General features: G+C 39.8%; 1 protein-coding gene and 1 pseudogene across 8 annotated transcripts; both read left to right on the top strand.

The window, feature by feature from the left end:
• Positions 1–19,294: 19,294 nt before the first annotated feature.
• Positions 19,295–486,115, top strand: Tafa2 (TAFA chemokine like family member 2). 8 transcript variants are annotated; one of them, XR_015048487.1, is made up of 7 exons: positions 19,295–20,737; positions 180,754–180,965; positions 335,180–335,286; positions 447,383–447,535; positions 448,732–448,856; positions 474,936–475,181; positions 483,807–486,115. XR_015048487.1 is itself a non-coding variant. In XM_085843221.1 (7 exons), exons 3-7 carry the CDS (start codon positions 180,955–180,957, stop codon positions 483,816–483,818), a joined length of 408 nt encoding a protein of 135 aa, XP_085699347.1. In that variant the 5' UTR covers positions 19,297–20,737; positions 147,499–147,613; positions 180,754–180,954; the 3' UTR covers positions 483,819–486,113. The 8 variants fall into 8 exon arrangements, 7 of the variants coding, with proteins under 7 accessions (XP_021030497.1, XP_085699347.1, XP_021030496.1 ...); XM_085843221.1 differs by lacking the exon at positions 474,936–475,181 and adding an exon at positions 147,499–147,613 and having other exon boundaries at positions 19,297–20,737; positions 483,807–486,113; XM_085843220.1 differs by lacking the exons at positions 19,295–20,737; positions 474,936–475,181 and adding exons at positions 107,525–107,692; positions 147,499–147,613 and having other exon boundaries at positions 483,807–486,113.
• On the top strand, positions 182,645–182,845 carry LOC115032266 (U2 spliceosomal RNA; annotated as a pseudogene).
• Positions 486,116–576,716: the final 90,601 nt, after the last annotated feature.

Here is a 576,716-nt window from a genome sequence, read left to right on the forward strand (position 1 = left end):
ATTAAACAGTCTATCGCTTTTGAATCCAATCTCTTTCAAATTTTCAGTGCATGGCCCCATGGTAGATGATTCTTTGTCAAAATGGAACGTAAAGGGCCTCTAGTCCAGTTCCTAATTGAATCCTGTTGCTACCTGAAATCCCATGAGCACAGTCTTTAGCTGTCTGCCTTTGTATCAGTGCTCTGGTCTTCTGAGAGAGCCCCAGGGTGGTCTATTAAGGTCTGCTTACAGCATGATGATTTCTCTAGCCTAGCTCCAAATTCCTCCCTTGAACCAGTGTCAAGGGCCTAAGAATCGTATTGACAGTTTTAGTCAGAAAACCTACCCAGTTCACTTGTATGGATTTTCTGGGTTGGTTATTTTCATATCACTGAGACAAACAAAACCAACCAACCAACCAAACCAACCAACCAACCAACCAACCAACCAACTTGCAGGAACAACTAAAATGTAGGAGGGATTTATTTGCAATTCAGTACACACAAGGGCAGGCTAGGAAGCAGAAAAGTATTAAAAACTGACAGGGAGGGGTAGTGGTTACCCCCAGCTACCTAAATATTCCAACCAGCTGTCACTGCTCAGTGTCTGGAAGTCACAACTGGGTTCTAAGTGGCCAAATCACAACAAGCCTGTTGGGGACATTACAGATTCCTGTCACAATGCCTTAGTACCAGACTATATGACCACATCTCAAAAATAATAGAATTTGGTATTTGTTAATTAGATGCCCAGTAAAATACATTGGGTAGTATTTTCATTTTTTTCTCTCTGTGTGTGTGTGTGTGTATGTGTGTGTGTGTGTATGGGTGCACATGAATGCCTGAAGCTGGTGTTGCCTATCTCCTTGGTAGCACTTCACATTATTTTGGGTCGAGTGAGTTTCTGAACTTGAAACTTGTCAGTTTGGTTGAGTTGGCTGACTAGGAAACCCTAGGCAGCCGTTCTCAATCTGTGGGTCGCGACCCCACCGGGAGTCAAATATCAGCTATTTCTATTACGATCCGTAACAGTAGCAAATTTACAGTTATGAGGTAGCCATGGAATGATTTTATGGTTGGGGGGGGGTCACCACATCATGAAGAACTGTCTTAGGAAGGTTGAGAGCCACTGCTAGGCATTCTCCTGTCTCAACCTCCCCAGTGCTGGAATTACGGTTGTGTACCGCTGTGGTTGGACATCTACCCACTGTGACTCAAACTCAGGCCTTCATGCTTGCAAAGCAAGCACTTTATGGACGGAACCACTTTCTCAGCCCTCATTCTTTTTCTTCGTTCTTGAGACCGAGTATTGCTGTCTTACATAAGCTGCTCTTAAAATTCTTTGCCCCAAACGATCTTCCTGCCTTAGCTTCCGGTGTCGCTGTGATTTCAAGCACAGGCTACCTTCCTTTGCTTTCTTTATGTAGCTTTAGGTAAATAGTAAGATTGAGTGGAAAGCATACAGTGTCAGCATGTTTCTACCGCCCCATACAGGAATAGTCTCTCTCTTTGGCAGCATCTTCCTTCACCATGTGTAGTTTTGTTACAATCTATGAGCCTACATTGATATATAGTAATAAAAATCCCCATCATCCACAGTGGGGCTCACTTTTGGTGTTTTATGTCGATGAGTTTTGATAGAGTTATCCCTATGCACGTCTTAGCTAGGGTTTCTATTGCTGGGATGAAACACCATGATCAAAAGGCAAGTTGGGGAGAGAAAAGTTTTTATTTTGGCTTACACTTCAACAACACTTCACAGAGCAGGAACCTGGAGCTGATGCAGAGGCCATGGAAGGGTGCTCCTTGCTGGGCTATTCCTCATGGCTTGCTCAGACTGCTTTTTTATAGAGTCTAGGACCACCAGCCCAGGGATGGCCCCACCCACAAAGGGCTGGGTTCTCCCCCATCAATCACTAGTTGAGAAAACACACCTGGATCTCATGGAGGCATTTCCTCAACTGAGGCTCATTCCTCCCTGATGACTCTGGCTTGTGACTAGTTGACGCAAAACCAGCCAGTACAGTGTATATCCATTACTGTAGTATTACCCAAGTTGTTTCCTGTGTCCTGCCTACTTACTTGTCTTCCCCTTTCCCTAGTGTCTAACCATTGCTGATCTTTGTATTGTGCCTGTCCTCATGCCTTCCCTAGAATGTTACAGACTCAGAATTATACATCCCACATTGATGACATCTGGCCACTCAGCAAGTTGCTCTCTGGTTTCTTCCATATCTTTGTAGCCTGAAACCTTATACTTTGTATTTGTGTGAAACCATATTCCATTATGTGTACGTAACAGTTTATCCAGTGACCTACTGAAGGATATCTTGGCTGCTTTCAAGTTTTGGCAATTTTGAGTAAAAGCTATTGTAAACTTTTGTGTGCAGGTTTTCATGTTAACACAATTTTCCAAGTTATTTTGGTAAATGCCCAGGGCTATTGCTGCCGAGTTGTACCATAAGAGAGTATTCACTTTGTAGGAAAGTTTTAAGCTCCCAAAATGGCTTTACCATTTTACACGGTCGCTAGTAATGTCTGAGAGCTCACTGCATTCTCTGTTTTCAGCAAAATTTGATGTTGCCTGTTGTCAGGTTTTCTATTCATTATTTTAATGAAAAAATTTCCAAACGTACTCTATCTTCATTTTTCTATTTCATCTGTTATATTATTTTAGTGTTTTTTGTCAATAAGTTGGCTTAATTTTTCAAATTTACTTTTTCTATTTATTAGACATTTTCTTCATTTACATTTCAAATGCTATCCCGAAAGTTCCCTGTACCCTTCCCCGCCCTGCTCCCCTACCCACCCACTCCCATTTCTTGGCCCTGGTGTTACCCTGTACTGGGGCATATAAAGTTTGCAAGACCAAGGGACCTTTCTTCCCAATGATGGCTGACTAGGCCATCTTCTGCTACATATGCAGCTAGAGACACGAGCTCTGGGGGTACTGATTAGTTCATATTGTTGTTCCACCTATTGGGTTGCAGAACTCTTCAGCTCCTTGGGTACATTTTCTAGCTCCTACACTGGGGGCCCTGTGTTCCATCTAATAGATGGCTGTGAGCATCCACTTCTGTATTTGCCAGGCACTGGCATAGCCTCACACGAGACAGCTATATCAGGGTCCTTTCAGCGAAATCTTGCTAGCATATGCAATAGTGTCTGGGTTTGGTGGCTGATTATAGGATGGATCCCCGGGTGGGGAGGTCTCTGAATGGTCCATCCTTTCATCTTAGCTCCAAACTTTGTCTCTATAACTCCTTCCATAGGTATTTTGTTCCCTATTCTAAGGAGGAATGAAGTATCCACACGTTGGTCTTCCTTCTTTTTGATTTTCTTGTGTTTTGCAAATTATATCTTGGGTATTCTAAGTTTCTGGGCTAATATCCACTTATCAGTGAGTGCATATCAAGTGACTTCTTTTGTGATTGTGTTACCTCACTCAAGATGATATCCTCCAGATATATCCATTTGCCCAAGAATTTCATAAATTCATTGTTTTTAATAACTGAGCAGGAAACGGGGTCTGTCCTAGAAGCTGTGTTACTTCTGCCTTTCCCAGAAGCTGTGTCACTTCTGCAGTCCACTTGTTCACCTTCTGCAATCCACGCGCTCACCTGCGCAGACTGGTCTCAGAGGGACCTGGGACACAGGATGGCTCCCTCACCTGCTGTGGTGGTCAGAGTCCTCCCAGGCACCTCTCCTCTGCACATTTACTTTCAAAGTGTTAGTTTGCACTTATTCTTGCTGTAAGTTCATTATTTGTGTTGTACGACTTCCTTCTTGTTCAGTTCTCTAGGTTCTATTCTGGCCCACCAACCATTTCTGATTCCTTAGAGCTTCCCTTTAGTAAAAGAATTCTAGGAAATGATTTTCTTTTTGGTAATATTGGTAATATCCCAACAGTTTATCTGGTTAACGACTATACAATAATTCTGCTCTAGATTTTCTCTTTGCAAAACTTCCTAAATATTTTCAGTTTCATATCACACTGTGTCTCATCCAGTGACCACTGGACTTAGAGCAGATATCCCAGGCCTGTAGCTTACCCTGTAAAAGCCCTCCCCACAGAAGAGGAAGATTCCATGCCATGCTTTAAAGGCCTGTTTATTGCACTAAACTATTCAAGGAAGTCGCAGATGCTGTGCTAAACAAGGGCACCGTTTGTGTGATCGGTAGATTATCTAGAATCAAAACCAATTATAGTTTCATTGAATCATTTTAAGTTCATTGAACAGATTCAAATATTTACTTTTGGTCTCAGATGAACAACATTTCCTTTAGGAAATACCTCCGAAAACAAATGCGTGACCTGAGAGTGCCTGAGAGCGCCACCTCCACAGTCCTTAGAACTTTACTATGGAAATTACCCTTGAGCATCACAGGATAGCTCCCTGCCCTTGGCGTGCAGAAGTTCAAGTTCATGCTGATTTCCTCTAAATAGATTAGATTTAAACATTTGTGATTGCTGTATGTAAATATTCTCTAACCTTTCCCCACATTACTCTGTTCCCTTAAAACACGTAGGTGACTAGCTTCTTCATTAGATATTGTTTACTAAATACAAGTCAAACTGCGACCTCTGGTTTCACTCGCGACTTTAACCGGACCTGTTTTATCTTTCACTTCCACACCTCGAATGACCAAACGAGTTTTCACTTAGTTCTATATTTTCATTCTAAGTTAATCTACATTTCTATTTTTAGAACTGGGCGTATTTCCATTTATCAATTTACCGGGATATAGAGTTAATAAGAGGAGCTTCTACATGGTTTTTTATCTGTTTTTCTTTCCTCTTCAGAATGCTTTCCCACTTCAATTGTTTTCTCCTGCTGCCCTCACGCCGACACATTCACTGCAGTAATTAAAGTGATATTTTGCCCTTACCCTTCCTCATTTAGCACTAATGACAGTTTTCATATAATGTCGCCTTCGTTTTATCACCTCAAACCCAAAGCGTCTCAACATCCAGCTACTTTGCAAGTCTGATATGATTGAATCTCCTATGTAAATGTGTAACTGCCCAGAAAAACCGTCCTTCAGAATGCCTTTGGTAAACAGAAAATGGTTCCAATTTAAACGTCCTTCTGATATACACTCTGATCATCACTGCTTCGTTGACTTTGGGACTTACAACGAGGAGACAACAAAATGTAAAAGAGTCAGAAAATAAGTGTCCGGCAATAATTTCGTAGGCAAGAATATTTGTAACATCCTTTGGACGAATGCACCCAAGGGGATATATGCTACAGTTCTATGATGCAGATATACTTTAGGTGGTGAATATTTTCTGAACAAATAGAAGAAATTTAGAATTTTCATAGGATTCAAACGGGAGCAGAGCTTTGGTTGGTGTATTTGGCTTCCAGACTGTAAAGCAAATGGTAGCATTTCTTAAGGCTCAGCTACTCCTCACCTGGGTAACTTGTGAGCTGAAGGTCTACCCAGCTGATCACGCAATGGCACTTGAGACAGCGAGCGTGAGAGTTGTGAATTAATTATGGAGTGGGGACCCTGGCGCCCTTTCTTTCACACCCTCTTTTCCTTTCCTATACTTTTTTTCACTATAAAATTGAAATAGATTCTGATTTGTTATGAAAATTCCACAAGCGAAGCCCCCCTTTCCTCTTCCTGAATTAGAGAAGGAAGCATAGAGGTTTTAAATTATTGTTCTGTATGATATGGGTCCTATTCTGACCACGCCTGCTCAGTCACTCAACAGGGTCGCAAGCAAGGGAGTGAGGACTGAAAAAGAAAAACGATTAGACACCACTATAACCTGACTCCAGCCACTGCTGAGGCTGAAGCAGCTTATTCTTTCCCTGTCTGCTTTTATATCTGTTTAGGTGCATCCAGAAAAACACGGTCGGTTCTTAGATCAAAGACAAAGTGATCAAGTGAAGTAGTGAACAAGGAGATCACACAGGATAGTCATCAAGCAAGCAGTAAGGATCACACAGGATCACAAAGGATCACACAAGGTAATAATTAAGTCAAGGAGTACGCAGAGAGACCACACAAGGCTGTTATCAAGCAAAGCAGTAAACAAAGCCCCGTGGTCACGGTTTCTAATAGTCTTCTCTGAGCCTACTTCCTTGTCCGAGCCCAGGGACAAATGCCAGATCCCTGGGAGGGGGACCAAAAGCTCTCAACACTGTTCCACAAGCCAGGGAACCCAGACAAAGATTCTACCTATTTCCAAGCACGCCGACTATAATTACACATTCTGGGATGGGAGTCACGAACAGGGATGGGCAATGTAGACCTACCATTGGCTAGAATACAGCCTACACACCATGGAGGACTCTTCCATTTATAATGGGACTCTGTGGCCGCTACTCTAACAGTGACACATAAGGATGCTTAGTGTAAATATCAATTTTGTACCCTCAAAACCTTGAAATATTTGGCTTTTTTTTTTTTTTTTTTTTTTTTTTTTTTTTTTTTTTTTGGTTTGGCAAATGGCTGTAAGTAGGGACCCTTTAGCGATCTATTGAGGACAGTCACTTTTTAAACTTGGTACAGTGGTGAAGAGTTTTTGAGACACAGTCTTTCAACAGGCAGAACCCGATTCTTAAAATAATTTTATCTTATGCTCGCCACTAGTCTTATGGCTGTTATTATATAAGTGCCCTCCTGCCTCAGCCCGGAAGCAGAGGGTTAGTTTAAGTTATACCGGAAGCAAGTAGAAATCTAGTTTTTCAACCCCGTCTTTTCTGTGTGGGAAACAATGTTGTTTTTCTTAAGCTAAATCCTATCCTGGGGAGTCTGTGGCTGCAGAAGATTGGCCCTGGGTGATACCGTGTTCAGATAATTCTCTGCGCCTGCAGAGCAGAGATGAATGGCAAGAGAGGAGGCGAAAATGTCAGTAGGCAGTGGGGTGTCGTGGAAAATGTCTTTTTGTATTCTATTACCAGGCTTTTGTTCAAGTCAGGTTACTCCGGCAGTTAGAGGTGCTGCTGAGAAGACTCCGGCGCTGTATGCATGGGATGTAAAGGCTGTTTTTGGTGATCAGATGCTACATGCAATTAATGACTTATGAAAAATATTATCCACTTATTATCCAAATATAAATGCGTAGAAACTGAAGCCGCCTTTTGCATTACAGTTCAGGAACCTGGAGGTAAAAAAAAAAAAAAAAAAAAACCTCATGAAAAAATAATGACTTAGCTCCCTGGCTTACGTATGTATCGTTCACAACCGCCTCGGAAAATTTCTTTTTAGTTTTGAATCAGGAAACTGGATCTTTACTGGAGTGTCAGTCTGCTTGGTTATCAGAACCACAAATGGAACTTTTAAAGATGGGACCTCTTCAACTGCCTCCTTCTGTTTTGTTAGGAGGTGGTGAGGATTAAGTTGTCATGAGATGGACTGCCATCTCAAAATGCTATGGTCTGGTGACACAAACATCAGAAAAAAATCCTTCCTTTTTTTTTTTTAACTAAAAAGTCCTTTCTACTACTACTATTAATCTTTAATCTTCTTTACAGTCCAGTCATTAGCTATTCCCCTCCTGGTACACCCTTCGCCAGTTCCTCATCCCATTCTTCCTCCACCATCTCCAAGAGGATGTCCCCCCACCCCCTGCCAGGCCTCTCGATTCCCTGGTGCCTCAAGTCTCTCAAGGGTTAGGTGCGCTTTCTTTCACTGAGCCCAGACCAGGCAGTCCTCTGCAGCATATGTATCGGGGGCCTTGGACCAGCTAGTGTTTTCTGCCTGGTTGGTGATTCAGTGTCTGAGAGATCTCTGGGGTACAGGTTTGTTGAGACTGCTGGTCTTCCTATGGGGTTGCCCTCCTCTTCAGCTTCTTCCAGCCAGAAAGCGATTTTCTCACAGTGCTTGAGGCTAGAGCTCTGGGATCAAGATATGGGCAATTTCTTTCCCCCAATGCCTTTTTTTCTGGGCTTGCAGATGTTATCTCCCCCTGGTCTCCAGCACATCTGTTTTGTCATTCCCCTTTCTCATGAGGGTACTGCTCATGTTGGATTAAGTTTTCCCTCCTTAAAAGTAATTTTTAAAATGTCATTTAAAAATGATAGTGTCTTACAATATTGTTACACTTTGAGAAATCGGAGGTTAAAAATTCAATATATGAATTTTGGGGTGTGTGGCGTAATGTGGCCAGTAAAACTTGAGACCGGTTTTTACATTGGCAGTTAACAGCGGACTAAATCAGCTCTTCTTCCCTGGGTCACTTGACGGATCATGTTACGCCTGGATTCCGTGGAAGAGTTTATGACATTTAAGACGTGTATACATTGATCAGCCTTCCAACTGTTTACCCCGGAGTCTGAGTCCACACAATGATGTAGACTTGTGGTGTAAATGGAGAACTTGACTCAGTCTCTGGGTTTTGTTTCCTTAAATACATGTGAAAGGATCAAATCCTCATTTTAAACATAGTTTCTACAGGGGTTGGAATCCACATACAGATTCCAAGCACCAGACAAAAATCTTGAAAAACATTCCATTCATAAATGGAGGTTTGGTAGATTTCAGTAGCCGATAAGCATTTTTAACTCTTTGACTGGACCTACAAAATCTGCAAAATAAGGTCCCAGGGGTTTCAGACATAGAAGTGCCTAGTTGCAAATTGTGCTGTTTAGCAGTTTTTAAGCTAATATAATATTTGGTTATTACACATTTATCTTCGCTGCTCAAGTAGTTGTCATGAAAATGGGACAGTTTTTACACAACAAAATACAGCTAAGGATTTCTGCTCTGAATTCTAAAGCACAATGGGCAGCCCTCTTCTATTCCCGCATTCCGTGTGTTTGACCCAGCCCCTTAAGTCAGAGGGGATTGTAGAGTCGCTGCCCTGTCAAAATCCACAAGGAAACCTGCACGTGGACCTGGGAGAAGGGTCAGTCCAGAAAAGCTGGGACTTCCCTGTTTGTGTAAGTTCTACGGTTGTAGTCGTGTGACAACCTTTGACAGAGTTATTTCCACCGAGAGGAGCAAGCTATCTGGTTTTTGGCTGTGTGGCCTCTTATTTTACACAATTCCATGATTGCAGGTTTTTTAAATAGAAGTAGTCTATGAGGCAACGACTTCAGAGAGCAGCCATTTGTTTGGGATTGCTTCTTGGTCATCTCGGATGCTCTGGCTGTACAGGTTTTCATCCCTTGAGAGGGATTTCTTCTTTGAAATCTGCACCTTTCGGACCTGTGTCCGACCCTATATTGGTTCTATTCTTAAAACAAGGAAATAATTATTGTTCTGTAAAAACAGTTTATTTTTCCCCCAATAACTGATTTACCTCTTTTGATAATTAAGAATGCCACTGGAAATGAAACAAATGTCTTAATTGTTCCAAACTTTGATAGTGCTTGGGAAAACAACCATTTTAACAGACTTTTAAAGGACAGTAGTTGTGTCTGCTGAGGAAAGGGGACTGATGCTTGAGGGCTTTTGCTGCAGACAGAGAGTTGGCATTGAGGTAGTTTTCCTTCTCAAATGCCGGAGGCCTTTGGTGGGGCCGGAGGTAAAGCTCTGTAAGCTGGCACCGTGCTTCATGTGGGCTGGGGGACTGATTTCTGGAAGGTACTCTTGGAGAGCATGCACGACAATAAGGAGACTGACGTCAGCTCATTTGAAACCAAAAACAGAAAAAGTAAGTTTATTGGGGAACCCAGGACTCAAGAAGACACCTTTTAGGTGGAGCTTTACAGAAGTGTTGCTTTTTCTAGCTGAAGAATTGGTGGTGGTTTAGGTTGAAGCGAAACTTTGTAAATAAAGAGACACTGGATATGTTTTGAAACAAGCTTTCCAATTGTATTAGTTGCCGATAAGGACAGGTCAAACTGCCACTTTTCCTGTCTGTCCTGACTTTCTTTGTTGTGAATTACAAGGCTAACTAAAATAAAACCTTCAGTGGTGTTTATTAGTCGAAGGCTGGCCTTAAACAAGCTGATACTTTGTTGTGTGATGGGTAGTGAATAATGCAGCTAAGAAATAACTACGTTTTGGGGAATATTTGAGATCTAAAGCGGGGAGTTACAGTTGCCATTGGACTTGCTTTCCAACTGTAGCCTCTTTAGAGGAGACAAAAGAACTTACTGAAAAGAGAACAGAATTTCAAATAAGCTCCAAGCTCCATGCATTTATGAGTTTTCCCTCTTTCCCCCATGCAGAAGCAGACACACAGGAGCCACTGGTCTACCTACAGCCCCAGTGCTCTGCGGTTGTTTGCAGCAGGTACCCCAGTAGAAATAGTTTCCCCATCCGATGCTGAACTTACTAATATATAAAAACTTGATCTGTCACTATTAAAAATAATGTCCTTTCCCTCTTATAATCAAAGTGCTATTCCCCATCCCCTTTTGCTTTCAAGGTTTAAGCTGAACACATCAAACACTCCCCCGACCCCAACCCCACACATGTTCAAGCTTATTCCTTCTGGGCATCCATACAGTTGGATTAATGACGTTAATAGCTTTATGCCTTGACAGTGTCATTATTTTTACTTTATTGAGTTGTGCTAAGGGCAGGGCCGTCAATCCCCATAGATGGCAGTGCCCTGGCACTGGTCAGAAAGGAAGCCTTGTTGCACGTTCGTAGGTGTTTGTCATTACAGCCAGCTAGAACTTGATTCCTATAGGCTTCCCATCAGTTGTCAGCTAGATATTTCTCTGCATACCATTAATATTGGCAATTCCACTAATTCCTTCTGTGGCTCATTACACTGACTAATTAACCTCCTCATTTAAAAAAAAGTGTGAACAGACTGGCTATAATTCTTATTTCTGGAGGCTTCTGAACATATGACTAGGTTTTGTCTCATTTCTTCTTATTCCATATTTTAAAAAATTCTTTGCTTTTTTTCCCCCCCTAGCACTTTGGAATGACTAAGTCTTTCATTTATACTACTTAAAATCTTCACTTAAAACTGGCTGCTCATTTTGGTGTGAGAGTATAATCGACATGCACGCAAGCTTCTACCATTCAAAGACTTCAGAACCTCAAATCATGATTTATTTTTGCTGCTGTAAAAGAGAGCAAATACTGACTGAAGTTCTTTTCTGCAGAAATGGTAGTGTCTGCCCGCAGTTGCTCTGTTTTGACGCTAGGTGGCAACACACATTGAAACAAACAAGTTTGATCATTGCATGGTGGAGAATATTTTACAGGGAGGAAATTTTTTATTAGCATTTAAAGAGAATTTAAACACAGGAACTTCAGGGTTTATATTTAAGCTTTCTGGAAATAATTAAATCACACAGACCCACAGAATTAAAGGAACCAGGGATTGGAAGGTCCATATATTTTACGTAAAAAACATGTTTTCTACCTAAGTCAGTGGAGATTTAATTTCTGACGGAGGGGAAAGCTTAGTAGACAGGACCCTCAGTTCTCTAATCTGAAAGTGTTATCCTTATCATCTGGGCTATTAGTGGATTTATCTCGACTTGTCTGTTAGCTCAGTACTATAGCCCTGTAGCAGCTATTTACAACCAAAAGACCATTGTTCACAGGCCTTATTTTGCTTATTAAAATGTGTACCCATGATGCTAAGTAAAATCAAGCCATGGCGATTTCTTCCCTCATGTCTCCATGTCTCAGACCCTGTCTGTTGTGCTGTCTACTCTGTCCAGGAGTTCCTATGGTGACAGGCATGAAATGATAGAGTTGTTTCTGATTGTTGCATGGTTTACCCTCTTTCTATTTGGTGTTCTTGGTCCCTTCTGTTTTCAGAGTTTTTTCAAGACGAGAAGCAAGCACGTCTCTTTGATTTTACATTTTCTACAAACTATTAAGAAACAAATGTTTAGATTTCCTCCCAAAGCTGTTTTCCACTTTGGTCATTCAGCGAATACCCAACCAGGGTATCTGCTCATCCCCCTTTGACAATCTCAGAGTTCACAAGGCACGAGGCTATCTGAACAGCAGATACTTGATCAGCATCGGCACCCAAGTTTCCCAGGGCAAGGCTCAGCATGGCACTCATATTGAGTCCCTTCCTTATCTAACTAGCCTAATAACTGGGCACACTGGGGAAAATGTATGCTTGACTGTAACTCACAATGGATGTATTATGAAAATGTTGGGGATTCTGTAGTTGAGGGCTATGTTTCTTTGATCACTGAGAACTGCATTGTTGAAAAACAGAACTCTCTCTTTTTTTTGTAAATTAAATTTAATTTATTTTTAACTTATTCACTTTACATCCCAATCCTGGTCACTCCCTTCCACAAGGGTAATCTCCTTTCCCTCCCACCGTGGCACATCAAGTTTTGTGAGACTAGGTTCTTCCTCTCCCACGGAGGCCAGACAAGGCAACCCAGGTGGAAGAACATATCCCACTTATAGGGAACAGCTTTTGGGATAGCCCCCATTCCAGTTGTTCAGGACCCACATGAAGACCAAGCTGCATATGTGTGCGGAGGCCCAGGTCCAGCCGGTGTATGCTCTTTGTTTGGGGGTTCAGACTGAGAGCTTTAAGGGTCCAGGTTAGGAGCCACTGGGGTTAGCTACTCTTCTGAAATGAGACTTGAGTTGAAAAGTGGATTCAAACAGTTGAATGCAGCAAACAAACAGGTGTTTTCAAGATCAGAAAGGGTTGGGTGGAGTCCCTTGGCGCACATGCCTGTCTGTGCATACCTGCGCATGCTTGCGCAGGCGTGCGTGCTGTGTGCGTGCATGCATGCCTGTGTGTGTGTGTGCGCGTGCGCGAGCACGTGTGAATGTGTGTGCCCACGCGCACAGGCACGCACGCACCCACCCACTCAATTGTTTATGTTTGTTTGTATATGAACAAAGAAGACAACTTTCAAGATTTCCCGGAAGCCACTTGGGAATCTCAGAGCTAGATGGACGTTACTTTTGTGATTCGCAGGATGGAGGCTTAAAGTCATTGTTAGAGTGAAAAAAAATGTAAACACACGCTATCTCCAAATGTCATGAATCGAGATACATTTCACATCGACCTGTTCATATATGCAGCCTTTGTTAGCCAAAGTATAAAGTAAAGATGTACATTGCTGTGGAGGAAGTTCCTGGATATGTCAGGTGACGTAGACTCACGTGGTGTTTTGCTAAGACAGACAGCGGTGTTTTGCTGAGGCAAGACCCGTGGGAGGACATGCTTGGAGAGAGTATAAATAGGACTCAATGGACAGTGCTGGTGTTGGAGTACGTGTGTCACTGTGGGTGTGGGCTTTAAGACCCTCATCCTGGCTGCCTGAAAACCAGTCTTCTGCTAGCAGCCTTCAGACGAAGATGTAGAACTCTCAGCTCCTCCTGCACCATGCCTGCCTGGATGCACCATTCCTGCCTTGATGATAATGGACTGAACCTTTGAACCTGCAAGCCAGTCCCAATTAAATGTTGTCCTTGTAAGAGTTGCCTTGGTCATGAACACTTTTCTGTTCACAGCAGTAAAACCATAGCTAAGAAATTGGGAAGATGCTTATAGCAGATATTCTTCATCTCGTGAACTAAATATCAAGAAGTTAAAAAGAAAAGAGTCTGAATTACCAAGTCACTGGTTTCAGGTTAGAATGCAGTGCCCTGTCAATGTTACTTATTTCTAGTTTTCAAAACCTTAAAGACATTTAAAACTAAACATATGCATGCACGCCCGTCTGGGGGATGTGTCCATGAGCACACGTGTCTGTGGGGGGAGAGGAGGAGTTGGATTCTATGGTGCTTGAGTTAAACACAGGTAGGCGCTGCCTGGTGTGGGTTCCAGGAACTGAACTTGGGTCCCTGCAAGTGCACTGTGTGCTCTTCTGCAGGAGGCCATCTCTCCAGACACCTTAACTCCAGTTTCACCAATCGGACTCTGCTACACAATAGGCGCATTCGGGTTGTGAGTTAATACCATGGCGCTCATTCAATGACAGAGAGGCAAAGAGTTATGGAGACACATTTTATACTGCTGGTGAAAATGTTTAATAACAGAAATGAGCCCAGAGATGATGTTCTGGACAAACTTCCTGCAGTGACCCAAGACAGGGGCTCTGTTACCTTTAATGGGACATTGATGCTTCTCACAGCCATCTCATAAAACACTTGATTTAATTCACCGTGCAAAATGTTAGCCTCTGTGGTAACTAGAATGTAAACAACCTCTCATTTCCCCTGTCCAAGGTGCTTATGTGGGTCTGCCTGTTAGAGATGGGGATTTTGCCATTCGAGCCTGGGATGGCTTTCCAAACCCTGTAGTCCAGGAACTGTGACAAACCGGATTTCAGCAGAGACTTGCAAAGTGTCTGGCATTGAGGTTTCCCCTACTAATACTCGTAGAACCCCGAGGCCATCAAGACAGCAGTATTCACTGTATCACACGGTATGCACACGTATGACAGGCATGCACTGTAGCACACGTCTTCGCCATTTAATTGAATGCTAGAAGGCGTAGTTACTTTCAACTCTCTCTCTCTCTCTCTCTCTCTCTCTCTCTCTCTCTCTCTCTCTCTCTCTCTCTCTCTTCAGTCACTTGTCAGACAGGGAGAGAAGGAGATGTATTGCTAGGTGTCTGCAGGCCTGGGAGAAAGCCCAGCTAAGTCCAGACAAACTTCTTTACCTGAGACTAAGCGAAACACAGATAACCAATCCACAGAAATGTGGCCCAAATCAGCCACAGGACAATTGTATGATCTTGCCTCTTTTGCACACCATTTTTTTTAATTAAAAAGGTTTGCTATTATTATTAACTGAATTCCATACCATTCACCTTTCATAAACATTATTATTATTGTTGTTGTTGTTGTTGTTATTATTATTATTAATTTTATATCCTATTACTGTCTCCCTCCCAGTCACCCCCTCCCACAACCCTTCCCCCCTCCCTTCTTCTCTGAGCGGGTGGGGGCCCCTGGGTGTCCCCTACATCCTGGCACATCAAGTCTCCTTTGAGGCCAGACAAGGCAGCCCAGCTAGAAGAACACATCCCACATACAGGCAAACGTTTTTTTGGGATAGCCCCTGCTCCAGTTGTTCAGAACCCACATGAAGACAGAGCTGGACATCGGTTACATATGTGAGAGAAGGCCTAGGTCCAGCCCATGTATGTTCATTGGTTGGTGGTTCAGTCTCTGCGAGTCCCAAGGGTCCAGCTTAGTTGATTCCGCTGGTCTTCCTGTGGAGTTCCTATCCCCTTAGGGGCTGCAAGCAAAGCAGCCCATCTTCTTGTCTTGAAGTTGTGTCCCTGTGTGTCTGATAGGCGTGGTAGGGACTCTGATACTTCTAGGGAGACTAAAAGTTACCAACATGTATGTATACCACTTTGGAGTACATGGGGTGAGGTTTGTCTACCCTTTATCTACCTGATTACATGAAACAATCTATAAATGTTTAAAAAATATGTCTACAATTAAATTGCATGTGGTGGTGCATACCTTTAATCCCAGCACGGAGAAGGCCTGGGCATGTGGCTCTCTGGGAGTTCAAGGCTAGCCTTGAGACTGCTCCTCACCCCTGCAAGTGGAAAAATTCTCTCAACCCCCAGAAGTTGAGTTGAGTGTAGTGGTCCATAGTAGTACAGACACTAGAGAGGATGAGGAAACATCCTATCTAAAGCTTGCCGGGGCTTTATCCCGGGCAACTTGGCTAGCACCGTATTATTTTGCTAGAATACAATGGAAAAAATAAGTATGGAGAACGTGGCTCAGAGATAAAGGACTTGCCGAGGATGTGCAAGGCCTGGGGTTGGTACTCATGGGGCTTCCTCAGAGACGATGGGAATGGCTTGGGATAAAAGTTAGAGATGATGGGAATGGCTTGGGACAACGGGAACAAAAAAAGATAGGCAGGCGGAGATGAATGGACCGTGTACCACTCTCTTTATGAGTTCGCAGGCAACCCGAATTGTATTCATTCTCTTAAATATTGTGATTCCTGGATGAACAAACGCAGGGGAACTGGAAACAGTGCTGCTTCTCCTCCCACCCCTTTCTCCTTAGTAACGTCTTTGCAGTCTTACACATGTTTTGTTAGTGACATTTCAGAATCCTGGGTCCTGATAATTTCACTGTCCTTGTAACACAGGAGACGGAACGTTTTCAAGCTTGGGGGATGGGACACTGCTGAGAGACCCTGTGAATAAAAAACATAAAAAGCAAAGTTGATGGCTGGCTTCTGATTTGGCAGGCCTGGTTTGAATCCCTCCACCGGCTCATTTCATTCACAGGCCAAATTGGTTCAGCTCATCTGTTTTATTGGATGTTGTGAGGATTTGAGATGAGGGGTTGAGATAACCTATAAACCTTCTACTAGAGACTTAAAGTGCCTCTAAAATCTCTACTGCGGCTGAGGGGAATGTGCAGTGCCATATAAAATACCTCAAACCACGTCTGTTCTTAAGTACACCCAACCATAAGACAAGCCTTTCTATTCCTAGATATTTACTTATGAGAACTGAAAACATATGTTCACCGAAAGATTCCCTCATGCTCAACTCAGAAATAACACAAGAGGTGCATGTCAAATAATGTTTAGTGTTAACTATGGGGAAATAAGGAAGGTGTGACCCGTGGCTGCAGTATCAGGGAGAGATCTCAGGGTAATGTTGTTAGAACGATGCTGGCGGGGGAGAAAGACGCTGGCAGGGGAAAGACACACCACATGACTTGACTTATCAAATCTGTAGTATGGACAGCTAACTGCAGCCAGGTGTACCCCAGTAGAATAGTTTTAAAGGCAGAGAGAAGAAAGTTTGCAACAGTAATGCTTGTTACAAGTTCTCAGAACACACTGAGCTGTGATGAACTTGCAGTCCAGTTAAATAAGCATTTAAAAATATATATTCGTTTAAAAAAATGTAGTAGCGTTTTGAGGAGGCAGAAAGGTTAACCAGATGGCAGATTATCAACTCCAGGGTTCTGCTGAGGCAGATGAGTGTTTATCATGTTGATGTGTGTGTGTGTGTTATGGTGTGTGTGGTATGGTGTCTGTGTGTGTGTGTGTTATGGTGTGTGTGTGTGTTATGGTGTGTGTGTGTTATGGTGTATGTGTGTGTGTGTGTGTGGTATGGTATGGTGTGTGTGTGTGTATGGTGTGTGTGTGTGTGTGGTATGGTATGGTGTGTGTGTGTATGGTGTGTGTGTGGTATGGTGTGTGTGTGGTATGGTGTGTGTGTGTGTGTGTGCGTGGTATGGTGTGTGTGTGTGTGGTATGGTGTGTGTGTGTGTGTGTGTGGTATGGTGTGTGTGTGTGTGGTATGGTGTGTGTGTGTGTATGGTGTGTGTGTGTGTGTGGTATGGTGTGTGTGTGTGTGTGGTATGGTGTGTGTGTGTGTGTGGTATGGTGTGTGTGTGTGTGTGTGGTATGGTGTGTGTGTGTGTGGTATGGTGTGTGTGTGTGTGTGTGTGGTATGGTGTGTGTGTGGTATGGTGTGTGTGTGGTATGGTGTGTGTGTGGTATGGTGTGTGTGTGTGTGTGTGTGTGGTATGGTGTGTGTGTGTGGTATGGTGTGTGTGTGTGTGTGTGTTTTATAAGGAATGCAAAGTATTTTGTTTCAGAGTCCCGAGAGTCCTGATTTCCACACCTCCATCTGAGTTATTTGGATTTATTTGCCTGGAGATTAAACAGAGAGCACCAAGGCCTTAGGGAATTTCAGCATCATTAGGTGTTGGGTGAGGATCTGTGATGGGGAAGGTCTGTTTTATTTTGTAATCACACAGTTATTCCCTTTACTAACTTTTTAATGTGTTTGTACAAATACAGTGGATTAAATTGTAAAAAAATAAGATTTAAATGCCGAACATTTTAGCAGCAGAAATAATACGATAGATTGATAGGTTTTCATGAAACCATAAAGACCCTTACGAGTTAGACACTAGAAAGATGATGGGAGAAGGCCAGGGTTTTGAAGTTGTGTTGAAATGTTTTTTTTTCCTTATAGTGGAGAATACAGGTTTTAATGTCAATCTTGCTTGGAATCAATGGCTGATCAACAGACAGAAAATTACAGTAAGATTTGCAATGAAACAGTTCCAGGTTATTTAAAAAAAAAAAAAAAAACAAAAAACCCTGGTTCCCCCAGGAAATGAGTTACCATGTAATTGGGATAAAATAAAAGTCTTTAATCATACGAGACACTGGTCTTTTGAAAGAGGTCATTTGAAGGTATGTTGTGCACAATGATTGCCATGCCCTGGAGTCTCACAAACCTACCAGGTACAATCGATTAAAATTCAAAACCCTATATTATTTTGTTTTGGATTCTTATTTGAAATTGCTTCAGTTACTCCCAATTGAAAAAAATAAATTATTGCCTTTCTTTAAGAGTAGACTAAGTACAATGATCAAGTTAGAAAAGGATAAATAAAAAATTCAAAACGAATAGAAAACTGTTTAATCATGACCTTGATACATATTTTCTATTTAAAAGCACACAAATGTCTAAGGCACACCTCCCACTAAATGACAATGTTCACAAACTCTAAACAGCAAAGTTACAGGTGTGCCTAGCTTAATTGTGGCTGACGTAACAAATCTTTTTAATAAAATTCGCAGGAACGCTTTATTAAAATTAACTACCTGAAACCCTTTAGATAGAAAATAAGGCTAAATTACTAAGTATGTTAATATAAAATCACCAGCCCAAACATATTCCTTAGTTCTTAGTAACTATGGTAATAAGTGGTAGTTTATAGACGGTGGAAAGAATTATGCTAATCTGTCAATGACTCGGGGCTGGGGAAACACAACAACTTAGATCTGGGAAGAATTTAGCCAGTTTGAAAAATTAACCTAGTGGAACGAGAGAGGAGTCAGTTACAGACAAGATCCCCGAGTAAGCGTTCCAGAGTCGACATTTTCTCTCATTGTGTCTAAGTCTTACTCATTTTTCCTACTATCCTAACCACTAGCTTAAATGTTTTCTCATTCATAAGCACGATCAAAATGAACTGACTCTAAGAAGTCCTTTCTTGGGAGATCTTATGTACACCGCTTAAACCAGGACCCAATTTGGCCAAACCTTAAGGACATGACCTTCTAGTCTCTGAAATCTCTGTAAAGTTAGGATATTCCTTTAGCCATGAATGTGCTCTCATGGGATTGTGTTAAAAACCCCTTACCTTCGACTCTGTCAGAATTTGTTAGTTGTAGAGATTCAAAATTCTCTTAAATCGGATAGTGTAAGAAAATACTTGTTTCTTTTTTGGAAAAAAAAAAAAAATTATGAGTCTCTGTGACAGCCGGCAAAGCGCTCTAATCCAGATTTGCCGCTAGAGGGAGACATAGTCCAGCATTTGCAGCGTTTGCAGTCATACTATTTTTTTTTTTTCCTCCTGCAGGAAGGCGGTTTGCTCTCAGCATCTGCAGCCACTGCTGACAGAATTGGGAGGGAGACAGAGGGAGTCAAAGCCTCCCGGTCCAGCCGTCCCATTTTACTGCTTAACTCAGCCTGGAGTGTCAGAACCCATCTCTGCCTGCCTTCTCTGTGCTTTGCACAGTGAGGCCAGTCGCTCCCAACGGCCAGCCCACTGAGTGGAACAGGGGTGTAGGGTGAACCAGCAGGGCTCTGCCCATTGGGGTGACTTTCTAACATTATCTCTAGTGTATTTTAACAGTACAGCGCTTGTGGTGGGACTCAGAGAGGGAGAAGCTTTGATTGCTTTTTAAAATCTTTTATTTTATTTTATTTTTTGGCTTCTTTTTCTTCTGGTGATCTGGATTTGTTTCCTCGGGCCCCTCCCCTTGTTCCGTTCTTTCTCACTCCCGCCTTTGGCGAAGTGACACAGGCGACACCTGCTCGCTTGTGTCTGCTGCTGGAACTCGCACCTCCAAGGTGGTGAAGGTGCTGGCGCGCTCGTGACTTGGGGGGACAGCAGAGGGGTTCCCTCCCTTGGAGCACACGATGCGGAGAGTGGCGGCGGGTGGGATGCGAGGAGCTCGACCGGCTGCACTTGGAGGCGCGATCGAGGGGCTGCAGCTGGCCGGGAGTTGCTGCTAAGTGGACGCGACTCGACGGCGCCCAGGTGTCCGAGAGGGCACCCGCGGGACCCGAGTGCGAGCTGCGGGAACGCAGGCGTCTCCCGGGGCGGACGCCGGCCGAGCGCACGGCCCGCGAGCCTGCTCAGAACCGCTCCACACCGGGAGCCTGCAGACCTGGGAGAGCCGGGGAACTCGAGGAGTGTGCTCGGCGGCGGAGGCTGCTCTGCTGAAGGTGAATCACCGCGTCCAATTGCCTTTCCCTAGAGAACCCGGGGGAGGGCGGGAGAGGGGGAACGTGTGAGCGCGCGCGTTTGTGTGCAAGGGAGAGAGCCGACGCGGGGCGAGAGGAAAAGTCCTCGCTCGCCGCTCAAAGCAAACAAATCGGAGATGGAATAAGAGCGGCGGTGGCTGGAGCCCGCCTGGATCCTCGCAGTCGCGGGAGCCGAGCGCACCACCGCGCGCAGCGCATCGCCGGGGACAGCGGGCGACCGCGGGCGCCGCCGGGGGCTGCGGAGACTTTGGCTCTCCCCCTCGGTCGACGACCCTTCCGATTACTTTGACACTGTGGGATAAAGAGCAGAGCCCAGAGACCGACCTCGCGCTCTGCACCTTCCTTTTGCTTCGGGGAAGGGGGACCCCAGCTTGTAGGTGAAGACACTGCCGAACCCCCCTTTAGCCTTCGGAGGAGGCGGCACTCACACTCGCTCGCCCTCGGCGAACACACACCGGCGGACTTGAGGTCCCTATGCCCCTGGATGGTGCCAGCGGACCGGCATCTGGGAAGCGATGCAGGAGCGGTGAGGCTGGCGTCGGCCCGCGGAAGCTACCGGACCATCGCTAGGTGCTGCCGCCACCGGGACGCCCGGCTGCAGGTAGGTGCGAGCCGCGCCTTCGGGAGCCTTCGGGAGCCTTCCGGCTTTGGGGACCACAGTGGCCGCGCGAGGTCTGCGCGCCTCCACAGCCCTCACCAGTACTGTCTCTTCCCTTGGCTATCAACTGGGCCCGGGGGCAGGAACCCGCTCGTCCCAGGAGGCCAAGATGAGGGTAGATGTGGTCCCGCAGTTGGCATCCTCCCGCCCCCTCCCCTCCCGGCAGACGCTGAAGATAGGGGCGGGGAAGAGGGACACCTGGAGGGGGACAGAGCCATGGCAGGAGGCTTGGGGAGCAGGGTCCATCTTATTTCAGAAGGCGAGAGATCCAGGCGAGGACCGAAATGGGGTTGAACTGGATCCCTCACCAGTCCTGGCTGGTGGGCATCTGACACTTTTCATAAGCAGTTGGGGGGGGGGGTCGCAGTCAAGGGAGAAATCAGTGAGGGGTGATGGTCCACGGGAAGGTCTCTTGTCTGGAATGCCTACTTTCTGTCCACTTCTGACTAGTTAATTCCCAGGCCTGTCTGCAGAGGGTGGGCGTTTCCAGGAGAATATTGACTCCTCCACCTCTAACTATTTCCACAAAGAATCACGTTCATAAGTTCCGGGGCCTCACCCGCTTGCTTAAAGGTTTATTTAGCTCTGGGAACAGGCTCGTTATTACCGAAGGAAACTGCTTTCTGTAAAGGCTACTTCAAGGGAGCTTTCCTAAAGTATTGTTTAATAAACAGCGTTGGCGGGGGGGGGGCGGGGGAGACACAGTTCGGGGTGTGGGGGTGTGGGGGTGTGGGGGCCACGACTAATGGCTTGTCATTTCTTTCCGGGTAGATGACTTCCACATCTTGCCAGTAGCACAGATCTTTTTCTGCCCACCTGCTTTGCTGTCCACTCCTCCTTCTAAGAGGCTAGGTGTCTCCCAAGAGGTGTTTTCTTCAGGGGATGGATGGCTCTTGGGATGGATGGCTCTTGGCTATTAGTCGGCAATGCCACATTTACGGAAAGCGCTTCTGCAAAGGCAAAGTTTGAGGTCTGTCGCTCTGTTTCTTCTGGAGCTGCGGGCTGAGCCATCCGGCCTCCTCTGGAGGCTGCTCCATAGGCTCTCTAAGAGCCCTGGGGAGGCCACCTTTTCCTCCTGCTCCACATTCCACTGCGTGGCCAGTGTTAAACAATTGCCTGAAGCCTTGGGAATTGAATGTGTAGTTACTACAGTGACCAGCTTTTCCCCATCCTGCCTGGGCTGGGTGAGTTCATCTCCTGCCAATAAGAGAGAGGATGAACCATCCTCCTTTTGTGATTGTGAAATCTCCCCTTGAATATCAAAGTCCTCCGTGGGTTTAAAAACAAAGAAACAAAAGCTCATCTCAGGCTCAGAACTGAAGTTCCCCCCACCCTATGAAGAGCACCTCTCCCCCTCCCTTCCCCAATCACTCGGTATCCCAGGGCCTTACTCAGGACTGGGTGAATTTCAATGACTGTGGGCTGACTAATAATTATCTGGTTCCTGTCTGCCCAGTCAGAATGCTTTGGACATCCTCTTTCCTACGGTTATCAATTAGCACCTTTAAACTGCTCTATTAGGCAAGGTAAGTTAAGACAGTTGAGTAATTAATTTAAGGTTTCCATGTGAAGTAATAGAGGCGATAACTGGCGAAGAAGATTAAAACTACATTTGATGTTTTAAAGAATCAGAGCATAAGAATATCGTATTTACCCTTTCCATGTTTGGGCATCGGTGCCCAAACTAGGGAGTCCTTTACAGTTTCAAAACCGGCACCCAACACCGTGCATTTTCAATAACAGGTCAGGCATGTTTGTCTCTTTTCCTGATTCACGCTGTTCTGGATCTCTCGAGGCCGCTGTTTGGAGCGTGACCTTTTTAAGAGTCTTTATTTTTAAAAGCCATCGGTAACCACTTACAGGCCATCAGTAACCACACGGAAGCTTATTTTATTCTAATTCCCACAATTTCCAGTGCAAACAACTGGACTGTATTATTTACGTGCTTAAGGTTTTGAGAAAGACTGTTACTGCCAACAGAGTACTCCGGCCCGGGGAGCCTTGTAAGAGGCAAACATAGTTTTAGTGCTGCTTTATTCAAAATGGCTTTCAAAAGACTGATCAAAGTCTTGGTTATTTTCTTGCCTTTAGAAGCAGTGGGCTACTAGGCTTTGCTTCCCACTTACACACAGTGCTATTTGGTGTGTGTTTCTTTTAGAGGACTCAGGGAACCTTTGTGTCAAAGCAAATGCCTACATAATGCTATAAGTTGTGGTAGAGGGGAGTGTGAGGGCTCTGAGTGAGTGTGCGCACGTGTGATTCTGAACCGGAGGAACATTAGTTACTTTAACAATGACAAACTGGAGAGAAAAGATGCTGTCAGCTTGGGTCGGCGTGGATCCACTCTTCCTAGGCACTCCGTTATCTGCACTGTAGTGTTTACTAACCACCAAGTTATAAAACTCGATGACACGGCTGTAGAGAAAGGTCTATTTTTAGACATAGCCACTTTCCCCTCTTAAAAATTTATAAAGTGCTGAAACTTTTGGGGGTGATCTAACATTTTAGAGAAATTGTGTTATGCCTCATCAGAAAGATTTAGTAGTCCTGGATCTACTATCTGTGAGACAGTGTTTTGATGGCCCTCTTAAATGGCATTTTCCCATGGAAATGCACAGAGTACATTTTAAGGTTGATCCAGTGCCAACTGGATCGTCTGGATTACCCTGCGCAGGATGGGGACTCTCCAGCACTCACTAGGCCCTTCTTATCACCGCCCTAAACAACAACAACAACAACAACAACAACAACAACAACAACAACAAAACCGTTCTGTCTGAGCACGTTTGAGTTGAGGAGTCTTGCAAACCGATGGGCATTTACTAATAAGGTTTATAATGACGCCCTGAAGGAGGAGCTTTCCGAAGTGACGTTGGGTTATATATTTGAAAAGCTGAAGCAATCCGAGTGCCTCCCCTGTTCACTCTGCAGTACTTCCTTAGAGATGCCTCGTTAGGTAGTGTTACTCTGCAGCTGTTTTGTTCACTGGAAATTCAAGTAAAAACAAGGAACTTTACCACGTCCTGCAGTTTTGTTTCCTTTGGTGAAAAGGATATGCGGTGGTAAAATAAACATCCAGTGTAATCCGCCTCAATCTATGCTTCTGGGCACATTTACAAGTGCAATCCACCAATCTGTTACCAGTAGGGCTCCATCAACACAGAGAGAAGACATTCATTAATGCCAACTGCTGCTAGTTATGAAGGCCATGGCAGCTGAATTGACTTCATTTCTGGGCCCCTGGCTCGCCCAGCGTTTCACAGGATGCGGCTTACTTCTGAGTCACTGGTTTTGGGATGACTCAGGATAGGACTCAGAATTTGCCATTTTGTTGGGAAATTCTCTGGAACTCTATCTGAACATATTGAGCTATTTAAACATCTCATTGATAAAGAGGAGATGGGCTGACAGGTTACCAGCAGTCTTCTGATGGGGTTTGGAGTGTGGTCTGAAAATGGGTGAGAGACAGGCTGGAGTAGCAAACCCTCTGAGAAGTTTGCTTCTGTTTTGCAGTTGTCAGGGGACCCTGACATGTTACATAGTTTCCCGAAGGTCGGAGGATATCCATTCATAGTAGTGTTTCAGTTCTCCTTGTGGAGTAAAATTGCTCAGTTTTGTCTTCTGCTTCAGTTTCTTATAAAATCTTTAAGAGAAATGACTGTACTTATTAGAATAGGAAGAAAGTAGAATTTAAATATATTTCTTGTGCATTATGTTTTCGTATAATCTCTATATCCCTATATATGCAAATGTTTTCATGGAATGCAGATAATATATTGATTTTCTGTTAAAGGAGGCGAGACAGAGACAACTTGATTAAAGGCCTTTATTTTTTGATATATAGGTTTTCCACTGATTTATATGACTTGACCTATAGCACAACTGCATTTATGGTTCAACAAGATAATTTATAGTTGAGTTTTACACTTTGACCCATTGTTACAAGTAACACATATACTTTTCTTTCTTTCTTTTTTTTTTTTGAGATACTTTTATTGACTAAATTACAAACTCAAAACATAAAAGTCAGTTTTTCACTCTGTGGTGGGACGTCTTAGGAAGTGTTGGTTGACAGCAGCATGAGAATTCCAACACCTTTTAAAGTGTAGGACATATCTGCATATTACTTTTTAAGCACGTTTCTCCACAGTCCCACTGCAAATCTTCCTAGTGGCATTGAAGCATATTGATGCTATTAATAGGTGGTAGTTACAAATCGGCTCCACTGATACCACACTCAAAGCTTGTGTTCAGTTTCTAAAACTTACCCATTCTCAATGTGGATATCGCATGCATTGGTTGGATCTCCTTGAATAGCCTGCAACAGGCTATTCACCGACTCAGTGTCCATTTGGCAATTGATTGGCATTGCTGTCAGAAGATACAGAACTTAGTTTGCCAGAAAATCAGATGAAGAGTGGAGACACCAGCTCAAAGGAGAGCCTTCTGGATTGTTCACTGTGATCCCTCTGAGACAAGGGATATAATTAAGGAATCAAATCACAGTATCCTTGCCTATATTGTATCACTTCCTCCAGTCTCCTAAATTACTCCATAGCAGCTGTGATGGTTTTAGGATTTCCCCTGAATGGCCAGTTAGCAAAGGTACATTTCCCTTCCCCTGCCATCACTACATCTAGGCATTCCACTAAAGTCATATTTCTATTGCTTTCTCTATGCAGTAGATTGTGGAAACTCCTTACGGAGAGACCCAATAATGCAACAATGTTGCATTCTAGCAATGACTATGACTGAAAGGTTAGTACTTGGTAAAATGGCAACAACCAGCCAGCCAGTCTCCTTCCCAAAATGGCGACAACCAGTCAGACAGGTCTCCTTTGCTCTTAATTATGGGCTTTGTAGAACAAAACCCATACAATACGAAACACAGAGAGTTCCAGTAGCCCTTGATGAGAAAGCTTGTTTCACTAAATATTTTCACATTTATGCATTTCCTCCCTACAAACTCGTCAGTGTATAATTGCTTGCATGTGAAAGGGCAACTGTGTTACCCTTTAAAGGCCACGCAAAGATCCCAAACCTTCCCGTTTGCAGTGTCAGTTGCCTATGACCTGGGCTTGCTCACAGGGAATTATGGTTGAGTTTAATAGTTCAGGACAATGCTTTGCTTTCTTTGGTGAATCAGGCTTCTCTTTGTGAAGAAATATATGGACATATCCACAGTGTATGCTAGATGCAAGGTTCGGGGACAGCAGATTTGTGTTCTAGAACTCAAGTTTCAAGTCACAATGGGCTGGGCTGTGACGAGACAGATTCTTTCTAGAGCAAACAAAAAAACCTTGTAATTTAAAATTATCCTCTCTATGTGCAAATGCTTCCCTGGTATTATTTCATTTATGGCTTAGCATTTTATCTTCTTTAAAATGTCTTTTTTTTTTGGAAAGTACAATGAAAATTGTTCTTAAATATTCAGTAAGTAAATATACTTACTCTCTCCTAATGCTCATACTTCATGTACACTCGCTCTATTATGAAAAAGATCATCTAGTAAGAAAAGCAAGGTGGGTTATTTGCTCCGATTGGTTTTGTCCTGGATTTATAGTTTTTGTCTTTGTGTACTGGACATGTAACCAGAAAAGCTTTGTGTCATATGTGTGTGTGTGTGTTAGTTAGAATCTAACTAGCAACATGTTAGGTGTGTGACAACAGAATATATTCTAGAAAATATTCTTTTTCTAGACTATTTTCCTTGAGAGGGGAATTCTCAGACAAGTTTTCCTGAAACAATAGAGCGTTATGTTGTAATGGAACAGTTATGTGGCTGTTCCTGTCAGGTGAGAATTCAGGAGTGGTCACTTCAAAATATTGGAGGAAAATAACACACATACTTATAAGATAATATAATTAATATATATTCTGTGCTAACTCATGGATAGTCCCATACCAAAGAAGCACTGCGTAGTATGATCTTATTTAAGGGAAAAGTGCCTGAATGTTATTGCTGGTTCTACCTTGTTATTGACGTATGGTGAATAGCCACTCATGTCTGTTGGGGCTGGGGAGTTCAGATTCCCTCTGAGAAATTGCCAGTGGACATTGTGACAGTGATAGGGTCAAGCTTTGTTTGTGCTGTCCTTCAGAAGTTCGAGTTAAATTGAGTGAAAAAGCTGCAACTTTAGTTCTTTTTTTATGGTGTATTTGGGGGAGGAAGCGGGCAGTGCTTCTATATTTCAGTGAGGCAATCCGGAGGTCAACGAGGGAGGGGAAAGGCTTCGGAGCGTCACAAGCTAGAAAACAGAAGCCTGATTTGGGGAATTTGCGTTCAATGAACAAATTGAACTTAGGTATTTTTGGGATGGGGTGGTGAAGGTCAGTTCTTAGAATGTTACATGGTAATAGTTTCCTGCTAGCCTACGTGTTTTCTATTATTACAAACACCCCCCCTTATGAAACTCTTTGGACCCATAATTGGTGAGTTCATAAATTTATGCTTAGAATTGGGTCAAATTTTAGACTTTGCTATTTTCAGGCATAGTCGGGCCTCACATCATTTGCTAGGTGGTGAACACCCGTTAGCTTGCTGTTTTGTTTTGCTTAGGAGATGACGTATGTAGATATTATAAACCTTGTGTGGGGAGGGGACAAGGATGCTGGGGGTTGTTGATGCAGCTCAAAGAATAGGTAGTTGTGGGGTAATAAGAGTCTCACCTTCTTGCCTCAGTTCTTCAGCAACATCTCTCTTAGGTCGAGTTTGCAAGGCAATTCGAGTTGTTGTTGATGATGACAACGACAATGATGATGGTGGTGGTGATGATGATGGTGATGGTGGCTAAAGACAATAGACTTGGGACCATAACATTGAATCAGGTTAAATCTCATGAGCTGGTTTGTTTAAGTGTCTTAGTCTTCTGGTGCACTTTTTATGTAACACCAGTTGCGATGGGCAGGGGGTCTCAGGCTTTGTTACGTCATGCCTTCATCTACTGTTTGTTCTCACTGCCACTCACCTAAAGAGGTTTGATTTGATCAACCCAAGTAGAAGTAGGTTAACAAATAAATCTTCACATGTTATATAATCATTAGATACATTTATTCAAATGTTGTAAATTCAAAAACATAATAACCTTTATGTATATAATACATAATAAATGGAAAAGTCCATTTATTATGTATTTAACCCTGCCAGTCAGTTTTGCTATAACAAAAATACCACAGACCAGGAGGCTTATATGCAAACATTTATTTTTCATAGGTCCAGAGTCTGAGGTTTCAAAAGCAGAGGGCCAGCAGACCTGTCTAGGGAAGGTCTGTTTTCTGGTGAAGACAGCCACCTTCTTGGAGGAGGAGGGGAGAGGGGAAGAGAGAGGGTTGGGGGGGGAGAGTGCCACTGTAAATTGTGCCTCCATTATAGGGGATACTTTATTCATGGAGGCTCCATTCTTCTGACTTAATTAGCCAACAAACTCCACCTACAAATACCACAGTGAGGACTCAGGCTTTGTTATATGATGTTTTTCTGGGGCCACAGACATCTATGATATGAATTGCAAGCATTGTCTGTGTTATTGCTTTATCTCAACAAGAGACAAAAAAGGCAACACACTGTTCTGTACCCACTTTTGCTGGTCATTCTTATTTTTAATTGTGAAGAATAGACCTGAAAAGAGCTAATTAAAGTAGTCAAAATGTCTGAGTCAGGGTGAGCGGTGAAGGAAAAACAGCATCCTGTGTGTGTAAAGGGAAGAATCTCTGTGATGTCAGTTGCCTACCGCTCACAAAGTCCACCGGCCAAAGGAGTGACTCCCAGAGCCAGTTCCCCTCTTGGGTTGTACACATTGAATGACTTTGGATCAGAGATATGGCGTGGCCTAGATCTTCCCTGAGGGAATGCAAATTCAAATGCCTAAGAGAGCCAGGCTGGGAATATGAACGAGTGAAAGAGACTGAGTGGAAGATGACAAAATGACAGAGACCTTACAGAATTGTGGAGATGCTGGCTAACATCTAACTGGAGATCTGGCACTGACGGGCTGCCATGATAGAACAGTCTTTTGACTTGTAGTGTAGAACTTAGATGTGAAAACTCTCTCCAATATGAAGGTTCCAGAGTTTTTTTTTTTTTTAAAGATTTTATTTATTTATTATATATATATGACAAGTACACTGTAGCTATCTTCAGACACACCAGAAGAGGGCAGCAGATCTCATTACAGATGGTTGTGAGCCACCATGTGGTTGCTGGGATTTGAACTCAGAACCTCTGGAAGAGCAGTCAGTGCTCTTAACCGCTGAGCCATCTCTCCAGCCCGGTTCCAGAGTTATTAAACTGTGACAACGAATTCAAATTTGAAATCACTTCTTAGTCAAGAGATGCATTTATAGGTTGTCTGTGTGTTGAAGGGTCATGAGTGTGCCGTCAGGGTATATGGACATGGCACGTTAGGGAGATGTGTCCCGACTCTTCTGTCATCTCCAGCCACGACTCTCAGCTCTACGTGTAGACTCTGGTTGGCAGTGACAGGACCAGCGGGAGGGACAGAATGAGGAAGATGAGCGACTCCATGTGGTGCCAGTATTGAGTTTTATTTCTTCATATATTTGACGATGAACTCACTCTGAAGTTGGTGGCCTGGTGACAGGGCAAGACAGCACAGATGGTCTTCCATCTTATAGTCTTACTGAGGCCATTTCTGGTTTAACTTGAATTTAATCTCCTCACCAGAGAACTCCATGGAAAACTACACAACTCTCTTCTAGGAACCCAACGTCAACATGCCATGGTTAACTTACAACTTAGCTTCGGTTAAACTAATTGCTGGTTCAGAACATGGGAGTTGGGGGTGGGGGTGGGGAGAGGGAGGCACTCCAACCGAGCCCTCCCCCCAGCTAACTGCTCATCTTAGCTTCTGTTAAATTGCTTGCCCATCATCCCCTGCAACTGCAGAGCTACCTGCCAGGACATGGTTTTTGCCTTCAGCAACCCCTTATGTTGTATTTAGGACACTTGATGTTGTATTTAGGACCTGAATACCTGAGTGTAGCCCCAGTAGGATAGAATGAAAGACTTTCTTTCAATCGGCTACAAACTGTGTCTGAGTGGGTATCTCTGGTGGGTCCCCGTCCAACCTCTTAGAGTCTCAAGAGATGTACTAGCTATACAGGAGCTTATATATATCCCAAACACTGAATGGGCTGTGTTAGTTCTGTGATATATTCTGCCTTAGTTCATTGCCTCTTAAACTTCTCTGTGCGGACACAAGCCACGCGGAGGAATTTCCCTAAGCCTTGCATCCTCAAACAGGGCTGCAGGACTTCTATTTCCAACAACTTCACAGGCAAGGATCACACTGTTAATTGGTGGCGTCCAATTTAGGTTTGAGGCTTTGGAGAGCATTTATCACGGCACTGAGAAAATAGGACTGCAGCTCTCGCCTCCTTGACAGGCTCCTCCCCGCTGGTCAGCAGGACGAACCTGATGACTCAGCACTTTGCTCGGAACCAATGTGAGAGCAGAATTAATAAGTGTCTAGATTCTTTCTAGCTTTCTATTCGGAAAACACACTACTGCCTCAAAACCCAAGCTGGAAATGGTCAGTTCTCCACACACGGACGATTTCTTACAGTTTGAAAAAAGAAGTTTATTCTATAACTAAATCATTATGTTAAATATAGATCTATTCTACCATAAAAGAAGAATTTTAGAGTTTCAGATCATGTTGGGGAATTTCAAGAGTCACTGCCAACTTTTAATTTAAAGCTTAGTTGTCAAGATTTGGCCGCAGTGTCTAGGCTCTGGTTCTGCTTGGATAACTCTGTGAGGAGGTGAGGATCTAAAAGACTGGTTTTCATTGTGTGCTGTCTTGGCTGCTGCCTGAAAGTGACCATCTCTTTGTAAACAATGCTTCCAGTGGAAGGTGGTAGCTCACATCTATCATTCCATTCCTAGAGAGTGGCCATGGCAGGAGGAAGATCCCGGGAGGCATGAGGCTAGGGTAATGTAAGGATGGCCTGGGCAGCGGAGTTCCATTCTTGTCTCAAACACTGAACAAACACCAGCTCCCCTCCTCCTTCCCGACAAATAGCCCTGCTTTGCTATGTTTTAAAGAACCTCCCTAAAGTGGCTTCTTTAGGATGAAAAACAAAATACTTCACAATTTTATGACCTGGAATTTTTTGACTTTTTGTGGTGGTACCGTTTGGTTTCCGAAGCCAGATATTCTAATGCCAGAAAGTACCATAGCTCACAAACTTGACCCTGGTCTAACGTGGATGTAGGTCTCACATCTCAAGCTTAGATCGCTTGGTATAGCATTTTGTCATCTGTTTTATCAGGACTCTGGGAATTATTTTGGTTCTATATGGCACCGCACCGATCATAAGCTGACACCAGATTTAGATATGCCAGTCTAAGTGCGTAGAACACTTTGTTCTATGCTATATGACTAATACAGTGCTCAGCATCTATATGTTAAGTGTTATTCATTTCCTCCTTCTAAATGTTTGTAAGGTTCTAATCTGTAGAAATAGCGCTGTTTACAGCCGAGCCTTGGGTCGATTCACAGTACTGAGCCCCCTGAACTGTAAGCTCTAGGGCCAGCCTGTCTATAGCTTATTTCTTTGATTTCCAGGGTTTAGAATGGTATTTGGTACATAATAGATGATAAACTCAGTGGGAGGTTGACTACTACTACATATTGATTAGGGTATGGCTTTTGAACACCTCCTTAATGTATGAGGGAGTATTTGGGTAATAGCTTTCATTTTTTTGAGAGTGCACATGTGTGTGTGTGTGTGTGTGTGTGTGTGTGAATATGTGTATGCATGTGAATGAATGTACGTACTTTCTATGTCTAAGTTGACCTTAAAAATGTTACTTCCTTGGGCTGGAGAGACTGCTCAGTGATTAAGAGCATTGACTGTTCTTCATGAGGTCCTGAGTTCAGTTCCCAGAACCTACATGGTGGCTCACAACCATCTGTAATAAGATCCTATGCCCTCATCTGGTGTGTCTGAAGACAGCTGCAGTATACTTATGTAAATAAAAAGTAAGTAAATAAATCTTTTAAATTTTAAAGTTGGATAGGAAAGGCTGGAAGTGTGGAGAGTGTGGGAAGGAAAGGCCCGAGGTTGCTTAACATGCGCAAAATACATAATTCTCAAAGAATTAATAAAATATTGGAAAATGTACCTATAAGTTAAAAATATTTATTTGTATATAAAGGGTGATGGAGAAAAAGGAAGTAAGTACACAGACCCCCAATTCCACTCTTTATATAATTTAATATAGCCTGGAGTGTCAGAGACGACATCATATGCTTGTGATGCTGCTGTTATATAAATTAAAAACATTGAACAGCATTTGTCAATGCCAAATTTAAGTGCTGTTTAGCCATATATGGAACGTATTTTGATTGATTTTGCCACTAATTTGACTCATCACTCATTAGGGACTTTAAACCCTCTTGTCCTTATATATAGAATTTTCATGAATCAGATATTGTTTTTTTAAACGTTGGTAATAAATACTGCTCTTGGTTTCAGTGATGCTGGAACATTTTGTTGCTATAATTCTGAATTCTATTTAGTATAGACAATATGCTTTCAGATGTTTATTGATTTTGTGTTAGCCATTCTAGGTTAAATATAGCCTTTAAATGCCAGCTGCTATAGAAAATTCCAAAAAATTAAAACAGCCTATATTTGATTGTTAAGATAAGTAGTATATTTATTTAAAGTCTAAAAGGTCAATTATTTACATAATACAATTTAAAGGTGAATATTTTTTAGTTTTGTTTAAAGGCTTGCTTTATATCTTCATTTGGAGTATAAAATGTACTTTGTGGACCTCAGTGGTCATAATGGCAGACTTTAACCTTGAATGAACCATTCTTTCTCCCTGCATTATCTAAAAACATTGAAATTTATATCATTAAATTTAAGAATGTGAAGTTATGTGGAACTTACTGAAAAAAAACATCTGTTTCTCTTTCTCTACTCAGTCCTGGTAAGATATTATTGAGAACCTCAGAATGATTTTTAAAATGAATAACTGAATTAATAGAGTTTACCGTACATAGGTGAATTTTATCTCAGAGCAGAGTCTGTTGCCCTCCTGGGAAGACTGAATGAGCAGCGTTCCCCTGGCCTGCTACCTTTTCCTCATAGTTGATTACATACAGTGTTTAAGCATACCTCAGAGCTCATGGCTAGTATATAGTATAGTAGATTTCACTTTGTATTTTGTGAAATCTACACCAGGTTTGGAAGGATATGACAAGGAAGAGGTATGAAGTGGGAGGCCAGATGGAGGGAGACCCAGGAGGAAGGCTGGGGTCACGGGGAAAGCGGTTGCAACTCGCATTGTTATACAAAGGAAAGAGCTAACCATCCCTCCAGAGTAAGAATCTAGACTCAGAATAAATTTATTGTAAAATAACAACCAAAGCTAGACAGAAAAGGAGAGAGGTGTGTCCATCTACCAGGTCAAAGTAGGCTTCCTCCTCTGTTCTGGGCAGAATTCTCTACCGGAATAAGAAGTCTCTATGAAGTCCTTTTACCAAACTGAAGGTCAGAAATCACAGGCCCTACTTCTGACCTTGCAACCAGACAGTTGTCAGCTCTTAGAGAGTCACCAAACATCTCTGTCAAATGAGACGGCTGGATGTAATGACTGATTAGATGCCACCTCACTTGAGCCATGTGTGCCTGTGCTTTTAGTCTGTCCTGGACAGATCTTGACCACTGTCCAGGCTGACTTCCCCCATTGTGAAACCAATTTTGTAAGCAGCTTCTATCTTAGCGGAGGTATCATTTTGAACATGTTTTTGGGAGGCACAGTTTTGTCCAACACCTGTATAAGTGTCATGACCAAATCAAACTAATAAGCCATTAACTCCTCCGTTTATAATGCTTCTGTGGTAGAGACCTGAAATATGCTTTCTTGTAGCCCTCCTGAAACACACATTAAACAAACAAACAAACAAACAAACAAACAAACAAAAAACCCGTAGAAACTCTAACATACAATAGAATAGCAGAGCTTACTCCTATCTAATGCCTACAAGTTTTCAGATAGTTTTTTTTTTTTTAATCCCATTATTTTCCTCTCTCCTTTTGAGACCCTAAAGGCAGACAGTTGAATCTTCCGGTATTGTCTTTGTAAATAAACTCTTCCACAGTCTTCTCCATCCTTTCTTAACAATGCTGGTAATTTTAAAAATCAGACTTTTTATTGTTAATTTAACCAGCACATAATCACACAAATCTATGATTATCTGAGTTATTTTGATATGAGCACACATTATATAATCACCGAATCAGCACAATTATATATTCATGTTAAGTACTTATAATTTGTAGTGAGAATATTTAAAACTTCCCCTTTTCTAGCTATTTTGAAATATCTAGAACTTAATGCTAAGAGAACTCACTGTACTCTGAAACTGGACACGGAGGCTTCTTATGTAGCTGGAATGTGTCATGGCCAATCACTCCCTACCTCCCTCCTCTCTGCTTCTACCCTTCCTGGTCTCTGGTAGCCACTCTTTGTTCTGTGAGGCCAGCGGTCCTTTTTTTTTTTTTAATTGGATATTTTATTTATTTACATTTCAAATATTATCCCCTTTCCTGGTTTTCCCTCTGGAAACCCCCTATGCTATGTCCCCTCCCCTGCTTCTTTGAGGGTGCTCACCTGCCCTCCCTCCTCACCCACTCCTGCCTCCCTGTCCTGGCATTCCCCTACACTGAGACATGGAGTCTTCCCAGGACCAAGAGCCTCTCCTCCCATTGATGTCTGACAAGAGGCTAGCGGTTCTGATCCCACCTTTCCGTGAGACCATGTAGTCGCATTTGAGTCCCTCCCTTACTCACTTGGCAAATCTTCTGCAAAGCTGTATGTTTTGTGTGTGTGTGTGTGTGTGTTTGTGTGTTCTTTTTTTGTGTTAGTTCTATTATTATTATTATTATTATTTTTAGGTATTTTCTTCATTTACATTTCCAATGCTATCCCAAAAGTCCCCCCTACCCTCTCCCCCCAATTCCCCTACCCACCCACTTCCTCTTCTTGGCCCTGGAGTTCCCCTGTACTGAGGCATATAAAATTTGCAAGACCAATGGGCCTCTCTTTCCACTGATGGCTGACTAGGCCATCTTCTGCTACATATGCAGCTAGAGTCAAGAGCTCCGGGGAGCACTGGTTAGTTCATATTGTTGTTCCACCTATAGGGTTGCAGACCCCTTTAGCTCCTTGGGTACTTTCTCTAGCTCCTCCATTGGGGGCCCTGGGATCCATCCAATAGCTGACTGTGAGCATCCACTTCTGCGTTTGCTAGGCCCCGGCATAGACACCATTGCAGACACCAGCAAGATTTTGCTGAAAAGCTGTATGGTTTTTAAAGAACGACTTCTATTATGTGTTTCTACCATGTTTTAAACTCTTTTGTTCGCTGCTGGATGCTTAGATGATTCTATATCTTAGCTATTGTCAATGACGTTGCAGTCAATATCTCTTCAATATTGTGATTTTATTTGCTTTGGCTGGACAGACAGTAGTGGGAGTGCTTGGTCACACGGCGCTTCTGTTTTTCATATTTTTGAGGAGCCTCTACACTCTCTCGTGCAATGGCCATGGCACTCTGCATTCTTGCTGATAGCATGTGGACATCTCCCTTCTTCCCACATTTGCCAGTGCGTTGTTTGTTTTTTATATTTTTGATGATAGCCCTTCTAAATGAGACAACCTGACTTCTCATTTTGGTTTTTTTTATTTCTATGACAATGGATTCACCTTCATATACCTATTAGCCATTTATCTATCTTCCTTTGAGTGATGTCTGTTTGCTTCTTTTGATTATTTTTAGATCAAGTTTGTTTTGGGGATTGACTCGATAGGTTATGAAATTCCTGAGGTCACGCAATGTGTCTGATTCTTCGCTGTGTCTCACCCAAGTCTAAATTTTCAGTGAGGTGGCTAATAAATGTTTTATTAAGCAATGTTTAATATTTCTATTCTGATATTTAAATTTTTTTCTTTTGTTTCAACAGTAAACAATTTACAGAAGCAGAAGGAATGACTATATGCAATTCTGTCTTATTTACAAAATAGCTTAATGTACATAATTTATTTGACATATATGAAATGCCCGAGTTACTGATGAAGGTTCTTTCTAATTTCACAGAGAAAAATAGTTCTATATCTCACGAGTGCCAGAGGCTGTGAAAGACAATTCCCAGGCATCTGTCTGTCAGGAAAACTGCTATCCTTTTATTCCATGAGACACTTAAGAATGCCACGAAACAAACAAACAAACAAAAATGGTGGTCAGTGTTGGAAGACAGTATCTCCACTCTCTGGCATAATAAAAATATCTCTTCCCCCAAGGCTAGGGAAGACCTGCTTGTTGCCTATTTTAATGACCATAGTTCCCCATTTTCATCATTCCTTGGGTGTGGCAAGGCCAGGCATCATAGCTGTGGGATTTTCAGACAGGCAGACGTGATTCAAATGTGACCCGCATGCAGCAGTGGTGAATAACAACGCCCTTTGCCTCTCACCAGGGAGTCCTGTGTGTCTGTGTGTCTGGCCAGTGCTTATGAAATATGGTAGGTTTACTTGTCAATTTTCAAATAGAGTAAAAAAAATATCAAACACTCAACAGCTCTTCACAGTGTCTCTCTCTGTCATGTCGGAGCAGAGCTGTGTATTTGCCTAGTTTACACGTTGATAATACTGTAACATACTGCAGTGACCTTTATGCTGCCCTTAGACCCTATGTGCTACCTGTCATCTTCTAGGCCCAGCCTCCTGTGACACTGCAAAAGGTCCTGCATTGGGTGGAGGGGGCAGTGGGAGAGGAAAGATTGGCTTGTACAGTCTTGGCTTATACAGTAATCACTTACCATGTAATAGCTCCAAAGCAACTGTGCTCTCCCTAGATGAAGATAATCGCCAACATTTTAAGCCTTCGGAGTCTGAGCTGGGGCTGGAGCTTGTTCTGGGGACAGCTAAGAGGAGACAGAAGTGAGTCATGTAGACTGGGATGGGACTATGGCTTAGAGTACAGGCTTGGGATCCATTTAGAAGGTGTCAGCTGCAGCCTGTACACTAGTGTGTGAAAATACCCGAGGAGCCCCAAGGAACCATAACGTGGAAAACATGACTCCAATGTTCTCACTGCCTTCAGGCAGAGTTATGTTTTTTTTGCCGATTTCTGGTCCAGCTCGACACAATCTAGTCGCACAGTCCTTGCTCATGGCCATGAGCTGCCTCCTGGGGAAGCTGATGTAGACATCAGGAAGGGATCCAGGGAAGAAAAGGGGGGTGAATCTTTGAGTTTTATGCTCCTTGTTTTTCCTTGTTAACCCAGGGGCACTGTGTGCACCGAGGCCTGGCATCTTCATAGCTGTGAGGGAAGAAGACCTTCACTGTGGTCTTTGATTTCCACAGAGACCTATAGACTTGAAAATTTAAACCTTAGCGCTGACACCACGGCAAACACCATGGGTAATAATTGTCATTAATTATCTCTTGTGGCCCACATAGAAATTTCAGAGGATGGATACTACTTTATCTGTTTTAGAGGATGCTAAAATATCCTTCCTCTAAATAAGTGGACTGAGGAGGACCACACAGCTTTTATTTTTCCACTTTAGAACAAAGATTTGTTTACTATTTTACCTATATGAGTGGGTTTTATTTTTATTTTTTATTTTTATTTTTTTTTGCCTGCATGTATGTCTGTGCATCCTGAGCATGAAATGAGGTCCCCCAAGGGTGGCCAGAAGAGAGCGCCATATCCCCTGGAACTGGAGCTACAGATGGTTATGAGCTTCCAGGTGGGTGCTAGAAACCAAACCCAGTGTCTTAGTTAGGGTTTTACTGCTGTGAACAGACACCATGACCAAGGCAACTCTTATAAGGACAACATTTAATTGGGGTTGGCTTACAGGTTCAGAGGTTCAGTCCATTATCATCAAGGCAGGAGCATGGCAGCATCCAGGCAGGCATGGTGTAGGAGGAGCTGAGAGCTCTACATCTTCATCTGAAGGCTGCTAGCAGAATACTGACTTCCATGCAGCTGGGATGAGGGTCTTAAAGCCCACGCCCACAGTGACACGCCCACTGAACAGGGTCACACCTTCTAATTGTGCCACCTCTGGGCTGAGCATATACAAACCATCACACCCAAGTTCTCTGCAAGAGCAGCCAGTTCTCTAAATCACTGAGTGGTCTCTCTAGTTCCTGGAGCAGAATTTTAAACCACATATACTGTATCCCCATCATACTTAGGAGGAAAAATTACATCTTCTTCATTTTTTTTTCTTTTTTGCTTAACATGATGCTGATTAAAGAATTGTCTTGGTTCAAAGTAGTTGTATCTGAAAATGCCAACCAGGACCCATTTTTTCTTTTCTTCTGGAATTCAGAACTGTATCATTAAAATCACACTAAAATATCCATAACATCCTTTGAATGAATCTCAGTTTTCTCATATCTTTCTATGATTTTTTCCATTGTGTTTGATGAAAAGCGATAATCTCTTAAGTAACAAGATAAAGGATTAGTGCTTAAGATAATTCGAAGAACTCACATTATAAGCTCAAATATTTATTAAGCCAAATTGAAAAAAAGAAAAGAAAAGCACAACTCATAAACAAATGTGAACAATAGCATATCTTTTCTTTTTGCCCCTGTGATTTAAATTCAGGCAAAAATGTTCTATGGCATTTATCTTACAAAAAAAAAATCCCTCTTGGGCTCTCTCTGGTTTGTAAGAAATAGGTTTCTTGGGAACGCGATGGGAAGAGTTTACGTAGAGGCCCTGGTTGTAGAGCACACTTGGTTGCCTTTGTAGAACATCAATATAAGACTAATTAGATGCTAAATGCTTGGTGGGTATTGAACAATGCAGTCTTCTAATTTTCTGATTAATGACAAAGCCTCATAAAAGCATTAATTATAGTGGATGAATTCCGACAATCTCTCTCCAAGTAAGTGTATTTCTTTTTAAAAATTTTATGTTTAGCAAGTGGCAGAGTGAAGAAGAAAACGCATCTCTGAATGGAGTTTTTGGTAATCATATGATAATTCAGGCTGCAGACTGTATATGGTAATAAACAGGCTTCTTTTCCTGAAGGTTAGGGATGTTTCTAATACGAAGACAAGATCAAAGGAGGAGTTGTAATTTGTAGATACTTTGTATTTTCTTCTTTTGTCTTAAGAACTGAATTTCGAAAAGGTTGGTATATATTAAATCTCAGCTTTATGTATTTGCCGATATATTTATTTCTCTGTGTGCATATGTGTGTGCAGGATTGCTTGCAGGGTGGAGATCCATGTCAGATGTCTTTCTCAGTGGCTTGCCTTTTCTTCTGAAACAGGGCTGCTCACTCAACCTGGAGCTCACCAGTGTGGTTAGCCTGGCTGGCCAATGGGGTCTAGGGATGCTCTTGTTTCTCCTCTGTCAGCATCAGGATTATAGGTGTGCCTGGCTATTAATATGGTGGCTGAGTGTCACATCATCTTCTCATGCTTGCACTTCACTGATCAGCCTTTCCCCCTGAAATGCTGCCTTATAAAAAGATTTACATTTATTTGTGTATTTGACCAGAGGACAGCTTAAGGGTTTTGGCACTCTCTTTCCACCACGTGAACCCCAGGAATCAAACTCAGTTTACCAGGCTTGGCAGCAGGTAGCTTTACCCATCAAACAGTCTGGGTGGTCAATCTCTCATTAAAGGAGAAGATACCATTTAACCTTGTTTGTAAAAGAGTTAACATATATATGTTTTTGTATATTTGATTCACTGTTTTGATGAACAGCAAAGCAGATTAAACTGTTATGGTCTGAATTGCAATTCTTTTTTTTTTAAATCTGATGTTTATTTATTTTTATTTATGAGTATGAGTGTTTTGTCTACTATGTATTAAGTACCACTTGAATGCATGGTGCCTGTGGAGGCCAGAAGAGGGCGCCAGATCTCCTGGACCTGGAGTTACAGATGATTGACTGTCAGTTGTCATGTGGGTGCTGGGAACTGAAGCTGGGTCCTTGCACGGAGCAGTAAACACAACTACTGAGCCATCCTTCCAATCCTTGAATGACGACGATTGTTTATGGACTGTAATTGAAACTGGTACTAGCTTGTCAGTTATTGATAAGTTAAGTGTCAGTATAGATTACCTTCTGCATTAATTCCTTTTCTATTATTGTGATTAAAAATTGGTTATTATTGCGGCTAATTACGAAAGAAAGGATTTGACTTGGTTTATAGTTCCAGAGGGCGAGGGACTATGATGGTGGCGAGAAGGCACCATGATGGGTCTCTGGAGCAGCGGTTGAGAGCTCACAACTTGACCCACAAGCCAGAACCAGAAAGAGACCATACTGAGAATGGCCTGAGTCTTTTGAAACTTCAAAGCCCACCCCCAGTGACACACCTTCTTTGACAAGGTCACATCTCCTAACCCTTCCCCAACAGTTCCATCAACTGGGGACTGTGCACTCAAATACAGGAACCTATGGACATCACTCTCATTTCAACCATCACACTTTAGAAAGTTAGAAATAGCCACAGACATGCAATCTGGGACTAGAGAAAGGGTCTTTGTGTAAGATAAGGCTGAGTCACAACCTATAACAACGTCATGTTGCTGGAAGAGCCACTTTCAAAAAGAAAACCCTCCCACAAAGTTTGAAGGAATAGAATGAATAGAATGAATATACATTTTAAATAGTTCTCTTTGTACATTCTATTGTGATGTTTACATGTGATATTTGCTACCCCCCGCTATAATCTTATGGTTGCTAGATCAAGAAACACCCAGGTATAAATACAATTCAAAACTCTAACTTTACAAATAAGGTTGTAAGACCTAGAAAAATAGTGAGCTTATTGAAGTGGTACTGAGATGATTGATTTGGGTCTAGAGACCCTCCCTTTATAGATTCCTCCCCCCCTTTCCTCCTCTCAGTCACCCCAAGTACTCCCTCGTTCCAATCCCTTCCACATCCCCCCCTCAAGGTGATAGCCTTTTCCCTCTGAGTATTTTTGTCATGTGAATGTATGTATTATTCCTTTAATAATTTATTCTCATGTTTATCAATATAATCAATACACCTATCCATTTAGTAACTGTTCATAAAGCATGTATTGTCATGGGTACTTTGCCATGTGCTAAGATACTTATTAAGTCAAGAATTCTACTCTCTTGGAGTTTGTATTCAAGGACAAAGATGAGTTAACAAAAAATATATACGTGCATGTGTATATATGCATAGATGCACAGTATATGTGGTTGTGCAAATTAGGATAAGTGCTGAAAGTTATCTTCCAGTATTTAGAAGTCCCGATTGTACTAATGGGTAGACATAAAAAGGGAAAGATATTAATTAAAAATGAGAAAGAAGAGACTGGAGAGATGACTCAGCAGTTCAGAGAACTTGCCGCTCTTCCACATGACAGGAGCTCCGGCCCCAGCCCCCATGCCAGACGGTTCATAGAGGTTTGAAAAAGTACAGCTTCAGAAGATCTGATGCCGTTGGCTCCAGCAGTCACCTGCGCCAATGTGGACATACCCACATACAAATATACAAGAGACACATAATTTAAAACCAATATATTATCTTCCAACAACCATGACTTCATAGGCACTGTATACTTAGCTAAGTTTCCAGCACTAGGCATGTTCTCTCTTGTTGAGTGGGCCTTAAGTCCAATTGCAGAACCGTTGGTTACCACCAAGGTATGTGTGCCACTACTGCATCGTTAGAGTTATTGTACCATACTGTTTGATATGGTCCATGGGCATCACAGCTGAGTGGAGCCCAGTCCCAGTGGATACACCTACAAAACATTCCCACACCCAAGGCTTAGGGAACATTGCGTTAGAGGGAGAAAAGAAAGATTGTAGGAGCCAGATCAGGGAGTTTGCTGTGAGATTGGGTCTCCTGGTGTCTTAGTCAGGGTTTCTATTCCTGCACTAAACATTATGACCAAGAAGCAAGTTGGGGAGGAAAGGGTTTATTCAGCTTACACTTCCACATTGGTGTTCATCACCAAAGGAAGTCAGGTCAGGAACTCACAGGGAGGAACTTGGAGGCAGAGGCTGATGCAGAGGCCATGGAGGAATACTGCTTACTGGCTTGCTTTCTTATAGCACCCAGGACTACCAGCCCAGGGATGGCACCACTCACAATGAGGTAGGCCCTCCCCATTGATCACTAATTGAGAAAATGCCTTACAGCTGGATCTCATGGAGGCATTTGGAGGCATTTTCTCAAGGGAGGCTCCTTTCTCTGTGATAACTCCAGCTTGTGTCAAGTTGACACACAAAACCAGCCAGTTCACCTGGGAATATAGGAAGCCACATCCACAAAGACTCAGCAACATCATTGCCCAAGTGTGATCTGGACAAGGGTGGCACCAAGGGACATGGTGAAGTGGAAAATACCATGAGGCCTCAGTGCTACCTAAAACAAAAGGCAACTGAGTAAAGCTGGAAGTGGGAGAGGTGGCCTTCCCCAGGGAGGAGCACACCGACTGAGCATCCAGTATCACATGGTCAGCCCTGAAAACACACCTACAAGTAACATTATACAAACTGAGCACATCATATCTGGGAATACATTCTGCATGTAGTTACAATCAATGAAAAATGAGGTCATGAATGTGAAGGAGGGTAGACAGGTATTATACAGGGGAGGGTTTGGAGGGAAGAAAGGGAAGGGAAAAATGGTCTAATTATACTATATTATAACCTCCAAATAATAATAAAAATAAATCTTTAACAAGACCAGGAAGACTGGGCAGTTATAAGAACTGTCTAATTTAAGAGTTTCAGAAAATAGCAAACTTCTGCCAGAGACTATTCATAGATATGCAGCTGGACAGCTCCCAAGAGAGCATTATTGCATTATTTATTTACTTTAATTTTATTTTTTAATTTAACATTTTATTCATTCTTTCAGAATTTCATAGATATTCACCTGATATTTTGATCACATCCAACCCCCACTACCCTTCTGAGTCCTTGTGGACCACCTCTATACATACTCCCCTCCCAGATTCAAGTCCTCCTTTTGAAAACAGACTGACGGTGAGTCCTGTTTGTGCTGTCAGTATATACACGGGTGAAGGCTATCCACCTACTGGGCCATAGTCAATGTACTAATGTCCATACTTTTAAAGAAACCCGACTATCTCTCCCCAGAAGCCATCAACTATCAATAGTTCCTTGTGAGCCCCACCCTCTCCCAGGCATGAATGCTGATTGGGTTGGTCTTATGCGTGAGCCCCACCCCCTTCCATGTTGATTGGCTGCTGTGAGTTCACAGTGTAGTGGCCCAGTCATGAGAGAAGAGACCGATTCATATCAGTGTTCACCAATCTCAAGCTTTTATATTTGTTCTTCTAGCATGCATTTCAGTGACAGTCTCTGAATCCTGAGTTGGCCTTGGTGTTGGTGTCAATATAGATACCATTCAGGGCTGAACAGTTATGTATTTTTTGAATGTTGACCAGTGTGGGTCTAGGTATTTAACTACTGCCCATTGCAAGAAGTAGCTTCTTGGATAAGGGCTGAGTTGTACTAATCTATAGGTATGAAAGTAAGAATTTAGAAGGAAGTTTGACAGTATGTCTAGGGGGACATGACTTTGAGAACAAACATTGGACCCTTTATTAAATTACTTTTATTTGCACTTCCTTATGGATAAATTAAGTTCTTTATCCAGTTAAGTTTATTAGCTTTAATTTTCTCTTGACTCTGACATTTGCTCTGACTATCCTTTCTCTGTAGCCCATCTCCTTTAATAAAATCAACACATATTTGTAGATCTCTTACTTCTAGGATCATTTCCTATTTCAGAGTCTTCAGACCAGCTCCTTTTCCTTACCATTAACAACATTCTTGTTTGTTTGTGTGTGTGTGTGTGTATTTGAGAGAGAGAGAGAGAGAGAGAGAGAGAGAGAGAGAGAGAGAGAGAAACAGAGGCAGAGAGACAGACAGAGACAGAGGCAGAGAGACAGAGGCAGAGACAGAGACAAAGAGGGACAGAGAGGGTATCCTCTGTATGTATCAGACAGAAAGACAGACAGGCACACACACACAGAGTGCATATACACATAGAAGCCAGAGGGTAAAGTTTATGAGTGAGCTCTCTCATCTATGAGGTAGGGGATCAAAGAGTGTCAAGCTTGCATGGCAAGTACTTCTGTGTACTAGGTCATCTCCCAGGTCTCCTTTTGGTGAATGATCAGTGGTTTCTAGCACACTCTGTCCTTGGTATGTCTCTCTTATCAACACATTCATAATTTCTTGATCTCATATGCTTTTGAATTTCTGCCTGTGTGTCTATCATTTCCAAATTGAGAATGCTGGAGAAACATTTTCAGCTTGACCATTACTGTGTACTGCCCCTTGAATCTATCTATCTATCTATCTATCTATCTATCTATCTATCTATCTATCATCTATCTATCTATCTATCTATCTATCTATCTATCTATCTATCTATCTCAGAGAAACCTCAGACGTCACACGCCTCAGATTGAACTCATTCCCTATTCCCTCAAAACCCCGTCCATTTCCCAACATCAACAAACAATGTTACATCTTCCTAAAAGACTAAGATTCTTTTTTTGAGTGGTAAATTTTTAGTCCTGGAGATTGTTAGATGCTTATCTATTAAATCACTTCCATCAGAAACTCGGTCAAAGGCTTAATTGAAACTGGAAGTTGATATGCTGGGTCCAACCACACAAAAATAATAAGTATTGTGCTTTCTTATATGTGAGAGCTGATAAAACAAACAGGAGAGAAAAAGATAACTTGATACGACAAGCATTTTGTTTGTGAAGGAAGGAGATGGGGATAGATAAATGCGAGGTTGTAAATGTCACAGTGAAACCCATTAATATACACAACAATACAAGTGAATGATAATAACTAAAAATAAAGTGGAAACAACTTCCATTGGAAGGTAATCTGTGGTGTATGGTAGATACATGCGAGCTGTTAAGCAGGTGAGTGGATGTTTATGCTAGATACCATGGATCAGTACTTCTCAACCTTCCTGAACCAACTAAACCAAACACAAAACCAACCAAACCCTAAATAAAAACAATCTAACTCCCTAAAACAAACAAAAAATCCCCAAATTGTTTTTCACTTAAACCTCCTTCCCCTCTTTTTTCTTTCCCCACCTCCCTCCCTCCTTTCTTCCTTCCCCACTTTTCTTGCCTTCATAGGGTCCCCTATAGCGTGCATGCCTCTTTAGTAGTGGTATTGTAGCTCTGTGCTAACACATCTATAAACACTTTCTATGCTTCTTTCCTATGTCTAATCTATGTCCTATGTCTTATGGTAAATTATTATGATAAATATACATTTATAGGATTCTTAGTATACGGTTCTTTAAGAGGTAGCCAATAAAAAGCAGGTACTCCAAGCCCTGACCCCTTTGCACATGGCCGTGATCTAGGTGACTGGGAATGTGCAGCCCTGAGGGACCTATTAGGATTGAAATTAGACAAGTGGGCCTGAGCTCCAACTTCATCACTCCCTAGCCATGAAGTCAGCAATGAAATACCACTCAGTCTCCATGGAACCAGCCCATGGCCAGCTGAGTCATTTATGTTTCTGTTTGTTGTTCTGCGTATACATACCATTATAAAAGAACCAAGATATCTACTGTTTCTTCTGTAAATATTTTATGTTTCCCTGAAAGATAATGACTTTAAAAATATTTAACCATCATCATACCATCATGCCTGAAGGACTAACATTATTTCCTAAGAGTTATCAAATAGCCAGGGTTGAGATTTCCCTGTTGTTATACACACACATAAATGTATATATACAAATGTCTAGAAGTGCACACTCGTATCATCATATAAACGCATCAGCCAACACACATAGACACCATGCCTTGTCTAACAACGGCATACATTCTGAGAAGTGTATCACCTAGGAGATCTTAAAATTACACAAAAATCATACTGTATCCTTTTACCATCTTAGAAAGGTCAGGTCAAGCACTGAGAGTGGCTTTTGGGTGCAGTTAAAAGATACTGCTCCTGACATAACACGGTAGCCCATTGTCATAGAAAACATTTAAAATAATTATAAATATAATCCAACAGTAAAAGTTTTAATATAGTAAAGCACCTATGTAAGTAGTGTAGACATGATTATTATGGTCAAGTTTTATGTATGTTATGAAATTGTACATATGTACATCTGTATATACTATATTTCCACACTACTGCCAGTACAGGAATTTCATTTACACTCTCATGATCACAAATGTGAATAAATGCATCGGATTACAACGTTGTAACTGCTGTTGTGTGACCTTTCCTGTGAAGATTTGAATAAGCTGGTGCTCTCCCCAGATAAGGCACTAACAACAGGCCAAAGGACGGATTCCACCCAAGGCAGCCACACGGAAAGAGGAACTTTACTGGGATTGCTTACTAAAGTGTGGGTGAGGGGTTACTTGAAGGAACACGAGCATCTCCAAGGCAACAGCATCACCAGAAAACCCATCCCAGCACAGGTAGCGACTCACGGACATGGTAGGCTGGAGTTTTCCCACGTGACTTGGCAGGCAGCTTGGTTGCTTTGTCTCCTTCCCATGACATTTTTTTTTTTTTTTGGACATTTAAGTATTTAGTTTTAATGGAATTTAGCATATTTGGGCTACTTTCGTATTCTTGCCATTTTTTAATTTCTGAGATTATAAGAGAATTGTTTCATTTCTCCCATTCTTCTTCCAGTATTCTCCTTGTTCTTTCTTTTTTTCCCTACATTTTTTTATTAGATATTTTCTTCATTTACATTTCAAATGCTATCTCAAAAGTCCCCTATACCCTCCCCCTGCCCTGCTCCCCTACCCACCCACTCCCACTTCTTGACCCTTGGCCCTGTACTGGGGCATATAAAGTTTGCTAGACCAAGGGGCCTCTCTTCCCAATGATGGCTGACTAGGCCATTTTCTGCTACATATGCAGCTAGAGACATGAACTCTGGGGATACTGATTAGTTCATATTGTTGTTCCACCTATAGGGCTGCAGACCCCTTCAGCTCTTGGGTACTTTCTCTAGCTCCTATATTGGGGGCCCTGTGTTCCATCCTATAGATGACTGTGAGCATCCACTTCTATATTTGCCAGGCACTGGCATAGCCTCACAAGAGACAGCTATATCAGGGTCCCTTCAGCAAAGTCTTGCTGGCATATGCAATAGTGTCTGTGTTTGGTGGCTGATTATGGGATGGACCCCCGTGTGGGGCAGTCTCTGGATGGTCCATCCTTTCGTTCTTTCAAATTCATTCCTCTTCTCTTTAACTGTTGTTACACAAATATGTGCATACTCCTAAGTATGTTAAGTACAACATTCTCAGATGGGGTGATGTCACCTGTATGCATATTTTTAGGGCTGACCATTTGATATTGTATAACCAGCTGGTGTGCGTCTCCCTTGGGAAGACTGTGTCTCCTGCTCTCAGCAGTCCTTTGTGTAGGGCTGAGGCCTCATGTTCTTTCCCCGGTCTGTGTTAGTCTATAGCTGTTGCCCTTGTTAAACTCATGTTTAAGTAGTCATGTTGTTGAGACTTCATGGGTGAGGCTTCTGATGCTCACAGGAGACAGTCTCACAGCAAACTCCCTGATCCTCTGGCCCTTACAATCTTTCCAGCCCATTTTCTGAAATATAAGGGATATATGGGTCTGATTCTGGACACTATGATTTAAAGGTAATATTGTAATATCTATACAGTAACAGCTACTGGAAACTAACAATTTAATGCAGGGGGGGCGGATATCAGGGAAGATTAGGGCCAGACATGCATATTCAGTCACTCGTTGCACACTGACCTGACTTGAGAGCATAGGTGTTGATAAAAGACAGAGTGTAAAGATTCCCAGGTTGAGCCTTGGAAAGTTCCATGTTTTGTGGACAAGGACAGAGAGAAACTGGAGAAGGACACAGTTTCCAGATAGGTAAGAGTTGCTAGGGGTGATTTGGCGCTAGTGAGAGAACACCGGGGGCAACGGTGTTAAATGTAACCGACTAATTGGGGAGAATTGAGAAATGATTTGTTGGATTGTGAACTAATTGTAAGTGAACCAGAAGAGGAGCTAAGACGCCTTGGTATCTGAAGAAAGAAGGATGCTCTCACCCATGTCTGTAAGTATGTTTTTTTTATGAAAAAATTATCCACCATAATCTTGTAACTGTTATGTAATGGCATTTCTCCCAAGATACCAGGGACACTGCATTAGAGGAGAGGAAGAGGAAGAACTCCAGGCCCCGCTCTGCCACTGCCCTGCTTTGTAACTAGGACAGATCCTTTATTCTCCGGGATGCATCCGGAGAATGGCCTGTTGGCGGAGCCAGCACATGCTCACCACTCTACTGGGGTTGAGCTACTAATTGCTACTAACCTACTGCCTGTGGTGGAGCCTTTTGCATGAGGTCTTGTGCTAATTGCTGTACCCTATTTGGTCCTTTATGCGATCTTTCAGATCTGCTCTACAGTTTTATGAATTTATTTGGGAGTGCACCAGAAGTGTCCCTAATTGAGAGCTGTTCTGAATTAATCGAGATTGTGTCAAAAAAAAATCCTACTTTGATTAATTGCTGAGTGGATTAAAACAATGAATATCTTAAATCTTGAGTGAATCACATGTGTGTTAATATATAGGGCTTGAACCCTGGCTAGACTGGATACCCGTGGGAAGCATCATTTGCCTTCTTTAGACGTATCTCCTCTACTAGAAATAACTCTGCTCACTAAGGCTCTACGGGAAAGCCTTCCTTAGATGGAACTCACTGCCTCAGTCAGGCCATCTGACTTTTGCCAGTAAATTCTGGCACAAGGATATCCCGAGAAAGGAAATGCATCTTAAGCTCTTGAGTGACATAGAGGTTCAATAGTGAGGGAAAGAGGAGGAGAGAGAGGGGAGGAAGGAGAGGAAAGGAGGCAAGAGAAAAGGAAGGGAAGAGAGGAGGGGCGAGGAGAGAGGAAGAAAGGAGAGAAGAGGAGGAGAGAATTGTTGGATATTTAACGAAAATTTGGCTGCCCTTCAAAACCTTCAAGTTTACCAAATCTCAGATCAATGGGCTCAGCTTTTATTGAAGCTTCTAAGAGACAGCCCTCTGCAGCAGGATCCGTTGGAATAAACACAGATGCTCTTTGAATCATACAAGCAAAAACATATCAAATACTAGATTTCTTGTTCTACTCTTTGATTGCCTGAAATAAGAATATCAATAACATTTTCATTTTCTCTGTCTTCCAAAAATAAATTAGATTTCAGCTATGATTATACCAATATCTGTTGAGATAAAAAAAAATCCATCTAATGAGGCTCTGGCAAAGATCTTAAAATGTCACTGTGTAAATTTTTTCCCAGGCCGCCTCCCCACCCCCATTTTGTTTTAATGTACTCATCAAGAGAAATAAAACATATCTGGTAGCCTTTCTTTGTCCATTTTTAAAAGTATGCATTGAAGCCATGTTAAGTTCATGGGGAATTTACATTGTGTGAAGGCAAACTGGCATAGTTTCTGTATTTAAATAACCGCCTCTTTCTAAGGATATAGATCTTACAAATGAAAGAGAACATTCTGCGACCTCTTGCTTACGTACTTTCGACCAATCTACTTTAAATAGGTCAGTTACTCCTCTGAAGATGAGAAAGAAGGTCAAAGGAAAAGTGCCACCACTCACCTCGGCCACTGCAGAACATAACGCTAGGGCAGTCACAACAGTGGTTGCCTCTGACCCAGAAGACAAGGACCTGAGAACAAAAGTTCTTTTAAAAGCCTCGTTATCTTAGGAACAATATTCCAAATTGCTGGGAGCTGTTATGAAGATGAAATGTATTATTAGAGTCAGACTGAAAACTTTTCTCCTAAGAAGAAAGGAAAGTTGTGTGAGTTTGTCGAGTTAGTTTGGAAGGCCGTGCTTATTTCTATGGACATAGAAAGAAACTCTGTTATTAGCATACTCCTCCAGATATCTTAGGAAAGCTCTGTTAAGTCACATGTTGATCCCTTCAGAGATGGCACAATGCTTGGTACCCAGGGAAAGATGCTTTGCATCCCTGTCTCTCAGGCTTGTCCTAACTTCCATGACTGACTGTCATTTAAGTCTCTGCCTCGTTGGAACCTTTTTGTTAGAGTGTTCTGCCTTCCCCAGACATCTGTTATTTCCCCTAATTTGTGCTTTGTCCACACTTATCCACTTACAGTGCCTCTTTCATTTTGCTTCCTTGGAGAAATCTCACCTTTCAGACCATAGCAGCCTTTTGTCCATGATCCTGGAAGTTCTTGAACGTAAGCTGAACACTCTTCCTTTTGTAGTTTGTACATAGGTATGTTTATATAGAAGGTACAGAATCCTCTTAGTTGGCCCTTTGTGATCTAAATTTCTTTCAAGATAGATTTGCTGGCAGCCAGATAAAGCCTGCTGAAGGAGTAATTATGCTTTTAAAGAGTATTTTTTGTCAATTCTTTAAAAATTTCAAACAATGTATGTTGTTTGTATTTACACCAAATCTGCCCTTTAACATCTTCCAGATCTTTTGTCTACTTCTCTACCTGCCTGCTTCAGGTCTTCTTCTTCATTTTTTTTTTAACTTAATAATCCATTATTGACTATATTTCCACGTATAGCTATATTTCCATGTATAGAGAAGTGTAATTAAAAAATAAGACCTCCATACAAAGTTAATTGGGAAAGAAGCCAGTTCCGCAACTAAATCAATATTGAACTCCAAAGTGATGAGTGTAACAGGAAGCCTGCCCAGAGATTGCAAAGACTGAGAGAGACCTCACGCCTTTAGGTGTTCAACCAGCACAACTCATTACATACGTGCTTGCATGTTGAGGTAGGGAGTACAAGTGTGTGCATGTACATGCATGGGTGCCTGTAGAAGCCCAAGCTTGACATTGGGTGATACCTGCAGTTATTATCCACCTTGTTTTTGAAATGGGGGTAGTGGTGTATCATTGAACAAGAGCCAAGAGCTCATTGATTTGACTTGGATGTGAGTTTAAGCTTTAGGCACCCACCTGTGTGCTATCCTAACACTAGGGGTATTGAAGGGAACTGCTGTGCCCCACTCTTTACATGGATACCTGGAGATCTAGACCCTGGTCCTCATGCTTGCAGGATAAGAACTTTACAAGCAGACATCTCCACAGCCTCATGCGTAGCTGTTCAGGGTAAACAAGATGTAGTGCTCGACCACAAAGACATGACGTCATTGCCACAAGTCATTCATTCTAAGGGGACCTGGTAATTGCAGTTGCTGTTTGAGATAGCTACTTGCCCTTATCTCAGTGAAAGAGACGTTTTCCATATTTTTAAAAAGTTAATCAGTAGTTTGATAACTTAGAGCAAGAAATTGGCTCCCACCCTTCTTCATAAACTGGCAGTTAGAGAGTTTATGCTCAATAGAGTGTCTATTTCTAGGAAGTAGCTTCTAGACCCTTAGTAGAAGATTTCTTGGCTCAAAACTAACAAGAGGGTTATTTCACCATAAAAAGAAGGAGTGATCTACTTTTCAAAGAGACAGGAAAGTACTTAAGATCATTCTTTCTCCCCTAAACGGTCTTAAGATTTTGACTGGTATTGTCTCTTCAGGTACTTTCACCAGTGAGAAACTCTTGGAATCTGTGTCTGTCATTACAACTCCGCTCCAAGAGTATTGATTATCATTTTTGATGCCCTCTCAGGTTAACAGGAATTGGTCAGGGTTATACCTATAGGAGGATCTAGACCTGCTCCATGAGCATGAGGACCCACAGCTGAGCAAATTGAGAGGTAGAATCAGTATTAAGACCCCATTTTCTGGTTATTGCTATTGCTCTGGGTTGTCCCCTCCCTTCACTGTTGCTGAAGGCTCCATGTCCTCTAGACACACAGACCTCAGACCTCAGAGGTCTCTGAGCTGTAACTCACTCAAGTGCTTTCTCCATGAGCATTAGCTTTCATGGTACTAGAAGGCACCATGTAAGCTTCCAAAACAAGGAAGTAAGTTAAAGACCTCCTCAGCTATGATGCCTTTAAGCTACACCAAAAGACCAGCATGCTATGATAACCCTAAGGTAAGAGTTGAGGCACACATATCCTGGCAGTAACCAATGGCTCTTTAGTTGGACTTAAGACCCAAACAACAAGAAGGAAATCATGCCTTGGATTAGAAACCTAGCCAGTAATCCAGAGTAATTATGTCGCAGATATTGCAGGAGAAATACAATCACCATTTTACTAAACCAGCCTAATCCCTGGCTATATTCTAAATATTTGTCTTATACCCACTGTTAAGTGTAGCCCTCATTGATAAAACTTCTCTTTGCAACAGACAAAGACCATTATAGAAAACCACAACGAATCAAAATGTAGAGTTGTTTAGTCAGGTCCCAACGGATACATCTACCATCCAGTTCCTAAGGCTCCAGGATCACTGTGGAAGAAGGGGCAGAAGGGTTGTAAGAATTAGAGCATCAGAGAGTTTGCTCTGAGATTGTGTCTCCTAAGATTGTCAGAGGCTACACCTGAACTCTCACTGTTGTGACTGCTTAAACAGGAGTTTAACAAGGGCAACAGTAATTAACATGCAGAAATGAAAATGGGAGGGTCCACAAGCAAGGTCTCAGTCCTACCAAAGAACTGCAGGCAACAAAGGGATGCTATGAACAAGGGAAATAGTCTTCCCCAGGGAAGAGCAAACCAATTGGAATGGTGTCAGCTTTCTACCACATGTAGGGTTGGTAAATATCTTTTCTCACTTAGTAGGCTGTCATTTTGTTCTATTGATGGTGTCCGTGACCTTACAGATGATTTTCAGTTTTATGAGGTCCCATTTCTTAATTGCTGATCTTTGCGTCTGAGCCATTGGTGTTCTGTTCAGGAAGTTGCGTCCTGTGCCAATACATTCCAGGCTACTCATTCAGTTCTCTTCTATCATATTTAGTGTATCTGGTTTTATGTTGAGGCCATGACCCACTTGCACTTGAGTTTTGTGTAGTGTGATAACGGTGGATCTATTTGCATTTGTCTATATGCACAACCGAGTGTGGGTGCGGTCATCCAACCTGGCTGTCTCTGGTGTAGACAAGCCTCTGGGAATGCAGGCTGAGCTGTGGGCTGGAAAATGCAGCGCAGGAGACATATATGCATCAAGCATTCTTAACCACAGACTCATCTCTCTAGCTCCTTATTTCTTATTCCTTTAGATGAGAACCATACATGAGATGAGAGGTGAGAGGTGAGAGGTGAGAGGGGAGGCTCAAAGCCATGCGCACTGGAGACAGGGTACCCAAGGATACAGAAAGACACGCACTGTGGTCGAGCCTAGGAACACCAAACCTTCCCCCCACCCCCATGACATTATTGTGATTGTACCAAGCATGGTTTAAAGGCTGAGAATTATTGGAAAATGCCAGAGTATTTAGATTCCGCCATACAAATATTTATTGTAGTTTTGCAGTAAAACAACTGTGAGTGCTAACACTCAGAGGGAGAAAGCGCCTCCTTTAGCCTTTTTATTCTGAGTTATAATTCTTAAGTGGGGGAAATGTACCCTACAAGACACTTAGGAATTCTACAATGCTCGTTAATTCACCAGAGTGTACTTAGTTCACAGTGGCAGTGCTGATGGAAATGATTGTGGGTATTTCTATTAATGGTCATTACATTGGACATGAGTCTCCTTAGAGTTATTAAGAACCCTTAGTTGCTTATTTGTTTTATTTTTTCCCTGCACCCACCTTTTTGTTGAGGGGTCAACAACAGAACTCCACGAGGCACCACTTTATGGAAACAATTGAGCTGCTGCAGGATGCTCTTTTTCCTTGTTTTTTTTTTTTTTTTCCTTGCCTTATCCAATGTGTTTATATAAGGGCTCTTCAGAACCATGTCAAGTTGTACTGTGGGACAGGAAGAAAATAGGTTTCCTCTAAACAGCCGGAATTTAATGAAGGTTCTAGAACTCAGTGTTGATTTTAGAATTTAGTTATCAGAGGAGATGGAGATTCGAACTGCCTGACTTGGTCATACGTATGTTATATGGGTACAAACTTATACACCATACCCCGTTCATCAGCACAACTGAAATGGCCATGAAAAGAATTCACTCATCATAGTTACGTAACAGGTGGTTACTATCATTTTCTCCCAAACCAGAGTACTTTAAATAAAAGTACATTTTCTTTTCTTTGCTCAAATAAGTGAGGAAAGGAATTGAGTGCCACCTGATATCTTCTGATTCTTTTGCTTATCGTTCGTATGGATATTTTGTGTATATGACAATGACAATTCAATGGGTTAAAACCTTATTTTGTCTTTAGATGATTCGTGGACCTTTATTTTGTCTTTAAAACTAGAGATGGGGGTAGGAATAGATTAAAAAATGCACACAATAAGTCAGTTAAATTTTCCCAACTGTGCCTTAGTGACTTCGGTGGTGTGAACGCTTGTATTAGACAGAGACTGGTCTTAAGATACACAACGCGGATTCGGTCATTGTGGGTTGAGTCCTTGGTCCAAAGATTTAGCATGTGAGTCTGAGAAAACTAATTTATACTGTTTCTAAAAGTAGCATTCGTCTAAGTAAATGTCTTCTTATATGCCCAATAGATAATAAAAGACTCACTCAAAGAGGGTCTGTACAAGTTTTCTGAAGGTATTTGGATTTTTTTCCATACCCTAGTGCTATTATATATGCTTCAACGGAATATCATATAAAGAATAATTATATTAATGATTTGAGGTGTAACATATTATAGACACCTATGGATTTCTGTCTTAGTCAGTGTTCTACTGCTATGAAGAAACACTATGACCATGACAAATCTTATAAAGAAAAACCTTTACTTGGGGCTAGCTTACAGTTCAGATGTTTATTCTATTATCGTGGTGGAAGCATGGCGGAAAAGGATGCTGGAGAAGGAGCTGAGAATTCTGCATCTGGATCAGCAGGTAGCTGGAAGTGAGAGAGGAGCAATGGGCCCAGTTTGAGCTTCTGAAACCTCAACCAGGGAGCCTCCTCTCCCCTGATCAATGAAGTACTTCCTCCAATTAAACCATACCTACCACATGGCCTAATCCTCTCAAATAAAGCCTATGAAGGCCATTTTTATTCAGATTACCTAAGCAACAGTTTAGTCATTTGCAAATAAATTCTTCTTCCTGTGTCATACTTAAAGGTAATGTACACTTTCCTTCTTCTTGAGTTTCATGTGTTTTGCAAATTGTATCTTGGATATTCTAAGTTTCTGGGCTAATATCCACTTATCAGTGAGTGCATACCATGTGTGTTTTTTTGTTATTGGCTTACCTCACTCAGGATGATGTCATTCAGATGCATCCATTTGCCTAAGAATTTCATGAATTCATTGTTTTAAATTGCTGAGTAGTACTCCATTAGGGGGCTTTGGGGATAGCATTTGCAATGCAAATGAAGAAAATATCTAATTAAAAAAATTAAAGGTAATTTAATTAGGATTTGACTAATGCAGTCGATCTCATCTGGATACCTACTATTTGTCCGTTTCTATTTACTTAAATTACTAAGAGTAGCAAAGTTGATTGTAGTTTAAGGAATTCATTTGGCCTAAACCATGTATATATTGAATTTTCTTTCTTCAAAAAAGATACTATAGGGAACATGAGTTTAATCTACAAAAGCCTCAGAGCTACTTAATCACAGAAGCATGTGTGTGTGCACATGGACATATGTGTGCACACACATGCACTCTCTCATACTTTTATGCAACTGTCACTCAACAAATGGACAAATATTCATGGATACTTTATGATGTATTGGAGACAGGACAGGGAACAAGACAGACAGTGCCCTGTTTTCTTTGAAACGTATATCCTATACTAGCAGAAAAGCTTAGGTGAAACAATTCAAGTGCCAAGAAATGGCAAAGACTTCAAATAAATTATTGTCCAAGTATGGTGAGTGGTTCCTTCAGGGTAGGCTGATCACCTGTGATCCTGAGGTAGCTCAGAGATGCTGTGTATGAGGAACTGATGTTTGGACAGCACTAGAAGAATGAGGAGACAGCTACATGTAAAGCTAGAGGAGACAGATACATGTAAAGCTAGAGGAGACAGCTACATGTAAAGGTAGAGGAGACAGCTACATGTAAAGCTAGAGGAGACAGCTACATGTAAAGGTAGAGGAGACAGCTACATGTAAAGCTAGAGGAGACAGCTACATGTAAAGCTAGAGGAGACAGATACATGTAAAGCTAGAGGAGACAGCTACATGTAAAGCTAGAGGAGACAGCTACATGTAAAGCTAGAGGAGACAGCTACATGTAAAGCTAGAGGAGACAGCTACATGTAAAGCTAGGTAGGACCCCCCACCCCATGTGGGAGCCTCTGGTAGGAATGAACTACCATGGCCCACTAAGGGAGTGAGCTAGAGTATAGGCATGCAGGCTTGATGGCAAAGGGTCTTCCTGTGAGGTCTGGGGCAGATGGAGGTAAGGTGTTTGCAGATGTTTTTCCAACAATCTGCTTCATAATGTCACTGACTACTGTGACCCACATACGTTCTCACTGCATTTAAATATCACATGTCCTCTCCACAATTCAATACAAACGGGGTGACTGTGGGAACTGCTTCTTCATAGTGCACTGTAATTATATTGTCACAGAGACAGAATATTTCTGTAGCTTCTTCTTTCCCGAATTGACTTTTTTATTTAAAAAATTATTTTTTTGAAAAAATCATTTTCTGGTACATGAAAAAAATTCATAGATTTCATAAAAGGAAAAAGTGACAAGCTTGTTACATGGTGATAAATTAAAAAAATGTTCTTAAGATATTTTTATAGTTGTCCTACCTTTTAATATTTTTTTTCTAGAAAAGTGCACAATACTCCAAAGCATTTAAATTCACTGTACAATTACAGTTTAATTCTATCCCATGAAAATAAAGTCTAAAGGTACAGAGGCCACATTTTAAGGCAAAAACGAGTCAACAAATATAAATTATGTAATTATATCAAGAAAGAAGATACAAAATTAGTAAAACATTGAAAATTGCTAGGATATTATATACTATACCTTCTTGCATTAAATTTACGTAGTCTAAAACACGCATAGTTGATAACTTTATGTTTATTTGATTCACATGAGTATAGTATATATGAATGTGAAATGTACATGTTTATCAAGTAAGGTATTGCCATATTAAGTGAAATATCTGCATGTTGGGATAAACTTATCTTATTCCAAATTCTTTCCCATGAGTTTGCAGGCACATGAAAATAGTGTAGCATTTATTATACAGAGAAGGAGTCAACATCATTGGCTTGCTAGTTAACAAAATGCTTCCAGACATGTAGTCCGGAACACCAAGTCTTGAGTACTCATGGTCCAGGTCTGGTGGGTTGTCAGCTCAGCATTGCCAATCTATCCCTAATTCTGACCAATATGGGAACATGGGCAACTTTAGAAGCCCTGCTGTTCAAATGTCTCTTGATTTCAGAAGGAGCTTGCCATGTAATCCTGGTTGAATAATCTGAAAGCAGAGTCTCATTTCTTTATTTATATGGTTCTATACAGCTTCTGTTCTGCCTCCTCTCCCTTCTTCCTTTCATCTAAAGCTAGGCTTGGATTTAGATTTGCAGGATGATCCAGAAAGGCTAAGACTCCCACAATCATGGAATTGTGGCATGAATCCTTCAACCACCAAAGCACGTCCAATAATGTCTTTTTTTTTTGGTTGTTGTTCTATTTTCTTTTTGGACAAGTTTTTATGTAGTTCACACTGACCTTTAACTTGCCTTCTAACTAAAGATGATTTTGAACTTCTGATCTTCCTGCCTTCACATCCTTAGTGCTTAGGTTATAGGTGTGCATCACTTCCTAGTTCATGGGTGGCTGGGGATACGATGCCATCCAAGATTTGGGCATGCTAGGCAGGCATTCTAGCGGTTGAGCTGCCTCCCCAGCCTCTCTGGGACTTTTTGTATGGAAATAGAGAATCCTTATTTTTGCTTGCTTGCGTGTGTTTACATTCTTTTGCTCTGATAGAACACCTGTGACCCAAGAAATTTTAAAAAGAAAGTATTTAATTGGGCTGAAGTTTCAGAGGGTTAAAATCTGTGATGCTGGAGTGAAGGAGTGGTGGCTGGAACAGCTGAGAGCTCACACCTCAAATGGCAAGAAAGGGCAGAGACAGCACACCGGGGGTTGGGGATGGGGTGGGGGGGGTGGGAGGGTTTTCAGGACCTCAAGGCCACCTCAGACACACCTCCTTAAAAAGGCCACGCCTCCTTCAATAGGGCCACACCTCCTAATGCTTCCCAAAAGTCCTATTAACTCAACATCAAGTATTCAAACATATGAGCCTGTGGGGGCCACTCTCATTCAAACCACCACACCCTGCAAACTATTACTATGCAGAATGTATCACTTGTACTTTATGTTAGACTTTCAGTGAATTGATTTAGAGCATACAATACATAAGTGGCAGTATTTGGTACCGCCTGCCTCTGCCTCCCAAGTGCTGGGATTAAAGGTGTGTGCCACCACTGCCCAGCCCTAGTAAAACTTTTGATTCTGTATTTTACACTCATTTTAAAAAAATATGTCATATTATTTCTACACATCACATAGTTGGCTTAGTGTTTTGTTTATATATTCCTCCTTTTGTTCTTAGAAGTTTTGTCTAATAGGATTGAAAATTTTTTTTCTGAGTGTTGTCCAAGATTCCTTATCTTTGATTTTACCCATACCACTTGAAATAATCATATTATAGATGAAAAAAATCTGTGTGCCAGACACATGACAGGGTCAGCAGACAAATCCTGTCTCGTTGAAGATTCATCTTGCTTTGGACAGTAACTCTTGTGCAGAAGTAACCTTCTGCCTTCAAACTCCAGATCTCTACTTTTGACTGTAAAAATTAGGAGTTGTAGTCATTAATTTTAACAAGTTATTGGGTTTATTTTGGACACTAACTCTTTTGCAGAAGTAACCTACTGCCTTCAGACTCCAGATTGCTATTTTCGACTGTAAAAATCAGAAGTTGTATTCATTAATTTTAACAAGTTATTGCGTTTACATTACATCGATAATGAAGCCAGGTGATGGTGATGGAATGATTAACAGACTGTCTCATCATGAAATCATAGAGTCTGGCAGTGTATGCTGCTAGCGTCTCTCTGTTTGTCAGGTTGGACATCAATGTGTCATAACACTTTGACATTTTTTTTTTGTCCTATAGTAAGGGTTCAACACATTTTTGGAGATTGATCAAAATTAAAACATGAATATTTCTGGGGAACTGGCTCTATTGTTATAATATAATTTGACACTTCAATGGCTTTTAAATATATGTCTGTAGAGCCACAATTATGCTGGTGATTTGGGCAACAGCAATTACCCATGCAAGCAGCTGCAGCTGTGTACAGCTAGGCTGAAATTATTCATTGCCCCTTCCTGAGCCCTGTGCTTCACTTCTATCAGAGAGTGATCCTGAGTTTCAGAATAAAAGAACACAGATTTTAAAACAGGAGATGTGTCAACATGCATAGGAGCACATCATAAGAATGTTCTTTATATATCTTCAGACTCATATTAAGCAATTTTGAGTTCCAAGTTTCCAAGTTTGGGACCCCCTTTTTTGGTCATAGACTATTAACCCATAAACACATACATCTCCTTAGATGGCTGAATGACTCCGAAAGTTCGTGGTATTATTCGGGTCAAGAGTGAATCCTTGAGTTTGAGGAGTATTATTAGGGTGTTTCTCCCTCTCTCCCCACATCTCTGTCTGTGCGTGAGTGTGAATGTGAATGTACGTGAGTGTGTGAGAGAGTGTATGTGAGCGTACGTGTGTGAGAGTGTGAGCGTGTGTGAATGTAAGTGTGTGAGAGTGTGAGCATGTGTGAGTGTAAGTGTGTGAGCGTGTGTGAATGTAAGTGTGTGAGAGTGTGAGCATGTGTGAGTGTAAGTGTGTGAGCGTGTGAGTGTGTGTGAGTGTAAGTGTGTGAGAGTGTGAGCATGTGTGAGTGTAAGTGTGTGAGAGTGTGAGCATGTGTGAGTGTAAGTGTGTGAGAGTGTGAGCATGTGTGAGTGTAAGTGTGTGAGAGTGTGAGCATGTGTGAGTGTAAGTGTGTGAGCATGTGAGCATGTGAGCATGTGTGAGTGTAAGTGTGTGAGAGTATGTATATGAGTGTACTGCTTAGCTGCTTTATCTATGTAGAGCAGCGTCCAGTTCATATTTCTTCCTATTGTTTGCAGGAAAGAGTTCCATTTTTATTTTTACTGCATTGTTTACTATGTACACAAAATAGTAACTGAGACCGTGAATGGAATTAAGCATGCTCTGTAGTGATTGTGGCAGGAATAACCTTCCAGATACCATTCTCTCCCTCCTGCCGTAGACTGCAGTGTAAGGGCGCTCGCACATTTTCCAAAGCAGCGCTCTTCTGCTGTGTATTTTATGGAGAGACTTGCTGCTCCAATGGGAGGCACTAAGTCAGAAATGTCGGCTTTATTGAAAATAGTTTGCACTACACGCTTACATTGTGTTTCCTATTCCTCCCTAGAACCATAAACATCTAAAGGCTAACATTATTTTGTTTCAATAGTTCAGTGGGTAACTGTATCTGATAAGTAAATGAAACATAACTGAAGAATTTATTCTCTGAGTCCTGTTAGCATTCCAACCACATAAACACACCTCTCTAAATAATATACTCTACTCTAACGTATGGTATAGACGTCCTCACGGATAGAAGAGGGTATAGAAACAGAGATTTCTGTTGTACATAACATACACAAATCTGAAGCAGAAAGAAATGAACTGACTAACACGTCTGGCTAGAAAAATTACAGTTGAAATCAGAATGAGCCAACAGAAAGATTTTCCTCTCAATGGCTGTATAATTGTTATTAAATTAGCAATAAAGTCTAACAATAAAGTATTGAGTCTTTTGTCTATGGTGCTAAATAACTATAAACAGTGGATTTTACACATAGGCCATAATCATTGTCATTCCAAGCCATTAGTCTGCACTTAGAGAAGACTTGCCTTCCTATAGCAACACCTTTTAGGCTTCCGTGCAAGGAAAAAATCTAGAATACCATCTCCTTCTCTGGAAAAGGACTTTTAGCTAAGCTGTAAACAGCAAGGAACTAGTGAGAGAAATACACTAGGGCACAATAGATGGTCATTGCAGGAGAGTCTCAGCAGCACTGTGCTCTGTACCAAGGGAAGGAAAGAGGCCAAGCCAACAAGATGGGTGCTGTCTTAGGGTTTATATTGCTGTGAAGGGACACCATGACCATGGCAATTCTTATGAAGGAAAATATTTAATTAGGGCTGGCTTAATGTCCAAAGGTTTAGTTCATTATCATTGGGGTGGGAAACATGACAGCAGACAGACAGACAGACAGACAGACAGACAGACAGACAGACAGACATGGCTCTGGAGAGGTAGCTCTGAGTTCTGCATCTGGATCAGCAGATACCAGGGAGGGACAGTGAACCAGCCACTAGGACTGGCTTGAGCTTCTGAAACCTCAAAGTCCACCTGCAGTGACACTGTGGATGTCAAACAAGGTCACACCTAACCATACCTCCTAATAATACCCCTCCATATGAACCTGTGGGGACCATTTTCTTCCAGACTATCACAGGCGATGACTGGACCCTTGGATCAACCTTTGGTCTTGACTTGTTCTGCTCCTTTAAGAGATGAGATGAGTACCTTGCTGCCCAAATAAACAAGGCTATCTTCATTTCAAGGGTTCTTGGAAACCTTTCTAGCTTCAGCCATCAGATTGGGGTCACATCTGAAGCTACACATTAGAAAGTCCTAATTGATCCTTCTGTCTGAATTTGGCCATGGTGGTAATAGGAAGTCATGTCAGTAGTAACTACTAACATGCTGGCTGTGTTGGTTCCCAGATAGGTAGAGATAGATCCGTTGGTACCATCTTTTGTTTGTTCATTTTTCTGAAACAGGAAGTCCTTCAGTTTGTGAGTGTGCCTTGGGATGGGTCTACCAGAAGTCCTTTAATTGATGGGAGTGCCTCAGGATGGGTCTACCATTAGTAAGCATATAGCAGGGAATGGAGCATTTAGGGAGCTGCTACATTCTTCTCATTGAGATTGTCTCTGGTTTGTTTTAGTTTTTCTACTTTGAGGCCAGTGTGCGTGGCTGTAGCTATTACCATATTTTAGTAGAAAATTCGTGATTAAATTAGTCTCATTCTTTCTGTGAGAAGATGTAGAAGGCTAAGAGAGAAAAATTTACTACTAGTGATCTACCGTTTGGAGAAATTTAAGTCTATTCCTTCTATTTCCACAATATGTTCATTTCTTAGTTCAATCTATATCCTTGAAAATAGATTAAATTACAAACAACCATTTGTAGGCAGAAAAATCATAAGAATAGAATAAAAATACAAGTACCATTTGACCAGAATCTCTTTGAGGGAAAGTGTCATGTTTAAATAATCTTTATGCTCCTGGCAGTTATCACCATGCTTAGCACTTAAAGACTCAATTAATGAAGGCAGAATTAAAGGAGACATGGTGATAATTGGGTCAGAAAAACACAGCATCTGAATTTAACTCTCAGTTTACCAGAGGCTTAAAGCAAACCCAGGGAATTACATGTTTCTTAATATCTTAAAAATAATGAAGTCAAAGATTTTTCTAGCCCTTGGCTGTGAGGAGAGGTCTTTCCATGGAGCTTAATGTAGAGATTATCAACCATCTAGTTAATAGCAGTTTCATTGGTTGGAGAAATGTCTGTCATACTGAGATTGCTCATACTGACTTCCTGATAAAGACTAAGATGCAATGTTCAATCACAGTTCTTTGAAAGCTTGTGGTCCTGTAAGAGTTCAGGGAAGTTACTCAGCACAGCTGACTGTCGGAGAGCAAGTCCTACAATGGTGCTCATACCTAGGCAGAGTTACTAATGTTCTTTTCTGATAACATTTGTAAGCAAGTCCAGCCTTTTCTTATTCTTATTCTTATTTGACAAGGCAAAAGGACATGTCAACAGTTTAAAGAAATTCATAGAGAAATTTGTGTGTGTGTTTGTGTACATGCGTGCATATATGCATATGTGTGTGTGAGAGACAAACTGTTTTTAATCATACAAAATCTTAGGTGAAGGTCTAATGTATAAAGGAGACAAAGTGAGCCTGATCTTGGTTGACAGTGTATCAGAGATGGAGAAGCAGCAGAGAGACAGTCACTTCGGGTTGCCAACCACTACCGAAGCCTTCAGGATTCCTCTGAGAATGACAGAGCCCTGCCAAGCACTTCAAAAACCTCTTTCTAAAGTCTAGTGCCACCTAGCTCTTGCCTTTGATCATTAATAGGGCGTGAGTTTGAATTGAAGAGCCAAGTCCTATCTGTGCTGATTTTTGTTTAAAATAATTTTCACTTGAAGTGTATTTCCCATATAGACTAGAAATTCTTGAGAGATGACGGCGAAGAGCCTGAAGGAACCTGACTGGGATCCATAGGAAGAAAGCACAGTGGATCTATAAACCTTTCTGCCCTAGAACCAAAAGCAAACAATGCATTAACAGTGCTTCCAGTGTGCACACCTGAGATGTAGCTCAGGCTAGATCGTTTTCAGATTCGTACTGAGACGATGGCTTTTCTGACCCGGTCCTCACATGGCTCTCTTTAGGGTCAGGCTAAGAGTGTGAACCCCTCCAGCTAAGGCGTACTGGTGACACAAGGCCTGGGACAGAATCTCAAGGAAATTTGTGTGTTCAGTGGGATCATAGAAAGAATAATGATGGAAAGGTTTTAGGCTGTGATGTCTGAAAACATCAATGAATCCCTCGACAATGGGAACCAGCACTATGTTAGGGGAGATTTGGTTTTGTTTTTTTCTACTGAGAAGGACATATTGATTAGCATTAGTACTGTTGAGTTCTAATTGAGTATATCAGGTAAATCAGTATAAGATTAGTCAGCTTGAGGGAGACAAGATCCTCTTATCTATGCAGCTCTTAGTGGTTCTATAAAGAGGCCACATTTTATACCAAGAGGCCGTTTCTCTTTAGGACCTCAGGCTCTGTCTAAACTAAGTTCTCAAGGGAGGATTATCAAACTAGAGTCTGAATCTGTTTTGTCTTAAAGACAGTCCTTATCAGAGGTATTACAGAGCCCACTCAGGGTATAGGGTAGCCACCTCTGTGCCTCTTAAAGCCTTAGATCAGGTTTCCAGTTGTAACAGGATGTTGAGTCGCACCATGTGCAATGTCTCAGGGTTAGGGACCGGATTTCAAAGCTAGCCTCAGAGAGATTAGGTATCTCTCATTCTTAGGAGCTGTCTCCAGGATGAGGAAATACATCCTCCACACAGGGCTAAGCGGCCTGAACCGTGCTACTTTGAGGTCTTTAAAAAATGCCATTTGCAGAGGAATGGTTGGAATTTGAAACCATCATGCTAAGTGACACCAGGCAGACTCCGGCAAGCATCACCTGCCTTTATGATGTGATAACTCCAGATTTAAATTACATACATCTATCTGTCTACATATATGATGCAAAACTAGAAAGGGGACCTGTGCATGGGAGGTGGGGCAGTAACTAGAAAGAGGAAGGAATGGTAATCAAGGAGGGGATTCGGGAGTGATATGAGCAAAACACGGCTGTGTACCTATAAAGGTGTCATAACGAAACCCTACCTTGTCACCAATTAAAAAATAAATTAAAAAAATGGCCTTCTAGCCAAGAGCATCCTAGCATGCAATAATGTGGAGTATAGATGATATTCTGTCACCAGATAACAGGAAGGGCTGCTTTTGTCTTATCTTAATGTTTTCTCCTTTTAAAGTTAAGAATCTCCTGTCTCATTAATGCAGAGCATACAGAGATATAGGTAGAAGCTCAACCCTTTGTTGTTTTGTTCTGAGTCCTAAAGAGCATCATGTAGCATGCATGGATGGTTCAGTGGTGTGAGCTCTCAGTGAAGGTTTCAGCCTCTCTTTACTTTTCTGGTCTTTTATTTTTACTTTAAAAATTCCAATTTGAAGGTTATTTGTTACAAATCTCTAGCTATCTTTTAACCTTTCCTGTCCTGTGGTAGGAGAAGGATAGACTCATCCCGTTCCCCAGAGCTAAGGTGATCTTGGTTTGTTATGCTCCTCTGAGGCAGAAGTGATAGGCAGAAACGACATCCAGACATAATTGCGTGTCTCCGTAGAGGAAATTCCAGAAGCTCCTCTTTTGATTTTTTAGTAGCGGTGTTAGATGCCAAGCTGACACACTACGGGACAAAGATGTTTCTTGTGGAGACTTGGTGACGTTTATCCTCTCCATGAGCTGCAGCTTCTGAAGAAGAACATACAGACTTTGCTCACGAAAACAGGTGACATTTATAATTTGCCAGTTCTACTCCAAACCCCTACCTTACTCTGGGAGAAAAATCTACTAACAAGATGATTTGTCAACATAAGGTATTTTAAGGGATACCCTGTCCAAAGACACAGAACACAAATCAAGAGGAGTTGTTGAGTAGGGTATCAGGAGGAGTATGGCTGAGGAAATGACCAGATTTCTGCTACATCTGCCAGGAGTGCTGCTTCCAACTGCTACATATAACACATGAATGATATGTAATGGGATATGCTGGGATGTGGCTCCAGATATGTTACCTTGGACGTGTTTCATAGAGACTGTATTAGGATTCTATAAAGGAATAGAACTGTTAGAATGAATATATGTGTGTGTGTACACATATATATATATATATGTACATATATATACACACATATACATATATGGAATGAATATATATCTAAAAAGAATATATATTATACATATGTGTATGTACACACATATGTTTTATATATACATACAGACACAAGAATACATGTATATACATATATAAAAAGACTTTTTTTCTATTGGCTTACAGGATACCATTCAGATAGTCTAATAATGTCTGTTTCGTACTAGAGAGGCCAAGAGTCTGAGAGTTGTTCAGCCCACGAAGCTGGACGTTTCAGCAATCCAAACCTGACACTGTAGGCTTGAAATGTCCCTGGAGATCATCTGGTCTTTAGTGTACTTTGGAAGCCTGAAGAACCTGCTTCTAACATTCATGAAGGGATGTTGCAGCTGCAGATAGGTGAACTTGTCAGAGGGAGGGCCAGGAGGTGAAAGATTAACATTTTCTTCTGTATTCTTTTATTTGGGCTTCCATCAGAAAGTGCCACCAAGATTTTGGGTGGTTCTTCCTTCTTTAAATGACCTGATCAGTAAAAATCCCTCCTAGGAGTACTCAACAACTTGGCTTTTAGTTGATTCCAGTCATAGTCTCTTGACAACCAAGATTAGCCACCACAGAGTCCCTCAGAAAACTATTCACGTGTGTAGGTTATTTCAATAATGGACAATCTAAACATTTTCAGAGGTACGGATAAGAGTTAGAAAAGACGATAAAGGCTTCTTAGTTTAGGTGCCCATCAAGAGATGAATAAGGTATAGTATATCTACACAAAGGACAGATCTTGTATTTTCTTTTTTACATGTGGAGTTTAGATTTAAACAAGAGACATGAACATTGAGTGTTGAGTATTGGCCAGCAGAAGGGAGGAAGTTGGACAAGCAAGGGATGAGCTGAATATTACTGTAGCATACAGGATCATGTATACAAATGCCACCATGACATCTATTATGTTATAGAATTAATTTTAAAAGCTTGGTTGGTTATATTATATAGATCTGTTGCCAGAATGCTTGCCTAGTATACATGAAGTTCTTGGTTTGAGCCTCAGCATGGCTCAAAATAAGTATGGCGACTCATCCCTGTGATCCCATTAATTGGGAGATAGAGTCAGGAAGACTAGCAGTTCAAGGATGTCTTTCGTGACATAGAGAGTTTGAGGCCAACCTGAGCTACATCAGCGACTGTGTCAACAATAAGATCATCTGATTCTTCTCAGACTAAACGGGATGTAAGTGACATAGTATGGCAGTCTCGGCACTGAGAGAGCTCTTGGTGTTTCTAAGCTTAAAGATTTCTAAGATTTTTCTTTTTAAAGCAAACATTTGATGTAAGCACCTATCCAGAAGCAAAGGAAGCAACCAGAAAAGTAAAAAGGAACGGTTGCCTGAGTAGGGGGCTCTTGAGGAGTCACAGAGAAGGGAGTAGCTCGGTACACGCTATCTAATCAGAGAAAAGGGAGACTCTTTAGGGAAGGAGGGGGAGATAAATATGGAGGAAGGAGGGAAAATAGCAGTAGGAATGCCTGAGAGTGTCATGAGCATTCATACAATTAACTATGAAAACTCCCATGATGTGCGCACTTCTGTGTATAAATATACACACGTAGTTTAAGTGAAATTTTATCATCTGGGCTAACAGTGTTCCCAAGAGGCAAAGACCACCTAGCAGAAGTCCTAGTGCCAGGCATGAGATGCCTCCTTTGGAGTTGTTGGTCAGGGTTGTCCAAGAGACTCTCAGAAACTATTTAGCCTATTGTGTTACTCTTGACTGCTTCCTCGAACCAGCTGGAATCTAAGTTTCTATTGCTGAGGACACAGCGCACTTCAGACATGGGGTCTAGAGGCCCCTGATCTGGAACTGACTTGAAAGTCTTCTCTCTAAAGATCAGAAGGCACCATGAAAGCTTCCAAAGGAGGAAGGCAACCAAAAATTCTACCCACACATAATGCCAATGAACTCCAATAATGACTAGCATGGCATAACCCCATGGGTGCCGTAGTGGTGTGCATACCTTGGTGATAACCCACTGCTCTCTAATTGGACTTCAGACCCACTCAACAGAAGGCAATCACAACTTCCAAGTGCAAATTTAATTTGTTATGATCTTTTTATGAAGAGTCTTATATTTAAAAGTGCACACACCCATATTTTGAGATAAATTATCTGTGTTTGTCTTTTATCAAAATTATTTTAAAGTTTACAATAGAAAAATTAGTTTTTTTTTTTTTTACCCAAGATATAGCTTGCAAAAGTTTCTGCTCAACTTGTTTCTCGTACTTCCATGGCCCTATAAAGTCTTGTCTTTTCATGCAGTCAAATTCATGTTTCTATTAGGCCTTTTTAAAGCAAAGTGTATATAAGTACATTATATTCATATAGAAAAAATCTCTTAAGTCAACTGAGAAGCTACATGAACAGATGAAAATTCTATTGTATGGATTTTATTTATGTATGTATTTATTTATTTAATTTATTTTGACTTATTTTGAAGTACTGGACATTAAACCTAAGCTTCACACATAACAGGCAAGTGCCCTACCAGTGAGCTTCATCCTGCCTAATTTCACTTTTTCTTTTTCTTGTATGAGTTTATATGAAATCAGATTATCTTAAATAAAAAACAAAGACTAAAAGTAAACAAAGGGAGAAAGTGATAAATAGTGAACCCAATGTTTATCCTTTAACACAGGGAGCAGAGACATGGAAGGTAAATCTCACCAAAGAATCTGCTCAACGGGGAGGGAGGCTGTCACCAACTGTCTTAAGTCACTTGAGAGAAGAGCTTACAGATGCCCCACCGACAGCCAGCCTCCATCTTTACAGAGCTGTATAGTCAGATGCATGGACCTTGTACGTGGATGGAAGACACAAGTCCTGGAGACACAATCATGACTTGTATGAATTTTCCATCTTTGGAGGTGTGGGGACTTTGAACGCCCCTTTCACTGTGGAAGGATGACCCTAGCTCATTGTTAGTGGCACAAGAGTATCTGTGATTAGAAGACTGGTAGCTTTGAACAAACACTTCTCTTAGTTTTTCTAAGCCTGTCTCCTAAACAGTAAAAGCTATTCTAGAGCATGAACAATCATAAGGCATTAAAGGGACGGTAAACAAATTAACTCAGCATATCACCTGGCCCAAGGACTTGGATCAAACTTAATTATAAATGGAGCGTTCTCCCCTGCAATTCACACTAGCAGGGCTAAACTCCTGTCTCTTCGGTCTAGATTGTTTGATCTCACCCTTGTACCAGGGCTTTGACTGGACATGGAAAGTCTCCTTTGATAGGTCATTCCCTTTTTGTATTTCTCCGGGAGGAATTCTTTATCAGCATAAAGAACTGGGAACTGGACCAGGCTGGGTGAAAGCTTGTGGCTAAGACGTCTGCTGGAGAAAGTAAAACTATGTAGCAAAGTAAAACTATGTAATACATTGTATCCAATGCAAGCAGACCCCGAGGCAGGGTGGGGCGTGAGATGCTGATTAGGAATCTGTCCGCATGAAGGTTAAGGAGTGAGCGAGCAGAGTTGGGTAGAGGGAGATGAATTATGATACTGACCAGAGAAAAAGTTGCCACTCTGGCAGTGACCTTCGAGTCAGTATTTATTGTGCACTTGAGGCGTCCTGAGGTGATCATACGCTCTAGTTCCTTATCCCACCACATTTGATCATCAGATACATAGATGGTGCTAAAAGAGATTGATATCCAATAAGGAAGTTATCTGTGACTGATAGAATTCTTCAAAGAGTAGATGGCTAACTTCATGCATTGCAGGAGGAAGTCTTTGAATGTCTACCACAGTGTTCTTTAATGGAGAAAGCTATAGCTTCTGTCCCAGGCACTGGCTCACAAAACCACTTACAATCTGCAGACATTAGTCTGTGCAGGCGAGGATAAAAATTTAATCCTACAGCTAAATAATAGGAAACTGTTAAAATATTTACAGTAAAATCTGCCAAGTAGCCAGGACAAATCTCTTCATAAAACACATTTGCCCAAGATCACATCGTGTTCCCAGGAAATAAAATATAGACCACCACGGTGACATTGTCTTTCTAAAGTCTATATTAAAAAGGACAAGCAAAGCAATAGATGACACTGTACTTTCTCTTTGTCTTTCCTCCCACACCTTTAAATAAAGAGAAACCAGTATTTATTGAATGCCCACAATCTCCTGAAATAATGATTGAATTGGGTGTTGGGAGACTTTTCATTCTGGCACAGTCATCATGTGACCTTGGACTAAAGTCCAAACCTCACTTCCCTTATCGCTGTAGTGAGGACATTGGGTTCGATTCTTTCCATCTCTACTGTGCTGTGGCCTCAGAAAACAAGAAAGCCTTTCTCTGAAAGGTGGACCCCTTGGGCTTTTGTCCCCTCTGTGAGTCAAGCAACACCTGTGAACAAGGTGTATGTATGCTACCAACTCACCTAATCTATGAGGTGGGGATGTGTTTCTGTGGGACAGACACTGGCTGATGTATCCACTTCCAATCTTTAACAAGAAGGGAGCTGAGTTTCTGTGTTTAGCCTTAAATTAGAACCATATATAAATTGTAAAATGGAAGAAGGCACAGTCCATAGAATCTTTCAACTCATTTGCATTTTGCTTTTCCACAGCTTGTGACTTGCAATGTGGCTGCTCTGGAAAGTAATGTTTTTTATATATATATATTTTTTATTACATCTTTTCCTCAATTACATTTCCAATGCTATCCCAAAAGTCCCCCATACCCTCCCCCCCACTTCCCTACCCACCCATTCCCATTTATTTATTTATTTTTTGGCCCTGGCATTCCCCTGTACTGGGGCATATAAAGTTTGCATGTCCAATGGGCCTCTCTTTCCAGTGATGGCCGACTAGGCCATCTTTTGATACATATGCAGCTAGAGTCAAGAGCAAGTTTCCTGCTTTAGTCTCCTGTGGCGGGAATGATCTGTATGAAATGCTTGCATACCTTTCAGTCATTCTACCAGGACTCCTCAGTTGTGGTAGGCACCCGGCATGCTTGTTCCCTGGGTAATTATGACTTTCAGAGGTATTGAATTGTATTTTTTCCTTTATTTGTCTTTATTTTCCCTTGGCATACCTTTTAACAATTGATTGACAGCATTACTTTCTGGGTTCGCCTTAACGGTGAATAGCTTTGGGAAGGTCTCTCTTTTCCTGCCCTTCATTGAATCATATCTAACCATTTCATACAAATGTATGATTTATTCATTTATATCTTTAATTATCCCCCAAGAATGGAAGGACATTGTTTTCTCACTTGATTCCTTAGGTGTCACGAAGTCTATTAATTCCGTGGCGCTCATTATTGAATTAAGGATAGTGCTGGCAAGCCTCTTTATAAATGGTAAATCTTACACCTCTTCTGGAAAAAAAATGTTATTTTAAATTAAAATGTACTTTTCTGTTTCCTTTGTGCCACATGTCCTGAGTGGCACACTGGCCTGAGAATCAATTGTGAAGCAGCCATTTGGTTGTACCATGGGAGGTCAAACCTTGCTGAGAACTGCATGCTCATTCAGTGCCTCCCCTCCCCCTGCCCCCATAGCAGTCGCCATGCGACTAGGCTTTAGAAGATATACTTAAAGTACCAAAGGCTGTTTATTTAATTCTCCAAAGCTTGGCTGTGTACCTATGCTGTGGCTGACGCTGGTCTCAGAAGTGGCATCATAGGAGCAAACTGTCAGTCAAAAATCCCTGCGCTTGTGAGACACATTCTACATTGAGAAGAAAAACAAAACAAAACGAAAAACCAGAACCTAAGCAAATAAGGTACACGAAGGGCTAAGGGTGTGGTACAGGAATCAAAGAAGGGTGGAAGAACTGGGGCTGTCAGCATAAAGGTCAGTGTGTAATTATAAATAGCCTGGTCGGGAAAGATGTCAGAGAGAAGGAGGCGGCATTTGAAGCAAAGACGTAAATGATGAGAGGCAGTTTGTAACGGGTAGAACATTCTAGGCCCAGGGACTACACAGTGTGGGGGCCAAGGAGCTCCTTAAAGAGGCCTGTGTAGCAGCTCCATTGGGGTGGTGGATGTGAGGGGTTCATGAGATCCCAGAGAGGTCAGAGACGTAGGGAGGCCCCGACGCAGTGGATTTCTCGGGCCACTGTGGGGCATGTGGCTTTATTCTGAGTACACTGGGGAGACATTAAAGGGTTTGAGCAGAAGAGCAGCTTGGTGATCAAATCGATGCCTCTGGAGGACCACTCGGACATCTCTGTTGAGTCTAGACTATACGCCGACAAAGGTGGAACTGGGGCACCCAGGTAGTGCAGACGGGGAAAGGTTGTGCCTCAGTGGCGAGGGGGGTTGGGACTCAGTGATAAATTAGGGATAAATACTCCCCTAAGAGGGGCTTCTTGGATTCTTATTCACCTTCCAGGAGTAGTAGATGAGGATGCAGACCAATAGGGTGTTGTAATTTGGAATTAGAAAACCCTAAATTAGAATCCAATTTTTGTCACCTATCGTCGGTGTGACCTTGGGCAAGTCATTTCTCCTCTTGGAGCTGCTTATTGTGTTTGTTTTTGAGATGGAATAATAAGAGCTAGCTCTCAGGATTTTGTCAAGATTTAATTGGCAATGTTTGAAAGCTCCGCATAGAGGGTTTAGCATACTAAGTGCTTCATAAATATTAATTTCCTTCAACTCCTCATTAGCTTAACTATGGTATTTTACAATGTAAGTTCAACAGATCATGGCTTATTTGCCCATGAACTAGAAATATGTTCCTCTGACATCTTGGGCAGGATCTTTGCAGGATATTTTGCAGTATGTCTGTCCTTCTGGTAGCAGGAGTAGAAACAGGAGTTTTTCTGCTCATATACCTGCAAGTGTATTGAAGACAAATTGCCAGTGCTCCTCCTATCCCTCCTCCCCCACCAAGTCCCCTTCAGTCTCATGATGGAGATGAAGTAGAGGCTTCCACTGGAGAGGGGCGTGGAGTGAGGGCTCCAGAGGCTCAGAGAGTCTTCTCAAATTTCAAGAACAGTTTGTGAATGTGCGTATTGTGGGAATAAGAAACCAAGGCCAATGACCTTCTTAAAGGGGTGCATGGTACCAAGACATTACCAACTATTATACTTATAAAGCTTTATTGTAGCCAGGCCTTGCAATAGGCTCCTGCTTTGTGTGAAAGAGCCCAACGCCTGATCTTACTAATTCCCCTAACAAATATTTCACCACAAAACACTTTGTGGTTAGAAGATGTTATCCTGGCTTCTCCTATTTCCCAGTCTGTCAATATCTTCTGTCTTTGACTGCCCAACCACGGCTAATTATAGACGTCTCTGTGTATATACTGTTTACAGAAAAGAGTTTCAGATCTCGGCATATGTTGTATCTGTTGCCAGTTTGAATTACAAGGATAAATCTTTTATTTTTTTGCTCAGTAGTCAATCCAAAAAAAAAAAAAAAAAAAAAAAACCTGTGGGGAAAAATATAGTCGGAAAGGTTCATCCTTTGGTATTTGTCCTCCCTGAATATGATATTAAGATAGTTTCGCCTAAGGAAAATTTGATCTTTCTCTGGAAACTATCAGACTTGACAGAAGAATCACAAAAGAGAGGAAATCCCCCATTCTGTATGACTCTGGATTTTTCCCCATATAAGCCATCCATAGACATACTGACACCTAATGATCCATAACAGCTGTAGACTACTGTATTAAATAACATAATTGCTAGGTTCCTTAGATATTTTTGATTGATTTCTGGATCAACTTTATCCAAATTAATCGTGAACATATATTTTCTCCCAATAAAATTTAAAAACAAAATAAAAATTAAAAATAAAAAAATAAAATAAAATTTAAAACAAAGACTTGCCCATTTATTAAATAGGAACCATACACCTAGTACTGCTATGTGCACCAGACGATGAACCAGGTGGGTGTGAAAGATCACAGGTAAAGCTACCCTCAGGCTGTGATGAGTCAGGTATTGTCTCATCAGTATTCACTGTCCTGCATCTAGCATGAAAAAGGTCCCCATCTCCTGAGACCTGGAAAACAGAACATTTCAGTTGGGGTAAAGACATCATTTATTTGTTCTGTACATATATGACCTCTGACCCCGAGGTTGACCTTGCTTGTCAGTGCACGTTGTTCAATAAGTTTCATTTTTTTGAGCTGGCTTCTGAGCAGTCAGAGGTAAGTTTTACTAGCACTACCTCGTATGACTTTCTTCACTGTATGAGGCAAGGTCTATTGCTGGCTTAGTTGAGCTCATGATATTTGTAGATAGAATAGTTCAGACGAGGCATATCTGTCTGGGTTGGACAAAGGAAAGCTTATATTATTGTTTCATTAAGTTTGTGTGTGTGTGCATGTGTGAATTTATGTGTGTCAGTGTTTGTATATATATGTGTCTGTGAATGTATGTATGTGTATGAGTATGTGTATGTATGTGTGTATGAATGTATGTGTGTCAGTGTGTGTGTATATATATATGTGTGTGTGTGTTTGTGAATATGTGTGTATGTATGAATGCATGTATATGTGTATATGTATGAGTGTGTGTATATGTGTGTATATATGTATGTGGGACAGTGTGTGTACATATATGTGTGTATGTGTATGAGAGTGTGTGTATGTGTGCGCACTTATGTGGATATGCTCATTTTTATTCTATGCTTTATCTTTCTAATGCTTCTTTCTATTTTCTAACAACTCCCTGCCTTCATTGTGATGTGCATTTTCCAGATATTTCATACCTTGCAGGAGAAATACTCTGCTGGCTTGATATCACTGGAATGAAGAGATGTTTACTTTTGAACGGTAGTTGAGTTTCAAAGTCATAAATCTAATGGCAACACTTTGATGCCTGTCACTGGACTGCTAGGCAATTTATTGAAGTATACAGTCCTTTGGAATGTGTGTCTTATTGTTGTGTTAGAGGGGTCAGACTTTCCCTAGACTGTGGATTTCCTTGGGTTACTTGGAAACAGTCTAGGGTGGTGCTGCTTGGCAGCACGCCCTTGACGACAGCCTCAGATTAGATACTCATCTTCTTGGAAGAATGAAGGCAACAGTGTTTATTGAGAGCCATAAACCTTGACTCTACCCAGCTTTCACTTTATCAGGGGACAGGGACAATGAGATAGTTATACAAGTGCTTAATATTATAATGTGATATTGTGTTGTGGACAGCACCGAGGGTCAGGTTCGTGTCTGGGGCCAGAGAAGACCCTTTAGAAAGAAGAACGTTATTGAGCTAGCACCTGACAGATGAGTGGAAATAAGACCGAATAATCAAGACTGGCTTAGGAAGTACATTTGCGTGTTACGATGCCCAGATGGAAGAAAATGGCTTATGATGGTGGCAAGGGCATGAACAAAGACAGGTGAAGCGTCAGACACAATCTGCATTGCCGACCAATACAGAACATAGAGGCCATACATGGAGTGAGTTGGAGGGGAAGCAACTTATCATCTAGTTGATCATTATGTATGGGCAACTACTTGCGAGGCAACAGTGATAGGCTTAGCTAGAGAGATAGGCTTCCTCCCTCCACAGACTTAGCTTTCTAGTGAAAGACACAGTAGAATGATACATTTAAAAAAAATCACAGGCAAAAGATGCAAATTGAGTTCATGTTATTATCCCTTGTCAGTTGTCTTAATAGGAGAGGGACTGTGGAAGGGCGCTCATCTCATTGAAAGATACATCCTCATTATTTCTCCAAAGCCTTCTCTCTAAGACAGTCACATCCTGGGATAGGGTTGCAAATAGGAATTAAGGGTAGGGGGTTTAGGAGATGGGCCAATCAGGAGAGAGTTTGCTATGCAGGCATGGAGAGCCAAATTCACATTTCTAGAACCCACATAATGTCCAGGTTGCATGCCTGTAGTCACTGTTCTGGCAGGTAGAAATAGAAGACTCTCTAGTTGCTCCCCTCCCCTCCCCTCCCCTCCCCTCCCCTCTCCTCCCCTCCCCTCCCCTCCCCTCCCCTCCCCTCCCCTCCTCCTTTCCTTTTCTTTCCCTTCCCTTCCTTCTTTTCCTTCCTTCCTTCCTTCCTTCCTTCCTTCCTTCCTTCCTTCCTTCCTTCCTTCCTTCCTTCCTCCCTCCCTCCCTCCCTCCCTTCTCCCTTCCTCCCTCCCTTCTACCTCCCTCCCTCTTTCTCTCTCTCTCTCTCTCTCTCTCTCTTTTTCTTTCTTTCTTTCTTTCTTCAAGTCTAGCTTAATGCTTATCAGTGAGGTCTATGGAGGCATGTCAAGCAAGCATTCCTGTCTCAAAGCTGAGGTGGAGGGCAACAGTGGAAAACATACAACATTGACCTATGGCCTCCACACACAAATAAAATAGGAATTCATTTGTAGGAGCACAGACATTCATTACTGTGGATGCAATCTGGGCAGCGCTATGGGATTTTCAGAGATGCCTTAGTAGAAGAAGTGTCACTTAAAAAAAAGAGTCAAGCATAAGATGAGAGATCATCCCTGGTAGAGGACATAGTCTTCGAAAGGAGAGACTGGAATGTTTGAGGACCTACCCAGAGGCACGTGTGTTCAGAGCATAATAATCTAAGGAGAGAGAACTCTGAGATGAAGCAGGAGAGGTAAGACAGTAGTAGAACTCTGTACCGAGCTTTATAGGTAAGGAAATGAAAGGCTTTCTCAGGTAGCAAATGGCAAAGCCACTGAGCCCGTTCAAGTCTCTGTGTTCTATGGTGTTTGTTCAAGATTTGTTTTCTCATTTATTTAAAGCCAATCTTTCTCTGAATTCAGGCACCATGATGTGCTGTAGAGATGTATTTGAGGAAGGTGTTTGCTTTCCTGGACTCTGTCTTGTTCTTTTCCCTGAGTCATGTTACTGCCTTAGAGGTCAAGGGCAACCAAGGGAAATTCATTCTACAACAACAGAGAAACAAGACTCAGAATGACGTATGGTATACGCTTGCTCTGCTTACCTGCCAGACTGAATAATAATCCATCTTTATTTTTTCCCGGTCCCTTAGTTTTTTCCTGTTTTTGTTGTGCTTCGTTTCCACCAGTTTCAGATTTTTCTATCTCCATGCCCTACTGTAGATAAGAAGAGAAGATCCCAGAGTTTCCATTTAAAATGTTATGCCTTGTGCTGATCAGATTGACCATGATGGAGCTAGAATGCTTCTGCTAACTGGCTCATCTCTGGGCTCCATACTTCTTCCTGAAGTAACCATTGTGACAAGGATACATTGTGACAAGGATATTTCTAGTTACTATCCTCAGGAACTACAGTAACTTTAGGAATGTGGATGCATGGAGATGTACCAGAGGGGGCATTGATGAAGAATGTTACATTGTCTCAATGTTGAGATTGAATATGTGGATGTTAAAACTACTGACATTTAGTGGGTGGAGGTCAAGAATGCTAAATGTCTTGAGATTGGTCAGGACGTGTCTGTACCAGATGGGATTACCCCATCTGTGTTTTAAATGTGCTTCTGAAGTATATGTAGATGATAAAATTTGTATAATTATCTTAACATAGCAGATTTTTTCCTCTGGGATGATATATATATATATACATACATATATACATATATACACATATGTATATATATGTATGTGTGTAGACACACACATACACACATATATATGTATTACATATATGTGTAAATATATATGCGCGCCATGGACTGGACTCAGTCAATCCCTCAACCTACAGGAGAATCAGGGTACTGAATCTGGTACTCAGATGGGCAAGGAGTTGGCGGGGTGACAAACAGACACGAACACCAGAGAGAGTATTGAATCTGAGTGTAATTTCTCAAAGCGAGCATCAGACTTATATTACAGAGGAAAACCAGGAAGTTAAGTGATACGTTAAGGTCATCCAAGGTACACTGAGGTCACCCGATGCAATATGTCTCTTTACACAAAACAGAGGAATACATACAAAAAAAAAATCTAACAGGAACCAGGCCGTGTTTACAACTGGGATAAAAAGCAGCCCCACCTAAGGTCAGCTTATTCTTAGAAGCCAGGGGCAAGGGCTTTATGCTGAGTTTACTTTGTAGAACTAGCCCTGAGATTTCTAGCTCTTTTCCAGTAAATTGTAATGCCTGATTTCTTACACTATCTACACTGGAGGCATTTCTCTGAATGAGTGGCATTCTTACTAAATTTAAAACCCAAGGTCAGCCCAACAATTTCCTAGGATATTGGAACATTGGTGGAGGCTAATCTATCTTAGCAATATGTCAAATCATTCCTTGGAGACACTTATTATTATTTTAAATTTTTTAAAACAATTTTTTATTAGATACTTTCTTCATTTACATTTCAAATACTATCCTGAAAATCCCCTATACCCTCCCCCCACCCTGCTCCCCAACCCACCCACTCCTGCTTCCTGGCTCTGACATTCCCCTGTACTGGGGCATATCAAGTTTGTAATACCAAGGGGCCTCTCTTCCCAGAAGGAAAGCACACAGATCTGTTCACCGACTGATGTAGGGACAAGTTTGGAGCATTCGTGCTACAGGATGCCAAGGCTCCAAGAGACTAAGTTTATGTGAAACTTTTTGCTTCAGAATTGCATCCAATCTTTTGGGCCTGTCACGCAGTTTCCACTGGAGTGGGTGTGATATATATATATATATATATATATATATATATATATATATACCATTTTCTTTAATGCAATTATTGAGTCTATAGTGGAGAAGAACAAAATGGAGAGGCAGCAAATATATAAATGGAGGAGAGATTGGGTCACTCTGAAGCTTGAACAGTGAGATGGTTAGTGCACTTGGAGTTGATTCCTTTCAAGCAGGTTTTATAAAGGACAGAACCCTGAAAACATACAGCGGACAGAGTAGAAATAGATTTTGCTTTACTGATACAATTTCCACATTGAAGTGAACCCTTGTCTGTTATCTTGTGTCTTAACTGTCTATCACTGTAAAGAGATACCATGACCAAGGTATGGAAGAAAGTTTATTGGGGCTTGTGGTTTCAGAAGATGAGACTATGACCATCACAGATGTGAGCATGGCAATAGGCAGGCATTTTACACAAGCATGATGGAGAGAGAGAGAGAGAGAGAGAGAGAGAGACAGAGAGAGAGAGAGAGAGAGAGAGAGAGAGAGAGAGAGAGAGAGAGAGAGACAGAGAGAGAGAGAGAGACAGAGAGAGAGAGACAGAGAGAGAGAGAGAGACAGAGAGAGAGACAGAGAGAGAGACAGAGAGAGAGACAGAGACAGAGAGAGACAGAAAGAGACAGAGAAACAGAGACAGAAAGACAGGAAGAGAGATACAGAAAGATAGAGACAGAGGGGATACAGTGAGACAGAGGAAGACAGACAGAGATAGGGATATACAGAGAGACAGAGTCAGAAGGAGACAGAGACAGAGAAAGAGAACAGAGACAGAGAGGCAGATACTGGGCACAGTGTAGGTTTTTGAAACCTCACCCCTCCCCCTGTCCCAGTGACACACTTCCTCCAACAAGGCCACATCTCCTAAACAGTTCCACCAAGCATTAGGACCAAGCATTTAAATATGTGAGCCTCTGGGAGAAATGTTATCATATATTAGATGCTGATTCAAAGCATATAATACCTTCTGGAGAACTCTTGGCCAGCCCTCCATGCTACTGCCACCTAATTGGCACTGTAACTGTCTTCAAAAGGACATTCCATAATTCTGTCAGGCAAGCTGCTTCAGGATGGTAGGGAACTTGGTAAGATTAGTGGATTTCATGAGTGTGGTCACATGGTCACACGTTTGGCTGTCTTGAAGCCTCCTCTGCCAACAAAACCAGTTCAAAAACTTAATTTAGCTTTAGGCAGAATCTTAGGACAAGGACAAGAAACAGATACATTCTTCTCCAAAATTATTTGTGTGACACGGTTCCTGCCCCTCGAACAGAGCCAGCAGGGCATGGGCCTCCATGAGTGTTAACAGTTGTTGGGCTTGAGGTTTGTTGTATAATGTGTGTGTGTGTGTATAAAATTTCATGTTTCTTCTTCAGGAAATATTCTCCCTGTCAAGGTTATCAGGAAATGTTCTCCCTGTCACGTTTATGACTCCATGAACACACAAGTCTAGAAGGCAAGGGTGTGTCTAATGTCTCAGCAAAATGGTAGCATGCCATGACCTTCAGGACAGCCCTTAAGGCTTTGGGAAAGAATGCTGAAAACATGAGTTCAAAAATATGTAATTTCTCAACTATGCAAAATATAAGGATGCAATATGAATTATATGAGGGGCTTCATGAGTCTCAAAGAACAGAGGCAGCTGCACTATGAGCCAGCTTGTCAGAAAGATACAAAGGCAGGCAGATACAAAGGCAGGCAGATTCCTGAGTTCAAGATCAGCCTGAGACAGCATTTAGGCCCAGGCATCATGGGAATGTTGGTCTCAGAGACCAATCCCACCCAGCTAGCTCATTGTCTGTGCTTACAAAGGCAGACAGATCTTTGTATTCCTTTACAGTGTTAAGACAAATGTCCTTGCTGTCTTTTCCTAGGAGTCAAGGGACTAAGATCAAAATATGCTGATTCATGAGATAATCAAAAGGGAGCCTCAGGTGGATGATTGAACTGATACGTACATAAAAGACTGAGCTTTGGCCGGGCGTGGTGGCGCACGCCTTTAATCCCAGCACTCGGGAGGCAGAGGCAGGCGGATTTCTGAGTTCGAGGCCAGCCTGGTCTACAAAGTGAGTGCCAGGACAGCCAGGGCTACACAGAGAAAACCTGTGTCGAAAAAACCAAAAACCAAAAAAAAAAAAAAAAAAAAAAAAAACCAAAGACTGAGCTTTGGTTTGTGAGAGCTGAGCTGCTTAGCATGGTGATCTTCAGAAAACTGTCTTGAGCAGAACACAATGCTATCAGCTTGTACCCATGATTAGACTTTGAGTTGTTCTTTTTGCTGTTGCAAAATACCCTGCCCTTAGAACCCCTCTCCAAGCTGAGGATGTTCCTCAGCAGTGTCCCAAGAATGATGTCTAGCACATTTGCTAACACTGTTCTCTGAACCTTCTTTAGCAGAACCTTCAGAGTCCACATTACTCTCAAAACTATTGTCTTCCAAGCTCTTACTAGGATGACCCACATTATCTATCTATCTATCTATCTATCTATCTATCTATCTATCTATCTATCTATCTATCTGCCTATCTATCTATCTATCTATCTATCTATCTATCTATCTATCTATCTGCCTATCTATCTATCTATCTATCTATCTATCTATCTATCTATCTATCTATCTGCCTATCTATCTATCTATCTATCCATCCATCCATCTCTCTACCTATCTATCTACCTGCCTATCTATCACCTATCTGTCTATCTATCTATCTATCTATCTATCTATCTATCTATCTATCTATCCATCATCTTTCTATCTCAGTGGTTCTCAACCTTTGGGTCTTGACCCTTTTATATTAAACCTCTATCTCCAAATTAGTGTTACAATTCATAACACTAGAAAAATTACACTTAAGAAGGAGCAACAAAAATAATTTTATGGTTGCGGGTCACTACAACAAGAGGAAATGTATTAAAGGGTCACAGCAATAGGAAGGTTGAGAACAACGGATCTATATGAAAATGGGATTTATTAGAGAGGCTTATGGGCTGTGGTCAAAGTCATCCACTGGCAACTGTTTCCTGATGAAAAGGACAAAGTTCAGGAGTAGTTTCGTGCATGAGGCAGGATGACTCAACAGACCCAATATAGTGCTGGAGTCCCAAGGATGTTGTAGATAGCTTTCTGTTTTCAGTCTATGTTGGTTCTAACGGCAGTGAAGAAATGACTCAGGATGGAAAACCTTGGCAGAGAGTGAGAGCAAATATGGCAGAAGCAAAAGCTTCCTCTCCCATTTTATTTTTAAAATGTGAGCTGCCACTAGATGGTGTAGCCCAGAGTTAGGGTTGCCCTTCTGAGCTCAAATGATGCAGTCAAGAGTAATCCCTCACAGTGTATGCATCTTCTTGGGTTTTAGTTAGTTCCAGATATAGTTAATTGCTAACACCCACAATTACCCTTGACTTAACCAAAAAGCCAAAAATGTCCCGCTGCTTTGGTCATAATGAACCTGGTGTGGCTCATAGGTGGCCACAACTCAGAGTGGTCCTGGGAAGTCCTAAGAGAGCCATCTGTGGGTTCCAGGAGCATGGTGGAGTTAATTAATTTTACAAGGGTTTGTATTTAAGAGAATCCTAAAACCTTTTACTTCTAGGGCACTCTAGTTTTATTAAAACAATAGGTTTACCCAGGAAACTCTCTCTGTATATGGCAGACTAGTTTTAAATGGTAAAGTACCAATGTCATTTGTTTTTCTGTCTGTGTGCAGATACCACCCAACAGCTCCTTGTAACCCAAGGGGCACGTGGCCCAGTTTGTTTAGTCACTCCTCAACACAGAACTGCTGCTGATGTTTTGTCTTTGTGCTGCCTGTTCCCAGCTCCATTGGTGAACTGAAGGGCTTGGCTTGCGTGGGTCTGTATGTGTCATTCTCTCAACAAAAGCCAGTGAACTGTAGGGCACTGTCCCCTTTCATTAGTGTGGTTGTCCTGTCCCCTCCCCTTTCTGTTCTGCATCAATGCTGCAATCAGCAGCTAAGGTTTTGTTAGTGATTTGTTGATGCTTATCACCTGTCAGCTTTCCAGTCTGCTTAACCACTGATGAGAGCTCTACTCTCTTGTGCAGATAGGGCTTCTTGCTGTTAATGTAGTGTTACCCAATGCACCGTTTCCCCTTCGGTTTCTACTCCCTCTCTTGACTTTCATGTGTGAATAGGCCCATCCTTCATGAAGAATATTATTGTTTGTTTTAAATTTTAAAATATGAACATTCAAAAGAGATCAAGTGTGAGTCAGTGACATTTAAGGGACACTGGAGAATATTCTTGCTCAGAACATATTAGAGACCTGTGTGTGGGTGTGGTCTTAAAGTCTGTGAAGGTCCCCAGCTAAGCGATTGCCACTTAGTGTTAGGGAGTGTCAAATGTATAGGAGATACCAAGTAAAACAAAGCAAGTAACAGAAATCTCTAACTTTCCCAGTACATCCTGGGGAACGTGTTACTGAGTAACAACCATCCTGACTGGGTCTTACAGCATCTGCAGTGTTAGCTTGTATCTTCATTCATTAAGCCCCTTAGACTGAATGGTTTGCTTTTTACTGTTTTCATTTTGAGCTAAAATGTGACATTTTTCTCTCCTCTTCAAAACTTGCTCCTTTTTGTGAGTCTCAGCAACAGCAGGGAAATGCTAAAGGCATCTCCACACAAGTTAAAGAGACCCAAATTACCTTGTTTACTCAGAGCAAAGGAAAAACGCTCTGAGACACAATATGTTCTAGGTCCCCTAGGCTCCCCAGCCACATGGGAAGATGGAGACAATTTACTCTTGTCTTCTAATTTACTGTTAAAAATAGCTGCTGAAATGTAAGAAAGTGAAGTTCGTGGGCATGCTATTTTTGGATTTATATTTATCATCTGTTATAACTGGGACTTGGGATTTATAAGTTAATTTAATATGCTGTTTAATGGAGTGTTACTAAATCATAACTTACAAACTTCTCATTTATCCCTAATGGTTGGGAAACAGAACAGTAGACCATTTTGGATATTCAAAATTTGCTACACTTTGTATCCTCTACAGCTATGGTTCTCAAATGGAGCAAACTTAAACTCCAGAGGACATTGGTCAATGTCCTCAAACACTTTTTTTGAATATTGGAAGAAGAGAAGGAGAGGTACTATTAGCATTTAATGTTTGTGGTTCAGTAATGCTGCTAAGTGTCCTACAACCTGCAGAACAGTTGTAACAAAGAATCATTTGTTCTAATATTAACAGCACTGAGTTAGAGGAACTTTCCTTGACAGTTTGGCATATTAAACAAAATCAAAGTAGAATTTGACAAAGTTCAATTAGAAAAGAGGATGGCAGAGACCTCCTTATTACATGATAATTCTGCATAGTATAGGGCTTTACATCTTTATTAATACGAGTTGGTACAGTATTGGCAGTGTCTTGACTTGTCGGCATAAGACGATGCCTAGTTGCTAGAAAAATAGGGCAGTTATTTGGTGGTGCCCTTATATGAGGAGGCTCATTCTTTTTTATGTCTTAGTTATTTGAGCTACAATGGCTACTTATTTCTTTCTTTGGAGAAGGTTGTTTGTGATCCCCATCACGGTGTAAGTGAAATATAGCCTGATTTTTGTTGATGGCTTTCTAATCTGCTACAAGCGTATCAGTGGTGTGGGCTTGGATGAGAACTCTTGATGGCACAACTGTTATCACAATATTCAGCTGATTTTATTTGAGATTATTAGGAGAACCAAAGATGAAGGACAAAAAAATTCTCTCTTATTTGGATAGTTTATTTCTGAGAAATATCTAAGAAAATGGAAGAGAAAAATACTTGCTTTTGAGTAGAAAACTGAAGGGATCTGTGTATTCCTCAGTGAGGTAAATATTTATCGAGGGCTCCTGTCCTCATTCAGGCTAGAGCAGTAAATAAGATAGAATCTTTTACGATGTTGTTCATGGAATTATTTGGAAAATAATAAAAGTTTAAAGCGTGAGACTGAAATTAGTTTCTATCTGTAGTAACCTTGAGCGCGCAGATGATGGTATTTACAACTCCAGGGACGTCACGGGAACTGCCTATTGTGTGGCCCTGATATTATCTGAATATTCACTCTTTCAGTAGAGTTAATTATGAAGCCTATCCTTAGGAAGTGGATCTATGCAACCCATGTAACATTCTTTGTCAAGTGCACACTAGACACTTCATATGTGACCTGCCATTCTGGGAACGTGGGGCATATGTGTGAATAAGGAGCAGTCCCTGCTATTCCCTGTGATTTTGGAGAAGGAGCTAGGATGAGGGAGGGCAGGGTAGGGGTTGAGGGCAGAGTACAGTGGGTGACAGGGGTGAGGCTCCCATGTGGTAGGAGGAGAAGCTGAGGATAGAGGAAAGTTATCACACCCACAATGACCACCTACTTGGTCTTTACCTAGATCTCTTTGTTTTTAACCCTTTCTGTGAGAGACATTTACCACTAAGGTTTATTGATTAATTAGCCTTGAAAAGGGCAAGGAAAACAAAAGCTTAATTTATGTTCATTTAACAACAACCCTGGAGTTTCCAGGGAGATGAATTATCTGAGTGCGAAACCAGTGCATTGATTTTTGTCAGTTAACACTAACAAGCAAGCTGCAAGGACTGTGTCTCCCAATAGAGCGCCATTGAATAAACAATGAAAATTCTCTAGGTTAGGTACTCTTTGCATTTCTATTCCCAAGTATAATCTTAATTTAATTTTAAGTGGTTTTTTGGTCTTAGAAGGTGGTAATAAAATTGACCAGAACAAACTGCTGAGGAGAGAAAAAACACTACTAATCAAGCGTCTTTATCTCAACGGATCCAAAAGAGAACCTGCTATTTCCCACTATACGCTGGCTTCTTCTGCTCCGCCCAGTGTTCTTGCCTTGATGGCACCTCCTGCAGATTTCCTTCTTCAGGGCTGAGCCCCTCAAGTCTGTCCCTGTATCATTATCTGAGTGACCTGGGGAAACTGCATATGTGGAGAGAATAAAAACATTAGCAGATAACATTTGCCTTTCTGCTAAGCCTTTAATTTGCAGTAAACCTCTCCATTGCCAGGATAGTGTGATATCAGGATTGTTATTATCTGTAACTTAACGGCAAAAACATAAAGTCCTTAGTTCTAGAAACCGTCCAGTAGCTGCTGGAACCTGGTTTCAACCTCAGATTGTCAGAAGAGGGGACAGAAACACAAACAGCCAGTCTCTGATTTAGACCTTTCCTGGCTTCCCAGGGCCTGTCACAAAATTCAAGGTTACATCTGCCAGTCATGTAATGGTTTCGACTCACTTTCAAAGGCCTATTGCTGAGTCTTAAAAAGTAAAATTCCGTTAATCCCAATAAGGGGAAATTGTAATGGGATTCCATTCCTTCTTAAGACACCCAAAACAGTTTTCATTAGATTAAAAAAAAAAGGGAGATCAGTTTACCATTGAAAATAGGTCTGTATAACTAATAAGCAACAACTTAAAAGGGAAGAAATCCAGTTTCTACATAAAAATAAAAGGCCGAAAGGATTCAGGAGAAGCAGCCTGGCAGTGGGGGTGTGGGACAATGAGGGCTTTCTTTTGGCATTCTTTCTCTCTTGCACTTTGTGCCTAAGTCTTCAGCTTGTTTGAGCTTTTATTGTCTTGTTCTCAAACTTCCTTTTACAACTGATGGTACACCATTAGGTAAAAAAAGAGGCTGAACTTGAACCATATCTGAGTTTTAAACTTGACCCCTAGGACTATTTGGTTTCATGCAGACACTGTTGTGTATAAACCGCACGCTGGTGTTTTCTCTTCCCTCCAGTCTGAAATGCTCAGGTACCTCCCAATGAGGTTCTCAGTCCAGCCTCATTCCACAAGACACTTCCTGTCTAAAACCTGCAAAGTGCAGGACATTGGTGACTCTGACTTTTCGAAATTATAACATCAACATTGTCACGCCATTCACTGTCTTTATTTAATGGATGTGTGTGTGTGTGTGTGTGTGAATTATTATTGAACAAGGAAAAAAAGGACTCATCCAAACCTGGCATAGCATTTCCAGAACCAGTAAATTTCCAGAGCCAGAAGAGTGATCTTATCAGCTGAATATTTAGCATGAAGTCAGTTTCCACTTAGCATATGAAGTTCTCCAAGGTTCCGTCTCTCTGCATGGCCTCGCTTCCTGTGTTCATCCTTCTTTGTACACAGTGCCAGACTGTTCACTCACCGTAGTCTAGTATTTTCAACCGCTATTCCTTTGCACAGGCGCTCCTCTCCTCTGCTTTTGTCCCCTCTCCCTCCCCTTCCATCCTCCCCTCTCTCTTCTTCCCCTCTTCTCCCCTTTCTCCCCTCTCCTCTACCTTCTCCCCTCTCCTCTCCCCTCTTTCTTCTCCCCTCTCCTCCCCTTTCTTCCCTCTCTTCTCCCTTCCTCTCTTCCCCTTCCCTCCTCCCCCTTCCCCCTTTCTCCCCTCCTCTCCTCTCTCCTCTCCTTTCCTTCTCCCCTTCTCTACAATGCCCTAGGCACATGCAATCAGCTTATTACACAACAGAGAGGTTTAAGCCTTTGGAAACCTCAGTTTGGAAAAGAGGATCGTTACCCAGCCTGTTCTAACTTTTCCCTGTAAAGACATACTATACTGTCCTTATTATTCCTGTGAGAAAACACATCTTCCCTCTCTCTTGAAGAGAGGCACCATTTCTATCTTACAAGGCTGCTTGACATGCAAACATTCAGGAACACCTAGTTTGAAAAGAAATATCAAGTAATGTGTTGGAAAATAGAAAAGTGGGAAAGATTCATTGGTAATTGGTTTTCAATACTTCTTTCATTTAGTACATCATATTAGAATTATTCATGTAAAGGTCTGGTTGGTGGGTCTGCTTAGAACAGACACATAATCTTATTTATCTTTTTGTTTTATGTATTATCATGTTTATCCCAGAGAAGAGAACAATACATATGTATGATGAATACATAGATAAACATCTTTAAAATATAGTGAATGTGTGGGCTATACCAAACATGGTTCTAGAGCCCAGGCTAGCCTGATTATCATCATGTATTCCTCCACAACTATTGAACTTGTTATCCTAACATAACTGAGTTTTAAAGTGGTTAGTTTCCCACAGCCAGCCAGCTGGTTTTGTATAATCTAGACTCTCATATTTAATATTAAATTCAGTGCTTATTATGTGTCAATCTCTGAGTTAAACCCTATATAAACAATACTTCACTATATCTTACAAGATGTGATGTTATCCTTGGCTAAGAGAAATGAAGACTCAGGAAGTCTGAAGAAAGATTTATACAGAATTTGAAGTGATTTATTTGTTAAGTTATTCAGGTGATGGGTGGTAGAAATCAGGTTTAAGTCGATGGAGTTTGATGCCTAAAGCTCTCTCTTTTAACAGTTTAATGAGTACAGCTTTTCAAAGGAAAAGACATGACAAAGATGCATGGGTAATATCAGGCTCTATAAATTCATACTGTTTTCACACTAAATTGGAGCAGGACACAACCTATCAGCAGTACCAGCATGCATTTAGGGACCAGCAAAGTTGAAATATTTTGCTTTACTCATGAAGTCTCTCTTGCAAAGTTGATCCTCTGAGGAAGGTAAGACCAGGGCAGTATGCGTGTGCACACTGGGGCTAGAAACCAGTTTGAGGTCAGTATGGCAGTGCATGCTGGGGAGAGATGATGAAACCATGGAAACCGTGATGTCATCAGTATGCTTGTCATACTAACCTCCAGTTAACCTTGGGAGTGAGCAGGGCCAGCTTCATTGGCATGTGATCTGAATTGTCTTGCAGGGTCCCAGGCTTCAGGGACTGTCTGCGAGGGTTTACTTGGTTGGTTTCCCGCTTTGGTGGCATTTAAAAATCCAGGTTTCCTGTGAGCAACCTACTGGTTTTCCATAATTCAGTTTCTACTGCACTTGGAAGAAAACATTAAATTTAAAATTTAATTAATATTTTCAATGTTTTGAATATGAAACTCCACCTTTTCTTCGTGCTGGGCATTTTGAGGCACGTGCTGGTTGGCATCTGAGCTAACTCTCTGTTTTAACATGTTCGGTGATGGAGAGAGGGGGTGATTTTGCCATGTATGATTCTGGGGAAAAAACTTAACAACTTAAAGTTTTCCTGATTCTTCTATACAACCGTCCTGAGGTTCATTTAAGGCATATTTATTGCAGGACACAAGCCAGTCCTGATGGAAAAAAATTATAGATCATCTATAGGAATTTCCAGGTTTTAGAGATTTTAGAGCCATTTTCACTCCTTTCACCAGCTCGATCGTTCATTTTAGATCAACCGAATCACCATCTTTTATAATAAGAATCAGATCAATTATATGAGAAATAGCATGCCCTTTTTAACAGGAATCAATGTCATTTCCTGTTTTACATGTAAGTTACATTTCTACTATGTTTATTAAATGTGGAATATACTTTGTGGTCTTAGGATTTTTTTCTATGCATGCAACTTCAATACTTTCTGTACAATGAGGTTGGGTAGTGAGTATATTTCAATGTTATTACCAACATTTTTTGTATTTTAGCCCGTCAATAATATTAGTTAGCTACTTTCTCTTTATATAGAAACCTGACTTTGGGACCTTACATAATCAGTGATCACACACATTTGCATTTGATTCCAGAAAACACATATGCAAGCTCAAACTTATTTCTTATATCTATTTCTTCAGAACAGTTTTCTGTTATTATCTCTGTGACTGTTGCCTCCCCAGCCCTCCTTCCCCAGTTTCTAAACTCAATTATTCTACTACAAATGGGGAGCAAAAATCGATGATTTTTTTTAGTTGTGACTTCAAAACCTCTTGTCTTGATTTTTAAATACTGTTTGATTCAAGTCTTAATTCTTTAGTTTTTCCATACATGAGTTGACTATGGAGTTCAAACAGGAGAAACAGCCAATTCCCTGACTGCCTATTCTGCCGAGATGCATGTTGTATTACTTCAAAGCCAGCAGAGGGTGCCGAAGCTCATGAACAAATTTCAGGAGAGGTTTTGATGCCCAAACTAGAAATTCAATGTGAAAAGTGATTTTGAGGGTGTTGAGATGAGAGAGATCAGGGTATATGGGGAGGAAGGGAGGAAAAGAGAGACAGACAGACACACACACACAGAGTCAAGAGAAAGACACAGAGACACACAGAGAATGAGTGAGTGCATGAGAGACACACTGAGACAGAGAGCAGAGAGGGAGACTCACACACACACACACACACACACACACACACACACACACAGAGAGAGAGAGAGAGAGAGAGAGAGAGAGAGAGAGAGAGAGAGAGAGAGAGCAAGACAGATACAGAGGTGTGTGCATTTGTGTGCGTGTGTGTGTGTGTGTGTAGAGGTGTGTCCATTTGTGTGTGTGTGTGTGCAGATAATAGACAGCAGTAAAGCTGAAGAGGTTGGCAATTCCCATTCTAGGAGACACTTGAAATGCAGAAGTCATACTTCATCTCCTGCAGGGATGCAGAGCCAATGCAGTGAAGCATTTCCTTTTCAGATCTCAAGAAAGTGCCGGAGCTCTTGTCTCTAGCTGCATATGTATCGAAAGATGGCCTAGTCGGCCATCAATGGAAAGAGAGGCCCATTGGACTTGCAAACTTTATATGCCCCAATATAGGGGAATGCCAGGGCCAAAAGAATGGGAATGGGTGGGTAGGGAAGTGGGGGGCGCTATGGGGGACTTTTGGGATAGCATTGGAAATGTAATTGAGGAAAATATGTAATAAAAATATTAAAAATCAAAAAAAAAAAAAGAAAGTGCTTCAGCGCTAAATGCATAAAACAAGTTTCCTTTTCTCACTTTTCCAGTTCTTTCTGTAAAACTCTTCAGACTAAATCCTTATTCATGCCAGTATCTGGAGAATTTTATATTTAGTGAAAGCCTGCTCACTGCCTTCCTCAAGCCCACTGCCTCATAGGCTCACACACTGAGTGTATCTGTACGTGAGGTAGGGAACCTTGGAGACTACTTAAGTAAAGGTGGGTGTTTACTCAGTAGAGCTAACTGCCCAAAGAGTGGTTATGTGTGTGTATATGTGTGTGCTGCGCTTTGTGTGTTTGTATGTGTGTCTCTGTGTATCTCTGTGTGTGCTGTCTGTGTCTGTGTGTGTCCTGGGTTGTGTGTGTTTGTGCTTATGTGTATCTATGTACACCTCTGTGTGTATGTCTGTGTGTCTGTGTGTATCTGTATGTGTCTCTGTGTGTGTGTGTGTGCTGTGTGTTGTATGTGTCTCTGTGTGTGCTGTGTTGTGTGTGTGCTTTCTGTTGTGTGTGTCTGTGTTCGTGCATGCTGTGTGTTGTGGCTGTGTGTGTGTTGTGTATTATGTGTTGTGTGTATGCTTTGAGTGGTATGTGTGTCTGTGTGTGCTGTGTGTGTGTCTGTGTGTTGTGTGTGTTCTGTGTTTTGAGTATGTGTCTGTGTGTAGGGGAACATACAGAGAGAGAGAGAGAGAGAGAGAGAGAGAGAGAGAGAGAGAGTCAAAACTGCCCTTTGTCCCCATGAGCTTCAATGCACCAGTGTCAGTAATTGTCTTTGGTCAGCCAGGATATATTAGGTAACTGAATGCTAAGCAGTAGCTCATTTTATACAGAGTGGACATCACGTGGTTTCTCAGAAGAGAGCTACAGAGGAAAATTATTGAGGTTGGGAAAGCCTAGAAAGACTTTAAGGACAAAATGGGCTAAACATCACTGGTTTCAAATACTAGAAAAGGAGAGACGGGGGTGGGGGGGGGGTGCGGTGGGAGAAGGGGAAAAGGTCGAGTTTTTCCTGATTGGAGAGGCAGCCTAAGAGATGGGGAGTGGGCGGGCTGCCACGTGAGATTATGCACAGCATAACTAAGGGGTGCCGATCCCATGGATAAGGCAGCCTAGATCAGAAACAGCTGTGTGACCTGCAATAATGTTTACTATCCTCTGCTGCTTCATTCCTTAGTCTCTCTCTATAAAATGGCATGGCAACAATGGCCCTGGGAGCAGGAACTTGTAAAGGAGACAGAATGGCACGGAGTGCAGAGTTGTCTCCAGTCCCCTGAGGCCAGAGTGGTAACTTATTACTGCGAAGTGGGAGGGTCGCCAACCCCAAAGCAGGTACTTTCCATTTTTAGGTGCAGAAATGTTACATCAGGCTTTCAGCTGTGCAAATCCTGGGTCTCATTGGGACCTTTGTCTATTAGCAAAGCGTGGTGTGGTGGTCTAGGATGATTCTGACATCACAGGCTGATGATTGACAGGAATCTGATTGCAAAGTCTCCCTCCTCTCAGCAGTGGCAGTGACTCTCACCTGGAAATTCAATGGTGCTGCTTGAGTTTGCAGTCCTTTCTTTCTTTCTTCCTTCCTTCCTTCCTTCCTTCTTTCCTTCCTTCCTTCCTTCCTTCCTTGGTTGCTTTGGACCATGGGCAGAATATAAGCTCCAAAGGCATGGGGTCACGGTCATCCTTGTCAGTTATCTGACTGACATGCCTGGCGTCCACTCTTGTTTCAAACAGCTGAGCAGGTTAATGATGGAGTAGAGGAATAATAGTTTTGAACCTCATCCATCATTTCATACACATCTGCTGGAAGTCCTACCTCTATGACTGGTAAACCAGCTTGTCTGGAGATCTCTAGCTAAATATCTTCCCATGACTGTAAGATGAAATTAACAGTGTTTTAGGCTGGCTTACAATGTAAGAACACCCTCTCACACAGCACACAATCCCCTAAAACACTCATATGAACGGGTTGTTATTTCTTCCAATTATTCATTTTAGTTATTGAATATCTCTAGCACTAACTGATCACCTTAGCAGTGCCCGTACTGGTTCATATCTTGACTTAAAATAAAGGAAAGGCAATCCCCAGTTGAAGAGCAGCCTCCTTCAGATTGGCTGGTATGCTTGTCTGTGGGAATGTTTTCTTGCTTAATGGTTGCTGTGAGAGTGTCCAGACCACTGTGGGTGGTGCCACTTCCGGGCAGGTGCTCTAGGGTTGTATAAAGAGCTGACTGAGCAAGCCATGGAAACAACTTATCCGGCAGCATTTCTCCATGGCTTCTGCTTTGGCTCCCAGCTTATCTTCCCTCCCTGATGACTTGTGATGTGGGTGTGTAAGTCAGATACACTTTTTTGTCCTTAAGTTATTTTTTGGCCAGTGTCTTATCATAGGTACAAAAAAATATCAAACCAGAACAGCACCACAAATGGATTACCATGGGCCTTGAATTTGATAGGAGCTCCTTTGATGACTAGTGGAATCATTTTCTCTTCTCTTCTCTTTCTTCTCTTCTCTTCTCTTCTCTTCTCTTCTCTTCTCTTCTCTTCTCTTCTCTTCTCTTCTCTTCTCTTCTCTCCTCTCCTCTCCTCTCCTCTCCCCTCCCCTCCCCTCCCCTCCCCTCCCCTCCCCTCCCCTCCCCTCCCCTCCCCTCCCCTCCCCTCCCTTTCTTTCTTTCTTTCTTTCTTTCTTTCTTTCTTTCTTTCTTTCTTTCTTTCTTTCTTTCTTCCTTTCTTTCTGTGGCACTATATTTTCTTCTATGACCATCTTGAGAGATTTATGATTATATTCAGTTCCTGGTAAAGGATAAAACCCTTCTGAATTTCTCATAGTGATGTGTTTTGGCTTAAAAGATTAAAGGTAGTCGTTACTTCAGAAGAATCCAGGGCTCGCAGTGGATGTGATGTTGAGTGGAGAGAGAGAGAGAGAGAGAGAGAGAGAGAGAGAGAGAGAGAGAGAGAGGGTTGGAACTTCCATGTGGCATTCATAAAACTTGATATGCATCTATTGGCAGTGTGAGCCTGGATGGAATAGTGCAGTGTGGTGGGTGGGCCGAACAAAGGCAGTAAAGGTATAGGAGACAGACAGGATGGAGAGAGATTGGAAAGTAGAAGACCTATGTGAATATTTCAGACGCCATAACTTTATGTGAACGCTTGCTTCTGAGGCTACTGGAAACCCAAAACTAACTTAACACGAGTTGTCACAGTATGCCCATGTATGCTAGAATAATGTCTGGCTATTCCACAGAAATGGTTTGAAAAGACTATTTTTTATTTTCTCTCCCCATCCCTTAGTTTGTGAGAAAATTATTCACCTGACAGTGTAAGACATTTCATGTTCTTCCTTGCTGTCTCTCAGAGCACGCTTGGGAATGAATTTCACTTAAGGACTTTTACCAGTGTAGACTATTTCTAATCTAGATTTCCTACCTCATCAAATTATTAAATGGATGCTTTAAAAAGAGAACCCCAAATGCCTGTTTAATGAGACCACTGAAATGCATGTGCTTAGCAATCGCTAAAAGAACCACAGTATTTTTGGCTATGTCTGCTATGTAATGCTGTATCCAGTTGCGTTTTTAAGTTACTGATTTTACTGCAGTTCAAACTTTGCTCCGTGTCGTATCCAGTGCCTCACTAGAAGTCGATGTTTAATATATTTTTTGGTTAAACGATTTCAAAGTTAAACCTCTTGAGAAGTCACTGGATGATGGGGCGAGCACAGAGAAACCAAAGCTCCTCTGATATAATGAATGTTTGGCAATGCATCTACTTTGGGCGTGTCATTCCTTACTTACCTGTGAGGTAGAGAGTGATGCCACTTCATTTTAAAGTGGTATTCAAAATAATTAATATAACAGTGATTGTAAAACAAACCTAGCCACAGTGGAAATTCCAAAGTAGAAGGTGATGGGGAATAGAAAATAGGAACATGGAGCAATGATCACACTTGTCTGCCTGTGTGTGCTCCTCCTCCTCTCTCTGCTGCAGCCAATCAAAGAGACTCATCAGTAGGACTTGGCGGAGGAGTTGGGAGTATTCAGGGTTAGACAAACCACCTTCATGCTGTCCCTCTTTTAAAATAATTGTTAATGTACTTTTAAAAAACATTTTTAAAGGTTTTTTTTGAAGATTTATTTTAAACGTTATTAAAAAAAAAGCTGCAAATAAAAAATACACCAAAATTAACCAGACCCAAAATCTATATATAGCACTGTGAATGCCTATACAGTTATTTTTATTTACCTATTTTTATTTTATGTGCTTGTGCATGCGTGTATGTAAACACATCTCAAAAATATCTGGTGCCTGAAGAAGCAGAAGTGGACATCTGAGCTCTTGGGACTATAGGTGCATGTGGTTGAGAGCCAGCATGCAGGTCCAAAGGTGGAGAGTGGTTTTTCTCTCTCCAGCTCCTGGTTTTAGTTTTGAAAGTGTGTGTGTGTGTGTGTGTGTGTGTGTGTGTGTATTATTTGTGTATGTGTGTGCATTTGTATGTGTGTGTATGTGTGTTTGTGTATGTGTGTATGTATTTACTTGTGTATGTGTGTGTGCATTTGTGTGTGTATTGGTTTGTGTATGTGTGTGTGTGTTTGTGTGTGTATGTTTGTGTGTATGTGTGTATATTTGTGTGTGTGTATTTGTGTGTGTTTGTGTGTGTGTATTTACTTGTGTATGTGTGTGTGCATTTGTGTGTGTGTGTTTGTGTGTATATTTGTGTGTGTGTATTTACTTGTGTATGTGTGTGTGCATTTGTGTGTGCATTTGTGTGTATGTGTGTGTGTGTGTGTATGAATGTAATCTGCCCAGAAGAAGGGATTAGATCTCCTGAACCTGGAGTTACCGTTGGCTGTGCAATGTGAAGCTTGGATGGTGTTGAGACCCGAACTCTAGTCCCTGGCAAGAGCAGTACATGTTTATAATTCAAATCATCTTGAATCGTTTTTGAAGTCCCTTCTTACAGTATTTTATAAAATGAGCAACCTTAAGTACTACTGTGCAAGATTTGTTTTTGTTTAGAAAAACACATAAATAATTGGAATTTTACCTAATTTATAAAGATTTGAAATCATTTTGTGAGACTCATTCAACAGCCACACCCTGTAGTGAAGCTAAGTGCTTAAAGAATAGATGATTCATTCAGTCACCGTCTAAGAGCATACGCAAAAGAAGCCGTGCCTCTCACTCAACACAATATACTCAAGACAGAGCAAAGATGTAAACGTCAAAAGGAAAAATTTAAACACTTAATGGAAAACATAGTAAATGGATTACATAGATAGACTTAGGAAAACACTTCTTGTATAGGGAACCAAATACATTGATTATAAAATATGTGCATTTCACCCTGTTAACATTAAGAACTCTGGTTCATCTAGAAAGCTTTCTAAGAAAATGAAAAGTTCTGTCACATCTACAAAATTGTCAAAGGGCTGATTGTCAGCAACACAAGAATCACACACAGTGAGTCTGGAAAATGAATGACTTCATCGGTAGACATGTCATCGAGGAAGAAACTGAGGTGGTCAGCCAGGAAACAGGAAGGCACAGTGTGACGAGTCATGTTTATCAGTCACCACGGAAAAGTGGACGCAGATGATATTACTGCACTGTAGTCTTATTTTAGGGAAAACTAGAATCTAGTGCTATCCACTATTGAGAGGATAGAGGTCCACCGTAGGCTTGTTTCTGGTCAAAATGCAAATTGGTCTCCTCATTTGAGACGTTTTTAAACATTTTGGAAAAAATGGCTGCTCTTATATCATATGACTCAGCATATATGTCTGCTTCTAGGTAACTCATAATTCTCACATGTGTGCAACAGAAAGCCATGTAAGAGCGAGGGAAGTGTATGGGAGGGGTTGAGGGAGGGGGAGGGGAAGGGGAAAACGATGTAAGTATAACTTCAAGATATGAAACCATTTTAAAAATGGATATATAACTACATTAAAATGGATCATACCTTACCAGTAATGAGAGTCTGTTATGCACAAGGCTTGTGTTGTATACTTCAGGTACCCAGAGGGAAATGTTCTCCCAAACCGGGAAGGAAATTTAGTATTTGACTATATGCTAATAGTTGGTATGGCAGGCTGTATTCTGCTTCCGTCTTTTTATTCTCTACTGATGCATTTTTAGATTAGGCTACATGAAAAACATTTTAGGGCCAGCGAAATGGCTTAATGGGTAAAGATCCCTGCTGCTTGAACTTGCAGCCTGAGTTCCGTTCCCAGGAAGGTGTCTCACATTGCTCTCTTGACCTCCACATGCAAACATGGGCATGTGTGAGTGAATACACATATGTCACATGCTGAAAAAAAAACCCCAGAAAAACTCATGTTAGATCTTATGTCTTTTTCATATGAAATGGAAGGGTAGGCATGATTAATTTTGTTACCTCACAAAATGATTTCACATATTTTCTAAAGGAAAAGCCAGTTTTTAGAATATAAAAAAATTGAAAGCCCATAAAGATACTTGAGGCATTTGAAGTGTTGAACATTTACAATATCAGGCTACAGACACATCCTCGAAATCTGTTGAGTTTTGAGCTCAGTACTCTGGATCAGTAGTAGAATTTCAGATGTAAATATTGAATATTTACATATTCCTAAAATACTTCCTAAAATGTACTGTGTTTGGTGTTTTGGAACAAAATTGGAAGCAGTTTGTTCCAGAACAGCAAAAGTAAACCTACCCGAATTCCTGCAAATGGAATACAATATAAATATAGTCGTAGATTAAAAACCCCAACCAAACAGAGGAACTAGCCAGCAAGAAGGGTCTGATGTCGGCTTACAAAGTGGATGCTCACAGTCAGCTATTGGATGGATCACAGGGCCCCCAATGAAGGAGCGAGAGAAAGTATCCAAGGAGCTAAAGAGATCTGCAACCCTGTAGGTGCAACAACATTATGAACTAACCAGTACCCTGGAGCTCTTGACTCTAGCTGCATATGTATCAAAAGATGGCCTAGTCGGCCATCACTGGAAAGAGAGGCCCATTGTACATGAAAACTTTATATGCCCCAGTAGAGGGGAACGCCAGGGCCAAAATGTGGGAGTGGGTGGGTAGGGGAGTCGGGAGGAGGGTATGGGGGACTTTTGGGATAGCATTGGATATGTAATTGAGGAAAATACGTAATAAAAAAAAGTTAAAAAAAATGAATAGACAACCACTAGGATTTGAATACACTAGTTTGCAATGGAACCTGTGTGTTTTGGTTTGTTAAGGCTGCCAGGATAAAACCCTGCCAGTTGGGTGACCGTAGATGGCAGAGAAAGATTTTCTCGTAACTCAGGAGGTGAGAAGCCCAAGATGAAGGTGCTAGCCGACGAGCATCCTTTATGTTTCCTCTTCCTCCAAGAGCAGCAGTCGTATGTATTAGAGCTTCTGACAGTTCACTGTCTCCAGCTTACCTGTCTCCAAAGGCTTTGGGATGTGTGGACCTAAGAGGAGCACAGCTGGGTACCTTGGGGCATCTTGTCCTGTGACCGGTTCTAGGCTGGAGGCTTGCCTGCTGCTCCAGATGAAGCCTACAGTGTGTGCCCCACAGATGCATATGAGATAAGGAAGGACCCACAAGTTACAGGAAAATAGTATCATGCTACCATCCTCAAATCTCTGTTGTTTCAATCTGTCTGTCATTTACTCAATGAAATCATCACCTCTTGTGCCAGCGGCCCAGGACAGGAAAGGCTGCTGATGTCTGATATTTTACTGACACCAGAGTAGCAGTGAGGTCTAGTGGACCCTCCTGTGCTTTTCCTCATGATTGATTGAAATCTAAAATTATTGCACGAAAGGGTGACGGTGATGGACAGTAGGTGTGAGGGGGCAGGATGATGTTTTTCTTTTTCCTTTTAAAAATTTTTATTTTTTTTGAAAATTTCATATATACACACACATGTATACAGCCTGTATTTCTTTTTTTAAAGGTTTATTTATTTATTATATAAATATGAGTACATTGTAGCTGTCTTCAGACACACCAGAAGAGGGCATAAGATCCCATTACAGATGGTTGTGAGCCACCATGTGGTTGCTGGGCATTGAACTCAGGACCTCTGGAAGAGCAGTCAGTGCTCTTAACCGCTGAGCCATCTCTCCAGCCCTGCAACATGTATTTCTTACATATATATAACACATACATATAACCCTTGCTATCCCAACTCCCCTCAGATTTCCCTATCATATCGGCCTTCCAATTTTATGTCCTCCTATTATAATTATTTATTAATTTTTAAACCACTGACTCTTTCAATATATTCAGATATCATCTCCATCACACCAGTGCAAAACCATAAATATATATAAATATTTGGTGGTATTTTGTGTACTTGGATTTACGGTCTGAAGATGTGGACTTGGCACTGTATACTCATTCAAGTCTGTTTAGATACAGTGGCCTCTACCAACGAGAACTGAGAAAGATGGAGTTGTGAGAGGGCTTGACCCAAGGCTAAAGACTGGTGAACTGTAAAATTCTTACCATAGCTTTTGTGATATGCTGTGATAAATAGAAAAAAAATGTCAAACCCGTGTGGAATATTGGCTTTATGCTGAAGGGTCAGGGGATCTGGCATAGAAACTTGGAATCTGGGGACAAGGAGAGGCTCACATAGGCTGTACATAGAAGGCACTGCTCTGTGCTTTCAGTTTGATAACGTTGTAGCCAAGATTACTGTACTTGCTTCTCGTGTGAATTTGGAATTAAGATTTAAAAAAACTACATTATAGATAAGCCCTTACTTAAAGGAAGCCAGTTTTGAGAAAATACTTTAAAGGATAGCCATTATATATTTTTTTAGAAGTTAGCTTCAGTCTAAATGACAAAAATCATGTTTTAATTAATTTATAACGGGTTCAAAGACATTTTAATCACATGAAGCCTATGAGTTAATATGTTGCCCATTTGGGATAAATGACAAGTTAATAACAAAATAACAGTTTTGGGAGAAATTGCTGGGCACTCTTAATATGAGGGTTTGAATGAAAGTACCCTTAATATATAAGCTCATATGTTTGAAAACCAGGACTCCAGTTGGTGGGGCCATTTGGGAAGGGTTAGGGGATTTGGCCTTGTTGGAGGGGGCATATCATTAAGGGGTAGGTTTTGAGAATTCAAAAGACTTGGGCTATTCATAGCACCTCACTCTGCCTGTGGTCATGGGATATGAGCTCTTACCTGTTACTCCAGTACCATGTCAGCCTGTCTGCTGCCGTGGTCTATGCTAGAGACCTTCTGAAATTGTAAACGCCCCCCCCCCCCCATTAAATTATTTCTATTATAAATTTTCTTGGCTATGGTGGTTTATCACAGCAATAGAAAAAGAACTAAGGCTATGTAATGAATCTCAAAAAGACAACCTATGCAATCCTGACGCAGCTTCTTCCTGTTCATGTGACTGAGAGTGTCAAGTGACGGTCAATACCACAGGCTTTAGGTCCAATAGACCCTCACTCATGGTAGATATCTGAAGTTGTAGCTTACACATTGCTTTTCTGAAAAGTGGAAATATCACAACTTCAGTGGCTGGAAAGATGGTTCAGGGGTTAAGAGCATTTGTTCTCATAGAGGATGTGAGTTCAGTTCCCAGGATCCACATGGATTCTCACACTGTCTGTGCCTCTAGTGACAGGGAGTCTGATGACCTCTTCTGATCTCCAGACACATGAATGGTGTAAATACATACATTATATGTAAGCAAAACACCCAGATGCAAAATATAATAAATATACCTAAAATGAAAAAAAAAAAAAAACCAACAACAAAAAACCAAAACTACAGCTCCACAGCCTGGTTGTGGATTTTAATCTAATCACACAGTTGGGCCTAACAATAGAACTAATTATTATTGCTGAAAGTTTTACTAATTGGAGGTTTTTAATAGCTTGACCCATGTTCTATAATGTTTTGCTTAGTTGATTTAACAAATTATTTTCAATTGTTTAGGCAGCCATTATGCATGTTTGAACTCTTAAACAATTTAATTTTCTCATACACATTAGAAATAATGTACACCTGAAAAATGCCTTCACGTGGAAGTGAACTGCCAAGCCTGGTAAACAAGCAAACAATAAAAAGACAGTGAATGTGAGTGAGGTTTTCTCTTGTTTCTGTATAGATATTTTGCGTTCATATGTCTGAATGTATTCCAGATACATGGTTGGTGCCCATAGAGGCCAGACCGATACATAGGATCCCTGGATGAGAAGTTACAGCTTGTGAGCCGCCACACGGGTCTTCAGAATTGAACCAGATCTTTTAGAAGGTCAGCAAGTGCTCTTAACTCCTGAGTAACCCCAAATTACTGTTTTTGGAGCCGGGAAGGGGAGCCCAGGGCCTCATGCACCTAGCAACGTTGTTACTGAAATATTTCTTGGACTAAGAATAAAACCTTTAAAATAATCTTTCACAGCTTCCAGAGCAGATTAGCAGATAGAGACTACAATTCTAATGCTCTCCAGCAAGTACTGATAATGACGTTAAAGTGCAGTCGTTTGTATTCATTTAGTGTTATTTTATTTACCTAGAAACATTTTAACCAAAGTGAAACACAAAGCTTTGGTCGGTGAGTGTCGGAGGCTGTTGCTGTCAATAAGCAGCTGGGAACTATCAACTCAGGAGGCTGCGATGTCTGTGCTCGCCCTGAGGAAGTGACTCTGCTCCATGCTTCCTAGTGCAGTTTACTTTAACGCTAGTCTTCCTTAAGAAAGTCACCTCAGGTGTATCTCCCAGGTCTGGGGGCTGTACAATTGACTACTCAAGGTCAGTGGTTCTTAACCTGTGGGGTCAGGACTCCCTCGGAGATCAGCAGCTCCTTTACAGTGGCACATATTCAGGTATTTATATTATGGATCATAACAATAACAAAAGCACAGTTATGAAGTGGCAATGAGGATAATTTTGTGGTTGGGTGTCACTACAGCACAAGGAACGGCATTGAAGTGTTGTGGCATTAGGAAGGCTGAGGACCTCTGGTCCAGGCACTGTGTCGAGCTGTGACTTTTGTGGTGCTCTCCATGTGGTATAAAACGAAGGGTCTTTTATGAGGTGTATTAGTTAGACTTATCTGTGGGTTTAAGGATGAGACGTACAAATGTAGTAAGGAATTCCGCTCGTTTAGCACAGTGACTGTGCTAGACTCGTCTCTGAAGTCCCCAGTAGCCCTGGCAAGCTGGGTAGATGTCCAGCACCAGGGTTTCACGCCTGTCTAGTAGACCTTAAATCAATTAGACAGCTGTTGGTTTCCGCCTGTACGTGAGTGCCACCATTGCACGTTTGTGATGATGCTGGTATTGTCATGGGTCTCAGGTACTGTAGCTTGTTGTTCATGTTAATGCTTTTCTCCCTTGGCAGCTTGAATAGCATTTTCTGATAACTTGGAAGTTAGAATGAAGAAAAGAGGATTTCAGGTTAAATCCAGTACCAGGACAAAGTCTTGTGTTTCAAGGATTCAGTGTCTTCACCAATGGGGGCTCATCTTTAACCTCTTAGAGGCAGCCAAGGGCCACAGTGGTACCCTATGTTGCTTTGAGAGTAACATGGACTATCCTGACCAACCATTTAAAAGAATATTTCTCATTTGGTACTGCCTTTTTTGTTAGTCTGTGGTAGTTGTGAGGAGACCAACTAATATAACTTCACACACACACACACACACACTCACACTCACACACACACGCACACACACATGCACAAATATGCACAGACATGTATATGAAAAGCATTGTGAGACTAAGAGGTATAACTTACACACACACAATTATATGTATTGTGTATAGTTTCAGGTAAATATAACGGCTCCTATATCTGCAGTTCAGAGAACATTGAGGAATAGGGGTAGAAAAGTTGTTCAGAGTTAGAATACCAGGAAGTCCCTCCTTGGAATGACTGTACAAAGAAGACAGGAACACTGGCAATATCAATAGACATGCTAACATGGACGGAGAAAAATCTTACAGGGCTTCATCCCTAGGCGAAGAACTTAAGTAAAGACTGTTGAGAAAGGAAGATTAACTTCTCCCTGGGATGAGCCCTCAATTGGTTATCTAGGACAATGGGGTCTTCCCTGAGGCCCACACAAACAGCAGAAGTGGACTCGGCAGGTTATATTTATATAACAGAGCATATTTATATAACAGAGCATAATTATCCATACATTTATAGGTAACAATAACAATCAAAGTAAAAGAGGCTATTGATTTAAGATTGGTGGGCTGCCATGGAAGGAGTTGAAGGAATGCAATATACTAATATATGTTAGTTATATATGTACATATACATACATTTATATATCCTACATAGTATATATAAATATATACAGTATAGTATATACTATGTATATTTACTACATACTATACATAATATGCAGTATATGTACACAAACATTTCTATATACATTTATGTGTATGTATGTATAATATATATAAATATACGTATATACACATGTGTATATGTATCTATGTACACATGAATATGTATATATGCATACATTTATAGATACACACACACACACACACACACACACAAAAGTTAAGCTGGGGCTGTGGAGAGATGACTGAGTATTTGAAAGCACTTGCTCTTCTTGTCAAGGTTTTTCAGCACTTATGTGACAGCCCATAAACGTCTGTCAGTCCAGTTCCATTGAATCTTGCACCTTTTTCTGCCTTCAGGGGACACCAGGCACTCATGTGGTACACAACTCTATATCTTACCCCCCAAATAATACATAATACATACATACATACATTCATACAATCATACATACATACACTTATACAAAGAAATAAAATCCAATGGTTTGAAGTCAGGGACCCTTGTCGTTGAATTAGGGAAAGGCTGGAAGAGGCTGAGAAGGAGGGCGGCCCCAAAGGAGGACCAGCAGTCTCAACTAACCTGGACCCCTGAGATCTCTCAGACACTGAGCCACCAACCAGGCAGCATATACCAGCTGATGTGAGGCCTTCAACACATATATGGCAGAGGACTTCTGGGGCTGGCCTCAGTGAGAGGAAATGCACCTAACCCTCTAGAGACCTGAGGCCCTGGGAGTGGGGAGGCCTGGCAGGGTGGGGTGGGGGAGTGGGGACATCCTCTTGGAGATCAGGGAAGAAGTATGGGATGAGGAACTGTGGGAAGGCCAGTTGGGAGGGGGATAAAGACAGGGCTGTAAAAAATGAAAAGTAATAAAGAAAGAAAGATAAATAAAAAATATTTAAAAAATAAATTTGGGCTGGTGAGATGGCTCAGTGGGTAAGAGCACCCGACTGCTCTTTCAAAGGTCCAGAGTTCAAATCCCAGCAACCACATGGTGGCTCACAACCATCTGTAACAAGATCTGACCTCCTCTTCTGGAGTGTCTGAAGACAGCTACAGTGTACTTACATATAATAAATAAATAAATCTTGAAAAAAAATTATCTTACCCTATTATATTAGAATTCTTAAAAAAATAAAAAAAACTAACGAAAACTTCAGGAGCCTAAACCAAAGGAAACAATTGCCTTAATAATCCTCCAGTACTCGCACTTTCCTTTTTTATTTTGACATGGGGTTTTGTCCCCCCCGCCCCGTCCCCACTTTCTCACAGCTTTATTAACTCTTCCTCTTGATTCTCTCTCTTTTATTATTTAAAATAAAATGTGTATTTTCCAGAGTTGAAAAGCAACCTGATTTGTTTTTACTCCTTAACTACTTTTACTCCCAGGCTCAGGCGAGGGTGGGTTTGAGCAGGATCCAAATATGAAAGCAAAAATTAAAGTCTGAGAAACGCTGAGAAGCAGGTTTCTCCTGTGGGCGTTTTGTCTTGACCTGAGTGGAAGGTCTGATGGGGAGGTGGGGAAGGAAGGGTTGGGTCCATGTGACCTCTGCTGAGGTCAAAGGGAAGTGGCGATCCTGCAGAAACAGGACACTACTACTGGGAGGAGAAACTCTCTCACACAAATCTCTCAGTTACTGCTGTGGCTCCTGGCAGGGGAGCTGTTCTCACTTTTTAAATTATTTTATTTGTTTACATTTCAAATGTTGTCCTTCTTCCCAGTTTCCCCTCCACAATCCCCCTATGCCTTCCCTCCTCCCCCTGCCTCTATGAGGGTGTTCCCCACTCGCCCACACACTCCCTGCCTCAGTGCCTTTACATTCAGTGCCCTACACTGGGTCATTGAGCCTTCACAGGACCAAGGGGCTCCCCTCTTATTGATGCCAGATAAGGCAATTATATGCTACATATGTGGCTGGAGCTGCGGCTCCCTCCATGGTTGGTGGTTTCGTCCCTGAGAGCTCTGGAGGGTCTGGTTGGTTGATATTGTTGCTCTTCCTATGGGGCTGCAAACCCCTTCAGCTCCTTCAGTCATTCCGTTCCTCTAGTTCTTCCATTTGGGACCCTGCGCGCCCAGTCAGCTCAGTTCGATGGTTGGCTGCAAGCATCCATATCACGTCTGTAATGGTCAGGCTCTGGCAGAGGTCTCTCTCAGGGAACAGCTAGGAGGCAGCTGCCATCACGGTGGGATCTTAGGGACAAGCGCTGAAGTAGCAAACCTCTGCGTTCATGTAAAGTGGAGTACACTGAATGGTGGTTTGGTATTGCTCTGTAGCTTCTCAGGAAGCTGACTGGGATGCCATCTTTAGAGGAAACTCAGATTTGATAGTGTAGAAATTTACATTAGGAATTCAAAACGTCCTTCTCTTTTGCCTTCATTCTCCCAGATGGGAGAAGCCAGAAAACTTTTGGGAAAATACCTGAATTAGGAGGCTCATGTATTTTCATACAATCATTATGCTTTTCTTTTTAATTAATTAATTTTTTTACACTCCATGCTTTATTTCCCCTGGCCACCCTCCCCCATACACCCTCTGACTGTTCCACATCCCATACCTCCTCCCAGCCCCTTGCTTCCACATGGATGCCCCTCCCTACCTGACCTCTGAACTCCCTGGGGCCTCCAGCCTCCAGTCTCTCGAGGATTAGGTGCATCATCTCTGAATGAACACAGACCTGGCAGTCCTCTTCTGTATGTGTGTTGGGGGCCTCATATCAGCTGGTGTATGCTGCATGTTTGGTGGTCCAGTGTTTGAGAGATCTCAGGGGTCCAGATTAATTGAGACTGCTGGTCCTCCTACAGAATCTCCCTTCTCCTCAGCTTCTTTCAGCCTTCCCTAATTCATCAACAGGGGTCAGCTGGAGTGCTCACAACAAGGGACCTAGCATGACCACACTCTGGAAGACCCAGCAAGCAGCTGAAAGAGTCCAGTGCAGATATTTGCACCCAACCAGTGGACATTCTACTTTTCTTTACATTTATCATACTGTGTAGCATGAACTAGGATTATGCCTACTGTTCTTTGAGTGTGAACAGACACCATCCTAAGTCGAGTCTGTGAGCCGCTAATGGCAGCATGCTCTGGGTGGCTCCCTTAGGTGTTGCCCTCTACAGGGCTGGCCAGAAAGCCTTACCCTCTGAGCATCTCTTCTGACTTCTGGTGGGTTTATTTGGCTATTGATTAGCATGACGCATCCCTCTCAATGCTAACACTAGATGGTGCTTCATCAGAGCACTTAGCAGGAAATCACGGTATGAAGGTAGAAGCGTCAGGAAAAGGCGCTCTACGATGGCCATGCACCGACAGCCAACCGTAGGATGGATCAGGATTTTGGTAAGTTGCCACACTTAACTCATCTCTGCTCTGCATTTTGTCGGGTGGAATGCATTATTTAGGTGAATGCAGAACTCCTCCTTGTACGCAACATAATACATTTTTAATGGCTAATGATTATATAGATAATCTCATGCGAGGGAGCAGCCGATTGTTTCCCTTTCACTATCATTATAAATTTACTTCCGAACAAATTAAAAATGAAATCATCATCCCTGTCGGATGGGCAGGAAAACAAAGGCTTATTAAGAATTTGCTTTTCCCCTGGCGAGCTATATTATCAATAATCATCTTAGTCCAAATGTATGTGGTTTGGCATGACATATTAATTTATTCTGATTTAATGGTGGAGAAACCATTACCATTTTATAGCTCTTTTTGCTGTTTTTTTTTTTTTTAAACCTCTGTCTTAGGGACTTGGCGGTAGTCACGTGTCCTCTGTAAAAAAGTTTGCATTATGGTAATCACAGTGACTGGAACGAAGTGCAAGCAATAAAAATTAAAATAGAGGCTGAGTTCTTCCTGTTACAAGGACAGGAACATTTCTTCTACCCCCTCCTTTTTTTAAAAAAAAAGTCTTTAGCTCAGAGAACTTGTAATTGTATTTTCTCCTGTCTTTGAAATGACTTTTTAAAATCCTTTTGGACCTTTTGTCAGCTTTAGGACTTAGGAATGTCTGGAGGCCATCCCTTTGAAATATAAGCCCCTAGGGAGAAAGCACCCTAGGCTCTCAGTGTCTCTGGAATCATAGGAGTCTAAACCCAGCTAGGATGCTCAAAGAGGGCAGGCTGTTCACATTCCAGAGCCTTCTGTCATGAAAATATGAGAACTCTGAGTCTGTTCTCAATAACACCAGTTAGCCCAGTAGGTCTCAACCTGAGTGCCAAGAGAACCCCTCTGGGGCAAACGACCGTTTCACAGGGCTCGCTTAAGATCACCAGAAAACAGAGGTTTAGATTATAATTCATAACAGTGGCAGAATTAGAGATCTGAAGTAGCCACAGAAATAATCTTATGGTTGGGGTTCACCGTAACACGAGGAGCTGTATTAAAGGGTCGCGGCATCAGGAAGGTTGAGGACCACCTAGCTAGGTAGTGTAGATGGACTCCCAGTCTCTAGGTACACAATTGGAATGAAATGTGTGAAATGGTGCTGGTGAATTTTCTTACTTGAGAAGTTATTATTGCTTATCTTGAAGCTGTATGAAATTATTAATATTTGTCTGACATATCAAACATAAGATAATGTTTAGTCTTTGTATCTGCTAGCAGGTTACTTTGATGTATTTATATTACAGGCAGGTTTCATGCTTACTCAATCATATAAGAAAAATCTTCGTCTTTTACTATCTCGATGGAGAGGGCGACTAGGTTGGAGATTTCCCTTTTGATTCTGTTTCCATAATGACTGATGTCCTTGTTATAAAAATAGCACTTTGACCAGTGTGTCTTCTCTTTGTGTTGTCTCTCTTCTTCTGTAGTCAGTTGTGCACTTCAGAGAGGTCCTCAGTGGCTGAAGTCACAAAGAATTAGATGTATTATGAAAAAACAACAACAAAACAAAACAAAACAGAACAAAACAACCAAATCAGCGAGGGAAAAAAACCCAAAACAACATCAACAACAACAACAACAACAACCAACTAAAAAGCCAAACCAGTATCTTCTCCCCAAATAATCTATTTTTAGGCTAATTTTAATCTCTGAGAGTAATCGCTATTCATTCTAAATACCACTTGCTTCCCATTATGTTGTAGGATCTCGCCAAATGTTCAGCGTGGCATTGCTAATGCAAAGGTGACTGTGGCCAGGAATGATTTATGCCTCTGGAGTTTCAGAGGTCTAAAAATAGGGCTCGATGTTACTTTAATGCGTGCCGTGCTACACAGGCACAATAGGGTTAGAGGAGATGGAGTTTCATCCTGAACTCTCGGTTTCCTTCCTTTGTCTCCGAATCTGAGAAGTGACTGAGTAATTAGATGTTCCTCATTTGTCGCTTGTATCATTTCCTCTCAGCACACAGCACCCAGTCCTGCGGGCCCTGACGTGTTGGTGGGGAAACATGTAGTCTATGAATAGCCATTCCCCGCGACTCTTGTTGCTGTTTTAACTTGAAGATTTGGAACTGGACGGTACACAGAGACCGTATCGTATCGTACCGTATCTATGCTCCTAGGTTCGGATGGGGTAAGTGCGTGCCTGACTTCAGCCTCAGGATAGGATTAGAAATGAAAGTGTCCAGTTAAGACATACAGCAAATATTAATGACAGTTTACAAGAAGGGTCCCCGTTAGAACGGCGAATGCCAGCCGTTTTGGGGGAGCAACCTTACCGAATGAGTGGCAAGTAGACTTTAGTCAATATTTCCTCTGGTGTTGGCTGTAACGGGTGTGAGGTAGCAGAGTGGAAGAATGCTTTCTGACAACCTTTCTGAGTGGGAGCTGTGATCACAGGAATGGAGCTTGTATAATTGAGTTCAGGTATTTATTGTCGAAGGGCCGGAGGTCGCATGCGCATAAGAACAATCTGTATGAAGAGAGATCGAGGAAGCTTGTTTCTCTCTCTCTCTCTCTCTCTCTCTCTCTCTCTCTCTCTCTCTCTCTCTCTCACACACACACACACACACACACACACAAATGTATATATCTACGTGTATGTGTGTGTGTGTGAAGTATATATTTGTTACTTGGTTGGCTAGACAGTCGATAAGGAGATAACAGAACAGCCATGCTCAGGAGAGCCCCAGAGTCATCTTAGGTCAAATTTGTGAGCACTAAACACTGTAGCTTTAAGTAGCATGAGTTGTTAGCCCTGCTCCCAACGCATTACATTCTTTATTGTCACCTATTCTACATCACGCTGATGAGGGAATTAGCTTCTGGGCACACTCTTGTGCTATATAGTAAAGGGCTAGTTTAGCTTTTGAGGGCAGCTAGCTTAGCGCTCCGCAGTGCCACGGTAATTCGGAGCTGTTCCACAATGTCATCGAATGTAGTTCAGCGCTCGCAGTTTTCCAGGAAAGATCCCAGAGGTTACTGTCTCAGCAGTGAGTTTGCATCCCACGATGGCTTCTGTGTTACCATGGTGCGCTGATGTGGATCAGGATTAGCCACTAGGCAGCTGCCACCAGGTAGGAGAAGGGGGCTGGGGGGAAGACTCTCATTCTCTGGAAGTATCAACTTGATTTTAATAAATGTTGATGTTTAATTTGATTGTGACCTTTACGATACAATTTGTGAAGAAAAGAATCTCTGCTCTTCTCATGAGCTGTTGAAAAGTCAGGATACTGTGTCTGGTATGTTAATGGTCCTAGAAACGTATTTTTAAAACCAGTAGTGATACCCATCTGAGCCCAGATTCCATGGCTGTCCAAGTACCAGGTTGGTGAGTATTTCTTGATTACTTAATTGAATATATATATATATATATATATATATATATATATATAATCAAGAGAGGACAAAGTGGCAGAATACTGAGGGCTTGAAAACACTGTCACTTATAATTTTTTCTTCTAGTTAATTGTGCAGCAAAGAGCACTTTGCTCAGTTTCTTGGCCAAGCAAACTCTACTGACCCTTCAAGACCTTTTCTTCTGTTGCTTCACCTCCCCCCCAAAATCTCTCCTTCCCCCACCCTGGCAAAGCCCCCCCCCCCAGCTTTATGTCTCATATGCAAATAGGACTTCCTCTCAGCACGTCTATTAAAGTCTATATGGTAAAGTATTGATCTCTAGCCTTGTGCTATTGGGAGCTAGTGGAACCTTCTAGAGGCAGGTCAAATGGGCAAGCCTCAAAGCCTGGTTGCAGGTCCTTGGGGGAATGGTGGCAGTTCCTCCACACAGTCTTCTTCCTGCCTCTCTCCTTTTGCGACCACAAGGGGGATGTTTTATTTTATTTTCTCTCCACCAGCCATGGACTTAGGGTCTCTGGAATCAGAAGGCAAAACAAGCGTTTTCTCTTCACAAAGCCGTTATTTAAGTTATTTGTTTTAGTGACAGAAAATGACCACACCAGGCAAGCATCAAATGTCTTCAATGGTGATTTCCAGCTACGGTTTAGATTCATTATAACCATGATCATGGATGAGAGAGAAGGATATGAGATAGCCTGATAATTTGGTGCTAGCCAAAGTGCTGCATGTGTCAGGCGCATTAGTTGGGCGTGAGTTGGCTGGGCACAGGTCAGTGGCAAGGAGACTATAGAGGGTTCTGATCACTAAGAATTCAGGATTTTTTTTAGGAGCCTTAGCATGCTCTCCCAGTTTTGTTTATTGTGGAACATACTTGAGAAACAGGGTCCGGTTGTAGCTGTTATTTGGGAAACTTCCTCCCAATCTAGAGAGCTTGCGTATGTGATTTGTTGACTTGAATTGTTTGTATGTATGTGCACATCTTAAGGTGTCATGACTGAATACTGTTCTATAGGAAAGCATAGGATGAAGCTTGTCATAATGACCAAGATGCTTTTTTTCCCCCGATGTTTCTGTGACTTACATAAACACTCTAAGCCTCATTGGCCTCAGTTTCTGTCTTAGAAGGATGGAATAGTATCTGCATTCCGGACAGTCTGCAGGTTAGATGCTGCCCATTTAAGGGACCATTTCTTCTGTAGTCTATGGGATTAGCACCTTTGAAACAAAAAACACAGAATACAGAATACAGGGCTGCTTGGCTTAGAACTGAGTCATTCTCTGTATGTGGATCTCTGCAGTACTATGGAATGCTGGTCAGTGCTGGTCAGTGCCTGTCAGTGCCGGTCAGTGCTGGTCAGTGCCAGTCAGTGCCTTTCAGTGCCAGTCAGTGCCAGTCAGTGCCTTTCAGTGCCAGTCAGTGCCGGTCAGTGCCTGTCAGTGCCTGTCAGTGCCGGTCAGTGCCAGTCAGTGCCTGTCAGTGCCGGTCAGTGCTGGTCAGTGCCAGTCAGTGCCTTTCAGTGCCAGTCAGTGCCAGTCAGTGCCTTTCAGTGCCAGTCAGTGTCAGTCAGTGCCTGTCAGTGCCGGTCAGTGCCAGTCAGTGCCTGTCAGTGCCAGTCAGTGCCTGTCAGTGCCAGTCAGTGCCTGTCAGTGCCTGTCAGTGCTGTGCTTTCAGGGGATGTTCACATGACAACCTTTGTTGTTATAAGAAGGCAGAGACTGTTGATTTTAGATTACTGAATGAGCTAAGAGGTTGGAGAAAGGCCCCAAATAAATAATATTTCAAATTATGTTTACAGGTAGGTAAGACAGAAAATACCAATATCCTCCACAGATCAAAGCTACTAGTTATATTTGGAAGTTAGTTAATTTATTAGAAGCCAGCTTTCATGTTGGTGGAAGTGATATTTTTTTCTTGTCCCCAGTCTTTCTTTCTGAAACTTCAATACTATATAATGCTGAAGATGAGGAAACAGGCCAAGGACTTTCTGAAAGAGTCATTTCAAAGTCCTTGCCATTAATAACAGAACTGAATTTGAGGGTTATTTTAGAATTTTAATGCTTCGTGATAGATGTATAGTAATTAAACAGCATTTTAAAAATAGTTTGTCCAGAGAAGATTGTAAGGACAAGCTTGCAGTCCTTCCTTTGTGTGAGTACCTGTGTGTATGTATGTGAAGCCATGTTGAGGTGGAGTTTGTGTCAGACACAAGGCAGAAGCCCTGTAAGTGGAATTATGATAAGCTTGACCTGGGGGTAAAAAAAGAAACAACAATATGAACCAACCAGTACCCCCAGAGCTCCCTGGGACTAAACCACCAACCAAAGAGTACACATAGTGGGACTCATGGCTCCAGTTGCATATGTAGTAGAGGATGGCCTAGTCAGGCATCAATGGGAGGAGAGGCCCTTGGTCCTGTGAAGGCTCTATGCCCCAGTGTAGGGGAATGCTAGGGCTAGGAATTAGGAGTGGGTGGGTTGGGGAGCAGGGGGAGATGGGAGGGAATAGGGGGACGGTGTTTTTCAGAGGGGAAACCAGGAAAGGGGATAACATTACACTTGAAATGTAAATAAATATCCAATTTAAAAAAGAAAAAGAAAAATGTTGCCAGGCAGTGATGGCACACACCTTTAATCCCAGCACTTGGGAGACAGAGACAGGCGGATTTCTGAGTTCGAGGCCAGCCTGGTCTACAGAGTGAGTTCCAGGACAGCCAGGGCTACACAGAGAAACCCTGTCTCAAAACAAACAAACAAAAAAAAAAAGTCAATATTTTCTATTTTAGAAGGGTACTTACATCTCAAATACGGTCCATTTTAATGCATTTATCAACCAAACACAGCCTAAATGTAAACACTTGGTAGCAAGGGGAGGCAGCATGCTATGGTAAAGATGCAGGTCTTTAGTCAGACTGCTTGCTGTACAGATTCATCTCTTACATGGCCGTCATACAAGCAAGCTCCATGCTGACTCTGTTTGGTGGCCTGTGAGGGGGAGGACAAAGTTCTCAGCTTGCTGGGTTGCTGTGGTGCTGGAATGACATCATAAGCACTGAGGATAGCCAGCCAGAGCCTGGCTCACTGCCGATTCTCCGTGTACAGTTTCGCTTCCTCTTGCTTTTAAACGTTGCCACGAGGTTTATTGAACACCTGATACAAACGATCCAAAAGCTACTTGATGGTTTTTAATTATGGGAAACAAGCCATTCTCAGTAACATACCATAGAATGGTTATTTCTTTGGCTGAAAACTGGACATATCATGTCTGCTTCAACAGTGGCTGGTTATTGAACTCCACAATTAAAATACAGTTTTAAAATTTGAATAATATGCCAAACACTCATACGCATGTGTGTGCCGTAAAGTTCTAGAGTGTGCAGAGATCTCAAAGCTGTTTGTTCCCTAGGTGTGTAGGGTTTCTGGCGTGTCATGACTTTGTAGACACACTAATTTATTGCCACTGTTGTCCGAGTTAAGAAGACCAGTCACATTCTTGTGTTAGACGCACTTTTAATATACTTCACTTCAGATAATGGTTCTGGGATGTGTTACAATGCACTGTTTTTTTGAGTTTACTCTTAGGTGCATCTTGTCATCATTATATATCATATTGATTTGGAGGATGTTCTAGAGACCTACAGTATTGATTAGGTAGAGTGCTTCTATATTTTGTGATTTGCCAGGGTTTTCTTCTCATATCATCAGTACTCTGGTCCAAAGGTTCTCCCTTTTATGGAATTTTTCCAGTCTTTATGACACATGCCGGATAACAATTTTCTTTTGGGTGTGCACTCTCTAATTCCCTAACATTTATGTAAAACACTCCATCTGCTTTGGAACCTCAAGTGATCTTGTGATTTATTAGATTTACTAAGCAAACATTTAATGTGTAAATATAATTTAATAAGCTTCCCACAGGTGTCTAATTAGTCATTAATTTCTGCTCCGAGGACTAAACGCAGTGGAATATACATGGGCTCTGAGTCTTAGTCATGTGTGTGAATGCTAGCTAGTCAAAGTGTGGACTCCGGGTTTAGTTCAATTTACTTTTACTATCTCAGAATGTCTGATGATTCGGATATGGGGCCATTCCATTAAGGAGGTTATTCTGAAACCCGTAGGGGACTGTTCTATAAAGATAGGAAAGCTTCCGTTGGAAGGACCAGAGAATTCCAATGTAAATGCCTGATAGTAATTGGCTAAAGGAGTTAGAAGAATATTGCATAGATTATACTATTGGATGGAGCTATCCAGGACCAGAGCATAGGTGAGTGATGGTAGAAGTCTGTCCATTTTTCCCTATTTATCCACATTTCAGCTCTTTCCCTCCTGCTTTACTTCAAGAGCACTTTGTATCATTCCACGGAACATGGCCAGGGCACCCAAGCTTAGCAACTCCAGAGGCAAAATACCTGTTTCCTCTCTTCTCAGTTGTTTGTCTGAGAAGACTCTACTCAGCCTTGCTGAGTGTTTATAGGTAGTTGGAGAAGCTTATAGGCCATTGTAGGTTGATCTTGGTCACTTACTTTGAAAATCCTGCTGAACACGTGGGCAATGTTTCAGTTTTCAGCAACAAAGTGTCCAAGCACAAAGACATATCAGTATTTGCATATTCTTTCAGGGTCTGTCCCCTTGACTTGAGCAATTTGTCTATTCTTTTTTTTTTTTTTTTTTTTTTTTTTTGGTTTTTTTGAGACAGGGTTTCTCTGTATAGCCCTGGCTGTCCTGGAACTCACTTTGTAGACCAGGCTGGCCTCGAACTCAGAAATCCACCTGCCTCTGCCTCCCGAGTGCTGGGATTAAAGGCGTGCGCCACCACGGCCTGGCAATTTGTCTATTCTAATAAAATTCTTCATTTTTATTCTCTCTCTCACCATGGTGGGTGTTTCTCTGGTCCCTGTAAACCTGTAACTTTGTATCCTGGGACCTGCAGGATCTCCTCAACATTCTGGTTGCTAGCTTTCCTTTCCTGCCTCAGATCTGTAACTATTGTTTCCTGTCTGGGACCTTTACCTCTCTACTTCACTCTCTATTGGCAACCTCAGATCCATAACTGTTATGCTCTGTCAGGGATCTTCAGCTGCCAGCTGCAGCTGTCATAGTGTGTCAGTGTCCCTCAGTCTCTGACTGTCACTTCACTTTGCTGTCCATTTGGATGTTTCTCCCAAGATGTACAGTTCTTTCTCTGTTCCATAGAATGAATTTTGTGTTGCCCCTAGATCCCAGAAACAACAGGTTTAAACTTTCATAACAACAGCGTTAAGGACAGCAGATGCAGTTGAGAAGACACAGGACTACTCTTTTTTTTTTCTTATTAGATATTTTCTTTATTTACATTTCAAATGCTATCCTGAAAGTTCCCTATACCCTCCCCCACCCCTGCTCCCCTACCCACCCACTCCCACTTCTTGGCCCTGTACTGGGACATATAAAGTTTGCAATACCAAGGGGCCTCTCTTCCCAGTGATGGCCGACTAGGCCACCTTCTGCTACATATGCAGCTAGAGACACAAGATCTGGGGGTACTGGTTAGTTCATATTATTGTTCCACCTATAGGGTTGCAAACCCCTTTAGCTCCATGGGTGCTTTCTCTAGCTTCTCCATTGGGGGCCCTGTGTTCCATCCAATAGATGACTGTGAGCATCCACTTCTAATACCCATGAAAGGAGTTACAGAGACAAAGTTTGGAGCTAAGACAAAAGGATGGACTATCTAGAGACTACCCCACCCAGGGATCCATCCCATAATCAGCCATCAAACCCAGACACTATTGCATATGCCAGCAAGATTTTGCTGAAGGGACCCTGGTATAGCTGTCTCATATGAGGCTATGCCAGTGCCTGGCAAATATAGAAGTGGATGCTCCCAGGACTACTCTTATGTTGGATGTTTGATCTTTTTTTTTAAACATTAAACAGAAAAGAAGAAGACCTTGGAAGAAGAGACAATAAGTGGAACTTTTATACACACACACACACACACACACACACACACACACACACACACACGAGTTAGGTGTAAATAAATGGAGGAAAGAGTAGAGTCTGGGCTAATGGATCACTCCTGTAATTGGCCTCCTGTTTCCAATCAACCCTTGACATCTTTGAATTATTTCTATACAGCCGACCGAGCATTCACAGAAGATATGACCATGCTGACAGTGGCATGTGCACTGGTCAACCATGAGTGAAAATATTCAGGATGACCTGCAAGCTTTACCCTGGTTTCTACCTCTCTCCTGCCTCATGCCTTCCAGGTTCACCATCAGCATCTCTGGCCTCCTTTCCCTTCCCCTTTGTGCCAAGGTTGGCTTGCTTCAGGCCTTTTTCCATGTTTTGTATCTTATGCCCTGAGTTTCACCATGATACTTTCCCTCCTCATTTCTCTCCTGCCATTTAGACCTTGGGTTAAATGTTCCTCAGGGAAGCCTTCTGCTATCCGAGTCCAGAGGAGTCCCTTCAATCCTTCACTGTAACGGTATTGCACTGCTACAGGTGGCAAAGACAGATGTGTTTGTTAAATGGCTCCCTCCCGTTTGCACTGTAAGTACTGTGTAAAAAGCAGTCGTGGTGCCTAACACAGTGCTTGGGGTGTAGTTCTTATTCAATAACTGCATTTTGAATCATCAGTGAAGAGATGGAAAGAGAATGGTTGGAACAGAAGCAGCTGGAGCAGCTGACGATAAAGATTAGAATTAGCAAGGGAGTGGTAAACAGGAGATATTTTACAGGGGACTCAGCGACAGATCTATGTGCAAACAGCTCACAGAACATCATTACAACCTGGGGCATGGAGCTGTGTGATTTCAGCCATGTGCCCCATGAGGACATGTGCAAGAACATGAGCCTGCTGCTGAACAGCTCCTGAGTGAATCAATGTGATATTCAGGAGGCTTGGCAATCAATACAGCTTAGCAGCCCGGAGACAGCTCGCATACTGCACCTGAGTGACAAGCTAAGCCGTTTGTGCCTATGTTTTGATACCAGCCACACTGGGAGAATTGGTCTCATTTGTAACCTCCAGCTACTATTATTAAAATATCGGAAGCTATGCTGTACATGCTAGAGGATTTTTCAGAATAACAATGTAAAGGCAAAAGTTGGTCATTTAATGTTTTGGGGAGTGATTAAAAGATCATGGTAGAATTGGGATTTATGATTCTGGATACTTGCATTTTTTATTAGATACTTTCTTTATTTACATTTCAAATGTTATCCCCTTTCCTAGTTTCCCCTCTGAAAACCCCCTATCCTTTCCCCCCTCCCCCTGCTCACTAACCCACCCACACCTGCTTCCTGGCCCTGGCATTCCCCTATACCGGGGCATAGAGCCTTCACAGGACAAAGAGCTTCTCCTCCCATTGATGACTGACTAAGCCATCCTCTGCTACATATGCAGCTAGAGCCATGAGTCCCACCATTTGCTTTCTTTGGTTGGTGGTTTAATTCCAGGGAGCTTTGGGGGTACTGGTTGGTTCATATCGTTGTTCCTCCTATGGGACTGCAAACTGCTTCAGCTCCTTGGGTCCTTTCTCTAGCTCCTTCATTGGGAACCCTGTGTTCGGCTGTGATCGTCCACTTCTGTATTTGTCAGGCACTGGCAGAGCCTCTCAAGAGTCAGCTATATCAGGCTCCTGTCAGCAAACTCTTGTTGGCATCTGCAATAGTGTCTGGGTTTGGTGGTTGTTTATGGGATGGATCCCCAGGTGGGGCAGTCTCTGGCTGGTCATTCCTTCAGACTCTGCTTCACACTTTGTTTCTGTAACTCCTTCCAGGGGTATTTTGTTCCCCCTTCTAAGAAGGATCAAAATATCCATACTTTTGTCTTCCTTCTTCTTGAGTTTCATGTCAAAATGTCTTCTAGAAGCGACTTAAGAGAGGAAGGATTTACTGTGACCTATGTATGGTTTCAGGGGATTTCAGTTCATTTTGGGTGGGGATTGGTGTGTGGCATCTGGAGTAGCTCCCGTTGGCACGACAAGGAGTCAGAGAATGAGACCAGAGTTGGAGCTGGGTGTGACATTTAAAGTTAGTCTTCAGGGTCCTGTGTGTGCTATCTAGTTACCATTGTCTGTGAGCATCACAACTTCCTAGAACAGCAAACTACGGACCATAATCAAACATATAATAGTGTCAGGAGACTGCATTTCACATTTAAATTGTACTGATATTCAATAGAACAGCATTTTAAAATAAACCAGATCAGGTAGATAGGTCTCTGCCTTTTCAGTTTGCAGTCCCTCCCTCTTTGTCTCTGTGTGTGCATTGTATGTTTGTGTACTGTATATACATGTATGTGTGCAGGTGCAGAGGCCAGAGAGACACTTGACGTCCAGCTCTATGGCCTTACATTTAATTCCCTTGACATAGTGTCCCTCACCAACTCTGGCGTTGGGTTCCAGGCTAACATAACCCATTGATCTTCTCTGTATCCTGATATGTTGAAGTTCTCTTGACTTTCCTCGTGGATACTGGAGATCTGAAGTCATGACCTCCAGCTTGTGTGGCCATTGCTCTTACTCACTGGCCTCTCTCTCTAGCTCAGACACGCTCTGTTTACAAATGAAATCACACCATGACATCCTGTGTGCCTTTTCATCTTAATTTTTTTCAATACTTTCACATTTTGATTCTCTATCCATTGCCTTTTTTATTTTCTTTATATCATTTATATACTTTTATTGCTTTTCATTACCATCGATATATTATTGTCTGACTTCTGAAAGAGCACTTCAGTGTGACCAACATCTCTGTGACCATGACAGAATTCTTAGCTCCATCAGAGGAGGTGGGATGTACAGATTCTCAGTTAAGGCCAGACATGGTGGTGCATATCTTTGATCCACACACCCAGGAGGCAGAGGCCGCCAGATCTCTGTGAACTTGAGGCCAGTTTGGTGTACATAATAAATTAAGAGAATCCAAAGCCATTTCTGTACTTCTTTGATGATAGTCTATGTATCTGACCATGGGATATTTTAGGGCAATAGGGAATGGCAGTGCACAAAGGGCACTGGGAAGTGTGACACTGGGAGGCATTTTCCTGACTGTACATGGGATGGATCCCCAGGTGCAGCAGTCTCTGGATTGCCTTTCCTTCAGTATCTTTTCCACACTTTGTCTCTGTATCTCCTCTCATGGATATTTTGTTCCCCCTTCTAAGAAGGACTGAAGCACCTAAACTTTGGTCTTCCTTCTTCTTGAGCTTCATGTGGTCTGTGAATTGTATCTTAGATATTCCAAGCTTCTGGCCTGATATCCACTTATCAGTGAGTGTATATCATGTGTGTTCTTTTGTGATTGGGTTACCTCACTCAGGATGATATTTTCTAGTTCCATCCATTTGAGTAGTATTCCATTGGGTAAATGTACCACATTTTCTGTATCCATTCCTCTGTTGAGGGACATCTGGGTTCTTTCAGCTTCTGGATATTATAAATAAGGCTGCTATGAACATAGTAGAACACGTGTCCTTATTACATGTTGAAGCATCTTCTGGGTACATACCCAGAAGTGGTATTGCTGGGACCTCAGGTAGTACTATGTCCAGTTTTCTGAGGAACCACTAAACTGATTTCCAGAGTGGTTGTACCATCTTGCAATCCCACCAGCAAACCCAGACACTATTGTGGATGCCAACAAGAGCTTGCTGACAGGAGCCTGACATAGCTGTCCCCTGAGAGGCTCAGCCAGTGCCTGACAAATACGGAGGTGGATGCTCTCAGCCAACTATTGGACTGAGCACAAGGTTCACAACGAAGGAGCTAGAAAAAGTACCCAAGAAGCTGAAGGAGCTTGCAGCCCCATAGGAGGAACAACAATATGAACTAACCAGTCCCCCCACCCCCAGAGCTCCCAGGGACTAAACCACCAACCAAAGAGTACACATGGAGAGACCCATGACTCCAGCTGCATATATAGCAGAGGATGGCCTTGTTGGACATCAATGCGAGGGGAGGCTCTTGGTCCTGTGATGGCTAGATGCCCCAGTGTGGGGGAATGCCAGGACAGGGAAGCAGGAGTGGGTAGGTTGGTGAGCGGGTGTGGGGTGGGGGATGGGATGTGCTAGGAGGTTTTCAGAGGGGAAACCAGGAAAGGGGATAACATTTTAAATGTAAATAAAGAGACTATCTAATTTTTTTTTCTTTTTAAAAAAAGGAGGCATTTTTCTGTTATCAGGCTTATGCAGAGCTACTGTGAACCGAGACTGTAATGCTGCTCTTGGAGCTTTGCATGTCTAGTTTCTACTTGTTCTTATCAAGTTTCAAAACCACACCAGTCAAGAGGCTCTGTGAGGAGGACTGGTTCACCAGATGTTGTTAAACTACAGATAGGCAAAAGGGCCTCTGAGCATGTTGGTTATTCTCTGCATTATTGAAGACTGGGGGGTGGGGGTGGAAATAAAGAACAGATGCCCATGAAATTAGCAACATCATGATGAGGATGGAGATAAATTCCCAGAACCTCTTATGTTTTTCAGAGGCTTACATAAAGTGTCATAGGCCCAAGAGGGACTCCTAAGAGATGAGGGTTCTTTGTTCTTTGGCTGTTTTTTTGTTTTGTTTTGTTTTGTTTTGTTTTGTTTTGTTTTGTTTTGTTTTTTTTGCCAATGTGGCAACTGGGCATATCAGCTTGTGAGGTCTGTCGTATGAAAAATTTCATATGTCCTGCATCACTCAGATGTGGAAATGTCACCCACAATTGCTCTCTGTACTTTTCTATCTCTTATTGGTTCCTGGACCCTCTGACTTTACAGGGTTTTAGTATATACACTCGGCCTCATCATTCTAGGCATTTCTAGGGGCCACACTTATTCTCTGCATAATTAGAAGAAATGTAATTATTTTGTTTCATTGCTAATTGGCTGTCTTTCCCATAAGCATACTTTCCTGGGGAAATGAGAGCAGCTGTCTGCGCATGGCATTCGGGGCATCAGCGGACCACAGAAAGGATTCCGTCCAAGGCCGGCGTATGGAGCAGTGAGCGTATGGTGGTGACTTAGCAGAGCAGGGGGGTTGCAGTGGATATTATGCCTTCACAAATTTGGATGACTCGAAGGCGGCTTCATCAGTGAAAAGGGCAGCAGCAGTGAGTCCTGACCAGTCTGTCTGTCTTCTATCCTCCAGTCCCTCCCAAGACCGCGGCTGGAGGTGGGGAGCTGAAGGCTGAGCGCTCGCTCATTCCAGAATCTTAGGACCTTTCTCTTCTCCTGGGAGAAAGCAGTGGCATTTGCATCCACTCCCATCAGTACAGACCAGTGATCATTACCAATTTGGTTTTCTCTTTGGGTGTGATTGTGGGGCCCGGGTACTCTACAGGTGACTCTAGCAATCTCTGCTCTGTGATGGTGGTGTTATGTTAAGCCAGGAGGAGATGGCTTTGTCATACCACCAGCAAGCGTGCCACTTAGATTGCTTTTCCTGTCTCAGATACACCTCAGTGTCTACCACAGTGCTTGCTTGATAATCTAAAACGCAGTGGTTTTTCAACCTTCCTAAGGCTGCGACCCTTAAGTAAAGTCCCGCATGCTGTGGTGATCCCCAACCATAACGTTATTTTTGTGGTTACTTCATAGCTGTGCTTTTGCTACTGTTATGAATCATAATATCTATGATGTAACTATCTGGTATTTCGGATGATCTTAGGTGAACCCTGTGACAGGGTCACTCGACCCTCCCATGGAGTTCACGACCCACAGGTTGGGAACCCCTGCTCTAAGGATTTGCATTTTTCCACTGCACTAACGTTCATTTTATGACACTCTCAGGGTTGGGCATATCATCAATGAGGGACATTTCCTGAAATTATGCAAGCCAGACATTGTAACGATATGACTTCTGCCCCATTGCCTTTCTAACAGTGGTCTGGGATCTTGGATCTGGAGTGCCCAGGATTATATGTGCACCCCTGACTACAGACACCTTTAATGTTGGGAAAGCTTAGTATTTAAGGAAACATTTTTCAATGGCTGGTGTCTTTGGATTTTGTCCATGTTCCTAACTAGCTTCCTTACAGCTAACAGACCTTCTCTTGGCTCCTGGTCATTCTGACTGCTGCCCAATGAGTTCAGATGAGGCAGAGAGCATAGTGCAGAACCCAGGCAGTTTATTAAGGGTTAGCATGAGGCAACCTCCTGAGGGAGTGTGGACAACGACTGAAGGGACCACTGTGAGGGAAAGTACTGTCGTGGTGTGGGAGGGGCCCAAGGCCGGACAGGCTGTTGTGTGAAAGTTCCAGTTTCCAAGGACTGCTCTTCCAAATTTCTCTGGAATACAGCTTTCTTAAGGAGCTTTCCTGCTCAGGTGATTGACAGATTCATTTAGGTGGTTCTCCCTTTTTAAATTGAAAATAAAAGTTTACACACACACACACACACACACACACACACACACACACACACAGAGGCACATATAAATAACATATTAGGATAATGATTCACCTCATCTCCTCCCAGTTTCTCCCCACAAGAAGAATTGAATGAAAAGGGATAAACTAACAAATGAAGAAAAGAAAAGAAATAAATATTGAGATTACCTTTTAAGGGAGATTATCTCTTAAGGGAGTGGGCAGTATTTATCTTTGCCTGTTTCTCCTTCTTTTCACATAGCTCAAATCCTAAGGAAGGGAAATTGTGATACTTTCCCCTTTCTAAAATCAATGTATCACCAAGGATGTATGCCATAGAGCTAGAATATGAATATGAGGGAAGGACCCTTCCCAGGGACTTTCAAGCCTGCTAGTATCTACCAGTGTGATATTAACTTTAAGGCAGACATTTTCCCACTGGTTTGGTCAACTGGCCAGTGTTTTAAGCAGTGCCATATGGTAGCTCAGAGCCAATTCTGGACCGAGTTTCACAAGGTTTTGTCACATAGCTCTATACCTATCAAGTTCTGTGAATTTTCATCATCTCTGAGTTTCTCTGATTCCACCTCCTTCACTTGTAACGTGAAGCTCGTAATGGTATCTTCCGAGGTTTTAAATAAGGATAGAATGGCTTCCCATGCACAATGTGTTTAAGACAGTATCTGGAAGAAAATTAAGCACTCAGTATTCACCAAGTACACAGATGGGATTCAAATCAAAACCAATTCTGATCATCATTAAGACTCACTATTTGCTGTGTCCTTTGTTATAAATATATTTGGAAATTTCAAATGTAAACTGATCTCTTTCTGAAACTATTTCTTAATAAAGAGTTAAGAGCTACCCTAGTCAATGATGCAGCAGGCTCTTTTTTTTTTTTTTCTTTTTTCCTTTTGAAGCTTGAAAGCATCACACTGACAAGGATGGAGAAAGTGGCTCACCCTGTCTAAGGACACAAAGTATCCACTGGGGAGGACTCTTTTTTTAGGGATGAAGTTTTCTGAATTTATAATCAAGGTGATTGAAAACCTTCACAGCAGTTACTGCTAGAGGCTGCTAGATCCCAGCCTGCTGCAGTTGCTCAGGAATAACTTTAAAGCTCCTGCTCCCTTGGCTTTGCCTTCAGAGCTGCTTGACGGTCTTTACAAGGACATCTGCCTCTTTATTTTGCTGTTAAATCTCATTTTCGACTCAAGATGGTATTACCGAACTTTATCATTCACCTGATTTATTGAACTTGACACTGAATAATTTTGGTTCTTTAAAGAATTCCATCCACAAGGTATGAACATGCAGCTCTCTGGAGAAAATAGAGCGTGATAAAGGTTTTTGGTGGTATCTTTTAAGTTTTAGACAAATGTCCAAAAATAATCTGTGAATATGGCATCAGTGCTGGGGTGTGGCACAGTCTTGCAAGGTAGTCACTTTGAGGGGGCTAAGGCCTATTTGAGTGTATATATTCTAGGGGTTATTATTACTCATGAGACACAGGAACCCCCCCCCCAGGGCATCTTGTTGATTCTTTACTTTCCAAATGCATAGTGAGCTTGAAGTTGGACTTCATAAATTCTCTCAAGTAAAAGGAAACAGTTAATAATCATGATATACAACCTATTTTAATTTTTCCTTCATATTGCCATTTATCATTATTGTATCCAAAAACTTTGATTCTGTTATTCATACTACCTGGAAAATTCAATGAATCTGTACTAGAATAGCTTACGATAAAACCATGTAAACGCATCCAATTACTGTTTTTCTACCACAACACAGCCTTGGAAATGGTTGTATAAAAGCAGATAGTATTTCCCTAGAGGTGTAATATGGGTGGTTCTGCTTCCAACATGATGTAAAATCCAATGAGCCAGAGGGAAAAAGCAAGAAATATGCTATGAGAACAGTATTAGCCCCCCAAAACAAAGTTGTACAGCAGAGCCAACAATAATTGCATCATTATACTCTACATATTTGATTACAAAGAGAATATTGATAAATCATGGCTTTTATTTAATAAATAAAACCCCCATTGGTAAATTTGACTGGAAGCTAATATTTGACAAATAATTATTCGTGTATTACAATGGTTCTAAAACTATATGAGATTTTAAGGGAGATGATTCCTAAGGGTCTGGTCTCTTAAAAGATATAGAGGAATTATGCTGCCTTGTTCATTTTGTGGGCAGCCACAAAAAAAAATTATACTACTGGCCAGAGAGCCATCTCCTAATTTATCTTACTAGATCTTCCTGCATTCATTAATTAGGTCAATACATTTGTTGAATAAATCAATATTATAGGAGTACAGTGTTCTAGATAACTGGGCACTTGCAAGCTAGGGTGGAGCTCCAGAGTGAGTAGGGAGACAGAGGTAGAATAGGCAGAAAGTCAAGGGAGGAAGAAGCTTCAAGTTTGGATAATTTGTGTCCAGTAATATGAAAGCTAAGAGCTGACCATGGGGTTTATAAAACAGTAAGTTATTTGTGGCCTTGGTTGACAGGTAGAGAAGTGTCTGATTGGAAATGTGAGACTAGAAATAGAACAATGGAAGCTCAACTACAACTTTAAAGAGATTTCCTGGAGAGAGCAAAGACAAAGGGTGTTAGAAGATGAAGTTTTGGTGGGGGAAACTTATTTATTTGTTGAGAGAAATCATAGCATATTGCATGTTTGTCTCATGTCCTAGGGGTACTGTTTCTGATATGAGGATGGGGAAGATTGGATAAATGATCCTTGTAGGCATGAATAGATGACAACACTTGGAGTTGGTTCTAGTCAGGAACTCAGACAGTGTATCCAGAAAGAACATAGCACATAAGGGTGCAGAGACAAATCGATGGGTACCCTTTGTCCTTTTAAAAATAATTTTAAATGTTCAAAGGCTTCAGTGTTATTGTTCAGCGTCACACCAAATAAGGATGAGCTGACAGCAATCTGTCACTTCATGTGATGCTCTGTCAGCAGTCATTAGCATTCTTTACTACTCTTTGGAAACTCATTAAAAAAAAAACTTAGTAGCAAATCTTAGGCAATAGCTTTGAAATCGTGCTAGAGTCGGTTTGAGATGGATGGTGGGTGACAGTGTTGTGATTGGAATCGCTCTTTACCCTCGGTTTGACAAATTATTGAATGACTTGATAAGGACTAGAGGTCATCTGGGTATAATTGTTCAAATAACACCTTCAGATTATGGCATTGGCAACTCGAGAAACAGTCAATGGTGAAAAAATAGCCATTCAGGACCTGAAATACTGGGTCAGAGTGGTACGGTTCCATCTCGGTATCTGTGTCCCAGGTGGTTTAATAACTCTCCTTTATTGCTGTCTTTGTTATAAAGACGTTATAAGTTTTATTGAATGTATCAAGCCTGGGCTCAGGATATGGCTCAGAGGTAGAGTGGGCTTAGGCCCTGAGCTTGACACACAACACAAGCAAGCAAGCACGCCAGCAAACAAAGCTGAAACCCCAAATTCAGACCTATAGCTGGAGAGATATCATGTAATTGATTTTTATGGATTGGTGTTAGGGTCCAAACTATGTTAAAAAGTGAGGCAAATATGAATGATTTCATATTCAATACAGTATCTATCTACTGTGTTTAAAAATTGTGCCAACCTCTGTAAAGATGATATTAATACCAATTAGAATTCACTGCCTTGAATTAAAATAGAAAAATCAGCATAAAGATGTTTGATTGCTTGGAGAGAAATAATTCACCACGGACTGAAACTCTTGCAGATCCTCTTGGTGGGCAGACAGTGGAGCTCAGGCTTAGACTTCAAGGCAAGGATTTGTCTTAGCGCCCGCGGTGAGAAAATGATACACCCATTCTGAGTGAGCTGCTAAGACGCATCAGACACTTAGGGATACTCATTCCATCAATTTTAGTCATAAAAGTTTTGCAAACATTTAAATTGCTTGAATACGGCAAGCTAATAAATAACAGGTTCGAATGTGTAGACGTGTGTTTTTAAAAATGACCCAGCTTTGTCAGCACCGAACAGTCTTAATTATTGGAAATCTCATTTTGGTCCAAAGTAACTCCCTTCTGAAAGATCTATGAGCAATTCTAATACACTTAGTAGTTTTCTTTCTTTTTTTTAAATATATTTTTTATTATGTATTTTCCTCAATTACATTTCCAATGCTATCCCAAAAGTCCCCCATACCCTCCCCCCCAACTCCCCTACCCACCCATTCCGACTTTTTGGCCCTGGCGTTCCCCTGTACTGGGGCATATAAAGTTTGCATGTACAATGGGCCTCTTTCTAGTGATGGCCGACTAGGCCATCTTTTGATACATATGCAGCTAGAGTCAAGAGCTCCGGGGTACTGGTTAGTTCATAACGTTGTTGCACCTACAGGGTTGCAGATCTCTTTAGCTCCTTGGATACTTTCTCTAGCTTCTCCATTGGGGGCCCTGTGATCCATCCAATAGCTGACTGTGAGCATCCACTTCTGTGTTTGCTAGGCCCCGGCCTCGTCTCACAAGAGACAGCTATATTTCTAGAAGACGTTGAATATCCAAAGGAGAGACGGATTTACTCATTCGTCTTCATCTACCCAGAAACACGTTCTTCAGACAGAGGATGCTGGCATGGAGGTTATAAACTCTTCAAAAAATAGACTTGAACAACTCTAGCAAAGAGAGGCAAAACAGACCGGCTCTTCAGCTGACCCAGGGGCTCCATCATTACACCTGGTAGTGACTATTTTAATTCCCAGCTATTCCTTCTCTACTGCCAAAGGAAAACACCTCACAGTCTTAGGCAAGCTCTTTTTCTTTCCAAATCAGCAGACTGCTCAAAGCGAAGCCAACTGTTTTGTTTAGAAAACTCACTATTCAGACCACAAAAGCACGCTTCTATTTTTAAAGAGTCGAAACACATTATCTTTGATTTTGCAGTATAATTTTGATATGTGGTACAGCTTGAAATTTTCTATTAGATTACGGATGTGTAAATGACTCTCAGGAGAATTTTCCCAAAGCTCAATTTCCTATATAGCGTGTCATTTATTTGTAGGAACAGTTTTCCAATTCTGTACATTAAGTGAAGTTCTTGAAGAAAGTCCCTGAGAGTTTAACCCTAGTGGACTAGAAGAAACTATTTAAAAAGCATTGTGAGTTTAATTCATTGGAAAATCCTGGAAGGTGAATTGAAACCAAGGGATGCTAATGTGTAATAATAGGGGCAATCATTGCAATGGCCTGAAGGTAGGTAGGTATGGACCACAATTCAAGCAGTCTTGTGATAACTGATAATTAGGTGGCCTATCGCTGGTAGAACATGCCACCTAAATGTCATCCAGATCAGTTGAGAATACCAGCTGCAATGGGGTGAGGTTTGATGAATGTGTGCAGATTCCCATGATTAAAGAACTAAGCAAAGGACGGTGGTAAGATGGATGATATCGCATGGACAAAAGTCGGATAAGTTACTAGCAGCCATTGGTCCAAAAAACATGAAAAATAGTGAGTTTTACCTAACTCCCCACCAATCCAATCACGCTAGAAATCCTTTTCTTTAGCATTGTGGTTTCGAAGATCACTTCTATGAAATGTCTTCTATGAAATGTCTGTGTTTAAATGACCAGACCGAGTTAACAAACAGACTCAGTTGGCCTGAAGGGAAGCATTCTTTCTCCTCCCCTCTCTCAGAGCTGAATTTAGACTCCAGTCAAGTCCTGCTGCTTTTCATATCCTGCTTGGCTCACCACTAAATCAACAACTGGCAAAACCAATTACTGAAATTAAAAATCAGCATCGACTCTTCAGGCACCGCTGTAGTTCTTCCGTTTAGGGCAGTTTTGGAAACCACAGTGCATGGATGGCTCTCAAAGTCAAGGCTTAGATACTGTAGAAGTTAGGGCAGGCAGGTAAGTAGGGCAGCTTCTCTGTTGAAACACAGCCGATCTACTTACTCCTCTGTTCAGATCACATTCATTGACCCTTCCCAGTCAATTATCAGGTATTTACAAAATATAGATGATCTCATTGTACTGCAAGAGGCTTTGATTTTTTTTGACTGTGTATTTTATTAAAAAGAAAACATAGTTGCCATTTTTAATGAATAATGGAAAAGACAAAGCAACACACATTAAGTCAACAAACTTCCAAGTTATGAGAGAGACAGTATTTCTTGAAAATTCTTTGTGAATTTCCTTTCCTTTCCTTTCCTTTCCTTTCCTTTCCTTTCCTTTCCTTTCCTTTCCTTTCCTTTCCTTTCCTCTCCTCTCCTCTCCTCTCCTTTCCTCTCCTCTCCTCTCCTCTCCTCTCCTCTCCTCTCCTCTCCTCTCCTCTCCTCTCCTCTCCTCTCCTCTCCTCTCCTCTCCTCTCCTCTCCTCTCCTCTCCTCTCCTCTCCTCTCCTCTCCTCTCCTCTCCTCTCCTCTCCTCTCCTCTCCTTTCCTTTTCTCCTATTTACATTTCTTTTTTTAATTAGGTATTTTCTTCATTTACATTTCCAATGCTACCCCCAAAAGTCCCCAAACCCTCCCCCCCACTCCTCTCCTCCCCCACTCCCCCTTCTTGGCCCTGGTGTTCCCCTGTACTGAGGTATATAAAGTTTGCAAGACCAATGGGCCTCTCTTTCCACTGATGGCTGACTAGGTCATCTTCTGATACATATGCAGGTAGAGATACAAGCTCCGGAGGCTACTGGTTAGTTCATATTGTTGTTCCACCTATAGGGTAACAGACCCCTTTAGTTCCTTGGGTACTTTCTCTAGCTCCTCTATTGGGGGCCCTGTGATCCATCCAATAACTGAATGTGAGCATCCACTTCTGTGTTTGCTAGCCCGGGCATAGCCTTGCAAGAGACAGCTATATCGGGGTCCTTTCAGCAAAATCTTGCTAGTGTGTGCAATGGTGTCAGTGTTTGGGGGCTGATTACGGGATGGATCCCTGGGTATGGCAGTCTCTAGATGGTCCATCCCTTCGTCTCAGCTCCAATCTTTGTCTCTGTAACTCCTTCCATGGGTGTTTTGTTCCCAATTCTAAGAAGGAGCAAAGTGTCCACACTTTCGTCTTCGTTCTTCTTGAGTTTCATGTGTTTTGCAAATTGTATCTTGTATCTTGGGTATTCTAAGTTTCTGGGCTAATATCCACTTATCAGTGAGTATATATCATGTGAGTTCTTTTGTGATTTGGTTACCTCACTCAGGATGATGGCCTCCAGGTCAATAGTGATAAAAACTGCATGGTACTGGTATAGCGACAGACAAAAAGACCAATGGAATAGAATTGAAGACCCAGAAATGAACCCACATACCTATGGCCCCTTGATCTTTGACAAGGGAGCTAAAACCATCCAGTGGAAAAAAGACAGTATTTTCAACAAATGGTGCTGATACAACTAGCGGTTATCATGTAGAAGAATGTGAATTGATCCATTTCTATCTCCTTGTACTAACGTCAAATCTAAGTGGATCAAGGAACTCCACATAAAACCAGAGACAGTGAAACTTATAGAGGAGAAAGTGGTGAAAAGCCTTGAAGATAAGGGCACAGGGGAAAAATTCCTGAATGGAACAGCAATGGCTTGTGCTATAAGATCGAGAATAGACAAATGGGACCTCATAAAATTGCAAAGCTTCTGTAAGGCAAAAGACACCATCAATAAGACAAAAAGGCCACCAACAGATTGTGAAAGGATCTTTACCTATCCTAAATCAGATAGGGGACTAATATCCAATATATATATATATAAAGAACTCAAGAAGGTGGACTCCAGAAAATCAAATAACCCCATTAAAAATGGGGCTCAGAGCCAAACAAAGAATTCTCACCTGAGGAATACCAAATGGCTGAGAAGCACCTGCAAAAATGTTCAACATCCTTAATCATCAGGGACATGCAAATCAAAACAACCCTGAGATTCCACCTCACACCAGCCAGAATGGCTAAGATCAAAAATTTAGGTGACAGCAGATGCTGGCGAGGATGTGGAGAAAGAGGAACACTCCTCCATTGTTGGTGGGATTGCAGGCTTCCAACCACTCTGGAAATCAGTCTGGCGGTTCCTTAGAAAATTGGACATAGTACTACCGGAGGATCCAGCAATACCTCTCCTGGGCATATATCCAGAAGATGTCCCAACCGGTAAGAAGGACACATGCTCAACTATGTTCATAGCAGCCTTATTTGTAATAGCCAGAAGATGGAAAGAACCCAGATGCCCCTCAACAGAGGAATGGATACAGAAAATGTGGTACATTTACACAATGGATTACTACTCATCTATTAAAAAGAGTGAATTTATGAAATTCTGAGGCTTTGTTTATAACACAGTCATTTTCAGCTATCAAAAAGGAGATAATTGTATTACTAAGTTGTAGTGTTTTGAAATCATTTTACAACAGGATCCAAATCATGGTTTTGGCTTGTGGATACTGACAGAAATTGAGATTTAAGGTAAAAGCTTTAGATGTTTTTCATTGCTATGAGTCCTTTAGGTAAGGGAAGGAGACAGAATTAACACATGGCAAATGTGTGTGCATGTCTGTGCATGTATGTGAACACACAGTGGTGCTCATCTCTGAAAAGTATTTCTTCAGGTTACAAGTCATGCTACTTCCACATACAACGAATGACAGTTGAGATTGTACCAGTCAAGGACCACTACCAGGAATCCAGGAATTTCCATGTTTTAATCCTCTTCATAAGGAAGAATTTCTGTGTAGCACCAGGTCTCCACTATTTTTTCCTTGGTAAGCCCTTTATTGCTTACCATGCTCCAAGCAGTCTTGTCTTTCCTCTATCTTTGTTTCTACTTAGTGTCAACCCTTCCAGGCTCCGGGCTCCAGAATATATGTGCATTACCACACAGCTTTGCAAGATCAAAGATCCTGGTCCATGTCTTTGTCTGTTAGAGCATTAGATTGTGGTCACCACATGAGTTACTGGTACGCCTCCTGCTGAAGAATTCCCTGAGAATTCCTCTTTTTAAAAAAAAAATTTTTTTTGAGCAGGTACTTCAACTATTAATTCATTGGCCCATTTAATTTGATTTATTTGTTTTTCTACCTGAGCTCTTGACGTGTACACACACACACGAATGCACACACACACACACACACACACACACAGCTCCCCCCCCCCCCCACATGCACACTAAGTTAGCATGACAGAGAGGACTAATGAACCAATCAAGTATCTGGAAAAAAAGTTGTAGTGATTATTTTTCTTCATCACTAATACTGTTTAACAATAGCAAGGCTTGTAAACATCAGTACCAGACATTTTTATTTGGTCAGCATGAAGAATCATCCTTGATCCCCCCCCCCCCCCCATTCTCAAAGCTCAGGCAACGATATGATTTATTGTTCAAATCAGGATACCACGAGAATAAAGAAAACCCTTAACATTTCAAAGTGTAGGAACAACAAAGGAGAAATGAGCTTTTACCCAGGCGAATATGAATTACTCTCTACATCACGAAAGCAGCGGGGCTCGTTGGCTTTGACCATAAAATACATGCTGGAGGTATTCATTTTCTGTGCTCCGCAGGGATCATTCATTCCTGGCCCCCATCAGCTCTAGTCTCTGTGGTCACAGTAGCCCCTAATGAATCCATTTCAATGCTTGTTCTGATATGATTCATTTCTAAACATAGTCCTAAATAACCTTTTACAAATTAGACTCCTTGATCAAAAATCTTCTGAGATTTCACATTGCCCCTCCAAGAGATTCACGCTGCTCACATGACCTATACTAACTTACTATCTCTTGTAGGTCATCCCACATCAATATGGTGGTTTGAATGAGAATGGCCCCCATAGGCTCAGACATTTGAATACCTTGTCCCCAGTTGGTGGAACTGTTTGGGAAGGATTGGGAGGTGTGGCCTTGCTGGAAGAGGTGTGGTGTCATTTGTTCTGTTTTCAGGGTGAATCTCTCTTTGCCTTGTGATTATGGATCCAGATGTGAGCCTGGGACTGTTCATGTGGTCTACTGTCATGGACTCTAACCCTTTGAAACCATAAGCCAAATTAATCGGTGTCCTTTGTAAGTGGCCTTGGTCATGGTGTTTTGTTCACAGTAGGAAAGTAACAAAGAGAACCAGTATCCCCAGGGTTCACTCTACCTCCTTCTCTTTCCAGCCCTTTAACATGCAGGACTCATGTTTGCTTCAGGTGGTTGCAATTGTTGTTCTCTTGGCCTGAAACTCTTGCCCTGGGGCTTTTCTTTTCCTGTTTAGATATCAATTCAATGTCACTTGTGCTAAGCATATGAACTAGGTCCAGCGGTTGTCACCTCTCTTCCAGGTCATGTTGTTCCATTAAGGCCACCATCTGAAACCATATGGCTCCACATTTTTATCATAAAAATATACAGTGTAATGTTTCCCACTTTTATATGACTTCAGTATTCTATTTATTCAGTTAACCTGAGGGACTGAATTTTGGTTGATGTGGCCTGAAGGAGCCATTGGTATTCTAGGGAAAACCTTGGGAAATGCTTTCGTGGATGTCATGTTATTGCTGTAAGGTTTTTTTTTTCTTTTCCTCTCTCACTCTTTTTCTAAAGCCCAATACTTATTTTGAAATTCACTCACAAACTCTCAGACGCATTTCAGAGTGTCTCTTAAAGCTTCTGTAATTGATTCACACGTCATTCATATTTCTTTACTATTTCTTGTTTCCTTTAGGCGTGAGTGTTTGTGATCATCTGGGCATGAGGAATTAGAAAGCTAATTAGTAAGGGAAAGTCAGCAGAACAGAATAAGACAGCAGAGCACAAGCCTTCCCTTACCATTCTCTATTCCCATGGCCTTTTTTGGGAGAGGGGGGGTGAGCAAAATTTCCCTTCCTATGAAAACTGTGTCGACACATGTCCAAACACAGCTCTCAGGTTTTGGTAAACACCTTCTCAACTCAGCATTAGCAAGTGAGACAAAAGCCCTTTCTCCCCTCTTGCGGGACTTCCCATGGCTTCACTCAGCATCATTTGAATTGCATCTCCACCTTTGTACTATACTTACAATTAGAGAAAAGCAAATGGAAAAATGCTAATGAGTGTTATAATTGGGTTCATTATTTAAACAAGCACTAGATAAGCTGTCAGGTATTTAGGTATTAGGCATATAATTGGGAAGTGGTTTCCTGGTCTCAAAAAGCTTTCTTGCACACTTGGATTTGAAGATTGTTGGAGGAAAAGGAATATAAAAGATGAGAGAAAAATATTAGGGAAGTGTAGTGCACTTGCCAGAGGAGTTTGGTTTCCTTTGCATACCTATCACAGATTTCGATGAAAGGTTGGCCATTTTGAAAATGTACTATGTGCTCACACTTAACCCATAAATCTCATGAATTCTGGAGTTCAGATAAGAAACACACAGGGAATAGCAATGCAATTCTTTTTGTATCTCTTGAAACACATGCATGCAACAAGAATAAAACATTATCCTAGTAACAGTAGTGTGAGAAGAATTGAAATTAGTAGGTAAAATAGAAAAACCATTCATTTAAATACTAAGTCTACCAGCATACTATATTAATGGTATAGCTATCTTTGATTTGTGAATGATACTGGTGTCTTTTCATAATATATGACTTGATTTGTCAACTATGAAACACTATTGAAAAACAAATTGACAAGATTCTCTCTCTCTCTCTCTCTCTCTCTCTCTCTCTCTCTCTCTCTCTCTCTCTCTCTCTCTCTCTGCCTTTTATGTACACAGGACCAAGGTGTTCTTGAAGCACAGAGGCATTTTAAGAGATAAAACCTGATATTTGTAGACTGTGCCCCAGAGCACTATTTATGTGAACTTTCCTTGAGGTTGTCAAGCAAGAATTTTCATACTGTCTGGATACGTCTTTACTTTCTTTTGACAGCAGGGAGGCATGAACGAAAAGTGTGGCTATTACCACCCTCTGCAACGTAGAAGCTGTAGCTGCACATTTTCCACCCAAGCCAATGATTCAAACCAGGGTATAGTCCTATGCCATTATGGCAGATTCAGATCGCATCAGATAGCTTCAGTTCATAATGCCACAAGGAGACCAGGTGCACAGTCTTGAGAGTACACAGTACCTGAACTGTAGAGGACACTCAGTGAATGTTGAGGCAGGAGAGACTACTGGCTAAGAGCTTCAATTCTGGAACCAGGTTGTGAAAATTCAAACCTCATATGTTTCACTTGCTTGCTGTACAGACCTTGGGCAATGTGATGTTTAGTTTTGTCAACTAGATACAACCTGGAGTTGTCTGGGAGAGAAGCCTCAGTGGGGGATTGTCTAGGTCACTGGTTTTCAACCTTCTGAATGCCATGTCCATCCATTTAATACAGTTCCTGATGTGGTTAACCCCAACCATAAAATATTTTCATTGTTACATTACAACTATAATTTTGATCCAGTAATGAACTATAAATATATGTGTTTTCTGATGGTCTTAGGCAACCCCTGTGAAAGGGTTGTTTGACTCCCAAAAGGTTGCTACCAAAAGGTTGAGAACCACTGTTGGACGTCAACTTGGCCTGTGGTCACATACGTGAGGGATTGTCTTGACTGTATTCATTGATGTGGGAAGATCAAGTTTAAAGAAAGTATCACCATTGCCTTGTTTTGGGCAGCAGGACTGTATGAATGGAGAAGGTTAGTTTAGGATTAAGGTATGTATACACTCATTTCTTTCTGCCCTTGACTGCGAATGGGATGTTAAGTAGCCATTTTAAGCTTTTGTTGTCTTGATTTCTCTGTTTCTATAGACCATAACTTGGGATTGTTAGCTAATTTAAATTCATTCTTCTCCAAATTTGTAGGTTCACTTCTGTTTCCTCATCTGTGAAATCTTAATACCTCTGGGCTCAAGGTATCGTTGCAACAATTATGTAGGAAAAAATTCACTGTAGAGTACGGTAGACCAGTAGTTTCTGGTATGACAGTGTTAATTGCTTTTTTCTAGTGAGAAAATAAATGATAAAATTTATTCTTAGAGGTTTTACTTGAAACTCATATGTATATTCATCAGAATTTAATGATAATTTTCTATTATGGTGAGTATGTGTCTTGGTATTGTTTCTATTTATGATGGAATTGTTTCCTGTTGCCTTCATATGCTACATTAAAAGGCCTTATGTGGGGCTGGTGAGATGGCTCAGTGGGTAAGAGCACCCGACTGCTCTTCTGAAGGTCCAGAGTTCAAATCCCAGCAACCACATGGTGGCTCACAACCATCCGTAATGAGATCTGACTCCCTCTTCTGGAGTGTCTGAAGACAGCTACAGTGTACTTACATATAATAAATAAATAAATAAATCTTAAAAAAAAAAAAAGGCCTTATGTGCTTGAATGCTCAGGTGATCTCTGGAGACTGAGTCATAATCCACCCTTCTCTGGAGTCATACCTGAACTTGATAAGCTCTGAGAGCAACCCACGTGTTGACCCAGCCTCCTGTATCTCAGGGCCCAATATTGTTGCACTGACAACCACCGACTGTGTGTTACACCCACAGGAAGCCAGACAGGCAGAATTGGATGTTTGTACACTGAAAATAGCTGCCTGTGACTAAGATCTCTTGAGACACAGGCTACATGAAAAGAAAACTGGAATTTACTCTTGATTCTCTTCCTAACTTATGGAGGAAAAAGTCATTTAATCTTCCTTAGATGCATACTTCGTCATTTTCTTCACTTTTAGAATGGAAAAACGATTTCATGCTTTACCATTTCATGTGGAATTTTAATGGTAAAATTAATATGATAACAATAGCGAAGATCACTTGGAAATTTAAAGATGATTAAATAATTACAAAGATGCAATTATAATTCTATAAATAGAAGTAATGTTAAGGGGGATGTTTTAATGTAAGAGCAAAGAGGCCGTTTTCAGGGATGAAAAAGATTGCTTTTTCATTAACTGGTTATATAGATTAGTCTTCAAGGTCATTAATATAATATTGAGATCAGTTTTTTGTAAATTTCATAATATAAATGTTAAGTATGAATGTAGAGTCAAAGTGGAAACCATCTTTATAAACTATAAAAAATGAAGGTTGAAGAAATTTTAAAGGCATAACAGAGCCACATTGTGGTATAAAAATGAATAGGTTGAGCTATATTAACCCAAGAATCTCCGAATTATTTTGAGACTAGAATGTGTACTTTGGATCTTAGACTTAGTAATAATAGACTTTAGACCTTTATTAAACTAAAACTACAGTGTGGCCTACTGCCCTCATCCCCAGTAGTATTTCAATCAGGAATATGAGATAAATTGAAAGTAACTGATAAAATAGATATTTGTAAATTTCATCAATATTAATATATTCCTTTTCATGTGAGTTTACTATTGTAACTCTAGAACATAGATCAATGAGCAATGTGTGCTTAGAAACACAGCTTCTGAAATTTTAGATCTGAGAAGAGGTCTGTGTGTTTGTGTATAGCTGTAAACAGACATACAGATGTCTCTGGGTGTATGAAATTAACCATTTTCCCAGGCTTTCATTTGCATGAACAGACTTGTTCGGAAGGATGAGACTTTCAGAGGAGATGCTAGTATGTAGTTCCTGAATATCTGGGATTGTAGAGAGGGTCTCTTAGTTGTGCGTACTGCTGTTTTATCATGAATGTGGCTTGACTTTGCAGAAAACACTTAAGTTCTGTATCTAGAGAAGATATAGTCAGAAGCTAGGGAGTTGTTTTAAGAAAAAATCTGAAACATTCCCATAGTTAGAGTACAGAGTGATGCAGGGCAGAGCCCATGTTCCTTGTGAAAAGTATCACTGGCCTGGTGAGGTGACTGATATGCAGGGCACAGTGGGTAGCAGAGGTCCTCAGAGGCACAGCAACAAATCACTGGAGGAGAACAAAGAAACTTATGGAGGGGCAGTGGTGAGAACTACAACATTGTTTGGGTATTGGCTAAGAAATAAGTACAGCAAATTCAAAATATTGACGTTGTAGTCCCTGGCTATATGAGTTCAAGTGTGAAAATGCAAATAAGGATCTTAAAATTGAGTTATTTGAGCTTTCAAAAGCGCTTTTTATTGACTATCTTATTTGACAATTTAATATGTGTATTCTGCTTACTCTGTCCTTCACCCCATCTTCTTTCATCTCTGTGAACACCCTCATCCATAACAACCCTTTTCCTGATTTATGGCTTTTGGTCTTGTTAATTTATGACTCGTTTAGGTTAACCAGGGCCATTGAGTTTGAACTATCTATCAGACCATGGAGGGATTATCAGAAGGTATATGACTGAAGACAGTGATTTCACTCTTACCGAATCTGGTAGTATATAGGTTAGCCATAAAGGGTAGAGCCCTGAGCCTGTCCTTCATCCATGCCTGAGTGTAGATGGGCCTATTGTACAGATCCAGTGTAGACATCCAGAGCTGCTGTGTGTTTGACATTGCAATGGCTGTGTCTTGCCAAGAAGATATTTCACAGCCATTCTCCTTATTTTAAGGCTATTACACTCTTCCTCTTCCTCCTCCTCCTGCTCTTACTCCTCCTCCTCCTCTTTCTCCTCTTCCTCCTCCTTCCCCCATTCTGAGCCTTAGAGAAAACGGTATAAATGACCTGTTTAGGGCCGTTCCATCATCTGCTCTCAGTATATTGTTCAGCTATGAATTTGCATCTGCCATTATTCACTAGAAAAGATTCTCTGATTAAGCCAGAGAATGTTGTTAAAATGCAATTTTTTGTTAAAGAAGTAGATTTTCATCATTGTTACAGTAGCGACAGATGAATTTATGAATGTGGATGATGCCATCTTAGGGGACTACATAGAGTGATAATAAGAGACCTGTGGATGTGAACAATATTGAGAGTTGTCAGAGGAGTTTGGAAGAAATTGAGGTAACCACATGAGTAAAAAAAGTTTTATATGTTATAAAATTTCTTGTGCTTTGCCTTAGTGTACCCATTGCATATCTTTGGGAGAATTTAACAATCCAGGCATTGGAAGAAGTTCTTTTTTTTTTCTTCCTTCCTTCGAATGACTCACACTTGATACTGATCCTTGTTTCTTCAGTAACAATATTGTTTTCCTCTATCAGCCCAGAAAGTACTAGCCAAGCATTTCCTCTTTTCCTCATTAAACAATAATTATGTGCTAATTCAAGCAAGCATTGTTAATTTTTAATTTACACTTATATAAAAGCTCTCTTACTGGGCTGAGGATATAATTCAGAGCTTAAGAGAGCTTACTGGTCTTGCAGAGGGTTCAAGTTCAGTTCCCGTCATCCACACAGTGACTTGCAATATCTGCAACTCCATTTTCAGGGGATCTGATGCCCTCTTCTGTCCTCTGTAACCTGTTGCATGCACACAATGCACATAAACTCATGTAGGCAAACACAAACACCGGTAATATAAAAAAAATGATCTTAAAATGAAGAGCAAGTTCAAAACATTACATTATTCTTATATTACAAAAGATACCTTATGAAATGAATTTGTATCATAATACCAGTGACTATTTCTTTCAGTTAATGGATACTTGAAGACAGGTCATTATACCATTTGACTATTTGTTTTAAAAGCTGAATTCTCTGGTGCTACATTAATCGGAAAGCAGTATATTTACACTGTTGCTTTCAAGGACTGACAAACTTGAAGAAGCAAATGATAAAAAATTTATTTTGTTAATTTGCCAGAGAGTAAATAATTCCTGTCCCTAAATAATGTCTAAATATACCTATATCTATTATTAGAGGAAGATACAATATTTTCATTTACATTAGGCATCTCAGCAAGTTAGCCACTTTAACTTAGACCAGTATGATGAGGAATCTAAGACTCAATGGTGTCTAATAGTTTGTCAGATTTCACTCATGAATGTTTCCCTACTTTAGAAACCTCAGCACCTTAGTCACTCTTCTGCTGCTGTGAAGAGACACCATGACCAAGGCAGCTCTTCCAAATCATCACACTAAGTTTCATACTGTTTTTGTTTCCCCCAGAGGAGAAGTTGCTGCTATATGGAGCAGCAATCTACAGCTGTAGAGCCTTTAGAAAAGGCTGTCTTACCCAAGTACTGGCCTGTAAGGACACTTATGCGTAGTAAAGTATATGGTTATTTCTTATTTTGTTTTATTTACACAACAGACACAGTGGGTTATTCTGTGGGAAGGAGAAGTTGGAGGAATGATGCATTACTATTGCTCCCCCTCCTCCTCTTCTCATTCTCCTCTCCCTCCTCCTCTTCCTCCTCCCCCTCCTTCTTTTTTGTCATGATCATTATGTAAATACAGCCTGAGCCTGAACAAGAAAGGCCCCTGAAGGGCCTTGAAGGAAGGACTTTTGTGTGGTATCTAACCATAGCAATAGAATTTTGAGGTATTGGGAGGAAATCATCAGATTTTTATTGGGGACGATAACTTGAAAGCATCATAGACAACTCTAGGAATTAAAATATGTTCAGCTATCCCTACTATCAGTCACATGATTTGGAAAACTCACAGGCAGAAAAGTTGCTGTTAAGAAAGAATGCAAATTTCACCCAGGTAATATTGAATTTATTTATCTTAATTTGATAGGAACTACTCGCATTTCTGGGTTACAACGCATGCCATGTATTGTCTACAGAAGAATTCAATCAAACTAACACTGGATCAATTATTTAACTTCTCATGCCTTAAATCTGGCTGAATTACCCTGTGAAAAAACCAAAAAGATGTCTTGGAGATCTTGGAGGCTTTCCCTGAAAGACTTCAGATTTTTCCATTTTCTTATATAGATCTGTGTGCTTGATCATTCAGAGCATTGAAAATGTATCAGGGGCACTCAAATATACAGAAACAGGGACATTTTTATTTTTAATGGACAGCTCAAATCAGCTTACCTTTCCAAGTGAAACCTTAGAGGTATAGTCACAAATAGGAGTAAAACGGATCTAGCCCATATGATTATGGTTATGCAGGAATGCAAGAGCTATGAGATGCCTGAGGTCTGCATCAACGCGTTGATGATCTCAGAGGCCAGGTCATATATAGCATGCTCCATTCCTGGAAGGAGGAATGGATAAAGCTGCAAGGGTTGCTATGTCTGTTGCAGAGACACCAGGATTCTGGAGATGTAAGGAATGTGAAATGCCTGCCTAGGAAATCCACAGGTACTGAGCGGACCAGCTCAAGAGAGAGGTTTTGTAGGCTAATGCTGGCATGCATGTCTACTAGGGCTCATGTTAACTCTTTGGTTGTCCTCTGGCTTTTGGTGGCAAAAAAAGAATTGTAGCCTAATCCTTCTCCCATTCTTGATGATTTTTGAATGGAAATGTTTATTCTATGATGTCGTATTTTAAAAGTATATGTCTTTTGATTTTACAGGTTCTTATAACTAAGAGTCTGCTCTGAGTGGCAAGGAGACTTTGAACTTATGCTTTTGAGTGAATTGGCTATAGATCCGTTGTTAGATGAACTTGTTACATCTTGAGTCTTGTGTTGTGAGGTACATAGGAGCCTTTTGGAGTCCTAGGCAGAATGTGGAGATTTAAAGTGATGGATTCTGATATCAAATTGACTAGAAATAAATTTGTGGTGACTGATCTTTATTGTCAGCATGATTGTATTAAGAAACAACTAAGGAATCAGTAAGGCACACCTTTGGGTGTGTCTGTGAGAGGGTTTCCAGAGCCAGTTATCTTAAGAGTTCTGACCCAGTGGAGTAGTCCACTGATGGATTCAGAATGGAAAGGCATTATTGGGATGTGCTAAGTAGAAGAGTGTAGGGTCTTTTGAAGAAGTAGGTATAACATAAAGTTTTTCTAGGACATCACTTTTTATCAAGCAGAGTGGTTGGATGACCACAGTCATGACATAAGCAGAACAATGTAGTTCATAGCTAGGTCTCTGGTAATGATGCTGGTAACAGCTCCTTGTGGACTGTATGGTGAGGCGCACAGTCTTATCTGTCACCTGACATTCTGATCATTCATTCTTGTTCTCACTGCTTGTGGCCTTGGAAGGAGCAGAGCACATAGGAGATAGAAGTTTGACTAGTGTTTGAGACACATTTCAGTGGTGCAGATGCTTGTGGGTTCTCCATGCTGGGAAGGGCTTGCTATGGAGTGGTTGGCTAGTTGCCCATGCTTATGTGAGTCACTCTAATGGACCGAATGGTTCACCAAGATGGACTTGGACTAAGTCCATCTTTGACCTTTCAGTGACCTCTGTATCTATAGGTGAGCATTTGTATCTTTGGGAAAACAACAGGATTACATCACTGAGAAGCATGTCACTGGTGCCGCATCTTGCTGTGGACTCTTCATGTTCTCTCCCTTTCTTTGTTTCCTGGGTGCTGTCATGTGCAATACTCTACCACACCCTTTCATCTGGGATGATCAGACACGTATAAAACTATAAGCCCAAGTAAATCCTTCCTTCCTTTACATTGTTTCTGTCGATCGTTTGGTCACAGGGACCATAAACGAAAGGTAGACTAGAAAAGAAAAGGAAAGACTAGAAAACACATGTTTATGTTTGTGCACATATGTATGTGGATATATTCATTCTTAATTAGGGTAGGTAATCTACTACTAGACATAAATACCACCTAGTTATATAATAGCCATCAATTCAATGTTCTCATCTGGCTGACAATTGATCTTGTAGTCACCAAGAAACAGGGCTGAAGGAAAAAGTACAGTCTGGTCTGTGTCTTCTGTTCAAATGACTGAATTTTTTACATTACACTTCTCCTTGTGTCTCACCATCTAAAGAAGCTTGGAGCTGTCTCTAGGTAGGTATCCATTCCCTACCTGCAGATTCACTGCTATCAAAAGATATGTTAGCTCCCCTGTCTGCCATGCTAGACATTGCTTTTCTTTACTTTCCTATTAACTGGATATGCACATGAATAGTACTTATTACGTTTACCTTATGTTATTTTATGGGTGTGGGTACTCTGCCTGCATATATGTCTATATGTCTGGTGTTTATGGAGGCTAGATAAAGGCATGGATCCCTGGAGGTGGGATTATATACTGTTGTGAGCAACTATGTGGCTGGGAGGAATAAAAGCCAGATTCTCTGGAAGAGGAGCCAGTGCTCTTAACTAATGAACCATATTAAAGGACATCTTGTACCTAATACACTAGCATCTGTCTTGTAGTAAGTGATCATTATTATAATCGCACATTTATTTCATTTAGTAATCATGAACAATAATGTCGTGTTTGTAGATGTAACAATACCCAAGCCCCCCTTTCAGGGGTAATGAGTTTATTGTATCACTGTGTACTTAACATCACATTCCTGAAGGTGTCTGGATGTAATAGATGTGACTGTTACATTTATAAGTTGGCTTCATGTTGTCTCTTATGAAAATAAATTGATACTTGAAGGATTTGCTTCAGAAGCAAGTGTGAAACCCACTTTTATTTTCAAAGTATTTTTTATTGGTGGATCTTTTAGCTATAAAAATCTTTTATATATAATATGCTTATAATATGATATGTATATTACATATGCATATATGTATATTATATATTATAATATACATATTATATAATATATTAAACATTATACATGTATTTGTAAAATGTATAACATGCATATACACATATATATGATATACATGTTGTATATAATATATTAAACATTTTAATGTTGGTTTCTGGAAAAATGATGAATTGGCATAAAAACAGTGATTCTGGAAAAATGATGAATTGGCATAAAAACAGTGATGTGGAAGAATAAATTAAGCAAGATTATTATAGCAATGGATGGTTACTATGGTACTGCTGTTATTTTTTAATAGTTCAGTTGATTACCTGAAGAAATGCAAAACATTTCACTCCCAACTGGCCTTCTCGTATGACAAAAAAAGAAACCTTCCCATTTTCAATTATATTTCAAATTAGTAAACTAATTAATATAAATCTTGTTATTTCTCCACAGTCATATTAGTTCTAATTGAGGTCTGGGATGGTCTTAACCAAACTCAACCGCAAAAAATTATGGCCCATTTCTTCATTCCCCCCATAAGGTGAATATTCTATTCTTCCATAGAACCTGACATTCATGCTTCTTAATCTAATATTACTATTCTTTAATACCTCAACATTCATATTACATCTACCATCTGACATTTGCATCTTCTTTAAGGCGAAAGGTTGCTATCACAATAATTTTCATTAGCTCCTAAATATTCTGTTCCATTAGAGTCTGGAAGTGGAGGGTCTAAAAATGTCCTTGTTTTCAAATGAGGCCTTTGACTTCAACAGATATGTAGGAAGGATAACTATCAGAATTTCTGTAATGCAGAAATAAATTGCTTAATGACATATGCTATTAAAACTCTACACCTATGCTGTCCTGCTAAATGGAATGCTATATTCTGTATACTGTAGTCTGAATACAGCAGTCTGTATACTCTCTACATATAAAAAAGTGATGTTAATCTTAGTTTTCTCATACATGGCCATATGTGCACACACAAGTGTGTATGTGTGTGTGTGTGTATGTGTGCGTGTGTGTGCGTGTGTGATGTAAACCATTGTGTGACATCAATAATACATCAATAATTAAATAATTTGAATGAAAAAGAGTCTGAATCCCATTTACTATTCTTTTAAGCAAGTTTTTACTCACCAACCTCAAACTCAGGAGACATGCATGGGTTTTAAAGGCACTTCTAGTATAAAAGACATAATAAGACAAACATAGCAAGACAAAATAGATCCAGTTTGCTGCAGCAGTTTGTGTGTTTGAGAGCTATTCATCTGCTGAAATATAAGCTCTTCTCTCATTTTGTACAAGGATGCACTTTTACCTGTGTAGTCTCAGAATAGAAAGACCCTCCCTCCTCCTGGGTCCACTTGGCTATTGACCTGGCACTTTATAACAACAGCATATAAAACCCACACTGGCTACATACATGTGATCTGAAATGAGTCTAGTAAGTTATAAAAGTTAGCGCTAATTAATAAAGGTTTGAAGTTAACTAGACCTAAAGTCAAATCTTGGCTTTACACTTCACTGTGTGCACTTTCTGTATGCTATCTTTCCTGTGCATGAATTCTTTTCATTTGTATAATATATCCTCCATGTAGGCCTGTAATATAAATTGATTACATCATATTAAAGATATATAAAATGCAGAGTACCCAGAAGGGAACAACAGTGGAGCAATAGTGAGTGAGATCACTACGGAGGGGTATTTAATTATCTGTAGACTTACTCTGCCCCCTGCCCCTGCCCTGCATTGCTCAGCTTCCCTGTATAATCCTCCAAGCTTGGCACTTGTGGATGTGGAAAGCACAATCTTGGGTCAGTTGCTTTCATCTCTTTGCGCTGTTCTCTCTGACATTATTATTTGAGTGATTGTAAAGGCTTGAGGTGGAAACAGGAACATTTTTCATGTAGGCGAGCTTTCCCGTATCAGATAGGAAATGAATCCTCACACCACGTCAGCCGTTGAACAGGATTTATCGCACAGGAACAATTCATCAGTCGATCAGGCAATTTGCTTTTTCCCCATCTCTTTGGTCTGTGTTTTAACCTTTGAAATAGATTAGTCTAATATTTAACGGTGCAAGATGTTGTTGTCCTAGAGTGTTGAACCTCACAGGCTGTTTTAGCTTATGCATCTTTCTTCAGACATGCAACTTTGTCTAACACAGTTACAGAGAACAATGGGTCTGGTAAAAAAAAATGTCTGCTGTGTCAATAGTAAATTTAGTCTCTCTACCCATCAGGATACTATTAATTTTTATAAATATCATAGTAGGGGGAGTACGCTGCTCAATAAAACAAGGATCAGTGTGCCTCTGTGAAACAGAACGCAGTTCCTTCAAGCTTCCCCCTTTCAGATCCTCTCACGTCAGTACTGGTGTGCTCATCTGCTTAGCTGTGCAAGTCAAATATGTAGAAGTCACATTTGTGGTGTCAGGCCATTACAATCAACCCAAAATATGGTTCAAAACACTTCATAAATACATCTGCTTTCTCCCAACACCTGTCTACCCCAGCATCGTCTTTCTTGAGAATTCTCCCAGAGATTGTTTCCCTACAATCCACTCTCTACAGAATAGTTGAAATTACATTTAAAGTATGATAATGATATCCTGCCTTTCTCCTTTTCAAATGCTTTCTGTGTCTCCTCATGAAGACCCACTTGCCCTGTTCAGGTCCTTGAAGCCCTTCACTATTCACACCAGCCTGTTCTCCCTGAGCCTGTTTCGTGATCTCCCTTCTCATAGCTGGTTTTCCACCTGCTGAATTTCTTCCTGTCTAGGACGCACTCCCCTCTAGTGCAGGCTTCCTTGCATTCCAATTTTAACCTAAATGTCACCTTCCCAGTGCTGGGTCCCGCTGCTTCCTATCACACTGTTACTCTCAGTCTGCTGCTGTTTCTCATCCTCCAAGCGTCAAACAGGATGTCTGCGCATCCTCCTCTTCCGTTTCTATAGCAATGTTGAAATACGGTTAACAAATGTTTGTGGAAGGGTTTTTCTTGGTGTGCCATGTTTTATGAAAATTCATTTTAAAATTTAGCTCACAAAGCAACGAATTTCAATGTGGTATTTTGTATGCATCTGTAATTATCCTCCTCCGTCCTCACTCCCCCCACCCCAATCTTCCTGGCTCCATTTTCCATCCCCAACAGTCCTCTCTTTCATTTGGTATCGCTTGCCTTCCTTTTTCCATCATGGCTCCCTCCTTAAGAACTCTTTGGTTCTCTCTCTCTCTCTCTCTCTCTCTCTCTCTCTCTCTCTCTCTCTCTCTCTCTTCTTTGATGAGTTTTCTGTGGGTATGAGGACAAATATTTATAATGTAGTTAGGGATCATGCACGTTTAGTGAAGTACCAGTTGAAGGTTCACTTTCAAGATCCAGGACTTTGGTAGTCCTGGGTAGTCAGCTACATTTCCGGTGCGAGGTAGAATTTCTCTCTTATTGAGCAACCCTTATGTTCAATTAGATAACATTCAGTTACTGCCAAAATATGCATGTCATTACTGTACCCTCAGGGTTTGCTTTCCTCTTTTGGAAGCTTGCATGGTGCCTTTTTGAGTCCCAAAAGCTAGTCCCCAGGGAAGAGGCTTTCAGGTCATTTCCAGCTTAGAGGCCTCTAGGTCCTGTATGAAGAGTATGTTATCTTCAGTAACAGGGGTTCGTCTTCTACCTCTGGGAAGGAACCAGGACAATAGCAACATTTTGTAATATTTGGAGAATCTTTTGGAATATCCTGACAAATGACTCAAAAGATGTCTTCTCATGCTTGGTGTTGGGGTTTTTGTTAGATGGTCTTTGACTCTGGGAGGGAGCATTGTCAGCCCAGATGGGAAGATTTCATTTGAGCAATGTATGTATATATATATTTACACATAGACTTACATGATGTATAGTTTCTAAAAAATTATGTAGGTAGTTAATGATATGATTATTTTTCAGTGTTTTGAAACCTTCACACTGGTTTCCACAGGAGCTGGGCTCATGTACATTTACCATCAGCGGTAAATCAGCGCTTCTTTCCCACAGCCTCAGAAACCTTTGCTGGTCCTTGTTTCTTGGTGATGGCCATTTTTACTGGGATGAGATGGAATCTCAAAGCAACTTAAATTTATATTTCTCTAATGTCTAAGGATGTGGAACATCTTTCAGACATTTACTGGACCATTATATTTCTTCCTTTGAGAGCTGTCATTAAGTTCAAGCATAAGAAACAAGCACTTGATTTCAACACACACTCACAAGGAGCTCATTTGCACACTACCTGGTCCATTTCCTATCTATTGTTCATTTACCCGTGGACGTTCATGCTTTTAAAATACAATTTGAGTATATGTTTAGGCTTGTGATATTTGACGATGGCCTCCTATCCAGGAGTTAGCCTAAGTCTTGTAAGACCTTTATTCTCTGTTCTTTTAAGCATGCTCTTAAACTTGGTTCATGTTTGAGGGGCAAAGGATCGATGCTGCGTTTGTCACCTGAGATGCAAGATTAGCACTAAACTCATGATTTCTAGAAAACGAAGTAACAAACAAAGTAGACTTCAAACAAATATCTGCTGGGAGTCTGTCCTACCTGATGCCACACAGAGCTTGCTCCTATGGTCACAGATAAAATGAAAAGGGTGACAGCCTGCTCTGAAGCAATAATAAAGGAGTCAGCCTGAGACCAAGAGGCTGGAGCAGAGCCCAGGAGGTGTTTATTGGAGCCTCTGTGGATGCCATAAGCTAATCCCCTTTGAAAAGAGTGGCTCGGGATCATTTCATTTCTTTTTGTGATGGAGATTTTCACGCTGCTTCTATGTATTTCTGAAGAGTGTATAGTTTGTGATATCCTGACCTGAGAAACTTCTAAAAAACTTGCGGGGGTGGGGGTGGGTGGGGACCTGAGAGGTTCCCAGCCCCTGCTCGATGGCATGGGCACGGGTGTTGGCCGTCGTGATGAATTTGATCGGTACAGGAACTCATCATTCCTACTATTAAATGATTACTGGTGATCATAAATATTTTTGATGAATTGCCATCATGTTGACTGGCGGCTCCTATTTCCCAGTGTTGGCTGAGTACCATGAAGCGTCCGAAATCCTTTGCATGGAATCAAAGATAGTATTTGGGTTCGGAAAAGAGAAAGCCTCTAAATTGATTTCTTGAATAATATTTGGAGTCTATGAATATTTCCATTTATACATTCTAATAAGAAGTGAACTCACTTGGCGGTTTGATTGGCACGATGTATGAGCCCCTTGCTTAACTATTGTAAGACCTATTCCGAGGAGGCAGGTGGAAGACAAGATAATTGCTCTCTGGGTACCAGCAGGGAAAACAGCTTAGCTTTGATATTTTTCAGCTTTTCAAAAGAGAGCAGAGGTGAGGTTATAAAAAGAATCCTGTCTTTCTTTCTCTAATCCATCCTACAACTTTGTTAGTGCCAGCCTGTCCTGCATGGCTGATTTGCTTAGTCAAGAGGCTGCATCACTCTAACTAAAGACGGGCCATGGAAGCAAAGGTCAGCTCCGGTGGAATGTCAATAATTTAAAAATTCTTGAAGGTGTTCCTTTTGGCTCTACTTGCTGCCTTTCATTTGAATCTGCGAGAACACACCTCGGAGTTTCTTGTATTATAAAAAAGGAAGAAAGAAGAGCCCGGGAGATCAGCTCTGAAGTGCCCTGCAGTTTATAGTTTCCAAGTGAGGGAGATAAATCAGACTTGTGTAAAGGCAGTTGTGGGAGAGTGGCTAAGAAATTGAGTCATTATGGAATTATGGAACAGAGTTCACTAAATTAAAGATCTAGACTAATAATCTTCCTTTTCATACAGATCTGAGGGAGTGAAATAATACAACAGAGTCAAGCTGCAATATATCATCTTGGTAATACAAAAATGAAAATCTAATCACGCAGTCCGATGTTTTATTTGTTTTCTTCATTGACATGTGAGTATGGAAAGGACATCTAAAAGCTTCTTGAAAGGACCTTTTAAAATTTTAAGGACAGTAGTAATATTTTATCTGATATATTTCTATTTAAATATGGTTAACAATTCCATGGGGGTGCTTTTCATTAATTCTTTGTAATTCTTTCCTCCTGAAGAAACTGCTGTCCTAAGTGACATGGGTATGTGATGTTCTGGCACTTTCTAGATTGCATCTTTGGTACTAATTGTAGCCAGGGGTGTTACAAAGTGGCCTGGGTTGGTGGCAGTGGATATGTTCTATACCTTGTACGCAAGAAAAACTTGATCTCTTCTTTTATCATCTTGTGTGATAGATAATAAGGTAGATCGTGACTTTAACTATTATTTTGGAGGTGAAATACCCTACGTGCAGAACTTATAATTCTGAGTCTGCCCCTGTTAATAACTAACACACTTGAATACTTAGGTCTGGAGAAATAGCTATTCAGAGGACTTGCTGTTCTTGCAAATGCCCCAGTTCCATCTCCAAGTTCCACATGGTGCCTCACAACTGTCTCTAACTATAGGCACACATGTATTGTATATACATATGTATGCAAGCAAACAAACACTCATGTATGTAAAAGAAGGGTAAATAAATCTTCTAAAATCGATTAAAAACACACAAATAGACAATCAGAAGTTTTATCAGCACACAGGACTCTTGCTTAATCAAACTACATGATTTTAAAATTTGACTATGCTTGTCCATCCAGCCTCCTTATGATATAGAGACACACTAAGAATAGATACCAGAACTTTTTTACCATGTTGTTTTCTGGGCTGTACCTAGAGTCTGTTTTGCATTTCAGTCTCAATGCTGATCTTTCAAAGCTGGATGTGATTTGGAGTTTTCAGTTGTACATTTTCAACATTGTTTTGATATTTTCCTTAGTAAAAATAGACAGGGATATGGGACCGAGTCTCTCCACTAAGGCCAGTGATCCTGTACTAAGCTTTGGCTTATAGCAGGTGGCTGAATACTTAACTTTTAAAATCTGGAAATCCTTACTGCTTTTTATCCCTCACAGAAATGTTGCTGATACTTTGTCTGCTCTTTGATGCTTGGATTCTTCCTGGTTTTGAGATATTTCATCGTTAAGACTTCTTTTAAAGAAAAAAAACAAGTTGTATATTGTACTCTGATTGCATGCAAAGCTCATTATGAAAACAGCTTGCAGACAGTGCTTGTACTGTGACCGAGTTTTGGAGCCGAGGTCCTTGGGGGAAAAAGAAGGCAGTATGAATTTTGATCTTAAGGGAGCATCGTTCTAAAGTACTGCAACATTAGATATGGCGCTTACTTATGCATGCCCAAAACTTCATACTGTTATGCAAAATAGTAAAAAATTAATATTAATGATTTAGCAAAAACAGACAAACGGAAATTGGATCTCTAGTTTATAAAGTCACTAGAGTGCTCAGGTTTGAAGCTCTGTGTAGTATTTCTACAATAAAAGTTCCTGGAAGTTTTTGTGAATTAGAGGGAAGTCACATTCACTTGAAAGATGGAATTGGCCATCATTTTGTTATGGATTGGTTAATATCAAATGAACCCGTCTGTACTTTATTAGTTATTAGAAATACAATTTAGTCACATAAGTAATTTTTTTATTCTAAAGTTATATTGCATGTGACACAAATGGAATATTTAATATTATTAAATAGAAACATAGTTGCACTTGATTATTTTGTATAGCCACTGTTAAATTCATTTGAAGCCAAATTAAAAAAAAACCACTATAGTTTTGAGTACACACACACAGACACACAGACACACACACAGACACACATGCATACACACACATACACAGAGACACAGAAAAACTTTAAAAAAAAGATTTTATTTTTTTATTAATTATTTTACTTATTTACATTTCAAATGTTGCCTCCCTGGTTCCCCCTCCATGAATTCTTCCCCCCTCCCTGCTCCATTGCTTCTGAGAGAGTGCTCCTCTCTCCACACACCCACTCCCATCACATCCCGCTAGCATCCCCCATCCCTGGGGCATAAAGTTTCTACCAAATTAAGTGCATCCTTTCCCACTGTGGCCAGACACAGCAGTCCTCTGCTACACATGTGCCTGGGCCACAGACCAGCCCTTGTATGCTCTTTGGTTGGTGGCTTAACCTCTGGGAGTTCCAAGGGGACCAGGTTAGTTGGTGTTGTTCTTCTTATAGGGTTGCAATCTCCTTCAGCTCCTTCAGTCCTTCCCCAAACTCTTTTTGGGACAGTGGGGGAAGTTTGTCACAAACCCTTCTCTCATTCTCAATTAAGAGCATATAGCCATTGATACCATTGCAAAGGAGGCTTCCCTGCCTATAAAGGAAGACAGCAGCTCGGACTTCCTCCTGGTTCCCGCAGCCCCTCTAGACCACAGACCTCTACAGGGACTACGGGGTTCCCAGCAGCAGTTAGGACCATGGACATCCGCAGGGCTCAGGCAGCAGCAGAGATAGGATACTGGAGAGCTCCAGGCAGCTGCACACCTCTCATGGCCCTATGCAAGGCCCCATGCCCTGCAGGCTCACCTGGCATGACCACTGTGCTTGCAGCCTCTGAGCTCTGCTCTCCCTAGCAGGGCAAGCCGTGGCAGAGGTGACTCCATCAGGCCCGTGGGGCAACAGGGCTTGAAGGCCTAGTGGAGGGGGATGCTAGCAGAGGCCAGGAGGGGCAAGAACCAGCCCTATTGGATGACATGTTCCTTAGTTGCTGCTTTTCTTCCACCAGCGCCAAGGTGTCTCCCCTCGAAGCCTTCGTGGGTCTCAGGCTCGCTGGAGTGTCTTAGCACGTGGGTCCCTGCAGCCACTGCCATCTTGAATCTCTCCTCTATTCCCTCTTAATGCTGACAGAGAATGTTAATGAGGTAGCATGCTTGTTATCTCACAGTTAACAATTATGTCAACACAAACTTTTATTTATTTATGCAGCATGGCAAGATAATTCTTTGTTGTTGTTGTTGTTGTTGTTTTCCTATGTTCCAAAAGCTTAGGAAATACTTTCTCCTCACCATGAACGCTAGGGCCAAGAAGTGGGAGTGGGTGGGTAGGGGAGTGAGGTGGGGGAGGGCCTGGGGGACTTTTGGGATAGCATTTGAAATGTAAATGAAGAAAATACCTAATTAAAAAAAGAATAATGTTTTCAAGTGTTAGGCAAGCTGCTTAGTAAACTTGGAAAAGAACATGAGTCCTGAACCCACATCCAGACTGAAACCGCTAGTCATTGTCAGTTAGTTACTCAGTCTTAACAACAACAACAACAACACCCAAACCAAACCAAAAACCTTGCTTTTGAGCCTCAGTCTCTAAAATGGCAATGCCACACAACTCTGCAGCTGTTGTAACAAGCATGTTGGTTGATGTTGGTGCTGTCTCAGGGTCCATGTGACAGCAATGATAGCTCTTATCATTTTCTGGAAGGTACTTTTCCTTCCTGTTCATAAATGTTAAATCACCCAATGTGTTCTGTGTGTGAGTCTCTAGACACTTTCCATAGAACAACTGGCCCCCTTAAATAGTTATATTAATTTCTCAGACCATGCCACCAACCACGCCCGGATTTTGCTCTTATACATTCTAGGAATTATAGGAACTCTCCACATTGTACATTTTTATCAACCATGGCACGTGATGGATCAAAATCACTGATGTTTGTCTGTGTAATAATAATTCACTGTGTAAATAGCACTGACTGAGCAAACAGAGAAACAGGATTTAGTTCATCGTGACTATGCGCACCCCTGTGTTTCTGCAGCTGCCTCTCTTCCAAAGCCCGCTTTCCAATGCTGCACACGGAGTGTGTGTCATTGCTATAGAAAGTTCCCAGGGGTGCTGACTAAATTAACTCAGGCTGTAAATGGAACTCAGACTTCCGTTTTCTTGGGCAAACTTCAGCAGTTAAGTGCACAAGAATTGGATAGTAAGGTATGGCTCCTGAACTTATTTATAGCACAAAGTAGATATGTAAAATAACCAATTTCAATAATCATTGGTTTATATTAGCACCAGGAATTACAATTTTTTTTTATCATAAAGACTAGGAAAAGGTTTTCAACAGTAAGAGGTTATAACTAGCTTTGCCTCTCTACCAATAGCTATCATGTATGAGAACATTAACATGTCTAAATAATACTCAAAAGACACTGGCTTTCTAAAGCAAAGATGTAAATGTACTCAGAAATTATGGAGAACAGTTTTAAATTTGCCTTTTCAGGTTGAATTAGCAGAAAAGACTTGAATCACAAAAGCGAATTAACCCGAAATGATAGAATACCTCCAGGTAAAAACTCAGGGAAAGAAATTAATGCATTGTTAATGCAATTTTGCATTTTAATACAGAAATTAACTTTCCCTTACTAAAATTTTTATAATAGAAAGCACATTTTTCTGCTGCACAATGGGAGCTGAATATTGTGCAGTTGGCAAAGTTACTGTTAGTTCTTTGTCTCGAAATATGTAGATTCTGGTACAGTTTGCCATCCTATATTTAAGAAGTTTATTTCTCATCTTGAGACTATGAAATCACTCATATAACAGCATGTTAAGTGTAGTGATTATAGGAAGCCTCACATTTTGTGCTGTGGATGATCAAAGAGCCCAATGATAAGCTGGTTTCTTTCATGTTCTGGATCCTTATCTGTTTTTAGCCAGGTTGACATGTTGACACTTCACTTACCTACCACCACGAAGCAACTAGGACTATGGGTTATGGGGAACCGTCCCCCACACCTCCAAGCATCTATGCTCTAACTTGTAGGAGCTATGAATATTTTTTCCTTAGCCAAGATGTGATCAAGGATGAGATCATTCAAATAGGAGATATTCCTGGTTGTCTAATCACAGGAGACTTTAAAAGTAAAATGACCTTTTTTGCCAGGTCAGAGCTGTAAGACAGAAGCAGGAAGTGTGAAATGTGACAGGCTCCATCCTGCTGGCTGTGAGAGACAGAGAGGCTCCGAGGGGAGGGATACTTGACCTTTAAAAGCAGGTTTTTAGCATTCTGAAAGCAAGAAAATAGATACCTCTGTTGTTGCCCTGGAAAGAACTTAGCTTTTATTTATTTATTTACTTTTTTGACAACACACATGAACAAAAGTCCCATACTTTTTCACCTGAAGCTACAGGAAGGAGTGTAGCATGCTGGGATACAATGACTTTAGCTTGGTGAGACTTTGCAATTTAATCTTTAAAATTATAGGATAATGAATCAGAGCTACTTTTAGAAATTAAGCTTGGTATAGAACAACAGGAAAACTAACTCGGGTGGATTTACCTCCCTACATCTCATCAGATCAGGACAAAGGGGTGGCGATGTTGGATATGATTACAGATCATTTCAGGTTTTAGATTGGCAAAATTTGCTGGGAAACCACACCACTCAATCCCTCATCAGCTGTCTACTGCAGGATCATGAGGACACTTTCAGGTTATATACTGTGACAGGGACTCTGCTTGTCATTGTGAACTTTGGCCTTTTCCACCATGACCCTCATAAACTGGAGTGGACTGTATATAGATTTCTAGATTGCCTTGTTTTTCAGACTTAAAACTCTAAGACTTAAATTAGGCCTTCCAAACTCATTTGCACTTTACTTCTAGGCATGCGTTTTAAAAATGTCTTTAATAGAAAAAGAATTATGTCTCCTTCTCTGCTTCAGCTCCCTAGATTCCTTTTAATGCCCCCTGTGCTCCATCCCCATTCTCAAGTTTACAGCCTCTTTTTCTTTAATTTTTTGTTATGTAATGTATCTGCATGTATGTGTATGCACAAATACGCAAACACAACTTGCTGAGTCATTGTTTGAAGTTGTATGTGTGTGTATAATTTCTGAGCTATCCACTCAGCACTGAACCAGCAATAAATGTGCTCCTTCCTGGAAGAGACTGATTGGCCTTTCCCCCGGTGGTTTCTGTTATCCATATTTCCTTGACTAGGAGTGGAATCCTGCAAAATATTTTTCCCCTCCACATGAATGTGTCCATTTATGTTGCCATGAACAGCATGGTAAGTGTCTTAGTCAGGGTTTGTATTCCTGCACAAACATCATGACCAAGAAGCAAGTTGGAGAGGAAAGGGTTTATTCAGCTTACACTTCCACATTGCTGTTCATCACCAAGGGAGTCAGGACTGGAACTGAAGCAGGTCAGGAAGCAGGAGCTGACGCAGAGGCCATGAAGGGATGTTCTTTACTGGCTTGCTTCCCCTGACTTGCTCAGCTTGCTTTCTTATAGAACCCAAGACTACCAGCCCAGAGATGGTCCCACCCACAAGGGGCCCTTCCCCCTTGATCACTAACTGAGAAAATGACTTACAGTTGGATCTCATGGAGGCACTTCCCCAACTGAAGCTCCTTTCTGTGATAACTCCAGCCCGTGTTGTCATACAAAACCAGCCAGTGCAGTAAGATACATGTTACAGTGCAGTAAATGGTACTTACAGGTTGATGGCAGCTAACGGCTGTCTAGTCTGACTCAAGATCCATTCAACAGGAAGGAAGTCATACCTGCTACTGAAGACCTAGCCAGCTTTCTTGAGCTAGTGAAGTCCTAGCATTAAGAAAGTTTCCTGGATATCTAGCTAACTACTTGGGTTTAGTTAGGTATTTATCTAGTAGTAGTATAGAATAACCTATTACTGCCATGTTACTAAACCAGCATAGTTCCTAACTACTATAGGCATGTGTGTGTGTGTGTGTGTGTGTGTGTATGTGTGTGTGTGTATCCCAGGAAACATCACAGAAAAGGGGCTAGAAAGATTGTAAAAGCAAAGGACCAGTAAGTCCTCTGTGAAATTGTGTCTCCTAGAAATCACAGGGAAGCTTTACTTAAAATATCCCAACAACATGGCTGCCTAAAGCACATTTGAACAGTAGGACACCGATAGAAATGGTAATATGGAAGGGGGATATCTGTCATGGTACTACCTATAGACAAAGAAGGACAGGCAACCAGGGAGTGCTGAGAGTGGGAGACTGTTGCAGACTGAACTCATTTGGTCTCTCAACCTGCAGGAGAATCAAGGTTCCTCTACGCAGGTGGGCAAGGAGTTGGCAAAAAAATGACAAACATACACAAACACAAGGGAGTGTTGATCTTAATGTAACTTCTCAAAGTGATCATCAGACTTATAATACAGAAGAAAAACAAGAAAGCTAGGTGATACATTAGCCAAGCTACATCAAGATGCATAATGGTTCTTTACACAAAACAGAGAAAATGCATACATAAAAGCTAGAAGGAGCCAGGCAGTGTTTACAACTGAAATAGGAACAGCCCTATCTAAAATCAGCTATTCACAGGAGCCAGGTGAAAGGGCTGACACGCCCAGGTGCAATACTTGTCTATTGTTAAACCCACCACCAGGGGTCCCTTAGTAAATACTTAATTATGCTATTCCTCTGGGTGTAGTGAAAAACATGCACCAGGGGAGTTCCATTCTACTAATCCTTCCATAAATAATACAGTACTCTAGTTCCTCCTTAAACCACAACCCACCTTCTTTCTACTATTACATAATGCAGGTTGCCATTCATGTCTGTAATGAGAATTCTAAGTTTACTATTTTGAACTAGCCCTGAGATTTCTAGCTCCTATCCAGCAAATTGCAGGGATGCCTGATTACTAACTATCAACACTGGGGGCATTTCATCTGAATGAGTAACATTTTTATAAAATTCCAAGCCCAGGGTCTGCTCAAGGACTGCCTAGGACATTGGTGAAGGCCAAGAAGCAAAGTTCAACCTAATTTAGGTATTTGTCAAATCATTCCTTGGAGGCACCTATAATAAAACAATACTGAAAGAAAGCACACAGTTCCGATCCATTCACCAACTATTGTAAGGACAAATTTGGAGCATTCTCGATTCGGGATACCAAGGCTCCAGGAGACTAAGTTTCTATGAAACTTTTTGCCTCAGGACTGTGGTCATGCTTTTGGACTTGCCACGCAGACTCCACTAGAGTGGGTGTGGCAGGAGACTTCCTCAGAGAGGAGATTGATAATTTCTTATCCTGTACCAAGTTGTCAGCTCTGACACGATAGAATACAAGTAACACTAAGTGGAGTGAGCTGATTTTATCCAGATATTTAGACATTTGTAGATGTAACAATAACACAGTGAAGATGACTATAAACTTGAGAGGGAGCAAGACAGTACAGGGGAGGTATTTGATGGAGAAAAGGAAAGGGATACAATTTAATTATATTTTAATTGAAAAAAAACTGATTGACTTCAATAACTTTGAAGATGATCTATGTCCTGCAGCATCAAATATTCAATAGAAACAAGTTAGCCCATTGAGCTTACATGCAACTTTGTTATAATTTTTTATAAATAGAGAATTATACTAAAATTATTTTAAAATAAATCATAGTATTTATCTTAAGTAAACTAAAGGAGAAATGCCACGTGTGGTTTTATATTAAGCTGCCAAGTAGGAAAGTTTTAAGTTTTATGTCATATATATATATATATATATATATATACACATCTATATGTATACATATATATATGTATATATATACATGTATACATATATATATATACATCTATCTATCTATCTATCTATCTATCTATCTATCTATCTATCTATATTCTCCTTAGATCTCTTGAAGCCATATTTTCCCTGTATTACAAAGCTCAACACTCTCGTGCTTAGAGCAGAACCCATTACTGCCATATTATTGGGATGTAAGTTCTCTACAGAGGTGGGATTTTTCACTCCTGCCTCACTAACACCCTCAGAAAATTGCCTGATTTGGAATCTTTTAGGCACTTAGTAGAAATTGAGTTAAATTAATGGCTGACTGATGCTTTCTTTTTTTCGTTGAAACTTAGATGCTCCTTTTTTATAAAACTAGTTCCTGTACCTCATAAAATGAGTAGCTCCCAAGTGATAACTTGTGTAAGTTGCATTAGTGGACCAATTAAAGAAGTAGTATGCCACCCTCCCACAGATAAAACTACTTTTCTACCACCCCATGTAGGATCGGTTTGTTATTTAGCAGAGATATCCTGAGCTCTCTGCTTGTAAATGACTTCTGTGAGAGCTGTTCAGGGAAGAGGGTAGAAATTGAAGTTCACATCCTACCCAAGGTAGACAGAGTTTAAGACCAGAGAGCCATATCCTCAGAGAATAATAAAGCATCAAAACTCCATTGTGTGGAGAGACAAGGCAAGATGATGTGATTGTCTTGGTACCTGGTTTAGCTTTAGGTTTCTGTGAATAGTTACAAAAAGCATGGCACTTGGTAAGTTTGACGTTTAGGTTCTTGCCGTTCACATTCTCCATTTAAGCACCTTGAACTACACACTCATTGCCACCAGTTTTAGATTTCATTTTCTTTGTGCCTATTGGTCAAAAAACAAAGCCAGTATTTCTTCAGAGGAAGACTTTGATCTAGGCTCTTAAGGGTCCCTTATATGAGTCAACAAAGAAATTGACGTCACAGTTGAAATGGGGCTCTGGATGAGAAAACTAGAAACACTGGACAGTTATAAGACACCCCAAATCCCTGCCTCCTTGTGTCATACTCTTGTGTTGGTGATCTCCTTCTCACATGTGGGTGGAGCCTCTGGTTCCTAACCAGTGGAATATGGCCAAGGTTGGGGAATGTCACTTCTGAGGTTATGATAAGTAGTGTTTTATTGACATCGTGCAAGGTGACCGACTCTCTTGGTGGCTTTGGTGAAGCAAGAAGTTGTGTGGTAAATGCACACTGTGGAGAAGGGTGTATCACAAGAATCTGGGGGTCCCCTCTAGGTAAGAAGAACCAGAGACCTAGGACTGAAGACTAAAGTGCTGTTGTTCAACTTTGCCTTCTGTTGCTGTGATAAAACACTGACCCCAAACAGCTGAGGACTAAAGGGTTTATTTCTTCCTATATTTTACAGTGCATCACTTAGGGAAGCCAGGTTAGGAACTTACGGCAGAATGGGGGCAGGAACTGAAACAGATCCATTGGGGAGTGCTGTTTATTTGTCCTGTTTCCTCTGGCCTGCTCAGTTAATTCTCTTATATATTACAGATCTGCCTACCTAGGGATGGTACTTCCTACAGTGGGAACCCCCCCCCCCACACACACACACACTTCAATTGTAATCAAGGAATGTCCCAAGGCATGCCTATAAATCTGATTAGAGGCAATTCCTCTGTTGAGGGTATCTTTCTAGATAGATCAAACTGATAATCTATGCTAACTAGAACTGTTGCCAAGACCCCTGTGGATCTGGAAGTGGATTCTCCTTAAGTTTGCTCTAAAATTAGACGATTGCGAGGGAGGGCACTGCACCTTGACCTTAGAATCCAGCTAGGGAGTGTCCAGACTGCTGACCCACAGAAACTGTGAAATCATGAATGGGCATGGTTTAACCTTTCTTTATATGAATATATGGTTCTACAGATGAAGGTTTGATCCAATAAACTCTAATACTGTTCAGCATCAGGCTCATGCTTTAATTAGTTCATAAGCAGAACAGATTCATTACTTGAACTGTAGATTTTACTCCTGGGTGCTTTTGCTCTTTGGATTTCTGGTGGCCTTGATGATGGTCCCCAGCACCAGCTAATATTATTCATTGTACACACACAGCTGTATCATTGGTACTGGGTTGAGGTCTATGTTTTTCCTCTTGTCCTAACTACCTGACCCTTGTTCTTTTTTGCATAGCTATGGTGTCTTGTTTGTCTCCCAACACATACTAACAGTTAATCTGAGCATAACATTTTCTGTGTGGCAAGAGCAAGTTTTAATTGATCACCAATATCATCCCATGTGTATCTCTCACTCACTGATCAGCTCTGAGGTTATTTCAGTTTTATGGCTTAGTGAATTCAAACTGAGTGTGAGGTCAAGGGGTTTCTAAATGATAGAACCGGGATTTGAACTAGGGAATCTCACTCCATTGTGGTCTGCAACTTCCAAGCTTTCAAAAGAAAGAAAGCTGTAAGGATTCACCCTGAGTTGTTTTCTAGCAAACTGAGTCTTTGACAGGCATCCTGTTGGTATTGTGGACACTTTGCTGTATTTTATACTAAGATATTCTGAGGTAAATATTTTGGATTCGGTGGTTTTATGTAGCCAACTGTACAAAATTTGCATTTTATTTATGAATTGACTTCATCAGAAGATAGTAAAATATCGATTTACCATATTTATATAGCAAGCTTGTGTATTCTGTATGTTTGCTTCTCTGTCCAGGGGTCTTTTCAGTTTTCAGATGTGTAGAGGCAATCTATTAAAGTCACAAGGTAACTAGGACTATTTTTGACAGCTTCCCTGATTAGACACGTACGCGCAGGCAGCGTTGTATCTGACCAATAACTAACCAGAGAGTGGTTATTGATGACAGTTATAGCCATGAAACCTGGAGAAGAGAAAATCAACAATTGGGGAGACAACACTGATTGCTTTTTTAAATATGCTTGCATGATTCTGGTTTTGATGACTATGAATGAAATTAACTTTCCCTTTCAGAAGTCTTTATAATGTCCTCAGTCATTGGCTCACTGGTCCTAGCTAGCATTTCAATTTTGAATCTTCGTAATGACTTATTTTATTGCTCAGTTCAGAATTCTCTACACAGTGAAAGGGAACTCTGTGCTTTTAACTCTTTCTCCCCATTTCACTCCTTAAATGAGCCAGTGCTAGTTCAACTTGGTTTTTAAAATGTCACAATGAAGTGTTTTCCATTGTCAGTAAAGGTCAGGCACTAGTGTCCCCAAATAACATAGTAAAGAAACAACTGGCTTTGAATCTTTACACCCCTCTTGGGAAACAATAAATGACATTGCCTAGGTAGAGTAATTATTTTTGACTAATAATAAAGATCACTGTAGAGAAGTTTTCATCCAACAACATGGCTACTCTGCCTAGGGATCACATACAAAGATATGATGTGGCTGGACTGTAGTCAAGCCCTAGTGCACACCTTTAGTCCCTAACAATGAAAGTAAGGTTAGTTTGTAGAAGGAAAGAGTCAAGTTGGAAAGTGACATCTAATTGAAGGGCAGAGAAAGTGACAAATCAGAGAAAGATTTGACAGAATGAGTTATAAACAGGATATGTCCAATTCACACAAGAATGGCAGAGAAGCTACTTAAGAGCAACCAGAGAGAAAAAAAGGGTAGTGGTGTGTTGTGTTATATGTGGTATGTGTGTGTTTATGGCAGCTTTCCTGGGACGGTTTTATAAAGACATATTGCAGACAGAACAAACTAGCCACAAGTAAAGATAGAATGAGCCAGAGAATGAGAAGGATCCAGAAGATTAGAGCTTATTGTCAAAATTAGTGTGAGGGCAGGCAGGGCAAATTGGTGAGAAGCTGGATTGAATCAGTCAGTTTGGAAGATTAGATTGTACAGAGGCTATAAGCTTCCATGCCTGGGCCTAGGGGCAGTTAGAACAGAGAAAGAAATGTTTTGGACTCAGTCTATGCCGTGTATTCACACAGCTTGGGTATGGCTCTCATTTCATTCCATCATTGGAGGAAATAAAAGTGACATTTATAGACTAGCATGACACTTAAATAGATTTTCCTAAATCCTACTTCTGTACTTATATCCTGGGTTATACCTCAATGTTAGAGAACAATTAGAATCTAGGTAGAGTAGCTTTAACCACTTTGCTGGGATGAAGAGAACCAGTTTTCCACATGAGAAACCTATTTAGTACTTACACACTGCCAGGTGATAGGATGGCAAAGTACAGGTGACTGAACAGAGAACTTTAGAACAAAATGTTCATGAGTGAAATGTCTGTCATTATGAGATAATGAGAACAGACATAAGGAAATAGTCTCAAAATGAAAAGGTTTAAAAGCCAGAGGAGACATTACTATACAGGAACCTATGAGGATGCTTACGTTAGCTTGCTTTATCATCTCTCTACTTATGTATCATCTATCTATCTATCTATCTATCTATCTATCTATCTATCTAATCTATCATCTATTCTCTCTCTCTCTCTCTCTCACTTGTTTTGTAAGGAAATGAGACAGTCTCACTCTGTAGTCAAAGCTGACCTTGAATTCATGGTTCTTTCAGCTTCAGCTACTTGAGTTTTGACAGTCTTTATAATTGGGTCTGAGTGTGATGGTACACATCTTTAATCTTTAAAAAAATTTTTTTTTTAGCTCATGTCACTATTTTTAAAAAAGATTTATTTATTTATTTTATGTCTATGTGTACACTGTCACTGTCTTCAGACACACCAGAAGAGGTCATTGATCCCCCTACAGCTGGTTGTGAGCCACCATGTGGATGTTGGGAATTGATCTCAGGACTCCTGGAAGAGCAGCCAGTCCTCTTAACTGCTCATCCATCTCTTCAGGCCCACATCTGTAATCTTGGCAACTTAAGGGGCTGTTGCAGGGGGATTGCATGTTTATAGCAAGTTTAGACTATGCAATTAGTTCAAGGAAACTGCCAGACTCTGTCCTAAAATAAAGATGAAAAGTGGTTGGGGTATATGTCAATAGCAGAGTTTTGCCTACCAAGTCTTGAGCACAGTCCTCAGTATTAGGGGAGGAATATGGAAGAAAGGAAGAAATAGCTTGACACCTATGTCTGTTTGCCACCTGAGTCTTCAAGCATTACCTGTTTTTGTATGTAAAGTTTTATTGGAATGAAACATGATTATTTGTTCATGATTGTTCATTATTACTTCTATATTACAAGGGCAAACTGAGAAATAAGTGCCCACAGACACAAATACAGAGCCTAAAATATTTAATATTTGGTCCCTGTGGGAAGTGTATATAGACAATTATTTTCAAGGTTTTTTTCCTGATGGAATTATATGTGAATATAAATGGACGCACTTGGATATTGCAAGTTTGAAATGAAATCTTTTTAAAAGCCATAAAAATAATTGTTAAGTGATTTAAGAATATGAAAAAGATATATTTAGGATCTAATTGTTGGTAAATTCATCTTTTATTGCTTCAATTCAACTATTTTAAGAATGGATTCTCTTGAATGAAATTGACTTTAGTTTTTTTTTATGGATATTCAAATCTCACCAATTGGATAATCTGGTCATACACTCATGAAATTTAGAATAGAAACACAGTTTCCACCTTTTTCTTTCATTTGACATTGCTTTGTTAGTGAGAATTGGTAGAAAGTAGTCTTTTTAGTTCATGAAAGCTTTAGTTAGAGCTACACTTGGACTTATCTGTTGGATAAGGTTTCAGTTGGTAAGGGTCTCTGACATTTGCTCTGTGATGCTAATGCTTCATGTTCTGATAACTGCTAACAGTATAAAATGAAATCGTGCTGACAGAGAAGTATTTTGTTTAGCATATCCAGTTCATTTTAAGGGACTGTGTAGAGATGATGATGATGATCATCATTATTTAATCTCATTATTTTTATGTGTATGTATGAGTGCCTGCACGTATGCCCATGTGCTACAGGCATCCAGTGACCATGGAGGCCAGAAAAGCATATTGGATCCCCTGAGACTTAGGTTACAGCTGGTTGTGAGCTGCTGTGTGGGTGCTGGGAATTCAACTGTGTCCTCTGGAAGAGCAGCCAGTGCTCCTAACTGCTGAGACATCTCTCCAGATCCTGTTATTATTATTATTATTATTATTACATTTTAAGTTTTTTTTCACATAGAGGCATGGCAATTGCTTCTATCTATGTGGATCAGGAATTACGGCAGAGAGAGATGAATTCTGATATTCAGTGCCTTTTCCCCTTTTTACTGTTTAATTCAGTCTACGCTATGGGATAGCGCCATCCACAAACATCCTGGGTAGGTGTTCTATTCTTAGTCAAGTTATGCTGGAAATATCCTCATATCATCTGTAAAGAATACTGGCCTAAACGTTTTGGTTTCACTTAGTACGTTTAACCCTTTACTGTAGCCTCATATCACACACTTCTAAGGGTAAAGTTACGTTACAGTGCAGTGGCATTTTACCTGTGGCCAGTTCTGTGTGGTATGGCTTTGACGACTGCATGCTGGCACCTGTCACTACATTTCTATGTTTTCATGGACAGTTGACTCACTCTGGGAATCTAAGGAAGTGAATTCAAATAACCAAGAAATGAGAAATTAGACATTTAAAAAATGCTTCCATAGTTTCAAAATATTTTTTTTCTGTTACTACTCCTATTGGACGCTCACTTGAACTACCTCAGGGCATGCATTCATCTAAATTCAAACCTTACATGTGACCCTTCTCGAGGCCGTCTCCTTGGTGCTTTATAGTGTCAGTAACCAGCATGGAGCAGGGGCTATAGACTTAAGGGCAAAGTTATGGGTAATATGATTGTCATTTCTGACCATAAATGTAGATGTATGCTTCTAGCTCTGGATGAAGTTGGGAAATGGGAGGGAGAGTTTGGGCAAATCTCTACAGCTCACTGTGGTGAAGACCCAGATAGTGGAGGACTGCTGACTAGGTACGTGGGGAAGTGGTAATTAGAACCCAGCTGTCAGAAAGCACAGGGATGAAATCATAGAGAAATAGTGATAGCTGGTTTAGGAAAGTAATCTAGCCACGGCACAGATGCTGTTAAGGTCCACGTCCTTGGAGACAGTGAACTTTTGGATTTGACAGTTTTGGCAGTTAGGGAATTTTGGAGATGGGAAGGGTCTTTGTGCTGGGTAGTTTTTATGTCAGTTTGACATAGCTAAAGTCATCTGAAAAGAGGAACCTCAATTAAGAAAATGTATCCGTAAAGATCAGGCTGTAGTCAAGCCTGTAGGACATTTTCTTAATTAGTGATCAGTACGGAAGGGCCCAGCCTATTGTGGGTGGTGCCATTCCTGGGTTTGTGGTTCCTGGTTTCCATAAGAAAGCAGGCTGAGCAAGCCATGATGAGCAAGCCAGTAAGCAGCACCCCTCCGTGGGCTCTGTATCAGTTCCTACATCCAGGCTCCTACCCTATTTGAGTTCCTGTCCTGACTTCTTTTGAAGATAATTATGATGAACAGCAATATGAAAGTGTTAAGACAAATAAACCCTTACCTCCCCAAGTTGCTTTGGTCACAGAGTTTCATTGAAACAATAGAAACCCTAACCCTAAGACAACCACTCTCCATATGGATGAAAAGATAATTTAGAGGAGGTGTGTGCTGGGGGAGGCTCAGCCACCAACTCTCTAAAACAGGCCAGAATCAGAGCACAGTTGTATGGTGTGTCAGTTTCTATAATGTGAACCCTCCAACCATAGTTAATGGAAATGACTGGCCTTCTAGCACTGTACAGAGTTGGGAAGGAATTAACTAAATGTTAAATATACTCCAAGAGCCAGCTGGGGCAAGCAGGGGCCAGTATGAGCCAGCAGGGGCCAGCACAGGCTAGCATGAGCCAGTCTTCCACAGCTGGTTGGTTGGAAGCAACTTCAATTCTGTTACCAGAAACTCCATGGTGGTGTTTCCTGTTGTCAGCTGCTGAGTGTTGTTCCCGTTGTCAGCTGCTGAGTGTTGTAACTTCCGTTGTCAGCTGATGAGTGTTGTTCCTGTTGTCAGCTGATGAGTGTTGTTCCTGTTGTCAGCTGATGAGTGTTGTTCCTGTTGTCAGCTGATGAGTGTTGTTCCTGTTGTCAGCTGATGAGTGTTGTTCCTGTTGTCAGCTGATGAGTGTTGTTCCTGTTGTCAGCTGATGAGTGTTGTAACTTCCCGTTGTCAGCTGATGAGTGTTGTAACTTCCCGTTGTCAGCTGATGAGTGTTGTAACTTCCCGTTGTCAGCTGATGAGTGTTGTTCCCGTTGTCAGCTGATGAGTGTTGTAACTTCCCGTTGTCAGCTGATGAGTGTTGTAACTTCCGTTGTCAGCTGATGAGTGTTGTTCCTGTTGTCAGCTGATGAGTGTTGTAACTTCCGTTGTCAGCTGATGAGTGTTGTTCCTGTTGTCAGCTGATGAGTGTTGTTCCTGTTGTCAGCTGATGAGTGTTGTAACTTCCCGTTGTCAGCTGATGAGTGTTGTAACTTCCGTTGTCAGTCGATGAGTGCTGTGTGATCACTGGTCTTTCACATTCAGAAGGGTGTGGAATTGTGTAAAATATGTAATCGAGTTTTCGTCTCTTTTATTTTTGACACTTTGGCAAGAGAGGCAGCTGTACTAACAGAAAAGAGATCTCAAAGTTTTCTCTGAAAGAGTGAAATCCCAAGAAATCTGTTTCTTAAAATCCCAAGAAACAGACCGCATTGTAAAATGTCCATTGTATCCCAGTGGGCGAACAGTGCAGTTGCCCTTGGCCTGGTTTTCCACTTGTGAATCTGCGTACTTCCTGAGACCAATGGTTAAATAAGTTATTCACCTTGAATACTACAGGAGAAGTGTGCAGGATTTCCGAAGCCATTTCTCTCAGAGCTAACAGGTGCCTCCTCTGCACTAGGTAGGCAGTTTGCCTTCACACGTGTATTTCCTCTCTCCTCAGTGTAATATCCTTATATACCTTACCCAAACTCATGGACTCCACGGCTCCCTTCTGTTCCCTCTACTCTGCCCTCGCCTGTGCTAGGCGCTTCTTGTCCATCCGAATGGTTGCTGCTGTCTGGCTCTCTCTGCAGTGGGTAGTTACGTTTCTCAGGTGTGGTACATCAGGACACACTATCACAAACGAAAATCTTTTTGGGTGAGGTGATGTGTGGCTGTCTCATTGTCATGCTTGGTGTCAATAATTTGGTGGTGCCTCTTCAAGACCCTTTTATTTCTGTAGGGATGGGATCCTAATATACAGCTATATCCACACTGGCCTGAAACCTACGCTGGCTTCAGACTTACCATCTTCTTGCTTCTGCTTTCCAAATGCAAGGCTCGCAGGCAGGTATACCACACGGTGTCTCGGTTTTTTTGTTGTTTTTTTTTTTTTTTTTTTAATTCAGGGTTTGGAGGATTGTCACAGAGCAGGGACCCCTGGATACTGTTAGCAATTTACTGGTGGCTCACCCAGTGAGTCCACAGCTATCTCCTTAAAAGGCATATTACCATAGCAACTCAGACAATTCCCTGGGGGGCCTGAGTCTCCTGCCGTAACTTATCCAAGCATTCTTTCATACGCCTCTCCTTGAGAATAAGTGTAAGGGCAACATTCTCCATCTTATCCTGTTTCTACCAACCGTCTATTGGTAGCATGAGTAGCATGCATGCCTTGTCTGTCTTCTAACTTGCTCCGCCTGCTGATCTCTTGTCTCTTGTTTGCAGTAACACATCGTTCTCATTGGCCTGTGTATGCCCAGTGTGTGCAGTATCCCCACCATGGACATAAATACTGACATTTCCTACATAACAACTCAGGCACAGTAACATTTAGGCCATAGGCTGCACAAAACCAGTTACTCTTCTGTTTATTAACTCTGAGTAACTTGCATACTTAATTTACTCAGAGCAAGGCTTATAACAATGCCATTAGGTTAACGGGAACAAAAGCAATAATGAAATAATACAGCAGAGACATCACAGGTCAAAGGCTGAGAAGGAGCTGAAGGCAACGGCTGCCAAAGGGGACATTCAGGAATGTTGGAGACAGTGAGAATAAATAAAATGCTCAGTGAGGGTTTGAGTCTCCAGCATAGCGTGAACAGTTATAGTCTCTCATTTCTTCATTCAGCAAATGTTTCATTCAAATACTTGAAAGATGATTTTTTTTTCCCAAGAAGACAGTCTCTAAGATTTTTAAGACATTGTCACATAAAAGTAGGAATCGGGGGTGGGGCAGATCTCATCCAAATGCCTCACATGCGGTTACGCACTTGTCAAAGAATTAAGCACTGTTACTTGTAAAGATTAATGGGGGAAGGTTAGTTCCAGAGGCCACCTTTTGTAACATATACCTGGTCTTTAAAGCAGGGACCTGTGTGCTTGTGGTTTGCATTTTTCTTGTGATACCTGGGAAGGGGGTCCTATCTGAGAGTCTTCAGACAAAAAACAATTCCACATTTTCTAGTTTGAGTTCTACTTACTCACAGCCTGGCATTCCAGGAATGTAGGAGGAAGTGGTTCTTGAAGGCACCTACACTGGAAAAGAACAGATGAGTTTTGCTATTTTTTTAAAGCTCTCTCAGGTTGTAAAGAGATTGGTACTTTACATTTATGATTGGGTGTACCTGAAGGAAAGAGAATAATTTATTAACCATCATGTTAAACTAGGTTTTCCTCTTTAGCAAGTACTTATAAAAACTCCAGCTAAAAATGTTTAAGATGTACATGTGGAATTAAGTTAATAAGCCTTAATAGCATTCTGTGATCAAATAAACCACACACGTAATCAAATTTATTGCCCTTTATTTCTGAGGCTGTTTGCTTCTTTCGATGCATATCGGTAGTGGTAATAAATTTATGTTATATAGAGACTTATCATTTAAAATAATACTTGCAACATGATCTAATTTAATCGTTGCAATGATCCTGGGACATAAGATGCCCTGATAAAGTAAAAAAAATTGAGGTCTAGGAAGGTTATAAATTGCCAAATATCATGTAGTTTATCAGCAGAGATCCTAAAATCCATGCTGGCTGTATCTGGCCGTTCCATTTGTGTTGAGTTGTTCCTTCTTTCATAGATCTTATTACTACTGGACAGATATCAGAGCTGATTAAAATCTCTTGGTTAGTGTACACTCATATTTGCTAATTAGCCAGTGTACAGGTTGATATTTCCGTTCCTGACCTCATTATTATAATTGTTGTTCCTCTTTCCTAATCTTAACATCTTTATTTCCCTGATTACCTTTTCTTTGTGTGTTAAAGAATAAAACTTAAATTTATCATTAAGAAGTGTCAGGGATTTTATAGCTAATGTGTTGAAGTATTAGCATCATCTAATGGATGAAACAGCAGGCTGTCAGGTAACTATTGGATGGAGACAAATCCTTGACAGTCCTGATACTGGTTATTTATGAACTGATCCTGACCATCGTCTTTGTTTATTTACCGAGGCTGAGGTAATTCAAATAAAGTATGTCCAATATCAATTTTAAGCACAATAATACCTTAAATCTGCACAGCACCCCATATTGGCGACATCTTTGTTTAATAGTTGCATAAGGATTGATTTTTGTTGGTTATACTTTGTCTGAGAAGGGACAATCAAACTAAGGGCTCTGTTAACTTCATTTAAAATATTTTTACCAGTGTGATAACAATACACCAGTGTCCAGAAAAAACATGTTTAAATGAGAACATCTTTTTTATTTCTTTTTTTTCTCGCCTCACCCACTTGAGGTGATTTATAACCCATACTAAATTAAGTTCTGCATATCTTTTTGTCTAGTCAGTTGAGAGTGAAGACTGCAGAGTTTTAGCCTTTATAGTATATTTTTTTTCCTCTTTAATCTTTGTTTCTGATCGGTGAGCCAAGAGCTTCCTAATTGGATAGCAATAAATCAATGTGGGGACTGACTTATCTCGACTCATTTTTCTAGCTCTGATATATTACAAACATGGAAGCAGGTTGAATTCGGGGGTCAAATACTATCAGAAACACACTTAAATCATCTGGATCTTGTCTTAGTGTTTAAAGAGCAAATTGCAGAATTATTGCTTTTTGAATCTGTCATTAGAGCCCACAGATGTTCTGACCTTTGAGCTCCAGCGTAATCCAGGGCGCCTCATTTCTCTAGCCAGTTTTCTGTCGCTCTGATTTAATCATCCATCTTCCCTCACATTTTCTTCAGCCCACAGTTTTCATTTTTCAGCTCTCTGCTGGCTGTCAGCTCTCTTGGTCTGGTCTTTCTGAGGACAGTCAGTTGGACTCTCTCTTTGTTGTTGTTGGTGTCTTGCATGTAGTGCTGGTTTGGGAACCTCCTAGCATCTGTTAATCTGTTATGTATGTTATATATGCGTTGTAAAGGACAAGGGCTCCCTCACAACGGATAGACATTGTAATTGGATGTATTCTGTTTGGAGGAGAGGAAAACAGAGAAATGTCATTTCTATTCTCCATACATAATATCTCTCAGTTTTACAAGCAGAATAATTTAAAACAGCCCCAGGTTAGCACTTGGGACCTTTGCATTACGTTTGTATTTTCTTATAAATGACATGACAGGTGGGGGTGCAAAGCTTAATTTCAAAAGAATAAAATCTTGACCCATAATATATTTTGTCGAATTTTGAATATTCTTGGCTTAAAAAAATCCAAAACCTGTATAGCTTTGCTTTGCAAAAAGGAACACGTGGCCTTGTTTTAATTGAGGCATTTTTCTGGAGAATGTGTTTTTCTGCCTACCATATGATGGATTTCAGACTTTCCTATGAAAAGTTACTCATAGGAGAGCATGAAACTTTCAAAAAGAAGTCTTTGTGAGGTTACAACCCAAAGCATATAGTATTTGATGGATAACTAATACAGATAATTAGCAGATTAAGAGACCCAGTGAGTCCAAGCAGGAACAGCAGAGCAGAGGGGGAGATTATCAACAGTAAAAAAAATTTCAAAGTGAACAGAGCAATTGGAGCATGAATGAAATCAATTTAATTTGTAGGTACTTATATTTCCATGGAATTATAGTCTTGTTCCATATGCTGGGTTATTTTCTTATGTCCGTGCTGAGGTTCTGTGCCTCAGATGTCTGTCTGTAGAGTCAGTTAGGTTTGACCACTTGGGTTCCCATTACTGAGTTCAGCGGTTATACATTCTGATTTTCCTTCTGAAAAGGAGAGACCTCTGTAAAATCCAGGACCTAAAACGCCAGACACAATCATTTCCAAAAGTCGGAAGAACACACACACACACACACGCACACGCACACGCACACGCGCACACGCACACGCACACGCACACGCACACGCACACGCACACACACACACACACGCACACACACGCACACACACACGCACACACACATGCGCACACATACACACACGCACACACACACACGCATACACACACACGCGCACACACACACACACACGCACACACACGCACACACACGCACACATACGCACACACACACACAGTTTGAGAAGCAGAAGTTAACCTGACCATCTCAGGCCTCATTATTTTCTCTCGTGGTTGGGAAACTTCAGGGAGATTGAGGACTCACCTCTTCTCTCCATTGTACCTGGGAGCGATTCTGAGCCCAGCTGCTCAACCCACATTTGGGCATCTGTGAATGGAGGAAGGATAAAGAGTTACAGGCCTTTAAAAACCTAGTTGGTCCTCACTTTGCTTGGCATGTAGACAAAAAGTGCCTAAGAGAAATTCTTGATTTATCAGCAGGTAAGAAGTATAAAGCAGCACCAGATGAGAAAGCAGAGAGGTCTGCGCTGGAAGTTGCTCATTGCCTTTGTGGTTACTGAGGCTTTGTTCCGCTGGCTGTGTTCCCAGTAGTCTGCATGCTCTAAAGCAGCCCTCTTGTTGGCGAGGCTCCTCCCACTTGTGGGCAATGTGTGCGCTCAGTCAAGTTCTTTTTTTTTTTTTTTTTTTTAATATTTTTATTACATATTTTCCTCAATTACATTTCCAATACTATCCCAAAAGTCCCCCATAGCGCCCCCCACTTCCCTACCCACCCATTCCCATTCTTTTGGCCCTGGCATTCCCCTATATTGGGGCATATAAAGTTTGCAAGTCCAATGGGCCTCTCTTTCCATTGATGGCCGACTAGGCCATCTTTCGATACATATGCAGCTAGAGACAAGAGCTCCAGGGTTCTGGTTAGTACATCATGTTGTTCCAACAATAGGGTTGCAGATCCCTTTAGCTCCTTGGTTACTTTCTCTAGCTTCTCCATTGGGAGCCCTGTGATACATCCAATAGCTGACTGTGAACATCCACTCCTGTGTTTGCTAGGCCCCGGCATCGTCTCACAAGAGACAGCTATATTTGGGTCCTTTCAGCAAGATCTTACTAGTGTATGCAATGGTGTCAGCGTTTAGAAGCTGATTATGGGACGGATCCCTGGATACAGCAGTCTCTAAATGGTCCATCCTTTCATCACAGCTACGAACTTTGTCTCTGTAACTCCTTCCCTGGGTGTTTTGTTCCCAATTCTAAGAAGGTGCACAATGTCCACACTTTGGTCTTCATTCTTCTTGAGTTTCATGCGTTTATCAAATTGTATCTTATATCTTGGGTATCCTAAGTTTTGGGCTAATATCCACTTATCAATGAATACATATTGTGTGAGATCTTTTGTGATTGTGTTACTTCACTCAAGATGATGCCCTCAAGTTCTATCTCTAAACTCCTTAACTCTTTGTTGCCTTTCAGGAGTCTCTTTTCCAGTCTCAGATTCCAGGACTCCTCCTGGCCCGTTTTTTTTCATTTCCACTTCTTTTGCAGCAAGGTCTTTTGCTAAGTTATGTGCGAATGATTGAGCAGCTTTAAGATACTAAAACTCCCAGCCTGTTATCAGGTAAGAGTTTTAAGAAAATTTGGACAGTACATTATCAGATTATATGAGGGCTAGAGAAGGTTTTTGAATTTGGGTTTTCCTGGTATTTCAGGAGAAAAAAAATGCATAATTCCATAGCAGCTTGTGGCTGAATTCGTTCTCAGAGTGGGCATGCAGAACCTTAGGACCATTCTGCTGATGGATTCTGGGAACTTCTGTACCTGAGAATGTGCAGTTCAAGGATGAAAAGAAGGCTTGGCCATCCTGTAACATTAATATGCGCTTCATAAGTAATCAATAAGATTAAAAAAAATCTATCTAGGACAGTGGTTCTAAACCTTTGGGTCATGATCCCTTTGTCAAACCTCTATCTCCAAAAACTACATTTTGTAACAGTAGCAAAAGTGCAGTAATGAAGTAACAACAAAATGGTTCATGGTTGGGGTCACCACAATAAGAAGAGCTGTGTAAAAGGGCTTCACATTAGGAATGTTGATAAGCACTGGTCTAGGATGATTGTATTTTCCTTCACCAGTTGGAGCTAGTCCTATGGGAATTTTTTCACTGTTCTTTTTGTATTTTTCAAAATAGCCAACTGTTGACACATCATTTCTTTAATCCAATGCCAGAAAAGGTTTATAAAATTTTTATCATAGGGATGCAGGGTTGTATGGATTGACTACAGGATGGAAATATCACATGCTCTATTAAGACATTGTCTTTTCCTTCGAGAAACTTCTTTTAAGGTAGTTGGTGCAGGATGTATTCCCAAAATCACCAGGAATGAAACAAAAAACCATTTCACCAAGTAAAATGTAAAGATACGTAATTAATAGTTGAGATTAATTTAAATTCAATGCTAATATTATTAACCCATCTGAAATAAAGCAGGCTTTAATACATATGGTGACACACCATTAATTAAAATTTGCATACTTAATATTTCTATTATAGGAACAGAAAGGAGGGCTGTAGTCTGTCTCAATTCCCTTCATATATGAAGCAGCTGTCACAGTGGTTGCAGCTCTCTTGGAGACTTCCTATCAGGATAATTTAAAAAGCATTAATATGTGGTATTAAAACAATATAGATAAATTAAGATATGCTATATCCTCATGTTTTGAAAATAAGCATTTAATAGTACAAAGAATGGCTGTATCTTTTTTTTTTTCCTTTAAAAAATTTCTAGCTACATTGAAATCCTTTTTCAGTTTAAGGCTGTGTGGAAAAGTTGATTTAAGATGAAATAGGATTATCTTTGAAAAAAAAAATCTCCCAGGTCCTGCGAGGAGTCCTTATTAAAACCATAAAGCTTTATTTACTTATAACTCTAGGGAGAAAACATGATGTGAATAAAAATACTTAAATTTCATAGTGCAATGCTGCATATGGCTTGTGTCTCATGTTGATTTCCTCCCACTGATAAGGAAAGAAATGGAAGAGTATGTGAGTCCAATCGTGGACTCCAACTTCTGCCTTGAGATTTCCTGACACACGACCAGTTACATTTGGTCACCTGTCACAAAAGCCATTTTATTAACTTGTTGAGAAGATCGTTTTATTTGGGCAAACCCAAACTTACCGTAAGTATTGCTACTTCATGCACACAGTAAACCTCTTCTATTTCTGCAGAGTCATAGAGTAATAGTTTCATGACGATATTTTCGACACTGTGGTGATTTTAATTAGTATGGCCCCATAGCTCATGTATGTGGATGATTGGTCCCTAGTTGGTGAAAGTGTTTTGGAAGGATGGGGAGGTATGGTGTTATTGGAGGAGGTGTGTCATTAAGTGGGCTTTGAGGTCCATTCCAGCAGCCCATCTCAGTGTCTCCGTCTCTCTGCCTCCTACTTGCCACACAGATGTAAGCTCTCAGCTACTGCTCCAACTCCATCCCTGTGGCCATGCCCTCTGTTGTGATGCCCTGTCGTGAACTGTAACCCCCTGGAACTTCAAGCCCACCAATGAGATCTTTCTTGTATGAGTTGCTTTGGTCATGGTGTCTCTTCACAGCAACGGGGAAGTAACTGAGACAAATACCTACCTCATTCTGGTAATCGCTTCATAGAGTTCAAAGGTGCACATATGAAGGAGTTAGTGTACTCTATAAAGAATATGAACTCTGGGCACAACAAATATGAGTTTGAATATATATAATACATATATTTAAACATTCTTAATATTCTGATTTTGTACCTTCATATTTGAATTTGAAGTTTGAATGCATACATTCATATATATACACATACTTAATATTTTGAATTTTCTACATTGTGAGAAGTAGATAAATTGTCTTCTATATGGTCTCATAGGCAATAAGATAGGAACTAATAAAATCAATAATAATGTCAGTTCATTTATAATTTTAGCTAAATACTTATTTTTTTCTTAGCTTCAGTTTCTTATTTAAACAATGAAAATATGACCTGTCTTACCTGATTCTTTTGAGGATAAAGGATAAAACCCTTTTTAGTGATAAAATCTATTTGCACATGAGGCTTTCCTGCTAACATCTCAAAAGAGTCAACTCAAATGATAATAAAAAAATATTTTGAGATTTCCTGATCTTGTGGCCAGTTAACATTGATCTGTTCATTTTAGATTAAAAATACTTGATGAAGATATTTCTGTGAAGATTTTACATATCTCTTTTAAACCTAAATTCAGTTAGACTTAAACCTTCTTTGGTTCTGTGGTACAAAACACCTCAGCCTGCTTTGCCGGGACATTCCTTTGTTCCTGTAATAAATAGTCTGTGAGCTTCTTAGAGATGCTGTAACAAATTACCCCAAACTGGCTTTCTGGTACAGGCTAGATGTTGGGGAAGATGTTCACACAGCAGTTCTCTCCCTGAACTCTCTAGGATATTCTCTCTCTCTCTCTCTCTCTCTCTCTCTCTCTCTCTCTCTCTCTCTCTCTCTCTCTCTCTCTCTCTCTTTTGTCTCCTCTACCCTCTAACACTATTTGTAATTGTGTGGCCTCTAGTTGGGAGCTGTCTTCTCTTCGTACACCATCATATTGTTCTGGATCAGGAAAAGCCATCTGGAGGCCCAGAGTCATATGTCTGTGTCTCCTGGAGAGTTTTTAGAAATTCAACTGGTTGAGCCTATCCATACCTTAGTGCATCAGAATTCCAAGGGTGGGACTCATATGACACATGCTTGTTTTTCTCTCCAGACATGACTGGGCCTCTTCAGGTCACTTGGTGGTAGTGATGAGCCTTATGAGTTGGTGGCGTAAGTGTCTATGTCTTAGGCACGTGGAAGCATCAGGTAGAGGGGCCGCCTCCTCTAACATCTTCCTGGATCGAGTAGAGAGAAGCAGCCCCAGGCATACTCTGGGTAAAGGCAGCATTGATGATGTGGCAATGTACCGTGACTTTCATCTCGGTTGCCTTTAAAAGGCCTTTTCTAAGCTCCATTTGGCAACTCATCTCTTTCAAAATTGCTTAATGCTTTTCCCTCAACCATCGCTCTCTACCTTACACACTCTTGTCCAGAGTGATTCAGAGCCTAGTGAGAGGTGATGTCGGCTGATTTGTCTGAGGGAATGTTTTGCACCCGAGTCTCTTATGATTCTCTCTGGGAGGATGGGGGCGACGTCAAGGATGGTGATTTATTAAGAATGAAGCACCTATTCTGGTAGCCTTGCTCGGCAGTTTTCATGGAGTCTAATATAAGTAGGAAAACATCTGACATTTTCTTTTTCTTTTTTGGACAGATTAGGAATAAGTGCAATGAGAGCTGACAAAGTTAGGAAGATTTTTAACACATAAGTGTACTCGACATGCAGTGTGCGTGCCATTACCAACCAATAGATGTCCCCTAACCTGCAAATCATAATTCCAGTTCTTTTCTTGCTCAGAATTTTCTGCACACTGGTGTGTGGCCCAGGAAATTGTTTCGTGAAGGTCACTTATGGCAAAGACATAAACTGTCCTTCTGTTTTTGAAATGCGGACATGCTCAGATGTGAAAGCTGTGTGAAAGAATTCAGTGGTGAGCAGTCAGCTCAGCCAAAGGGATGGAGGAGGGAGAAGGCTTGGTGAGAGAGTGGGGAGTTATCTAATTTCTTCCTGAGAAATTTATGTCCGTCATATATAGCATGGCTTAGTTTCATTTCTTTTCAAAATTGGGACGTAAAATGCAGTCGTGGTAGAAAAGATAGGTGGGAGAAACAGAATTTCTCAGGGCCTGGTATGTAAAAGCATGAAAGTCTGGGGGTCAAGTAAATGTCTTGGTGTTTAAATTCTCCCCTTCCTTTGCCTATGCCTAGAAGTTAAAAGTTTTCTGAGATAGGGTCTCATTTATTAGCCTCGGCTAGCCTCAAAGTCATAGCAATTCTTTGGTCTCACCAACCAACCATTTATTTGGAATGGATATAAATAAAAGTAATGATTTATACTGGGATTTCTGGGGAGATGTATAAATTTAAATTTCTAAATCTAAAAAATTTCAAAAGTCTAATACACAGAGATAAAGAACAAAACATGGGTACCAAGTATACTGGGGTAGAAGGTAGGAAAAATGTGAAGATGTTGGTCAAAAGCAAAGTACGACATACAATTATTATAGTTCAAGTAACTGGATCATAAATGTGAGCCATTTTGCTCCACTTCTTTTAAAACTCTTATTGCATATGTTAAGGTTTATAATATATATATGTATATATATCATATAATATGTAGTATGTAATATATAATAAATATATAATATATAATATAATGTGTAAATAATATATAATATGATGTATCTCTATATAATTATACATAATATGATCTATATAATTATACATATAATATAATGTCTCTATATAATTATATATATGTATAACTTATATATATATATATATATACATATATATAATTAATGTGTGCTTCATCCTTCATTCCATGTTATTTTTGTAGTAAAACAGGAAAACATGATTTTCAGCAGATTCTGAATACAGTATTCATTAACTATTAATATTAAAAAACTATTAACTACATAGTTCTGTTTTTCACTGTCTCTTTAGACCTGTTTATCCTCTGTATCTGATACGTTATGTACTTGGTATCCATGTTTTATTCCTTATCTCTGTGTATTAGACTTCTGAAAAATTTTAGATTTTACATATAAGGAAATTCATGTTGTACAGAAAAGTTTCTTGTGTGCAGCTGGCAAGAACGCTGATTTGATATTCACATATGTAGACATATTCATTTATTGATCTGATATTTATTATTTGTGGTTTCATTGGATCTGAGACATGAATGTAAAGAAGACACATTTTATTTTTCCCCCCAGAGTTTTCAGTGTAGTGGAAGAGTCAGTCTAATAATTTGGGGAAAAAATTGAGGTTATTACTTTATTTATGTCTACAGCAAATAGGTAGTGAATTATAGAGGTAATTACTCTTCTAGTCTATGAAGTGGGTTTTCTCAAATGTTGTATGTATCATAGTTAGGGGTCCAAGTTCTCTTGTGGGGTTTTGTATAACATAGTAGTGCTCTGTAGAAAATAGTGGTGGTCTGTATAATGTAGTGGTGGTCTGTGTAACATAGAGGTGGTCTGTGTAACATAGTGTTGGTCTATGTAACATAGTGGTGTCTATATAACACAGTGGTGGCCTGTGTAACATAGTGGTGGTCTGTGTAACATAGTGGTGGTTTATGTAACATAGAGGTGGTCTGTGTAGCATAGTGGTGGTTTATGTAACATAGTGGTGTGTGTAACATAGTGGTGGTCTGTGTAACATAGTAGTGGTCTGTGTAACATAGTGGTGGTTTGTATAATATAGTGGCAGTCTGTGTAACAGTGGGGTCTGTGTAACATAGTGGTAGTCTGTATATTAGAGTGGAGGTCTGTGTAACATAGTGGTGTCTGGGTAACATAATGGTGGTCTTTCTCTATCTTGGCACATTTCACTCCATAATCGTGTGGTGAAGGTTCAGGCATATGTGTTTGTAAAAGGCATTGCAGATGATTCTGGCATTTACCCAGGTTCATGAGCCTCTGCTGTGCATGCTTAGGAGAGGAGATGCACTGTGGCTGGATTAAGGGTCATATGCTCTTCTAATAAGGAGTTTGCTGGAGCTTGGAGCCAGAACTTAAGTGGGAACAATTTAAGGACAGCACTGCTGTCGGAGGCGTAGCCTGGCTCACTGGTCAGGGGGACTCCTTTGGCGCCGTGTTTCCATTCAGCCTGCTTAGGGACAGAGAATCTTGTTTCTTGTTTCTTGGTTTGAATGAAGCTTATCCTGAGCAGATGGGCAATAGTTTGTGAGCACAGATGGAGAAGGAACAGGGAGTGCACTGGCAGAGCCCACACATGGAAGTGAGCAAGAGAGGAAGAGACTCACGCCAGAGGCAAAGGCATGGAGAAAACAGACACTCACCTGGCCATTGCAGAAAATGCCCCTTCTCCACGGTTTCCAAACAAACTTGGATCATAGCAAACCATGATCTCATTCACATTTACTGTATTTATTGACATTAAGTTGAGTGACAAACACCTTCTTAGTATTCATTAAGATTAAATTACCAAAGAATAATAAAACACTGTTTAATGAAATGTTTAAAAAAGCTAGTGATCTTAACCATTCTGATTGGTGTGAGGTGGAATCTCAGGGTTGTTTTGATTTGCATTTCCTTGATAACTAAGGATGTTGAACATTTCTTTAGGTGTTTCTCAGTCATTCAATATTCCTCAGTTGAGGATACTTTGTTTAGCTCTGTACCCCATTTTAAAAATAGGGTTATTTGATTCTCTGGAGTCTAACTTCTTGAGTTCTTTGTATGTATTGGATATTAGCCCTCTAGTGGATGAACGATTGGTGAATATCTTTTCCCAATCTGTTGGTTGCCATTTTGTCCTATTGGCAGTGTCCTTTGCCTTACAGAAGCTTTGCAATTTTATGAGGTCCCATTTGTCAAATCTTGATCTTAGAGCATAAGCCATTGCTGTTCTGTTCAGGAGAATTTCCCCTGTGCCTATGTGTTTGAGACTCTTCCCCACTTTCTCCTCTATTAGTTTCAATGTCTGGTTTTAAGTGGAGGAAAACTCAGGCGACAGCAGATATTGGCAAGAATGTGGAGAAAGAGGAACAATTCTTCATTGTTGGTGGGATTGCAAGCAGGTTCAACCACTCTGGAAATCAGTTTGGTGGTTCCTCAGAAAACTCAACACAGTATTACCTGAGGACCCAGCTATACCACTCCTGGGCATATACCCAAAATATTCTCCCATATATAACAAGGACACATGCTCCACTATGTTTATTACTGCCTTATGTATAATAGCCAGAAGCTGGAAAGAACCCAGATATCCTTCAACAGAGGAATGGATATAGAAATCATGGTACATTTACACAGTGGAGTACTACTCAGGTATTAAAAACAATGAATTCATGAAATTCTTAGGCAAATGGATGGAATTAGAAAATATCATCCTGAGTGAGGCAACCCAATCACAAAAGAACACACATGGTATACACTCACTGATAGGTGGATATTAGCCCAAAAGCTCGGAATAACCAAGATACAATTCACAGACCACATGAAGCTCAAGAAGAAGGAAGACCAAAATGTGGGTGCTTCGGTCCCTCTTAGAAGGGGAAACAAAATACTCATGGGAGCAAATATGGAGACAGAGTGTGGAGCAGAGATTGAAAGAAAAGGTCATCCAGAGACTGCCCCACCTGGGGATTTATCCCATATATAGTCACCAGATGTAGACACTATTTTGGATGCTAAGAAGTGCTTGCTGACAGGAGCCTCATTTAGCTGTCTCCTGAGATGCTCTGCCAGAGCCTGACAATTATAAAAGTAGATGCATGCAGCCAGCCATTGGACTGTGCACAGGGTCCCCAATGGAGGAGTTAGAGAAAGGACTGAAGGAACTGAAGAGGTTTGTAGCCCCATAGGAGGAACAACAATATCAACCAAACAGACACCCCAGTGCTCCCAGGGACTACACACCAAGAAGTACACATGGAGGGACCAATGGCTCTAGCAGCATATGTAGCAGAGGGTGGCCTTGTTGGGCATCAATGGTAGGAGAGACCCTTGGTCCTATGAAGGGTTGATGCCCCAGTGTAGGGGAATTCGAGGATAGAGGGGCGGGAGTGGCTTGATGGGTTGGGGAACACCCTCATAGAAGCAGGAGGAGGGAGGATGGGATAGGGGTTTTCCGGGGTGGAGGGAAACAGGAAAGGGGATAACATTTGAAATGTAAATAAAGAAAATATCCAATATATTTCTAAAAAATAGCTAGTAATGCATTGGGATTGAAATGTAAGGAATCCTACTTCAGGAGAGGAGTGTTTCTTTCCCTCTGAGAGGCTCAGAGGGAACAGCTTCACAGTAGTTGACTGCAATGCTCATCCAGAAAAAGTCCCAAGTCAGCATGAGACTTTTAATAAGAAAACATTACTGCTGTGGTGTCTAACTTCTTCATTTTCTGCATTGGGTATTTGGTGTGCTTTTGATATTTAATTTTTCAGCTTTGTGTTATATCTTCAACAAGCTCAAATAGACTCCTTTTTGTACATATTTTGCACTTTACTAATCTTCGAGTGTAACTTACCCACCATGGATTTCTCAGCATTTCTACTGGAATTCTCATATTTCATCAGTACATTTCTTTTAGCAAATACTATTGGCTTATACAGAGAACACATTTTCAGCAAAGATTCCTGCAGCAGAACTTTAAATAAGTGAGTGGATAGTGTGTGGGTACATGAGTGGAGGCTAGTGCACCATCCATCATGGAAGCTTACCTTCTTCAGAATGTAGGGGCTGTTGACCTACTGACCTGCTCTCTCTTCTGTTCCCTTGGAGAGCTTCCATGTTTCAGGCAGTTATAGATCTTCACCTGTGCTCATTGATATCCTCTTGCCCTAGCCAAAATGAAAATCACTCTTTCTTAAAAGTGTTCAAGTACTTGTCATATAATATTCTTGCTGGGTTCAATGGTCATTTATTAATATTAACCATAAACTTTATTCTTGTGGTGGGTATGTGTATATGTGCATATAAGTGTGTATGTGTGTGTATTTGTGTGTCTGTGAGAGAATATATGTATATGTGTGTGGGAATATAGGTATATGTGTGTTTGTTTGTATATGTGTGTGGGAGAGTATATGTGTATGTGTATATGTGTGTGAGAATATATGTATATGTGTGTATGTGTGTATGTGTGTATATGTATGTGTAAGAGAATATATGTACACATGTATGTGTGTGAGAGTATATGTATATGTGTGCATGTGTGTGAGAGTATATGTTTATGTATTTATGTATATATGTATGTGTATATGTGTGGTTATGTATATGTATATGTGTGTATGTGTGTGGGGTGTGTATATGTGTATATGTGTATATGTGTATATGTGTATATATGTGTATATGTGTATGTGTGTATATGTGTGAGAGAATATATGTATATGTGTGTATGTGTGTGTATATGAAAGTATATTTATACGTGTGTATATGTATGAAGGTATATGTATATGTGTGTGTGTATGTATGTATGTATGTATGTATGAATGGTGTGGAGTGTGTATATGTGTTTAAGTATATATGTGTATGTCTGTGTATGTGTATATGAAAGTATATGTATTTGTGTGTATGGTATGGTATGTGTATATATATGTGTATATGAGTATATATGTGTGTAAGAGTATATGTGTATATGTATGTGTGTATATGTGTGTGTGTGTGTATGTGTTACATATGTATGGTATATGCTCTCATGTGTTTATGTGCACATTCATTCATTGGGACCCAAAGGAGGATGTTGGGTTTGTGCTCTATCAATCCCTATTTTATCTCTTTTACACAGGGTCTCTCACTGGACGTGGAAATAAGCTGGTGACCAGCAGGCCCTAGCGCCTCTGTCCAGTGACAGTTACAGGAGCACAGGACCATGCTGCCCATCAGTTTTACGTGGACACTGGGAATGAACTGGCACCTGTGCTTGTGCAGCGAGGGCTCTTACCCACTGCGCTGTCTCTTCAGCTTGCAATGAGTATCTATTCAGTGAATGATCACCAAGTAAGAATATGTCTGCTAGTCATTTACAGAGCTAGAGCGCTTGGAGATGGCATCTTTCCTTCATTTCTACAAAGGATTCACATTCAAACCAGTTTCTGGCTTTAATAATAAATAATTGTGTATAGTAGTAATAGGCAAGGTGGAATATATCATGGTGTGTGGCTGTGATTGTGTTGGGAAACAGAGACAGTCACTCACAGCTTCTTTATTGTTTCCCCGATACCTCAACTATAACTATTTTTCTACTTACTTTTTGCAGTGTTTGATTATTGTTAAAAGTTAATGGGAATTATTTTTCATATTAACAGAAATGATTACAAAATGTAAATTGTACTGATGTGGTACTGGATTTTTGAGCTTATCATTTAATTCTCCAAACTATAATTTTTAGGAGTTTAATGATGTTAACGTAACATACACCTATTATTGACTATGCAAAAATTCATGAGAAATTAAATAGAAGATTGATGATGCAATTTGGAGAAGAAAATAAGGGATCATATTGTGAGCCAAACATCCTGCTTGGCTCCTGTGTAATATATACTCAGTCAAAGACAGTTAGCATAATTAGGCAGCCTACACAAAGCAGAGGTGTTCATCCTTTAGATTTTTCAAATGGCAAATAGACTGAATATCCTTATTAAATTGATTAATCTATTTATTAGCCAAAACAAATCAGAATGAGCATTACAGTTGAAGAGAGTAAAAATAAAAGTTGAATTGCAGGCCACTGTATGTGAGTTTGTTTTACCGAGTGTGCAGACCCACTGGCCCTTACTGTGGGAGGCATAGCTAATGAACACTTATCTCCTGTTCATTCATCTAATTAGTTTGAGCAGGCGGTGCCTGAACTACATCCCTGTCTTGCTTAGTGTGTGGGGCTAGCCGGGGCATGGGGGTTGGCTTAAAGTGAGGAGGTTGGATGCTTGACACCACTTGGTAATAATAATAAAAAACCCATATGGTCTGTTTTTAGGTGGCCTGTCGAACCAAAATGTATCAAATTGCTGTTTATAGTGTTAGGCAACCATAATAGCTGGTTGTGCCTTAACTGGGTGTAATGGCCTGTGTGCTTAAGAACTGTCTAGTGCAGCCTTTTATCTGTCTTGAGTGTAGTGTGTTATTACTCATTCTGTGAATGGATCAGACACAATCACATGAAATTGCCTACAGTTATCTGGTTTTGAGGTACAAACCTTACTTTTTCATACAGTTCAATATAAATCTAAAGCCTTTATCTATCCCTCTATAGAAATAACTTCTAATTAATGATGAGAAATACTTGAAATGGTACTATTGGTACTTTTTTTTTTGATTAAAAAAGGCACTAAATGATTCAAATGGATGTTTATAGAGATCTCCCTAAACCAGTAACTTGACAGGAAAATACTCAAGCATTTGATATGCAATCTATTTACATGTAGATGATTTGACACTTGGAAGAGTATTATACATATCATGACCAGATCATTAGCAAACCATTCTTTGCTAGTTATTTAAGACCAGCAATTATGTGTAGCTAGAAAATCAGGTGATACTCTTGATGGTGCTGGATTCTCTTTCTCTGTCCCGGTGCTGGTTCTCAATGAGAAACAAATTTTCAGCACAAAGAAGCGAAATCTTTGTCATCAGGTCAGATGTGGTAAAAAAAAAATGTCAAATTATAAAGAGCAAATCTCATCGCTTCTCAGCCTTTTGGCTAAGATCAAGTGTAGTATCTGCTGTTATCAGTAAAGAGCAAATCTCTTTCCTAGGGGATTATTCCATCTTCATGGTCTATGATGAAAGAAGGCCATTTGAGTCCCTAAGTTCTGACCTTAGGGTTTGGGATCATGGTCTTCACCCATAGAGGTTTGACTTTCCAGGTACACGGAAATGAATGTGTGTCCAAAGACTCCATGTGGGCAGGCATATGCTGATGTTTTAGATGGAGATGCAGGAAGAAGATGGTGTTTCTGCCAAAGGGTGGTGTTACTCACAATAATTTCAGAGTTTGAAAATCAAGGACAGCTTGCTCTCTCTGCTACACCAGGCAGACTGAAGTAACTGCCCAGGTGCCTTTTGACATGTCTGTAAATGGGATGGTGATGTATGTCTGCATTTTCTTGCAGGGAAGATTCTTAGCAGGGAGAGAAAACATCATATTTTTTAAATTTATTTTCTAAATCCCCTGTGAGTGCAATAATGAGAATTTTAATACAATCCATGATGAGATGGGAATTCTCATGGAGGGTGAAGACATTCCCTAGGACAATGTTGCTTCCTGATTTTGAGCTTTGGAGATGGTAATCCCTGCAAATACTCTCGTATCTGCTATTACTACTGATCCAGAGGAGTGAATAAAATGTTCAACGCTTGTTCATATAAGTAGCTTCAAGCAGGTTTGCTGCTTTCCATTGTTAAGAAGAACACCACTGCATTTTATCAATGCATGAAGGATTTTCATATAACTTCTGGACAAAAAAAAATCCCTATTGTTATTATAGAATTTAAGTAATTTTAAGAAGTGAGACTGATGCTCACATATTGCTCTCATGCTAGGGCTTCCCAAAGTCATGAACATTTCATATTAGATACCACCAGGGAGAACACTAACATTATTATTAACACAAAAAATGATTTTCATTCTTTTTCATGTTTTCAAGAGCTTCTGATGCTTGAACCTCTTGGATTCAAGCTGTTAGGCTCTTACCTATCGTTTTGCCAGAACGTATTACTGAATCTCAGCAGAGAAATGTTTGGTCGAATGCCTTCTTTGCCACCCTCTTTCCAATGCTTTACCTCACCATGGATATATCCTCCTGAATTATATTTCTATAATTATTTTGTGGCTAAAATTACCAGCATAGATGTTTATAACTCATCCCTTGCCATTGACCCCTTGGATTTGGACTCACTGTAAATTGAATATTTATTGTGTTGTTGGTTGGTATGGTGCCAGCAGCCACTACTTTAGAAGTGCACTTTGCAGCCAAATCATTGGACCAATGCTAGTCATGTTACTGGCAATATTTTCATCTATTTCCTGATACTGGAAGGCAAGAAGAACATAGTTAAAAGTCATCTCATAAAGTTAAAGATGAATAACATTTTTTTTCTTCACAATATTTCACACAATATTCTCATTTTTATTAGACTGGAAAAAAATCCAAGTTACCTTGGAGACTTCAATTCATGACTAATAAATGTTAACAACAAAACTAAGGTAGACCATCATGAATATTCAAACTATTCCCCAAATTTCATAAAGTATACATCATCAGAGGTGCCATCATTTTGGTACATGGAGATGTTTGTGTTTTTGTTGAAAAAGAGACATGCTTGATATAGTTAAATCTCACATTTTTGTTCTCCATGTTCTTAATGAGCATATGTATATGTATAAGGTTGGTAGGTATTTTTTTTATAATTTTGAGGGGGCTTACTAGGTCTTCTTGGTAGTAAGTTACTTCAGGTTCCTGTACATTGGATCCTTAATATAAATTTTGCAACTTTGGCACCCTGTGCCCCAAAACAGAGAAGATACTGTTTGGATAGTTCGAGTGCCATTGGCTTAGAGCTTTGAGTATAGTACGGATGGCTGCCATTCTATCTGACATGTAAAAATGGAACGATAAGAGGATATATGAAGACTGACTATGTGCTGAGATAAGTTGTGAGTAATCCTGTAGTTCTACTTGTACGGCCATGGCAAAGAGGCCAGCCCTGTAAGGCTGTAAGTGAGGTTAGCACTCCTGACCCACACACAACTCAGCTTCATCTTTACCACGTCCTTTGGGTTTATTGGGACAAATCTCATAATGTTATTATCTTAAACTGACCATGGAAAGAACTCCTAGCCTCCCTTATCATCACACTGACGATGTTTGGTAGCCTGATATTTCAGTCTCTGTATATTCTCTTGTCTCTGTATACCCATAACTCCTCGACTCCTAAAATCTCACTGCTTTTACTTTCTGGAGTTCCTGGCCATCATAAGAAAACAATTCTATAGTTTCAGGCTTTCTTCTGATATTCTTTCACTTTCTCGCTTGAACCACTGTTCTTGCTTGCAGTTGGTTGGCATCAGGTGTCTGTTTTCTCCCTGAAACTGCTATGCATTCCACCACTAGGCTTAGAGATGCTCTTGTTCCTATGAAGACAGTTGTCTTCACAGTGGTTTTCATGTGTTCACCCCGCCCCCACCCTTTGCCTTAGTCTGAAACTGTCTCACTCTACCAACCCTTGAATCTCTTGACCTCATCTCTCATAGTGTCCTCTTACGGCTCACTTTAACCTTCTCTTTTACCCCTGTCCTAGCTCTCAGTGACCTCAGTGTTGCGTAGATGGTCCTTCCCGTATGCTTCATTTCTTCAGACTCTTCTTGATCTTATTTTTCTAACTACAGCCAACCCCTTTTATTTTCATGCCAGGGCTTTGTTCTTACCAGTGGTCTCCATTTCAGATGTCCCTTTGCCACCATTTTTGGCCCCCAGGAACTATAGTGGTACATTTGGCTGTTTCCAAGCTTTACCTCATTAGCACTAGGCTGTGAAGGAAAGGCTCGTAAATACTGATGCCCTTTATATTGCTACACACCAAGAGAATATGTTGAAGGGGCAAAAGTGGGAAGACCAAAGAGCTACAAAAACGAGTGTCCAGGGTTCTTTCTGTACATTACAGTGTAGCCTTGTATATTGTTGAATGATGACTGGTGACTTCAATGAAGATCGGACTGTGATTGTCCTTTAGATGAGATGGCAGAGAACCCTTAATAGAGAGTAAGCACACGAATCTCTCGAAACAGTGGCCTGTTAATGCTGAGACTGTTCTTCCAGATGTGGCAGCAGTCTAGGTCTATTCATCCCTATTCTCTAGAAACATCTGTAGTGTACATGAGGGAGCATGGCAGGAGAATCAGCCAAGGGAGACACACATGGATAGAGGCATACTTTATATAGAGTCCTCTTTTTGTGTGGCTGTGATCATGAGGTTTGGCCTCAAGCCTTCTCTGCTGATAACACCATTGTCCTAGACAGGATTTTGACCTATTTTTAATGAATGTGGGAATGCACAACTATGGAATGATTTTCTCTAACCCTCACCTGCCTATTTTGGCTTTTGGGAAAAGAGCATCTAATTCCAGCAGTAGAGAGAATGTTTCCTTCCATCATTTGACAGTTACTTTCCCAAAGGAATTTAATCCTCTAGGCATAACATGTAGGAACCATGTTCTGTTGGACTCGTTAAAGCTTTCAGCTCTGCAGGTAGAAGGCATGCTAATTACCAGCTGCACAACTTCAGATGAGGTTGCTGACGTCTCAAAATTATCACTCCTCTATTTGTAAAGCAGTTATAACAGTACCGTTTTACCATGATATTAGTCATGAAATAGAAACCATGTGGGTGATCCTGTCCAGCGCATGAGACATGTACTGGGTCCTCCATAATTAGCAGTTTTCTTTCTTCATGTCAGTTAAGGCAACTGAAGTTCTGGTCCTGCTGCATGTTGCCCTTACAGGTTAGAAATCCTGAGCATGTACGATAGTTTCTGTGGCATGAGCCAAATCAAAACAGAACAAAACAAAAGGATTGTTTAAGACCAACTTGTGAAGCTTAAAAGATACTCGATTTTTAAATGTAAAATAGTAAACACGGAGAGATTATTTTTCACTTTCAGAATTTAACATGTTATTTAATCTTTTTAAAAAATTGATCATTTTATTTGTTTACATTTCAAATATTGTCCCCTTTCCGGTCTCCCCTCCATGAACCTCCCACCCTCTCCCCTTCCTCTTCTAAGAGGGTGCTTCCCTACCCACCCGCCTACTCCGGCCTCACCTCTCTAACATCCCCTTTCTCTGAGGCATCAAGCCTCCACAGGACCAAGCACTTCTCCTCCCACTGCTGCCAGATGAGGCTATCCTCTGCTACATATGTAGTAGGAGTCATGAACTGGCCCTTGTATAATCTTTTGTTGGTGGTTTAGTCTCTGGGAGCTCTGGGTGGTCTGGTTAGTTGATACTGTTGTTCTTCCTATGGGGTTGCAATCCCCTTCAGCTTCTTCATCCCTTCCCCTGTCTTCCATTGGTGTTCCTGGGCTCAGTCCAATGGTTTTCTGTGAGTATCTGCATCTGTCTTAGTCAGGTAGTAGCAGAGCCTCTCAGAGGACAGCCATATTTAACTCGAAAACAACGCTTACCTCTGTGTTTCCTCATGCAGATCTAATAACACAAGGTTTTATAAGTGAAAGCATGCATTGGTAGCATGCTGGCAGAATGCTGATAATAAATGGTAGACACTTCTGTGTCAGCAGGAAGGAGGGTCTTGTGGATGCCCAGGGAATGTGAGGTAGTTTGGACCTTCTTTATCCTTTGGGGTAGTTGTCCTGGCTGTAGTGGCAGATGTCCCTTTTCCTGATTAATAAACAAAGTTGATTTTACTCACATTTGTTCTTGGCTCCTACCTCACAACAGGTGGCCAGTCAGGCTGCAGTCAACTCTGCAACTGCTGGCTGTCAGGAGCTTTGAGAGCCTTCTGTTACGATTAAAGCACAGTTTAGAGGAAACTTGGGGTAATTAGCTGAGTTTCTACAGTTTGCACAAACTTACTTGTGAGCTAAGATAGAGTCTGGTGACTTTAAATATAATTTTCCCCCCTTCTGTGTTAACACACTTGGTTGCAGTGGACCAGATTCAGCAACATAACAAGCATTTACTGGTGGGTAGCTAAGCATTATTCTACACGTGTCTGCTTTGAGTCTTAGGGAGAATAGAAATGTTAGGCTCTTACATAGAGGTCCAGAGGGTAAGGAACGAAAAGAAGATGGGACTTTTTATGAAGGAGTCAATGAATTGCTACTGGTTTCGTTCATGGTAGACAGGCTAGCTCATTGAGTACAGCTCAGTTTGACAAAGCAGAAACCCAGAATGAATCCAGAGAAGGCAATATGCCCACTTGCCTCAAAACCCTGGCACTGTACTGAGTTCAAAGAACGGAACCCTTATCACCACTGCCTTTCTTCACCATAAGATGGTCTTCTAGGACTTGAGTTCCACCTGACCCTGAAGCCTGCCATCCCAGCAGGTGACTTAATGAGTAGCCTTCCAAATCAGAGAGAGGCTCACAGTACTTTGGCACAGGGACAGAGGCTAAGCTGGAGAATATAAGCCCAGGGATTCTTAGCCTGTGTCATCTCAGAGATGCCCCTGCTCCTGTGGGCTGGTGGTGGAGCACCCGTGAGCATGTCCCTGAGTTCTACTGAGCCATGATACAGGCCCCTGAGTTCTACAGAGACTGAGGTTAGAAGCTCTGCTATATCTTTCCTTGCCAGTGACCAAGAAGAAAATTGCATTTGCTACATATAGGTCATATACACAAAATATACCGTGAACAGGAGCTGTCATATGGCAAAGTGTCATCCATGCATATGTCTGTCTGTCTGTCTTTCTGTCTCTGTCTCTGTCTGCCTGTCTGTCTGCCTTTTCTTACCTCCTCCTCTACCCACATACACTTTGCCATATGCTCTGTAGACAGACAGACAGAAACACACACACACACACACACACACACACACACGAGTTAAATACTGATAAAATAAATTTTTAAAAAATTAACTGTATACAACTTTTCCTCAGAATAATTTGTTTTTTTTTCTAGTACCTTCTCTCTACTACCTTAGTGCTCTGAGAACAGCAGTCAAATTTAGTAATCTTTAATTTATCAATTGGCTCTTTAGTATATTATTTATTAATTTATTATTTGTTTAATCATAAATATTATTCTTGTATTCTCTTTCTGATTTCTAGGGCCATGACAAAGAGCAACACGCTGTATGTAAATTCTTTATCTGTTCATCGCACACATACAACTTGAAACAGTAACATCTATGCAAATCCTTCCTTCCTAGGAAATTTTCATTTCCATATTTTAAATTAGCCTGCTTTCAGTTCAATGATTTTGTTGAATCTTATAAATATGTGGCAGATGCTCTTTAGCTAAATTTAAACATTAGGAATAATTATTATCAAAGCAGTGCCCTGTATAGACCGTTCTGTGAACCATAGGGGAGTCATTATTCAAAAAAGAGAAGGAATTTCTTGTGGAAAAAAAACCCATGTCTTTGAGCTATAGATTTTGAAAAGAAAGACCCTAAAATTATTATGAAATCAAATAAGCTGGAACTATAATTTCCAGCTGTGTTCTGATGTACCTCGTGCTGTTTGATACTGCTACATAAATGAAGCCATCATGGTCAAGCATTTAAATGCAAATTTATAGTTCTAAATGTTCCTCTTTGTTGGTACTGCTTTGTTTAAGCCTGGAATCCCCATGGGATTTATCACAATTCTGAGTAGCCTTTGAAATGGAAACTTTTGATGGAAACAGAATACAGAGATGGTGTGATTCAGGAAACTCAAGAAACATAGACTCTTTCCCAGATCCCAGAAACCAAAGCAAAGCCGGGCAGAAATGATCCTTCTTTTCCAGGTGACAGGAATCAGAGGTCTCTGTAGGACCAGACAGGAAGTATAGGACCTGAAAGGTCAAGTTGGGCAGGAAGTGGAGAAAGAGAGTCAGACCAATAAGTGGATCGCCTATCCTACTGATAAGCGATGTTTTCCCAAGAGGTTGGAAAGTCACGTGAGCAAGAAGCGAGCCCATTTTTTTGAGGGTTACCTTACTGTACTTTTCCGGAGGACTGGTACAGGGCAGTAGGGCAGGTCCTGAAGAAGTTTTCTGTAGCTTGCTGTCTTTCCTTGTCTGCATCCGTATATCTGGTCAGGTAAAGCCTCTGAAACAGGGCGAGCAGAGCAAATCACGTCAATGAGATCGCACCAAGAAAATCACATCAATGGGACACTTGGCAACCCCGTCTCTCATAAACGTTTTCTCAAAGGCATAGCAAAAGAAATGGGTGAATGTTAACTAATTCTTTACACGGTTATTATTATCATTCATCTGAAAGGACAACCTGAAACCTTTTCTGAATTGTTAGGCTTTTAGGAGTTTGAGAAGCTTCTCAGGATGTACGTCTTTAAGGAACCTCACTCAGCGGATACCTGTACTGACTGGTGTATGTGAGGTACAGGAAACAAAGCAGGGTTGGTTGTTTTCTCTATTAATATATGTCAATAGCCAACTGAGGATCTCAGGCAGAAGAAGCCATTTCTTGGGTTTTTATCTATTACTCAGGTTTGCAAAGGTTTTGTTGTTGTTATTGTTTTTCAGCATAACTTGCTTCTAGGGGAAAGCTATAGATTGAACTGTAAGATGGAACACCAGTCTGTGCAAATCAAAGCTAGAAAATCAAGCTGGACTTGTTATAATTTCCTACCATAAAACATTTTCTTTTGTGGTTGTTAAATGCTTTAAAAGTGTGACGCTCACTCTTTCACGCAAAGCATAATACAAAACAAATTAAAAATGGATTTAAAAATAATAATGGCCCAAATGAAGAGCAGCAATAAAATTTTTACAAAATTCTACATGTTCTGCTTGGGTACGCATGACACACTTTATGGTGAAACGGTTTCCTGCCATCCTGACAGGAGGCTGTCTGTCTATTAGTTTGTCATGCAGAAATCAGAATGGTTTCTCGTGTGGGATGTTTGCTTCATTAAGTGGCAAAATGAAAGCCTCCAGAGGTTGTGCTCTAATCAAGCACTAGCCACCTTGAGCACTATCATAGCATCATTTTAGAAGAAGTATTATACTTGGTGGCACATGTATTTCTGCCAAGGCAACCATTTTTTGGTAGCTCCTGGGCCATTCATTTTGTATGAGCACAGTAGAGTCAGGATTCTTATGCTGTGGCTTTGAGGGTGAATGTACTGTCAGCAGTATATATTAAAATCTTTGTAGGAAACCAAGAAACATGAATCCTGAGATTATGAAGCTACTTACTGACCACCTTAGTGCCACAGAGGATGAGGGAGAAGAGGGAGGGGGCGATCTGCATTCTGCAGAAAATGCATCTGTGTGGGCAGTTTTTAAGACAAACTCTGACAGCCTTTTCAAGCAGTGAGAGAACTGATAATTGGAAAACTTGCAATTAAGTCAGACAGGAAAGCACATGTTAGAAACGAACCAAAGCATCTGAAGTCTCACCATTTCACCTAAAATCTATCCAGCTCTTCTATAAATTTTTGTAAAGTAGCTACTAAAGTAGATTGTTTCCCTTGTGGCAATAAAGATGGTGGTCATGTGGGATGAAGAGAATAATTGAGAAGTAAGGGCATGTGAGAAGGTATTCTCTGTATCTATTATTTAAAATGTATCTGTATGCTTGTGTTTAAACCATTTCATGTATGTGTGCAATGTATTGTACACAATGTATTACTCTCATCTCATACCCTTTTCTACCACGACCAGCCCTCCTTACAGATCTCTACTTGCCTATCTTCCTATCTTTCTGCTTTGTTTTGTAACCCACTGAGTTTAACCAGGACCAAACCATTGGTTAGGAGTTACCCACTGATGTCTGGTAAGATCACCAAGGGGTACGCAAATCAAGGCAATGACTGCCCTCTGTGCGAATGTAGTAGCCAGAATTCAGCAGAAGGGATGGCATCCCACAAGACTCTCCAGGCTGTGGTTGAAGGTTGATAGATCCAGTCTTGCAGCGCCCTATCCAGGTAGCAGTAGCTGCTGTGAGATAAGAGTAGAGAAGGCTGTGCCATGTCCCAGCACATTCTGATCTTCTCTTCTTTCCATGTGGCACATGAAGTTCAGATCACAAGGAATGGATGCCATTGTAAAGCTTGAATGCATTGAAAAATGCAGATGTGCTCTGACATTCCTTCTCCAGGTTTTATTTCCCCCCAGCAAATCTCAAAAACAAAACAAAACAAAGTAAAACAACAACAACAAAACCCAAAAAACTTTACTGGTATGCAAAATTTATAGAACAGTCTAGATATGCTATAGAGTGTTCTGGTTAAAAATTATGTTTTCTAACTTACGGCCCATAAGTCTTGGTTTGGTATCGCTATGCTATATGGGCTTTGATCCAATAAAATGGCAATTCACATGTCTGTCATGCAATTTTATCTATTTTCCCAGGAAATTCTGAGCTTATAAAACACAGTACCTCCTCTTCTACATACACAAAAGCTATATAACTACTAAACTTAGATCTCAACTTAAGTCAAACAAACAAACAAAAAAACCCCAAACCCAAAACCAAACAAACAAAAAACCCCAGGCTTCTTTAGAAGGAGGAGCTGATTTCTCGTACGTTTTATAATCGAATTCAAGCCACGTGTGACAGTTTACAGGTGGTCAGACTCCCACCCATCTGTCTATCTGGCCACTTTTCCTCTTTCCTTTTCCCCAGACTCTTAACTTAGTAGCCTAAGGTGATGATCTATGTTTCTTCAGTATCACCACAGGGGAGAACAGGCCTTTGTGAAACATTGACTCCTATTTTTCTTGGCTTTGTTATGATTTCCATTATTCCTTTCCTTCCTCTTTCTACCTCTTCCCCAACCTTACCAGAACATGCACCCACAAAACCACTTAGAAGGGAGATGCTTTAATAAGACTTTTAGGAGTCAGGTGTTAGCAAACATGTCATCTCCCATCGATGGATTAAATAGAGACTGTGCTTTAGGTCTGAGATTGATCATGCATTTGCTCCCCAAGGATGCCAAGACACAGCAGGCACTTGTCAGCGTATATCTGTGCTGCCCCTTCATAGCATGATAGATGCACAGTCAATCATGTTTGTGGATGAAGGAGTTATTATCCAACTGCCTGTCTTGCTTGACAAAGGGAGTTAAAGTTATGCGACTACCATTCCATCTATTCAACTAGGAACAGAAAAACAAAATATAAAATTTGGGATACAAGAAATGTATTCATCCAGAAAAAAAGGTTAAACCCAATCATGTTTCTATGTACCTGGGTGAACAAGAATTACTGTCACAAGTTATATAAATAAGGACAGAATGGGTTGATTCCACAACAGCCCCTTTCAAGTACCTGTCAGGAGGTACTGCTCAGTGTGTGCCTGCAATTGTTTCTGTTTTAATGCAAGGGAGAAAATGGGTGAGAATGGTGGGTGCCTCATGGGAACACAGATTAGTTCTTCCTGGGGCAAATATGTATCCAACTGTTGTGTTTCCTGTTTCACAAAAAGGTTCATGAAGTGCAATCAGATATATTTCAGGCAGGATAACTAAAAATATACAACCAACAGTGACACAGGCATTCCTAAAAGCCAACCATTTCCCATTGTCATTAAAGTGGAATGGAGGGTTTCAGGATGCTATACCTCGGATGCTTATCGAACTCCATTACAGAAGCCACTCCTCATGCCCTTTCCCCTCCATCCCTTGTGACTTCCTGCACCACTGTGAGGTTGTCTGCAGCCAGGACTTAACATACTGAGTTATATGGGTTGAGTTCCTAGATCATGTTCACAATTAGACCTTGCTTTGTCTCCTGAATGTTAAGAAACAGAAATTCTGTTTCAGCTTTAACTACTTAAATAGGTTTTGCAACCCGTGTTGACTTTGTTGCAATGACTGCCAGTCTGACTTATATTTTATTTTTGAGGTTGAGTTTTATACTTTAGGCCACGATCTGCCCAACTCTCATGAGAAGAGAGGAAAGGGTGACTACTTAAGAGAGCAGGGCAGGGAGGGGAGGAGGGAAGGAAGGAGGCAGGTTTACTGGGACAGTTGTACAGAGACAGGTTGAAGAGAGAGAACAAGCCAGATGCAGGTGAAGACAGAAGGAGCCAGAAGATTGGAACAGATTGCCAAAGTTAGTATGAGGCCAAGCAGAGCAATTCACCCAGAGAAAAGCCGATTGAAACAGTCACCTTGGAGAAGGGTTTGAGTCAGAACGGCTGAGTTGAACCAGTCAGCCAGAGATCAGAAAGGCAGGGGTGAACTTATTCACAATAAATCTCAGAGGCTGATAACATTCTAGGCCTAGACAAGATTGAGTGAAAGGTGGAACCTTCTAGGACTAGGTTAGCAGATAGCAGCAATACACCTCCAAGACAACAATTACATCAGGAAAATAAAAGTTTTATATTCTCTCTCTCTCTCTGACACATTTGTATGACTGTGGGTTTATCTGCAGGAGGCTGCTGGGCTCCTCAGTGGGTACACAGCTGAAGGTAATGGTGGCTCCTTCCCCAGAATCCACCAGTAACCCATATTCCTTCGGAGGCGGTTGGGACTCTATGCGCTCTTGCTCATCCATGATGGACTGCTGTTAGACTCAGTGTTGAGTAGGTCCATTACAAGCTGGCACAGATGCTGTGTGAGCATAGCTATATTAGCGATGCCTCATCCAGAGGACAGGATTTAATTATAACATTTATTTTTTTAACCTCACGCACCAGTGTTGGGCATATACACACTTCCTATTGTTGAAATGATGTTTCTGTCCTTATAGAGAGATTTTTATACTTCTTTCTGATACAGAGAGTCACACGTGCCTTTCGTTTGGCTGCTGTTTTTAAGATCTAGTCACTTACAGCCTCTGTGTGTTCTTACAATGGAATGAGTTCCCGTGTGAGTTCCCAGTAGGCCAGGTATGGAGTCTTATTTCCTTAATTCCATGAAGGCAGTCTAAATTTTTTTAATCTTGGAACTTAACCTCATTGATGTGTAGTTTTATTAACTAGTAGGTATACCCTTGCCTTTCATTCCTTCTTTTTGCTATTTTGTGTCTTTTGTTCATTTCTTTTGTTTATCTCTCTGCTCTCTTGTTCACCTTTGTTTTGATGGATTTAGATACTGATAGTGTTTGATTTTCTTCTCATTTTTATGCCTCTGCTTTATTAGTGTATTTTCTATATCTTGGCATTTTTTTTAAAATTATTGTCGCTTTTATCTTTTCATTTCTAGCAAGAGCTTTTTAGAGAACTTCTTATTTGGCTGGACCGGTGGTTTCATGATGAAGTCTCTCACTTTTTGCTTGTGTGGTTTTTATTGTTCATTACTTCTGAAGGTTGGTGTTTTCAGGTATAAAATTTTTGATTAATTCTATTTTTCCAGAGCTTTGACTATATCGTTTTAACCTTTCTTAGCTTGTAAGAATACTACTGAGAAGTCCAAGTTAGTCCCCTTATATGCCATGCGACACTTTTCTCTAGCATTTGTTTTAAACCTTGGTTTTGTATTTTGACAATTAGACTATAAAACACCTTTAATGAGGCATCTGTTCTCAATCTACAAGGAATCCTCAGAACTTCCCGGTCCAACGTGTATATCTTTCCTAGGATATGAAAAGTCCTCTCCCTTTTTTTTCTTAATAAGTTTTTTTTTTCTACTGCACTTATACTAAAAAGTCTATCTCTGTTGAAATCACAATTAGCGTTGGAGTTCCATTAGCCTATGCGTCTGTATCCTATGCATCTTGCTGGTTTTCCAAAGCCATTATTTTGAGATCTTTGTCCTGCAGCTTGTCAGTAGCCTAGTTTCGAAGTCTGTTCCTAGAGAGCTGATGTATCTTGTTGTAGGCACAGGGCTCCCCACCCCCCATTCTTTTCATGCTCTACCATCTCTAAATTGATATTCTCCCATGTGGTAGTAATACTGAATTTTGGTGATGGTGTGTAATGTATTATGACTAACATTTATAATATTTCAGTAAATCAAGTGATATCAAAGCTATATTTTGATAGCACTTTCCTGTAAGATGAGAGAGATTTTACAATGTACATTAATTACAGTGTCGAAAACCCTTTCAATTTTTTTTATTCCTGCTTAATACTAATTTACAGCAAAGATATCTAATAAGTTGTATATTTATTCCCATTTCCAAGGGAAAACTTTCTGAATCCTCCAAAATGACAAGATTTTTCAATTGAGATCAATGTTCTGTATAGAGTTCACAAAAAGTACCTCAGGAAATTTCACTTGGAGTTGACTGGTCTTTTTTTTTTTATACCCATGTGAGATAAAAAGCAGCTTCCTGTCATTAAATATTTTTTTCCATTTGTCCCTATAATTTTAATGGAGCCCAAGTTTGAGTGGCTGTTTAGGCTGACACTATAATCAGGGGGTCTGAGTGCTCCCTGCCTGTCTTTTTTTTTTTTTAATGGGGTGGACTGCATGCCAGTGATTTGAAATCAGCATATGTTCAATTGGTACAGGTGCTTATGAAAAACACATGCCATATGAATGTGAAAAACAAGAGTACCCATGCTTTGTGAAGATTATATTTTTTTATCTTATTGAAAAACCCCATTTTCAGGAATTATCATGAAATTATGAAAAAGCAGTGATCAGAATGTCAGTGGACACACTTTGGAATAGGGATATTTCATCATGTGTCCTGATCTTCGGGATATTGATTAGTGGCCTTCATTTTAAGGTCATATACATACATACATGCATGCATACATACATACATACATACATACATACATACACACACACACACACACACACACACTGTGGATTACAAGCTCCCTAGTGATAGAAATGTTATGCCTTAATGTTTGCTCATGTCATAATTTTATATAGAATTTTGTCTTTAACAGGCACACAGACATTTATTGTTTTAAATTTTTTTTTTTTTGTAAAAAGTGCTGACCATGACTGACAAGCGAGACCTCTCCAAAGTGACTCTCGAACGATTTCACCAGTATCTGCCACGTCTATAACTGTGCAATATCCCAATGATATGAGCTGCATCCATCCTTGGCTAGTTTTACATGTCTCCAGTGAAACGAAGGCTGAGGAAAATTGAACACCTTGTGAGTTAATGTATGACATGCTTTCTTTATAGAATTCGTGAGGATTAACTGGGATGAATTGTACACCAGACCTCCTGGTGCATGGTAAGCCTTCAGTAATTTAGCTATTATCATTAAGAGCATGCAACCAAAATATGGTAGAGGTGGGGCCTAGGGTGCTGATCTCCAGAGCCCATGCTCTTTCCATTGCTTTATCCCAATGTCCCTGACCAAAGCATACAGTACCAAATCGTCATCTTTCCTTCTATATGGTCCTCAAGCGCAAAAAATGATACCATGATACCCTTTGTATTGCTTCCTAGTACCCTGTACACACACAATAAGTGGGTCAACTGGTTTGGCAGTGACTTTTTTTTTCCTCTGTATGAGCCATGTAAAAGATGGTTGGTTCTGAGAAGGACCCAGGAATGCTACCACATCATGCTTTACAATTGTCCATTAGGTAAAGAATTTTTCCCCTGTACTAGGTCACCAGTATCTTCATGTTAAATTTTGTTTCCCTGGTACCTGGTGAGAAAGGATTGAGAGTAGACACACGGTTTCAGCAAAGTTGCTCCTTCCAATTAGCTTTGCCAGTAACTTTCAATAGCAACCTGGAGCAATGGCTGCTGCTTATGTCTAGGGAGTTTTCAAAGTTACGTTTTTTTAACTGGAGGGGTAATAAATAACATTCTTGTGTTTCAGAAGGGAGAGGATTTTTTTTTTTAAGTTTATCGAGTTTCATAGTCCTGGAGAGCTTTCCTGAAAGGGAATTTAGGTAAAAAATGAGCTGTCAGTGCCCTTGAGGGTTCTTGCTTGTCACATAATGAAACATCATTTGTCAATTGCAGTTGTCTTCCTGCTCCTGAGATTCCAGCTTCTGGCAATGTTTCTCCATATTTGTACATATGAACTCAAACCAACTCAGCACAAGAAGTTGTACTGTGTAGGACACATACATCCATGACAAAAAGCATGTCTGCATAGTTTTCTATTACTTCACTAAACTCTGAAAGTGAGACTTCCCTGTGTGTCACTTCTTTGAAAGTTAAAAATTACTGTTCCCTGAGAGGCTCTGCCAGAGCCTGACCAATACAGATGCAGATGCATGCAGCCAACCATTGGACTGAGCGCAGGGACCCCAATGGAGGAGTTAGGGCAAGGAGTGAAGGAGCTGAAAGGGTTTGCAGCCCCATAAGAAGAACAACAATATCAACCAACCAGACCCCTCAAAGCTCCCAGAGACTGAACCACCAACCAGTGAATAGACATGGAGGGACCCATGGCTCCAGCTGCATATGTAGCAGAGGATGGCCTTATCTGGCATCAATGGGAGGGGAGCACCTTGGTCCTTTGGAGGCTTGATGCCCCAGCATAGGCGAATGCTGGGGAGGAGAGGTGGGTGGGTGGTAGGAGAGCACCCTAATAGAATCAGAGGGAGAGAGAGGGGATGTGGAAGGGAAACTGGAAAGGGGGATAGCTTTTGAAATGTAAATAAATAAAATAACCAATAAAAAAGAATATATATATATATATATATTCTTATAAGATACACATAGTACAAAATTTACCACTTTAATGATATTTCAATGTAATTTATAGAACTGTTTATTCAAACTGTCTCTCAAATATATACACCAAAAACCGAACTTTTGCTTTCCTCCTTTTCCAGCATCTGACAAGTACCATTATGTTTTCCATACCTCTGAATTTGATGACTCATGTTTCTGATATATATATATATATATATATATATATATATATATATATATATCAATCACCCGTACCTCTCTAAGAAATGGGTGATGATAATAAGAGCCCAAACTATGAGAGCTTATGCACTTAGACTGGTTCTTAGCTCACTAACTCATTCATAAAATGTTGCTTGAATATTTATCATGACTGAAGTGCTGACTGTGCACTGGTGTGGTAATCCTTAACTCAGTCACTACCCTTAAACTCACAGAGAAGCCCAGTGGAGATCACAAGGCAGAGGGGAAACCATGATTGTAAATTATGAGAATGCTTTGAAGAAGGTCAGAGGAGGGCAGACAATTTTAAACTGAAGTAAGTGGAGACATAACTTCTCGTATTTTCGAAGATCCGTGTTGTCACGTCGGAGAGAAGAGGGCCTGTTTGAAAGAGCTGAGGTGCTAGCACGGATGGTTTTTAGAGACAGGGTGTATAAATGTTTGCTGATAGAGCGCTCCATGGTGAATTGTGTGCTCCTTTGCAAAAGAGCTTTTTGTCATATCTTTGTGACTCCTTGAACTTTGCCTTGTGGCTATATGTATCTTCCCACTGGCCACTTGGTCTCCAAACCTGACTGTGGACCGAATTAGAATTACCATTTATGTGAAAGGGGCTCATCAACAAATCATAATAATTTGGTTTAATAAATGGTAGCTGACTCTTAACTTCCATTATTTTATTGTATCTTTAGCTATAGCAACTGACCTGCAAAGTCTCTTAAAACTGAACATGATATTAATTATAATCCATCATGCAAAATTAATGGTACAAAATTAATAGCTCGGTAATGTTGGTGACTATGTTGTTTGATTGGTCAGAATATTGATACCTTGTTTCCAAACTGGCCTAATGTTGGGACCCATGCCTGCAATGGCCTGAGGATGAAGATTTAAAGTTCCATGCCTCACTGCTTACAGTATAAAACTAAGGATTGTGATGATGGGTGACAGTTGGGTCCTTTTTATTTTTATTCTTTTAAATAAAAGCACATTTAGTTCAATTGTAAATATTTTAGATAGATAATATTAAGGCATATCACCTTGTTCATCACTCCTGAATAATAACTTGTGAAAATTGCTAAGGATTTTGAATATCATGATGAGATACATTTTAAGTTAAATTTTTAAAATAATTTTTATTGAAACTTTTTGTGCAATATATACTCAGATTGCAGTTTCCCCTCTCCATTCCTCTCCATCCCAGGTCCTCTCCACCCCTTCAACTCCAGGCCTCCCTTCTCTATCTCTATAGGAGACAAACAGGAGAAAAAAAAACAGAATAAAACAAGACAAAAGAAAGAAAGAAAGAAAAATCATAAGAAATATATACACAAATGCCTGCATGTACACACACACACACACACACACACATACCCCATAAAAACACAAAATTGAAAATGAAAGTATATAAACAAAATATAAGGAAGATTTTAAAAAATGCCCAAAACAAAGCCATATGTGAGATAAAAATATCTCCAAAAATATCGCTGGGTTTGTTTTCTGCTGGACATTTAATGCTGGCATGGGGCCTGCTGTTAAGTGTGTCCCTAGTGAGAGTCCTTTGGAAAAAAACTAATTTTTCCTCTGTGAGCTGTTGTCAGTTGGAGATAGCTTCTTGGTTATAGATGGGGGTTCATATCTCCTCTGATGGTAGCCTTTTGATATAACATGCATTTGTTTAATCAGTGAGATAATATATGTTTAATAAATGAATGTAATAGACATTTAAAAGATTTTGTTAATTTCTTACACATTAGTTGACCAAGGTATCAAGTTATCATCAGATAACAAGTGTTTAAGGAATATATATTCCCCAAACAGTATTTATGGGAAGTTGGGCCAACTGGTTTCCCTCTATATTGCATATATTGTTGAGTTTTTCAAGGTACAAACTTTTGTCACTTTACACATTACACAATAGATATAAAGGGATATTTGCATCCGAGTTTGCTACATTTGAAGGTGACCTTACATTGTTCAACTTAGACATAATGTGTAATATTTATGTACTGAATCCTCCATCTTTCCTGCCTGCAGATTATCACAGATTTAAAGACAGAATAACAGAGTAAACAAAGTAGGTTATTAAGTGGAACAACCCGACTTCCACACATTCTACTGGAAAGCAATTTCATATGATTGCTGTTCATTAAGGGATCCTATACAGCTCACAATGAAGTTCATTACTCACACTGTGGTACTGGACGGGTAATAAGAGTGATTTTTATAATGGAGTGAGTCCAGCAGAGCTGCCGTGCTGTGTGATGAAGACGTGTGTGCTCTTAAATATCTGGGTGTCGTGTTTGCACGAAGAATTAGATATTGGAATTTGAGACTTACTATTAACTTAAATCTCAACTGGTACCCATTAGCAGCAGGAAGTCTTCTTTTCCGTTTCCTGTTGTGTGTTTATTAGCACACTTAGTTTTGAAATGTGTTAACCGGGAAAATTGTGTTCTACTTGATCTTGAATTTATTCAGGCCTCTTGAATTCTATGATTGGAGACTTGTGGGGTGGGGAATGGCAGGCATTGATCTCTGTTGTGCTGCCCTATGGCAGAGACTCCAGATTTATAAAGCCTGAGTGTATTTCTGTATAGTAGAATTCTACCCATTTATCAACGGATAATACCTTTCTTAAGCAAGAGTATCCTGCTGTCATCACTCATTTTTCCAAATATAAGCCACAAATGCTTAGTAATGGGGTAATTTGCCTGACAACATTCGCAGATAATCTGAACGCTCCCCTTGTGACCCTTTGTGCTTTCAAATGTAGGAGCATGGGGGCCTCTTGAGTATGGGCTTGCTTCTCAGCTTTGATAATGAGAGTGTGCATGCGCCTGTAGTCTCTGCAGCCTTTTGTCTGCTGGGTAGATTTCAGGACAGTATTTTCCGCAGCATGAGAGCACTTACCTTATTGTCTGAAAATTATGTTTCCCCCCATTATTTAGGATTAAATGACTTTTATTTTTTAACCTTGTTAATGTTCTGTTAAGGAGAATATTTTTCTCTTACGCTTACATTTTATTGTGGAACATCTAGACATATTTTAGTATGCAACTTCTGCCAGTCTTATTTGTTATTTGTAAGTGTGAATTTCAGGTGCTATGTTCTAGATTGGATTAGTACCCATGACAATCCAAAACATTGGATCTGGTGGGACATTTTTAGGAATAAAACCAAGAAATGTGAGCTGGGGTAGATGGATATTGTTCCCCCGCCACCCTCTAGGGATTTTTACACTTTTGTGGTATAGGGAAATTCAGCAATAAAGTAAGCAATGAAAGTTTAAGGTACTTATAAAAATAGGATGCATCTCTAACACAGCTTTCTGCCCTCACAGGGGTTAATAAAGTATCCATTAGCTGTGTCTGTTTCTCAGATGTGAGAAAGGTGATGTGCCTCCCACTGCCTTCAATAAGGGAAAATAAAAGTGATAAAATAAATTTATTACATGCAGAATGGTCTGCTTGCTATATTTGCCTTAGAAGAAATACAGACTTATTAAACATTTAATATTGTGACAGGTGTTTGACATTTATTGATGATTCTAACGAACTGGGTGATATCACACAGGTTGGAGGACTTATCCGCTCGAAATCACTTTCATTCATTTTTCCTAGGTATGTCTTTTTAGGCCTTAGAGGTTCTAGATTTCTAAAGATTCTAGCTAAATAGGGTCAGTCCGATGATTTCAGAATATTTGAAAAATCATATGCCAATTACTATTGTTTTGCTTAAGGTTTTTCTTTTCTTTTTTCTTCCTTCCTTCCTTCCTTCCTTCCTTCCTTCCTTCCTTCCTTCCTTCCTTCCTTTCTTTCTTTCTTTCTTTCTTTCTTTCTTTCTTTCTTTCTTTCTTTCTTTCTTTCTTTTGGTAAGGATCTGCTGTGATTACTATGATTTATACAGGTTTGTCTGCTGACAGTGTCCTAAGAATGTGGCCCTAAGTTCTAGTTGCACTTATACAGGAGACAAATGGGTTCAGCCTCTTGGAGATGCTGGTGTTTTAACTGGTTTACCTTAGCCAAGACCTAGATCTCACTGGGTGTCTTATTATAGTTTCATGACCTAACCACTCTACTGGTATTTTCTTAGCTCCATTCACTGGGCAACAAAATGAAAATTAACCAGTTTCCCCATGCTGATGGCACAAGAAGAGGTATTTGGGAACAGTTGTGGAGGTCTTGGAGTTGTTTAGACAACCTGCCTGGTCATTCCAGTATTTCTGTCAGTGTTTGTAGCTGGATAGTTTAGGATGGTGAGTTTATTCTCTGTGTTGTGTGAACCTGGGGACGAGAGGCTACCTGCCTGAGGCTGAGATCTTAGCAGTGCCTTGTCTCTGAATCCATACATCGCAGATAGTTTCAATATTGCTTTATTTACTTGAAAAACGAAGGATATAATTTTTTGGAACATTATGGGAGGAATAAATGGGTGAAATAACGAAGTACCTTTCCAATGACGTAACCACTTGGAATTTTGTCTTCTATTTTGCTTTCTTACTCCCTCCCCACCCCTTCTCTTCCTCATCTTCTTCTTTTTGGATGTTCCTGGTGATTATCATTGTTTCTGAAACCTGAAGGTTTCTCTGACACATTATCCCTTCTCTCCACTCTAAAGCAGTTGTGACCATGAATATCTTTGAATTTTCAGCTGTTATGAGTTTCTGGCACCTAAAAGGCACTCACGAAATTCTTATTAAATGAATAAATTAAGAAGAATATGCGAAGTTGCTATCTTTTCCCTCTATTTTGCTTCCACTAGTCTTTAAGAAGATAAAGGAACATGATGAATTCATGAACAAAGAAAGTTGCATCATCTATTTGGCTTTTAATTCATTTAATTGATTTGTAAACAATTTATTCAAATATCTCATTATGGAAAATGTTATAAATGTCCCAAATTGTGCAATAAATATGATTCTTATGTACAAGAATGGACATTAAATTTCTCACAGCTCTGCTTTTTTTTTTAATTTAAAAAGCTGATTATATTATACTAGTTGAATTTTACCCTTTTTACATATAATTGGATAGGGAATTTTCATTGAGAAACAGGATAAAAATTTTACTACTGAGAAAAGTTGGTCATTTTTGATGAAAGTCCAAGTACAATTGCAACAACAGATCTTTTTCTATCAGCTTCTGTTGCTGGATTTTTCTCTGTTCCACTCAGAATCTTCTTTCAAAGGTCTGTTCTCTCTCTCATCATGTGTGATATAATGCTAAAATGTTGGCAATAAGATGGATAGTGTTGAGCAGTCTTCAAAACATGACTGCAGTCATTTTTCTGGTGTATAATCCTGATTCATCTAGACACAGAGCAATGTCAGAAAATGAGATACTAATATTTGGTCATACCAACTTCATTATTTTGGTTCAGGCATACCTTAAGTGTGTTTATGCTAAAGTTTTGTTGTAATAGATATATTTTAAGTAGAGTATCGTGTTTTTATGAATACAACCTTTTTGTATCAGACTTAGAAGATATTCTCAGGTGATCCTGTGTTAAAATAGTTTGATTTTAATAAGGTTTGGCAATATTCTAATAGAACACTGCTAGGAACTGCATATGCTAACATGATTATTATTTTTCTATGTTACTTCTTGCCTTCTTAGTTCTCTGAGGTGCAATAATCTATTTTAAGCTTTATTGAAAAAGGACTAGAAACTTTGTGAAATATTTAACAACATAACCGATTAACTAGTCTCAGGAATGTAGTATTTTATAGATTACTTTTGCTTTCTATTCTTTGCCTTAAAAGGCTTGATTAAATGGAAGTGACAGTAATCCAGGAGAAATAATATTCTATAGTGTAATTCATGAAATGACTTCAAATATTGATTCAAACCGTCTTTTTTCCACGGTGTCCCAACATTCATTTAATTGACTTTCTTATGTTTTATTCTTTTGGAATAGGGACTTGAGTATCCTTTTGAGTGTACACAATGCTATCCACATAATCTTTCTTTATAAGTCACAATGTGAAGCTCCGTAGGTCAATAGACTACTCAGTCTCTGATTCCAAGCTGAAATTATTTCTGCAACGTTCCTGATACATCATTCATTCATCCATTCCGCATTAATTGATTACTTGCCAAGAATTGGGCACTTGTTCTTTCGTGAGTAGAACGGAAGAATGAGCCTGTGACTGGATTCCAGGGTTTGCTTCCCAGTTCCCAGTGTGAAGACAGGGGCCATGCACAGAACAGTATTATAATGAAACTGAGAGAAGAGAAAGACTAAGAAAATCAGGGTACGTGGAAGTGGTGGTTTGTCTACGGGTTGTAAGGGAAACTCACATAGAGTCTTACATAAGCCCTGGGGACAAAGCTTTGTGTTGTGTGTGTGTGTGTGTGTGTGTGTGTGTGTGTGTGTGTGTGTGTGTAAATAATGTTCCCATCACATGGCTCAGAGGCCACAGCATCCTTCCTGGGGATGATACAGTAAGAGGAGACTCCCCAGAGCTCCCAGGGACTAAACCACCAACCAAAAAGTCCATATGGAGGGAGCCATGGCTCCAGCTGCATATGTAGCAGATGATTGCCTTATTATGCATCAGTGGGAGCAGAGGCTCTTGGTCCTGTGGAGACTTGATGCCCCAGTGTTGGGGGATGCTAGGGTAGTGAGATGAGAGTGGGAGGGTGGGTGGGTGAGCACCCTCATCGAGGCAGGGGAAGTGGAATGGATGGGGTTTGAGGACAGAAAACTTGGAAGGGGGACAACATTTGAAATGTAAATAAATAAAGTAACCAATAAAAAATGTGGAGGAGAGGAAAAGAGTAGAGAAGGGATTGGGTATTGGATTTCACAGGAGGGATTTTCAGTGACCTCCTAAGTTTTCTCAAAGTCAGCCATGCTTTAGGGTAAGACTTGTTCCTCAACACCCCAGAAGGCATTGCGTATTGTTTACCTAGTTTTGTAAGGAATATTATGCTGTGGATATAGATCACAGTTTAATTAACTTGTAGCATTTGTGATAAGCTCAGGCGTTCTCTTATTGCCTTGTGAGAAGATAATGAAAAGGTCAGTGGAGGTTTACTGGAGAGATGAATAGAAAATAAGTGGGGAGAAAATACATCAGTGCTGACGTTCTCTTAGGACTTGTGTCATGCATCTAGTGCACTTTTTGAAATACCTAATCATTAACAGATTGCCAAAATTGAAGTGGCCTGTCTCCACCGATCTGAGGGTGATTTCCCTTTCTGTCACTCATCATTGCAGGGATTAGACCTCCTTATCAGAGATAATATAAAATGTGCTGTGTGGTAGTGGCACATGTCTTTAATCCCAGTACTCTGGAGGCAGAGGCAGGCATATCTATGAGTTCCAGTCCAGCATGGTCTACAGAGTGAGCTCCAGGACAGCCAGGACTACACAGTGAAACCCTGTCTCAAAAAAACAAAAACAAAAACAAAAAACAACCAAACCAAACAACCAAAACAATAAGATGTGTCCTCAAATATAAGTTCTACCATTAAATTCCAGCTTACTGTCTTATAAATCTCCTTTCTTTCCAGTTTTATGTATTGTAGTAACAATGTGATGGCTACTTTAACAATTGATCATTTATAGGTCAGTATATTTCATGTTCCTTGAATTCGTGGAATCTTTTAGGCTTAAAGTCATGATGATTTTCTTCCTACCAGCAGAGGGCATGCTTTACAGCCTGGGATGACTGAAGAAAAGGCAGAGGAGTTGGAAAAGAAGTCTTAAAAAAAAAAGCCCAAGTCGGCAACAACAAACAACCCGCCCCCAAATGAACACAAACAAAAAAAACTTTAAAATCTCACATACATAGTCACAAAACAAGAATGGAAGGGATTTTATCTAGTCAACACTTTTACCATCAGACTAGATTTTTATCTTGTTCCAAACACTCTGCTCCCAAAGCATTTTTTTAAAAAATAAAATAAGAAGAAAAGAATATAATAAATCTATGCTGTGAAAAGAATTTAACAAATAGATGATTTTCAGGTAAGTGATTCAATACTCACTTTCCAGTCGTTGCTTTATCAGACACGGTTTTCCATGGATAGTTCTGAATTCCAAAAACAGCATTTATTTTGAGTGGGGGATACCTACTCTTGTAGGACTTAAATCTGAACAACCTGTCTATACATCACTTTGCCTGATACAAATTTTGTGTAGGGAAATATGTCAGCTTATATGTGTGCTGGTCAGAGTAAGAACCTGAATTCAAGCTCAGCTTAGAAACCTTAGGAAAACAAGCACTGCTACTGGACCTCATTTTTCTTTCAATAATTTATAGATTCTCGAGGACATGGTTGATATAAGGCCCCTGAAAGCATCATCATACTAAAACTTTGTGTCAGGTGCTCACCAACCAAGGAAAAGATACAGAAACATAAGTGAGGTTAAAATATTTTTTCTCTATGTTAAAGAGAATTCTACATGAATTAATTAGGTATGTGTGCCTGTATCCCGAGACTGTAGCAACCTCAACCTATATTTTATATATGATTGGAAAGAAGGAAGAAGTAAAACTAGAAACAATATGAATAAAAGCAGAACAATAATGTATACTGTTTGGTATGGTGTTAGGATTTACACACACACACACACACACACACAGAGAGAGAGAGAGAGAGAGAGAGAGAGAGAGAGAGAGAGAGAGAGAGAGAGAGAGAGAGAGAGAGGGAGAGGGAGAGAGATGTTTGCTACACTTTGCAAGCTAGTGAATCTACAGAATCATATAGTTATCATTTTTGGTGCTAACTAAATTCTAGTCTTTCATCGAATTTCTAGTGCTCACTGGAATGTTTTTAACTGTGGTTTCCCTGATCTACATTTGATGTGGGGATCTTGACTTGTCCCATTGGGGTGTGACTCTGTGCCATTTGACCTACACTTCTTTATGTAGGACACCCCTCAGCCATTGCCCCTGGCTTCAGGCATTCTACTCCATGCATATGACTTTTAAAAATCATTCCATATTATCCTAAGCACAGTGGTACACATCTCCTTATTCTAGTACCCAAGAGGTGACAGCAGGAGGATCAGGACTTTTAGGCTAGCCTTAGCTATGTGATGAGTTTAGGGCCAGCCTGGGTTATGTAAAACCATGCTTCAGAACAAACAACAAACAAACATCTGATTAAAAAAAACCTCCAACCCCCAAACAAACCAACATCCAAATGAAAACAAACATCACCCTCACAGTCCACAAAAAATTGTGGTTAAACAGAACTTTGTTAGTTTATTTCATTTAGCATAGTGTCTTCCAAGTTCATCCTTCCTATTGTAGATCTAGTTCAATGTCTCCATACATGTCTACATAATATATCAAGATATACATGCACACACACACATCTTTTCTTTAGATGTTCTCTGTACCATGGCTTTTAGAATGATGCTGGAATTAACAGGAGTTCCAGACAGCTGTAGGATGCGCTGACTTAGTTTTCCTTGGGTACACACACACAGAAGAGTTCTATGTAATACATGCATTTTTAATTATTTAATATCATTTAATTATTAAAAGGTAGCACTTATGCCCAATCTTTAAAGAGAGAGTAACGAAGTAGACTATTACCACTTCTTCCTAGGCTCAAGCTTCTTTCTTCTTAGACTGAGAGCAGCCCTTGACTAGTGCACACATGACATATGAATTCATTCACTTGTTCATTGATTTGCTAATTGGGCAATTATCTTGCTGATCTTGCTTATCTTAAAGGCAATTTGCACTTTACTGCATTCCTCACCAGACTTAGCAACGCCAGTTTTTCTTCCTCCCAACTCAAGTCTGAATGGAGATTAGAGGCTTGTTCTTCTTTTTACAACACAGCTATTTCAACATAAGTCATTTTTCTTTCTCCTTTTTAACACTTCTGTTTTCCCCTCTTCCAACTGTTACTTAGTGATGTTAGAAACCCCTGCCCTCCACAGCCCTTTCTAGTGCTCTTTAGTTCATTTAGATGAGCTAAAAGAAAGTAGCCATGGAATAAGTGTTTAAGAGCCACACTGATGGTCTGCTTGAATGGGGATGAAGAAAACTATGCTTTCAAGTGAAAAATAAATTTAATAATTTTGATTTTCTTCACTTTCTGTAATTCAATATGACTGTACTTAAATGTTGGTATTCAAGATTAAAACAATACCCTTTATGAAATGATTTTAATTATTGCTATTTTTATAACACGCAATATTTTATAAAATTATACATGCTTCTGTAAATAGATATACGAATCTCCAGCTTGGATATTTTCCCTTAACATAGAAAAATGTAGAAATTTTCAGCTATAATGCATGAGCCAGTCAGGAATGCTCTATTTCTTAGTGACAGTGCTTTTATTTCTTTATTACTTCCATGTCTTGAAATATTTCATTTCATTCAAGTGCATGCTTGTGTTTTCATGGTCTTCTTCAAGGCATTTGTTCATATCTCTTTAGATCCTTGAACATATTTGTAATTGCTATGTTTGCAGTCCTCTGTCTTGTGCTTCATCTAAATTCTTTTCCAGCCTATGGCAATAGAGTTGCCGGCCTCTGGAGGAGGCGTATTATCTTGGCTGTTTGGGTTCACTCTTTGAGCTGGGACCTAGCATCTGGAGTTAGGATGCTTGAAGTGTTTCTTGGCATCCATATCTGCTCTTGTCTCTGCTAGGTAGATATTTTGTTCTTTGGTTGGCACTGCCCCCTATGGATCCTAGACAAATGTGGTTGCTGTGGAGTGTCTGAGTCCTAGCCTAGAGTGGCAACTGGGGGTCCCTGGAGGAAAATGTTTTTACAGATTGTTGAGTAATCCAATGAAACAGGGAAGGGCTAGAAGAAAAAAATTGCTTTTGTACCCACTTTCTGTAGAAATAGTGGAACCTATATGGTTCCCTGCTGCCTGTACATCTTAACTTGGTCCTTCTGAAGTAAGTCACACATGTATGTTTAAATTACTAAAGCATATTTATTTTACATCTACTATGCACTAGGTACTAAGAAGTATTTGGGATATATAAATATCTAAGAAAGAGATGTTTCTCAGGTAATATAAAGGAGAAAAACAATTAGCAATAACTAGAAAATTTATGGGAAAGTCATAGTTAAAAATGTAGTGGTAAAAAGAACAGAAGAGAGTAAAGTAGTAAGTTGGGGATGTGAGGCTGCAGGGTAATTGCTGCCAAGATTTCAAACCAAGATTGATTCTTTTCATCTTATGTGAGGTAGTGTTCTGCCTGCATGTATGTGAGTTTGCCACCTTCATGCCTGTGGAAGGGCTACAGTTGTAGATGAGGTTCCAAGGAAAGTCTCATTGAGCAGCTGAAATTTCAACACAGCTTGACAAAAGCAGTGGAAAAATGATAGGAGGAGGAGTAATGGGGAAGTGATAGGAAAGTGGTAGGGAAAGTGCTGTGGAAATACTGGAGAAATGATAGGGAAATGATGGGGGAAGTGACGGGGAAGTGGTGGGGGAATGATGGGGAAGTAAAGAGGAAGTGGTAAAGAAGTGATGGGGAAGTGGTGAGGGAGTGGTGGGGGAAGTGAAGAAGTAATAGGGGAAGTGATAAGGGAGTGATGGCGAAGTGGTGGGGAAGTGACAGGGGAAACGATAGGGAAGTGGTGGGGAAATGATGGGGAAGAGATGGGAGAAATCATGGGGGAAGTGATGGGAGAACTCATAGGAAAGTGATATACTTAGGCTAAGAATGTTCTAGGGAGAGGTACCACTCAACTCAATGTCTCTGTCCTCTGTCTGCTGGAGGGATGAAGGAACAGATAAAATCATGTAACCATCTGGACTGAGTATGCTGAGGAGTCTAGAGACTGGGAATATCTCAATGCTGGCTTTGTAAAGTATTACTTGGACTTCTATATTCACTGTGGGTGAGAGTCTTTTTGGGAGCTCTTAGAATAATAGCTTGACTCGATTTACATTTTCAAAGCATCTCCTGGCTGAGAATAGGCTGCTGATAGCTAATGTTCGCAGTCGAAGGCCTTGTTGAGAGACCAATGTAGGGACCCAAGAGAAATGATGACTGTGGTAGAAGAAAGGACTCCCTGAATATGCAAAGGAACAATTCTGGTAAATGAAAGACAGTGGCTTCCTTGACTTTCCCCCATTGGCTGGATGAAGGGATAAGGAACACCATTCTTCAGAAGAGAGAGGAGCAGGAGGCCACAAGATTCTCTAGGTTGGTGACAAAACGGCTGGGCCCCACTTTTCTACAAACGCTGCTCTGTTAATGTCATTGTGAGTCTTTCTGATCTCAAGATTTATTAGCATTAAAATCCCATTTTAAAATCACCTCTTAAGATAGCTAATTAACACTGCTCACTGTTTCTTGTGGCTTTGTTCTTCAATTTACATGTGTTTTCGTTTGTGTGATGAGATTTTTGTTTTACATTTTACACATGATAGAAATGATTGTGTGCTGTGCTGTTTAGTGGGTAGAAGGTCAGTGTAGCATATTTATTGGAGGTGAGGGAGCTCATAGAATTTTAGCAACATGCTAGTTAAAGAGAACAATAGAACAACCCCAGAAGTCTCAGGGTCTTTCTGTTCGTTACACTGCTTCTTCTATGCCTTTCGTAATTTTCATAAGAAAGATCCATATGGAATAGAGTTATCAACAGGCGGAGGGAAGGGAGCAGTAAGTACAATGGCGTTGATTTCAAGTTATTTTTCAGCCACAGATATGGTAATTGCTAACATTCTGGAAGCCCCTCTATGCCTGTCTTAAAGGTAAGCACTAGTCTAAATTTTATCATTGATTCATTTTACACACTTCAGACATTTACACATATAAAATCATAGACTATGGATATCCTTGGGCCTGGTTTCTTTTGCTTATATAAACTTATTGTTATTTGCCATGTTGATACGAAAGACAATAGTTTATTTTAATTTTTATATATTTCTCTATAGTATGACTATAGCAAAATTTATTTTCATAAGGGAAAAGTATATTGCTTTGGTTTTGAGTTATACTATGTATTGTTTTAGAATTTTTGAACTTGTGCATTTGTGTGTATGTAGATCTGTTTAATATGTATATCATGCTGAAATTGCTAAGTCATGGGGTACATATACTTACAGTTTTTGTAAATACTTCCAAATATTGACCCATAGTAATATATAAATTTTGGCTAACTCTTGCAATGCCTGAGAATTTCATGAGCTTCACATCCTTGCCAGGACTTTGTATGCACTGTAGTTCATTGTTTCCTTGCCCTGTCAAGGTACTTACCTACCACGTACTCACATATGTTGGAGGAAATAAAAAAAAAAAAAGAAAGGAATGATGTAGATGCTTTTGAGATTTTACTTAATCTGCTGGGCGCAGATTATGTGAATTCCTGAAGGCAAGCATAAACCATATCACAAAATGGTAAGTTGCAAGGTTAAACAGAAGCCGGAATATACAGGATTCCTTAGGTGTTTCAGATAGTCACCTATGGAATTTTTTATTGATTGGCCTGGAGCTCAGAACACAGCATATCTTTATGCACTGGCTGATAGCTGATTTATCAATAGTGATTTGATGAATGAATGGCCTGATCTTGATAGTTAGAGAGCCATACTCTTGTAACTTCACCTTAGCTCATCTAGTTATGCAAGACAGTTAAACCTTTTGTCTTCAGTTACTGCATCCAGCATGTGTAGGTACTAATGTTTGAGCAATCATCTCAGGATTCTCATGTGTGTATACTGAGAACTCTGTTTATAGCAAAGTCAGATAATTGTAATCTATGTGCTAGTGATAATCAATAAATTATCTGTATCATGAAGTCACTTTTGAAGGAGGAGGCATGTTTTCATTGAATTTGTCATTTCATCAAGTTAGTTTAAAACGGAAATGAATAAAACTATTCTCTCTCTTATCAAATTCTTTGTATGGCTAGGGTGTTTGTCAGCCTTCCATGAAAGCTCTTGTATAAAAGATTAAGGAAGCTTAATATTTGCAATTAGTTATTGTTCATGCAGCTGAGTAAAAAACCTCAGGTTTATTGACACAATGTCCTAATAGAGCAGGCTAGCTCTTGGCTATTAGTTGGAAGTGAATCTTCAGCATAGAGAAGGCTGCCAAAGTTTGGAAGATAAGCTTATCCTTCTAGGGAGATGGTTGGAATGGATTATAAAATGCCATTTGCATGTCTGCAGGGTTGGTAGAGTTAGTTACCATGTATCATCATCCTAGCTTTCCCCCTTTTGTTGAATTCTCTCCTCCATGTGCTGATGCTATTTCTAAGCTAAGCCATCACTGTACAGCACAATAAGATGTTGAATATATAATGATGTGAATTCTATATAGCAAGGTGTGAGAACTTGGTAAAGATATTTAACTTCTTAGACCCTCAGCTTCATGCCAACTACAACGTGGACTGAAAGGCATATATCTAATAGCTGTGGAGATTGATCTCCCTATATAAAATAACTACAACTATATTGCGCATCTAGGAGTTGTAATTTAAGTATTGATCATTAATGCGTGATATATTTTTCTGTTGTGGGAACACCACTATGTTAGCTGTTATTGTGGCACCATGACAAAAATACCTGTCAGAACCAGATTAAGGGAGGAAATGTTGATTTCAGCTTATACCTCCTGAGAGATTTGAGTCCTTCTTTGTGGGGAAAGGCACAGCGGAGTACAGGGCATTGGGAACATTGTAACAGCAGCCATTCATGCAGCATGGGTCAGCAAGCAGAGATTTTGAGGCTCAAACTAGGTGCAGCTATTACCTCTGAAGACTTGCCCCTGGTGACCTATTTCTACAGGTAGGCTCCATCGACTAAAGGCTGAATGACCCACAAACACTGAAAACACTATCTCATCTGGCTCCTGGAGACTCATGGGCATTTCATAATCCAAAATATGATTAGATCAACTGCCAAAGTTTCCATGGTCATACCAACATTGCCCAAACTTCAAGACCTCTAATGATGTCTTTTAATTATGAGCCTTGTAAAATGGAAAACAGTTCCATTATGCTCTCCAGTGGCACAGAGCAAGTATTCCTATTCCCAAGGGGAAGAAGAGAGGGACAAGGACTGAACCAAAGTAAATCAAGATGTAGAATGGCAAGGAACAAAATTTGTAATAGCTCCAAGCCCATTATCTGGGATACAGTGTAGGTGTGATCTCTTTGACTTAGGTGCTACTTGTGTCCTCAGTGTCCCTTAGCAGATCGACGGCCCACATTTCTGGCACTTTCAATATTCTGAAGTCTCCATTACAGTGCAGACTTTGCCTTCAACCCTGCATGTGTAGCCTGCTCATGGACTCTGTAAAATCTGTCTCTGCTATGTTTTGTCTTCTGAGAGTTTTCTATGGAATTATGGTTCAAACCTCCAGGATGGTGTAGCTCTTTTATCATGCTTGCCTGAAAAGCTAGCATCACATACTCAATATCATTTTCTGATATAGGGTGGAGAAATAGCTGATCCACCTTGAACCATGAACCTTGAACCTTGAACCTTGAACCTTGAGCTGGAGCAGCTCCTGAATGCCTGCACGACTGAACCTGGAGAAATACTTTCCTGTGTGGCTCCTTCCCTGCAGGATCACACAGAGGTCATCCTTTTATCCCCACTCTCTTTTCATTTACTCTCCTGTCAAATAAATTTGTGTTTTTACTACTGTCTACTCTGGGATCAGAAAGATCTTTCTTTAAAGCACACTTTGTGTTGCCTAAGTGCTAATTAGGAGCCTGTCAAACATTGCTAATATATTTAGTAGTAACAGCTACTTTGTAACCAACTGTAAACACATTTGGTTCTATTATGCCCAGCTTCATTTTTTTTAAAATTCCCTGCTTGTATATTTTCTCTTGAATCTTATTGTAAATCTGACTAAATTCAGTTAACAGTAACCATGCCACATTCTAACTCTTGTATTATCTTAAATTTCTCTGCCAAACAAATAGTATAAGTTAAAAAAGTAAAATCTCACTTATTATTTTATTACATAGGTAGAACATAGCTAGATTCTTGGACAGTCTATAAAAGGAATGAGTTTTAATTTTGTTCCATTCTGAACAAAATTGCAAATAGGAGCATATTACGTACTCTCAGCATGGCCTTCTGGTCTTCCAAACTACCACCAGAATGACCTGTTGTTTATAGTAATTTTGGATTTCTGTAGCCCATACCTCTAATCTCTCTGACATTCCTCCTACAAACCAATTCAAAATGGTTCAGATTATCACCGCAACAACCCCACTCTTGCTACCAATTTCCTATGTTGGTGAATTTTGTATTGACTGTGATTGAAATACCTGACAGAAACAACCGAGGAGAGGGTAGACTTATTCTGTCTTATACTTTAAAAAGATTTCAGCCTGCAGCTGCAGAGAAGGAAGAAGTCTGTGACAGTGAATATTCACTTAACATGAACCAGGGAGAATCATGATCAAGCTGGAAGTGCTACCCAGAATGCATGGCTAATTCTCTGTGTGGCTTTATATCCTCTTCGTTGTTCATAATAATTAGGTCATGAAAAGAGAGAAGTAAACTTTGGAGATTCCTGAGCCTTCGGTCCTCCCTCTCCAAGGCAGACCCTGAGACAAAGACTTGGTGATTGTTGTTTACTCAGAAACTTAATCCTGGGGTAGAGGAGTAGAGCAGTTGGGAAATGAATGAAGAACAGAGTAAAAACCCACCCAAGGTGCATCTTGGAGCTGCTTTTGGTCCTGTGCCACTGTTCCTTAATTGTACTTGCAAATATTGAAAAGCAGAGTAGTATACAGTGGAGACTTAGAAGAGTAGAATGTGTATTAGTTTTTATGGAGTCTGGTTTGTTTTGTTAGGAGTAGCTTCTTTCTGATGCAGACGTGTGTGTGTGTGTGTGTGTGTGTGTGTGTGTGTGTGTGTGTGTACACTATATAAGTTTTTATTCTTTTAATTATATGTATGAGTTTGCATGTGGGTATGTAAATTTAAGTTCAGGTGCCCACAGATGCCAGAGGTTTCAGATTTTTTGAAGCAGGAGATTTGGGCAGTTATAAGAGTGGTTGGAGTATAACTTGGGTCCTCTTGCAAGAGCAGTATGTGTTCTGAACTGCTTAGCCATTTCTCCAGTCCCACAATTCATGAATTTAACAAAACAGCTTAGTTTTCTGTTTTTTTTTTTATTTTCAGATTTATACAGACATTACTAAAATCAATTTCAGAACATTTTTCATTATCCCTTTTTATGAAACCCTATACTCACCTACCTCAAGCTCTAGGTAGACTTCAACTATGTTCTGACTCTATTCATCTGTTGATTTTGGAAATTCTATAAAAACAGAATTACAGATATGTAATCAAATGTACTTTTAACTGCGTGTGTACTTATTGATTTATCATGTGCATCAGCTATAACCTGAGCACGATGCTAGGCATGAGAGGAAGGCCAGCATTGATTAATTTTTAAATAAACATTCCTGACTGTTCTGACCAAGAGTGTTGAAGTTTTCAAAAAGAATATCCCCCAAAGTCTAAAATCACAAATAGCTGAATATCCTCAGATTATAGCCCTTGATTAAAATCATGATTGTGAAAAGTTAAAAACCTAGAATCCCAAGAATAACCTGTTTTAAAGCAGCAGCAGAGAGGATCTGGGAGAAAGGAACAGTAGTGCCAGACAGAAGGACAAAAACATCACTGTAAAGCTGAAATGTTCATCTGAGTTGACATTCCCTGCAGCCTCAGGGAGCCAGCAATGCTAGGAATGCCTTGTGAATAATTACATATATGGGGTAGAATAAGAAGACTCATCAGTGCCCTGTCGTTTAACCTCAAGTGTTGCTTCTTCCAAATATTTGACTTGAATAGGAATGCATGCAGAAGGTGTTCCACGCATCCCAAAGCAATGCGGGAAAGAAAGCACTGCTGTAAGATGGGGAAATTTCACATTAAAAGAAAAAAAAGAAAACCAACCTCATAGTAGTGTCTGTGAAATCATAGCACATTTCAAAAGATGGCCCACAGAGCCAATGAACATGAGTGAGTTATCTAATATCAATGTCCTAGCAGAGAAAATAACTCGACTGTTGCTCAGGAGCAAGACTGCATGGGAGTCAAGGCATCCCTTCTCTGAGAAAAATGGATCGGAGAGGGGAAGGAAGCTGAGATGGGTGTGTAAAGTAAATGAATAGCTGTAGTAAGAATAATAATAACAATGAGAACAGCAAGCACCTAACAGAATACTACAGAATTGAAAGGATCTAAAGAAAGAATGTTATTTGCAACACACTTATAGCTCACTAATATGGGGGAAAAAAAAAGCAAGACTACAAGATTATCTATACAAAATATAGGGAAGAACGTTAAAGTCAACCAGCAGTTCTGGACCACTGTTCAACCACGTATACATAGTATACTCTTGTCATTTTTCAGTGACTAATTTTATTTCAAAGTTGTTTTTTTAAGTTTAAAAGTCTTTCCCTCATTATTGTAAAGTCTCTACACATTTTTTTTTTGCACATTTCCATGTATTTCATCTTTATGCCATTTAAAATACTGGAAGTATAAATTATGTGCATACCTCCATTGTTCTGATATACTTCTTTCAAATCTAACTTGTTAAAATGCTGTAAATATTTGTTGACTGTAAATATGCATTTTGCATGCATATAATTGTTGAAACTTCCTCAGTAGACGAAGAGACATACTATTATACATTTGCTATTATAAAATGCAACATTTGTCAAGTTTTACCTCTGTGGGTGACTGGTATATGGTGGTGAGCCAATGCAGTATTTGATTGATCTTGTCAAAAACCTTGTGTTGCCTGTCACTGTATTACAATGACTCAAATTAGAAATCTGAGTGCCAGTCATAGTGACATGCATATATTCATTTTGCTTTCTGACTTATTTAATTATGAATCAACTTTGTCTTCTCATAACTGCTATGCCCAGAAGACAGTTGTCTCTCTGCTGGAGATAAAGAAAAGTAAATTTGCTCAGGGTATGTGGAGCTTGGAATCAGAAGATCGCCCAGTTCTAAGCAACATCTAAAGTTGAGATCAAAGAAAAAGAGCCAGAAGGAGATGTTGAAGAAAAAGTCCCTAGGCAAGAAGAAAAAAATCTAGAAGTATAAGGATACAGAAACCAAAGAGGGCAAGTAGTCCCCTGTGCCACAATCTGTTATTAAGTTAAAAAAAAAAGCAAAGAATTTCTTAATGACATCCATGATACCCAAGTACCTTGCATTCCTTTGCATTCAAATGTTAGCTTAGTATGCAATTTAACCCTTAAGAACATTCTCAATGACACTTAAATAAAACATATCCTATAAGAAAACCCCCAGTTGTGTGCTTGAGCAGTTACAATCAACACAAATGTAACCTACAACATGGTATTAGTCACATGTGTCCATGACACTGTGGCATTTCATAAATGTTAAAAGCTTTAATCTTGAGGCAAGAGACACTGATAAACATTAGAAAAAAGTGTGTTGATAAGTAGGGTGTCAAACAAAGTGATTAATATGGTTTGTGATAGATATGTGAATTTTAGTTTCAGAAGATAAGCATTTCAAAATGTAAGAACACAGGTTACTTTAGGTAACAGAGGTGACTATGGATTCTTGAGTGTAGCAGGTTTACTGAGGTCTACTGTAAAGTGCCCGTCCTGGTTAAAACTCTCGTTTATCAATCTCCAGTGTGTGATCTGGAACATAAAATACAGGCAGTTCTCTGAGGTGTCACCTTCTCCTTCCACCTAATAAGGTACCACAGTGCATGCATCCTTTCAAAGTTTCCATGAATTACAAAACAATGCGGATTGAGAGTCTTTATTCATTTGTGCTGTCCATTCATAGAGTAAATATGAGACCACTGAGAGCGCTGTTCTTGCTCAGGGCATAAAGGAAAATGTGAACCATCCCACTCACATGGCTCTGTGGATGGATGCAAACTGTGAGAAAAGGAAGAGCTAGACAGCTGAGGCAGGAAAGAAGATGGAGGAGGTGGTGAATGGGGAGTGGTCACCAGGTAAGTAAGTTTGTTTTGAAAGACAAGGGAGTGTGAGAAGGGAGGCTGTTCAAATATTTGAGAGGCACAGTGACTCACTTTGTAGGCTTCCACTCTCTATATGGGTAGAGATGGACTTAAAAATTTAAGGGCAGAAATGTGGAGGGTCTGGCCTGAAGCACACAGGAGAGGCAGAGGGCCTTTGAGCAAGGTAAGATGGATCCTGAGGACTGGATGGATAAATCTCCCACAAGAAGCAATAGAACAAACCAAAGGCCTCTGACCTCGAGGGAGGTTTCTTCTGAATGGAGTTTCCATTTTCTTAAATTAAAGAAGGTGGTGGGAGTAATGGGGGCGGGTCCAGGAGAAATAGTCAAGAATCATGTAGAAACATTAGCTCAGAGCTAAACAAATGATAGGCGGATGTATATTGGGGTTTGGAAAAAAAGTGGCCCAGAAAAAATACATCTGAGGGAAATATATTTTTACATGATTTAAACATTGGAGGAAAACAGGATTGTGCAAAACATATTATTAATTAAAGTGACAACTAAAACCAATATAATTGACCATAGCACTAATAATTAAGTCATATTAACTTGATAAGAAAATTCTAACTAAAATTAATGGAGATAAGTTCCATTAAATTACTAAGGAAAGTACAGTAATTTTGATAACACTAAGGTAGCAACTAGAAGCTTTCAGACAATCAGAGAGATGTGAGCATCAGTTAAAAACCCTGCTTTGGAGTTGTGGGGATGCAAATTGTGTGCTCAAACCTCTGATAATGCATTACTAGCTGGAATTAAATCATACAGTGGCTGTGTCAGCAGAAAAGACCGATACAACATTTTACATTCTTGGTGCAAGTTGCACAGTTGAGACAGGGATCCTTGGCTGCTCAAGGGGCCGGTTCTGAAAGGACAGTTTTCTATCATACCATGTCAATTCCAGAGGAGTTAAGCTCCCATCAATAAGCAGCACATCAAAGTAGCAAATTCACAGAGCCGTTCAAAGGTCGGAAGACTGGGCAATGTAAGAGCTGAAGGGAGCAGTCTATTATGCCACTTGTAAGTTACTAGCTTCTTGGAATACTCACAGAAATGCAGGTTTCCGTCATGAACATGAATGAGACAGAAAGTGAGAGTCTACTGAGCAAAGGTCTTCATTGAATTAATGGCTACAGGTGCATTTCATTTCTCTCACCATTGATAACTAGTGTCACCAATCTTCCATCCTGGGGATCTCAGTGTACAAAGAAGACTCTTCGTGTCTTTAAGATTATAATGCTTGAGACAGAAAACAGGTCAGAATATCAAGTATTTATCAAAAAGGAGGGCAGAGCATGTTGCTTTGAACTCAGATGATAAATCCATATGCCAGTCTTTCCTCAAGACCTGATCCCCAGAGGGAGAAGTCTCTTCAGAAGACAGCAAGGTAAAGCCAGCCCAATCAAAAGGCCACATGGGAGGCTGGAAGAGAGAGCTTGGCAACAAGGGGCTTGGTTGCTCTTTCAGAAGGCTGGAATTCAGTTTACAGCAGTCACATGTCAGCTTAACACCACCTATGACTGTAGTTCCAGGGCATCTGACACTCCTTCTGACTTCCTCTTACCCCTGAATACATAAGGTGCACGTATATAGAAGGCATGTGCACATATAATAAATAAGAACACTGATAATAAATAAATAAATAAAAAAACATAATCTCAGCACAAAAAAAAAAGATTATTTGTTATGGTGCAAGGCAAGTAGCATTCTGCAAAGCTTCCAAGGAGCAAAAGACTCCAAAGGAAATCCCTACACACTTATATCTGAACCCTGTAATGGCCATGGCCTTCCTGAGGCATCCTTCTTGGCTTCCTTTCCGTCTCTCTGTCAACTATCCTTGTGCTACAGTTGCTCATGAGCAACTGTTATGTTTCTGAGTAATAGTGTTGCTTCAGTCTCTGTAATTGGTGGCACCATGACAGTGCTATGCAGTTTAGATTTGCGTATTATATTGCTTCTATAGTCTTTTGTGGAGGGATATTGCTTCAAATCTTCTCTTAATTATTCTTTTTCTTATTATTTCTTAAAATTTAATTTAAATATATTTACATAATTTTCTTCTTCCATCTCTTTCCTCAGCACCTCCCATGTTACCCTCTCAAATTCATGGCCTGCTTCTTTTTTATTTGTTTGTTTGTTCATTGGTTTTTTTCAAGACAGGGTTTCTGTGTGTAGCCCTGGCTGTCCTAGAACTTGCTTTGTAGATTAGGCTGGCCTCAAACTCACAGAGATCTGCAGCCTCTGCCTCTCAAATGCTGAGGCTTGTACCACCATCTCAGGATTGTTGGTTATTTTTGAGATTGTCATTTAATGACATTTGCCCTTCCCTTTTGTCCTTCCAAACCTCCCACTTACCCACCCCTGATCTCTTTCAAGTTCATGGCCTCTTTTTTCATTAATTGTTATTACATAGATATATACACACATATACATATATATACACATACATATAAACACATACACACACATACACACATGTGTACTTTTTTAGGACTAACTTCTTGGATAACCATTTGGGAGTTCATCACCCTGAGAAATTCGCTTCTCTCACCAGTTGTTAATGTCCCCATCAACGCTGGCATGTCGACTGGTCTTATCCCTATGCAGGCCTTGTTTAAACATCCATAAGCCTAAGGTAGTGCAGCTCTCAGTCCTCATCTGTGAAGTTTCTTTTTGCAGCAGGCAGAGAGCATTTCTGAAAGCCACAACTGGGGACATCGAGGAGAACAGCCGACATGAGTTGCGCAGACTCATTTGATGCATCTGCATCCACCCTTGCATCCAAGGCTCAGGGGAATATCTTGGAAGAGAAGGCAAAATGATTGCAAGTACCAGAGAGCCAGGGAGTCTGCTGTTAGACTGTGTGCCAGCAAAGCTACACCCATGAAGTGTCAATTACTTTTAAAGAACAGTCTCATATCTGAAAACAGTTGATGAGGGTTTGATCGGGGTCAGGGCACAGTGGACAGTATCACATCCATGCACACGTGTGGCAGGTAGAGAAAACAGCTGAAGGCATCCAAGATGAACCTGAAGAGGGTCTCTGGTAGCTTGTCCATTTGAAAAGGAAAACTCTCTCTTGCGCGAGCCCTGGCTCGCCAGCAAGAACGACGCTGCAACAGGATCCTTCTGCACACGTTTATTGGGAGAGCTTGATTGCAGAGGCAAAGAGAGACCCCAAGCCCAGAACTGGTGCTGCTTATATAGGCCTAGGAGAGGCATGTCTCACAACCGGATTGGTTATGCATGGGTTATGCTTACCACCTCATCTGTATGTCTACATCTGATTGGTTAACTTCTCTCTCATCTGATTGGTTAACTTCTCTCTCATCTGATTGGTTAACTTCTCTCTCATCTGATTGGTTAACTTCTCTCTCATCTGATTGGTTAATTTTGGTTAATTCTCAAAACCTCATCTTGGCAAAAAAACTTTACTGCCAATGTATGGTGGTGGCCAGCGGAAGCCAGCGCCACCCTGCAATGGCACATGTGGCTTCCCACAACTTTCATCTTGCTACAAATGCTAATAGAGAGAAAGACAGCATGGGAGATCCAAATTGGTGGCACTTGTGAAAGGAAATGCATTTAGAACTTATGACTATAGCCTCTTAGATGAGAACAACATGGCTAGCTATAGATGGGTAGGTCTTTTTTCTTTTCATATGCATGCGTGTTTATGCAGTGTGCATGTTTGTATGTATGTTTGCCTGTGTGGGCATATGAGTATGTATGTTGGTGCATGCACATGTGTGTGGAAGCCTCATTGATCGCTTTCTATGTTATGTATTGAGACAAGGACTCTTGTTGGACTCTGCTTTACTGTTTGAGCTACTACTTATGGGATGGAACTGTAGGCAAGCCGCTGCTTTGATCACTAGGCTAAATGAGCTTCAGGGTTAGAAGAAAGAGTAGATGTCCGTGGGAATGGCAGAGAGTTGCTCTGATGCTTTAGGGGCCAGGAAACTGAAAAGGAACCACGAGGAAGACTAGTGGTAGAGGGGAACTTGAGGAAAACCATGTCCTGTCTCAAAAGAAGGATATGATCAGTGATGACAGAGAGATTCCCCTCAGCAGAGGAGAAGAGAGACCCAAGGAAGGCAGGCAGGTGGGGCAGGCCCTGGCCAGGTCATCCCTGACCTCCATAGCGCTTGTTTTGAGGAGAGAAGTAGGGATAAAGACTCCATTATTAATAGGCCCAAAAGAGAATGAATCAGAGACGTTAGACAGACAATTGTTTCAAGGAATCTCTCTGTAAAAGAAATGACTGTAAAAAGAAAAATGAAAGAGACAGATTTTGTTTATGCTGTTGGAAAGAACTAACCAAGGCAGGGGCTGAACTGAACTAAAGGATCTATGTCAGAAGTTATAAGAAACATGTGCAAATAAATGACAAGGTAGGATTTAATAAAAGCCAGGGGGTCAGTTTTGAGTTTAATGTGGGCAGCATGAAGTCTTATATACTTTTCAATAGAGAATATATTTTAAAAATTATAATGTATTCATAGGTGAATTCACTGAACTGGTTAATAACCACCATTCCTTTTGATAATCTATCTCCTTAGTAAAATTAAAAAAAAAATGAAAAAGAGTTCTTTATCCTTAGGTTGGCAATTTCAGAATGCAGATACGATAGCCACCATAGCTTATGAGACAGGAAGCTGAGGCACAGAGATTAAGCAGCTTTTTTAAAACAGCATCTATAAGTAAAGTTGAACTCAGATATCCCTATTCCAGAATAGAGCACAGAGCACCCTATCTTGGACTGTCAGTTTGACTTTATTGTTCAGTAAATTATAAATTATCTTTAATTCCATGTACAGTTGTTTTCTGGAGGCTTACAAAAGTCTTTTTTTGTTTGTTTGTTTGTTGTTTTTTTTTTTTGTTCGAGGCACCGTTTCTTGTACAGCCCTGCCTGGCTGTCCTGGAACTCTCTTTGTAGGCCAGGCTGGCCTCGGACTCAGAAATCTGCCTGCCTCTGCCTCCCAAGTGCTGGCATTAAAGGCGTGGGCCACCACGTCCGGCACAAAAGTCATTTTTTGTCTTTACCCAAATATCCTGCCTCTTCATTTCCATCAGAACAACAAACTCTATGTCTCTTGTTAGTGTTTGCATAGTGTATTGATCATGTATAATTTATATATTGTATACATACAATTTTCTCTTTTCTCATCCCTTTCTTGACTGCCTTCTCATAGTAATGATCAAGTGCAGAATCAAGAAATTAGCTTGTGTTGGTAGCAGTTGCTTTATAATTGCACAGTGCTTTATTGCTGGGTAGGTGTTACTACATAAACAATTCCATTTAGTGCTTACAACAATTCTCTGAATTAAACACTGCCCTTTAAGAAAATGAAAACTGAGAGACTGATAGAAACTGATGTAATACATAGCTCAGAGTAGACACTTAAATTAACAGTCAAATAAAAGAATAAATCGGCCAACAGCTCATAGAGTTTGGGAGAAGAAAAGCATTAACAGAAAGCTTAGAGTCCTTACTGGTAGTTCAAGGATTTTTTTTTTCCCAATAGATTGTAGCTGTGTTGAGTTTGAATTCTTATTTTTAATTAAAATCCTTTGTCTTCCAAGTACATTAAAATGTAACCCAAGTGGCAAGATGGAATCTCTTGTTCACTGCATCCCCACCATGGAGCTAGCTGGTTTTCGGTAGCAAACATCACTGGTACCACAGGTAACCCACTGTTCTTCGGGACAATATTGAATTAATGTTTCAGCAGATTGCTATTGAAGGCAGAATTGTACAGTGCACTGTTCTTGAGGTGGAACAGCAGAAGAAAGGATGATTTTCAATTACTAAAAGTCGTTGAAATAGTAAGGACGAATAGACATTTAAGGCATCCTAGCTGCACACTCCAGCTTAGGTAATTGGTATCTTTCCCTCTCTAGTCTTCTGTTCGCTACATTTTAAGAGGCTCTGAGTGCAATATGCTTTCCAGCATCCCATTCCGGAGCATTTCTATACGTTTCCAGAGGAAGATTAGAAGCCTGCCAGATGCTGCTCCTGGATTATGCCTTGCCTGGGTGTGGGGAAGGGTGCACCAGCTGCAGAATATCTCTTTGAACACAGGCGTGTCATCCGCTGTGGCTCCTCTCGTCTGTGAAGTTGGGGAACAGAGTGAAGGAGGAGGGCGTTGGTAAGGGCGGAGGTGAAGGGTTTGTAAAAAAATTACAGCTTGGGGGATCCCCTGTTTTGTGTTCCTCGTGGGCCAGAAGTGATTTTACAGAAACGACTGGACATTTGTCAGTCATACAGTTGTAAATCTTGTGCTCTGTGTGGGGTGAGTGGGGTAGGGAAGCTAAATGGAGGGTCTGTATTTTCAGTATGTCTTACGCATGAGTCTTCAGGAGGAGGAGGGATAACCTCATTTATTTATTTATTTATTTATTTATTTATTTATTTATTTATTGCACAAGCCAAGTGTTACCTTTGACCTTGTATAAGGGCAACTGAGCTGCCTTCTACGTTGGCACAGGGACACCAGGGAGTTATTTTACGTTTCCTTGTTGATGCTCGGTGCCTGGAGCACTGAGGATAGACTGACATCCAACTCACAGTAGTGGAGCAGCATCTCATATGGGGCAGCATAGTCAGGGTTGGTCAAACCAGTGCACTATTCACAAATATATGCTTTGACTTTTCTCTTTCTGTGTAAAGCCACTGATGTTCAGTGCTGTGTAAGAGGAATTTGAGCAACCGAGAATATATTCATGCTTGAGAAAAAAAAATTGGATCTGTTCACTGGTACTGTTGCTGCCTGCCTCTATATTGAGGCAGGATTATTTCTGTTGAAACAAGCATGAAAGTTATATGCCTAAGTGTCAAAATAAAATGTCTACTCGGCTTGTGTGACATCAATTAAGAACTTAGAATATCACATCCCATCCTGCAGCCCAGCAGCGAGCCCTGCCTTGTTGCACAGGCTGCATCCTGCCCAGTCATGTTTGCAATTGCAGCTCATGAAAATATCCAGGACGAGAGATGGTACTCACTGTGTGGTAAGGTCTAAGCCACCTCTGTACTCTATCACTGGGATAGGATACATCAGCCGATTCTTACACCTCTCCGTCAAAAGCCTTAGTTTTCTCATATAAAATATAGTTTTGATTGATAATTTTACATCCTGAGCTTTGAGGTCAGAACTTAAAGAAATTGCTTTCCTAGAAAAAAAAAACTTTTAAATTTAAATTGCAGTGTGCACTGAAGTTACTGCCATGAACACTCGCTGGGTAAATGGACTAAATTGAGAGCATTGATGATGTGCTTCTAAAGGTGTAGTGCACAGGGCATCACTGGAGCAATGCTTGCAAGGGCTATCACTGGCAGAATTTACCTCTTCTTGCGAATTCACATATTTCTTTTCATTCTGTTATTTCCCAAATGATTCCTGATTGACCTTAATTGTTTGAACTTAGATATTTTTTATGTTAACATTTTTCTATTTATTTATTTATATTATTATCATTCTTTAATCTTTTTTTTTTACAGTCCAGTCGTTATCTCCCTCCCAGTCCTCCTTCCCATAGTTACTTATCCCACTCCTCCCCTCCCCCTTCTCTAATAGGATGCCCCCACTCCACACCCACCCCACCAGACTTTTAAGTTTCTCAAGGGTTAGGTGCATCTTCTCTCACTGAGGTCAGACCAGGCAGTCCTCTTCTGTATATGTGCTGGGGGCCTCATATCAGCTAGTGTAGGTTATCTGGTTGGTGGCTCAGTGTTTGAGAGACCTCAGGGGTCCTGGTTAGTTGAGACTGCTGGTGTTCCTATGTGGCCACCCTCCTCTTCCCAGTTGTAAATCTTGGAACACTTTGGAATATATTTCGTCAGTTTTATTTTCTATAACTTGGAAAGGCTCACATCACGTTGGTGAAGAGGAGGGCATGTATTAGTAATGAATACTAAACCAACAAAACCCTTTTCTCCAAACAGCTGCCTCACGAGAAAGGGGTCCTCCCCCAGAGAGACATGAAGTAAGGCGCTAAGTTCTCTGTACAGCTCGGGACTGGGCCATGAGGCATGTCATGACAGTCTCGCAGAAGGGGACGCAGCCAGGACAAACTTCCTACTGGCTGCATGCCACTGTGTCTGTCAAAAGTGCCAATTCATCCTCCCCAGAACACTAATTGAAGGCTAATTCATTGTGGTGGTGATGATTTATAATCTTTGGCTTATTTTATATGATTTAAGCCTTAGGGAAATTCATTGATTTTAATTTGCTTCAACAAACATTTGTCTTGAGTCTCCATTTAAGTTGGTAATAGATGAGAACAGCAGAATTTTCTCCTGAGAAATGAGAGTGCGCCTCACCTTGGGGGGCGGCATTTCCGTGTCTGTCCATTCCCTACCTTCTACTGAGAAGACTCTTTGTAAGCTAGTACATGATTATTTTATTTACTAGTTCTGCCAATTTGTTTATCATGGAGGAGAGCATGAATAATTTAAGGGCTTTTAGGTCACAGACTATTATTGGTTTAGATATCATCTTATTCTCGGAAGTACAGAACCCAGCAAGCATTGTTTCGGGGTGCAGATTTTTATGGACTCTTGGGAGGTGAATTCACTTTGGACAGGACAAAACACAATCTATGCATGAGCTGCGCAATAATAACACACACACACACAAAGAGAGAGAGAGAGAGAGAGAGAGAGAAGCACACATGTGTGTTTGCTCAGTGATGGGCTGACCAGAACCATTTCTTTTCCTGGACCTTGATAGATTGCTGGCTTAGAAAGCAGGCAGAGATGTAGAGCCACAGCACTCATTTTAGCAGAAGCTACAGATTCTTCGACTTGTACCCTTTGGCTTTCTAATTCAGCTAAGTGTAAAGAGGAGGCTATGAGGAGACACATTATGATTTATGAGCCTGGATCTCGTTGTCCTAACAAAATTCTTAGGACAGCTGCAGGCTTGTTTGCTCTCAATTTCGAAAAGGAAAAAGAGGGGTGTTTCCTCTCCCAACCTAGGATACTGAGTACCTAACACCAGGAGGAAATGCTGCTTTTAATTATTTTGATTATTTTGTTTGTATTTGGAGGAGGGGTGAGCAGCATCAGGTAAGACAAAATAACTAGCATATTTTTTTTATTGTAATTAACTCTGTAAGATGTGGCTGCTTGGGGGATCACTGTCTACACTAAGATAACTGAAGCACAGGATGGCTTTAGCAATGAAGTGAGCGAGTCTCCCCCACAGAAGGACTACTGACTCCTCCCTAGTTCTTATTCTGTCAAAGCCTGTTTATAAGTCATATGCTATGTCATTAGTAAAAGTTAGTTACTCTTGTTTTCAAACATATTACATATACTTTTCATAATACATTTGATAGGAAAAATATCATCAAGGAGGCAGGGTGAGTTTTACATTGCAGAAATCGGTGATTTTAGGTATAATTGTCATTAGGTGGTATACTTTTTAAATTTTAGATTTTTAGAACTATAATCATTAGTCTAGGCACTGCCACTCTTTTCTTGAACTTTAATTTTTATAGTTATCATCCAAACCACTGGCCATCCTTATGGTCTTCTCCCATGTGCGTGTCAGTATACCTTGACTTTATTTGTCTGTCTCTCCCAGTTACCCACTGGGTCCTCTTCATTCCTCTTGCTTGTACCCGTCCTATCCCCCAATAGTACCCCCTTTTGTTTACATGTCATATGAATTCTATTCCATTCTGTTCCCCCTTTGCCTTGGTGAAGAGCTTTTCTTCCTCCTCTTGTATTCTGTCTCCTTTAACACACACACACACATACACACACACACACACACACGCACACACACACACACACACACACACACACACACATCTAGATTTAGATTTTGTACACAAGAAGAAACATGATATTTATCTTTTGGCGTCAGCTTAACACTCTATAAATACGTAGTACAGAAAACATGATAGGAAAGATTGTGTGTCACAGAGCCCCTTAGTGGCTCTTTACTTACGGGCCACTAGGGGGTGATATGTCATTTAGTGGTGAAAGGGAATCTAGGGGTTCTGGGTATGGTCTGAGTTAGGTAAACAGGTTGATGAATGCAGAACGGTCCAGTAATTTGGTCACCAGTGCATGCCTCATTTAAACACTAAACATAACTAGGATCTTTACAGATCTACAGTTCACCTTTAAATATAGGGATCGAAATTATCCCTATATTTTCAAAAAAGAATTATTTGTTTAGTTAATGTATGTGAGTACACCATAGCTGTCTTCAGACACACCAGAAGAAGGCATCAGACCCCATTACAGATGGTTGTGAGACATCATGTGGTTGCTGGGAATTGAACTTAGGACCTCTGGGAAGAGCAGTTAGTGCTCTTAGCGGCTGAGCCATCTCTCCAGCCCAATATGTGACTCTTAAAAGAAAAAAAAACCTGATAGTCCCATTTGGTATTTCGAAAAACCTAATTAATTGGAAATGAATATAATTCTTTTCTCTCACTCCCAATTAGCAACAGAAAGAGAGAGAAATGTTCTCATAAAACGAGGGAAAGCAAGACCAGGGAAGAGCTGATTCATTTTCTCTCAGAGTTTGTGCTTTGAGTCCAGTGTGCTAACTCTGTGTCCCTGAACAGGGGAGATTGTTACTCATAAGTAGTAGAAACTCAAGAATTCAACTTCTAGCTTGCCCAAGATCATTTCAGCTGGCTCTCACCACTAACTATCACACAGCGTTCGGACGCTATAGAATCTATTCCTAAGTAACGCACTGTAACAAACCACTATTGATTTCCCCAGAAGCTTAAGGCTAGATGTCTCCATGGCTCTAGGCTTCACCCTTCTCCCTTTGTGAGTCTTGGGGATGGAAGCACAGCCAGGCCACAATGAACCATCCCGAGATTATTTGCAAAATATTTCTATTCATATCATATTTGTCTACACTTTGGCCATATTGCATAACTGAAAACAACCTCAGCATCCTCCCAACACATGTTGAGTATGAGTCTCTAGCTCTCAGGGCAGAGACAGGTCACTTTGATTGATTAGCTACCCTGGCGTCAAGCAGCATTGCCTGTCAACAGGAATGAGATGGGACTTTGAGAGAGCAAATTGCATGATCAGCTCAACTTCACATTCAAAGCAACTTTCACCTTCTCCCACTCTTGTAATTAGATTCGAGGACGGTATTTAAACCCTCAGGTCCTTTCACATTCCTTTAGTTTAGTCTAAAGGTCTGGTGTACAATATAAAGTAGGAAGTGTATTTCATCCCAGCGTGTGCATGTGGGGACAGCAGCCTTGCCTTATAATGTCCCTTCTGAGAGAATGTCGTCGTAATTCTAATAAGGCTTGGCAGAAAAGCAAGAAATCTATCTCTTACAGCCAACTCTATCTCAACAGGAGTGTGAACAGCAAGCCCTGACCAGGATCCCATTTCAGAGTTCTCCTGTTCAAATGAGCCCTCTCTATTTGTGTGCCTCCTACCCCAGCAGGGGATCAACGTTTAACTAAATAACACATTTTGTGAAGCATTTTAAAGGGCGTACATCTTGTTTTTAAAGTTTGTAAGAGAGAATGCAAAACAAGTTAAATAGATTCCCTTTAAAATTTTGAAAAAAAGAAAAAGGAAAAGGAGAGCCACCGTGTCACAGGGATGAGCGATACGATCTCCCAAACACCTCTAGTTGTCAGTGGCTGGACCCAGTGCACTGTGCGTGTGGTTATGTATGCATGTGGATATGTACATATGGATGAGATTTCCACTGTGATACTTTATTGAAAATGTAAACACTGCCCCGTATGCAAAATATAATTGAATATTTTTAAAAATAATACAAGCTGGGGCTGGATAGATGGACCAGCAGCTAAGACCATATATTGTTCTTGCAGAAGACCAGGGTTCAGTGCCCAACACCTGTATGGTGGCTTACAACAATATGTGGCTTCAGTTCCAGGGAATCTGATGTCTTCTTCTGACCTCTGAAGGCCCCAGTCATGCATGTGGTATTCATACATACATACATACATACATACATACATACATACATACAGGCAAACCATTCATACAAATAAGAGTAATAAATTTAAAATAGTATAAATCTCATGAAGGATTCTCATGGCTTCTTCCTTATTTGTGGCTTGTAATCTGAATGGATCACTTATGAAATCCACAAAATCAAAAATCTAAGATGGAAAAAGCCAATTTACTCAAACTTGATAGCCTTCCTTTCTCATTCCTGTCAGTGTCTTTCCACAGCTGTGGCCAAACAATCAAACCTCATACATCTTAAGACTATTGCACATAGCAGAGATGGAGAAGGGCACGTGTCATGTGATCTGGGTTCTACTGCAAGCTGCATAGCCCTTTGCCTCTCTTTCTATAGAGCATCAACTGCATAAGGATATAGATTGAACTCTTCTTGTTCTTTCTTCTACCTTCTGCATCTATAGTCATCTACATTAGATTGTTCCATAGATATTTAAGTATATTCCTTGTGCCAGATGCCACTCTAGATGCTGAAGATAAAGGGATGCATAAAATAAAATTCTTACATTGACAGTAAATATAGTCTAGTGAGATGATAAATATGATAAATGCTTGGAAGAAAGATATAGCATAGTTAGAAGACAGAAATGTCATCTCTCTCTTTCTCTCTTCACAGCCCCCAACTGTGTGTGTGTGTGTGTGTGTGCACCCACACATGAGAACCAGCCCTACATAGGGAATTAGGTTAAGTATTTCTGCTAAATTATTACCCAGGAAAGGCTTGAAACAGCTGAAAGACTGAGATATGTGGGTACAAAAACGAGAGAGGGTTCAGGGTAGAGACTTGAATCCAAGGTACAGCCACAAGACAGCACAGTAATCAATATAGGTAGATAGAGGTGAGCAAGCCATTTGAGTGTCAGAACTCAAGGCTTTGTTTTGTTAGCAGCGCTTTAGGTTCAGTTCTGGCCTCTGAGAAGGATGGGTAGATGTTTCCTACTCATAACATGCAGGTGGCAGATCAGGTTGTAAATTGATTGACTGATAGGTGTCAGTTCCAGGACCTAGAGTTCAGCACTTTCTAGTTCTTATTGTTTAATGAAGACCATGGCAAACTTCCTGGGCTGGAGTCAAAAGTGATCCAAAAGAACATTTCTGCTCATTAATAGCTGCAATGGAGTCATTTTGTGTCTCCTAAGTATGAGTGGGAGATTTATGGGTGATGTAGCTGATTATGAAGGAAACTAGAACATTCTTTAAGGAATTCTAGAATTGTCTAACATAAAAAAACCCAACAACAACAACAACAACAAAACAAAAAACCCAAACTTCACAGTACTCTCTTCCTTTTTAAAGCCTGAACATTTTAATACTATTGTTTGTTTTAGCTCCTACTCAATCTAAATTTTATTGTAGCTGTTGAGGCTTTCTGAAATAAACATTATTTCTTCTTCTTGTTGTTGTTCTTCTTTTTCTTGTTCTTCTTCTTGTTCTTCTTTTTCTTCTTCTTCTTGTTCTTCTTTTTCTTCTTTTTCTTCTTCTTCTTCTTGTTCTTCTTGTTCTTGTTCCTGTTCCTTTTCCTGTTCCTGTTCCTGCTCTTGTTCTTCGTGTTCTTCTTCTTGTTCTTCTTCTTGTTGTTCTTGTTCTTCTTCTTGTTCTTCTTCTTGTTGTTCTTGTTCTTCTTCTTGTTCTTCTTCTTGTTGTTCTTGTTCTTCTTCTTGTTCTTCCTCTTCTTGTTCTTCCTCTTCTTGTTCTTTCTCTTCTTGTTCTTCCTCTTCTTCTTCTTCTTGTTCTTGTTCTTCTTGTCCTCCTCCTCCTCCTTTTCTTCTTTAAAAAAACAACAACTAAATTTGGGTAGAAATTGGATCCATGGGGGTAGGAGGAAGTTAAAGGAATTTTAAATACATGAAAAGCACTGGATAAGCATTTTAAAGAAAAACATCTATATTTATTTTTGTCCTATTTGCTGGTGAGAATAGTTGTGGAAAGCAAGCTAGCAGCACTCAGTGTCTGTATTCCACAGCCCCTCCCATCAGGCCTGGGCACTCACTGCAGAAAACTCATAGAGGTGAAGGAGCATATCTAATGAGGACATTTCATCCTCTGTATAGATGTGTATTGAGATGGTACTCAAGACCAGAAGGGAACAAAAACCATCTCCCATGGGGACAGAGAAATGTGCACATGGAATGTGCATGTTTAACACAGCAATAGAAGCAATGCACTAGACATAAATAAGGTAATGTGCATAGCCTTTAGGAATGTGGACAGATAGTAAGAATCTGATAAAAAAAATAAAAGAAACAGTGGAAGACAAAAATAGAAGCAAGATGCACATCAAGTACTCCACTGCTTATCTGGTTAAGTTGATTCACATAAACTGACTGCTTTTTAAAGAGGTGGTGGGAATAGGAGATATGAAAGTTGAGGAGTAAAAAGTGGGGCTTGTGAAACAAGAGAGGACCAGAAATCAGCTGGGAAGGGAACTGAAGCAAGAGAAAGCTGAGAGGATAGACGTAGAAGATCAGATGAATATGATCTTTGCAGTTAGGATTCAAACTATTCAAAGGAAAACAAAACACAGTCTGTAACAGTGTGATTCCAGGGATGCCATTGGATGGGAGGACAAAGTAAAAGGAGGAATTCTGAACAATTCATGACCATGAAGTAAGTGTTAAAAACAATTCATGTGAAAAAACTACCTTTTTAAAAAATTTGTATCTTTAATCAAACACACACACACACACTGTTTTCTTTATTTACATTTCAAATGTTATCCTCTTTCCCTGTTTCCCTCTAGAAACCCCCTATCCCATTCATTCTCCCCCTGCTTCTATGAGGGTGTTCCCCAACCCATCCACCCACTCCTGACTGCCTGCCCTCAAATTCCCCTATACTGAGGCATGGAGCCTTCAAAGGACCAAGAGTCTCTCCTCCCATTGATGCCTGACAAAGCCATCTTCTGCTACATATATGGCTGGGGCCATGGGTCCCTCCATGTGTACTCTTTGGTTGGTGATTTAGTCCCTGGGAGCTCTTGTGTGTGTGTGTGTGTGTGTGTGTGTGTGTGTGTGTGTGTGTCTTTTTAACAGGCCAGTCATTATCACCCTTTAGGTCTGCCCTTCAACAGTTCCTCATCCCATTCCTCCTTCCCACTGTCTCCAAGAGGATGTCTCCCTCCCCACCCTTCCCTCCCCACCCTATCCCCTCCAGGCCTCCCCATTCCCTGGGTACTCAAGTCTCAGAAGGGTTAGGTGTGGCTTCTCTCACTCAGGTGAGACCAGGCAGTCCTCTGCTGTGGATGTGTTGGGGCCTGGCATCAGCTAGTGTATAACCACTAGCAATGGTGTTTCTAGACAGTGGCATTTCAAGTGTGCTTTTACAGGACTATGAGGCACCCCTGCAGGGCATGTGATAGGGAATGGACACTCAGGCTGATGCTTTTCATTTCTTTGGAGGCTCCATTCCTGTCCTCCAACCTTAGTGTCTGTGTCTTTGTTTTCACCTTTACTGTGGGCATCTTTACTGTGGAGACAGAGCCATGTTGGGGCAGATGGGTTCTTGCTTTATGACAATAATATTCCTCCACTGAGGTTGGTTTTACTTAGTTATTTTAAAGTTTCCCCCTCTCATTTCTTCTCCCATTTTCAATGTTTAATTACTTCATCTTGAGTTCTCGTTTTGTTTTCAATTCTGACCACACTGTCTTCATTTCAGGCCGTTTTCTGTGAGCTGTAGAAACAGACTCGAGTTCTCTGCTTTCTCGTTCTCTCTGAGTCCTGGCTCTACATGCTCACTTGACTTATTTTTAAAGTGGGAATAGTGGGTGTCTGCTGCCAGCTCTATGCTCCGGATACTATGGTGGATGCACTGCCGTGTCATTAAGTGCTATTTCTCCCTCTTCTGTCTATCTGATAGAAACTCAAGTCTGTAACCGATAAGGTGTTCCTCCGTGGCTTCAGTTCAGAACCTTTGCTGAAAACCTTGGTCTTGTGTTTCCTCAGTGAGGGTGTGATTCACATTACCCCACATCACTTGCAGTTAGTTATTGCTTCTTCAAGGATAATTACTATTTACCTAATTATATAGTAAGTGCTATTTAGTGGTTGGGTAATTAAACAACTACTGCACAATTACAAGACAACTGTGGTATCTGGGAGAGTTGGAAGAGAATTCATTTTAATCAGAAATTCTTTGGCTAGCAAAAGAGAATGGCATCAAGTCACCTGAAGGCCAAGGACAGATGTCATTTGGTTTCACATTACAACCTAGCACTTAGCATCTGGGAAGCAAAGTGCTTTCGCCAATGAGAATGGATTTCATGTACTTTGCTGGACAGTACAGGACTCCACTATCGGTTTCTCTAACCAGGAGGAATTGGTGAGTGTTAATTCAGGAATATTGATCACCTCACCTCTGTGTACGCCTAATTTGAGAAGCAATGCAAATGTAGGCAAGCACCAGCTGGAGTGGGTCAACCCACCTACTGCTCACAGTAGGTTCTCAGAGTCTGCAACAGGGGCTGCTAACATCACAGTGCCTGGTAGCATTTTGAAACTTGGGAGAGGTCTTTGCCACATGCCTACTTATTGGCTCTCATCCCTCAGATATCTGAGTTCAGTCAGTCCAAACTGAAAGCTTTGGAATCTGCATTTTATCCAGAGCCACTCAGGTGTTCCTCATGTGACTTCAAAACATCTACCACTTTAAGAGGCTATAAAAACTGCAAAGAAATCCAGGTGTTGGGCAGAAAGATTGCTTAGTGGTTAAGAGCATCATTTCCCCTTCCCCAGGACCTGAGACTTTTTTTTAGTCATGCATGAATTGTGAAATATATCTTACCTTAAATCCCAGAGCACATTAACAGTAAAAAGAGTAGATATATTTAATAAAAGAGAGCATGAGTTTTCCTTTACCATCTACCATGACAGATGTACTTGCCATGCTGGAAATAACTTATAACAACAGATTTTTGAGGAAAAAAATGCTTTTTTGGATTGAACAACTAATGAGTTGTATGGGGACTTGGCCTACAATTCAGAATAGAGAGTGACTGGCATCATTTGGTAACGTGTTTGCTGCTCTGCTTTACTGAGATATGACTAGCAAATAAAAACTGCATAGAGTTAAGGTAAACCACTGTGCAGTTTGATATTTGTACACATTATGAGGTGATTTACAATCAAGGTAATTAAAAATCACACCTATTTTTCTTGTGCTAAGAGAACTTGAGACTTAACCTCTCCTTTCTTAGCATATTTCAGATATAAAATATATTTTTATTAACTCTACCAATTATGTTGTAATAGTCTCCAGGACTTACTAGATAAAATCTATGGTTTTTAGTCATTGTCGAAGGGAGGCCATGCAGAGCTATAATTGTACTGAGCTCTGCATGTGAAGCAGCGTCTGGGGGTGGTGTAGACATGTGCGTACCACATTCATTGTGGCATTCCTAACAGTCCCCAAATATGGGAGAAATCTGAGTGTTCTTCAGTGAATGATTAGATACAGAATCACAGATAATAAAAATTTGGGGGGGTCGATAATTATAATGGATATTCTTCAGTCTTTACAAAGGAAGTTGTGCCATTTCTGCTGACATGAGCGAGTCTCAGGGACAATGAAGGTGAAACAAGGCAGCCCCAGAGAGAAGAAGACATCACCAGGATCTCCTTATATGTGGGGTCTAACATAAGCTAAATGCACCTTGGAGTAGAAAGACGGGGTTGGAGTATGTAGGGAGCCAAAGGTCACTGGTAAAGACCAGATCTACAGAAAACAAGTCTGCCTAGTGTAGAGCACAAACACTACAGGAGGTCATCCTGTATTGGGTATTGGTGGTTGGCTGAATCATCTTCATATTCTCTGAACACAAGAAGGGCAACTGAATGCATGGAGATCTTTGCCTAGACCAATCATCTCATTCATGCATTGCACATGAAGGCAGCTTGTGCTACATCTTGATTGCATATGACAAAATAAAAGATGGTTGGTTCATCTGACTTTGACCTAGGGCTAACACGTATAAAAAATCGTTCCCCAAAATTATATGCTATGTAGATTCTTGCCACCACTTAAACACAAGTGTCAATTGTGAGAGTGTGCCTAGCTTCTGAGTTAGAGGAAATGGTAATGGCGGTAGCGTTTGACTAGACAGTTTACTAGGCATGGCGCCCCAGTTTGTGTAGTACATGAGTTCTTCCATGCAAAGAAGGTGCATTGTTTAGCAACTTCAATATCAATCCTCTTGCGCATCCATGATCCTGTGTGCCGCTTCACCCGGAATTCATTGCTATGGGCAAAGCAGCACAAAAGCTAGCTGTTCCGGAGCACCACTGCATGTAACAGTGTGAACAGCACTTTTAATTTGTCTTCCCATCTGACGGCGTGTCTAATTATACTTTAGAAAACCCATTTTAAGTGGTAGTTAAAACTTCCATTGAAATATATTTACATAAAAATGAAGATTAAATAAACCCTTAAAAGTTACATCATGGAGGCATCTTAATTCTCTCATTCTTTCTGCCGCATTTAAAGCATGATCTATATTTTGTTTATACTGAAATAATTTTTCAACAAAAGCAGAGCGTCCAGAGGCAGCAGCTCTGAAATGAGAGTGAGAGAGATGGGGAGGAAGCAATCCCTTCTTGCTTTGAAATTATCCAGCCACTTAGTATACATATTTGAGTAGCTGCAACTGTTTTCTACCATTAAAATTCTTTTAAAGTGTTCTTAAATTCACACAATTGCTAAAAGTAGTGGTGGGGTAGAGGCATATTTTATTAATCACATAGAAATTAAAAGATTCGATTATACATCTTTAAATGACAACAGATTATGGTTCTCTCCCCTTTGTTTTTGCCATCTCCAGTCTGTCTCCCCAATTCTCAGCATTGTAGTTAGCATAATAACTGCTCTACCTAATAGAGCATTATTCTCTTCATGCAATACAATACACATTCTTCCCTTTTGCAGAATTTTAACAAGAATTTTTACTGTATTACTGCAATTCTTTGCCCAGACCTCTAATGGTTGTAATTAGTATTACAGACCTGCTTGTAGTTCAAACCATTCGTTTTTAAACTTGCCAGGGCATTTGGAGTCTTAAAGAAGAGTTGTGATTGGCTCCCAGTCTCTCCCAAATTTATAACATAATCAGTCTGGTGTGTGAGGCAGGGAGGGGAATAAACGCTTCAGTGATGTTGATTTGCAGCAAGACCTGGGAGCATCCGCTTGCGGGGACTGAAGAGGTTTCCTTTAGGAGCTCTGTGTTAACAGGGCAGCTTCCAACCTGTCCGCTCAATGGACTCATGTGGGGAACTTACAAAATTTATGTGGTCTCTTTTCTTCCACCAAGAATATTTAATTTGACTGCCTTGGGTGGTGGTTTGGGATTTGAGATTTCTCAAAGATCTCATGTTCTCCTCATGTGAGGAAAAGTTTGGGAATCATCCTGCTAACCCATAATTTTAGAAAACACCATGGAGGAAATCTAACTGGGGAGGCAAAGAGACAATTATATTAAATAGTTTGGTACTGAAGAAAGAAATTGGCAAAGACACTAGAAGACAGAATGATTGTGCATTGGCATAATTTAGATTAGCATAATTAATATTGTTAAATGGTTATAATACTAAAAGTATTCTACGTGGTCAATTCAAATTTCATCAAAATCCAATCCAATGCTTTACAGACTAGAAAAATAATTTCTAAAACTCATACAGTATTGCAAAGGTAGGTAGCCAAATCAAAACAATTCCAAGAAGAAAGCAATACTGGAGACATTACAATATCTGATCTAAAAGCTTTACAGTGCTGTTGTCACAAACGTTTCACAGTGCTGGCTGGCACACAAGAGAGGACTCCAAAAAACCCACTCAGCTATAGCCACCAAAGTTTTGACCAAGCTATCAACAACGTTCTCCAGAAGAAAGAAGCCCATTGAAAAATGGTGTTGGAAAAACCGGACATCAAAATGTAGACTAAAACTAGATCTATAGTTCTTGTTCTTTACGAAACTCAACTGGAAATGAATCAGACACTCTAAGGTGGGCCAGGTGTGGGTACTCATGCCTTTAATCCCAGCACTCAGGAGGCAGGGACACTCAGATCTCTGAGTTCAAAATCAGCCTGGTATACATAGCAAGTTCAAGACTAGTCAATACTACATAATGAGACCTTGCCTCAGCAAACAAACAAACAAAGACTCTAAGGTAGGACTTTGGAACTTCTGGAGGGAAACATGTTCAAAGTTGGTTAAGACACAGGCATTGGCAAAGATTTTTCTGAGAAGGACTTGAGTATAAAGTAAAACCAAGTTTTTCCTCCTGGCCACCGTGTTCCCTGAAATAGTGACTCTGAGACTAATTATGTATTAATAAACAGCTAGGCCACAAGCTTCAGCTTGCTTTCTGTCTTGCTCTTATTACCCCTTTTATTCTAACCTGGGTTCAGCCACGTGGCTGGTGTCCTCTCCTCGTCTTGTTACACCTGTCTCTTGAGAGTTCCGGGGGTGAATGTACTTCCGACTATTTCCTCAAATCCTTCCTATCCCCACCACATGGTCTGCTTCCTTTTTTTCTGCTTCAGCTCATTGGCCATACGCTTTTTTTTTTTTTTATTGATAGGTGATGCTTATAAGAGAGTCTCTCTACACTCAATTGGTCAAACATATTCCTAAGGGATTGCATGACATTTAAGGTAGAACAGCAAAGAAACCGCCACCGTAGTGAAGAAGCAGCCTACAGAGTAGGAAAAGGTTTTGTTCACTATACACCAGACAAGGGACGAATATCCATCATATATAAAGACGTGCAAAATTTGAACACTGAAGACACAAGATCATCTTATCAAATGAACTAATGGATAGAATAAACAGCTCTCCAAGAAAGAATGATGAATGGATGATAAACTTTTGAAGAAGGGTTAACCATCCTTAGCCATCAAGGAAGTGTGAATTAGAATCTCACCTCATCTTACTCACAATGTCATCATGAAGAGAGTAAATGACATCAAATGCTAGTGGGCTCTGGTCAAGAGGGGACTCTTCCACAGTGCTTGTGGGTCTGTGAGCTGCGTGTTCACTACAGAGGTCAGTGTTGCAGTTTTTCAAACAACAGAAAACAACAGCCAGTAGAACACAGCTATGCCATAACCTGGCATGTACCAGGAAGACTCCAAATCAACACACAAAAGAGATAATTACACAACCGTTTTTTTCTACATTATTCACAAAGTTAAGAAATGGAACCAGCCGAGGTGGCCATTGCCAGATGAATGGAGAAAAAATGTGATATAGATCAACAATGAAATTTCCTTCAAGCATAGAGAGAAATGAAAACCCTGACCCCTTACAGGAAATCAATATAACTAGTATCTTAGAGTTCACACTGCTATGATGTAACATCATGACCAAAGCAACTTCAAGTGGAAGAGGTTTATTTGGCTTATATTTCCATACCACTGTTCATTTTTGAAGGAAGTGACACCAGAACTCAAACAGGGCAGGAACCTAGAGTCAGGAGCTGATACAGAGACCATGCAGGGATGCTACTTACTGGCTCGCTCAGCCTGCTTTCTTAGAGAACCCAGGACCACATGACCAGGAGTGCTCCCTTGTGCCACAGATGTGCATGTGTACAGGGCAACTTGTGGAAACTGATTTCTTCTTCTTTGGCCATGTGGAGTTCAGGAATTTAACTCTGGTTGTCTTGCTATGAGAGTAATAAGTGCAATAAGATTTGAGTATCTATCTGGCTTATCACTTTCTCCCTATACGCCACCTACCTGCCATTCAAGATCCATGTAACAGTTCCAATTTTCTAGAAGTTGTTTGTTGATTTCTCCTTCTCCTGTGACTCGCCAGTGAGTGTTCTGTATCTGCTTAGTTTGTGACTTGGCTTCCACTCACTGCTAATTCTTTATTATTATTATTATTATTATTATTATTATTTTATATTTTCACTTTTAATTTCAGATATAACCTGTACAGCACTAGTGACACCTTTTGTCTTAGTGTTAGTTGTCAGACACTGGGCTTTATTTCATGCTTTTCAGAAATCTTAGAGTGAAACTCAGATGTGCCTAGAAACACACACACACACACACACACACACACACACACACACACACACACACACTATTGGGTTTTTCTTTTCAATTCCTAAGGTGACCTTTGTAGTTAGAATGTTCCTGATCACGCTTATCTGACGATGTGTTTCTTATTTTTTTTTTTAACTGTTTCCCAGTGACTTCTCTCTCCTGGTCTTACTGCATGTTGGTTAGCCAGTCAATTATAAAATAAATAGTTCTTTAGCAATGTCACTTTTTTTTTTACATGAGAATTTAGTGTATGTTTATAGTGTAGAGCCCTTTTGACTTTTGGCTTGCTCCACCAAGCAATTCATAGTAGTATAGTTTCTGATGAAAACATTCTTTGGGCCAAATGGATGCCCCCAGTGAACTCTTCCTCTCTATTTATATCTTGCTTACTCCTTAAAGCTGATATTTCTTTTTATTTAAAATCACACTTAATAAACTTACCATTTTTTCTTTTCTAGTCTTTATCCCCAACAAACCCTATATTAAAAGAACAGAAAAATCAAATATAAATTTTATCAATTTTATTCTTATGTAAGTTTATATCTGCTGATAATATTTTAGCATATAAAACTATTCATGGTTAGTGGCTTTTTTTGTGTATCTATGTAATTAATCTCATTAACAGTGATTTGATGGTGTCAACCAACAGTCATCATTTTCAACTGGATAACTGACATATGTTTTCTTCTTGTTTGCTAACACAGCTCATAAATACTGTGTATTCTGAAGTCATTTTAAAATGTAGGATCTGAGTCACAGGCTTATTTTGCTGTAATGTGTACAGAGATTATTAGTGGAAAACCAAAGAACACCACTCCGACTGGAGAATGGAAGTAAGGATAACAGAACATAGGTGGCTTTAATGGAATGTTGTTAGAGAGACTACAGATGATAGATGATTAGGAGCAAACACATTGCATCTGGAAAGAAAAATAAAGTTAGTTTGGCAAAAAGGAAGTTTGAATTTAGTTTTTGTTTCTTCGATATTTTTCCATTTTTACTGTCACCTGATAGAGTAGCTGATGTGACCAGGTGACAGGAAAGGGACGGTTCCAACATGTTTTGCAGTTATAGTGTGATGTTTGCTAAGAGACGAATATTCTATCGATCTAACAAGAGACCTCATTAAGCTAAGGACTATTATCAGGCCAGGAGCAAGATTACAGAAGTGTGGGACTCCAGTCTGTTTGAAGCCCATTTGTAGAGTTCATTGCTTGTGTCTACTATATCTGGGATGACTATAATCTTTGTTTTGTAGAGGGGAGTCCATGGTGACTAGATCATCTTTGTCTTCTTTTCCAGTCATGCACAGGGCAGGGACTTCATAATTCCTGACGGAGCGTGCATCCGTTTGCTTTCTTCTGATGTGATTTGCCTCACTCCCCTGTCACTATTCTTAATTGATTTTCAAGTTCTGAACTGAAATGTTTTGTATTCCAAAGGAGGATGCTTCTAGGAACACTGTTTAGAATGGTTCACAGAATTGGTTCAACCTTCACTTCAATTTCCTGCACTCCACATTATTACAGATGGAGGAACAGTGTCAGGCTGCCAGGGTTTTTTTTTTTTTTTTTTTGACGGACTGCATGTGGTGTGCAGAATGACTTCAATCAAACAGATAGAGTGAATGACAGAGTGTAGCTTGTCCGTAGAATCAAGTAATTTCCCCAGGAACGCTATGAGTGGCTGAGGTTTTCTGTAACTTACCCTTCACATTTAAATTCTTGCATTTAGTGACTGACTGCTTTCTGAGGATCTTGGTGGCATCAGGATGCTTGCCCCTAGAATGTGCCACTTAAGTCAAGTCCTTGGGGGTTTTCTCTGAGCCCACTAGGCGTAACACAGTATTTATATTTAGCAGGTAATTAATTAGTGTTTCTTGATTGAATTAATTATTGCCTAGTTGCAGAAAAGCACAAATGTTGCTCTGAATACTTAACACAATGGAAATAACATAGAAAAAATACTTCCAAATATCGCCACTTTTCTACAGCCTGGCCTATGAGAAAAAAAAAATCAGCACCCATGTAATATAGACACAGAGTCCTCAGTATTTTTAATTTAGGGTAATTGTAAAATTTACTTCTAATGCATGCATTTGATACAAGGTCACCTTGAGTATTATTATTCCTCAAATATACTGTGTATATGTTAACTTTTTCTTAACACAATAGAATATACATGTAAAGATATATGAATGTTGCTTTTTTTGTTAACTAGCAAAACTAAGGAATTTCAGTAAATTTCGAAGTCTCCCATTTTAGTCCTAATAAGGATAAGTGTATAGTTTAAAGAAGCAGAAAGATAGAGGTTCTGTTAGCAAAGATGAAAGTGAGAGGAAAAATAAAACAGGTTCCCCTCCAAGTGCCCTTGAGATGGGATTACATCATAGAAAGTGCACCGAGTGTAGCTATTTTTCACATTAATTTTACAAATGTGCATGGCCATTCTGGTATGCTCAGAATTGATGCAGTAAATGATTTAGAGTATGATTAATCCATATGGATTAAAAAAAAAACAGAAATACTGGAAAACAAGTTTTGGTGGGATGAACAAGATATGAAATTCTGTGCTCTTTCTGTTGCCAGAGGGAGAGTCAAACAGTTTATCCTCTGTGGCAGTGGTACAGCAGATCCTCAGAATCTCCCAGATGTGGTTACTGTATGTCCAGAGTCTCCACTTTAGATAGCTACCCCAAGAACTGAAAACAGTCTTCAAGAGTTATTGCTAAATCTATGGTGACTGGTATATGCTTCTAAGAGCCAGACAATGGCAGTGAGCTAAGTTCCTAGCAACGCATAAGGAAAATGTACATGTCCTAGCAAATACTACTCAGCCATTAGTATGATGGATTAAGTCACAGATTTGCTTACACATCCAAACAAAACTATGGTTTTCATTTGGAGACCACAACTCCTAGAATGGTTCAATCTTGAGGAGACTGTTATACAACAGTCCTGGATCAGTAATGAGAGTCTTTATTTTAGCAAAAGTGTGTATTAACACTGCTATTTAAGATGTAAAGGATCTCTCTCTCTCTCTCTCTCTCTCTCTCTCCAATCACCTCAAAACTCCTGAAATATCCTAATCAACAAATAAACATTTGAGTAGAACAGATTCTTTTCAAATGAAGAAATACAAATGACCAACAAATACAGGGGGAAAGCTTCAGTATCTATCGATAGCCAGTAGGGAAATGCAAGCCAAGAGAACATTGAGAGTCCACCTTTCCCTAATCACAATTGTGTATCATCAAATGAAACAGCAACAATAAACAACTAATGTTGTTAAGGGAATAGGGAAGAGAGAACCTCTACACACTCTTGGTAGGAATCGGTGTTAGTTTCACCAATACTGAAATCACTATGGAGGTTCCTCAAAATTGAGGATAGTATTTCCATATAATCCAGTGGTTCCATTCTTGGGATAAATTGACATTAGAATGTTACAATGATACCTGTGTGGCCCGTCCCTCAGTGGACTGTTTAGGATAAGGAAGTGTTAACAGAGGAATGACTACAGAACATTTGGTATGTGTACTCCATTGTATTGTTTGTTTTCCAGCTAATTCCAGACTCTTCTCTGGGTGGTGTGTTCTGCATGGAATGGATGCATAAAGAAAGATTTCTGTTAATTTTTTCACCCTTATCTTTTGAGATTTAAGTTTTTCTTCAAACATGAAAAATTTGCCTTGAATACTTTGTTAGAGTAAGAAGGCCATGAGTCCCCAGTGTATTGGGCAATATTTGTTTTTGTTTTTTTTCTGTAATCTTTAGGATGCCTTGGGTTTTCTTCATCAACAAGAAGTGTGGAGGCAGTGGTCCGGGATTATATCAGCAGTTCACCATTTCACCAGTTCCAGGGCCTCTGTTCTGTCTCCTTTAGCATGGGGCCATAACCCCAGTGATCATGGTAGGGTATGCTTCATGAGCGAAGAGACTGAGGGAAAGAGCCAGTGCCAATATCACACAGTGAAGTAGTTTCTACTGAATTTCCCTGATATGTTGTCACTTAGAACATACAAAGGAACTGTGCAGCACAGAGTGCGCAGGTACTGGGTCACTTCAGAGCTGCAGCGTATTAACAATGGCAAAGACTTACACGACTTCTGAATCAGTCAACAGGGTTTGCTTTCATCTCTGTCTGATTATTGGCTTTCTGAGACAATCTTAGTAAGGATTCCAGCTACGTCGGGCATAGGATCATCCTTGATATCTGATCACCTTCTTCATCTTCATCTCTTATCCATACATAAGTGTTTGGCCTGATTATACTAAGTATCCTGTCAGACCCATTTACCAAGAGCGTCCTTACTCTTGGCCTCTTCTCTCAGTAGTTTTCCATTCACTGACCCTCCTTCTGTTTCTTGGCCATGAATTCCAGCTGTTGTCACAGAATTGAGTTCAGCATCTTTACTGTATTGCTATAGTTGTGAATTAATTCTTCCTTGGTAAATTAATAAGTATGTACCAGGATTAATTGCTTTTCCTTAACAGTGGCCACAATGAGCAGAGTTAGATTTCTATTAGCAATGAGGGAAAAAAAAAAAGAATGAGTAATGGAAAAGCCAACATGATAATTGTGATACCAAAGACCTCCTTACCCTAAAGGGTGAGCCATCCCACTTGAGGAGCTGATGCTGACATGGAAGATGGATCCTGGTAGCTTGGGTCTTATATTTGACTCTGATCTCTGTCCATGATCTCTATGGGGGACTTGTGAGACTTCTCACCTTTGTATTTTGTAGGTGCATTGTGGAGTTATAGTTGGCTGGTGATTATAAAGTGTTTTGAACAAGGTTGCTGTAAGTTACCTGAGGAAAGTTTCACAAACTCTGGGGGCCTGTCGGATAATTAGAGGGGAATGCTCTGGAAGAGCTGTTTCTGTGACTCCCATTAATGCACAGTGTGGTGTTGACACGCCCATTGAGGGAAGAACAGATCTCACTCTGCTCAGAAAGAGTTCTTAAAAGTCTCTCTCTCTCTCTCTCTCTCTCTCTCTCTCTCTCTTGTCTTTTAAAATCATGTTCGCCATCTGCTGGGAAAGGAGTTCAGATGCCTGCCTGGGAACTTCACAATTAAATGTGCTAATACAGTCTCAGGAGAAAACGATTGCCACACCTGCTTTTCTAAAAGTGAGGAGGAAAAAAAGGTACAACAAACAAACAAACAAACAAACAAACCCACAACCCTCAAAAAACAAAGTGAAAAACCCATCTGCTTTTTCTGTGCACAGAAAACCTCAGATTCTTAGGAAAATGCAAAACAAGTTCAAATATGCTTTCAGATGTTAATAGACATAGTGAAAGGTCACTGTAAAAACCTTTCACTCATTATAAAAGTTACTTTCAAGGTAAAGATTCATTCAACCAATGTAAATGTTTTATTTCCTCTCTCTCCTTATTTTGGGTTTGAAATTGGATGAGGAGAACATATCTGTAACTGAGATGGTTCATTGTACTGTATCATCGACATATACATAAAGATTTGTATTTGTCTGAACTTAAGAAATATCCATGTAGCAAATCATTGTGCGTGATAATGGACATCCACTTTGCAAAGGACTCTACTGAAACAACACACAACAGAGAATTGACGCTGGCACGGGGTTACCAATAAGCTCAGCATGTATAGAAGAAAAGTCTTCTAAAAGTCTAACTCTGTCCGTGGCACTCCCAAGTTAGAGGCTACTGTAAGCCCCATCAGGTCAGGTACTCAGCCATGCTTCCTGTCTCACTTAAATCTCAGGCTTCTTCCTGCTAGAGAAATTGTAACTGAGACAAAATTTCAAACCGAACCTGCATAGTTAAACTGTTTACCTTTTACATTTACTAAAACTATATCATGGAAATTGGAACATAGTAAGTGCTTCCTGGTGTCAGAAAAATGAATAACATGAATTACTCTGTGAATTTAATGCTGGCTGAGTCTGATGTGAGAACCATTTGCTATGGGAAAGAAAAGAAATTTGCGACAGCCATGAATTCACAATTTAACAATTTCTTTCAGAAGAATTTACTAATCATGATCATAGGGCTTTTGTCAAACTTAATCTTTAAAATTAACTTGGTACATGACATTTTATTTAAACCTATCTTTTTATGATGTCAAACACAGTATAATATTGGACCCTAGTACTTCACTTAATCCACATAGTAAACCTATGTCTCCTCAAACCTGTGTGAACTCCTTCTTTAAATTCCGCACTAAATAGCAATAATACATGTATCACCTATATCCTATTTTCATCTAGTAGTATGTGAAATTTAAGACTCTCCATTTTCAGTACATTATTTTTGACATACTACATGCTATGTAGACTATCATCTACTATCATTTTGCTAGGTATTTCCAAAAACTATACAATGTATGGACCATAACCCACCTTGTCAAGGCCCTCAATATTTTCCAGGAAGAGTTTTCTTGTTTAATGCCTAATACATTTCTAAGACTTAGTAACTTAATGAAGACTTATGGTTAACAAATCTTTTCTGTGGTGTAATGTTTTGTGTAGGTCAGAGAATTCCAGAACAGGGGGTTTATAGAAGTCAACATACTGTGTGGTACATAATGAGTGGAGATGCTTTTGTTTGCTTTAGTTTCAAGTGTTCTTATATACAGCTATCTTTTTTGCATCAAATTGATATTGTATTTAATGATGTAGTAAGTAGTGTGCACAAATACAATCAAGCACCACATAGGTAAAATTCCACAAAGCTGTTGATTACAGGCTGGGTCTGCTCTATCCATTAAAGCTGTATTGTCTTATCAGCTAAGGTGCATCCACTGAAGCCATCTCTCAGCAAGATACAAGACAGTGTATTTTCAAAAAGTGCGAGGGTTTTAACAATACAACTGACAAGAAATGCTGGACTTGGGAGGAGGGAGAAAAGGGAGAAGGAAGAAGGGAGAAGGGAGAAGGAAGGAAGGGGAGAGCTGGAAAACTGGCCCAGCCACTTTGGAAATCTGAGTGTAGCATCCTCAAAAAGCTAAACATATATCCACCATGGGACCCAGCTATACCACTCTCTGGCACGAGCACTAAGGATCTGACTTCCTGTTGCACAGAAACTTGCTCAGGCATGTTCATTGCAGCTCTATTCACAATAGCTAAGAGATGGAACCAACCTACATGACCTTAAGTTGATGAATAGATAGAAAAATATAATACAGATCTACTATGCAATGCTCTTGACTTGCAAGGAAAAACTAAATAATGAAATTTACAGGTGAATGAATAGAACTAGAAAGGATCATACAGAGTTCTCTAACCTGGATCTAGAAAGACAAATGCCATAGAAATGATGGTTCCCATTTATCTGTGGTTCCTAGCTCCACTCTTCAGATGTGAATATATAGCTTGGAGTAATTTCAGAACGTAGGGACCTTGTGGAAGGAGAAGATGCAGGATACAGGTGATTAGAACAGGAACATGTAGGGCTTTAATGAGATAGGGGATGGGGAATTGATAAAGAAAAAGGAGGGTAAAGTAAGGGTGTCTTTAAAAATCATAAGGAATAATACTATTATCTACCTAAAAATAGCTATGATACTTGTAATTCAGTGCATGAATATGCATATAATGCATATATAGGTTAAAAGAAATCTGTTTTGACAATGCTATCCAAATAGACATAAATTACCTAACACAAACCTGAGCACCAGAAACGAAAAGCCTGCTTTTGAGTTGGTCAGGGTTGTCCAAAAGATTCCCCAAACATAAGCTGCTGCCCTGGCTCTTGATTTCCTCCCAGAGGTTAGGGCATGCCCCTGTTGCTGAAGGCACCTTGTAATTCAGACACAGGAACCAGAGGATCTAAGCTGCTCCAAGAAGACTAGATTTTATGGTACCAGAAGATTGCAAGAGAAGAAAGCAACAAATAGCCTTGTCAAGCTATGATATCTATGAAGTGAAGCGTTTGCCAACACAGCACAGTATGCCCAAGGGAACAATAGTGGCATGCACACTTTGCCAATAACCAAGAGTTCTCTAAGTCAACATAAAGCCCATTCAACAAGAGGGAAACCTTGCTGGGTACTGAAAACCTAGCCAAATACTTGAGGTTAGTAAAGCCATGGATCTTGGATGAGAACCTACAACTACCACTTTACTAAGCGAGCCAAATTCTTACCTGTATTATAAGTATTTATTCTTTTGTTACCGATAGGGTCCACCTCTCATCAACAGACAGGTGTCACTACAGAAAACCACAAGGGATCAAACACCAGAGAACAAGTGCCCATGTGGTGCCCAGCACTAACTGATACAGGTACACACCAACTCCTGTACCTAAGTTTCAAGGCCTAAAGCAGAAAAATGTAGGATGGTAGCCTAAGACAGAAAAAAATTTGAGAGCCAGAAGAATGACAAGTTGGCTGTGAGGTGGTGAGGACCAGGATTGCAGTAGCTACACCCATGAAGTCTCATCAAAATGGCTGTCTAAAGAAGTCCTAAACAAGGAAGGCATCACTAGACATAGTAAAATGGTAAGGGGAGAGCTCATGAGGCCCCAGACTTAGATAAACAACAACAACAACAATACCTATAGTCAACTCAGGAATGTGCTAAGAGTTAGAGAAATAGTTTTCCATAGGGGAGCTCTCCTATATTTGTTATTTAAGTGGTCAACCCTGAAATCATACATGCAAGCAGTATCACATACACTGAGCAGTTACATATTAGGGAAACATGTAACCGCAATTTAATAAGTAAAGGGAATTAAATTGATAGGGTGGAGCATACAGAAAGGGTCAGTGGGAGGAAAGGCCAGGGAGAAATGATCTAATTATATTTTAATATTAAATTAAAAATATTAGTATCTGTAGACACATAAAAATATTGAGGATGATCCAACCCAATTAATGAATGATCTTTGTTTCCTGGGCACTTAGTAAGAGTCTAAATTTATGTATCACAAACCGCAGACGCTATACAGTAGTACTCCATTCTCCTCAAAATGCACAGAAAAACAAAACTCTTTCTGTAAAGTCATGAGTATGTCTAAAGGTTACAGTGTGTACTTTCACTTGAACAGCTTCTTAAGCTTCTATCTAAATTTTTAATTTCTAAATAAGTTCAAGTAATGGTAGGATTTAAAGAAATTGTATCTGGTTTTAAAGTGCCTGTCTTAGGGTTTCATTGCTGTGAAGAGACACCACGACCAAGGCAACTCTTATAAAGGACACCATTTAATTGGGTCTGACTCACAGTTTTAGAGGATCAGTCCAGGATCATGATGGTGAGCAGCATAGCAGTGTCTAGGCAGACACGATGCTGGAGAAGGAGCTGGGAGTTCTACATCTTGACCTGAAGGCAGCTAGAAGGAGACTCTCTTCCACAGGAAGCCAGGAGGAGGCTCTCTCTCCACACTATGCAGAGCTTGAGCACAGAGACATCAAAGCCCGCCCCACAGTGACAAACTTCCTCTAGTAATGCTACACTTCCTAATAGTATCACTTCCCTTAAGCCAAGCATATTTAAACCACCACAGTGCCTTTAGAGAAAAATGTTCTTGTAGGATACTGACTTGATTTCAGTGAAAAAAGCCTTTTTCTAAACCCAATTCTGTCCACACTTCTCTCTGACTTTTGGGGCAATGGGATACACAGGCCTCCTTTTGGGTTTGTCTGTCCAAACACATCCTGATACTTTAGGCGTCAATGACCCATATGAAAGCTACTAAGATAGGCTCCTCTCATAGTGCAGAAATGACTTAGTATTATCAGATCCTACTTGTATTCACTACAACCATGAACTGTACAGTAGTCATACATAATTTATTTTACATAAAGGGGAAAATTCAACAAAATACAGGAAATAATATATTGTTTTAGGAAATAATATTAACAAAGGAAGTAAGAGCTATACATTTCTCAGTGAATGACGGTTGTTATTAATTTCACAGTAAAACTGACATACCTGTATTTTATTTGAAGCTATACTACAGAATAATTCCACTGAAGATGTGCCCTTTTTAAAGTTGGTCAATCAATTGCTTCACTAGAAAGCCTCTGCCATTTTGCAGTGGCCTACTATCCTTTGCATTTAAAGTGTTGCTGTAAAGACCTACAGTCTATACAACTTTAAATAAACACAGGAAGAGCAAAGGGTTGGTAGATGCTGGTAATGGAATGGTTTGTTTAGGAAAGTCATGTTTCCCCTCTTTGGAAAGTGCTGAAGGGTAGCTTGGCATCATGTTCTAAGACAGAAGTTATAGATACTCAGGAAACTGGAGTGCTGGGTCCATTGCTACTCAAGAAGAGCACTGTCTCTTTATGGAGGAAATGAGAAACATGAGGTAGACACGTAGAAGATATTTTATAGCATTTCAGGAACTTTTAATGACACCCTTATTGACTCTAAATCAAGAAATGACCTTTCTGGCCATGGACCGTTCAGCAATCTATCAACACTGCTGGCTTTTCCTGCCTTTGAGGTGTACTCAGTTGTTCCAATACGCAGACTCCTGCTTTCCTTTGAACTGTGCTAAGGGATCAGAATGTCTTTCTGCCTCCCCTGAGTGCATCTGATGCTATATCAGCTCTGAGGGAGAGCCGTATCTTGTGTCCATCAATTGATATGTTTTTTCCCAATGTTTTGGAGTCTTTAAATTGTTTACCATCTGTCTGATAAAGCCTGTATCCTCTTTTGTAAATGTAACTTTTATCCTCCTGATTTAATCATTGTTCCTGAGGCTTATTGCTTCAGCCAGCTAACCTAGGCCTAGTCCTGGAAACTTCTGGCCTCCATAAATCTAATCTAGGCATAGAATGTTTTCAGCCTCTGAGACTTTTGAATACAATTACCCTTTCTAGTTCTTTCTGAGTTCTGGCTGGCTGGCTCAACTCAGCTGTTCTGACTCAAACTCCTTTTCAAGCTGATTCAATCTGGCTTTTCTCTTTCTCTCTCTCTCTCAGTCTCTCCTGAATTGCTCTGCTTGGCCTCATACTAAATCTGGCAATATGTTCTAATTTTCTGGCTCCTTCTCATTCTCTGGCTCATTCTGACTTCACCTGTGTCTAGCTTGTTCTCTCTTCAACCTGTCTCTGTACAGCTGTCCCAGTAAACAACTGGGCCAAATTCTCTGTGGCTTTTGTCATACACTTTAAAGGCAGTAAGGAGAAACCCAAAGACTGACAGACACATAAGTTTATAAAAACAGAGATAACGTTGTCACCCTGCACTGTTTTTCTTTTTTTTGTATGTAGTAGATCACAACACTGTATTGCATTTTCAAATGTCTTTCTGTTTTTATTGAATTAGTGTTCATGGGTTATTGAATTTATTGTTTATATTCTTCTCAGAAGAATTAGCTTATGGAAATCTAGGGAATAAGAGGTTTTTCTGAGTTAATGAAAAGGGCCTGACTGTTGGAACAGGGCACAGAAAAAGCACAAGACTGAAAGAGGTTTACAAGATGAACAGAGGTGGGCAGGTGAGATAAAATTTAATAATTTACCTTTTACACTTCTGTTTGAATGGAAAATATCTTTGCTTCTTCATTATTAGCTAATAGAAAAATGGAATTATATACTACAAAGACTGACATTGATTGACAAATTAGACATTTTTATCCTGGAGAGTCTGTGGCAGAAAATGGGTAGCTCATATACCTTGACTCCATTTGCCTATCATCCTGTCAGTTGTCACTCTTACAAAGACCTGGGACTAGGCACACATGCATACAAAAAAGAAAAGAAGAAATGTAAAACTGTGGAGTTCTAGACTATACTTATAACTTACAGAAGAAATTGCATTGGTGTTTTGATTTTGACCAGTGATTATGATGCTTATAATGATTTGAAATTTTCTAAAGTATGTATTAGTTAGGATGTGTCTAATTTCCAACATTAAGTGAATAATGAAGCAATCAGAAGCCCCACATTGAATAGTTAGACATTAATAATATTGCATTTCCAAAATAGGTGTATATAGAGATTAGTTTGCCTGAGGTAGGCTTTCCAGGCTCAACCCTGAAATCTAGATGGTGATTTCATACAACATAGATTTTCAAGGTTGGTCTGTATTTGCGGTAGGGCAAATACTGGAAGCTTTAATTTCTGGGTGTTGTTCAGTGACCAAAAAGACAATAACACTGCATGGTGGACAGCTAAGTATACGAATTAGCTAGCTCTGCAGGTTATATGAGGGTGGCTGGCTGGATACCACTCAGAACACTGACCCCTGTCCCTGGGCAAGTTGCTCAAATCCCATGCTCTCAGTTTCTCTGTAAAAGGAATGAATTTATGAAATTCCTAGGCAAATGGATGGACCTGGAGGGCATCATCCTGAGTGAGGTAACCCAATCACAAAAGAACTCACGTGATATGTACTCACTGATAAGTGGATATTAGCCCAGAAACTTAGAATACCCAAGATACAAGATACAATTTGCAAAACACATGAAACTCAAGAAGAATGAAGACCAAAGTGTGGACACTTTGCTCCTTCTTAGAATTGGGAACAAAACACCAATGGAAGGAGTTACAGAGACAAAGATTGGAGCTGAGATGAAAGGATGGAACATCTAGAGACTGCCATACCCGGGGATCCATCCCATAATCAGCCCCAAAACGCTGACACCATTGCACACACTAGCAAGATGTTGCTGAAAGGACCCTGATATAGCTGTCTCTTGCGAGGCTATGCTGGGGCCTAGCAAACATGTAAGTGGAGGCTCACAGTCAGCTATTGGATGGATCACAGGGCCCCCAATGGAGGAGCTAGAGAAAGTACCCAAGGAACTGGGGGGATCTGCAACCCTATAGGTGGAACAACAATATGAACTAAAAAGTACCTCCCGGAGCTCGTGTCTCTAGCTGCATATGTATCAGAAGATGACCTAGTAGGCCATCAGTGGAAAGAGAGGCCCATTGGTCTTGCAAACTTTATATACCTCAGTACAGGAGAGCACCAGGGCCAAGAAGTGGGAGTGGGGCGGGGGAGGGTATGGGGGACTTAGGGGCTAGCATTAAAAATGTAAATGAAGAAAATACCTAATTAATAAAAAAAAAAGCAAGGAGATGAGCAATGGTTGTGGTTCCTTTCGTTCTAGATTTGGAGTAAGTATTTGGAGTGGGCAGAGTGGGACTTACTTGAAGTTTATGATCCCCTCACCCGTAAGACACATTATCACCCCACTACCCTATTTAAGGCAGATCTCCCTATCTCCTTTGTTCTGTATTTGATCATACAAGGACCCTAGCTTTTATTAGCCACCATTACTTTAAGCTCTACAGTTACAGCTTCAACTAAAATTTGTTTGATTACCTGAAAAACAATATTACCACCTCTATCCTCTATTCTAGCTTATTTTATTCCCAGTATTAGACTCTTAGAGGCAAAACTAAGCAGACAGTGCTTGTATGAACTGTAAATCCTTGCAGTCTAGACCTTTGACTTTTCTTATTTGGGAAGGAAAAGATCCTTGAGTCTCTGTAGCTGTTGAGATGAACTGATTTTAATTTCACTACTGTTTTGTTTAAGTGTCTAGAGGGATTGGAAGCAATGAGGAAACACACATTCGCCAAATGTCTAGGCTGCAAAGATTTACTTAAAATTGGAACATCCTTTAGCACACAACAGGTTTTTGTTCTCTTTTTAAATTCTAAAGGCTTTGATAGAGAATCCATGCTAGGTAGAGCTTTGGTGACATGATTCTGTTGCCAATTATTAGATTAAAATAGACAGGCAGATACTAGGCAATATTCTGAGGAAAGTATATGTGGTATATTTATAACACACACACACACACACACACACAGTCACACTTCAAAAAGTATTAGCATGATTATTTTTAGACAGAGCCTCATTAATACAGAGTGAAAGATGACCTTGAACTCTGATTTCTCTTGTCTATACCTCACGAGTGCTGGGATTACAGGCATGCACTACCATGCTTGATTTAATGCATCACTAGGGGCTGGCTAAATCCTAGGAAGCCTTCCCCACAACTGCACCACATGTCCAGCAATTTCCATGCTTTCTTCTATTATTTAGCATGCACTTCCTATGTGGACCCATGTGCTAAGACAACAGTATGAATTTGCTATAAATTTATACCTGGGTTTATTCTATGAAGTACTTTTATCTTTGGCAAATATTCATTTTCTTTCCTTCTTACATACACCTGATATAAAGTAGAGATATTATATATAAAATAACTCGATATATATTCAGATGTTTAAGATCTATATATCTGTCACATTGACATGGTTATATACAGATGCTAGGATTCTTGGTGACACTCAATTCTATTCCTATTCACTAGGCTTCATTACCTCATCTAAGCCTAAAGATGTGGGCTATCACTTCAAATCACCATTCAAAGATGCTACAGTGACATTACTGACAACAATTACCGTGTTTTTATTGGATATTTCTACAGTGTGTGTGTGTGCATGTGTGCAGTGCCTGTGTGTGCTCATTTGTGTGTTAATGTGTGTGTATATTCATACAAGAATGGAGTCATGTGTATACTCTGTTCCACATACAGAGGTCAGAGATTAGTATCTGGTGCTAGTCTTTGCCCTCTATCCTAGCTGAGGCAGGGCCTGTTTTTGTTCAATGCAGAGTACTCAGGGACCAGGCTAACTAGCTCTGTTGCTCCTGGCCCATCTCTTGTCTCCACGGCCCATATCCCTGTAGTAGCACTGGAACTCATGTATCAGGCATGATACCTGATATAGAAGTTAGGTATCTGGCTTTGTATGATTTCTAGTGATTCAGATTCAGGAACTGATGTCTTTGTGTGACTTCCAGTGATTCAGACTCAGGTACTGCTTGATGGCTTTGTGCAACTTCAGGTGATTCAGACTCAGGTATTTATGTCTTTGTGTGGCTTCCAGTGATTTAGACTCAGTTACCAGTGCTTGTATGGCAAGTGATGTTCTCAACTGAGCCATCTCCCCATTTTCTGACAATACTTCTAGAACCCATGAATGAAAACAAAGCACATTTGAAGCTTTGTGTATTGGCTTCCTTGTTTCTTTTGAGTTTTATGCGGTATGCCTCAGTGATAGATAAAGCAGAGTAAACTGTATTTCGTCCATGATACTGTTTTGAGTTTTCTCTGTCATTTTTTTGAGTCTTTGCCTGCTGCTGAGGCATTGCTTCTCTTTGGATTTGCCAGGACTTTCCCCTTCTTCTCTCCCATGCTTTATTTAATTTTCATCTCACAGCCACAGCTTGTTGTCTAATTGGAGCCTCAATATTTATATATGCAAATAGGTATGCATGCTAATTCCCTTTTAATTTGATATTTTTCAATATCCGATATTTTCTAGGTAAGAGAATAGTCTGTGTTGCTATTATTTCTCTCCTTTTTAAAGAAGACTATTGTAACTATGATGCATTAAAATTTTCCAAATTATATTATGTATTTGCCTGTAGAAACCCACAAGATTTAACTTCACTATGGCAAGATCACATTTTGGACGACATTGTTCTTTCCACAGAATTCTTGTAGAAAAGCCACCCCTGGGAAACTGCCTTCCTTGCACCACACTTCCTTGGTTTGCAATTAAAGATGGGGATCGTTCTTCACTCTTGTTCTTCTTGTTAATTCTCACCTCTCGGCGAGTTATTTAGCAGCATCTTTTTTCTCAGCCCGTTATTCTTTTCTCAGGCTTTTAGCATCTAATTTACAGCTCTGATATTTTAGGGCAAAGTTTTGTTATGGAGAAAGACAGATGAGCATATTTGCTCAATAGTCTAGTCAATAAGAGATACAGAGACTCTAGTTCAGTGAACACCATGCCTTTCAAAGACACGGTAATGGCATAGTTCTTGTCTAAGTATGAAGCTCGAAAGGGTGGTGGCATAGTTCTTATGTAAATATGAAGCCAAGGAAGCAGCAGAGCTGTAGGTGGAAGTTCTACTTTGAAAACCAGCAGGCTCAAAGTGGCCAGTTTCCATCAGAGTCTAAAGCAGAGGTTCCCAGCCTTCCTAATGCTGCAACCCTTTAATACAGTTCCTCATGATGTGGTGACCCACAACCATAAAATTATCTTGTTGTTACTTCATAACAGTAATTTTGCTGCTGTTATGAATCATAATATAAATATCTGATATGTCAGACATGAGATATTTGACTCCCAAAGGGGTCATGACCTACAGGTTGAGAACCACTGGTCTAAAGTCAGGGAAAGAGTCCTGTCATTCCACTGCAGAGGTAGAAGGCTCTGTTAGGTGCACACATGGAATTAACGATCACATGCTCTAAACAAAGCTCTGATGTATCTCAGCAGAACTATGTAAACAGCAGAGGTAGGATGGATGTGGAGGTAGGGTCAGAGGTTCAAGGTTTTTCTCAGACACACAGTAGGTCTGAGATAAGTCTGGAAAAATGGAAGAACCTTGTCTCAAAAATTATCCTGTTTATGGCTCTTTAGTAGAGGATATAGTTCAGTGGCTAAAATTCTTTTATGACATTCGTGGAACTTCATATCCCATCTCTAGTATCACACAAAACTGAGGGACAAAAAAAAAAGTAGTTATGGATACGTGAGTGATCATTGAGATTAAACCAGAGGGGTGAGTAGATGTTCGCCACAGGCAAAGTCGCCTGACTTCTTTTTGTCCTAGAGATATAAATTCTGTATTTAAGATACTCAGTGTTACTGCTATTATTTTTGCATGACTCTATGTTACGTTAAGAATTCTAATGATCAGGCTGGAGAGATAGGTCAGCTGTTAAGAACACGTGATGCTCTTACAAAGCACCTGGCTTGGTTTCTAGCAATCACACTGGGAGGTTCATACTTTTGGGATTCTGGTTTTAGAGGAAGTGACAGCCTTTTTAGGGTCTTTACAGGTACATGCATACATGTTGTACTACACATACTTAGACTCAGTTCTGTTCTCCTTCCCCCCACAAATAAAAATAGCACAAATCATTAAAAATAATCATAATGAAAATACTTAACTCACCACCACCTAAGTCAATAAATAGATACTACAAAAACATTCTCCATTCCCTGAATACAATTCTCACTTCCCAAGGGGGAAATCATTATCCTGTTATTTGTGACAATTATTTATTTACTTTTAAAAACATTTTATAGCACACATCATTGAACAGTATAACATTTTGCTTCTAGGTTTAGCTCTTTATGTGAATGTAACCATTATAAATATATTAGCCTTTCAAATGGTTTGTTATATTTCTGATCATTATTTTCAGTCTATATTTCTAAGCTCTTCTATTGAAACATTATATAATAGGTGAGCTGTGTGTTCTGTGTCCTTCCATGTCTATAGGTAATGTTTATTTATGGGTGACTTTTCTTGAGGCTGAGCTCTTTGTTTGTATAAGAAGCCCTCTATGTTGAGAACACATTTAATTCAGATCTCAAAGATTACAGTTGTCCTGAATTTTAATCTTTGCTTTAACCCTGGTGAACACTGTAGTCTTGTGCAAGTTACTTTACTTCTTTGCTTTGTTGAATGGGGATAAGAACAGCACCCACACTGTGGAGTTGGGTAGCCTGGAAACAAAATTATAAAAGTTTCTAGGAGCAGTGTGAGGTGGGGATAGGGTAGGGGAGCAATGACAGCACTCACCAGTTGTTTAAATGTTCTAACAAGAAAGATTCTTGTGTAGATTAAATGAGTGAAGTTTAATTAGCGTCTCTCTGGTAAATAGGAGGTATGGTGGTAATTCTTGGTGAATTTCTCTGTTTCCCCTTTCCTCCCTGATGATATGGCTGCTTTCTAGACAGCAGAGGCTCCTAGGAGTCTCATGGTTGTATAAATGAGGATGTTGCTAAAGCTCTCGTATGTGTGTTGCTGAATATCTGTGCTGCCATCATGATTTCTGTTCATTTCTTCTCCAGCAAGTAGTTTTGAAGTTTTCCATCCTTTGGGCCTTGTGCTCAACTTTTGGGATGCTAAAGGGAATGACAGATCCTTGCTTCAAAGGGGGGAAGTCCACACCAAAGCCGCTTTGACATCATTTATCTACCATAAACCAAAGAAAGGAGGACATCTTGAATTTGCCAGGATTAGAGACCTGACCTGAGAGCATTTGCCCCAAATAGAGAGAGGTAGGCACGAGTGGAAAATATATCAGAGTTCTAGGGATGCGCTGTCTAACAAGCAGATGGGGTGTGACATTTTCATGCAGATTGGCAGAGAGGAAACATTATGTGGTCTCAGTATATTTTTATTTTCCAGTTGTAGTGGAGGAGCTTAGGATGAGAAATGTGACAAGATTTATTTTTTGTAAAAACCCAAATTTCCCTACCCCTCTTTTTAGGCCAGGGCTGTCCAATAAGATACAGCACAAACACAGAACTTAAAATTTTCTAGTTGACTTATTAAAAAAGCAAATAAAAATATTTGAAATAATTTTGATGGTATATGATATTGATTTTGTATATGTAATATGCAGATGGTCTGAGTTAATGATAGCTTGATAGAGGGATTTTGACTGCACCCTGAAATGAATATGTACCCATGAAATCAATATAAATATTATTAATGATATCTTTAAACACCTTTCCTGTACTGAATCCTCAGAAAGTGGTGGTTGCTCATTGAATTCAGACTCAGAAATTTTACCAGAAGCACTTTCTCTGTATTTAAATTCACAAAACTACAGTGTAAAGTAGGATGTGTATCTGAGAGCCCAAATCTTTTAAGTTCAGACTCCATTTTCCATTTTAGAAAACTTGAACTCAGATGAACTAACAGGTTGAGTTTCCAAGTTACCTCCCAACAAAGCCAGAGCCTAGCTCCAGTTCTAGGGTAACCCCAACAGACCAGCATCTCCAGGTTAATCTCCCCGAACAATCCAGCATTTCCAATTTCCAACAAACCCACCTAAGGACCACCAATGCAGAGGGAAACAGAAATGAAAGCTTATGGTTTGACTCCCAGCACAAGCTATGCTAAAGGCCACAGTAGCTCTCCAACTCGATGTTTGCACACTCACCAACCCCCTCCAGCTTGCTGCTTTCTATAAAGCCCCAATTGCCCCCATAGATATTGGAGCTCCTGCTGTGTCAGGGCTGGTAGGCAGGGAGTCTAAGCTCAAGCTTGTGACTAAAGGCCCTGCTGTGATTTTTGAAAAATCTCCTGTCTGGTTTTTGAGTTTCACTAACACCCTTCTGGCCATACCTATCCATGTTGCTCAAAACATGTAAAAGTGCTAAAAATGTTGAAGTTATTGTGCTAATCACATGAATGTTAACAGAAGTGTGCCATTTCTTTCTTTTTTTTTTTTTCTGGCCCTACATAGGTCAATAACTTACATCTGACTGTTCTGATGTAAGTGGTAGAGAGAATAATCACAGAAGATGGAAAGGCAGCTGCAAAACCTATTTCCCTGGTCATCCCCTTTCACATGAAGATGCACTTGACCATCACATTGCACAGCATAGCTTTATGAGCATTGCAGATTGCCCACACATAACCAGTCTATGGAGGACACAAAGAACCCTTTCCCCTTCTTTATAGATCTGGGAGTCGAAATCCTAGCTGGCTGAGATCTTGGCACTCTGCACTTTAAAATTCTCTATCTTGGTATTTTGTTTTTAAATAATTCTGTAAAATATTTAATTTCTTTTAAAGTTATGTGTCTCTTTGTGTGTCTGTGTGGTTATGTGCATGTGTGTATCATGCTGACAGAGGCCATGAGAGGGTGTGGGGTTTGCGCTGGAGCTGGTGTCCCAGGCAGTTGTGAGGCACCCAATGTGGGTACTGGGAACTGATCTCCAATCCTGTGGACGAGCAGCACAAACTCTCATCCACAGAGCTGCCTCTCCAGCCTCCCCAGGTCACAATTTTAAAAATGATTCTCTTACTTGGTTTCAAATTTCTGTTTCAAGAAGTGCCTGCCATTTTTATTTTTACTGAAGAATTTACATTGTTTCTTGAAATTGTGGTTCATGTTAAACTTCTAAAAATATCACAAGGAGAGTGGATGCATGGCAATAATTAGAGTTTCTGTTCCCAGGAAGGACTTTGAAATTGGTGTGACATTGCACATCAGGGGCTTAGGAAGGGGTTTATAAATTTATAACTAGCTAGAAGAATTATGTATTTGATTGAGGGATTATGTGGAAGCTTGGTCCGGTGGCTTTTGATGAAGTGGAGCACGGAGAAGTTTTCTGAAGGACTGTGATAGAAGCAGTTGCCTGTGATGAATTCCTATCAATTGAGAAACAGATTGTATTTCTGGGAAAGGTAGCTTAAAATATTTCTTATCACTTTGGATGTGAGCTTCTTGGCATTCACTATTGAATAATTATTTCTGGAGAGTGTTGTCAGAACCAGACCTTCTAAAAATAAAGCCAACTCTCATCGAATTAGCATTTTCTCAGGGTGAGGATGCATCCGTGAAGCCCTAGCTTTGCTTATGGTACTTTGCCCCTCCCTCTTTCTCTCCTTTCCCCCTCCTCTCCTCTCCCCTCCCCCCTCTCCCTCCCCCTCTTCCTCTCTCCCACTCTCCTTCCCTTCCCTTCCCCCCTCCTTTCCCCTCCCTCTTCTTCTCCTCCTCCCTCCTTTACTTAGTCAGTGGTTGTGGTGTGTACTTAGTAATTATTTCTTATGCCTACATTAAGCTTAGTTCATGATCGATCCAGTCAAATCCAAGCTATCATGAATCTCTTGTGCTTTGAGACCTGTAGGTGTTCCTTAATTTAGACATTAAGTGTGCTTCTCCTAAAGTGCTAAGCATGTAAATGAAATCACATATAGGCGTAGTAGGAAAGTTGTTATGAAACTGGATTCTTTAAAGGGGTGGAGGGCTTGAGAATCCACTTAAGGTGTTTGCTTAGATCCAAGCCTTGGCACTTTCCTTTCCCACCCTCCCAGGGTGGGCAGTGAGGGTGTGGGCATTCTCTGCCGAGAAACTTTTTCTTTGAGACAGATTGTGTACGTGTGTGCGTGTGCGTGCCAACAGTTTCTGTCAGGTATCTGCCTCTGTTACTCTCCACTTCATAGTATATTGTCACTGGTTCTTTCAGTGAACCTGAGCACACTCTCTTACCTATGCTGGCTGGCTGGTAGGATCCAGAGATCCAACTGTTTTTGCTTGCCCGGCACTGACTGGGCTTACAGATGAGCTCCCACCCCAACTATGTCTGGCTTTCACGTTGGTGCTGAGGATCCATGCTCAGGTTCTCATGCCTGGACAGTAAGAACCTTACTGTGCCTCTGCTTCCCGCTCTGCTGTTTTAAGTAAAACTTCTGAGATACAGAAAAGGACCTGTATAAAATGCCACAAACAGTATGAAGAAACATTGGGAAAGTTGGGATCCAATGGCATTCCTGTGGCAAGAATCTCATTTGTGTATGTTCAGTAGCTTGGGGTTAATCTTACATTAAACTCCAGAGCCCAGATTTTCAGATTATAGAGATAAAGAGGAAGGGCCCGGTACTCATGCCAGAACACGGTTGCTTTCTGAGGCACTGAATGTAATTTTAGTTGGTGTCTGCATCCAACGTTGACTGCTGAACAGGTTCTTATCTGCTTCCCCAAGAATGTCCATTGCTGTCAGCACTGCTGGAGAAAGCTAGGCTTTACTCTGGTGGTTCTGAGTTCCTTTAGATGGGATATTTGGCCCTGGATCCTCTTAAGGACTTTCTGGAAAAACCAGAGGTTCTGGCCATCCCCCTTATGTGATAGCTGTCATATTACTTAATCCTGTTCCACAGAATTTTGGTTAGGGGAGTATGGTGGTTGAATTTAGCTATCAACTCAACACAACCTAGAATCACTTGCAAAGAGGGTCTTAATTAGGAATAGTGTAGGTCAAGTTGGCCTGTGAACATGTCTCTTGGGGATTGTCTTAATTTGAACGGATATAAGAAAATGTGATAGTGTTATCCAGTAAGGAAGGAGAAAGGTAGCCAAGAACTAACAATGTAGCAAGCAAGTTTTTTTTTTTTTTCTTTCTTTCTCTCTCTGTGGTCTTCACCGTGGATGTGATTTAACTGGATGGTTGGGTTCCTACCTTGACTTCCTTGAAATGATGGACTGTCACTTGGAATTGCAAGTCAGATCACCTCTTCCCTCTCCCAGGTTGCTTTCTGTCAGGGTGTTGGCCACAGCATCTGAAGGAAAAGTGGGATGAGGAGTGTTTATTTGAGAGTGTTATAGTATGAGCAGCATGATCTAAGGGGCTATATCTGTAGAGATTAGCTTACTTGTTCCAGAAATATCTCTTACTTTTACGTCTCAGATATGCTGCATAAGCAGAATGTATTATTACATAGTTGGGGACATAATATGAAAATGAAGACAGTCAAATGGCATCCTAGTTGGGAAAGACCTCTTACCCAAAGACATGAATAGACTTTCACCTACTTGTTCATGCATACCTTTTCTGAGATAATACTTGCCAGGGGTCTTTTTTCTTTGTTAATTGTATCTATGTTATGGAGTTTTAATGATATTGAAAAATGCTGTGTTCATGCACTTAACAGTGCTTAGCATTGAAAACATTCAATAGAAAGTTGATATCATTCTCACAACATCTACTCCTGCTATAACAGCTGCTGGTGTTAAATTGTTTTGGATAATAATAGCCTAAATAGAAAACGTACTTTTAAGAATCTTGGTGAAGCTCTGCACTAGTAACTCTATACATTATCATATTTAACCCTCTGGAGGGTATAGTAAGGCAGTTGTTATCTAATGGTGGAAAGTACAACTCAGAGCTGCGAAGGAAGTTCTGCTTAAGCATTTTAGATATTTCATTTGGACTTAAACTCATTGTATTTGACTGAAAATTGTTTGCCCTCTTTGACCTCCTTGATGCAGTAAGTTTCTGGATAAATGTAGAAGTGAGACAAACAGAGGTGCAGCCTAAGAACTCTCTTCAGTTGACTTCGACAGCCCACATGAAGTAGCATGGAAGTAGATTGGGCTGGTGTGTGTTTCGGGGGGGGGGGAGGTTTGATATAATATCAGTTGGATAAGCTCAGTTTTCTTCATCCTTTCATGATTACTGATAACAACTTTGGATCTCCTCCTTTCCTGTCCCAGGAGATGTCAGCTTGTGGCCCAAGGAAGATTACAAGTGTCTAATATTGGACTTGGTGGCTGTGTAAGATAGGAAAGAATTTACCACATAGAATCCTTTCCACTGGGCCTTCCTAACATGTTAAGGAAACAACCCTGCAGTCCTGGGAAGGTTGCGGAGTCTTTGGTTAGTAAAATCAGAGGCATCCTGAGTAAGCAGGCATGCTTTGATGTCTGGTATTTCTCTCCTTGTTAACCTCACCGTTCCTTCTTCATATTTCCCTCTAGTCACTCTTGATTTCTAAGTCTTCTGAAACATCCACTCTTACCATGTTCACCTAAAGGGCTGCCGCAGACTGGACTCAGTGGGTCCCTTAACCTACAGGAGAATCAGAGTCCCAGTACCCAGGTGGGCAAGGAGTCAGTGGGGTGACAAACAGACACAAACACAAGGGAGTGTTGATCTGAATGTAATTTCTCAAAGCAAGCATCAGACTTATATTACAGAAGGAGGCAAGGAAGTGAAGTGATACATTAAGGTCATCCAAGGTACATTGAGGTTACCTGATGCCAAATGATTCTTTACACAAAACAGATAAATACATACATAAATTCTAACAGGAACCAGGCAATGTTTACAACTGGGATAAAAATCACTGTTAACAAGTGGGATCAAAATCAGCCCCACCAGCTTGTTTTTAAAAGCCAGGGGCAAGGGCTTCATGCCCTTGCCATAGTTCCAATTCTAGTCTATTGTATAATCCACCTTCCCCTTAGGCCATTGTAAATGCCTGTGTATGGGAGTGACTCAGCTATTGTTCTAAGTATTTACTCTAGTTCCTTCTTAGACCATAACCTTCCTTCTTCCTAGGCCATTGTAAATTCCTGTGTATGGGAGTGACTCAGTTGTTGTTTTAAGTAAACTTTGTAGACTTGCCCTGAGATTTCTAGCTCTATTTCAGTAAATTGTAATGCCTAATTTTTTTCACTGTCTATACTGGAGGCATTTCATCTGAATGAGTAGCATTCTTACAAGAATCAAAGCCCAAGGTTGACTCAAGGATTTCCTAGGATATTGGAACACTGCTGAAGGCTAATCTGACTTAGCTATATGTCAAAAATAATTCCTTAGAGGCACTTATAATAAAACAATATTGAAGGAAAGCACACAGATCCATTCACTTACTGATGTAAGGACAAGTTTGGAGCATTCGTGCTACGGGATGCCAAGGCTCCAGGAGACTAAGTTTCTGTGAGACTTTTTGCCTCAGAACTGCATCCAAGCTTTTGGGCCCTTCACACAGTTTCCACTGGAGTGTGTGTAGCCAGTGGACCTAAGTAGACATGGAATGTCTAACACAGTAGTTATCTGATTCTGTAGACATAGTTAATCTGGAACCAGAGGGCCACATTCATGGCCAGAGACTTTTCTTCTACCAGCAAAATTTTACAAATTATTTTTCTTCAAGCATCATTGTGCATACTTTTAACTTATTTTGGTATGGGAAATAAATTGGATAAGGAAATTAGCTGTGAAAGAAGTGATGCCTGATGTTATTTGATGTAGCTTCAATATGAAAAGTATGAAGTCATGGTGAACATTTATGACCAGTTATGAAATTTATCAAAAATGTAAACACTGGTAAAACAGAATGATCTTCTAAAGAAGGTTTGTAGGCAAGCAAGAGCATTATGTACATAGAATTCTGATTAGGTATAGAAATTTCTTGACACATACCTGATACTAAAAAATTGGTCTTATGTATATTACCTTTTGTGTTCCAGAAGATTCCCCAAAGATAATTCATCTGGTAAAGTTGCTATATCAGCCAGCTGTGCATTTTATAGAAAAACTTCTTATAAGAAAATTGTCATGGACACCAGGGACACAGGCAGCTGAAGTTAAACTGTTCCTGTGCCGTCCAAGCTAGAGATGAAATTGCTCTTTTCCTGTGAGTGTTGAACCTACTGGCACAAGCGGAGCCTATGCAAGGCTTTGTGCCTTGTGTAGAGTTTCACAAAGGAGCAAAGGTACTCTTCAACAAAAGCTTACAGGGTTCGAGTGTGGATTCCTCATTCATGGCTTTCATAGAGTGTACCTATTAGAGAAAGGCATTAACAGGTGTCCAATTTCACAGCAGCTGGCCAGTGTTAAGAGCTCACCAAGCATACAATTAGACACGGTGCCCTCTTTATTACATTGCTTTGGATTGGATTCTGACGATATTTGCAGCTAAAACCATTTTCATGTGTTAAAAAAAAATGAATGAAGGGATCGGAGATTTCCAATATAAATATAAGGCTATAGACCAAGGATTAATTTTGGTGTGCTCATAGCAGGGATTAATTATGGGTGTTGAAAGACAACATGAACAGGATGGATCAGAGTCCAGTAATCCTAAAGTTGAAAAAAAAGAGATAATGTACTTTAATTGCCCGAATGCCTCATGAGAAGCTATAATTATTTATGATAGTGTTTAAACTGATGGTGGCTGGAGGATCGGGAAGTTGTGGAGCATCACAGTTTCTTCAACTATTTTGACATGCAGCACAAGGAAATAAATGAGCCCTCACCCATTTGGATAGTCATTTATTTTATGAAACCAGCTATTATCTGGCTTCAGTGGGAGACAGGTTCTCTCTGCATTTATAAAGACGAGGATACTAAATTACCTCGGCCACAGATCCTCTGAGGATTTAACAACAAGGCTATCAAAGGAGGTGCTGCTCCCATGGGTGCTATTGTGCCTCTCTGGCATCTGACAAATGGGATTGCTGGTGTGGCTATTCACTGGAATTAGCTACCTCCTTCCCCAGGCAGGATGTTGTAAGAGGAAACCAAAACATCTGAAATTATGATCTAAGATCCCAAGGAAGTTAACTCTGGTGAAGAAATAACTCTGTCTGAAATAGCCCCTGTGTTGCTTGTTCTCAATTGTTATTCTAATGACTGAAAGTATGAATAGTGCATACCTCTGGGTTGAGATGGTAGTGAGTGTGATGATTGGGGGTGGAGCTTTGTGTTGAGCAGTTCAAATCTTGGTTTTTGCTTTAAGTAGCTGCGAGCTGTCTTCTTTGGTAAGCAGAACAAATAACGCTGCACTCATAGGTTCTCTGAGAACAAGATTGTGATGACATATGTAAAAAGCTTCGAGCAGAGAGCTTGTGAGATCTATAGAAGTCCTTAGCGTGTGCATCCTACCATTATTACAGTGGCTGGGGCTCCTTTGTAATCAGGAGCATGGAGATGTAGGCTTCCTTATCTGTTTATAGTTTATCTCCAGGGTTTCCATTTTACTCTGGGCGATGAGCATTATCTTTCCAATTTGAGGCTATACAGTCAATTCTGGCTTAAAATTTAAGTCTACTTTGTGTAAATAGATTCAAGGTTTTCTTGTTTTCTCTTTCCTGAATCCTTATCAAGACTGATTCTTTATTCCAATGGCCCTTTGCATAGTTTTGGCAGCAAGGAATTGTCAGGTGGTTTTATATTCCGTTTCATATACTACCACTACCGTTGTAGTCATGTGTCACCTGCTGCTTCCTCGGCATCAGCACGAAGGTTGATGTATGTATGCTTGCTGTCCTTCCTCTGTAGGCTTGCTCTCAGTTTTTCTCACAATACTGAATTTTCTGTCCAGCTTTGGGGGTCTTCCTACCTTATACCCCTTATAACCTACTTCTTGAAATTAGCATTTATCATCATGATTACTATTATCCTAACCTTTCCAGAATAATATACCAGAGATTTGGATAACATGAACAGTGGTGTGCTGAGGAACAACTTTGATCAAAAATCTTATTCAGGTCATGATGGTCAGTGGGAAGTTGGCAAAGAAGGCTTTTGGAAATGATGGGTCTGGTTGGTGGTTACTAGAGATTTAAACCTAAATGCTGTGTTTCCAAATTCTGAAATCCCTTCTTTGTGATTCTCAGCTTTATTTTCTACAATGATATGCGGTTTCCTTAAAGTCAAAATGTATCTTAAAATGTAAAGATAGAGCTTGTCTTCCACTAAGAGTTGGGCTGAGGCAATGCCTCCATTAGAGGTCTATCAAGTCATTGGGGGTCAAGAGGGATCAAGAGGGGTCTGTGCACTGTAATTAGGACTTTATTATCCCTAGGCTCTTGATTCCTCCTAAGGGATTAAAAGAAAACTCTAGATTCCTTTTCCATGTTCTCAACGTTCCACTTCACCATCACGTTCTGTATAGTGAATCCTTCAGGGCTAGCTCTAACTACCCTGTTTTCCTTTCCAATTATTCTTCAAGAGAAACCATATGCTTCTCCTACATCTCAGTTCCTTCTAGGGTTGACTCCTATCCTGCTTTCTTCTCTCACACTCCTCCATCAACCGTATCCTTTCCTTTGCCCATGTTCAAGGTCCTTCATAAACCTCTCCAGCCATAGATCTCCAATCTCTTCTCGAAGAACAGTCTCCATCCTCTTTTACCAGTAACAGTGCAGGCCCTCAGAGGGCCTTGCTTCCCTCCAAGATATCTTAAGCCCTCTTCCTCTGGCATCCACCATCAATCTTACAAAAAGAAGATTTCTTGTTACTATTGACACTTAGGAAACACCCAAGTTTTGACTCATGCTGTATTTTGATGCTAACTCTGCTTTCGCAGGAGGCATTGTGGATGAGGAGGGAATCACATACACAGGTGACATCTTGTGAACCTTCTCCCTTCCTTAACTTGTAAAATAAAGGCTAGAGCTGGTGATTGGGCAGTGGAAGGGATGGTGGAGCTGCAATGTTTGAGGAAGAAGGAGGAGAGGAAAGAAGAGATGAAGAAAGGAGGAAGAAGGAAAATGGAGGAAGAGACAGATGATTCAGATTCTGCATGGCTTTAAATAGCCACAGGAAGCTATTAATATCTTATAAGGGATGGATAACTACAGGACAATTTGTCTTATCTGGGTGGACAATTTATATCATTATCAATTGGCTTTAAAATTATTTTGTGGGCATCTTGTGAATTGAGAATTTATTGATATATAAATCTGACTGATTAATTATAAGCTTCTAGAGTTTTGATTTACTGAGTTAGGGGATTTGTGGCAACTAGCCACAGGGGTGGATGGCTGGGAATGTGAACAGAACCCACAGCAAGGGAAACTCGGTCAGTCCCTGCATGGGGCTAGCCACAGAGGCCATGGGACCTAGACAGCCAGGGGCAGAGAGTAGCAGGGAGTAGCACGGGGACTTTTTTAAATATTTGGTTCTTTTTTTATATTTCCTGCAACATCAACAGGCTTCATGATCTACATGTCAGTTTTCCTATCAATGTACCTTTGCATTGTCCTTCCATATTGGCTGCTGGTTTGCCTTCTTTCACTATTCATTTTTATTCACATTTTAATAAAAGGCATTTAAGTATGTATGCAGATAATTCTTCCAAGACTTCACAAGCTCAGAACTTATTTCCTTGAGTCCTTCTCGGCCTCAGTCACCATCTGTCCTTCACATCACTACTAACTTCAACTTGCACACACTTACAATTCCAGCTTACTCATCTCTGATCTTTTAATTTATTTTCTACTGTGGGTGATGCCACCCCGAGTCGATGGTCCTGGACTATACAAGAAAGCTAGGCAAGTAAGCCAGACGAAGCAATCCAGCAAGTAATATTCACCGTTCCATTTCTGCTCCCTTTCCTTCCTCTAACTTTCTGTGTTGGGTTCTTACCTCAGTTTCCCCTCATGGTAGACTTGATTAACACAATAAACCTTCTTCTCCCTCAAGTTGATTTCAGTCATGGTATTGTATTATACCAACAGAGAAGCAAACTAGCATGCAAAATAGTACCCAAAATGTGGTGTATTGCTTTGACAGACTGACGATATTCTTCTGGGGAGGTATGTGGAAGCTTGAAACTTTAGGCTGAAAAACCCCTCTACTGCTCAGAGCTTTAGGGACTATTCTGTAGAAACGTGTAAGGCAAGAATGCTGAAGGAAATTCAGAGAATGGAGATGTGAAGCAGGAAGCCAAGACGTTATCAAGGTCGCTCATGTGGGGCTGAAGAATCAACTGTGATTAATGAGACCAGCATCACTGAGGTGAACTGTTCTGGGAAGTATTTTCTTAGGTCAGCATTGCAGAAACTGTGGGTCCAAAGGGGCCAAGGCTGTATCTCAAGCTGTCAGCTGGACTTGGTAATGTGTAAACATCTCCCTTGTGGTACTGATTTTGGCAGCAAGAAAGCTGCAGGATTGAATCATGGTGATCTGCTGAGGCTAGCAATTTGAGAAATGAGGAGAGGCCATAGGTAAATGTGCAGTCAAACTGCAGTGGAGACACCATTGTCCTGGAAATACTAGGACTACCACAAAGGACAGTGGAAGTTTCAGAAAGCAGCTTGCCTAAGCCGGTGAGATAAGAGAACATGTTCTATGGAGAGCAGAATCAGAGAGGTAGGACTACTTAAGCTCCTTGCAGCACAGGAGGTCAGGTCACCAATAAGTGTAAGATGATGATGCTGGAGCGATGGCTCAGTGGTTAAGAGCACCACTGCTCTTCCAGAGGTCCTGAGTAGTCCATGTAGTCCTAACAACTACATGGTGGCTCACAACCAACTTTAATGAGATCCAATGCCCTCTTCTGGTATGTCTGAAGACAGCTACAGTATACTCATAAACATAAAGTAAAGAAATAAATCTTTTTTAAAAAAATGAGTGCAAGATGTTGACTATTGAGCTGTTTATACTGTTGGCATTTGATTTTGCTATATCTGATTGTAAATGTGCCTTGTCTCTTCTTGGAGTAAGAGAGTATTTAATTTACTAATTTATTATTTGATTTTACAGGAGCTCACAGTTAAGAGACTTTAGAGGTTTACCTTTCAAAATTGTTGGAATTTTTTAAAGACTGTGCGACATTTGAAAGTTTTCTTATGCTGTATTTTATACTGATAGTCTCATGAGCTCTAGGGTTTCTTATCTAAAATTTATGGTTTAATAGTGTTATTTCTTTGTAAGATGATAGGAGATGGACTCATGGCGGCTACTCTTCATCTATCAACACTGGGGAAGGAGGGAACCTCAGCTGAGGAAATATCTCCACCAGGTTGGCCTGCAGACATGTCAATGTAGCATTTTTCTTGATTAATGATTGATGTGGGAAGGCCATGTTTACTGGGTTGGTGCCACCCAGGAGGTCTTGAGTTAAATACGGAAGCTAAGTGAGCCAGTAAAGGGATCAATCAAGTCAGGAAGTAGCATTCCTCTATGTTTTTTGATTCAAGCTTCTGCCTTGAGCTTTGGCCTTGCCTTCTCTCAATGGTAGACAGAAGTCTACAAGCTAAATAAACTCTTTCCTTCCCATGCTGGTTTTGGCCATTGCTTTAGCACAGGGGTGGAGTAGTGCACACTACAACAACACATGCATATCCTATTATTTGATGATATTTACCCCATTGCCCTCTCTTGCACCATCTTCCAAACTGTTCTCTTCCTTCTTCTTCAATAGTAACCCCCTTATTTAAGTATAAGTTTAGCATATGGGAGAAAGCATGTGGTATTAGTCTTTGTGTTTCTGAGTCTGACTGACTTCATTTAACACATTGATCACTACTTCCATTCATTTCCTGTAAGTTGATGCTCCCATTCTTGGCTTAGTAAAACTCCATTATGTATATATTCCACATGTTGGTATTATTTAATGATAGGCACATAGACTAATTTTTAACCTTGACTATGGTGAACAAGGTAGCAACAATCATGAGTATGCAACTGTCTCCTTTAAGCTGACTGTGTAGTCTCAGATGTGGTGTAGCTGAGTTATGGGGTATGTTTGTGAGCATCCTTTGCTCTGACTTCTATTCTGGTTGAGCTAATTTCCATTTCCACCAACACCATACAGAGTTGTTTTCCCGCCATTTTCTTGCCACCATTTGTTGGTTTTTTGTTTTCTTCATGATAACTACTGTGACTGGTGAGACAGCATTTCAATATAGTTTTAAAAATATTCATGAGTGTGTACATATACGGCAGACACATTGGATCCCTTGGAGTTCAGGTCATAGACAGTTACTATACACATAATATCAGTGTGGAGAATCAAACTTGGGTGCTTTGTAAGAGCAGTGCACACTAACCACTGAGCCATCTCTCCCACCTCACTGTAGCACTGTAGTTCTGACTTCCCTTTTCCTGATAATTATGGATGTGGAATATTTTTTCATGTTTATTGGGCATTTGTGTGTGTGTGTGTGTGTGTGTGTGTGTGTGTGTTTTGTCCGTTTGGGAGGCTGAAGAGATAGCTTACTGATTAAGAACCAAGAACCCTGGTTCTGTTCCAAACACCAACAATGATGGCTTAAAGCCATCTGTAACTCCAGTTCCATGGGATATAATTGGTTTCTACAGGTACTGCATGCATGTGATACACTTACATGTATGTTTATGTGCACGGGAGGTTTTGCCTGCATGTGATACACTTACATGCACGCAGGCAAAACCTCCCGTGCACATAAACATACATAAATACAAATAATTCTTATAAAAGAATTGCCTGTTTGGTTCATTTAGCATTTGTTTACTATATTATTTGGTCTTTGTGTCTTAACTTTCTTAACATTTCTGGATATCGCGGCACTGTTGTCTGAGCTGCTGGATCTGATTTTATCTTATTCTGTAGCTGCTCTCTTCCCTCGGTTAATTGTTTTCTTTGCTGTAAAGAAGCTGTTCCATTTCAAACAATCTTATTTGTAAGTTCTTGGAATTATTTTCTAAGTTATCAGAGTTTTCATAGAAAGTTGTTGCTTATGCCTGTATCTCGGAATATTTTTTCCTCTAGTAGTTTCAAGTTGTCAAGTCTTATGTTAAAGTCTTTGATCAAGTTTCAATTAATTTCTGTATAGGGTAAGAGATATGGATCTAGTTTTAATCTCTTTTATGTGTATGACTCATTTGTTGAAGTTTCTGGTTTTTTTTCCAATGTATGTTTTTGACAGCTGTGTTGGGAATCAAATGGCTTTAGTTACATGAGTTTATTTTAGCGTTGCCTGTTCTATTCTCATAGACTATGTATCTCTTTTCATATAAACACCAGGATTAAAAAAATTAATTTGAAACCAGGCATTATGATACCTCCAACATTATTCTTTTACTTGTGATTGCTTTATTCAGAATTCTTTGTGCTCTCAAATGAATTTAGGGTTGATCTTTAGTAGTTTCCTGAAGAATGTCATAGGGATATTGACGGTCTTCTCTAAAGCTTTCTTAGCTAATATTTGCCACACAGTCAGCCATTACACTTACTGCTTTGCACCTACATGAGACCCATGCTTCCGTTGGCTTTCTGTATTCAATCAGAAAAGCTCAACCATTTTTAAACCCAACTATTCAGTATAGAGCATTGGTTTTCAGCTTTCCTAATGCTGTCATCTTTAATACTGTTCTTCATGATGTGGTGACCTCACAACCATAAAATTATTTCTATTTCTGCTTTTCATAATTGTAATTTTGCTACTATTATGGATCATAATGTAAATAACTGATATGTCATTCAAAGGGATGGAGGAATGGAGACCCACATGTTGAGAGGATAATGCCTTTAGGAAAACAGGCTGATAGTTCTCACTTAGTGTGTAAGTGCTTAAATGGACCCTGATACCCTTTTGAATTAACACTTTTTCTTTAATAGTCTGTTTTGTCTTTTACTCTTTATGTGCTAATTTCACCAGTTCTCCCTTTTCAAAGATCAGTATTTCTTTATTACCTTCATTCTTCATTCATTACCCTACTTCCTGCTCTATAGAAAAACCAGAGGAATCTGTAGAGAACTATCTATTCCCACAACACACCTACCATCCATCAGCATGCACCTTACATTCTTTTTGTGCAGAACAGAGCAGTGGTTCTTATCACTGTAGGAACTTTGGAATACTATTAGTACCTCAGAATAAGTTAATTTGTAACCCCTCAGTGCTATCTGTGTGTATATTTGCATGTGTGCATGGGAAGTATGGGCAATTAATTGCATGTGCATTCATTTGTGGAGCCTAGAAGTCAACACTAATCTTTTATTATCATTTATGGCAGGGCTTCTCATTGGACCAGGAGCTCAGTGGCTCAGTAGAGTTAGCTAACCACTGGGCTCCAGGGATCTCAATGTCTCTGCTTCCCTGGATCTAGTACTGATGTAATAGATGCATGGTGCATTTAGTTACCTTTTGTTTCTCAATGAGCTATTTCTATTGGTCTTCCTTTGCTTGCATCAGCATGCAGTTATTCCTATAGTAGAGCCTTTCTTCCCCTAACCAATGTCTTAGTGTTTCTATTGCTATACGAAAACACCATAACCAAATCAACTTGAGGGGAAAGGTTTATTTCATCTTACAACTTGTAGTCCATTATCCAGATAAGTTAGGGCAAGGACTCAAGGCAGGGACGTGGAGGCAGGAACTCTTGCAGATGCCATGGAAGAGTGTTTCTTAGTGTCTTCCTCCTCATGTGTTGTTCAGCCTGCTTTCTTTTACAATCTAGGACCAACAGCACAGTGAACTGTGTTCTTCAACATCAATCATCCATCAATAAAATATACCTCAGATTTGCCCATAGGGCAGTCTGGTAGGGTATTTTTCTCAGTTGACATTCCCTCTTCTAAATGACTCTAGCTTGTGTCAAGTTGACCTAAAACTAGCCAGTACAGTTAACTCGTTGTCTACTTGACATCCAAGTTAAACCATAACATTTCCTTTCTTTTTCCTCTTTCAGAGCTCAAATTAATAATATGATATAAAACACTCTAAAAACTTAAACACATCAGTGTTTCAAAGTTCCAAGCTTTTCTAAAATATCCAATGTTTCTATAAAGTATTCAAAAATCCCTTGAAGTGTTTGGAATTTCTCTGAAATACACAAGTTCTCATGGCTGTATGCTTCTGTAAAATTAAAAAAAAAAGTTAGATATTTTCTAATTACAAAAAGAAGAGCTGGGTCACAGTCACAATTGGACGAACAAAAAAAGTCCAAAATCTCACAGTGTAACACTCCATGTCACATTTTTGGGACTCATGATCTATGCTTCCCAAGCTGGTCACAGCACACATAGTACACTTTATAGCCTCAGGCTGTCTTTGATCCACAGCTGACATCTTTGGTAATCAGCCCATGGTATTGGCATCTCTAAAAACGCTTGGTTTTCCACTGAGACTAGTCTGTGTCTTAAGCAATTGTATTAGTTGGGCTCTCTTCAGGGACTCTAACGTTGTCACATAGTGCCAAATGTCACCTCTCTGGATGACATTTTCATTTCTTCAAAACCAGTACCACCAGAAAAACTCTTAAACATTACCATGTTCAGCTGTCAGTACAAGGTACAAGTTTGGCCCCACTTTGACCATGGCTTCTGCATGACATACACCAAGAAAATACTTTCTGATTGAAAACCCTCAATGGTGTTGGTCTGTTCTCAATTCCCAACCCCCAATGACCAATAACAATTGTCCCAGCAAAGTAAAGGTTTCACTTTGGTGGTTCTTAACTTAAAATATCACATGAATAGCCCTGAGAGAGACTTTGAGGGACTTTAAAAACTTTCCTTTGAAATTTCACAAGCTAGGCCTCCATCAATCTGCACTGGTCTTGGAATCACCTTCTAAGTTCCCACAACAGCTCACGAAGCTCCAATCATTCAATGGCTTTTCCAGCCCAAAGTCCAAAGTTCTTCTGCAATCCTCCCCCAAAACATGGTCAAGTCTGTGCCAACAATATCCTACAAACCCAGGACCAATTTCTGTTTTAGTAGGGTTTCTATTGCTGTAACAAAGCACCCAGACCAAACCCAACTTGGTGATGAGGGGGTTTGGTTCACTTCTGCTTCCACATCACAGTGTATAATAGTAAGGTTCAGAGCAGGAATTTAAAGCAGGAACCTGGAGGCAGAAAAGGAAGCAGACGCTTCTTTAATGAGACATGCATTGTGTGCTGTGCCAAGCCCTGTGGAGCCGAAGAAGTCCCAGAAAATCCACTGAGTTTTATATGGTTGTTGTATATGGCCAAATAGCGCAGTCAGTTTTCATTTTACTTTATCCATTAACAGTATTTGCCCTAGTAGGTAACACGCTTTGTACATATATTTTTGCTTAGAGTACACTTCATTATCTATTTGTATTCTGCTACTGTTTTTTCTGCCCTAGTGTTTGGTTGCTTCTCTTTTTCCTGCCTCTTGATGGATGGCAGAGCCTGGACCCACTATTTATCCATCTTTTACTTTCTTTCTTCATTCACTAATAGTCATGCTATTTAGATCTGTGCCTTTAAGTCCTAGCAATTGCCTAACCAATATTTGCAGTCTGCTTTCTTAATTTATTTACATATCCAATTACTTGTTTCAACAACTCTACTTGGGGAACTAATAGACAACTCAAATATATTTTGCTCAAAATGAAGTTCTTATTTCTTAGATTTATACTCCCGAGAGAAACAAACACAAAACCAAACAAACCAGCCTTCCCTTTTTTCCCACAGCCTTTTGCATCTCAGCTATAATTCTATTCTTCCATCTCTCAGATACCTGTCAGCTCTCTGCTGGCAGGTCCAGATGAGAGGAGACAACCTGGTTCAGCCAAGTCCCTCTGGGGCTCAAGAACAGGATGGTGAGTATCACAACCCAAAACAAACACACCCGGGCCAGGAGTCTGTCAAAGCAGGAACTCAATTTATGACATCAGCCTCTCACTTATATAAGTTTAGAACATAGGGAGGGGGAATTTTGGTCGGGAAAAATGATATAGGAGGCAGGGAAGGGGGATAGAGGGTATGGAGTGACTGACAGGGCCAATGGCAAAGCTCTACATCAGCAAGAGGCAGAGGCAGAGGCAGAGGCAGGGTCAAACAGGTCTGCTGAGTCACCCCAATACAGAAGTGACTGAGATAGATCTCAAAACTGGAGCCAGGCTCGGGTTTGTCCTCAAGGCTCAAACCAGCGCCAAAATGGGGTCCAAACCAGGGCTAAAATGGGGTCCAAAAGATACCAAGATTTTGGAGTCACTTTTGAGCTCTCTCTATCTTAGAACCATGCGACAGGTATTGATCTGTCTCCTTGCTATGTCTTCAAATTGTTTCCCATACCTGGCCACATCTCACCATCTGCACTTCACATAAAGCAACGCCATTGCTGTCCTGAGTTAATCTACAGGGTTGGAATGTTCTTGCCTTTCTGACACCCATACTGACATGAGGTAGGCAGAGTGATTAGCGTAAACGCTGTCTTTCTTCTGCTCTGACACTCCTGGGAACCTCCCTGCCACTCAGAGTGAGGTCTTCATGACGGTCAATGACCCATGATGACTTGGCTCTACATTTTCTTTCTGATGTTACCCCCTCTTGCCCTCTTGTTCTCTTCTGCACGGGTGACGTTGAGCTTTAGATCTAAGTCCATTCCCACATCTCTATCCATCCCCTGATACTGCCAAAGGGATTTTAAAAACTTAAATATTCATTTGAGATCTTCCCAATCTCCCTTCATCCAGTATCTTCTTAATAAAAAGGTTTCCCAGCACCTTTCTGTTTATCCTTTTTCCAGAGTGTGTTCTTGTTATGCTCTAATAGTCTATTATATTTAGTCTACTGAAGGACTTTTGCTTTTCACTCTTTATAACTTCTTTGAGTTGGATCCTGGAAATAAATGACCAAATGATAAATTAACTATTTATCTGTTTGTTTATTTGTTTATTTACTTGCTTATTGTTTGTTTTAAAAGAAGCTATGGTGGTATGTGGAGCCCAGGCACCTGCACAAGGGACTAATTGCTGAGTATCTCAGAGGGGTGACTAGGACTGTGGTCACTTTCTATTAATCTTAACAAAGAATGACAAACCAGCAAACAAGTGGCTAGAAAGAGGACAGAGGCTCAGTCTGCTGGGACTGGCAGATTGTGTAAGACAAACATGTGTGGGAAACCGATAGAAGATCAAGGCTATCTCAGTAATATTTTTCTACTGACCTAGCTCACCACCAACTTTTTGTCTTTTTTTTTTTTTCATGGTGTAAAAACTTCTTTAGTGGAAGAGGTATGTGTAATTCCCCATTTCTCAGAAATGTCTGCTTTTGGTGAGAGACAGGAAGCAATGAGGAGACTTCTTTCTGCATTTGTTCATTCTCATTTGTCTCTAACAATGCTTCTGTCACAGTGCTGTATGTTGGGGTGCTGTATCTGATCTTACAATCATGTACTTATAATGATATATCTGATCACCAATTGGACTGGTGAATATTCTTCACAGTCACTGTCCGATTTAGTGCCTAAATGAGTGCTGATTGATGACATGAGTCATATACCACTCTCATGCTATAGTTACTATATAATAATTCCTATGCTTGATGACGTCGCAAGTAGTATTAAATCTGCCATTGCATTCACTCTACTATTTAAAAAGTTTGCCTGTAGCAATTGTGTGTTGCAAATGAACTAATGAGACTTAGATTTTTAGCTTGTATCAACACCAAGAAGTGAAGTGTAAAATTGAGGATATTATACTGAAAAGTGAGGCAAAAATTATATTTGCCTGAATTAAACCATCAATACAGACTTCCGTTTGGGGGTGGGTAATGCGAAATTGTTTATTTTCCTGTTTCCTTCTTCCTGCAGCTTACTCAAATGAGCACATAGAAGTGCAACAAATAGAACTGAAAAATTGTACATTTTTAAAGAATTATACAATAAAGCAAATGTGACATGAAATATTAATACACAATAAGGTATGCAATGTGTAGCAAAATGCACAATACAATACAATGTTTAGAAAGAACCACACTGGTGGTTGATTTGAGTGTTGCACAGATAGGAAATGTCCAGTTATTCAGAAAAGCATTTCTAGGAAAAAAGACGAATAGGAAAGAGTGTTTGAATAAAGGCAGTTAGACTAGAGACCAAGGATAGACGGTGGAAAGGCTACAGGTTAGATAAAAAGTACTTGGTAAATTCCATATTTAGCAATGCTTCTAGTTGATTTTTATTTTATTTCATTTTTTTTGTCAACATACAAGGAGCTAGATTTTATCTTGTTATTTTTGCAAACAAAATTTAATTTTGTTCCTTTTTTTTCTCTCCTGCTCTGTCCACTTCCCAGGCTTGTGCCAAGTATGTCCTCTGTTTTCATTTTCTATTTGTGCATAGCCCCACACCCTCGACATCTGTGTCAATACATCTTCTTCCCTCTTGAGGTTGACTGTTTAGTTTCATGCCCTATACCTACACACTCTCACACCCATTATTTAAATATTGTATATAAATATTTAAAATTGGGATCTGCTTATGAGAGGGAATAGGCAACATTTTAAATGCAGTACCTAGATCAGCTTTTCTAGGAATTTCAATTATTTATTTTAATATTTATTTTCTAATATTTGATTTTTTTTATCATGGTCTCCCTTTCTCAACATCTCCAGGATCCACTCAGTTTTCTGTTCTCTCTCTTTCCTTCCCTTCCTATTTCAAAAAAATAAAAAATAAAAACAAACCAAATAACACACAAAACCCTTGGGATTACTCTGAGCAAGTAAAACTCTTATATAATAAAAAGTTTAAGATCTTCAAGAAAGAAATTGAAGAATACACTAGACGAGAGAAAGCTCTCTTTGCTCATGGATTGGTAGGGTTAATGTAAAAAATAATATGCCCCAGTACAGGGGAACGCCAGGGCCAAGAAGTGGGAGTGAGTGGGTAGGGGAGTAGGGTGGGGGGAGGGTATAGGGGACTTTTGGGATAGCATTTGAAATGTAAATGAAGAAAATATCTAATAAAAAATTGAAAAAATGTTAAATGTTTAAACACATTTTTGAAAGCAAAAATGAAAATGCTACCATCTAAGATAAGTTACTTAATGCAGAGAAAATAAAGAGATGAATCAGTTATTTAAGAATATTAAAAAAAAAAATCACAGTCCTACCAAAAGCAAAAGCAAGCTACAGGTTCAAATGCAATCCATGTCAGAATTCCAACACAATTCTTCACAAATTGACAAGGAAATATTTAATGTGCACAACCAACCAACCCAAGAATGCTTAAAAGTATTGTGATTGACCCAAGAACTGCTAGAGGTAGTATCATTCCAGATTTCATGTTGTATTATAGAGCTGTATTAATAAAACTACTTGGTATTAGCATTAAAAACAGACATGCTGATCAGCAGAATTGAGCTGAAAGCCCAGACATAATTCCATGCATCTGCGGAGACCTTATTTTGGATAGAGAAGAAAAAAACACACACCGAAGAAGAGACAGCATCTTTAACAAATGGTGTTGTTCAAATCCTGCTGGCTGCTTGTAGAGGCGTACATTCATAGCTATTGTCCTACACAAAACTCAATATTATTTTATTTTTTAGCTGAGTAAAATTCCATTGCTCGTACATGCCATATTTTAATTATCCATTCTTTTGTTGTTGAACTATGAGGCTGATTCTATTTCTTTGCTATTGTGAATAATGTACCAATCAATATGGATGCACATGTATTTCTGGTATCATATGGACACCTTTAGATACATGTTCAGGAATATATAGATGGCTCCCAATGGAGAAGCTAGAGAAAGTACCCAAGGAGCTAAAGGGATCTGCAACCCTATAGTTGGAACAACATGATGAACTAACCAGTACCCCGGAGCTCTTGTCTCTAGCTGCATATGTATCAAAAGATGGCCTAGTTGGCCATCAATGGAAAGAGAGGCCCATTGGACTTGCAAACTTTATATGCCCCAATATAGGGGAATGCCAGGGCCAAAAGAATGGGAATGGGTGGGTAGGGAAGTGGGGGGCGCTATGGGGGACTTTTGGGATAGCATTGGAAATGTAATTGAGGAAAATATGTAATAAAAATATTAAAAATTAAAAAAAAGATGAGTTATATAGTAGCTAGAGTATCCCACTTTGCTCGCATCCTAACCAGGATTTGTTGTCTTTTTTTTTTCTTTATTATATCACTGGGAAGAGATGGAATCTCAAAATAATTTCAATTTTCTATGTTTTATTTTTTCTTTAAAAACTTTTCTATTGTTTTTGAATTTCATGCACACACATATAATGTGCTTTGATAAAAGTCATCCCCACATTCCCTCTCCTCCATTTTTCTCTATCCCCCCATCACTTTTTTTCTCCCAACTTCATGTGCTTCATGAGACCCACTTAGAGCTGATCATTCCATGGGCTCTTACTCTCTGCATGTTGACGGGTTGTTGGACTCTGTATTAATCGTCATCTATGGTTAAAAATAAAAGCAAGTAAGCGTCTATACACTAAGATGTGAGTATATAAATAAGAATTTAATGGGAAGTTTATCATTTAGCAGTTTACCATTGAGCAGAATAATAGTACTGTTCACCCTGAGAGCCAGTCACTCAGCCAGCCATGAATTTTTTGGTCCAGCCAATAACACCCTGCATGATTTCCATCTTGTTGAGTGGGCTTTGTATTCAACCAGAAGTTAGTGGTTACTCTATAATGTTCATGGCACCATTTCAGCAGGCATATCTTGAGAGGCCAATTGTTACTGTAGTTTGCAGGTTTACAGCTAGTATCACTGTTGATTACTTTTTTCTTATAGTACTGAGTATAGAACATTTAGAGCAATGAAAGGTAGCCAGTAGGGATGAAGCCTTCACGCAGACACTAGATTGATTTCTTCATGTCTTGGGACTCAGGTATGCATTGTCCTCAGCAGTAGGGTCTTACCATCTAGTTCTGTAGGACTATCAAGAGCAATGGCCATATCCTTTAATATTTGGGAGTTTATGGGACCCACTGACCAACAAATGGAAGAGAGGTATCCTGTACTTGGCACAAAGGTTTTTATTCGATAATCTAAGGTGTCTTAAGGGAGGTCTTGTCCAACCTGTTGTAGTGTAATTTCACTTAAACTCTTTTAGTTTTTGTACGAATGCGCATGCATTTCAGGAAACCTATTTAGGAGTGAATTTCTGTATGGGACTTTGAAAAGTCTTTAGTGTTAGTTATACTTCTACATACCAACTTTTAAATCATGTTTTACCATTTCCCACCTACCTTATCCCTTTCCAGAGATATCATTTTAGATTTAAAATTGAACATCAGAAATAGAGGAGCAAAGATGGGAATGGTTTCGTGATAATGTGAACGACTTTTGAAGATATAGTTGAAATCAGTATGCTGTAATAATGGAAGGTTAAAAATAGTTTCTAAGATGAGTTAATAGGTCATTTTACTCAGTGCACCAATGCTTTGCATGCATTGTCCTATTCAACCTTTGTAACCTTCCAAAGAGATTAGAACAGTGATTATTATATATCTCTCGCCAATCACGTATGTCTGGAATGGACAAAGGCCTGGCATTAACTAAGACTTTCTCTTTTTTAACTTCAGAGCTCTTAACCATATACCATTCATCTCCAAAAAACCTCCAAGTCCTCTCTTGAATTTGATAAATACGAAACTCTGTCCCAAGGATGAGATTGAAAATCTACATTTTAAACACACATCATTTCCATACCCATCATTACTTGCACATTCTGACTACCCAAATGCTGTCTCTATAACTGGGTATAGACACAAGAATCACAAAATTCCTGAACAGCCCCATCCTTTGTTTCAGGAATTTAAGTACTGTTTTGTTCCCCATTGAGCTAGGATGTGCACACCTCTTTTTGACTCTTACTTTTTTTCCCACTATGTAGCTTCTTGAGTCTTGAGATCCATGACTAATACAGGGATTGTGTCATGTTGATAGAGCTGTTTCAAGGCAACATCCTGCCTTTCTCTGGTTCCCAGTAGAGTCTTCTCTTTTAGTAGGAATTAGTGGCTTATCCTACCTCAGTAAGCCTCTTAGTTACACTTCCTTGCTACTATAAAATAACATGACCAAGGAAATATAAAAAAAGAAACGTTTAATTTGTTTTATGATTTCAGATAGTTAGAGTTCAGGACGGTTGAGCAAAGGAATAGCTTAAACCTAAGATCTAATCTACAACCAGCAGGTAGAAAGAGAGACAGAGGATAAGGAAGGGATGGAGAGAGAGAGAGAGAGAGAGAGAGAGAGAGAGAGAGAGAGAGAGAGAGAGAGAGAGAGAGAGAGAGAGAGAGAGAGAGAGAGAGAGAGAGAGAGAGACTAGCACATTGGAGACACAGAAATCTTTTTAAATATCAAAGCTCATCCATAGTGATACATTTCATCCCATAAGGCCATACCTCCTAATCTTTCCCAAAGAGTTCCACCCACTGGGGCCACGTACTCAAATATATAACCAGGAGGGAGTCATTATCATTCAAATCACTGCAAGCAAAAGGGACAGACACATCCACTAACAGTACCCACCAATTCTTTCCATTCAGTCTTTTACCCTGAGGTTCCTGATAAGTTGCTCTAGACAGCTCAGGTCAATTATAGAATTAGGAGTAGTCTGGAGGGTATAAATTTTAATCAAATGAAAGCATAAAATGTGCAACCAGAGAAATATAATCATAAAGATGCCATGCCTTGTCAAGCATCACCGTCCTCATCAGTGGATACAATCAAGTAGAGTCTGAAAGTGTATTTGTCTAGAGTATTTAATAAAGAACTTGATATCACCCTGACTATTTTTTAGTAAAGAAAAATATTTAATTTAACCCTCTGACAGGTGTAAATTATGACCAAATATAATTTTGTGTACTCATTTCAAAATTCTGTCTAGCTAGGATGTATAAGCATGTTATATAATTCATGGCCTTTTTGGGTTCCCATTATTTATGATTTCATAAATGACTTTGTTTTGAACATTAAGTTTTCATATCCAGTAACTTTACATTTTTGCTGCTAGGATAGGTTTTCCTGATGGTTGCCCCTTGATCAGGAACATCGATCTTTACATCTCTCTCCTATCCTTGTATATTCAAATGTCAGGACTGGGGCTGGGAGATGCACATCACTCACTGTTCTTGCCATGTCCAAGTTCTTACTGTTCCCAGTTGGGCATTCAGCTTAATTAGACATGAATGACAATGATGCGCATGAACTTATCATAGTTAATGTAGCTATTAAGAGCACATTTCCATGCAGCATCTGTATATAATTTGGATAAGGAAGCATAAAACCTGAAATATATCCTTCCTTAATTATTTCTCAAGAAAAGGTGGAGAGCATGTTCGATTAATTTGGAGTTTTCACTGATTCTGTCAACTGGGAATAAGAGCGTTATCTTGACCATGCACTCCAGATTTACTAATTTGCATAGCCCAGGTAGCTTCATTGACACTTTTTTTCCTATATAAAATCAGAATGAAAGAAAAATATATTTATATGCAGCTACTACGCTAAGAGATCAGAGACTAAAAAAAGCAAAAGCATGAAATTGTAACAGAAGTTAAAAATGAAAAGCAATGGAAAAGGATCTCAAGTAAATTTACCAGCTTTGAAGATGCAGTTGTGCCTTACTTTGGACTATTTTGTTGCCATCACAGATTGAAAGCATCTATAATACAACAATATTGACCATGTATCAGATCAGAGCTCTGTGTTGAAGATCATGAATATTATACTAGGACTAATGCTCAATTGGACTATACCATGTTTAATCCTTGCTGTTAACATTTGATGACTATAATCAGTTCTGTTCCCTATTATGAGGAAGTTTATATGTGGGAATTTAGAGTCAGAGAAGTTGGCCTACCCACTGAATGTTGTAGTTGGCAGTTTCACACAATTTCTTAGCAAGATGAAGGCTTAGGGAAGGGTTGGAATTATCATAGTGAAGGGGATATTTTCTTCTTGTGTTTGAAAAATGCCTATTATAGATAGAGACTCAGTAACCTCAGATGTAGAGTGCTACTCAACCATCTGGCTTTGGTCTCCAGCAGGGATGGTGGTGGGGAATGACCACCAAGGAAACTATAGTTACAGATTCAGACACAGTATAAGATGGTTAATTTTAAGCATCAACTTGACTGGGCTAAGAGATATCCAAATAATTGATAAGATGATCATGACAGCTAGTCAGGATATTTTCAGACATCCTTAGCAGCCATCAACATATTGAGTAATGCTCACTGCTACCAACACAAATGTCCATTGTCTGACTGACCTGATGAGGGATAAGACAGGACAAAGGTTGAGAACAATGGATGAATTTGTTTTCTTCTTGAGACATGATATCAGAAGAGGCTTCAATAATGGCATGGTACCTAAATCCTTTCCTTAAATCTCTATCTTATCATCTCTCTTCTATAGAGAACAATCATTAAAATATATGGCTTAAAATCAGAAGTTACTGGAAGAAGGAGTTTATTTTAATGGGGTGATCTTTACTTTATTAGATGATTTCTAGAAAGTTTGGGATTATATATATATATATATATATATATATATATATATATATATATATGTGTGTGTGTGTGTGTGTGTGTTTCATTTCAAACCATATAGAATTCTATAGAAAATTTCAAATCATATCTATCCTGACACCAAGTATTTTTCATTCTGCATATATAAAAGATTTTTTAAAATAGCCTATATTTCTGACTGGAAAGCAAACTAGAGAATAAAATGCCTGTTTATCTAATATTTTATGAGATCTAGATCCCTTTTCTGGCATACACACGCTGTAATGAGGACTGAGCAGATGAATATTATGTGATCATTTTGGGATAAAAATTGAAGATACGATGTCATCTTCTATCTACTAACAAGGATAAATTTTGACAATCTCTTTTAAAGAAAAGTCTCCAATGTCTAATATTTTTTGACATGTCTTGCTTATTGATGTACCAAGCTTTGCTTAAGCTGAAATGACTGTAATTGTTTCCTTGGGATTTAGAGTGACCCAATAACAACGCTTCCTGCACAATGCCTTTCTATCTTTATGAAAATTAAAGATGCCCTCAAAACTCTCAAATTGAATACTTCAGGAGTCAGTGTGATGAACTCAAAGCCTATATTCTGGATCTCTTCTGAATTTCTAGCAAGAGAATTAGCTTTATGACAATAATGGAGATCCACTATTAGATACTGGTTTGTCTGTAGTGCCTTAAAAATTGTACTCCTAATCTTTCTGAAATTCTGTCCATGAATTTTTACTCTCAAGTGATGGGTATGGAGAGATAAAATAGGATTAAATTAGATTTTCATATGTCTCCAAATTGTACATTCTTTTAGACTATAAGAAAGACAGACTTTATCCTCAACTGACATTATTCTAATTCTTTAAAATAGGTGGAGGGAACAGATCTATTTGTCAAAAACCATTAGGACAATTAGGGGCTTGTGGTGTTTTGAATATGCCTAGCCCATTGGAAGTGGCGCTATTAGGAAGTGTGGCCTTGTTGGAATAGGTGTTGCCTTGTTGGAGAAAGTGTGTCACTATGTGGTTGGGTTTTGAGATTACTATGCTCAAGCTCTGCCCAATGTGCAAGAGAGCCTCCCCCTGGGCTGCCTATGGAAGAAAAATCCTCCACCTGGCTGCCTTCCTATCAAGATGTAGAACTCTTGGCTACTTTAGCACCATGTCTGCCTGCTGGATGCCTTGTTTCCAGCAATGAGAACAACACATTAAACCTCTGAAACTGTAAGCCAGCCCTAATTAAATGTTCATCTTCATATGAATTTCTTTGGTTATGGTGTCACTTCACAACACTGAAACCCTAAAAACTAAGACAGAAATTGGTACCAGAAGTGGGGTTTTCATCATCATGAAGAGACAGCATGACCTACGCAAGTGTTATAAGAAAACCATTAAATTATGACTGGCTTACAGTTTCAGAGGTTCAGTCCATTATCATCATGGTAGGAAAAATGAAATTGTCCAGGAAGACATTGTGCTGGAGGAGCCAAGAATTCTACATCTTAACCCAAGGTAGTCAAGCAACTGACTTTCTCAAGCAGTTAGGAGGAGGGTGGATCTCTTCTGCACTGGGCAAAGTTTGAGCACTAGGAGACCTCAAAGCCTGCCTACAGAAGTCACACTTCCACTAACAAGACAACACTTATTCTACTTAGGCCACACCTCCTAATATTGCCACTTCCCATGGGCCAACCATATTCAAATCACCACAGGGATTGAACTCCAACAAGGTGATATTGTGGTATGGATAAAGTCAGTTGGGGTAGTATCACAAGGGCCAAGAGGGCCAGTTTACAGGTGGATCCTCCTCTTTAGTCCTGTGTCACATAAACAACACAGTTTGGATTTCTTTTGTCACCTTTATTTGGATATAGTGAAAAAAAAAATACAGATTTCTTAATGCATATGTCATCCATGGAAGAGATAGACCCCCACACAGCCTTTTGTTGTTGTTGTTTTTCTGTTTTCTGACCACCCTAATGTTCTAGGGGCTTAGGTACCTTTGAGGCAGATGTTCTTCTTAGACCGGATTTCTTACATGAAAAACATTGGCTCCTGTTACTGATGTCAGCATTCATTTTCATATGGACTAAAACACCAAGGGAACAAAGTTCCACAACATATATATTAATTATAGAAGTTAAGAATTGTAAGTCCTGTTCTCTTTCTTCCTGTGAGTTTTATTTCCCTGGATTCAGCCTATAAAAGACAGAATGTGACTCACAGGCTGAGGCCAGCATCCCCAGTGGGGCTCTTCAAATGTCATTTCAAACGATGAAGACTTGAGTAAATTTCTTTTTCCAAAGTTTATCCCAGTTTCCTTGTCTTAACAAAGGCTGTTGAATTAGAGTTCCCTCCAGTGGTTATTGTGTATAATAATCAACATATCCATAAAATATTTTGAGTCATTAGGGGCTTATAGTGGCATGCTATAAATGTTAAATAATGATATGGATTTCTTGGGTCATCCAGGGCGCTGTGTGTGGCAATTATGGCCATTTTATGTTCAGTACACGTTATTTTTCTCTGACCTCTTGTGTTCTTTTCTGGTTCTTTCTTAACTTGGAAAAAATTTCAGTAGAGTAAAACCAATAGTCTCAAATCTGGGAGCGATGACAGTGCACTCTATGTCTTTGGCAATTAGTGCAGAATCTTTTAACATTTCAGATCTGATACCTTTACATGGACATACAACATTTATTAACCATGCTCCTTAAGGCATCATTCAAGAACATTCTTTTATTTATTTGTTTATTTACATCCCAAATTCTACCCTTCTCCTGGTCCCTCAGAGTTCTTCCTCCCCATCCCCCCCTTCCCATAATCCTCCCACCCTGGTACATCAAGTCCCTGAGGATTAGGCATATCTTCTCCCACTGTGACCAGACATGGCATCCCTCTGCTACATATGTTCTGGGAGCCTTGGACCAGCCCATGTATGTTCTTTTGTTGGCTCAGTCTCTGGGAGCTCCCAGGAGTCCAGGTTAGTTGGCACTGTTGGTCTTCTGTGGAGTTGTCATCTCTTTGCAGGCCTTAAATCCTTCCCTTAACTCTTCCACAGGGATTCCTAACTTCTATCCAATGTATGTCTGTGGGTATCTGCATTTGTCTCAGTCAGCTGCTGTATAGAGCCTCTCAGAGGCTTGCTATGCTAGGCTCCTGTCTCTGTTGGCTGTCCCAGGTGAACCACCTTTTCTTTCTTCTTCTTCTTCTTCTTCTTCTTCTTCTTCTTCTTCTTCTTCTTCTTCTTCTTCTTCTTCTTCTTCTTCTTCTTCTTCTTCTTTCTTCTTCTTCTTCTTTTCTAAAAGAAAAAGTATAGATTCCAGAGGCTCCAAATTCTGAGGCCCAGATGAGATATTGATGTCTCCTTGTAAGCTGAGCTGAGATTTTCCAAGCCATTAGACATATAAGCTGTCAGACAGGGAAATGTTAATAACTGAGTTGGTATGAGTGGAGGAACTTATTTAACTTGGGAATATGAGTATAAGGGAAATGATAGGGTTGTGGATTGGCAATTTCAGAGTTGTGCCATTTTCTTCCCCCATGGCTCAAATGTTTTCCAGAGTCTGAATCTAGATGGATAAATGGGAGAGAAGGTATGGGAGTAGGGACAGAGAGATGAAATCAGGAAGCAGCTCCTGCCTCTGCGTGATTGTGAAGGTGTAATTATGATAAACTGTCCATGTTAAGATTAAATGCAGAATCTATACCCCAAGCAGCTCTATAATCCAATAATAAATGATTGACCCAGTAAATAGAAGATACAATTAACAGGACTATCTTCTCCCCAACGTTGTGAGAACACAATATCACACACATAACCTTTGTGAACATCTGTAGATGATGTAACTCTTCAACCATGGAGGGAACAACTAGGCAAATTGCTTGTCTCATTTCTGCACATCCTAAAAACAAAGGAACAGTCAAACATCTGATCTCTGAAACAAATGTCTCCTAAAATAGAATCGCCCAGATCGTTGGCAGCGCCGGGCTTTGAAGAGACACAGATGGTTCAGAGTTACACAGGGTGCTTATCAGTGTGGATGGCGAGGGGGATGCTAATTAGCTTCAGGAGGGCTGGCTGGAAGTTTCACTTTCCTCTGGAGTCTTGACCTTTCCCCAGCATCAATCCTGCCTTTTCATAGTGCTCCTCTTGTGTATTCTTTCTTCTTTAATCACTTTCGGTCTCTAGCATAAATTTGGTGATAATTATGGTATATTCTAGGATAGCTCCTTTTAAGTGTGTGTTTTTTAGCTTGGTGTGACTGTAGCCATCCTGAATGGCAGCTACCATGTCATGATTGTATCTGAACAACCCCCACTGCCTTTTCTTTTCTTTTCTTTTCTTTTCTTTTCTTTTCTTTTCTTTTCTTTTCTTTTCTTTTCTTTTCTTTTCTTTTCTTTTCTTTTCTTTTCTCTTCTCTTCTCTTCTCTTCTCTTCTCTTCTCTTCTTCTCTTCTCTTCTCTTCTCCTCTTCTTTTCTTTCTCTCTTTCTTTCTCTCTTTCTTTCTTTCTTTCTTTCTTTCTTTCTTTCTTTCTTTCTTTCTTTCTCCCTTTCTCTCTTTCTTTCTCTCTCTCTTTCTTCTCTCTCTCTCTCTCTCTCTCTCTCTCTCTCTCTCTCTCTCTCTCTCTCTCTCTCTCTCTCTCTCTCATCGTTTGCCAGTAAACTTTAAATGGAACCCTTGGAGTGCCACATGGAACCAACAATCAGACTCTCGTTCCAAGGATGCGATTGAATATTAAAAGTGTTTTAAACTCCCTCCAGGTGAACATGTTTATGCTAGCTACCACAGTGCTGCTTTTGCCCTCATCCATACAAAAGCCCTTCTTTTTGGCTAGGATTTACACCATATCGTATGCCTAATTAGAGCGGGGGGCTTCCAAAAGAGTAAATAACCAGAGATGTAAGTTTTATTGGAACCTGCTAACAGGGAACAGTGGGAGCTGGTCACACACCTCCCATGCTCTCTTCAGTACTGAGTGGTTCTTAACCTTTCCTCCACATGTACCGCCAGAGCTAGTGTCTACAGACACTGACATCAAGTTGGTTTTGCTTGATTGTGTGGCCAGCATCCCAAGGTATAGCTCTCCTTGGTAGGCAGATATACACACACTCTCTGTTCTTCTCATGAATAACTGTATTTTCATTTCCAGCATTCTTTGCCATGAAGCTTACAGATCAGAGCCTCCACTGTGGGCCTGCCTCTTGGGCCACTTTGACTTAGAATCATGGCCAGGAAAAGGATGCTCAGAGATATGTTTACCGTGTCATTTTTCTCAATTTGTAAACAAGTATGAAAGGTCTCAGGCAAATGGTTCATCAAGTGGGACATTGAAATAGATTTGGGGGGTAAGAAGTTTACTGGAAGAGTTTGTTTCTTAAAGAATTATTTTCTTCAAATTATTAAACTTTTTTTTTCTACATAAGGGTTTATCTTTTCTGAAGCTCTGCTAACATCAAACTCTTTCTGGCTAATGTGGTCACACCTCTCAGATTTGATCAACCAATGACTCCCACATTTGTGTATTAGACTTCAATCTTTTTGTTTGGGCATCTTTATTTGAGCAGTGCCCTTGGCTCACTTTCTTTGCATCCCTGCAGGTTTTAGAGTCCTCTCAAATTGTACGGCTTTCCACTTACTTTGGTGTCTTGCCTCCATTTTATAAATGAGAAAATAGAACCTTGAAAATATTGTGACTTCAAGGTCAAAATGCTTGTTACAGTTTACGGATTTGTGACTGACTCCTCATCCCGTGCAGGGCCCTAGATGCCTTTCTCTCCAAATTTCCTGATATGTGAACATCCTTCACTGTGTCCATGGGATTACAAACTGTCATCTCTTGTAACTCTCTGACAGTGAAATGCAGGCTCCTTCACGCCAAGCTTGTTTCCTGAAATTGCTCTACTGGGTTACTTTAGGATTGAACATTGCACTGCAGAACGCATAATAAAGGTCTTTGGAGAAAAGTTAGTATCACTTTAATTTAGATTTGCTGAGAACACTACTGTATGCATTCTCTCTGTCTCTCTGTCTCTCTGTCTCTGTCTGACTGTCTCTGTATGTCTCTGTCTCTCCTAAGTTCTGGGACAACTGTGTGTATTCTGCTCACAGATACATTTGTATAAGTGTGTAGTGAATGAGATCATATTCTTTGATGATATTACAGTAGCCCACCTTCCTCAATACAAACTTTGCTTACCTTAACACTAGTTGGTTCTGGGCAAACATGCCCTGAACATATAAGTGGAAATTTCCTAGTGATAACCAAAGCTTAAACTTTAAATTGCATGCTGCTGGTGTAGATGTACCTTAATGAAATTCTATCCATACGACTTCGAGTTGTCCAAATGTGACTGAAGCCATTGTCTGGTATTTCTAGTTATAAACAATGCCCTCTGATTGGTTAGGTCTGCTCTCAGACTCGGGAAGAGTTTGTTTTTCAAGTAACTTTTTACTTACTGATGGGTGCAAAGCTCAGGATAGATGCTTACACTTTAGAGGTATCATAGAGATCCAATAAAGGATCCTCAGGGGTAGAGGTGAATGGTTTTGACATTCATATGAAGATGTTTTCTAGGATCTACAGTGTGGTGTTCTAAGAGGCAGAGAGCCCATCAGCACATTATTATGTATATATAAATGTATATATACATATCGATAATATATACATGTAACATGACAGAGAAAGAGATTCTCATTGTGTGGTGTGTGTATATGTGGTATTTGTGTATGTCTGTGATGACACATGTGTGTGGCGGGGAGTAGGGACAACAGAAGTCCATATCATGTCTCTTATTTTATCTCTGAGCACCTTAATTTTTGGGAGGTGTGGTCTATCATGATGCCTAGAGCTCACTGAATTAGCTAGTCTGGCTGGCCAGAGAGCTACAGGGGTCACCCTGTCTCTATTCTCAGCTCTAGGATTACAAATGTAGGCTGCTATGCCTGGCTTTCATGTAGATGCTGAAGATCTGTTCTTAGGCCCTCATGCTTGTGCAGTGGCGAGAAAGTGTTAGTAAACCCCAAAAGACCAGATGAGCAAATCCAATGCAATCACAGGAGAGAATATTTGAGCTAGCTTGGGCTCAGCCCACCATCAACATGCAGCATGGTTTTGGTGGAGAGGAGCCTCGAACATCCATGGGCTAAGGTTTTATAGAGAGCAGTGAGGGGTAAGTGTTTCTAGCCTGGAGAGCATCTAGCAGGAGAGCCACTGTGGCCTTTCGCATAATTGGCTGGTGCTGGGAATCAGACTATAAACTTAATGTCTGCTTTGCTCTGCATTGGTGATTGTTAAGCAGGGGGCAGGCTTGCTGGGGATTAACGTGGAAACCTGGATTTGTTGTGGGAGTTTAACCTGGAGACACAGGTCTTGTTGGGGTTAGCCTAGAAACTGGAGCTAGGCTCAAGTTTTGTTTTGGGGGGGGTAAGTTGGAAACTACTGTTAGGTACCAGCCTGTCAGTTTACCTGAGTTCAAGTTTTCTAAAATGGAGTCTGAACTTACAAGATTTGGTCTCTCACTTGCACAGCAAGCATTTTGCCCACCAAGATTCCTCCCCAGCCCCTAGTATTAACTTTAAAATGTCTTTCTAAGCCTAATGTATAAATTAAACTTTATCATATATGAGATATAGAGTAAATAACATACATATTCAATATTGTTCAATATTGCTCTTTTAACATTAGACACCCATTTGTGGGGGTTTGAGATGTATCCCATGTGGAGAAGTAAAAGTCTATTGGTGGTTCAGTTCATCATAAGTTGGTGTCATATTTCTGATGTCTGAGCCTTAGGTTCTTAGCTGACTTAAAGTCCGACGACACTGTAAATAGCATATATCCTAGCGTCTGACACTTTCACAACATGATTTGTTGGGGCTGGGAAAATAACTCAGTGGTTAACAGTGCTTGTCATATCGTCATGAGGGAGCTAGAGCTGGTATCCCAATCCACAGTTAAGCAGCTGAGCATTTCATATACACCCGGAACCCAAGGCCCTAGAGGGTAGGCACACTGCGGCTTGTTGGCTTCCAGCCTCCTCAAGAAATCCCTCGCTTCATGTTCAGGAAGTGACTCTCCTTCAAAGGAATAGATAATGATAGAGGAAGACTGTCCATGACCTCTTCTGGTCTCTGTGTGTCTTCATGCACAAGTGTACACATAAGATATATGAGCATATAAATAAATATGTCTTAAAAACTTCACGTTCTTAGTGTTTTCTAGGATTCTCTTAGAGTCCACATCCTTGCAAACAGGGTTTATGACTTCTCTTCATAGTTAGCCAAGGGCAATATTCAGCATCATGGTGAAGCATGCAGGACCTTTCTCTACTTTCAGGCTTAGGTCCAATATTCAGAATGGCTACCCTCTTCTTTTCTGGTTTGATGGAAATTAATGACCAATCTATGTATCTGTAGTTTCTCTGAATTAGGGAGTGCACTCTGTTTAAAGGGAGATTAAAAGTACTAGAGGGACGTGTTAATAACACGATTACTGAATTGATGTGTTCTCCGTGTGCACTCGGAATAACTGGTAAGTACTGAACTAGGACATTGGGACTTTCTGTGGGAAGCTCATTCTCCATACTTAGGGCTCTGCTATGCATGTTGTCACTGGCATTGTGTTCAAGAATTCATAAGATGAATATTTGCCTTTTAGTAATTGTGAAAATGCTAATTTCTCTTGCATATGAGACAAATGATTTTGACTTGCTTTTATAATTGTAGAAGATAAAAGCATTCATTCTGATAAAAATCTCATTTTGAATAAGTTTGCATATGAGGAATATTTCTTGGAGACCCCCATAGTTTTTAACATATATATATATGTAATATATATATATATGTAACATATATATATATATAACAATGATCTTTTTGATAACATTAAGATTATTTTGTGATATTAATTCTATCCCCTTTCTTAGCACTTTGCACTTTACATGTTAATTTATGTAAATTATCAACTATATCTTTAATAATGAATTAACATCAAGAATACCTTATTCTTGAGAGGTTTAGCTAATGACTTATTTCTTTAGTTTGGATTGTTACTGCCTAATTTTGTAATTCTTGAAATCAAAATCTTGACATTAGTAGAAGTGCTGTGTTATTGAAATATGGATATCCTAATAGCTGACACATTCTGCTCCATCTGTGTGATATGTGTCATTAGGTCAATTGAGGGCCTAGTAACTTTTTCTCTTACCGTTTGAGGATACAAGGAAAAAGTACACTCTCTTTTATGATAATCACAAGATGTTTCTATTATAAACAGCTGAATTAGATGTAGAACCAGATAATGCTGTTTGGATTTATTCTTAGACATCAGCAATTAATGCTATGAAAAGGCAAATGTGAAAAAATACAAATTCCTCAAATCTTCAATGAGAACTGACTGTACATCTCTTCTGATAGCTTTTAGCATCTGTACTTCAATGACTACCAGCTGCAGACATTTGTCAAAAAAAAAATTGTCATGGTTGGTAATTAAAATCAACGGAGTGTATTTTTGTACTTTTCCTAGAGCCAAGGAACTGAGGTCAACGGCAGATCCATTTAATAAACCTTTACACGGGATGAGAATGTGCAAGTACAGCGTCTTTGGTGCCATCTGCTTGAAATTTATTTTTAATTTTAAGTTAGAACACAAAATAATAAAAGCAATGCATCTTGTTATGATGCTTTCATACACATGTGCGTACATGCACACACACATGTATATCTATTATAGTATTTTTATTCATTCTCTTCTGTTGCCACCTTCCTTTATATCACCCTCTTCTTATTAGTTCCTACCTTCTAGACACCCTTCTGCTTCCCTACAGTATGTAATTCATCTCTCTCTCTCTCTCTCTCTCTCTCTCTCTCTCTCTCTCTCTCTCTCGTCTTTTTCTTTCTTGCTCTTTCTTTCCTTCCTTCCCTCTCTCCCTTCCTTTCTGTCTTTTACTTCTATCTCTTCTCTTTAAAATCTGTTTCTTCCTTTAATACACAGCCTCCTTTCTCTTATGGTCCCCTTTTTGCTTGGATGACCTACTCACATGCATACACATACAGTTAAATCTAACATCTGCTCATGAGATGAAACACACATTTTTTTTTCTGAGTCCTGTTTGTCTTATTTAACACAACTGTGTCTAACTGTATCAGTTTCCTTGCAAAGGGTTCAGCTTCGTTTTTCACTAGGACTAAGTATAGTTCTCCTGTGTATATGTCCCTTAGGTCCTTTCCCTATTCCTAAGGGACACGTAAGCAGCAGTGAGCATGGTATTCTCTTACCACATCTGTTAACAAGTGTTTTCTTTATGGTGCCAATTCTGACTGGAGTGAAATAGTTTTAAGTTGAATTTCCTGATGGCCAAGGGTGCTGAATATTTTCTCAAATATTTACCAGCCTTTGTATTTCTTCATCTGAGAACTATTTGCTTGGTTTATTAGCTCATTGAGCGAATGCTTAATTTTGTGTCTATTTATAATTTTTCAGGTCTTTATATTCTCTACATACTAATGCCCCATTTGATGTATAGCTGGTAAATACTTTTATTCATTCTGTAGGCTGCCTTTTCATGTTAGCGTTTGTTTCTTTTGCTCTACCAACACCTTTTATTTTACATAGTAACTTTTGTCAACTCCAGTGATTAATTTCCCTTGTACTGGAATCTTTTTCAGAAAGTCATTAAGCATTCCTATGTATTCTTACTTTATTTGCATTTCCCTTTAGCATTCTCAAAGCTTCAAGTCTTATATTTAAATCTAATGAATTCTGATTTTTTTTCAACATGAATGATTTGGATGTAGTTTCTTTCTGATATCTGTGAGTATACTTTCCCTAGCATTTTTTATTTAAAAAAAAGCCCTAAATTATTTTCCAATCTATATTTTTGATAAAGTCAAAAATTAATAACAGTAGCTGTGTTTGCTTATTTTGAGTCACTGGCTCCATTGTATTGAATCACAAGTTTTTAAAATGTCTATCTTGACTATCTTTAAAGAGTTCTTCACAGAGGTTATTTACTTCCTTGGTTGGGTTTGTGCCTAAGTGTTGCCCTCCCTCCCTCTCTCCCTCCCTTCCTCCCTCCCTCCCTCTTTCCCTCCCTCCCTCCCTCCCTCCCTCCCTCCCTCCCTTCCTCCTTTCCTTCCTTCCTTTTTTCCTTCCTTCCTCTCTCTTTTCCCTCTTCCCTTTCTTTCCTGCTACTAGCTATTGAGAATGAATTTTTCTTAAGAAATGATTATTGGTTCTAATTTCTCCATATTGATTTTGTATTTTTCTACTTTTCTTAAACACTTGTCAGATCTGAACATTTTCTGGTGGACTCCTCTTTAGAGTCATGTTGCCTAAAAATGTGGATATTTTAACTTTTTTTTTTTTACTATATCCTTTTTATTTCTTTCTCTTGTCTTATTATTATAGCAAAAACTATTTTGAGAGCTGAATGAAAAAGAATGGTGTGAGTGGCATTCATTGCTCCATTTCTGATTTTAAAGGAAACACTATAACCTCCCACTTCATATAATGTTGGTTATAGGTTTGTTGAATATAATGGTTATTGTGTTGAGATATTTTTCTTCTATCCATAGTTTCATCAGGGCTCCTATTAGAAAGGGTATGGTAAATTTTATATAATCTTAGAAGATACAGAATTGAAGATCTTTAATGCATTAACTAAAATGGTTGAGAGATGTCTGTTTTTAGCCTTCTTATATGTTGGGTTACATTTATTGATTTGTGTATGTTGAAATAACCTTTTATTGTAAAGATCAAACTAATTTGATTACAGTACATTATTTGTTTAATGTATTCATGAATGCCAATTAGGAATTATATTGAGGATTTTGGGGTTGTTAACAATACATTATTTATTACTTCCTGCACTTTTAAACTTATAATGACTTTTTGAAATCATAATATAATTACATCATCCTTTACCTTTCACTTTCTCATTTTAAACCCTTCCAACCACCCTTCCTGCTCTCTCTTAAATTCATGGCCTGTTATCTTTAATTGTGTGTGTGTGTGTGTGTGTGTGTGTGTGTGTGTATATATATATATATATATATATATATATATATAAACTTTTTTTTACTGTATCCTTTTTATTTCTTTCTCTTGTCTTATTATTATAGCAAAAACTATTTTGAGAATATATATATATATATATATATATATATATATATATATATGTATACATATATATATATATCCATAATGGAAATAGGTCTATAAATTTCTGTTTTGTTCTTCAATTTGGGTAATATTCATTTTGTAGAAAGAATTTAGTAGTTGCCCTAAGGTCATGCTCTACCACTGAACAAGGTCAGGGCAGGACCTCAAGGCAGGAACCTAGAGGCGGGAACTGAAGCAGAAGCAGAAGCTATGGAGTAACCCTACCCACTGGGCTGTCTCCATGGCTTGCTTGGCCTACTTTCTCTTGGAACCCAGGACCACCCCAGGGATGGCATCACACACAGTGGGCTTCACCCTCTTACATCAACCATTGATCAAGAAAGTTCCCCAGATCTGCTGTAGACCTTCTATCAGTTGTAGTTCTTCCTTCTCAAATGAATCTAACTTGTGTCAATTTGATAAAAACCTAACCATCTTAATAGTAGTTCTTCCATTTCTGTTTTGTGGAAAGGTTTGAGGAGTATTGAGGCAGCACTTTCTGGGATATTTGCTATACTGCTTTGGTGAATTCATCTAGTCCTGGGCTTTTCCTTTGTGGATAAACTTTTTATTATTATTTCAGTCTCATAACTAATAAAGAACTATTTAAGTTCCCTATCTCTTCTTAATTTTGGTAGGTAATTAATTTTCACAAATTCATCCATTTATGCAATATGGTTATTCTCATTTTTATGTTTTTATTATTAATTCTTGAGTGTTTCCTTCTTCTCTGTCTCCTTCTCCCTCCCTCCATTTATCTCTTTGTGGTATTTATGTGGTTGTATGCCTTTGTATGTGAGTGTATGTGTATGTGTATGTGTGTGTGTGTGTACATGTGGGTGCATGTATGTGTGTGGTGTTATGTGGTTGTATGCCTCTGTGTATGCCACAGGTTAAAGTCAGAGTCTTTCTCCATCACTCACCACTTAATTTAAGGGGACAGGGTCTTTCACTGAACCTGGAGCTCATTGCTTAGGTTCACTCATCAGTGATCTCCAGGGATCTGAGTGTTTCTATTCTTCCCTAGCACTAGTATCACAACTGTGTGCTTCTGGAATGGTACTTTAGCCACTCTATGGGTTCCTTTTCTATCACCCTTCACCACCCTATTCCACCCTTTCAACCCCCAACACGAGGTAGGAGATAAAGAAGGCTAGTCAGGAAAGGAGGTGTCAATATCATTAGACTACTTCCTGCTGATTAGGGGCATCGATTTCCTTGGGGCAAGTTTGATCTTAGCTGTCAGGATAACCAACTACTTCTTGTCTTTTTATGCACAATCACTTGATGAACGACAGCAAATTGCAACACCAGTGACCAGGAGCAGCAGGAGCAGCAGGGGAAGGGGGAGGAGAAGGAGCAGGAGCAAGAGGAGGAGGAGGAGGAGCAGGAGCAGGAGGAGGAGGAGGAGGAGGAGGAGGAGGAGGAGCAGGAGCAGGAGCAGGAGGAGGAGGAGCAGGAGCAGGAGCAGGAGCATGAGCAGGAGGAGGAGGAGCAGGAGCAGGAGGAGGAGGAGCAGGAGCAGGAGGAGGAGGAGGAGGAGGAGGAGCAGGAGCAGGAGGAGCAGGAGGGGCAGGAGGAGGAGGAGGAGGAGCAGGAGGAGGAGGAGCAGGAGGAGGAGCAGGAGCAAGAGGAGGAGGAGGAGGAGGAGGAGCAGGAGCAGGAGCAGGAGCAGGAGCAGGAGGAGCAGGAGGAGGAGGAGGAGGATGAAGAGCTGCCCCAGCATCTCCAGACCCTCTGGACTCTAGCATTTAAACACCCTTTCAAGAGTCCCCACAGTTCCAGACAATACACACTTGCAGAAACTATTTGCAGCTGGTAAAATCACACCCCTCCTAGAGCATGAAGCAAATCATAGTCAGCTGCTCTGCTGGGAGCCATCTAAAGCAGCCCCATATCCCACACCTGGGATCAGAAAAGAAATGTTTCTATAATACTTCTCTGTATTTAATGAAACCCCAACTCTTACTACACACTCCTCTAGCTGGTTCTACAACGGTCCTGGGGATCAAACCCAGGTCCTCATGCTTGTGGAGTAAGGACCTTACCTACTGAGCTATCTTCTCCACTCTGAGTATCTTTTGTTGGCCTTTCAATCCATTTCTGATATTGTTTCTTCTACTTGGTTGAGTTTATAAATAATTTCTTAAAAATTGTTTTTCATGTGGGTTGTTGAATCTTTCACTTTCCAACATTTCTCTACTTGTTTTTCAGTGCTGAAATTTACCACATTTTCACCCACTTGCCCATTTTCTCTTCCAGCCTGCTGAGTTTTCCTCTATCTTGCTGATTTTCTCCTCCAGGCTGTGGATTGACTTCATTTCTGTGCTTTGAGGCCATTGATTGATTTTACTAGTAAACATTTGAAATCTTTATCCAGAACATTACCTCACTAAATATTTTTGAATCCAGTAGTTTGAGGCCTGGGGGCTTTTGGGAGAGCCATGTCATCTTTTGCTGTTGTTGTTGTTTGTTTTTATTTTTTGTTTTGTTGTTTTTTTATTGTTGTTGTTTTGCTTTGGTTTTGTTTTGGTATGTCTTTTGTGACATGATCTGGCCACCTTTTGGGTTGGATGTTGCCTTTAGAAGATTTGAAGATCTTGTTATTGAGTCTATTCTGGGGGCTCACTTTGCAACACCTCTTTAGAAAGAATCTTCTATTCCTTTCCCCAGTCGGAGAGCCTAACAGCTGGAGCCTTGTTTGCCTGGGCTTCTTTTCCATACATTGTTTTTCATTTTCTCTGTACCTCTCAGGTACATATGCCTTTGTGAATTTCCTGAGCTCTTTTTTGCTTCCTTTTGACACAAAGTCTATTTTTTTCTTATTCAGACTCTTTCCTGAACTAGATAAGACAGAAGCAGTTTTTAAGTTATAATCCTGTTAATATCATTAATATACCTAAGTTTTAAAAAGTGTGATTTTTGATAGTGGAATTAAGTTAGTTTAAGTTTTAATTTCATCTATAAACTGTGAGTTACTGGTGGGGGAAATCACGTGGTCTATGAGCTAGATTAACTTGATTGAGGATCATTAAAGTATGCTATTTATTATTAACATTTTCTTTTCTCTTAAATGTTCCCTGCATACTTTATCTTGGTTGGTCAACTGTATTAGTCAGGTTTTCTTGTCATTGTGACAAAATACCTGGGAGAAGCAATTTAAGGGGCTTAACCCATGGGCCTGGGATCAAACACTGGCTTTGTGTGCACCCTCTGCAATCCACCCCACTCAGTGGGGATCTTTCAGAATTGTTCCTCCCCCAATAGTGCCACCAGCTGGAGAGACAAAGACTTCAGTTCCCAAGTCTTTGTGGGTGATATGTCACTGCAAAATCTTAACCCCATCTGTGCAATTATTATTATTGCCATTTCCATCCGAGAGGAAATTTAAGCCTTCAACTTAGTTAAAATCAGGGACCACAACTTCCTCTGCTTTACTCTTAGAGCTCTGGTACTAATATGTGTCTGGCAAAATAGATGCTCTGTGAATGTTTGATGACAGAAACATGCCCCAGAGCAGACTTGTAAAAGTTAGAGATAATTTCTGAACTTATATCTAAGATACAATAGAAATCTATTCCCTTCTATTCTGTCTCTTTTCCAAATGTATTTGGAGGGTATTTTGCACCTCTTGGAAAATTTATGTTTTTACTCAAACATCCCAAGTTTTAAATTGGAGATTGTCTTACTTTTAAACTGGAATGGTGGCTGCAAAGTCAGGTGCCTCTTCTCCACCTTCTTTCAAATATCACCAAATAAACAGGTGCTATTTTCTTTAAATTTACACTTTATCTTTATTAAGTTAATGACACAGTTGACACAGAAGGCTACTTTGATATTTCCACTTCTAACTTCTCAGATGTTGTATCAGCTTTTTAGTTTCCCCAGAGCCTGGCTTTGAAGATACAGAAATTGTCGTAATTTCAGATGACAGACTTTGAAAATAATAGCAGGACTTGTCTAAAGCAGCCATTTTTTCCCCTCAAACTACTCAGACTATTATTATTCCATTGTCTGAAAAAGCAGATAATTTAATGAGTGTAAATTACAACTAACTTTGTACAGAGGGAGCTTTGCTCTTTGATTTTCTTGGATGTAAAAATAAAAGCGAACCTTTTGACTTCACAGGCATGATTGCATTTTTGACTTACAGATTATAGCTGAAATACAGTGAAACTGTAGAAATTTTAAATGACTGTTTCTTAAAATGAAAGAGTAACGCACAAGTCAGGAAATTTCTCCGAGATTATTAAACTTGACATGAAAATGAACAGACTCCAGGCCCTGGCTTTGTGATGGTTATTAGGTATTTGGGAGGAAGGCTTTTAAAAATTTATTTCTTTAATAAATATTTGAGTGCTTATTCCAAGCCAGACACTGTTTGAGATCCAGTGTCTTGGAACAGTGGTAAATAAGACAGAAAAGTTTCTCACCTAAAAGTTGGATTCTCTTAGGGGTTAGATAATGTACAAAAAGATATGAGTGATCCTTTATGGGAAATTCAGAGTGGTAGAAATGAATGGGGCACTAAAACTGTGAATGTCAATGATAAAAATATTTGACTCAAATTATCGGAGAATTAACAGTGTAAAAAACATGAGGCCCCAAATCTGGCCTTTATACAAAGACAGGTGAGAGAGAAGAGGCTAGTGGGCAAATTGTAGACATAACAGGGTTCAATTGCTAGCATTCTGCTTCTGGGTCAGGGTAGGGAGTTGGGAGTTTTAGTTTAGTAATAGTATGCTTGTTGTACACTGGGGAATTTAAGTGAAGTGGTGATAGAGTTCCTGTGTAAAGAAAAAAATTATGGATCTCTATGTGTCTGGAATTTTTTGGTGGAAAGTTAAAAGCAGGAGGCTAGATTGGAGGCCATTGTAGTAATGAAGACCTTTGTTGTGATTAAAATTGGCAGAAGTGAATGGATTTAATGTATGTATGATGTGTTGAAGACAGGATGGGATGAAATGTTGGAAGTTGGGTGAGGAAATGGAGGGGTTACTTAGAGATTAGGTGTGTTGGATGGTGATGGAATAAACAATGGGAGGAAAATCCTGGTTGGGGAAATGACGGGTATCCCTTGATCTACTTGGGGCATCATAAGTTTGAGGCATGCATTATCTGTTTAGTTTGTGATACTGATGTAAGCTCAGTGAGCCCATGTGGCTCAGGTGAGATGCCAAATATCACGAAAATGCTTGAAATGTACCGTTAGGAGAGCACAGCAAATTGTATCCTATATCTTGGGTATCCTAAGTTTCTGGGCTAATATCCACTTATCAGTGAGTACATATTGTGTGAGTTCCTTTGTGATTGTGTTGCCTCACTCAGGATGATGCCCTCCAGGTCCATCCACTTGCCTAGGAATTTCATAAATTCATTCTTTTTAATAGCTGAATAGTACTCCATTGTGTAAATGTACCACATTTTCTGTATCCATTCATCTGTTGAGGGGCATCTGGGTTCTTTCCAGCTTCTGGCTATTATAAATAAGGCTGCTATGAACATAGTGGAGCATATGTCCTTCTTAACGGTTGGAACATCTTCTGGATATATGCCCAGGAGAGGTATTGCGGGATCCTCCGGTAGTATAGGATACAATTTGCTAAACGCATGAAACTCAAGAAGAACGAAGACCAAAGTGTGGACACTTTGCCCCTTCTTAGAATTGGGAACAAAACACCCATGGAAGGAGTTACAGAGACAAAGTTTGGAGCTGTGATGAAAGGATGGACCATCTAGAGACTGCCATATCCAGGGATCCATCCCATAATCAGCTTCCAAATGCTGACACCATTGCATACACTAGCAAGATTTTGCTGAAAGGACCCAGATAGAGCTGTCTCTTGTGAGACTATGCTGGGGCCTAGCAAACACAGAAGTGGATGCTCACAGTCAGCTATTGGATGGATCACAGGACCCCCAATGGAGGAGCTAGGGAAAGTACCCAAGGAGCTAAAGGGATCTGCAATCCTATAGGTGGAACAACATTATGAACTAACCAGTACCCCCCGGAGCTTGTGTCTCTAGCTGTATATGAATCAGAAGACAGCCTAGTCGGCCATCAGTGGAAAGAGAGGCCCATTGGTCGTGCAAACTTTATCTGCCTCAGTACAGGGGAACGACAGGGCCAAGACGTGGGAGTGGGTGGGGGAGCGTGTGGTGGACTTTTGGGATAGCATTGGAAATGTAAATGAAATAAATACCCAATAAAATAAATAAATAAATAAATAAGTAAGAGCACAGCAAAACTTGAAGATTGGATGGGTTCATCTGGAAGAAACAGTAGACAGAGGAAGAGCCTTTCAGAGAACTTTGAGCAATGTTAGAACCACTCAGAGAGCAGCAAGACAGCAATACTAGCAAAGCTCCCGGAGGCTAGAAGTTAGCAGGGTTGCAGAAGAGTCAATATTTTGGGGGAGTTTTGTGCCCTATCCCAAAGAAACATCATATTTATAGAGAAAGATATGCTTGACTGTGTTTATATGACAGAAAGGCAAAGACAACGGGGACAATGCTATTAACCCTATGCAGACACTTTTTGTAATCTGAGCAGTGGCACTAATTCCATCTTGCTTCGAATCACGTGGTTATTTAACAGGCAGTCTTGGTACAGGCATTATTAATTTTAAGGTAGTGACAACTGGCCATGTTTCAAATGTAAAACTGTTAATGAAATAATAAAATTTGTATTTCATTGGTTTCACAGTTAAGCTAGAATTAGTGATTTGTTCATTTTTATAGTCAGCCCAATGCATGACTAGGCCAGCTTCAAGTCCAGAAAGGTATATCCTCTTTGACATTAGCATGCCATGTTTTAAAGTCGTAGCATAATGCAAGGGCTTAGTAAAGGTGTGTAGCTGGAAGCACTATCCACAGCCACAACTCAGCGCTGTAACAATTACAACCGTCGTTTAAAAGTCATAGTTACTACCTGTAACATTCACAGTAAGTAAAATATGATGCTGGTTTAGTCAGATAGCCAATGAAGCTGTCAAAGATCAATAGTGAGAGTACCCTCATCATTAATACAAGTGACTCCCAATGTTATAGAAGCTGGCAATACAGCCAAGAAAAATTTCTAGAGAGAAATGTGCCTTCAATGCAACTTTAAATCTCACTTCAATTTTCTGATCTTATCTGAAGAAAATAATTAATATATACAGGTCCATTCTGGCCTTTTGTCAGACAGAATTTTTTTTTAATAAATTTAAAGGGGGTGGACAGTGATGACAAGCACTTTTTAAAAATATATTTATTTACTTTATTTATATGAGTACCCTGTAGCTGTCTTCAGACACACCAGAAGAGGGCATTGATTCCATTACAAATGGTTGTGAGCCACCATGTAGTTGCTGGAATTTGAACTCAGGACCCCTGGAAGAGCAGTCAGTGCTCTTAACCACTGAACCATCTCTCCAGCCCCAGACAGAATATTTAGATAGATCTTTTGCACTGATTGCAGTGATTGTGTGCTGTGGCTGAGGTGGGATAACATGTGTTGGTTTGAGCTCAGTTAGTAAACAGGTAACAGAAAGAAGTGTTTCTTTTCACTACCAAGGTGCATTATAGAATCAGAATCTATATTTGATGCGTATATGAAGGCAAGCATGCAAGTCTTGAAATCCCAACATCCCTGAATTGGAGAAGCAGAGGGGTAAACTCACAAATTCCAGGCTAGCAAGATCTTCTCAAAAAGAAGGAAAATCTGGGGAAGGTGGGGATGAGGAGGTTGAGGAGATGGAGGGGAGGGGAAGAAGGGGAGAAGGAGGGGGAAGGAGAAGGAGGAGATAAAGAAGGAAAGAAAATACATTTGATCATTTTGAACTCCAAGTTTGCCAGCATTAGAAAAATTCTCAGAACAATATACAACACTACTGAGAAAAGACCTGTGCAGGCATAAACTTTGTAAGGCTATTGAAAGAGGTTAGAAATTCCTCAACAATACAGTTAAGTCAGACCTGAAACTGTTAATAATTTCAACTCCAAATGTACATGGTTGTCTAAATTGCTGCAAACACCTGATTGTAATCTGGAACTATGGTATTGGAAACACAGGAGTAATACTGGCTACTTGCTTGAAAATGTGTTCCTTTTTTTTTTTTTTTTTGGTAATTAATGGATATCAATGAAAGTAATAAGGTTAGAAAACAAACATTATTTGAAAACACACTGATTGTCAGTAATAATCTGTGAAATAACAATTAAAACAATAAATGAATGCCACTTCTGATTTTCCAGAAGGCAAACAAATCAACAAAGGAACTGAGAGCCCCAAACCAAAGATTTTCCTTCAGTGTTGGAAATTCTTAGTGTGCTATGGCTTCTAAGTGTAACGTCTCCCGTCGGCTCATGTGTTGGAGCATTTGATTGCTGACAGGAGAATGTCTGGTGGAGATGGCTCACTGAGGAAAAGCCTTTGAGGGTGAGAGTCCAGCCCTACATTCTGTCCTGCTTTCAGTTTCCACCAAGATAAGAAGCTCAGCTACCAGGGGCTAGCACATCCCCCACCCTTTGCCAAGCCTTCCTTGCTATGATAAACTAAAACCCTGAACCAAAATAAGATTCTTCTCAACTTGCTCTGTCAGGCATTTTTCTCTGTGATGAGAGAATTAATGAAATCTATGAGGATATACATCCATTCACTACTGAACTAGGACAATGGCTTTAGAGATGCATCTAACATCATCCTGTGAAATTATACAGTATGAAAAAAAATTAATCAAAGGGATTAAATAAAATAAAAAAATTCTTTGAGGTGTGAACTAAGATATACACTTTAGGTGATTGCATCCAGTTTGACAGCATAATTACTTTGCCAGGAATTGAAATAGTAATGCACATACATAAATATTTTCTAAAGCAGTTTTTAAAGGGGAAATTAGCACTTTCGGCTGAGTGGAAACAGGAAGAAGGCTGGAGAACAATGCGGCATCCACCTAAGAACAGTGGTATAGTTGTTTAGTTAGTGATGGGATGTGTTAGGAAGTGCTTTACAGTTCTCTCCTATAAAACTTCCTAACTGAATGGATGTTACCTATTTTAAGCATATGAAATGTATAGCAAAGCCGTGTCTTTTGAACCAGTTATCTCTGGCGTTATCTTGACTGAAGATGAAGATGCATCTCCATCTTGGTTACCAAGTGATTGTGATTCCTCCACTTACTGTCTGAATCACAGATCACTTGTTGGCCGGCAAAAGAAAAGAAGCATCACAGATAATAGAGCTTCACGCAGGTCCCGAGGTCTTTTAGCAACCAGGATGCTTGGTTAACATTTCAGTGGACAACATGACATGCCATTCTTTGCCTGCTGAATCTTCTACCTTTACTCCATCACTTGCTTTTTAGAAGCAGGGGCAAGATAAGAACATAGAAAATCAAACAAACCATCTACCAGGAGGCTCACATAAAGCTATCAGCAAGTAGTGCTGGAGGCACTGATTAAAACAAGGAGACTGAAACCCCAATAACCCAAACCCCTCTAATCACAGACATTAAGACAAGCTTCAAGCATCTCAAGTGGCCCACTGTTATCATCAATGATGATGTGGCTGCGAATCCAAGCACTTGTCAAGTGCTGTGTGTTTAACTGAAGAGATAATTGCGTGCAAGTCTACGGGATCCCTGGGTAGATGAAAAATGTGGAGTTTTGGTAGATTATTAAATATTTAATAATGTTTTTTTACAGTCATGAAAGTATAATATAATTAGATCTTGGCTTGGTTTTTGCTTTTGACTGCCATTGTTAATTTTTTTCGTTCCAGAATTTTATTAACTCTCAACCTCAGAGTCATTACTCTCTGGGTGCTGTTCACACTCAGCTCTGGCTGAGCTTAAGGCATTAAATAAATATCTACAGAAGAAAAGCGAGTAGGGCGTGGGCTCCACTTTGGTGGTCTATGGGTGTAGACTTTAGGTACAACGTGTAGACCTCCCATCGCTTAACGTGGTCATGTTTCCTCCCTCTTCTCCACCACCTCTCCTTCCTCTCTGTTGGTTTCCTTCTCTCTCACCTCCTCGCGAAATATTAAGTGGTTTTGTAGTGTTATAAAAATACTTATTCCCAGGGCAATCCCACCTGTGGTGGTTTGAATATACTTGGTTCATGGAGACCACTAGGGAGTGTGGCCTTGTTGGGAAAGGTGTGGCCTTGTTGGAGAAAGTGTGTCACTGTGGGGGTGGGCTCAGAGAACCTCCTCCTAGCTGCCTGGGAGATAGTAGTCTTCTCCTGGCTTCTTTTGGATAAAGATATAGAACTCTCAGCTCCTCTAGCACCATGTCTGCCCAGATGCTGCCATTGTTCCTGCCTTGATGATAATGAACTGAACCTGTAAGTCAGCCCCAATTAAATGTTGTCCTGTTATAAGAATTGCCTTGGTCACGGAGTCTTTTCACAGCAAGAAACCCTAACCTCCCCCGCCCCCTTTTTAAGGAGGGGTGAATCCTACCTAAAACCAACCAGTTGAATCCTACCTAAAACCAACCGGTTGAGGAATTTGCACACTCTGGTTTCTAATAGATTAGCACAGTACTTTATCGTGTTGAATTCTGTTTCTGCTGGGTTACCTGAGCATGCTTTTACTTGTTCATGTATACAATCCACACACATATTGAATATCTGTTATATGTCAGGGCTATGGTAGACTCCTGGGATATAAAGACAGGAGTAATAGTCTCATCCCCCAAAATGCCGATGCTCTGGAGGAATGCCTTGAGTTATGTTCCTATCATGGGGCTTTTCAGATTGCTTAAGGATAGAATAGGAGTGAATCTTTGGTACAATGGCCATTGTGAACTCTTGTCCCTAATACTACATCCATTTTATTTGGAACCCTTAAGTAAATATTACACTTGAAATTCAACTTACTGTATGATTGGGTATTTTAGAGACCAATTTTGTTTTGTAGGTGTGTGAATGGGCAGGTTATGGAAGGAATGTATGTTCTTGGTAGAGGACAGAAAGTTGTAGAAAGAACGGGCTTAAGACAGTAAAGATATTTATCACTGAGGCGTGACTTTAAGGAGTGTGTTAAGATCTTGAAAATTCTTTTTTTTAATTGGGTATTTATTTCATTTACATTTCCAATGCTATCCCAAAAGTCCCCAACACGATCCCCCACCCACTCCCTCATCCACCCACTCCCACTTCTTGGCCCTGGCATTCCCCTGTACTGAGGCATATAAAGTTTGCAAGACCAATGGGCCTCTCTTTCCACTGATGGCTGACTAGGCCATGTTCTGATTCATATGCAGCTAGAGACACGAGCTCCGGGGGTGGGGGTGGGGGTGGGGGTGGGGGGAGGTACTGGTTAGTTCATATTGTTGTTCCACCTATAGGGTTGCAGATCCCTTTAGCTCCTTGGGTACTTTCTCTAGCTCCTCCATTGGGGGCCCTGTGATCCTACCTATGCCTAATTTCAATCATCTGATAAAATAACTACATTTCTCATTCTCTTTAACCACCTTACTGAATTTTATACCTTCCTATCCCTATAATGTCTCCATGTCTCCCTCTTTTCTTCCCTCCATACCTCCTTCCTTCATTCCCTCCTTTCTCTCTCCTACCCTCTTTCTTCCCTCCCTTCCTCTCTTTTTCACTTCCTCCCTCCTTGTCTCTTTCTTTTCTCCCCTTCCTTTCTTCCCTCCCTCCCCCTCTCCTCTTCCTCCCTTCCTCTTTCCCTCCCTTCTTTACTGGGAAGATGTTAAGTAGCAGATAAGGTATAGAAGACCATTGGCCTTCAAAGGATCTTAAACACCTTTGAAAACAAATTATTATTGTGCATATATGTGTCAGTAGATGGTGTGTCATGGCATGGGCGTGGGGATTTACAGGGCAACTTTGGGGAGTTTGTTCTCTCCTTCAACTTTTGTCCTAGGTTGCTGGCATTTAACTGAGGTAAACAGGCTTGCATGACAAATGTCTTTACCTGCTAATTATATTGCCAACACACTTGAGCTTAGGATTTACTTTGTGCTCGTCTATTCAGCAAGTAAAACTAAAATACATAACATAGTGGAGGGTGGGAAATTTAAATTATACTGCACACACTGAGAAGATGGTCTGCTCTGTAAGGTTAATGTTATTGGCAGATGAGCACATATAATTCATATAGTAGCTTTCCCCATATATCCATATCCTACACATTCCAAAGTTAATATCAGGTTGACTTCTAATGCTGGACTTCTAATCCATAAATAGCAGAAAGAATATAAGACATTCCAGTGTGAACTTAGCATTGAAAAAACAATCACAGGAGTCATGTAGACAATGTTTACTCTTTAATAGATTGGGGGATTTTGTTTATTTCACAGTCTTTTGTTAATAAAATGTCAAGTGCTATAAGCCTAACAATTATTTAGATTATAGATTTCACCAGGCCTTCAGATAATTGGCAGTGGGTGTGATACCCAGAGGAATGGTCTAAAGTTATGTATCTATTTAAATCCATGTCTTTACTGTTTCTTTCTGTGGCTCTGAGACCCCAGCCTTACCTTCTCCTGCAAGCTGCACCACAGCCAGATCACTGAGTACCTGATTTCTATCTGGGAGCAAATCCAATGCAAATATTCTCATTAATTCCACACATGCAAAGGTCATGAGGGTCAAAGGGTGGCCCCCAGGGTAGGCAGACCTTTGCTCCTTGAGGGCACTTCAGAGTTTGCTTTCAGGTTCTGTTAGCAAAACTTTTCTGTTTAATGACGCACGCCATGGTGCAGTTGTTATGCAGCTTATTTAGGAATTTCTGATTTCCACTCATTAAAACAGTGTAGAGGCCATTTTAGACTTCGTGTGTGTGTGTGTGTGTGTGTGTGTGTGTGTGAAAAAGATAGAGGAAACCATGGAAACATTGATTGAAATGTGAACATTTTGCCTTTAATAATTAGCAATCATTCATATGGCTATCCAAGTGCTTGAAACAAGTAGTTTTAAATATGTCTGTATTTGTTTCCATGAGTAGATAATAAGTGGATGGTTACTAGTGATTTTGGTATTTTAAATTACTTATTGTGTGTGCTTGTGTGCAGGAATGTTCATTCCAATTACATGCATGTCGAGGCCAGAGGGCAACATCTGGGAGTCAGTTCTCTCCTACTACCCAAGAGGACTAAACTTAAGCTTTCCTTTATCTGTAAGCCATCACACCAGCTAGCCAGGGTTTTATAAACAAAATATAGAAATGCCATTGGAGTACCAGTGGGGGTATTTTCATATTTGTTTGCCTACGGGGTTATTGATAACATTAGAAACTATCACAGGCTATCCCAATGTATGACACTTCCTGTCAGGAAAAGTGGAATGATACCTCTCCTCCCTCACCTTGGATTTCTTTTTTCCTGGGTCTTTTGTTCTTACAATTAATTAATTAGTTATTAATTAATTAATATTTTTTATTCCCTGGCACTGGAATTGTCTACTTCTTCTTCCATCAAGTGTCCCCAGGGCTGTGTGCCTCCATAGCTGCCAGCCACCTGTTGCTCATTAGAAGCTCACATTCCACTGGTGTCCTCATGTCCTGTTCTCTCACTCACATGAAAATTCTGATCCTCTCTATTTATTGTGGCTTCTGTGTTTTTGGTCACTGTGGCTAACCCCTATGTTTCTTGACTTTGGGTTAGGGTTATCTAGTGTGTCAGCAAACAAAAGACTAGGCTCCCAATTAAATTTGGACTTCAGATATTTGTAGCATAAGATGTTTTGTTTCTTACACAAACACATATTTACTTGTCCTTTGAAGTGTTTTAGACATATTTGTATGAAAAATTGTACAATGTAGCAGAAATCCAGTCTTTTTTTTTTAGGTTTTTCGAGACAGGGTTTCTCTGTATAGCCCTGGCTGTCCTGGACTTTGTAGACCAGGCTGGCCTCGAACTCAGAAATCCGCCTGCCTCTGCCTCCCGAGTGCTGGGATTAAAGGCGTGCGCCACTCTTAATTGCTGTTTGGGTTTTGGTTTGCTGACTCTACGTTGAGAAAGCCCCTTTGATGCACAGAGTTCAGATAACTCTTCTCTTTGTTAGCCCCAGGCTTGGGTTCTCAACAGTGACTAACATCTCGGATATCCATTTTCTCAAATGTAGTATGTTCAAAAGAAAGTTATTATTTCTGTCCTACCTCCATCCTCCTCACAGCATCAATCTTCATTCAATTCCTTGAGTCAAATAGATGCGCTGTATCATTGACCTTTCTATTTACCACCCTCTTATCAAGTCTTTGAAAAAGTTCCAAGGTCTGGAGCTCTAAAATATATAACAAATATGTTGGACTTTTCTTCATTTATACTTCTGAAGGTCAAGCTATTACCATAACTGCTCTGGACTGTAGACTGTGAATTGATCAGTTCCCCGTTAATCCTTAAAATTTTATTTTGTATCCTTATTGTTATTATTATTGTTGTATGGATGCTGCTGCTGCTGCTGTTGATGATGGTGATGATGGTGGTGAAGATGTGTTTGTATGTGTAAGCCAGAGTGCACCTTTCAGGAGTCAATTTTCTCCTTCTACATCAGTTCTGAGGTGGAGCGTAGAACATCAGTCTTGGTATTGAGCACCTTCATCTGCTGAGCCACATTTCTGATACCCCTTCAATTAATTTTTCTAAATTTTATTTATTTAGTTTTTGTACGTGTGTGTGTGTGTGTGTGTGTGTGAATGTGTGTGTGTTACATGTGAGCCATGTTGGGAGTGTGGCAGTGAGGTCACCCTGTAAGAATCAGTTCTTTCCTTCCACCATGTGGGTCTTGAGGATTGAACTTCAACCCCTGCCCCCTTTTTAGACCCTGTCTGGCTCTTGGAGGGAGCATTGTGAGCCCAGATGCGAAAAGAAACTTATATATGCACTCTACCTTGCGGTTGCACACTGTCTTACTCAGGCATTCATTTGTGTTCTCTGGCCAGGTCCATGTATTCCCCATAGGCTGGGAGGACTTCATTTCTTCTGTTGCTAACAGTATTCACAGCTCCTAGAACAGTGTGCAGCAGGTACTCATTAGATATTTGCTGACGATTCCTCTAGTTCCCTTTTACTACAGGAAACAATCATTGCCTAAGATGGCTTGAAAAATTCCAGCAAATTACCCTTTCTGGATTTCAAAATGGTTATAGAATAGAAATGCTGCCATTCTTTTTTTTCCCCTCCCACTGGCATTCACGCTCGGATGCTGAGGTGGACACACTGGCTATAAGCCGGCAGTCAGTACCAATGCAAACAACAGAGGTGGACTCCTCTTCTGCTGTGGGCTGCTTGATCTCTGGGGAGAAGGCTGGCATATGGTAGGCATCAGGATCCTGCCATGGAGTGTCTTTCAAAGTCAAATTCAGCCTGTCAAGAGGTGGAGAAAATGATTTGTTTCCTGAAGAGATGGTAGATTAATATTTCTGAAAAGTTATGTGCTACACCGCCTAGGGCATCTATACCACCATTTAGACCACCTTCCCCTGATATAGAGAAAGCTTACAAAACAGCATATTTTCTTGGTGCATAGACGTTTCCTGTGCCCCAGGACTGGGTTCCCAGTGAAGGGTAACATTCATTAGCCCCTTTAGACAAAGTGGCCTATGAAAACAGACCCAGGTCTTTATCTTGCAGCTTCATCTCAGAGTCAGCATGGCTAGGGGAAGCTGTGATGTATGAATCAGGAGGGAGATTGATTTTCCTCCAGGTACATGGCAGCCGGAGTAATGAGACTGGAAAATTGCCTGCTCACTAAGCAAACATGACAGGGATGTCATAGAGCAAATTTATCTTTATGCAAACGCACAGGGGAGTCACATGGGTGGGAATTCCACAAAGTGACCCGGTCTCTGGAAGGTGTCCCTCTAAATCATCCCCTTGCATCAGGAATCCAACACTCAGCAAAACTCTGTGATAACTGCCCACCCCCAAGCACGCTTCTACTGAATAATGTAATCCTCACAGTACAGAAAGAAATAGGATAAATTGTGGTGCCATTTTCAAATGAGAGTCTTCAACTCTCGCAGGCTATTTCTGGTGTTCATCTTGGATTTTGTGGCAGTGAAACATAAAATATCTACTTTAATAGAGTAGAAGAAATGGAGTGATTTATCCTAGTCATCCCGGGCCTTTTAGAACCTTCATTTGGTAATGGAAAAATCAGTGGTTGATAGAGAAGCAGATAATTTTTCTATATGTAGGCAGCCTGGTACAGAGACCACACAATCTTCTCAGAACATTTAGGCACACAGAAAATTTCAAATCCTATAGAAGCGTATGGTGACAATATTTTGTTAAATCACTTAAAACATTCCCAACATAATGGTAGGCACCGTAGGCTTTTAAAAAGCATGTCCTGATGCCTTTTTAGCTGTGAACTACTATAAAAACCTCAAGATTGTACCAAATTTTTTGTTAGTAACTTTTGATTTTACCAAGCATTTTTAGGTTTGAAGCCTCTCCTTCCTGTTTGAGACTAGTTTGCTAATTATTAATCAGTCAGTAATTGAGATGGGTTCCTGCTTAGATATACACTCAGTTCAGGAAAAATAGAATCAAATGAGTTAGTCAGATTTTCAAGCAGATCATTCCTTGTAAAATGGATCAGAATATAAAATAAATCCAGAGAAAATGAGCCTTGTTAAGTCTAGTCCTGGGGACTGAGCCACAGGGATCAAGGCAGAATATGTTCTTTTGTTTTTATTTTTGAGACAGGGTCAGGTATGTGGTCAAGTCTGTCCTCGAACTCTTTCTTCAAGGAAGAACACATTCTGAGGCATCTTCTGCCCCATGTGCTCAGTCACCAGAGCCTTGGCTGTCATGTTTAACGGGGCACATCTCCTTCTAGAATCTATAAAACAACAATGAAAAGCCTTGTAACTTGGTGCTTTGAGATGACAGAAAGAGCATGTTCCTGTGTGTCATGAACCATGAATGGTTTGTGCCTGTTTGTATTAATTTAGCACTCATACTCACAAGGGGTAGATAGAGTCCACTCTTAAGTGCACTTAGCAGACAAGAGGCCCATAGAGGCCAAATAACAGCCTGGATTATAGAGATAGTTAGCAATCAAGGCCAACCCAGTGCTACCGTGAGTTCCTTTGTATTTTGATCCCTGAATCTCCCAGGGAAGTTTGAACCTCTGTACTTGGGAAGGTCAGAATCCAAGAAGCTTTTGCTAAAAATAAATGAGTCCTTAGTTGGGAATAAGATATGTCCTATGAAATTTGTTCTATGACTGTTTATTTATGCAGTGCTACACATGGTATAGAGTGGAAAGTAGGTTTTCATTTCTAAAACCTACTCCCTGAGAATCTGGACAGACCTATACCACCATCCATTCTAAGATTATCTTTCTGTGCATCTTCTGGTCCTCTTTTCTGCCCACACAGTTTTTGCCTCTTACCAGCTCGCCCTGGATTCCTGCCTTCACATGCGGGTGCCGACTTTTCCTTCTGAGTCTTTTTCTCCACTTGATCTTTTTAAGTGCAATCTCTCACTGAATTTTTCAGGAGAAATTGCATCCTTTAAAAGCTTTGCAGAACGGGAGTTGTTCCAGCCCCTGTTATCCTTGCTTTGCCTGCTTTCTGTTTGCAGGAGGATATGGCTGTGATTGTGCCCTCCAGGTCTGGGGGCTCTGTGTTCTTTTCCATATGGTATGTGCTTCTTCAGGCTGCAGTTAAGATTTGAATTCACCTTCAATGGAAAGACTTCTGACTGGGGTCAGAGCTAATGAAAAAAATGCCCCATTTATGAGATGTGGATGCCTCCTGGCTCTAATGGTTTCCTCATGCCAGCTCCCTGACTGCTGTGAGAGAGACATTTCTAATAGCAATTAGCTAACATTTAAGTCTCTCTGTATGTCACACATCAGCCTAAGTGCTTTGTCTGTCTTAACTAATTTAATAACAGAGCTGATCAGATTAGGTAAGGTGTGACACTGTCGGCATTTAACAGAAAACTTCCCCAGAGGTAGTCAGCTCTGAAATAGATCTGATGCTTCTGGCCTACTTCTGAACTGTTGCTGATACAAGAGCTGAGCTGAAGGCAGTGGGGTGGTTGTGTCTGAAGTCAGCTATTCCTAGAAGTGATAGGGGATGGGGGAATCCTGCTGGATGACTTAACACTGTTTCCTATTTGATATTCATCATGTTATTTGTGAGATGTGGTAGCCCAGCAAATAGTTGAAGACCTGTTGATGTCAAATCCTGCTCTAAGAACTTCATGCGCATTAACTCAGTCAACCTTCATGGCCCTTTGAGAAAGTGTTTTTCTCATTTCATACTTGAATGAATTGCGGCATTTGTTAATTTTTTCTAATAGTCCAAAGTTAATGAATGTCAAAACCATGGCTTAAATGCAGGAAGTCTGGCTCCTAAGTTACCCACAGTTAGTATAACCACTACATCGTGAATGTCAAATAAGTTATTTACCATTATGACTCTATACCTGGCCAATGCAGGAGCCATGTTTTTTCATTCTTTGTTATTTATGTGTCTGTAAAAGCTAATGGTATAAAATAATGAAGACTAAGAACCAAGTTCTTTCAACATGCATTTCTTTATCTTTATGTTAGTCTCAAGTGATTAGTTCGAACATCAGACACAAAGGAGGGTGCAGATGAGATCTAGGCACCATGAGAGCTGAATGCAAGGTCCAGGCTCAGCTTAGATGGGAGAGATGTATCTTCATAGTCAAAGCAGAGTGTCTAGGTGATGAGGTAAGAGTAAAGCCCATTGGGAACATAAGCAGTTGGACAATCAGAAGAGAATGTCAGTAGATATCAAAAAGCTTTGAGGTCACCAACCTGGAAGATGGCAAGCACAAAGTTGTTCTTCAAGGGATCTGTACTGGCTGGTTTGGTGTGTCAACTTGACACAAGGTGGGGTTGTCACAGAGAAAGGAGCCTCCCTTGAGGAAATGCCTCCATGAGATTCATATGTAAGGCATTTTCTCAATTATTGATCAAGGAGGACGACCCATGGTGGGTGATGCCATCCCTGGGCTGGCAGTCTTAGATTCTATAAGAAAGCAAGCTGAGCAAGCCAGGGGAAGCAAGCCAGTAAGTAACATCCCTCCATGGCCTCTGCATCAGCTCCTGCCTCCTGACCTGCTTGAGTTCCAGTCCTGACTTCCTTTGGTGATGAACAGCAATGTGGAAGTGTAAGCTGAATAAACTCTTTCCTCCCCATCTTGCTTCTTGGTCATGATGTTTTGTGCAGGAATAGAAACCCTGACTAAGATAGGCTCCCAAGAAGAAGAAGATCTGGTGGGAAAAAGATAAAGTCAGGGTACCACATGAAAATCAGCTTGTAGAACACAATGTGTGTCCTATAGTTCTGGGACTGGATCCCTTTATTAGTGTAAATGCTAAGAATGAACCTAATAAGTGGAGAAATGTGTGGTCCTAGTAGAGAAAAGATAATTTCTGACTTCTGACAACTTCTTCTTCTTCTTCTTCTTCTTCTTCTTCTTCTTCTTCTTCTTCTTCTTCTTCTTCTTCTTCTTCTTCTTCTTCTTCTTCTTCTTCATTTTGTCAGAGAAAGAAGCCTTGCCCAGGTCTTCTCTTAAATAATGACCAGCATTTGTCATCACTGTGAAGATATTTCTAGATGTAGATATCCTCTCTTGGCTGTATGTATAGGGTTACTTTTGATTGGTTCTTGTGGTTGAGCGAAGAGGTGACATTCACAAGATCAAAAAAGAGTTGAATCACTAGGAGAAGAGAATTGTTTGTCTCCCATATTTCAAAAATATACCAATTGGGGCTGTTTAGACATGGAGTAATTATCATCAAGTTTCTGGACTGAACATGAGAATGTAATGGTCAATTTTATTCTTTATACCTGAAGACAAAAAGAATTAATCCATAGTCAAGAGAACAGCTAAGGTGAACCGAGGTGGAAGACACATGTTCCCTAGACAGTTCACAAATTGGATAATGTCTCCAAGCACATTAAAACTTAATTGTATTATCATCCCCATTTGAGGTTATACAGTGTGGTGTCAGCAGATGATGTCAAGGGTTATTTGAACTCGATTATTTCTGCACAGTTCTCAGGACAGAAGGTGTGGAACTCTGAAGCAGAAATGAAAAGAGAAGAAAGCTGCCTTGTGTCCCCACACTGTTTTCTTTGGATCTCTACACAAAATGGCAACTGCTGGGGAAGCAGAGATGACCTCAAATGTGTCTCATTTGTGCATGGCATGTCTACTTATGCTGCCATAGTGCAATTCTACCAAATAGGAAAGACACCAAGGGCTTCTTAATCAGGGCCCAGAGTTACTTTTAAGTGGCTCGTACCAAATCTTTAAGCACAATTTCTTTTCTTTCTTTTTTTCTTCTTCCTTATGTATTCACTTTAAATCCAGGTAGCTCTATCCCTTCCCAGTTTGTCTCCCCTCCCACAGTCCCTCCTCCTATTCTCCCTCCCCTCTCCTCTGAGAGAGTGGAACATATCCCCACCTATCCTCTACTCTGGCACATGAAGTCTCTGGAGGGCCAGGCTCTCCTTCTCCCACTGAAACCAGACAAGGTAGCTGGATTAGAGGAGTGGATTCCATAGAGATATCCCCTCTGCCATTGTTCAGGGCATACATGAAGAAGAGTTACATATCTCTCACATATGTGCGGGGATCTAGGTCCAGCCTAGAATGGCTGTTTTCTGAGAGACTCTACCCAGCACCTGACTCAGACAGATGCCAACACCTACAGCCAAACTTTTGATGGATCTTGGAGACTTTTATGGGAGAGATGAAGGAAGGATTGAGGGCCCTGAAGGAAATAAGAATTCCACAGGAAGACCAACAGAGTCAACTAACCTGGACCTTTGGGGGCTTTCAGAGACGGAACACAATTTATTGTGGTAATGCAAGAGAAAGCATCATACTGTCTTAGACTCTAAGTGTGAGACAGCTTTATCCACTCCAGAGAGTTTCATGACAATTGGAAACTATTTTCATCCTTTGGTAGTGTCTGAAACCCCAAAGATGTGTATAGATTTTATACATTTAAGCTGTCATCATGTGCTGGTTACCTTCTCAATAGCTCAGGTATGTTAAGGATAAACAGTCACGTGGTTGTGAACATCCTCGGTATTCTGTGTCAGGTCATTTCAACCGAACTCTGTTTTACTTTTTCATGTGTGGCAAACCAAATGAGACCGCAAGTCCTTCACACTGCCTGCATATTCGTAGGCCCATGTTTTCCCAAGACCCTTCCCCTGAATTGAAATGTCTCCTTATAACTTCACCCATTTCAGAATTAGTTCAATCTCTTCTTACTTTAATTACAAAGGCAGTGCTTGCTCCTTGGTGTCAGGGACAGTGTGAGTACCACAACAGTGGAGTATCTGCTGCTCTGATAAATGTCTTCTATCCTGATTTTCAAGAGGGTTGGAGGAGGATGGAAGTTAGGTGTTTGATTGTTCTGTTTTCCAGCTGGAAAAATAAGTTTGAAGTAATTCTATGGACTTGAGTGAAGACAGGAAGAGAATACAGTTGGCTCCATATACTTGAGTCTGTGAATACACCTTTGACCTTTGGACTTCTCAATCATGATTTTGCTCTGCAGTGCCTATGATAATTCCTTATTTAACATTCCTATTTAGTAGCACTTCCTCTTATATGATCCTGTAAACCTCGTTTTCCTTTCCGACGAGCCCTCTGAGAGCAGGGAGAATTCCTGGCTTTGGTAGGAATTCAGGACAGTGATCACCACCGTTAGGTTTTCACACAAGATAATAGCTTTTAAAGCATGAATATGTGGTTTTAGTTTAAGCTACATTTTGAGAAAGCGGCTGCATTTACCTCACTTTTTGTTTTTTTTTTTCGGATAATAATGTGTGAGCATGACTTCCAGTGACATGTGAACATTAAATAATACTTGGACTATTTGATTCCAGACTCTCTCTTCCTCAGTTTAATTAGGATAACATACCATTATATTATTTCCCCTATGGAAATTAATTGGAAACAAGCAATATATTATCACAGACTCTTAGCCTAAAGCCCTTCTGTTTTCTATAATATCACCATCAAACCTCAAATTAAGAAGCACTGACTTTAATCCTAGCCTAGACTTCATGTGTCCAGAGGTCTTTCCTATCATTATCAGCATCATTATCAGCTTTAAAATAACAATGTGTCGAATAGTATATTTTTTGAAGTTCAGTGTGCCTTTTATTTTTTAGCGTGCTGAATATATGATTAGGGTTATAATCTGTAAGATACTCTCATATAGATTATCATGTTTATTGGGAAAAGAGATGGCTGTGGCCAGTACCATCGTTTTAGTTTATGAGATGATTCTGGTGAGGCCCACAGGGACCATCTGCCAAAGCAGGTAATTCATGTCAGTCTTGAATCCAAGGATTCTTTCTGTGAGTCTTATGCTTGGTTTGTGTTCATGTAGCAGGTACAGAACAGACATACACTGCAACACTGACCAGTGCAGAATAGGAAGGGAGCATGTATTATGATGGGTGGTTTGACATCTGAACGAACAGACCATCACAAGAACAATGAGCTTGGTGCTAAAGTCTAAATTCGAGGTCGTTCTTTAAGCATTACGTCATGAGAAAAGCTAAATGCATCCATTTTATTCCCAGTTTACTTCCTTGGCCTCCATTCCCCAGCTTGTTTGAACCACTAGCTATTTAAGGCTTCAAACTTTACCACAGGCTTCTGAATATCCTTTTGTACTCTGTAGTTTTTGTTCCCAACAGCTGAAAAGAGCCAGCTGACTCCTTTGGTATTTTTATACAGTGTGCTTTATTGTTTGCCTCCAGTGTTTTCTACCCTACGCCACAACCCCAGATGCTGTGATTGCTACTTCTAGATGAAGACATCTGCTTTGCAGGAGGACCCTTTTCTTCTATTCAAGATTATGCTACCCACCCTTATGGAAGAATGGAGTGGGGAAGGACCTGCTATTACCAGTACAGGAGTAAATGCATGCTCTTATCCTTTGGCTTCTCCTAGGAAGCAGTTGCTTAGTTTAAACAAGTACATTAGATATCTTCAGCGTTAAGGACTTTAACACAGCTCCCATGCTCAGTTACAGGGTAGAACGGTACTTTTCGAAGTCCATGAATCTGAGCACAAAGTCCAGTGGGGCGAAGACTCAATAGAGTAAAAACAAGTTGATGGTCATTTTGTCTTTGGATGAGCTCTCCTATCTTTTCATTATCATTATTATTTTATTATTATTATTATTGTTGTTGTTATTATTATTATTAATTTCTTGATCCAAGAAATTAATTAATGATTACTTGATCCAAGTCTGAGATCTACACAGCTTATGATTAGTGATGTCAACCTTTAATCTAATGCATTAGCTCTGAGGCCACATAATCTATTTACACATTGTAGTTGACATGTAGAATTCTTAAAAACAAAACTAATTAAGAATGCTGAAAACAGAGATGTAAGATATGGTATACTTCTGGCTTTTTATAGAAATGAGGAGTCTGTGGTACCCCAAGTTCTCTTTATCCAATGGTGTCAGTGGACCAGAACCAAGCAGCTCCTGCAGGACACAGAGATGGGGTACCTCTGATACCTTCTTCACCTGCTCATCATCTGTCAGTAACTACTTTCACTTGAGGTGTAATATCATGTAGACACATGTCTAGTCAAATTTAATTCTACCCAATATAGTGTGTCTGCTTTTGAGATTAACCCCCACATGTAATCCCCTCCCCCCAGGTTTTTTTCTGTAAACCTGGGTCAAAATCAGTAGGAATTGCTTTAAAGCATTCTGTTTTATGGTATAGAAAACCAGATCTTAGAATCATTGCTTACATTCTTGTAACCTAGGGTGAGAAGAGCTGGAAGTTTTGCATTCTGGGTTGCCCTAGCTCCCTTTGACCTTGTAGGAGTTGCTTCTATTTTCTCAGTGTGTTTCTTCTTCCCTGCAAGGGGATGAGTGTGTCTGGCAGCCTCATGGTCATATACATCAGAAGCAATCATGGATGTGAGAATGTTTAATACACCATATGGCGCTATGCAAGGCTAAGACACTTTGTGGGCAAAGAGAGTGATAGCATATGGTTTCTCAAGGAGCTTAGAGTCTGTTTACAGACTCAGGACTCAGATATAACATAAATAACTGTTGAGAATATCCTACTTCCTACAAGAAGTAAAGACATTAAATGTTACCAGAAAACACATGATCATTCAGGGCAACTAAACTCAAAATTCAAGACATACATAACCTCTCTTCTGTTAATTTATTATTAATTTCTTACATATTTTCTCTGCTATATTCTCTGTGATTAAAAAAGTTACACAGTAAAGACAAAAAGCAGTGAAACAGAACACCCAGTTTTCTATGCTCATAGCAGCTTTTATTCTAATAGGAAAATAGGAAATAAATAACAAACATGCAAACATTTTAATTCCACACCGTATCACGTGTCACTAAGAACATAATACCAGCTGTGTGGTATTGCCAATGAGCACATCAGCTCATCACCGTTGTTACTCTATGTTTCTCGTGGCGAACACTCATGAAATTCACCTTTTTACTACTTGATGAACTGTAATGGGTCTCTGGCATTGTGGTTTTCTCTGAACATTTCCCCTATATGCTTTGAATCTTCATGGCCAACAATTCAAGAAAGAGGATATAAAGTTGGAGGAAATAAGATCAGTAGGTTTTCAGCAAATATGAGATGACAATGGCTCTAGTTTAGACCCATCATTCCTGTGCCCCTAATGTAGGCTCTCCCTCTACTCATGGTGTTCTTTGGAGCATTTCTCTAAGATAGACTCAGGTAACAGGCTTTCACTGTTACCCAGAGACATAATTTCACCATCTAATAGGTATCACCATCGGAAAAATGTCTCTAGATTGCTCTCTTAACCAGTTGAGGACCAGTCATAGTGTAATTGCCCAATGCTGGAGAATACCCCACTTCCACCCACAAGGAAAGCATTAGAGAGCAGAAAGAAGAGCAAGTGGAGATTATATGATTGATTTAATTCATAAAAAGACGACCCAGATATTGGAGAATCAAAGAGATTTCAAAGGGGGCTGAAATCGTGTTGCAAAAGGAATAAGTCAGAAAGCAATATATTAAGAGCTCACTGCTGACAGAGGTCTAGAGAAGTGGTGGGCGCTTTGATTCTTAATCCTCTGGATTCTCAGCTGCTTAAGCTATTAGCTGAGAGCTGAGTATAACACGTTGCTATATTAAAATATTATTATGTCCCAATATTTTCTAAAAGGCATCTTATTAAGATATATGGAGGTATGTGCAAATATTGAACACTTATATAGAGTGTACATAAAATGCAGTTGCAAAGGCATGCAGGCCTCTACACCCCTGCTGCTCTCTCACTGTGCCTTGCAGAGAAATATTTTCCTGGGGATTTAATGACAGTACAGTGGCCATAAAATTTTTGTTTAAGCCATTCAATTTTGAAATTATATTTATTTATTTTTCATGAGGGAGTGAGAAGGAAGGCTGTCTGCAGTACATGGGACAGTCAGAAGGAAATCTGTGGGAGCCGGTTCTCTTGTCTCTGTGTCCACGTGGAGAGGTGGGTCCCTGACATCCCACTCAGGTAGTGAGATGTGGTAGTAGGTACCTTTAACCTCTTAGATACCCCACCGGCTCTGTCTGAAATATATCTCTTAGAAGGAAAGTCATATTCTGGTGAACTTGATCAAACACTCTCTTCATGGATCTTTTACTCCAACTTTCCTTTGATAGTAGATTGGCACATATTTTAACACGTCTGCCATTATCCTTTGCATGGCTTTTCTAGTTTAATTTATTTATTTGTTAGTTCTTTGACAATTGCATGCCTGCATATACTACATTCAGGTTACTCTCTCCTTTTCCATCCCTCCCCCTCTTTTGGTTTGGTTTTGTGGACCATTTAGTTTAACCAGGGCCATATGTGTGGCTATTGCATTGAGACTATCTACTGGAGCCTGTTTACATTACTACTGGGTGCATAAATGAAGTCAATGAGTCCTTTCTCCCAGAATCTATTGCAATTCAGTAATGAGGGATAGGTCTGCCTGGTCGATGGGCCCATTCTTGTGCAGACCCTGTGCAGGCATTTCTAGCTCCTGTGAGATCATTATTGAAGTGACTATATACTGCCTCGAAGATCACATTTGTCCCTTCTTCCCACCCATCTTCTAGTTTATGTCTGCAATGGACATATATTCTAGATCATGCCTGCAGTGTTTCCTTGTCCCTTGTGGGTATGGTTTAAATGTCTTATTTAGGACTAAGAACTCCATCACTTTCTTGACATTTTATATCACCACAAGTTTCTGTCTTCATCACAGTCTGCTAGAAACATCAACCAGTCCTTCTGATTAAGGCCGAAAATGGTAGCTGTCTGTGTATATAAGCATATATATTAGAAAGTGGTCTCATGCTATGTCAATTTAAATAAACAATGAAACTAATTTCTTCCCTAGCATCTAGTGATCTTTCCTGATGTGGGCTTCTGGGTGGCTTTACTCTACCAGGTGTAGATTCTCTCTTGTGGAGTGGGTCTCAAGTCTAATCAGAGAGAGCTAGATACCTCCCCATCATTAGTTTTGATGGTAAGGCTCACATATGTTAATGTTAACACTTTTCAGGGAATGGATATATTAATTAAGTCCTCAGAGGTTCACATTTTCAGTTACCACTGATGAGGCTCTGCATTGAGAATTGTTCAGGATTAAAATGGTTTATTAGTAAAGATATTTTTGTGTTTTGAATATAGGCTGTTAACTGGTTGATGTTCAATAGATACTGGCCATATTGGATGACTAAGCATGAGAATAATTATTCATGTTCATAGCTGTAAGTACAGTTTAAATGACTGTCCCTTTTGGAACCTTCTTTTTATCTCAGCTATTAGCCTTTAAGATCTTTGCTGTTATTTTCTCTTCTCCTTTTAACACTTTGCTGGGTTGAAGGAGTACAGTGGAGTGGATTTTTTCCCGTGGTTCCATCTTCTAAGAGAACAAGAGCACAGAGGATATATGTTTTTAACTAGCCCCAGTCGTAACAGAGTGAAGAACACGTAGGGCTGATTTCATTACCTTGCATTCTTTGCTTTAATAACAAGAAATGTTTTGTTTTCAAATGAAATAAAATACTTTGCTTTGAAGCCTTCATATGACATTTAGGTTCATGTGCAGCTATACCTGCACATGCATGATTTTAACATGTATGATCTCCAATTACTATGATAGTGATTTAGTGGCCTATGGACAAGTAGGTATCGTGGGAGGGTTTTGTTTTCTTATTCTTTATAATGGTGCTGTACTCAGGAGCTGAAAGATGGTGTCCTAGCTGATTTATCCCCGAGGGATGCTTGGTGGATGATGTGCATCTACACAGCCCCTGTCTGTCTCCCACCCCCAAACTGTGATCATATTTCCATGTAGCATCATTGCTGTGTGCATGCGAGGCATGGCAAATGTGAAGGCTTCTCATTGTTAGCCTTTTTGCTTGTAGTTCTTGTAGTGCAAGAGATCAAATATAAAATGAGGTTTTGTTGTATCTAGATTTCAATTACATATCTTTCTTTTACAGATCTTGTCAAGATTTTGGCAGTGAGCATGCAATTTATATTAAATTATTTAAATCAGGATTTTTTTTTAAAAAGTGGCTCTCATCCACTTTAAACTTCCGCTCAGTTGAACTCAAATTTATGCCTGGGTTTTTTAAATGTCATATAATTCTTACTACAGTGGTTTTCTATGACATCTCATATTTTGGTCATATAGTGTAACCTCCCCATCTTTTTGTCCCATGGAAAGCAACAGATTTAAATTGTGGAAGCAACAGTTCGGGTTCTGTTTTGTAAATCAGTGAACAAGTGTTAAGTTTGAGTCACTGAATACAAAACAAGGATGCAGAGAATTATAGTAGCTTAGGGTTAATATTGAGAAGTGAGGTGAGACAGGTAGTTTAACTCTGATGGATGACTGCCCTCAAACTACCTAGAGCCACTAGAAAAGAATGAAACACATCATCTGATCATGCCAGAATGAAGGGTACATGTTTAACATGTCTTGTTGCTATGTTACCATGGTAACAGATGAATAGATAAATTCGTTATTCCTCCCTGAATGAAGGAGTTTATCTAAAGTATTCTCAATGACTATGACTGTAGTGTTGCTAACACTTGCAGGTTGCTTACCCCATGTCAATATTTGACATGAAGAGCAGTGGTGAAGAGAGGGTCAGTTTTTAATGAGAAGTATCTGTCAGACTGCAAGAATTCATGAGAGAACTGAAAAGGTGATCCTAGAAAGAGGAACGGAGACACGGGTTCAGTGCAGAAGGTGATCTGTTGAGAATAGTGTTACAATTACTGTGCAAAGCCTTATCTTCTGTACTGTGTGGGAGCAATGTCACAAGTAACAACTGCCCATCCTTTGATGCCCCATGAACTTCATCAATTTTTCATCTTGGATGCTGAGGAAGATACTGAAAATATATAATTGTGGTTTGAAGAGAAGACCAACTTGGAGAATATGTTTCTTGGAAAGATTATAATAGGAGAGCCTTTTCAGGGCAAAAACTTCCTAGAGAAAAGTTAAACTTCTTCATGTTCTGAAGCACTTCTGAAACCAGTTGAAAACACTTAATATGAAGAGACAGGTGGAAAGTTTTTAGAAATAACTCAACTCATCAAATGATTCTTCATTCTTGGATGCTGATGGGTGAGACCAGGAAATACTTATACAGTCCAGCTTTGGAGACACGTTAGACTCCCTTCTCAGAAGGAATTGGAGCAGGAAGGAAAAGTCTATGTTGAAAAGGACCATTTCTGTGGTCAGCAGTAAAATTTTACCTTCCCCCAAAAAATAGCAAAAAAAAAATCAATGTTTTTCATAAACAGAAATCAGAAGAAGAGGAAAAAAGCAGTGTTTAATGTGCTTACAGAAAGAATAAAAGAGAAACCCAAGAGTTAACCTACTGTGCCATGTTTGTCACCTGCAAAGCAGAAGGTTCGAAAAAAGACACGAGGAGCAAGAGTAGGAGAAAAGGGTAAGGAGACAGTGAGAGGGAGTAGAGATGGGAAGAACAGAGTTCAGGAAGCCCATTCTTGCAAGGGCAGGGCAGTCTGCTAAGAATTACATGAACCAGGCCACCAAAGCAGTCAACTTTCACCTTCTCAAAGATGACTAAATCAAGCAGTACCCCAAGCACCAGGAAGAGTATAAAGAAGTGCACTTCATGTCTGCTCTGTGAGACGCGGCCTCTGTCTTCCTGCACAAGCGCCTGGAGGATATACTCTTACCAAGCCTTTCCACTGTACAAAGCAAGGAAAAGCACATGTGAAGGAGCAGATTCTACAGCCATGCCCCTTGTGCAGCAGGTCGAAGCCTTCCACAAATGAACCCCTAGCAGATGTCGTCTGAGGAATAAGAAGAAAGAGACCATCCTATTACCCTCCAGATCGGTGACTAAGACCTCACAAGACACCCAAACTCCAAATCGAACTGCAAGTCAAACATAGCTCAAGGCCTGTGACCTGCTGAAGTAGGAAAAATTAGGAGTCTGAGCAGTTCCAGAAACTGCAACCGTATACATTCAAAGCATAGAAACTTGATCCCAGGATTCTTGAGAGTGGTCCCGTGGGTACCCTCAGAGGCAAGTATGTTCCTGCTCAGCCATTAGCTGGCAATAGAAGCTGCTCTCTATATCACGAGGCATGAAGAGAACCCATTCTCCAGACTCCCCCACACATCCCTGACAGTTCAGGTGCCAGCTTTCCCCAAAGGTCATTTTTCATTTGAAGCTAATCATGACACTCAACTGAAATAGAGCTCAATTAGACTTCTTGTAGTCTTTTCTTCAAACGCCAATCAGCCCTTTACTATTGGTCTTAACTCCTAAAATTTCAAGTGTTTGTTTTAACACAATCTAATTCTAATTCATCTTACTCCCTCTCCCTTTTACATATTCATTTTAAACACAAAATAAAAATAGTTAAATAATGGAGAAAAGTGTTGAAATGTGTGCTTTATATATATGCGAACTCACTGGCACCCCACCAGCTCACTGAGGCAGATACTATGATTCAAATAAAAGACAAAATTAAAACTTTGTGAAATCAAAACACATTTCTCTAACAGGTAGTATGTAACAAAATGGCATGCCTGCGTGTCTGAACTGAAAGCCATACCTGAGGTTTTTCCCTCTGCAGTAAAGTCTCCATCAGGTCTAGCTAATATATTACACATATTTAGCCTCAAATGTATTAACTCAGTTTGCCAGAACATACAGTCCTCATGAATGATAAATTATAAAATATTCAAGGCATGCTCACTTATAGCCCTGGAGGGCACAGAAGTGGTATGAATTACTGTTTATTCAGCATGTCTTGTCCATTTTCTATATCATTGGAAATCAGACCTTGATTTCAGCCTTTTTATTTTTTTGGGGGCACACTCTTCTGTGATGCAACCCATGCTATCAGGATTCATTAGAGCAGGCTGGACCCTGTCTGAGTACTCTCCATGGTCGGCAGATCTGGATGCAGAAGTTGCATCTTCTCTTCATTAACTACTTTAAAGTTACTCTTCTAGATTATCATATAAAATACTGGATTTATTTTCAGTGTTGAGTTTAAAGGTCTAACATGAGAGCTAAATGGGATGAAATGTTTAATGAATGAGTAAATTTTCAATATAAAACTATAAGCACATGCAGAGTAATATCCAGATATTCAGTTAGCATGCCATTCTTTATGTGACTCCTTCATAAGGAGAATCGCCTAGATATAAGATCCTAGGACACTGTATATTTATAGTTTGATAACCTACTTTGAAATACAAGTGTTGGTATTTTGCCAATCTATCCGAGACTCCATCTTTTTAGTGCTCCTTCCATTTTTACTTATCGTTTCACATTCTGCGGTGTAAGTTTTTAGATTTCAGATAGATTCCTAAAACATAGCTTACTTCTTCATCAGCAATGAAAGCATATGTACTTTCAAGATGATTTCTCTGTGACTTTTAATTTGACATCATTCCTAGGAAGGATTTTGTGGCCTAGACCCTATTATTTATACAATAGAAAACTTTATGCTGCCTCTGTGTTAGATGTTTTACACTCTTGCATTTATTATTTACAAGCATTCTACCAACACAAAATAGTATATGCACACTCCATACGTGGTTGCTAGGGTTGAAGGTGTTAAGTCAACTTGACAGATTCATTCAACTACTCTGTCGTCAGGCGGAGGACCACATCTGAGGAAACATTTCTGACTTATGCCTGCCTTCTGAGGGACAGACCTTTGGAGAAAGGGTAATACCTCACATGTGTTCTTTTAAGTTCAAATGTCATACAATCTCCTATTTATTATAGTGACATTTTTTTCTGAGAAAATAGATGCCGCTCCATCTTATAGATAGGGAAGGTGTGCAAGGTCTCGATTGCAGAAGCAGATGAGCAGTAAGGCAGAGCTCCTTCGTCTTCACCTCAGATGTCTTCCTTATGCTCCTAGATATCCTAGATGGCTTTGTTTTTTGCTTTATTGTTGTGTGTGTGTGTGTGTGAGAGAGAGAGAGAGAGAGAGAGTGAGAGAGAGAGTTTGAGTATGAGAGCTTGGAACCTTCGACTATTGTATATTTCTGGAGACATCTTTTAAATGATAATACATTTCTCATAACATTTCAACCTGTAGGTGGCAAAGGCATTACAGAAATCTGACAATTTTCTCTATGTGCTGCTAGGAATAAATCAATAGTTTTCTGTGACCACCAAAATGGCAATATTGTAAAGAATGGGATAAAACTATGTAAGATAGGTTCATCATAAGACTAGTAGAGCAAGTATTCTATGCATTTAAAACTGTTTCAGTTCAATGTGCTTGATAGTATGGTTTCAAATACTACAGTGTGATGATAGATATGTGACATTGATTAAAAAAATTAATAGTGATAGAAAACTGATTAAACTAGAATGCCCTACTCCTAGATTATATAAAGCATAGTAAAGCTGGTAGAATTTAAATTCTTTCTGAATTTATTATTATATACTCTCATGCATTCAGCATAAGCATACTCGTGTACTTTTAAAATTACAACGAAGATTTATTTTTGTTGTGATTATGTGTTCTATGCATGTTCTATTGTGTAGGACCATGCACATGCGAGTGTAGTTGTCTGTTGAGGACAGAAGAAGGCATCAGATCCAGTGGAGATGGAGTTATAAGTGGCGGTGAGCTGTCCAGTGAGCAGTAGGAGTTGAACCTTACTCTTTTGTTAAAACGAAAAAGGAAGCACTTTAATACCACCAAGTCGTTTCTCCAGCCTGTCTTGTATTTTAATATCCGTCTATATCTGTTTAATACCTATCATCAATCTATCTTTTATATGTCTATATCTTTCTGTACATGTCGTATACATATGTGTATTTCAATACTGAAAGAGAATTTGTGGTAAATTCAGCATTTTTCTTGAAAGATAAATCTGCTCTGCCCTATTTGTCTGTCTTCATCTCCCACTTTCTTTTTGAGCTTCACCTTCTATTATCCACCAACATAAACACAATTTTTGTGCCCACTCCTACTTGGTATGTGTAGTAGAAATTTAACCATTAAGTTAAAATATATAACAAAATGTCTTCACCACAAAAGAGTCATCTCTTTTATAGTGATTAAAATAAACATATACCATCCACTCACTAAAATCATCTTGAAGTCTCTGATCTACATGCTTGAGAAGTACATTGTAGGTAGTGTTTCTGCATACAGGGAAATTATATTTTAATGGGAAAAGAAGAAAATACACATGTTAGCAAATGTGTAGAGAAACAAATGGGATTACTTCAGATTATAATAGTACAAAAGATACTGTAGGGTTTGGAAGGAGGAGCCTGCAGGTGGTTGCTTGGACTTTGGGGCAGGGAGGCACTTGCTAGGAAGTACCTTCTATGGAGGTAATTGTGAGACATGGGATACCACACAAAGACTGAAGCAGACTCTACAGGGCAAAGCTTTAGAACAAAATGAGGCATAAGTATGGGCAAAAGCCAAGTTGTTATAAGATCAGAAATGGTACCTGAGCTTAGAGAGGTTGAGCTCATAGGGTTTCCCTGTTTAGTAACAAACTTTGATTTTACTCTCCCTCTTCTCAGTGGGCAAATTCCAGATTCTAAAGCAAAGGATGGTGTGGTGGTCTACCATGATTGACATTTCATCAACACCATTCTGGTCTCTAGAGGAGGGGCAGATTGTCACGGTCAGTTTGCTGATCAGAGTCTATGGCATTGCTTGCACAATGGGTCAATGTAGAAACATGTCATAATTAGACTTTGAAAATATTATGTCGAGTGTGATGTTTATTTCCACAGAAACATCTACAGCCGAGAGGAAGTTTGGTGGTTGACCCCAGGTCCCCGATTCTATTTCTACTTTGTCCTTCATTTTTGTATTATCTTTTGTGGACCAATTAAGCATGCTTTCTGTTTTCACGAGGAATTTGTTTTTCTCATAGCGAAGTAGGTTTTGAATTTTTGCTTGATTACAAGCCATATATTTTTTCATATAGGAGGGGTGGAAGGACTACAAAATCATATCCAGAATTCTAACTCTCAGTGACTTAACTGAAGCATGTAGCACAGAAGGGAAGGGTATGAGAAAGTCCAGAAGATTTGTCAGCCCTCCAGTTTAGATAACTTTTTACTTCCGCATCCTTCATTGCCAAGGTTACCATTTCTCATTTATCCCACATCCCCCATATTCCCTGACAGTTGCTGCTGCACAGGCAGCGATCTCAAGGTTTCATCTTCTATGTGCACTTATCCATTAGCTTGCACTTTCTGTTCACATTTTTTTTTCATGGTTGGCAATTCACTGAAGTTTTGCTGTTTTTACAGATGAATGTGACAATTCTAATTTGTGGTAGAAAATTTTAACTTGAGATCTGGTGGGTAGAAAACTGCAAAAAAGGGCTGTGGATTCCTCCTCTGCCTTCATACAGGGGTACGAAGAAATGTACCTCTCAGCTTTTCCCTCTTTTGCTATTGTCCCTTTGTCAAAAATTATTAATCACTCCATGACACCATTTTGCTCAAATGTGATTATTATTTAAAAACAGAAGAAAGCTAGAACAATGAGTTCTCACTGCTTTTCTTCTTTTCGGTTTGCCTTTTCCTCTCTCTGCCTCTCCTCACTTTGATCCTATTTGTCACTCCCTAAGTACAGGCAGAGATGACTGACACACATTGACTTCCTCCCCATGGTAACAACTGCACATCATATTTGGGTAAAAGCTTTTTTTATAGCATTCAACAAATATGAACTTTGCAGTTATTAAACCAGAAATTGGATTGCAACATGCATTCTACGAGAGACCACCTCTATCCATAGAATTCTTATATTAGAGTGTACTGAGATAAACAAATGGATTGTCATGCAGTATTTTGAATGGCCAGTGTTGTAAATGAATATTTAACATGGCCTTGAATCAATCCTCTAGGAGGAATTCTAACCTGCAGGATGGCCAGTTAATGCAAGGAAGTCATCTGGGAGGTTGTGGAAGGTTTCTGGGGATGAATGCTAGGTTTCTGCTGACATGAAGTGAAATTTTGGTGGTGGCTAGTGAGAGAAATTTTAGAGTTAACATTTATTCTGTTGGTGTGAAGAGAGGTGAAGGGAAAGAGCCCAAGATCAGAAACAAAAATACTCAGAGGGACTATATATTTTTTTCTTTTTCCCCCAAAACTAGACTATCAGACAAAGCTTATAAGCAAGGGTCTTTATGACAGCTATTTGCTTTGCTAAGGCATAGAAATTGGATTATATCTGGTTGATGATATTTAAACAAACACTGAATATTTCAAACATATCTGGGAAAGGTCAGATACACACTATAAGCATATGTGTGCAGGGGTTGCTTTATGGGAGGAAAACTGGGAAGGTCAGATGCATGCTCAAATGTGTGTGTGTGTGTGTGTGTGTGTGTGTGTGTGTGTGTGTAGGGGAAATACTGCTAGTATACTGTGGCCAGTGAGACATTTTGGTGGTTTGACTTGTAGTATGATGGTAACATAGGTTAAGCATGTAATGTTAGAGATATAAAGGGGATGCGGTTGATTGACTGGATAGAAATACTGACAGTCTGAGAAAGAGAAAATAGGATTGTTACAGACTTCCAAATGTTGGGCTACATTCTTTTTTCTCATTTTGTTCTGACAGCTTGATGACCTTGTGGGTGTTTCTTTTTCTATGTCTAGTTACCAGCCATCTCTTCTGCTGTTTCATTTGATGGGTGCACAATGGTGTAGGGAAGGAAGGGCTGCTGAACTTGTAGCAGAGGCCATTTGTATTGGCGAAACTATTACCAAGAGTTAGGCTATGCAAGTCTTCTGGTGGATGAATTTGGCTCTTTATTTTGTTCCACGATGAGTGGAGCCGTGAAGTTGTGGGACTGGATGCAGAAGCAAGTAATCAAACAAAATGAAACAAAACAAAACCAAGAGGAAGATTTTAATTAAAACCAAGAGAGCTGAATGAAACAAAAGTAATACAATTAAAGATTAAAATTGAAAATTTTGTTTACTGAGAGATTATTAGGCCCGATCATTATTACAGTGCAGGATTTCACTGAACTATTTTTTTTTTTTTTGAGGATACCAGTAGCCTATGCTACTGCGCTACTCTGTGAAAAGATGGTTCTGAAAATTGCCTCAGTGGAGGCTTGCTTAATGCCCCTAAAAAACTTTATTCAATAATAAATTCCTTAAATTTGTTGAATCCAGAATTTTACAAATATATTTATCCAATTTGTCTTTTACTACCGTTGTGCTAACTTAGTATGGAGCCAGTGCTTTGGGAATCAGTTAGGGAAATGCCAGTATAATAGATAGCAAGTACTTGTTAATATTTACTGAACATTTAATATCTGTTGTGGGGTTTCAAATATTAGATGGACTCTTTTATTTAGTCTTCTACCAATTATTATAGTTATGACCAGTATTATTACAACCCTTACTGTACTGCCAATGAAAATATAGTTATTAAGTAATTTATTCAAACCCAATAAACAAGAAACAATTTTAGACCCAGTGACCAAATTTACATATTCAATATCTCTCCCTTTGTACACAATCTTTGACATCTGACATGGTGGGCCATACTTTTTATATAAATGTACCATTCTACAGTAGAAGAAACTTAAGCAGGTTACCCCAACAGTTATGGGAGAAATTAAAGCTATAGATTCAAAATAATCAAAGTTAATATATATTATCTATTTGTCTTATTGCTGTGACATAAATGTATTGAAAGCAAACTGTAGGAAGGGAGAATTTATTTTGACTCATATTTCAGGAGTACAGTCCATGATGGCAGGGAATTCAGGCAACAGGAGCTGTCAGCTTCTTACTGCACCGATTCTTTGTTCAGGAGACAGGGTGATAAATCCTCTTGTTCAGATCACTGTTTTACATCCACGATCCCAGCTGATGAAATGTTGTCATTCAAAGTTAAGATCAATCTTGGTACCTCAATTAATCTAACCCAGGTAAACCTCCATATTCATACCAGAAGCTTGTGTTCTAGGCAGTTCTGCCAAGATGACAATATTGACTAATATGGTCATAATTAAGAACCCAGAGAGCATGGATTCAAACCCTGAGATTTGGGAATCAATGTTCTTAATCCTTCAAACCTCCTTTTCAAGCATATAATGAATATAATCTTCCAAGCTAAGAAATATTAATACATCCATATAAAACATATCCTACATCAAGCTATTTTTTTCTACATTGCTTCATGTAAAAGAATGCTCTGAATGTATGTCCAAATTTGTTTGGTACCCCTAATCATGTATTTGAAGACAGGTTGAAGGTTGTTTTGGCAGTAGCTATGATGAGAGAATAGTTTAGTGACCTCAAGGGGAAGAAGTATCAGGCATCACAAGGCAGAAACCCAGAAATCTGTTGGAAGGTAGACAAGAATCTGTAGGCCTAGCAAAGTTGACTTCAGTATAGGATCTAAATTCTAAAGGTACTGGGCAGATGTGTGTTTTGTCCTTGAAAGTGCATCTACATGGAATCTACGTTGGTTTTGCTTTTGCCTTACCATTGCAGTAGCTTAAATAAATATGTATCAAAAGATGGCCTAGTCGGCCATCACTGCAAAGAGAGGCCCATTGGACTTGCAAACTTTATATGCCCCAGTACAGGGGAACCCCAGGGCCAAAAAGGGGGAGTGGGTGGGTAGGGGATTGGGGGGGTGGGTATGGGGGACTTTTGGGATAGCAGTGAAAATGTAAACGAGGAAAATACCTAATAAAAAATAAATTAAAAAAAAAGAATAAAGGACAATTGAAACATGAAAAAAAAAAAGAAATTTAGAATTATGTCATTCTGGGTTTAAATTTTTACTCTATCATTAAATGTGACCTTAAGAAAATTTCCAAATTATGTCAGCTACAATATGAGGGCAGACATTTTTTTTTCCTGTGGAATAAGAGAATAATTTATAAGGTGTTTGAGAAAATAGATGCTAAATTTTGGTGTCAGAGCATAAAGAAGTAGTATCGTTTCTTTTCTAAATAGTGTGGGTTCAGTTTGAAAATGTTGACTTTTAAAAATTCTTATTTTTCATCTTTTCCCTATTTCGCCTGAAGTACAATAATTTGAATTCAACAACATCCAGTCTCCCACTGTATAGATAAGCTGGCAGAAAGAATGCTATGTCACAGAAAGACTTTCAAAATACAACCTCAAATGATAAGTTTGAAATGGCTTTATTCTGAGCAGAATTCATCTAAGCAATTAGCATTTATTTATTTATTTATTTATTTATTTATTTATTTATTTATTTATTTATTTATTGTGTGCACATATATGGGCATGCACATGCCGAAGAACATGTGTAGAAGTCTGGCATTGAAGAAAGACTCTTGAGAGGTGGGAAAACAAACAATGCCATTCAAATGTCTGTGTCTTAAGTTTTCTTGATAAATTATATTTACGTTTTCATGAAGAATGGATTGACAATATTTTTGAGTTGTTTTAGGTTGATAAAAACTGACAAAAGCAAGATGTTTCTTGATTCTTGAGTCATATCAGCATGCTTCATTTGGAAAACTATTCCCTGTATACAGTATATATAGTTGAGTGTGGCACTGCATACCTGTAGTGCTCACTCTTATTTGGGAATCTGAGATAGGAAGTTTATGAATTCAAAACCAGCCCAGGCTACACAGTAAGATCCTGTTTCAAACAACAACAGCAACTACAGCAAACATAGTAATATAATTTATATAAATAGAACCTTCAGTGTGAGAAATTCAGTGTTCTGGGATTACATATGTCAAGGTATCATGAAAGGTGATTGTAGTACAATTAGAGAAGCACAATGATTCTATGTTCTTAGGTCATGTATTGTTTTTCTATTGCAGGATGAATAAGAGATACTTGCAGAAAGCAACACAAGGAAAGCTTCTGATAATTATTTTTATAGTGACCTTGTGGGGGAAAGCCGTTTCCAGCGCCAACCATCACAAAGGTAAGTTCCCCTGCTTTCTGTGCTGTCTGTGTGCGACAGCTCCTTTAAACAGATTGTCACGTTCTGTCTTCACTGGTCTGTTCAATTTTATTAGGTATGGGTTCCCCTTAGCAATTTTCTTTAAGTAAAAATGTAGAGAGCTGTCTTCAAGATAACTTTGAGAGCAGAAACATGGTGTTTCCATGATTACTGCCAATTCTGCAAATATTGTCCAATGAATGCAAAATTCTAACTCTGTCTTTCCTCCATTTTAAAGACAGTAGTGTTAAAATGTCAAGTTGATGTGTAAAGAGATGAATTTTAGACTTCCCTTATCTTCATAAAGAAAACAGTTTTCATATGCGTGTCCTAATCATGTGTACACAGTATATGTAAAGTTTTCTTTTAGAGGGTTTGTTTGTTTGTTTGTAGACCATCTCTTTCTGGCAGCATGCCTCTCTGCCCACCATTTGGACACCATTTCTACCATGATCCTCAGAAAGTTCTGTTCTACAACAGAAAAGAGTGGGAATATTTGTCCATATGTATGCGCTGTCAGCTCAGAATTACTCCCCTTTCTCCTTGCTAGCCATTAGACTCAGCATAATGAATGGCTGCCTTTTCCAAATGAGTTGAAATGGGGCTATTTCCGCATTATGTCTACCACAATCAAGTATTCATAACCAGAGAAGTCAATTTAGATTTTTCTGTGAAATATGGTTTTGCTATTCAATTCTCTGTCCACCGTAAAGGCTAGCAATTTCCTTTCTTATTCTGTTTTGGGGTGAAGGAGGAGTTAAAAGGGCTTTGAATTCTCTAACACTTAAATTATTCAGGCACGTGCATTTAATTAGCATCACGTGGCCCATTAACACAGATAACAAAGAAGTATTCTGAAAATTGAGGTCTGTATGACAGACTTCCCCATTGCATTTAAAACTAATAAATGATCATTTATAAACTGGAGAATTTTGTAGAGAGTTTTCCTATTTTATAATCTTCCTTATTACCTATAGAGGTCTCTGTGTGTGTTTGTAAATGAGCAATTCTTTCTTTGTCTTTAATATAGCCTATGGATCTGTCAATCAAACTTTTAATCCTCTTTAATAATTGTTATCTTAGTTTATTTCCCTGTCACTGTGATAAAATACTCTCACAAGAAAATTTTAAGTACAGTTCCAGGTCAGGGTTGATTGTCACAGGGAAGTCAGTTTCAGGAGAAGGAGGGAGTGGACATATTTCATCTATAATCAGAATCAGAGAACAACTCATGCAATCTAGGATCTCCTGTTCCTACTGGTCCTCCTGACAATTGTGATCCCCATTCAAGTAACAGAAGATAATCTCTTGTAACCACATCCCAGGTGATTAGGTTGTCAAGTTAACAGTTGACACTAACCATCACAGTGCTGTCTGTACAAAATTGAAAGGATCTTGTAGCAAAATACCAACCCTGCTTCAAGGGAGCAGTGAACTTGATGTCTAACATCAAAAGTGCAGTGAGCATTGGTTTCCAAGAGGTGTAAACTGTCTGAGAAAGGCCATTCTCAGAGCTCAACACATCCTGCTCCATCCATACTTTCCCTGACAGTTACTCCAAGGGCCCGTTTCCAGTCTGTAGAAGTAAGAGAAGCAGAGAGGAATGCCAGGAATGATGGGTGTCAGAACAGCACCAGCAGTGACATGCTTTCCATTCATAGTAATTTTCCACAGTATGACCTGCATGCCACTGTTAGAGCTACTTTTAAGAATTCTTATGTCATGTGCTCTGTTAACTTCAAACCCACTGTTTCCTTACTACTTGCTAACAATTTATTTTACATTTTTACTTATTTATAAAAATAAAAAAAACCATTTAAACATTTGTATTTCTTTAGATTATGTGTGTATGTGTGTATCTGTGAATATAGGTGTACCTATTTAGTCCAGAAGAAAGCCTCTGTTCTAGTTCTACCCTAGAACTAGAGTTACAAGTAGTTGTGAGCTGCCTAAGTTGTGGGTGTTGGGAACAAAACTCAGATCCTCTGGAAGAGCAGCAAGCACTTTAAACTGCTGAGCATCTATCTCTCCAGTCTCCGTATAACTCACTGCATTGTATAAGGAAACCAACGGTTGTGTTGTGTAAGAAACACAAACTGCCAAGTGCACTGTACAGAAGAGAGTCTAGGTGGTTTTCTGTCTCATGTCTACTTTGCCACTAATTTGCATAAAGACTTTATGAGGGATTTCTCTCTTCCTCTATTGCCCTTCCTTTCTTTCCCTTCCCTTTCTTCACTTATTCTTCTCGTCCTGGGTTATTTTGTATATAAAACTATAAGGGCAATATAAATACCAATGATATGGCATATATTCATGTGCAGTAGTGAGCTGGGAAGTATGTCCTTTCTAATGCTCTTGAATATGCTGTGTCTGCATACTGACTTCATTTCACTCCTACTTTCTTTAGTATATTAGCATAGTCATTGTTCTAAACATTCCATTGAGAGTCCCTTTATATTTATAGCAATAACCTCTTCATAGAAACAATTCTAAAGGCTTAGCTTGGCTAGTCCTTGAATTTGTGTAGACACTAAGTATTTAATTGCAATTTTCCTATTTTTTCCCAACAGTGCTTGGAAGGTATGTTATAAGGTATAGTGCATCGATTTTCCCCAGTTGAACCATGTTAAATGAAGTTGGTACAAACACACTCATTCTCTTGTGCACAGATATTTGACAACCTGAACTGAGAGTTCTCATGAGAATTGGGCATATCCTATGTCTGACACTCATTCTCTCAAATCTTTCTCTGATTCATCACTTTGCATCTCAATTAGACCGTCACTTTCAAACACAGCTCCTTTGTTCTACGGACACATCTTACATTAAAGGAGTGTGCTAATGGCATGTCTGCCTTCCAGCTGAAACACACAGGCCTAGAGGTCTTTACATATGGTCAGAGGAGCCATGTTGCTGGACTGAAATTCCTCTACATCATGCAGTATTTTATTTTATTTTATTTTATTTTATTTTATTTTATTTTTTTATGTTACTCTCCTTTGTCATGTCCCCTCTTAATACATGGAAGTTTAAGCAAGTCAGACTGATTTGTGAATTACCAATTTTAATAAGACACATGTTCTAGTCTACCTGTGTGCTTTAGTTGCATTCATTGTATGCCTTTAAAATTCACTTTTGCCTGAGAATTTTCTTGGACTCTAATGCCTTCATGTTATCATTCTTACTTTCTATTTTCCATTTTCTATAGTTTTCTAATTTGTTTTGTGAGATGTTTGCCATTTAGTCCTCTTCACAAGGAGAGTTTTTGTGAACTTTTTTATTTAAAATTTTAAGTTTTTGTAGGATTTATCCCGAATACTGTATTTACATCATCCCCACTCTTCTTTTCCGTCTTCCAAATTCTCCTGCATCCTGAAACTTCCTCTTAAATCTGCAACCTCTTCTTCAGTTATTGTTATTGTTTTCCACACAAACACACACACATACACACTCACGCACACATACACACACAAACACATATTCACATACAAAGCACACACATATAATCACATACATACATATACTGGCACACATGTACACACACTTGTGCACATATGCTCATATACATTCACACACATATACACACGTGCACTCGAGCTCACACACACATACTGATGCACTATACACACACTCATGCTCACATGCACACACACATACACACACACACACCATACACACTACTGAGTCCTTTAGTGTTGCTTCTGTGCATATGTGCTTACAGATGCCCACTGGAGATGGATAGCCTATCCGGAATCTTGTCCCTCGGGAAGACTGACTCTTGCACTTCAGCAGCCATTGATTGTCCATAGTCTTTGATCCTTATGAAAGCTTCTTCATCCCTAACAGCATGACAGTATATGTTCTCATCTTGCATGTCCTGTGAAGGCAGCCATATTATTGGAATTTCACAGATGCAGCTCCCCTGCCATGTCTGAAAAACATTTCTCACTGGCAACACACTGGTCCTCTGGTTCTTAGAATCTTTCTGTCTCCTTCTTCCATCTTGATCACTTAGGCTGAGATGAAGGGCTTGTGTTGTAGATGAACCACAGAGCCATTGTTCTCTACATTTTGGGCAGTTGTAGATTTCTGAGATATGCTACAAAAAGGGGCTTCTTTGAGCAGGGGTGAGGGCTATACATATCTGTGGATATAAAGATAGTATTTAGGATGTAGTTGATAATTGTGCCAGCTTAGGAATATGGCAATGAGTCCATGACCTCACCACCCCTATGTAGTTGGCTAAGTTACATACCATATACACTAGGTCAGTGCCAGGTATAACTTTCCTTCTATTGAATGAGCCTTGTGTCCAATTAGGCTTTTTACCCCTGAAATATAAGTGCCATCATTTCGCCTTGGGTATATCTTACCATGCTGGCCATGTTGTGGTTCTGAGGCATTACAGACAGATAGGAGTTATACATTTTACCACTGGGTATTCCAGTTCCTCACCTCCTTCCACAGCACTTTCTCTTGTTTGGGATGATATTTTGATGCTTTGCTGAGAATTCTGAGCCTTTCTTATGATGTGATTTCTAACCCCCCCCCCAATTGATAAATTAAGGTGTCAAGATGAGTGCCAAGAAGTGCCTCCAGTGGATTATTTTGCAACCCAAACATCCCTTTCATCTGCCAGAGCCATTGTTACCCACATCATCTACCCCACTGATACTCAACTCCCCCCCCTTTTTTTTGCTGATTGATAGCTATAAAGAGCCTAGGCTGATCTAGTAGTAATCAATATTTCTTGTGTAGCAGGACTTCCTGTTTCTTCCAATAACATCCACACTTTTGTGGGAATAAGTACTCCTGGACTCATTTGCTTTATTGTCATCTTGTGGAAATATTTTATATTGGATACCTGTAATGGAAAACTTGTTTGTTTACTCAATATTTTTTGAGTACCTGCATCAAGAATATAGTAGTACATAAAGAGAATATAGTAGTACATAAAAGAGATAAAATTTTTTTGTCTTATGGAGCTTTTATCTCTGAAGTAGGAAAATAGATAAAAAGAAAAAGAAATAAAATGGTGTGTTTTATGGTATAAATGCTGTGGAGACAGTATAAAGGAAGAAAGAGGCATAGAAAATGCTGAGGAGGGATGATATGTTTAAATAAGGCCTGTGGGCATAAGTTCACAGTTTTAGCAGGGAGATAGCAAGAGGAAAGAATTTCCCAGGCAAAACAGCCGTACCTATAAATGCATCTAAGCCTTCTTAGAGACAAGGAAGATATCGAAGAGGAAAGTGTTCATACAAAAAACTGTAAGGAAGAGAATTGTGAATAGACATTTCAGAATAGACAGATGTGCGCTATGAAGTAATAAACTTGGTACATAGCAGAGGTCCTGTACTAATGCAATAAATCCAGCTCTCAAGAGCAGCCAAGTGGAGAATTGTGTCACTCTCTTTGCTTGCTATGACACAGGGACACTCCAGTAATCCACAGCAGCTGTATCCCAGGAAACAGATATCTAACAATCAGAAATGGTTGTCATCTTCTTAACAAACTTTTGGGCTTTGGGAATTAACAGTACCTCACAGAGAGACAAATAAGTTTACTTGCTCACACTGACTCTACAATTATATTGAGCTGGGCATATCTGGGGAGATTAGCCAAGAACACTGTGACAGCTGGTCAGAAAATATAAGCAGTATTTCCCCCTTGGAAGCAATTACATTAGGTACAGCTTCAGATATTGGGGATCAGAGAGGAAACAGTTTAGTTGAGGTCTCCAACTTCCCCAAAGAAAAATACAGCCATTAATCTTAGAAAGCTAATATATTTCTTGTCTTCTCTTTGTCTACCCACCACATTCCAACTAAATCTAAAATGAACAAATCATCACTAAGTATTAGGGTTGGAAAAACATCTTTAAAAAAAAATCTCCCTGAGATATTCAAATAAGAATGATACAGAGGAGAAAAACAAAACAAAAACAGAACTAAAAGTTAGTTTGATTAATAAGGTTAAATACATGCTATTCTCATTGTAACTCAATATAATTAATAATCTGGGTTAGAACTCTTGGTAAAGCTCTTTTTTCCCCCCCTGAGAAAATTTAGTTAAAAAACTAAAGATTTTAATTTTTTAGGTAAGATAGCATCCGTTAGGAAATCTAAGTGGTGGCTCTTCCGTTGTCTTTTGTTCTACTTAATGCTTCTTTCATCAACTCACACAAGTGCTCAGAAGACTGAATATACATTGTGTGCCTGTCAAATGTCAGGCCTTCGGCCAAGTTCTACTGATACATAATTGAGCCAAATGAACAAAATCTATGCCCTAGTAGAGCTTATAGTATATCCAGGCAGAAAAGCTGCGATGCTGTGTGTCACATATTGGTAAGTCTGCTGTGTCACATAGACACAGGTAAATGTTTAATTACAAATGGTATTAAAATGCTCTAAAGGTAAGATTTGGGGGTGATTAGAACACACAGCTGGATGAGGAGACTTGGGGGAGGATATATATATATATATATATATATATATATATATATATATATAAATTTTGAAGGGTAGAAACTTTGATGTTGGACTTGCGTGGGTGGAAGGGGACCGACCCAGAGCCCATGCAGGGCAGAAGCTTCTATAGCACTACGGAAACAACAGCAGAATGCTTCATGAGCTGATAGTCTTGGCTGGCTCACAGGGGTCACAGGAGAGGTAGACGCAGTCAGTCCAGGCGAGACTCTCAGGGAAGAAGCTTTAAGGACACACTCAAAATGACGGTTTTCTTCAGATGGACACAGATCTATCCAATCTGGTCAAGACGCTTTCAGCTTGTCTTGGGCCAGTTTGTAGCTCAAGGCAATCTGTATCTCATAGAGTCTGAGGATCTCCATGATGAAAACAATTGGATTATGCTTTGAGAGAAAGAAACATAAGCAGTGTGTGGATTGACTATAGATTTGCGTCTTAGGGACACATTTAAAATATATTATTAAATTTTCAATCACTATGTATCTTTGAGAAACTATGGTATACTTACCAGGAAGGGAGATCAAAAAACATATAACTTTTTAGACAGCATTTACACAAATAACATTTGGGCATGTCTTCATGCAGTTTAATTGGTCAACAGTCTTACATGTATTTGAGAGTATATAATGTTTGTCTGTCTACATATTTAGTCATTTTGGCTTTATTTATTTATTTATTTATTTGCTTTCTCAGATGTCCTTTAAACACTATAGAATTGTAATTTTGCATAAATGTACCACATTTTCTGCTCTATCTTGAAAGACTCTGTCAGACCCTGACCAATACAGATGCAGAGTCTTGTACCCAAACATCGGACTAAGCACAGGGGACCCCAATGGAGGAGTTAGGGGAAGGACTGAAGGAGCTGAAGGGGCCTTATCTGGCATGAATGGGTGGGGAAGCCCTTGGTCCTGTGAAGGCTTGATGTCCCAGTGTAGAGGAAGCTAGGGTGGTGATGCAGGAGTGGGTAGGTGGATGGGCAAGCACCCTCATAGATGCAGGGAGGATGGGACAGGGGAGGTGCAGAGGGGAAACCAGGAAAGGGATAACATTTGAAATTTAAATAAAATAAATAACAAAAATAGAATTGTAATTTTGTAACTCTATGGAATTATGAATCAACAAATTTGAAATTATTCTTAAGACATCTCATATTTATGTATTAAGACATAGAACATACATGTACATACTAAATTGTAAACATGAGACAGACAAATATGCAGTTACCAGCAAAAACAAGAAATAGTCAACTTTTGACCCCTCAAAGCCCCTTACACATCTTGCTGATTATAATTCCTCCCCTAGGGGAGTCCTTAACAGTTGAATGCTGTTGTGTCTGGTTTTTAAATTTTTCACAAACACAATAGTAGTACAGTTATTCACAAAATGGAGCAAATGTCTATAACATTTTCTTTTAAGATTCACTTCTGTTAGCATATAGGATCCCATTGTATGAACTTTCTAAGAAGAGTCCAAGGTAGTTAGGACAGATACTACAGTGCCTCTCTCTCTCTCTCATGGTCACACCCCTGGGCAGGCAGGCTTTCTTATCCTCGTACCTAAGAATCTAGACATGTGAAGAGAAATAGGTTCTTTCAGACTTCAAGACAAAATAAAGGCACAATGGGTAAACATGAAGAAAAATCTTTATAGGGCACAAGGTGTAGGAGTGGGGTATGCAGACCACAGTGGGGCAATCTTACTTTTGTAAAAGAAAGATAAAGGGAAGATTCTAGGGAAAAGATTCTCAAACTTCAGCAGTCTCATCCAGTCCAACTAGAGCCCTTTAGCAAAGACTGGTACATTTTTAAAGTCCTACCTGGGGCAGCCTGTAGTACATCTGTCAGTCTGGCATTGGCTGGGGTGTGGCTGTATTTTAAGACAGATTAGGCACAACCAACAGCTATTAATTATATAACTGTTTTTTGCATTGGGTTCTGAGAGATAGATACATGTTTTTAGAGGTGCTGTGTTTTCAAAGGTTGAGTCTTAACTGAAACCAACCACCAAAGAATTTTGAGAAATCTACTATCAAGGTCTCTAGCTCTTTTCTATCAGAAATAATACAGAGGAGTAAGTGTTTGAAAAGAAAATGACAAACTTCTGTCAGGGAAATATTTAAAATACTCCCTATAACTATTTCCTGCCCCCTCCCCATCATAAAGGCATATAAAATTTCCATATTCTCTGAAAAGTGTAGGTCACTAATTACATTCATTAAATGAGATCTACAGATAGTGGTTAATTTATATAATTTATGCTTTTGAGTACTAATGAATGGATAAAATCAGTTTTAGAATGATTTCTTCTTTCTATTATTTACACTAGGCAGCTCTCTACCCCTGGGCTATATACTCTACTCATATAATTTTACTGATTTGTTTGAAAACCTACAGCTTTTAATATTTGGTCATATTCCTTGCATAATTTTTAGTTTATATTCTTTCAATTATGATATAATTCCTTTTTATATATACACATCTTAAATTAAAATTTTGTCATTCCCCTATTTTCTCTTCACCACCAGCCTCTCCCAAGTCCCTTCCTTCCATAGCTTACTTATGTGGCCATATCTAGGAGAGACTTTTTGGTGTTACTCAAAATAATGTTTATTTGACAGACTATAAAATATTGTGGTCTGTGGATTGAAAAAAAGGGAAGGATTTTTAAGTATCTCTAATTCTGCTATACATATCCATTTATAACCCCCTTTCTGACTTAAGCTCTGATCTCTCCTTGTTTCTTTGAAAATATTTACTTAACAACCTTGAATTATTCCCTGAAATATTTTAAGTTTTGCTAAGTAATACTAATGTTGGCAGAACACTGACATCTACAATTTTTTGAACTTCCTTCACTATATTTGTAGTGAGGGAATAACTAGATCAACTGATTTGAATTTTGATTAGTTATTGTGTTTTGAGAATGATACTAATAATCACAAAGCAACTCTGTGTTTATTTGAGGGTATTTGAAAAGAATTGGAGAGGCACTGGTGAGATGAAAATGATACTGACTCATGAAGCATTCATTAATTAGCATTTATGCATGTTTCAACAAATGCCTCTTGATCCAAGTTAGAAGGTCTCAACCTTTAACCTTTCCATCAGCAGGGAAATCAAATTCCTTTATTTATAAATACTTGTCAACATTGAAATCTATTATTCTATGAAGTCCTTGCCAATTTCATCTTCTTTTAGTTTGCAATTACTATTAAAGACGATACTTTACTAATTTATATGCAATTATATTTTATTAATTTCCTTTTTCATGTCTTTATCAGTTGATTTTATAAAGTGATATTATCTTCTGTGCTTTTATGAGAATGCTTCATAAGTGATTAACACTTTATCTTTCAAGTTCTACATACTTAGACTATTAGCATATGGTAGGGGAGCCCAGCTTCAAAGGCTCCCAGAATTACGGGCTTGACCTTTCATAGGTATGAATGATCCCCAACTGTTTCTTTGTACAAAGACAGGATTGGGTACTATAAATACTTTTTATATAGTTTATTATTCTTAATATGCCAATATCTACTTAGATTTCATCTTTTAATTAGTGACTGAATCTGAAGCTTTGGTTTTGTAAGAGAACTTTGATTTTATTATTACATTTTAAACTAACACTCTCATCTTTTCTTCTGTCTGTCTTAGTCCCTAAGAATACCTGAAATGTGCTTGGGTCACCAGTGTTTTTGTTATTGTTGTTGCTGTAGTTGTTGTTCTCTCTGTCTAGTAACCTTTTTCTTGTTTTTTCCTTTCTTTTGTGGAGGCGTTTCTTCATGTTTTAGTTTTCATATATAAAGTTAATTCTGTCATTATTTAGGTATTTGTTATAGCTTGACTTCAATCTATATTCCTTGTGAGTTCTCTTTGGATAGTTCTACAACCTCTAACAGAACACGTGATCCAGATATTAAAAACAAACAAACAAAACCAACATTTAATTCAAGATCCTTTTTCTTTTAGTCATAATAACTAACTAAATGTCTTAACTTTGCTGCATGAATTACAGCAAATTACAGGTATATGTATTAGATAAGGATACTTTTCTAAACTATAACTATGGAATACTTATTTATTTCTTCCCTCTCACTCCTTTTGTCCCATTTTTTCCTTGAAGTTTTTAAGACTTTGAGGAATGTGAGTAGATAAGCCTTTGTGAAGCAGAAGGGAGCCACATCAGCAAGTGTGCCCAGCAATGGCCCAGCTGGAAGCCCAGCAGGACTGTGCTTAGAAGGAAATGCATGCTCATTTGGACCCACTCCAGATCTTAAGCCTGGAGAAAACAGCTATTTGGGAGCTGAAATCAGTGCTCTCAGCTGAGTCAGGGAGCAGCTCTTATGGAGAGATTGAAGGAGAGAAAGCAAAATTCCATTGGCTTGTTTGCCAAGAAAACAGTTCATGCAACAGGAATCCATTCAAGGTTCACCTAGGATATCAGGCATTCTAGTGAGAACAGGTCTCTTGTGTCTCTGTCTGTTGAGTCACCTGCTTAATCTGAAGTAATTTTTTTTTCTAGATGGTCTATATAATTGTATGGGAAGGTAAACTAACCACTGAAATGACCATCCCATGGTTACAGGGAAGGTTTTATTGCACCTATAACCAGAGGCATCTGGATAAATCCAGAGGAGAGAGGAAAAAGAGCAGACTGGCTCAAGACCAAGGGTAGAGATGAGACCCTAGAAAATTCATGGGGGTTATAATGAGGACCTGTAACTGAGGGAGGGGAAGTTATGGACTAGAGCAATCTGAGAGGTTAGGTACAGGAGAAAGTGAGAAGGGCCAGGACACTATCTTGGATTATGAATGCAAAGCAGGTACATGTGAACAAGGACTAGAGGCATCTAGAGGCTTTGTTACTCAGCCACACATATACTCCAAGAGAAGGAGCTCTTCTGGCAGGTAGAACACTGTTTCATGGGTTGCCCAGGAATGCTGCCTGTGAACTCTTATCTCTCCAATAGCAGTCCTTCTATGGTCCAGCTTGAACTGATCAAAGACTCTCATTTTGGGGTTCCTTTCTGACCTGACAATACTTCATCTGGAGATCTCTTCACCATCATCCAGTGAATACCTTTCCTCCTCTTGCATATCTGTTAATATATTCTGTATCTAGGAAAGGTTCTTTTATTTTTCATTTTGGTGAAGTATTACCTGTTGATGACTCTTAAGAAGGAAAAATGTGAGGTCCATTTATTCAGACCAATGTCTTTGGGTTATCCTTGTGGGTAAGTGATAGTTTGGCTAGGTATAGAATTATAAAGACTGTTGAGATCCTATATTTTTGTTATGACGCTTTGCTTTCTTTCTCTCCTGTGTTCTACTCTGTTCTACCATCTTAAATTGGTGTCTATTGGTGAATTTACTCTTAGGAACTACTCAGGAATGCTTTCTTTGGTCTTCATGTGGAAACTCATGCTCTTCTGTGGGTGAAAATATATGGAATCATTTAATTGAAGATTGTTAATCCCAAAGATTGGAGGAGAAAGATCACCCACCCAAATCATAATGGCCAAATTTATTAAAGCAAGCAATTAATTAAAGCAAGCTTTTATGATTCATGTATACTGACTTCCTTCAACCCCCCAGGGCAGGGTTCTAGAAGTCAGCTTTGGGTATGAGTAAAAGTCAGCATTTATAGCTCAGAGATAAGGGGTTTCTAAATGTTGCATATGGTGGGCAGCATAGGAGGGGTTACAAACATGGAACATAACAAGGTAGTCATAACACACTTCGAAACAAAGGTGAGGTTGCAAGACAATCATTACAATATTTTGATAATAAGACATGATTGCAAGATGGTTATAAGGCAGTCATACCAACAGGTAACAATAATAACCTTTGGAATCAAAGGCGAGATTGCTGTTTCCTGAAATAGGCATCACAGAACCTTTTGTAGATAAGGCTACTTGTGTGGCAGAGCCCAGTTCTTGAGAAACACATTTAATCATGAACAGGAAAGAACCAAGCTTGTTTTTATTACAAGATGGCTGTCCAGCCTAAGGTGGAGGCAGGTGGTTCATCAAGGTCTCCCCTATTCTTCTACTTGTACTTCTGTAGCTTGGCTGTATGACTTCCTGAACTTAATTTCTAACTTACTTACATTTTGTCTTCCTTTACACCCCTCTCTCTTTTGTACTCTGCTTTAAAAATGGGCATCCAACCATCCAACCCCTTCACTGTCTAAATCTACACATAATTACATATTTCCTTTTGTACTTTTAAGTTTTAAGTGATGATTACATCTTTTGAATGTTCTCTTTTGAATTTCTTCTTGCTCATTATCACATTTTCTGGGATTTTTTTTCTCTACTCCGCTAGGTTGTTTTCTCTCTTTAATGCTATAAACTTTCCTCTGATATCTGATAGTACAAACATTGGCTTGTTAACAGGTCAGTGTGGCTTTAAAACTTGAAATTCAATATCTAAGCATGAAGAAAGGTTTTATTGGGTAACTACCATTGTTAGCATATTTTGATTTTTTTTCCTTTGGATCTGGCCAGGTTTCTTACACATGAATCCTATTGGCCAAGAACATTCACAATCTAAGAAGCCAAGCCAAAGCTGGGTTGAAATGCAACACATTCACCTTTCTGTAGTTTATTCAGCCCCTCTCCTTTTTATCAGTATAATGTCTACTTTGTTTTGTGTATTCTAATTAACAAATTAGCTTTATCCTATGAACCAAAAAAAAAAAAAACCAAACAAACAAACAAAAAAAAGGGCTTTCATGCTTCTCCCTGGATAGACATCAGCCCAGAGATATAAAATGTTGGAGAATAACTAGAGATTTAATAGCTTCTCAGACAACTCTCACTGTGGTCTTCAACCTCTCATGCCTTATCCTGGACCTGATGCTTCCAATCTTCTATTCCTTTGACAAATCTATGCCTTCAATCCACATTAAATCAGGTCCAAGACTTTGATATCATTGCTCCTCGCTTAAATGATTTTTTAATTGGATATTTTATTTATTTACATTTCAAATGTTATCCACTTTCCTAGTATCCTCTCCCCAAACCCTCCATCCCATCCCTCTCCCCCTGCTTCTATGAGGGTGTCCCCCCACCCACCTACGAACTCCCACCTCCCTGCCCTCACATTCCCCTACACTGGGGCATCAACCCTTCACAGAACCAAGGGCCTCTTCTCCCATTGATTCCAGATAAGGCTATCCTCTGCTACATATGCAGCTGGAGCCATGGGTCCCTCCTTGTGTACTCTTTGGTTGGTGGTTTAGTCCCTGGAAGCTCTGTGGGGTCTGGTTGGTTGATATTGTTGTTCTTCTTATGGGACTGCAAACTTCCTCAGCTCCTTCAGTACTATCCTTAACTCCTCCATTGGGGTCCTGTGCTCAGTCCAATGGTTGGCTTTGAGCATCCTCATTTGTATTTGTCAGGCTCTAGCAGAGCCTCTCAGGAGAGAGCTGTATCAGGTTCCTGTCAGCAAACACTTCTTAGTATTCACAGTAGTATCTGGGTTTGGTGCCTGTATATGGGATGTATCCCCAGGCAGGGCAGTCTCTCTGGATGGCCTTTCCTTCAGTATCTGCTCCACACTTTGTCCCTGTATTTCCTTGAGACAGGAGCAATTCTGGGTTAAAAATTTGGAGATGAGTGGGTGGCCTCATCCCCCAACTGGGGGCCTTGCCTAACCTCTGAATTTTTAAAATAACAACAGCAATAGTGTTTTTGATTAAGCTATTTCCTTTTAAGGTTTTTATATACTTGCTGATCTTGGCAAGGTATCTTTAAATTGCAACCATCTTTTCTCAGTCCCAAATCATTATCCTATCTTCTGTCACCATTCATCTCTTGGGATGAACTACACTAAGTACAGAGTAAAAGATAAGTAAAAATATTTCTATCCTTTAAAATATGGCTTTTAATTTTTCATTATTGTGGATCTATTGAGGTATATTTAACCAAAATCTCATGTGCTTTGGTGTACAGTGTGATACTCTGATGTATGCATGTATTATGAAATGATTTTACAATCAGATGAATTAATTTCTGAAAAGAAATTGCTTGGGATCCACACCCTAAGCAATGTTCATATACAGCATGTTGTTATCCCCGGATTTCAGAGCTCATTCTTCCAATATCTGAAGGTCTTACCATCTAAACAATGTCCTCCCTTTGTCCCACACTTTCTTGTAACATTTTCAAACAGTGTCATAATATTGGTTTCACACAACATCATCCTTTCATCTGAAAAGTGTTTATTCTTTAGTTTCTCATTTCAATGATCTCATTCCTGTTACTGATCTTAAACTGGATATATTTTGAATTTTTCTTCCTTCTTTGTATTCTATTAGAATTCTTGGTTTCATGAACAGCCTAGTTACAATAGAGGACCATTTCTTAATATTTGTGTGGGCTGTTTTCACAGATCTGTGAACTCAGAGTTAGACTTGGTAAGAAGCTTACTTTCCAGATACCAAATCACCACCACTGTCTTCAGGATCCTGCTACCAGCATGGCCAAAGAAGAATGTCACATCTCCTGGTCTGCTGGTGGCCTCTCACTGAGATTGCTGAGTTCTAAAGGTGCAGAAGGCATTCATAGCTTGAAATCTCCCACCAGTAACTAACACTTAAACACAATGAGATAGTCCCTTTTGAATATATTATGTTAAAATTTGATTTCCATATTCCAGAATATCTGAGTTGGTTAGGTCTTTAATTTTTTTCATTATTTCTGAGATTACTATATAAATTCATCATTTCCTCTTTCCTTTTTTTCCCTCCAAACTGTCCCATATATTCCTCCTTACTCTCTTTCAAATTCATGACTTATTTTTTTGTTAATTGTTGTAACATGCATTTATGTATCATGTATATACACATTAATTGTTAAATATAACCCACTCAGTGTGCATAATGTTACTTTAGTGTATGTTTCAGGGCTGGCTGGCCATTTAACATTGAACCAACAGTTCATTTGCTCTTCTCTGGAGCAGACTATCTTGTCAGCAAGATCCAGGGGATGGGGGAGTTTGCCTTGAGACCCAGTCTCCTACTGATGTCAGAACCTTGTTGGCTTTTGTCACCTTGATACAAACCTAGACATATCTTAGAAGAGGGAATCTTAATTGAGTAAACATCTCTGTAAAATTGGCTTTTAGGTAATGTCTGTAGGGCAAATTCTTGATTAACAGTTGATGGAGAACGATCTCATTCATTGTAGGAAGAGACACCCTTGGACAGGTGGTTAAACCTTAGATGGTTTAAGGAAGCAGGCTGAGCAAGCCATGAGGAGCAAACCAGTAGGAAACATTTCTCTAAGGCATCAGTTACTGCCTCTGGGTTCTCGACTTGAGGTCCTGCCCTGAATTTCATTGATGATGGACTGCTGTGTAGATGTGAAAGAGAAATAATCTTTTCCTTCTGAAATTGCTTATGGTGCTGGTGTGTTATCACAGCAATAAAAACCCTAAGACAAAACATATAGCAGAAGTTACAAAAGAGTTTGATAGAGCAATGATGATATCAGACATCCTTGTATTTTTTTTTGTTTTAATGTAGATGGTTAAAGCACTCCATCATTAATTCAAATGCTGGACTTTAAAACAACCGAATATTGCACTTAAAATATATTCCCCTTTTTGTAGGAAGTATGCTTTAATCTTTATTTACATTTTAGGGTCACACCATCCCACATTCCTTTCCAAGATAATCCTGCCATCCTTATATTTATAATATATACTTACATGTATACATATATATGCCATAATATTTAATGGCCACTTGGACATTTCAAAATTGTTCATAGATTGAAGTGAACTAGTTTTCATTAATTAATTATGTTATTTATTTACATTTCAAATGGTGCCCCCTCAAAGTTCTCTACAGGATTAGGTGCATCCTCTGTCACTGAGGTCAGACAAGGCAGTCCTCTGCTGCATATGTGCTGGGGGCCTCATTTCTATTTTAGAAGAGATTTTTTTTTCTTTTTAGTCTAGAGCATATGCTATTAGGAATTCCAGATATTTAAAGTTAAAGCAAACAGAAGTAATTTCAATCTATTTATGCCTCTATCTGCATGCTTTCTTTAGCCCAGAACAGGAATATTGATTCACAGTCCTTCATCTCTCAGGTTTGTTTGTTGTAGATGATTCAAGGATTACAAAACAAAACAAAACAAAAACAAACAAACAAAAAAATAAAACCCTGAAACTGAACATGCCTCCCACAAGAAGAAATAATCTGATATTTTAAAATACAGACTACAGATTTTCTTTCTGGTGTTGACTGGTTTATAGTTAATAAATGAAGTTACACCACCAAAATGATTAAGACACCATAAAACAATTATTTTCTTACTGTTCAGAAATCAAGTTCTGAAACATTTGTTTACACGCATGGAATGGGCACTGCCAACATATATCCTATCATTTTAAATGATTTCATCTATTATTGCAGTCCTCAGCACCCAGCAAAGATTAAAGAGAGCCAGAGACTCCTATTCTTCTTTAGGGTCTAACTTGTAACTAATGGTTTAACCAGAGCAAAGTATGCAGTTATTTATAGTTTTGCCAGAGGAGAACATGTCCACACCTCCCTGTTGCTCTTCCTTCCCTTGCCGTTTCTGCCTTGCTGGTATTATCTGTGACTTCCAGGAAGAGGACCAAATTTGTCAACTCTTAAAAACCAATTTTCACCCCTTTTAGGGAGTGACACGACCCCTGGCAAAAATGAATGACCTAGAGCTAGTCAGGTGTTACTTCTGTGATCCTACTTGATTGGGCAGTTGCCACTCCTTTATAGCCACTAAACGTCCTTTATAGATGTCCCAAGAATACATAGGTGTAGCAAGCTGTGCGGAAATGGGAGGCAACATATGGAATCCATTATCTTCATTTCCAGGAATTCACTTAGTAAAATACTTCAAGGAAAAAAATTCATCTATATACTCCTTATTTTCTTCTATCCATGTGACTTTCACAGGTGCTGTGTTTAAAAAATAACAATTGTTAGTCTATCCAAGTGTTTACGTGCAATTTTGGGCACACCATACTTCTGGCCTTGGTTTTGTAAATGCCTTATTTTAAGAGAGAATACATCAGAAAACCACACTGCCCCACAGTTTTTATATAACACAAAGTGTCACACCACTGGAGATACTTATTTCATTTCTGAAATATTTCTGTATTTCTGCTTTTTCATGTTGTAGCAAGTGTCTGGGTCATAAGAAGTCATCTACTATTATGCCTGGTCCTGGTCTCTGCAGGATAGAGGACAGAATTGGCAACCAAAGTGACTGCTTACTTAATCACTAATGAATGAATATGTCAGCTTCCCCAATATGTGTACGCTGATAGTGAGTGTGGCAGACTCTAGGACAGTGACTCTCAACCTGTGGATCATGAGCCCTTTGGGAGTTGAATATCAGATATATTGTATATCAGATATTTACATTACAATTCATGACAGTAGCAAACTTATACTTATGACATGGCAATGAAATATTTTTATGTCTGGGGGTCACCACAACATGAAGGGTCTTAGCATCAGGAAGGTGGAGAACCACTGCCCCAGGCTCATTTCAAATTGTGAGTGCTGAAAGGGAAGAAAAAGTGGAATTAAAAAGATTTAAGATTTGTCTGATTGCCCTTGGGTGATATTTATTACCGCTGAACATTTTACTTTATCTGTAAAAGATAGGAACTAAAAGATGTTCATTTTTTAAATACTGGGTCAGTATAGAGATAGAAATGATTGTAAGTACAGATATTCGTTGAAGGTTTAAAAATGTAAGCTATTGTTTCTGTTATAGATTTTATATTTTTCCTGGCAATGCTTTTCTAAATTCTGACAGTTCTGAGAAATCGTTTCGGGGAAGTGAGTCCTACTGAAAACATTTTGTTATTCTTTCTTTGGGTTTTGAGATAAGCCTTTGAGTAGCTCAGCTGTATTTGGAAGGCCGCATATCGGTGATCGTGAACTTGAACTCTTCAGTCTCTTGCCCTCATCTCCCCAGTGATGAGCTCATGGACATGTATCAGTACACATGTATCATTTGCAGTGTGGTAATTCATATTGCATGTGTGTGCCTCAGATCTTTAATTCTTTTAAGTACATGTGAAATTCACCTGTTTTTGCACATAGAAATCTATGGGAATCTTCTGCTGAAACTAGGCATCACCTGTCAGAACTGCCCGCAGCCTCACCGATCCAAGCTACTTCACCATCTATTTTCAGGTTGCGACTAGCTCACTTAAAGGTTAATATTCAGAAAGAAATGAAAACGTTTTCCTGATTTTTAAACCACTGGATCTGAGGTGTAAAGTGAAATAAAGATCAAATGTAGCTAAAAATTACAATACTACTAGAGAGGGCTGGGGTAGAAGGCACATTGGCATTTTAATAAGGCCTTGTTTTCTTTTACAATAGTTATAGCCTGTGTGGATACATCTTATCCCAAAGCAGATGTTACTTTGGTAAAACTATCTTTATATTCTCATTTCTTAACAAAGGCAATGCTGTTTCAACTCTGTAATGAAACACCGTGGCAAACATTCCACCAAAATGTTCATACCCTGTGGACTTCTAGGTCAAATATAGGTGAAACAAGTTTTAAAATTTTATGTGCATCTAAAATTTGCCTTAGATGAACTCTTGCAGCAGAGTTCATTTTAATTGAAGAGAATCCACTTCTGTAGGTCAGTCCTCTGGACATGCAAGCAATTACATCCCAACAGGTATCTCATACATTTTACCTATAGTAGATTTCTTATTATAATTTGTATCTACCAAGCATTGAATGTAATAAGTTTTAAGTGATAATTTCAATTTTTCACTGCAGTCTTTTCCTCCAAACATTTTTCGAAGTAACCATCCATTCATTCAACAAGTAGGGTCAGATCATCTATTATGTGGCAGACTGAACTTAAATACCTATGGACCAGCACAATGAATAAATTACTGTATTCTGAAGGAACCCATTAGCTAAAGAAAAAACAGCAATTGTATAAATAAGCTATATCATCACGAGACTGTAGTATCTTACAGACTTATGTATTGACAGAAAACACCGGGACAAGGCATGTGTGCACACATATACATATAAGAATAGTAGAAGAAATAATAAGGTCCACATTCACTCGGCAGAGGTAAAATGGGTAGGATGTCCACACATATGTGAGTGGGTCAGTGGAAATAAGATATGGCTGCTGTATAATGGGTGAGTAGAATATTTACATTAGAGGAAGATGTCTGTGCCTGGAAGGCAGTATCGAGAATGAGAACCATAAGTGGGCAGGAAGGGGGCAATGATAACTGTGAGCTATGACCACAAAATAATGTGTTTGATGATGCAGCCTGGGAGATAAGCCTGTGTCTTCACCTTTACTGGAGTTACAGCTTAGATTTCCAAATCACAGAGATTTTATAGCTCTCGCCCCAGAGTTCTGGAAATCTCTTTGTATTCTTGTGGTGGAAAATTAAATGTCTCTACTAAAATTCAGCTGACATTTCCAGAGCTGTGTTTGATCAGACAACATTGGTTTGGTGACAATTACAGTTCTTATTTAAGTGCAAATCAAGTTTTTATTGCAATTGAGGTAATGTGTAAGTAAAATAAACACAGGACACAGGTCTAGTCAAGGTATTGCTAATATCATGGGCTCATTTAAAAATAGTTCTCTCATGTTCTCTCATCTGAATCTGTTCTGAGACTATGAACTTTTTATCCAAGTGTGAGTTCTCCTGAAAGGCTGTAAACTGCAGGAGTTGTGTCAAGAGTAAAATTGCTTCACTACAGACATATAAGAATAATGTCCTTAGTTAGAGTCACGCCAAGGTATTTTATATTATTTGTGACTATTGAGAAGGGCGTTGTTTCCCTAATTTCTTTCTCAGCCTGTTTATCCTTTGTATAGAGAAAGGCCATTGACTTGTTTGAGTTAATTTTATGTCCAGCTACTTCATTGAAGCTGTTTATCAGGCTTAGGAGTTCTCTGGTGAAAATTTTAGATTCACTTATATATACTATCATATCATCTGCAAAAAGTGATATTTTGACTTCTTCCTTTCCAATTTGTATCCCCTTGATCTCCTTTTGTTGTCTAATTTCTCTGGCTAGGACTTCAAGTACAATGTTGAATAGGTAGGGAGAGAGTGGACAGCCTTGTCTAGTCCCTGATTTTAGTGGGATTGCTTCCAGCTTCTCACCATTTACTTTGATGTTGGCTACTGGTTTGCTGTAGATTGCTTTTATCATGTTTAGGTATGGGCCTTGAATTCCTGATCTTTCCAAGACTTTTATCATGAAATTCAAGAAGAACGAAGACCAAAGTGTGGACACTTTGCCCCTTCTTAGAAATGGGAACAAAACACCCATGGAAGGCGTTACAGAGACAAAATTTGGAACTGTGATGAAAGGATGGACCATCTAGTGATTGCCATATGCAGGGATCCATCCCATAATCATCTTCCAAATGCTGACACCATTGCATACACTAGTAAGATTTTGCTGAAAGGACCCAGATATAGCTGTCTCTTGTGAGACTATACTGGGGCCTAGCAAACACAGAAGTGGATGATCACAGTCAGCTATTGGATGGATCACACGGCCCCCAATGGAGGAGCTAGAGAAATTACCCAAGGAGCTAAAGGGAACTGCAACCCTATGGGTGGAACAACAATATGAACTAACCAGTACCCCGGAGCTCTTGTCTCTAGCTGTATATGTATCAAAAGATGGCCTAGTCGGCCATCACTGCAAATAGAGGCCCATTGGACTTGCAAACGTTATATGCCCCAGTACAGGGGAACCCCAGGGCCAAAAAGGGGGAGTGGGTGGGTATGGGATTGGGAAGGTGGGTATGGGGGACTTTTGGGATAGCATTGAAAATGTAAACGAGGAAAATACCTAATAAAAAAAATAAATTATAAAAAAAAAAGAATAATGTCCGTTACTTTTTCCCTCCAGTTTTACTTGAGTGTGTGTGCATGTGTGTGTGTTTATATAACTATGTTTATGCAACCTTTTTAATATTTAGGTGTGTGTGTGTGTGTGTGTGTGCGCACGCGCGCGCACACACACCTGGGTGTACATGCACATTAGTGTAGGAGCTCATGGAGGCTGGGGTTTGATGCTGGCAATCACCCTTGATCTTTCATTTACCTTATTCAAGGAGGCAGAGCCTTTCAATTAAACCCAGAACTCACAGATATGGATGGTCTCACTAGCCAGCCTACCCTGGGGATCCAGTCTTTGTCTTCTGAGCTAGAAGTGCAGATGGAAGCTTACAGCTGTCCTAGGAATCTGAACTCTAGTTCTGCCTTTTTACTACTGAGCCCTTTCCCCTGGCCACTGCCCACTTATTTCTCAATGTTCATCTAGCCACTTATAAAACGCTATTGGAAGTGGAGACATATATTGGCCCTCCGCTATCCACAGCTCTTGGATTGGTTGGTTAATTCAGCTGCAGCTCACATCTGTTGACTAATGTACTAAACATGCACTGACTGTTTTTCTATCATTTCCTAATCATGACAACTATTTTCATGATATTCACATTGTTTTAATTATTAAAAGTAATCTTGAGGCTACTTAAACATACAAATTGGAGGCTCTCTGTAGGGATACAGGTAAATATTATAGCCTGTCATATAAGTGGCTTAGTCATCTGTCAATTTTGGTTTCTGTGGAAGGGCTTTTGAACCAATCTTTGGTAGACACTGAACATAGATGACCATATTTATTTATTCAGAAGAAAAATCATTCACCACAGTTTAATAATTGAAGGAAATTTCCTGTGGGATATGGGCTGTCTACCCATAGTAAGAGTTCTTTCCATCTGGTATATAACAGAACAGAGGTCAAGCCTATGAAGGTTGTCTTAGTCAGGGTTTCTATTCCTGCACAAACATCATGACCAAGAAGCAGTTGGTGAGGAAAGGAAGTCAGGACTGGAACTCAAGCAGGTCAGGAAGCAGGAGCTGATGCAGAGGCCATGGAGGGATGTTTCTTACTGGCTTGCTTCCCCTGGCTTGCTCAGCCTCCTCTCTTATAGAACCAAGACTACCAGCCCAGAGATGGTCCCACCCACAAGGGGACTTCCCTCCTTGATCACTAATTGAGAAAATGCCTTACAGCTGGATCTCATGGAGGCATTTCCTCACCTGAAGCTCCTTTCTCTGTGATAACTCCAGCCTGTGTCAAGTTGACATAAAACTAGCCAGTACAAAGGTGTTCCTGAATATTGCTAATTGTTCATTATTGGAATTGCTGCTTTTCAACACTGGCTTTATTATACTGTAGCTCACATTCCATACCCCATAAAAAAAAAGCTGGATTGCAAATGTAGTCTCTAGACAAAGAATCTTTGCTAGACAATACAGACATAGAGGAGTCTGAATAAAACCATAGAAAGCAGAAGAAAATGTTGCGAATGTCATGAATTTTCTAGTGAAACTTAATCATTTCCTTGTGGTATTGGTGAGGTTTTTGAAATATAGCTTTGTAAAATGGTGTTGGGCAATTATTTGTTTTATTACTGTGAACATTCTGGACTCTCTCAACAGGATATGAACATTCTGTGTTCTTGTAGAACTGTATTTTATGGATAGTTTACCTAAGTGCCAGCGACAGGGTGCTTCACTTTATTGGCGGGGGTGGGGGGGTGGGGGGGTGTCACCTAATGATTGCTTGTGCCCTGGGACACACTTTGACATTTTCTTTGAAAATGAATACTCCTTCCATAAAGACGGCAGCTGCCATGTGACATTGTTGGGAGACATTGATGTTTGCTCATTTCAGGTTTCAGATCTGAGCTTCTTTAAAAACCCCAACACTAACTCCTGATGATGAAAGGTTGTTCTACTTTAAAAACCTTTCTGGTTTGTCAGAGGGTTTGTATTCCTGCACAAACCATCATGACCAAGAAGCAACGTGGGGAGGAAAGAGTTTATTCAGCTTACACTTCCACATTGCTGTTCATCACCAAAGGAAGTCAGGACTGGAACTCAAGCAGGTCAGGAAGCAGGAGCTGATGCAGAGGCCATGGAGTGATGTTCTTTACTGGCTTGCTTCCACTGGCTTGCTCAGACTGCTCTCTTATAGAACCAAGACTACCAGCCCAGAGATGGCACCACCCACATGGGGGCTTTCCCCTTGATCACTAATTGAGAAAATGCCTTACAGCTGGATCTCATGGAGGCATTTTCTCACCTGAAGCTCCTTTTCCTGTGATAACTCCAGTCTGTGTCAAGTTGACACACAAAACCAGCCAGTACATGGTTCTACTAAAATAAATAAATAAATAAAAAAATAAAACCTTTATTAATACAAGGTGGTTAATAAGTTGAAGTGTATCCAGGAGTTTCCAGGATTTGGATGGGCTTCAGGAGGAACTATTCCAAAGCCTTTGTGTCCTTTGCCCTAGCTGCACAGGAAGTAGGAAGCCTTGGGCATGGAATTAGAGGAATCGGAATCTTGGAGCGACCATAGTCTCCATACACTCACTTAGTCTCCATGCAGACTGCACCTTTGAATGACTAATATTGAACATATACTTACCGAATGACTTATATCAGCATTAAGAAATTACTGTCTTTACTAGTAATATAACTGCTAGATAACGAAGGTTCATATACCGTCATGTCATCTAGTGGTATTGGGACCTTCTCAGAATTACCGTGTGAGCATCTTCTTTCTATGAATTACCTTTGTTCATATGCTGATACTTTATCCCCAGGGGTATGTAGCTAGCTCACTATTCCTAGATTTCTGTGGCTTAGATATTATTCTGGAGGTAATTTAAAACTCAACATAATGGTACATTTTTCGAATTTTAAATAGGAATTATATTACCTCGGCATAAATACACAGAGTGCTTTTGCTTTGAAGTTTTGTTATGCTGCAGATGAGATTGCTGAGAAATATTTCTAAGAAGACAATGCTACTTCAAGTAGGGTTGAGCAAGCTGCCCAGACCAAGGTGTTTTCTGTGGACTAATAATGAGTTCTCACATGGTGGATAAAATGTTCATGAGTCGTACTTCTTAGCCAACGTGTTTCCTCTTTTGTAACTGTGCTGTGATGTTTTATTGAAGCACAGTGGCATTCTATGTTAGTAGAACCGAATTATCTCTGTTTACTTTCTTCAAATTAGATCATAATGGAAATCTTTGGATGTAATGAGCTTTAAAACCTAGTCCCTATAAAAACAAGCAATTTTAACCTAAATAATGATGATCTTAATCTTGGTAATATGAATTTCTATATCTCAAAGAATAAAAAAGTAAGCATTTGAGAATGCATAGAAAATATGGATTCCTCTATCCGTTTGTAAGACTAATAGAAAAACTTACCATTCTGTTTTGACCAATGAACGATCCAGGTCAGAAAACTGAAATATTGAAACTATTCTTGACCAGATCTCAGTATGGCTGAAAGTGCCTGGGAACAGTTTTCAGAAAACCACTTAGAAAGATATAAATCTTTTTCAAAGTGGAGATGTTTGCCACTCAGGGTCAAAGACTTGGGTTTAAGGATGAAGAATTTCTTTATTGGGTATGATGTGGAAGCCACTTAAAGTGGAGTTCCCACTTGTCTATTCTAGGGGAGAAATTATTCAACAAATACAAGTAAAAGTGCATTTTTATAAACTGTTGATCTGCCTTTTGTAAACTGTATCACCTGCCCCAGTAATCTACATTTATGCATAAAGTATTAAACAATTTTGGACTGTCTCTTATAAGCCAAGTGTTTCTTGTTCAGTAGCACTGAATCATATTTTTTAGGAATCATAGTAACCTAGGGTCTTAGGACTGTCGGACACTTAGTCTGCATCTCCAGTGGATGACACTCTTCTACAACACTTGTCAGATACTTAGTCTTCATCTCTTCTCTCTCCCACTCAGTGGATGACGCTCTTCTACAACACTTGCCCAGTTTAAATCTTACTGTGTTACCACATCTTGCTTGGACACATGATTTTGGTTAACCCTTTGTTTCTACAGCTATGTGTAAAAATATGTTTACTTCCAGTCAGGCACATAACTTCTACCACTGCCATACATTGGTAACAAAGGACAAAACACATGTTCCTTCTTGCAGGCACTGGTCTCTTCCTTTAGATTTCTTTTCATTGGAATTTAGATTCTTACCTATTTTCAGTTACTAGTTGTCTCAGGGTTTCCATTGCTGTGAAGAGACACCATGACCAAGGCAACTCTTCTAAAAGACAACATTTAGTTGGGTCTAGTTTACAGGTTCAGAGGTTCAGTCCATTATCATTAGGACAGAAAGCATGGCAGAATCTAGGCAGACATGGTGCTGGAGGGGCTGAGAGTTCTACATCTTGTTCCGAAGGTGAACAGAAGACTGGCTTTCTCAGGCAGATAAGAGGAAGCTCTCTCAAAACCCACACCCACAGTGACACTCTTTTCAACAAAGCCATACCTAATTCAACAAGCCCACACTTCCTAATAGTGCCTCTCTGTGGACTAGTCATATTCAATCCATCATACAAATCAAACGACTTTTCTCTTTATGAGCCCTTGAAGATTTATTTCTGTATTATAGAATACTCTAAACCAACACTGTCTAAAGTAGAATAAAACGAGACATGGTATCCTGAAATTTTCTATTTGGTTTTGGTCAAGTTCATTTCTTCTGCTCTCCATTAAGTATAGTTGTTTCCAATATCTGCAGTGCTGTTGCTTCTCCAACTGTGCATCACGGTTTTTAGGAGCAGAGTACAGAAGAGCAGTTTAGCAAACATGGAGATCATTTCTTTACCTGACTCAGGGATCTTTGATCTCCAGTTTTAGACAGAAACAACTATCAGGTTGGACTGTCCAGGGATGAATTAGTTCTGAAGGTCATCTAGTTCACCAGCCTGGAGCGCTGCTGAGCGTACTCTGCCATACTGTGCTGCCAGTCCTGTTTCCTCTCTCCACACACTGTGTCTACCTCAGTGTCTGCTTCCTTCCTCCTTCTGTGGCCTAGCTCTGCATCTTCATGAAGACAGCCACCCATCTGCTCCCAGTCTCATGCAGTATCATTTACCACAACCCACTCCACTGAAATGTGTATTTTAGTGTTATTTGCAGCTTCCTTAGAAAGAGGACTAGATTGTCTAACTAAGTAACTATGGCTAAAATTAAACATGAAGTATGGAAAACAGGGTACTCCAGACAGGAAGAATTTCTATTCCATTGCTGAACTGTTCTTTGGTTTTGACTTTGTGTTTTAGTATATGTCTTCTGTTTCCTAGTTTTTATCCTTGATGAATGTAAAATGTCAACATGTAATTATGTCTCCTCAGGCTTTTGATATATTTTTTTAGTAACTGAATCTTTTGATATGCCTTGTTCTAGAGAGTTTTGCTTACCTTCTAATGGACACACACACACAGTGGATGTCTCATGTCTCGTTATAAATATCTCATAAACCCGAATACACTCAAGTTCTTAATTTGGCCCCTTATTCTGCCTACAGATTTATGCAATCCATTGTTTGGAATTTTAAAATGTCAGACATTTCAGAGAATTTGTACCTGACATTTTCAAGAACAACAGAGTTCAACTATAGGGAGAAAATTGCCAGAACGACAGCACTGAAATAGCATCTGTGTTAGGACAGAGACACAGCTGTGTGGAACACAGGCCATCTGACCTCCCTGAACCCCGGCACAGGCTCCCCAGGTGGGAGCCATGCTCCCCAGGTGGGAGCAGCTCTTGAGGCAGAAATCTAGACCATGCTTCTGTTTTCTCCCTTCCCCTTTCACCTCTTGCAAAACCTATGTATGTGGCTGTGAAGGTTCATGATCTAGTGTTAAATACATCCTGTCTTCTGCACAGCACCAAATTGTGGCAGAAACAAAAGAATCCCTAACCAAGCACAGGATGCTTCCCTCTGAAGAGAGCGGTCTTAAAACTCCAGCGATTTTTCTTATCATTCCCATTTATCTGGCATTGATCAGTGCTAGAAAATCAAGTTATAACTTTGCAGTCCTATGTTTGGCCTGATACCTCCATCTATTTTCTTTCTTTGCTAATTTGGATACTCCCCTAAGCCTGGTGGTCTTTGCCTCAGCTTCTCCCTTGAAAAATCTGCTTTTGAGATAGCTTCTTCCCAGGAAAATAAGCCCCATTTTGACTGTTACTGAAATTTTGAATGGGGAAGAAAGATACCAAGGGAGAGTCCATGCAGCTATACAGTCAAGATCTGCCGTCCTGATGCTTGCAAACTGTCCGCCTTGAAACAGAGCTCAGCATGTCACTGGTGTCAACCCCACCACAGAAGGGACATACTGGATGATGACACCTGTATATGCAGTGACCAGATAGATTGAGTTTGATTAACTCAACGATTCAGATTGTTGAGTTAATTTGATGTGACATTGTGACACATCAAGATGTCTTTGAAATCTGGAATTTGACCCATCTGCTAATTGTCAGCCTTGCTGCATCCCAAGCTTTCTTGTCTTTCTCTCGTTGAGTTTTCCTGCCAAGCTTCCCCCTTGTCCCATCTCCATCTATCTACTGCTCTGCTCACACTGCTACCCTCTTGGTATTCTGTACTCTGAAGAGAACATGAGGGAAAACTCTCTCAAAGAGAGACAGTTTATCATTTCCTTTTGTTCCTTTACTAGAAGCCTGGTCGGGGTAATCGCTAACTGTCGTTTATTTGGAAATGGTAAATGTTTCAGAGAGTGGAAGACGTTGATGGGGAAAAAAAACCCTTAAAAACGGTGTGAAGTTCAACAGACACTGAAGACAACGAGCTGAGGTGGGAGTCTAAACATAGGTGATTCCCTGGCTACTGGAATAAAGTTGTCCCTCTCTGTACCTGACCTCTCAAGTCTTGAGTAGTTGGTTCTTTGTCACCTTTTACCTCATCTCCTAGTTTGAGCTTACATTCTCGAGTTCTGCACAGTCTATTGTCTCTCCTCAGGTCAAAGGCTGTACTGTAAAACATGCACACAAAATTAAAGGAAGGTTTGTCGAGCCTCAGTGGAGGTGGATATTTAATATCCAAGCGGCTTTATAACAAAAGTAAGTTTGAGAAGTTTTAAAATATGCTAGATTGATTCCCTGTGTCAGTCATGCTGACTGGTTGTGAAACATGCCAAATAACATTACCATTGATTTATCACACTCTCACTATAAATATCCAGGCGTGGTGAGATACAGAGCTGAGGCACTGCAGGCATATATATAAAAATAGACTTGAAGCATATTAAGTCAGGATTAGCCTAAAAATGCCACTGCTTGCCTCTTGGTCGTATTGGAAGTCACAACACTGTCTTGTTGACCACCAGAGTGCTGGAGTTAGCTTTGGACAGCCAAGACTTGCTCTCTAACACCATCCCCATCTATGAACATGAGCATCATGGATATTCTATTCTTCAGCTTTTGGACAGCCAAGACTTGCTCTCTAGCACCATCCCCATCTATGATCATGAGCATCATAGGTATTCTATTCTATATGGTCTCAGGCCACTCAGTCTCCATGTGTTAAGTTCCTTCTGCCTAAATTCTAGGCTCACTCTGCTTGGCTAATATTTTTCTCTTCCTTCCAGGACTGACTTAAATGTCTTGGTTAGAATTTCCTAGGCATGAGCTAAAACACTGCCTGGGGAGTGGAGGATCAAGAAGCTGAGCCACAGTAGACTGGGGTGGAAATTCTGCCAGTGTTCTCAGGGATACAGAACTGTTCTGTGAGAGCTTTCTTTCCCGACTAGACTGAACTTTCTGATAAGAAAGTGATTTACCTTGCCTCTTTGTCTCAGGGACACAGGCACATGTTACCACATGGGAGGATCCAGCTTGAGAGAAGTCATTCTCTGTAATTCAACCACTTGTGTCTGCTGTCCTTCATGCTCCTTTGGACCCTCTAACCCAGCAGTTCTCACCCGGGACAGTGTAGACATTTGAGGCTGTACAATGCTCTGTTAAGTGGCCAGAGGTGTGTATTGCATAACTTTAGGAGAGTCCATGTTCTCCTCTCATGAGATACCATCAGCCCAATTGTCATCAAGTGAAATGTGTATTTCCCCAAGTCATAGGGAGACTCTCTGCTATTTCAGACTATTGCAGAATTATTAGAAATATATTTTCTAATTAATATGTTCCAGATAATCAAACGATGGCCCCTCCCATGCTGCCTTCTAGCCAGATACATTTCTGCAGCACTTCACATATCATCAGTGTTCAACATGTTCACTGAAAGTGTTCTTTTTTTTTAATGCCTGGGAAAACACCATTGTTTAAATCATAAAATTGCCTTTTTGTCTGTTTTTCTGTTTGTGCTTCAGTGGAATCAATATGAAATTGCTCTGAGCCTAAATCCCAAATCCCACATTCTATACATACCCTTAAAGACCCACATGACCCCAGCTCTCCCCTGGCTAGAGGGACTCGACTTATCCAGAGAAATTTTCTGGAGATTCTAAAGGGCTCTGCCAATGTTTTTTTGGCCAGTTCTGACGGTTGACATGTGTTCTTTTCTCTAGAGTGACTGTGCCCTTTTACCTGCTTGTGTAAATTACCATGGCTTGGATTGAAAGTGAAAGCAACTCATAGTTAGCAAAGGTTGGGGGAAGGCGGACTTATCTGAAGCATACTATATTATTTCACAGAACTGAATTAAAAATAGCGTGCTTTAGGATTTTGGGAAGAAACTAGAAGAATGTAGAAACTGCACAGATCCCGGTTCTATCTCTGCTTCTCTGTGTCATGTGTCTTTGAAATAAACTCATTTTCTATTCTGAAATTTCCACCACATGCAGAGCCCAGAGCCATGGGTATACACTGAGCCTCTTCTTGTGAATGGCTGTTCTTCTGCCATAGAGGCGCTGATTCTTAGCCCTTGGGTTTAGCTTCTCCCAATGACTCACCTGGGATCAATTGCCCATCCTTACATTGTCCTGCCCCGGATGATGGTTGGACTTACCTGTAGCAGCTGCTGCATCACAGGCTTCTTTCCGGGCTCCGTGAGCCACACAGTCCACTCAGACATCTCCTCCAGTGGCTAATTGTTTCCCTCCCTTCAGTGCTTGTCTCTAATGTAATTTCCTCAAAGAACCCTAATTACAAGCTCTTGTACGGCTTCTCACTTATTCATAATACTTATTAAAATTATAATTGCCTTTTTATTGGTATGTTTGTTTGTCGACTGACTCTCTCTTTCTCCCCCACTCGAATGTGAGTTTCAGGAACGTAGCAATCATATCTGCCTTGTTCTCTGTTGTCTTCACCCATTAGCATGCAGTCTTGCAAAGAGTAGCTATCTGATTAGTAATTACTGAAGTAGGCAGGAATTCCTGGACTCGAAATGTTCCACACATAGCGTTTTAGACATGAAAGTGATACACTTTGTTCTTAAAAAGATCTTTTAAAAATTAATTTTATTTAAAGGAACAGTAGTACATCTCCCACAGAATGCATAATGTGCCCTCCAAGGGCATCAAGGGCACACCTCTCCTATTAAGACTGCTGCTCAGTAGCTTCTACCTTCATGGCATTTCCTGGCTAGCACCCATAGGCTGAGAGTTATGATGTGATCAAAGATCAACCTTCATTTTTACTTTTGTGAGGAGAGGTGTTAAAAGCTGAGAAGGAATTGTATGTGGAAACAAGAATTTTCACCACATAATTTTTCACTTTTGTGAGCTTAGAGGTAATTGGAGCAAAAGAAAAAGAAAAGAAATTACAGTGACTTTGATAAATAATGAGCAAGATTTATACCAATCTATTGATTATAATTATCTTCAAATGTGTCCGTGATGTTAATCATAAATTAGATAAGTTTAGAGGTAAAAGATGGATGGGAAGCATAAAAGCTTTGGATAGTAAAAAAAAAAAAATCACCAATAAAACTAAGACAGAAGAGATAGACCCCTAAAGTGTTTCCATTACTTAAGGTGATGAAATCACAAACACATAAAAGATATTTATTTTTACACTTATTTATTTATTTATATTTATTTATTATTTGAAGTGTGAGTGCTTTGCCTGTGTGCATATAAGAGCACCACCTGTGGACCATATCCAGAGAGACAAGAAGAGCATAGGATCCTCTAGAACTGGAGTTGCAGGTCATTGTGAGCCAACATGTGGGTAATGGGAATTGAACCCAGTTCCCCAACAAGATCAGCACATGCTCTTAAAGGACCAAGTCCACTGTATCAGTATCATATCAGTAAGAAAGAATTCTCACAAATATTTTTATAACTTAACAGGAACAAAGAAAGGAATACAAAGTTTTGATAAACATATAGACATAAAATTTATTTCTGTTTCACTATCAAATTTCAAATTTACATATATACACATACAATAGTGATATATTCAGGATACATATAAGCATATATAGAAATTATTAATGTTGAGTATTTACATGGCACCCATGAACACTTCAGACTGTAACTGTTCCATTCAGAGAATCAGGCTGTTAATATTCCTGTAAGAGCTTTGATTTTTCTTAGGGGATACTTTATTCAATGCCATTGGTATTAATACACATTCCATATGAATTTATAACATTTAAAATTACCCAGAATGTAAGCCAACTACTTCAACTTTTATCAAGAATTTAGTCTCATCTTTCTTGCACAAACAGCCCTACCTACATTTTCAGGATTTCTGGGTTGAGCAGAATCTTACAATGTGTGTGCATGGAGCAGGCTTATGGGGACCACTTGCTCTTGCTGTTTTCTCTGGCTGTTAAATTTTCCATTCAGTCCTGACTTCTCAGGAAGCTATTTTTCTTTCTTTCTTTCTTTCTTTCTTTCTTTCTTTCTTTCTTTCTTTCTTTCTTTCTTTCTTTCTTTCTTTCTTTCTTTCTTTCTCTCTCTCTCTCTCTCTCTCTCTCTCTCTCTCTCTCTCTCTCTCTCTCTCCCTCCCTCCCTCCCTCCCTCCCTCCCTCCCTCCCTCCCTCTCTCTCTCTCTCTCTCTCTCTCTCTCTCTCTCTCTCTCTCCCTTTCTTTCTTTCTTTCTTTCTTTCTTTCTTTCTTTCTTTCTTTCTTTCTTTCTTTCTTTCTTTCTTTCTTTCTTTCTTTCGTAATTGTTCTCTAAGTATTTCAGTTTCAGATACCACCAGTTTTTTTTTCTCTATGATTTTATTTAATTTTTTTTTTTTTTTTTTTTTAGTAATGGTGTTTTTAATAAAGCAATAGAAAAGTAACTAGACACAAGTCCAGTTGGTCTCTAATATCCAGTTATCCATGACATTGATTTATATCTTGTTTCTTTATACATTACTAAAAGTAGAATATTTAAGTCTTTTTTAATTTTTTTTTTACACTTCAGATTTTATTCCCCTCCTGGTGGTCCACCCTCTGACTGTTCCCCATCCCATACCACCTCCCCTCACCCCTGTATCCATGAGGATGTCCCTACCACATGCTGTCCTCCACCCCACCAGACTGTCCCACTCCCTGGGACCTCCAGACTCTTGAGGGTTAGGTGCATCTTCTCTGACTGAACTCAGACCCCGCAGTCCTCTGCTCTATATGTGTTGGGGGCCTCACATCAGCTTGTGTATGCTGCCTGGTTGGTGGTTCAGGTTAATTGAGACTTCTAGTCCTTCTATAGGGCTACCCTCCTCCTCAGCTTCTTCCAGCTTTTTCCTAATTTAACCACAGGGACCAGCAGTGTCTGTCCATTGGTTGGGCATAAATATCTGCTTCTGACTCTTTCAGCTGCTTGTTGGGTCTTTCAGAGGGCAGTGATGATAGACCCCTTTTGTGAGCACTCCATAACCTTAGTAATAGTGTCAGGCCTTGGGACTTCCTTTGAGCTAGAACCCACTTTGGGCCTGTTGCTGGACCTCCTTTTCCTCAGGCTCTTCTCCATTTTTGTCCTTGCAGTTCTTTCAGACAGGAACAATTATGAGTCAGAGTTTTGACTGTGGGATGGCAACCCCATTCCTCACTTGATGACCTGTCTTTCTGCTGGAGGTGGGCTCTACAAGTTCCCTCTCCCCATTGTAGAATATTTCATCTAAGGTCCCTCCCTTTGAGTCCTGAGAGTCTCTCACCTCCCAGGTCTCTGGTAGATTCTGGAGGGTCGCTCCACCTTCTACCTCCTGAGGTCGCCTGTTTCCCTTCTTTCTGCTGGGCTTTAGTTCTTTCCCCCCACCTAACACCTGATCATGTTCCCTTCTTTCCCTCCCTGTCTCCTTCCCCATCCAGAACCCTCAATTCATCCATCATTCATAATCACACTTGCAATTGATAAGAATAGAGTAATTATACTCAGACAAGGGGCAAGTAGATAGTTAATGAGGAATGTGTGTTTTGTGGGAAATTTACTAATCTAAGCTGGCAAGAAGAGCATCACACACTTCCGAGTTGTCTAAGGACAAGTTAGTTAAGCGAATTTCAATGACATTTACCACTGTTTCAATAGATAAATGCAGTATAAGGGCTATATCCCTTGAACTAAAAGCTCTTATGGATGGGTGTTCTGGATTTTCTATAATCAAATTTATCTAAAAAATAGGTAATAATCAGAATTTGCTGGAAGGAAGAGAGAGCAGGATGTTTGTAATCCTTCATATGGTAATACTCAGGAAAAGTCTAGACCTGTGTCATATACACAGTTCCTAATTTTATTAGCATACATTAATTGTATGCATTGTTTACATATAGTGGGATCTTTCTTTTATTAAATAGGGTTTGTTTGATTTTAATTATATGTATGCACGTGTGTGTCTGTGTGTGGGCATGTGCACATTGGTGCAGGCACCTACAGAAGCCAGAGCCTTTGGATTTTCCTAGAGCTAGAGTCACAGGTAATAGTGAGTGTCCTGACACGGGTGCTGGGAATGGAACCCAGGTACTCTTCAAAAACTTAGTGCTTACCGTCCACCATGGGGCCATCTTTCTAGCCTTACACCAGAACGTCTCAATGCTCACACATAGCATACCGATGGAATTAAAATAGCTGGAACTGTCCTGGGATGTTACTTTTTATGATTATTTATAGTTCTTTGGGAGTCTCATAGCATGTTGTTTCTTTATCTTTGGACCCTTCACACTGTCTTCTTCAAAAGAGCTATTTTGAACCATCATTACTGCCTTGTGATACAGGGACAGCCACACTTACTCCAATGCATTTTATAACCCAGCTTCTAACCTTTCCTTTCCATTTCATCCTCACTCTTGCCAGCAGCCTGCAATCCATATTTTCATTCAGATCAAATTCTGTCTTTCTCTCCTTCCTTCCTTCTTTCCTTCCTTCCTCCCCCCCCCTCCCTCCCCCCTCCCTCCCTCCCTCCCTCCCTCCCTCCCTCCCTCCCTCCCTCCCTCCCTCCCTTCCTTCCTTCCTCCCTCCCTCCCTCCCTCCCTCCTCCCTCCCTCCCTCCCTCCCTCCCTCCCTTCCTTCCTTCCTCCCTCCCTCCCTCCCTCCTTTCCTTCCTTCCTCCCTTCTTCCTATAAAGTAGTATATAGATTATTTTAAAAATTAAAAAATTATTCTATCTTTGGATCTAGCTGTCCCACATCTGGGTATATTTCTGAAACCAGCAGGCCAAGGCACACTTGAACTTCTGTGCTTACCACAGTGTTACCACAGTAGCTGAGATGAAAACAACCTATGAACTCATCTCAGATGAACGTGTAAATATATATTTACATTTTGTCATACAAATTTAAAGATGGTCTTAAGGTTGTTTGTTGAGTATTTATAAATGCCAACCTTACCTAAAGTTATGGAAATAATAAGTATTAATGATCATATCTAGTAAAACATACTTACTTCAAACGCATTGACTTCTCAAAACATGGAACATCTCATTATTTCAGAAAGTGTTTAAGTTTTGATGTCAAATTTTCTATTATAGTAAAAATTATGTAATATTATCTTGCTGCCTGTGCCCTGAACTACTCGCCACCATACCCTACCTTCCCTTGGGGATTGGAGGTGAGGTGGTGCGGAGCCAATGACACAGACTCCGGTGCAAGTGAGAAATGCTGCTGCAAGCTCATTTGAGTACTGCTGTGAACTCCTTTAATACTCTTCTCCTCCCCCATTGTCCTTAGAAAACATTCTTTCTAAACAACAGTTCCTGATTGGCTGGCATTGTCTGTGCCAGCAATCCTTGGTCTCTCAGGCAGTCTTTAATTAGGTCCTTCTGCAGAAGATGCCTTTGTGGCTGCACCAGTCCTGTGTTTATATAGAGGTGACCTTGCCGATCCTGCTATATTATCTCAAGTTTCTAATAGGCACAGTGACTGTGTCTACACATGTCAAGCCTACGCAGAAAGACACGTCATCATTATCAGTTATCTTCTGAGTTCTGCTTTTATTTTCTCTTCTGCAGATTGTATGCATCTTCTGTAGTCAGAAGAAGAAGAAGGGAAAGTGTGAGGCTGCAACGGGGTAGCCTTTGGGAGTCTCATAGCGTGTTGTTTCTTTATGTTTGGAACCTTTGCATTGTGCTCTTCAAGAGCTTCATCAGATATACAGCAAGCTACTCTGAACCATAGTTATCACAGTGAGTAGAAATGGATTCAAGTTTAGTTAGGGGAGCAAAACACTGTCCAGATGTTGAGGGGTGGGGCCTGCAGGTCCCAGCAGGAAGGGACGTGAACTGAGACGAAGGGAAAACTTAAGAGTTCTTTGGAAAGTTGACTGGATGGTGTATTGCTGGGGTATACATGTGAAGGAATGTTTAGCTGAAGTGGACATTCGGGTTAAAAGGCTGAGGTAGACTCCTGAAGGAACATTTAGCTGAAGCAGACACAGGAGAGAGGATATTCTGCTGAAGCAAGCCTGTGAAAGGGCACAAGTTGAAGGATTCTTCGCTAACAACACACATGTGTTGGTTCACCTTGCATTGTGTAATTGATCTGCATTTGTGGGGACTCCATAGAGAGAAACTCACCAAAAAGCTTCTGGTGGTGTGCTGCAGTTTCTTGCCACATCCTCTGAATTGGGTTGATTGGCAAAGTGATGTAGCTGAGACAGATGCACATGTGGCAAGACCCATGGAGGACATGTGATGTTTGGAGGGTATGAATAGGACTTGATGGACAGTGATGGAGGCTGGGCTTGGCTTGCTTATAGAGCTCGCTGTGTAGAAGGTCTCATATCTCTGCTGATCTTCACTTCCCTGAGAAGCACAGCTGAGAACCTCTCCTGGTCCCTCCTGCAGACTCGAGCTGAGGCTGAAGCCTGGCTGTCTCTGCTCGGTAGTGCCACCACTGCTGATTCCTCTTTGCCATCCTGACTCTACTGAACGGGACTGCTAGTGTATCCATAAAGTGTTTATATGAGTGGATCGAGCTGTTACTGCTGATCTGTGAACTGAACTGCCGATTTCCAGACAACACAGATGGGAGTTGTTCCAAAGAACCTTTCTAAACAGGTCCACTTCCCCTGTATCCTTCTTTTCCCACTACTTCTGGTGGGCAGTGGACTAAAAGGGAGGTTAAAGAATTTAAGAACCATTATTAAAAATAGGATTTGAGAAATTTAAAGTTACACTGAGGAGAGACAAGAATGAAAACTCTGTACATATCAGCTTTGTCAACTTGGATCAAGGCTACAGGGAACCTGATGCCAGGAAGGTTACTCCCAACAAATTCAAACACGGGATAATTTGGAAAAAAAAGTTTCCTAGTGTAATACAATCTCTGATACACAAGGAAATATAATTCCATTGGAACTTGACTTAGCATATGTATCATTTCTTCCAAGAAAATAGGAGATAGACAACCTATATTTAAGAAGCTAAGGCAGGGTTTTGCTTGGTCTCAGTCATATAGATAAATGTAGATGTCATTTGGGTTATTAGACACCTCTGGTCCTCCTAGTTGTGGGAACTTGGGGGCATCTGACTGTCTAGATAATATAAGGGTCCTCTTGACTGTTAGGTATCTCTACTCCTGGTTGTGGGAGCTTGGAGAACCCCAGACTGTAAAAGTCATTTAGATTACTGGCCACCTTTGGTCCTGGTTGTGGGAACTTGATATGGCTTGGCCCAACTGATAACATAGAACAGCAGGCTATTAATCACTTGAAATTCCTTGCTTTCTGGATGGAAGAATAGGTTTTATATCTTCCCTATTGGAAAGGCAATCCTGCATGCTTAGTATTTCCTTGTTTCCTTGAGGTCTGTGGATGCAAGAACCTTATGCTGTGCTACCAACAAGATGGGGCAGCTACAGCAATTATAAAGGATCCTAGTTAGAGGGAAAGAACCAGAAAGGATCATAGTCTAAGACTTAGGCTTGAATGTACTATCGCTGTAGGAAAAAAAATTTCTTGATTTGTTGTAAAAAAAAAATAATTGCCATGACATTATCAATCTTATTGAATAGAGACCAGTAATGAAGAAAAATGGCTGCCATTTCATCCAGAAATAGTAAGAAACCTGGTCAAAAGATCGATGCAATTATAGGCAGGATTTCAAAACTGGATATTTCTTGTAGTTTTTTTTCTCACCTTCATTTTATCTGCAGGGCTTGTTCACTGTTTGAAGTTATCTAATTAGGATAGTCCCTCATGAGCTGACATCTTCTCCATGATGGGATTTGGGAAAACATGTACTGACCTCTTAGCAAAATACTGTACAAAGCTCCATCCACAAGGTCGCTGTGCAGTTGCATGGAGACTTGTAATGTGCAGATGTGCTTTGTTGGAAATGGAGCCTCAGACCAGCCTGAAGTCTGCCAGGTTTCCCTCTGCAGAAGCCAAAGTCACTGGATCAGGCTAAGGTCAGCACTGTGAATCAGTGAAGTTATTCATAGCAGAAATCAGAGCCGATGTGCAGGTAAGGAATCCGGCAGCAAGCTGCAAAACCAGACAGCCTGATGCTATTGATCTTTCTGATTTCCTGTTCGTGCTGTCAGACTCTCCTGTCTTCCGAGTAGAAAGCAGCAAAAGATCACTACACACCGGATGAGTGTCTGCAGCTGGGCCCAGAAGAAAAGTATTGGGATTTCAGCAGAAGCCATGTTTAAACACTGAGTCACAGTGCTTGTGGACATTAAGTGACCTAATGTATATGAAATCATTGAAAGAAATGCTGGGCACAAGGTGGAAGAAGTGTGATCATTGTCTGTGTTTGTCATGAGAAAAGTGATGGATTTTTTTTTTCTTTCCGAGGATCAGTGAGGAAAGATGGGCTTTGCATCTTGGAGCATGGACAGAATTTGGTCGGGACCAATACACATAGAGATTTTCGTTCTTGGCTTAGAGACCACATTTGGCTGCACGAAATGTATGTGGAAAGCTTGCTCAAAGAAAATACGAGGCTCTGTCCTGAATTATGGAATAGGACTTTATGAGATGAATTATAAACATCTTCAAATTGTTCTGATGTAACTCTGGCTTGCAATCTCTGAAACTGAGGTCAACAGCACAAAATGCAGAGGTAGAGGTCCCAGGCACGTTTGAAGTACTGAGTCCTGGTTTAGTAGAAGAGAGTTCTATGGTATTATGCATGAGGGTAAATGAAAAATGGTTGCTTGGACTGTTATATAAGGGATCTGGCCAGGAAAGCCAGAGAAATTGGCCTCTGCTAGAAGGTTGAAGAGGGACTTGGATTATCTATTTACTCTTGAGAATGAGGAGCACAAATTTGGGCATATCTGAAGGACAGGAGGAATGAAACCATCTCTCTTCTCTTCTCTTCTCTTCTCTTCTCTTCTCTTCTCTTCTCTTCTCTTCTCTTCTCTTCTCTTCTCTTCTCTTCTCTTCTCTTCTCTTCTCTTCTCTTCTCTTCTCTTCTCTTCTCTTCTCTTCTCTCCTCTCCTCTCCTCTCCTCTCCTCTCCTCTCCTCTCCTCTCCTCTCCTCTCCTCTCCTCTCCTCTCCTCTCCTCTCCTCTCCTCTCCTCTCCTCTCCTCTCCTCTCCTCTCCTCTCCTCTCCTCTCCTCTTCTCTTCTCTTCTTTTTTTTTCAAGACAGGGTTTCACTGTGTAGGCCTGGCTGTCCTGGAACTCACCTGTTCACTCTGCGTGTATGTTAGGCAGAATCTTCTCCCATCACATCATGGTTTCCCCCTTTCTAACTGATTCATTTTCTTCTCTGCATTGCCAGCAGTTTCCTCTTTATCCAGCCAATGCTGTTGATGAAGAAGTATAACCTGACAGGGGTGGTACACACCTTTAATCCCAGCACTTGTGATACAGAGGCAGGCAGATTTCTGAGTTTGAGGCCAGCCTGGTCTACAGAGTGAATTCCAGGACAACCAGGGCTACACAGAGAAACCCTGTTTTGGAAAAAAAAAAGCATAGTATATATACCTAGCATTCCCCCAACTGCTCACTTTACCTCTTCCGTCATTTAGATCAAACTTTTTAAAAGGAGTTAGTTCCCAAACCGTGGTATTTCCCCCTTTTAAAATCATTACATTTCCTCCCTAAAAATTTCCAATTACTGGCTGGGAACTATATAACTCTGCAGTAGAACACTGACCTAGTATATACAAGTTCCTGGATTCTGGATGCACTAGCAAAAGAAAAAGATGCAAGAATTCAAATCAAGCTTTGGATACATTTATTTCTCTGAAATTACTGTTGTTCTTACACAAGACCATTTCTAACTTCTGAAGCCAGGTGCAAATTCCCCCCTTACTTTATTTGAAGTTACATAATTTCTTTCTGTTCTTTAAATTTTATTTTTCTTAGTGAGGTCCTTGGTCTCAGGTTTTATCCAATTCCATTGGCTACTCTTTCTCACTCTCTTTGAAGGGTCTTGGCTTTGTGGCTTAGTCTTTGCCTGTCTTGTTTTTTTTTTTTTTTATTTTTCTCTAGACTTCCGTGGCCTGATGATCTAGCCCATGCTTAAAATAGAATACTATTTGCACGCTTCATAACTTAATCTCCTGCCCCAGTTTTTACTCTTATTTGTAGTGTCATTTATCCAACTTCTTAAATGGCATTTTAACTGGTGATTGTAATATGCATTTCAAACTTCACTTTTCAAATATCATTTCCTACTCTAGATTTATTCATTTATCCCTCCCTCCCTCCCATCTCCATTCTGTAGCTGCTTAACCAAAACTTTAGACACATCCTTGATACATCTCCTTGCCATTTGACTCTAATCTACCAGCAAATCCTACTGGTATTTTCAAATCATATTCTTAACTTTTAATAGTCTGCATGTATGACTTCTACTGTATTTTCCCAGGGAAGTTCTAGCCTGTGGCTATTCACAGTAAACACTTGCCTTTCTCTGATTTAGTATATGAAACCAAACAGTGATCTGCTTCTTCATGGTATTAGGTGCAGGAGAATCACTAAAGCTAGTGTTGGTTAAAAGGAGTCTAATTAGTTCAAGGAGAAAGAAATCGGATTCTGCCTCTTGTGTGATCAATGGGAAGATCACAATCAGGGAGCACAAGAGGAAGGGAGGGACTTCATTAGCTCTGTCCTTGGCAAAATAAATAAATAAATAAAGTTAGTGAAATTGGCAACTTTTGATAAAGTTTTATATGTATGTAGATTTTTCTTCAAGAAATTTGATATACAAAAGAAATGAGATAGGACGTATTTGGAATGGAATATTTCAATCTCTTCATGTTCAACTGATGAAGATGAAGTAGTTAACCAAAGAAATTGAGTGCAATGTCAGAGGGCACATGATTGGGGGGTAGGAGGAGATATTCAATCTTCCAGAAAACTATTCACATACTTTATTTACTGATACTTCCTGTTTTCCACTTCACTACAATATTCTGGATTCCCTAGGTAACTGATGCAGAGTTTATTGTGTTCAGGGTAAAGAGGTAGCAGCATATAGGTGTAGGGACCCAGAATATAGGTGTAGGGTCCCAGCAGATAGGTGTAGGGTCCCAGCAGATAGGTGTAGGGTCCCAGCAGATAGGTGTAGGGTCCCAGTTCTCTGCTTCAGTCTGAGGAGCTCTGTGTCTGATTTGATCATTGTAATTTATTAACATTTAATGCGATACTTTTTTAATTTCTGAAAATGGATTTTATTGCTAGGGAAATTGAAAACAATGGATGTTCTTAAAGGTTCCTTCCTCATAAAATTTAACTGCTGTGTTTCTCTTATTCTAATATCCAGTATGATGAATAAGTTGAGAATAATGCCACTTTGCAAGATTAATGGTATAATTCCAGGGCAGGAGGAAAACAGATAATAATATTCCCAAAACCCCTTCTTATGAATCAAAGTCCCTGCTCTACTGTGGTGTCTGTCTTAGAATCCATGACTGACAGAGGACTGAAGCTAAAAGAACTCATGTCCCTTGTCCAGGGTTACCCAGTGATTCAAAACTCAATTGTTCCTGTACAAAAACAAAGCTCTAGTAAATGGAGTTCAAAGCTTAATAAACCAAGCTGGAAAAGTTATAGGTTTATTAGGACTTTTTTTTTTTTGCCAGTTTGGAAGAGGTGTATCAACTATAGGTATAGTCTGTGGTTACAGAGTCCAACTGGTTTCAACATGTCAGAAAACACTGTGTGGGAACACAACAAAGAGTACCTCAACGTAAGTGACATCACACCCACTTGCTGAAGGTGTGGGATAATGCCACAGGACCAGGGGTAGATTTTAACTGATGCCCAATATAAAGCTGCTACCACAGCAGCCACCGAGCCTGTCTCTTCTCTTACTCCTCCAAGAGTGGCAGGTACATTTCTTCACGTGTTGCATAGAAGACTTTGTACTATCACAGGGTCCGGTATCTTTGAGTGGCCTTGGAAAATATTCTCCTAAGGCAGGAGGAATAGCTGTATTTGCATTTCATAAAGCTATTTAGCTTATATAAATTTCCTAATTAAAGTTAGTTCAATGTGCATATTTCCCTATATATTTTTAGATAACTTAAGTAATCTTGACACAAAATTAATAGTTTTAATTACTAAATATAAATGTTTGGCCTGGTGAGGTAGCTCAGTGGGTAAGTGTATTTGCCTTTAAGCCTGCGAACTTGAATTTGATCCCAGGATCCATATGATGGAATAAGAGAACAGACATGTTGTTTTCTGACCTCCACACATGCATCTCACACACACACACACACACACACAATTTAATTTGATTCTTAAAAAATTATTGTGACACTTTACTCTCAGAAAAATAAATTTGTGTTAGTTATTAAGGTAATTATTCAATATAAAAAGTATATAAAGGGATTTCCATTTGATTAGACATTTATTTATTAATATTGGAGCCAGATGTTTTGCTATCTTTCATCTGGTTCATACTAGTACTACAAATATCATATAATGATCACAGATCAGAAAGGAGCTACATGATACTGGAAATTAGTTTTAAACTGGACATTTTGCTATTTCACGATCTGAAGATCATATCTGCTACCTAAAAGTAAGGTACATTTGAGCTGAATAACAAGGTAGAGCCAACCTTTGTTCCAAGCCTATTCAAAGGGGCCCAACAGACAGCTCAGTCAAATGTGTCGTGAGACTATTTTAGTTTTTAAATAGAATTAATTACTACCCACAAATATCTTACTGATGTGACAAGACATTCAAATAAACTTAATTTGAAATTATAATTGGGAAAAGAAATAGGAACATTATTAATTTATTCAAGAATACATTGGTATTCAAAATCAAACTGTCCGTGTGGAGCTATCTGATGGCTATTCAGAGCGGGGTGTAATCATTGCTAATTCTCTTTAATTAAACTTCTGAAACTTGGTGCTGAGCATTCCTGTAACTGAGGTCCACAAGAGTGAATGAAATCAACTTCATTAGTTAGACTGACTGAATGCATCTTTAGAGTCCTTTCTTAACTACATGTTTGGTTGATTTGGAAAAGGATAACAAATTATCTGACCAAGAACAGCCAGTTTACAGCAGAGTTAGTGAAATAACAACTTGATTTTTAAAAGTGGCCCAAGATTATTTTAAACTTTAAAAAATTGCAATATTTATTTATTTAGCATCAATGAACTGAGTTATTTATATTGAAGCTAATACAATAAGGGAACCAAATTCTGAAATGAAATTCCCACTCATAAAACTCATTTATTTTGTTTGTGTCTTTGTATATGTGTGTGTACACAGGTATGCCACTGCAAATTCATAAAATAAATTTTAATTTTATTGACCATTGTAGTTGTTACTATGAATATCGCTGTGTGTGAAGCTGACTCTGCTCTAATTTCTGCCATTTTTACAGATTCCTAATTAGTTTAAAAGCTATAACATACTATATTAATATCACACTAAAACATCAGTGTATCATTATACATATGAACTGATTACCAGTTTTTAATACCAATTGGTATAGCAATTACTTATTGGGAGATTAAAATGAGAAGAAATAAATATATAACTCACTAGTGTAATTTTTCTTTGTTATCTTAATTGTAAGCAAATTACCAGAGATAAAACTGGCCATTGTGGTTATGAGAAAATAATTTACTTTATCCAGTAGTGTTTGCTCTTATCAGACAATTGGGTGTAGAAGACAAATTTTCTCAAGTAGGACTTGACATAGTGAGAGAATTGGACAGGCCTGGGATACAAGAAAACCCAGATGTTAGATCTGTTGGTTACAGTTAGCTTTAACTGTCAACTTGACACAGTCTAGTCTGAAAAGGGAGCCTCAGTTGAGGAGATGCCCAGATCAGACTGTTTGTGGGCATTATTGGGGGGGGGGGGCTGTGGGAGGGCAAAGCCTTTGTGGCCAGCAAGTAATGTTCCTTCATGATTTCTGCTTCAAGGTTCCTTAATAATAAGCTGTGAGATGGATATCTAAGCCAAAGCAAGCCTGTTTTTCCTAAGTTGCTTTTGGTGAGTGTGTGATGACAGTAACAGAGATGAGACTAGAACAGTTAGGTACACAAGATGCCCAAAAAAGCTCTCTTAACTTTTATAAATGATTTAATTGTTAAATAAATCTTAAATGTAACATGACAAATGAGATAGGGAAGAAACCCAACCAGATGGACCCATCCACACTTAATGAATATTTAGTAATTGTATTATGTAAAATAAATACAAATATAATTCATGTGATTATTGTTTTTATTTCCAAATATTGGAAGCGGGTGGGAAAATGGGCCTTCTTTTAACATAGTGAGTTTGCTGTTGCTAGCCATTATTGTAAAGGAGACAGTAAGAATTAAAAGTATTTATTGAAAAGATATCAGTGATTTATATATCCATTGGATGAAAGAACTTTAAAGATTGCTTCCCTAAACAATGTTTACAAAGTATGTTAAATATTCAGCTTAGAACAATTCTATGTTATATTACTAGGAAAATAAAAAATATATACATATTTTTGTTCCAAGAGTTTATGTTGTAGTATGTAACATTTCCCATGAATCTTCCAGGAGGAAATGAGTTTTAGATGTTTTCCAAACTTTTCCTTTTAACTGATTGCCTCTTATTTACACACCACAGGATTAGTACACATCCACTTAAATTTAAATATGCATCCAAGAACACCAGAATAAGTGTTACCTCAAACATCTTCTTGCTTGACATTATTTAAAAACAAACATAATCTCAAAGGTGGAACTATGAATTTTAATAGAAGATAAAACAAAAAAAATGGTGGGTAGTAATCAATAATGTCCCAAAAGTCCTGTGTCCTTAGTAATACTCCCAAGACTTTTGGAATCTCAAAAATCTAAATTCATGAACAAGATTCACAGCCTTGTTGCTTTAAACAGGATAAAATACTTTGTTAACTTAAAATTAAGTTAAAATTAAAATTAAGGACTCATGTCGGTCCTTCACTGAAAGAAGTCATCAAACATGAAAATGTGCTTAAAGCTCCCAGTTTGATTCAATTATTTCTGTTGTCTAGGATGGGGGTGAAAGGGCAAGAGGGGGCAAGCTGCTTCTTTCAAGTGTGAAACTTGGAAATTGTACAGAATCTGCTTGTGTTTGTCTTTTCATCTCTGTGATAAATACCTAAGAGAAAGTGTTGAAAAATAGTATTTATATTGTGTGTTCGATCAAAGTTCAGGAGGTTTCAGTCTATTGCTTGAACCTGTGGTGAGGCTGAAGAAGGTCATCATGGTGGTATACGTGGAGGCAGCCACGAAGAGGGCAGAGGGGAGAGAGAGGGAGTGGGGAGAGACAGAGATAAGAATAGACAAAGGCAGAGACAGGGACAGGGAGGGGAGACTGAGAGACAGAAGGGAGAGGGGGATAGAAAGGAATAGAGGGGAAGGAAACAGGGAAGGGGGAAGGGAGACTGCATCTTTTTCTAGGCACACTCCTAGTGACCTACATCCCATTGTCTCCTAATAATGACATCACATTATGGGCCCATCAAAGGGTGAACACAAGTCAAAGTCCTCACTATCCATTCACTTCGTGCAAATTCTGCCTCTGAATAGTGCTCCCCTGGGAAACAAGCCTCGAGCATATGAGTCTTTGGAGGAGATACCTCATATCCAAACCATGGTGCTCATACTGGCTCCAAAATGGAGCCGGATAGTCACTACAAACTCGAAGAACAGTGGCTGGATTCCTCTGTTTGATCTTCTGCTCAAATACATGTGAAGAAGGTCCACTGCATAAAAGGAGATCTGATGTTTGACAGTGACCCACAGTCCTTGCTTGTGAATCACATAGCCAGTGTGAGAGCTTTTTCTGGTAAGAATACTGCTGCTAGAATTAAAACTGTATATCTTCATTGCTCTTTAGCCTTCCCTTAAGCATGTAACACCCAGGAAAAAAAATATCGTAGAGAATAAAATGCTACTAATGAGAGAGAACAAGAGTGAGAAAGAGAGAGAGAGGCGGGCAGAAAAACATGGGATGATATTATGAATAAATGAAGAGACCCACAACACAGCACGACCGCCTCATACATAAAACATCTTGTGAGTCCAAGCTAAGGATAGCATTGTGCATTTAAAGTGAGATGCCCTGGTCACTGGGAAATTAATATGTACCCAATACAAAGTCATATGCACTTTAACAAATGACTCAAAGAAGCCTAAATTATTTCCTTTGTAGTGACTTTCAAATTTTACTTTTCTGTATAAAGTAAGTTCTAAGTATAAAATGATGTCCTAGCTTCCTTTGTTTAAAACGTTTTGTTGTTCTGTGTTTACCAGATTTCTTTTAAAGATTAACTGGTCATTTTTGTGTTTCACATCTATTTTTGTTTGATTGATACAACTTCAGATTTACGTTTATAAATATATATTGGTCAAATAAGGCAAGAATATGTTCTCTGCTCAGAACTGTCTTCAATACTATGGAAGATACGAGGGAGAAGGAGCATTTGGCTGTTGCCACTCACATTGTAAAAGTGAAATGAACCCCCCCCCCAAACAAACTCTAAAACAAAATCTGAATTATATAACTAACAGATGTGGTGCCCCCTGTTGACCAGGAACTGGCATTCATCATCAATCATCAAGAAATAATGTATTTGCTGCGGCTGGAGAGACTGCTCTGCAGATAGGAATGCCTGCTGCTCATAGGGGCATCAGAGTTCTCTTCCCTACACCCACACTGGGAGGCTCAAAATTGCCTGTGAGTCCAGCTCCAAGGTGTGTGATGCCCTTTAATCCCTATGAGCACGTTTACATGGGTGAACGTTCATGTACAGAGTCACACCACACACACACACACACACACACACACATACACACACAGTCAGGGTAAAACATGTTTTTAGCCTCAGTGCTTGGGAGGCAGAAGCAGAAAGACCTTGACACATGCCTTGTCTACAAGACAGAGAGTTTCAGGCCAGCCAGCTAGACAGAGAGGCTTTGTCTCAAAAGAATAAATAATTAACTTAAAAGTTTTAAAAATAAATAACTTGCTTTCTGTATTTGGAAATAGAGGTCTAAGAATCCTGAATCTAGTTGTTATAGCTTCAGCCCAGGATGCTGCATTGAGAAGTGGAGAGCATGTTGGAAATTATTCAAAGAGGATGTATGTATTTTAAAAAAGACTCGTGGATATTTTCTAACTGTTAATTTGCTACTTAGACCTAATGACCCACAATATATTCGGAAGGAACAGAAGAGCCCCCCCCTTCTCTTAAATAAAAGATAGTCGCTGTGTTCCAAAGGGCATTGCTTTATGAACCTTCAAGAAGTAATTTTATAAAATATTTCTTTTCATACTTTGGAAATACTTCAAAACCAGAGTTTGTGGAAATTTGAGTTGTGTAAAGACAGTGCCACACCTGAGAAGCATCAACAGCCCATCTCCTGCCACTGTCCCTCGAGAGCCTCATTGTTTGGCTTCCTTGAGGAAGTTGTACAGGTAGCCGCTGTCCCCAGATTCTGTCAGCTCACACTCCTGAAGGTCACTGTTCAGTCTCTCAGACCTCATTTTCTTCTTTGGCTTTCCCAACTCACCAGACCTTCAAATCCAGTCTATCCCATACCCACCTACCTCCACCCCACAAACCAAAGCTCCCAGTTGTCCCCCTGTGCCCCACTTCTGTTAGTGATGTCTTATTCTCTCTTTTCAGGTGTGAACCTTCAGAATCTTTTCAGCTTTTCTATAGTATGGGTGCCATGATGTCAGCTGACTTGTATAATCTTACATTCACTTCCACAGTGGCTTTCCTTATATGCAGGGCCTTCATCCCACTCCACGACGTGTGGTGCCTTCGTTCTTTTAAAATGTAAAGTATGAGCTGACCTCTCCTGGTAAGCTGTGGTTCCATGTAAGTTGCAAGGACTTGCTATCAACACATACAAACGCATGCCTTCATTCACAGCTTTCCCAATACAATATTCTATACCACATTGTTGTGAAAGGTTAGAGAAATGGCCATCCTTTCTGTTTCACTAATCTCTTATGTGAGATTATCTTTAAAAATGTATTCTGATACAGTAAATTTATTTTCCTTTATTCTGACTCATCATCCCTATGGCACATAGTGTCATTAAGCATTTTTAACTGATAATACAGCTTTAAAACTTAATAAAACAAAGTTGTAATTTCTCAATGGTGAATTATCAAGTCTTCGTTATATCTGTAATCCTAGGACAGGTTTCACAACATCTATATAACTGAAGTATCATACATGTTTGATGAACAAATGAATTGAAGAATTTACTATCATTGTTGTTAGATCTTAGATGTAAAGAATGGACAAATGAACTGTCGGATACTTTATGTACATTATAAATTTGTTACTAGGGTGTGCTTCTTGACTATTTGAAGATAGTAAAATGTTATAGCATTTGGAAAGTAATGAACTTTTTCTATAGTGTTTTGATGGAAAAGGTCAGTAAGCCTTCTATTATGCAAGGATATGGCCCTACTGAACACTTGATACGCAAAAGTGAGCATTCAGAGGAAATCCCTGTACGGATGAAAGAGGTAATGAAGTTCAACACCTAGATGAGTAGCTCTTGGGAAATGATGGCTAACAGGAGAAAAAGACTCAATTTTCTCAAGGATGTGACTCTTGCTAGACTACCCATCCTTCAGTAGATGGTTCTTGATCCACATACATACCGAAAAGCACTGAGTGAACCCAGTACACTTAAGAAACAAACACATTTTTAGGTAGCTATATTGTTGAGGTAGCATGGGTGAAGTGCCATTGTCAATTTATTAAGACCTAAAGAAGTACAACATCAATACACATGCTAACATGGACAGGGGGAATTCTATTAGGTCCTGCCTATAGATAGAGGACCACAGGCAACTAAAGACTGTTGGGAATAGGATAGTCTTCCCCAGGATTGAGGATCCCTAATTGGTTATCTAGTGCCAAGTGGTCAAACCTGAGATCATATACATACAAATCACAGTAAATGTGCACGTTGTGTGTGCATGCTACACACACACACACACACACACACACACACACACATTGATTTCAAGAATTAAGAGCCCAAACACATGAAATTAGGAGAGAACACTGTGGCATGAGGCACAGGGCAGCAGTTGGAGGAGAGGGAATGAGGAGTGGATTAAATCAAAACATATTTTATGTATGTATGAAAGCCTTAAACAATAAAGAAATGAAAAACAACAAAGCTGTACCAAAGTGTAGGCGTAAAAACAAAACAGAACAAAACACAAAACCCCAAGATTACCTGTATAGCTTCATGTTACTGCATATCTAATGAGCATAACTTTACCACTTCTATGCATGTGAGGTTGTGCACACATGGGCATGAACATGGGTCTGGGAATGTCAAAGCTGGCTTCAGGTTCACTGTTTTGGGATCTTGACTATCTACCTTAACTCCAGGTGTTTGTTGGGTCTGTAGTCTCATAAAACCAAATCTGTGCAAAGTGTTCCATTATCACTCAACTGATTGGCTGGAGTAAATTTTCTCATGGATGTAGATCTAAATGTAATCTTAGCTCTTAGAGGCTCCTGTAGTAGCAGTTGGTGTCTTCACAGCTGGCAAGGAAGGCAGAGGGTTCTTGAGCCAGATTGTTAGCTCATAGGCTCATGAAATGACATCTCTATATTTTTGCCCTCTTCCATTAGTTAAAAATAAACCACAGGTTCCCTTAATCATCTGAAGGAGGGAGTTAGACAAGGCTATGAACACCAGGGGCCATGTATCTTAACAGGATCTAAAGACTTACTGCAATGTGATTTGACCCATGAGGGAATATGCATGCGTGCGTGTGCTGCCCTACTGGTCTGCCAGGATTAAAAGTCTCTGAACCCTCTCTACATTGCACTAAATTCCACATCTGAACTCTCACTGGCATGTATACACGCAAAAGGGCTTGCAGGAACTAGAGAAGAAAGGAAACCTGTCTTTACTTGCTTACTCTTTCAGTGACCAAAATCACTAATGAGCCCATACGCAGCTCACTGGAGAGGAACTGCAGGGATAGAGAATGCTATGAGCATGCAAACTCTGGGAGGTCAATGTTACAACTCTTTGTTTATTTTCTTGAAAATGCAAATACTTAGAGGTCCGGTGATATGCCAGCATTGAAATGGTCTTGGTTGTTCCCTGGGGATGATGATCTCCAAGAATGCAAAGTTAGTGGATACCTGCACTGAAAGTCATTCAGTCAGTCGGAGCTTAGTGATGTTAACTTCCATACAAAGAAACAGGGTTGGGAATTTTTTTTTAATAGAAGACTGACTCAAAATTGGTCTAGCTGAATAAGAAGTGTGATAATATAAGCATATTTTACTTACTCTTGAACATGAAAAAAAGATGAAAATTATTCTCTAGCACTATTTTAAATGACATTTCTATGCTTGTGCTAGCCATCAATCTATTTATAGACACTGAAAGTAAATGCTGTACTTCCTAAGAGTTAGATAAAACTCTACAAAGGATGAATATGGAATGAATAAGAAGTTAAAACTATCAGCTACAAAGATATGAAACTCCATGAAATAAACATCTGCCAATGTTTTCTTTCTTTCTTTCTTTCTTTCTTTCTTTCTTTCTTTCTTTCTTTCTTTCTTTCTTTCTTTCTTTCTTTCTTTCTTTCTTTCTCTTCCTTCTTTCCTTTCTTCCTTCCTTCCTTCCTTCCTTCCTTCCTTCCTTCCTTCCTTCCTTCCTTCCTTCCTTCCTCCCTCCCTCCCTCCCTCCCTCCCTCCCTCTCTCCCTCTCTCTCTCTCTCTCTCTCTTTCTTTCTTTCTTTCTTTCTTTCTTTCTTTCTTTCTTTCTTTCTTTCTTTCTTTCTTTCTTTCTTTCTTTCTTTCTTTCTTTCTGTTTTTGGCATCTACCTCATCATCTATTTATTTATTCACTTTCACAGTGACACCTTTTAGTATATACTACACCCAAGATATTATCCTGGACTTAGGAGAATTGAGGTAAAAAATTGCATCTTAATTTCATCGTTTGACAGGAAAGGAAGCAGCATAAGCCAAATTTTATGAGGATGTATATTTGTGTATATGTGTGTGTGTATATGTATATATATGTGTGTGTGTATATATATGTGACAATATGAGCCATGTGAACAAATCCACAGGAAACAGTGCTTCCTGCATCTAAGTCATCACAGGCAACCTCAGTGATATTTAACAACAGGAAAGTGTTCAGTAAAAAATATCTCCCCCAAGCTACTAATTTCTGATTTTGTAGCAATTGCATTTTCTCTATGTTTTGACTCTTTCGCGTTTCCTTTACATTTTGGATTTGAAGTTCATGGTAAACCAGAGCTTCAGGCAAGAATGAAGGCATATTTAACCAATTTCCTTTGGTAATTGGAGTCTCTGGGCTCTTAGATATCAAGTGCTAATGCTGTGCAGAACTTCATCCCAAATGGACATATGTGTCTGCAATTGCCAACATAATTTTATAATAAAATTTTTATTTTATTATACAATAAAAAATACTTTAAAATTTTATCTTGTTGAGGAAGCTTTGTGTTGGCCTTAAAAGATTCTTGAAATAAGAGGAAAACTTCTCCAAATTTTTCATTTATCTATCTTAATTGTTGATTAACAATTCATAAAATATATAAACATGCTTTATCGATATCATCTGCAGGTGGAATTATCCCACCATTTATTTATCTTTTAGCAACAATGCATCCTTCAGAACCTTTAAGAAATTACTATTCAGGGGCTACGCATTTGGTTCAGTAGTAAAGAGTACTTGCTGTTCTTTTTTTTTGTAACTCTTTTTTTTTTATTACGTATTTTCCTTAATTACATTTCCAATGCTATCCCAAAAGTCCCCCATACCCCTCCCCCCACTTCCCTACCCACCCATTCCCATTCTTTTGGCCCTGGCATTCCCCTGTATTGGGGCATATAAAGTTTGCAAGTCCAATGGGCCTCTCTTTCCAGTGATGGCTGACTAGGCCATCTTTCGATACATATGCAGCTAGAGACAAGAGCTCCGGGGTACTGGTTAGTTCATCATGTTGTTCCAACTATAGGGTTGCAGATCCCTTTAGTTCCTTGGGTACTTTCTCTAGCTTCTCCATTGGGAGCCCTGTGATCCATCCAATAGCTGACTGTGAGCATCCACTTCTGTGTTTGCTAGGCCCCGGCATTGTCTCACAAGAGACAGCTATATCTGGGTCCTTTCAGCAAAATCTTGCTAGTGTATGCAATGGTGTCAGCGTTTGGAAGCTGGAATCAGGTTACATAGCTGACAATCAGCTCCAGGGATCCAGCGCCCTCTTCTGGCCTCCATGGGCATGTGTCCTCACAAGCATTTGCCCATGCACAGACGCACATAACTGTAAGTTCAAATTGTTAAGAAGAAATTATCACTTGAAAAAAATATTCAAAAACATTCCCCTATAAGTCTCTGCATTTGTTGTTTTATATTTTATTTGACTTTCAGTCTTAACTCATATTTCAACTCAATCATGCATAACTCCGATTACCTAAAAATGTGACTGACAGTTTTGAGCCACTACATAAGTAAACTGTGAAACTCAAAAGCCTAGGGCCACTCCATGTTAACTGAAATCTCTCCAACAAGCAAATCACTTGGAAACCTCGTTCGGGTATTTTTGTAGTGTTAGAGGAATGAACTCAGGGCTTCATGCATGTTAAGTAAGTTTTCTACCATGGACCTATATACTCAGCTGCCTGTGACTTATCTTTTTTTTTTTAACCTGTTTTTAAATGTGTTTTTAGGCAGGGTAGAAAAATTATTTAATTAGTATTTTTCCTCTGAATTAAGACCCCATGTATTCAGTTATACATTGTTATAGTCAATGTTACTTGGAAAAGTGCTGTGGAAATTTTAAGTGTAGTGGATAAATATATTCTTAGAGTTCCTCTTTGCAGATTTATGTTAATATGAATCAGGAGCAGTTTTCCAGAAACATTTAAACACTTTTCAAGGTTCTCTGTAACCCCTGAACCTCTTTGTCACTTTTCTCTACTTGTCTCCTGCCTCCTACCTTCTCCTTCCATTCCTTCCTTTTAAGTTTTATTTTCCAAACCAATTTATTAAAGGATAACACTGTTCTCTCTAAAGGTGAAAATGCCAACCTACATTATAGAAGGCAGTGTCATCTAGCTGTAGGCATGTCTTGACTTTCTTTGACATTTCTAACAACTTCCTAGATTGCCAATAAAAGAGATGGCATGTAATAAGGTGGAACATTTTTTAATTAATTATTTTATTTACATTCCAGACGTTGCCCCTTCCCATTCCCCCTCCCCCCAGTTCTTCATCTCATTTGCCCTCCCCTTTGCCTCCTTTGCCTCCCTGCCCAACACCCCCTTCCCTGGGGCGTCAAGTCCCTTGAGAGATTAGGCACATCTTCTCCCACTAACACCAGACAAGGCAGTCCTCTGCTATATACATGAGGGAGGGAGGATTGGACAAGCCTGTGTATGCTGCCTGGTTGGTGGCTCAGTCACTGGGGGGTTCCCAGGGGTTTGGGATGGTTGAGACTACTGGTCTCCTTTTGGGTTCACCATCCTCTTCAGGTCCTTCAATCCTTCCCCTAATTCCCCCATAGGGGTCCCCAACTTTAGTCCAATGGTTGGGTATAAGTAACTGTATCTGTTTCAGTCAGCTTGTAAGGTCTCTCAGAGGACAGACATGCTAGGCTCCTGTCTGTAAACACAACATAGCATCAATAAGGCTGAACGTTTTCAAGGCACTGTGCCTGTAGTGCCAAGGCTTAATCATCTTTGAGAAGACATGGGTATCTTACCTTGTTAAGTTAGCAGGGATGTTCATTCCACATATAGTTCTGGAGTTCACGGTGCAACTAGATATTCCAAAGCCCCGTTTAATTCCTTGTGTGGGTGTGCTTTTGTTCATAGCCTCATTGACCCCGTATGAAATAAGTCTTAGGAAATAAAATAAAAGGAACTCTTGGCTAAATGAGTTCATAATGTGTACAGATAATAAAAAGTGACTCCTCTCACCAGCTGCATGGAGAAGGTGCAGCCATTCTCTTACAGGTTTGTTTATGTATTCACCTATTGACTGCATAATGTTGCAGAATTGCTCCAAAAGAAAATTGTCAATTTTCTTATGTCTATTGCTGTCATAGAATGTTAGTGTTAGAGTTACTAGTGTTAGACTTAGGCCATCAAATCCCATTCCTTCATTTCATGCATGATACTGTGGAACAGTTGGTGGAGTTCAGCGAGAGAGAAGCACAGACTAGCACCCATTCCATTTTAGATATCATTCCCACTTGGTTTTCAGATTCAGTTATCCACAATCATCAAATACTCATTGAGTGCCTTATTTAGGAGGACTGAGACATGAGGTGGAATTATTTCTTTTCCTTTTTTGAATTTCTATTCCTTATTCCCACAATCCATGGCTCCTTCACCTTTTTCTTTTGTTTTTGTTACTATAACAGACATTAAGTGCTTCGAATGTCTAAAGATAAAGACATGGATTGATGCTCCAGTTTTCTTTCCTGTTGCCATGTTAAACATCATGGCAAATTGGGGGACTTCTTTTTAGCTTGCAGGTTATAGTCCATCTTCAAGTAAGGCCTAAGCTGGAACCCTAGGCAAGAACTTGAAGCAGAATCCATGGAAGGATACTGTTTATTGGCTTGCTCCCATCATCAACTTGAGTTACATTTTTTTTTTATGCCGCCAAGGCCCACCTACCTAGTGATGGTACTTCCCACAGTCTGCTGAGCCACCCTTACCCCCACATCAATAAGCAATCAAGAAAGTATTCTACAGAATGGCCACAGAACAATCTGGTGGAAGCGATTCTTCAACTGGGGTTCTGTCTTCCAAGGTGTGTCACCAGTCAAGATTTCCTGTCACAGTGGAATACACATACCATCACTACTTATAGTTAAGTGGACATTAACAAGGGAGTAGATTCGGATCACTTAGTTAACCTCAAATTATATTTTCACATGTTTGATATGGTAAGACAGGCTTAATGTTGGGATATGACATGATATTATGAGTTTCTGGCATCCACTAACCACATCTGTTCTACCATTTTATGAACATCTGTGCCACTGAACAGGAAGTATACACTGTCACCAAGCCATCACTCATCTAAGTAAATGACATTCTGGACACAGTAAGAGGTGTGGGTAGCTAATGGGGTAGAAGAAACTAATGGAAAAGCAGGTTGTGTTGAGAATTCAATAATGACTATTAATAATTGCCCAGACATGAAGTTTTCACGTGTCTTATGTAAGGTAGCACTTTAATTTATAGAATCCATTAAACTTCTAATAAAATTCAGAGACTGAATGAAATATTATTATTTTTATATACACTTATATCTACATGAAGTAGAATAATGAAGAAAAGATCAATTATTAGATACTGGTTTACTGTTAATCTAGTGATTTACTTAAAGTGAGTCTTGTGCTGCCTATTTGCCAATTATGACTTCACTGGCTACCTGGATCATAATGACCTGGAGGAATGGCTGAAACAATGGGCCTCTGTGTCTGCTGACTGTCAAGTACTCTTCTATAAAATCTTGCCTACTTGCCCACCCTCGATTGTGGTTTTAGAGCATAGAATGAGAATACCAACTAAACTCAGGATTGAAGACTTTCAGGAGATATCCTGGGTTCCATACACTCTCCTTCATCCTTACTGGTGTTGGAGTGCTTATTCCAGAAAGATTCTCACAATATTTCTGGAGGCCCCAGCAAGATCTCCTTCACCATGACCCCAGTTAGTCCAGAGAGATTTCTACTTCAGGGCTTCTCCCCCAATTGGTCTCTGGAATGGGAAACACGTTACATAATGGGATTCCAGTGGCCAAGGGGACTATGAGACCTAGAACCAGAGTCTCTGTATGGGAGAAGATGAGTCTAGGTTGGGCATTTAGACTAAGTAATGACCCCAAGGGAGAGCCTATGCAGGCTTGACTACTCTGCAAGAACGTGCATATGAGGTTTCAATTGAACTCCTGGTCTCTAAGGAAAAGCCTTGGAAGGATTCCAAGATAATTGTCTTGGTCTCTGGAAAATTAGACTGGGAATTTAAAAATGGGAATGTATATCTTTGGAGTAAATGATGAATGAGTACATGAATGCTTGTCATGGTCCCACAGCTTTGTGGTTACAGGGTCTGATTGGCCCCACTCTGAAGTTCCTCTGAGGTTGTTTCACCTGGATGGGCATTTCTTTCCAATAATAGGAGGTAACCATGGATGGGGATATAGATGTAGCCCTAAGGTAAGACCTCTTAATTTGTCAAAGACAGCCGTCTAGGCAGGAGTCTTCTTAAGGGGGAAGCTGATCTTTCCTAGCCTATGCTATGTACCAGTTGGATTAGGGAACTTTTCCTATCACAGAGTCTCAACACTCCCAACATGGGAATCCCTATAGTTCTACAAACCATGATTGATAATTCTAAAAGAGGGTTTGCTACTAATGTTGGAATAAAGATGAAGCCCTCCAAATGAAAGAAGACTCTCTGTGGAGCTGATTGGCTTTCCTTTCATGCTACCTGGTTATCTGAAGAAACTCTTGATTTGACTGTTAATTATCAGAGTTTGAGAGGTTGGTATTGGGACCACCTAGCCACTCAGATCAGCTGGCATGTATTGATTCATGGTGTCAATTGGTCCAAGACTCTCCAGGGTGGCTTTGCTCTCCGAGCCTTCCCAGTCCCAGATCTGATTGGCTGTAAAGACTGAATGGAGCCTGAAGACAACAAGCAGACAGCCACATTAGCTTCCTCAGAGGATGAAGTTTTCCCATGATGCTGCCTCCCTTCCAGCTCTGAGGCTGTCCCAGGACTCCCTTATTCTGCCCATTCAGTGGCATCTGCCATAAAGCAATGCTCACCGACCTCATCCAGCTGGCAGAGCTCTGCCAGATCTGGTCTGCTCTGTTCCAGAGCTGAGCCCATTCCAGTGTGTCAACTAAGGAAATACCGGGCTGTGCTCTCAGTGACGAAGATGGCAGCTATATTCTCCCACCACATACTTACCTGAAGAGGAAGGAGAACTCCTCCATGATTGTGGGGAAATTATAAAAGGTTGTTTTTTTTCCCCCATGGCTGGCCTTAAAGGACAGTCAGCTCCCCAATTACTGATGGGAGCTGAAGCATCCAGCAGGGAAAATTGCTTCTCACCTCAAGAAACTCAAAGCAGCAATATATTGATAAAGGAAACTGCTTACCTCAGGGGGCAAAGAAATTAAAACATAGATCAAATCCTCTAGTTCCTAGGAGCTGTTTGTCCCCTGGATATGGCTGTGGTGCACTGTCAGACTCGCTCAGAGTTAAGGCCAAGAGAGTTGGGTAAACAGCCAGCAGATCTACCAGCAAAACAGGCTAGACTCTGTGAAGACACAGCCCTGGAGTCCCCTCCATTAAGCCTCACAAGGCATATTTACAATCCCAGTGCTCTCCTCATAGAATCCAGAAGAAAGAAGATGAGCATCTGATAAAATGGCTCCTGAAAATCAGGAGGGCTGGCTGATTGCCACAGATAGGAAAATTATAATGCAGAGATGACCGCTCTCAGCCTTGTCTTGCATGCTTGTGAAATAACCCATCTTGAAAAAAAAAACTCTGCCCCACAAGAACTGTTGCAAAGATATTTGGTGTTATCCTGAGGTTGCCAAGACTGGCTCAACAAATCTCACAAAGCCTGTCTGCTGCATGCTCGGAACAATCTCAAGCAAGGACCTCAGGCCTCCATGTTGACACAGAAACAGGAGTCCTACACCTTGAATATCTGGAAGTGGACTTTACTTACATTCACCCTTAGCAGAGGGTAACGGTACTAACTGGTTATGATGTCCACCTTTTCAAGCTATGTAGCTTTTCCTACCGGGGCAGAAAACTAACTTGGAACTTGTGTACGTAGTACTATCTTCAAACATCAGATGGATTGAGAGAATGAATAGAAGTTTTAAAATGACACTGAGAAACAGGCTTCCCTTGGCCAGAAATTCTGCCACTTGCACTGCCTAGGGTGTGTTGCTCACCCTGTAAATGGTGGTTTACTCTCCTTTTGGAAGCCATCCCCAATGCTCCCAAAGGATTCAGGGCACATCTAAAGGGTCTTGAAAGACTAGTCTGACACTGCCCAAAAATTTCCCACTCCTCCCTCAGGTCTTAAAGTTGCAGGTGTCAAGCTATGGGTATACCACACTGCCAAGGTTACAGTGAACAAGCCAGCAAGGGACCTCAAGAACCCACCCAGATCAGCCTCTAAAACTGACCAGCTCAAAGTGAACACAGGACAGTGATATCAGTGCAGTTCTACTCTGCTTCCTGATGCCCTCCTTGATCCTGTGGACACACTTCTTTGGCTTTCCCACTCCCCCTGTATGATCCTGTTACATAATTTAGTCAGGAGGGCAGCCTTTGTTCCAAAGCAACTCCAATTCCTAGACACCAATGGAGATAACTAACCACCCTAAGATACCCATCTTATTTCCTTCAGGTGGCACTTCTACTGAGGAACAGGCAGCCATGGACCATCCTTCAGACATCATTATGCAGGGATGGAGCTGCCCACTCCAGGAAAACAGGCTGTGATCCCTTATAGAGATGGATCAGCTAGGAACATCTTGTGACAAAAGAACAATTGTGGGTTGTAGTGGAACCCATTCATCTTATCTTAAATAATAGTTGTGTACAGATTTTGCCACGTAATGGACTTGGATGACAGTTCTCACAGCAGCTTCAAGAGTTAAGGCCATGATGGGCCTTTGGTTGAGATATGGGAAGCAACCATAAAAAATCCTTAATCTGGAAAGAGTATGTCTTAAAATGCTGGCTTTAGTCAATGCCAGCATGAGCTCCTTTGTCTAGGTCAGGATTTCTAGATATGCTAACAGCCAAGCCAGGCTACCTGTCCTGGTGTAGGAATGACTAACAAACGTTTAACAACCCAACAGAAACATATTTAAATGGGCCACTTCCTCAGGTCATAGAAAAAGACCGATATGTCAAACAAACAAACAAACAAACAAACAAACAAAAAACAAAGGTAAAGAAAGACAAGAGCTCTACCAGTCTAATTAAAAGAGTTTCAGTTCCCAGTTATACATACTGTGCCTGTCCCAATGATATTTCCACCTGCTACCCAGTAACCATTGCTACTGGTATTCTTGGCCCTTGACTCTGATGTGCTCCCAGGAATTGAGAGGCAGCAATACTTCCATCCTTTAGATTCAAGAAATAAGAGACTCCTGTAGCTTTCCATCCTGCTAGACCATTGATAGTGTCATTGCAATAGCTATCCAGCAAGTTCAACATTTCTAGCTCTCTACTCAGAGCAAGAAAAACTAAATTGTTACTTAGGTAAACATCACCTTCTGAGTGAAATGGATTCATTAACAGCAAGGATCCTCTCAATTAGCACTAAAGAGAGACATATATGTGGCTTGAAATGAAGAATAATGCTTTTATGCTAAACAATCAGGAATAATATGAGAAAAATGTCAAAACATTTTAATATTTTAAAAATATCAAAAGGATTAATGTTAAAGGTCCAAATGAGAGCCAGTGGAATGCATCACAGTAAAACGAGGTAGAAAGGGGGATATTATTAGATATTGATTTATTTAGTGATTTACTTACAGTACCACTAGTACTGCCTATTAGCCAAGTGTGGCTTCACTTGCTACCTAGATAAATAGTGGAAATGATGCATCATTGCCCTTTATAACCTGCTGATTGCCACAAAAGTTTCTATAAAATCTCATGTACTTGCCTACCCCAGCTTGCAGTTTTAGAGCATAAAATGAGAATACAAACTTTACTACATATCGAAGCCTTTCAGGAGTGTCCTGGCTTCGGTTCACAGGTGGCATTTCCTATCTTCGATTCCAGAGGTATCCCCACTGTGTAAGGATTTTCAAAGCAAAAGTGTACATTATTTTGGAGCTAAAACGTTTAGGGTGAGCTTCTGGTGTTAAACAGATGTTGATACATTGAGGAAATTTAATAAAACGTCGTGAGGATGAGCACTAGAAAATGCCTCTGGGACGCTCATCAGAATTTTAGCATCAGTTCATGTAATGGAGGCCAGAAGCTGTGCTGAGCGACAGTCACGCTGTAATAGGTAGTAGACGGGTGTTTCTGACAACTGAATAGTTAGCAAATTAGGCATCTGGAGGAAGTGAGATTTTGGATTCTTCATTGCATAATTCACCCTTGAACATCTGCCAGAGGAAAAAGGAGCAACAATAACGTTGAATCTGAGGATTTGAGACAATAAACAGGAGTGACACTTGAACAAGTTTCTGAATTCAGTTATCCAGAGTGCATTCCACATAAATACTAGTTCTGAAATTATCCAGAATCTTTAATTTGCATGAGATGTATTCTAAGGATAAAGAAGCCAGCTGATTGTAAAGGAAGACTCCATACCATACCAATGGAATATTATACAAGCATGGAGAGTCCAATGAATGTCTTGGAGTTGATGGTACTGAGTAGGGTAAGAGGGGTTAAATTATATATGAAACAGTTTTGAGTAGTAAGTAGTTCATGTCAAAGCATTGGGTTTTATAAATACCTTTATCAGTTTTTCATTGATGGCTTATCTTTCTGGAAGTAGAAACCATTTCTTATGGTGCTGCATCAGCCTGCTCTTCCTGTTCTGTTTTTCACAAGTCTAAACAAACACAGCCATCCATTGTTGGGTTGTGGGCCCCCACACCACTTGGGGAGGCAGAACAGGGAGTTTGACTATGCTTTTACCCCACCATACCTCACTTCTCAGGATAGGCCTTTTGCAGGGAGGAATGTCTAGGAAGGGGAGCTCATTGGCTATGCCATCTGGACCTCTAGCAACCTCATTAGCATGGAGAACTCTGTTTTGACCCTATATGATCACAAGTCACATCTCTTTTATGTGAGAAGCATGGCATGTGTTCCAAGTCAGGAGTCTGGTGGGGAGATGGGAGTCACCTAAGCCTCAGGTGTGTGCCCACCGAATATCTGGGTCTCAGCCTGCTCTACCTTACCAACCTTCCTGGCATGGTTTTACATTCCACAACCCACCATGTGTTTCCAGTAAGGAATGTGAGGATACAGCTTACCAGTCATGGTGGCGAGAAGGGATCTGGGCTGGAAGGCAAGACTTAATGAGGTTATGTGCAGCAGTGAAGGAATCAGGATCTACATCCAGTTCCTAATGCAAACTTAACTTTTGTGTAAAGTTACACAAGTTGTGTTCCCTATCCCTATCTTTTCCTTGGTTAAACAAGAGTATAACTGGGAGAAATTGAAAAAGAATAAAGACTGAGTATGGCATATAACAAAGTTGGCACATGATAATACTATAGTGTCCTTGTCACACAGTTATTCTTACTGTATGGTTATGTTAAATAGAATTTCTGGGTGCTGGGTATAGAATGGACCTTATTGATTACTTAATATAAGCATTGCTATGTGTCCCATGGGGCCTTGTTACTTAGAAATAGCAGAAGGGCTACTCTAAGGAGATCATATGGCAAGTATATTATCTATGAATGGTGCTTCTTTCAAAGGCTTTGCTCTCTTTCTCTCTCTGTCTCTCTGTCTCTGTCTCTCTCTCTGTCTCTGTCTCTGTCTCTCTGTCTCTCTCTCTCTCTTTCTCTCTCTCTCTCAGGTCTAAATAGCATTAAGGGAAAATTCTTATTACATACACAAGTTTGAAATCTACAATTTTGATCCATAACATTGCCACAGTGAAAAGCCATTGGCCATTAGAAGTTATGCCACTTAAGGAAATGAATAGTTGCTTTGGTATTTTAGTACAACGAATAGACTACTCACATGTAAATATAATAAGCACAGACTATATGTATATGTACATATATAGTACTTATATAATATGTGTTTAGTATACATATAGTCTGTGTTTAATACATTTTATTATGTATTTTATATATATATACATATATGTATATATGTAAACACAGTGTATATATAGTCTCTGTTTAATATGTATATTATATTGTATATTGTATATATACATATACACATACATGCACATATGTACACATACACATAATATACATATACACATTTATGTATATATAACATATAACATAATAGACATATAACATACAACATATGACATATTTTATATGTATTATTAATATTATATATATATATTATATATTCTGTGTTTAATACACACACAGTTACACATACACACACACTCCATACATACATCAGTAGTGATATGAGTAAAATTTAGGTCATAGATCAGATGGATTATGTCTGACAAGGAAACACAGATGTGGTAGAATAAGTTGGCAGAATGAGCTGAAATTTTAATGAAAAGGAGGAAGTTAAGTCTTTAGTAAAATGTGAGTTGATTGTCTGGAATCCCCAGTGGAGGAAGACCTGGGCTCCACTCTTATGAGATGGGCAGGTGCCGGCCGCTGAAGTATGAGGGAGAGTAGCAGAGCTGAGTCTGGACACCTGGGAGACTGCTTTAGCTGCTAGAAGCCTTGGGTATGGCTGCAGGGTGGCACAGGCAGGGAATAGAAGAAGTACCTGAATAGCTGAGTCTCCCCAGAGCCATCACTATGATTGAACGTCTCTGAGAATGAAGTTCTGAGCATTGGGGGGGGAAAGCCTGAGGGAAGCTAGAGGTTGGCTGAGGAGACTGCAAACTGTGTCAATACGTCATTTGGAGGTGGCTGATTTAAGTTTATTTTAGCCATTTTTATATGTCACTGGTATTGCTTTTTGCTCAGATTCTCTCCCTGTAGCCTTTCTTTATGGCTGTTTTGTGGTGCACTAATCTACATCAGAACTGGAAAGAATTATAGTTTCAGTCTTTAAGGACCCCGGGCGTGCCTAGTTGCCACTTAACACGGAAAACATCTTTAATGCATTAGTTTAAAGATGACCTCTGCAGTAGAAAAATAAATAAAAAGCTCTCCTGGTAGGAAAAATATCGCAAAGTGATATGAAGTCTGTGTTTAAGGATTCTGTTAAGTCAAAATATTCTAATAGAAATGTCTTATCATATATTCTTTGTCTGTATAGCACAGTTGGGTCCACTATCCTCTTAAGATGCTATCTTAATATGTGTCTATTATTATTATTATTATTATTATTATTACTATTACTATTACTACTATTACTACTACTATTACATGACTATCTAGGAAATGAAACATACAGGTAGGATAGGAAAATATATTTAGTTCCATTTAAAACTTGACAAATTACAGCCTAGAAGTTGAATGAGATTTAACAAGCTTTTTTCTTAGCATAAGTCCATGTTTCACTGGCCAGGCTGAGATGGCTTTCCACAGTCTGTCAGTGAGCTGTCTGTCCCATCATGCTGCTTTCTTGAGCTGCCATCTTGACTTCATGTTTCTACATGGTCTCTTAAAACAGACTGTGAGCTCTTGGGGAGAGAAAGAGTAGGGAAACCATTGTCTCTTTTGCTCTCCCCAATCTGGTAGATAGTAAGTACTTAACTAGTTGGTTATAAATTTTCAAAGGCATACACAGTACAATATGTATTATCCTTACAGTCGTGTCGGTGATAGACCTTGTGCATACAACAACAGATGTGCAGTGTGTTTCCTTTTTCAGAGTGTTCAGCGACATGGGAAGATAATAAATCTAAGATAAAGAATGACTACTTCCTTGATATTTAGTTTCAGCTTAAACGCCTCACCCATGAAGCCTCTTTGACTTTCACTGTAAGGATGTTGCCTCTCTCTAAACACATGCCTGCTGCGCTGGAGAGTCCCCAACTGGTCTCTGAACCAGCTGGGACACAACTATATCTTTAAAAATGTTCATGGTAGCACTTTCCTTCTTGTGTAGTTTTTTTTTTTCTTTTAATTCTCTTGGTATATTGTCTGCCTCCTTTACGAGAATGAAGTCTGTATGAGGAAATGCTCACTTTGCTACCTGCTGTCTTCCCAGAACTCGAAAGATAGGTACACCATAAATATTTAATGCATGAAGGAATAAGTTTTCTTGCCTTGTAAGATTGACCTGCCATATAGATACTGAATACTCCAATTTTATCTCTTAAGTTTGTAGTACAAATCTCACCCCAATTTTGATCCTGAGATAGATACATTTCATTGTTTGCTTTTTGTCCTTCTTGGATGCCTGATAAGTATTGAAAATAACCTGGCTCCTCCCTTCTTCTCTCTTGCAGCCATATATATATATGTATATATATATTATTATAACAATTAGGATTTTATTGTTTTAGAGTTTTGATCACATAAACCATCTTATATAAACAAAGGAACCTAACTATGAACAGCATAATAAAATCATTTTGCTTAGCTGACATAGTATGTCCTAGTCTAAGAATTTCAGTATCCTATTAGAAAACTAACATACAAGAAATTTATTTTTTTTTTTAAATTTCAAGTTTAACACATTTTGTCATTATTTGAGTACTTCAAGTCAAAACTCAGAAATCTAACAGGAAAATAAAAGAGCCCCAAGAGAAGGCCCAAGAGCCAGAGACTCACATCCAGGAGTATCATAAAAGCAATAAACTCAAAGAGCTATGGTCTTTATGTAGAAGACCTGGTGGAGACCCCTATATGTGTAGGCCCCATATACTTGCTGCTCTGCTGTCTGTGAGCTGGTGTGAACTTTGCTCAGTTGTTTTAGAGGGCTTTGTTCTCATGCTGGTCTCTTTCTTCCCTGTCTCCCCCAACTCCTTCTGCATCCTCTTTCATGGTGTTTCTTGAGCTCCGACAAGACAGACTTGATGGAGACATCTTTGTTTAAAGCTGTGTGTTCCAGGGTCTCTTTCTCTGTGTAATATCTCGCTATGAATCTTTGTATTTATTTTCTCCTGCTATAGAAGGAAGCCTCTCTTATTATTGTATAAGGCACCAGTATAAGAGTACAACAGAATATCATTAGGAGTACTTTCATCGCTACATTTATTTATTTATTTATTTATTTATTTATTTAGTCAGTAGTATTTGGTTTTACCTTAGGTCTCTGGGCTATCTAGCCTCTGGTTCTTGGTCACTCATGGATTCCACCTAATGGAGTGGACCTTATGTCAAATCAGGTATTGGTTGGTTACTTCCACAAGGTTTGTGCCACCATTGCCTGCACATATTTTGCAGGTAGGACAGATTATAGACAAAAGTTTTTGTGGTTGGTTTGGTGTTGATACCTCTCCTTTGGTGTATCTGTCCAGCACCCATGGGCAAACTGGGTTTACTTGAAATTGGGGGCTGGGGATGAAAAGGTAGGGAGGGGGGAGAGAAGAATGAAGCCAAGATAAGGTTCTGATCAAGGCTCAAAGTTTAATAATAATCTTTGCGTTTATAAAGGGAAAACCCAACCCGACAAAAGTATCCCCTGCTTCAGCTGGAGTATGTTGTAGAGCAAGGTCAGCGCAGGTAGCTAAAACAGTTAAGTTCCCATGAGGACCTGCAACTGCAGCCAGGACAGATGTCTCTGTCCAGGTTGGTAAGACCTGTTCTGGCAAATGTTCAAGGGCTGCTTAGCTTGCTCAAGACTGGGAAGTTTGCACTTTGGTAGCCTACAGACTTCCCTCTCATGTCAAAAACACTATAATATGGAGATAAAGGTTTCACATAGGCTCCAGCTTGACCTCTCTAGTTGCAAGGAGTTTTGCAGGTATTGCCTTTAGCAATATGGCCATGCTGTTAGTTTGTGGAGAGAACTTATTGTCTTGGCAAGAGCCTAGGTTGTTTGGGGATGTCCATGGGGCATATTTGGTCAACAACTCAGTTGGCTATAACCCAGCCCTAGCACTGGGAGCTTTGCTTGATGATAAGAGTTTGACAGTTGAGAGTCTATCTCCCTCATTATTTGGAGATTTTACTAGTATTACCTCCTGTTATGGTTTGTATATGGTCAACCCAGGTAGTGGCACTATTAGAAGGTATGGCCTTGTTGGAGTAGATTTGTCATTGTGGGTGTGGGCTTTAAGACCTCTCTCATCCTAGCAGCCTGGAAGCCAGTATTCTGTTAGCAGCCTTCAGATAAAGATATAGAACTCTCAGCTCCTCCTGTACTATGCCTGCCTGAACACTGCCATGTTCCTATCTTGGTGATAATGGAATGAACCTCTCAACCTATAAGCCAGCCTCAATTAAATGTTGTCCTTTATAAGACTTGCCTTGGTCATGGTGTCTGTTCACAACAGTAAAACCCTAACTAAGGCACTTCCATATACTATAGAAAGTTTTTACTGGAGAAGGTTTCCATATCACACCTCAAATGCCATTCAGTTATATCTGTGTCTTTTCTCGTTCTCTTCCTCAATCCACTCCCTTCCCCTTTTCCACTTGATCTCCTATTCTTCCCCCACCCCAATCCTCTAGTTCATCCAGAAGATATATTCTATTACCCCCTCACAGGAATATCCAAGTGCCCCCATCCCTTCCTATATGCCTTCCTTGTATGAGGCTATGCATTGTAGGTTGGGTATTTATTTAATGGCTATATCCAGATATAAGTGAATACATGCCATGTTTATCTTTTTGAGTCTGGGTTACCTCTTAGAATGTTTGTTTTTCTAGCTCCATGTATTTTTCCTAAAAATTCCATATCATTTTTTAAAACATCTAGATAATACTTCATTGTGTAACTATAACATATTTCTTTATCTATTTTTCTATTGAAGGTCATCTAGGTTGTTTCTAATTTCTGACTTTTATGAGAAGTGCAGCAATAAACATGGTTGAGCTAGTGTCCCAGTGGTAGGATAAAGTGTCTTTTGGGTATAAGCCCAAGAGTGGTATTGCTGGATCTTGATGTAGATCTATTCCAACTTTTAGAGGAACCACCATATTGATTTACTTAGTGCTATACAAGTTTGCACTCCCACCAGCATTGAAGGAGTATTTCCCTTACTCAACATCCTTGTCAGAATAAGCTGTCATTTGTATTATGGATCTTATGGGTGTAAGATGAAATCTCAAAGTATTTTTTATTTTATTTCACTGATAGTATGTTGAGCATTTCTTTAAGTTTAAGTGTTTCTCAGCCATTTGAGTTTCCTCTACTGAGAATTTTCTGGTTTGACCTGTACCCCATTTTAATTGTTTTTTTTTTTATATCAAGTTTCACGAATACCTTAAATAATTTATGTGTTAGTCCTCCCTTTCCATTTTGTAAGCTGACATCCTAAATGATGGTGTCTTTTGTTATGCATAAGAATTCAGTTTCATGAGGTCCCATTTATTAATTGTTGTTCTTAGAACCTGACTTAATGGTGTTCTGTTTATAAAGTCCTTTTATGTGCTAATACATTCAAGGTTATTTCCCACTTCTCTTCTGTCAGGGTCAGTGTACTGGTTTTATGTATAGGTGTTTGATCAACTTGAGTTATATGCAGGGTAATGGGTATGAATCTATTTGGATTCTTCTACCTGCAGACAAATAGTTTGACCAGCACCATTTTTTGAAGATGCTGCCTTTCTTGCCATTGTGTATTTCTGGCTATTTTATTAAAAATCAGTTTTCCATAGGTGTGTGCATTTATGCCCATGTCTGATCCTATTGATTGATGTGCCTGTTGATATTATATGGTTTGTATTATTATAGTTTTGTAGTACAACTTGAGATCAGAATGAGATGAGACATTCCATTCTTTTATTATTAGGTGTTCTGGTTTTCTTTGTGTTTCCATATGAAATTGAGAATTGTCCTTGCAAGGTCTGTGAAGAATGTCATCAGAATTTTGTTGGGGATTTCGATTGCATTGAGTCTGTTGTCTGATTGCTTTTGGTAGGATGCCAAGTTTTCTGTGTTAGTCCCACCAGTCCAGGAGATCTTTCCATCTTTTCATATCTTCTGATATCTTCTCCAATTTCTTCAGAAACTTGAAGTTTTTATCATACAACCCTTTTACTTGCTTGGCTAGAGTTATCACATGATAGTTTGCATTATTTGAGGCTACTGTGAAAGATTTCTTTCTGATTTCTTTCTTAATCTGTTTGTCATTTGTATATACTCCCATATACCCAGCTACTTTGCTGTGTTTGTAAAGATCCCTAACTTAATTAGAACTTCAAAAAATACTTTCTTCATCTGTTACATTGCACTTACATGTCCTAGGTGTTAGAATATAGACATCTTTGTTGAAGAGTTATTTCTTTGTCTACCAATATCTTCTAAATTTCTTGTTTCTACTATTTTTCCCACACTAGATCATTCTTCATCATATGCTAGTATGGTCATTTAAGAACCCATATCAGATCCTGATTTGTGCTGTTGTTACCAGGGTGAACCCTGACAAAACTGACATGCCCATGTATTGGTAAAGGACATTGAGTTTAGCCACTCTGGAGTTGGTTTCAGCATCACTTTTTGCATGTGAACAACTACTATTATAGTGGAAGCCTATTGCCTGTAATGTGCTAGCATGTTATCTCAGATTGGACAGTGAGTGTTCATATCACCAAGGTCTCTGTGCAGAAGTATATAAAAGGAGATATGAAGAGTACAGACTCATCAGCTTACCAGCCAACCAGCTACTCACCCTATGTCAGAACTCAGTGTTCTTAATTCTATGTCATGCTGTACCATGCTTCTTATTTAGAAGCAGAAAGGCTGGCTGCCAGATCATGCCTGCATTTTCTCCTACAGATTTGTAATAACTACTTGATTCTTTTTAACTATTTAGAACCAATGAGCTTCTTATGTTAGTCACATGGTCCTACAGCATGGGATTTCCACCACCTCTCTAATTTCATCTCCCATTCTCTAACCTGCTTCCAGACCGCTCTAGTTAATTTCCTTTGTGTTTAATAAGTATGTCAGTATCTTTCCCTGCTTATGAGACTAGAGACTTTTTTTGTTTTTGTCATTGATTTTTTCCCCAGAAATTTTTCAACTGAATAGTACTTTCAACCATATCCTATGCCATGCTGTTGATGGGATGGTCACTTGCTGCAGTTATTTTGATCGTTTTATGCTTTTAAACCAGGTTTAACTTTAATAATATAATCTTCCTTTGTGAAAGCTGCTTATGTGGTAGCATGTCAATGTACTATGGTATATCCTGGCCTCTTCCCTCCAAGACAGAGTATTGGAAATGGAAAAAGTTTGATATTCTAAAAATAAATAGGGAAAATGTTGTATACGTCTTACTTAGAAGAACAAAAGTTTGGATGTTCATTTACCAGCTTTTAAGAAAACTGTAAAATATAGAGGAACAAGGACAGGACATTTGTATTTATTTGTATACAAGAGAAGTCTTTGTTCAGACAGTGAGGACTATGGGGGAAAGAATGAGCTCTGTATTTGCTATGCAATGAACAAATATCCCAATAATCACAGAGTAAGCTCCACATGATTCAACTCCAAATTCACTTTCTGGGCAAATACACTAATTTATAGATAAAAAGCTAAGGCATTGAGACATAAATTATTTTTTTCCAAAGTCACAAGCTAATTATAACAATGGGGTTAAACTCAAGTCTATAGGTTCTTAATTTTAACTGATACTTCACATTACTAGTTTTGCCCATTGACATTGACATGTGTGTGTGTGTTAAGGAGTATACAAGCCAAAAGACGTACTTTGGCTTATAGCTGGAGATGCTGTATAAGAATATAAAGGTGAAACCATAGGTCTCATTGATTTCAGCCCTTTGCTCCTAAGACCTATCTTGGGTTACCCCTTCCAGACTCCGTCCTTCAAAGCAGCTCTGTCCTAGAAACCTAAACTCTTCTCCCTAAACTTGAAGGCTTTTAAAAGCATTGATCTGAATCTTTTCCTCTCATGTCTACTTCCATGCCTACCGGCAGTTTTTCTCATCTACTTTTTCCAAAGCATAGTTACCCTGCAGTTTCTGATCCTTGTACTGTATGGAATCACAACCTCACAATTATATGCTATTTCCTAACCATTACACATGAATATAAATATAAAAAATAATATGTGAATATTATACATGCTGTGAAAATACAACAAAATGTGAAGAAAGCCAGTTAAAAATTTTGTTCACCATCCTTTTTATGCATTAATTAATGTGTTACTTCCATCTTTTTCCTGTTGTGATTTGTTCGTGTTTGTTGTAGATACTATTGCTTAAGTATATCTGTAGTCAGTACTATATATTTCTGAATGATAAGAGATCATTTAATATGCCAATCTATTGGTACAGTAAAAATCAAAACACCAGAAATTTAGGGAAACATCCCAACCCAGTTCTAAAGACTATGAGTAGATCTTTGTTGCGTTAAAATGTTTAGATGAATTCTGCTATTCATATCTCTATAGTTTTAGGTATTAAATAATTTATTACTTTTATATTGTTTTACTAAACATAAATCCATAGTTCTCCAGGTATATATTCATTATGAAAATTCACTAGAAGATTCTGGTGGTCATATTGAGGAAGATAATGTACAAAGTAGCTACTTGATATATTCAAATTTTTATTATTGTCTTCATTGAGAATTAATTATTAAAGGTATCATTTCAGATAAGGACAATAAATACTTTAAACACAATTTACTTGGAGAACACTTAAAATTCAATTTAGTTGAATTAAATATAAGTACATATATTAACTTAATACTAATAGTATATAATCTTAATTTTTTGAATTTTTAACTTGAATATTGTAGAATATTTCCACTCGTAAAGTTTAGAATCATCTGGTATGTGATACAGGCTTTAGTTGTAGTCTGTTCATATTATTTCATCAGATGTTATTATAAATCAAATTGTTATCTTTAAAATTAAAATTAGATAAAAATATTTGTTATCCTTATCACTGGTAAGTATTACATATTTATTTTATGGAGAGATAAAAATATTATTGCTAGTAGCTGGGCATGGTGGCACACGCCTTTAATCCCAGCACTTGGGAGGTAGAGGCAGGCAGATTTCTGAGTTTGAGGCCTGTCTGGTCTACAAAGTGAGTTCCAGGACAGCCAGGGCTACACAGAGAAACCCTGTCTCGAAAAACCAAAAAAATCAAAACAACAACAACAACAACCCCCACAAAAATATTATTGCTAATTTTATGCAAGGAATAATATTAATATGCTCTACACAAGTTATGCTTTTTAAAACCTAAAGGTAGCAATGATAAAATTTTATTAGGCTTATGAAATTCTAAAAGACTTGTTAAAAAGCAGGAAAACTTTTAGGAGAACATGGCCTTTTAAGACCACAGGATTTTTTAATTTTTCTTTTATTTAATGGAAAATAGATTTTTTTCATAGAACATATTTTGATTATGGTTTCCCTTCTCCCAAGTCCTTCCAGATACTTCCAAGTCCCCACCCACCCAAATCTACATCCTTTCTTTCTGTCTTTCATTAGAAAACAAACCAGCATCTAAAAAGATAAAAGAAAAAGATAAAATCAGACCAGACATGAATAGCATAAAACAAATGAACAGAAAAACTAAGAGTCAAACATATACAAATGTTGTGATACACACATTACACACAGAGAAATTCCCTAGAGGTTGCTTAGTGATAAATGTAATAAATGTCTTCTCTCTTTCTGAGGAGACATGATTGCAATAGAAACACACACATACACACACAAACGAACACACACAAACGAACACACACACACACATACACACACACACATACACACACACACATACACACATACACACACACATACACACACTCCCAAATATATAGCTCTTGGGAGTCTGAATTTTTTCCTAGTTGAGTCCTGAGTTATTGTGTGTTACATAATGTTAACCAGGTAATACAATTGCTGCTTTCCTGTTCCTTCCAAGGTGTCTAACACATAAGAAGACTGATAAGTGTAGGCATAAATGGTTCTTATGAGGTTTAAGTGAGAAAATGACTTCAAAAGCATTAGAAAGGTCTTGAAATATATCAGAGTTCCCTGATCGTCAGACAAGTTCCAGGTACACTGACTTCACAGCATTCTTCCAAAGCACAATTCATGAGTATTTGTCTAAACTCAGCAGGTCAGCCCAGGGTATGTGAGTGTGTGAGTGTGTGTGTGTGTGTGTGTGTGTTTTGTGTGTGTGTGTATGAATGTGTCTGTGTGTGTGTGTGAGTGTATGTGAATGTGTGTCTCTATGTGTGTGTGAGTGTGCGTATGTGTGTATGACTGTGAATATGTGTGTCTGTGTATCTATCTGAGTGTGTATGGGAGAGTGAGTTTGTGTATGAGAGTGACTGTGTGTGTCTGTGTAAGACTGTGTGTTTAAGTGTATGGATGACTGTATGTATGAGTTTGTGTGCCTGTATTTGTATGTGTGTCTGTGTGTCTGTATGAATGAAAGTGTGTGTGTCCGTGTGTGAGTGTGTGTGTTCCTGCTAAACTAATTCAAGTGTCCCTGAATTTAAAGTGGTGAGAAGGACATAAACCAGAACGGCTTTGACAGATACAATTATGAATGCTTATAAATTGTGACAGATGCATTTGAAGACAGACATAATATCTTACATGTTAGCAATATTAGTTGTAAGTTGGACACTCATGTCAGTTGGTTGTTAAATATTGAAGAGTTATAAAAGAGAAATGTGTGTCACAAATTTTTCAGAAGCAACTCCATTGCCAGTTGATAATGAAGAGTATTTTGACTGAAAGACTGGGAGGAAGCAACAAATTTAATACTGTTTCCCACCTCACTTGGCTGGGAGGTTAACAAAGGGGCAAATAATACCATTGCTGCTTATTATGTGTACTAACAGCTGTATGTAAGAAAAGAGAAGTTATACATGAAATATGGCAACTGACGTTCAAGTTATAGCTTTGTAAATCTTCCTACTATCTCAAATGTGTTCTACATTTTTGTTCTTTCAGTGTCAGAATGGCATCTCTCTCAAGGACTTGGTAGCCATAAAAGATAGATTTACTGTGAGACTCATTTTAGAAACTAATAAAGTATTAATTTAAGCAAATCAATGAACTATGGATGTATGAAAGAAAATTGAAGATCTTACAAGAATAGTTATACCCACGTTATATGTGAGAAGATGGATAATTGATATTGTAGATGCTGCATTCTTATCCAAAATATGCATAATTGCAATAGTGATCAATGCTCAGAACAAAGCTGGTTGGAGAATCTGGAAGGATCCCATTCTGTGGGTCATCAAACACTGTCATGCACTCCTGGCTGGCTCATGCTTGGAATACTCCCAGTGGTGAGCCATATTTTCCATAATATTGCAGAAGCAAACTACAATCCCAAGTCAACTGCACTGGTCAAAGACTGAACCCACCAAATTTTTGCCTTTAGAACAGAAACATCTGAGATGCTCACCTGTTGGTCACGTGGCCTAGCTTGTTTGTTATTTGCATTTTTTTACTCTCTCTATAAAAGTATTGGTAAAACCTACATTTTATAGGGAAAAAGATTATTTACAGATCTTTTCATATTCCAGAGATACTGGGGGTTTCAAGTTATAGGGTTGTAGTATTGAACCAGAGCTTACAAAGAACCTTGGGACTCTGAGCAGAATGAGCCCAGTAGTTTCCATTGAGGTGTCTCTGTATCCTCCCCTTGCCAGCCTGAAGCCTGCTTGCTCAGGGGTGGAGCTTGCTGCTCAATGGTTCTGCCATGCCCACTGCTGGAGCCCTCTGCTTTCCTGTTCCGGAGCCATCATGTGTTCACCTGCAACCTTACTCCAAGATTATTTGGCAGGAATCGGCCCCCTTCCCCTGCTTCATAACTGCGTGCGGAATAGTAAAATTGAGCTTTGATCGAGATGACTGTCTTAGCTCCGTCTTTATCTCGTGCCGCCTAACCCCCTTTCTCTTCCAGGTTTCCAAAATGCCTTTCCAGGCTAGAACCCAGACCTGTGATCTGCTGGCCGGACACAACATGTCTCTACCCCTGACATTTGTGATAATGATTCTTGTCTCTCTCCCTGCCTTGAACTAAGAGGATGAACTAAGAGGGCGTGGCAGAACCATTGAGCATGACTCATTCACTTTTATCTCTTTGCTCTATCTGGAATCTAGTTTTGACCCTGTGAATTGTAAAACTTCTCTCCTAGGTCAGCAAAGGTTTTCTATCCACAAGCATCTCCCTTGACTTTTCGGAAGCATTTGACTAGCTGCCTATAATCTTCTGTAGTCTGCCTACCATGTTGTTCATTTTCTTACTTTTTCTGCATCTGTGGACCTTCCTTCTCTTCCACTGTCCCTCCTTTCTACAATTCTGAACTCTTATAATTTTTCATGATGTCCTTTCAGTGATGGTTAACATTAACCGTGAGCTTCACACAACTTGGAATCACCTGGGACATAGGCTTCTGGACTTGCCAGTATATGGGGATTATCTTCTTTATGTTAATGAATGGGGGATGATCCATCGTAATTGTGGTGCCTGGCAGGTGCAAGATGGAGAAAGCCAGTTGAACATGCAGGCATCTGTTGTTCTCTTCTGGTTGCAGACATAATGTGGTCAGTTGCTTCCAGCTTCTGCTCCAGACCCTCCTGCCATGATGGACTATCCTGTGAGCCAGAATGAATTCTTTTGCCCCTAAGTGCTTTTGTCAGAGTAATTTATCATAGAAGCAGCAAAAGAAACAAAGAACATATACTTGAGGCTTCATAGGTTTTACAGATGTAGAAAATGATTTTTTTTCTTTTCTTAGGCTCATCAGCTTACTGGACATTCTACTTTCCTCCTCCTCCTCCTCCTCCTCCTCCTCCTCCTCCTCCACCTCCTCCTCCTCCTCCTCCTCCCCCTCCTCCTCCTCCTCCTCCTCCTTCTTCTTCTTCTCCTTCTTCTCCTCCTTCTTCTTCTCCTTCTCCTTCTTCTCCTTCTCCTCTTCCTCCTCCTCCTCCTTCTCCTCCTCCTCCTTCCCCTTCTTCTTCTTCTTCTTCTTCTTCTTCTTCTTCTTCTTCTTCTTCTTCTTCTTCTTCTTCTTCTTCTTCTTCTTCTTCTTCTTCTTCTTCTTCTTCTTCTTCTTCTCCTTCTCCTTCTCCTTCTCCTTCTCCTTCTCCTTCTCCTTCTCCTTCTCCTTCTCCTTCTCCTTCTCCTTCTCCTTCTTCTTCTTCTTCTTCTTCTTCTTTCTTCTATAAAATACATCGACCAAAAGCAACTTGGGAAATAGATGGCTAATTTTATCTTACACTTCCAGGTCACATTACATCATTCAGGCACATCAGGGCAGGAATTCAAGGCAGGAACCTGGAGCAGAAACTAGAAGGATGCTGCTTGCTGGCTCACTTCTTGGCTGGCTCACAGCCTTGTGCTTATCTAGATTCCGTATACAGCCCAGGACTACTTCATAGGGATGGCACTGCCCACAGTGTGCTGAATCCTGTTGTATTAATTTGTACTCAAGACAATCTCCAGCAGACACGAGGAAGAACAATCTGGTTCATCCAGGCCACTCCTCCAGACAAGAGTTTCTCTCAGGTGACTCTAGCCTGTGTCAAGTTGACTAGTGACCTTGTTTCTCAAAATGCTGTGTTTACCAATTCAAGTCTTGCCTTGTTTTCTGAATTTTAGTTACGGAATCAGAGAAATCTCACCTAAAGGATCCCTCCCTCATAAATATAAATTGAATAAAGCTATCAAATTTATATTTTGTAAACAAGATTCTAGTCATACAGCTTTTCTTAGCCACATTTTAAACTTAAATACAGTGTTCCTAGCCACAGATAATGAAAGAGGAAAATTACTGACCACCAGAACTCTCACCCCAGAGTCCGACCCCCTCTCAAATGAAAACTGTTCCAGGGACATTTCTGAGATAAGGGTTTCCTGGAACGAACCCAGTCCAACCCCTCCCAACTAAGGACTGTGCCAGGGACATTTTTGAGATAAGGGTGTGAGTAAAAACCTCAGTTCCAATGAATCAAGTACATGGCCAAAGTGTGGGACGCGGTTGCGAAAAGCACTTTGAAAAAACCCTTGGCTGAATCTCTTAGTGACGTAAACCTGTATTTTCCCTGCCCTGCTCCCCCCTTGCCTCCTTCCTATAAAAGCTTGTGAAAAGTTTGGGCCGGTGGTCGAATCTCCTCTACACCATGCTGGGTGTGTGGGTTTCGACCCCAGAGCTCTAGTTCATGTATTTGCTTGCTGTTGCTTTATAGGGCTCTGGTTTATGTGCTTTTTATGTGCTTTCTTGTTGCTGCTGTATTAAATATTACTCTCTACATCTTAAGTTTAGTCTCAGTGTCTTCTTGGGTGCGCGGCTGTCCCGAGGCTTGAGTGGGTGTCTCCCCTTGGGAGTCTTAGAGTCTTTCAATAGCACCAACTTCTAAGTTATGATGGAAATTAAAAGACACTGTAAAAGAGGTGATTGACATTATTTGATACATAGAAGGCTAGAGAGTGCATTATTCATGGCTCTGGTTAATTATATTATCTACTGATCACTAATTTTATTACTTAAATTCTTTTGGCCTTTTAACTGCTGTTTAAATTAATTTTATGGCACAGTCCTAGTCGTGATTTGTATAAAAGTGTCTGCTACTTGGTCACCATCCCAAATAACAATACCCGTTCTGATGATGTGATTTGTTGGATTTTAAGAAATCTTAAGCCTAGAAGTAATAGGAAGACTCACGCTTCGACAGAGGGAGGAAGGATTTACTAATTGGGAGCCAGAATAGTCCATCCTTTCCTTAAATCCTGTCAAGTCATGTACTTCGATCACAGCATTGAAAACTAATTACTAGGAACACTAACAACAGCGGTGAATGTCTACTTTCTGGGACCCCAATTGAGTGTCTCTACATTGGGAGCGGGAATATTTTGCCGGTTGCTTACCTCAGGCAGCTAAGATCGAGCACCTGGAGTGTGATCTCATGGAGGACCCACTTTCTTTGCCCTCTCAGATGAACTCAGCTTTCCGAAAGAGGCATTTCCCCATTCTTATCCAAACAAGACCTTAAAGAAGAACCAACACCCCAAATTTCTAACCTCTGGAGGCATGAGAACACTTATGACACAATTTCCTTCACAAAGCTAAAGCGTACTAAGTAGTAAGCTCTAAACAATTAACTACTGACTTTTGTGATAAGAAAAATAGACTATGAAAACCACAAACAGATTTTTCAATACTGCTATCTACCATAAAGTGTTATTAGCTATCATGTGGATTTAATAATACAAGGTACATTTCACTCACACCTGTCCAAATGAGACCTATTATTAAATATCCAATAGATCAAATAATAATTTTGTTATATAACATTGTAGGAAAGGTTTTAATGACTTTTTTCACCTTTGTGATATTTTAAAAAGACAGTCTTTTAAGACACCATCAATAAAATTTGTGTGAGAAAACTTCATATTTTGATTGTGGTCCTATTTTTACTATTTTTAACCATACATTATTGTTTTATCTCATAAAGATATCTTGCATTAAAAATGAACTATGCTAGACTGATATTTACCTTTTAGAAAGAAGAAAATTCTGTCACCCAGTAAACACACTGAGTACCTCATTTAAAAAGAAATACCTAAAAAGACCTATAAAGTGTGATTCTCCTTATGTAGGCTATATAGCATCAGATTCATAATAACAGAAAATAAAATGTCAGCTGCCAAGGAACCAAGGCCAAAGGAGATGATTGCTATTTTAATAGGTACAGAATTTGTGTTCAGCAGGATGAACAAATTCTGTGGCTGTGTGTTAGTCATGGTTCTCAACAACAAGAATACAGTTTGTGCGAATGAGCTGTACATTCAGAGTGATAAAAATGGCAAATTTCATGTTCTGCTTTCACCAGGATGAAACTGATGGGATAAAAACTGGGGCTTGTTAACCCAGGAGGCTTCAGTCTGGTGTTTGAAAACTGGTGAGACCAGAGTTGCTACACAGAAGGCTCCATCTGGGGCTTATGTTTTGGGTTCCTTTCTACATCTGTGTCCAGCTGAGTCTAAGCCAATTTGACCTGTAATTCATCTAAGCTTTTTTCCTGACTCACCAGATGTAAATATCCCACTATCCAGCATGGTTCAGGGCAGTGCCATGTGAATATTTGGGGCTCAATTTCACTGGAGCTTTAGTGCATAGCTCCAGAGAGAGAGAATATCAATATTTTCATTTGCTTGATTTCTTTCTTTTCATTACTCTTATCTCTTTTACAGTCCAGTCGTTTTCCACCTACTTGTCCACCCTCCCACAGTTCCACACCCCATTCTTTCTCCCCTGTCTTCAAGAGGATGTTCGCCCCAACCCTCTACCCTCCCACCTCACCCAGCCTCCCCACTCCCTGGGGCCTTAAGTCTCTCCAGGGTTAGTGGACTCTTCTCTCAAGGAGCATAACTTTTCTTTTCCAGGTGACAGTTATTGATGGCAGTCAAGCTGATAGATGACTCCTCCTACACCTATTGGCACCTGCACCCCTGGAGCTTGGTCTCAGCTTGGCTGAGACTAGGTTTTTATTAGCTTGGCTTTTAAAGGCTGCTAGGCATGCTGTTGTGTCATGCTGTGTGAACTCCCACTCACCATTCTGCAACCAATTGGGCTAAATAGGTTAATTGCTCAAGGGAATCAGCTCTTCCACTGTTACTGGCTGAACATCTGGGGAGTAAATACTCAGGATGACTCTTGTGAATTTACAATTCTTTGCAACTGGTTGTCTAATGAAGGAAGATTTGAAACAGCTGCCTGGGAGAGACATGGCAGTGTTCCCTCTTGTATTCCCTGCTAATTGTTAGATGTGTCTGTCATTTTAAACTGGGCAGCCTCTAAACTCCAGGTTTACAAGGTCTTTGTGCCATTTTTACAGACTTTGTGAGGAAGAGGGTTCTTCACAGAATTGTTCAGCACTAAATGTAAGTGCAGGAGGAAAGCTATTTCCTTATGAGTTTATCGAAATGAAAGATGGGCAAACTTGACAGCTTGGCAGTCAAACTTTTAACGTTAAATCGTCATGACTTTCAAATATCATTTCTTGATTTGGTTTTTTGTTTGAATAATATTTGTTTTAATTTGGAAAAGGCTTTCCCCTTTCTTGTTTTCATTGTAATATCCACCTTCCTGCCACTCCCTACTTCACCTTAGCTATTGATTCCCAGGCAAATAACTGTAATTCCCAGGCTTTCTGTAATTGTAGGTTATTTTTCATTTATTTTTTTTTTTAATTTTCACTTTCTTGAATTTTATGTGAAAAGAATGATATAGTAGATATTCTTTAAACATGAATTCTTTAGCTTACTTTAATTGATTGAGTTATCTCTCTGTCTCTGTCTCTCTCTCACACACACATGTACACGCAAAAGCACATACACACACACACACACACACACACACACCTCTGCTACCAACCTTTGTACCTTTCTCATGGCTATAACAAAATCCCTGACAAAAGCAAGCTGGGAAGTAAGGGAGGTTTATTTTGGCTCACAGTCTGATGTCATCACAGTCTGATGTCATCATGAGTTCTGGTAGGGAAGGAATGGTTACATGAGCAAGAGGCAGCTGGTAAATTCATCCACCACGTTCTCTTCTTCTTCTTCTTCTTCTTCTTCTTCTTCTTCTTCTTCTTCTTCTTCTTCTTCTTCCTCTTCCTCTTCCTCTCTCTTTCCTTCTTCACTTTATATACAAAAATCAAAGACCCTTCCTTCCCAGTTCCATACCTCACATACCTCTCCCCCATTATCTGTCCCCTTCTCCTCAGAGTGGGGAAGGCTCCCATGGAAACCAACCCACCCTGAAACATAAAGTTGAAGCAGGACTAAGTGCATCCTTTCCTACTGAGGCCAGACAAGGCAGCCCAGCTAGGGAAAAAGGATTCAAAGGCCAGTAATAGAGTCAGAGACAAGTCTCTCCTCCAATTGTTAGAGGATCTACATGAAGACCAAGCTGCACATCTGCTACAAATATGTAGGGGGCCTAGTTTCTGCCGATGCAGTGGTTTAGTCTCTATGAGTCCCCAGTGGGCCAAGATTAGTTGACTCTGTAGGTCTTTTTCCGGTGTCCTTGACCCCTCTGGCTCCATCAATTCTTCTACCACAAGACTCCCTGGGCTCCACCTAATGTTTGTCTATGTGAGTCAATGCACGTGTTTCCGTAAGCTGCTAGATGAAGCATTTCATAAGATAGCTATGCTAGGCTCCTGTCTGCAAGCATAACAGACTATCAATAATATCAGGGTTGGCACTTTCGCATGGGATGGGTCTCAAGTTGGGGCAGTCATTTCTTGGCCATCCCTTCACTGTCTGCCCCATCTTTATTGCTGCACTGTCTGTGGGCAGGACAAATTTTGAATCAAAGGTTTTGTGGAATGGTTGGTGTCCCCTTCCCTCCACTGAAGTCCCATCTGGCTAGAGGGGGTGGTCTCTCATTCTCCATTTCCTCAGCTGCTAGGAATCTCAACTAGGGTCACCCCCATAGACTTCCAGGAGCCTCCCTTGTCCTAGGTGATCCCTTCATACCTGATCTTCATCCACATTCCCCTCCATTCTCACCCAGTTCTCTCTTTCCATCTATCTCCATGTCTATTTTATTTCCCTTCTGAGGGAGAATCAAGCATCTTCCCTTGGGCTCTCCTTGTTACTTAGCTTCTTTGGGTCTGTATGTTGTAGCAAGGTTATCCTGCACTTTATGGCTACTGTCCCATTACAAGTTAGTACACATAATGCATGCCTTTCTGGGTCTGGGTTAATAACTTTCTACTAAATAACCACTGCTGTTTCTTTTTGACAGAGGGTCTTGCTATAACTATCTGGTTGATTTACAACTCTCTATGTAGACAAGTCTGTCGTTGAATTTGAAGAGCCTCATGTCTCTGATAACATGGCTCCTCATCCCTGGGGAATTTACTCTTTAAATGCTCTGGAAAGTGAGGAAGTGAAGGCTTTATACTCTGGAGTTGTGAGAACGATAACAACCACAAATCCAGTCTCTTAGATAAACATGATCACTCAGAATCATTCAATCTTCATGAATAAGCTTGGTAGCTCTATTTCTCAAGGTGTTTATCCATGTCATCTAAATTATCTAATTTACCTTTGCTGTGGATAATTTTTTTCCCTCTGGATTTGTTTTTGATTACTTTGGCAAGAAGCTTAAGAATTCTGTTGAATATCTCAGAAAGTCAGTGCTTAGTTTATCCATCCTCACTCCCCTCTCTGTTTTCTACTTCAGTGATTTTTAACTTTCAGTAGTTTATGTAAGTTTTATTTCATGTTCTTCCTATAGTTTCCCGATGTGAATGCTTCAGTCATTGATTTGAGTTCATACAAAGCAGAAGTTCAAGTGCTAACTGAATCTTCACACCCCGTAAGGTCTGATCGATTGCATTTCAATTTTCACTTAGTTCACTTTAGAGCAAGTGTTACCCTCCCCTTTGATACCTTCTTTCACACATAAATTTATTAGAATTGGGGCAAAATATGGTCTAGCCTGGTGTTTCTGAGTATGGAAAAATAGCTATATATCTGACACTATTTTCTCTAAATTTCAATAAGCTCAAGGCTGTCCCCAATACTGTATAAATGTATATAGTCTTACTAATTTTTCTTTTAATTGCTAAGAGAATGCTGCTTAAACTCTGGTTAAAACAGAGATTTTTATCCGCCCCTTATAGTTCTGTCTTTTTTCCCTTTCGATGCTATGTTACTGGAGCATTAATGTGCAATTGCTATTATTGCCTTAACATTGTCGGTATTCTATTTATAACTATCACTCCTTTTGCACGCAAATAATCTTGTCTCTGAAATAGTGCTTTCATCCTTGGGATTTATCATGCTTGTGTCCTCTTATTTATAGTTGAGTTCTGAAAGCGGCAAAAAGACACCCAGAGCGATACCATGTTTCAGTCCATCGCTGGGGAAATTGTTGACAAACTGGAGTTGTTTGAGTTGCTCACTAACATTCTCATTTCATCTTCTTACCCTTTGTATGTGGAAGACTTTTCTCCAAGCCATAAAAAGGGAGTAGATCGTAGACTTTCTTCCTGCCCAGTTTCCTCTTCCTTTCCATTTCCAGAGAAGGCTCAGTCTCAGCCTTGGCTTCTCTTCTCAATTCTAGGAAACAAAAGATAGCCTATCCTGGTTTCATAAGTTGCCTTGCTGTCTGCTGTAACTGTAATCTCAGCTTAATCTGTTTACACATGATTTAAAGTTAGTCGTCTTACATCAAAATTAAATAAAAGCCCCAATCTGTTTATCTTCTCTAAGTAAATAATTGGTAAAGGACTTGAAACTGGTAGTGCTACCCAATTATTTAAATTATATTGTTTTATTTTTTAAAATTCTTATAACTTTTATTTTTAGAATAAAGTATATACAGTTGAGATCTGATGGCCTCCGTGTTGAAAGACCAGTGCCAGTTTCACTCCTTGCCGCAGAAGCTTATTTGGCCAGCAGATATCGGTTAATACAGAGTCTCATAACTGGTCAAAGTATGGAGAATGATTGACCTTGGCATATACAGCCCTTGTTGTATAACTATAACACACACACACAGAGAGAGAGAGAGAGAGAGAGAGAGAGAGAGAGAGAGAGACAGACAGACAGACAGACAGACAGACAGACAGACAGAGACAGAGAGAAAGAGAGAGAGAGAGAGAGAGAGAGAGAGAGAGAGAGAGAGAGAGAGAGAGAGTTAGTTTAGGGATGAGGATAACTAAAGAAAGATTTTAAGAGCCAGAAGTCAAAAAGACTGAAGCGAAATTCTCCTTCAAAGTGACAGAAAGGACCAACGATCTCATGTAGCTATGGTTGCCTGAATAATACCTGTATGAGAACAGGCCCATCAGTATTACAGAAGGAGAAGAAGTGGACTCGCTAGTCCGCAGTGCTGCTGAGGAGACATTGCTGCTGATTGCTCCTGGGGGAAAGGAAGATCAATTTCTTTCAGTGGTGCAGCTTATGGTATTTGTCCTTGCTTTAGTGAATGGCCCTCCACCCCTGCTCACCAAGGCAGCACTAACTAGACCCAATTGATGAGAGGGGGGGAAAGAGACAGAGAGACAAAGACAGAGACAGAGAAAGATGGAGGCACAGAGAAACACAGAGGGATAAGGAGACAGAGAGATAGGGAGACTCACACACTTACACACACACAAACACATAGACACACACACACACACACACACACACAGAGAGAGAGAGAGAGAGAGAGAGAGAGAGAGAGAGAGAGAGAGAGAGAGAGAGAAAACGTTTGAAGGATAATAAGAGTTCCAGAGAAATTGAAATGGGGAAAATAGTATCAAAGTTTATTGTATTCATCTATGAATAATATAAAATAAAATAAAATGTAAATATAAATATAGGCCACTGGATTCTGTAGATTGTTTGCAGGTTGCTGAATTTTGGTGGAATACCCTAACCCTATAATTTGAAATATAATCTTGAATTTCTTTACTGATTTATTGGCCCTCTTGTTAAAGTCCCTTTCTTGAAGAAATTTTCTCTTACTGGGAAGTGGAGAGGAGCCTCTGTGTTTCCTATCTGCCATGCATCTATTATTCATTTATTTTAATCTAATGAATATTTATTTAACACCCACTCAGGACCAGAGTCAGGGAATTTCTCTGTTCGTACAGGAAGGCAGTTATTATTCTACCATTCAATAAATACCTAGGAAGAGCAGCAGGACAGAAGGAGTTGTCAAATCTCTTAATTTTATTACCAGAAATAAACCTGAGTCTGTCTTGTACAGACATATGAAGTCCAATCCAACTCATAGGAAGCCCTTCCAACCAGAACAGACAAGTGTTATTCAACAATTGCATGCAAAATGGACGCTAATTTTTCCACTTCTTACAGTATTCCTTTTTAGCTTTGATTTCATATTTCTGATTGATCTCCTCTGGGCTCCAAGCACTTCAAACTTCCTTGCCTGGGGCTGTCTATCAAGCAGCTAATGATCCGCATGCGGCATTTTCTGCAAGAAGTTTTCAAACAACTTTTTGGCCCTTTGATGTAAAAGTTGGTGGGAAAATAAATATGTAACATATCTTAGCATAAATTCACCAAGAATAAATATTTTCTTCAGGCTTTCAGACTAAACTTTGGAATATCCTTGCAAAAAAATAAAAAGGCCAAACAAATATCATTTCCACTTCTTAAGATCAGAAAATAGAGCTCTCTGGAGTATCCCTCAGTGAAATTGCTTTTAAGTATTGGATAAATATCTCGGCTAAAGAGAAAACAAATATAAGCCCACATACACGGGGTCATATACAGTAATGTTGTTTCTGGTTAAAGCATTTCCTGAACTGTCCCTGTGTTACTGAAAATTTTAATCATCATAATGAACAGATAGAAAGAAATGCTGGCAAACATAGATTTTAGGCTTAGAAATCCTATACATTTCTACTTTTACCTCTTTGCCTAGCAGTTGTCCTGAAGCTAAAGTGAAGATTGGTTTTGATTGTAATCAATGTTGTTTTATTGTAATCATATTGTAGATTTGTGATAGTAGTGAAATTCGCTGATATTTTGGTCAAAGTTTATAGTTGTGACACAGAATTTTTCCAAAAATAACAGATTTAATATATATATATATATAATTATATACTATGTATAATTATATATATTTATACCTCTGTAATTCACATATATTTTATATTGCTTTATTTATTATATTTTATATAGTATATTTGCATACATTTATATATGTATATTATGATTATGTATAATTATGAAAATAAATGTACATAATTATATATAATGTAGGATACCACTATGTATTATTATATAAAATAAATATGTTACAAAAATAAGTAATATTTTAACATTCCCATTACTGTGTACTGTATTTTTTAAAGATTTATTTATGTATTTATGTATTTATTTATTTATTTTTATGTGTGAGTATACTGTAGCTGTCTTCATACATACACCAGAAGAAGTGAGCCACCACAGGATTGCTGGGATTTGAACTCAGGACCTCTGGAAGAGCAGTCAGTAGTCTTAATCACTGAACCATCTCTCCAGCCCCCATATGTATTGTATTTTGACGTAATATCTGTATGTGCCAGGCTGGCTCATGTCTACCTGTAATGCAGCACTCAGGAGACTGGAGCAGAAGGATCCCTACATCCAACACCAGCTTGACGTACACAGAGAGATCCTGTTTAAAAATAAAATAACAGCAAAGATAATCACAGCAGTATCTTTATGTAAGAGAATGATAAGTGATAAATGGACTGCTTTATCTGAACCTGTGGTATACACACACACACACACACACACACACACACACACACATACACACTCACATGTTTAGAGCATATTACCATAGGAAAGGTGAAAAAAAAACCAAACCACACTGCTAGTGTGCTGTTATTCTACAATCTAAGTTACTTCCTAGAGGGAAGGTTTTGTGTCTCACAGAATAAACCCTGAACATCATCTTTAGGGAAGCCAAGTGTGGCTGTCTGCACCACAGCTGCAGGACAGAACACCTCTGTCTCCAACTTCTCTTTATCCTAGCCCAGCTGGAGGTAGATGAGTCTGATGGAAGGCAAAGCTGTAAATCCTGTCAAATTTGTCTGTATCCTATTTTTTTCTTTTTTTTTTTTTCTTCTCTGAGGTGCCTTCCCTGCCTTTCTATTTTTCTCAGGCTCCCCAGTCCAAAGAGGGAAGGCTGTGATAATGACCCATTTGTACCTATTGTTTGACTAATCACCCCAGCACTGAAATGGTCTCACACACAGCCACCATCCAGCTCTTTATCCCTGATTGTAGAGAGGCTCACTCCCCCTTAGAAGAACTTTATTTCCTCTGCAAGCTGCTGAGGAATGGTTCCTGGAGGGCGAGGCTGACCGAGGCTCTCAGGAGCTTCTGAAATCACAGTTGCCCCATTCGAGCAAATTTGATTTACAGCTGATGATGTTTTGAGCTGCCAAGCAGATAATGTATATCTGGGACCTAGAAAAGATACATTGCACCAGATATTCGTGAAAAATGGCAAGGAAGAATGTAAGATGGCTTGTTCCAGGAAAAAAAAAAAAAAAAAAAAACAACAAAAAAACCAAAAACCAAGAAAGACCATTCATTGCCAGCAGGAAGAGAGATTTACCCAATGCCTGAAACAAAAGGCAGGCATGTTCCAGATGATGGATGTCTGAGCAGGAAAACACGGCAGGATTTTAAAGGAGAGACTGGATTCTGTAATTATACTACCATAGCCTGTGTTTACTAATTAGTACTTACCAAAACGAGGCTTCCATTCTCTCACAGAAACTGAAACAGGGTCTCTCTTGCAGTCTCAAGTCGCTCTTTTCTTCTCTCTCAGACCAGGTGTTTTATCAGGAGCCCAGTTTGACCCCAAACCTCATGATCTTCCCGCTTCAGCCTTTTGATGGCTAGGATTGCAGGTTCACACTAAAATATCTTTCTTGATTGAATTTCGAAAGTTTGGCTGCAGATTTCTTGAGAAAGGTGTGCTGGCTTTTATACCGGCAAGGGAGTGCCTGGGAGAAGATGTACAGATGAAATGAACACATCAAAGTAAATGATTAAAAAGCAAGGTTGAAGCACTCCTGTGGTCCGCACTCTATGCTCTGAGGGAGAACCTCATAGGAGGCCCCAGTTCTTCCAGACCGGCCTGAGTATGACCTGTTACACCTGCCTCTTTAGGCTCTTCCATATGTCCTGTCCTGTCTCAGCAGGCTATGCTTATTGGCATCTCATGGCTTCTTTATATATCAATTCTTATGGTATGCAGACATGCGTTAATTTGTACATATGTTCCTAACTATAACCAATTGAGTCCATATAATCATATAATGTTACTCTTTTGTAGGCTTAGCTTTTTAAATTCTACTTTTCATAAGCTTTCTCAACACTTTGACCCGCTGCCCCAACCAAAGGTAGCAGAGAAAATATGGTAAATAGGACAAGGGAATTTTTTTAGAAGTCATTCTTTGGGGCAGTTCCGCTGAATGCAGACAACGGCGGTAACCAGGACCTGCTGGGTCGCCATGAAACGTTCTCTGTCATACTTGTCTCAGTTAAGTGAAAAAATCAGCAAAGATGAAGACAAGTGACCAACAAATGCTAGCAAAGCTAGCCGTGCAAGCACACCATCATGGTCCGTTGAGTCCTATTTATACTTTCTGCAAACGTCACGTGCCCTCCCACAGGTCTTGCCTTAGCGAAACATCACGTGAGTCTGTATCATGTGACATATCCAGACGCTTCCATTTCATTTGTATGTGTGTTTTCAGGACAGTCCATTTGGCACTGGACAACTCATTAGTGTGTTCTCTGGCAATTCCCACCACTCCTGCTATCAGCGTTACCGGATGGCCTGTGGGTCTTTGTGTATTGATGAGGCCTTATGGTTTTTGATTTCTCATTTGAGTAATATGGGCACCTTAGAGTCTCTTAGGAAGTTACAGACTTTTGATGTGTTATTTGTAGTGTGCTGGCCAGTACCTGTGAGATGAGAGGAGGTGTGTGTGTGCCTGAGCAGTATTATGGCCTGAGAAGTATTCGATCTTCGTTCTAATTATGTCCTAGGACCTAAATTTAATCTGATTTCTGTCATCTCTTACATAGATCCTGTGGGTTGAAACTTTCATTGTCTTGGCTGGTCATTAATGTGGAGTTTCATATTTTATCTTTCGTTATTTGATTTCCTTAATTGTATTGCCAAGTTCACTGTTATTTGTACTTTTTTAAAAATTTTTAATATTTTTTATTACATATTTTCCTCAATTACATTTCCAATGCTATCCCAAAAGTCCCCCATAGCGCCCCCCACTTCCCTACCCACCCATTCCCATTCTTTTGGCCCTGGCATTCCCCTATATTGGGGCATATAAAGTTTGCAAGTCCAATGGGCCTCTCTTTCCAGTGATGGCCGAATAGGCCATCTTTCAATACATATGCAGCTAGAGACAAGAGCTCCGGGGTTCTGGTTAGTTCATCATGTTGTTCCAACTATAGGGTTGCAGATCCCTTTAGCTCCTTGGGTACTTTCTCTAGCTTCTCCATTGGGAGCCCTGTGATACATCCAATAGCTGACTGTGAGCATCCACTCCTGTGTTTGCTAGGCCCCTGCATAGTCTCACAAGAGACAGCTATATTTGGGTCCTTTCAGCAAAATCTTGCTAGTGTATGCAATGGTGTCCGCGTTTAGAAGCTGATTATGGGATGGATCCCTGGATACGGCAGTCACTAGATGGTCCATCCTTTCATCACAGCTCCAAACTTTGTCTCTGTAACTCCTTCCATGGGTGTTTTGTTGTACTTTTTATTAGAAAGCTTTACCTTAAATTATTGTAATACTGCATTTCTTTCTCTTCATTTATAAGGATAGAATTATGTTATGGAGTAATAGTCATAGTTACATAGTTACATAATATATAGTTACATACCTAATACATAGTTATAGATGTCCTATGTACCAGTGATGGGAAGCAGCCCCTGTATTATACCTTGGAAAGCCTCAAGCTCGGCCTATGCACCCTTTTAGAATTTTCAGAGGAGAACGGCACTGATTTATTACAAAAAAAAAAAATCTCTATCCCACTGTGGAAATCTTTCCCCTACTGACTAATTTCAGTCTTCCTAAGGTTTTATCTTATTACACCTACCAGTGGAGTTCCTAGGAGTTTAATTACCTGAAGCACATTTAAAAACCAGTGTTTTTAGCTCGGAATAAGGGCACAGTTAGCAGGGCAAGCCTTCAGTGCCTAGACCCGGGTGAACATTGGTTAGGGTGATTATCTTTTCCAGCCTGCACCCAAACAGCTCAATTTAACACCTGCCTTTCCAGCATTACTCTTCACAGTAGGTCATTCTCACTCTCAAAGGAGCCATCATTTAGATGGTAAATTAAGCGGTCACTTTGGACGTGCCTCTCCAAGCCCTGATCTCTTCTACCAGTTCACAGTGGAAGTGTATGCCCTCATTTTATGTGGCCTTCAGATAGGCAGTTATTGATTCTCTCTGTGTCTCACTCTCTGTTTCTCACAGTCTTCTTTCTTTCTCTCTCTCTCTCTCTCTCTCTCTCTCTCTCTCTCTCTCTCTCTCACACACACACACACACACACACACACACACACACACACCACACATAACCTCAAGGAAAAAAATCTTCTCAGTTTGCAGATATCTAATAGATAACCACAGAAGAAACAATTTTAAAATGCTTCATGGTTTGCAAAGCTGCCTGCTCCTGGTGAGCACTGAGTTTTTCATGACGATGTGGACCAGAGGTTCTTTATTCATGGGACTAATAAGCCCCTTTTATTTAAAAAGAAGCACAATGATATGGTTGTGACCTGTTTTTCATTTATACGCCATGGAAATGTAACTTTGCTTTGCTTAACAAGTCACGTTTCTTTGCAGTCACCTCCTCAAGCAAAGGAGAACTAGTGAAAATATTTCTCTTTCTTTATTGGTTTAGAATAGATTTCAAGAGTTGGGTACAGGCTAGAAGGTGACAGAAGAGAATTGTTCCTCTAACTAGAAGTAGACATTTGGATTTACATTTTCAAAAGCAGAAACCAAAAGCAAGCAATTAAATATTTCACCAAGCACATAGTTGGTAAAATGAGAGTGTCAGGTGACTCAAATCCAGGATGATACCCTGAATCAGTGCTCTGTTCCTCTCTCATCTCTAAACGATTTGTCTAATGTTTGCCTTCTCCGGGAGAGTGGGGGGGGGGGATTTATCTTTGCTGTGCCTACCCTACCAAAAAGGAATTTAGCCAACCGTAAAGGAGTTATTGTAGAAGTCACAGGAGACAGGAAGTGGGAGTAAGATCAGAGCAGAAGTGAGGAGGCAGATGCAAGAAATCTGAAATGTAGAATCAAGCCTGGTGGTCGGGGTTCACCAGGGTCATGGTCACAGAGTCACTGGCCTCTCACAAATGGTGCTCAGTGAGAAGGATGAGGTCTCATAGCAACAGGCTGGGAGAGTAAGGTTCCGTGGCAGTATATGCCAGCTTTCTTGAGCAGCCTAGAGACAGTGTTGGAGTAAACTGTTGTGATGGACACCTACAAAAATCTCCAACATAAATAACTAACCACTGGTCATTTGGTATCTCATCTAGTCCCCACAAAAATATTAAGAGAATATATCCTACTATTCCCATTTCATGGCTGAGTCCCCCAAGGCCTTGGAACAAGATGGCTGAAGGAAATCCATGCACATTAGCAAGCTCATGTTCACCTGACCTTAGGGAGAGAGCTCCCAGACTTATAGCAGAGGTAAGGCGTGCTATCACCATGAATGGAAGCCCCCACCAGCTTCACGATTTTTTTCATGTTCCCTAAGGTTGTTGCTGCTCCTGTTTCTCCAAACATACAAAGGAAAGTATCTGACCCATTGACACGTGCTTACAGGATATTTTCTATGCTCCAAATCAATTAGGAAAGCTTTGAATGTATTATTTAATGGCATCCCTATGATGATACTGTGAGATAGGTACTGTGATTTTTTTTTATTAGATACACTATTGAGAAAATGGAGGCATAATGAGGTTAATTAGCACACCAAATAGTGCCCAGAAAATAAGTGATGGTCCTGGCATGTGAATCCGAGTAGTCTGGTCTTTCAGAGTCTGTGATATCAACGATTGCACTACTGCTTATGTAACCGAAGGAATCTTAGATAAGAAGGTAGTTTATGATACCTGTTGTGTTGGCTGGTTTTGTGTCAACTTGACACAGGCTGGAGTTATCACAGAGAAAGGAGCTTCAGGCGAGGAAGTGCCTCCATGAGATCCAGCTGTGGGCCATTTTCTCAATTAGTGATCAAGGGGGAAAGGCCACCTTGTGGGTAAAGCCATCTCTGGGCTGGTAGTCTTGGGTTCTATAAGAGAGCAGGCTGAGCAAGCCAGGGGAAGAAATCCAGTAAGGAACATCCCTCCATAGCCTCTGCATCAGCTCCTGCTTCCCTGTTTGAGTTCCAGTCCTGACTTCCTTTGGTGATGAACAGCAGTGTGGAAGTGTAAGCTGAATAAACCCTTTCCTCCTCAACTTGCTTCTTGGCCATGATGTTTGTGCAGGAATAGAAACATTGACAAAGACACCTGTTAAGTCATTTGTCATGAAATTCTTCACAAGAACAGTGATGATGATGATGGTGGTGGTGGTGGTGGTGGTGGTGATGCCATGATGCTGCTGGTACTGCTGGTGCTGGTGCTGGTGCTGGTACTAATAGCCAATACTTTCTGAGCTCTACCTGTATACCAGACACAGTGCTAAGACCTTTCCTAATTTATATTTAACCCTCCCAATAAAACTGTGAAACAGTTGATTGTTTTTGCAGGTGCGGAAACTAAGGCATGTTGTCTGTAGCCTGCTCAGAGTCACACTGATAGTTGCAGTCCTGTTAAATTTGGCATCTAGTTTCCTTTGCACACAATGGAGCTCTTCTGCCTCCTGTAAGAAGCTCAGTTCCCTTTCCCCAGTTAAGTTGATGGATAGCAGCTGCTTCACCTCCATCAGGAGGGCTAGTTACTGTACGTGTTTAATTCACTCTGGGAGATAAAAACAATTTCCCAAAGAATGAACAACCAGTAGGTACTACTAAAGAAATAAGAATTCCATGCCACCCGGTTGCTACCTATTTGCATATATGTCTTGTTCTTTATTCATTTTCACACAAAAAAATATGCTTTCAGCAATCTTTGGCATCGAGTGCTTTTAATTATGGCCAACATTAATAGTGGAAACTAAATCATGTTTAGGAGACAATTCTTATCCTGTAGAAAGGTTTGTATTAGAGATATTTTAGTACAGGATTCTAAGTGGCATGAGTTTCTATGGACAAATATGCACTGTAAACAAAGCATAAACACATTTTTCTTGATTGCTGTTAACAGGATTTATGAATCTAAAAGAGTTTATTTAGCTTTGTAGAGGATCTTATAAACTGTCTGGTCCAAATCAGGAAAGCGAATGAGGTGATGTTGCTGAGGTGACCTGGCCACTTGCAGTGATCTAAGAAATGTCCGATTAAGTCCTTTCTCCATTGAATTCTTTCTTGAGACTCTTTCTCTTGCTTGTTCATGGTGACTGGGTGGAAGCTGAACCCTTCCCCATCCCTCCACCATTTAGTTTTCATCTCAGCACAGTATGTGGCTGTTCTCTGTTCTCATTCATGCCTCAGGTCTCTTTCATCACTACCCTACCTATTTTTTCATTGTTACACCTTTAAGGATTTTATTATTATTTTTTTGAACGGTTTTGGTTCACAACAAACTAAAGAAGTGATGAAGTTTGTTCCTTGGTTCTGTGCCCCTCAGGTGGCCACATAACGCCTTCCATTGCTGCCTCCAAATGGCATATGCACATCATTGCTGACCCCACAAGGACACATCATCATTTGTAATGTTGGAAATTATGTGGGTCTAGACGAATTTATAATGACAAGGTCACTGCTATGGTGTCATGGAGTTTATGATCACCCACTCCTAAATCCTACATGCACTTCTGGGGTGTCCTTATTCTTCTAGATCTTTGGTGTCACCCGTCCACTCTACCATCTTCACAGTTTGACTTTCCTATCACCCCTTGATGGAGTTGTATATTACATAACCTTTTCAGATCAGATTCTGTGTAGCAGGTACTTGCATCTCTCATTTCTTTTCATAGTTTGATGGCTTGTTTCTTTTAGGCATTGAAAGGAATTACATTGTACAGATAGATTGACCAGTTTATTCATTAATCTGCAGAAAGGCATTTTTATTTTTAATTAGTATTGACAATTATGAATAAAGCTGATATAAATAACCACATGCAGACTTTTGCATATATGTAAGTTTTCAATTCCTTTACATCTAAGAGTATAATCATGGAATTATATGAGAAGAGCATGTTTCATTTTGTAGGTATCTATCAATTCCATTAATTAATTAATTAATTAATTTTATCAAAGATGCTGTCTTAGTTAGGGTTTTATTGATGTGAAAAGAATCCATGACCAAGGTGACTCTTATAAAAGCAAATATGTAATTGGGGCTGGCTTACAGTTTCAGAGGTTGTGTCCATTATCATCATGGCAGGAAGCATGGCAGCATCCAGGCAGATGTGTGCTGGAGAAGGAGCTGAGAGTTCTACATGTTGATCCACAGGTAGCAGAAAAAGACTGTGCCACACTGAGTAAGAGCCATCAAAGCCCACTCCTACAAAGACTTACTTCCTCCAACAAGAACACACCTACTCCACAAGGCCACACCTCCTGATAGTGCCACTCCCTATGGGCCAAACATTCAAGCACATGATTTTATGTGGGGCTATACCTATACAAACCATCACAGAGATTATATAATTTTTATTTCCTACCTCAAATGGTAAGGGTTTCTCTCACATCATATTATTGCCAATATTTTGAGTTGTGATGGTTGTAGGTTTGCTCATGCTCACTGGAAGAGTTTCTTGCTTTGCGTACAGGAGGCTATGGAATCTATTGTCAGTTCAGAAGCAAAAGCAAAGGGAAAACACAAGGCAGGCGCAGAGGTACCGACTGACTCAAAGACTGCCTTTCACACGCTCACATGTGTCCTCTGATGAGGCGTCTGCTAAGATTTCCAGCTCCGCTTTGAATTGAGCTGTTTGTGTTCTTCTCTTTGGGTTTTCAGAATTCTTGTCAAATTCCAGATGACTCTTTCATCTGAAAGATGATCTAATCAGATTCACGTTTTGCCAGATATCTTCTCTGTCTGGTTTGTGGCTTTTGTCTCATTTCTCTTGACAGACTCTTAAGAAATTATTATTAATCCTCTGAGAATTTCATACATTGGATTTTGATTATATCCACCCAACTCCCACATCTCCTCCCAGATCTGCTCTCCCCATCCCATGACAACCAGTTATGCATCCTTACTCTTCTCTCTAAAGCCATCTAGTCCTACCTATGTGCTCTTGTGCATACAGCCATCATTAGGGTGTGTCAAGCCATGTAGTCCTACCTATGTACTCTTGTGCATACAGCCATCATTAGAGTGTGTCAACTGGCGGAGGGGCTGGAGATTTACAGAAAATCTCTCTCTCCCAGCAGCTATCAAGTACTTAGCTATGGGGGAACCTTTGGGCCCACTTCTCTTTGTGTGATGATTTTTTATAGCATCTTTTGTAACAAGAAAAAAATTACTTAAAATAAGTATATCTTTTCAACTCTTTTGTAAGTAATTTGTCTTGCTTTGCTGAACGTATTGCCTTTTCTTTTGCCTGTTTCTGTCTTGAAAACAGGGATCGTTATTCCCAGGACTTTATATTCACAGTGTATAACACTATGCCTGGCATTTGTCTAGTAAGGAATGAATTTTCAAAGTGTCAGTGAATTGATGATGGGTTCGTAGAGAGCAGTAAGGTATAATCAAGGGTATTGGATTCCCTGACCTGTCAATTGGTGTTCCATATATAACTTCTTTGCGGGTATAGTACTCTATTATTTTTTAGAAAGATTTATTCATTTATATTATGGGCATGAGTGCTTTGCTTGCATGTCTGTTTGTGCACTTCATGAATTCTTGATTCCTGTAGAGTCAGAGGAAGCTTCTTCTCCACAGAACGAGCTACAGACCATGTCTCTGGGTTCAACACTTTCTTTCTGATTCTCTATTCTAATTGGAAGCTCACATAAGAATCAAATCCCAAAGTTGTTTAGAAAGGGGGCTTTTGCAGAAGCTGCCCGTAGTATTAAATAACGGTTAATTGATAATGGCCATATACAGTCCTCACTCAGTGAATAGATAACACAGGATAACATGTTCCTCCGAAACAGTCATTAGTGTATTTTCCCCATACAAAAAGAAGCCCTGTCTAGCTTTCCTAATCATCCGACTAAGGATTTAAATCCTTTTGATCTAGAGGAACACTCAGAACCTGGGTGTTGCTTATTGAAGCTACTGAAGTGTAGAGGAATTATAACCTACATTTGCTATGCATGCCAATCACTGTGAACAAAGCAAATGGAATCTCTCCACTTGTGAGGAAAGATTCTGGTAGATTGCAAGTGGAAGGCAAAGTTTGATCAGTCCTGAATAATACTGGTATCTTCTGTTTATAGGTCGCTCACAGATTTCTACAGAACACTCCAATCCTAGATAAACCTCTCCCTATGCAGGGTATAAAGTTATTAATCTGTGTAAAGATACTCAACAAAAAAGGAATACAAATTTGTTCTTTCTTCATGAAATGATTACTTCCTGAAATTAAGTGGCTCTGGTACCAATATCCATCTGGATGTGTGCATAGCATGTTATATATCAGATTGTAGAACTAAAACAAAAAGCAGAGATTTCTCAATCTTGTACGGAAAAAAGGAAGACTACAAATTGTCCTGTATATCTTTAGACAAAACCCAAGATTCTAGTGTTAGCATCCAGTGCCATCATGCTCTTTTTGTTGAAGGAGCTTTCATTAGTTGTGCTGAGTTTCTTCTATGACATAGAAATACTTTGAGCTGCTTTCACAATTCATTTGTTGACTACATAAATAATGATTATTTTACCATTGTATATGGCCAATTCTCTTATTTGATAAATGATAAATTGTAACCTTGAGAATTGTTAGTTTTTTTTCCTTTTTTATTTATTCTCTCACATATTACATCCCAAGTACAATTTCAGCTCCCCGCTTTGCTCCTAGTCTCTCCCCTCACTTCTCCTCTCTCCCAGATCCACCCCTCCTTTCCTTCTCTTCAGAAAAGAGCCAGCCTCCTAAGTACATTAACAAAACATGGCATATCAAGTTGCAGGAAGACTAGGCACCCTTCTTATTAAGGCTGTATGAGGCAACCCTGTAGTAGGAAAAGGGTCCCCAAAGCAGTGAAAAATATTAGAGACAGTCCTGCCCCTCTGGTTAGTAGTCCCACAAGAACATACAGGCACATATGCATAAGGTTTATGTAGAGACCCCAGGTCAGACCTGGGCAGGTTCCCTGATTGTCAGTTCAGTCTTTGTGATCTCCTATGGATGAAAGTTGGTTGATCCCTGAACCATTTTCTTGTGGTGGCCTTGATCCCTCTGACTCCTACAATCCTTCCTCCCCTCTTCCACAGGCTTCCCAGAGCCCTGGCTAATGTTTGGCTGTGGCTCTGTGCATGTGCACCAGTGAGCTGCTGGATGATGCTTCTATGATGATGATTAGAGAATTGCTAGGTTTTGGATGGGGGATGGTAGTCAGAAGAGCACTAGTATGGATTACTAAGGAGAGTGATAAAACATTCATCAATGCCAGGGACAGACAAAGAGACAATAGTACGATAGAAATGACTCCAAGGAGCAGTTCAGCCACAATACCAGAGACAGACAGCATGGCTATCTGAAGATAGAGTTAAATGTGCAGGTGGCAGAAGTGGGAGGCCATTCTTAGCACTTTGTGAGGATGAGGGAGGTTTTACAGAAATTGTCTGCAACCAAGCTCATTGATTCCAGGCAAGTAGCAGCAAAGATGAGGGAGTGCTAGTAGATGTTAACTCACTTCCTAGATGAACTACTGTGGTGCTAAGTTCTTCTGTTAGCTTGGGACTCAAGACTGTCTCAGCATGGTGCCTGTGAAAGGGGGAAGAGCTCTGCAGGCACACAGGTATATTCTGATTTGCTAAATATAAGTGGATAAAGATAGACACAAAGGGTTTCTGAGCTCTCAGTCCAGGGCTTATTGAATGTGTCTTCTGAAATTCCATGTAAAATTCCATTAGAGCAAAGTACATAAGTACACACACACACACACACACACACACACACACACACACACACACCACTTATTAACATAAAACATGAACAAATATTTCTACCTTTTCCAATAAGTTCATCAAATACTGGAATGAAACATTATTCAATCTACTGCTTTTTCCATCTGTTTTTGAAAGCTTTATAATTAATCATATACTTATACATTTTCTTCATTCAGTATAATTGCTTCCTATTATGGATCTCAAAAGTTGCAACATATTGGGCACTCAAAGGTGAAAATCATATTTGTACTTTAAGTTGTAGCACAGAGAAAAATAAAGCTTTATAAGTGTAACTATAGGCTAGGGAGATAGCTCAGTGGTAGAGCATTTTCTTCACAAACCTGAAGCCTTAAGTTTAATTCTCAACACCCTGTCTCCACAAAGCCAGATGTTACACAAACAAGTAACTTAATATATCTTAGGGAAGAGAGTGGTTTAGTGATTTAGTCTTATCTCAGAAGTTAAATAGCAGCAGCTTTTTAGAATAGATTATATAATGTTCCAAACTATGAAGTAGGGGGTTCCAGAGTATTACAAGGTTAAAGACCCCCCTGAAATAAGAATTCCAGAAAGTAGTGAGGCAACCTGAGAAAAAACATAGTTTATTCTATGCTGTATACAGTTTCCTGAAAGCACACTTCATGAGTGCAGTATAAACAGAAATAGGTGTGAGGGGGTCTGAGGGAGGATGTTTTTAGTCTGCTCAGAGATTGGATTTACTCTTTGATAAATGGAAGAGCATCAATGTGGTGATAGACTACTGACTTGCTTTTTAGAAAGGTCTCCTACAGCGACATATGTGGGGTTTTATGTATGTAGAGGAGCAAGCTAGCAGGTAGAAAAAGCATAGAGAGCACTCATGCTGATGAAAGAAAAGGATACTGAAGACTCCTCTAACTTGGAAGCTGTGAAGGTGTGAGGGGGTTCAGGAGATGGCGTAGAGGCAGGGTGAGAAGAACTTTTGAATTAGAAGCAGTCTGTCCCACAAAGTGAACTCTAACTATATCCTGCTTTCTCCAGGTTGTAGATCAGATGAAGAAACCCAGAGACACAAGAACTTATCCACAGCAAGTTTTCTAGGGGCTGATCACTGTGCAGTAGAATTAAGGTCCCATTCCTCTGTTTAATTGGCTTTTCCAACCCATCCTTCCATTTCCCTGAAGAAGCATTCAAGTTGCACTGTACTCTACCCTAGAGTACCTTTTGGGATGTTAGTAATCATAAAAAAAAAAAAAAAAAACACTGTGACTATTATAATATTTGAGAATTGGGAATGGCGTAGTACTTTCAGTATTTTTGTGCAGTTTAGGATTAAACAGCAAGTCTACTTTTCAATGCCTGGCATTAGGACAATAATAAATGAACTCTACAGCACCACCAATAATAAATTATGTCTTCCTGATGGACCTTTCCCTGTTAGTTGTAAACTTTGATGGTCTTACAGAATAAATTTCTTTATGAGGTACACATAGGAGATGTGATCAGGAGTTGAAAATTTACTGGCTCCTAGTTGAGAGAAGGTAGGACTTGGTCTCTGGGTGAAAATAGTACTAGAGATTTCCCCTGGAACATAATTGCTCTTTCAATTACTATTCTAATTAAATAAAAATTATAAAGACGGCACTTTTTTATCAAGAAGCATAGATATTACGCTATGTTAGGAAAGAGGGGTGCCATTTGAAACCATTTTCTGCTAAATATCTCCAGGAACTCCAAAGGCAGATGACCCTTTGACTCCTATGTCAGTTTCCACAGGACACTTCTGTGGTTTATATTTAAATATCCACAAGCTTGGGGTTTATTGCTCCAACAGCCAGCTCCCTTACAGAGGAGATTTTTACAAATGTAATTTGATGAGGCATTTATAAAGGGACTACTGCTCCTATAGTTCACCTTTCCCAACCTAAATTCTTAAGCTGCATATAAATAAATGCCTGTGATGGAGCTGAGGTCCAAGGTGCAAGCTGAGGTCCAAGGTGCAAGCTTATGGTAGGAACGAGGCTTCCCTTTCATTTCTTTCAGTGTGAAGCGTTGGGTTCTCTCCAGTTGAGCATTTTGCTAACACTCATTGTTGTGTTGAGTTGAAAGCTCTGGGTTGTCACCCTACCGTGATACTCTTCTTACCCCAATATTGTGGTTTTCTCCCACCCATGAAGCAATTTTAGAAAACAGGAGTTATGAAACTGGCACTGTCATCTGGCTATTTCCTCCCTAACCTAATCATCCTGACTTTATAATTTATGGGAACTTTGGAAATTTCATTCTGCTATTTAAATGACCATTTACTTTTAATTAGATTGCTCTGGCATGAGAGTCTAAAAATACACCTTCCGTTCTCACTCTAATGAATGAGTGAGAGAAATTAGCTGTCTCAAAGAGTTTTTGTTTCAGCACATTTCTTCCCATTCAAAGTGATTTACAGCAACCTACATCCACTAACTAGCTTGTATTTCAGATGACCATTGGCGCATGTAGGCCATGCTTTATTCCGTTCAGAGGGTATAATGCAGACTCTCCAGGGAACTACTGAGCTGGGTGAAACTATTAAATAGGAATCTATGAAGACAAACAAAATTTCAGAATCAACGAGACAAATCAGAGTACAAACAAGAATTGAAATCTAATGGAGAGGAACGCGGGCAGGAACACACTCACGACTTGATGCTAAATTTACTCTTTTGTAGCTAAGTGTCAGAGTGAGCTTTTTCACATTCTTCTGCTGTCAACACAATTAAGTGTACAGAGAGTTTTTGAAAGGTGGAATTAGAACTTCTGCACAATGCAGATGACTTTCTCTAACAGTTGTGTCTTTGTTGCTTCTGTGCATCCCTTCATTTTGATATATGTTAATTTCGCTAATGGCAAAAATAAACATCATTAACATCTAACTAGGATCACAGCATTTTAAAAGAGTTTCACAGGCCCTAGCTTGGAAGGTCTGCATGAGGACTCTAGGGAGTCCCTCTAGAAACAATCAAACCCATTCTGAACTTGGATAAAGGGTTAGCCATCAGCATATTGGTTGAGATGTGCTTGAAATCAATCATGACCTTTGGAGGTTTCCAAACATGTACCCTCAACATCTGGAACTTTAACCTGGGGTGTGGGTTTAGAGGCGTGTGTTTTAGAACAGCCACTACAGGAATCATTAAGGCCATGGTGTCTAGAGCAGGGTGAACACTTTGACTAGTCTGTTATTAGCTGATTCACCTTAAAGAGTTCAACAGAGCTGTATGTCAGCTGCTTCCCTGTGAACTGTGGGTGATAATAACTTCCACTTCAGTAGTTGTTGTTGGCTAAAATGACATGCTTGATAAATAAATAAATAGATAGATAGATAGGTAAATAAATAAATTAATTAAATAAATATTTTTAAAAAATGTTAACAATTACTCTCACTCTGCAAATTGCTCCCACATTGTATTGTATGAGTCATTTTATATATAGAGTGTGTTTACATACACACACACACACATACATGTATATATTTGCTTGTAAGTATTAAGCTTAAGTCCTGTCACTATGGCTAGATGTGAACTATTCACATAAGTATTACTTCAATATCAACTCATTGTATCTATCAGTGTGTAGGATCCACAGGTAACAAATCAAATCTGCCCATTCCATGTATATGTTGTACATGGAATCCTACTCAAAATCTATAATTTTTGAAAAAAAAATCTAGATATACAAGCCAAATTATTTTAACTCATTCTTTTTATCCCAGAGTGTATCTTTTAGTATTATAGAACAGTAGCTGGAAACAAAGGCTTTGGAAACTGCCTCACTAAACACTGTGCCAGAATATACTAGTTCCAACACCATGGAAAAATGCCTAGGATCTTAACTTGTGATGCAAGCGTGTCTTTTATGAACTTGTTTCTGGGGGCATTTTTAGGCCAAAAGTCATATTGCTCCAATGAGATGCAGGATCAAAACTTTGGAAGACCTTGCAAGGTTTTGTATACTGTGTTAAGAATTCGGGGAAACCATTGTCTCTGTTGCCACTTCACAGAAGTCTAGGAGGTATTTCTGTTTATGCACCTTATAAATGGAGAGAAAACATTACAAAGTTGTGTGTGTGTGTGTGTGTGTGTGTGTGTGTGTGTGTGTGACTTGGGAACTATGACATGAAGGAAGTCGTACCTTATTTTTTATTTAAATCTGCAGAGTCCGTGCATCATTTTCATATGATGCTAAATGATTTCCATGAAGCCTATTTTATTAATTTGGAAAGTCTTAATATTTGATTAGATTAGTTGATCCTAGATTTGTCTGAATCTACATAGAGAATTCTGTCTGCATTTTCTACTATCTCATTAACCTTTCAGAGGAAAACCATAGGCACTAGTTTTACTTTCCTAAATTGCTTATTTTCTATTTCTTGAGTGTGTACCACACGCTGAGCTGTGTACATGAAAAATTAGTCTTTTTTTCTAAGAAGTTGGTTATCTTCATGGGAAGTTAAGACACATAGAAAAGAATTTATACATTTGCAAACACATCCCATATTAAGGTGAATTAAATTATTCTAGATGTTCCCCCCATTTTTAGATATCTCACTTTACAGGCATTATTTCTCAGCATTTAGGAGAATATTGAAAGAGGAATAAAGGCAAATCGCCTTTGAATGCAAGGTCATCTATCATCTATCTATCTATCTATCTATCTATCTATCTATCTATCTATCTATCTACCTACCTACCTACCATTTGTCTATATGTGTCTATTAATCATCTATCCTCTATCTATATCATCCCTACATACACAAGTACAATTTGCTCAAACTGTATAATGTTACTTGTATGTTTTCAGGGCTAACGATTTGATACTGGGGAAAAACATTTCTCCCACTCTCAGCATTACTTAGCCACCTGTAGTTATTTGTGTTTCTTGTCTACCTGCCCTAATGACCCCAGTAATGCTACCATAGTCACATGATATTCTTTAGCCTACTACATACCTACCTCCCCCAGTTATGCCTCACAATGGCTGACTATAGTTCAAAAGATGAAAGTTCCAGTTTGTGTTTTTATTGTCCCTATCTATGTGTATAAAGACCACCCCCCAACAGGTTCAAATTATTGATTTGTCCTTTATAGCTTGCTTAGCTATTCACACAGAATCAGCAGCCCAGGGATGGTACCCTTCCCACACCATATGGATGACAGGCTCTGGATCCTCCACATGAGACCCTTCTGTACCATGGTTTTAAAAATAAAGCCTGTGCTAATACTGGGTTCCTCATTGCTTTTATCCTCACCAATACTTGAATATCCATATGGGGGAGGGATCAAGGCATAGCTCTTCCTGTGGGAAGTCCATCCTACTTCCTCTTCCAGTCCTCTGCCAAACCCTGTAGTCCTCACTCCTTGAGCGACTCTGAGGGGATCCTTGCTTCACTGCATTAATCACTTGACAATTCGTCCTTGGGTGAGCTTGAAGATCTTAACTCTCTTTTAGAAGCTCTTTCTTTTTGACTCTCCACAATGTAGATTCCTCAGGAAAGTGAGTTCTAGGTGGAGAATTTACCCTAATCACATTGTAGGTCCCTCTTCCTTTAGATGCCCCTCTCCCTCTTGACTTGACCTTCAGTAAGCTGTGTCACTGGTTGATGGTGATACCCTTCTACCCTTTCCTTTTGGGCTCCCTCCTTCTTATGAAAAATACTCTTTTCTCATCTTCCCTTTCAGCCATAGACCAGTAGACCCCTAAAATGTCTAGAGACTTTCCTTTGGCCTGTATCTTGGTTAGGCTATCTATTGCTGTGATAAAACACTGTGACTAAATTTAGTTTGAAAGAAAGGATTTATCTCACCTGGAGTCAGGAGCTATTGTAAAGTCCTTGCTGGATTGCTCCTCATGGCTTTCTTAGCTTTTTAAAAATTGCATCTAGGACTACCAGCTTAGGAATGGTACCAGTTTACAATGTCCCGGTCCCTCCTCTATTAATCATTAATTGAGTTTTTTTTTTTTCTCCAAGCTTGCATATAGCCCAGTACTACAGAGACATTTCCTAAATTGGAAGTCCATATTCCCAAAAAACTATAGTCTGTGTCAAGTTGGCATAAAACTAATCAGCAAAGCATGTCTCTTCAGAAACTTGTGGACCCTGGAATGTAAAAGATCTATTAAGCTAAAATGCATTATGAACTACCACAGCACGACCCAGCTCCAAGATTCCTCTGTATAATTGCCACTGCTATTCTAAGAGTGCTACATTTGACTTTTAAATTCTGAGGGACCTCAAAAACTTTTTCTAACACATTTTCATTCTGGCTGTCAAGAAACCAGAGAACTCTGACTACCTAATCCAAGACCCCTGCTTGATCAGCCTAGCTATAATTTCTAGTCATGTGATGGTTTTCAGCCCTTACACATTCTATGCCCCATCTCTGTCTTAAATCTCCAAAACAATGTCTTTTATTACTCTTGCCCCAACTTGCCAAAACATCTCTGCATTGAATTGGGCAATTAAAGTCCTGCCTAGCTAGATCTGAAGTTTTTTGCCTAGGTATTCTGATATATCCCTCACCTCTTCAGGTCCTTTGCTTTGGACTTGCTAAACCTTTTCCTCACTCTCAGAACTCTTCCCCAGTATGTGGATGATCTATCTTTGCTGTGTGTCTTAGGACTTTTCTCTATAACATACCACCCTACTTAACATTTTGGGTATCCAAGGATACTGAGTGTCTTCTAACTCTCAAATGCCTCCTCCCAAGAAAATTACTTTGGCCACACCCTGATTCACTCTTCCTCTGGCATACCTCAAATTTAAACACTCTGATCCAGGCCATAGGTCCTCTCCAAAGTAAACAGGATCTTCTGCCCTTATAGGGAATAGCAGGTTATTTTCATATCTGGATCTTTAATTTCGGTGTCTTAGAAAATCCCCTTTACCAAGCTATTCATGGCCCCTTTATAGAGCTTCTGGATCCCTTCTATCCTACTGAACTCTCCTTCACTAAGTTTAAAGAGTTCTCTGTGACTACTGCTACAGTTGGACTCTTAGATCCCTCTGAAACTTCCACCTCATTTGTATACTCCTCTCAGAACTTAGTCTTTGGTTTCCTTTGTCAGTTCTATGGAGACACGCCCCTCTTAATGCTAGAAGCCCTCAAAATCTATCAAACTTTAATGTTTCCACCTTTCATAATCTCCTTGAGTTACCTCACCATCCTCTTCCTTTTAATTCACTTCATTTCTCCATTGGACAGAGCACAGGGTCTCCAATGAAGGAGCTAGAGAAAGTACCCAAGCAGCTCCATAGTAAGAACATTAATATGAACTAACCAGTACCCCCAGAGCTCTTTGGGGCTAAGCCACCAATCAAAGAAAACACATGGTGGTACTTGTGGCTTTAGCTGTATATGTAGCAGAGGATGCCCTAGTCAGTCATCAGTGGGAGGAGAGACCTAGAACCAGTGAAAGTTTTATGTCCCAGGTCCAATGGATGATTGTGAGCATTCATTGTGAGCATATGATAAACAGCATCAGTGCAGTAGCTGCATATAAAATTAACTCAAACAAATCTATGGCATTTCTCTACACAAAGGATAAACAGGCTGAGAAAGAAATTAGGGAAACAACACCCTTCTAAATAGTCACAAATAATATTTGTGGTATGACTCTAACTAAGGAAGTGAAAGATCTATATGATAAGAACCTCCTTAGATATTAAATACTCTTTTTACTTTCTGTATAGACTTGGTCCCTTGGAAACACAGCACAAGACAATGCTCGTCTTGAGCAGCTTAGATGATGTTTAAACTCAAACTATCCTAGACAGCTATCTGGTTATTATTGATGGGCTCTCCTGAGAACCTCATTAAACTCATCTCCTTTGAGTTGATGTGGCAGGTCCATCACCACCCAGCCTTCCTCCCTATTGCTCCACCTCTCCTTTCTGAACCTGTAGCCATCCTTATAACTAACCAGGCACACTCTACAATCTGCTCATAGGACCTTCATAAACCTCACCGCCATCTTCAGTTTTCTCCTTAGATCCTGATCCTGGTGACTGGATCTTTCTGTCTTACACCCCCAACTCTTACAGCGTAAATGGTGGGGATAACACCAGGTAGTCTTGACCACTCAAACTGTAGCAAAAGTAAAGAGTATTTCTCACTGGCAATACCCCTCTAAGTCTGATTTTAAAACTCTCAACTCTTCTGAGGATCCTCCCCATGCTGGTCTATATATGTCTATTCCCATCTCAGGCTTGATCTCTTCATTCATGCATGGCCCACACAACCAGGAGCTGCACCATGATCTCCCAGCTACCTCTTAATGCCCAAATTAAAGATCTTTCAGGACTAGTTTTCTCTGTGACTAACCAAAGTCCATTCACCATTGCATTGCTTATTACCCTGAAAGAGCCATGACATTCCCTTAGTTTCTCAGTTCTATCATTCTTCTTTCTTCCTCCTCCTCCTCCTCCTCCTCCTCCTCCTCCTCCTCCTCCTCCTCCTCCTCCTTCTCCAACAAACGCACAGATGGCCCTCATAAACCTTCTAACTTTTTATGTGATACTAACTTCTCCTTTACCATCAACTTCTGGCTCTGCTTCTCCCCATGCAAAGCATCAGTTCCTAGCTGCCTCGGCCCCTCTAGCTATTGAAAGCATTTACATACAAAAGTTCACCCTCCCTATATTGCCACACTCCTCCCAAGACGGTGATACACTTTTACTTCTCTCTTCTTTCCCAAAGAAAAGACTCCTCTTGTGTGAAGTGAAAGATGTCAGAATTCCTTGGTGATAAAATGGTCCTGCCTTCCTGCAAGAGACATCTGAGGAGCTGTACAGTGTAGCCTGCTGCAGTACATATCTGTTTTCCTAAAACATTATCAAAATTCCAATGACCCAAATAATCTGTGGTCACACAGATCTTTTGCCCCACCAAATCTGTAAACTAGGGTACTTTTCATCCATCATGGTCTCTGCATGTAACCATGGATACATACTAAATCGCTGCCACACTCCCATTGCTATTTCTTCCTCCACAGATATCTGCTTTATGTGCTCCTTTTTCTTCAACAAACAACAAACAAACAAACAAACAAACAAAAACCAATAAACAACAACAGAAGTTATATCTCAAACTATAGTCTGTGTCAAGTTGGCATAAAACTAATCAGCAAAGCATGTCTCTTCAGAAACTTGTGGACCCTGGAATGTAAAAGATCTATTAAGCTAAAATGCATTATGAACTACCACAGCACGACCCAGCTCCAAGATTCCTCTGTATAATTGCCACTGCTATTCTAAGAGTGCTACATTTGACTTTTAAATTCTGAGGGACCTCAAAAACTTTTTCTAACACATTTTCATTCTGGCTGTCAAGAAACCAGAGAACTCTGACTACCTAATCCAAGACCCCTGCTTGATCAGCCTAGCTATAATTTCTAGTCATGTGATGGTTTTCAGCCCTTACACATTCTATGCCCCATCTCTGTCTTAAATCTCCAAAACAATGTCTTTTATTACTCTTGCCCCAACTTGCCAAAACATCTCTGCATTGAATTGGGCAATTAAAGTCCTGCCTAGCTAGATCTGAAGTTTTTTGCCTAGGTATTCTGATATATCCCTCACCTCTTCAGGTCCTTTGCTTTGGACTTGCTAAACCTTTTCCTCACTCTCAGAACTCTTCCCCAGTATGTGGATGATCTATCTTTGCTGTGTGTCTTAGGACTTTTCTCTATAACATACCACCCTACTTAACATTTTGGGTATCCAAGGATACTGAGTGTCTTCTAACTCTCAAATGCCTCCTCCCAAGAAAATTACTTTGGCCACACCCTGATTCACTCTTCCTCTGGCATACCTCAAATTTAAACACTCTGATCCAGGCCATAGGTCCTCTCCAAAGTAAACAGGATCTTCTGCCCTTATAGGGAATAGCAGGTTATTTTCATATCTGGATCTTTAATTTCGGTGTCTTAGAAAATCCCCTTTACCAAGCTATTCATGGCCCCTTTATAGAGCTTCTGGATCCCTTCTATCCTACTGAACTCTCCTTCACTAAGTTTAAAGAGTTCTCTGTGACTACTGCTACAGTTGGACTCTTAGATCCCTCTGAAACTTCCACCTCATTTGTATACTCCTCTCAGAACTTAGTCTTTGGTTTCCTTTGTCAGTTCTATGGAGACACGCCCCTCTTAATGCTAGAAGCCCTCAAAATCTATCAAACTTTAATGTTTCCACCTTTCATAATCTCCTTGAGTTACCTCACCATCCTCTTCCTTTTAATTCACTTCATTTCTCCATTGGACAGAGCACAGGGTCTCCAATGAAGGAGCTAGAGAAAGTACCCAAGCAGCTCCATAGTAAGAACATTAATATGAACTAACCAGTACCCCCAGAGCTCTTTGGGGCTAAGCCACCAATCAAAGAAAACACATGGTGGTACTTGTGGCTTTAGCTGTATATGTAGCAGAGGATGCCCTAGTCAGTCATCAGTGGGAGGAGAGACCTAGAACCAGTGAAAGTTTTATGTCCCAGGTCCAATGGATGATTGTGAGCATTCATTGTGAGCATATGATAAACAGCATCAGTGCAGTAGCTGCATATAAAATTAACTCAAACAAATCTATGGCATTTCTCTACACAAAGGATAAACAGGCTGAGAAAGAAATTAGGGAAACAACACCCTTCTAAATAGTCACAAATAATATTTGTGGTATGACTCTAACTAAGGAAGTGAAAGATCTATATGATAAGAACCTCCTTAGATATTAAATACTCTTTTTACTTTCTGTATAGACTTGGTCCCTTGGAAACACAGCACAAGACAATGCTCGTCTTGAGCAGCTTAGATGATGTTTAAACTCAAACTATCCTAGACAGCTATCTGGTTATTATTGATGGGCTCTCCTGAGAACCTCATTAAACTCATCTCCTTTGAGTTGATGTGGCAGGTCCATCACCACCCAGCCTTCCTCCCTATTGCTCCACCTCTCCTTTCTGAACCTGTAGCCATCCTTATAACTAACCAGGCACACTCTACAATCTGCTCATAGGACCTTCATAAACCTCACCGCCATCTTCAGTTTTCTCCTTAGATCCTGATCCTGGTGACTGGATCTTTCTGTCTTACACCCCCAACTCTTACAGCGTAAATGGTGGGGATAACACCAGGTAGTCTTGACCACTCAAACTGTAGCAAAAGTAAAGAGTATTTCTCACTGGCAATACCCCTCTAAGTCTGATTTTAAAACTCTCAACTCTTCTGAGGATCCTCCCCATGCTGGTCTATATATGTCTATTCCCATCTCAGGCTTGATCTCTTCATTCATGCATGGCCCACACAACCAGGAGCTGCACCATGATCTCCCAGCTACCTCTTAATGCCCAAATTAAAGATCTTTCAGGACTAGTTTTCTCTGTGACTAACCAAAGTCCATTCACCATTGCATTGCTTATTACCCTGAAAGAGCCATGACATTCCCTTAGTTTCTCAGTTCTATCATTCTTCTTTCTTCCTCCTCCTCCTCCTCCTCCTCCTCCTCCTCCTCCTCCTCCTCCTCCTCCTCCTCCTCCTTCTCCAACAAACGCACAGATGGCCCTCATAAACCTTCTAACTTTTTATGTGATACTAACTTCTCCTTTACCATCAACTTCTGGCTCTGCTTCTCCCCATGCAAAGCATCAGTTCCTAGCTGCCTCGGCCCCTCTAGCTATTGAAAGCATTTACATACAAAAGTTCACCCTCCCTATATTGCCACACTCCTCCCAAGACGGTGATACACTTTTACTTCTCTCTTCTTTCCCAAAGAAAAGACTCCTCTTGTGTGAAGTGAAAGATGTCAGAATTCCTTGGTGATAAAATGGTCCTGCCTTCCTGCAAGAGACATCTGAGGAGCTGTACAGTGTAGCCTGCTGCAGTACATATCTGTTTTCCTAAAACATTATCAAAATTCCAATGACCCAAATAATCTGTGGTCACACAGATCTTTTGCCCCACCAAATCTGTAAACTAGGGTACTTTTCATCCATCATGGTCTCTGCATGTAACCATGGATACATACTAAATCGCTGCCACACTCCCATTGCTATTTCTTCCTCCACAGATATCTGCTTTATGTGCTCCTTTTTCTTCAACAAACAACAAACAAACAAACAAACAAACAAAAACCAATAAACAACAACAGAAGTTATATCTCAAAACCAAGCAGTGCTCAGACCAACGCCATAGACATCCTCCTCCTACGTTTTACTCTAAGAGTTTTGCATGTGCAGGACCTGCATTTAAGCCTTGGGTTTGTTTTGTGTTTTTTTTCCTATGTAGTGTAAAGAAAGGGTGTGATTTTAGTTTCTAGATGCTCAGGTGTCACAATACCAGTTATTGAAAGTACTCCCTTTTCCCTTCATGAATTCTTGATGTCTTTGTTGAAGATTTATTCTCTTTGCTTGGGATTGCCTTAGTGATTGCTGGTCTATTACTTTCTAAATGGACAATTACTTCCTTTCACTTAATTGGATCTTCAGCAGGTCTGACGGCACTGATCAATCCCTCCTTTCAGGTACATTTTATTCTTTGCCCTTCAGTGCTTCTGTTCTATGTGCATTTCCTTTGTCGCGCCAGCTACTCTAGCTCTGCTGCCTTCTACATCTTCTATCCATGTCTACTGTTCATTTCTTCCCCCTTCTAATCTGTGTGTCATTTTCCTACAGTAGCCCACTGAGTTTCAGCTTTCCATTCAACCTGTAGACTTAGAACTCTCAGGTTCATGCTTATGGCCCAACTCCTTCCTCCAAACTCCACTTCATAAATAATTCTCTCATTTATAACTGTAACCAAGATTGCTCTCTAAGCCTCACACTTACCAGGCCCAAAACAAATATGTTCCTCTATCTACATCCCTCTCCTGCCAACCATGTCCCTTTCCAGGCCTTCTCTATTAGACTCATCAACTATTTCCTTATTTTTGTTTTTCAAGACAGGTTTTCTGTTTGTAGCCCTGGCTGTTCTGGAGCGCATTCCATAGACCAGGCTGGCCTTGAATCTGAAGATACGCCTGACTCTGCCTCCTGAGTGCTGGGATTAAAGCCCTGCCCCATCACAGCCCTGCAAACCACCAGCTTCTAATTGCTCAGTTCATGATTAAGTTCTCCATTGGTACATCCCTCACCTGCTGGTTCTCCTCTCAGTAGCAGTCAGCCATCTACTCTTGGCTCTTTAGCTCTTAGCTGTTAGTCTCCTGGAGCCACATGGTCACAGATTTCTACTCCCTTTCATCTTTCTCACGTCAGTCACCACAGAGCTGCCTGAGCAAGAGGAGGCCTATCCTATCCAAAGACTTTCCCTTCTAAAGAAAGAAATAGCTCATCTCTTCTTAGCCATCACATGAGTGCTCCATTTCTGAATCATTCCCCTCAACCTCTCCCTTGTTCACTCTTGGCCTCCCAGGCACCTCAACCACATTGTCAGCACAGCAGAACATGCCCCAGTTTCTGAAACAGGCCATTGCCTTTCTTTTCTTTGTTTGCTTTCCTTATCTAGATCTTCATAACGATGCTGCCTTCTTAGAATCCAGCCCGCATTCAAGGCACATCCACAGTAGAGAATGCCCTGAAATGTTCAAATATAGATGAGAGCTCTTTCCCTGCTCAATGACTCTCAATCTCTCCACTGGATTTTCTTCAAATATTTACTTCCTGTATAATTTACTTGGGAGTTTATTATCTGTCTTCTCCCCAGCAATATAAGCTTTCTGAGGACAGGAAAAGACGTTGTCCTGTTGTTTTCATTATGTATCCAATACTCAGAGAATTTGTGATACGTGGTCGTCACTCATTTTAACTGTCACCAAGTATAGTACAGCAGGCACTATAACTTGTATATTATAGCAGAAAACATAGTGGGTTTGGGGGAGGTAAGAGCAAGTGATTCATGCTTAACTAAGAGAATACTTTAAAGAGCAGAAGAGAGTAGGTTCAAAAGTCTGTGTCTTGTTTATCTTAGTTTCTGTTTAAATACATGCAGTTGAATCAAACATAGAAAACATCTCCCAGTGGTATCTATAGTAACACAAATATCTGTGGTGTTGGAGATTGCGCCTGCTTCTTGACTGTTCTGACAAGTGACTGTCAAAGGTGTATATCACCTCAGTTTCTTGATCTCACATAGAGGGAGAAGAAATTACGCCTATAGGATTTTTTTTCCTTCAGAAAAGCTTAAGCAAGCTACCTTACCCGAGTTACTGCCAACTCCATTGTTCATTTCTAGCAGACAAGTTAATATAAATGAACGATGTGCTGATCTTATTTATGGGAAGAGGAAGTTCAAAGTGTTTACAACATTAGACTATGTCAGATTTCCTACTTACCTATTTAAACTTCTATTTCAATGTTACATTAACATTTTCTGAAAGCGTGCTTTTTCAGTAGATACATGCTTAATTTTTAAAGCTGTCTTTTGTCTTAGGAGATGAAACTTGGTGATTTACTGTTCCACAGACAGGACCATATGCTGAAGAGGAGATGTGGGGAGAAAGCAGTCCTGATGTAGACAAACTAGAGTCCTTTCAAAGCATGTCATGAGATTCAGAGTTTTCAATCATCCTCAAAGCTCTGTCGGTCATCTTACTTGGAGGTTAGAAAAATGGTTATGGGAGCCTGGCAGCTTATGAGACTGGCTTTCCAAGTGGCTGGCTTCCAGATATAATCCATCCACGTTCTGCCTGCGGTTACTGCCATTTGGTAACAGTTGTCTCCTCAGGCGAAATGGAAAGAGGGGTGATTGTGGACCCTGACATTGGCTGGAACACGTAGGAAAGCACTGACACTTTGACTTCTCCAATTAGTTTATTTCCAGGGAAACAGCGCTAAAAATTCTGAGAATGCAGGGTTCACACAATGTTACTGCTTCCCAAGAGGGTGTCCCCTGCCAAGGCCTCACCCTGTCCCCTGAAAAGGGTCACAATTGTTATATCGTACTTCGGGAGTGTGCAATTGGCTTTAACAAGCCTGCTGCAGGGTGCCACATCCAGGGGTTTATGTTCTTTTGATTAATGCATTGAATAGAAAGATGTGAAATACACAAACAAATATGTTTTTATGGCAAGACAGATTGCCTCTGTATCTGAGACTATATAACAGCTCTTTCTAATCTAGTCACCAATTGTCTCTGCTTCGCCAAGCATTTACTGATGGAAATGGTCTCTGCACGTTTAGAAAAGAAATCAAACCTGCCTTATGGAGTCGACATCTTTGTATTTCCGGTTCCATGCATGGCAGATCCATTATAAAGCTATAGTTGATGTGTTTTTAATTAAAACCAGGAAGTGTCCAAAGCCTCTCAACGTTGTTCCATCTCTTGTTTCTGTCTGCACAGCTCACCATGTTAGAACTGGGACTTGCGAGGTTGTGGCGCTGCACAGATGCTGTAATAAGAACAAGATAGAAGAACGGTCCCAAACGGTCAAGTGCTCCTGCTTCCCTGGGCAGGTGGCAGGCACTACCCGAGCTGCTCCGTCTTGTGTGGATGGTGCGACCTTTTCCATTGCTCTTTGTAATAGCATGGTTGGAATCGGAACCCCACTATAATGCTGTCTACTACCATTACTCCAAGGGGGATAACACTGTAAATCATGTGGCAGAAAGGAAGTTATTTGGGAGCATTTTTTTGGGGGGTGGGGAATGTGAATAGCTCTAGCAAGAGTGAATCACAGCTCGCGTAGTTCTGTTTCAAAAGCATTATAACGAGGTTTCAGTCAGTTGATGTGCTTTTGATATTGTTGCCATGAAATGTAGATTTACTGGTAGATAGGAGATTCAAAAATTACCTGGGAAAAGCAAGATGACTAAGAATGGTGGAGTAATATATGTTCAAAAGCTATGAACAGAGTTTAAGAAAAAGAGAGAGAGAGAAAAAAAAGGAAACTCAACACCGTGTACACGAATGATTGGCAGAAGATAAAATTCACATTAGATAATTCAATGGAGATGAATATAAATATTAGTTTCTTTGTTTGATTTTTCACATTATTATAGTAGATAATAAATCTTTGTATGAGGCTATTAATTGCTGTATGGTAAACAGTAATTTGTTATGTGGCCTATTCCTTGTGAAGAAATTACTGTTTACAATAAAAAAAGAAAAAAAATCATATTAAGTCTACTAACACTCTCCTGATTTTTAGCTTGCTCATGGGGAGAATTTCATTGACTTTAAAATATTGATTCATCCAGGCATGGGTATACTTTATTATGTATTTATATAAATCAGTGCAAGGTCTCTCAATATATCAGTCAGATGAAGTTTCTGTTTTCGCTTGAAACATTCTTCAACATTGTGAGTATAGTTATTACTTTCTGTTGAAAAATCTAGAAATTTATTAATATTTATGTATAATATAATCCCAATATATCCCATGTTAGTTGTTCTCATTGTGGTAAAATAGTCTGGTGTGGTGGCACATGCCTTTTTATCCTAGAACTTGAGAGACAGAGGGAAGGGGAATCACTGTAAATTTGAGGCCAGCCTGGTCTACAGAGTGAGTTCTAGGATAGCCAGGGCTACATAGAGAAGCCTTATCTTGAAATAGGGTACCATATATATCTCGAAAAACATATACATATGAGAAAATTCTTGAAAATACAATGTATATTAGTTAGATCAGTGATTTTGTCCTGTGAGTCCTAAATAGAGATATTGAATTTAATTTTTCTCTCTCCTCATAGCATCCATAGTGGAACAAAAGTGGTGGTGTCATATGCAGCCATGTCTGGAGGGAGAGGAATGTAAAGTCCTTCCAGATCGCAAAGGATGGAGCTGTTCCTCTGGAAACAAAGTAAAAACAACTAGGGTAAGTGGACAGCCAGGGTGGGAGGGAAAAAGCTGAATTAGTGGGGAACAGGATATGTGCTGTGGTAACTTAAGTGACATTTGCAGAACGAGAGCATAGTTTTTATATAATGTGAAATTCCTATTTATTCATTTCATTCATAGCATATTTTTTATTTCAGAATTTCATCTTCCACCCACACCATCCACCTCCATGTTTTCCAATTAATGAAATAATTCTCTTCATAAGATACTGCCAGGGGCATGAACACCACCCCATATCCCCATGATCCATTCTAAATGGCAGACAACTGGCCCTAATCCCTGTTGTTTAGCTGAGTAGCTATGGCAATACGCCCTGATAAAGACGGATTAGTTTATACATGGCTTCCTATCTATAACGTGGGTTCCTTCTGTTTTGTGAAAGCAATTATTTTGACCTTCCTGGGATTTGGATCATTACATAGTTCTCTGAGGGTTAAAGATTACGGGTTACAGGTTATGGGTTAAAGGTTAAGGGCTGTAATCATTTTCCATTAGAGTAATGTAAAGGCAGCTCACAACCTCAGGATCACAAATGATGCTCAGGACAGGGATGCATTTCTGTTCTCAAGAAAGGAAAAGCCATTTTAGTTTTAATTTCCCCATTGACTACATCAACTGTCTGGACTAGAAGAATTTTAATTCCTTTTAAAATATGAATATATAAATTTAAATACAATTATTTAAATGCAATTATTTAAATTCTTATATACTTATAAGTAGATTGGATATCTGAATGATAAAACAAAATAATTATATAAGGATGTTTTATAAAGAGTGACACCAAATTAGATAATGATATTTTTTTGACATGAAAAAAATTTTTTAATTTTCTGCATATCTTCAAGTGATTAATTTTATTGATATCATCCCAACACATTCTAGTCTGTCAAGTAATATAATCAATGCCTTGACAGTAGACACAAATGTGACCATGTTTTGAATAACAGAGATAAAACCATACTTTGTTGTTTTGCCAAGTATTCTTGAGTCTAATTTGTTGGTTGAATTTTGCAAATATTTCCAAAAATATACCAAGTAAGAACATGATTATTTAATTAGAATAATTATATTATTCAATGTCGTTACAAATTTTCTACTTTATTATGATTTAAAAAAACATTGTTCTGATATAAAATTTTCTTGTATTTATTAACATGAAATTATTTTTTCTCATACTATCTCTATTAAAAAGAAAATTTATGAGAATTTACTAAAGATTTGAGATTCTGAAACACATTGACAAAATAAATAAGTAAAAAAGGTAAGCTCTCTCTAGCCATTCCGTGTTTTCATTACTTCAGTGGACAAGGGGAAGCTGACATTTATGGGACCCATAAACATATGCTGCCTACTGAACAAGGTGCTTTAAATACATTATCTAATTTACTCCGCTTAATAGCCCCATAAAGATGATATTTTAATCTCCATTTTACCAATGAGTAAACCAATACTTTTGCAAAGTTAAGTGACTTGACAAGGTCATGACAATAATTAATCGAGGGACTATGAATCAGCCACACAGCTCAGTTCTCAAAATTGATCCCTTAATCTGTACCTCTAACTTAATGTTAACATGCGATTTAATATTTGTCAGTGATAATGATAAAATGTTCCTATAGTTCTTTTCTAAGAGGTAGACCTTTGAGAATATATTTAACTTTCTGGATCATTGGAATGAAAAGGTCAAAACAATGCTATTGGAATTCTCAAAGATTATTTTCCAATGGTGCCCTCTCCTTCCCAGTTGGCCATGTTCTAAATAATCCAAAATTAAAGCTGAGCTTCACCTTCACAAAATTTACCGCAATGGATAGAAATAAGATGTGTAAAAGAATGAGTAGCCCTGGGCAGGAAAAGCACATCGAGGCTCTGTGGCTTGTAACACTATCAGATATTCTGTCATTTTTTTCCTCACTAAGAGCAGCTGATAATGGAAGACCTTATAAAACATGTTGTCACCCATCCTTGGCCTGGGATAAAAAACTGTGGCCAGGCAGGAAGTTCTTCCAATGTGAGTTCCCTGGTAGATTTCTTTGTGTCTAGAGTTGATAGTGACAATTGTGGCTGGACAAAGGAGCAAAAAATGAGAAACTCTCAAGTGTTCACAGTCCTGGAGCTGGACTTAATCTTTTCTTTTCCAATTTTATCCGTTTTTAGTCTCTCTTTCTCCCTCCCTCTTCACCCTCTCTTCCTCTTCCATATCTCCTTCTCTCTCCTTTATCTTTCTGCCAGGCATATTCCCAAATTGCTTCCCCAGCTGTCAGAAAATTGTCTGTATTCCCCTTTCCACAACTCAACTGCCACCCATACTGTTTTGCCTCCTCTGTGCTTCACCTGTTATGATGGCTCTGCTGCCTCTATTGTTACCAGTTCAGCCTTCACTTCTGAAAGCAGACAAGAAAAGACTACTCAAGGAAAGCCTCCTTATATTCAGTTTGATATTATACTAGGGCAACAGGCTCATGGCATTGTTTCTCAGCCAATTTAACAAGTGAGCCTGCAAAGTAAGCTTATATAGCCCCCAAATGGTGTTTGAATCAACCATAGTCATTGATGCTTATGTTTTGGACCAATTATAGCCTGTCTCTTGAATATAAGTCATACTGATCCCTCTGACAGGTCAATGGGGAAGTCCTCCTCTAACTTAGTTAGTTGTAGGGTCATTTAGAGTTCCTTGAAACTCATGATAACACAAAGTCTGATAGAGATTGCTTCAAACCACAGTGACTATGTCTCTAGGGCCATAGAAATGATCTGTGGTTGTCAAGTAGCTTTCTTACATTACCTGAGGGTTAGTCTAACAGCTGGTAACAACAGTGGAAGGCAGGAAGTATGAGTGGGTATAGGCCAACAGTTCTGTTGCTCAGGGCCGCAAAAATGAGCCCAACAGCTGCAAATTAGGGACTTAGATTGCTATGTGCCTCCAGCATTTCTGCTGACTGGAAAATGGACATCAGAAGCCAGTCTTACAGTTAAAACTGAGTGAATTTACTGTTAAAATTAGTAGTGACTTTAACAATGTTTATCAGTGTTTAACATCTGCCCAGCAGCCAAGGGAGAGGTGAGTTTTCATCGTCCATTTCAGATTACTACAGTTGTATTTAATCCAGTGCATGGATTAAATTGCTTCTAAGATTTCTAGTGATTCTAAGGCTAGAAATTTCATTTTAGAAATGAAAGAAGGCAGTAATGGAGAAGATAAAAAAATGACTTGAAAGAAGGAACTTTCTGAATTACCAAAGTAAATTACCTCCTTTTGTTTTATAAGAAGCATTTTTATCCTAAATCGTTTTAAGATATATATTTTAATTTTTCTTGTCCTTTGATAATTTTAAATTCTCTTTGTATGTATGCATTCATGTCTTCATGTTGATCACAGAACATGAGTATAGATGCCCCGGAAGGCTAGAAGAGGATATCAGGTGTGGAGCTGGAGTCATGGGGCTAGAGCTACCCAAATTGGGCTCTGGAAACTGAACTCCTGTTCTTTGTAAGAGCAGTAGATGCCCTTTACTCCTGAGCCATCTCTCTGACTTTTGTTTCCTGGTCTTCATGGCTTTAATATCCTGTATTTTCATAAGGCTAATTTTGGGTATGTGGATAAAATGAGCATAGAGAAATACAGCAGGTATTTAATTAAAAAAAACTTGTAAAACATGAATATACTTAGATATTCTCAATGAACTAAATGCTATGACAGTATACTTGGATGATCAAAATTGCACAAATATGAATGTGTAGTTGAATGTTGCTATAGTGCCATAAAAAGTCAAAGACTCCAATGTCATAAACTCTGGGTTTTCCACTGAAATAGTTTTTTAAAAGGGAAGGCAAGAAGAAATGTCCTTTAAATAGGTTGGAGCACAACAGTATGGCACAGAGAGAATGCTGGACAGAGGAGGTGATTTCTACAAAACATAAGCAGATATAATTCTTATGTTAGTAGGAAGCCTAAGTACTTATTGTATTCATTGCTTTTGTCTTGGGATTTTACTGCTGTGAACAGACACCACAACCAAGGCAAGGCTAATAAAGGACAACATTTTTTTTTTTTTGAGACAGGGTTTCTCTGTGTAGCCCTGGCTGTCCTGGAACTCACTTTGTAGGACCAGGCTGGCCTTGAACTAATAGGGGCTGGGTTATGGGTTCAGAAGTTGAGTCCATTATCATCAAGGCAGGAACATGGCAGCATTCAGGCAGGCATGGTGCAGGAGGAGCTGAGAGTTCTACATCTTCATCTGAAGACTGCTAGGTAAAGACTGACTCCCATGTTGTTAGGAGGGGGGTCTTAAAGCCCACACCCACACTGCTACATTTACTGCAAGGCCACACCTCCTAATAGTGCTACTTCCTGAGCCAAGCATATTCAAACCATCACAGCTATCACTGTCCACTTACTTAACCAATCTTGAATAAGACAGTTAGGGTTGCCTGAGCCTGATGAAACCATTATTCCTAATGTGGCAGGTCCTTGACATAAAAGGATGCCCAAAAGAGTGGCTAGAAAAGGTTACAAAGTAGCTTGGGAGCTGCTCTCAGCCCAGAGTTATTTGTGTTTCTTGAGGTAATATATGATGGTCATATGGGATTTTTACCACAAACACAATGGCAGGAGATATGATTAAAATTTTCAGTAATGTATATCCTCCCTTATAATTGCCCATATCCAATCTGGAATGCTCAGGTAATTCTCACAGTGAAAGGAAAGCAATTAGCCAAAACCAGCAATGATGCATGCAAGGCCTCAGCAGGGGGAGATGGTATCTTCCAGAACTTACTAGAAATCGGGGCTGGGTGAGTTCATTTGAATAATGTGTAACCTCATTGCCCTTCGTACAAATGTGAATTATACCCTGCCTCTGCCTCCATACTCCATTCAGAGAGTTTGGCTGCTGTTCTCACTCTGACCTATTTTTCTTTCCCAGAAAGGAAGGGAAACAGGCAGGTAGCCTTTTAGGCAACAGCGCATTTTTGTTCTCAGTCCCATTTAGTCTGAAGAGCATAGAAGACACAACATCTGTTTCCAAACTCCCCCGCTCCATGCTGAAGGAGAAAAATTTAGGAGTGTCCATGGCACACAAAACTGTCTCCTTTATTACCTTTTAGGTCTAAGTTAAAAAGAAAGGAAAAATCATACGAGCCCTTTTATTCTTTTATTTTTAAACTCACTTTCAAAGATAAATAGTGAGGGATTTTTTTTTTTGGAGTCATTAATAAAAGAATAGTCTCTCCCGTGTATGAGAGCACATAATTATATGCTAATTATACAACACAAAATAGCAGGGGAAGGTGCTGCAGAGCTTGTGAGATATGAGAAAATATCGTTAACACTGTTGGGATCATCAGTAAAAAAACAGACTCGGCTTCATTTCTTTTAATGTTTTGATATTATTTCTCTGTGGCAGATCTGGGGAACTCAAGGCAGCTTTAGAATTTCCTTTTCTTTCTGTTGGTACGGACATCACACTTCAGAACAGAGGGGTCAATCGCTTGTAGGTCTGATTTCCTGAGGAAAACACGACAAAATGCTTACTTTAAAATTGGCTTTATATTGTCATTAGCTATATTATCTTTGGGAATTATTTATCCAAGGTACTCCTACTTTTCCTGTGTGTAAAATGGATTCTTAGGGCACAATTCTTAGCTGATTGGAATGCTTGTATCCTTATTCATATACTCAACCTTTCTTAATTGGATAGGAATTATGTAATTTGTAATATACCATGAAACAAAATAGATTTTTTTTAAAAAGGTGATACAGTGAAAGTGAACAGATGATAAGGATTCCTGAGCACCTATATGGTAACAGTACTCATAACTTAAACATAAAAGCAAGTATACCATTGGCATAGCAGTTACTGTGTTCTGACTCCAACCATATTCAACACAGTCAACTACACTGGACAATATGGATAACACAGGGATATATAGGATATTCTTTTCCTCCATGAAGCATATGCACTTGAGATAGGGAAATGAAGACTGTTGGTAGCCTCATGAGTTCCTTCATCTCTATGCAGCATCTTGCAAGGGACATCAGAATCAATGGCAAATGGTGTCCAGACTAATGCTGTTGAAATAATGGACTAGCAATGCCCTTGCTTTAGCTCTGTGATCTACAAACACACAAAGATGTCAGACTAGGTTCAGCTTCAAGGTCTGTAGCTGTATACACCAAGAACATTCCTCACTTCCTTCACAGCTAAATTAGTAAGACATTAATAAGTGGATCACGTCGGAAGGCAGATAAGACTAGTTTTTAGAAGGGAGGAAGGAAATAGCTTCTTGTGAATTTTGCTGATTGAAGACTCACATTGCCTCCTCCACACAAAGCTGGATTTTATATCAAGGCTGAGTGTTGTAGGTCTAAACAGGACAATCGTGCTGCTCCAGACTCAATGCAAAGGGAGGGCATAGCGTGGGGGTTAACGTTTACTTCATTACCTTAAGGCGGCAAAGTTCATATACCTCCCTCCATGCCTTGCCTGATGTTCACTTTGCCTGGCAAATGTAAGTACATTTATAGTGGGGTAGTTATTTCTTGATTTGCTTGCTCTTATCCAGCATATCCCTGTCCATCTGTCTTCATCCTACAACCAGTCGGGGCTTCAATTGCATTCTATTCCACAATACAAAGCCAAATGACCTTTAGGGTTGTGGCTTATAAATTATATTGCAGCACCTACAGTAAGAAATATATCTTTTTTTGTGACCCATTATACACCACACACACACACACACACACACACACACACACACACCTGTATGTGCCACACTGCAGTTGAAGTTATACTCTGATATTTTGATGTCTTTCTTTCATACCTTTTAAGCTTCCTCCTCCTTTTTCCTCCCCACTTCTTTCTTTCCTCTTTCCCTTCCTTCCTTCCAGTCTCAGCCCCATGGGTTGATTTTACCACTTGCTGATTAGTTTCATTCTGCATCTCAGGAGATGCCACCTCGATATGTGATTGCTTCCCATGGCCTGCTCCATTGAACTTGTGGAGATACAAACTCCTTAACCAAGTTTTCAAATCAACTCAGTTCTCATGTTTTAATATCAGTTTTCAATATAGGTTTGGGTAAACATTTTATTTACTTTTGAGTTATAGATCTCAGGGAGAGGAAATCATATGGTATATAAATATTAATTCAAAAATGTCTTATTGTTTACTGTTCTAAGGTGCTGTTCTAAGTTCCAGGTAAAGATACCAAAGAAATAAAAATCATAGAAATAATAAATTCTGCTCTCAGTGCCAATACTAGGTTACATTTGTTTTCTGATGCTGCCATAGTAATTTAAAGGAAGTTGAAGTGACTTAGTACAATGTCCATTAGTCACTACAGGTCATACATCTAGCACAGGAACCACAACAGTATCAGTTGTTTGGGTTTTGTGAAGTAGAATCAAAACGTGGGTGTCACACTTTTACAACAGGGCTGTGGTTCCTTATGGTGAGCCTAGGGAAACTCCACTTCTAAGATCATTCACATTAGCATCTTCTGGTTCTCAGGGACGATAGAACTGGTAGAGCTAGGCATCCCAGAGCCTCTGCCACCTCTATTAGGATGATGGTCTTTTCCAATCTCATTGTCTCCCAGTCTGAGAGTCTAGTGGCATAGCCAAGCCTTCTAAGGTCTGTACCTCTCAGGAACCGTCCCTAGTCTCAGTATTCTTCTGGTTTCCTCCTTTGCTGTGTCTCCAACTAAGTTTTCTGCCTGTTGTCAAGTGCATTTAAGGAATGAGAAAGTTACAACCTGAGGGAATTCCCTGAGGGTCAGCTAATCAGCAAGCACAGTTATATCTGCCAAGCACTTTCACCACAGGACTTAAATTACTGCTTCTTTGAGGAAACAGAGGATAATAAAGATAACACATGTGGGTGACTAAGATAGATCAGATCCTACCTATTATATGGGATGCAACAGAAATTAAAAATTAGTAAAATACAAAGCACATTAGATGATGTGTTATGTCATAGTGGAGGAAAAGAATGGTGTCTTAGTTAGGGTTTTACTGCTGAGAACAGACACCATGACCAAGGCAACTCTTATGAGGATGACATTTAATTGGGTCTGGCTTACAGGTTCAGAGGTTCAGTCCATTATCATCAAGGCGGGAACATGGCAGCATCCTAGCAGGCATGGTGCTGGAGAAACTGAGAGTTCCACCTCTTGCTCTGTGTTGTGGAAGACTCACATGACTATTTGGAGAATAAACTTTTCAAGCAAATGAAAGAACAAGTTAAGGTCCCTGAGATGGTAGCTTTCCTGGGAAAACTACATCCAAGGGATAGCAATGATGTCTGTATCTGCAATGGAGCAGGTGGTAGAATTTAAGGCCAGAAAACTTTCTTAGGCATGCCACATCTGATGTAATCTTTCGTAAGGAGCATGTAGAGAATGGGGGAGTTCTCATTAGATGACATGGGAAGAATTGGGGAAATATTTTTTAATCTGCTTTTCCTTAATGCTCAGTAACTCTAGGACATTTAACATAATGGAAACTCCGATACAACTCCTTGCATTTGATATTTCTTAAGAACAGATGAACATTCTTACATTATAATGAGGAAGGCAGACACTGAGTGAAATTCATGTCAGAGAAGCTAAAATCTCAAATGACAAGGCAATTAGAAGCAAAAACACTTAAGGAACCTGGTAATTGTGGTAATAACATTAGGTTTTTAATAAGGAGGTTCAGACAGAAATGGAATAACATGCGTACAATTTTCACATCAATTAGATACTGAGTTCAAGGCAGGTAGGAACCCAGCTAGGTGCCCAGGATGCAGCATTAGCCAAAGGTAACATTTTAAATCTGGTGTTTTAAATTAGGGAGCTGCTTACTTCATTAACGATAATTTAATAGGAGTAAGAGTGTCTGCCTTGGCATTTGTTTAGAGAGTTATTGGAAATTAATGCAGAAACTTCAAGTGATACATCACCAGTGCTGTGTTTCTCAAGCCTGGCCTACATTTTCACAATTAAAATGAACAGTGGACAGCAGATGAGCACTCTCAAGCTCCCAGAAGATGGAGATGACTCCACACTATTTGAGCCATGTGTATATTTGTAAATCTTACTCCAAAGCATGTGTTTATGACCTTAGAGTTAATTGTGAGTATTCATACACTATAATGCAACACGGATTGGGGGCCATAGAACATTCCTCAACTATGAAGACTATCTTAATAACCTATAGTATCCTTAATATCTTGTAAGATATTCCTCAACTATGAGGAATATCATTGGCTATGGAGTATATCCTGTGAATTATACAGAGAGGATCATAGTTCTGACCCTTACATTAGGGCCAAGGCCAAAGTTATTTCATGTTAATTAAAGACATTGTAGACTTAATATTTGTTGAAAGCTAAGTATACATGGGTAGCAAAACTTTATCTAGTTTTGCTTATGTGAAGTTCCCTAAGGAAGGAAGAATCGGACTTGAAGGAACTTAAGGAGTAGAAGGGTGAGAAAGGGAGTCAATTTCTTGACTAGTGTAGCCACGAGTTTGTGTCTATTATACCCCAATAAATAATCTCCATCCATACAGGCAGCCACCACTCATAACTCATCAAACAAACAAACAAACAAACCCAAGAAGATATCAAACCTGAAAGTAGGAAAAGTTGTTAGTGAAAGAAAGGTTTTGTGTGTGGGAGGATGGAGAAGAGGACACTGGAGCCATGTATGTGTCCTATATATATACATATATATGTGTGTGTGTGTGTATGTGTGTGTGTGTGTGTATGTGTGTGTGTTTGTGTGTGTATGGAATTAGGAAAGCATAGATTAATTAGAAAGTAAAGGATTAGATGGTGATGCTTGCGGAACCACACTTTTATTTCTATATTGGGTGACAAACTTCCTTCTTGCAAATATATGCTTTTATCCAGTCTCGATTCTATCAAAGCCCCTTCCCTCCTCACATCTTTTACATATTGTGCAGGCAGTTGAAAAGCCCCATAGAAATGAGTTCCTGTGCAGTTTTAATTCCTTACTTTGGTGGAAAGGTTAAGAAGACTCAGTGTATTTTTCCAATAAGCTCAGAGAGCTTTGGAAATGATGACCAGGTGGTGTATGAAGCACAGCTGTGTCCTAAATCCCTCACATCTCTTGGAAGGCAGACAATCAACAGCTTGTCAAATATTTCAGGAGCTGCATTACAACTCTCAACTGTAGAGTTGCTCTGAAGTGTACCCTGTAGGGAAGGAGGGACTGGGTTTTCTGTTAGAATGGTAACACCTCAGCCAGCCATACCCCAAAAATTCCAGATCCCAGTTTTAGTGGGTTACAAAAAGATTTATGTATTGGATTTGTGGATATTAACTCCTGAGAATAGAAACACAGAATAACATGTCTTAAATTATTGGAAGAAATAGCAAGGAAAAGAAAAAAAAATATTTGTGTGGTTATAAGAAATACAACTAAGACCTCAGCAAAACATACTCAATGTTAGCTCTCAATGAGTGGCCTGCCTTGGGAAATAAGAAGTTCCTCAGGTTTGAATGTGATCAATTTATAACTTAAATGTTATGCAAACATTCAGGGTTGACTAGATCAACAGTCATAGAGACAGGAAACAGCTTATGAAAAAGCTTGGAGGTGTAGATCAAGTCTTAGTCATGGGATTGAAACTCATTCTCAGGGTGAAGTAATGCATGTGAGGGTGAGGTCACGCATGTGAGGGTGAGGTCACGCATGTGAGGGTGAGGTCACACATGTGAGGGTGAGGTCACGCATGTGAGGGTGAGGTCACGCATGTGAGGGTGAGGTCATGCATGTGAGGGTGAGGTCATGCATGTGAGGGTGAGGTCATGCATGTGAGGGTGAGGTCACGCATGTGAGGGTGAGGTCACGCATGTGAGGGTGAGGTCACGCATGTGAGGGTGAGGTCATGCATGTGAGGGTGAGGTCATGCATGTGAGGGTGAGGTCATGCATGTGAGGGTGAGGTCATGCATGTGAAAGGAAGTGGGTGGCTAGGAAATCCTGGGAGCCGCGTGGCAGGAACCTGCATCTGTGTTATGAGACATTTAAATTTCCATGTGCAAGATTTTGATTTCATTCTCTAGACATGGATGAACTATGAAAGAATCTTATACGATCATGATAGGAGAAAGGTCTGGTTTCTAGTTCAGTGTGAAGGATCGCAGCTGTGAAGGATCAGAGGAAGGATGGGATTATGGGTAATAAGAAAAGTGATGACGTCGTGGGTGTAGAGAGATGAGATGTAGAATCACATCAGCATTTGATAATAACATGAATATAAGAAGTGAGTAAAAGAAAAATTCCATACTCATAGCCTTATCTTTTGCTGATTATTTTGGTGATAGTCATAGTAGGCAGAGACTCAAAGTAGGGAAATATAGTGGATGCTGTGATTTGTAGACCAAGAGATAAAAATAGAGTTCAGTGAATTATTATTTATCATTATTCCATGGACAGCATTGAAATCATTCATTAGTAAAAGCTTTCTCCAGGGAAATGTTTAAATTGCGACTCCTGAAGACATTTAGCAGGTGATGTGAAGTAAGGGAGTGGCTGTGGCATCATGAAAGAAAACTATTTACAAAGTTGTTTCTTTAGTGTCTAGTAAGTAAACTAAGTGTTACTGTGCTGTGAATATTGAACTGAAATTTTTTTGTACCATTGACCCTGGCATTATATTTCCACTGCCTCTGAATCAAACAAATATATTTCCAAATCAAACTAGTTTCATATTTATGAACAACTTATATAGAAAATAAACAGGGAAGCTGAATAAATACAATCTGAAATATTCCTTTAAACCTTCTTTAAATTTTCTACCATCATTATATGTGTGTATCTTACACATCATATATATGAGGTACAGAGAGAAAGGGTAAAAGGGGGGAGAAGATAAAGGAGAGAGATTATGTGTATAGTAATATGAAAAATTGTGATTACAGTAAGAACTCCAACTATAGTAAGTTGGAAACAAAGAATCATATCAATGTATAAGGACATTGAATCTTAGCCGGGTGTGGTGGTGCACACCTTTAATCCCAGTACTCGGGAGGTAGGGAGGCAGAGGCAGGCAGATTTCTGAGTTTGAGGCCAGCCTGGTCTACAAAGTGAGTTCCAGGACATTCCCAGGGCTATACAGAGAAACCCTGTCTCAACCCCCACCCCCCAAAAAGGACATATTTGTTCTTGTCCATATTTTCAACTCATGCAGAAGTTAAATCTTGAAATAATGTTCCAGACAGGAAGATCTGACATTTGGTGAAATTTGATCCACCGTTTAAAATTCAAGATTTTAGATTGAATAAAATAATTTAGAATTGTTATAGTTTATAGGAAGCTATGGAAAGGGATTTGTTGTAATGTGTAGTATTTGGCTTTTTAGAGATATGGTTGATTTTCCTGTTGACACGTCTTTCACTCATGGTGTTCAGTTGCTTCTTGTAAGCATTGATGTAAGGTTGCCATAGTGCATGAGGAGATTAGCCCAAACTCAACAGAGGTTTGTTTTGTCAAGCACCTGCTTGCTTTTAGCATTTTTCCCTCTGCATCTATGGCTGACTCTTCTCTGTTGACAAACATATTATACTGTTAACTGTCATTCCCATTCCCTTCCTCATCTTATTCATAGAAAACTGAAATCTGGGAGTAGAAGAAGATGTGTGTGCACGTGTGTGTGTGTGTGTGTGTGTGTGTATAAGAGAGAGAGACACACACAGAGGGAATGAGGCGGACAGACAGGCAGACAGAGAGGCAGGGGAGGAGAAGAGATTTGTTTTTCAAAGGATGCTTGCAAATTATTGATTGTAAGCACTGCTTCCCTGCTTCAGTTTTCTTCTTTAAAGCATTCTGGACTTGAGAAAACTAGTTATGGGAGAACTGGTTTCATCCAGATGTTTGTGGGAGTTGGTTTGCTCAGCCTGCTTCTAGGACTCATGCTGTGTGGTACTTCTTTTCTGTCTTGAAAGAAATAAAATTGAGTATTTTCAAAAGACACTGTGTCTAACAGGCAGGGAAATCCAAATGGGTATTATGATTAGAAATCTCAATTTCCCAGCTTCAATTACAACCTATGATCCATTTGTGTGATTGCTAAATGTATGATCCGACAGTCAAGCCTCCTTTGTGATTAAACTTTTTCAGATGAGCTTGTTGAAAGCAGAGCTTGCATGTATAATACTCATGTAGACCACAGACATAAATCATATGCCTCCAGATTATAGCTTTAGGGTTTTGAGATGAGGTCAAAGGAAGTTTGCTTGTGAATAAAGTTTGTTCAAAGTTATTAATGATAACCTTAGTATACTCACTTTTTACCTATGTTAATGGTCTAAGGAGAGCCTATTTAATGACCTGGCACCATATTTCATACTACAGTTAGAACTAAATATTGATAATATGATAAAATCTCTTTATACATATGAAAGAGACTGTGAGGTCAAAGAACCATCATGATAGACTTATCTTCAAGAGCAATGGTATAGCAATCAGGGTTCATCCTTTCTGAGCATACAGACAATACAGAGAGAATGTGACGACACAGTCATTTGTGTCAAGTGATGGCTCCTTTTCCATTTCACTGGGCGTGGACCCCGGAAGTGTGCAGCGCTCTCACCTGACATCATCCCCCCATTTCTCTTGCACAGTGGTTCTCTCAGCCTCACCTCAACAGTGTGCTTCAACTTTGCCTCAGGATAAATGCTTACATTATATGTGTGGCTCTCTCAGGGTATTCCTGCTAGAATCTTTCTATGGAGATATTGGGATATTATTGAAGAAATCCTATGTTTATTCACCATTAAATGCATCCCACTTCTGAGGAGTCTTATGGGCATGCTCTGTTTTTCAATCATTCCTCCATGACTCTTCATCTTCTGCTTCAGAATAGAAGCTAGCCAACTTATCTCCTTTACTATGGCACACAAAGAGTAAAGCCATATCCAAATCCAGGAGGATTTGTCATTGTTTGCAAATGTACAGGGCAGTTTGTTTTCCTCAGTTTTTACAAGGGAGATGAACATATTAAAGGGACATGTCCTGAAGACCTCATGATAATGGATCTCAAGAGGTGTTGTGGATGAGGCTATCTATCTATATCTATATCTATATCTATATCTATATCTATATCTATATCTATATCTATATCTATATCTATATCTATATCTAGATATAAAATGCATACTCAGAAAGTCATGTGTAATGGGTAATTATAAGTCAACTCATCTGGTCCATAGTCACAGCAACCAAATATTTAATCACACATTGCATGTTTCTTGTGAGGGTGTATGTTGAACGATGCTTAAAATGGGGAGGTTTGCATAAGGCACATTGCTCATGTTAGTGTGGATGGGGCCCCCTCCAATCACACATAGATATCATACATAAATAATCTTCAATGGGCATCTTCCAATCAAGCCTAAATAATCTTCATAGCAGCATTAAAGATGAACAGAACCAAGACGTCACTAAATCATAGCATTGGCAATAATACCAACTGTGAAGCCCCCTGAGATGGTGAGCTGTTACAGTGCAAGCATCTTGACCGTAACATTTTCTTAAAGAGATGACAACCATCGTGCATATTTTAAAATGCTAGTAACTACACAAGTGCTATTCTTATAGTTTGTAGGAATGCTCAGTCAGATCTTGTGTCTCTGCACATAAACTTCCATATATAGTTAGAAGAGTCAAAGATTCAGATAGATCCATGGAAGATATCAGCTTTTTTGCGGGGGGGGGGGAGGGGAGCATGCATGAATACCCCATCTGTTGTACCCATTCTTTTGAAGTCACTTTAGCTATATTAAAACCAAGAATAATGCCATATCTGATGAAGCCAAGCTGTTCTTAGGTCAGTCATAAGCATGGGGGGCTACTCATGAACCTTATTAAAGTAAAAATCTATGAACATTCCAAATGCACTATAAATAAGCAATATTTTTCTGTTTGGTTTTAAATGCCAATTATTAATTTTTTACGGAGCGGGATGTATTATTTTTACTAATTGAATAAGCAGTGACTCCATTGTAGACACTGATATACTACTTTTTCATTCGTTATTTTGTATTGGAATTTTCTTTATATATATATATATATATATATATTATTTTTTTATTACGTATTTTCCTCAATTACATTTCCAATGCTATCCCAAAAGTCCCCCATACCCCCCCACTTCCCTACCCACCCATTCCCATTCTTTTGGCCCTGGCATTCCCCTGTATTGGGGCATATAAAGTTTGCAAGTCCAATGGGCCTCTCTTTCCAATGATGGCCGACTAGGCCATCTTTCGATACATATGCAGCTAGAGACAAGAGCTCCAGGGTACTGGTTAGTTCATCATGTAGTTCCCCCTATAGGGTTGCATATCCCTTTAACTCCTTGGGTACTTTCTCTAGCTTCTCCATTGGGAGCCCTGTGATACATCCAATAGCTGACTGTGAGCATCCACTTCTGTGTTTGCTAGGCCCCGGCACAGTCTCACAAGAGACAGCTATATCTGGGTCCTTTCGGCAAAATCTTGCTAGTGTATGCAATGGTGTCAGCGTTTGGAAGATGATTATGGGATGGATCCCTGGATATGGCAGTCTCTAGATGGTCCATCCTTTCATCACAGCTCCAAACTTTGTCTATGTAACTCCTTCCATGGGTGTTTTGTTCCCAATTCTAAGAAGGGGCATAGTGTCCACACTTTGGTCTTCATTCTTCTTGAGTTTCATGCGTTTACCAAATGTATCTTATATCTTGGGTATCCTAAGTTTTGGGCTAATATCCACTTATCAGTGAATACATATTGTGTGAGTTCCTTTGTGATTGTGTTACCTCACTCAAGATGATGCCCTCCAGGTCCATCCATTTGGCTAGGAATTTCATAAATTCATTCTTTTTAATAGCTGAGTAGTACTCCATTGTGTAAATGTACCATAATTTCTGTATCCATTCCTCTGTTGAGGGGCATCTGGGTTCTTTCCAGCTTCTGGGTATTATAAATAAGGCTGCTATGAACATAGTGGAGCATGTGTCCTTCTTATCGGTTGGGACATCTTCTGGATATATGCCCAGGAGAGGTATTGCTGGATCCTCCGGTAGTACTATGTCCAATTTTCTGAGGAACCGCCAGACTGATTTCCAGAGTGGTTGTACAAGCTTGCAATCCCACCAACAATGGAGGAGTGTTCCTCTTTCTCCACATCCTCGCCAGCATCTGCTGTCACCTGAATTTTTGATCTTAGCCAATTCTGACTGGTGTGAGATGGAATCTCAGGGTTGTTTTGATTTGCATTTCCCTGATGATTAAGGATGTTGAACATTTTTTCAGGTGCTTCTCTGCCATTCGGTATTCTTCAGGTGAGAATTCTTTGTTCAGTTCTGAGCCCCATTTTTTAATAGGGTTATTTGATTTTCTGGAGTCCACCTTCTTGAGTTCTTTTATATATTGGATATTAGTCCCTTATCTGATTTAGGATAGGTAAAGATCCTTTTCCAATCTGTTGGTAGTTTTTTTGTCTTATTGATGGTGTCTTTTGCCTTGCAGAAGCTTTGCAGTTTCATGAGGTCCCACTTGTCAAGTCTCGATCTTAGAACACAAGCCATTGCTGTTCTATTCAAGAATTTTTCCCCTGTGCCCATATCTTCAAGGCTTTTCCCCACTTTCTCCTCTATAAGTTTCAGTGTCTCTGGTTTTATGTGAAGTTCCTTGATCCACTTAGACTTGACCTTAGTACAAGGAGATAGGAATGGATCGATTCGCATTCTTCTACATGATAACAACCAGTTGTGCCAGCACCATTTGTTGAAAATGCTGTCTTTCTTCCACTGGATGGTTTTAGCTTCCTTGTCGAAGATCAAGTGACCGTAGGTGTGTGGGTTCATTTCTGGGTCTTTCTGGGTGTTGGATCTTGTCAAATGCTTTTTCCGCATCTAACGAGATGATCATGTGGTTTTTGTCTTTGAGTTTGTTTATGTACTGGATTATGTTGATGGATTTCCATATATTGAACCATCCCTGCATCCCTGGGATGAAACCTACTTGGTCAGGATGGATGATTGTTTTGATGTGTTCTTGGATTCGGTTAGCAAGAACTTTATTGAGGATTTTTGTATCAATATTCATAAGGGATATTGGTCTGAAGTTTTCTATCTTTGTTGGGTCTTTTTGTGGTTTAGGTATTAGAGTAATTGTGGCTTCATAGAATGAGTTGGGTAGAGTACCTTCTGTTTCTATTTTGTGGAATAGTTTGTGAAGAACTGGGATTAGATCTTCTTTGAAGGTCTGATAGAACTCTGCACTAAACCCATCTGGTCCTGGGCTTCTTTTGTTTGGGAAACTATTAATGACTGCTTCTATTTCTTTGGGGGATATAGGGCTGTTTAGATCATTAACCTGATCTTTATTCAACTTTGGTACCTGGTATCTGTCTAGGAACTTCTCCATTTCATCCAGGTTCTCCAGTTTTGTTGAGTATAGCCTTTTGTAGAAGGATCTGATGGTGTTTTGGATTTCTTCAGGATCTGTTGTTATGTCTCCTTTTTCATTTCTGATTTTGTTAATTAGGATGCTTTCCCTGTGCCCTCTAGTGAGTCTGGCTAAGGGTTTATCTATCTTGTTGATTTTCTCAAAAACCAGCTCCTTGATTGGTTGATTCTTTGAATTGTTCTTCTTGTTTCCACTTGGTTGATTTCACCCCTGAGTTTGATTATTTCCTGCAGTCTACTCCTCTTGGGTGAATTTGCTTCCTTTTGTTCTTGAGCTTTTAGGTCTGTTGTCAAGCTGCTAATGTGTGCTCTTTCTAGTTTCTTTTTGGAGGCACTCAGAGCTATGAGTTTTCCTCTTAGAAATGCTTTCAATCCGTCCTATAAGTTTGGGTATGTTGTGGCTTCATTTTTATTGAAGTCTAAAAAGTCCTTAATTTCTTTCTTTATTCCTTCCTTGACCAAGGTATCATTGAGAAGCGTGTTGCTCAGTTTCCACGTGAATGTTGGCTTTCTATTATTTATTTTATTATTGAAGATCAGCCTTAGTATGGGTTTGGAGCATTGCTGTGTCCCCTTTATTCACTAGGGTTGTTTTTCCACTCATATTTTACTGAGGCAATCCAGAAGGAAGGACTTTTTTCCAACCAGGTGCAATTGTGACCTTTATGAGGGTTTCTTAGTATAATTCTAAGGTAGACTTGCAAAAGTGTCTCTTTAATGATTAACCTGTTTTAATAGGGGACAGGGTATACTCTAGCAGTGTGCTGGGATTTTTGTATATCTGCTTTTATTTTAATGATATTTGTGTGTGTGTGTGTGTGTGTGTTGTTTTGCCTGGGGCAATGTGAGCTGAAGCTGGTCTGGTCTGGAGTGGTTACTGCATTGGGAAAAGCTTGTTTTCTTGAATGCTGAGCAACCCTAGCTCATTTTGCTGTTAGTAATACAATGTTAATGTTCTCAGTAAATCACAAAAACGCTGAGTAGAAACTGATGCAGAAAGTGCTTATAGATGTTCAGCAATTAGCTGAGGCGAATAATTCCTATTTATGGAATAACAAATAAAACCTAAGTGATTAAAAAAAAAAAATCAGCACATTTCAACTGAAATGTGGGGCAACACGTGAGTTTTTGCTCTTAAGTGGTGAAAAAAAAATGCATTAGGAATGGTGTGAATAATATAGCCACTTACTTGTTTTCTGTGACTCTAATATAATCTTTGAAAAAAAAATCTAGTATTGTCCCATGCTTTACATAAGAAATGCCTAACTCTGTGAAAGACTATAATAACCAAATTTTAAAGGCCAATGACACACCTATGCTTAATGCCTTATTGTTAGAATTTTTCCATTTTTATATTTTATAGCATCACAAAAAAGGAAGTAACCCCCAAGAGGTAGATTTTACTGTTTTTGAAAATACTTATTTCGATGTCAGACTTGAAGGTGTTTGAATGAGAATATTAATTTCTTACTGGGAACATAATTACATTTCTTCTTCTTAGCAGTGTGATAAGATATTGATTAGTTCCATCTAGGGGTAACGAGGTAGGGTTTGTGGTATACAGACATACACAGCTAATGAATCTCGAAGTGGAGATGATATTATGATGAGATGTTCTCACCCTGCGCTCCTCATCACTCTTTTGTCATGTTATCCTGTGTCCTGCCTGCTGACAGCCTGTCTTCACCATTGAGACAATCAGCACCTGCAGATGAACATTCTGCATTCAGACATTACATCTTAAACAATTTTTAATGAATTCCATGGCAAGAAAAGGAAATAGAAAAGTAATGAAGTTGAAATCCACAAGTAAATGTCTTTTTTTTTAAAATTAATTGGTTATTTTATTTATTTATATTTCAAATGTTGTCTCCCTTCCCAGTGTCCCTTCCACAACCCCTTCATCTCATACCCCCTTCCCCTTTGTGTTTAAGAGGGTGCTCTCCCACCCACCCACCTACTCTAGTCTCACCTCTCTAGCATCCCCTTATTCTGGGTCAACAAGCCTTCATAGGACCAAGGGCCTCATCTCCTACTGATGCCAGCCAGATAAAGCAGTCCTCTGCTACACATGTACATAAGTAGCTGGAGCCATGGGCCCATCCATGTATAACCTTTGGTTGGTGGTTTAGTCTGTGGGAGCTCTGGTACTTTTCATTTTAGGAAAAAATTTGAAAAATCCACTCTAACACAAACTTATAACATATATATGATTGGAAAATTGTAAAACCTAGCTGAGAAACTTAAGGGCTTGTTAGATGATATTAAAATTCCAATATCACTAGGCTTTAAAATTGTTCTGGGGTTTTCTAAGAGGACTTTTTGACAACCTTATTGTAATATGTCATCTACCCTGAAGATAGTAAAGTGTGCTATCGGTTTAATGGGGCCCTTAGTGTGACCCTGGACTTCAGCGTGAGCTGATAGCATTACAGTCAGCCTTCCATACACCCTCATGATTTCTCATCCTTATTATAGACATGCTGGAGAACACATCACAACCCTGTAACCTGGAATGGTGGCTCAACAGTAATTTTAAACATTCATTTTAGGCTTAATCCGATTTAATGTTTTTAAAAAATGTTTTATGCTTTTAGGAATACTCCTTTTAGGGCCACCAGAATCACCAGAATCCTTATGTTTATATCTTGAAGAGATCAATAGCCAAGAGTTATTTAATAAAACTCAAATTTCCATGAAAAGGGTAGTTACTTGGTTCAGGGGATGATAGAACTTCTTATTCACAGGAGGAAATCCTTCTAGGATATGCATAAGACAAGGTCAGAAAGCAAGAATAAAGTAGGACCACCCAAGGAAAGCTGGAAAATACAGTGGCCCTTGCTGTCTGTAACAGTTAACTTACAGTTGTGCACCAGACATGCTGCTGCTGTGAAAATGGAAAAACACCAAAGAAAAACTTGAAAGGCTTCAAAGTTCTTGATGACTCTTCAATACTAAGCTTCTCAAAGAAGTTGAACTGCCATAATTTGCCTTTCTTATTTTAGTAAAGGTTAAGAAAAATGTCAGCTGGTGAGATGGCTCAGTGGTTAAGAGCACTGGCTATGCTTTCCAAGGTCCTGAGTTCAATTCCCAGCAACCACATGGTGGCTCACAACCATCTGTAATGGGATCTGATGCCCTCTCCCTCTTCTAGTGTGTCTGAAGACAGGTACAGTGTACTCATATAAATGAAATAAATAATTTTATTAGATATTTTCTTTATTTATATTTCAAATGTTATCCCCTTTCCTAGTTTCCCCTCCAAAAATCCCCTATTACCTCCCCCTCCCCCTGCTCCCCAACCCACCCACTCCCATTCCTGGCCCTGGCATTCCCTATACTGGGGCATAGAACCTTCACAGGACCTAGGGCTTCTCCTCCCACTGATGACCGACTAGGCCATCTTCTGCTACATATGCAGCTAGAGCCACAAGTCCCACCATGTGTTTTCTTTGATTGGTAGTTTAGTCCCAAGGTGCTTTGGAGGTCCTGGTTAGTTCATATTGTTGTTCCTCCTATGGGCCTGCAAACACCTTAAGCTCCTAGGGTACTTTCTCTAGCTCCTTCATTGGGGACCCTGTGCTCTGTACAATGGATGATTGTAAGCATCCACTTCTGTAATTGCCAGGCACTGGCAGAGCCTCTCAGGAGACAGCTATATCAGGCTCTTGTCAGCAAGCTCTTGTTGGCATCTGCCATAGTGTCTGGGTTTGGTGATTGTTTATGGAATGGATCCCCAAGTGGGGCAGTCTTTGGGTGATCATTCCTTCAGTCTCTGCTCTGAACTTTGTACCTGTAACTCCTTCTATGGGTATTTTGTTCCCCCTTCTAAGAAGGATTCTGAGCTTCTGGGCTAATATCCACTTATCAGTGAGTGCATATAATGTGTGTTCTCCAATATATATAAAGAACTCAAGAGGTTGGACTCCAGAAAACTAAACAACCCTATTAAAAATGAGGTTCAGAGCTAAACAAAGAATTCTCATCTGAGGAATACCAAATGGCTGAGAAGCACCTGAAAGAATGTTCAACATCCTTAATCATCAGGGAAATGCAAATCAAAACAACCCTGAGATTCCACTCACACCAGTCAGAATGGCTAAGATCAAAAATTCAGGTGACAGCAGATGCTGGCGAGGATGTGGAGAAAGTGGAACACTCCTCCATTGTTGGTGGGATTGCAAGCTTGTACAACCACTCTGGAAATCAGTCTGGTGGTTCCTCAAAAGACTGGACATTGTACTACTGGAAGACCCAGCAATACCACTCTTGGGCATATACCCAGAAGATGCTCCAACATGTAATAAGGAAACATGCTCCACTATGTTCATAGCAGCCCTATTTATAATAGCCAGAATCTGGAAAGAACCCAGATGCCCCTCAACAGAGGAATGGATACAGAAGATGTGGTACATTTACACAATGGAGTACTACACAGCTATTATAAACAATGAATATGAAATTCTTAGGCAAATGAATGGATCTGGAGGATATCATCCTAAGTGAGGTAACCCAATCACAAAAGAACACACATGATATAAATAACTCTTAAAAAAAAAGAAAAGAAAGGAGAAAAAAAAGAAAAATCTTCAAATTATCCCACCACACCTTTTTTTAAAAGATAAAATATGTATAAATTGTATGTGTTCTGATGTCAAAAAGCCAATGAGAAGGAGGAGAGTAAAGTGTGTAGGGATGTGATGTTCTAGAAAGACTAGTCTGATTCGAGGAATATTCTGACCCAGGGAGGGAAATGTCAACACCAGGAAGTCTTAGACATTGAGAGTATATGGTTTTTTTGGCAGACCCCAGAAGACTCTCATAAGAAACCACAGTCACCAAGCAGGTAGGCGGGTCAAGCTCATCTTATTTCTGATAAGATACCCCCAGTGCAGGTAGCCCTGCAGAGCACTGTCTGGATCACCCTAATACCTCAAGCTGGACTGAGAAGTACATGGATTGTTGAAATGTCATTGAGAAAGGCAAATGTATGTCCTCTCTGGAAGAAACTTAGTCTTAGTCTCACAATAATTTTCCAACTTTGCAAATACAAAACATAACCATACAATTAGAGAAATAAAACCCCAAACCAGACATATAAGAAGATACATAGATAGAGCAGCAACCACAATAGCAACAACAATCACCATCACCACAACAACAAAAAACAGCCCACAACACTGACATGAAACCACTGCTCCGTCAGAACTACAGGAAAGTCATAAAGGACCACGTGACCGCTAAGCCAATTAAAGACGTGATAGACTCATAAAAAGTACAAAAGGAGCCAGAAGAAGGCAAGGGAGTAAAAAAACAAGCAAAAGGTGGGGTGCAGACCCAAGCAGGCATAGTGATGTGCACTTTAGTGCATTCACACTCAGGAGGCAGAAGCAGATGGACCTCTGTGGGTGGGTACCAAGCCAGAGTGAACTGTACTGGGAGCTCCAGGCCAGCCAGGTTATAATGATTAATGAAATAAAGATCATGAATTTTAGAATGCAAGAAAGGTAACATGGAAATGATTGGAGGGACTAAAAAAAGTAGGAAATATGATATCCATATTGTAATTTGTGGGGGAAAAAAGATTCCTTTAAAAAAGGCAGCCTTCAAGCTGGGCGTGATGGTGCATGCCTTTAATCCCAGCACTGGGGAGGCAGAGGCAGGCAGATTTCTGAGTTCGAGGCCAGCCTGGTCTACAGAGTGAGTTCCAGGACAGCCAGGGCTATACAGAGAAACCCTGTCTCTCGACAAAACAAAACAAAACAATCAAACAAAAAAACTCAGCCTTCATGTTTTAGGGGGAAAAGTAAGGGAAGAGATGTCAGACATTCTGAATTGCAAATATAGCTAAGTCTTTTCTTCCCTCCCCCTTCCTTCCCCCCCTTTCTCCCTCACTCCCATTTCTCTGTCCTTCCCTTCTCTATGTGAATGTGTTTATATGAACCATATTATTTGGGTGGAGGGCTCAATAATTTTATCATTTGTTCGATGTGTTCCTCTGTAGGAAACTTGATGCCACTTGAACAGCACCACCATGCTGGTCAAGAGAACTATGATTCCTAGGTATAGGATAATTGCCAGCAGAAAATATTCCAGGAGAAAAACTCCCTGACAGTGTTAGGCAGCAGTATGGAAATTACTCAAGAGAGAAGTGCATTTTTAAAAGTAGGGTAATTCATAACTGAAATATTAATTGTAACAAATATGCCAGTACAAACCTTGATGTATCCATTTGGACATTTTCCACATCCCAAGTGGCTAGTCTAATACCAATTAAAGCATCACAGATTGCTATTATCTTCCTGCATTATTATTTTCATGAATTAATTTTGTCTTAAAAAATCAGACCTTTTCCAAATGAGAATACATTTAAATATCTGAGGTACAAAAGTGAAGCTGAATGTCAGGACCCATAGATATCTATAATTTCAAATTCTAAAAATACAGAACCATGAGAATAACGCTAGGTAAATTAGTAGCTGAGAAAGTGGCCTATGGGGTCACCTGATCATGCCTCTAGGTGTTTATGGAGAATCCAAATAATAACTCCATTACATTCTGAAGCTGCTAAAGCTTATCACTTGTGTGTGTGTGTGTGTGTGTGTGTGTTCATTCATTTTTCATTCATTCCTCCATACACACATATCCTTCCATTGTTTTAATCTTTCATTTGATAGATATCAGGAATACTGCTGAGTGATGAAGAAAGAAGTATATGTTAATATTCTTGCCTTACCATAGCTCATAATTCATAAATCACATTAATGTAATGAATTATGCCTTAAGTATAGATAAATTTCTGAATGTATGGATCATGAAGCTATCTCCTATCCTTTGGGCTTTAAGTCAAGCACAGTACTAAATGTGCACAGAGACTAGGAGCCATGAGTGGGGACAAGAACTTAGAAGAGTATTAAGTGTGTGTCTGTGGAGCCTTTGGGAAGAAGGGCAGATGAAGCTGGTGGGTGGGTCTACTTCTGGAGGATTTTATGTTTCATATATTTGAGGTCCTTTCTGTAGTTTGACACCATTGTAGATGTCAGGTGGTGGTGGCAAAGAGGAGGACACAGAAGGGGCAAGACTGATGAGGGAGTGATTCCCCTTATACAAACTAGATGGAGCACAGTCCTTGCTTACAGAAGGGATGATGGAAAAGGACTGGGGACAGATTCAGAGGATGAGTAGAAGTAGAAGAGGGGAAAATGTGTGGACAATAACTATGTGATTAATGGAGAATTATAGACTATTACACACAAAACATGGTTTTGAACAATGTAAAGGACATGGAGCATCCGGAAGACATGAACGGTGCATCTTCCCTGCTCGTGCCTAGGTGAAACTCTTCCTCATTGCCTTGAATTTCATTCTTTGCCATCTGCCACTCACATCTACTGAATGTAATGGCACTACCCATTGTCTAAGCATCTAGACATGCCTAGATACAGTCACATATTCTTGATGTGTGATCAGTACACAAAAGTTTTGCCCTACCCTACACATTGCCTTAATAGTACCTTTTCTAGTTTGATAAGGAGAGGCCAAAGTTATCAATAATAGTCAAAGAAATGTTTTTTCATGTTCAATAACTCTCAGCAATTCTTAAATTATAAACTATCTTTAATCTCTATTATGTCTTTTTTTCTACAATGAGTTTTAACTCCTCTGTCCTCTCGGATTCATGAAGGCAATGTTATATTTGACTCGCTCTATCACAACCTCTCTGTTTCCTGATGCCGATTGAGTAGCTTCAACTTTACATGATTTATTATGAATAACACTATGATTTATATTTTCTCAAATTATTATGCAAATTATATACACACCGTACTTTAATATATTATATGCACATATTATATAATCATACATGTAATCTTATTTGAAGAAGAATGCATAAAGTATCATAATTACTGCTGAAGATGTCATGGGTATCATGCAGACCATGAATGGGTGTTGTAGGATTTATAATAAGTAAAGACCTGTGAAGCTGGCTTGAAAGGCAGGTGCCCATGGGTGGTGAAACTTAAACATTGGTTAAAGGGCTTGATCTCTTTTACCTGCCCTAGAGTGTGAATGATTCGAGTTTATGCATCAGCAAGCTCTAAATTACTGCAGGCATGGATGTTCAGATAAGCCCATGAATGGATATGACTGCAAATATGAAATCTTAGGATTCCATCTGAGTGTTACCACATAATGTTTCTTTGACCCTTTAATGTTAAAAAAACTTATCTGTTGAGTTCTTTGTTCTTTCTTGCTTGAATTCAACATCACTTTTTGGTTTTTTTCAGTTTGTGTAGAAAGTCTTCCAAACTATTCACAAGAAAAATTTACAGTCCCTGTTGAAATTGCTTATAAAAGCTGTTTAAGTTAGCCCCACTTATTGTGTGTGTTCCTCTGAAACTCAACACACTAAGCATTTATAATCCTCTGAGAGCAATAGAGAGCTGCTCCCACTGTGAGCTTTGTTGGAAGCAAAGGGCTTTATTGTCTTGCTGTCCCTTTATGCTTGTTAAAATGTTCCCTTTCTCTCTGGCTTTTAATCCTGTGATCTGTTGAACAGTGGAGTACCTGACATGTGTTTGTTCCTTAGGCAAACGTGTAAAACTCTTCACGTTGGAATGGAGAAATAGAAAGAGAAGGTTTCTGCTGTGCCTGATGACAATTTTTGATTTTCCACATTCAAAGTTATTCTGGCTCCACGCTGGAGCAGTAGTTATGGCGAATCCTAGTGTTGGTCGGATTCTGAGGAAGGGGCAGAAGTTTCCTTGAGAAGTAAAGATTCCAAACAACTCCAGAAATGAGCGCCTGTCTCCTTTCATTTCTCACAGAGCAGCAGGTGTGTACCGTGTTCATAGGGTGAACTGTGACCGCCCCGGTCTTGTGGTTACTGTAGCTTTCCAGGAACTTGATTTCAAAGACAGATAACAAAATCGGTACAATTTTAGAGACCAGAGGGCAAAGAAGTGACTTTATGGTTAATAAAGGAAGCAATGATGTTTTTGATTTTAAAAACCTGGGAAGAAGCATTGTGCCTTGAACTGACTCACAAAGCCCCCGTGTTGGATGTTGTACGAAGCCCCCATGGTGAAGGAGCCAATATACTACCATTGATGAACCTTATGCTGTCGCCACCAGGGGCTTTGCAGTGCCACTGTCCTTAGAATAGGAAACAAAGTATAAAACACTGTTTGCTCCTGAACATCTGTCAGTGTTCAACCTGCATATTGTTTATAAATTTGCATGAAGAGCCCTGAGCCAATGGGCTTTCTCTTAATCTCCATAAACCAAATCCAGACACATTTCCTACCTAATCTATTCTTTATATATTGGAATTTACCCACATTTAAAGCTATGTTGTGCCTCAGCCTAAACAGTCTCTCTCTCTCTCTCTCTCTCTCTCTCTCTCTCTCTCTCTCTCTCTGTCTCTCTCTCTCACACACACACACACATTCTTATATATGAGTATATATATATATATATATATATATATATATATATATATTTACATACACATATATCCATATAATCATACACACACATACATGTATATATACAACATAGATACATATGTGTGTATATATATACTCATATATATACACATATCTATACCAAGTATATATATAATATTATATTATATATATATATATATATATTTACTTTAGAAATTTGAGACTAGTGAATTATATTATTGGGAAGGCCCACAGAAGATAATAACCAGGCGATGGTGGTGTGGGCTGGAGGTGCATGTGTAGTCAATGCATCCTGCTTGTTAAGCATCGTTATCTATGATGTTCTTTCCTTTAGAGAGTGGATTTTAACTTTGCAATGCATAGAAAGGGATTTGAAAAATTACTACCACATATGGAATGATCATCACTGAAGCTAACTGAATGGGAAATTATGATAGAACATGTCCTTCTTCTAGAATGTTCTCAAAATATTCTGACTTTGTGCTTCCACAAGTCACACCAAGAGTTGTTTTTTTTTTTGTTTGTTTGTTTTTGTTTTTTGTTTTGTTTTGTTTTTTTTACATGACAGCACCATGTTATTTCTTTGGACAGGTGGCCCAAGAAAATGTTACAGAAAGCCATTTCATTTGTAACTCAAACCAACCAGAATTTAAGAGAAAATGTTTTTAGCATCCCAAACCAGTGCAAAGGATGCTTTCAAGTCCAGTTCTGTTTCCCAAGTCCTACTGGCTACAAGCTAATTCTGAAGCACAGTCTTTGTCCTCTATTACTGCTCCCATTTGCTTTGACTGCAGGGAGACTGAAATCCTTGAGGAGTATAGTTCTTGACGAGGCTTAAACTTTAAGTAACACTTACTGCAGAAAGTGGGTAAAAACTATCCATTCAAATTATTCTGTATAAATGAGAGGTGAATCCTAAAAAAACCAATGTAATATCAAATTTGACAGGTGAGGCACATTCCAATTGAACTAAAAAGAAAATATCTTATGGTCTCTAAACTTTCTGGTGCTAGAATATATAATTCTTATCCATAAAAAACCTACCCAGATTCTCCTCAGCAATTACTTTCCTGTCTTAAGTTTGTTTTTTAACTTTCTAAGATATTTATCCTCATCTTATTGCTTCTATACATGATCTAAACTTATTATTGTCTTTCTGTGACAGTGTTCCCACCAGAATCAGAGAATGGGGTGGGTGGGGGAGATGTAAAGGACACCTCTCACTAACACATTCTGAAAAATGCCAACGGTGTGTCTTAGACACCCAGTGAATGACAAAATGAAGCACAGTTCATTTGCTAATAGCGAAGTCAAACTGAGGGTGAGTTTTCTGTACTGAAGGGAGAGTGGTTCCTAAGACGCACACTCACACTCATCCGCCTCCAGGAGGCCTGTAGCAGGTCTCAAAGTTCTAGGAAATAGGCTAAGGCCATTGTTCTGAAGATTCTATTCCTGTAGGAAGACTTCATCTGCACAGCTCGAAAAGCCCAGATATTCTGTCCATGAAAGTAATTCCCTAGTGCTGCTGTTCTATACGATAATAATCACATCTTTTAGAAAGTTAAATACAGAGTGGCATTGTACTGGTTGGGGCTGAGAGAGGAGTTAGGAAACTCAGTCCATGTGACAAGGTTGGCAGCTCAGAACTCGACCAATTCAAGAGACTTTAAAGTTCTAAAACTAGCAGGCAGCAATGTTGATGTAAAACAGTCTCCCTAGACTCATGCAAAAGCTGTCTCAGCTCTCCTCATTTACCACAGTGACTCTGCCAGAAGAGAAGAGGACTCTATGCCACATCTGTTTCCAGGCGAGCTCACCCTAATTATACCTAACCATAGCCCTAATTATACCTAACCAGGATTAGTTAGCTATCTACAGTTGTCTGAAATGCTCTGGGTCATCTGAAATGACTCTTCTGAATTACCCAAGTCTGTTAAAATAGTCAAGAATTTAGTGAGATTAGCTGAGCATAATTCAAGATCATTCAGTAGTCATGCTTACTTGTGCTGAAGTATCGAATAGACAGCTTTTACTAGCCCAGCTGTTAGAATAAATGTCAAGACTGATTCAGCCTTAAAGTTCTCTGCAAGAAAAATTAAGCTGTGGTATGAACATATAGTGTTTTTCAGAGCTACGGATACTACAGGTATTACTGTGGAAGTAAGATATATACTTAATTTAAATATTTAGATGAGTATATTTATGAAAAGGAATTATTTACCCTGTTTTGTGCAATCCCTCGTCGTCGGAACCTTGAAGCTATCTTGGGTAGCTTGTTTGTACATGCATATTTTTGACAGGCAGGTGTCTTCTGTTTTTGTGACGCCTTATAATATAGCATGCTTTTAAGATAGGGTGAGTATGTTCATATACAGTTATGACCAAATTAATGGCAGCTTTTCTCTAGCTTAAATGAAAAACCCTGTTACTGCGGAATAATAACGTTTTAATTGCACATTTAGTGTACAGATAGCAGAGCAAGAGCTGCATTCAGATACTTGTAAGAGGTACATTAAAAAAATTCATTTGCAGTGCGCAGCTATTCTGTTCCCAGGAAGGAGCAGTCCATTCGCATCAGCACTTAAGATTAGGAAGGGATTCTGTCGCTCCTTGGGCCTTCAGTGAGCAAGCTAAATTTGCTGGAGTGTTAGTGTTAAATTGTGTCTATTTGGGACGTTATTAAGCAGCTATTATAAAGGTTGGACACAGATTGCATTTAAACCTGCTTCTTTCTCTCAGAAATACTTCCACGCTTCCCTGCCTTCCACTTGCTTAAATAAAACATGTTCATTAGTACAAAAAATAAATGTTTTGCTAATGACATGGGTATTTTAGAGAAAACTTAACTCCCTTTGGAATGAAATTGACTCTACTGCTCAAACACAGCATCTTCCCCATTAATGTGTGTATGAGACTTATAATGACAGGGACATAAATGCTATTCCTCAGTACTCCATAACAAGATTATAATGACTATGTTGGAGAAAATAATATGTTATTCTGTAAACAGCAGAAGAATCACCGTGATGCTGTACAGAGCTGGAATTGATTTCACAATTTTACACAAATTGCAACCTGAACAAAGGTGTTTAAATAGTGTTCCATTAAAGAATAATGATATCAGAGACATCAGAGTGACCCTCAGTGTGGCAGGGCATCTTCACATCTGCATTTCCTTGTTGTATAATCATGTTGCAGATTTTATTTCTGGAAAAAGTGTGGCCTTGATTTTTTAAATATATGTCCAGCGTACAAAGTCTGGTGGAATATGGCTCATAGAAAACACAAAGAGAGAAGTAGAAAAGGAAGGGAGATAAGAATCTGAGAGGATGCATAATATATGCCTAATAATAGGGGCAAAACAAATTTCTATGTGTATATAGATTCCTTATAATGGTTTTTATTTTTCACTATAACTTACTGAGTTGAATTAGTGCTTTCCATATGCACATAGACATAGAGTCAATCAACTCAGTATGGGAAATGTTGAAATGATTGTGTCTGAAAAGTGGTGGTTACGCTGTAGGTGCTAATGAGTGCCTGTCACTGTCTTTGGCACATACAGATCTACACTTCTTAGCTCAGTGCTTAAAGTGCACATATCAGATATAGTTGCCTTATAAACACTGGCTGCCTGACACTGTCCTTAGCACAGACCTATACTTAGCTCATGGTCATGGGATGCAAATTTTAGAGTCTGATCTGTACCTGGAATCACATCAAATCGTCTGCAGAACTGACAGCCTGGTGCCACAGATCAATCATTTAATTATTATTTTGTATCAAAATTGTCTGAAAAGATATTTTATTTTACCCAAAACTATTAAAGAGTGTGAAATTCTTAACAGATGACTTTAAAAAACAGTATTATTCGAAGAACAAATTGCAAGGTGAGTTACTATAGGAAACCAAAAAACAAACAAATAAACAAACAAAACCAATAATCCCAATCCAGTCACTCAGTATTTCCAGATAAACAAGCAGTGACAACACTGCCTGATGAGAACTCTACATGTCACCTTTGTGTCTTATTTGAGAATTATCACTAATACCACCTGCTAATTTTTTAATGCATGTATTGGGATGGACTCTTTGCAAGGGATCTTTGCTTTAATTATAGTAACAAATGAGTGTGGCAAGGTAATAATATTGTTCTATGATTATACATGGGAAGATTAAATAATGTGTTCAGTCCTAGTTTTTGAAAGCCACAGGGCCTGGATTTGAACCCAAAATCTTCCTGCGGAGGTCACACTATTTCCATATTGTCTTCCACCAGGCTCCGCTCCCAATTATTACCCAGTTAGTAGAACTTGGGAAGCAAGGAAAGTTAGACCTTATGAATATAACATATTAAGATTCTTCCATGTTGCTTAAATACATATAAACACTTGGAGAAAGAACAGATTTGAATGTCCTTCTATTGCTGAATTTGAAGAAAAATGGAGGATATTTAAGTATTCAAAGCATAAAGTGCAGACAGTATAAAAATAACTGACTTTATTCATTTCAGAATTAATTAGTATCTTATGTGTTGCTTGCTTGTTTTTATTTTCTGAAAGTGGTGAGTCAATTTGACACACATATCTAAGAATCTAAGCAGATATCTGGAATAGATCGGTTGGACTGCTACAACGGATGCTTCGGTCCTTAACACCTAGTTTCATTATTACATTAGCTTCTTCATCTTTCAGAGTCACTTAAACATCGCTTTGTTCTTGACACTGCGTTACTGTTATTACTACTTTTTCACCTGCATATAGCACACCAGCCAATAGGCATAACATAGGATTGTGTTAAGAACAGCTGTATGAAACATATGACTCCTGCAAAGGCAGGTAGAGGCCCTGAAGCAGCAATTATGACATCTGGTAATGGCATAAAACTGGAATCATCTCTCTGTCTCATACAGCATGTTGTGTCTATAGCCCCTTAGAACAAGAAGGTGGAACACTGAGATTTTTCCATCCTGAAACCTCCTATTATAATAGGTGAAAACTTGCTAAGAATATTTTAGGAATTGAAGATTTTACTGTTCAATTGTTTATCAAACATAAACTTTTAGTGTGAAGTGTTATATTTTAGCTCTAAAAATAGGGTATGTTTATGTGGTATCTTAATAACACGTCCTTGTTAAAATGCTCAGTTTGTATACGCATTACTTGAGGAACTCTTATATTGCCAGAAAACCCCAACTTATAGATTACAGCAGGTAATATAGTATTTATCTTCATCCCATAGTGAGCCAGAATTCAAAGTTGATCATTTGGACATTTTTTAGTGAGCACAGAAATTGTTAAATGGTTGATTTTTCTTTGCTCAGCTTTACTGATTTCATTTTTAAATATCCTGTGAATTGTGCTTATTAGGTGACTTAAATTGGAGATGGTTATCTATACTCATGATAGTGTTTTATGTTTAAAACAGTATATTGAAATATATCTGAAAATTTGTATGTCTTACCGGTTCTGCCATTACATTTGGTATAAAACTAGAGGTTTCCAGAGGGCGTGCTGATATATGCTCATGTGCATAACTTATTCTATAATGAAAAGGGCAGACCCTGAGTTTACCTCCATTTGTAGCCCTCAGACTTATCTGGATCTCTGTCTAAGACATCTTCCATTCTATTTCAATGTCTCTTCTTTCATATCTGAAATTGTTATTTCGTGGTGTTTAATGCTGACAAAACTAGATGTTTCTACAGGCATTCTGATGCTCAGTCCTCACAGCAGATGTTAACATCATCATCATCTGCATTACATATATGAGGAAACTGAGAGATAGTCTGAAAGCATCCCCACCATATTCACTTTGATCCTGAGTGTCACGTGTCTAACTATAATCTGTCTGAATCAAATAGAAGGATCAAGTCTAAAATAGACTGTCCACTGTTATTTGAAACGAGAAATTATCTTGTTGGATACTCCTCATCTCAGAAAACTAAGAATTGAACTAAGATTGAACTAAGAATTCTGTACAAATCTCAATGTGAGGAAAAATTCTTTATGTTTCAGTCAATACTTATTAGATAGTTATTTCTATACAACTACCCCTTATGGTCATGTTTAAGTTTTTTGGCTTTTTAAGCTATTATTTTTCACCAAGAGATGAAATGCATTACAAAATTATGCATTTATGATATCATGTATGTATATATTTATACTTACTTGCATATGTATGTCCGTGTGGATATGTATATTTATTAATGGGTATGTATATACATGCACACAGAGAGACCTTCAGAGATGTAGGAAACATTGGTTTTGTTTAAGGAGGTCTTTAATATTGTTTGTTTTTTAAATTATCTGAAGACAAGGCTTTAATTCACACACAAAAGGCCAACAGAATTTTCCCAAAGGTTTTTATAAACCAACAGCAACAAATATTTACCTTCAGATAAAGAAATAATTATGGATTTTCATAGTAGCCTTCAGGTGACTCAAAGTTGAGGCTTCAAAGCAGCTGGGCACCCACCCTGCCTTCTTGTCTTAGGGGCCATGCTCTTCTACTCTTCTGTCTTATCTCCAGTATCCTGCCTCATTGCTTCATTAGGTCCTTCCTGAAACCCATCCATTCTTCTCTCTCAGTCTTTACCTTTACTGTTGTTTCAACACCAGTTTCACAAATATATTCCCCAGGTTATGCTTAATCATTTTTCTAACCAGGAAGAAAAAAGTTTAAGAAAATGTAGATGAGCACTGAATGGCAGACAGCCTGCTGAGACTCTGTCCTTCCTGAGATGTTTTCACTGTCCATGGTCTCTGTAATTCAACATGCCCTTCATGCTGCAACCACCCAGTAAAGAGGGGCAATGGGATATGTAGCAGTTGCCCAAGACAAAAAGACAAGATAGCTGTCCTCGTGTTTTAAAAACATTTTGAATTTTGCACGTCTTTTTGTAGTGCAACTTGAGATTAGCTATGGTAGAGTAAAGTCTAGAGTTACCTTATTATTGAGTTTCATACTTCCATTTTTTTTTCATAGCACATCACAAAACAACAAAATGAAGCAGCCTTTTAAAAGACCACCTTATCAAAGGCTAAGCAGCCATGTCATGTAATGAAATAAAACCAGGTGTTCACATTAATTTTAAAACCTCACATTTTGTAATACCCATTGGTGGAGAATAATTTCTAGGGGGTTTTCTCAGGGGAGCCTCTCTAATGTTAGTGTAAAGTGGAGAGCACACTAGCACAGCAGTAGTTTTGTTTTGTTTTGTTTTGTTTTGTTTTGTTTTTCTTATATCACTACTGCAAATGTAAATAGCTTATTCCTAACACATTCGTTTCATTTTGTTCATATATATCATATTAATAGTTATGAGATTTGTTGTGAATCTTCCTAATTGATCCAAATTGCATTTAAAAAATACAATTAATTTTATGAGAAGATCTGCACACTTTGAAATTTGGGAAGCCACGGCGCTGTTCTTCATTCTTTGCTTCCACAAACATTCTTCTGATCAAACAGAGATAATATTTTCATAGAACCTACAACAGGTTCTTATAGCATCCACCCCCCCCCCAGTTTTTATGCTATTTTGAGAGCACATTTTTTAGAATGAGTCTTCAAGGGTTGAGGGCATCCTCTGAGTGAACTCTAGCAACGAGAGTTGTTTCTCTACGGAGATCTACAGATGACAGGCACCTGTTGGTCTTCACAAATGAGAGGATTCTCAGAATCCTTCCCCTTCAGACAAAGGAACTATTTCCAGTAGCAAATATCTTTGTCATAGTTGGCATTTGAAATAATAATGGAAGTTGCTTTAAGAATATTTCAAAATGACAGAAGGAAAACATTCCTCTGTTTTTATAAGTATGTGAACTTGGGTGTCCCAGAGAATTCAGTGATGTGTTTGTTACAGTGAGTACCACCTAGCAACTATCAGTGAGTACCACCTAGCAACAACTATCAGTTACTCTTTACTAGTACCGAGACTGTAGATTTATTATAGAGTGTTGATCATATTTTTTTTCCTTCCTTTCCAGGTAACCCATTAACCACTCCTAAATCAAATAATACTCATGGCTGGGTTCATGGAGACACAAGAATAGAAACTGGACTCCTGCAGTGACCTTGAAGATTTTTATACTGCTTAGAAGAGACATTTAAAATCCATTTCCAAGGAATTCTATGGCTTTTCATCTACTCCTTAGTGAAGCTAAGACTTTACACACGTCTAAAGTGAACTTTGGGTCCTGAAGACTTCATCAGCTGTGAACTAAAGCTTGGCTCACAACACTTCTGAGGGAAGGGGACACTGTTCTCCACGGAGCTGGGATAGAGTTGGTTTTCTGGGGTGACACCAGAGACTGTCACCTTTAAGGTTCCTTGCTTCAGCTGTGGCTGTTCTTGTGTCTGAAGCTACTTCCCAAGCTCACTGTCCTGTCATTGATGTGCTCCTGGCTCTTTTGTTCCTTGTCTAGTAGGGCTCTGCGCAGCTTTGATGACGTTCCCTTTGCAAACTCTTCCGGCATGGCATAGACAGAGGCAATTATATTGGTATTCTAACCTTGAAACTCTGAACGCCTACATGTTTTAATGTCTTACTCTTGCCTCTGTGAAAGGAATAGAAGTATTTACCCATTGATAATGATAATCATTGGCAAATCACAGTGATCTGAATATATCCCTCATATAAGAATGTGTAGGCGACCTGACACATTTACCCAAGGCTAACATGTGACTGCAGCTCTCTGAGGGTTGAACAGATAGCAGTTAGGATTGGATTCTGATTCCCATTACACAGTGCTCTGTGCCTCTAGTGCACCCTTCCTTCCAGGGTTGTTTTTTGTTTTTTTGTTTTTTTTTTAAGTGTACTTTCCTTTTTATATTTCCTTTTACTTTATTTCACAGAACTCATCAGTGTACAGTCAAGTTAGCAGAGAGCTTTTGATTTAAAAAAATAAAATAAAACCCGCCAGGGATGCATGTACTTCTCTGATTTCTCATCACTTCCATTTTTCTTTCTGTCTCATTTTAAGATCGTCTCTTGCTCGATCCCAATGACTGCTTGAATGCTTATATATTTGTTCAGTCTATGGATAGAAAAAACAAAACCTGTTGATTTTCCTTGACCACAAAGGTCTAACTACTCACTTATGGTTGTTCCATTCAAACAATTCTTGGCCAGTATTTTGTCCATATTTTCACACCCTAAAACTTGTGATTTTTGGTTCTTCGTGGTTTTTCTTACAAATATTTAAAGGCCTTAAACATTGATTTACCTTTTTCTAAGTTATTACAGAATGTATAATTTTGTACGGCGTTTATTTTGTTTCACTTGTGATGTGGGTGAACTTCGGAACAGTGGGTACTGAGTTGCCACCGTATAATAATAATACCATGTAAACCTATAGTTTGAAGGCATATAAAAGCAAGGGTTTTCCATGTCTTAATTATTTTAGCTTGATCAAAAGATGTTTCACTGATCATCCTATTAGGTGGTCCATCATTTTAGTAAAAGAGTGAAGATGTTTGGGACTTCTTGTATTTCTAGAACTCACTGACAAAGCCAGTTAACCTTAGGTTGGTTTCTAGGGTGGAGGTTCATATATTCTAGAGGAGAATTTGTATCTGTTAGTCTGTAACAATACTCAAAGGGTCGCATAGTAACTAGGACCTTTGGTGGGAAGAACAGCTAAAAGTGCAAAAATCTGTTAAAAAATTAAATTGGAAAATGACACTTTTAATATTGATTGAAAGTCAACTGCCTCATGAAACTGTGGGACAAAGTGATTCCTGACTCACTTTTAATTGCATAAAACCAACTGGGTGGTTCTACATGGGTTTTGTAATGGGTCAGTTCTACAGAGTCAAAAATGTAAGGAGTAACAGTTATGTTGGACTTTCTCTGTCAAACAAATTATCACTACTTTCTTTGGTACAAAATGAAAAACTATCATTTTGTATATTATGAGTTTATCCTAGGTTGGTTTGAAATTATGGATCATGCTTCTCATTGCGAAATCTATGTCATTTAAAACAACACTGGAAATTCTGTATTATATAAAAGTGTAATACATGCATATGAATAGAAAAAAATAAATGGAATTTCAAATATATGAACTAGAATATTCCCAGTAGATTAATGTTGTGACTATTCAGAAAAAAATAAATAAAATTGGAATATAAAATAGACACTCACTTTCACAAGTACAATTTGGAAAATCTGATTTCTTGTATCTTATTTTAAAAGTACCCTAGTTAGTAACCAGTACAACTCTGAAATTAGATGGAAACTGACAAATTTTTCAATCCTCTTTTAATAAAATTCTGTGCTTAACTTTCCATTTGCATAAGGGTCTAACATTTGACCTGCTTCTCAGGAAACTGTGAAATCAGGCATCAACACCTGTGATGTCCTCCTGCAAAGCACCTGTGAACACAAATGCAAAATCCACCTCATAACGAGAGCTGTAAGTATAGCTCACCTTAGGAAACACAGGAGAGTAGAAGTATACATCAGTACCATGTCTTAAATATCTTTGAAAATGCCTCTTTATTCTGAAATTGTTTTAAATTCACAAGAAGCTACAGAAGATAGTGCAGGGTGTAGCTTTCTTCTTTCTCATCTGGTCTTTCCCTTGGCAATAATAACGTCATTCAAAACCATAATACATTGTCACAACACAGAAGCTCACATTGATGTAAAACCACGACTCAAAAGGTGGTTCATTCATATTTCTGTCAGTTTTCACAGTTTTCATATATACTCTCATCCTGTGAAAGTGCATTGGTGACATTCCACTGTAGGATCCTGGAATATGCATCAGAAGTGAATGTGAGTACACAGACCAATAAATGACTGGTTAGTACAACTCCAAAGTTCCTAGTTTTAGAATAACAACTTACAGCTTTATTTTATTTCATTTATACATTTTTTGTTGCTTTGATAGAAAGATTGTTTAACTCCAAACAGAACTATATGTGATTTTAAATTTGGTATTGTTTTGAAAATGTAGGAAGAGGTTGAAATGAAAAGGCTCCCCCACCCTCACCAGGAATAACTAATTGCCTTTAGTATATATGATTATATACAGTGTCATTCAGTTAATTAATTTGTGTCTGTGTTTAACCTAGTACCTAGGCAAAATGAATATATGCTGATGGAAATTTTATGCACACATTGATATTTATATGTGAGATAAAGAAAGATGCAAAAAATATCAAGTAGGAGACTTATCATTCTGTCTTTCTTGCTTTGATTCACTAATTTACATGGAATTATGAAGATACTGGGGACAATGGGTAAAACACTAGAAATGTAGACAGACATACATTGCATACCTAGGTGCCCATGACAGAACATTATTGTTTTAGTCAGGTAAAGTTTTGCCCTTTTTTTTGTCCTCTGTATTGCCTTTTTCTCCCTCCTTTCTTTCTTCTTTTGTTTTGCATATTAAATACATTAGCAGAATATGTATATGTACATATATGTGCGTTTATGTATTGTGTTTGTGTTTGTGTATGTCTTCACGTATATATGTATGAGTGTATGTATTGTTTTGTGTATTTTTTGTACATACACAAATGTATACGGATTTTTGTATATATACACAAACACAAATATGGGTTACTGGTTAGTTTTGTTGATAAATTTTCTTCTCAGTTGTCTTGATTTTCACTCTGCAGGAATATGGAATGGGTATGTCAGTCATCCAGCACTTAACTGACAGCTTGTAAGCACAAGTATATTTGACCAGATTGAGATTTTGGATTAGTTGAGCTTTATTCTTGAGAACGGCTTTTCAAATCAGGTCAACGCAAATTTTCTGCATGTTGTTCCTGTGCCTATTGCTGTGCTATACAGTGGGGAAAGTGGATAAATGGTTTTATTGGCGTTTCAGATTTGTTCATCTTTGTTTCAAGGTGTCTCTGTTTCCTACATGAGTGCCTTGAACATGTTTCTAGATGGTCCTTTCTGGCCTGCAAAACAAACTTAATTCAGGATGGATGCTCATGAACAGGATGACACACTTGTAAAGTTAGGGTTTACAACTCTTGGCAAAATATGCTCAAATGTCTCGAAAGGAATAGAGTGTGAACATGAAGAGAGAGAGAGAGAGAGAGAGAGAGAGAGAGAGAGAGAGAGAGAGAGAGAGAGAGAGAGAGAGAGAGAGAACACCTATGGGAGAGCTATGAAGACCTGAGCTAAGACTGAAACAGTGGGAAGGATGTTCATTGGATCCTTGTCCTAGTTCAAGTTCGATTAGACAAAGAAAGCCTGAAGTGTACCCGTGCCCATTTCAGCTTGCAGAGGGCCTTTTAATTGGCCTGAAATTGACACCTAGGTATAGATGTTTCTTATAGAAACTCCTGTTTATCCCAGTGTGTATCCAGTCAAGATGGACAGGGTGGAATGTATGTAATGCACAGGGGATATGACCGTGAGGCAAGACCCCCAGGAGTTTCTGAGTCCAGCAAAGCAGTGTAACACAGGTTCAGATAGACATCAGTGGAAACTTGAGAAAGGCATAGGCTACACAGCACGAGGAGGGAATGAGTGGTTGTTGAAAGACACGCTGAGGTTAAAACACCAACAAAACTAGCAGAGAGTCCATGTTAGGTGAGAACTGAAGAAGTTATTTATGCTTATCATTAGGAATTACCCCATGGTTTACTTCAGATAGAACAGGTTCATTCAAATATCCATTGCAAAATTGAGATTTCAGTAGGTTGAGAACTGAGTGATAGAGTTGAAAGGAGAAATAGCATATGTCAACTTCTCTTTCAACAGGAGGTGAAAATACAAATAAGACCATTATGTAGTCAAAGTACCATCATAACACATCTTATTTTTAGCCACATATGTGAGAAGGGTATGGTGTATATGCCACAAAATGGAGGAGGAAGGGAGGAGGGAGGAGGGAGGAGGATACAGAATCTGAGTGCAGGACTAATAATTGATAAAGAAAAGGGTGGCAGCCCATGTTGTATGCAGAGTACAAAGGATCAATTCTGTGTTTCCCCTAGAACTAGAGGAGTGAAAAGGGGCTAGGGTTATCTCTTCAAAGATCTTCAGTGCAGTAACAAGGATGCTAAGGCAGATCCCAGTTGAAAGAGCAACCACTGGGGTAATAGTTGTCAGCTTGTGCCCAAGCTACTGACACTTGTATAAGTGATAACTTCACAATCTTTAAGACAATGACTGGGAGAAAAATGAGTAGTCTCCATAATTAATCTGTGAGATGGTTGTGCTTTATCTTCAGTGATATGAAGAGTCAGTGAATTCATGCCCACAGAAGACCTTACGCAGTATTTTGTCCATGATAGGAATTTATTAAAAGGTGATTGTTTTTAACTTGTGAGAGACATAACAATTCCATATTTTTTATTTTTTTATTTTTTTTAATTTTATTAGATATTTTCTTTCTTTCTTTCTTTATTTTCTTTATTTATTTATTATTTTTTCTTTTTTTAATTTTATTAGATATTTTCTTTCTTTATTTCTTTATTTCTTTATTTATTTTTCTTTTTTAAAATTTTATTAGATATTTTATTTATTTATTTTTTATTAGGTAATTTCCTCAATTACATTTCCTTTTTTTTTTTAGAAGTTTCTTTTTTTTTTAATTAGGTAATTTCCTCAATTACATTTCCAATGCTATCCAAAAAGTCCCCAATACACTCCCCCCCCCCAGTCCCCCACCCACCCACCCCCACCCCTTGGCCCTGGCAATTCCATATTTTTTAAAATCACATGTGAAACATGTCAATAAAAGTATATCCATTCCTATATAATGTAGAAGAGTATAAGCCCTGCTGGTGCGTGTGCTAAATGGGAGAGTTGGGGGATCGAGGGGGAGAGTGGGAGGGAGAAGGAGAGGAGAATGTGATTTAAATGGTGACTTTTTCTAGACTTAAGAAGCTGCAAGAAAGGTGTTAGATAAAGGGACGCTTTATATAAGGGACACTATCTATAAGGAGCAGCTGAGAGTAGTGTCATGATGAAAGGAGAAACCATGAAACATGGGATAGATCATCTTTGAGGAACAGGCAATGGTGAGGTACTAAATGGAGGGGTTGGTGTGAGGAAGGAAAACACATCCCCTTCATTAGATAAGTCAAATGAACAAGGGTTGGTACAACCAAACAGAAATTTACAACTGGATATTATTCATTATTTTTATTTCATGAACATCAAAGCTTTAGAGCTTGGGTGAAAGTGTAGCATGCATTGGTAGGGTGCTTCATATGGTCCTTGATAAATGAAAGTCATATGCTGACTACAAGAAATGAAGTGCCCAGAAAAATGGAAAACATTTTTAGTGTATCTTGACATTGGGAGTTGCAAGGTTAAAATCAGAATCATGAACATCTAATTGATAGCAGTGTTTTATTCTCCACCAGTATATTCTCTACAGTCTGGAAAATGGAAGGGAGAAAGTGAAGAGCTGGGATGATCCTTCAGTGAAGATGGGCAAGATTAAAAATGATAGCTACCAACCAGTAATGGTAGCACACACACACAAACACACACATAAACACAGACCTATAATTCCAGCACTTATGAGGCAGAGACAGGCAAATTTCACATATGAATACGCAAAGAATATGATAACTACCATCTTTCTGGCACTTGATTTGTACCATGAGTTTTGCCTAAGAACATGACATGGGCCATTTGCTTCACTCCTGCATATGACAGGTGTTGTGTTGCCACTTTGTAAGGACACTGGGGCTCACAAAGTTTTAGCACACTCTCCAGCATCATCCTGAATGGCCACATGAGAATTATAGTAGCACTGGAGTTGGAGTGTGAAGAGAGAAGCACCAGAAGATGCTGAGCTTGTAAACTGAAGCTCATGAATCCAGTAAAAGTCTAGAGAAACTATCAGAGATGATCAACACACATTAGAGTGTAGAGAGGCCCAGAAGTCCCTCACTCATTCACTAATAGCTATTTTTGTACACCTTTGTGCCAAGAACTGTGCTGGACACAATGAATACAACTAAAGTGATGAGCTTTGCTTTCCTTTGAATGTCGCTCCTGAGACCATCATTAACTGAGCTTATATCAATTTGCTCTAATAATTTATATCAATTTGCTGTAATAATCTTCAGCAAGTTCTATTTAATGTTAAATTTGTGTGGTCTTACTGCAGAGAGAACTGGCTGGAGTTCTCCAAGTGAAGAAAAACCTGACACCCCGAAAGAAGCCTCTGTTTTGATTATAGTAGATCATATGGATAACTGAGGTAGTCAGCATCACCTTCATATCACACAGAGATTAATAAGACATTAATATTCTATTTTATGAGATTATATTTGGGGTTCAGTAAGCAGTGAGGGTTTCTGTCTTCACATCCACTCATAATGCATCACCCAGATATTCACTGGTATCAGTTACGGCCGGCTTTGTAGCCATTACCCAAGCACAGTGGCATAAAACACCTTTGTTATTACTCCCAGGTCTACCAGTTGTCTGGGTGATGCTGTGAAGCTTGGTGAGCTCATTTCTATGTCAGCTGGTAGCTGTGGTAGGCTGGCAGTTACAGAGAGTTTGTTTTTATTCTCTCCTTGTTGTAATTACTTATTTGCTGTTTACCTGATTTCTACAATCCTGGTCTCCTTTTTTTTTCCTTAGGGATCTGATAGTGGGGCTATGGCATGCACGCAAGAGTGCTCACAGCTCACTGTGGGTGTGCATGATCTAATGTATAATGCCTAAGCTCACTTCCTGTAACTGGGTTTGCTTCCTGTTGATTGACTAACCTGTTTATGACTTGGAAATACTGAGCACCAACAGTGAGGGAAGATTCAGACAAACAGAACATGGCTATGGTTACAGGGCAAAAGCCACATTTTTCTCCCATCTGCTAGTTAGATTCCTTATATTTTACATCAAAAGTGTCACAGCTGAACAATCAAGGATGTTGAGTTGTTCCTTTTATTTTCCATGCCACACAATGTCTACCATGTTTGTTGGTAAGCTCCTAGGAACTGCACTAGGAAACACCAGCCAACCAATTAACATTTAACCATGGTGTGTTCTAGAGCAAACAAATAATACATTTCCACCTCACTGCCAGTCTCTTCAGGTATGTCATGAAGATGCACCAGTCAGCTGGTGATTTCTGCTCACCTTTAATGCTCTTCTGCACATGTGGATTTCTGCTGTTATAGGTTAGCTAGCTTATCTTTAAATGTTTTGAATAATTTTCATTCCATTATGACAGCTGAAATGTATGTTGCCCATATTTCTAAACAGCAATAGACACTGGAGTTCTTGGTGGGTTAATTATTTCTGGTGATATTATTGGACACTCGTCTGACCTGCATTTCACTGCCAGCTACCCATTAGCCCCCCTTTCTTGTCTTGTGATTCCCATTAGGTTTTCAACAGTTAAAATGTCCCACTTGCTCTCTTAAAAGACTCTTTGTTGGAGCCAACCAGCTTTAGAGAGACTTGTGTGGCACTGATAAAGGAAGGCTTGCCATATCTTTTGGTCTCTTACAGATTTACTGGGGAGGAATGCCACAGAATGGATTACATATAATGACTGCACATGGAACTGCTTAAAATCCAATTACCAGATTTCTAATGTAAGTGGAAAAAGAAGCTCCAACTTGGCAGCTCTGTCCTGGAGACTCTCCTGTCCATTTTGGAATCTGACATTGGAGGACTGTTTGTCTCCAACAAGATTCTACAGACTGCACAAAGATGAGTCTCCTGCACATGCTCATTTAATTTTAGGGTTGCTGCACTAGACAATAAACCAAATTTGAGATCCTGAAGCAGGATGTAACTTGGGGCTCTCCCTCCACCCACTTGGTTCAGCTGAATGCCATGCTTTTAAATGAGTAGGTAGTGTGAATTATGAGAGAAAATTCAACCTTTGTGACAGATTTCCCTCTAGAGTTACTTCTGTTTGATTTCATCTCTCCCCGCCCTACTCCATTATGCCCTGCTTTTCTGTGATACCACAGGATGAAATGGAAACCAACATGTCAGTTTTATTGCTGTTTGTTGCTTTGGGTTCTGCAGACATAATCACCCCATTTGTACCTGCAGAGATCACACAAGCTGTTCAGACCTAAGGAGCACCATTTACATAGGGCATATACATGGAACCTGGAACCTTCTAGAACTCTACAGTGCCAGTGTCACACAGCTGAACCGAGAAGCTTGCTCAGTCTCCTCACTAAGGAACTGGCATTTGTCTCTTGCCTTGTTTCAAAGGGTATAGAAAATGAGAGCAACACATAGCTTTTCATTTGTCTTTTAGGCGTTATTTAAGGGTGTTGCAGGAGACAAATTGTGACCCTAAAGGAGAAAATCCCTTAATCATTTTGGTCCTCATCTTTTTCACCCATGAAATATAAATAATAATGATGTGATAACATGCATAAGTAATGATCTTACAATATAAAAATGACACATCTGACACCCAGGATTATGGTGAGGAGTAAGTGAATGATTGCTTAGCTCCTTGCAAAGTTTAAAAGATCCAGACAAATGGGTTCTGATATTATTGTCATTATTAGAATGAGCCAGAGAAAACTCATGGCTTCTGATGCTCTTGGTAAAATCTGTATAACGTTTTCTATCAGTGAGAGCTATTTAATACCAGCAGCACATTGTTAATTAATACAAGGTCATACAACCCCGTGGTTCTTACATGTTCCAATACTGCAATAATTACAGGCACTTCATCTTTTAAACATGCAAAGACTTGAGTAAATATTGAATATCTATGGCATTCTTATGCTATTCTATGCATTGAATCACACTGTATTTGATCTTCTTATGCCTAATTATGAATGAAAGTTTTCCTTCAAACGGCCACTTCTCAAACAGTCAGCACTCTCAATTAGAGGTAAGATTAAAAGGATATATTTTAATTAGGGATTTACTTCATGAACATTTACTGGAATGTACCATGTGTGGTTTTCAGCACTGCATATATTTTAGATAATTTAATCCTCAGCAAAGTCATAAAGAGGCACTCCGACTGTCTGCTCTCTGCTGATGAGGGAGTGGAAGCAGGCTGCATAAGTCATTTGCACATGTCACATAGCTGGTAATAAGTGGTGTGGAATAAGACCATTCACATCTGGCTGTAGACGATTATTCATGGGCACTGACTTATTAAAAGTTATAGTTCCCTAAATCTCTGTATAAGGGTATGCTATAAATCATATAAGTAATATCAAAAATGCTTATGATTTCCTAGGTCAGAGTAGGGCAGGGGCTATTAAATACAATTCTGATCTGTTGTGAGTACATCTTCGAAGTCTACGTTGTGATGAAAGAGTTTGTCCCAGGGTGGTGCTATTAGAAAGCAGGAGATGCTTTGGGAGCCTGGACAAGTAGGAAGTTTTTATGTCATTGCGGGAGATACTTTGAAAGTGAAAATAAGACCAAGTTGAAAGGCCAGCTTCCCATGCAAGCTGTCTTCTGGAAATCATGTTCATTTATCCTGATAATATCTTGTGTGGACTAAAGAATATTATCTCACCTTGTAATCACATCTATTCTGTCTTTGGATATCAGAACTGTATTTAATAACCCTTCCATTTAAGATGTCTATCTTATCCACCGTCCCCCGGTGACTATCTTTCATGGATTTGTTGCTGGGTTTTGCCAGCTCTTTCATTAATTCTGAGAGTCCATATTGAAAAGAAATCTTGAACACATTAGTTAAGAGTCTTGTCGTCATATGTACTCCTGATATCTTTTCTTGTAATTATCTCTCTGCAGTATAGAAGTGATTCTTTCTGAAAGAGTGGATAGAAGACCAACAGCAATTAAAGAAAATATATTACATTTTAAAGAACTTGAGCATAAAATGTAAAGCTATAAACTTTTAGGTAGTATGTATTGGAATGGATAAAAAAGTAACCTTTATATGCTATAGTTGGCATGTTAATTGATATAATTATTATAGAATACTATATGGAAGTTCCTAAAAAAACTGACATGGCTCATGTGTCCCCACTTTTATTGCAGCCTTGGTCCTTAGAGCACTGGTTTTGGAAGGCAGGAGAAGTCTTGACACACAGGCCTCGTAGCAAGTTCTTAAGCAATTGGAGCAAGCTCTTGGAAAGTAATTTTGGAAGACTCCTTGAAAGTCATAAAATCTGAACTTGATCCCACCTTCTTCTTTCTGTTCATGGTTAAAGTAGTCTTCCTATTCTCTTGTTTTCCGTGAGTTCTTCACCAGAGCTAAGCTGATTAACACAGACAACATTGTCTAAAACTGTGTGCTAAGTTAGCCTCTTAGTAATTAGTCCACATAAGTTATTTTATGATGGTAAAGTTTGCCATTATAAATATCATTCAACTTCCAAATCTTAAAGGAAACTCACTGTCAAACAGACTTTTGTGGTGTCGGTCATCACTGCAGCATGGTTTAGCATAATCAAGTATGGACTCACTCTAATATACACCAGCATGTGAAAATGTACTATATACACAATGGGATGAATGCATTAGGACAAAGAAAGAAAATTCGGTCATACCCGACAATGTATATGGAATTGAAGAACATTATACTAAGCAAATAAGACAAGCACAGGGGAAAACCACATGAGTTTACCAAACTGTGTGATCTAAAACAACTGAACTTACAGGACAGAGAATAGGTTCATGGCAGCAAAGGCTGAAGTCAAGAGCAAGAATAGGAAGGTAACAGTCCTAAGATACAAAGCCTGGAGTTAGGAGAAACAAGACTTTGGGTTTGTTTTTTGTTTTTGTTTTTGTTTTTGTTTTTGTTTTTGTTTTTGGTTTTTGGTTTTTGGTTTTTGGTTTTTTGAGACAGGGTTTCTTTGTGTAGCCCTGGCTGTCCTGGAACTCACTCTGTAGCCCAGGCTGGCCTTGAACTCAGAAATCTGCCTGCCTCTGTGTCCCAAGTGCTGGGATTAAAGGCGTACGCCACCACGCCCGGCCAAGACGTTGATTTTTTTAAATTGTACTGTATAGTTTTAGAATTCAGGTTAACGGTATACTGTACATTTCAAAACAACTAAAAATTCCAACTGTTCTCATTATAGAAACAGCAGGCCTCTGAGTCAATGATATATTACTTAGCTTGATTTAATTAGTCCACATTTTCTCCACAAATTCTAATTCAGCGTTGTACCCCATAAAGAAACGCAATGCTCTTTTGTCAATTTAGAACAAGTGGAAGAGTTATCACATAGAGGGCAATACACAAGGGAGGCTTAGAGTAGGGGAGAAGAAAGAAAGGAAAAAGAGAAGTTGAGGGAGCAGGCCAGTCAGCTGACTGAGAGCTTGTTTTGAGTATATAAGATCTTGACAAGAGTTTAATGAGACAATCCATGTCTGTAGGTAAATGCTGGAGATGCTGGAGATGCTAGTGTTGTACAGTTGCTACTACCTTAAAGGAGAGAGGCATAAATGTCACCTCTCACAACATGTCTTGGTCACTGTTTTATTACTGTGAAGTGAAAAAGAGACACCATGACCCCGGCAACTCTTATAAAAGAAAACATTTAGTTGGGGACTTGCTTATAGTTTCAGAGGCTTACTCTATTATTGTCATGGTGGAGAACATGGTGGCATACAGCAAGGAACTGAAGTAAGAGCTGTGAGCTATATCCTGAGCCTTAGGCACCAGAGGATGGGGGTGGGGAGCTAGAGAGCCAGAGCCAGAGAGAGAGAGAGAGAGAGAGAGAGAGAGAGAGAGAGAGAGAGAGAGAGAGAGAGAGAGAGAGAGAGAGAGAGAGAGAGAGCTCTCAATACTGGGCCATTTAAGGACTCTTGAAACCTCAAAGCCCATCCCACAAGGCCACATCTCCTAATCTTGTAGGCCTTTCAAACATTTCCACTCCCTGGCGACCAAACATTCAAATACTTGAACCCAAGGGGGCCATTCTCATTCAAATCACCATGTTATATACCTTTCTACCACCTAATCTAATAGTCATCAAGGTGTCTCCATCAGGTTGAAACAAACAAACAAACAAACAAAAAAGCAAGATCTACAGATCTGGAAATGTTTTAACTGAGACAAAATCACCCAAGCAGACCTTTACAAATAGTCTGAAACACAAGAGTGCTTTCAAGATGATGTAGTGTTCATTAAATACACTGATTGCAAAGGCAATGCTGATTCTTGGCACAGAATAATGGAATTGAACTTGGTGTCAGAGGAATGTTTAGGATGGGGTGGGAAATAGAAAAGGGATTTATCCAGTTCATCTCCCATCATCATGGTCAGCCCTAAGCCTGACAGGACGGACTGGGACCTGCAGCAGGTGTGGCAGTGGAACTTAGCTGCCAGGAATGGAGAATGTAATCTCTGCCAGATCTTCTTGCTGCTTTGCCTAGAAATTGTGGCAAGGGGCTTGAAAACAGTGTTTCCATATGCCACTGTTACTGGAATGGTTCCTTAGATAGACTCTCTTGTCATTTCTCATATGTAGGAACTCATTAGACACCTAGAGGAAGAACATATGGAGCGGAACAATTGTGCTATTGGTAGAAAGTGCTGCATAATAGAGGATTTGTATTCTGAAAGGTCTTGCTGTAAACAGCTCACTGGAAACAGCGATGGCTGACTTTTCATGCAGTGGGTACGGACTTCATTTTCATCATCGCAAGCACAGGCACAGACGTTCTATTCGGAAACAAACTATTCAGTAGCCTCCTGGCCAGAGGGGTTGTTGTCTCAAATTACCATTTTTCTTTCAACCCTGAAAGGCTAATTAATGAGCTGTAACTGCTTTTCTGCTCTTCAAGAGGAAGAAGGCATCTGGATCTCAGTTCATCTTTCTGACACAAGACATACACCTTTAAAGGCAAGTGCTTTAGCTCATGATACAGACACGAAAATCTGCAGTAAGAAAGACCTACCGAGGGCTCACTTTAAGTTCATCTCCTGGCCTAGTTATTCATGGTCCAGAGTCCCAGTTGCTCATCCCTAAAACAGGAGTAATAGACTCTTAGAAGTGGTGAGACGCCAGTGAAATAATTTATGCCCAGCAAGTTCAAGCAGGGAGCAGAGTTATCGTGAGCAATTATTGTTGTCATTGAATAGTTTCCCAACCAATACCCTTACTTAAGAACTATTTCATCCTGTTAGCCACAAAGGGACAGACAGATCATGGAAATGTAAGTTTCTTTACTGGAGTGAAACTAATCAGGGCAGACAAGAATGTATCTAAATTAAAATAAATTAAACCCAAAATGAAGAAATGTAATTATATATATATATATATATATATATATATATAATTATTATAGAATACTATATGGAAGTTTCTAAAAAAACTGACATGGCTCATGTGTCCCCACTTTTATTGCAGTGTATCCCCACTTTTATTTATATATAATATAAATATATATATAATATATAATATATAATATATAATATATAATATATAATATATAATATATAATATATAATATATAATATATAATATATAATATATAATATATAATATATAATATATAATATATAATATATAATATATAATATATAATATATAATATATAATATATAATATATAATATATAATATATAATATATAATATATAATATATAATATATAATATATAATATATAATATATAATATATAATATATAATATATAATATATATATATATAGAATATATATTTATATTCTATATATATATGTATGAGAATTGATTCCCTAGTGTCAGGAAGGGACATCCTTGAATATGTTTGGCATCTCTCCCTGTAGTGTGAATCATGATCCCCAGCAGACGTTTCTCTGTGGTAGCATTGTTGGCAGTCAGATTGTGACCTAATACAGACTCAGACTTGTAATGTAGGATGCTCTTCCCAAGAGGCCTTCGGTTTCTTCCAGCCCTGCCCACTGCTGTACACTCAGTTCTTGCATTTCTGAAAGAGAGGAATTCAGACAGGACATCAGTGATGTGAGCCACAAAGAGTGTAAGCCGAGCAAGCAGAGATGCAAGAAAACACCCTTTAGGAGAAGAGCGGGCCTTTTGGGGTGGGAATCTAGCAGTATTGGTTTGGCAAATGATCATGTTGTCAACTCTCCTTCTCAGAGCCCATGTTCACTCCCGACGGTCAGAGCTGTGATGCCCAGCTTTTGTTTCTGAAGCTTCTTATGGCAGCAGGATGGTCATTAATGTTAACCCATAACTGTCTGAGTGGGATGGTCATTAATTTTAACCCATAGCTGTCCTACCAGGCTGGGGGACAAAGATGTCATTTTCTTCAGTGCTGTACCTGCTGATAAGTTTCCTGTGTCCTAGTAAGTAACTCCCCACCCATTCTTGGGCGAATTCACTTAGACAGTGACACATAGAAAATTAAGACATGAAAGTAGGGGGTGGGGACTTGTTTGAGAGATAGATTTCAGTGGAGTGGTTGAAGTTCAAACATGATAACAGGAAAGACTCATTGAAAATTAAATTTTCAGGTAAGTTAAAAATAGATTTGAAAATAATCAAAGTCGCGTGAGTAGGTTCTTTCTCTAGAGCTCTATTAGTTAGGATGTTCAAGATTGGGGGAAAACTGTGATGTGGTTTCATATGGTACTGGGCTTCCTCCAGGTTAGTCGGCTCTTTATACACGTATCTATTATCTTTCTGGTCCTCACAGAGATGGGCTGTAAAGCCGTTTTGGCCAAAGGAGAAACTCAGTTTCCATCCTTGTTCCACAGGTCAGAAGAAAAGTGATGTAGAGTGTTTGCCATGTAAATGTGTCTTAATAAACTGAGGGGATCGGATTTTACAGCGCGGCAGTCTAGTCCATGGAAGGAGATATGCATGCTACTATAGACTTAAATGTTAGCAGAGAGTTTTAAATCTAGACAGACAGCCTTGTTTGTAACGAGGGGTTGTTCCTAACCTCTAGCATCATGAAAGCTACTTCTGCAGGAAACATGGGTCCAAAGAGAGGCTGCCATCGGAAAAGAGATGGCTAGTCGGTCAACCAGAGCTCGCCTACTCATGCCACATCAATATAGAATCGGTGCTAAAATTAACATATTTCATAATTTCCTTTTCATCACACATCAGCCTGGCTGACAAGATGAAGTAATTCTGCGGAATATCAGAAGCAGTGAGCACCACCTGCCTGAGGATGAAGGAATTTATAATTTGGTAATAACCAGGTCAAACAATGCTGAAGGCTGATTTTTATGTTAAATAGCTTTTTTTTTCCTGTAAAAGGGTGGTTGTACTTCAAATTTATAACATTGCTTGTGGAAGCAAAAGAGGATAATGCAGAGGCAAGAAATGTCAGGGTATCTATTGGCTCCATTATGGCAGAATATAGCTGTTTTATGGATTTATTGTAATAGTTTTAAAAGGTCATTTAAATATGAAGACAATTGTCAGGCTTGGGTCTTTTAGAGTTTGCTTTCAGCAAAGTACATCAAGACATAAATAAATGGGATGTCTGGAATCCAGCTTAGGCCTGTAATTAGGGCCAGGAGTGTTCAACATTTCTACCCTTTGATGCTGATTTCTTGGTTTGGAGTGATAACTCTAGCTTAGACTCCAACTGGGTTGGTCCCCTACCCTCAGAACCAGGAAGCAAAATACCTTTGCAAAACTTGTTCAAAGGAATTAGATATTAAAAAGTTCCAGCCAATCCCTTACAAGGATATTTGTGTCATACTAAGCCACACTATTTTCAGTTTTGCAAAATTAAAATATCATGGGTGCATACCAATAAAGAGGCATTCGGAGTTCAAAAGCCAGGGACATAGAGAATGGGTAGAGATTGAAGAATTTGATCTTTTGGCATTCTAGAAGGTGTTGCTGGATTTCCAGGACTTCTTGAGCCTATAGTATTACTGGTGATGATTGTGTCACATGAAGGAAAGGGTTTGCAAGTCCACATGAAGGGTGTATAGAAATGAAAAATAGGAGCTGGAGAGGTGGCTTTATACTGGAGGTCCCTTCTTGCTCTTCTAGAGGAAGGTTCCAATACCCAAACCAGACAACGCCAGAATATCCTAATCCTCCTCTGGCTTTTATGAGCTCCTGCATTCAGTGTGTTCCTCCCCAACACAGGTACCTAGAACAAAAAATAAAATAAATATTTAAAAGAAAATAAGAATGTCCCTCTTGCACAGTGTAATCTACTGTGAATATTGTATGCATGTGTGCATAAGTGGACAGGAAATGTAGCAATGAACTCTTATGAAATACTAAGGGGGGGTCTGAAATGAATTATCAGGCGTTGCCATATAGTCCAATAATATTTGAGCATTCATTGACATATCATCTCTGACAAAGTTCCTCGGCTTGTATATATTCTCTATACAAGGCTTCCCACATGGCCAGTTGGTTCCAGGCCTGAGTTTACTAAAAGGCTTGGTTTTTAGTTGCTTCCACTAAAAGAAATCATTTTCTAGCTATTCCAGAAATCACCCCCATTTGCCTTGTGGGGTGCTAGAAGCATATAACTCTTAAATTCCCCCCCCCACACACACATCTTTTTGAATATTTCCATCACCTCCAGAATAATATCATGTGGACGTTGATGTCTCTCGAGCTTAGTCTTAGAGACATTTCCATGTTTGATTTAATTTTGATGAAATAATCAGACCATTGGAGTGTGGTGGGAAATGCTAATGTTTCAAAGCAGGAACACATTACAGTTTATTAAATTTAGGAAAAATATGTTTGCTGGGCAATAAGCATTAAGACTGAGAATTCTCATTTTTTACAAAATCCCTATAATTTTCTTTGTTGAGTCCTGCATTATTTTATGTAAAATCCAATTGCCAGTAATACTGAGCTGGTGTTTTAATTTCTGTTCAAGTCATTTTAATGGGGTTGTTATTCTCACTAACATTAGAAAATATTCAATAAATGCATGACTCAAAGAAATCTTCTAAAAGTGACTTTTATTTCATAAAGTGGACTACAGCCATTTCCTAAGCCTATAAAACGTAATTGTACTGCCTAAGAATGGGCCCCCATTCATGATAGGAAGTGACAGTTTGATAAAATTATATTTTTAATTTAGGAAAAAAAGATCCAATGATCTGACCTCTGTATTTATAAATTTCTTAAAGTGTTTTTTCTGACATGTATTATTGCATGGAATAACTGAACTCACCAGATTGTCCAGTTTAAATAGGTTTTCTAGTATCAATTTTTGATCATTAAGCAATAACAAAACCCCTAAAATAAAACCTAAAATCTTGAAGAATTTCTAAAATTTATAGTGAACATCACAGGAAGTGCTCTATCTACGTTTCATTTTAGGGATGTTCTTTCTTATGATATTTTAACATGGCATCAGTCATTTGAATAATGCCTAGAGAAACTGATTTAATCCCAGCACTTGGGAGGCAGAGGCAGGTGGATTTCTGAGTTCCAGGCCAGCCCGGTCTACAGAGTGAGTTCTAGGACTGCCAGGACTATACAGAGAAACCCTGTCTTGGAAAAAAAATGGTAAAGCATGTGTATTTTGTTGTAATAGAGTATCAAGCATCCCAAAAAGAATTTGTCTTGATGATTTGTCTTCAAGTTGGAACATTATTTAAATATATTCTGTTTGTTGAATAGATGTAAACTCACTCAGTTCGTTGACAATGGAAGCTATGGTGCTTTGAGCTGATTTACAGACTTCCAGAGCTATCAAGGTGCCTTCTCTGTTTCAATCGGGCAGCTTTGACATTGTTTAACAACTTCAGTGATGGAAGGCTTGTTCTGCACTTATTTTTGAAGGGTATCATTTCAGGTGCTAGCAGTATCACCCACCATGTGCTGATGGAAGTGTTCCATTAATCCACATACAGATACACGTGTGCACACACACACACACACACACACAAACACACACAAACACACACACTTCTGTGGGACAGTAAAATGAACAGATTTCCCTTTGAGAGAGGACTTGAACATCAGAAAACACGAATGATTTCCTGGTGTGAGATGGATCATGCCCATGACTGTTCATTGCTGAGCTTGCTCTCCACCAGTTTGCTTGAGAGTCGTTAAAGATGGTCTGGTTTCCACTTTATATACCAGTGACATTTTCCTCATGCCCTTGAAAACAAGCAAGCAATGAAACCTTTTAGATCTGTTTTTATATGGCGTTTAACTTGAACTACAATAGAACCAGGGCTGGCATTTGCAATGGGCTAAATGATTTCCTTCAATGGCAGTTTCAATAAACCCTATAGGCTTCATTACTGGCTTTGAAAGCATGAAGAGTCTTAGCTGTTCTGGCCATCAGTCACCATGAAACATAGGAAAACATAATCCTGAAATGCTATGGAAGTGTACATATGTATAACCTATTTAAATAGAAATGGAATACCGATTGCAGACCCGGGGAGAGGTTCACAGCAGTATTTTGCAACGATTCATAAAATGGTGAGGATTTTCTACAGTTGCTCTCAGTGCCTGAGCTAACATAATCAAAGCATTTCTCTGCTTTGGAGACCATGCTAGTCTCCTTTGGATGTGTCTGGGAGCCGTAAAATAGGACAGGAAACTAATGGCACTTCTATACTATGACTTTCAGAGGATCTAGCTCACAAAGGCAGGGTAATTTCAATTTTGAACTCTGCTTTTGGAAAGATTAGTGATGTCTTCTTACCTCCCAGATTAAGTCACCTCCAAACAATTGTCACAAAGCACCCACTCCCATACATTTCCCACATCTTATTAGTAGCAAAATGGGTTGAGTTTATAGGCAATAGGAAATATGGTCTTTAGGCTTCTGTACATCATTGGACACTGGTCTCAACAGCATCTGGTGGTGCTTTGCTTCAAGAAAGAAATAAAAGAGTTTTGCAATAGACTAGGTTGGGTGCATTCAAAAATGCAATCGTCAAGCATGTCCCTGCAGGCAATATACTGCAGATCCTGTTACTGGTATTTCGTGTGTTTCTATCAGTGATGATGTGCATATGTATATGAGTTCATTGCTGCTCATATACCAAGAATGGATCAGGAAAGTTGAATGTAGGTATGATAGGGCATGCCTATCTATAACCCAGACTGGAAAGGCTACTTTAGGAAGAATGATGCAACCAGTCAAGCCTGACCTATACAGTAAGTTACAGAATAGCTCATGGTACAAAACACGACCCTGTCTCAAACAAACAAACAAACAAACAAACAAACAGTTTCAGGGCATTGCAAAACAAACAAACAAACAAACAAACAAAAAAGTCCCATAGTATTTTTTAAACCATTAATTAATGACATTCATTTATCCAACACTTCATTCAATAATTCCATTTCTTAAAGCAAAAATAAAATTGATTATTTTTATGTGTATCCTTATCTAATAGTGTGCTGTCATCAAATTATGAGCTCTCTCTCTCTCTCTCTCTCTCTCTCTCTCTCTCTCTCTCTCTCCCTCCCTCCCTCTCTCTTCATTATCTAGCCCAAAAGAAACTCATTTTTAGCATTGACATTATCACACGGACCAGAGAATGGTAGTTCTTCCCTTCTGAGTTAGACACAGACATCTTGATGAAGTGGAGCCTCCAGAGAAATCCTGGATTATTACCCGAGAGAAGTAAACATCTGTTTTATCTCACTAATTCCCCCATTACTAAAAGGTCCTGGCATCACAAGGATGTGACTCTTCCCTTGTAGCGAAGCAACCTGTTGTCGAAGGTGCTGGCCATTCTTGGTTTCCTGAACTGTACATAAGTCAAAATTTAGCTGTGGAAACTTGATCATGTATTTGTGTATGTGTATGTGTATATGTGTATTTGTATATGTGTAATATATATATATATATATATATATATATCTCACACTACACACACACACATATGTATATGTATATATATATATATATATATATATATATATTCAATATATGCCACTAGCCAGTATTTCTCTCACCCGTTCATTCATTCATTCATTCTTCTCATATGACTAATGGTCATTTGACATTTCCCTCTGGGCCTTGGTGAGGACTGGCATGGAAAGCAAACAGACTTTTGTGAACACTGGCTATTTTTCTTTGAGGATAGTTTGGGCCAATAATAATTCAACCAAGTCCTGTGAAGAACACAGCCTCATCCTTCTCACGATTCATGATCCTTGCTACATTGGCTACATGTTGGTTCTTTTATAACTTGAAAAATTCTTCAAAGATATCATTTATCAGCACAGTAGGAAAAACAAACCAAGTGATGGTCAAGGAAGAGTTGATGGCATTTTACATGGCTGTATTAGTATACGATTATTTTACTGAAATAGTGACAAAATAAAGTTTTGTAAAATATTTTATGAAACTAGAAATAATAAAATAAAATGATAAGTACTAATTAAAGGTTCAAATATTCAAATAACGAATATTGACAATCATCTTACTTTTTTAAAACATTCAATCTTTTAAAAAAAACATTTTAAATACAGGATCTCAGACTGTAGCCTCAGCTGGCTTCTAAGTCACTCTTTGAGACTGGCCTATATTACTGTAATCCTCCTGCCTCTACCTTTCAAGTGCTAGGATTATAGGAATCACCTTTCTAATTTCATATTTTAAAGCTAGGAAAAAATATACTAAGTATCATTCATCTAGTGGAGATGTTGGGGAAAGAGCTCCATGAGCTGGCTGCACAGGCTGAACTCTTCAAGTGAAGACTTAAAGGACCACGGGGCCGTTGTAAAGGAAAGGGAGAGAAAGCTGGCAGTCATACCGTGAGTCAGTAGGTATTGGTATCTCAACACTTACAAATGCGAGTATTACTCAAGGAGAGGAGCACCTCTTTGATGACATCAGGTTAAAAAGCTAGAGGGAAGGACACAAGCTTCCTTCGAAGATCAATATTCAGTAGGCAAGACAGGTGCCTCCTTTTCAGGAAGCTTAGGAGCAGCAAGACTATGCATATGCCCAGACTAGCCACGGGCCAGGAGAGAGTGTTTCTCCTTTCCCTTAGGCAGCACCCTCTTGAAGCATACACTAGTGATTGGTTTCTTTGGGAAGTTTGCCCTTCCATGCCTCCTGAAGGCATAAAGACAGTTTGCCAGCAATACTGTAAGCTTTGCATGGCAACAAGTCCCAGCAGAATCCGAATTCTTCTCCAGATCCACTTGAACTGAAGCCAGGTAGGCAGCATTCCAGGCAGCTTTTCATTTGTGAGTTCCCTCTCCAGACCACCTGCGTTCTTTTGCAATTTAGTCTCAGTGAGATTATTATCACCCCTCAGAAACACTTTTAAATTCCTGAAGCCCGGGGAAGACACATTTGTGGGGAACATCTTAGATTCCTCGTGGAGAAGTGCACACAGACAGAAATGTTTGAGGGTGAACGGAAGTGGTGAGTATCTAAGATCCTAATAAGAGTCATCTGGAGATGGGTGACACAGATGTTTACAATTAACATTTTAGGCCAGAGTGCAAATGAGAAGCTACTGGGTCCTGATATGCTTAATTACAACAGAATATGGGAGGAACTGCGATGATGATGCTTTAAAATGCTTGGCACTTTGGGCTTCTCGGCGTGGTGTTATTACAAAAGTCACATTTGCGCATCTATCCATCTGTGTGACTTAGAGCCTTGACATTGTGGCTGGTGTAATAATATAGAGTGTGTTAAGGACCCATACATCTGACACATTATAGCTTGGTAGGAAATGTCTTTTTATGGGGTAAAATTTGCTTTAAGTCTATACTTTCTTATCTTTGTTCTGGTTACCTCTGTTTTTCATTCCTCTGTGTGGTTTTCCTTCAAGTGTTAATTTTTCATCTCCCTAAAGACATGTGAGTTGCCATAATAGAAGTGCAGAAGTACAAAGGGACCCATCACGTCAGTGCATTAATTAAGGATGCAGCAGAACATGGCTTAGAACCTTGGACAGTTCCCCGATCATGTATCTGAGTATGTGCTGCCATGTTGTATCTCCAGAGGTTACAGGGCACCCTATCCATGGAAGTCTTGGTATATATTTAGGGCTGAGACTGCAGGAAGATGAGCACTTATGGCTCTACATGCGCACATAGACATGTGTATAAGTTAAAACAATTTCACTGGGCCAATGAAATGAGATTTTGAGCATGGTTATATTTTCTAACTCATGCATATATAACTATGAAACTCTCCAGGAAGAATCATTTATTTTTCATATTAAATGAGTAAAACCCACTATCTAATATAAAGGGGGATTACTCCATTTCACTAAGTCCTTATAAAGTGTGGCCTTTCTCATTGTCGACTGCTGTCAGGATGTCAGGTTCAATAATGAGACTTCTGGTGGTGGGGGAGCTGCTCTCTACTTTTATAAAGAGAATGCTGCTGAACATTAGGATTGTGCACTGCTCATTGTAGAATTCCTGAGGAAGGTGCTGACAAAACAGTTCAGGCTAGAGGAGGCTTTCCCTATCTTTGTGTATGTATATATGGTATTGCATGCTGTTCACAGTTAATTTGAATGAAATATCTAGCGGACCAGTCCGGTAAGGGACGATAATGGACATTGTTTCTTTTTATCATCTTCCACATCAAATTTAATCTATGCAAAACATTTTGTTCAAATTATAGTTTTTTCATATTTTTTGTTTAAACAAAAATGAGTATAATAAATCTGGTGGCCATTTAACTGAACTGGGATGTTTGTGGTTAACTTTTATTCTCTGTGTTTGATTGGACCACACTCTTTTCCTGGGCTCTCGTGCTCTGTGTTCAGATGATTGCCACCCTTCGAGTCATGTCTTTGCCTTCCCATATGATTATCGTTTTCTCTCTGCCATCCTCTTCCATTACCCCGTTCAAAACTTCCCTTGTGTTTTCAGCAGGGAGAGAATGGGATAAATCAGGCACACATCTGAGTCTACCCTATGATGCCACTGATAGAGAGCTTCACACGGTCCTTCTTCAGAGATATTTGTAAACATGACAAAGCCTCCAGTGGCAGAGAAGGACAGGCATCAACAATAGGCCCACACAGGAGAGAGATCTCACTTCCTGAAGTTCTTTTTTCCTTTTTTCTTAATGTGCAGTTCCTCAGTCTTCAAGACAGTCCCTGAATTTAAACGCCATTAGGTCATTTTTTACAGACAATGCCATAGGGCACAGCGAGGTTTTGAGGTTGCTTACAGGAGATGAGATGCCCTGACTGGAGTTGGATCTAGGTTTTTAAACTCTAGTCTGGCCACTTCTCACTTCAGGCCCACCCATCTCAGTACCCTACCGCTACCACTGCCACTGTTTCTGTTAAAAGGAAAATGGTGACAACCGTGCCTACTTCCATCGCTGGTGGCTTGTAACTCTGATGGCGTCCTGCAACCTATATGTCCTTAAGCATCTGGCGCACACTTGCCTGTCAGACAAGCAAGCATCTGTACCTTGTTGACGAAGTTGTTGCAGCTGCCCTCTTCAAAGAAGAAACTAGGACTTCAACGCAAACAATAACATGTTCTCCCACATCTATGTTTGGCCTTTCCAAACTTTGTCCATGGGCCTATACAGTCAAGCACTTTTTCCTTAAACCCCAATTCTGAGTACACTAGCATAGATTTCTGATGTTGTTTTGTTTGTTTATTTTGCCTTCTTTGTTTTGGTAAGGCATTCACTAAGTATATAGGGTGTTACATACATAATTGAAACATGCCCTGTAATAAATCATTAATTTCTAAGCCTCAAATTCATAGACCAGCCACAAACCATGGGTAAAAAAAAACAACAATAACACCACCACCACTACCACTACCACCAACAACAGCAACAACAACAAATCAAATAATATCAAGCAAAAGTTTGGGGTGGCCATGACTTTGGGCTGGCCTTCTTGGTTTTGAGCTCTGTGTTTTATTTGTCTGTCTCCTTAGATATTTCTAAACACAACAAAGGTGAGGCATAGCTGTTAAAGGTCGTTGCTTATTTACGGTAACTTGACTTTTCCGGGCAATACCAAACTTCACCTTAGCCCCACTATCATAGTTCCACCTTTATCTTGGTGTTTCTATTGTTAAACCTCCCCCGATTTGGCCTATGTAGCACTTTACACTGAATTGAGTAAAAACAGATAATTAGTAACTGCAGATTCAACTGTGTTTCACAAGAGACACATCCAAATGGATTTTAGTAAAATCGTGCAGGTTGCACTTTGCAGCTGGTCTGTTTCTCTGTGTAATTATGTTCGAACAGTCGCCATTTGTGCATTGCTTAGGAATGTATACACATGAGCTTAGTGTAATCTCAGGTAACAGAAGACAATGAGGCAGCAGTCCAGTAGAGGAGAAACTTTGGCATGTTTGTGGTTATTATTAGAAATTAGCTTTGAATCCTACATTAGCAAATTACTAACCATAGGATGAAAAAGGACATAAATTCTCTAAGCTGCTTTTTCACATATGTGGAGCAGAACACAAACTTGCTATGGCAATCATTGCTTTAAGTTATGTATGGGTCTACAAAAGTCACTATAAGATATTAATTAAATGTGTTATATTTTTAATCATGTGACTTCGAACTGGTGAATATGTCACTGGGGTCAGTGCTATTCACCTAGCTCATAGTAAGTATGACTAGCTTATTTAGTAATCCTTTTCCAGGATTGCACGGCTGCATGCAGATTTATATGCTTATTAATGATATTTATATCAAGAATATTTCCTCATCATAGCTCCCGGGATGATCATTAGCGGTTGTCCAGAGAAACACGCTACATACATTTACTTCTGTATCCTAGTCTAAGTTAGCTAATTTAATTTATATTCAGAAAAATTACGACTTACTCTTTGAGCTGGAAAGCGTTCATTATACAACATGTATTTGGATACTGATAATCAAATATGAATAATGTCTGCTTTGAATCTGTGGCAGTCCAGCTTGGTGAAAGGGCTGGTGTGTGTGTGTGTGTGTGTGTGTGTGTGCATTTCCATGCCTGGAGCCAATGATTAAAATACAGTGGATGGTATAGATGACAAAATGCGTATTCACTCATCTCTTGGGAATAGTGCTTTTAATTCTGGGGATGGGGTTTGCAAGAGGAGTATCACCATCCTCACCATGGCTGTGTGGTGATATGGTGATGAACGTTTCCAATAGCATGTAGCGGTAAAAATGGGGGATGCCATATCAGATCCTTACTTTCCAAGTTCTCTTATCACCAACACACAGGCTCTCCTTCACCTGAGAAGTTTATAATATAATAAGGCCCCGATGAACCAATGATTGTTCAGATAGACCGTGCTTTACATGGACTGCATATTTTCCATACATACACATTTATAAATGGGCTTAATTTTTTTAAAGTACTAGTAAAAGATCTATAGAAATAACTCCTAAAAATTAACAGCCATAACAATTAAACTGTAATAGAACTTTATATATATATATATTCCTGAAATTTTTCATCTATTATCTGGACCTTCAATAATTTCCATAACAAAAACTGCTAAAGACAAAAGGATGGGAGGAACACAGATGATTCAGTGGTGACGAGCATTAGCTGCCTTGGCAAAGGCCCTGATTTTGATTGAAAATGCATCACTACCACCACCACCACCACAACCACCACCAGCACAACAACAACAACAATAAACAGAGCTGTGACTAAGGGCTGGCTGTCCATGATTTTTACGAAAAATTAATACATATAAAAAGAAGAAAAGAATTTGAAAGCAATTGTAATCAATACAAAATACAAAAGCAGAAACAAACCATGGGCTATTCCCGTAGATGCCTTTTCTTACAGTCTCCTTTTGATTTTCACTTACATTATTATTCGTTGTTCTTTGTATTCACTGAAGTACTGCTCATCATAGTCTTTAATTGCAAGCCCACAATTTAAAATAGGAAACCCATTCGAATGATCTGTTAAGTAAAATTATAATAGGACTGCTATATGAAAAGGGCACATCTCCACAGTAGCTTCCTGTGACATTCCAATGAGTGGGTTATGGCTTTCATTCTACTCTGGGGATTAGAATATTTTGTGAAGAATGGGAATACATTCTTCCCAGGGAATGGTCCAAACAGCCTATCTACAGGTTTTATGGATATGGAAACTTGGTTGTTGACTCGATCATTGACAAGAGAGCAAGTCACATACACCAGCAGCTACAGGGCTCCTCCTGCCTGTCTCTCTCTCTCTACCTCGGTGGCCCCAGGCCAACTTCAGTCTTGTTTCTTTTCTTCCTTTCCCCTCATACTCTCTCCTCCCCCTCTTTACTCCATCTCTCTCCTCTCCCCTTCTTTACTCCATCTCTCTTCTCCTTCCCTTCCCTTCCTCATGTCATTCTTGTCTTCTTCTTTCCTCTTGTCCTTTTCTGACAGTGGGTCTTCTATGCTTCCTTCCCAGCCATTCCTTCTTTTCAGCCATCTTTTTCTTTCTTCCTATATTGTCACTTCTACTTATTCACAGTTTTTCACTATTTCAACATTGGCAGTTAAGATATCTTCTCATATGTGCCTTTCAGCTTTTTTCAATTGCTTCCAGTTTTGTGTGTGCTCATGAGCTTGCAAGTGCTGTGCTTCATATTCAAATACTGCATAGAATCAACAAGGGCTAACCTGACATGAATTTCCTTACCCAGGAAATGTTTGAACGAGATGTGCTAAGGATCTACTGGGCTTCTTTGACTATGACATTGACCTATAGGTGTAGAAATAAGGATGGCAAGACTACAGATGTCCCTAAGAGTGAAAGAGCTACTGGGCTTTTAGATGGGCTTGGGACTATGTAAGAACATTGTCCTCAGGAAAAGAAATTGAAGGCCTCTCTGCTGAGACAGAAGGTAGGAGAGTTCTACAGCCCTGGGGGAAGTTACTAGACAAGGGCTGGATCAACATAAACAGGCAATCTAATAATGCAATGAAGCTGCCTGTGTTTGCTATCTGGTGCTTATTAAAGTGGGGCTCCCACTTCTCCATAGAAACCTGAAGAGGAGGATCATTGTCCTAAATACTTATAAGAAATGAATACTTATAATAATACTTATATTTTGAAGAGTTTGTCTGTGACAAACTACTGTGTGCCTGAGTGATGTGTATCACTATGAAGCAGGGGAAACATTGCTAATTTTACCTCTTTTCTTTTCTTCCCTTCCTTTCCATTCTCTTCTCTCCTCCCTTTTCTCATCTCTTTCTCTCCCCTCCTCTCTTCTCTTCTCTCCTCCTCTCTTCTTTTCTTTACTTTTTGCCCTCTTCCTGTGCTAGTGATTGAGCCTATGGAATTATTCACGCCATGCAAACACTCTACCACCGAGTTTTATCCTCAGCAATTTTGGTTAACATTTTATTTTGAGGCAGTCTCATTGAGTTTTCCAGGATTGAATTTGCAACTTTTGTATCTCACTGTATTAAGTAGCTGAGATTAAAAACATGCCGCTGGGCTAGTACAAGATTTTCTGAAGGAAATACTAGTAAAAGGAAGAAAGAAAAGAAAGAGAGAGAGAGAGAGAAAGAGAGAGAGGGGAGGGAGGGGAGGGGAGGGGAGGGGAGGGGAGGGGAGGGGAGGGGAGGGGAGGGAAGGGAAGGGAAGGGAAGGGAAGGGAAGGGAAGGGAAGGGAAGGGAAGGGAAGGGAAGGGAAGGGAAGGGAAGGGAAGGGAAGGGAAGGGAAGGGAAGGGAAGGGAAGGGAAGGGAAGGGAAGGGAAGGGAAGGGAAGGGAAGGGAAGGGAAGGGAAGGGAAGGGAAGGGAAGGGAAGGGAAGGGAAGGGAAGGGAAGGGAAGGGAAGGGAAGGGAAGGGAAGGGAAGGGAAGGGAAGGGAAGGGAAGGGAAGGGAAGGAAATGGGCTTCCAGAATCCACATAAAATCTGAGCAAAATTTAGTGAAGCTGATGATAACTGCAAGGTTTACCTCTAAATGAGATATAGCACACTTAGCAGTTGCTCCAAAGCTTCATTGTTGGCTATAATATAGTGATTTTCACATGTATGAGTGTACCACTATAATATCCTGATTTTCATATGTAGAACTGTACCATGGGACTCAGCATCTCCTTTAAGTCCAAAGATTTCAGAAACTTCTTTTGTTTCTGACCTTTCTTGACCTTCTTCATTCTTGTTTCTAAAGTAAAATTCAAGAAGGTTCTTCCATTTTTAAAAAGTCATTCCTTTCATTTAAAAATACATTTGAACCATCACTTAATAATCTCTAACTGTGTGGTTTAATGTACACATCATTGCTGCTTTTCTCTAGCTCCATGATACCATAGCTAATTATCTCACCTTTGTGAAAATCTTCAATATCCTTCTGCCATACACTTAATTTTATTAAACAAAGGGATTTGGTTATGTGTTCACCTCACCTTAACATTCCAAAGTCATAAATCCAGACACATAAACCTTAATAGAAATCTTCAAAGTCACAGAACCACTTCTAACAAAATGAAAAAAATGAGAAATTATAACTAGGTTCATCTCAATCATCACATCTATGCTAGGGTAAGGGGACAGGTTATAGAATTACCTCCCAAGAGAAAATCTAATATGCATATGTTCTAAATACTGAATATGCTAATAGAAAATTAGCTAAAGGAGCTTTCATAGAAGTTTTCAATTATTTAACCATTTCCTTTCATTTCCCTATTTTTTTCTTTTTTTTTTTTTTCATTTCTTTTTCATTTTTGCTGTTTAGGAAAAAAGTTTATGGTGACCTACTGCCTTAGGGTTTTTTTTTCTTTTTTTTTTTTTTCTTTTCTGTTGTTGTGATAAACACTCTGACAAAAGCAACTTAAATGAGAATGAATTTAACATGGCTCTCAGTAGGAGAGTATCGTCCATCTTGGTGGGGAAGCTGGGGGAGCAGGGGGCCTAGGCAGTTGGTCATAATGTATCCATGGTCAAGAAACAAGGACTTTCTGCCTTTTCATGAAGCTCAAGATTCTAGCCAAGGGGTTGGTGCCACCTTGAGTGGGTGCGAGTCTTTCCACCTCAATTAACCTAATTAAAATATTCTCCCATAGAATTGCCTACAGACTCACTTTCCCCTGGTGGTTACAGATCTCAAGTGAGAAAATGAGATTAATAGTCACAGCTGTTGATGAAGAAAATGTGAAACAAACGCACTACAGTGGATGATTCTTGATCTACAGTGGATGGTCCTTGATCTACACGGGGTGGTGCTTGATAGGGAAAATACCATAGGACCCTGAAGAGTGGTTTCTTTGGGAATAGAGATTAAGAATCAAATGAAATCAGATAAAGTAACAAAGAGAAAAGGCCATTCTGCAAATACACTGGGATGATTAGATTCTGATGAGAGAAGAAAGATTCTGAGAACTGTAAAAGTTCATGCTAAACTCTCAGAAGACCTCTGCTTTAAACCTGCATATGGTGCAAGGCCTGAACCTTAAAAATAGACAGTTGAAGATGTAGTCCTTGGTGAAAGTTGTCAATATTAGTAACATTACATGGTAGTGTTTTAGGCATGGATCTGAGTTCAGAGGTCATTCTCTCATGCTTCCAGGTGTCCCGAGCTTGTGCCTCACCAGCAAGAACACACTCAGACAACCGGATTCTTCTGCAGCAAAGCTTTATTGCTTCATCAGGAAGAAGACCCGAATCCCGGAAAATGGTGCTGCTTATATACACCTTGGTGTGGCGTGTCAGCACCTGATTTGTTGGTTGCCCATCACTTCATTGCTACGCCCAGGGATAGGCAGTGACTTGGCAAGAATTCACTCTTGCACCTGCGCACATTGCTTGTTTACCAGTTAGGCACAGCGGAAGTCGGAGCCATCTTGTAATGGCGATTGCTCATGGCTCTCCACATCCAGGTTCTTCTGTCATGGACCAGAGTGCTATGCAAAGGCAGTTCAGTAAGAAGGAAAAGAATTGAGAATTGACATAGGGTGGAGAATTAGAAAAGATTGGAAAGACTACCTGTCCCCAGTCACGAATCTGCTGAGCTTTAAGGGCCCCTGACAAATCATTTGCCATCTTTGGTGTTTGATGAGGATGGGCTTTTTTGTAAGCATGCTAGGGTTCATTACATAAACCCCACAGTGAGGCTGGGTAGGAGGCCAGGTTATATTCATCCCCTGACCTTATTTTCTTTCTTATGTTAATCTTTAGCCCCTCTCTGCCTCTGGGATCCACTCCCTTGGCAATGTGGTCCATTCTAGGCACTGAGGAAAGCATTGAAATGATGCACTCCTTTTGAAACCAACATGTTTGTGGAAACAGAACATTCTAATTAGTCATTAATTATTATATTAATTAATTTTGTAACCTAATATAAAATAAAGACTGAAACATTCCCGCTCAGGGCCTTATTGGACTTTCTATCTCCCTTCCTTGCCACAACTCTTTTCTCCCACCCGACTTTTACACAAAAATCTTTGTTTCTAACTATATGAGAACTCCTAGCCCATTCTCCCTTAATCAAATCAAAAGGGATCAGTTGTTACAAATTGATCACAATTTGTCAATCTGTAAGAAAGATTTCTCCCTTTGCAAAAATGAAATTGAAAGTAAATCCCTCCTGAGACTGGGGATCTAGCACAGTTGGCAAAGTGTTTGCCATAAAAACATGTAGAGCAAGGCAGGGGGAGGGTATAGGGGACTTTTGGGATAGAACTTGAAGTGTAAACGAAGAAAATATCTAAAACAAAACAAAACAAAAACAAAGCAAACAAACAAAAAATGTAGACCTGAGTTTGATCCCAGAAATCTATGTAAAAAGTCAGGTGGGGTGGTATATGTTTGTCATCTCACCTCTGGGGAGGCAGATACAGGTAGATCTCCGGGCAGGCAGATTATTCATCCTATCTGAATGGGAAGATTCTGGGCCATGAGTAACCCCAGCCAAACATCAAGGTGGACAGCAACCAAGAAACGGTACTTTATGCTGACATGTATCTTTCATATGTATGTGCAAAATGTTTACTTGCACCCATACATGCACACAGAACCTATTCTACATAAGATAATACAAGGAAAATAAAATAAACTCTCTCAACCTAGAAATTCCTCCCACAAACTTTGGGGTGGAGAGAGAGAGAGAGAGAGAGAGAGAGAGAGAGAGAGAGAGAGAGAGACAGATAGACAGAGAGAGACAGAGAGAGATTGATTTTATTATATAATAGGATAATAGGCCTGGTATATACAAGTCATAAATTCAGTTTCTCAAGATGCACAGAAACTAGTCCCAAAGTCAAAACAGTTGACTGCATCCTTTACTTTATGCAATTCATCCTAAATTGATCTTGAAATTGGGGTAACCATCTGTGTTAGCTTCTTGGTTTCATACAAAGAAAAACAAATGTGTGTCTTTATGACAGAAGGTAGTTTTACAAGCTGGAGCCAGACCTTACTAAAAGCAGGCTCCGACCTTCCCTCTAGAAACTTCTCTCAGAACCAAAAATTGCATCTCACTTGATGTTTGTACTTCAAAGAAATGGATTTTCACCCCTGAGAAGACTTTACTGGGTCATGAAGCCTGCAAGAGGCATACTTAGCTTCCAAAAACGATTTACATATATTTCAAAGAGAAGGAAGAAAGTGCTGCACTGGAGTTTTGTTACTGGAGTTATTAGGGTCAGAATCTAGACTCGAAGAGTCCTTAACAAGACACAGCTCTCACCAGTCCTCAAGAAGACAACTCAATAAACAAGTTAATAATGGAAAGCAGAAAAAGGAGACTTAGTCAATAGGGTCACTCTTGAAGGGAGGAACAAAGAGCTGCTGAGCCTTCCAAGTCCCCCTTCTCAGGCTAAGTAAGCCTTCCCAGTCAGAGTGTGCTCTCACTCACTACCACTGTGTGTGCTTCAGTCTGGCCTGAAAAGAAGTGTTCTGGGAAGTTATCAGTTCTGTGTACTGTGCTTCTCCTGGGAGATGAGTTCTCACCCTGGGTGGTATCTGGCTTCAGACATTTTCTACCACATCATGAGGAATTTCAGCTCCTTGGGGTTCCTTGTTTCAGTAGCTGAAGATGTTAAAGTTGCTTAGAGTATCTTTGCTCAGTTGAAGTCATTAGCATCTTGTCAAGTAACACTCCAACAAAGGGGATCAGCAAGAGCTTCTCTAGTTTTAGCAACGACAATGGACATGTGTGTGTGTGTGTGTATGAGTTGTTGTGTGTGTCTATGTATGTTTCTCCTGTGTGTATGTTTGTGTGTGAGTGTATGTGTGTGTCTATGTGTGTGAATGTGTGGGTATCTATGTTGTGTGTGTCTTTGTGTGTCTCTCCTATGTTTATGTTTGTGTGTGAGTATATGTGTATTTATGTCTATATGTGCTTGAATGTGTGTGAGTGTGTGTGTCTGTGCTGTGTATGTCTATGTGTGTGTGTCTCTTGTATGTATGTTTGTGTGTGTGTCTCTCTGTGTGAATGTATGTGAATCTGTGTTGTGTGTCTGTCTCTACTGTGTGTGTTTGTGTGTGAGTGTGTGTGTCTATATTGTGTGTCTCTCCTGTGTGTGTGTGTCTGTGTGTTTGTCTGTGTGTGAATGTATGTGTATCTGTGTTGTGTGTGTGCCTCTCCTGTGTGTATGTTTGTGTGTGTGTGTGTATGTATGTGTGAATGTGTGTCTCTGTGAGTCTGTGTGTGTTTATGTGTCTGTGTGGTGTGACTATGTGTATATCTCTCCTATGTGTGTGTTTCTGTGTTTATGTCTGTGTGAGAGTGTGTGTTTGTGTATGTGTGCTGTGTGTGTGCGCTCCTAGTTAGAAAGGTCTTCCTCTATTACTCTCCACCTTATATTTTGCAATAGTCTTTCTCACTGAACCTAGGTTTCACTGAGTTGGCAAGACTGACTCCAGGATTCTGCTGCCTCTTGTCCTGGGCACTAGGATTGCAGGCATGTGCCTACAACCTGGCTTTTTATGTGGTGTTGGGGATCCAAACTCACTCTCTTGTGCTTGTGTGGCAAGCAGCTTACTGACTGAACCATCTCTCAGCCACTAAAATTCCTATTTTCAGTTTGTGTTTGCTTCACACTGTTTTTGAAATAATTTGAATATGATTTAACCACTCCTACAAAATTTTTGAAAGTTATCTCAGTAATTTCTTTACAAGTTATAAGGATCCTTAGGAGCCATCCTCTCCTGAACATAGTTCCATGATATTGGCGTTGGTTATTTTTTTTTCAGTCCTAGCTGTCACATGGAGCCATATTATCCTCATATTACAGCCTTGATTGTCTTAGATGATTATTCCTAGTGTGAGGACTCTGTCCAACACAGTATTCTTGAAAACTTTCTATGCTCTTGTTCTAATTTGTGATTCTAAGTTTCCATGTCCACAATTTAGAGGTCAGTATTTATATTCGTTAACAATACCATGCCCAGTGTCTTCTTCTCTACTGGTTATTGGCTTTGGTAAGGAAGAGGTTCCATTCTTTTGCCATACTGTTTTTCTCATATGCTAATCTCAAAGTCTCAATCTCTGCCCCAGCAGCATAAAAACTAGATTCTAGTAACAACCTCTCCTCTTTCTTTTCTATTTCTCACCAACAATTTATGCTTCATTGTTTATGCAAAGCAATTTGACATTTTTTTCCCCCAAAACAGGGTTTCTCTGTGCATTCCTGGCTGTCCTGGGACTTACTCTGTACATCAGGCTGGCCTCAAACTCAGAAATGTGCCTGCCTCTGCCACCCAAGTGCTGGGATTGAATGCATGAGCCACCACTGCCTGTCACAATTTGACATTCTTTATTGTCTTGAAGCTCTCTGTCACATGACCTCAGAGTGAACTTTTCCCTTTAGGACTTAAAACTGTAAAAGATAAATTTGGTCTAAAATAACTTTGGTGCCAACTTTTACATTAATGCAGTATATTTATATGTATATTAAAATGTACTCAGATATAATAAAAGTAACCAAAGAAATGAAGTTATTAAGAGAAAGCACTTTAGGTTGAGCAAGTATAAGGTTGTTTTGTAACGAAGTGCACATTGTAAAGCTCTATCTAAGCCTCTCTCTTTGTTAGGATTTCTATTGCTGTGAAGAGACACCATGACTACAGCAACTCTTATAAAGGAAAACATTTAATTGGGGTTGTTTTTCAGTTTAGAGGTCTAGTTCACTATCATCATGGCAGGAAGCATGGCAGCAGGTAGGCAAACATGGTGCTTGAGAGACTACATCTGGATCAGCAGGCAGCAGGAATAGAAATACTAGGCCAGGCTTGAGCTTTAAAAACCTCAAAAAACCTTTAAAAATCCAGTGACACGGCTTCTCTATCAAGGGCACAGCCACTAACAGAGCTGCTCTCTATGATTACCTGGGAGCCATTTTCATTCAAACTTCCACAGTCTTAGAAGAGGAATGAATAAATGTGTTCATTAGAAAATTTGAGAGAGAGGTTTGCAGGAGTCACCAAAAGAAGAGCAAGATCAAGTTAGATTGATGACTAGTCTTTGCAGAACATGTGTGTGTGTGTGTGAGTGTGTGTGAGTGTGTGTGTGTGTGTGTGTGTGTGTGTGTGTGTGTGATACTCATCAGATATAGAAGCCAGAAAAAAGCATTTCCTGGTGGCAAGAAAATTACACTACCCCACTTAGCCTCCTCACTTAGCCAAAACTGAAAATAAATTCTTTTTCTTTACTAACTTGTGTTTTTAAATTTCTTTTGAGTTCAGGGATACCAAAGTGACATGTTTTTTGGGCCTACATGTTTGAAAAGAGTGTATCCTATAGACTAGACTGCACAGAAAAGCACAGGGAAGTTGGATGAGATATGAGTAGCAGCTTAGGTTGAACATGAACAACCCGGGACACCTAACATATACCTTAAAGCCATTGGACAGTTGAACACCATTTAAGACAGAGAGAAACCCAAAATAGTTATACACAGAAACCTTTTTCTCTTAGTAGTCTACAAATTATGAAGTCATCTTTAATAAACTATTTTTACTTAATGTATTTAATGAATAAAAGCAACCCTCTATATAGAGGTAGGCAGAAGGAATTGTATGTTTACATGTGTGGATTTGTGTTATTTTAAGCTAGGGCTGAAGTTAAAGTTGTTTCTAGATCATGGCTGGGAGGTGGCCCAGTGGGTAAGAGTTCTGCTGCCCAAGCTTGAGGACTTGGGTTAAAATCAGCATCCATATAGAAAGCTTGGTGTATTGTACATGGGAGGGAAGAGAAAGTAGCAGGGCTTTCTGGCTACCAATCTAGCTCCAGTTCATTGACAATCTCAAGGGAGTAAATCATTCAGTACTAGAGGACGTTCCCTCTACTGCCTGTGGCCTCTCATTGTGAAAGGGCTTTGTCCACCCACACATGCCAGGCATATCTCTGTAGATTGTTTCTATATTAAAATTTGTATTTCATACAATGGATACTCTTTTTTTGTTATCAAGAAAAGGGCCTGTAAAAAATAATGAACAGTAGAGAATACAAATTCAGATATTGGTTTTCAAAGAGTAGCATAAAGTTTCAAACATTGGGGTTAGGATTGGGTAACTCAACCATAGGTGATATGCACCTTATTTATGATGAACAATAAAGATATTGGTCTTCACAAAAGGATACTAAATTGTAAGTATTTAAAAGAAAGTAAGTCAAAATCTTCTTCCCATTAATTTTTTTACTAAGCTTGTATGGACGTGAGATAAAATATTTGACAACTCCACCATCTTTTCCATCACAAGTTAAGAAATATTGTGTCCCTACAAATGGTTAATCTTTTCAGAATGCTTGGTGAAGTGAGTTGATGGATGTTATTGGTGATAATAGAAAACTCTGCAAAACAATGCTCACAAAAATTATCACATTCCAGGAGAAAGAGAATGATGTGTGTGTTTGATCGAGGTTAGTTAGAGGAAAAGACTATTTAAGAGGAAACCGTGAAGTTATTCAATTCAAAAGAGCTTAAAATGTATTTATGATGGTGTCAGAGGAGTTGGGAAGTGTCATTCAAGAGACAAAACCCAATGGAGGAAAACTTGGCTTCAAAGTGACACAGGCAGAGAAGAAAATGTAGTCACATGACAGTTCATTATGTCATAATTATGTGACAATTAATTTGCCATTCTTTCTGGTTTGTGTTGGGGGGGGGGAGACAGACCTAGTGAAAGAAGCGACCTGTTTCTGCTCTCGTCATGGTCCAGTGTTCCTAAACACACTCCAAGAACCTTTTGAACAGCAGTTGAATCAATCTTTTTACAAGGCTTAATATTTGAGAAAAACTAAAACATGTTCCTACAGACAGGACACCTGAGGTGGGTAGGGATCATTTACGTCTGATATAAATTCACACATTGACATATTAATGTTGCTGTCTATTACATTTTAGTGATCGATGGAGCAAGCTGAGAAATGTCAATGAGCCCACAGGTGAGGCTACTTAGATCTCACCTGTGTTCATGTTGCACCAAAGTGGAGTACATGTGCATCCAATTGTTGGCCCTTTCAAGAGTGAGTGGCCTTGGAACTTTGAGACAGTTGAAGCCTCGGGATGATAAAGAAAAAAATCTTTCATTTTACTTACTTAACTTGACATCCCACTCAGAGTCTCCCCTCCCTCCTCTCCTCCCAGTCCCTGCATCTCACCCCTCCTCTTCCTACACCCCACTCCCTTTCTCCTCAGTGAAGGGGAGACCTCCCATGGATATCTATTGCCTTGGCATATTAAGTTGTAGCAAGACTAAGATCATCTTCTCTTATTGTAACTAGATCAAGGCAGCCCCTTTAGGGGACAGGAAACCGAAGGCAGGTAACAGTCAGAGACAGCCTCTGCTCCTGCTGTTAGAGGTCTCACACTAAGACAAAGCTGTATATCTGTTACATATGTTTAGGGAGCTTGGGTCCCTTTTATGCATGCTCTCTGATTGGTGGTTTAGTCTCTGTGAGCCCCTATGAGCTCAGGTGAATTGATTCTGTAGGTTTTCTTGTGGTGCCCTTGACCTCTCTGGCTCTTTCGATCTTCTCTCCCCCTCTTCCACAACACTCCCTGAGTTCTGCCTAATGTTTGGCTGAGGGTCTCTGCATCTGCTCTCCATCACCTACTCGGTGAAGCCCAAGATGACTGTTCTGCTAATCTTCTTTTATGCAAGTATAGAAGAATATCATGGTGTCAGAGGTGGGCTCTTTCTTATGGCATGTAACTCAATTCATAAAATGTGAATAAAACTGGTATGTGCCAGCATGTTTAAAGGTTCGGGGAGTACTGGAAGATCTTTGAAGGTAAATGTGAGTAGCTGCTCCCAGAAAGACTTTTCTAACAAAATGAATGGAAAGAAGCAGAAAGGCCTGGGTTTGAGTTCAACTTGCCTGGGTTTTAGAGACTCAGATTTCTCATTGTATGGTGCTGTATAGGATTCTACTTAATTCACACTTCACCTTAAAGATGTACTGAAACCACTTTGTAAATACCTAGGAATGAATGTGGTGAGGTCCCTTCCTGTTTTAGCCACCGGGAGAGTGGTGTGATTTTCCAAAGGCTCAAATGAGTGAGATGCTCTCCTATCATTATTGATGTTTGTAGTGTCAAATCTGAGGCTCTAGGAGCCCAAAAAACCAGGCTCAGCCACCTTTCCTCCAAGCACCAGTTAAAACAACTGATAGTGATTAAAATCAGAAAACCAAAAATATTCAAGTTACTTACAAATGGAAAAGAAACAGATAAAGAGGTCTCTTGAGTCCCAAATACATTTCGTGTTCCAAATGTATTTGGTCCCAAATTAATTTTAAAGAGAAGTTAAGTTGTGCTCTCTAATGCATGGACCTGGTCAGAGTGTGGTCCTGTCCTTTGGTGACTCATTGTGGCCTTGGCTCCGATGTGTCCTGGAAGGTGTCCTGATGAGTGGTCAGAGCTCTCTGATGTCTCTTCTTGAGAGACAAGCTCTGCCTCTTGCCAGTGACCCAGTTTTAGCCTTTCTCTTCTCCCAGCATCAGATTGCTGGGAGCATTTCTTGTCCGTTGGAGCCATTGTGTCCATAGTTTGGTAGCATCAGGATGTCTCTGCTCCTGGTAGGACTATAGTGGTAATGCCCATGCTGTGGCCCAAGGCTCACATGAGATCCCAAATAGCTAAGAATGAGGCCCAATACAAAACTATGAACTTACAATATCACGAGATTTGTGTTTTGTTGTCGTTACCTGTTTGTTTTCGTAATCCCATTGCATTATGGTTTTCAAGACTGAATTGTGTAGAAGACAGGTTTCTGTACAAGGTCAAGATATTGGGCAAGCCTGCCTGTAGTCTCTCTAGAATCAGAATAGTACCACAGAAAGGTAAGGGGTCTAGTGTTGGACAGACATGTATTAATTCTTGGGTGCCTGTGCTATTGGACAAAATATCACAATATTTGTTCGATCATGGTATTTAGTGAATACTTGAAAGCAGATAATTAAAATATTCTAGTATGCTTTTCAGACTCGTGTATAAATGGTTAAAGTTATTCCTACCTATCATTTCTTGATCAATCATCTATCTGATATCCATTTATCTTGTAATTTGTATAACTACAATGTTTTCTTCATGTGTAAAATTCAGGTAGAAATAGTTACATGATCAGGTGATTGTGATAATGAGGATACAAATAATGTATGACAAGTCCTTGGAATTTTTTGAATAATACAAATAGTGTCACATACTGGGTTTTGGGGGGTTGATTTTATTTTATTTTTTCCTATGCCATTTTTCATTATGGTAGTGGTAGGACAGGGCTTTTCAACTTCTGTGCATTGATACTTGGCCCTCCTTGTTATGGAGAGCTGTCCTAATGGTTGTGGTACATAGAATGTGTCCTTAAGCGTGCAATTATTTTGTTGAGGCTGATGTTCTAGGCTTTTCTGAAAGGAGGTGTTTCTCAAGCAATGATGGATAGCAGTTGCTTCCTGCCCACAAGAGGCACGTGTTTCTCGTTGCTGGAAGTACCTTACACGGAGCATCTGAAGGGAAGAAGGGGTTATAGTCACCCATGGTTTGAGGTCACAGCCCATCATGGTGGGGAAAGTATAGAAGCATTTGTTCTGGGGAGGCAGAATTTGAGGCTGCTGCTTAGACCTGAGCAGATCTGGAACCAGAGAGAAGGGATTACTGATATCCAGATGTCCCTCATCTTTCCCTTTTCCATCTCTCTATCCCGCCTCCCTCTCTCCTCTTTGTTCAGTCTGGGACATCAGGTCATGGGATTCTGCTGCCTGGATTCAGCTATTGTTTGGAGGAACCTCATAGATTCTCCCAAGGTAACCTGAAAATCCGAATTAATCCTTACACAGAGGTCAATGTTGGGAATGAGTGAAGTTGTGGATGGATGTGGCTTTTCACTACAAAGATATTAGCTACTCCTACTGATGTTAGCTAAACCTGCCTCCTTGTTCAGGAACTGATCCCTTGGAACTGGAGTTACAGACCCCTGTGAGCTTCCATAACTAGGGTCTTCTGCAACTGCTGGAAGTACACTGAGACACTAAGCCATCTTTCTCAGCCATCATTTTAAAGGTACAAAATGGGCAGGATGTTTTACATCTTAGTGGAGCTTGGAATTTGAGTAATAGGGACTTCTATAACCATGTTTCCTATGTTCTATTATTGTGTTTTTATTTATGTTTATAGAAATTGAATTGTTGTTTTAATTAGCTAGCTCACTAATTCCTAAAAATACATATATGAATACAATTTATATGAGACCGAGAATAAACTATAATAATGAGAAGTAAGAGAGCCGAAGATCCCATTATGACATTGGGCCATTTTGAAATAGAATAGTACTGTATCCACCAACGTAGGCTCCATTCACAGCTATGCACTCTCATTTTACGATGTAGCCTGGGCAGAAACAAGAAAATTACCAATCAATTCCCTACTGTGCAGTGATGGATTCTAAAGCCAAATCAGAGCCAATCTCTCCCTAGGCACATTAGTGTGGACTTGCATCTTCAGGTCCTTCATCTAAGGAAATGATACAGCAGTGATGGGGAATCTAGTACAAAGTAGGGCACGCTGTTCTATCTACCAGTGGGGTTTTTCCTGCTAATTCTCTGTAGATAAGAGCTGAGGTTGAAAAGGGTGTGTGTGTGTGTGTGTGTGCACATCTGTGTATGTATGAGGGTGTTTCTGCATGTGTGCTACATATTATAGGCTTTCCTGTATTAATTTGTATGAACAAATTCAGACTATTCTGTACTGATGTAATTTATTTATTCCTAATTCTGGCCCATAGGCAAAGCATGAAGACTAAGAATTCACTTTTTTCACAAGAGTAGTGCTGGGTCAGCTACTATGGCCATCCATGTCCTTCTATACCATCTTGCTTTACCTCAGACATTATTTTGTAATTGTAATAGTCCATGCAGTGGTTCTCAACCTGTGGGTCGTGACCCCTGTGGGGGCGGTGTCAAATGATCCTTTCATAGTCAGATATCAGACATCCTACATATCAAGTGTTTACATTTACAATTCATAGCAGGGGCAAAATTACAGTTATGAAATAGCAATGACAACAGTTTTATGGTTGGGGGGTGGTGTCACCAGAACATGAGGATCTGTATTAGCACATTGGGAACAATGTTAGGGAGATTGAGAACCACTGGTCTATAAGGTGCTAAGAAGAAGGGGGGGTGGTCTCTTTATTTTCTTTATACTGACAACGTTTTGAAGCTTTCTTTTCTTTCTTAAAAATAAACAAAAACAATTATTTGTGATGCCGTGATGGAGAACTGCCATTTAATACAAAGGGACATTATGATGAAGATTCCAAGAAAGAACCTACATCTGGAAATAGTTCATTATAGAAATCCAAGAGAACTGAGTAGAATAACTTCTTGGTAGGAGAGAGAGAGAGAGAGAGAGAGAGAGAGAGAGAGATGTTGGGTGAATGAATGGATGCTTAGGGTGTATAAGTGTTTGGTTTTACAAAACATAAACTGATATTTAAAAAATATTTTAAAATATCTAAATGATAATAGACTTTTTCTGATCTTCAGGCGGAAATGGTAGGCATGCAAGGGCAGCATGCTGGATAAATCACATAGAATATCGCCAATACCTATGGAGATTGTACAAATCAACATAAGTAACAAGGATTCAGTGGGCCAGAAAGTCTAATTCTAAGATGATTTAGAATTATCACAAATTATTTTTCTTGGGGATCTTCTTTTGGATTAGGGATCAGGTGGGGTCCAGAGAGCTTGTCGTTCTGGGAGGAAAAGGAACCAGTAAAGATGCAAACAGCTGCAGAGGACTCCAGTGACCCAGGAAGCATAGAAGACAGACAGGCAGGCAGGCAGACAGACAGACAGGTAAATGCATGGTTAGTTTTTCCCATAGTAATCTGTTAAGTTTTGAGTTGGATGAGAGTTCAAAAGCTAAGTCAAAGTTTCTAAAGAGCAGAATGAAACCTTGAATTTGTTAGAATTTAGGAAACAAAATGTTATAGGGGAAGATGTTATTAAGAGCACACATGATATGCACTCACTGATAAGCCGATGTTAGCCCAGAAACTTAGAATACCCAAGATACAATGTGCAAAACACATGAAACTCAAGAATAAGGAAGATCAAATTGTGGATACTTTGTTCCTTCTTAGAATGGGGAGCAAAATACCCATGGAAGGAGTTACAGAGACTAAGTTCGGAGCTAAGACAGAAGGAAGGACCATCCAGAGACTGCCTCACCCTGGAATCCATCCCATAAACAACCACCAAACCCAAACACTATTGCATAAAGCCATGGCTGGTCTTTCTTCAAAACAGCCTAATTTTGAAGCTGAGGGGTGAAGGAAAAACTAAGCTGGCTGGGCAATGGTGATGCACGCCTTTAATCCCAGCACTGGGAAGGCAGAGGCAGGCAGATTTTTGAGTTCAAGGCCAGACTGGTCTACAGAATGGCTACACAGAGAAACCCTGTCTCGAAAAAACAAAACAAAACGACAACAACAACAATGAAAAAAACAAACCAACACAAAAAAGAACCAAGCTGAAGAACTCTAAAATAATCAGTGATTCTGCCACAGCTGAAAAGACAGCCCATCAGATGGCACTTCCTAGCGTGAGCATCTTGCAACCCACACATCCTCACAGGATCCCCTGACAAAGAGAAGAAGAATCAACTCTGGTGAAAGACAACATTTTCTTTTGAAGTTTGTGGAGTTCCTTTAGAAATAAGTACAGCATGTGAAAACAGTCACACTGATCCAGAGAAAAGACATTTCTAAAATAGGAAGAGTGAACGCGATAAATCAGATTCAAGGGGAAGCCACTTGACACGACATCCTCAAGTATTTTGGCCAGAGAAATGTGAAAATAACAAATACAGAAAATTGTTACCTGGAATGCGGGGTTCGGCAGGTCCAAGCCTGTGGCTTATGATCTTTTGGAACTGATTTGCAAGAGTAATTTTCAGAAGTTTGGAGATGCAAGCTAGAAAACTCGTGGACTGTATGATGTAGACCTTAATGCACGATTCTGGGGCAGGGGCAGCATTTCTCATTATGGTCTTTGTTATGTGGACAGTATCGATGATGCTAAGGAGACTTCGGGTAAAGACTCAACTGAGATTGGAAAGAGAGATCATTCATGTTACATTCTGGCAAATAATTAGTCTAAACTATCCTCATATTCTGGAAAGTTGAGAGACATGAAACTAGATAGTAATGACCAATTAATCTGGCAGAATTAATGTCAAGAGAGCTGCTTTATTCTCTTTTCCTCTTGTTATAAAATAACCAGACAAGGGAAGAAGCTTATGTCAGCTCACAGTTCTAGGTCATCCTGTCCTCTAACCAAATACCATCTAATCTAGTCATCATAGAAACTTTCCAGTTACCTCAAAGAACTGTGATAGAACATGCTAACTTGATTCAGGTGAGATGGATCTTCAGGTAAGGGTCTTTGCTGCCAAGTATAACAGCTTGAGATCAGTCCTTAGGACCCACATGGGTGAAGAAGAGAAAGAACCAAGTCTCTGGACTGACCTCTGGTCTTCATGTGTATGGCATGGCATACATACACTGTGTCCATCCTTGCTTCCTCTCACTTTCTTGCTCTTGCTTTCTCTCATTCTCTCTGCTCTCTCACTCTCTCTATATATACACAGAGAGAGAAAGAGAGAGGGAGAGAGAGATATCTTAGGCTTGCGTCTATCAATGTAGTTAATAAATTGTAATTACATGTAACTATAACTACAGACCTGTATAAATTATAATATAGTCAAATATTGAACATATACCTTTATAAAAGAACAATAAAGAGGAAATAGAGGCTAGCCACAGAAGGCAGGAACTAAACAGGAGTCAGTGTAAGACTACAATTAATGGAACAGTTCTTTAAAATAAGGATTTTAATCATAAAATTATGTGAGGTAAAATTTTTAAATATATATTTTCCACAGCTGTACACATTCTTTATCCTGAAAGATTTGAGAATAAGGGGCATATATGCATCAAATAAAGTCTACCAAGGTCAAAACAAGGTGCTAATGTTAAGATCATGGAGAAAATATTTAAAGATAAAAAGGAAGACTGAACATCATATTTTATACACACAATTATAATAGCCAGAAAATTCACATGAATTTATGTGACCGAAAAACGGAAATAAATGTTCGAAATTCAAGGAGGAATAAGCTTAATTACAAGATGAGCCATCTTCACCATAAAACATAGTCACACGTTAAATGAGGCCACGCCAGATCTGAGTGGCAGGATTAATGATGTTAGGTTAATAGAGATATATTAGGCTCGGCACTCAGAAGCAGAAAAATACATTCTTGTTATAAATCCTTACAAGTTTTACAAAACAAGCTGGCAGTGTAGGAAAGAACAGAAAGGTCAACTTGATTCCACAAAGAAGCAACTGAAGAGGTTACATTAAATATTTTTAAGATAAATTGACTTAGTGAAGGGAAAAAATAGGGGTACTCGAGATGGCAGTGAACAGAAGTGCTTGCAAGCACGACTGATGGCTTGGGTTCAATTCCAATATCCCACCTGGTAGAAGGAGGGAAGTGACATTAGTGCTTCTCATGCACTGTCAAGATGTGTCTGCGCACACACACACACACACACACACACACACACACACACACACACAGATAATAGAAAATAAGAATATATATTTTATTTTTTAAGTTAAACAGTATGCTATCTTGCTCTTTGTACCTTGCTGCTCACAATCAAGCTAGTACTGTCGTCTTTTTTCTGTGGCCCGCATGAGATTTACTTCCCAAACTCAAGTGTACAACATTTTATTATTAACTAAAGTCAACTGGATTCATATTAAGACCCCAGAACTTACTCTCTAGAAAATGTGTTCCCTTTGACTGCTTTCATCTTTCCCCTTAAGTCCTGATTCCTATTAACCACCAAGTTACTCACTGTTTAAAAGCTTGTAAAAAGTAACCATTTAAGTGAAATCCTTCTGTTTTTGTCTGTGTGACGTCTTCAGTTTCAGCTATGTTGCTACAGATGGCAACACTTCCCTCCTTTTAAGGCAACTTAATATCCCACTAAATGTGCACATGCCACAGTTTCTATATTCAAACCTTGATACTCCTTAGGTTGTTTCCACATACTGGGGTTTTTTTTCAGCCAATACTATTTATTAAATTATTATTCTTTTCTCACTGTATATTCCTGATGTTTTTGTAGAACTTAGTTGACTCTGTAAATGCTTGGATTTTACACCATTATCATTGTTTTGATCACTGTAGCTTTGTATTATAATTTGAGATCAGGAAGTGAACGCCTCAATCTAAGTAAAGAAAGAAGCCATAATGTGATGCACAATGACCTTTGCTTGCTATAATGAGAGAGACGACTGAACACAAACTAAGAGAGAGCTATCCTGTATTCAGGGAATGAAAGCTTTACATTGTTAGAATACCCACACCACCTTCAGCAGTCACAAGGCTAAATGCCATCTCTATCAAGTTCAAATGATCATTTCACAGCAATATAAAAACAATCCTGAATCTACATGGAACACAATCCTTCAAAGAGCTAAATAATTTTCAGCATGTGGATACACACACTCACACACTCACACACAGATACACACACATAGACACACTCACAATTTAAAAACTGTATAATACTCAATATCAATTTTCCTCTTAGGGGAACTTAACTATATTTTTTTCCCAATTTTTAATTGAATGAAGTGTGCTTTCTGTCTCATTTCTGAGTCGTGCTGCTTAGAAAACCAATGAGCACATTTTTAGTTTGCTATGAAATCATTTTAGAGCAACACAAAGACATGGCTTTCCGTGAAGCGGTTGGTCTCCTGGTTCCGGTGTGATCCACTCCCTCTGACTGTATTATGCTGTAATTACAAACAGGAGGTCCTATCCACCAGGCTGTGGCTGTGATCTTAGCTTACAAGAGAGCACCAGTATTAGAAACCATTCTATTGCTACATTCCTTTAGCTGAATAAAAATAGTAGGCTTCCTAATAGCAATATCAGAGTTTGCAGTTCTTGGCCACGTTGGCACTGTCAGCTATGTGTTCCCTCCTATCACAGGAACTTTCTTTTTGTAAAAGATGATAACACAGAGAACGAGAGCCTTTCCACTCAGTCCTGAAAGGAATATCTTCATTAACACCTCTCCTCAGCTCAGGGAGCTGTGTGGAAGAGGAAGTAGGAAGAGTGTAAGAGCCAGAGGTCCAGGGACACAGTGTCTTCCAGACACAACAGGACAGATATACACATGCACTCAGAGATTGTCACCAGATGGGTAACACCTGCACAGGTTCAAACCAGTCACAATCCCACTGCTGAGGTGAGAAGGTAGACACAAAATCCCACTTCTGACCACAGAGCTATTTGCAACAGATATCTAATAGTAACAGGAAAGCCAATTTTCTCAATGGACTGTCACTAGGTGAATCCACCATACTTAAGGACAGGCCCTATGCCCGAGAGTAGTTGGCCGACACAAAATGATCTACAATGTTTGTTTTTTTCTGTTTTGTTTGTTTGTTTTGTTTTTTGTTGTTGTATTTGTTTGTTTTAGGTGGGATTTTTAAAAAATATCTGGTGTACTGGCTGATTTGTTTGAACCAGACACAAGCTAGAGTCATCAGAGAGGAAGGAGCCTCAGTTGAGGAAATGCCTCAATGAGATCCATCTGTAAGGCATTTTCTTAGTTAATGATTGATGCAGGAGGGCTCAGCCCACAGTGGGTGGTGCCATCACTGGGCTGGTGGTCCTAGGTTCTATAAGAAATCAGGTTGAGCAAGCCATGAGAAGTAAGACAGTAAGCAGCACTGTCATTCATTGGTTCTGGATTAGCTCTTGTTTCTAGGATCCTGACCTGCTTGAGTTCCTGTCCTGAATTCTATGGATGATCTGTAATTGTAAGCTGAGTGAGCCCTTTCCTCCCTCACTTGTTTTTTAGTCTTGGTGTTTTGTTGTATGAATTTGAAACTCTAACCAAGAGATTGGGTTTTTATTGTTCTTGTTATTTGGGTTTTTTTTTCCTCTTTTTTTGTTGTTTTCTTTCTTTGTTTTGTTTTCAAGAGAGCGCTATCGTGCAGTTGGGTGGGTGGGAAAGTCATGGGGATCCAGAAGATGTTGGAGGGAAAGGAAACGTGATCAAAATACATTGAAAATAGGAATAAGAGACACATAGAAAGAAGGGCTTTGCCCTGGGCATAGTCAGAAGTGGCACCATTAGAAAGGCAAGCTAAGCAGCCCCTCCTCGCACAAGAGCAATCTAAATTCCTTCACTTCGGCAACATTATCCTTATTTGTTAAAAGTCCATATCAGCATTGCCTCTAAGATTGTAGGTGGAATCTCAAAGATATTTAACACCATGTTTTAAACCTAGGGCCTTTTGTTTATTTTTACATATGCATCTGAGAAAGAATGCTTTGTTTACCTGGAAATTTTAATTTTTGTTTATTGATTCATTGCCTCCTGTCTCAATACTTATGAGACCTGTGCAGACTAGTGAAGCCCCGGCTGAAAGTTGGAGCATTTGAGTTTTACTCTTAATCATCTGAATTTATGGCAAAGCACCTTGATTATTCTCCCTGTTTCTACTTCAAAAACTTCATGGAGTTAATACAAGATAGATGTTCTTTTTCAACCTTCCTAAAGCTGCTTGGTTGTTTTTCTGTTAAAATTTAGGATTTTGGATGTTATTTTATGGTTGTTCCCTTCTTTTTCCTGAACTGATAATAGTAAAATCTTTGAAGTATATGAATAATAAAAACCCCTCTCTGCCTGATATAGTCACCATTTAAGCCACTTAGAATTCTGCCGGTTGTGTGTATGTGTGCTTCTCTTAAAGACACTTGACAGCAATCTAGAAAGATCTTCTCATCACAGAGCCACAAAATAAAACTCTAAATAAAATGTTTGCTTTCCAAAAAAAAATGCATGTTATCTGAGGAATCTGCATGTTTTCTAGTCCCCACTTGCCAAGCTTTAATTACCCATACATCAGGAAAAGCTGGCTGTGAATAACACCATGATTAGGCAGGTCAGTGCCAAAATTTTTCTGAAAATAATAGCATTATTTTTTGAAAAACTTGATATTTTAAAAAACATCCAGTCATATTTTGCATTTTAAATAATATCCAGAATAACAATGTCTTCCCATCGAAATCCTAATTATTCAGTCTCCCATCTGTCTCCTACACACCCCCCTTGCCTTGTTATTGATTTCCCAAAGACTTTTTACTTTTCTCATTACTTTCTAGAGAGTGATTGATGAATGTACCCTCACAGGCACTTCTCTTGGAATAAGGGCAGGTGTAAATTTGGCTGCCAGTTTTTTGTTTTCCTTTTCAGTGTGAGTTTGAGGATATGCCTAGAAATAATTTCTATGAGTTAAAACGATGATTGTGATACTAACATCTGGGAAGGTTTGAGTCTGAATTGAAAACAACAGGCTTATTGGGGTGGTTTTTGTTAGAGCCCCATGGTCTAACACATGGTCACCACAGCACAGCACTTTGCATGACGCATGTGTGGATAGTATAAGGGGCCATCCAGCAGCAACCATCATCACTAACCCCAGTGGAAAGAAATGCAAGCATTCTCCTTATAGAAGTATAGACATCACTTTGTTAACTTTTTGCCATGTAAGTAAAATGAGGTTTCTTTACTAACTGTTCAAAGCTTTTGAGAAAAGTGCAGATAAACACATCACACAATGCATGGTGCCTCTTTTGGACGATAAACACAGAGTCTAAATGCTCTCAACTTAATTGTTAGCTGCTTCAAACTCTTAATGATGTGAGTAGAAATGTGTTTTCAGATCTGATAACCTTTGTAAAAGTATAGCAGCAATCTGTCTTATGGTTCTTTTTCATTATGTGTCACTATACCTCATATTACACACAGGCAGAGGGTGAACCTTGCCTGTTCATAGCTAGATCTGAGAGTGGTACTTAGCATGGGTGCCTAATAGGGCTCATTAAGTACCCAGTGAATAATAATCTTTAGTATTATTGATAGAAAATCAATGGGAACTAGTTTTCAGTTGCAAACACACACACACACACACACACATGTACACATATATACACAGATACACAGATACACACATACACACACATACACACATATACACAGAAACATACATGCATATACAAATACTCACACCTACACACCCGTACACACACGTACACACACCAAAAACAAACAAACAAACAAAAAACTTTTATATTTTGCAACAGCTTAGGTTGTATCTGGGCCAGGATAATTTGTGACAATCTGAGAAAGGATGGCCATGGAAGATGATGGATTTGGAATGTCTTTAATCCTGATCTAATGTAACCTGTATAAACATAATAGAGAAACAAAAACCTCTGTAATATATCTTAAATTCTAAGCAGTAATAGGGCCCAGAGGAAACATATCTACCACATCAAGTACAGCAAAATCCATTTATGAGTCCCAGAGGAAGAGGAGATGGAATCCTGGTGAACAGTCTCCTAGGTAGGGATGCTGGCAGCTGCGGCAGCTTCCTGCTCTCCAACTCCATGTCACAGCCACGTCCAGGGCAGTGGCCAGTCTCTTTCAGCTGTTAGCTGAGGAAGCTTCCAAGCTGATTTTCTAATGTGGAATTTAGTTTGGAGGATTGATCTTTATGGCTGCTATGCTTACAGGAGATCTGCCCTAGTCTGGGCTTGCCACAGTACATCAGTACAACATGAACATGTTTGAGAAGCTGGCTGGTTTGGCTTGCTCTGCTTTATGTGCCCTTTATGCCACAGAATTAAGACTAGGAAGACAAAATATACATGAGCACTTATTCTAGATAACTAGGGTAAAGGCATCTATGGTGGGGGAAGAAACTGAGAGAAAACTAGCAGTTTGAAAATAAAACACAAGACAAATTGGATGAAATGTTCCAAAGAAAACAGCCAAATACCTGACTTAGACACATAGTGAGAAGACATCAAGAATTTCTAGATCTAACTAGTGGGATCCTGGTTTACTGCAGTAACCCTGAGTAATGTGAGAAATAAACCTACGCATTTCAGTGCATTCTCACAGAGGGGTATTGTTCTTTCCCCGTTATGTTCAAACAGGAATTCTTCATGGGCAAATGAGCCTTCTCCAATTGATACAGAAATGTAGGGTCACTTATCTTTGTAACATATGTCTTATTTCCACAATTTCTATGTTGGCTCTTAAAACTATCTCCCTCCAGAAAGTCCAAAGGTATAAGGACCACTTCATAAGGAAGACTGTTGATAGTTGAAGTTCTCTACCTGCCTTCTCCTAGTCAGAGCTCAGTCACATTGCTATACATATTGTCAAATACATCTAAGGAAGTGATGTCTAGTTCACAGCTCAGGGGGAAGGAAGATGAAATACTTTTTATGAGTGACTATCTATCTCTGCCCTAGCTTAAGTACCTGTAATAGTGAGCAATTTAACTCTAGTTTGGATTATATTTCTGAGGACTTTGGAACTATAGCTTAGGCTAGCGTAGAAACTCTCTACATAGCTAAGGCTTGCTCAAACTATCTTCCTGTGTTAGCTTCTTTAACACTGGCATTACAAGCATGGGACTGGCAATTAGTAGGGTTGTTTTTAATTGTTTCTTATAAAGGGAACATTGAGGCAAGGGTAAAGTGGTAAAAAACAAAAACAAAACAAAACAACAACAACAAAAAAACCACCTGACAATGATTTTTTTTTAACACATATGAATGTTGGTAGATCAACAGAATATCAGACCAACTGAGAAGTCGAGTCAGGCATTCCCTGTGGACTCCTTATCAGTCTTTCCTTAGAGAGGGGTAACTGGCCAAATATCACAGGCCCGCTGCATGCACAGCTCCATAATTATAAGGCTGGAAATGTGTGTGTGTGTGTGTGTGTGTATATATATATATATATATATATATATATATATATATATAATTCTATAGTTTGGATTATTGCCCTCAAACAGGTGCCTCGCTTTCCTTGTGAGATGAGTTGTATAACCATTTTAGTCACGCAGCAGAAGTTTTTGTAGGTGGGAACCTAAGTGTGACGCACATAGATAATCTCCTTTAAAAATATAGTGCTCACAGAAGGAAGATTTGAGCGAGTAGAACCCTGTAATTCATGTGTGTGTGTGTGTGTGTGTTTTCAAATATCCACAGAAGCAGGGCTGACTTACACAACTAAGAAACAAAACACAAGATCACACACAAGAGAGTATACAAGAGCATGGTCAGCAAAACGATGTATATCTCTGAAGAGATCCTGGCTGGGGTGGTCAGGAGGTATAGAGGTTAGAGACCAGACCAGGATAGCATAACAGAAACACCTTGGAGTTTCCCAACTGATCCCTGCAGTCTTTTACTACAAATTGTAGAATGCTTATGTAACAGCATAAGATTTGTTATGCTGATACAGATCTCTCCAGGATGGTCTTGATTGTTTTTTTAAAGAGTCTTCTCTTCTAGGGTATATTAATATTTGTAAATATAAATATTGATTATGCAGTGTTCTCTGTGTCTGACTTAGAAATCCCCAGCTATAATAGACTTTTCAAGAATGTGTGCATGTATGTGCTTTACACACATGCCTGTGTGTGTGTGTGTGTGTGTGTGTGTGTGTGTGTGTGTGTGTGTAAAAGAATTGGATTGGGCTGGTGAGAAGATAATACTATTTTCCAAGCCAATGTCAACAACTATCTTTGGGAGTCTAGCTGCGCCTGCTTGCCAAAGGTCATCACACCCAGGCTTACTGAGAGATGACCTTCCTTTGCAGAAGAAGCAGTGTGGGAGGGTCATGGGACTCACACCTGAGTATCCAGATACACTCCTAACCAATTATATACAGTTATGCTCTAATTGTGCATGGCCTTGGGGGTCTGTGGGAGTCTATGGGTGAGGAAGCAGTAGGGGGAGTGACTCCCTGTACTTAGCCACGAGGAAGCCATCATCCCTCTTAGGTGCAGACTTTCCAGTGTGGCTACTTTCAGGTCATCTGTGCTCCTGCCTGTCACCATTCACTCATTGTTCTGGAGAAAGCCCAATGAACTCGTTGGTCCCCTGAATATGAACTTTAATGGAATCATACTTTGTTATTAAATTTATTTATTTATTTTATGTGAGTACACTGTTGCTCCCTTCAGACACACCAGAGGAGGGCACCAGATCCCATTTACAGATGGTTGTGAGCCACTATGTGGCTGCTGGGAATCGAACTCAGGACCTCTGGAAGAGCAGTCAGTGCTCTTAACCACTGAGCCATCTCTCCAGCCTTAGAAGCATACTTTTGTTTGTCACTGTGACTTTAGAAGATGGGTAGACAAGTGCTTTCCAACCTTCCTGATGCTGAGGCCCTTTACCACAGTTCTTCATGTTGTGCTGATGCCCAACCATAAAGTTATGTCCGTTGCTACTTCACAACTATAATTTTGATACTCTTATGAATCAATAATGCAAATCCTTTTGGAGATAAAGGTTTGTCAAAGGGGTTATGATCCACGTGTTGAGAACCATTGGGGTAGACATTGTTTATATCTTATTTGGGAAAGGAATTTTAGCAAGATTTTGTAAGTCTGACTAACTAAACATGGTCTTTAAGACCTCACCTAAAGAGTAAAAGAAAGGACAGACTCCACAGAGCTGTCCTCTCCTCCACACAGGATCCATGGCATTCATGCCCCCACCGATGCGCGCGCACACACACACACACACACACACACACACACACTAATAAAAATGGTTTTTAAAGTTTTATTTATGAAAAAACCTAGATCTGGTGTAGTGGGTCATATCAGATTGGTAGATCTTATTTTCCTATTAGAATGTGGCAACAATTTCAGTGTAGAGAGGCTTGAAAATTTAGAATTAAATCAGGTACAAGCAATTGAGGACCAATTTTAAATATCTTATTAGATGCACAGAGGGATAGGATGGGTGAGCCTGCTAGATGAGGGATGGTCAGAGGAATAGAACTTCTGAGATACTCTTGAAGAACAGGTAAGTACAGACCAGGCAAGGTACACACAAACACATTTTAGGGAAAGAACTCACAAATTTTTGGTAGTTGGTTAAAATATCAAAAACCAGAGCATGGGGCAAAGCAAAGACCCTAAGGTGTAAGGCCCGTTTCTATACACATAGTCGCAGCAACAGGATTTAACTTAATATATTTCTAAGTAATTGGCCATCACAGCAGACTCTATGTCTTCAAAGAAATGTGACTCATTTCTTGTTAGAATTCTGCTGGTATTGGAGAGAATGACTCAGAACCCAGCAACAGCTGGTTCTGAAGTGGCCTTGTCCCATTCACAGCATCTATGAAGGACAGGGGCTTTGTCTTCACCATGTGAACGTGAGAGGGGCTTTTGCTTCTTTATTTTGCATGCTGAACCACTTATAGCCATGCTAGCTACCTGACAATTAATGGGATTTTGTTTAGATTTGGAAGCAGAATTGGCTCCATCTGTGTGACAGAAACCTTGAAAGAAATGAACAAGACAGAATACTTAAGAAAAATCAGAGAGCCCAGCAATGAAGGGAGGTTAAACCGTGTCTGAAAATGGCATGTGCTCTTCCTGAGAACATTATAACCTAAGACAAAATAAAGATACATTTCTGATTTTTTTTTCCCACCCATAACGTTCAGTTCTGGATCAACCTTTGGGGAAAATAATGTGACTAGTGAAGCTGTGACTGGTGAAGCTGTGACTGGTGAAGCTGTGACTGGTGAAGCTGTGACTGGTGAAGCTGTGACTGGTGAAGCTGTGACTGGTGAAGCTGTGACTGGTGAAGCTGTGACTGGTGAAGCTGTGACTGGTGAAGCTGTGACGGGTGAAGCTGTGACGGGTGAAGCTGTGACGGGTGAAGCTGTGACTGGTGAAGCTGTGACGGGTGAAGCTGTGACTGGTGAAGCTGTGACGGGTGAAGCTGTGACTGGTGAAGCTGTGGCTAGTGAAGCTGTGGTGACTAGTGAGGCTGTGACTAGTGAAGCTCTGTGGTACTTTGAATAAGAACTAGCACCACAGGCTCAGGCAAGTGAACCCAGCTGGCCTTGCTGTTTGGGAAGTTGTAGAAGCTTTAGCAGCCTTGGTGGAGGAAGAAAGTCACTGGAGTCACAGGATCTCTTCACTAAGGTTGTCTATGATTGTTGGAAGACACAGGCATTGACATTACAATTCATAACAGTAGCACAGCTACAACTCTGCAGCAGCAACAAAAACCATTTTATGGTTGGGGATTAGCATGAGGGACTGTGTTAAAGGGTCTCATCTCAGCATTAGGAAGGAGAGGAGCCATTGGCTAGGGATCATGTCCAATTCCAATTTTGAGAAGGGTGAGAGCCACTGGTTAGGGATTGTGCCCAATTCCAGCTTCCTGTCTCTGCTTTGCTTTTCCTGCTTACGTTCTTGCTACTATTTCCCATGGCGCCTTCTCTCTGTTGTGCCTTTTCTGCCTTACATACTCTTTCTCTGGAACCATAAGCCAAAATAAACATTCTTCTGTGTGTTCCTTTTGCTCATAGTGTTTTCTCACAGCAACACACACTAACTAATACTCACTCCAGTACTTATTCTGACCAATATTCCTGTGTCATGTCCCAGGAGGGGTCACACTGGTTTCCCTGCAAACTTCTTCTCGATTGCTTACGCCATTGTACATTTCCTCTGTTATTCAGCTCTGTCTGCACTTTTGCCATCATCCCATTCCTCTTTGCTCATGCAGCTCCAGTCAGTGATTCCTGCCAGCCTGGTTTACAGAGTAAGTGCCAGAACACCCAGTACTACACACAGAATTCCTGTCTGGAGAAAACAATAAATAAATTCCTTCTTAGAGAAAGGGATGGAAGGCTCAAATGCTGCAATCCCATCCATCCTAGTGAAGCAAAGACAGGAAGATTGCCTCAGGCCAGCTTAGGCTACAGCTAAACAACTGGAAAGAGTCTGATGTGTTGTTGACATTATTAATCCCAATTCGAGTTTTCTACCCTGCCTTTGACCATTTAGTTCCAGGATAAAAGACAGACACAACATTTATAGTTGCAATAGGCCTTAATCAGCACAAGACCTGAGCATATATTTATTCTATGCTACTAGAAATCTACTTTCTTATCAATAACTCCAAATTATTACTTATTATATTTTATCTGGACTGCTCTTAATTCCAATTGGCCAGCCCTCAGGGCCATGTTTTCTTGACCCCTAATCCATGGCAACTCTTGCTTCCTTCTTCACCTTCTTCTCTACCTTCTGTCTGGTTCTCCTCTGACCCCTCCCAGGTCCAGGAACAATAAAACCTGCCTATGACTCTTAGGTCTAGTTGTTAGCTGTCATCATCTTTATTCACCAATCAGAAATAACTTGGGGGCAAGGTCACATAAGGTCACTTGGGTCTATGTCTTCTCTCTCTCTCTCTCTCCCTCTCATTTCGGGGGCAACCAGCTCTTGGGGGACCACACTTAGCATTACAGTACACAGCAAAAGCCCAAACCTCAATAAGCTGTCAATGACTTTCCTCTATTGTCCAATGGCATTGGACAGCCATTGTCTTAAACAAGTCCAAACTGTCTGTTGCCAGGCTCTTTCCCGTTGATTATCTGTAGCCTAGGCTGGCCTGAGGCAATCTTCCTGTCTTTGCCTCTCTAGGGATAGATGGGATTACAGCATCTTAGCCTTCCTTCCCTTTCTCCAAGAGGGAATTTATTTATTGTCTGTTGCCTAGGTTCCTAAAGCAGCCCCTTGCCTTGATCCCTTAGCTTTGATCACTAAGACTCTAGTGTTTGTTGGTTATATCTGAATACTATTTTATAATGTTATTCTGCATGTGAAAGACTGTTATTCTTGCCCATAGTTTCTATCTCCATTAAATCTAAATTCTCCGTTTGACTTTCAGGTCTTTCAATAGAACCCATCTTCCTGTATATCCACCTTTCCGCATCTTATGTGCATTTTGTCTGTATTTAGTATCTGATCGCTTAAAGGAAGTTTCAGAAATCATTTCTTCTCCTGTAACTAAAGAGAGCATAACTGTACCCATTTTGTGGGCACCCTCCAAAAGAAAGTCTACTTTTGCTATAGTCATGCTATTATAGTTCATCGGAGGAACCAGCAAACAGCAGAACACAGCTGTCTTCCACAGACGAGTCCCAGATGTTTGTCTTTTCTGGAGTACATTTAAGTCTTCTACACACTTTTATTTCTTTAAAATTTTACTCCTTTCCCTACATAGATGTTTATAACAGATGTAGCCAACATTTAGCCTTTTGGTAAAGTAGCCCTTATTTTGTGCGTTTTAATTTTATTTTAAAAGTCAATTTTTTTTAAAAGTGAGCATGTCTTATTTCTTTTTTTAGAAGATATTATGCTATCTTTAGTCATCTGAAACCACATTTTGTGGCAAATAATTTGTATTAGTTGCACTGGATTGAACTTCTGTAGCATCATACTTGGCTCATGCTAAGAGTAGGGCCTGGTGGAAACATGGCCCCTACACTTGAAAATCTTACCCTACGGTGTGTCAGGAAAAAAGGCTAACGATACTTAACTGGAGAGTAAGTAATAAAGATTCTGACATAAAAATGAATTTCAAGTGGTTTGGTATTCAAAGGAGGGAGAGATCAGAACAGCCGGAAGAAAAGCTTCGTGATTGATGTCACATTCTAAATGATCTTTGAAAGGTGATTAGCGAGGTAAAGCGATATGGTAGATTAGAAATCTAGTATATCTGAAAATAAAATAATATTAATAATCAGCACAATATAATTTAAAAATGAAGAGGAGGTTTCACTATAAAATGAAGCACACCAGCTCATTCAGAGTACCTTGTTTCGATTTTCAGCAACACCCACATAGTGGATCACAATTATCTGTCACTCCACTTTCCAGGACCCCAGGTCCTTTTTGAGGCCTCTGCCAGTACCAGGCATGCATGTTGTGCACAGACATACATGCAGTGAAACACCCATAAACATAAAATAGTAATAAATATTAAAGTTAGAAATACTCAGTGATCAGTGAATTCATTTGCAGTCCATTTGTTTGCAAGTTTTTTTAAAAGCTCTCTACTTATAGGGCACCCAGAATCACTAGGTGGGAATTCATTCAAAGAAATGGCTAGACAGCATCTGAAAGAAGCTAGCGTAGCACTGTGTTCTCAGGCTTACAGGAGAGGTTACTGTTACAGAGATGGTCACTTCAGGACCCTCACTGGGTGAGGGGGGAGATGTAATTGGTAATGCAGCCATGTTGGCTCATTTGCATCTCAACTCTCCAGATTGGTGGCTTAAGTTAATTTATTCTGAACAAGTTTAGTTCTCTAGGCAGACAGGTTGATATATTGCATTTCATTATTTTTTGAGAATCACATATTCTCCCTGAAAGGGGAGAAGAAATTGAGTGCCTAGCTCATCTGAGCTGTTACCTTCTGCTTGCCGACTTCTTGGATGTAGCCTATGAATACTTATGTCCATGTGAGAGAGATTATGAAAATATCTGCCCGTGAATTAAGGCAGCTCTGAGTCTGAGTGAAGACTTTGGAAACAGACATCTATAAAAGGATCTCTGATGGGAGAAAGAAAACTGTTTTATTTGAAAGTGTAAGTTGTGTAAGAGAATACAGTCATTGAACAAATTTGTCATCTTGCGTTAATCTAACTGGAGTAATGGGATTCAAATTAAACCTTGTGCACATATTTCTTTTTTTCTTGCAGTCCTGCCTAGTAAGAATATGGTAAATTCCGTGAGAGGCTGCTACACTCTTATTGGCATATTGTCTGTAGCTTCTCAGTGAATATAGGAACCATTTCCAATGAATTTCGCTTGGGCATATTTGTACTTTTAAATAGTTTATTAAATAACCAGGACAACAAGGGCAACTGTCCTCAGCTTTACTTAATCCCCTAATAAGGAAATACTACCCCAAGGACTAGTAGGATTCAAAACTCCTGTGCCTTTCGGCTGTGACTTTTTGACACTCCTTACTCCATGGGGATTTTTGTAGCCTGGCCCCATCTTTAGTGCCTTTTCAATCAACCGACAGCCACTTGCTGAGTGTCCCAAGGAACAGTACCGACTAGAATTAGCTACATCAGTGTGGAAGTGTGTGTTAGTGCAGTTTCATTGTTCAGCGGTTGACCTTGGTAAGCACCCCATTCAGCTCGCTAATGGCACTGACAAGATCTTGAAATGACACAGGAAAGGGAAGGGGAGATTAAAACAACATTTGAAAGCCAACCTTAGAAATACCACCCAAACTTTAATTATCCTTTTTAGAAGCAGTTCTGGGAGGCGCTCCCTGCCCACGTCTCACCTCCTGGCATTGTGGAGGAGGTGCGTCAAGATCATTACAAGAAAGAGGGCTTACACTTTGATTCCACATGGCTGGCTTGTTAAAAGAAAGGGCTGGAGCCTGTGTTCTCTCACAGCGTTTAATGAGCTGGTAGGTCTACAATCGGCGAAGAGAAAGGTACAAAATGTACCTGTAAAGTTATATTAGCAAGTTATTAGCCGTTTGAAATGACGTAAGGAGCGCACTGAGGCGAGATCAATGGGAAGACACTGTCAGCGCAAGGCTTTTATGTGAAAAGCAATTCTGAGACATAATTGCTAATAAAAGATCTATTAATACCATAAAGTACACTAATAGGTTCATCCTAGGGAGTGGTGAGTAGGGGTAATTAGGAAATAGAGGGTTCAAGTGTTATTAGGAACCTTAGCTGTGTTCACAGCATGCTCTCCAGAGAGCCGCATGCTGCGTGTGCTCCCCGATACATTTCAGGGCAAGAGAATGCATTCTAAAGGAAGTTCAAATTACTTCCCCCCACCCCTTTTACAGATATATTAGACAGAATACAATATCCAGAAACTACAGTGTGAGGTAGAAAAGAAAAACACGGGGGATGCACAGACGCAGAGAGTGTGAGTGCGCACGAGAGTGCGTGGGGGTGTGCACCGGGCAGAGAGGCTTTCACTCGAGTGTCTGAACTAAGGTGAGGGAGGGTCTTTGCCACAGCGCGAAGACTCTCACACCTCAGCCCACTTGGCTTCAGATTGTTTTGTGTGTGTGTGTGTGTCTTCTTTGAAAACACTGCAGGAGACGTCTCAGTTTGCCTCAAGCCTGGCAGACCTAGCAGAGTGCTAGAGTCCTAAGCACGTGGTTTTACCCCCACGGCTTCTCCATGGGTCCTCCCTTTCATGTGTCTCATCTTCTTCCACCCCACAGAGTAAGCTTTCCCGGCTAAAAAAAGAAAAGAGGAAGAAATGAGGCTTAAAACAAAACAGAGGCTAAAGGAAAAATCACAATAAAGCCGAACCATGCATTATATTAACTTTACATACTTGATAGTTCCTTAAGTATCCGATTATACAGATTTGCTGATTATCTGTGACATGCGAGGGTTTTCTGGTCTGAATTCTTTCCATCTCTGAGGGTTCTGATTTAGCTTAGGAAAAAAAATCCTTATTTTATTTTGAATTTTCCATATGAGTGGGCATATGTTAGCAGGGATGCTAATGGCGCCAAAGAGGTATCTATCGGGTTCCCCCTGCCACCCCTGTAGCTGGAGTTACAGGCAATTGTGAGCCACTCAGTGTGCGTGCTTGGAATCACACTCTATCCTTCTTTATGAGGAGCAAGGGCTTTTAACCACTGAGTCACCATCTCTGTGCTCCGCCATCATTATTTTTATTTAGTCTCTGACCCTGAAATATCTGATGTTCCCTCACAACCAAAGATCTGATGTTTAGGCCATCTGCCCAGTGCTGTTCCACAGACCTGTAAGTGGGGCCTTCACTGAAGCCCCACACATCTTCTCTGTCACAGTGATGATTAAAACCTTTCTTCTTGACAGGGCTACCTAACATTTTCTCACAGATGTTTGAAGGCACCGTATACACAAATATTATTTGTACATAGGATTCAGTGTCCAGGTACTCTCATTTAATCTCTACCACCCTAATGGGGGATGCCTGTTCGAATCCTCATCTTCAGATAAGAGATCGAATGCAGAGAGCGGGGCAGCTGATTGCTTCGCCTGTGACTAACAGACATGGCTTCAGTCTGTCGTAATTAGTTTTGAATATCCTGATTTGATTGGTCCTCTTTGTGGGTTTGCAGAATTTACTCTGCATTACTGACCTTACTCTTCTGCTCACAACTGCTGGTGCAGTGTGGAGACGCTGGCAGTCGCAGGCACCTGTCTGGCTTCTCATGGTCATGGCTCAAGGGATCCATTAGCCCAGTTTCTCCAAATGTCCGTGGCATTGGATCACTTGGAGGCCTTCCTAGAAGACAGAGCAGCTCTGGTGGATCTGAATGAGCTTGAGATTCTGTATCTGCCAACTCCCAGGTGAGTGTGGTAGATAGTCCACAAGAAACCCTGGGCTTTGTTTCATGTGCACAGAGAGCTACAGTTTAAATATCTCAGGCAGAATAATACAGGCCAGAGCCTCATCTCTCCCATGGTGTATAATTTGGCCACACTATTTTAATACAAGTTCTAGCTGCACTGTCATTGTTTTATTATTAGTTTATTTTATTCCATTTTTATTCCCTCTTCCTGATTTTTCTCCTCTCCTCTTTCCATGCAAGAGCCTGGTCCTTTAGGTTTCTCTGTATTAAAGGCTATTTAGAGGTTAGGCAGGAGAAAGTGCCCGTCATGTTACCAGGAAACACATTGCATTTTAATTTCTTACAAAGTATGTTTTAGAAAATGAAGTGTTGATTTTTAACTAAAGGATGGATAGAGCAGAGAAAGTGAGAAAGAAGGATGGAGGAAGAGGCAGAGGATGAAGATGGAAGTGGGGGTAAAAAGTTCTTTTCCTAGCAGAATCCCTGCATGTTAAACCTGCAGTATGTGGACTACATTCAGCCCAACACAAAATTGTAAAACGTTGTGGGAATATGTGTGGGCTCCTGTTTGTATATTTGTGTGTATATGTGTACATGTGCATTAGTGTGTGTATGTGTGTACAAGTATATGTGTATGTGTGTTTGTATATGTGTATATATATGTGTATATGTGTACATATGCATTTGTGTGTCTGTGTGTCTTGGTGTGTATGTGTATATGGGTATGTGTATGTGTATACCTGTGAATTTGTATTTGTACATGTGGGTATATATGTGGATGTATGTGTGTGTATGGGTGCATGTGCATTTTGGTGTATAGGAGTGTATGTGTGTCAAGTGTATGTATGTGTGTGTTGTATGTGTGCTTGATATTGTTTTTAAAATCTACCTCAACTGCTTGATCCTGGATTTGAAGTTCAGAAGCGATTGTGTCCTGGCACAATGGTAGAAGGCTGAATTTACAGACAGACCTCTGTCATCAGCTAGATAAAGGGACCCAGACCCATTTCCTGGAAGTGTTGCCTCAATGGAAGAGCCTATTACAGTCTCAGTCAGGAAAGGACTCAGCACAACTCCAAAGCACCTCCTCTCCTTTCCTGGTACAAGGGTAGTGCAGAGACTCAGCTAGACAAAACTGGTGAATTCATGCCATCAACCAAGAGTAAGCGACTTAAAACTGGATGCATGCCTTTACCAGAATGAAGAAGCAGTTAACTACACTTTGAGTAGAGCCAACTCACCATACAAGTGACCTAAAATTCATCCCAGTGCTGGTCTTAGGTCACCTGTGTTGTGAGTTGGTGCCACTCAAAGCATAGTTAATGTCTCTGTAGTTTCATGATAGGAGGTAGTTTCCCTGGTCAGAGCAGGAATCCATGAAAGTGAGATCCCCATTCTACAGTTCAGACTGGGACAAAAGAGTCTTTCTTGATAGTTATAATTTAAAAAGATAACAGTTTTCCTTGATAAAGATACTCGTGTGTGTGTGTGTGTGTGTGTGTGTGTGTGTGTACATGTGTTTGAGTGTTTGTGTATTGTTTTGTGTGTACATTTGTATGTGTTCTTTTGTGTGCATATATATATACACACACATATATATATAATATATTATATATATTACATATATATATGTATTATATATATAGTTGTTGGTGTACACATGTATTTGTGAAGTCAAGGTTAGAAATATTCCCTAATTGTTTTTCTCTGTATTTGAAACAGGATCTCTCACTGAGCCTAGCATTCACTGATTTGGCTGGCTGGCCAATGAACTCTGGGGATCTGCCTCATAGCAGCCTTTCCACCAATGGAATGTGTAGATCTGTGCCTCTGTGCATGACTTTTTACATGGGCAGGGTATCCAAACTCAGATCTCAGTGTTTGCATGAGTGGCACCATATTGTCTGATCTATGTTCCCAAGAAAAATACTTTTACTTTTTAAATTAATTAGGGTGCATTTAAAAATTCCCATCTCAAAAGGAAAAGGGAGTATTTTACACGTTTTGTGGAATAAATGCTCAGAGAGGGGAAGTCCAGGTGGAGAATCACTAAGATGCCAGACACAATTTAATCAAGTTTAGGAAACTTAGCATCTTCCTGGTCACACTGAAGGGCCTCTGTCTCTTCCTTTCCTTGTCTCTTTAATATCCCGAGTCTCTATTCCAGTAAGAAAGAAACACATGGATGCATGTCAAACCACTTTAAATTGTTAGTGGGTTTCCTTTGGGCAGGAAGCAGTGAAAGAGTCTTTATATTTCTAAAGACTCCCCTCTTGTGAGTGTGTGTGTGTGTGTGGGGGGGGGTTCCATTTGTGAGGAGGCAGAAGCCAAAGGAAAATGTTGGGTGTCCTTCTCCATCATTTTCTTGCCTTATTCTCTTGAGACAAAGCCTCTCACTGAACCTAGAGCTTGCTGTTCCAGGACTCGATTGGCTGGCGATAAAGTTGAACCTCCTGTACCTCTTCGGTACTGTAGGGGTTACAGACATGCACCATGTTGCCTAGCCCTTCCATTGAGACTAGGATCTGAGATGAGGTTTTCACATATCTACAGACAGCTCTCTACCTACTAAACCAGTTCCCCGGGGCCTCCACTTTTATGTCACTTATCCCAAATATGATAATGATTGTGCTGTAACCGAGACGCACAGCTGCCTTACAGAAGCTTCCTTCTTCCCACTTTGTTGTGTGTTACATTTCCCCCTGTTTTCTCATCACCTTATTTTAAAAAGAGAAAAATTATAATTCCTTGGCTGTCTTTTCTTAAATGAATGTCTTCGCTTTCCTCTAGGCTGTCTATTGTGTTTAAAGCAGGTTTCTACAGAGCAGCAGTGTGAATACAAAGCAAATGAAAGTGAAAATAGAGTGTGGTCTGCTAATCCTCTTTTATTTAAAAGTGTCATTTACCTAAAACTCTTAAATAATTCATAACTCTGGAGTTCCTCGGGTATCATAAATAAAAGCCCATAATCTCTATATACAATGATTCATTAGCAGTAACAATCATGGTGGATGCCTTCTGTGTATGATGATTTCCATCTCTTTATACCGTTTTACTATGTTCGAACGTGATGAAGAAAGTTTCCATGTGAATTCAGATCCTCTAATTAATGGCATTTGCTATTGTATGGACTTGTAGGAATTTCCAAGAGACAGGCCCTTACAGGTTTGGTTTTTTGTTTTGTTTTGTTTTTAATTTTTTTGAGGGGCAGGGGCAGACAGAGTTTCTCTATATAGCCTTGGCTATCCTGGAACTCATTCTGTAGACCAGGCTGGCCTTGAACTTAGAAATTCACCTGCCTCTGCCTCCCAAGTACTGGGATTAAAGGTATGCGCCACCATGCCTGGCTACAGGCCCTTACCATTAACAGGGACTCTTCAACGCTACTCAAGATCTCTAAACATCATGATCTTTGCAATTCTCTAGTTCATAAACAAGTATGCTTGAAACTTTTCAAAGGCAAGGATGATGTCTTACAGGTGTAGTGTTGTTATACCAATGGGTTAATTAGCACAGATTAAGCCAAGTCTTTTTTTAATGGGCATTTTTGAGGTTAGTTGTAATGTGAAGAGGATGGATAGCCAGTTATGACCAGTCCAGACAGAGTCATGAGTCCAGTCTCTGATGAGCAGAATCCCATGCAGCAGAGAGAGATGCCAGCTTGGAATGGTAATGATAGAAATATTTGCAGTGTCTGTGCTATAGAATGGAGTTGCATAGAAATCTAAAATTTTATCTATGTCTCAAACTTTGTATTTTGAAGAAAACGTGGAATATTCAAACAACCTATGACTAGGTGTTCTTTCCTACTCGATAGGATGTGGTCTGCATGCACTTCGTTGGATTGGTGTACTTTTCTTCCATGGTATAGAGTTCTCTAACATTTCAGTTCTTTGAGATTTTATTTTTCCTTTTCGATAGCAAAAACATTTACCAGCTAGTTCAACTAATGTTGACCAGTTGTGCTGGCATGTTTCTTGTTATGTTTTGAGCTAACCTCAGACAGTGTCAGAAGGCATCTGAACTATTATTATATTTAGTTTATTCTTAATGCTCACCAGAATTTTAGATGTGCCTTCCCTTGCCTTGTCTCCCCTCTCTATCCCCTCCCTTCCTTTCCTTTCCTTTCCTTTGTGTTTCACTCACTTGTTAGCATATGAACATCTACAGCTTTTGTTATCCCTGATAGGATGTTGATTAAGAAACAACCCTGTTCACCCCTACCAGAGTTATATCTCCCTAAATAATGGGCTTGGGAATTGGAAGCAAAAACTTGGAAAAGATTTAACATTGAGGATTGAATCGGGCTATGCTTTGCAAAATTATCTTACTATGTTTTCTTTTAACACTAGTGTTGAGACTATTTGTTTTACAGATACAAAAAAAAAACTAGCTTTGGAAGTTAACACAAACTTCCAAACAATAGGATGAATCAATGCCTGGGACTTACAAATTGTTTTTCAACCATACTTCAGCAATGAAAGTCATATACTTTACTAAAAGGGATACCCGTCTCCCTGTTTCCCCACTAGGCTGAAAATAGAGAATGAGAAATGCTAAAAGGTATAGAAAGATAGTGGCTGGAGTTGGAACATGGAGATAGGCTTCTGATTTATCAAAGTGTATACTTTTACCACTCCTAATGGATAGGTGACCCAATGACACAGGAGGAGTTGGAGTTCTGTGTAAACTTTTACGGACAAAACTTGAGCCTAGGAACATGTGTGTTTTCCTTTTCCTTTGGGGGAAAATTGAAACTTCTAGGGAATAAATTGGCCTAGAAGTCTCATCAGCACCACAGAACAGCATGCCAGCTGTTTGTCCACACAGGGAAGCTCTTTGCCTTCCAGATTTTTCCATTAACTTTTGAATAAGAGAGACCCTGATCTGGCTTTACTTTCCCTTTCAGGCTGCTCAGCAAGTTTTGAAAAGGCAGGGCCTTTCTACTTTATTTGTCAGAGGGCTTCAAGAAGCTGATATTACTATACCATTAAAGCAAGTCTTGAGAAGACGGTAGCACAATGGTGATATAATGACTATTCAATGTAAAGACGGCCGATGATGTGAAGATAGTTCCCGGTCTGTGATAATAGAACGGTTCAATTATAAAGTCAAGTAATGGGACTTTTAAAAAGTTTTAATTTCTCTCTAGCACAATTACTGCATTTAAAGTCTCACTTGAGATGTCTGCTTTCACCTTCCATGTCCCCTCTTGCTTTTAGAGTCTAATTTTATACTAAAAGAGAACATCTGCCCCCAAACATTTCTCCAGTTCTTTCTTATGTCCCACTGCTCTCCCCTCTCAATTTTTCCAACAGTGTGGTCATTTGGCCTGTTGCTTGGACTACAGTCCTTGAAGTCACTGTGAATTCCCTTCTATCTCTTCCATTCTGTAAGTGCTTTCTCCAAAATACGTTCTGAATTTGGCCCTTTGAGCTAGATTTTTATTTCTAAACCTCTGCTCTATCACTATGACTTGGCTCTTGGTCACTTCTTCTGTGTCCATGATCACTACAGAGACTTTCTTTGCAACATAATGGTGAGTTCTGTTTAAAACACAGGCCAGATCTTCTCTCTCTTCTGCTCAAAGCTGTTCAGGTATGGCTATTTCCTTTAGCAGAAGTGAGACTGGAGGACTGGAAGAAATTAATAGGAAGGGGAAAGACAGAGAGACTTAAGAGTGTGGGGTAGTGGAAAGGGATGAATGGGGTTAAAGTTTGATAGACTTTAAAGAAGTTGTTTATATGAAGTGCAACACTGTACTGTTAATATATGCCACTAACGAAAATAGACATAAAGCCCCAAGGCTTTCCTATAGTCTGAAGGCCTATATGATTACTTCCCTGTCTTCTACTTCTGTCTGTTCACCCGCTAGTCTTGGTGGGTTCCAAACCCTGGCGAATTCTCATTGTAGATCTCAACATACTGATCTAACTAGAAGCCCCTTTTTCCCCTCATATACAGATTTTGAAGTTCACCATTCCTTTTTTTTGCTTTCAGGGCTTTGGTCAAATCTCTTCTTCCCCTAGATATTTCCTATTCTTCTCTCCATAAGTATGATGCCCACACTGCCTACAACCCATTACATCACACTTTACTCTAGTCCTTCTCTGTGTTTTGATGAAGTTGTTAAACCTGCCCGTCCCTTGCTCTGCCTAGGCATCACTCTTGGAGCATCCTTCATTACCACACATGCTCCAGAATCAAAATGTCCGCAAGGCTTTTCCTTCCCTGATTGTTGGAGCGTTCACTGATGGGGCATGGATAGGCACTGGGAAAGTGCTCTAGTATGTTCATTTCTAGTTGGGAAGAATCTATCTGCAACTTCAACACTGTCTAACCACAATAGGATATTTTAACCATCAGGAGACAGCAACCAAGGCGCAGCTGTGTATCCCTTGATTACTTCATTGATAACTCCATGCCTGCAAGTCATAACACACCTAACTTCAAAAGGTATAAATCTACCTGACACCTCCCCTCCTGCTGTATATACCTACTCTAATGATAATAGATTTTCTGATATCTAAAATTCAATTTTCCATTTTAAAGACTATAGGTCTAGTGTTCTAGCTATTTTTCCTTTCCTTATTGCCTGTCTCATATCTTATTTCAGGGACTCCCTGTGATGTTTTCCACTGGGGATTCAATCCATTAGTTTGTCATCTCTCTCGGGGATTAGGGGATCTTCTGGCTTCTCCACTTCTATCTCAATTCTGCAAATGCTGACCCGCCACTACCTGGCCCCCTTCCCCCCCAGTGTTCTAGGTGATGCTGCAGCCTCTGACACAAAGATCGGGCCAATTATTCAACAGTTGTAATTATGGTGTCTTTTACTTTTGCTACGACTATCATTCTTTTCCTTCCTTCCTTCCTTCCTTCCTTCCTTCCTTCCTTCCTTCCTTCTTTCCTTCCTTTCTTCCTTCCTTCCCTCCTTCCTCCTTTCCTCCCTCCCTCCCTCCCTCCCTCCCTCCCTCCCTCCCTCCCTCCCTCCCTCCCTCCCTCCCTCCCTCCCTTCTTTCTTTCTTTCTTTCTTTCTTTCTTTCTTTCTTTCTTTCTTTCTTCCTTCCTTCCTTCCTTCCTTCCTTCCTTCCTTCCTTCCTTCCTATCTTCCTCCCTTCTTTCTGTCCCTCCTTTCTTTCTATTCCTTCCTTCCTCCCCTCATTTTGTTTTGCTTTGCTTTTTGAGTCAACTTATGATATGTGGCCTTGTTGTCCACAAGTAGCCCAGGCTACCCTACAACTCATAGGAGTCTTTCCTTATCTTCTGAGTATTAGGATTATATAGTGCCTGACTTTAATAGTAGAGCACTCTTTCCAGATTTAAATTGTGCATAAGTTATAGTTAATAATCCTGACCTTGTACTTGTGGCCAATGATAGTTAAGATTATTTGTTAGCCAATCACTGGCTAAGACTATATGGTTCCCCCTCAGATTGTTGAGACAGAAGCAGGAGGCCTGCCTAAGTAGGCTTGCTTGGAGTGCCTACCTCACTTTTCTTGAAGTCCTCCCCAACCCCTCCCAGAAAGAAACAGCAGGTGCTACTTAGATTATCCAAGTTTAGGGAGTAATTGCCTATGGAAAACAGAGACAGAATAAAAACCCTGGTTGAAGCTACAAATGTAATTGCCTCAGAAGCACCAGGATTAACTTCTTAGCATAGAAATCCAGCACTTTTAAAGATAAGCCCAGAAGCCTGACTTAATCAAATGTCACTCTGACAGCTCCAATGATAGCCTTGTTGCTTAGGTGCCTTTCCAATCCTCAGTGAGTGGAAAGTGGGAGAGGATCAATAGGATGAAGTGTTAAAAGGGGAAATGATCTCTTGTCTTTATGATTCCTGAGCAACTTCCCCTGAATGAACACATCCTTCGCAGAACCTAGGCTGAGAATGGAAACACTGTCACTGACAAAGATCTGTATCCTCGTCTCAGAAGGATGGTCCCTTGGGTTCCTTACCTCATGCCAGACACAGTAGCATGGCTTATCTTAGAGCCACTAGCAGGTGACCAGGAGATAGCACCAGCAAATTAAAACCTGTCCGTCTGCAGTATATACAAGACAAGATGGTTGATTTGAAATTCTGTCTTATCAATCACCTGTGATGTCCCAGTTGCTTCCAATCACAAAATGGATGTGTCAGTTTTGGCAACTGTGGGAAGGAACATTTTCATGTGTGTGTGCATGTGAGATTAAAGGCGGCGATTAATTCGGCCAGGGAGGTAGCTCAGCCAGAAGGCTTGCAGTGTGAATGGGGAGATCAGATTTCAGACCTGGAGTATGAAAGGCGAGCAGATGTGCAACACCTGCCTTCAGATTCCAGTGCTCAGAAGGTAGAGACATGTGTCCTTCTGCAAACTTGCTAGAACAGCTCTATGTACCAGCTCTGGGCTCAAGTGAGAGGACTGGCCTCCACAAATAAGGCACAGAACATCTGCAGAAGGCTCATGACTGGGCCTCCACATGCATAAGTGTGCGCACGTGGATTCATGGGCACACCTGCACACAGAGTGCGCTCCCACACTCGTGAGCATGCATAGACACACTCGAGGATGCACACACAAGAGAAAAAAAATGGTAAACAGAAAATAGAAGGGATCACCTTCACAGCACAGAAACTTAACTGTGTTTCAAGTCACAAAGGAATAAGTTTGAAGATTTTCTATCAGTGTTTAGACAAAGGTGATCTACAGATGTCCTTTCTACAGATGTGCTTTTTAAAGGGAACAAATAGGAAACCACATAAATTCTGCCAACTGTAGTTACCTTAATTGTTTCATTACACATTTTTAATTAAAATATAATTACAACATTTCCCTCTTCCTGCCTCTAGCCAGTTCCATGCATCCGACCTTGCTCTCTCTCAAATTCATGTCCTCTGACATCTTTGTTATTCTGTGTTTATATGGATGGATGCATTCCTAATAAGTAAATACAAAAAGCTTAGTCTATATAATGTCACGTTATTGTGTAGTGTTACTTGTGTATATGATTTAAAGACTTACTGTTTTTTAAAAAATACTATTTTGAAAATTAAATGACTTAAGTTACTTTTATATTTCACTAATTTTGGAATTTTTGAAATTTTCTTTTACTTTTTCATTTGATGACCTGCATAAAAAAGGGAGGGCTATATTTTACCATGAAATTTGAGCTTTATTTGTTCTTTTAGTATTTGTCCTTTTTTTTTTTTTTTTTTTTTACTTTCCTAGGATGAACTCTTTAAAGTATTTAATAATCATTTCTCTCCCTTCTGCGGAAAGTATGTGTAGTGATAGGATGGCCAAGACGAAAAGGATTTCCAATTTTACAGAGTTACGGTCCAAGATGAAGACACTGGAACAAAGATAAAGCCGGGATGGAAACGTTAGGCTCTGGGTCGGGTGATGGCGAGCAGTGTTGGAATTGGATCTCTGGATTTTCCTAGTTGAAACAGGCTATGGGCATTGTCTAACTGTAGTCCTCCTCCTTATTGTTTTTGGGTTACCTCTTTGGGGTGGGATGGGGTGGATATATTACAGGAGCTTTGATCAGGGCTCTGTTGAGGCCCATTAAGAAAAAACTTTTTTTTCTCTGAGTCAAAAGAATGGGTTATACTTCTGTCCTTGGGTGGATACCTCACATCCCAACCTACCTGTAAGAGTTAATCCAGACAGCTCCTCAGGGGGGCTGATTCTTTTCAGCCAAGCTAATGAGAGGGGGAGGAATAATTTATTCCTTTCAATGTACCTTTCTTTCTCAGAAACTCTGCATTCCATGCAGTCACTTCACAGAGACATGGTCTCTGTGACAGAGACATGTTACTCAGACCTGTACACTTTTCTGAATTACTCAGAAAACTGACATTTTTGCTAAATCTGTTTTTATTTTAAACTTCTTTTAGACACTTGCCAAAACCTAGGCAGTATTCTTTGAAGCTCTAAACAATCTCACTCCCTGTCTCTAAAGCTGTCCCCACACTGTCTTGTGCCATATGTTTACTTGCAAAAGTGCGGTGTTTATAATGTCTCTTCTTCACCCGCACCCTCTCCGGGCAGCTGCTGAAACATACAGTTTATCTGTCTCAGGGTTTTTCTGTTGAACTTAATAAAATTATACTCTGGCTTCCTTCTGAGTCTTCAGTTCCCTGGTTAATGAGACTATGAACCTAAACAGGGGACCCCAGTTTAGAAGGTGACATGTTTCACCCCGATGGGACAACAAACCTTTCCAGTCACAATGCCATCAGTAGTGGAAAGTTGATGAATCCTATACTGTTTACTGGCATGTAGGCCTGGATGGGGCTGGGATTTGAGCCTCTGAAATAGATTTTGAAATCCATGTTTTTGTTGTTGTTGTTGTTTGTTTGTTTTAGCATAATCTGAAGATGAAGAGGACAAACAGGCTTCCTTGTAGATGGACTGAAAGTGTTTGGCTATTGTGTGCATCTTTCTGCTGTCTATTACTATACTCCCTGGCTCTGCTTCCTTAACACTCCTTGCTTAATACCTACTAATCCTTTGGGTTGTAATTAAACTGTCACTTGCTCTGTGAAACCTCCCCCATCTAAATTAGATACTCCTCTGTGACCTTCTAAAGGCTCTGCGCCTGCCTGCACACCCCAGAAAGCGATTACTACGCTGAATTACAGTTGTTGATTTACATTTCAGACCCCCCCCCCCAACACACACACACAGGCTTGGTGTATCACAGTGACCTGCAAGTGTGTGCTCCTTTCTAGTTTCTTCTATTGTCCTGGAATATAGTGTAAGCTTAACTTATATGTATTGCTAATTAATTAATCATTACCTTCTAACCTGGAAGGTTTTACTTTTTTTGTACTTTTTTTAATGGAAAATAGATGTTCTTTTACACAATATAGTTTTGATTATGGTTTCCCTATCTCTCCCACCCACCCAAATCTGCTTGCTTTCTTTCTTCTTTCTTTCTTTCTTCTTTCTTTCTTTCTTTCTTTCTTTCTTTCTTTCTTTCTTTCTTTCTTTCTTTCTTTCTTTCTTCTTCCTTCCTTCCTTCCTTCCTTCTTTCTTTCTTTCTTTCTTTCTTTCTTTCTTTCTTTCTTTCTTTCTTCTTTCTTTCTTTCTTTCTTTCTTTCTTTCTTCCTTCCTTCCTTCCTTCCTTCCTTCCTTCCTTCTTTCTTTCTTCTTTCTTTCTTTCTTCCTTCCTTTCTTCCTTCCTTCCTTCCTTCCTTCCTTCCTTCCTTCCTTCCTTTCTTCCTTCCTTTCTTTCTTTCTTTCTTTCTTCCTCTCTTTCTTTCTTTTTTTCTTTCTTTCTTTCTTTCTTTCTTTCTTTCTTTCTTTCTTTCTTTCTTTCTTTCTTTCTTTCTTTCTTTCTTTCTTCCTTCCTTCCTTCCTTCCTTCCTTCCTTCTTTCTTTCTTTCTTTCTTTCTTTCTTTCTTTCTTTCTTTCTTTCTTCTTTCTTTCTTTCTTTCTTTCTTCCTTCCTTCCTTCCTTCCTTCCTTCCTTCCTTCTTTCTTTCTTTCTTTCTTTCTTTCTTTCTTTCTTCTTTCTTTCTTCCTTCCTTCCTTCCTTCCTTTCTTTCTTTCTTTCTTTCTTCCTCTCTTTCTTTCTCTCTTTCTTTCTTTCTTTCTTTCTTTCTTTCTTTCTTTCTTTCTTTCTTTCTTTCTTTCTTCCTCTCTATAGAAAACAGGTGTCTAAAATAAAAAGATAAAATAAAAATAAGCAAACCAGAATAGGACCAAACAAACAGAAAAGGGAACCACAGAAAAGGCACAAGAAACATACAGATGCTGAGATACACACATTCGCACATGCAGAAAAATCCATAAAAATAAAATCAGAAACTAAAATATATAAGCAGAATATATATGAAGTTTTAAAAATGCATGAATACAAAAAAAAAGCTCCAGAAATAACCACTGAGTTAGTTGTTGGTTTTTTGTTTTTTTTATTTATTTATTTTTTTTAGATGTTTACTTTATTTACATTTCAAATGTTGTCCCCTTTCCTGGCTTTCCTCTCCAAGAAAACCCTCTATCTCCTCTTCCCTCACCCTGCTCACTAAACCACTCACACCCACTTCCTGGCCATGGCATCCCCTACCCTGGGGCATAGAATAGAACCTTCACAGGACCAAGGGTCTCTCCTTCCATTGATGACCTACTGGGCCATCCTCTGCTACATATGCAGCTGGAGCCATGAGTCCCACCATGTGTATTCTTTGGTTGGTGGTTTAGTCCCTGGGAGCTCTGAGGGTACTGGTTAGTTCATATTGTTGTTCCTCCTATGGGACTGCAAACCCCTTCAGCTCCTTGGGTCCTTTCTCTAGCTCCTTCATTGGGGAGCCTGTGCTTAGTCCAACGGTAGGATGCAATAATCCACCTCTGTATTTGTCAGGCACTGGTAGAGCCTCTCTGGAGACAGCTATAACAGACTTCTGTCAGAAAGCACTTGTTGGCATCCACAATAGTGTCTGAGTTTGGTGATTGTATATGGGATAGCTCCTCAGGTGGGGCAGTCTCTGGAGGGTCATTCCTTCAGTCCCTGCTCCACACTTTGTATCTGTAACTCCTTCCATGGGTATTTTGTCCCCCCTTCTAAGAAGGATGGAAGTATCTGCATTTTGGTCTTCCTCCTTCTTGAGTTTCATGTGGTTTGTGAATTGTATCTTGGGTTAATATCCATGTTATGCACTCACTGAATAAGTTTTATGTTGGAGTTATCAATTGGAGAAATCTTGTAGGTTAGGGATGGGGGCTGTGTCTTCTTCCTCCTCTCAGTACTGGGACGCCATCTGGCGTAGACCTATTCAGGCCCTGTGCATGCTGCCACAGTCTCCGTGAGCTCATATGTGCGTCAGTCCACTGTTGTCGATAAGGGCAAGTTTCCTTGGTTTCTTCCTTTCCCACTATCTCTTATAATCATTCTACTTTCTCTTCCACAGAGCTCTCTGAGGTCTGAGGGGAAGGATTTGATGGACTCATCCTATTTAGGAAAGAGTGTTTCAAGGTCTCAGTCCCTGCACTTTGTTCAACTGTGGGCCTCTGTCTTCGATCCTGTATCCTTCAGAAGGAAGCTCCTCTGCTGATAGCTGAGCAGGCACTGATCTATGAGTACAGGGGAATACCATTAGGACTGATTTTACTGCTACTTTTCTTAAAACAATAGTATTTGAGTCTCCTCTATGTCTATGTCTTGGCCACCAACGTGGTATTGAACATGGACTCCATTTTATAGAATGGGCCTTAATTTTAATCACATAGTGGTTGGTTACTGCCACAACTTTTATGCCACTATTGCAGGAGCATATCTGGCAAGCAGGCCACTTTTGTGGTCTGAGAGTGGGTAGGTGGTTGGTGTTCACCTTTCTCCTCTAGTGGTATGCAGACTAGTTTCCAATACCAGGAACACTAGTCAGTAGGAATGAAGGCTCTAAGTAGACACCAGCTCAAATGCTTCTTGTTTACTGAGTTAGGTAGGTATTGTCTTCAGCAATAGTCCTTACTATCAATTTGGGAAGGAGGCCCTAATTTAATTAGATGTAACCCATTTTTGCCACTGAATGTTTTTGTTGGTTTTTGGTTTTGTTTTGCTTTGTTTTTTGTTTTGTTTTTATTTTTGTTTTTTTTTTGTTGTTGTTTTTTTGGGGGTTGTTTTGGCAAAAGGTATCTAGTTGGGGCTCCATCTTCCCTATTACTTGTGATTCTATTTAGATTTCTTTCAAACATGTGTGTATTTTAGGAAGCTTGGTGGCAATTCCCCACAGGCTTTATAGCACACTCGGGGAAATCGTCATCTTGAGGCAAGTATGAGGCTTAGCCTGATTTCATTGTAACCAGCTGTAGACCATGTCTTCGAGGGGCTGCTTCAGATCATTTTAATTCAGCTTTATGTAAGCAGAGCACAGTTCTGGAGGAAAAAAATATTCAAATAACAATTAACTTAGCCCTGTCAGTACAACAAAGTTTAAGGCATGTTTGTCTTGAAGTACATGTGGCTTCATCCATAAGATGGTTTCTTGTTTACTTAGAAACACTAAGATATGGGTGTAGAGAGCTTGGCTGAGGTAAACGTAAGGCCTGTAGGTGTTAGGATTAGCCTGTCCCTAAGGTACCAGAAGTCACAGGCTGTTGTGAAGCACAGCTGAAGTGTTTATAAGAATGGGTTTTATGGCCTAAAAGAAATGCTTCTTAGGGAAAAGGAGTCTTGGATATGAAAAATCATGAATTCTGGGAGATCCAGGAGGAGACTGTTTCATCAGATAGTAGAGATCACTAGGTTGTATAACTACATCAGTCCTGGATTCCAGGAAGAGAGCAACTATGCACCTCATTCCCTTGAAGAGGTAAGCTGTGTGTTTAACTTTCTGGCGTCTCCAGTGCTTATCAGTGTGCACAAGGCCTTTTCCCCATCTACAGATCTTTTCGTGTAGTAGGTTTACATTTGAGTCCTCAATGGCTCTTAGTTTTCACTGTCTCTCCCAGAATTCCCTCCTTTAACTTCCTTTATTTTTCTCTCCTCCTTTGATCCTCCTGTGGGCATACATTTTTTGCAACCTACCTTTAATAAATGTTCAACCTCTTCTCTAGCCTACCAACCCAGCAGAGGTAGTAGAAGAGACAAGTTATTAGCATATGGGGGAAGTGTTCACCAATAGTTCTTTGGGGGAGAAACTCAGTCTTCTCTGGCAGCAGTTCAGTTCTGTAGCAAACACTAAATACAACTCAGCAGCTGCAGACCAGACTACTAGGCAAGTAGACACTAGGCATGAACCAGCAGCTATAGTTCAATTCTGAAGAAACTGATAGACTCTCCAACTGGCCGAAACCAAGGCCACAGAAGCAGCAAGCTGCCACAGGAGCCTCATGAGCATTTCCTTGGAGAGTTTCTGTCAATGGTGTCCTTAGTTGAGATCAACATTATATAAGGTGAACCATACAGGTGTGTTGTTAGCAAAGGATAGCGAGGTGGAGCAAATTGAATCAATGCTCAGTGCTTGTCTCCCACTGTCTGTGGATCATATTTATACTCCTTCATTGTGGACCCTTTCATCTATTTGCAATAGCAAAGCATCCTTTCACCTGTGTCTGCTTCAGGAAAATACCTTTTCACCTGTATGACCCCCAAAATAACATTTGGCATAACTGACTTTCCAAAGAAACTAGAATTTTCCAATTTACCCTCTTGAACCAGTCTTTACCCTGGTCCAGCCATATGGTCTCTATTTTTTTTTTTCTTCCTAAAGAGATCTATCTGTCCCTCCTTCTCCAATTCCTTACAGTATACCAAACTTCTGTCATTATATGTAGACTAATTATTAAAGATTTAACTGCTAACATTTATATATAGGTGAATACATGCCACATTTGTCACTTGTGGTCTGGGTTACCTCAGTCTGGAATATTTCATTTTTCTAGTTCTATCTATTGACTGGTAATTCCATGACTTCACTTTTGCTTAAACAAAAGTCATATTCCATTGTATAAATGTATCACATTGTGTTAATCCATTCATCTATTTATGGGTATCTAGAATGCTTCTAGATTGTGGTCATTATGTAGAGACAAGCAATGAATGAGCATGGTTGAGCAAGTTTCTCTGTCGTAGCATGAAGTATCCTTTGGGTGTGCATCCAAGAGTAGCTAGATCTTGAGGTAGATCCACTCCCAGGTTTCTGAGGCAACAATGCATTGATTCCCATAGTGGTTGTACAAGTTTGTACTCCCATGAGGAAGGAGCAATGGAGGAGTGTTTCTCTAGCCCTAGTCAGCATGAGCTGTCATGGGTTTTATTGATTTTGGCACAAGACAGAATCTTAGAGTAGTTTGATTTGCACTTCCCTGATGACTAAGGTATTTGATCAGTTCTTTAAGTGTTTCTCAGCCATTTCTATTTCCTTTTATTTAGAAATTTCTGTTTAGAGCTGTACCAGAACTTTCAAAATTGGTTTGTTTTCTCAGTGTCCAGTGTTTTGAATCTATGTATCATCTATCATCTATCTATCTATCTATCTATCTATCTATCTATCTATCTATCTATCTATCTGATGTATAGTTAGTTAAAATCTTTACCCTTTATGAAACATGCTGCTTTGTCCAAATAATGATGATGTTTGTTATACAGAAGCTTTTTTTGCTTTGTGAAATACCATTTATTAATTGTTCTTGGTGCCTATGTTACTAGTGTTCTGTTTAGGAAGTATTTTTCTGGGTCAATGCGATTCAGGCTATTTTCTACTTTCTCTTCTATCAGACCCTACGTTGAGGTCTTTGATCCATTTGGAATTCACTTTTGTACAGGATGATAAGTATGGTTGTCTTTGGATTCCTCTACATACAGACATCCATTTTGATCAGCACCATTTACTAGAGATGCTGTCTGTTTCCCAGTATCCATTTCTGGTTTCTTTATTTAAAAAAAAAATCAGAGAAGTACCTGAAAAAATGTTCAACATCCTTAATCATCAGGGAAATGCAAATCAAAACAACCCTGAGATTCCATCTCACACCAGTCAGAATGGCTAACATCAAAAATTCAGGTGACAGCAGATGCTGGCGAGGATGTGGAGAAAGAGGAACACTCCTCCATTGTTGGTGGGATTGCAAGCTTGTACAACCACTCTGGAAATCAGTCTGGTGGTTCCTCAGAAAATTGGACATAGTACTACCGGAGGATCCCGCAATACCTCTCCTGGGCATATATCCAGAAGATGTGCCAACTGATAAGAAGGACACATGCTCCACTATGTTCATAGCAGCCTTATTTATAATAGCCAGAAGCTGGAAAGAACCCAGATGCCCCTCAACAGAGGAATGGATACAGAAAATGTGGTACATTTACACAATGGAGTACTACTCAGCTATTAAAAAGAATGAATTTATGAAATTCCTAGGCAAATGGATGGACCTGGAGGGCATCATCCTGAGTGAGGTAACCCAATCACAAAGGAACTCGTACAATATGTACTCACTGATAAGTGGATATTAGCCCAGAAACTTAGGATACACAAGATATAAGATACAATTTGCTAAATGCATGAAACTCAAGAAGAATGAAGACCAAAGTGTGGACACTTTGCCTCTTCCTAGAAATGGGAATAAAACACCCATGGAAGGAGTTACAGAGACAAAATTTGGAGCTGTGACAAAAGGATAGACCATCTAGTGATTGCCATATCCAGGGATCCATCCCATAATCAGCTTCCAAACGCTGACACCATTGCATACACTAGCAAGATTTTGCTGAAAGGACCCAGATATAGCTGTCTCTTGTGAGACTATGCCGGGGCCCTAGCAAACACAGAAGTGGATGCTCACAGTCAGCTATTGGATGGGTCACACAGCCCCCAATGGAGGAGCTAGAGAAAGTACCCAAGGAGCTAAAGGGATCTGCAACCCTATAGGTGGAACAACAATATGAACTAACCAGTACCCCGGAGCTCTTGTCTCTAGCTGCATATGTATCAAAAGATGGCCTAGTCAGCCATCACTGGAAAGAGAGGCCCATTGGACTTGCAAACTTTATATGCCCCAGTACAGGGGAATGCCAGGGCCAAAAAGGGGGAGTGGGTGGGTAGGGGATTGGGGGTGGGTGGGTATGGGGGACTTTTGGGATAGCATTGGAAATGTAAACTAGGAAAATACCTAATTAAAAAAAATCAGGTGTCCATAAACGTGTAAACTTGTACCTCCTTCTTCAATTTATTCCACTGATCAATGTGTCTGTTTTTGTGCCAATATCATGCTGTTTTCATAGCTCTGTAGTGAAATTTGAGACCGGGGATGGTTTTACTCTCAACAGTTCTCTAGCCCTGAAATTTCATGCTTTTGTTGTGAGGAGTTATAGATGTTCAGATTGTTTGGGCAAATTCCCTCTTATACTTTCCTCAATTTGTGTATTGTTAGAGAATATAATTACATTTACTTAAGGACAATTTGAATAATTAAACCTTTGTCTATATCAAAGCAAAAATTGTTTGGGCTCAACATCACTGTAACAGAAGACAGGAAAGATTAGAGACTTTGAACTTGGGGATGATATTAGGCTTCTCCACAAAAAGTGAATTTCCTTTAACCTACATGGTAGGAAGAGGCTACACAATTCAGAGAAATGCACCAGGTGGAAGTTAGCCTTCTATCCTTCCACAGAGAAACAGGAAGCTGGTATGGTACTTGTTGAAGTTTCCATTTAAACAGATATACCTCAAATGCTTTTGAGAGACACTTCTGGGTTGAAAAATAGATAAGAAACTTGAACAAAGTCTTTACACACCAATAGGGCCGAGGAGAGTAGCGGGACCCAGCATGCTAGGCAAATATTCTGTTCTTGAGTTAAGTTATTAGCCATTTACTTTTTAAGACAAAGTCTATTATATGGGTCAGGCTGGCCAGGTCTGAACATTTCCACTCTCACAATTCTTGCCACCTTTCCACCCCTATTATTCTGTTCTTACTAACAAGTCCTTTTCCAAAATTAGTGTTTTAAAATATTTCTTTTATGCATATGGGTGTTTGCCTTTACCATGTGTGTGCCTGGTTCTCTCAGAGACCAGAAGATGATAACAGATCCCCTGAAACTGGAGTTTCAGATCTTTGTGAGCCACCAAATTGGTGCGAGAAACCTGACCCAGATCTCCTAAAAGAGCAGCAAGTACTCTTAATGGCTTAGCCACCTCTCAAGAACCCATTTATGTCTTTTTGTGACCAATTGAGTTTAACTATAACTGTTATAACTATAACTGTGTGTGGCCATGGGGTTAGCACTGTCCTTGGAGTTCATCTGTGAGAACAGAACAGGAAAGAATAGCTGCAGAGCTCCTTGGTATGTTTCCTTAGGTCCAGTGGGTCAGGCTACTTACTCATACTAAGCTAGTGGTTTATACCATCTGCTTATTAACTGCTATATGCTTGATATGCCTCTGCTTTTGAATTTACTCATTGAGTCTGAATTAGGAAATAGTTAACTTTTCAGAAAAACCCAAATTTACCACCAGAAGACTGACCGACAATGCATGGGCTTTCCACACAGTCTTGAGATTTCCAACCAGTAGGACTGAGTGTTGCCTCTGGCAATGTAAACCACATTACTCAAATACCTGCTGTCACTTAATTTTGCTTGCACTTTGTCCTAGGGAAGAGGTAAAGAAAATCTGTTTGGAATATTGACTTTTAAAATGTATTGATCTAGAATCTGGGGTTTGGAAAATATGTGGTATTTAGTAACCATGGAGATTTTATCATAGAAGTAAAAACAAACAAACAGAATATATGGGTAGGATGAATGCAAGCTCTCTTTATTGAATATGAGGTATCAAGTGTTGGCCAGATTTAGATTGGAAAACAGCTATGGATATGCAAATGATTCTGGGGACACAGTAGCACTGGTGGGATCAGGAGAGAGCCTGTTTTCATTGTAGGACAGCGGAGGCTATGAGGCCCAGCCTCTCACTGCTCTACAATGCTTGTTATGTGGAAGACCCAGAATCCCTCCTTGATAGCTCACCAAAAGCTATACAGAGCTTCTTGTTTCTGTCTGTAGGCTTCTTTCTTGCCATTCCTTCCTTTCCTCTTATAGTCTTCCCCATACCTCATTTTCTTTCCTTCATTTTCAAAGAAATGTGAAAACTGTACAACTTTAAATAGAACTGCAGTGTAAGAGGAAAACATCAGGGTTAAACCATCCTCACCTACTAAAGCAACATCTCCAAGAACTCAGACACGGTGGGCCAGTGTCACTGAAATTTAGATTTTAATATTAATAAGTGGTTCAGGGAAATTCAGTGTGTTTCTCAGACATGATTGCTTTCTGTTGTTACTTTAGTAAATTACCCCAGAGGTAATGCTATATAAGCACACATAACTATTACCTAACAATTGTTAGTTTAAAATTAAAAGTTCTCATTGGTTAAGTGTCGGCTTCCAGAAGTCACTGAAATGCCTAGTCTTCCTGTCTCTTTCTTTTTCAAGCCAGCCAGGCTGCATATCTGTGAGCACTCTAGTCTGGTCCCTGCTGACTGGCTCTGACAAAAGTTCTTCACTTTGAAGGGTTCATATCAGATGCACTGGGATGATTCCAGATGTCCCTTCTCAATCCCAGTCCCGAGACCTAAATGCATCTGCCAAGTTCCCCTTTCCATGCAAAGTAACAGCTGTGGGTTCAAGGAACTGGACCACGGATGCCCTGAAGGTAATGTTGCCAGTCAGAGCCTCTCACCTCCTGAAAAGATCACCTGGGATTCCCGTATGCTGTGAGGCATCCTTGTGTTTTATGGTGGCATCAGTACGAGATGGAGTCTGCCTTAGTTTCCGCATTAAGGATCTTTCCAGAAAATTCTACATGCAGAAAGAAAGTCTTCAGAGGCTCTTCTACTTCTGTGAAGTCCTCATACTCTGGTTCATTCACTTTCATGAATTTCATGTGCAGTGAAATATCCACATGGAAATATAAACATGCCCCTTTCTGAGCCTTTCCCTCATTGGATGGACTACTAGTTCTTCATCTCCGATGAACCAGGACTGATTTATCTTGTGCCCTGAATGACTGTTTTGTGAAGAACCTGCTCAACCACAGATGGAAAGGTCATGGAACTCTATCACCATTTTTTTTTCACCTCCCCAACAATACTGTGGTATCTTTAATTGGATCCAAAAATTTTTCGTCTTTTATTTTAGGCTAAAAGTATACCAAGTTCAAAGGAAACAGCACTTACCAGATGCTCTTTAACACAGTTTTGAACAGTCATTGTTTTAATATGCAGAACTTTACAAACTCGGGGGACTGTCATAGTCTTTAGATTTTTAATTTAGAGCCTGGAATTCACCCAGTAGACCATACTGGCTGTAAAACAAACTGAGTGGATGGTCAGAGTCTTGCAATATAGAATCCAAATAACCCCTGTATGCCATAGACAGACACGGTAGAACACATTATAGACTACATTCTTACCATAACTTGAATGTCTTATAGTAACAGGTGTCAGTTACATCATTATTGTTACTTGTAATTATTATAGAAGTATTAATTCTTGGCCATATAGTTAATGGCATGTGACCAGACTAACATTCAAAATTAGCATCCTTAAGATTTTGCAAGGAAGATTTTGTTTTTGGGAAGACATGTATCCTGAAGTTTTCAATATCAAATAATGGCCTATATTTGAGTTAGATCACCAAATTTATTATGACATCAAAATTTATAGTAAATCCTTCAGTACTCTAGTTTTATGACATTAATAATAAGAAAACCACAGTCCAGTGGGCAATTGAGCAATGAATTCTTGGACAAAATAGAACACTGAAAGCAATAAGGGATTTTTTTTTAAAGATTTATTTTATGTTTATGAGTACATCATTGCTCTCTTCAGACACACCAGAAGAGGGCATCAGACCTCACTGCAGATGGTTATGAGTCACCATGTGGTTGCTGGAAATTGAACTCAGGACCTCTGGAAGAGCAGTCAGTGTTCTTAACCACTGAGCCATCTCTCCAGCCCCAGTAAAATTGCTTAGTGGAGAGTTGGTTCACAGACATTTGGGGTAAGGGTGTCTTGATAGAGTTTGTCACTGAACATAGAGCCAATGAGACTTTTATTTATTGAGCATTTATTCCATCTCTGTGCTTAAATGTTGATCAGTTGAGTTTATTTCTGAAAATGCAGATGTCTTTGGCAAGGTACCACAGTGAGTATCTAGGAGCTAAATGAAAACATTTATTTGGTTATCTCCTTTCAGATTGAAGAAGACAGAAAAGAAACACATCATTGTTATGAGAACCAAAGAAACACAGAAAATAGAAACCCAACAGTTTTCAAATCTACTCATGATTCTCCACTGAAGTACATGGTAAGTTCATTCATGGACCTGAAGTCCAGCAGGGGAGACCACTTCTTGTTATCCATTTGTGTCTTTTCTCCAGTGTAGTAAACACTCCACTGCTCTTGCCTGCTGGTAAGTTTTTCATGAAAAGATGAATCTCAGACCCTTTCTATCTTTATTTGTCTGTGTGGTTATAGTCTCCACCTGGGAAGGAGTAGTATGTGCAATTTCTGGAGAATGTCATAAAAGAATGGCACAATTTTGTTTCTTCATCCTCATTTTAGTTCTAAAGCTGGGAAAGCCATTATGGCTGCTGGATGAACTCTTTCTCTGAAAGATTAGAGGTAGCCTCTTTCTGATGGTCACAGATCAATATCCTCATCCCACACAGCCTAATGCCCATGAGATGAAGACTAACCTTGTATTTGCTTGTTTGTTTGTTCATCTCCAATTAATACATCATTGCTTTGGATGCTCTGACTGTAATGGATGAGCTAAATAGTACCAGCAGGAAAAGTTTTAATACCTCATAAGTTTGTTCACTATTGGTGTAGGAGTAAAAACATAACTTGAAGAACAGCTAGTAGTGGCTGAACTGGTAGTGGACATCATTTTACACGTGGATATTTTCTTTCTGGTTTCCTTCCCAGCATCCCCTTTCTTTGCTTCTGTTTGCCTGTGCTCCAAAGGCCCTTATCAACCTCTTCATGTGACTTCTCACTTGTTTCTTTCTCAGATCTTGAATATCTACTGGATTTTGTAGCACCGGGCAATATAAATGGTACACAGGTTTCCTAGTGTGAACTAAGTTTTATGTAGGTAGCCTTTGCAAGAATTGGAATTATATTTGGTCTTAAAAAGCCAGAGGTCCCAAGTCCTCATTTCTCATGTGTAGAAAATAAGACTCCAAGACTGTCTGTATCTGGAGTTAGCATCAGAATTGTAGACAGAATTTCGTGCTCTCAAATGTGTGGCCAGTCTTCTTTTCATTGTATTTCAATTTCATTTCAGGATTTCCCATGGATATGGGGCATCCTTGACTTCTGAACATTAATTTTTTTTTCTTTTTCTTTTTTTTTTTTTTGTGGCCATCAGTAGGGTCCTGCACTTGGGTGACCTATTTTTTTTTCTATTTTTTAATTAGGTATTTTCTTCATTTACATTTCCAGTGCTATCCCAAAAGTTCCCCATACCCTCCCCCCCCCCCCATTCCCTTACCCACTCACTCCCACTTCTTGGCCTTGGCGTTCCCCTATACTGAGGCATATAAAGTTTGCATTACCAATGGGCCTCTCTTTCCAGTGATGGCTGACTAGGCCATCTTCTGATACATAGGCAGCTAGAGACACGAGCTCCAGGGCCAGGGCCTAGCAAACACATTAATTTCTACATTAGAAATGTTCTTCTTTAGCCAATTGCATTTGGGAACCCCCTCATGAACTACTTCTAGTAATCACAGCATACTTCCTAATTATGAGCAAATGTGTATGTGGTGGTAATGCCATTAGGACCTGTTATGGATAGCCCTGGGGCTAATTATATTTGATGTTAATTCCGTTCTCCTGTGAGTGGTTTCTAACAAGGAATGAGTCAGCACTCAGGTGATTTCCTGTAAACTTGCTTCCTACCTTAATTTGTAAAATAAAGGAGAGCTGCAGATTGGGCAGATAAAAGGGAAGGTGGAGCAGTAGGTGAGAGAGAGAAGAAGGAGAAAATGGAAGAGGGCAGGGAGGCAGAGAGGAAGAAGGAAAGTGGAGCAGAAGCCCATGGCCTGGAGAAACCGTAAGTTCTAAGGGGTCTCATAGATGGGGAAGATGGAGTGTAGTGGTAGATCTGCTCAATCTAGGCGCCCAGCATGTATTCATATTAGTTGAGTTGTGTTTTCATTGCCAGGGACATATTTGGATTGGAGAGTTATTGCAACAAGGTCCCAGGATTTCAATTTTATTTTTAAAAATACTGCAGCAAGCTATTATGAAAGAATAAGATTTTACTGGGGTGTGTACTATGGCATGTGGAATGTAGGTAACTAGGTCACTGTAGATCACCTAAGAACTGAGTTGTCAGATCAGAAAGTAACTCTACATTTTCCTACCCAAGGAACCTATGGAGCTGAGGAGAATTGTCAATGTTGTAGAAATACCATGGGTTAGTTGGAAGCATTGAATACAGAACATAGAGCAGAAGCAGCTATTTTTCATATGTGGTGCTTGTGACTCTTCTGCCCCCCACCCCCCCTGCAGTGAAGTTTTAATGAATTGCTGTATAGGGTGAGGTGGTTTGAATCTCAGGAAAAATAAAATCACTGGGCTCCAAAAACCCAAAACAGATGGTATGCCTTAACACAAATTTCTCGTTCATTTTTCAATTGTTCAAAAATACCCTGTGCCAAGCTGGTGTGTATTTTATAAAGGGCTTTTACACAGTAAGGAAGGAACTAACTGAATCGGGAAAAGGAGGTTAGACTGCTTAAAGCATTTTATTTTTATTGCAACAGAAAGATTTTTTAATTAGTTATTTACAGTGTTTCTGACTTGAAATTGCCAGCTTCTATGCCAGAGAACACCTCTGCTTCCTCAGGAAAAGTGGACTGGTTTCCATCATGTTTTGATTTTTTTACATGATATTTCAAGTTAATTAAATTTTAGTTTCGACTATATTTTTAGAAAGACAAACTTTATTCACAATCATTGGTAGAATCTGCACACTACTCAAAGTGGACTGCTGATTTCAGCGTGGTTATGGGTTTCTGTTCATGTTGTGCGAGGTGCTCCGCTCAGTCTGAGAATAAAAAACATAGAGACGTGAGCTTTGCCATCTCAGGAGACTTGGAATCTGGCCCTTGGAGAGCACATGCGCTGTGGAAGAGGCCCAGGAAAGGCCCAGGTCTTCCAAGAAGAAACAAACGCCTTCATGAAAGTGTACTTGTTTCCTGGAGTGAAGAGAGGAAGGGTTTGTAAAGGTTTACAAAAGGCAAATAAAGAGCTGAAGAGAGCAGTGGAGGCCTTAAAGAAAACAAGTATCAAATTGTGAATATAAACAAGAGTTTGCTATATTTGAATTATATCACATATTTTCCGGTATTAGAAAGCTTATCACTGTGAGAGTACTCCTCTTCCCACCCCCATTCCTGCCTCATCACCCTAGCATACCCTTACACTGGGTATCAAGCCCTCACAGGACCAAGAGCAGCCCCTCCCACTGATGTCAGGCAAGGCCATCCTCTGCTACGTATGGAGCTGGAGCCATGGGTCCCTCCATGTTCTTTGGTTGGTGGTTTAGTTCCTGGGTGCTCTGAAAGGTCTGCTTGGTTAGTATTGTTGTTCTTCCTATTGGGTTGTAATCCCCTTCAGCTTCTTCAGTCCTTTCTCTAACTCTTCCATTGGGGTCCCTGTGCTCAGTCCAATGCTTGGTTGCAAGCATCCAGATCTGTATTGGTCAGGCTTTCAGGGGACAGCTATACCAGGCTCCTGTAGGCAAGTGCTTCTTGGGATCAGCAATAGTGAGGTGGTAGGGGGTGGGGGTGGGGTGATGGGGTAGGGAGTTTGCAGAGGGGAAGCCCCAGAAGTTGGACAGCATTTGGAATCTAATTAAATAACCAATAGAAAAAAGAAAAGAAAAGAAAAGAAAAGAAAAGAAAAGAAAAGAGAAGCAGTCTGACAGCACACCTAGAAGCTCTAGAACAAAATGAAGCAAATTCACCCAACAGGAGTAGACAGCATGAAATAATCAAACTTAGGGCTGAAATCAATCAAGTGGAAACAAAAAGTACTATTCAAAGAATCAACCAAACCAGGAGTTGGTTCTTTGAGAAAATCAATAGGATAGATAAACCCTTAGCCAGACTAACTAGAGGGCACAGGGACAGTATCCTAATAACAAAATCAGAAATGGAAAAGGAGACATAACAACAGATCCTGAGGAAATCCAAAACACCATCAGATCCTACTACAAAAGGCTATATTCAACAAAACTGGAAAACCTGGATGAAATGGAAAACTTCCTAGACAGATACCAGGTACCAAAGTTAAATCAAGATCAGATCAACGATCTTAACAGTCCCATCTCCCCTAAAGAAATAGAAGCAGTCATCAATAGTCTCCCAACCAAAAAAAGCCCAGGACCAGATAGGTTTAATGCAGAGTTCTATCAGACATTCAAAGAAGACCTAATTCCAAAACTCCTCAAACTATTCCACAAAATAGAAACAGAATGTACCCTACCCAATTCATTCTATGAAGCCACAATTACTCTGATACCTAAACCATACAAAGATCCAACAAAGAAAGAGAACTTTAGACCAATTTCCTTTATGAATATCGATGCAAAAATACTCAATAAAATCCTCCCAAACCGAATCCAAGAACACATCAAAACCATCATCCAACATGACCAATTAGGCTTCATCCCAGGGATACAGAGATGGTTTAATATACTGAAATCCATCAATGTAATCCACTATATAAACAAACTCAAAGACAAAAATCACATAATCATCTCGTTAGATACTGAGAAAGCATTTGACAAAATCCAACACCCATTCATGATAAAAGTCATGGAAAGATCAGGAATTCAAGGCCCATACCTAAACATGATAAAAGCAATCTACAGCAAACAAGTAGCCAACATCAAAGTAAATGGAGAGAAGCTAGAAGCAATCCCACTAAAATCAGGGACTAGACAAGGCTGACCACTTTCTCCCTACCTATTCAATATAGTATTTGAAGTCCTAGCCAGAGCAATTCGACAACAAAAGGAGATCAAGGTGATACAAATTGGAAAGGAAGAAGTCAAAATATCACTGTTTGCATATGATATGATAGTATATATAAGTGACCCTAAAAATTCCACCAGAGAACTCCTAAACCTGATAAACAGCTTCAATGCAGTAGCTGGATATAAAATTAACTCAAACAAGTCAATGGCCTTTCTCTACACAAAGGATAAACAGGCTGAGAAAGAAATTAGGGAAATAACACTCTTCTCAATAGTCACAAATAATACAAAATACCTTGGTGTGACTCTAACTAAAGAAGTGAAACATCTGTATGACAAGAACTTTAAGTCTCTGAAGAAAGAAATCAAAGAAGATCTCAGAAGATGGAAAGATCTCCCATGCTCATGGATTGGCAGGATTAATATAGTAAAAAATGGCTATCCTGCTGAAAGCAATCTACAGATTTAATGCAATCCCCATCAAAATCCCAACTCAATTCTTCACTGAGTTAGAAAGAGCAATTTGCAAATTCATCTGGAATAACAAAAACCTAGGATAGCAAAAACTATTCTCAACAATAAAAGAACTTTGGGGTAATCACCATGCCTGATCTCAAGCTATACTACAGAGCAATTTTGATAAAAACTGCAAAGTACTGGTACAGCAACAGACAGGTAGATCAATGGAATAGAATTGAGACCCAGAAATGAACCCACAAACCTATGTTTACTTGATCTTTGACAAGGGAGCTAAAACCGTCCAGTGGAAAAAAGACAGCATTTTCAACAAATGGTGCTGGCACAACTGGCAGTTATCATGTAGAAGAATGTGAATTGATCCATTCTTATCTTCTTGTACAAAGCTCAAGTCTAAGTGGATCAAAGAACTCCACATAAAACCAAAGACACTAAAAGTTATAGAGGAGAAAGTGGGGAAAACCATCAAAGATATGGGCACACGGGAAAAATTCCTAAAAAGAACAGCAACGGCCTGTGCTGTAAGATCAAGAATTGATAAATGGAACCTCATAAAATTTCAAAGCTTCTGTAGGGCAAAAGATACTCTCAATAAGACAAAAAGGCCACCAACAGATTGGGAAAGAATTTTTGCCAATCCTAAATCTGACAGGGGACTAATATCCAATATATACAAAGTGCTCAAGAAGCTGGACTCCAGAAATTCAAATAACCCCATTAAAAATGGGGTACAGAGCTAAACAAAGAATTCTCAACTGAGGAATACCAAAGGGCTGAGAAGCACTTGAAAAAATTTTCAACATCCTTAATCATCAGGGAAATGCAAATCAAAACAACCCTGAGATTCCACCTCACACCAGTTAGAATGGCTAGGATCAAAAGTTCAGGTGACAGCAGTTTCTGGCGAGGATGTAGAGAAAGAGGAACACTCCTCCATTGTTGGTGGGATTGCAAGCTTGTACAACCACTCTGGAAGACAATCTGGAGGTTCCTCAGAAAATTGGACATAATACTACATGAAGATCCAGCTATACCTCATCTGGGCATATACCCAGAAGATGTTCCAACTGGTAATAAGAACACATGCCCCACTATGTTCATAGCAGCCCTATTTATAATAGTCAGTAGCTGGGAAGAACCCAGGTACCCCTCAACAAAGTAATGGATATAGAAAATGTGGTACATTCACACAATGGAGTACTATGCAGCTATTAAAAACACTGAATTCATGAAATTCTTGGGCAAATGGATATATCTGGAGGATATCATCCTGAGTGAGGTAACCCAATCACAAAAGAAGTCACTTGATATGCACTCACTGATAAGTGGATATTAGCCCAGAAACCTAGAATACCCAAGATACAACTTCCAAAACAGTAGAAAATCAAGAAGGAAGACCAACTCATGGATACTTCATTCCTCCCTAGAATATGGAATAAAATATCCATGGAAGGAGTTGCAGAGACAAAGTTTAGAGCTAAGAGGAAAGGATGGATCATCCAGAGAGTGCCCCACCTAGGGGTCCATCCCATAATCAGCCACCAAACGCAGACACTATTGCATATGCCAGCAAGATTTTGCTGAAGGTACCCTGATATAACTATAACCTGTGAGGCTTCGCCAGTGCCTGGCAAACACAGAAGTGGATGCTCACAGTAATCTATTGGATAGAACACAGGGCCCCCAAATATAGGAGCTAGAGAAAGTACCCAAGAGCTGAAGGTATCTGCCAACTATAGGTGGAACAAGAATATGAACTAACCAGTACCCCCAGAGCTTATGTCTCTAGCTGCATATGTAGCAGAAGATGGCCTAGTTGGGAAGAGAGGCCCCTTGGTCTAGCAAAATTTATATGCCCTAGTACAGGGGAACGACAGGGCCAAGAAGTGGGAGTGAGTGGGTAGGGGAGCATGTGGGGGAAGTATAGGGAACTTTTGGGATAGCATTTGAAATGTAAATGAAGAAAATATCTAATAAAAAAATTTGGGAAAAAAAAGAGAAAGCTTATCACTGAGCAGAGAAGCAAGAAGAGAAGAAAGGCTTATGCTCTGCAGGAACTTCCTTATTCTATTACTGGGTCTCTACATCTCCCTCAATCCCCAACCCCCTCCACCTCCCACCCCCATCTGCTTTCATTTGACTCCTTAGCACCCTCTCTGCTTTCTGACTTCGACTCTGTGACAGCCAGGACACAGAGGCCCCCAAACTGAAACCAGATCATCCTGCCATTTGTAGGTTTGTCCCAGCTAGTACCCAAGAACTCCATTTAGGAAAATACTCACCAGAAAAATGACCAGTCCTTGGTTCTCCTGTGTTTTGGAGCTATTCCCTGTTGTGTTGTCAGGAACCTATGTCTATTAAAACGTCTTACTCTGGTATTTCCATGACCTCCCCCACCCTCTAGCACCCCAGATGCTTGCCATTGGATGTCCAGTGTGCTCATGCCTCTCATCTTTAAAACTGACAAAATAAACCAAGAGCTCAGTCAAATGGTCCTTGACTCTCAGTCTTGTTTCTGTCTCTGTGGAAGGAGCAATGTGTATGTGTGTAACAAATGATTTTAGTGTGCAGATAAGAATTCCCCATTCTCTGTAGTTCTCTTACGTAGAGTGTTAGTGACAGTTGTAGCTGGTGAGCCTGCTTCATGGCCACGTGTGTTCCAGATGGCAGAATCACTTGTTGGGCTGTTGGGTCGTGATGGAACTCAGCATGAGTAAGACTTAAACGTTTGTCATGAGAAACCCTTGGGTTTGTCTACGGTGGCAGCTTGCATGAATCTTTCTGATTAATAGAATCACCAATGTCCCTCTCCTTTTTTCACACTCTGGCTTCTGCAGAGTTTTTGGGAAAATACTTCATCTGTTTTCAGGGTATCATATCCCTTTGGTTTTCTTCTTTTGCTAAAATGTCTCATGGTTTCCAAAATACAGACAGGGGTTGATGACGATGATGATGGTGTTGATGATGGAGATAATGATGATGGTGTTGGTGATGATGATGGTGAAGGTGGTGGTAGTGGTGATGATGGTGGTGGTGGTGATGTGGTGATCATGATGATGATGATGATGAGTATTTGTTAGTAGACCCAACAGCATCTAGTACTGTTGACTTCTCTTTTTTGGAAAATCTTTTAATTTCTTCCAGTTGTCCTTATACTCCAATGACAACCTGTGGTTCTTCTCAATTTCTCAGTTTTCAAAAGCTAGTTCAGGATTCTTATCTTCTCTTTCCCCAGATTAGTTCAGTGCTACCCTGCTGTGAACTCCATGGGACAGTGATTCTCATATTTTCCAACTCAGTTATGTATACTGAGTTATGTTCTATCCATTCCCACAACCAACTATTTCCCATTTTCACCAACATACCCTACAGGTCCTAAATTCAACATGCTTTGAAATCCTTTTCCTAGAATTGCTAGTGCCCATGCAAGAAAATTCTGTTACTGTTGATGGAAGTTTTGATGTCAAACATGCTGGAGTCGTTCTTGTGAAGTCTTTCAGTCTAGGTTGGTAATGGTCCATTGTTGCAGTTCCTTTTCTTGCTCTACACCATCTGAAATGACAACCCATTCTGGTCTTTCATCTGCTGTCCCCACTCCTGTTCCCATCTCCAAACTAATTTTCCATTCAGCAGCTAGACTAATAACTCTCTATGAGAGTTTGATATTAAAGGAAATGGCATTTCCTACCACTAATCACTTTTGTAAGTGGGATCACTTTAAATAGATCAGTCTATAATGAAAGGAATTGGTGGATTAATTGCTGAGATGATTAGAAAATGTCATCAAGTCTTTAGTCACAACACCTTATTCAAAGGAAGACCACCATAGCAAATGCTCAATACAAGGACAAAAATAAATAATCCTTTTTGTCTAGATCATTTTGAATTTTCAGGTATTAAAAGTTATAGAGGACCTGACACAGTCAACAAATTTCCAACTCCGACATAGCATGGTTTGGAAACAATAAGGCATTATTGACCTGATGGTGGTAATCAACTTCATATCTCTGGCACTTTTCCATGTGATTGAATGGAAAGAACCAGGTCGCCTCAAGATTTGAGTACGGGTTGCTACATAAATAACGGAATCATTGCCATTAACACCCTCTCCAGCAAAACCAGAAATGAAGAGTTACTCCAAGTCACGCTCCAGTCAGCTTTAATACATTGACACTTTTGTCAGCGTATCTTGACATTTGCAGGGAAGAGGCCACTGCTCTTTCAATATATTTCACATACAAAAGTGAACCTGTTTACACACACACTTTTTCTTTTTGTAAATTTCACTGTACTTATTAGTAGTTTATTGCATTCCTTGGGAATCTTTTTTTTTAAATAAAAAAACATGTTGGTGTATGTATGGGTTGTCTTAGGCTAGTCTTCTTGGGTGTACACCATGCTGTTCATTGAAGCCACAAGTCACATTTGTCAATTTGGTTTTCCCTGTCTGTAAGAAAATATTGTTTTCGATGGATTCAAAAATTTGAATCATTTTTGTTCAGAGGAAAAAGAAAACTATGAAATGTAGAAATCCAGATGTATTTTCAGAAGTAGTGATAAGGTGTCCACCCTTCATCCTTTCTTCTGCAGAAACAAATACAGTTCCCCTCTTCTCTAGCCCTCCTCCTCCTTCTCCACCACCATTTCTCTTGCTTGATCTCAATGCAGTAACCAACTTTATGAAAAGAATGATGGGTAAACTATAGTGCTATATTTAGAAATGCTCTTGCACATGAGGGCAATACATGCGGTCAGGGCATTTTCTCGCCGTTAGATGGATTATAATTTGATTTTGGTTTTAGGGATTAAGGTGATAGGATAGATCTCTCTGTGAATGCCTGTGGCTTACTAAAATGGTGGGCAATTAATTAGCGAGCAGAATTGTGTATTTCAGGCTTTCTTTCTCAAGGGCTTGATGCAAATATTTCATAGATGAATTGCTTTCTGTAGCCTCTACCTCTACCATGAACCCAGGGAATGAATCTTAAGATATATATATATATATATATATATATATATATATATACCATTTAATTCACCTGACCTGGAGACAGCTGTATGAAAAGAGAGAAGGACCAAACATTGTGTCAGCATGCCTAGATGTTCAATGGCTTTGTCACATACAAGCAGCAGGAGGATGTTTAGTTTTCAGACTTGGGAGACTATTCAGTAATATGCAGAATGGAAGTAGTAACATGTGTCTTATGGAGTTGCTGGAAGGATAAGTTTCCTGGGTTTTGGAGAGATATTTAGCTCAGTTCTTTTTTACTTGGTGGGTTCTCAAACCACTGATCTAGAACAGATCTCCTGAAATCGATGCTAACGGTTGCATTTGGTGCTAGAAAGGGCATCCTAGAACTTCTGGTGTACAGTGACTACACAGGGAGTAACCAGCAG

This window comes from Mus caroli, unplaced genomic scaffold, assembly GCF_978045245.1.
Source record: "Mus caroli unplaced genomic scaffold, Mus_caroli_1 scaffold_9, whole genome shotgun sequence".
In the NCBI taxonomy this organism is placed as follows: Eukaryota; Metazoa; Chordata; class Mammalia; order Rodentia; family Muridae; genus Mus; species Mus caroli.

Coding starts and splice junctions, on each gene's coding strand:
- Tafa2 (XM_085843221.1), top strand. Junction 335,287..447,382: donor CAGCGCCAACCATCACAAAG/GTAAGTTCCCCT, acceptor CTGTCTGCACAG/CTCACCATGTTAGAACTGGG. Junction 447,536..448,731: donor TGCTCCGTCTTGTGTGGATG/GTGCGACCTTTT, acceptor CTCTCCTCATAG/CATCCATAGTGGAACAAAAG.